The sequence below is a fragment of the Phyllobates terribilis genome, unplaced genomic scaffold (genome assembly GCF_046119375.1).
Source record: "Phyllobates terribilis strain yellow unplaced genomic scaffold, ASM4611937v1 Scaffold_4__5_contigs__length_816908805, whole genome shotgun sequence".
NCBI classification, from domain to species: Eukaryota; Metazoa; Chordata; class Amphibia; order Anura; family Dendrobatidae; genus Phyllobates; species Phyllobates terribilis.
The window spans coordinates 569994527-570538642 of record NW_027362764.1 but is presented as its reverse complement, the minus strand read 5'-3'; the positions used below and the strand labels follow the sequence as shown (position 1 = coordinate 570538642).

Genomic DNA, 544116 nt, shown 5'->3' with positions numbered 1-544116 from the left:
TACAGCAAATGGCGCATCTAGATCTGGAGCAAACAGATCACAACTATGTGGGTAACATGGCCGCACCCTGACCCTTGGAGGCACCAAGGCTTTTCTCAAGCATGCATGTGGTAGGGCTCACAGTCTGCTTGGAGCACCAAATGTTCAATGGTATTAAACACATTCATCAAAGTCTTTACTTAAAGCACTGAAAGTCGCAGATATTTTCATACCCGTCCTGGATGGCTCTACCAAAGCGGGGGAGCAGGGCTGTGGTAACGCTACCAAACCAACATAAGTTACACCAGAAATGATACTCCCATTACTGAAGTAGCATTCCTTGAGACGCACACCACTGAGAAGGTGCCACATTAAGTGGAGTGTTAACTCTTAATGAATTCAGAACATCTTATGCCACCATGCCCCTTCATTAAGACTGGCCTGAACAGCGCCTGTCTTCAAGGGAACCTGTCACCAGAAAGACACTGTTAATCTGCAGATTAATAGCATTGCTAACGTGCCCGGCACCCGCACTTAGCCGAACGCTGCGGGGAGAAAATTAACTATTCCCTCCACAGCGTTCCGGAATCACAGTCACTGCTGTAATCGCGCCCCCAGCACTGACTGACAGCCTTCCCCAATGCAGAGCCAGTATCTGTCGGGGGCACCCAGACATATAAAAGAGCAGTACTAGAAATATCAGAATATATAAAGAATTCAATAATGCAGACATGTACAAATGCTAATTATGCATAAGTTCTAAAGACAGACCTAAGTACTGTACTGATGCATAAATAAATAACTTCTTTAACTGCTTCCGGACCGCCCATAGGCTTCAAAATTCCAGTAATGTGTGGCTTCTAGTCCTAGTCTTCAACGTCTTTCTAAAACGTCACTTCATAGGAGTACAGATACACACAATTGTGTAGCTCTGGGAGTGGGAATCCAGCTGTCTGTGACTATAGAGTCCCCAGTTTGTTACCGTCTGTGCCTTCTCCATCACTATGTACACAGGGTTGATCCAGTGCTGTGTATGCAGTAATAGTGTATAGTGAGGGAGCAGGAGATGATGGGCCATAAGAGACCCATACAGCTCTGCTATGCAGCCAGCGGCTGCATTCCCCTTGTAATTGACGCTAATGGGCAATAACTGGTTCTACAAGGGAAAGAAGGTGAAAATATTTTTTTTTTAACTTTTTGAAAGCTCCTCAAAGGTCCTTTATGACCTTATGAGGGGCACAATATGTAAAATAAAAATGCCACTGACAATCCAAATCACTGTGATTAGCCCTACCCCTGTTAAAAAAAAGTAAAACAAACTCCTGATATGTCAAAATATGTGTTACAGAATGATGACATGTTTTTGAATTGTATTGTAATGGTCATGTGTGGCCATACAAAATAGGGAAAGAGACACTTATATCCCTTATTTTTCCACCAATATCGCCCGATATCAGCAAAAAAACGCAAAACGTATCATGCGGGTCATAGGTCTGGCTCAACTGATGTGTGTAGTGGATGAGGTGCACTTGCTCAAAGAGCAGAAAGAGACAAGGTAACCCAAAGAGAAAATAGTGGACATATGCAGAAGAGACAAATAGAAAAGATAATGTGTTCAAATCCAGATATAATGGACAGAGAAGGGAAATAGCAGATACTGATGGAGGGTATCAAGAAATAGCTGAATGAGCTATAATAGCGGGAGAGAAGGAGAAGAAAAAAGTGATAGAAAACTTGAAGGATAGGGAAAACTATTCCTATTCAAACAGACCCCAATATAAGAAATAAAAGTAAACAGGAATTCTAAGAGTTTAGGAAGTTTAAAGAAAAACATGTCTATAGAACATACAGCTGTGTCTATATATATATATAACATATACATATATAATATATACATATAGGGAAATAAAGTGAATAGTACCTGGGTGTTCTCTGTGCAGTCTTTAAGGGAAGTGAAATAAGATGAATAACATCTAAAGATTAGTGTTGAGCGAGCATGCTCGACACTGTTCGTTACTCGCCCGAGCATCACGCTACTCGGGATGTTCGGCGAGCATTTCCGGGTTACTCGGGTGGGAGCTCGGGTCTCCGCCCTGCACGATTGGCGCTCTTTACAGAGCAAATGAACATGCAGAGATTGCCAGCCAGTCACTGTAATGCGCAGCCATGTTGTTTGTGGACATTAGTGATTGGCTGGCCGCACAGCGTCACCTCGAGTATTTAAAAGCGGGCGCCGCCATCTTGGACACAGTCGCTCCGGATCAGTCAGTGTAGGGTCAGTGCTGCTGAGTTAAGGAGAGATATATAGTGCGAAATAGGTAGTGTACAGTGGTGGCCAAAAGTATTGGCACCCCTGCAATTCTGTCAGATAATACTCAGTTTCTTCCTGAAAATGATTGCAATCACAAATTCTTTGGTATTATTATCTTCATTTAATTTGCTTGCAAGGAAAAAACACAAAAGAGAATGAAGCAAAAATCAAATCATTGATCATTTCACACAAAACTCCAAAAATGGGCCAGACAAAAGTATTGGCACCCTCAGCCTAATACTTGGTTGAACAACCGCTTCCGGTAACCATCAATGAGTTTCTTACAATGCTCTGCTGGAATTGTAGACCATTCTTCTTTGGCAAACTGCTCCAGGTCCCTGATATTTGAAGGGTGCCTTCTCCAAACTGCCATTTTGAGATCTCTCCACAGGTGTTCTATGGGATTCAGGTCTGGACTCATTGCTGGCCACCTTAGAAGTCTCCAGTGCTTTCTCTCAAACCATTTTATAGTGCTTTTGGAAGTGTGCTTTGGGTCATTGTCCTGCTGGAAGACCCATGACCTCTGAGGGAGACCCAGCTTTCTCACACTGGGCCCTACATTATGCTGCAAAATTTGTTGGTAGTCTTCAGACTTCATAATGCCATGCACACGGTCAAGCAGTCCAGTGCCAGAGGCAGCAAAGCAACCCCAAAACATCAGGGAACCTCCGCCATGTTTGACTGTAGGGACCGTGTTCTTTTCTTTGAATGCCTCTTTTTTTTTCCTGTACACTCTATGTTGATGCTTTTTCCCAAAAAGCTCTACTTTTGTCTCATTTCACCAGAGAACATTCTTCCAAAACGTTTTAGGCTTTCTCAGGTAAGTTTTGGCAAACTCCAGGCTGGCTTTTTTATGTCTCGGGGTAAGAAGTTAGGTCTTCCTGGGTATCCTACCATACAGTCCCTTTTCATTCAGACGCCGACGGATAGTACGGGTTGACACTGTTGTACCCTCGGACTGCAGGGCAGCTTGAACTTGTTTGGATGTTAGTCTTTATCCACCATCCGCACAATCTTGCGTTGAAATCTCTCGTCAATTTTTCTTTTCCGTCCACATCTAGGGAGGTTAGCCACAGTGCCATGGGCTTTAAACTTCTTGATGACACTGCGCACGGAAGACACAGGAACATTCAGGTCTTTGGAGATGGACTTGTAGCCTTGAGATTGCTCATGCTTCCTCACAATTTGGTTTCTCAAGTCCTCAGACAGTTCTTTGGTCTTCTTTCTTTTCTCCATGCTCAATGTGGTACACACAAGGACACAGGACAGAGGTTGAGTCAACTTTAATCCATGTTAACTGGCTGCAAGTGTGATTTAGTTATTGCCAACACCTGTTAGGTGCCACAGGTAAGTTACAGGTGCTGTTAATTACACCAATTAGAGAAGCATCACATGATTTTTCAAACAGTGCCAATACTTTTGTCCACCCCCTTTTTTAGGTTTGGTGTGGAATTATATCCAATTTGGCTTTAGGACAATTCTTTTTGTGTTTTCTCATTGAAGACAAATTAAATGAAGAGAATAATACCAAAGAATTTGTGATTGCAATCATTTTCAGGAAGAAACTGAGTATTATCTGACAGAATTGCAGGGGTGCCAATACTTTTGGCCACCACTGTAGGATCTATAAAGGCTGCCAAATCAAACAAACAGTCCTTCTCAGGACTAATATCCATCCCAGATATCAGGCAGGCTGTATAGGAGACGCAGTGGTTATACCAGCAAGCGCTGCATTACAGTCCTGTATGCTCCTGTTGGTCAAATTGCTAGACTTATCACCCCGGTCTCAGGGGCCAGGAAAAATTATTTTTTTTCCATCTAAATCCTGTTGTTTTTTTTTTCCTCAGTCAGACTGGTCAAATACCCGTCTTATTAACCTTTTGGTATTTTTCCCCCCTCCCCAAACAAATTGAGTGTGACTGTTCAGACACCAATATATCTGTTTAAAAGAGTCTGGTGTAGGCCAGAAAAATAGAACTGTGGTTTTGCATTTCCACGGGTCAAATGTCTGTATTATCCTGTTTTTGGCATTTTTTGCCGTAAAAAAAACAGTAATAGTGTCTCCCTGACTGGTCAGACACCAATATATCTGTTTAAAAGAGTCTGGTGTAGACCAGAAAAATAGAACTGTGGTTTTGCAGTTCCACGGGTAAAATCTCTGTATTATCCTGTTTTTGGCATTTTTTGCCTTAAAAAAAAACAGTAATAGTGTCTCCCTGACTGGTCAGACACCAATATATCTGTTATAAAGAGTCTGGTGTAGGCCAGAAAAATAGAACTGTGGTTTTGCAGTTCCACGGGTCAAATGTCTGTATTATCCTGTTTTTGGCATTTTTTGCTGTAAAAAAAAACTGTATTAGTGTCTCCCTGACTGGTCAGACACCAATATATCTCTTTGAAAGAGTCTGGTGTACGCCACATAGCTATAACTGTGGTTTTGCAGTTCCACGGGTCAAATTTCTGTATTATCCTGTTTTTGGCATTTTTTGCCGTAAAAAAACTGTAATAATGTCTCCCTAAACTGGTCAGACACCAATATATCTGTTTAAAAGAGTCTGGTGTAGGCCAGAAAAATAGAACTGTGGTTTTGCAGTTCCACTGGTCAAATCTCTGTATTATCCTGTTTTTGGCATTTTTTGCCGTAAAAAAAAATCGGTAATAGTGTCTCCCTGACTGGTCAGACACCAATATATCTGTTTAAAAGAGTCTGGTGTAGACCAGAAAAGTAGAACTGTGGTTTTGCAGTTCCACGGGTCAAATCTCTGTATTATCCTGTTTTGTGCATTTTTTGCCTTAAAAAAAACAGTAAAAGTGTCTCCCTGACTGGTCGACAGAAATATATCTGTTTAAAAGAGTCTGGTGTAGGCCAGAAAAATAGAACTGTGGTTTTGCAGTTCCACGGGTCAAATCTCTGTATTATCCTGTTTTTGGCATTTTTTGGCGTAAAAAAACCCAGTAATAGTGTCTCCCTGACTGGTCAGACACCAATATATCTGTTTAAGAGTCTGGTGTAGAACAGAAAAATAGAACTGTGGTTTTGCAGTTCCTCGGGTCAAATCTCTGTATTATCCTGTTTTTGGCATTTTTTGCCGTAAAAAAAAACCTGTAATAGTGTCTCCCTGACTGGTCAGACACCAATATATCTGTTTAAAAGAGTCTGGTGTAGACCAGAAAAGTAGAACTGTGGTTTTGCAGTTCCACGGGTCAAATCTCTGTATTATCCTGTTTTGTGCATTTTTTGCCTTAAAAAAAAAAAACAGTAAACGTGTCTCCCTGACTGGTCGACAGAAATATATCTGTTTAAAAGAGTCTGGTGTAGGCCAGAAAAATAGAACTGTGGTTTTGCAGTTCCACGGGTCAAATCTCTGTATTATCCTGTTTTTGGCATTTTTTGCCGTAAAAAAAAACTGTAATAATTTCTCCCTAAACTGGTCAGACACCAATATATCTGTTTAAAAGGGTCTGGTGTAGGCCAGAAAAATAGAACTGTGGTTTTGCAGTTCCACGGGTCAAATCTCTGTATTATCCTGTTTTTGGTATTTTTTGCCATACAAAAAAGCAGTAATAGTGTCTCCCTGACTGGTCAGACACCAATATATCTGTTTAAAAGAGTCTGGTGTAGGCCAGAAAAATAGAACTGTGGTTTTGCAGTTAAACGGGTCAAATCTCTGAATTATCCTTTTTTTGGCAGTTTTTGCCGTAAAAAAAAACTGTAATAGTCTCTCCCTGACTGGTCAGACACTAATATATCTGTTTAAAAGAGTCTGGTGTACGCCAGAAAAATAGAACTGTGGTTTTGCAGTTCCATGGGTCAAATCTCTGTATTATCCTGTTTTTGGCATTTTTTGCCATGAAAAAAGCAGTAATAGTGTCTCCCTGGCTGGTCAGACACCAATATATCTGTTTAAAAGAGTCTGGTGTAGGCCAGAAAAATAGAACTGTGGTTTTGCAGTTCCACGGGTCAAATCTCTGTATTATCCTGTTTTTAGCATTTTTTGCCGTAAAAAGAAAACAGTAATAGTGTCTCCCTGACTGGTCAGACGCCAATATATCTGTTTAAAAGAGCCTGGTGTAGGCCAGAAAAATAGAACTGTGGTTTTGCAGTTGCACGGGTCAAATCTCTGTATTATCCTGGTTTTGGCATTTTTTGCCATAAAAAAACCTGTAATAGTGTCTCCCTGACTGGTCAGACACCAATATATCTGTTTAAAAGAGTCTGGTGTAGGCCAGAAAAATAGAACTATGGTTTTGCAGTTCCACGGGTCAAATCTCTGTATTATCCTGTTTTTTTTAGGCATGTTTTGCCATAAAAAAAACTGTAATAGTGTCTCTCTGACTGGTCAGACACCAATATATCTGTTTAAAAGAGTCTGGTGTAGGTCAGAAAAATAGAACTATGGTTTTGCAGTTCCACAGGTCAAATCTCTGTATTATCCTGTTTTTGGCATTTCTTGCCTTTAAAAAACCCTGTAATAGTGTCTCCCTGACTTGTCGGATGCCAGTATATCTGTTTAAAAGAGTCTGGTGTAGGCCAGACAAATAGAACTGTGGTTTTCCTCTTCCACGGTTCTAATCTCCTTTATGTTACCCTTTTTCCATTGATAGTGCGAGTGTAAGCTATTTTACTTAATTTACAATGGGCAAGGTGCGTGGTAAGGGACGTGGAACTGGACGTTCTGGTGAATGTGCGTGTAGAGGACGGGGCCGTGGCCAAGGTGAAAATGTGCCACAACCAACAGCCACATCTTCTCGCTCCCACTTCTTGACCGAATTACTAGGGAAGCGCACTACAACACCAGTATTGCGAACTGATCAGTGTGAACAGGTCATTAATTGGATAGCAGATAATACTTCCAGTTACCTGGGCACCACCACCTCCGGTCTGTCTTCCACACGGTCAAGTTTCAGTAGCTGTGAGTCTCGACCGCATACTCCTCCTCACCCTGATGCTCCTTCCTCCCATCATGCCGAGTGTCGTCAGCAACTGATCCCACACTTGGACACTATGAAGAGCTGTTCACTGGTCCGTTTCCATATTTGTGCCTCTCGCCTGCTCCGCTTGAAGTGGTGGAAGAGGAGATCCCATGTAGCGATGCCCAAATATTTGAACAGCCACGGCCAGACGAAGTTGACGCTTACAATTTGTCACAAGAGGTGGACGATGACGAGACACAATTGCCACAAAGTGAGGAGGAGGATCTTGGTGCACAAGTGGAAGAGGAGGAGGTGGTGGATGATCTAGTAACTGACCCAACGTGGCAGGAGGACACGCAGAGCGAGGACAGCAGCACACGGGGAGGGAGTCAGAGTTCCCCAACAGACAGGAAGAAGCAGTGTGGTGGCCGCACACAGAAGGTGGGCAACAGTTCCCCGTAACACCAACACGAGGGACGTTGCCAGTACAACCGGTAGGTCTTCCAGAGTCTGTAATTTTTTTAAAGACTCTGCTGATAACCCCAGAAAGGCCATTTGTACCACCTGCCATGCCAGCATCAGCAGGGGTGACAAAACTACCAGCCTGACCACCACCAGCATGATTAGGCACATGGCAGCAAAGCACCCAACTTTGTGGGGCGAACCCCAGAGTCCATGACCAGTGTCAGCGGGTGTCACCACTGCTTCTTCCGCTGTTGTGCGTGTAATAGAACCCCCTGTCTTCCGTGCAAGGCAATCCCCTGTCCATACTGCAAGCAAAGATGCCCCCTCCTCTCAGTCTTCACTTGTTATGGCAGTTTCTCAAGAAACAGCATCAACGTCCACGTCCCACCGCAGCGTTCAATTGTCCATATTCCAGAGCTTTGAATGAAAGCGCAAATTCACAGCCAACGCCCCACAGGCCACAGTCCTAAATTCGCACATTTCATGACTGCTTCGGTTGGAAATGCTGCCTTTTAGACTGGTGGAGACGAAATCCTTCCGCAACCTTATGGCGGTGGCCTTTCCTCGGTACTCGGTCCCCAGCCGACACTATTTTGCCCGGTGTGCTATCCCCTCACTACACAAGCACGTGTCCCAAAACATCTGCCGTGCCCTCAACAACGCAGTTACTGGGAGAGTCCACCTGACAACGGACACGTGGACATGTGCTTACGGCCAGGGACGGTACATCTCCCTGACAGCACACTGGGTAAACATAGTGGAAGCCGGGACCAAGTCTGACTTTGGGACGGAACACATCCTCCCCACACCGAGGATTGCGGGCCCTATGTCAGTCAGAGTTGCCCCCACAGTGTACAGCTCCTGCGCATTATCCTCCTCATGTTCAGCCTCCATCTCAGATATCACCACATCAGTTACAAGCTGGAAGCACTGCAGTACTGCCTCAGCCAAGCGTCAACAGGCTGTGCTGAAACTCATAAGCTTAGGTGATATACCTCACACTGCTTGTGAGTTGTGGACAGCTGTGAAAGAGCAGGCAGATCTGTGGCTTAGACCGCTGAACCTACATCCAGGCATGGTCGTGTGTGACAATGGCCATAACCTGGTGGCGGCTCTGAGGCGAGGCGAGATCACACACTTACCATGCCTGGCTCATGTGCTTAACCTCGTGGTTCAGCGGTTACTTAAATCTTACCCCGAGTTGCCAGATCTGCTCGTCAAAGTACGCCGCCTGTCAGCTCATTTTCACAAGTCGGCTACAGCTTCCGCCGCCTTTGCTGTGTTGCAGCAGAGTTTTCAGCTTCCATCACACCGACTGGTGTGTGATGTCCCCACACGTTGGAACTCTACCCTCCACATGTTGCAAAGGATTTGTGAGCAGAAGAGAGCAGTTGTGGAGTACCAGCTGCAACAAGGCCGTCGATATTCAGGTCAGACTCCACACATAAGACCTCAGGAGTGGACCTGGATGTCTGACATATGTACCATCCTGACAAACTTTGAGGACGCCACCAAGATGGTGAGTGGCGATGACGCCATCATTAGTGTCAGCATTCCACTTGTCTGTCTTTTGCAACGCTCTCTGCAGAGAATTAAAGAGGAGGCATTTTAGCCAGAGTATGATGAGATGGATTAAGAACCCGTAATGGGCTATTAGACACAGCCCAGCCTTATCTCATCCCAACGTGCATTGGGGGACAATAAGGGAGAGGAGGAGGAGGAAGAACAGGAGCTGGTACCATGTGCTGTAGACGGTAGTACTTGTACAACTGTCATACAGTCGGTTCAGCGTGGGTGGGCTGAGGACAGGGGGGGAGGAGGAGAGCATGGTCAGTCGTCATCTTGGTGAGGACTCGAAAGTCTTGCCCGTTACCAGTCTGGCATGCATGGCTGACTTTATGTTACGCTGCCTTAACCGTGACCCTCGCGTTGTCAAAATGTTGGGTGACAGTCATTACTGGTTGGTGACACTTGTAGACCCCCGCTACAAGGAGAACTTTCACTCTCTTATTCCTGAGGTGGAGAGGTCTACAAAAATGGGGCAGTACCAGAAGGCCCTTGCTGCAGAACTCTTAAAAAAATTCCCATCTGAACACGCTAGTGGCAGAGGTCACAGTTCGTTGACCAACCAAGGCGTACAGGTGAGAGATATTCAACTCCAATCCAGCAGAGGCAGGGGAACACTGTCAACATTCTGGGACAGTTTTCTGAGACTCGCCCAGCTTTCATTCCCTGAGGCGCGGGGTACTCTCACAAGGAGTGGAAAGTTTCAAAAGATGGTGAGGGAGTACCTTGCCGACAGTACCAGCGTCCTCCGTGATTCCTCTGTGCCTTTTAATTATTGGGTATCCAAGCTGGACACTTGGAATGAACTCGCTCTGTACACCTTGGAGGTCCTGGCCTGCCCTGCCGCTAGCGTGTTATCGGAGCGTGTTTTTAGGGGGAATTATAACTGATAAGCGTACTCGCCTGTCAACTGACAATGCTGACAAGCTGACCCTTATCAAAATGAACAAGGGCTGGATTGGGCCAGACTTCTCATCACCACCAAATGACAGCAGAGTAACATAAAGTCAAATCCACTGCATTATTTCGGGAGGTGTATTCCCATGCACCGCTTCACACCCACACATGGGTATACGCTTCCTCATTTTGGCTATATTTTGCTCTTATCCTCAGCCTCCACCACCACTATACCACCAGGGTGACCGTGGTCCGTGTTGCCTGCATTGCAAGTTCCTCCGTCCTATTTTTGGGCAGCTTTTGCTTGGAAGGCATAGGCAAAGACAATGGGAGACCCACTCCCCAATAATGGGAATAATGTTTTTAATATGCTGTACTGCATAGCTCTTGTAAGTGGCATTAAAACCGTCTTGTTAAACCAGTCTGACCTCCACGTCTCTTCCAAGGGGCATTAAAACCATCTTGTTAAGCTAATGTGACCTCCACCACTTTTCCAAGGGGCTTTAAAACCGTCTTGTTAAGCTACTGCGACCTCCATGTCTCTTCCAAGGGGCATTAAAACCGTCTAGTTAAGCTAATGCGACCTCCACCACTTTTCCAAGGGGCATTAAAACCATCTTGTTAAGCTACTGCGACCTCCACGTCTCTTCCAAGGGGCATTTAAAGCGTCTTGTTAAGCTACTGCAACCTCCACGTCTTTTCCAAGGGGCATTAAAACCGTCTAGTTAAGCTAATGCGACCTCCACCACTTTTCCAAGGGGCATTTAAACCGTCTTGTTAAGCTACTGCGACCTCCACGTCTCTTCCAAGGGGCATTTAAACCGTCTTGTTAAGCTACTGCGACCTCCATGTCTCTTCCAAGGGGCATTAAAACCTTCTAGTTAAGCTAATGCGACCTCCACCACTTTTCCAAGGGGCATTAAAACCGTCTTGTTAAGCTACTGCGACCTCCACGTCTCTTCCAAGGGGCATTTAAACCGTCTTGTTAAGCTACTGCAACCTCCACGTCTCTTCCAAGGGGCATTAAAACCGTCTTGTTTAGCTAATGCGACCTCCACCACTTTTCCAAGGGGCATTGAAACCGTTTTGTTAAGCTACTGCGACCTCCACCACTTTTCCAAGGGGCATTAAAGCTGTAACCTCCACCACTCTTCCAAGGGGCATTAAAACCGTCTTGTTAAGCTATTGCGACCTCCAGCACTCTTCCAAGGGGCATTAATACCGTCTTGTTAAGCTACTGCTACCTCCACATCTCTTCCAAGGGGCATTAAAACCGTCTTGTTAAGCTAATGCGACCTCCACCACTCTTCCAAGGGGCTTTAAATCCATCTTGTTAAGCTAATGTGACCTCCACCACTCTTTCAAGGGGCATTAAAACCGTCTTGTTAAGCTAATGCGACCTCCACCACTTTCCCCAGGGGCATTAAAACCGTTTTGTTAAGCTACTGTGACCTCCACCACTTTTCCAAGGGGCATTGATATTGTCTTTTTATTCCACTGCGAACTCCACCATTCTTCCAACGGGCATTGCATTTCCTCCTAATTTTAGTCAGCTTTTGCTTTTCAAGCATAGGCGAACACTAAGGGAGACCCACTCCCCAATAATGGGTAGAAAGTTTTTAGTATGCTGTAATCCATTTCTGTTTCAAGGGGCATTGCTGTTCCTCATAATTTTTGGAAAGCCTTCCATTCACTGCTCAGGCCAACAGTGCACAGGAGACCCAATTGCTATAAATGGAAAAAACGGTTTAGTTAAGGCCCTCTGACCTCCATGTCACTTCCAAGGGGCATTGGAGTGCCTCGAAATTTTTGGTAGGCATTGCACTCACTGCATGCCCTATAACTGTGTAGCCGAACCTCTCCTTTTGGTACAGAAGCATATCCTACAAGACATGTGTGGTTGACTGGCCTGATATTGATGTGAATGGTCCCTGTTCCTCCTGCTCTTTCTCCTTTTCCGCCTCCTCATCCATCATTCATTACTAGAAGCTTTGTTTTAGCGGGAGTCATAGAACTGGGATAGTAGCAGGAAAACATCCAGCAATCCTCGGAGGAGGTAGGATATGCGCCAAAACGCTGACCACCTCAGGCCTAGCCGCTACTACATACATGCGCTTGCATTCCAAGAAAACAAAGCAGATGCTAACTTCTATCATCATCATCATGCTCCTCACCTTGGCACTCTCAACTCCCCTGATGGAGAAGCCAGGGCCCACCGGAGGAGTCTGGTTCTCTGGTGGGTTCTTCCAATGCTGCCCTAAAGCAGGCCAGGCTAAGAAAAGTGTGGGGGGATGTTCCAAGGAGAAATAGGGGCGGCTGTGGACCATTTATGGACACCCAGCCGCCCCCAGGCGGCTGGGGACCATGTGTGGACACACAGCCACGGGGCGGCTGGGGACCGAGTATGGACACCCGGCCGCCCCCTGACGGCTGGGGACCGAGCACGGACACCCGGCCGCCCCCTGACGTCTGGGGACCGAGCGCGGACACCCGGCCACCGGGCGGCTGGGGACTGAGTATGGATACCAGGCCGCCGACGCAGCCATGACGTGGTGGCCGGCGTCTGCCTCCACTTGTCTAAAAGGCCCAATTTCAAGTGCAAGCAAGCTAGCAGTATGGTATTGCAGCCTTGGGGTGGGTGGGTGGCAAGTTGCACACTTACGCCTGCATTCCAAGAAAGCAAAGCAGATGCTAACTTCTATCATCATCATGCTCCTCACCTTGGCACTCTCAACTCCCCTGATGGAGAAGTCAGGGCCCACCGGAGGAGTCTGGTACTCTGGTGGGCTCGTCTAATGCTGCCCTAAAGCAGGCCGGGCTAAGATAAGTGTGGGGGGATGTTCCAAGGAGAAATAGTGCAGCTGGGGACCGTTTATGGACACTCGGCCGCCCCCAGGCGGCTGGGGACCGTGAGTGGACACCCGGCTGCGGGGCGGCTGGGGACCGAGTATGGACACCTGGCCACCCCCTGGCGGCTGGGGACCGAGCGTGGACACCCGCCCACCCCCTGGAGGCTGGGGACCGAGCGTGGACACCCGGGCGGCTGGTGACTGAGTATGGATACCTCGCTGCCAAAGCAGCCATGAGGTAGTGCCCAGCTTCGGCCTCCTCCAAACTAAAAGGCCCATTTCAAGTGCAAGTAAGCTAGCAGTATGGTATTGCAGCCTGGGGGTGGGTGGGTTTCAGGCTGCATTCTTGCGCTTCCATTGCAAGGAATGGGGGAGGTACAATTGAACACTGCCCTGGTGCAAGGACTTGAACGGGGATAGTTGCAAGTCTGCATCTTCTGATGCGGAAAGGATCACTTCTGATGGGCACACTTTTAGGCAGTGACCTGGGTGTCAGAGATGCTTCCAGGGGTCTTCCCCATGCTGTTCCCATGTCTTTTCAGCACTGTAAGCATGTGTCACACAGCACATGGCCAGATAAGATTGTAAAATGTTAAAATGACATTTCCCGGTGAATGCATTTGTCACGGTTGAAAGTGCAAAAACGCATAAAAAATGCTACTTGTGAACATATCCCAAGGTGTGGAGGAGTATTTTTGTTTTTGGTTATTTATTTTACCTTATACACAAGTCTTTACCCTGGAAAGGAAGTTCCTTAACATATTTCACAGGAATACCGTTTCAGTTTAGTTTTTGAACGTTTTATTGTGAGCCTGTTAAAGTGGCTTAATACCTCTGACCACGTTGTTGACAGCAGTGACCTGGGGGTCAGAAATGCTTCCTGGGGCGGTGCCCATGCTGCCCCCATGTCTTTTGAGCACTGCCACTATCGTTTTGGTCACTTTTTAGGCTTTCTACAGACTGCCGGGGGTGCCGCCGCAAAAATGCTCGGGTCTCCCATAGACTAACATTGGGCTCGTTGCTCGGGTCGAGCACCCGAGTATCACGGCGAGCTCGGCCCGAGCTTCGAGCACCTGAGCATTTTAGTGCTCGCTCAACACTACTAAAGATACAATAAACTGTCATGTTATTTCATTAGTGAAAACAAAATATTATTGATAGAAAATGTAATATTCTCTATTGAGACAATATGGCTCAATAATGGATTTATGGTGAGAAATAGTCTCTGATATGTTAGGTAGTCTCACCAACATACCCAAGGCAGCAGAGACATTTAATCAAACGACGAAAGATGAATCGCAGGTAAAGAAACCTCTGATTGAAAATCTTCTACCGGACTTGGGGTGGGAAAATGTATCACCTGGATTTACAAAGCAAGAGGAACAGAGATATTACATTTTATATATTGAATCCAGAAAAGGTAGGCAGAGTTTATAAAAATATACAAAGATGTTACAAAGTGGTAACAAAACAATACGATATATACAATTAAATTAAATAGAAAGGAAAATGAGAGAAAATTACTAAACCTGATGTCACGGAAATGGCTCAAAGCTTAGCTGAGGGAGGTACTACTTAGGAAAATGGGCATAACTACAGCAAGCTGTACCTTCCAGGACTGACAAATGACCCAAACCTAAATACTTCTTTTTATTAGATGAAGGTTACGCCCACATACCTCCCTTTGCTGAGCTCATGTTGGGGTTGGTTGTGGAAAATGTTAGGTCTTTCAGAATTTTAGGAGATCCCCCAACTTACAGGACATCTTGGCCCTGGAGGGCCCAGGTGGTAGATGTTGTCATGTTTCTTATCACTGTTTTATCTTTACATAAGGATGAAGCATGACCTGGATAGCATCAGCCATTGGTTCGTTATTAAGTTGAAGGGGTTCTTCAGGCCTTACAATGATGTGAGTGAATGCTTTCTGTTTGTCCCTTTGCCACGACACCGAAACTAGATCTCCCATAAATATCGGATCAATGCAAATCTCAAATATTCATGTCTGGACAACGGAGACAAAAAGTTTAAAAAAGATTCTTTTATCAGAGGAAGCCATATCCAGCATATCTCAGACTTGTTGTCTTCTTCCCAGCAAATCTCACTGCTGTAATTATATGGTCACCGTAGGAGGCTCCTACTTCAATGGAGATTCAAGTGTTAGCTCTCATTTCCCTTGTCTTAATTAGTCCCTCTCTTCCTAGGCCTAATTAATCTCATATGTTCAATGTTAAAACCTACTTCAGTGGAGGTTGAAGTGTCAGTCCTTCTTTGGAGATATCTTTATGGATTTCAATTTTTCTCTATGACACATATAGATCAGTTAGAAGAGACCCATCCTTCCCCAGTGTCAGTAAGGTATCTAAGAAATGAATGGTGCTTCGATAATGGTGAATAGTGAAAGTGAGGTTGGGTACAAAAGTGTTTATAACCTGAAAAAAAAGAGTGAAAGTGTATTCTTTTCTCGCCAAATCATAAAAATGTTGTCAATGTACCTTTCCAGAAGATTCCAGAGTGTAATTAAAACAGTGGGTGGGTGTACACATACAGTACAGACCAAAAGTTTGGACACACTTTCTCATTTAAAGATTTTTCTGTATTTTCATGACTTTGAAAATTGTACATTCACACTGAAGGCATCAAAACTATGAATTAACACATGTGGAATTATATACTTAACAAAAAAGTGTGAAACAACTGAAAATATGTCTTATATTCTAGGTTCTTCAAAGTAGCCACCTTTTGCTTTGATGACTGCTTTGCACTCTTGGCATTCTCTTGATGAGCTTCAAGAGGTAGCCACCGGAAATGGTCTTCCAACAATCTTGAAGGAGTTCCCAGAGATGATTAGCACTTGTTGGCCCTTTTGCCTTCACTCTGCGGTCCAGCACACCCCAAACCATCTCGATTGGGTTCAGGTCTGGTGACTGTGGAGGCCAGGTCATCTGGCGTAGCACCCCATCACTCTCCTTCTTGGTCAAATAGCCCTTACACAGCCTGGAGGTGTGTTTGGGGTCATTGTCCTGTTGAAAAATAAATGATGGTCCAACTAAACGCAAACCGGATGGAATAGCATGCCCCTGCAAGATGCTGTGGTAGCCATGTTGGTTCAGTACGCCTTCAGTTTTGAATAAATCCCCAACAGTGTCACCAGCAAAGCACCCCCACACCATCACACCTCCTCCTCCATGCTTCACGTTGGGAACCAGGCATGTAAAGTCCATCTGTTCACCTTTTCTGCGTCACACAAAGACACGGTGGTTGGAACCAAAGATCTCAAATTTGGACTCATCAGACCAAAGCACAGATTTCCACTGGTCTAATGTCCATTCCTTGTGTTCTTTAGCCCAAACAAGTATCTTCTGCTTGTTGCCTGTCCTTAGCAGTGGTTTCCTAGCAGCTATTTTACTATGAAGGCCTGCTGCACAAAGTCTCCTCTTAACAGTTGTTGTAGAGATGAGTCTGCTGCTAGAACTCTGTGTGGCATTGACCTGGTCTCTAATCTGAGCTGCTGTTAACCTGCGATTTCTGAGGCTGTTGACTCGGATAAACATCCTCAGAAGCAGAGGTGACTCTTGGTCTTCCTTTCCTGGGGCGGTCTTCATGTGAGCCAGTTTCTTTGTAGCGCTTGATGGTTTTTGCAACTGCACTTGGGGACACTTTCAAAGTTTGCCCAATTTTTCGGACTGGCTGACCTTCATTTCTTAAAGTAATGATGGCCACTCGTTTTTCTTTACTTAGCTGCTTTTTTCTTGCCATAATACAAATTCTAATAGTCTATTCAGTAGGACTATCAGCTGTTTGTCCACCTGACTTCTGCACAACACAACTGATGGTCCCAACCCCATTTATAAGGCAAGAAATCCCACTTATTAAACCTGACAGGGCACACCTGTGAAGTGAAAACCACTTCCGGTGACTTCCTCTCGAAGCTCATCAAGAGAATACCAAGAGTGTGCAAAGCAGTCATCAAAGCAAAAGGTGGCTGCTTTGAAGAACCTAGAATATAAGACATATTTTCAGTTGTTACACACTTTTTTGTTAAGTATATAATTCCACATGTGTTAATTCATTGTTTTGATGCCTTCAGTGTGAATGTACAATTTTCAAAGTCATGAAAATACAGAAAAATCTTTAAATGAGAAGGTGTGTCCAAACTTTTGGTCTGTACTGTACATATGTGTCTTCAAAGTGAGTCATAAAGATATTAGCATACAGCAGCATAACGTTTAAACCCACTGCGGTTCTGGTCCTTTATATAAAGAATTGATCTTCAAACAAGAAATATTTAGTCAAGATAAGTGTGAGCTTGGCAATGCCAAACTCATTTTGTATAGAGGAAAAATGTGGTTTTGTTAAGAAAATTTTCCACTGCTTCAGTGCCCAAAGGATGGTCTATGCTTGTGTATAAATTGTTGACATCCAACATGAGCAACATACAATGTGTGGGGATAGGACATGCACAGCGCAGGCTGGATAGGAAGTGAGACGTAGAAAAGAAGATATGTTTTGTAGAAGGGGAGTCAATATTTTCTCCAGTGTTATTGCCAAAGGTGAATGGGTGGAGGCAATAATTGGACGGCCTGGTGGTTGATTCAGGATGTTATCAATTTTAGGGAGTGTATTATAAACCAGAATAACCGGATGGGGATTGATCAAGAACTCACCTAGTTTATTATCATCAGCTTCCTTTGTGTTTAAATGATTCCACAAGGATGTGTACATCCTTAGATATATCAGTAGTAGGGTGCTAGGAATGGGGGTGTAAGTTCGTATATCGCTAAGTTGAGAATAAATATTTCTGTAATATAGTATGACTTGTTCAAAACTACTACCGAATCCCCTTTTGTCATTTGGTTTTATGACCAGTTTATTTTCTTTGTCTATTTTACTAAGGCAATAATTATAAAGAATGGGGTGCACCAAAATTACCATGAATATACCGAATTATGTAGCAAGCTGTAATACACTAACGGATGCTACACCCTGCTTTGATAAAGCTAACAAACGAACAGGAAGAAAAAGGTTCAATGTAAAAAGGATGTGTACACCTGATAAATGAATAAGTATATGTATACAACTTTATTGATACAAAAAGGACACACACAGTAGTAATAAAATCACTTAAAAACATTAAAAACATGTACAATACAAAACCATACCTCTGCCCAGGCTGTATGTATCCAGCTGGTATAACAAAATGATACAATAACCGTAGATAAATGGGGATGAATAAGGAATAGACCAATAAGATTCTCCCTCATTAACTCAAGTAACCATGCACTAAAAAAGATGCTGTATGCAAACAGTGCCTAGTATTAATAGTTGGTGTGATGAGGTCCAGTGGGACAAATGACATCACATAAGGATAAAAGTGACCGAAAGCCACTATTAAAGATACATGTGTGAAAAAAATAAAGGTTGCAACCCTAGGCATGCCTAAAGTGAAGCAGATAGCACAGTGTGTATCATGTAAGAGGACAGGCCCATATGGAACCATATGACTAGTCAAATCACAAACAGGAAAAAAGTTGTATACAACAACTAAAGTATGACATAACATATGACTTAACATACCCAGGATGGCAATAGGTTAACAAGGCACGATGGAATCTGACATCAGGCTAGGGTGAGCCTGAAAGGGCAGGGGTGCGGAAGCCGGCCCACGCGTATTGCCGCAAAGCAGCTTCATCAGGGCAAGTGGTGCCGAGGAGTATCAATACATGTATATATATATATAGACCAAAAGTTTGGATACACCTCATTTAAAGATTTTCCTGTATTTTCATGACTATGAGAATTGTACATTCACACTGAAGGCATCAAAACTATGAATTAACACATGTGGAATTATATACTTAACAAAAAAGTGTGAAACAACTGAAAATATGTCTTATATTCTAGGTTCTTCAATGTAGCCACCTTTTGCTTTGATGACTGCTTTGCACACTCTTGGCATTCTCTTGATGAGCTTCAAGAGGTAGTCACCGGAAGTGGTTTTCACTTCACAGGTGTACCCTGTCAGGTTTAATAAGTGGGATTTCTTGCCTTATAAATGGGGTTGGGACCGTCAGTTGTGTTGTGCAGAAGTCTGGTGGATACACAGCTGATAGTCCAACTGAATAGACTGTTAGAATTTGTATTATGGCAAGAAAAACAGCTAAGTAAAGAAAAACGAGTGGCCATCATTACTTTAAGAAATGAAGGTCAGTCAGTCCGAAAAATTGGGAAAACTTTGAATGTGTCCCCAAGTGCAGTTGCAAAAACCATCAAGTGCTACAAAGAAACTGGCTCACATGAGGACCGCCCCAGGAAAGGAAGACCAAGAGTCACCTCTGCTTTTGAGGATAAGTTTATCTGAGTCACCAGCCTCAGAAATCGCAGGTTAACAGCAGCTCAGATTAGAGACCAGGTCAATGCCACACAGAGTTCTAGCAGCAGACACATCTCTACAACAACTGTTAAGAGGAGACTTTGTGCAGCAGGCCTTCATGGTAAAATAGCTGCTAGGAAACCACTGCTAAGGACAGGCAACAAGCAGAAGAGACTTGTTTGGGCTAAAGAACACAAGGAATGGACATTAGACCAATGGAAATCTGTGCTTTGGTCTGATGAGTCCAAATTTGAGATCTTTGGCTCCAACCACCGTGTCTTTGTGCAATGCAGAAAAGGTGAACGGATAGACTCTACATGCCTGGTTCCCACCGTGAAGCATGGAGGAGGAGGTGTGAGGGTGCTTTGCTGGTGACACTGTTGGGGATTTATTCAAAATTGAAGGCATACTGAACCAGCATGGCTACCACAGCATCTTGCAGCGGCATGCTATTCCATCCGGTTTGCGTTTAGTTGGACCATCATTTATTTTTCAACAGGACAATGACCCCAAACACACCTCCAGGCTGTGTAAGGGCTATTTGACCAAGAGGGGGTGTGATGGGGTGCTACGCCAGATGACCTGGCCTCCACAGTCACCAGACCTGAACCCAATCGAGATGGTTTGGGGTGAGCTGGACCGCAGAGTGAAGGCAAAAGGGCCAACAAGTGCTAAGCATCTCTGGGAACTCTTTCAAGATTGTTGGAAGACCATTTCTGGTGACTACCTCTTGAAGCTCAGCAAGAGAATGCCAAGAGTGTGCAAAGCAGTCATCAAAGTAAAAGGTGGCTACTTTGAAGAACCTAGAATATAAGACATATTTTCAGTTGTTTCACACTTTTTTGTTAAGTATATAATTTCACATGTGTTAATTCATAGTTTTGATGCCTTCAGTGTGAATGTACAATTTTCATAGTCATGAAAATACAGAAAAATCTTTAAATGAGAAGGTGTGTCCAAACTTTTGGTCTGTACTGTATATATATAAGACAAACAATCATAAAAGTTGGTTACCGGTGTGTGATTGGCGGTATTCCTGTTGGTGAGGAGGCGGGACAAAGGAAGTCATGTGATGAGTATCATATGATGAGGTCACATGATCAGAGGTCACGTGTTTGGCGGTGCATGCACAATGGTCAAAAAGAACAAGTCAGGGCAATAAGTTTTCGCTCTCAGTGGTCTAACACTCACGCAGCCAAAATAGTCGCATTTGGTTAAGTATGGTAAGTGATCGGTACCTGCTGGGAACACAGGTATTGAGTACAGATGAATTGAATAGGCAATAATCACCCAGCCATGCTGGAGAGTACAATAGGTGAAACATGGATTCAAGTGACAAAAGGCTGCCATGAAAAAGGCAAAACAAGATAGAGCAATGATCTATATTATTGTGTGTTCCCCCTCATTCTGGGTTTGTGCTGTTTGCTGATCGTATAGTTTGTGAATATGTCAGAATCTATTGAGTTTTGGTGGGCATAGCGCTCCTTCCTGTTGTGTCTCTATGGTGCTCAGTGGGAGATGTTTTCTAAGTTACCACGGAAGCCAAGGCAGCTATGGGTGCACCTTATTGTGTTGCAACGTGGCTGCCACTTCCATACCTTGTATCCTGATCTGAGAAAATATCCATCCAAGTTTGTTTTCATTTTCTCGCCTCTCGGTTATGTCTGGCCTTAGAGTCTGTGGTATTTTTGCAGATTATTTCCTTTCCACACAGGGCTCCATACCATTGCAAATGGAGGTGAATGCCTTAACTTTTAGATTTTTTTCACCACAAAGATTTAAATTGGTAATATTTTTTTAAATATTTTTGAAACTCCTTAGGGACTTGCAATAAAATGAGGAACCTTCGTGTAGGTTGCGAGCTTATGTTTTTTTTTTTTTGCAATTAACACAGTCCTTTTAGTCCACTTCTTAATATGTCAGACATTCTGGCTTAAGGTCCCCTATCCTGGGCACCTTCCTGCAAGCTTTCTTCACTGTTTCATTGCTGTTGTTTCACCCATGTAATGTATCTAATGCCATGTTCACACAGTCATTATAAAAAAAAGAAATACAAATTAAAATTTAACCAGTTATTAAGAACAAAATGCAAAGTCATATACGCGTTTCAATAATACTATTCCTATGCTTGTTCAAATCATAATTTGTAAAAACACAACAAATATTATGGCCAAATAATGTACACACAATGAACATGTCACTATGGCACAGCAAACAAACACTTTCCCTACCTAACCTCATCACAACGCATACACTTCTTCAGTGGGCATAGGATGCGTGAGTTTACACTGGCTTGGTTGCCATGCGACCTGAGCTCATTGCTAATGCGCGCATAGTCACGGGCACACCAACTTCACATGCCGGTGTCAGATTGGCTAACATCCAACTCGAGTAGGCACCGGTGTCTGCAGACCCCCTTGCATTAGTTGCCCAGACACAATCTCTGCAAACGGACTTGTTGAAACCCTAAGCAACAGTTAAGCCACACTTTTCATCTATATGAATTTCATTGTGAAGGACAAAAGTATGTGTTATGAAAAAGCACTTGCATTTTTTGGTGACACTCTCCAGCAAAGGTCATCTGTTTTTTTTTATTAGTAACAATCCTTAAATTTTTTTAGAAAGGGCCAGAAGAAATAAACAAACTCACATGCAATAGAAGATTCAAGAATTCTTAACTAATACATTTACCATCAGAATTTTGCAGAGTTGTAAGTTTGTGTGATAATATTAGGATTATAAATTGGAAAAAACACAGATTCCTTCTACTACTTAGATATGTTTTATTCACACATCAAATAAAAATAAGCTAACACAACAAAAATGCCTTTTATATCTGGAAAGGGTAAAATGTATATGCAAAAAATAAATTAAAGTTAGGTATAGTCCCCCTGAGGACAACTACCTTCTTGGTTTTGGTTCTGCGAGGTCGGTACCTCATGACTTGATGCCTGTGTGGCGGGGGAAGAGGGGTGCATTTGGAGCATGGTCGGGCGGCTAGGGTCAGTGGCTTGGAGGAAATTAGGCCAAAACTGTGTTTGGAAAAAATCATGAAAGAAAAGTAAGGGTGTTGGCAAGTGTGGAGAGTTAGGATATGATATTGGGGGAGGCACAACATGGTCAAAAGCAGCTGGCTGCAAATGACTTGCACCCATAGGGCGAGCGTAGATTATACCTGCAACAGGAAGGTGGCTCGAGGACATTTGATTATGGCCAAAATAAACACTAGTGAACTGACACATGAAGGCCATAGGTGTATGTGCCCTGGAGGATGTGGATTCAGCTTCTGGGACTACCAGCTGTTCCTGGGTAGTCCCAAAAGTTGTTGACTGTTGTGGAGGAAGAGTCAGAACTGGAGTAGGAGGCTGAACTGGAAAAAGAGTTGGTGTTGGAGAACAAGGCTGTACTTGGCCAAGTGCTTGAGTATTGTCTCTTTGCCCCAAATGTCCTTCCAGACTTGCGCGGTTTTGTGTTCTCCAGTCCTCAACTTATGTGTATAGGCTTTGAATATACTTATGTAGACCAAGACATTTTAGGCACTCCTAAAGCAATAATAACCTACACAAGCAACTGGAGCAGAACGGCAAGAAAATATTATTGAAATTACAATTTTATTAAGTATAATATTTAAAAATATTTATATAAACATGATAGTTAAAAAGAAGAATAGCAGTCACAGGCTAGCAAAACAGGTATTGCTCACAGATGAAAAATCAATGAAGTGTTTTGGAAGCCCAGGTTGCTTTGATAGCAGCCTTCAGCTCGTCTGCATTGTTGGGTCTGGTTCCTCTCATCTTCCTCTTGACAAAACCCCATAGATTCTCTATGAGGTTGTCAGGCGAGTTTTCTGGCCAATCAAGCACAGTGATACTGTTGTTTTTAAACCAGGTATTTATAGTTTTGGCAGTGTGTACAGGTGCCAAGTCCTGCTGGAGAATGAAATTTCCATCTCCAAAAAGCTTGTCGGCAGAGGGAAGCATGAAGTGCTCTAAAATTTCCTGGTAGATGGCTGCGTTTACTTTGGTCTTGATAAAACACAGTGGACCTACACCAGCAGATGACATGGCTTCCCAAACCATCACTGATTGTGGAAACTTCACACTAGACCTCAAGCAGCTTGGATGGTATGCCTCTCCACTCTTCCTCCAGACTCTGGGACCTTGATTTCCAAATGAAATGCAAAATTTACTTTCATCTGAAAACAACACCTTGAACCACTGAACAACAGTCCAGGTCTTTTTCTCTTTGGCCCAGGTAAGATGCTTCTGGCGTTGACTATTGGTCATGACAGGCTTGACACAAGGAATTTGTAGCCCATGTCCTAGATACGTCTGTGTGTGGTGGCTCTTGAAGCAATGACTCCAGCAGCAGTCCACGCCGTGTGAATCTCCCCAAAATTTTTGAATTGGCCTTTTCTTAACAATCCTTTCAAGGCTGCGGTTATCCCGGTTGCTTGTGCACCTTTTTCTACCACACTTTTTCCTTCCGCTAAACTTTTCCCTTAATATGCTTGGATACAGCACTCTGTGAACAGCCAACTTCTTTAGCAATGACCTTTTGTGGCTTACCCTCCTTGTGGAGTGTGTCAATGAGTGCCTTCTGGACATCTGTCAAGTCAGCAGTCTTCCCCATGATTGTGGAGCCTACTGAAACAGACTAAAGGACCTTTTTAAACAAGTAGGAAGCCTTTGCAAGTCTTTTTTGTTAATCTAATTTACTGAGATAATGACTTTTGTGTTTTCTTTGGCTGTAAGCCATAATCAACAACATTAACAGAAATAAATACTTGAAATAGATCACTCTGTTTGTAATGACTATATAATATATGAGTTTCACTTTTTGTATTTAAGAACTGAAATAAATTAACTTTTTGATGATATTCTAATTTTGTGAGAAGCACCTGTAGATAGTTCATGAGCATATGTTTCGGCAGTGGAAAAAATCCTACATAAAGTGAACATGTGAATAAACATTTAGAGATCAGAGAAGATCCCAGATGGGATGGTGAAATATGTAAGTTGATATGAAAGGACAAGGAGCAATCAAAGAAATACAAAAGTATATGTAAAGTACATGACCTGTTTGCTTCCACTGAGACCCCTGATGCGCGTTTCGCTGTGCGCTTCCTCTGAGGGGTACAGATGCAGATGTCTGGCCTGATACATAAAGGGGGGATTCCCAATGCAGCGGCTGTTAGTGGCGCTCGCAACTCTCATGCCGCAGACCGGAAGTAGCAGGTGTCGGCGTCCGCCATCACATCCATCCATGCCCATCAGACGCGTAATGTTGCCATTTCCAGACGGCATGTTTCAGCTCTTTCCAAAGATGCTCAATAGGATTTAGGTCAGGGCTCATAGAAGGCTGCTTCAGAATAGTCCAATGTTTTCCTCTTAGCCAAAAAGCTGTGTGTTTTGGGTCATGACCTGCAACTGAGACCAAGCTTTCTGACACTGGGTAGCACATTTCTCTCTAGAACCCCTTGATAGTCTTGAGATTTCATTGTACCCTGCACAGATTCAAGACACCCTGTGCCAGATGCAGCAAAACAGCCCCGGAACATAACAGAGCCTCTGCCATGTTTCACAGTAGGGACAGTGTTCTTTTCTTGATATGCTTCATTTTTCCATCTGAGAACATAGAGCTGATGTGCCTTGCCAAAAACTTCCATTTTTGTCTCATCTGTCCATAGGACATTCTCCCAGAAGCTTTGTGGCTTGTCAACATGTAGTTTGGCAAATTCCAGTCTGGCTTTTTTATGATTTTTTTCAACAATGGTGTTCTCCTTGGTTGTCTCCCATGAAGTCCACTTTAGATCAAACAACGACAGCTGCTGCGATCTGACTCTGATGTTCCTTGAGCTTGAAGTTCACCTTTAATCTCTTTAGAAGTTATCCTGGGCTCTTTTGTTACCATTTGTGTTATCCGTCTCTTTGATTTGTCATCAATTTCACCCCTGAGGCCACGTCCAGGGAGGTTGGCTGCAGTCCCATGGATCTTAAATTTCTGAATAATATGTGCAACTGTAGTCACAGGAACATCAAGCTACTTGGAGATGGTCTTATAACCTTTACCTTTAACATGCTTGTCTATAATTTTCTTTCTAGTCTCCTGAGACAACTCTTTCCTTTGCTTCCTCTGGTCCATGTTGAATGTGGTACACACCACGTCACCAAACAGCACAGTGAGTATCTGTAGCCCTATATACAGGCCCACTGACTGATTACAAGATTGTAGACAGCTGTGATGCCAATTAGTGGATACAGCTTGATTTAACATGTCCCTTTTGTCACATTATTTTCAGGGGTACCATCATTTCTGTCCAGGCCTATTTCATGAGTTTAATTTTTTTAAAATTCTGTGGAAGCAGGGTTGAAAAGCAATGTCTGACTTTCATTTGTTCATTTTCATAGATTTTTAATTTATTATTACTTTTGTCAGATTCAATTTATTTCTGTGACCATTGTGGGTTTTTCTTTCATTAAACGAGGGGTACCAACAATTTTGACCCCATGTGTATATATATATATATAAAGTTATTAATAAAAATAAATTAAAATAAATACTAGTGTCATGATTATTGAAATTAATAGCACATGATAAAAGTAAATGTGAAAAACTAGCAAGAAATTATTCTAATAGGTGAAAAAAACAACACGTGCTCATAAAAAGGGGGCGATAAGAAAAGGGTCAAGATGTTAAAACATAAGTAGGTATATTATTTAAAATGTGAAAGCCTAAGCATTATGAAGGAATTAAAGTGAAAACTATATAAAACGACTAATAAAGTGCAGTGCAATAAGTATAATTTAATGCATACTTAGAAAAATAAAATATAGTGCAATATTGATAAGGGTTAACTGACGAAGGCAGCTGAGCCGAAAAGCGCGTCGGGTGTGCGCCATTGATGAGGTAATACATACCCATAGTGGATGTGAGTGATTGTTATACTCCCCTTAATATAGGAATTCCTTGCAGCTTTGTTTAGATTTGCGGTGAATATAATGGCTGAGGATTTTTTGTACCAATGCTCTATTTGTTATGCTTGTGCACTAGATAAATCTGATGGTATGCCTTTGGTTTACCTACCTTAATGTATGATCTGTAGGCATTTGCCACTTGTCATTTTTTCTATCCAGGTCATATTTATATTCTATCATATTGTATGATTTGGGTATTTTCAGCCAATACATTTTTGCACAAATTGATGTAGCAGTTCTATTATACTGTGATATTCGGGTACATTCAGCCAATACATTTTTGCATAAATTGATGTAGCAGTGTTTATTGATTGAAGCATAATATATGATATACTTTATGTATAATTTCTATTGATCTGACTATTATGTCTGACTGGAAAGTATTTGCCACTTGGCACTTTTTGAATATTATACCTGCTTCTATTTAGGCATTGGCATATTTCTCATTAAGTCCATTCTCTGATGTTTTTCAGCAGCATATATAGAGAAAGGTTTTTGTGGTTACTATTTGCACCTCCGCCTTTGGTGCCTCTCTACCGCATTGTTTTTAATTATTTCTTGTGTCTTGTGATTCATCACCCATGCTTGTTAAAATTAAATAAATATTTTTCATGATACAATTGACCAGTTTTTGAAGCGTGTTTCTCTTGTTTTCCATTGATAAGGGTTAATGTAATATCATATCTCATATGATACATAGGTATGACTAATATAGACTAGTGATGGTGAATAAAGTGGCCGTGCAATACCATGCCAAATTAGTAAGTAAATACAAATAACATGAGTCGAAGTGACATGGGATAGTAAAAAAGTGACCTGCATAGATGTTATATATCAAGTAAGGCTATCCTATCCTCTATGTATCTCAGCATACATTATGTGAAAAAAATTAAAACTGAAGAATAGAGAGACAAAAATTAATCATTTGTAATGTATAATTATTCTTCCATAGAATTATAATAAATGCATATATAGACCAGAAGAATATATAAAAAATATATATATACACAACAAAATCTAATCTCCATGTGATGGCGTCAGATATGGTATTCCCAGAAGTCTCTAGTCAGGAAAAGATTATAAGTCCACACGTCTTCTTGAAAAACTGCGCTCACACCAAGTCTCTCATTAAGGAACCCTCATCAGGAAATCTAAGATAAAAGGTGAGAGAATTAAAAACATAGACTATGTAAAATATAAACAGACAACCTAAAAAGTAACCAACTCACAAAAAAGGGGCAAAACTCATAACATCATTGAGTCCATGAGGGCGGAGGCACCCAATCCTCATAATCCATTTGGTTTCCATCTGAAATAAGTCTTCTTCCAGTCCCCACCACGTGAACTAATATGGACACGATCAATGTCAAATGCTTTCAGAAGAGAGGCATCACAATCATGACACTTTAAAGTGTTTTGCAAGTGGTTTAAGTTGAGTCACATTTTCAACTTTTTTGGCATTAGTGATGTCTCTAACATGCTCTCTGATTCTGGTTTTAAGTTGCCTTGAGGTCAAACCAATATATACCAATTTGCACAGACATATAGCGTAATATATCACGCCAACAGTGTTGCAGGTAATGTGTTGGGTTATGCAGAATCGTTTACTGCCATCACTTGATGTGAATTCTGTGGCACATAACATCTTGGGACATGCAATGCTATTCCTGCATGGATAAAAACCCCATTTGAGGCCCTTGGATCCAAACACTTTCTCAATTTTGGGTCCCTCGTGGAGACTGTGCATCAGTACATCTTTCAAACTTGGCGCTCTTTTGTATGTAATAGAGGGATATTTGTTGATGCATCCTGAGAGTGTCTGGTCCATCCTTAGAATAGGCCAGAACTTAGATAATGCTTGTTTTACATTATGCCAATTATTGTTGAAAGTTGAAATAAATCTCAGCTGGTCCTTGGTGAGTGAGAGATTTTTCTTGTGTGGATTAAGGAGGTCCTATCTCTTCGAATTCAGGGCCCTGTAGTAACCTCTTTTCACACTTCTCTTGGAATATCCATGTTCAAGAAATCTCTCCGTGAGATCCTCTGCCTGTTGAATAAAAGATTCATCAGTTGAACAAATCCTGCGTAGCCGCAGAAACTGTCCCACAGGTATTCCCTTTATAAGGTGAGATGAGGTAGCATGCTACAGTGAGTTGACCATTGTTTCTTTCCTGAATACCTCAGTTTTCAAGATCCCTCCATCTCCTTTTTGAATCCTCACATCTTAGAAGTCGATGGTGGTCTGACTGTAAAAGCTGGATAATTTGATGTTCTTAGGATTGTTGTTCAAATGGCCAATGAAGCTCTTCAATCTCACTTCCGTGCCCTGCCAGATGAAAAATATGTCACCAATAAAGCGGGTCCATAAAAGGACCTCCTCTATTGACTGAGCGGGACTGGTGAGAAAGATCTTGCAAACGAGGGCGCAAAGGCTGCCCCCTTAGCAGTTCCTTGCAACTGTACATAAAAATGATCTTTGAAGATGAAAAAATTATGGGTTAGTGCAAATTTGAGGAGAACAAGAAGAAATTCTACAAACATGGAATCCATGTTGGTCATATACTAAAAGTTTTCACAGCGTCCAGGCCATCATCGTGTCGAATGGCAGTATATAGTGATTCCACATCCATTGTCACTAACCACTTATCTTCCAGGCAAATGTTGTCAATTTTGTTCAAGAAATCATTCTTATCCTTCAAATAAGAAGGTAAATTAACCACCAGAGGTCTTAAATGGTGATCCAGATATTTGCATACTTGTTCACACAGGCTTTCATTGCCTGAAACAATCTGGCTACCAGGGGAGTTCAATGCATTTTTATGTACCTTGGGTAGTAGATACAAACAGGCCACCTTTGGTGATTTCGGTATCAGACTTTCTTTTATTTCTTTAAAGATGATCCCTTCCTGATAGGCTAAGTCCACAATGTCATGCAATTCACCCTGGAAAAAAGGGTGAACGAACGGAAAAATCTTTGGAAAGATGAACTTAGCTTCATTATTCTCCAACGTAATGTCCTGTTCTTCAAGAAGATCTTCCAGGATTTTAATGGCCTCCAATTCCTCCGTTGTCCATATACCATCATCTCTAGGTTTTTCATGAAGTTTTTTCAACACCAATTTCCATGCAAATAAATGTAAGTCTTTGATTACTGAAAAGACGTGAAAAGTCAAGCCGAGACTTTATACTTCCAACTGTTCTTGTGACAGGCATATATTGGACAGATTTAGCACCTGTAATTTAGATGACTCCAAATTTTGATTCTTGGTGAATCTCTTCCTGTCAAAGCCTCTGTAGTGATTCATGTTCTTAAGTTTGACCTTTCTCAACTGATAAGCACTTCTCCCTTCATGGGGTTCCATATCTTCATCAATAGATGAAATTGAAGGGTGTGAAGATATACTCTGGGTAGAGTGATTTTCCTTGTTAGTTTGACGCCAATGATACACAGTATGAGATTTATAATCATGCAGATCATGTTGAAACTTCATCTTATTGTCCTGTATCTCTTTTTCCCACAGTGTAAATTGCTTATCCACCTCTACTTTAAATGCGTCCAATTCAGTAGAAGGAAGAAGATCCTTCAATTTGGTTTCACTTGTTTCTATTTCAGATTCAACTGATTCCAGTGTTTTCTTGTTCAAACCAATCAGTAGCTGAATCAATGCTCTCAAACACACATTGCATGCAAGCAACAGTGAAACGTGCGTCAGGCATCTCAGTGGCAGCGCAAACAGGTCATGTATTTTACATATACTTTTGTATTTTTTTGATTGCTCCTTGTCCTTCCATATCAACTTATATACACTGCTCAAAAAAAATAAAAGAAACACTCGAATAACACATCCTAGATCTGATTGAATGAAATATTCTCATCGGAAACTTTGTTCTGTACAAAGTTGAATGTGCTGACAACAAAATCACACAAAACTCATCAATGGAAATCAAATTTATTAACCAATGGAGGCCTGGATTTGGAGTCACCCCCAAAATTAAAGTGGAAAAACACACTACAGGCTGATCCAACTTAGATGTAATGGCCTTAAAACAAGTCAAAATGAGGCTCAGTATTGTGTGTGGCCTCCACGTGCCTGTATGACCTCCCTACGATGCCTGGGCATGCTCCTTATGAGGTTGCGGATGGTCTCCCATGGGATCTCCTCCCAGACCTGGACTAAAGCATCTGCCAACTCCTGGACAGTCTGTGGTGCAAGGTGATGCTGGTGGATGGAGCGAGACATGATGTCCCAGATGTGCTCAATCGGATTCAGGTCTGGGGAACGAGCGGGCCAGGACATAGCTTCAATGCCTTCATCTTGCAGGAACGGCTGACACACTCCAGCCACATGAGGTCTGGCATTGTCCTGCATTAGGAGGAACCCAGGGCCAACTGCACCAGCATATGGTCTCACAAGGGGTCTGAGGATCTCATCTTGGTACCTAATGGCAGTCAGGCTACCTCTGGCGAGCACATGGAGGGCTGTGCGGCCCTCCAAAGTAATGCCACCCCACACCATTACTGACACACTGCCGAACCGGTCAGGCTGAAGGATGTTGTAGCCAGCAGATCGCTTTCCACATCTCCAGACTCTGTCACGTCTGTCACATGTGCTCAGTGTGCACCTGCTTTCATCTGTGAAGAGCACAGGGCGCCAGTGGCGACTTTGCCAATCCTGGTGTTCTGTGGCAAATGCCAAGCATCCTGCACGGTGTTGGGCTGTGAGCACAATCCCCATCTCTGAACGTCGGGCCCTCATACCACCCCCATGGAGTCGGTTTCTAACCGTTTGTGCAGAGACATGCACATTTGTGTCCTGCTGGAGGTCATTTTGCAGGACTCTGGCAGCGTTCTTCCTTGCACAAAGACGGAGGTAGCGGTCCTGCTGCTGGGTTGTTGCCCTCCTATGGCCCCCTCCACGTCTCCTGGTGTACTGGCCTGTCTTCTGGTAGCTCCTCCAGCCTCTGGACACTACTTTGACAGACACAGCAAACCTTCTTGCCACAGCTCGCATTGATGTGCCATCCTGGATGAGCTGCACTACCTGAGCAACTTCTGTGGGTTGTAGAGTCCGTCTCATGCTACCACGAGTGTGAAAGCACAACCAACATTCAAAAGTGACCAAAACATCAGCCAGAAAGCATTGGTACTGAGATGTGGTCTGTGGTCCCCACCTGCAGAACCACTCCTTTATTGAGTGTGTCTTGATAATTGCCAATAATTTCCATCTATTGTCTATTCCATTTGCACTACAGCATGTGAAATTGATTGTCAATCAGTGTTGCTTCCTAAGTGGACAGTTTGATTTCACAGAAGTTTGATTTACTCGGAGTTATATTCTGTTGTTTAAGTGTTCCCTTTATTTTTTTGAGCAGTGTATTTCACCATCCCACCTGGGATCTTCTCTGATCTATGAATGTTTATTCCATGTTCACTTTATGTAGGATTTCTCCACTGCCGAAATATATGCTCATGAACTATCTATATTTATGTATTAATCTGTGGGTGACAATATATGTACTGAGGGCGTTCTCCTTCTCTGGCTATACAGTTTTTTGTCCTAATATATGGATTGATTTTTCATCTGTGAGCAATACCTGTTTTGCTAGCCTGTGACTGCTATTCTCCTTTTTAACTATCATGTTTATATAAATATTTTTAATTATTATACTTGATAAAATTTGAATTTCAATAATATTTTTTTGGCGTTCTGCTCCAGTTGCTTGTATAGGTTCTTATGTGTATATGCTGTTGGAAAAACTATTTTCACGGCTGGCGTTAATGATGGTTAGGAGAGCACACCTCAGATGGCTCTGTCTGTCCATAGGAATGGAATTTATGTGTGGGCCAAGCGACCAGGCAAATCTGTCCACATCGGTCTCAAGAGATAGGCCCTGTAGAATATGCAAAATGCGGGCATCATCTCCTGAGTCAACATGGGCAGATCCTGTTGCCTGACGGATCACGTGGCCCTTTGAAAAGACCGAAAGGGCCTTGTCACGAGCAGATGTGATGGAGGATCTGGTGGTGATGATGTTGCTGCTGTTGTTGGTGGTTCTGGCAACTTCCTCGTTTTGGGAAGGGGTTCCGTGGAATCCGAATCGGCCTGCCCAGCAGATACTTGAGCTGTCTGAGTTCCGTCTGGTTCTTCCGTCTCTGTTACAGAGGACCTTAGGCCAGAGGGTCCTGGTGTGGCGGAGTCTTTTGAGTCCTCCAAGTTACCATCAGTCCTAAAATGTAAGGTACACCCACAACTAGACATCAAGTCCAAGAAATTTCAGCTTTTGACAAAATACACAACCAACTGCTTAGATTTGAACAATGTACATTATCACTTTCAGAAATGGTCTGTGTGTAATGTTTTAAAAAGTTTGTGCGAAAGAGGAAGATCCACACAAATAAGGATTATAGCCTTGTTTGGCCAAACTCTTGGAAATCTATTGCCAAAAAATATTAGCGGCTTAGTCTCATTTTGAACTTGCACAAAGCTAGTTCACACAGTTTTGCTAGAGAAGACCTAAGTATTGACTAAGTGCAAACTGAAAGGCATAACCATACTCTCAAAATGCCCTTCAGGGGTATTGAACGCTGTTTTCCATTCATCCCCCTCTCTGATTCTAACCAGATTGTAGGCTCCCCTTAAATCCAAATTGGAGAACACCTTAGCTCCCACAACCTGGCTGAACAAATCTGGAATCAGAGGAAGAGGGTATGGATCTCGGATGGTAATTTGAATCAATTCCCGAAAATCTAAACAGGGACGTAGACCGCCATCTTTTATCTTCACGAAGAAGAACCCTGCTGCCACGGGCGAATATGAGGGTCTGATAGGTTCCTTCTCCAGACTTTCCGCAATGAAATCCTTCATGGCTTGTCTCTCAGGGCCAGAAAGATTATACAGTCTGGACTTTGGATGTTTAGCCCCGGGGGTCAGGTTAATAGGACAATCATATGTACGATGAGGAGGTAAATCCTGACACCTTCTCTCAGAAAAAACATCCTCGAAACCAGAAAAAAATGCAGGTAAGATCTCTGTAGTGAGACTGTAGGAAGGGAAATGTTTAAACAGTTCTCAAGGCAGTAATCTCCCCACTCAATGATCTCTCTGGATTGCCAATCCATTAACGGATTATGTTTCACCAACCAGGGTAGACCTAGTACAATTGGAGTGGGATGACCGTCCAGGACATAGCAAGGGATTATCTCACAATGTACCGACCCCACCCTCAGTCTTACATTATGTACAATTTGAGTTAGAGCTTTCTGTGCAAATGGCGCTGAGTCGATGGCAAAGATGAAAATGGTCTTAGCTAAAGTAGAGCAAGCAAGACCATGAGTTCTCGCAAATTCAGCATCAACCATGTTGACTCCAGCTCCACTGTCCACAAACACAGAAATTTTCTCATTCTTGCTCTCTAGCACCACGTGTGCTGTCAGGACAAACCGAGAACTGCAGGTTGATGATAAACGCACCCCTTGATCATGCAACTCCAGACTACTCAGGGTTAATCGGGTTTCCGTTTGCTTAGGAATCGAGGGACAGGCCCCAACAAAATGTCCCTTTTCTCCACAAAATAAAAACACGCCCTTTTTTTGCTAATCTCAGGGGAAATGTGTGATGCAGAGGCACCCCCTAACTGCATGGGTTCCTCCACCAGTACTGGTTCACCCACAGACCGCTCCCCCGGCAAAAAGGCATTACCTCGAAAAGATGGCTCCGGAGAATGTGATCTCACCCACCTATCCCAAAGGCGTCTATCAACACGTATGGCCAAAGACATGGCAGCCTCCAAGGACTCTGAGGTTTCATACACTGCCAAAGCGACTTTCAACTTTTCAGTAAGGCCCTGACAAAATTGGCTTCTGAGAACCGGGTCATTCCATTTTGTATCAGTTGCCCATCTGCCCAATTCGGAGCTATACGTCTCTACTGACCGATTCCCCTGCTCAAGGCGACGCAGCCTGGACTCAGCCAAAGAGATTTGGTCAGAGTCATCATAGATGAGGGCTAGAGCCCCGAAAAAACCCTCCACAGACTGGAGACAAACCGAACCCAGCTTCAAAGAGAAAGCCCAGGATTGAGGATCTCCTTACAGCAGTGAGATCACAATCCCCACTTGCTGCTCCTCACCTCCAGAGGAGTAAGGACAAAGTTTAAAATACAGTTTGCAATCTTCCTTGAACACAAAAAACTTGTCCCTACCTCCTGAAAATCTGTCCGGGAGGGAAATCTTGGGTTCAAGCTGGACCGGCCTACCCACAGAGATCTCAACATTAGGGATCTGCAGCCGCTGTTGCTGCTGCTGAACCTCATAGCAGAGGTCAGTCACCTCCAGAGACAGCCTGCGCAGCTGCTCTGCAACGGAATCCATGAACCAAGGGAGAAAAAAAAACTGACACGTGGTTTTGTTTGTGTTCTTTTTCGAGTGTTTTTTTTTTCTTATAAATGTACGGCCGGTGATAATGTAACACAAGGTGTGGGAAAGACTAAGTGCAACACGAAGGGAAAAGGGGGGAGGAAGCCCAAACACTAGGGTAAGGGGAGTGGAGACTCCTAGGCAGATCTAATAACACCCTACCTACCCTACCATCCCTATAGTCCCTATATTAGTTCCACACCAATCGTCGAGCAGGACCCTAAATCCTGTATATCCCTATAGCTTGGCCCCAGACAGGGGGGGGGGGTGAGCACTGGTCAGGCTCCACTATAATCCAAAGACAACAAGGTATGCCAACTGTCCTCCAAGGGCACCAGAGAAGAAGCCAGCCAACAGCTAGTGCTCCAAGCACGCACTAAAGTAATTAGAAGTATCACCGGCGGTTGATAAAAAGGATTAGAAGGATTAAGAAGGCGTCAACAATGTCAAGCGTAGTGACCTTCTACAGCCAGATCCAGAGCGACAGTCTATAGCACTTAGCAAATACATAATTACCCACAGAGGTAAATAAACCCTGATGTAGGGATGCGTTAAAACATGTTTTTTTATATATACTCTCTATAATCTGTGATTATAGACTAAACTAAAAACACTAGAGTGTCAGCATTTATACTATCTTATTCTTGATCTAGCGATCTACCTATATAGCAACTGCTTTATTCACTACCTATCCAAATCTTCATCATGACTGCAGTTCATGACCATAACTACCCTATGGCTATTTGATTGTCATTTTAATAAGCATTGGTGGTGCCAATAAAACAGCAACAGTAATTCAGCAGAGTTTAGTTACAGATTTTAGAGAGTATATAAAAGTTATGTTTTTAATACATCCCTAAATCAGGGTTTATTTACTCCTGTGGGTAATTAGGTATTGGCTATATGTTTTCCCTATAGGGGTGTGAACACCCTTCTGTTAGATTAGTCACCTGACACCCATGACAGCCCTGTGACATCTAGTGGTTGTCTTGCGCCTGCAATTACTTTTCCACCCTCCTATAGGCATTTGCTTCTTGTTTCTTCTGTGCAGGTGCCGGCAAGCCCCTTAGACCTTACCCAGAGCTGGTGCATTGCAATGCTTTGTAACAAGGATCAGAGTGGTAAAAGTCCCATAAAAGGACAAAGTAGAAAAGTTAAAAAAATTGTAACTATATTTCTAAAAAACAAATCACAAAATGATAAAATATATATTATACTCATAAATTTGTATTTTTATGTAGCAAAAAAAAAAAGTACACATTTGGTATCGCCAGGTCTGGAACGATCCGACCTATAAAATTGTCACACTAATTAACTCCCTGAACACTGTATAAAAATAAAAAACATGACAAAAAACAAAGAAACAATGCTTTTTCATCATACCGCCAAACATAAAGTGGAAAAAAAGGCAATAAAAAAGACAAATGTAAATAAAATTGGTATATTTGAAAATGTCATCTGGTCCCACAAAAAACAAGCCACCATAGAGCTCCATTAGTTGAAATATAAAAAAGTTATAGCTCTCAGAATAAAGTGATTTAAAAATAATTATTTTTCTCTAAAATAATTTTTATTGTGTAAAAGCGCCAAAAGTTATAAATGAGGTATCTCTGTAATTATACTGACATGATGAATAAAGCTGCCGTATTATTTTTAACACATGTGAAACGGCATAAAAAAAAAACAAAAGAAAAATTCCTGAATTGCTGTTTTTTGTTCATTCTGCCTCCAAAAAATTGGAATAGAAAGCGATCAAAAAATGTATGTGCCCAAAAATGGCACCAATAAAAACTTCAACTCATCCCGCAAAAAACAAGCCCTCACATAACTCTATTAGCTTAAATATGGAAAAATTATAGCTCTCAAAATATAGCTATGCATAAACTTGTTTTTGCAATTAAAAGCGTTTTTTTAGTGTGACAGCAGCCAAACAGAAAAAAAATTATAGAAATCTGGTATCGCTGTAATTGCACCCACTCAAAGAATAAAGTCGTCTAATCAATTATACTGCACGAGAAACGGCGTAAAAAATAAATAAATTCCAATTCTTCACCTGCAGTTGATTGTTTTCATTCTGCCTCCCAAAGATCGCAGTAAGGCTCGGCTCACATTTATTCTGCGCTCTACACGGAGCTCTTACACAGGGCTTTCCGTGTAAATCTCTGAAATATGTGATTCAGATGGAACCCCTGGCGAAAGATTCCCTATAATGAGGCAGATTGAGGTACTGTGGACTCTGTCTGGCCTATGATCCTGCGGTGTCTGTCTTTTTAGGTGTGCATAAAAGCACGGTCCAACACAGTTTTGTGCACTTCTGAAAAGGACAACACTGAACAGAGGCCAGATGGAGTCCAGAGTAACTCTGCTGCCTCATTATAGTAAAATATTCCCAATAAAAGATTCAAATCAATCTACAAAAAAGCAAGTCCCCACTCAGGTCTGTCATCTGTTAACAGAAATATAGAGGGCTTCCACGTTACTGGTAGTACAAAGGCTCTGGAAAAGCAAAATGGCACTTCAGCCCCCTAAAGAAATTAAGCAAATTCTGCGCTCCCAAATCTAAATGCCTCCCTCCCTTCTGAGCCCCAATGTGCCTAAACCACATTTAGTGTCCACATGTTTGCCATTTCTGTAGCGATGAGAGCCCACCAAATTTAAGGGTGCATATCTTCAGAAGCATAAGCTGGGCACTACAGCATACGGCCGTTTGCAATTTTCATTCAGCAACATCCACTGTTGTTTGTTGCTGGAGTCAAAATCGTCACTACACCTGTAGATAAATTCCCAAAGGGGTATAATTTCCAAAATGGGTCACTTAAGGGGAGATTCTGCTCTTCTAGCACTTAGGGGCTCTGTATATGAAGTCAGCAAACTATTTTAGGAAAATATGTGCTCCAGGAGGCAAATAGCACTCCGTCCCTCCCAAGTCTCCGCTGTATGACTAAGTAGTACTGTACAGCCACATATGGGGTATTTTTGCTTTCAGCAAAAATTGTGTGACAAATTTTGGTGCCATTTTTACCCATTTAAGCGTGTGAAAATGTAAAATCTGGGACTAAAACAAAATTTTGGTGGTAAAAATGTAATCATTTTTTCTTCACTGCCCAATGGTATAATATTCCATAACACACCAGTGGTGTCAATATGATCACTGCACCATTAGATGAATTCATTGAAAGGTGTAGTTTGTATAATGGGGTCACTTATGAGTGGTTCTTCTGTTCTGGCACCTTAGTGGCTCTCCCAGTGGGTCATGGCACCCGCAAACCATCACTCTAGCACCCAGCGGCTACCTCCCTCTTGCTAATTGACACCCAGGCCTGGGTGTTTAAATACTTTCAGTTTGCTGCAGGGAGGCGCCGGTGATATTCACATGTTCCCTTGTGTTTGGCTTGGAGCTGTTGGAGTCTGCTTACTTCCTCTCTGGTGCTAGGAGGACGTTTGGTGTATCTCTGAAGTTGGCGCAAGCTAAGTTACTTTTCCCTGTGTGTTTCTCCCTTGTTGTCTTTAGTTGCTAGTGGGGACTGACTAATGCTCATCCCCCCTCTCCCTATCCAAGGCCAAGTGCTAGGGATATGGAGGGCTTAGGTTCCTGTGCAGCGATTGGTGAGGAACCAATATATGGACAATAGGGATATCGGGGTGATATCAGATTAGCCTAGAAGGTCTCCACTCCCCTTAACCGTAGGGTCTGGGCTCCCTTCCCCTCTTCCCTTCGTGATGCACTTAGTCTTTCCTACACCTTACGTGACATTATCACCGGCCGTGCACATTTAAGAAAAAAACAAAAACGACACTTGGGTTTATTTGTGTGTTTTTTTCGGGCTTGTTTTTTTTTTCTCTCCCCTTGGTATGGTTTCTGTTGCAGACCTCGCAGAGCAGTTCCGTTGTCTGTCTCTGGAAGTGAATGACCTCCGCGGTAAGGTTCAGCAACAGCATCAGCGTCTACTGGTTGCTAATGTGGGGATCTCTGCAGGTAGGCCTGTTCAGCCTGAACCCAAGGTTGCCCTCCCGGACAGGTTTTCAGTGGGTAGGGACAAGTTTTTTGTGTTCAAGGAGGCCTGCAAACTGTACTTTAAACTTTGTCCTTACTCGTCCGGAATTAAGGAGCAGCGAGTGGGAATTGTGATCTCACTGCTGCAGGGAGATTCGCAATCCTGGGCTTTTTCTTTACCGCAGGATTCGGTTTGCCTCCAGTCTGTGGAAGTTTTTTTTGGGGCCCTGGCCCTCATCTATGATGCCCCTGACCGAGTCGCCTTGATTGAGTCTAGGCTATGTCGCCTTGAGCAGGGGAATCGGTCAGTGGAGATGTACAGTTCTGAATTCTGTAGATGGGCAACGGATTCTAAATGGAATAACTCAGCTCTTAAAAGCCAATTTTTTGAGGATATTACTGAAAGGTTGAAAGATGCTTTGGTAGTATATGAAACCCCAGAGTCCTTGGAGGCTGCCATGTCGTTGGCTATACGGATTGATAGATGCCTTCGGGATAGACCACCTTCTCCAGGGCCTTCTTGTCGGGATTATGTACCTTTGCTGGGGGAGCGGTCTGGCGGTGAACCAGTACTGGGGGAGGTGGAGGAACTCATGCAGTTAGGGGGTGCCTCTGCATCATACGTTTCCCCGGAGATTCGCAAGAAAAAAGGCATATGTTTTTTCCATGGGAAAAGGGACATTTTATCAGGGCCTGTTGTTTGATCCCTAAGCAAAAGGAAACTCTATTAATCCTTGGTAGTCTGGAGTTGAATAAGCAAAGGGGGCATTTATCGCCAAACTGCAGTTCCCGGTTTGTCCTGACAGCAAATGTGGTGCTAGAGAGGAAAACTGAGAACATTTTTGTCTTTGTTGACAGTGGAACTGGAGTCAGCATGGTTGATGCGGAGTTTGTAAAAACTCATGATCTTGCTTGCTGTACTTAAGTTAAGCTTATTCCTGTCTTTGCCATCGACTCAGCGCCAGTTGTACAGAAAGCACTTACTCAGATTGTACATAATGTAAAACTGAGGGTGAGGTCGGTTCATTGTGAGATCATTCCTTGCTATGTCCTGGATGGTCTTCCCACCCCAATTGTTTTGGGTTTTCCCTGGTTGGTGAAGCATAATGTGTTGGTGGATTGGCAAGCCAGGAAAATCATTAAATGGGGAGATTACTGCCATGAGAACTGTTTAGATATTTCCCTTGCTACAGTCTCTAGGGAAATATTACCTGCTTTTCTGTCTGGTTTTCAGGACGTTTTTTCTGAGAAGGGGTGTGAGGATTTGCCTCCTCATCATGCATATTAATGTCCTATTAACCTGATCTCCAGAGCTAAACTACCAAAGTCCAGACTGTATAATCTTTCTGGCCCTGAGAGGCAAGCCATGAAGGATTTCATTGCGGAAAGTCTGGAGAAGGGACACATTAAGCCTTCATCCTCGCCCGTGGCGGCAGGGTTCTTCTTTGTGAAGAAAGAAGATGGCGGCGTCCCTGTTTAGATTTCCGGGAATTGAATCAAATTACCATCCGAGATCCATACCCTCTTCCTCTGATTCTAGATTTGTTCAGCCAGGTTGTGGGAGCTAAGGTATTCTCCAATTTGGATTTAAGGGGAGCCTACAATCTGGTTACAATCAGAGAAGGGGATGAATGGAAAACAGCATTCAATACCCCCGAAGGGCATTTCGAGAGTCTGGTTATTCTTTTCGGTTTGACCAATGCATCTGTGGTGTTCCAGCATTTCATAAATGACATTTTTCATCATTTGTTGGGGATTTTTGTGGTGATCTATCTGGACGATATTTTGGTTTACTCACCTGATTTTGAGACACATCAGGGGCAAGTTAAACAGGTGCTCCAGATATTAAGGGATAACAAACTATATGCCAAACTTAAAAAATGTGTTTTCGCCATTCAGGAGGTGGTTTTTGGGGTACTTGTTGTCATCTTCGGATTTTTGGATGGATCCGGAGAAGATCCGTGCAGTCTTTGACTGGGAATGTCCCGAGAAACTGAAGGCTGTGCAACGTTTTCTGGGCTTTACTAATTTTTACCGGAAATTCATCCAAAATTACTCAGTAATCGTGAAACCCCTTACTGATATGACTAGAAAGGGGTCTGATTTTTCCAAATGGTTGGATACCTCCCTCCAGGCTTTTTCTTCCTTAAAGAATTGTTTTTCCATGGCACCTATAATCAGTCAACCCGATGTTTCCCAACCCTTTATTGTAGAAGTTGATGTGTCGGAAGTGGAAGTTAGGGCTGTGTTGTCTCTGCGTCCATCCCTTGGTAAATGGCGTCCATCCCTTGGTAAATGGCGTCCATGCGCTTTCTTTTCAAATAAATTATCTTTGGCTGAGAGAAATTCTGACGTTTATAATAGGGAACTTTTGGTGATCAAATTGGCATTCGAAGAATGGCGACATTGGTTGGGGGGGCTGTCCATCCTATTACTGTTTTTACTGGCCATAAGAACTTGTCATATCTCCAGTCAGCTAAACGTCTCAACCCTAGGCAAGCCAGATGGTCCCTGTTTTTTACTAGGTTCAATTTTGTAATTTTTCGTCCAGGGGTCAAAAATGTCAACGCTGATGCTTTTTCCCAATGCTTCCCTGGTGGCAGTAACCATGAGAACCTTGCCCCAATATTGCAGAAGAGGGTAGTCATTTCGGCCTTGTTTCCTGAACTGGAGGGTGAGGTGTTGGAGGCTCAGGGGGACCCCTCTGCCTCCTGCCCTTCAGGAAGGATATTTGTACCATCTGATCTGCGCCGCAAAGTACTTAAGGAGCATCACAATTCTGTGCTTGCTGGTTATCCAGGTGGTAAGGCAACCGCGGACCTCCTCTCATCGTTTTTGGTGGCCGGGGTTGTATCGGGATGTGGTTGAACACGTATCTGCTTGTAATATTTGCCCGCGCTCTAAAGTATCGCATACCCGTTCGTCTGGTACTCTTCTTCCGCTACCTATCCCTAGCAGGACATGGACACATTTTTCCATGGATTTTATTACTGACCTACCGGTTTCTGCAGGCAAAATAGTGGTTTTGGTGGTTGTAGTTGGTTCACTTTGTCGCATTACCTGCTCTTCCTAATGCCAAGACACTTGCTCAGGTGTTTATAAATGAGATCGTGAAGCTTCACAGGGTTCCCTCCGATGTGGTTTCAGATCGGGGGGACCCAGTTTGCTTCCAAGTTCTGGAAAGCACTCTGTTCTCAACTGGGGGTGCAACTATCCTTTTCCTCTGCCTTCCACCCTCAGTCGAATGGACAGACCGAGCGCCTCAATCAAAATTTGGAGACCTACCTCAGGTGTTTCATTTCCGAAAATCAGGAGTATTGGGCATTCTTCTTACCGCTGGCAGAATTTGCCATTAATAATCATAGTCAAAAATCCACTGGCAGGTCACCATTCTTTGGTGCATACCATTACCATCCACAGTTTAGTACCTTTACTGAGGGAGGAGCTTTGGGCGTTCTTGAGGAGGAACGTTTTGCTTTGTCGCTCTCCTCGGTGTGGCAGGGGATTCTGAGTAATTTAAAGGTCATGGGAGACAGGTATTAACATATGGCTGGCAGAAAACAGTTGCCAGGTCCTTACCTGAATGTGAATGACTTTGTGTGGTTGTCTACCAAGAATATCAAGTTGAAAGTCCCTTCTTAGAAGCTGGGAGCTAGATTTATTGGTCCCTATAAAATAACCGTGGTCATTAACCTAGCAGCGTTTCGCCTTGAGCTTCCTCAGGCCCTTAAGGTCCACAATGTTTTCCACAGGTCCTTACTCAAAAGATATGTGAAACCTCTTGAGCCCTCCCCCCTCCCCCAATAATGGTTGATGGTAATCTGGAGTTTCAGATTTCAATGATTGTAGATTCTCGTCTCCAACGTCGTTCTCTACAATACTCGGTGCACTGGAAGGGTTATGGTCCAGAGGAGAGGATGTGGGTTTCACCATCAGTGGTGAACGCTCCCAGGTTTGTTAGTTCATTTTACACCTCTTATCCTGAGAAACCTGGTCCTGAGTGTCCAGAGGCCACTCGTAGGGATGGAGGGGGGGTGTACTGTCATGGGTGTGTCAAAATGTGACAGACAGTCACCCTACAGTTGGTTGCAGAAGATCTCTTCGTTTGGCATTACAGGCACCTTCTTGAAGCTAGGACCCAGCGGCTACCTCCCTCCGGCAAATTGACACCCAGGCCTGGATGTTTAAATACTTTGTTTGCTACAGGAAGGCGCCGGTGATATTCACATGTTCCCTTGTGTTTGCCTTGGAGCTGTTGGAGTCTGCTTACTTCCTCTCTGGTGCTAGGAGGATGTTTGGTGTATCTCTGAAGTCGGCTCAAGCTGTTTCTTTTCCCCTTGTTTTCTCTAGTTGCTAATGGGGACTTACTGTGCGGCGATTGGTGAGGAACCAATATAGGGAGGATAGGGGAGTCAGGGTGATATCAGATGAGCCTAGGAAGTCTCCACTCCCCCTTACCCTAGTATCTGGTCTCCCTTCCCCTCTTCCCTTCGTGTTGCACTTAGTCTTTCCTACACCTTGCATGACAAATATAAGGGTTCAATTTTGATAGACTTTTGGAAATACAATAACCGGTAGGACTAATTCCTACTTTCCAGGATGTCCCTCATGATAGCTCATCAGGAAAAATACCAAATAAATGGATTTTATGGTGGGACCACTGCCTGAAGGACTTTCCTTCCATAGACCAACGGTTGGCCGATAATATGTCCAGCTTGTAGTGTTTACAGGAGGTATTTAGGCTAGACCAGGTTGCGGCTCTACAAATCTGGTCCACAGAGGCTCCTGCCCTCTCAGCCCAAGAAGCGAAGATTGCTCATGGTGAATGCGCCTTAACGCCATCTGGCGGTGCTCTCCGTTCTGATTCATATTCCAAGGAAATGGTGAATGTGATCCATCTAGCTAACGTTGCTTTCAAGGTCTTCTTGCCTTTGTTCTTGTCTGCGAACTGAAGAAATAGGTTTGAATCTTGCCTCCAACCTTTTGTAGCCTTCACGTAATGTAGAACATGTTCGCCTTACATCCAGTGAATGAAATATTTTCTCCTTATTTTTTGGATGATGACAAAAGGAGGGTAGAATGATCTCCTGGTTCAAGTTTACGCTGGATGCCATCTTCGGAAGAAACGTTGGGTTAAGTTTAAGTATTATATGATCTTCTAGTATACAAAGGTAAAGATCTTTCACTGATGAGGCTTGAATTTCGCCAACTCTTTTCACTGAAGTGACCGCTACCAAGAAACTCGTCTTCATGGACTGCAACTTGATGTTAACATACTCCTGAGGCTCAAAGGGAGACTTACATAGAGCATTTACTACCAAGTTTAGATCCCACAGGTGCACTGATTTCGTAAATGTGGGTGTTATTCTGCGGATTGCTTTAGAGAACCTAGTGACCCAGGGATGATTTGCCTGCGAATAGTCAAAAAAGAAGCTGAGAGCTTGACTTTAAGTGTGCTTGGTCTTAAGCCATCCCAGTTGTAGAAACTCCAGGATGTTTTGGCAGGAGGAGTCGATAATGGATTCCCCAAAATGAAAGCAAAACTTCTTCCTGATTTTAGAATAAATCGCAGAAGTTACATTAAGATCTGGCTCTCAGGATCCAAGCTGTCAGATGCAATAGGGGTATATTTTGATGTAGGAAGGAACCTTGAGAGAGAAGGTAGTCCCTTTCTGGAAGGGGAAGTGGATGTTCTAGACCCATATGACCTAGAGGAAACCAGCTTCTTGTCGGCCAGACGGGAGCGATCAATATTACTGTAACTTGATCTTCCTGGATTTTCCTCAGGACCCTTGCAATTAATAGAAAAGGCAGAAAGGCATATAGTAGATTTCTGTCCCATCTATGGGACAATGCGTCCACCCCCTCCGGGTTGTCCTCTGGATTCAGGGAGAAGAAACTTGCCACCTGAGTGTTTTTTTTGAGTTGCGAACTGGTCTACTCGAGCGACACCACAACATGGTCAGCTGTTGAAACATGTCTAATTCCCATTCTGAGGAGCATACTATTTCCCTGCTGAGAAAGTTTGCCACCTTGTTTTGAGAGCCTTTCAGGTGAACTGCTGATCTAGAAAGAACAGTCCTTTGTGCCCACTGAAAGATCTGCAAGGCTGGAGCTTGCAGAAGATGACCTTTCGGGTCCCCATAATGATGGTCAAAGGAGACCGCTGTGACATCTGATAAGATTTTTATATGTCAACCTCAGATAATGCTCGTAGTTCTCTGTAGTTGGATGATCTTGCGCGGATCTCAGGTGACCGTGTCCCCTGAAGGTATTGACCTTCCACTTCGGCACCCCAACCTTGCTAACTTGCATCAGTAGTAACCTTTTTGGAGCTTCCTTAGAGACATCCACCATATTGGTTATGTCTTCACCCTCGTAGATGTGACCATCTTCATGTCTAGTCCCGATGGTTGTTTGTTCCAGACTGTTAGAATTTCTTTTTGCAAAATTCTTAAGTGGGCTTGACTCCATCGCACACTTCTGATGCAGGATGTCATTAATCTCAATATTTTCATTGCGTACCTGATTGACACCCACTTTTTCTCTTCGAAGGATCGAACCCTGGCTCTGACCTCTTCTAATTTTGTATGATGTTCTGAGATGGGAGTTGCGGAAAACCTCTAAAAACACCTTCCGCGTGCTTGGCTCTAAATTAGGTTTTTCCCAAATGATGAACCAACACAGATTTTTTTAAGGTGCGGGTAGTTTCTGAAAGATGACAGTTGAGTTGATGCACAGTGTCTACCACTAAGAGAAGATAGTCTAAGTATAGGACGATAATTATCCCTTCCCCCCTCAAAAAGGCCACAACCTCTGTCATTAATTTTGTAAATATTCAAAGGGCCGAGGATAGGCCGAACAAAAGGCACTGAAAGTGGAAGTGCTGGATTATCCACTGATGTTCTAGTGCAAACCTCAGGAAACGCTGACAAGCAGGATGGATGGCCACATGGTAATATGCATCTTTTTGATCTAAGGTGCACATTACCAAATCCTTCCCTATTAGCGGGATAGTTGATCTTATGGTCTCCATTCTGAACTTTCTGTACCTGACCCACTGGTTTAGGGGATTTAGGTTTATAATGGTACGATATTTTCTTGAGGGTTTCTTTATAGAAAAGAGACTGGAATAGTGGTCCTGGTAAACCTCTGAGTGAGGCAATGGATTAATCGCTCCAGATGATTTCAGATCCCTGACATCCCCTGAGAGACTTCGTAGGGAGGTTGGAGATTGAGGGACGTTTAGGCAAAACTTTTCTGGTGGGGTCTGAGTATATTCTATCTATGAGAAGCGGTACATATCTACTCGTCATCTTGGACGCTGTGCTCACTCAGGGTAAGCCATGTAGTTTCCAAGTTATTTTGGTCGGACTTCCATGCTTTGATAGGCACGCCAGCTTTAGGTTTTGTCTTTGTACTGTTGCTATGGCTATTTAACTTTAAGGACATTGCCTATATACCACTTGGTTTTGTTAGGCTCTATAACCTCTCATGAAGCCTGAGTTTGGTGTTCCCCCCAGTCCTCAAACTATGTGATTTGACACGGTCCCCTGTGTGTTTTACGCCACTGCTGCTACCCCCTATACCCCTCCTACACATGTCTCTTTTATATTTATATGTATTTCACTAATCTGTATGTGCTAATAAAGTTATATTTATCTTTTTACATAACCTATAAAACTCCGTGTTTTTGCTCTGCTTATTCAATGCTTTCTGGAGTGGTTTGTTTGTAGTGGCACACAACCGGTTCGGACTTGTGTATGTGCCTAAAAGCAATATGTTTTTGAGATTTCTTGTTCTATTCTATCCTGTAGCTTTCTCCTACCACTTGCAGAATCCACTGTGTGATGGTTGTCATCTTTCCAGAAAGAACTAAAGCCTCTCCCCAACTCTCCTGGCGTCAAGGTTTCCCTGCTGGACCTGAGCTGAACGGAGCACCTCTACCTTTACCTCCCTTGTGGTGACTCCGTCTTCCTATTTTACCTATTTCTTTAAATTCTTGTCTCTGGGAGGGACAGGACCTACGAAAGGAAGGATATCTCCTAGGCCTTTATTCTGGGAATCCATTTCTGCTGTCAGAAGCCCTCTCTAGTATCTTATCCAACACAGGTCTGAACACTTGTAACCCTGAAAACAGGATGGAGCATAGCTTGCTTTTTGAATGACTATCTCCCGACCGAGTTATTAACCAGATGGTCGCTAGCTGAGTTAGAAAGGCAATTGCCCTTCTGCCTGCAAACCTTACGGATTCTGCCGAAGCATCTGCCATAAATCCCGTCGCCGTTTTTAGCATAGGAAGGGACTCTAGTACGATCTCCCTGGAAGTATTGGATTTCAACTGAGCCATTAATTCGTAAATCCACAAACACATAGACCTAGCTACAGAGGTGGTGTGTACAGTAGTGTTCAAAATAATAGCAGTGTGTTCCAAAACATGAGTTAAGTACAAAATGTTTATACTAGTTAATATTTCCATGCATTGGGAACATTGTACAGTGTTCTAATTCAAAACATGAAGAGAAATGTATATAATTTTTAACTACTTTACAGAAAATAACAAAAAACGAACATTAGGCTGTTCTAAAAAGTAGCAGTGTCTGCATTTGTCTTTAGAAACTCACAATATGTACTTTTTTGAGGATTTAGCATTCCTGTGAATCACTAACTTAATATTTAGTTGTATACCCACAGTTTTTTAGAACGCCTTCACATCTATGTTGCATAGAGTCAACCAACTTCTGGCACCTGTCAACTGTTATTCCAGCCCAGAATGCTGTGACAACATCCCACAATTTTTTGGCATTTGTTGGCTTTGCCTCAGAAACGTCACCCCACAAGTATCCAATCGGATTAAGGTCCGGAGATTGGGCTGGCCTCTCCATAACCTCAATTTTGTTGGACTGGAACCAAGATTTTGCTTGTTTAATGGTATGTTTATTGTGTTGTTGAAACACCCATTTCAAGTGCATATCCTCTTCAGCGTAAGGCAACATGACCTCTTCAAGTATTTTAATATATGCAAACTGGTCCATGATCCCTGGTATGCGGTCAATAGGTCCGGCACCATAGTAAGAGAAACATGCCCATATCTTGATGCTTGCACCACCATTCTTCACTGTCTTCAGAGTGTACTGTGGCTTGAATGCAGAGTTTGGGGGTCGTCTGACGAACTGTCTGCGGTCCTTGGACCCAAAAAGAACAATCTTACTTTCATCAGTCCACAAAATGTTTCTCAATTTCTCTTTAGGCAAGTTGATGTGTCCTTTTGCAGTTTGTATCCGCTGTTTTTGATCATCCTGGAGCTGATCATTGGCTGAGCTGTTGCCATTCTGCCTATTCTTCGATCCATTTGAATTTATTCCACGTCTCTCTGGTTTTGCTTTCCATTTTAAAGCATTGGAGATCATTTTAGCAGAACCCTCGAAGGTGGTTTGCACGTTATTGACCAGGCCAATTTTTACAATTCTGAACACTGTCACTTTAAGAGGTAATAACTTTGGAACGCTTCCATGGATCCCACTGATTGTGAGACTGTTTTTTAGTGACATATTGTACTTTATGGTAGTGGTAAAATATATTTGATATGACTTGCGTTTGTGAAAAAAATCAGAAATTTTGTGAAAGTTTTGAAAATTTCGCACTTTTCAAAATTTTAATTTTCATGCCCTTAAATCAGAGAGATATGACACACAAAATAGTTAATAAATAGCATTTACACATGTCTACTTTACATCAGCACAATTTTGGAATCACATTTTTTTTTTGTTAGGACGTTATAAGGGTTAAAAGTTGACCAGCAATTTATCATTTTTCCAACAAAATTTACTGAACCATTTCTTTAGGGACCACATTACACTTGAAGTGACTTTCAGTGGCCTTTATGACAGAAATACCCAAAAGTGACACCATTCTAAAAACTGCACCCCTCAATGTGTTTAAAACAACATTCAAGAAGTTTATTAACCCTTCAGGTGCTTCACAGGAATTTTTCGAATGTGGAAGAAAAAAATGAACATTTAACTTTTTTCACAAAAATGTTACTTTAGACCCAATTTTTTTTTTTATTTTCACAAGGGTAACAGGAAAAAATGGACACCAAAATTTGTTGTGCAATTTCTCCTGAGCATGCCAATACCCCATATGTGGGGGAAAACCACTCTTTGGGCACACGGCAGGGTTCGGAATGGAAGGAGTGCCATTTGACTTTTTGATTTTAAATTTTGCTTGAATGGAGTGGACGCCATATCGCGTTTGGAGAGCCCCTGATGTACAGTACAGACCAAAAGTTTGGACACACCTTCTCATTTAAAGATTTTTCTGTCTTTTCATGACTATGAAAATTGTACATTCACACTGAAGGCATCAAAACTATGAATTAATACATGTGGAATTATATACTTAACAAAAAAGTGTGAAACAACTGAAAATGTCTTATATTCTAGGTTCTTCAAAGTAGCCACCTTTTGCTTTAATGACTGCTTTGCACACTCTTGGCATTCTCTTGATGAGCTTCAAGAGAGGTAGTCACCGGAAATGGTCTTCCAACAATCTTGAAGGAGTTCCCAGAGATGCTTAGCACTTGTTGGTCCTTTTGACTTCAATCTGCGGTCCAGCTCACCCAAAACCATCTCGATTGGGTCCAGGTCTGGTGACTGTGGAGGCCAGGTCATCTGGCGTAGCATCCCATCACTCTCCTTCTTGGTCAAATAGCCCTTACACAGCCTGGAGGTGTGTTTGGGGTCATTGTCCTGTTGAAAAATAAATGATGGTCCAACTAAATGCACACTGGATGGAATAGCATGCCGCTGCAAGATGCCTTCAATTTTGAATAAATCCCCAAGAGTGTCACCAGCAAAGCACCCCCACACCATCACACCTCCTCCATGCTTCATGGTGGAAACCAGGCATGTAGAGTCCATCCGTTCACCTTTTCTGCGTTGCACAAAGACACGGTGGTTGGACCCAAAGATCTCAAATTTGGACTCATCAGACCAAAGCACAGATTTCCACTGGTCTAATGTCCATTCCTTGTGTTCTTTAGCCCAAACAAGTCTCTTCTGCTTGTTGCCTGTCCTTAGCAGTGGTTTCCTAGCAGCTATTTTACTATGAAGGCCTGCTGCACAAAATCTCCTCTTAACAGTTGTTGAAGAGATGTGTCTGCTGCTAGAACTCTGTGTGGCATTGACCTGGTCTCTAATCTGAGCTGCTGTTAACCTGCGATTTCTGAGGCTGGTGACTCAGATAAACTTATTCTCAGAAGCAGAGGTGACTCTTGGTCTTCCTTTCCTGGGGCAGTCCTCACGTGAGCCAGTTTCTTTGTAGCGCTTGATGGTTTTTGCAACTGCACTTGGGGACACTTTCAAAGTTTGCCCAATTTTTCGGACTGACTGAGCTTCATTTCTTAAAGTAATGATGGCCACTCGTTTTTCTTTACTTGGCTGCTTTTTTCTTGCCATAATACGAATTCTAACAGTCTATTCAGTGGGACTATCAGCTGTGTATCCACCTAACTTCTTCACAACACAACTGATGGTCCCAACCCCATTTATAAGGCAAGAAATCCCACTTATTAAACCTAACAGGGCACACCTGTGAAGTGAAAACCATTTCCGGTGACTACCTCTTGAAGCTCATCAAGAGAATGCCAAGAGTGTGCAAAGCAGTCATCAAAGCAAAAGGTGGCTACTTTGAAGAACCTAGAATATAAGACATATTTTCAGTTGTTTCACACTTTTTTGTTAAGTATATAATTCCACATGTGTTAATTCATAGTTTTGATGCCTTCAGTGTGAATGTACAATTTTCATAGTCATGAAAATACAGAAAAATCTTTAAATGAGAAGGTGTGTCCAAACTTTTGGTCTGTACTGTACCTAAACAGTAGAAACCCCCCACAAGTGACACCATTTTGGAAACGACTCCTCAGGGAACTTATCTAGATGTGTGGTAAGCAACCTGAACTCTTCTGCTTCACAGAAGTTTAGAATGTAGAGCTGTGAAAATAAAAAAAAACTAATTTTTTCCACAAAAATGATATTTTATCTCCAATTTTTTTATTTTCACAAGGGTAAGAGGAGAAAATGGACCCCAAAATCTGTTGTGCAATTTATCCTGAGTACGCCGATACCCCATATGTAGGGAAAATACACTGTTTGGGCGTACGGCAAGGTTGAGAAGGGAAGGAGCACTGTGTGACTTTTTGAATGCAAAATTGGCTGGAATAGAGAGCGGACGCCATGTCACGTTTGGAGAGCCCCTGATGCGCCTAAACAGTGGAAACCACCCACAAGTGATCTCATTTTGGAAACTAGACCCCTCAAGGATTTTGTCAAGGGGTATAGTGAACATTTTGAATCCAGAGGTATAACAGAATTTGATAACATTAGGTCATCATATTGAATAAGTTGTTATTAAGTCTTGGACGCAAGTGCTCGCTACTTGAGTTTGCATCGGATGCTCGGGTATGCACCATGTATCGCAGGTGCACAAGAGACCCCACCCCGCATGTTTCATGGTTGTTAGACACCCAAAATAAAAACATGCGGGGATGTCTCATTCATGGCAGTCATTTTTTGATCGCTTTCTATTCTGATTTTTGAGAGGTAGAATAAACAAAAACCAACAATTCAGGAATTGTTTTTTGTCTTTTTTTTGTGCCTTTCCGCATGTGGTAAAATTGATAAGGCAGCTTTATGCTTTGGGTCAGTACGTTTACAATGATACCACATGTATATAGTTTTTTTATGTTTTGGCGCTTTTACACAATAAAAACTATTTTATAGAAAAAATAATTTTTTTGTATCGCTTTATTCTGAGAGGTATAACTGTTTAATTTTTCGGCTGATGGAGCTATATGGTGACTTATTTTTTACCGGACAAGATGATGTTTTCAGTGGTACCATTTTTATTTACATTCGTCTTTTTGATCGCGTTTTACTCCATTTTTTGTTTGGCGTTATGAAGGTAAAGCATAGTTTTTTTCATAGTATATTTTTATTTTTTTTGGATTATTATTTAGTAATTTGTTTTATATTTTTACAATATAATTTTTTTTCCACTTTCTGACACTGTTTTTTCCTTTTACACTTTGTCCCACTATGGGACTTTCATTTTTTGTAGGCTGATAACTTGTATAGCATAGGGATGCAGCAGCATCCTTATGCTATTCAGGCTGTTAGCCTCTGCAGACACAAGTTAGGTAGATCGTGCACTGAGCACAATCTACCTAACTGCTGATGCCTGGTGCCTCGGATGTTGTCATGATGACATAGGGTCACCATGGCAACGATCGGGACCAGCGTACATAGCGCGGGACCCCGGATACAAGGTAAGAGGAACGTTCTTACTGCTGCCTGCCCTGGAAATGCTGCAATCGACTTTGGTCACAGCATTTCGGGTGTTAATGTGCCGGGAGAGGTGCGGGACTGCTCCTGGCACATAGTACCAGGTGTCAGCTGTGAGAACCAGTCTCTGTGCGGGCGCGATCACATTGTGCGTAATAGTACGTACCTGGTCCATAAGGCCCAGGGACGTACTATTGCTGACAATGTCTGTAAGGGCTTAATCAAAGTACGCTCTTCTTCTGAACAATGTCTCGAATGACCTATATTTCTCCGGCTTTCAAGGAGAAATGCATGTACAACATGTGCTGGCTTCACCCTTAAATAAGGGCCACCTGATTCACACCGGTTTCTTCACAGAATAATTGACCTAACTAATTAAACTCCACACTGCTATTATTTTGAGCACACCCCCTTTCAATTAATTATTCAAATAAACAGACTGAAAAACATGCAGATCACGAATGCTGAGTCTGTTGGTTTCCTTAGAATCTACTGCACTAACTAGTAAATTGTTAGGCTTGTGGTAATATAATTTATACCAAAAACAGTGATTAATCTGGTTAGTCATATTGGACTGCTATTATTTTGAACACTACTGTATATTGGCCATGATAATAGCGGCTGAGTGCTCACAGGTACTCTTAGGAATTGAAGGGGATTGAAGTCTTTTTTGCCAAACTTTAACCTCCCCTGGATCAAAGGGGAGATGGACTTTGAAATCTCTGGGGATGACCAATCTTTTTTCTGGATCTGTCCACTCCTCCATAATCATGGCTTTGATATGTTTGTTGACTTGGAAAACTCTGTTCCTCTGAGTTCTCCAAACATCTCATCTTGTATTGAGCCACCTGGCCTGGGTCTCCTCAACTTTCATGGTGCTCCGTACCGCATGTAATAGATCATCAGTGTCCTCCGATGAGCAATAATACTTCTTCCACTCTTCTGAGGGGATCTGAGGTGTATCCTCCTCACCCTCCAGATCCTGGTCAGAGTAATAATAACACTCTTTCTCTTCTGATGATACCTCCATTTCACATCTAGCCCTTCTATGACGGGACATGCCCTGAATTGTTTGAGGGGAAACTAGGCTGGAGACCATGCTTTGTACTTCCTCTCTGATCATGGATCTCATGTCGGCCATAAATGAGGTCTCTTCTCTTTTATTATGTTCATGTTGCACTCAGCACATAACTGCTTCTTATGTGCCTCTGGTAATTTGGCGTTACATGTTACACATCTTCTCGCTTTCTTACTGTGGGAAAACCAGACTCTATAGAGGCCTCTGTGTCCTAAATGTAAACAATATAGGAAGTTGAGGTTTAAAAGATCTCAAGAAAGTTATTGGGGCCAATAACATTATAAAAAACTTACAATGGGATTGTTCGGACTGTGTCTCTGAACGTGTAGGATTAACATTCATAGTCAGACTGTGCACAGCAGAATCTCATCCACAATAGTCTTTTATAGAGTTCTACCTTGTCTCCTTGTGTACACCCCATCACCATCATCCATAGTCCCCTGCGCTTCACCCTGGAACGCACATGGCGCTGACAGATCCTTCTGTGCCTCCCTATTGAAGCGGAAATGAGTTCCACCCTGGAATCCCTCTGCAAACCGGAAGTGCGTTCACCCTGAAACGCATGCCGCGGGCTTCACCGGATGTGCGCCTGGGGGAAGCTGCAGCGTGTGGTCGAGAACCTTCCACAGAGGGAAGCGGCGAAAGTCAGGAGCCACTTCCCGCTCTACTGACCAGGCTGAGGGACCCCTACCAATTGAGGTATCAGCCACAAGCTTCTCTTCACAGGGAAGAGATGTATCCCCTCCGATCCCCTAAGCTTGCCAGGTAATCCTTGAGCTGATTCGCTTCCTCTCCTGCATCTGTCCTGCTAGGGACAGGAAAAACACTGAAGGTGAGGTGAAGGGAGGGGGGCGTTTAACCTCTCGTGTGTTTTCTGTCCCTAGAGAATGAGAAGGACTACCTCCTGGTGTGCTGTCATGAGGAACGACCTGGAAAATGCATATTTTGCAAACTGTTGCAAAACTTGCTGAAAATGTTCTGGTGTACATAAAATAATTTAAGGGGAGATAACAGTACATTTGAATGATGAAACAGGCAAAAACATTTGAAAACTCTAAACTGTAAACCACAGCCACAGTGACAAACTAAAAAAAAACTTGTAGAGGGAAAATGGATAGAGCTCACTACGCTGCAAAGTAATCGATGTCCAGGATGGAGATTTATGTCCAGGGTACCGCTTCTGCACAGCCATGAAGAGGAGGAGGGAGGATGGAATCCGGCACAACCATCCAACTTCAAAATCCAGTTTATTCATAAGCCATTAAAAAGAAGGATCCAAGGAAACTGCATAAAACCTGAGCATTTCTGACGCAACGCAGGCACCCTTAGTCATAGGATATAGGTTTGCAATACACACAGGATATATATACTGGTAAATACCAATCACGTGCAAAAGTGCAAAAGAATGATGATTGGATTTAGAAACAACAGCTGTGTGCTGCACTGATTAACCATTGATTGCCTGGTGATTCTAGAGAGAAAAAAAAGGTAGGTACTGTTTTTATTGCTGATATTATTTATATGCTCTGCTATTCGCTTTTTTTTTTTTTAGCTTCCTGGTCATGCAACCAATGTACCTAACATTGCACAAAAAGCATTCAATAAAATAAACCACTTGTTGGGAATCACAATTGATTAGATTCTAGGATGTGACTCACACCATGTGGTAGGGAAAGATTTTTCCCTGTCCATTACAAAACTGCATACATTTCAGAGACTCCCTAAACATTTATAGAATCCCCTGGCCGAAAGCCAAGTGGGTGGTGGCTGCAGAAACCGTACCAAGCTGGGAGAAAGCATATTGCCTAGCGAACAACCACATCTGGCAACACACCTGCGGCCCCTGTCCACAATTTTCCAAAGGATATCATCCTGGTTAATAATAAGTAGATATTTTAAAATAATCTATTTGATCTGACTATATGTAGTAACAGGATAGCATTCATATTGTAATCCAGTGTGGCGATTGTTACATTTGTACAGAAGATCATGTCTAGATTTGCTTTTGACATGATTTAGTGCCTGTTTGGAGCTGTGCCTGCCATAACCCATGTCTGCAAGTCTGTTGCCATTGACAACACCCTCCTGTAGGAATGTGTCATCACTGGAACAGATGCGCCAGGCCCGTGTAAACTGTCCATGTGGAATGGCATTGTTGGTGTGTCGTGGATGGCAACTACTGGATAATAAGGTGGTATTACCAGAATTCTCTTTTCTGTAAACAGATATTTCAACAATACCAAGAGGAACCCTACCAGTAAGAATAAGATCGAGAAAGCAAATTTGGTTGCTGGGTTTACTGGAAGTAAATTTCAAGTTATAATTATTGACATTGAGATAGTCAATGAAATCTGGAACCAATGACTTATCCCCGACCCATACAAATAGGAGGTCATCCATGAAATGGCCAAACCATGCAATGTTAGAAAAAAAATGGGTTCTGATCAGAAATAATAAAACACTCCTCCCACCAAGCCATGAACAAAATTGCCAGGGATGGTAAGAATTTAGACCCCATCCGAGGCACCTGCGATCTGTAAAAAATTTTTGGAATGAAACATAAAAAAAATTGTAATTAGTCTAGAATTGACATAATGACAAGTTTGAGATTAGATGAATAAGCACTGTAACAATTTAAATGGTTTTGTATGGAAATCTTGGCCAAAACATGTGGAACAGCTGAATAAAGATTAACCACATCACAAGTGACAATAGAAAAATCTTCTATCCAGCGGAAACTATGAAAAACTTATAGAACTGAGGATGTGTGATATATCCCGGAATTTTGGTTACTAAGGGCCTCAGGTGCTTATCCAGCCATTTGCTGAGATTTTCGTGTAAAGAATGGATGCCCGAAATTATAGGGCACAATGGGAGAGGAAAGACGTCTTTGTGGGTTTTTGGGCAAACTATGAAATATTGGCATAACTGGATGGTCAGGTAATAACCATTTTTGGATTTTGATGTCCAAAACCCCTAAGGAAACGTCCTTTGTAATACATTGCGACAAAGCAGATTTGAAAGAAAGAGTTGAGTCACGGGAAAGTGGTTTGTTTGTGGAAACATAATTTAAAATTGCAGAAACTGGGATATATTGCGAGGTATCAAGGACTACTACACAGCCCGTTTTTTCAGATTGTCGAATGGTAATGTTGGGTTAGATTGTATGTCTTTAATAACTCTAGACAGTTCCCTGTCCAAATTCCTGTATAATGGATCCCTGCTGGTGCGTTCGTGGAGTCTTCTGAAATCACATTCAACCAGAGTTTGAAATTGGTCCAATATAGGAGCCCTGGACTGTAGTGGGTAATATGAATGGTTTGTTGGGACTATATGAATGTCATTATCTTTAGGTAAATGGGTAACAGCATTCTTACACTCCAATTGTTGTAGCGTGAAAAGCGCATTTTGTTCTTGAAAAGACATAAGAATGATAAAACCATCAGATGTAAATTTAATTAGACTCGCTGACAACATCGTTGCCATCCAACTGATTGAAAAAAATTATTTTTACAGTCAATGCTCATGTAAATTTGCTAATATCTCTTATAGTATTGAACAAATCAAAATTATGACTAGGCACAAAACTTAAACATTTGGCTAATAACTATTTGTGGGGATGAAAGAATCGTAGGGGTGAACATAAGAATGCTTTGTAAACACTTATTCAATGATGGATATTTTTCTTTTTGTTGTTCCTTGTAGAGTAGTGTTTCCAGTTTCTTTTTTCTTCTACCTGTCTCTTCCTCCTCCTGCACCCACCCCCTCCTGCTATGGCATTTTGACAGAGATACTGTCCTAGTATCATTAGTATCTAACTCAGAGTTTGAAGTGTCTGTGCCATAATTAGTTATATCCTGGACAGAGGAGGAAAAGTACACCATTTTCTGCGATGAATTGTATCGCCTGGAGGTATTTGGTGGTGTTTAAAGATAGATTTGCAATTTTGGTTGTCTGTACCTTTATTTGAGCATGTACCTGTATACATTTTGTTGTTTTTATAGTCCAAGGTGTCTCTGTGGAACTTGGATTTTTTAATCTAGAGAATGAAATCCTCAAGTGCATTGAAGTTGTCTGTCATTTTCTTATGCATGTTCTTATATTCAGTCATATCATTATACTTGGACAGGGCAATATTGGTTTTGTCAATTCCCAGGCTGAGTTCATTCAGTCTGGTTTCCTCATATGAAGTAATTAACCCCATGAGCTCCAGGGAGAATTTAGATGAAATAGAGTTCCATTTGTCAAGAAACTCTTAGCAAAAAAATATGAGTGGGAACCTTTTTGAGGCGTGAACCTCTTGGAATCGTTTCCTTTTCTATATATTTCTGAGTGTTTTAGTTCCACCATATACGTAATTCCTGACTGGAAAATGTCTCTAGTTATTGAATTAGCTCCCTGAGCTCAGGAGACTGAAGAGGTGAGTTACTGAGGTGATCAAACGCTTGGCCAAGTTTTGCTAGACGTAAATCCATAGTGAAAACCAAATGGGTATATCAGTAAGCAGATGACACATGGCAAAAGCAATTATTTCAAAAAGCAAAGAAAACCATGAGGCTCCAATTTTATCGGACGTGCAGTATATCAATAATTGTGACGAAAACGTGTCATTGCGGAGCTCTTCGCATCACAGGTAGAGAAAAAAGGGAAAAATGGATGGAGCTCACCACGCTGCAAAGTAATCGATGTCCTGGATGTAAATATATGGAGGATGCCACTTCTGCTGGTGAGGCACAGCCATGAAAATGAAGGTGGAAGGAATCCAGCACAACCATCCAACGTTAAAATTTAGTTTATTCACAAGCCTTCAAAAACAAGGCTCCAAGGAAACCGTATTAAACCTGACACGTTTCTTGCACAACGCAGGTGCCATTAGTCATAGGATATATAGTCCTGCTCATCGTTATTGGCACCCCTTAATTTTTTTCATAGACTGTACAATATCTTCAGAAATAAATGGAAATGTATCAAAGTTATATCCTCGGGATTTTTTAATTAGTGGTCCAAAGTAATACAACAATAAAACATTGTTTTTCAACTTCCATGTTGCAATTTCAAAGAAAAAACAGAATAAACAGTATGTGCAGCAATAAAGGTACCCCTAATTAATGCTTGGTTGCACACCCTTTGGCATTGATGACGGCTTCCAAACATTTCTTGTAGCCATCTATAAGCTTCTTGCTCTTGAATGTGTGCAGGGTTCTTTTTCCCAATGGCAGATTTCAACTCACCCCAAAGATTTTCAATGTGATTGAGGTCACGGCTCATTGCTGGCCATTTTAAAACAGTCATTTGTTTTTTCAACCATTCTTGTGCGCTTTTGGATGTGTGCTTTGGGTCATTGTCTTGCTGGAGGACCCATGATCATTCAAACCAAGTTTTCTTACACTGGGTAGGACATTTTGCTCTAAAATCTCTTGATAATTCTTTGATTTCATGATTCCTGTGATACGGTCAAGGCCTCCAGTACCAGACGCAGGAAAGTAACCCCACAGCATTATGGATCCTACACCATGCTTAACTGTTGGTAATGTGTTCTTTTCCTTATGATCTTCTTTGCGCAGTCTGTAAACAAATTGTTGCTTTGCATTGCCAAAAAGCCATATTCTTGTTTCATCTGTCCACAGAACATTTTCCCAGAAGGATTGTGGTTTGTCAAGGTACTCTTTGGCGAAGATCATTCGTTCCTTTTTATGTCTTTTCTTCAGCATAGGTTCCTTCCATGGCCTTCTCCCATAAAGCTCTGATTGGTTTAGTGTGCGGCGTATGGTACTTGTTGAAAATATGACCCCAGACTGTTTCAGGTTGGCCATCAAGTCTTTGGATGCTTGATGTGGTGTTTTTTTCACCATTCGCAGCAACCTTCGAAGACATCTCTTGACAATTTTCTTCTTTCCCCCACGATGCTTGGCAAGCTTCTTAATAACATTGTGCACTGTTGAAACGGGGATACCGAAGTCTTTGGAGATGGCCTTAAACTCTTTGGAAGTCTTGTGTTTGCTAATAATAGCAGTTCTGATTTCCACAAACAGCTTGTTTGTCTTCACCATTGTGACAAAGGAACAGGGCCTACCATTTTTAAAACACTAAAGTCATCATTCATTGGCTAATTTATGTCACATGGGCTCCGACAATTAATCACAGGTGAATCTCCTTTGTGATTTACCGCAGGCAAGTCAAAATGTATTTCCATACTAAATTAATGTAAAGGGTGCCAATACTAGTGACACAGCAAGCTTTAGGTTTTCTCTCCCATTGTTTTTTGTTTTAAATTATTATCATTTGCTCTTTTGTATTTGACATTAGTGCTCTATACAAAAAAACTGTTTCACTTGATTTATTTTTTTTCTGGAGATATTCCACATTATGTACTTAAACTTCATGGGTGCCAATAACAATGAGCAGGACTGTAGGCCCACCAGGGTCTTCTCTGCCATTTTCTTGATAGTATAAAGCCATCGGGTTTCTGTTTGCCTTTTTCCTTCTATTCTTCTGACCATGATGTCCTTCTCCAGTGATTGCTCTCTTCATATGATGTGTCCAAAATAGGCAAGTCATAGGTTGGTGATCATTACTTCGAGTGACATGTCTGACTTGATTTGTTCCAAAATCTATTTGTTCTTCTTGCCATCTATTGTATTGATAACATCCTTCTCAAGCACCACATTTTGGAGGTGTTGATTCTTCTTCTATCTTGTTTATTTATCGTCCATGTTTCGCATTCAAAAGTTACCACAAGAAACCCCACAAAACTATGTATGAGTCGTGTTTTTGTCACCATGAGATGTTCCTCGATTTAAAGACCTTGCCCAGACTTCACTGTTGATTTTTCCCATAGATTTTCTATTGACTTCAGGTGTCGCCATTGCATCTTGAGTGATCATAGATCCGACTAGGTTGAAGTCCTTTACAAGTTCCAATTTGTCGCCGTCCATCTCAAATGTGTCCCGGTTGTACCTGGCAGTAATCAATATCTTTGTCTTCTTTGTGTTGCGTAGCAATCCCATGTTTGAGCTGTCCATCTTGAAACACTGTAATAACTCCTTCACCGCTTATAGGAGGTATTTATGCTGTAATGCAGTGATATTCTTTTCTCCAAATATAATGCATCTCATTTAAACCAAAAATCTTTAATTTGGTTTCATTCAAAATATTGTTACTACAGCCCTCTTGCTTGTCTAGATGATCTTAAGCTTACTGCAGATGGGCAGCAATGTACTTTTTGGAGAATAGTGGCTTTCTTGTTGCCCATTGTGGTTCAGTGCTTAGGTTCCAGCATGACCTCACAGACTTAGTGATCTTTGTTGGTTGACCACCTCTGGGCAGGGCAATAATGGTCTTGAATTTACACCACTTGTACTAATCTGTCTCGCTTTGGGTTGGTGGAGTCCAAACTCTTTATAGATAGTTTTGTGACCTTTTCTAGCCTAATGAGCATTAACAGCTCCTTCTTTTGTGCTCATTAGAAAGCTAATTTCCACAAACGTGTGTTGTGAAGATCAGACTTTGATAGATTCCTGTTCTCCTATTGTTGAAACAAAACAGGTCACCCCGTAACTCATGATTGTCATCCCATTAATTACAAATACCAGATTAATTTCACCTTCAAATTATCTACTAATCCTGAGGGGTCACAAACTTTTGACGCTCATAGACTTGTGATGTTGGATCATTTTCCTCACAAAAATGGAAGGCTAATATTTTTGACTCATTTGGTTCTCTTTATCTACTTTTAGGACTTATTTGAATACTTATGTAAAAAGCCTTAGTTACTTACCGGTAACGGGATTTTTCGGAGCCCATGACAGCACCACGAGAGAGAGGATCCGCCCATCAAGGACAGGAAACCTACAGGTTAAAAAGGGCAGCACCTCTCTCCCGCCTCAGTTTAGTTAACAGAGCATGAGAGGACCGCCAAGGTTAATTACAACACAACAAATTCATTTTAAACCAATACTTTAACTAACTTCCCTTGAGGGTGCAAAAAAGGAAATTAATTCTACAGGAGTGTGAAAACACCAGTGCAGGGAGGGAATATAAGGGTGCTGTCATGGGCTCCGAAAAATCCCGTTACTGGTAAGTAACTAAGGCTTTATTCGTACTCCCATGACAGCACCACGAGAGAATTACAGAGACGAAAGGAGACTAGGGAGGGATCACAGCGTGGAGCACCCTTCTCCCAAAGGTGAGATCAGAAGAGACACCCAAATCCAATCTATAATGCCTATAGAAGGTGGAGGGAGAAGATCAGGTGGCCGCCTTACATATGTCTTCAATGGAAACCCCTGTCTTCTCCACCCAGGAGGTTGCTACTGCTCTGGTGGAATGAGCTCTCAACCCTTCCGGTATTTCCTTATCCCCTGAAGAGTAGGCGAGGGCGATGGCCTCTCTAATCCATCTCGCAATTGTAGATTTTGAGGCTTTATAACCTTTCCTAGCCCCCTGATGGCATATGAATAGGGAACTATCTTTCCTAAAACTGTGTGAAACCTCCAGGTATTTAAGTACGCACCTCCTGACATCCAAAGTGTGTAGTTTCTCCTCTTTTTGATTTTTAGGGGGAAAACAAAAAGTTGGAAGACTAATCTCCTGAGTCCTATGGAACCGAGAGACTACCTTTACAAGAAAGGCTGGGTCAGGTTTTAATATAATTCTATCATCCAGAATTTGAGTAAATGGTGGGGATATAGAAATATAGAAAGAGCCTGTATGTCACTTACTCTCCTCGCTGAAGTCAGGGCAACAGGGCTGTTTTGAGAAGAATAATTTTATGGGAGGCTAAATCCAGGGGCTCGAAGGGAGGGTTAGTCAAAGCATTTAGGACTAGATTTAAATCCCAGGGAGAGGATTTAGATTTAATAATAGGTCTACACCTAAAAGAAGCTTTTATAAATTGTGCTACCCAATAATTAGCCGCTATATCGGAAGAAAACAAAGCTCCCAATTCCGAAACTTGTACCTTCAATGTACTAGTGGTAAGGCCCTGTTCTAAACCCCGCTGCAGAAACTCTAGTATTTTCCCAATAGGGGGCCCATCCTCTGGTTTAAATTTTGAAAAGGACAGAAACTTTCTCCAGGTCCTAGCATAAATGCGGGTAGTAACGGGTTTTCTGCTACATAGGAGAGTATTCACTACATCTGTGGAGAAACCTTTGCTGGTTAACAGCTCCCTTTCAAATTCCATGCCGTTAAATGGAGATTTGAGGCTGGAGGATGGGAAACTGGACCCTGAGTGAGAAGGCCCGGAATCTCCGGAAGAACCCAGGGGTCTGTTATGGACATTCTCCGGAGACAAGGGAACCACGGTCTTTTGGGCCAAAAGGGGCATATGAGAATTATTCTGGCTTTGTCTGCCCTGATCTTCCTTATAACTGATGGGAGCAGGATCAAGGGAGGAAATGCATACGCCAAAGGGAATTCCCAGGGAACCATGATGGCATCCACTGCCAGGGGATCTTCCCTGGGGTTTAGGGAACAAAATGTTGTCACCTTTCGATTGGATTTTGTTGCAAATAAGTCCACTGTTGGAAGACCCCACATTGCCACAATCCTGGAGAATATCTGAGGGTTCAAGGACCATTCTCCTTTTATGGAAGTGCGGCTGAGTAAATCTGCTGTGACGTTTTCTTTCCCTCTTAGATGAACAGCAGAAAGGGAGAGACAATGATCCTCTGCATTCTGAAGAAGTCTGTCCGCTATTCTCATTAAGTCTCTTGAACGGGTTCCCTCTTGGTGATTTATATAAGCTACTGAGACTTGATTGTCCGAGAGTATACGGACATCCTGGCCCTGTAAATATACAAGGAACTTGTTGAACGCATAATCAACCGCCAAAAGTTCCTTAACATTCGAGGAAAACCGCACCTCATTTTCTGACCAGGTCCCCTGAACTAAGTTACCTTCAAAATGAGCTCCCCAACCTGTAGCACTTGCATCTGTAGTCAAGACTGCAGTAGGCTTAAATTCCCAAGGGACCCCCCTGGAAAGATTAGTGTGTACTAACTACCAAGGAAGGGATTGTAAGGAGCGAGGGGCCAAGGTAAACTCCCGGTCTAGATGTCCATCGAATCGTTATACAATATGTCCCATTGAAGTGCCCTTGAGTGAAGTTGGGACCAACGCACCGCGGAAAAACTCGAGGTCAAGGTCCCTAATAATGACATGGCCTTACGGAGTGTCATAGAGGGTCTATCCATACAATGTCTTACCAAGCCCTGGATTTTTGCAATCTTTTCTTCTGATAAATAGCATAATTGTCTTTCAGAATCTAAAATGACCCCCAGAAACTGTTGAGCTTTTAATGGAGTCGATATAGATTTTTCCAGATTTAAAAAACAACCTAGTCCTTCCAGGACAGAAATAGTTACCTGAAGGTGAGCCTCGCATTGGACAAAGGAGTTCCCCACTATCAGGAAATCATCAAGGTAAGGGATTATTAAGATGTCTCTTTCTCTTATATGGGCCATAACCTCTGCCACTAGCTTGGTAAAAATTTGCGGGGCTATAGCTAAACCAAAGGGAAGTGCAGTATACTGAAAGTGTTTAACCACCCCACCTATTTCAATGGCCACCCTCAGATACTTTTGATAGTCCTTATGAATGGGAACATGGTAATAAGCATCTTTAAGATCCAGAACTACTATATAACAGTGGGGAAAAAGCAATTTTATTATCGTTTTTAAGGATTCCATTTTAAAGGTGTCAACTTTAAGGAAGCTATTTAAAGATCTTAAATTTATGATTGTCCTGAAACACCCATCTGGTTTGGGGACCAGGAAGAGCGGGGAGTAGAATCCGTGACCATCTTCTGAATCCGGAACCTCAATCAGGACATTTTTCTTTATTAGGATTTGAACTTCCGATACGAGGGCAGTCTGCCGTTCTGGGGAGGAACTAGAGGGAACAATCAAGAATCTTCTGTAAGGAAGCTTGAAATTGAAATTTAAGACCAAATTTAATTAGGCTCAAAATCCAATTACTATGTGAAATTTGTTCCCAAGCTGGGAGGAATAACGACAATCTCCCACCTGGGCCGATTGTGATTTCCCTGGTTTCTGTTCGTTTTTGGAAGAAGAACCAAAGAGTAGGCTCTACCTTTGCGACCTCTTTCTTCGAATTTTTCTTGTTCTCTGAAAAATCTCCTTCGGATAAATTTCTTTTTCTGAAACGATTTCTTAAAAGAGGGTAGAGGTACAGATGGAAATCCCTTCTTAGGATCTCCGGCTTTTTCCAACAGTTCGTCCATGGTCTGGCCGAAAAGATATTCTCCTTCGCAAGGGATTGTACAAAGTCTAGACTTCGTCTGTATATCTCCAGGCCAGCATTTAATCCATAGGGCTCGTCGAGCAGCATTTGACAGAGCTGATGATTTTGCTGCCAATCTAACCGAATCCGCAGACGCATCAGCAAGAAAGATGGCAGCACCCTGGACCTGGGGAAGGGAAGAAATAATCTCCTTCCTAGAGACACCCTCCTTTAGCTGATTGTCTAACTGTTCTAGCCAAACCATTAGGGCTCTCGATGTGCAGGTGGCTGCTACTGCTGGTTTCAGAGCTCCTGCAGCTGTCTCCCACGCACCTTTCAGGAAGGTATCGGCTCGTCTGTCCAGGGGGTCTCTTAATGCTCCCATGTCGTCAAATGAGAGAGATGACTTCTTTGATGCCTTAGTGATGGCGACATCCAACCTTGGTGCTTTTGACCAAGAGGTACATGCGGCATCATCAAATGGATACCTCCTTTTAAAAGAGGGAAGAACGTTGCCCTTCCTGTCTGGTTTTTGCCACTCTCTGTCAATGAGATCTTTGACTCGCGTATTTACGGGGAAGCATCTTTTCTTCTTCTGACCTAATCCCCCAAACATTACATCCTCTACAGATTTTTCTGGCCTCGTGTCTATAATGCCCATGGTAGACCGGACAGCTTTCACTAAGGCATCAACCTCTTGCAGAGGAAAACACTGTCTATCCGACTCGCCATCAGAGGAGGAGAGAGAGGAAGAAGAAACGTCTGAAATATCAGAATCTGAGCCCGGCTGAGGGTCCCTAGGAACATGACTGGACTCAGATTTCCCCTGCAGAGCCTTGCCTATTTCTTCTCTAATTAAAGACTTCAGGCCCAAGAAAAATCCTGGGGTTTCTTCCGTCACTACTTTGTCAATACAAGGCTGGCATAAGTTCTTAACATATGCATCAGGGAGCGGACTGCTGCATAGGGCACATTCCTTATGTTTAGACTTAAATGAACATTTCTTGCTCTGAAAGAAAGTTATAGACAGAGAAGGAGGAGGAAGAATTAGATCTTTCACGAAGATTCCACTTACCCCATGGAATATCTGGTACCGTAGAAGCAGAAGAATCCATCTTAACTGGTGGAGAATCACGCCGAACAACCGGACCTTCTTTTCTGCTTTTTGCGGTGAAATTTCTAGCCGAACGATTGGACCCAGACCGGGAACGTCGTTGCACCGCCAGTTGTGAGGGCTCCCCAGAGGGCTGCTCCTGCAGCAGTTGTTCTTGCTGAGGTGATAGTAAACATGGGAGATACACAGGAGCAGCTAAGGCAAAAACAATGGGCTGGGAAGCACCTCGGTATGTTGCCAGGAACCTTTTATACTGGCCATACCTGGTACCTGCATGTTTTTTTTTTGGGGGGGGGGGGGCTCAGGAAGCAGGTCACACCCCACCCCCTCCCCCCTGTGGGCTAACCGCCGCTGTTAGCAGCTCCAGCGCCCTGTACTCCCAGCGTCTTCATGCTCGCACGCGGCTTTCAGGTTGCGCGTGCGAGCTCCGCCCACTTCCGGTGGAGTCTCCAACGCACCGGAAACACGTCACAGGGCCGCGCCTGTCCGCGGCCCGGAACTCTTGCTTTGCATAGCGGGGGGGGGGGGGGGACGCCCACATGCGGATCCACACATGGCGGACATCTACCTCCAGTGAGGGGATGTCGCGCCTGCCGCAACGCACACGGAGGCGCCCAATGAGCCCTGCCTTGGCGTCTCCAGAAGTCCAGGACCGACCCAGGGTGGGAGACTTCATTACTCCAAACACCCTGTCGACTCCATCTGGGGCAAGAGACCGTCTTCATCCTACAGGTAACCTGAGAGGTCTCCCATCTTGGACAGGAAACCTAAACTGAGGCGGGAGAGAGGTACCCTTTTTTGTATCGTCTCATTTGGCTCTTGCAGCTGTTGCACTGCGGGCTCTCCACGGATCGTCATTGTACAGGGGTTCAACTGCTCCAGTTGGCTTTCAATTGTTTCTGCTGCCAGAGTTAAGCCACTGCTACTCCTGTATGCTCCCTTGTTTTTACCAGGTTGGTGCTCTGTGTAGATAAAGCGTTTTATGCCCCAAACTGTAGTGTCTATTATTAATATACAGCTGATTGGCTAAAGCTGATGGAAATTTTGCTAAATTGAATAGACAATTGCTACAATGATTGGCCACCTGGACATTTAGAGACAAATCTGATAGAATTTCTTTGTATTTTAGAAGATGACATTATTCTTTGGGCCTCTTAAGGCATTGTATTAAGGTCAACTAAGGAGTTCCATTTGCGACTGTTAAATAAACATCATAATCAGTTTTTTGATTGCATTTAGAAGAAAATATTCTCTTATACAACCCCTGGCAAAAATTATGGAATCACCGGGCTCGGAGGATGTTCATTCAGTTGTTTAATGTTGTTGAAAAAAAGCAGATCACAGACATGGCACAAAACTTAATGCACTTCAAATGGCATTTCAAGATGATCATACATCCTGCCATAGAGCAAAAACTGTGAAAACATTTCTTGAAAGAAGACACATAAGGTCAATGTCATGGCCTCCAAATTGTCCAGATCTCAATCCAAGTGAAAATCTTTGGTGGAAGTTGAAGAAAATGGTCCATGACAAGGCTCCAACCTGCAAAGCTGATCTGGCAACAGCAGAGAAAGTTGGAGCCAGATTGATGAAGAGTACTGTTTGTCACTCATTAAGTCCATGCCTCAGAGACTGCAAGCTGTTATTAAAGCCAGAGGTGGTGTAACAAAATACTAGTGATGTATTGGAGTGTTCTTTTGTGTGTTTGTTTTTCATGATTCCATAATTTTTTCCTCAGAATTGTGTGAATCCATCATTTTTTCCCTCTGCTTGGTCTTAAAAAAATTACCCTTACTGAGTACCACATTTTTAATCTTGATTTCTTTTAGTGTTTCTTAAAGCCCTAAAGTTGCCATTTGAAATGACTTTAGTTTTGTGCCATGTCTGTGATCTGCTTTTTTAAATGGCTATGAACTTTGTATTTTTAGACATCTAGAAACTCTGTATCAACCAGATAATTATGTACATTCACAAGTATATGATATGATTGTTATGGTAGTTATGTAAGACTCATCTCTGTCCTGTCGCTGTACTTACTTCTTTTGAGCTACAGTCTGGTGAGGGGAAAAAAAATAATTTAAGAAATGCTTGAAAACGTTACAGATATTAAGACATCAATACACGATCTTAAAATGCAATTAGGAAATGTTTGAATGGGTATAACAACATCAGAGATGATGTGCAAAAAATCAGGCAGCAATTAGGGACAGCAGAAGACAGAATTGAGGAGACAGAAGATGCAACACACACAACATCAGCAAAAAGGAAAGCTCTAATACAGGAAAACATCAATCTAATAGGTAAACTATCTGTTTTAGAGTATATGTTCAGGTGGTCTAATATTTGATTCCAAGGTTTTCCAGAGGACTATGAGAGGAAAGATTTTCAAATTTGTACATTACTGTCCTGCACGAAGGCTGATTTTTCCAGTATGTTTGCTATTGATAGAGCACATCGCTCCCCTGGTAAACTACATGTGCCAGGCAATCAACATCACCACTAATCTGAAAAATTTCCAGAAAGCCAGTGAGTGTAAAACAAACCACTAATCTGAAAATAGATATTTGAAAATTAGAGTTGAAATACTCGCCAATTATACCCTTCGAAATTGCAGGCGATTTACAAAAACAAGACTAATCTATTTCAAACACTATTTAATGTGGCTAATTGGATGGATTGACTTACAGATAATGATGTAATCTTTATAACAAAATTCAAACTAAATACTAAGACTTATCAAATGTTGACATTGAAATTTTTTTGTGTTTAATTTTTTCTACTTTACCTACAATATTGGTCCTTGGCATAGGGTAAAGGGGAGAAGTTGAGGTGGATAGATTTAGAAGCCAGATTTGTTTGGTAAAGGCAGGATGGGTTTGTGAATAAATTGTGAAAAGTTATTTTCTAAATTTTATATTTAATGATTTAAAGATTACTACTTAGTATTGTATGACCAGAATCTTGTCCTGTAATGTTAGGGTCCTTGGTAACCCATTAAAAAGAATTGTTGTCTTTGATAAATCTATATGTGTTGACTATAATTTTTATCCAAGAGACCCTTTTGACTAAAGAAAAATTGGTGGAATTAATAAAAAAATCGATTGTTACTCAATATCACTCAACATTTAGTTCCCTATCAAGAGAGGTACTTGTCATAATTCAGAGACATTGTGAGCTAATTTCGTATTCTATTAACGCAGAGGGTCATTATATCTTCCGATGTTGTCATCTAGAAAGAAAGGTTTGTTGGCCTTTGAATACATTCCTACACTTTTTTCCCCCAGTCATGTTGTCTAAACTTAATCAGTTTTTGATTGATAAAGAGGTCATATCAGCTTTTACACTATTTTTGTTTGACTACTTAAAATGTAACACTCAATGGCTACTATTTTTCCTACACCAAAATAAAATCAAAAGTTGGGCACTATTTTGCTCATAATTCATCAATTGGTGAGTGAAGAGATTAACCCCTTGCAATCACACCTGTCAGTTGTTGAGATGTGCCTACGTGACACTTCACATTTCCGATATGACTACTTAATGTTGGCATATTTTTTTATACATCCATTTTTTGGTGAGGGGTGGGGTACATTTGATGGCTTATGAGACTGACAGCAATTTTTCTTGTGTTCAAGGAACTTTCAGAGCCTATTTTTTAGGATCTTGGGAGAGAACTATATATTATAAATCCCCACAAATCACACAATCTTTTAATCCCTTAACGATCACCGATACGCATAAAAACTATGGCTGTTAAGGGGCCTTATTCCCTCATCGCTGTTTTAAAACGTCGATAGGGAATAAGAGAATTGCGCTGCCCCGCAGCCGAAATTCCCGTGGGTGACAGCTCACACACTGCTGTATTGGCACCGACCGGTTTTGGAGCCGATCAGGGCCGATTAACCCCTTAAATATCGCCGAGTATCTCAGTGGCTAAAAAGGGGGTTAAATGACCCCCTATGGCAGGATCGGTGCCGATCATTGCCATTGTATACTGAGGTCATCTGATGACCCAAAGGTACAGTGGCTTGTAAGATCCTGCTACAGTTGCATGTAAAAGTATGGACACCTCTGGTCAAAATTACTGTTATTGTGAACAGTTAAGCAAATTAAAGATGAAATGATCTCAAAGGCCTAAAGTTAAGATGACACATTTCCTTTTAGGTATTTTAAGGAAAAAGAACAAATATATATATATTTTCATCTTTTATATGTTAAAAATTATAAAAGAGAAAATGGGCTTGAGCAAAAGTTTGGGCATTTTTGGAGATTTGTGTGCTCAGATAACTTTGTCTTAGTTTTCAGACCTTTAATTAGCCTGTTAGGGTTATGGCTTGTTCACTATCATCATTAGGAAAAGCCAGGTGGTGCAAATTTCCCAGCTTTATAAAAACCAAGCCTCCTCTAACCTTGTGCCAAAAAACAGCAGCCATGGGTTCTTCTAAGCAGCTGCCTAGCACTCTGAAAATGGTGGAGGCCCACAAAGCAGAAAGCTAGAAGAAGATAGCAAAGCATTTTCAAGTTGCCCTTTCCTCAATTCAAAATGTAATTAAAAAATGGCAGTTAACAGGAACAGTGGAGGTCAAGATAAGGTCTGGAAATCAAGCAAAATTTCAGTGAGAGCAGCTCATTGGATTGCTAGAGAGGTAAATCAGAACCTCCTCTTGATTGTAAAAGACCTTCAGAAAGATTTAGCAGGTTCTGGAGTTGTGAAACATTGTTCTACTGTTCAGAGACACCTGCACAAATATGGCCTTCAGGGAAGAGTCATCAGATGAAAACTTCTCCTGCGTCCTCACCATAAAAGTGTCAGAAGTATGCAAAAGAACATGTAAACAAGCTTGATGCATTTTGGAAACAAGTTCTGTGGACTGATGAGGTTAAACTAGAACTCTTTGTCCACAATGATCAAAGATATATGTGGAGGAAAAAGGGCACAGAATTTCTGAAAAGCCAATGGCATGAGGAACATTTCATGGGAAAAGGGAAGAATGGATTGAATGCAATTTCAACAAATTCTTGATGCCAACATAACACCATCTGTAAAAAAGCTGAAGTTATAAAGAGGATGGCTTCTACACATGGATAATAATCCTAAACACATGTCAAAATCCACAATAGACTACCTCATAAAGCGCAAGCTGAAGGTTTTACAATGGCCCTCAAAGACCCCTGGTCTGAACATCATTGAAAATCTGTGGCTAGACCTCAAAATAGTAGTGTCTGCAAAACGACCCAGGAATCTCTCAGAACTGGAAGAATTTTCCAAGGAAGAATGGATGAAAATCCCTCAAACAAGAATTGACCCTTGGCTGGCTACAAAAAGCGTTTGTAAGCTGTGATACGTTCAAAAGGGGGTGCTACTAGGTACTAACCATGCAGGTGCCCAAATTTTTGCATCGGCCCATTAACCTTTTTATAATTTTTAAAATGTTAAAGAAGAAAATATTTTTTTTCCTAAAATACAAAGAAAATGTGTCATCTTTAACTTTAGACCTTTTAGAGATCATTTCCTTTTCAGCTTGCTGAACTGTTCACAATAACAGTAATTTTGATAAGGGGTGCCCAAAGTTCTACATGCCACGCTATAAGCAGGGTCTCAAAGGCTATGTCAATGACTTACTGGCAAGTCTCAGGCACTTAAAAAGAAAAATGCACAAAAAAAGCATCTGCACTCCCAAATCCAAGTACCCCTTCCTTCTGAGCCCCACTGTACCTAAACCACAGTAAGCGGCCACATGTTTGGCATTATTGTAGCAGGGAGAGTCCAATTAACTAGTTAAATGGTGCATGTTGCCAGAAGCACAAGCTGGGCACAATGTATGGGGCGCTATAATATATGAGGCCACTACACTTTATGGGCACTAAATCACATTTTTGCCACTAAAATGTTATATTTCCACATCCTAATGTTATAAAATTCTTTGATGCACCTGTGGGTTCAAAATACTCACTACACCCCCAGATGAAATACTTAAGCAGTGAAGTTTTCAATATGGTGTCACCTTAGGGGTTTCGGCTGATCTGGCAACTCAGGGGCTTGGCTAATGGAACCCATAATCTATTCAAACGGAATCTGCATTCTAAACGCCAAGTAATGATCCTTTCCATCCAATCCCTGCCATGTGCTCAAATGGTAGTGTACAACCATATATGGGGCACTGCCACATTTGGTAAAAATTACATAACAAATTATGGGGTCCATTTTCTCCTGTTACTCCTCGTGGAAATTATAAATTTGGTGCTAAAACAGTATTTTAGTGGAAAAAATTTAATTTTTTGGTTTCACATCTAAATGTTAGAAAGTTTTGTGAATCACCTGTAGATTAAAAAATGCTCACCCCTAGGTCAATTCCTTGTTGGGTCTAGTTTTCAAAATGGGGTCACTTGTGAGGGTTTCTGCTGTTTTTGTACCTTAGGGGCACTGCAAATAAGAAATGGTGTCTGCAATTCCAAATACCAAATGTCGCTTCTTCCCTTCAGAGCTCTGCAGTGCATCCAAACAGAACTTTTTTAATACATGTGGGGCTATCGCCACGCTCAGAAGAAAGTGGGTAACAAAGCTTGTGGGTCGCTTTTTCAGGTTACCTCTTGAAAAAGTGAATAATTTCTGCTAAAGCAATATTTTCATAAAAGAAATTAAAATTTTCAATATTATTATTATCAAATTATGTGTATAGTACATGTGAGTTCAAAATGCTCACTATTCCTCTGGATAAAATCCTCGAGGGGTGTAGTTTCCAAAATGTGGTCACTTGTGAGGGTTTTCTGCTGTTTGGGCGCCTTAGGGTCTGTACAAATGCGACATAAATAGCGGGCGCTATGTCAGTCAAATTTGTGTTCCAAAATTCAAATGATGTTCATTCCCTTCTGAATCTTGCGGTTTGTCCAAACAGAGGTTTCTGACCACGTGTGGGGTATCAGCGTGCACATAATAAACTATGTAACAAATTGTGGGGTCCATTTTCTTATGCTATTCCTAGTAAAAGTGAAAAAATTGGGGCTAAAGAAACATTTTAGAGTAAAAATTACAATTTATTTTTTTCATTCTACTTTGCATTAACTGTTGTGTAGCACCTGAAGGGTTAAAAAAAATTCCTGACAGCAGTTTTGAAGTATTTGAGGGGTGCAGTTTTTAAAATAGTATTACTTTTGGGAGTTATCAGTATATAGGCCCCACAAAGTCCATTTTAATTTGAATAGGTCCCTAAAGAAACAGGTTTTGTAAATTTCCTGGAAAAAATGAGAAATTGCTACTAAACTTTTAACCCTTCTAACATCCAAACAAAATAAAATGACATGTGAAAAGTGATACAGATGTAAAGTAGACACATGGAAATGTTTTTTATTATTTTGTACAGCATGACTAATTGGTTTAAAGATATAGAGATTAAAAATTGCTAATTTTTCAAAATTTTCACCAAAATTCTGAAATTTTCACAAATATAAACGCAAAACATATCAACCGAAATTTACCACTAACATAAAGTACAATGTGTCATAAGAAAACAACCTCAGAATCACTGGTATACGCTGAAAAGTTCCAGAGTTGTTAGCACATGAAGTGACATTCAAAAAGTGATTTAAAAAATTTGGCCTGGTCATTAACGTTAAAATTGGCTCAATCACTAAGGGGTTAATATTTAGAATAGAATTTGGCAAGTTTATCCTTTCAGGAGCTTTACATGAATTAAAACAAAGTGGAATGAAATTGTTTTACAAATAAGAGTAAAACACCTGTTAGAGGCAGATGATGGCTAAATAATACAGACATCATCTGTCGGCAAACATGTGGGCTTAGTTCTGAGCCCACATCAAAGAGGGAGACCCAAAATGTGATGTACCATTACATCATATGCCACTAAGGGATTAAAACACCAAGCAAAATTGTACAATACTTTTTACAGATGTGCTTACTTGTCACAAGCAACTGTACTTATTTTTTTAATTTCTTGGCCAATCATTTCCCCAAAATCTAGACATTTAACTGTGACTGTCAAACTCACAAAATGTGCTTGTCACAATTGTTTTTTTTTTGTATGTTTTACTAGTCAAATTGTCCATCCATACATACAGCGTTTAGCTGCAGGCTTTTTAGACATGTACCTACCATTTCTTATCTAATTTTTGGAAAAAAGGTTTAATTTTGTATAGAAATGTGAAAAAAACATTTAACTATGCATGTCTGTTTTTATTTGCTTTACTAGTCCAGTTTGACATCTGTCCATAACTACACTGCTGCCATTTTTTTTTCTGTAAATGTAATTACCTAGCATTTCTTGTTACATTCTTTTTGTCAAGGGTTGAATAATTGGTATTGAAAAGATAGTCAAAAGTCCATTATAGTGTTGTACAAAATGTATGCTAAAAGAAAAAGTAGCAATGGTCACTAATTTGTAACAGAAAATAAAAACGCATACCATGGATAAAAATATTGGAGCTGTTAGCAAAAGCCCCACCTCCATCACAGGAAGCAGTTGTCCAGGTAGTATTACTAATCACTGGCCCCCATCAAGAGCAGGGATGTCAAACTCAAACACACAGAGGGCCAAAATGAAAAACTTGGACAAAGTCGCGTGCCTACATGTATACAGTATAATGGGCCCCACATAGTCCTCCATACAGAATAATGGGCCCCACATAGTCCGCCAAACAGTATAATGGTCTCACATAGTCCTCCATACAGTATAATGGGCCCCATATAATCCTCCATACAGAATCATAGGCCCCACATAGTCCTCCATACATAATAGCGCCGCATAGGGGTGGTGACGTGTCACGGGCCAAAATATGAATACCTTGTGGGCCAGATTTGGCCATGTACGATCAAGAGTATTAGTTGTAAGTAAACAGAAGTCATTATGGAATTTATGTGGCATCAATTGTTTGTCACAGCAAGATGATAACTCTAATAGTAACACCATCAGTTTGTCAATATTCAGCACAAAATGGTCTCCTGATCATAATTTTTGAATAATTTTTTATTTTAAAAAAATTGAATGAAAATACATGGAGTACCTGTGATTCTTGATTAATTTATTTGCTGTGAATGCATTTTTTTAAAAAAAAGTTTGCAGAAGCTGGCGAATACAAATTTCAAATGATCTTTACAAGTAACTTTTAAGATAGCAGATGCTTACAAGAGACTAAGCTGTTTTGAGGAGAGTGGTCTAAAAGGTATGGGTAAGGACACAGAAATGCTGATCCAGGCGCCAGGATGATGATTCCAAACATTAACACAATGTGGTACATGAGCAATGGACCAATTTAGCTTCTGGGTATCAATAGATCAGGTTCAAGAACAGTCTGGCCCAGAGGGTACAAGCAGCAGCTCTCAATAGTTGGATGGATTCTGATTGAGACTAATTCCTCAGCAAATGTAACTCCCAAATGTGTATGCAGTTTGTTTTATATGATTGACAAGCAGAGCTAGAGTTTTCAAAGCTTAGGTGGAATGAGTGTACCAGCTACAGTTAGCATGGCTCCAAATGTACTCTTCTACACCATAGAAACGTGAGTCCAGTGATACAATATTTAAACCTTTGTGTGGAGTACTTTCATGTTACGGAAAAAGGTGGGGACTTGGACACTTTCCTTAGAGGATTTGAAAAAACTAGCTCACTGGACAATCGGTACTAACTCTCGACTAAAAGGCAAATATTTGCAGATCCTCCCACTTAACAAGCTTAGATGTAAAAAAATGTTTAGTATACCACTAAAGGTTCCAGAATTTTCAGCTTAGACTTAATGAGAGTTACTCTGGGATAGATCGGCCAAAAACCAACCTCAAACCTGAAGCAGCTGATTGTAAAAATTGGTATTTAACACATTTGCTTAATGGAAATGCTACTGTTTATTATGGACTAGGAGCATCCAGCCTGGATGCCCTGTTGCCAGCTGAAAAGGAGGTAGTGAACATCTTACCTGCTGCCATGGGTCCTGAAACTTTTCAACTCCAACAGGCCTGCATTTATCTCTTGCAGGTGTCTTGCTTGCAACAAATTGGGACATGTCAGCATCACCTGCCATGAGAAGAGTATCCTCTCACCAAGACACGGGTCTCCTTTTCAGCTATTTGTTTGTGGGTGGGATTGAGGGTAAACCCATTTGTAAATTAAATAATTTATTCAAGGTTGCATAAGGTACTTTAAGTTCCCAGAGAGCAGCTGCAAAGTGTATGGACCAAATTGCCAAAATATGTCCTGGAAAATGCCCATACAGTAAATAAAGCACACAGTTGGTATCCTCATGCATATATGTATGAAATAAGAAACAGTATTGTGCTATGTTTACAGTGATGTGCTTGGCCCCACTAAAATGGGCAGCTCGGTGGCTGGTACTGTTGGTTTGCAGCATCTGAGTCCTGGGTTCAAATCCCACCAAGAATATTTGCAAGGAGTTTGTATGTTCTTCTCGCGTTTGAGTGGCTTTCCACCCCCATTCCAACGACATACTGATAGGGAATTTAGATTGTGAGCCCAAAGGGGTCAGTAATTAGGATATCTGTAAAGTGATGTGGAATTAATGACGCTTTGTAAGCGAGTAAAATAAATGGAATAACAGTGCATTTGAAATTCGTGAACACAGATCCCAAAGTATAAGGCATGGATATTTTCCTTCCACATTTGCAAAATAATGAATGTGACGTCACGTTCCAAACATGTAATATCCTTACAATTTATTGAGAAGAATTAACCACAGGCGCAGTTCAAAGTGTGATGTACAGCGTTTATTGGCAAAACAAAAGAAAAAAAAAATCGGAAATGGTGAAGGTTTAGAAGCAATCATAAGGACAAAAAACATATTAACACAAAAAAGTTCTTTAATTTGATTAGCGGCAAAACTGATTTTTTAATAGATTTTTGAGAGAACTCCTATTTAATTCTGTAATATATTTTGGCCGTAAACCATGGCTGGTGCAAATTAGAAAAGCAGATTATTTTGTTTTCTTAACAAGGCCAATACATTTTTATTTCACTATAACAAACATTCAACAGGTGTTGTGACACAGCAGATGGCAGAATGGAATTATTTGCAGGGTTGGAATAATATATATATATATGGAGGGAACTCTGTACAGGTTAAGGCTTAGCTCTCTACTAGGAATCAGAAGCAGAGTCAATGAAGCAGTTTTCAGTGATAATGGGTAGAAGAATCAACATTAAAAACACACAAAGAAAACAAATATGAAGTCAAATTATTGTGTAATTAAACTATGAACACATTTTCTCAAAGAAGTACACATGATGTACACAATAAATGTCAATGCTGATTGCTGATCTGCAACTTAAAAACATTGACCATATAAAAAAAAATATCTTGAATTAAAACACTAAAAGAATGACTATCCCATATGTAATTAGATGGGAAATGCAAAGCACACGTCATCAGCAGTTAAATAGTCTCACCAGAGTTCAGAGATCTCCATTTTATCCATCATAGTAATACAACCAAATAAAACTAATATTCAAGTGGTGTACTGAAAGTTGTGTTATTGGCACGTAGAAGGTGTTGTCAGACATAATACTTTACTGTTTCTAGGGTCTTACAGTAATTTTTCTTTTTGTAAACAAGGCTTACCACCTAACAAATCATACTTTTTCGGAGAAAGGTGTGGACTGTAAATATAGTACATTAAGTTCTCATAGTCTAATATTCTGGAGAGTGTGTGTGCGTGCAGATATAACTGGAAACTGAGACAAAGAAAAGAAAAAAATGCGGCCTTTTAATATTTGCTTCATGCAATACTGATTTATAATATGCTGAATTGCATTGCTTTTAATGGGAAGATATGTCTGCCGATGACTTTGTAAATGGTTAAGCTAAATCCTTCAGGGCTGAAATTTTCCCAGACAGAAGTCAGCCAGGTTCTGTCTGTTGCTCCGCAGAGGTGCTTATATTCCTAATGGTGTACATGACTAAACTTGTTTTCAAGCTCCATTATTCCTGCAGGCAAGAGAAAGGCACAGTTATAAGAGCGCAGTAGGGGACAAGCATACTGTACTTGCACTAGATAAATCTCAGTGGGAGAACACACATCTACCATCGAAAGCACTGACAAGCTACCAGTGCCGAAACCATTTCAGTAATGACACAGCCTTCAAACTGTGGTTTCAGAAATAGACAGGTTAGGAAACCAAAAATAATACATTTTTCTTTATTATGCGTTCACAATGGTATAAAATGCACACAGCACAGCAAGATAAAGCCAAACTGCAGCCACTTCAGGTTATTCAGCACCTAGCACACAATGCAGGAAGTGGTTTTGATAGCATGTTGTACGTTTATGAGCTATACAGACTTGTAACACTAAGGCCATGTCCCCAACTGCAGGAACAATGCGCTTATTTTCTGCAGGGGTCTACACCAAAATATGCAATAGCAATCTGTTGTGATTGTGGTTTGTTTTTTTAATGCATTTCCCTTTAAGCCTCATTTAGTTTTTTGCATACGAGATAGCACTTGTACCTATGTTAGTCTATGGGGCTATTCACATGTCTGATTTTTTCCTCGGACCGAGTATCAGAAACATGTCAGATTTTGATCCGAAGGTTGGATCAAAAGCGGCAATGCAAGTCAAAGGGTCAGAGTGCGGTCCAATCCAAGTACGGTCCAATTTTCACAGACTGTCTGAATGTAGAACGTGGAGAAATTGTTTTTTTTTTTCAATTTCTCCACGGAAGAGAAAATTGGATGACACTCATACCAAACTCTGATCAGAATAATCGATCCGATTTTCTTGTATGTGAAAAAAAAAAAAATCAGACGTCTGCTTTAGTCCTTGTTTTGCCGTGCAAAATTAATGCACATTTTTAATGCATTTTTGTAGTCAAGAAATGCTGGAATTCCACACTTAAAAATGCAAATGTGTTTTCAGGCTCCTCATAGAAACATGCACCCCAAAAAATGTACAGTTCCACCATGCTTTTAAATGCACAGTGGTCATAAGACTTCATAAAATCACATCCAGTTTGCTTGAATTGTTAAAGGGATTGTCAGGGTTTTTACTACTCAGCCCATTAGTGGAAGCTGATCGGTTGCAGCACTCACGTGGCATAACAATATCACACGGTAAACCTGGGGCTGACATTGCTGGGAAGTGAATATCTGTTATTTTTATTTTACTAGGGTCAATACAGCATTTAAGGAAGTATAAGTCCAAGTAGTAGAAAATACTTTTGAGCTCAGATTTTCTGTTAAAAAAAAGGCAGAATAAAAACGCATTATTTATACTACATGAGAACATGGCCTAGGTTAGGTTTACCAAAAAAATGACTATTCCATCACTAAAAACAGGGGGAGGAAAAAACATATTTTTACTCCTTAATGGTTGCCTTTACACGTTTTTAGATTTGGCAGCTAGAAGACTATTTCTGGGATAGGACAGCTATGGTGAATCAGCCTAACATTGTATGCTTGGCTGTCAGTATCACCAGAGCAGACGTTTTCCACTATAAGTGGTGCTGCTAGGGCAGATTCCTTAAGAAGAAAATGATTGGTAAAAAATAAAAAGTACCAGATGAGGGAAGCTCCATTTTATTTTTCTTCTGCAGAAACTAATTTCTTGATCTTAAAAAAATATTTACAATATTCAGTTGTTAATCATTTAATGAAATGCAATGTAAAGCATTACTTATATGCTTATTTTTTTAGAATCATTTTTGTTATGGTTAGTGGTAACTATTTTTTTGTACAGTTACGGTCTCAAGTAGCAATATTTCTAATTTAAAATAGCGACCTGCAAAACAAACTTGTATTGTAATTTTAGGGGCTACTTTATTTTATTGCATTTTACTTTTTGTGCTAATAAGAAAGCACAGACATATATAAAATGCAGAAAAACAACAACCACTGTCCCTGAAAACAAGGGGCCCCAAGTCTCTATCTCAGCTGGAGAGCACTAGTAAGGATTCACTGTAATTGGCTACTCAGCACAGAATTTTGAGTCTGTTTAGATTGTCACCGCTAAAATGCTAATTAAATTACCTACAAATTTATATATGGATCTTAGCCCCTATAGAAATCATGCAAATGATATAAAAATTAGTGTTGCGGATAAATTGATTTTTATTTCATATATATTGATGACCAGTTCAGTGCACTCTTGGCTTGGCCAAGAGCTCAGTGCTCCTTTACGTCCTCCAATTTGCATATTAAGCTCAGCTCCTTATCTTTCTTGACAGTGCTTGCTGTCAATTTCATGTTCCTAAGTGAAGGGACTGATACAGGAGAAGCCCAGTAGTGTACTTACAAAATCAGTCTGTGCGCGATTTGATACACCTGGAAATGTAGGCAGTGAGCGGCTTCAAAGAGGTGGACAGGAAGTTTAAAAACTGTGACGTGCAGCTCCTGACTTCAATGAATAGGTCACTATTACTGATTCTGATGAATAATTTAGCAATCATATATATGTGTGGGTGTTCCAGGTGTATCAATGTAACGAGTGGCAGCCACAGACAGAAGACCTAGATCAAAGCATGCCTGCACCCACACTGTGTGCGCGCTAGGTCTGACACTGTGAGCATGTGGTTGGGTTCTTCTAGTGTCAGAGCACGTGGTTAGGTTCCTCCAGTGTCCAGCACAGGAACATGGAGTTGAGTTACGAAAGCGCTCTGCTCTTGAAAAGTGAATGTTGTAAATCAAAATTAAGGACAGAGCTCAATATGCAATCTGGCGACTATATCGGTGCACTGAACTCAAGTCCACACCAAAAGTGTATTGCAGCTCCTTCATTTACATATGAAATAAAAGTCAATTTATCTGCAACAACAAAAAAATATATATTGCTGGTATGATTTTTTATGGGTGCAAAGTCCCTTATAAAAATGTTTTAAGCAGTTTAACTTGCATTTTGGGGGTGACAGACTCCCTTTAAAATATGTTCAAGGGTGGACATTCACTCAATACTGTTACGAAGGCTCTATTTAGAACTCGCCTGTGTTATCAATTAAAAGCATACAATTTCTTTTTGAGCTGAACCAGTTTTTTGTCTCAGTACATTTCATTTTTCAAGGGGTCATTGACTTTGGTGGGATTTTCTTGCACAAGAACATGGTTCCTGTGAATACTCGCCCATGGCTTAGAGGCAGATGATGGCTGAAGCCATCAAAGTAAGCATCAAATTCAGGGACCCGATATATGACAAAACTCTAAGTCATATGTCGGGAAGGGGTTAAAGATGGTAGCAATCTAACTACTTGTATTTCATGAGTTGTGGACAAAATCAGGTAGCCAATAAATACTGGGTATTAGTTTTAGGATCCATCAGTTTCAGAAGGTCTGTAATTCCATAGACAAAGCTTTATAGAACGGAGATCATAATTTCTTTAGTAATGATTTGTATTCCAGCTGAAGGTAAGTAACCTCTTCCTCAGACGGGCTTCTAAGCATAAACTAGATGACATTTACATGAGGGGATGCTTTGGAAACATTTTATGTTATTTTAAGTATAAATCTATACATATATACAGTACAGACCAAACGTTTGGACACACCTTCTCATTTAAAGATTTTTCTGTATTTTCTTAACTATGAAAACTGTACATTCACACTGAAGGCATCAAAACTATGAATTAACACATGTGGAATTATATACTTAACAAAAAAGTGTGAAACAACTGAAAATATGTCTTATATTCTAGGTTCTTCAAAATAGCCACCTTTTACTTTGATGACTGCTTTGCACACTCTTGGCATTCTCTTGATGAGCTTCAAGAGGTAGTCACCGGAAATGGTCTTCCAACAATCTTGAAGGAGTTCCCAGAGATGCTTAGCACTTGTTGGCCCTTTTGCCTTCACTCTGCGGTCCAGCTCACCCCAAACCATCTCGATTGGGTTCAGGTCTAGTGACTGTGGAGGCCAGGTCATCTGGCGTAGCAACCCATCACTCTCCTTCTTGGTCAAATAGCCCTTACACAGCCTGGAGGTGTGTTTGGGGTCATTGTCCTGTTGAAAAATAAATGATGGTCCAACTAAACGCAAACCGGATGGAATAGCATGCCGCTGCAAGATGCTGTGGTAGCCATGCTGGTTCAGTATGCCTTCAATTTTGAATAAATCCCCTACAGAATCACCAGCAAAGCAACCCCACACCATCACACCTCCTCCTACATGCTTCACGGTGGGATCCAGGCATGTAGAGTCCATCCGTTCACCTTTTCTGCATCGCACAAAGACACGGTGGTTGGAACCAAAAATCTCAAATTTGGACTCATCAGACCAAAGCACAGATTTCCACTGGTCTAATGTCCATTCCTTGTGTTCTTTAGCCCAAACAAGTCTCTTCTGCTTGTTGCCTGTCCTTAGGAGTGGTTTCCTAGGAGCTATTTTACTATGAAGGCCTGCTGCACAAAGTCTCCTCTTAACAGTTGTTGAAGAGATGTGTCTGCTGCTAGAACTCTGTGTGGCATTGACCTGATCTCTAATCTGAGCTGTTGTTAACCTGCGATTTCTGAGGCTGGTGACTCGGATAAACTTATCCTCAGAAGCAGAGGTGACTCTTGGTCTTCCTTTCCTGGGGCAGTCCTCATGTGAGCCAGTTTCTTTGTAGCGCTTGATGGTTTTTGCAACTGCACTTGGGGACACTTTCAAAGTTTTCCCAATTTTTCACACTGACTGACCTTCATTTCTTAAAGTAATGATGGCCACTCATTTTTCTTTACTTAGCTGCTTTTTTCTTGCCATAATACAAATTTTAACAGTCTATTCAGTAGGACTATCAGCTGTGTATCCACCAGACTTCTGCACAACACAACTGATGGTCCTAACCCCATTTATAAGGCAAGAAATCCCACTTATTAAACCTGACAGGGCACACCTGTGAAGTGAAAACCATTTCTGGTGACTACCTCTTGAAGCTCATCAAGAGAATGCCAAGAGTGTGCAAAGCAGTCATCAAAGCAAAAGGTGGCTACTTTGAAGAACCTAGAATATAAGACATATTTTCAGTTGTTTCACACTTTTTTGTTAAGTATATAATTCCACATGTGTTAATTTATAGTTTTGATGCCTTCAGTGTGAATGTACAATTTTCATAGTCATGACAATACAGAAAAATCTTTAAATAAGAAGGTGTGTCCAAACTTTTGGTCTGTAGTGTACATACTTTACAGATTTTAAATAGAAACCTGAAATGTTACTTTGTTATATTCATTGTTTTGTAGGGCTACAAAAATACAGATGGGAACACAAAGCACAGATACAGGCATATATGTGTGCCCTAAGAGTTAATCTTCACCTTTTATTAATAAATGGCTTATAGGTCCAATATTAATTTTAATTATGCCAATTCATTTTTAATAAGTTTTGAAAGTGGTCTTAAACTCCATTTCTTGAACAGAGCTTCAAAACCTAGCATGGACATGATGTCCGATTTATGAAGGTGTTTTTTGCCAGAGTTGTGGCATAAAACACCTTCAAATGTTGCAATAAAAATTTAACGACTTTTGGCGTTTTCACACCAGTTTCGGCCAGCTCTGCCACGGTGGTCATCACTGGGGCAGTACGTGATGTGGCAAAGCCTACCCAGCAAATTCATTGAAGGTTGTGGTATAACTTACAACTGAAATGTTACTCCAGACCAGAGCAAAATTACTGGCAGAGGAGCACACCCATTATGAAGACTGGCTTGAAAAGCACCAGTCTTACTGAATCGGGTCCATAGGGTTAAAATAGAACATTCTGTGAAACTACAGATGCCACTAGATTGTATGCAATCGGTGAAGCTGCAACCACAAGCATCTAGCATTTTATCTTTTAAATTGTTGTATATTCAGGAGATTTGGAGTTCTTAGAAATATGTAGCTCTAGCTATTACAAACATATATTGAAAAATTCTATTAAGCAGAATTTTCAACTTATTTAGATTGAGAAAAAAATTATACAAAATTCATGTATGCACTTTAGGAATAAATGCGGCATCACTTGTCAGCATTGACAACCCACTTTTGTCTAAATTTATAACATGGCCTTATCAACACTCAATGATCATTTTTTTTAGTTATGTATGTTTTTCAATAATAAGTTGAATGCATTCCCATTTGGTAATATGTCCCTTGTTTGATCTGCTGGCATCCATTCTTGATTCTGGCTTTATTGCACTCATGTTGATCAATCACAGTTAGTATACCTTGAATGTTAATTTGTTAGAAAATGCTGTAATGTGTTATCTCGTTAGTGATACTTTTCCATATTATAAACATAGACGTGACAGGATGCTATGCCCATGGATATTTGTAACCACAGAAAATACTGAATCAAGCAATATCCTTTAAAGAGGTATTTTCACTTTCTATTGCTTGCAATTTTTGAAATGCATGACTGTCAAAGAGACGTTAGAGACCGGTTGCTGTTCTGTCACAAGATTAAGGGCAGGAGTTCCATCCTTGTTTTCATGTTTTTGTGAACTGCCTCTTTAAAGCTTTTAAACCCAGAGAGCGTTGAGTATATATCCTTCAGCCATAAACAGCATTGATGATCAGCATGCAGATAAATTTAAAATAATTGTATAAAATTAAAAAATAATAGTATGTAAAATGAGTTTGTTCATGCATAAAAGGAAACTTGCCAATAGTATGCAAAGGGGTGGGTGCCTTTTTGCACATGCCAGCCTGCTTGGTCCAGGGAAGCAATGGATGCATCTTACCTTTGGTCAGTCCTCCCCATCTTCAGGTGTGATCTCTGTCTCTTTATGTACCACTACTTTGGTCACTGACATGTCAGGGTGCTGCTCTTTGGCCTCTTTAATTGCCTGAGCCAGCGCCTAACACAAGAAGAACCAAAAGGGGACGGAAACAAAAAGGAGGTGGAACATGCATGATCAGTGGGAAGGTGGATAATCATGAGAAAATTACACCACTTACAAATGAGGAGACACAATTAAACATAAATTACTTGTAAATTCCATGTAGAAGGCATACTAGAGTTTATACTTAGCCCATTCTTTAGAAGAGATCTTTGCATTAGCAATTAAAATCCTTGCGTTGAGTTTGCAATGGAAATGGAAGAAGTAAATAAACATGTCCTGACACTGCAAGTTATTAGTAGTAATAGTTAAAGGTGAAAGGGTTAAGTATGACCTCTAGTTACCGTTTTCTGCTGATGAATCACTCACATCAAGTTACTGCTGAACCCTGGTAAGTATATATAGAAAGCTTCCTCCCAAGCTACTTTACCTGATCATGGTCAATGTCAGCATCTCCTGTAATCACTATCCGCTTTTCAATTCTGGTCTCTGAAATGCCTCCTTTCACAGTCTATGCAGAGATGAAAATAATAAAAAAAATTCATGTTTCAAAAATCTGTTCATGCAAGAATTTCTTACTCTCTTATCAGGCCTGACCATTCATACATGGTACCTGAGCCTGGTGTTTCACACTCAGACACACACTGTGCAGGTGGAGATAAGAAGAACGGTGTGTGCAATATGCTTAAGTAAAGTAATTGAAACAAGTTTTATGTCATCTCCTAAGTTTTTGTGCAATGAATACAATTCATGGAGAAAAAATGGTAGTATACGTACCCAATGGGGAACAATTATAAAACTATATTCCAACCAGTCTATACATATAAAACTATCAACTACCATAGTACGGACTAAGTCAGGGACAAATCGTCAATAACACTGAAAAGCAACCAGAAAAAGATACAAAAATAGGCCACTAAATTTATGCAAAACAGTCAGTTTATTAAGGGGTAATAACAAGCACAAGAGGGGGGTAAAGTGCAAAGTGCAGACAATAAAAACGACAAAGATAGCACCACGCGGCAGCTGGCATAAATAATATATATATATAATTATACCCAATTTGCAAACATGCTAAGTGGGTGGTACAAGTAGCAGATCAAAAATTATAATCAAAAGAGTATGTATCAATTAATGCATATTGTCTAACTAGATGCACCAGATAATAATACCTATGAAGCCCTGTACAAGTGCCTAAATGGTTAAAGATATAATATATTTCAGGAATGGCCCTAGATACTTGATTATATATATTACCGTCCACACACATGTATCAAATAGTATAGGGGTCACCATAGCCCTGTATATACATACCAAAGTATAAAGGGTAGAAAGGCAAGACAGGTACTAGGACATATGATGTAAGCTGCACACGTGGAGCTATCGCCTCGATGCCTCCTGACGAAGGGAAACCGAAACGCGCTTTGCTATCCTCTTATAGCCTTCTCCTGCTTTGTGGGACCCCACCATTTTCATTTTCAGAGTGCTATGCAGCTGCTTAGAAGAACCCATGGCTGCTGTTTTTGGCACAAGGTTAGAGGAGGCTGGGTTTTTATAAAACTGGGAACTTTGCATTACCTGGCCTTTTCTAACGATGATAGTGAACAAGCCATAACCCTAACAGGCTAATTAAAGGTCTGAAAACTAAGACAAAGTTATCCCTCTCAGGATGCCCAAACTTTAGCATTGGACCATTTTACTTTTTGTAATTTTTAAAATGTAAAAAATGACAATATATATATATATATATAATTTTTGGCGTAAAATACTAAGGAAATGTGTCCTTTTTAACTTTAGGCTTTTAGAAATCATTTTATCTTCAACCTGCTTAACTGTTCTCAATAACAGTAATTTTGACCAGGGGTGCATAAACTTTTACATGCCACTATACTTGCTATTGCTAACAAACCACCAGACCCACCTCCCTAAGTCCCAACACAATTTAGCATATGAATATTAAAGATGTATAGTTTCTCTTTTAATCCAAGACACTTCTATTTCATAAGTAGTGACTAAGAAGTACACTAAAATTGAAAAGCAAAGGGTGTAGGGTGGTAGTATCCACTAGAACTGCCAGTTAAGTACTAGTGACAGGTTTTCTGGGAAAATAGAAATTACATGGGGTTGATAATCATTGTGTGATTGTATGATCTAGAAATAAATGGTGTCAAAAGTATTAATCAGCAGCTCTTTTATTGAAGCTACTGTATATGCACATACTTGCAAGTCAAAAGTATACAGTATGCTGTAGCAGCGCGGCCACTGAAGTGCCATATTTCAGTTGCTTATGGTGTTCAACATAAAATCAGGAATGGGGCATGTTTTTTTTCCAGTGGAGGGAGAAGATGACCCTGGGCAGACCGGTGTTGTGTTGTTTGGAATGCAGTCACTGGGCAATAGTTGTAAAGGGTTTTTAAAAAGGTGTGTTGAGCTCACACAAATGGTCATAGTGTGTGCAAGCATAGGCTATGCCAAGGATTGTGGCAGTCAACATACAGAGAAATGGCATAAAGCATGTTTTGCAGAGATGCTTCGTTACTAATCCCAAAGCCTATCTTACTGAGGGTGTAAGTTAGTAAGGGTAAACTTTCTTCTTGCAGAAACTTATAGGCCATGCAATGCTCACCTGGGAATTTAAAGAAACACTCATTGACCCCTTTACAGCACAAGGCGTACTAATACGTACCTGCGCCCTGGGTTTTAAGAGCCAGGTACGTGTTAGTACGCGCTGTTGATTTCGCCCGCACACAGGCTGCGGGCGCGATAGCCGCCGGGTGTCAGCTGATTGTCACAGCTGACACCCGGTGCTATGTGCTGGGAGCAGTCCCGCACCGCTCCCGGCACATTAACCCCCGCAATGCTGGGATCAAAATTGATCGCAGCATTGCGGGGGCAAGGGGAGGTGATTGCGATAACTCACCTCTCCTGCCGGCGTCCAACGCTGTCTGCCGCAGCTTCCCGGATGTTGCCATGACGACCCGATGTCGTGATGACAACATCCGGGTCACCAGACAGCAGGAAGATACTTTGGTCATGTGCAGTGCATGACCAAAGTATCTCATGCATCTGCAGCGCTGACAGCCTGCATAGCACAGGGATGGTGCTCCATCCCTATGCTATACAGGTGATCAGAATGTAAAAAGTGAAATTCCCATAGTGGGACAAAGTATAAAAGTCCAAAAAGTGTTAAAAAATGAAAAAAAAATTTTTTTGTGAAAATATAAAAACAAATAAAATAAAAAAATGAATCCACCAAAAATAAAAATATAATGTGCCCATCAATAAATATTGTTATGAAAAAAAAACAAAACAACAAAACATTAAAAGTACACCACGTCCGGAACAACCTATAAAACTGCCCCACTAGTTAACCCCTTTAGTGAACACGGTAAAAAAAACAAAAAAAAAAAACAAAGCAAAAAAAAAATGCTTTATCCTCATGCCGCCAAACAAAAAATGGAATACATGATCAAAAAGACGAATATAAATAAAAATGGTACCTATGAAAACGTCATCTAGTCCTGCAAAAATCAAGCCGCCATACAGCTCCATCAGCCAAAAAATAAAGTTATAGCTCTCAATATAAAACGATGCAAAAAAATATTTTTTTCTATAAAATAGCTTTTATTGTGTAAAAGCACCAAAACATAGAAAAACGATATAAATGTGGTACTGCTGTAAACATACTGACCCGAAGAATAATAATAAAAATAATAAGAACCCGAAGAATAACAAGCTACCTTATCAATTTTACCACACGCGGAGCAGCATAAAAAATGTAACAATTTTTTTTGTTTGTTTTTTGTTTATTCTGCTTCCCAAAAATCGGAATAGAAAGCGATCAAAAAATGTCATGTGCCTGAAAATGGTACCAATAAAAACGTCATCTCATCCCACAAAAAACAAGCTGTCACATGACTATCGGACAAAATATGGAAAACTTATAGCTCTCAAAATATGGCGATGTAAAAACTAGATTTTACAAAAAAAAATGCGTCTTTTAGTGCGTGACAGCTGTCCATCATAAAAACCCAATAGGATTCTGGTATCGCTGTAATCGCACCGACCCGAAGAATAAAGTCATCTAATCACTTACTGTATACCGCACGAGGAACGGTGTAAAAAATAAACTCTAGGGTTAGGGTTGTGCTAGGGTTAGGGTTGGGGTTTTCAAAAGTAAAAAAAAGATGACGATATGGCGACTAGTGTTCATCTCAAGTGCTCGCTACGAGTTTGCATCGGGTGCTCGGGTATGCACTGAGTATTGCGGGAGCTGGAGTGACATGCTCAAGTCTCCGCCCCATATGCTCCGCAGCCAAAAAAAACCTTGCGGGGATTGCCTGCCGTGCACGAGTGATGCCCACATGTTTTTTTGGGGGTTTCTAATTACTGTATTGCGGGGACTCGAGCATGTCACTCAAGCACGCGCGATACATGGTGCAAACTCAAGTAGCGAGCACTTGCGCTCAAGACTAATGACAACTTATTCAATATGATGACCTAATGTTATCAAATTCTGTGTCGTACCTCTGGGTTCAAAATGTTCACTATACCCCTTGATAAAATCCTTGAGGGGTGTAGATTCCAAAATGGGGTCACTTCTGGGGGGTTTCCACTATTTAGGCACATCAGGGGCTCTCCAAACGTGACATGGCGTAGGCTCTCAATTCCAGCCAATAGTGCGTTCAAAAAGTCACACAGTGCACTTTCCCTTCTGAACTCTGCCGTGCGCCCAAACACTGTATTTTCCCCACATGTGGGGTATTGGCATACTCAGGAGAAATTGCACAACAGTTTTTGGAGTCCATGTCACTTGTGGGGGGTTTCCACTGTTTAGGCACATTAGGGGCTCTCCAAACGCAACATGGCATCCGCTAATTATTCAAGCAAATTTTACAATCAAACAAATGGCGCTCCTTCCCTTCCAAACTCTGCCGTGTGCCCAAACAGTTGTTTTTTCCCCCCACATATGGGGTATCTGCTTACTTAGGAGAAATTGCACAACAAACTGCATGGTGCAATTTTTCCTGTTACCCTTATGAAAATGCAAAATTGGGGGCTGGAAAACATTTTTGTGGAAAAAATGTGAAAATTTTATTTTTACGGCTCAATGTTATAAACTTCTGTGAAAGACATGGGGTTTCAAGGTGCTCACCACACGTCTAGATAAGTTCCCTGAGGGGTTTAGTTTCCAAAATGGTGTCACTTGTGGGGGGTTTCCACTGTTTAGGCACATCAGGGGCTCCCGCAACGCAACATGGCATCCGCTAATTATTCAAGCAAATTTTACATTCAAAAAGTCAAATGGTGCTCCTTCCCTTCCGAACCCTGCCGTGCGCCCAAACAATGGTTTTTCCCCACATATGGGGTATCGGCGTGCTCAGGGAAATTGCACAACAAATTTTGGGGTCCATTTTTTCCTGTTACCCCTGCGAAAATAAAAAAAAATTATCATTTTTTTTGTGAAAAAAGTTAGTTAATTTTTTTCTTCCACATTCCAAAAATTCCTGTGAAGCACTTGAAGGGTTAATAAAGTTGTTGAATGTGGTTTTGAGCACCTTGAGGGGTGCAGTTTTTAGTATGGTGTCACTTTTGGGTATTTTTTTCATAAAGACCCCTCAAAGTGACTTCAAATGTGATGTGGTCCCTAAAAAAAATGGTTTTGTAAATTTTGTTGGAAAAATGAGAAATCGCTGGTCAATTTTTAAACCCTTTTTGCTCCCTAATAAAAAAAAAATTTGGTTCCCAAATTGTGCTGATGTAAAGTAGACATGTGGGAAATGTTATTTATTAACTATTTTGTGTGACATATCTCTCTGAAATTTTCGCGAAATTTCCGTTGTTTTCACAAATAAACGTAAGTGATATCGAAGAAATTTTACCACAATCATGAAATACAATATGTCACGAAAAAACAATCTCAGAGTCAGTGGGATCCGTTGAAGCGTTCCAGAGTAATTACCTCAGTGGTCAGAATTGTAAAAATTGGCCTGGTCATTAACATGCAAACCACCTTGGGTTGTAAAGGGGTTTAAAATTGTATTTGCTACACCTATGTAAATGTGTATGTAGTGTAGTGTAAGTGTGTTACTATACTCAATGATCAGTCTTTTCCGGTTTCCAGCGCTGCTCCAAGTCTTCTTCTAAGCCATGATTTGCTGGTTCACACTGGCTTTTATATGTGAGCAAGAAGTCTTTTACAATGTAGAGAAACACATTTTGACATTTTATATGGTTACATAGTAACAACAAGTTCAAGATCACATCTAGAGCTCAGTGTGAGCCAGCAAGTCAGATTAGCCATAACTCAGAAAAGGACTGGAGCAGCTCGCTGGAAATGAAAAAAAAAGGGCGACCGGTGACTTTGTTTCTGCACTTAAACTACATACACATTTACAAAGGTATAGGACACAAAAGCTTCCACTCACCAAAATTATGTCTCCACTACCGCATATTAAAAACACAGAAATCCAGCAAGCCCCTTGGTCAAAGCGGCAGAGCTGTGGAGTTATGGAGTCTGTGTCCATTTTGGTGGAGTTGGAGTCGGTATAAAATAGACAGACTTCGAAAATATATAATACATTGGATACAGTAGTACAATGCAGGATGTGCTGTAAATGTTTTCATAAGAATTTGGGAAAGTTATGAAATTTCCTATAAATGGATGTTCTGTTCCTGATCTAAGGATCTCAGCTTTTAGTTGAGATGAATCTGTGCTGCACTTTACACGCTCAGTAGTGAGGCCGTGCTGTGGAGTCACAAGCCACCTGGGAGACACACCAAACATGTGGAATAAGGTGCTTTGGTCAGATGAAACCAAAATCGAACTTTTTGGCCACAATACAAAACGATATGTTTGGCGTAAAAGCAACACAGCTCATCACCCTCAAAACACCATCCCCACTGTCAAACCTGGTGGTGGCAGCATCATGGTTTGGGCCTGGTTTTCTTCAGCAGGGACAGGGAAGATGGTTAAAACTGATGGGAATATGGATAGAGCCAAATACAGGACCATTCTGGAAGAAAACCTGTTGGAGTATGCAAAAGACCTGAGACTGGGACGGAGATTTATCTTTCAACAAGACAATGATCCCAAACATAAAGCAAAATCTACAATGGAATAGTTCAAAAATAAACGTATCCAGGTGTTAGAATGGCCAAGTCAAAGTCCAGACCTGAATCCAATCGAGTATCTGTGGAAAGAGCGGAAAACTGCTGTTCACAAACGCCCTCCATCTAACCTCAATGAGCTTGAGCTGTTTTGCAAGGAAGAATGGGCAAGAATTTCAGCTTCTCGATGTGCAAAACTGATAGAGACATACCACAAGCGACTTGCAGTTGTAATCACAGCAAAAGGTGGCGCTATAAAGTATTAACTCAAGGGGGCCGAATAATATTGCACACCCCACTTTTCAGTTTTTAATTTGTTACAAAAGTTTAAAATATCCAATAAATTTCGTTCCACTTCACGATTGTGTCCCATTTGTTGTTGATTCTTCCCCAAAAAGTTATAATTTTATATCTTTATGTTTGAAGCCAGAAATGTGGCAAAAGGTAGAAAAGTTCAAGGGGGTCAAATACTTTCACAATACACTGTAATACCGTGTATTGCCCCTCTAACATCAATGACAGCTTGAAGTCTGTTGTGGTAGTTATGGATGAGGTTCTTTATTTTCTCAGATGGTAAAGCTGTCCATTCTTCTTGGCAAAAAGCCTCCAGTTCCTGTAAATTCCTGGGCTGTCTAGCATGAACTGCACGCTTGAGATCTCCCCAGAGTGGCTTAATGATATTGAGGTCAGGAGACTGAGATGGCCACTCCAGAACCTTCACTTTGTTCTTCTGTAGCCAATGACAGGTCGACTTGGCCTTGTGTTTTGGACCTTTGTCATGTTGGAACGTTCAAGTACGTTCCATGTGCAGCTTCCGGGCTGATGAGTGCAAATTTGCCTCCAGTATTTGCTGATAACGTGCTGCATTCATCTTTCCTTCAACTTTTACCAAGTTTCCTGTGCCTTTGTAGCTCACACATCCCCAAAACATCAGCGATCCACCTCTGTGCTTTGCTGTAGGAATGGTGTTCCGTTCATCATAGGCCTTGTTGACCTCTCTCCAAATGTAACGTTTATGGTTGTTGTCAAAAAGTTAAATTTTGGTCTCATCACTCCAAATTACCTTGTTCCTTAAGTTTTGAGGTTTGTTTCTGTGCTGTTTGGCGTATTGTAGGCGAGATACTTTGTGACATTTGCGACGTAATGGCTTTCTTCTGGCGACTCGACCATGCAGCCCATTTTTCTTCAAGTGCCTAATTATTGTGCATCCTGAAATAGCCACACTATTAGTTTTCAGAGAGTCCTGAATTTCAGCTGATGTTATTTGTGGGTTTTTCTTTGCATCCTGAACAATTTTCCTGGCAGTTGTGGCCGACGTTTTTGTTAGTCTACTTGACCGTGGTTTGGTTTTTACAGAGCCCCTGATTTTCCATTTGTTAATCACAGTTTGAACGCAGCTGACTGGCATTATCAATTCCTTGGATATTTTTTTGCATCTCTTTCCTGTGTTATACAGTTCAACTACCTTTTCCCGTAGATCCGTTGACAATTCTTTTGCTTTTCCCATGACTCACAATTCAGAAACGTCAGTGGCTGAATGAAAGATGCAAGAGCCTGTCTAGATCCCAGAAACTCGCTCAGCTTTTATGCACACATACTGATTACAAGCAAACAGGTCACAAGTGAGGATGTTACCTTTGGTAGCCATTCAAACCCATTTGTGTCAAATTCTGTGCATGTTATCAGGCCAAAATCACCAGGGTATGTAAACTTTTGATAAGGGTCATTTGGATGTTTTTGGTTCTCATTAAGATTTAAAAAGAGAAAACACAGTAGTTTGACAATAAATGGCTTCATCCAACCAATAACCATGAGTGGAGAAAAAGTTTTTTTGTTATCATTCATATTCTCTGAAACAAGGCCAAGAAAGGAAAAATTCTGCTGGGGTATGTAAACTTTGAGCACAACTGTAATTAAAAGCTTGTACAGTCCTAGTTCCATCACACATTCTCAGTGGGAGAAAAAACTCCCCTCAATTTCACATTTCAATCAGTGTGCCTGTGTTATAAATAGTTAAACGGAATTCACCACGTTTGATCTGGCCTCAGATAACCTGCTATAGAAGGTAACACGATGAGAATTCTAGACCCGAACTTATGGGAAGTACCCAGAATGTTGATTAAAAACCAAGAAGGAAAGAATACATGTGCACCAGTGTATGGTCTAAATCTTGTAACATTAGCAATATACTTTTTTTAAATCTTGCAATTCCTTATACTTGTGATCTTGCAATATCAAGCTCCTTGGTCAGAGCAAAGAACCCAGAAATCGTATGATATGGTCAACTTTTACATAAATGTATTCATTTTATGCGGTGGTCCTTAATATGTACACATCAAGGGAACCGAAGTAAGGCCATTTTTTCCCGTTGCAGATTTGGTCAGCGGTTTGTTGAAAAGGGGTTGCGTGAGGAAATTAAAATTTTTATATTTTATTTTTTTAGTCTTCTAAGGGAAGTTTGATGTTTGCCACCATGTGATCGCATTGCAAGGGGTAATTGTTGGTGCACGTGCGTATCGATAGTCGTGCCATTTAAATGCTACTGTCAGTGACTGCTGCTGTTACAGGCAATGTTCTCGCGCTTCTGCCAGGTATGGCGCTCCATACATGGGAATATGACCCAAGATGTACTATTATATCTAAAGTCGAGAACGATGTTAACAGGTTATAACTTTGTAGAAATTTTATGTATCCCCATAAAAAAAAAAAAAATTCCAGCAGATATAGGCTTTCTTTTGGTGATGTATATTATAGATTTTTTTTATCTCTAAATCTTACAAAAAGTTTAAAACATGTAAAGAAAACCCCCACAGTTTTAAATAAAGTCCTTAGAAATCTATGCCTATAGATTTACTCCTATACTTGCTCTAATTACATGGATACCAAATATGCTGGTGTATTTTTTTAATGATGTACCATCAGTATTTATATAATGATGAAACTAATTGATGAATTTTTTATTTAAAAGAGAAATTTTATGCTCAAAAATTGGATATGGCTTGGCATTACTCTGTAGGCCATATCATAAACGTAATTAAATTTTTCTAATCTAAACTAATTTCATTACTATGTACAGGTATATGGGTATTGCTTGACCTTTTGCCCACTAGTTTGGGTTTCTTTGCTGCTAAAAATTATATGGAATGCTAAAACATATATATTTATACATATTTTTTTACTTTGGCAACAGCTCTCATGACAAGTTTTTACTTCTCTCACAAGATTAGAGAAGAGAGGCCGGGGATCTGTGGGAGTGTACAGCCCAACACCTTACTGTTAGCCAGGTTTTGAATACTTTTATAGGCCTATCACATCTGACAGTGGTGACAAGCCTTTACAGCTTTCCTCTGTGCCCCAGCTGTCAGTTCACAGCGGGAGCACAGAGATTTCAATGCAGCTTGCATATCAGCGGTCAATAAGGTGTTAAAAGCTAACTCTTAAACTTGGAAAAAAACATTTTTTATATCTTATTTGTTACTTTGAATTACAGATAATGCATGTTTTAGGCTGGAATCTTGCATCCTTCAACTTATTCATAGTATAATGCACTCTTCACTAATGTTAATGTGGCGACCCTGCGGGTCCAGTTGCCACAGAGGTATTGCATCTCAGCCAGAGGTGTGGTACCCCACTATCAGGTAAGGAGGGAGCACTATCCGGGACCCAAACACTCACATCCAACACACACCACTCCATGAGGGAGGGTCCAGATAGTTCCTAAGGGAGAGTACAGACCCGGTCCCTGTTTGGAGTTGGAACTAAGTAGAGGAGGTGGATGGAGGAAGTAGTTTAGGGGAGCACTGAAAGAAGAGTATAAAAGAAGGGTAGAAACATCTAGAAGGAGTTCTGTCTGAGGGAATTCCTGGTTCCAGTACTTGGAGCAGGAGTTCAGGGAGTGAGGTGTAGGGCCCAGTCAGAGAGGCCCAGTAGAAGAGTGAGGAGGGCTCCAGAGAGAGAGGATCCTAGGGACACAGGAAGTGCGGAGTCCACCCGTGCGCCCAAGTTCACACTGACCGTGAAGGGATCCGGCCCCAGACTAGTGGAGGACTGCAAGACTCAGTTAGCAAACTGGAGGTTGCGGTATCTTCACGTGCCGTAGTTAAACACCACACACATTCGCTGAAAAGGTGGCTATATAGGACAAAGGGGGACAGAAAAGACATCGCCCAACAAGACCCGCGGCCACTGGCTCGGGACACTGTGTGTGAGGCACAGGGCAGGAGGGCGAGAGCCAGCGCAGAGAGACAACCCGGGAAGGTACATAAAAAGGGGTCCCATTCAAGTGCACCCAAGTTATGAGAGTTGGCAGGATCACTTCCCCCGGAGGACACAGGACGACGTGGGCGGTTATAATCTGGCAGTTGTAACCCGGAGCATCTTAATAACTGTGAGTAAACACTTGAAGACTGCACCCCGCTGTGTCCTTCACTTAATTGCTGCGTCACCTGCCTTGCACAACACCAACATCTCAAATCATTTATTTAACTGCCCTGAGGCCTAGCTCTACCCGGGGAGAGCTGAACCATCTTCGCTGCGTCACCAACAGCATCAGTGGATCTGAATGGCAGCGGCGGCCATCTATAGCCGCATACCATGGGTGGCGTCATAAACTTTATCCCCAAAACTTTATTCCCCTTTTCTTTAATTATTGACCGCCCTGGGCCACGGACCGGGTCACTGCCGCCGTGACTACCCCAATAGAACCGACCGGCCCGGCTACCGAGTACCCCACGGCCCCAGGGGGCACGTTATTAATATATTAGCACAGTTTTATTTCTCAATGGTTTTACCCTTCTGCAGCCTATGAAGGCTCTGTTCTCCCATTTGCTGACAGGTACTCATCACTGATTTTTGAGAAGTGTGTGACTTCTCCCTCCTGCCAAGTCTTTCATGGATACTCCCTACCTCTGTGCACTGAAACACTGACTATTAAAATGTTTTCTCCCTTCTGCTGACTTCTGTGTCTACCTTCATTTTTATCAATATTGTGATACATACATACTGTGTCATCTGCCTTTATTAAATACTGGGATGGTTATTTCCCTCTCCACACTTATTGGTGTACAACCTCTTTTTTTTACTCTGCCGTCACTATCTAAAGGAAGTGAAAGGGAGAACAAAGAGGGCCAGAAGGGTATGTGCACACGATCAGTGTTCACTGCGGATTGGACGCAGCGCAAGTGCTCTGCGTGCAATCCGTAGCAGCCAGATGTTACAGCATAGTGGATGGGATTTATACAAATTTCGTGTCCACTATGCGTTTGAGTCACACCCGCAGAAAATGACATGCAGCGCGCCTTTCCAGACTGCAGTATATCAATTTTTCCGGCGGGTCCGCATGTGGGCTTTCCCCATAGACCTAATCTCTTTTGGAAAGTCTGCAGGTGAAAAAAAAAAGAGGCCGGAGCTCATTTGCATAATGAGCGGAAGCCGGAGGCGGCTTCTCTGAAGCCGGCTCCGGATAGTCTGCACATACCCTAATAGTGAGGAGTACTGTGCTGTCGGATCAATATTAAAAGCAACAGGAAAATCAGGTATGTGGAGGGGTTACACATGCTTCTCCGGCGACAAAATGTTAGGAAATTTATAAAGACGACTATTTATAGCTGAATTTAGAAATAAACAATAAAAAATATCAGTGCAAAGATATACATATCAGTACAAAAATATATTCATTCATACTTCTTTTTCTTTAAAGTACTGGTTTGGCCTAAAATACAGACTATAGATCAAAATTGTATAGTGCCAGCGGTATCATTTTGCATACATATAAAGTATCACTAAACTCTTAACTGTATAACATTTCAGTCTCTGGAGAAGAGAATGAGAGGGGTGCTCCTCTGAAAAAATGAGCTCTGCTTATTCTTTGTTACCCCTTTAATGGCATTTAAAAGGGCATTTTAGTTTAGACAAATTGTCACCTATCCTCTGTGTAACCATCCGCTCTACTCAACTCTCTCCTGCCTTCAGTCTTTAGGAGGGGAAGAAATGTGGGCCATTCTTGTAATCAGTAAGGATCCCAGTGCTCAGTCCCATACCATTCTAATCCAGTGGTCAGGTGATAATTGTCTAAAATGGATTACCCCTTTAAGCTTATATTTTGGAAGAATTTCCCAGTGTTTATGTCAACAGTACTGCACAACTGGCCTAAGTAATGCAAAAGATGTACACTGTAGGAAGAAAAGTATTAGTAGAATTGCAATATTACAGAAAACACAAAAAGTTTACTCACCTGGTAATATACACACTGGAGTCATTACTATAATCAACTAATGCATGTTTGCAATGTGAAGAGCATGAATGGTGACCTATAGAAGCATGTTGTATGCAATCTGATATGAGCAGTTGTTCTGAATCATGGTTGGATGATATACACATAGCTAGGTGATTAACTTAATCAGTAAACTATTAAATTTTTCACAGTTTCAGTCCATTGAAGATAAGAGTGAATCATGATTCAACATTCTTAGATGAACTAAGGAATGTGGACAAATGATGGGAATTGCAGTCGCCAATATGTCTTTTACCGATTGTGACAGTGAGACAGGATACAGAATAGTGAATACAATTATTTAGACTATTCTGCAATATTAACAGCTAGGATCGAACCAGGATAGAACTACTACACAATTTTATGTTGGGTTCTTTTATTCTGCATTGTTCTATAAATGTTTATTAGTAGGAATGTCATGTATTGTGCATGTTACTCTTATCTAGGTTTGCTGCTCAGTAACCTCAGAAGTTATAATATTTGAAAAAGAAAGTTTTCCCACTGGACACACACAGTTCCTGATAAGTGCCTTATTCCTTACCAGGTGTAAACAAACAAATACACAGCGAGAACTTACTTTGGTAATGTGTGTAGTAGTTGTAGTGCCAAGAGTTTCTGAAGTAATTGTCTGAGCGCTCATTAATACACCAGGATCTGTATCAGGACGGGATACCATCTAAAAACAAAGTGATGCAAGGACTTGGGTTTAATAGCAACATAAAATATTTTTGGGACCTCTGTACTTTGGGGTATATTGTGGACACTAGACCTAAATTATATATGAATCCAACATGTAAAATATACATAAATATTCACAAATGCACATGTGTTATCCTGTATCACATCACATGCAGTCAGTGTTAGTTTACAGGTGCGTAGACTACAATTTAATAGACTTTCAAGCTTTTAGCAGTTTCTAGAAGTTCAGCCTGATGTCATCAAAAGAGCACAAGTATTTATTTGTGAATATTACTGAAAATATTAGCTTTATTTCATTATACAGAGCTCAATATCCCCTAGTCACACATAGATTTGGAGGAAGATGAGGACTTCCATGGTGTAAAGGCATGCGCCAAGCCTATCAATGTTTTACACATTTAAAACATCATTTCTTAGCACCTACACCAAAACTTAAAAATGACAAGAAAAGGGGGTGTGGGTAATCTTTTAACATGAAATACAACATATTTATGAATACATTTCTATAGAAAGCTGTAAAAAAAAAGTCGCTTTTTAGATCAAAGGAGTTCACCAGTGAAGATAGGTGATAATCTTATTGATTGATGCGGTCTGTCCACTGGGACCCACACTGATCAGCAAAACAGGGAATTTTTATGCCCATCAGAATGCGGAGAGGCAGAACATATGGCTGACCACCGCTCCATTCTTTCAATATGGGGCTGTGGAGCATTGGTTTCGGCTTTATCCGGCAGCCCCATAGTCCATTCTAATGAGACTAACAGTGTCAATGGAGGGATAAAAATTCCCTGTTCTGCTGATCCGTGCAGGTCACATTGGTCTGATCCATATTGATCAATCGGCTATCACATATTCTATGGATAGGTGATAACTTATCTTCACTAGAGAACCCCATTAACGTCTGACATTTTCTTCATTGGTCTAATGCTCATTTCTAAGATTGAGAAGTGCACTAATTTGCCCCAAAGTCATCATTAAGGTGAGATATTTGTTACATATGGAGTAGTGATTACAATAAACATTTGGCCATAGTTACATCATTTTTGATAAATGTGGGCCAGTATGCAGGAAGCTTCCAAACTCCCTAAAGTGGAGGGAGGGTTTTTGTTATTTCTACATCTCTACAGGGGGGGTGGAGCTCTTTATCAGAAAAGCAAAACTTTAACCACTATAAAGATATAATATGGAAAAATGGCAGTTTTGGACATATTTAGATTAAAAGAACAAAATTATTTTCAAAAGGAGTAATTCACATATGCAGTGAAATAAATGATAATCATCAAATAAATATAATAAAAGCGCAGAGGTTCTCTATCTTATTGGCGAGGAACATACCCCCAGCTACAGTATCTGCACTACATGCTACTAAGCCGCTTTCTGATGGTACAGTATCCACTTTTCATAGAAAAAAAGCAGAATGTAAAGAACAATTTTAAATAAATGTAAACTTTTTAATTTAATGCTAATAGCCATTTCCTTACAAGAATTTTAAGTCTGATTTAAGTTAATGACCATCATGTAAAAGTCAGATGATAAATGCAGCTTCAGGATGTGAATTCATTTGTTGTATTAAATGGCAATGGAAATGTACACAGAGTAATGGCTTGCATCATCACAAATTATTTGAGAGCTGTTTTGTCTTTACATTATCTTCATCTTTTTGCAGTATGTCACTTTTATACATTTTAGTGCAACATGTAGGCATAGCAGCACAATTAATAAAACCATTGGGCTGGATCCTTGCGACTTTCAACTACTTATAGTAGTCTTATGGCTGGTACAAAAGCTTCAACTGCGCCCACAACACAACAGATGTTCTGAAAAGCTATTGATATCGTGCCTCCAAGCATACTGCACACCATGCTATTCTACATAGGATAGAATGCTCTTTGGGGCCATAAGTTGTAGAGGCAGCTGCTATTTCAGCTGTAATTGTAGTTGCACCTTTGCAAATACAGACGTGGACAAAACTGTTGGTACCCTTCTGTTAAAGTAAGAAAACCCACAATGGTCACTGAAATAACTTGAAACTGACAAAAGTAATTTTCAATTTAAATCGTACTGAATATCAACTAATGAAATTCAGACATCGCTTCTGATTTGTGGTTCAAGAGAAAAATGTAAAATAAAAAAGGAAACCGATGAAAATGGCCTGGAGAAAAATGATGGTTCCCCTAGAAAAGATTGAAAATAATTTGATAATAGGGACTGTGAAGAATATTGGAAATATAACTCCATGTCAATCATTTGTATCCTATTTGGCATGGGATTGTAATCACCCATTCAGTGTGCAGTTGTAACAGAACAGCTAGCAACAGCAGGGGAGGGGGTCAAGAGTAAAAAAAAACTGAGTGACAGATTTCTCACCTTGAGCCAGCTCAGCTCAGAACAAAGGGCTTGCTTGCCATTTGGATACCATGTGGTCTGATTCATCTATGATTTCATAAGAAGAATATGGACTTATCGTATGTCCTAGCTGTACATCATATACATGTCAGATCTCCAAACCGGATATTGTCCAGTGTCCCGATCCGTTCTGGCCTCACAGGGTGGTGAGCTACTTAGAATATCTGGTGGGAAACAGGGCTGGATCTGGTGAGATCAGAGCTGCCTCACTAGGACCGTCCATTAAGAAGGTATGACCCAGCTGAAGTTTTGGAGTTATTATCTGTCAGGGGCACAGGGAAGGGACTCAGTTTCAGCCCAGAGGGCAGGTACCCATAGGAGATATAAGTTAGAGTAAGGCCAGGTGGCTCTCTCTCTGATACGGCCACTTCGAATGGGGGGCTCATGTCGAGTAACGTGCTGCAAAAGACCGAAAACCTGTTGGAAGCTTAGGTTCCCATGAGGCCCGGCGCACACATGGTCAGATGTCACCAGTATTTGACATGATTCATCTGCTTATACCTTTTGTCCTACCACTATTGTATTTGCATCTCTGACCATTATATCTGAATAACCCTTGTGTACATAGTGTATTGTCTAGCCTGCCCTTAAGGCAATTAAATATATAATTTAACCTTGGGTTGCTCTTTTATCTCGATCCACAAGTCCGTTTTTCAGGTTAATTTCGCATGCTACCGGGGCTGGTTTCTGGCCCGATATAATTCCCGTTAACGGACCGGGCTTATATCGAATAGGAACTGGTGGCGGCTATACTGGGCTGATAAGGTTCGGTTTCACTGGGGCTATTGAAAGCGGCCTCTCAGCCTGTCAGGAATGTGAGCAATTGAGTGGGCCACCTCTTCTCACTCCCTGTACCTTCCTGAGCCTGTGAGGACAGGGGGTGTCTGTGTAAAACTGTACCAATCTGACCTTACGTGTCCCCGAGTGGTGCGAGACATCACGTTGGTGCAAAGTGAGGATCCATATCACGTGATCCGTCTGACGTAATAATGACGTCAGGCGGGAGGCAAGGTGTAACTCCTTCAAAGGGACATGTTAAACTAAAGGTGTGTCCTGTAATTAGCATCACAGGTGTCTAAAAACTTGTAATCAGTCAGTTCAGTGTGTCCAATAATAGAGTGAAAAGTAATCACTGTGCTGTTTGTTATCATGGTGTGTACCACACTGTAAGTGATAACTGTATTTGGTATGTAACCCCTTCTTATGTACAGCACCATGGAATCAATGGCACTATATAAATAAATAATAATAATAATAACACTGAACATGGACCAAAGAAAGTTAAGGAAAGAGTTGTCTCAGGAGAGTGGAAAGAAAATTATAAACAAACAATGTTAAAGGTAATGATTTTCATGTTACTACAGTTGCACATATTACTCAGAAGTTTAAAGTCTACGGAAAATCCAAATAGCGATTGGCACTCCACTCCTTGTGGTGAACGTGGAAAGGAGTTACATATAGGCGAACAACTCCCGGCACTCACATATAACTCTAATCTAAGCATTGGACAATTCTAGAGTGGCCTTCTGTGAGCCCTGATCTAAATCCTTTTGAACATCTGTGGATGGAGCTGAAACATGCAGTGTGGAGAAGGCACCCTTCTAAGCTGAGACAGCTGGAGCAGTTTGCTCATGAGAAGTGGGCCAAAATACCTGTGGACAAGTGCAGAAGTCTCATTAAGAGTTACAGAAATCGTTTGCAGTGGCTGCCTCAAAAGGTTGTGCAACAAAATATTAAAGCACCACTCCAGTGTTTTTTTTTTATTGCAGCGCTGGAGTGGTGCTTTAAATCTAAATCCCATGTCTCATACTCACCTTCTGGCGTCTTCATCTGTTATCATCGCCGCTTTTGTCGGTATGTAGAAGTTTGTGACCTGCCGGCTACTCCAGTGTTTGCTAGACCGAGCCGGAGATCACAGCTCAATACAAGTCTATGGGAGCCTTGTTCTGGCTCTCACAGACTTGCATTGAGAGCTTATGACGTAGCTTCTGTCTTCCGGCCAGTAAGAAGCTGTGCTCAGTAAGTGGCTCCACAGGACCAGAGAGACACCAAAAAAAAATGTAAAGATGCCGGAGGGCGAGTATAATGCCATGGGCAGAGGACTTAGATTTAAAGCGCCACTCAAGCGCTGAATGAAAACAAAATGCTGGACTGGTGCTTTAAGTGAAAGGTAGCATCATTTTTGTCCAGGTCACTTTCATTAGTTTTTTTTTTTTATTTTCTTTTGAACCACAATTCAAAAGCATTGTCTGATTTTCATTAGTTGATATTTAGTAAATTTAAATTGAAAATTACTTTTGTCAATTTCGAGTTATTTCAGTGACCATTGTGGGTTTTTCTTACTTTAACAGAAAGGTACCAACAATTTTGTCCATGTCTGTTTTTATAGAAAATCTGCATAACTCTGTCCACTTGAACATGCCCCCAACTTATTATATACATTAAATATAGAAGAAAAATTTTGAAGAATAAAAAAGTTAGACTATAACGTTTCAATTAGCAGTTAAAAAAATTAGATTAAATATTTTTTCTGATACTGTTTCTTGTGTGCCAAAATTATACAAGAGATACTACTAATCTGGTATAGACATCTGGAGGACTAATAACATTGCCATATCAATGCTGACATCAGCTAACAACACTGCGATCTCTATTTTGCAGTCAGGTGATCAATACTAGAGATGTGTAATATAAATTATATGTATGAATATTTAGGCATTGCAATTTATGTTCAAAAATGTGTTGAGTATAAATGTATTAGGGTAGTGGTTATGCAACACAAAGCTTGATACTGTGGTTTGGATAATGCATAATAGTAAAAGGTTGAAAACTGTCATTTACCATATTTGATATCCTTATTATAAAGTACTGTACATGAGACATTTCATATTGAGGCTTTAATACATGATACAAAAAGAAATAATGAGGTATAATGTAAGGACCAAAATTAGAAAGGTATAGCAAAGACACAACCTATTTTATGTCATAGATGTTTACAACTAGGGAAACTAGCTTTAGAAAGGTTGTCCACTACTTTTTGATTGATGACCTATCCTTAGGATAGGTCATCAATGTCTGATCGGCTGGGGTCCGATAACGGGCATCCCCGCCGATCATCTGTTATTGACGGCCGCAGGCCGAAAGTACTCACTTGTGGAGCTTGCTGTCTTCTGATAGTGACCGCTGTATGGTGCTACACATTTGCTTCCTATTGATTCATTGATTCATAACCTCAAGAGAAATGTGCTGTCTTCCTGGAGCAAAAATTAAAGATGTGTCTGACAGGATATCAAGACTCTTCAGACCTACAGATCACTACCCATTCCTGCTAATACATGTGGGGACAAATGACACCGCAAGAAAGGACCTGGAAACCATCTGCAGTGACTTTGAAGACTTAGGCAAGAAAGTGAAAGAATTGGGAGCGCAGGTGGTCTTCTCATCCATCCTCCCAGTGGATGGTAATGGAACAATGAGGTGGAATAAGATTCTACAGGTGAACAACTGGCTACGTCGATGGTGCAGTCAACAAGGATTTGGATTTCTGGATCACGGAATGAATTACCTATACGATGGACTACTTGCTAGAGATGGGGTGCACCTTACGAAGACTGGAAAACATGTACTTGGAAGTCGCCTTGCTACACTCATCAGAAGAGCTTTAAACTAGAACAATGTGGGAAGGGAAGCAAAAGGCCAGAAAAAGCCATACAGCTGACAAATACTATTGAGATCTCTGCTACTGGAAGTGGAAAGGAAGAACAAAGACAAAACAATTTAAATAATAAAAATATGGGAGGAAGAGAAACCAATCACAAACTAAAATGTTTTTACACAAATGCACAAAGCATGGGCAACAAACAAGGAGAATTGGAACTACTAATGCAGGAAAAGAAATATGATGTCATTGGAATCACTGAAACTTGGTGGGACGATACACATGATTGGAATAAAAGGCTAAAAGGATACAACTTATTTGCAAGAAACAGACTTGATAAACGAGGAGGAGGTGTCGCATTGTATGTTAGAAAAGCGTATATCTGCACAGAGATTGAAGCTTCAGAGACTGGGAGTTCTGTGGAAACTGTTTGGGTAAGAATACAAGGAGAGAACAACGGAAAGGACACCATTGTAGGCATTTACTACAGGCCACCTGGGCAAGCTGAAGATATGGATGAACTCTTTATGTATCAAATGACCAAGTTCTCCAAAAAATATGACATAGTGGTCATGGGAGATTTCAACTATCCAGACATTTGTTGGGAATCTCTCTCAAGTAAAACTAACAGGTCAAGCAAATTCTTATCCTCTCTTGCTGACAACTTTATCTTCCAAAAGGTAGGGGAGAAAACAAGGGGATCTGCTACTTTGGATCTAATCCTTATAAACAGGGAGGAAATGGTTGAGGAGGTAAAGGTGGCTGGGACCCTAGGAGGCAGCGATCATGCTATTATAGAATTTTGGATAACTAGAGGAGGAAGACATGTGAAGACTCAAACTTCAAGGTTAGATTTTAGAAAGGCAGATTTTAAGAGACTCAGAAAGAGAATAGGAGGGATCCAATGGCTGGATGTCCTTAAGGACAAAAATGTCCAGGAAGGATGGGAAATTTTTAAAAATGAGATTCTCAAAGCACAATGGTTAACAATCCCGAAAAGTAGGAAGAATGGGAAGCATTTAAGGAAACCAGGATGGATGAACACAGAACTTAAACACATGCTAAAAAGAAAGAAAGAAAGAAATGTTTATTAAATGGAAAGAGGGAGGCATATCTAAAGAAGATTATAATGCAGTCTGCAGATCCTGCAGGGCACGTATCAGGTTAGCTAAAGCTGACAATGAATTAAGGCTTGCAAGAGATGTCAAAAGCAATAAAAAAGGATTTTGGGGGTATGTCAAAAGTAAAAGAAAAGTCAAAGATGCTATAAGATTTTTACAGGATGAAAATGGAGAAATGGTAAGAGAGGATGTTGAGAAGGCCGAACTTTTTAATTCCTATTTTGCATCTGCTTTCTCTCAGAAAGAAAATGTAACATCAACTGATCTTCACTGTCCTTTTAAAGGAATAGAAGAATCCAAGTTATCTGTAAACAGAAAGATTGTGAGGGAATATTTAGCTAACATAAATGAGTTCAAGTCTCCAGGTCCAGATGAATTACACCCCAGAGTACTGAAGGAGATCGTAGAAGAAATTTTAGAACCACTCTCCATAATCTTTGAAAATTCTTGGAGAACAGGAGAAGTCCCAGAAGACTGGAGAAGAGCAAATGTTGTTCCTATCTTCAAAAAGGGGAAGAAGGTGGACCCAGGGAACTATAGGCCGGTGAGTCTGACTTCTATACCAGGAAAGATCTTTGAACAAATTATTAAACAACATGTATGTAAGTACATGGATAAGAATGAAGTGATTAACCAGAGTCAGCATGGGTTTGTAACTAACAAGTCATGTCAGACTAACTTAATTTCCTTCTATGACAGAATCACTGACTGGGTGGATCAGGGAAATGCTGTAGATATAGTATATCTTGACTTCAGCAAAGCATTTGACAAAGTATCTCACACCATCCTTATTGAAAAAATGACCAAGTATGCAATGGACCCAGCAACTGTTAGGTGGATTCATAACTGGCTTAGTGATCGGACTCAAAGGGTGGTTGTAAATGGCTTCACATCCAGCTGGATGAATGTCTCAAGTGGGGTACCACAGGGCTCTGTCCTGGGACCTGTATTGTTCAACATCTTCATCAATGATTTAGATGAAGGAATTGAGGGTAAACTGATTAAATTTGCTGATGACACAAAGCTAGGAGGGATAGCTAATACTAGAGAAGAGAGAGAGAGGATTCAAAAAGACCTAAATAAACTGGAGCAGTGGGCAGCAACCAACAGAATGGTTTTTAACAGGGAAAAATGCAAAGTACTACATCTGGGCAATAAAAATGAAAAAAGCATATACAGAATGGGAGAAATAGAGCTAAGCAACAGTACATGTGAAATAGACTTAGGTATACTAATAGATCATAGACTGAACATGAGTCAACAGTGTGATGCAGCAGCAAAAAAGGCAAATACAATTCTGGGATGTATTAACAGAAGCATACAGTCTAGATCACGTGAAGTCATTATCGGTCTTTACTCCTCTTTGGTCAGACCTCATCTGGAATACTGTGTACAGTTTTGGGCACCACATTTTAAAAAAGACATAGACAAACTGGAACAAGTTCAGAGAAGAGCGACCAGAATGGTGACTGGTCTGCAAACCATGTCCTATGAGGAACGGTTGCAGGATTTGGGAATGTTTAGCTTGCAAAAAAGAAGACTGAGAGGAGACTTAATAGCTGTCTACAAATATGTCAAGGGCTGTCACATTGTAGAAGGATCATCTTTATTCTTATTTTCACAAGGAAAGACTAGAAGCAATGGGATGAAACTGAATGGGAGGAGACACAGATTAGATATTAGAAAAAACTTTTTGACAGTTAGGGTGATCAATGAGTGGAACAGGCTGCCAAGAGAGGTGGTGAGTTCGCCTTCAATGGACGTCTTCAAACAGAGGCTGGACAGACATCTGTCTGAGATGATTTAGTGAATCCTGCTTTGAGCAGGGGGTTGGACCAGATGACCCAGGAGGTCCCTTCCAACTCTACCATTCTATGATTCTATGATTTGAATAGGAGGCAGATGTGCAGCACCAAGCTTCGGCCACTACCAGAAGACAACCAGCTCCACAAGTGAGTACTTCTGGCCACCGGCACCGATAACAGCTGATCTTGGGGTGATAGGTGTCGGACCCCAGCCGATCAGACATTGATGGCCTGTCCTAAGAATAGGTCATCAATCAAAAAGTAGTGGACAACCTCTTTAAGTTCTGGAGCATTACCCTGCTCCCATTGAAATTATTGGTGGTTTCTCTGTAATGAATGCATAAATATGAAGAGTCCTTCAAAGGAAGATAATCTATCCAGCCAAACTTATCATAAAACTGTCAAGAACAACTACCATATTAAAAGAGTTGTCCAGGACTGTGATATTGATGACCTATGATTAGAGGTCAGATTACTGGGCATCTGTTATCAGCTCCGGCCCAATGTAAGCAGTGTACAGAGCCAAAACTGCACAGTGTCGTACATTGTATAGTGGCCATTTCTGGGTACTGGGTTTTGGCCCTTATTTACTTCAATAAGAGCCGAGCTGCAGGGCCAACACACAATGTATAGAGCTGTATTGTACCAGTTCTGTATATCGGTTACATCCCCCTGCTGCCGGAGCTGCAAACAACTGACCTGTTTACTGTGGTAAGTTACTTCTCAATGGCATAGCCGCTGAGCACAGTGACTGTCTGCAGTGGTGAGGAAGGCTGTCAACGTTACCACTGCAGCTAAAACACAAAGTCATAAGAAGCAGCGGAGAGCAGCATTGGAACGGTGGAAAGCGAGTTCCAGCTAGCTTTGTTATTTTACTTGCCTACCTGCATTTGGGGTCCACTTAGCTGAAACTGGACAACTCATTTAAATCATAGGATAACTGGGATTAGAGCCAAAGAAAAAAAAAGACACACAAAATTGGCACAAAAACACTGCACTGTGTGACCAAGGTGGGATAACATAGCAATTCGTTGAAAAAAAAAAATATATATATCTTTGTCACACAATGAGTGTTTGGGACAAGCGGCATGAAGTGAACGGATCCAAAAGGAAGATTTTCTATTAGGCTTGCCTTTTTTTCTACTGACCTTCTCATGCAAAGGCAAGAGCTTACACAGAATTAAAAATGATTTATCCGGATGCTGGACTTACTGAGATGTTCTGCAAGAAAAGATTAAAGGGTTTTCTAGGACTATCTTTAAAAAAGATCAGATCGGTTGGGATGCAACTTCTGCTACTCTGACTAATCACCTGATTGAAGGGATCATGTACAGCAGATACTTAATTGTTTACCAGGCATAGCTCAGCAAAGTTAGTCGTGGCTGTGCCTGGTATTACATCTCTCTGCAGCTTAAACCTCCCATACACATTAAACTAATGTAGGTTGCACCCACCAATATTGATGGGTTCAGCTGATTGTGTGATTTGTATGAGGGGCCCATACAATTTATTGTCAGGGAATTAAGGATCCTGCATGTCCAAATTTGGACTACTGATTCTTTTGTTCTTCTGCCACCACACGTCATCTCAGAGATCACAGGAGTGCTTGGCCGAACTAATGCTCCTGTGTATGGGAGAGCTGGCCGACATGGCAGTCTTCTAATGTGTATGTCGGGATAAGTCTCATTTAAGAAAATATGACTGAGTTGTGATTCCATGCACAGATGCTACAAACAGTACCAAGCTTGGCCTTGTAAACACTGAAGAGGCCGCTGTGCTTTTCAGATTGCCATGATCCTTCGATCAGTTGGTCAATTAAAGTGCTGGGAGTCAGAAGTCTACAGACCAATGTTGATGACCTCTTATTAAAATAGGTTATCAATTTTAAAAATCCTGGAAAAACCTCTTAAAATGTTTTAAATGCATTTGTGAAAGTATCGACACAGTGGCTCAGTGGTAAGGACTGTTGCTTTGAAGTGTTGGAGTCCTGGATACAAATCCCACCAAAGACAACATCTGCATAGAGTTTGTATGGTATTCGTTCCAGTTTCCTCCCACACTCCAAAGACATACTCATAAGGAATTTAGATTGTGAGCCCCAATGGGGAAAGTGGTGATGATGTAAAAGTGCTATGGAATTAATGGCGCTGTATAAGCTAGTAAAATATAGGAACCAACCCCTTTAATTTAATCATGCACAATCAGTGACAGTTTGTTAGCTAATTCTACCAAACACCATGTTTAGCTACCAAATCAGTTTTTCAAGCAAGTGCAATACATGAAAGTGCAATACATGAAAGTGCACAAAGAAACTGCATACAATAAGATAGTGAGTGATGTTTTTATGAATCCTAGTTCAAAATAAATCTAGACTGTGAAAATGAAGAAAAACAGCAGCAATCACAAGATACTATTTATCTTTGGTAAAAATACCTTTCTGTCTGCCACATTGTGGTCATGATATCATCCACTTACCCTTCACTGAACTCTGACCCTAAATTAATCAACACATTTACAAGGTGTTTTGTACTGTGCAAAGTTGAGCTCTTTGTCTTCCAAAATAGAAAGAAAATAGATTTTTATTTTTAAAAGATATACTTTTCCCCAGCACTATTTCCTGAAAGGGGCTGTCCACTTCTTGGACTGTCTGCTGGAGCCCGTGTGACATTATAGTCCTTACTTGCGTTCAGCTGACTGACAGCACATTGGGATGCATTTGTGAATTTGACAAATTTCTGGGAAAGATGGATGCATTGCTTCAGCCACACTATATCCTATGGACCAGCAAATCAACAAAATTGCGAAACAGGAAATTTTATTTGTTCACCCCGAAACTTGACCAGATCTGAGGGAAAAGCTCCATTTACTATTTAGATTCTGCTGTATACAATCAGATCCCCCTCACATCACAGTTTTCTCACAGAGAAAAGACTCTAACCAGATTTTGAGCTTACCATACTAACGTCAGAGTAAAACCGAGAAATCATTGGATTGGCTAATGACACATATTTGAGTAGCCTTATAATTTCATCTTCTGTCCGAAGGGATACGTCCTCTTTAAAGGGTTGGCCCACGAATAAAGTTCATTTTAATTAATAGATCTAAGAATAATAATAATTTCCACATTTGAATGTGTTTAAATAAAATGTTCCTGTGCTGAGATAATCTTATAAATGTGCCCCTGCTGTGTCCTGTGTAATGGCTGTGTCTGACCGTGCAGGAACATGGTCTGATCATACCACAGCTCCTGGGCAGGGGAGGAAGTAAAGAAGTATACAGGCATTACAGCAGGGGATCGCGAATGATTCTTTATTTGAGGTAAAACATTTTTGAAAAACAAGCAGTGAAATGTTTTACCTCACAGAAAGAATCAGCTGTGATCCCGTGCTGTGCTATCTGTATACTGTTTTTTGCTTCCTCCCCTGCCCAGGAGATGTGGTATGATCAGACCATGTCCCTGTACGGTCAGACACAGCCATTACACAGTACACAGCAGGGGCACATTTATAAGATTATCTCAGCACAGGAACATTTTATTTAAATATCCAATTGTGGAAATTATTATTATTCAAAGATGTATTTGTTAAAATCAACAATTAACTTTGTTTGTGGGAAAACCCCTTTAAGTAACTTATGTTTTTCTTCTGTTAAGATTACAAGGCATAGCTATTACAGGGCACAAACAATATTTATTACAGAGTAGTAACTGAAAATATTGAGCTTTTGAAATTCAATCTGAGGCTTCACTTAGTTTTTATTTTTACCTCTGAGGATTCATACGTAATGGTTTTTGTTTCTGTATGTATTACAGGTACATCCTTAGTAGCAATGTCAGGCTTCTCTGCTTCCGCAATAGTGCCAAAAGTGATGATCTCCGTTTTCACAAGGGGGGACTGGGAGCAGAGAAAAAGGGCAAGTTTTAAATAATGTTCCTTGTACAAAACAAGAATTTGTTCACTAGACCTGTCTTCACTGGACAATTATCAATAAGACGATAAATGATGAAAATTGGTTGTTAAAAAATAAAAATTGTTATTGTTTGTTAAATTTGCATTCCATATCAGTTAATAATCATAATGATGTAAATGTGCATGCCATGCCTGTGGTTTTGGGGGTCGGGGAGCATTAATTAAAAGTTCATAAAAATTGTCAAGTGTAACCAGGTCTTCACTTTCATTCATAGTACTGCTATAGTTTAATCTTTAGAACATTTGCAAACATAACAGAAAAACATGGAAATGAGTCACAATGTACCTGTTGGTATCTGACATAGAAGCCCTGAGCAATATGAATTCCCAGTCACTAATCTATTTTATATTGGAAGCTATAAATGCATCCCGCATTCAAGATTGAAAAGTCTTGAAAGTGGAACTCCTGCTGGTAAGGAGATTTTGAGGCAATACTGTGTGGAGAATTACAGCCAATCATGACATTATACTGACAAGGAGCCACAACTCCAAAACAGTACAGTCTACAAAAGGATGTCCATGATATGGCTGTGAACTCACTCACGTTTCAAGGTCGTTGCTGTCTTGTCACCTATAGATGGCACTAGAGACATTATTTTCCGTGATCAGTTATGCATTCTATTTCATCTTGCTAAATCACGTTTCATAATTATAGAACTATCAGGTATATTTTTCACATGAACTTTGTGATCTATCTTATAATGCATTCTATACTATTATTATTGAAACCAAATTTAAAACTTCAAAAAACAGAAATAAAAATCTGTTGTATTTTCTATATTAAAGGGGTGGTCCGAAGTCAAACTAAATTTTATCATAAATAACTATTTAGTGCCATAATCTAAGCTATTTTCTAATATACCTGTATTAAAAAATCACTACCATTCCCTGACTACTATCTAACTGCTATTCAATTTTTTTCCCTATTTCCTGCGATGACGCTTCATTTGAGAATCCCAGTACATGCTGAGATACTCAAACGAACGGTCATCAGGGGGCAGAAGCTGCGGTCACTGCCACAGCTTGCGCCCCCTCCCTGAAACAAAGTGTCGTTCGTGCCCCCTCCCTGAAACGAGTGACATTTGTTTCAGGGGCTGTGCACGCCCCTGCTGTGTTCCTCCCTGTGAGCTATGCAATTTGCACAGTGACGGCGTGAGCTCTGTTGTCGGCTCAGATCAGTAATAATCAGCTGGCGACAGAGCAATGTCAGAATACCTGGCGTGCAGGAGACTAGCGCCATTCTCGCTAGTGACGTCACTGGTCTCCTGCATGCCATGAATGTAACACACAGCCATGACCTGCAGGGTATGAAGCAGGCTCACCCCGTGAGCACGCTCCATCCACCCACTTCCAACTTGCACTGTACATGTACGGCGCATGTCGTGAATGGGTTAATCTTCACAATTGGTTTTGCACACATTTATTTAGTAAGAAATAAAAGTTATGTAAGATCACACAATATAAAGCCTCTGAACCGGAGTATGAAAGGAATCTAAAAAACGCTTCTCTCAAGAGTTATTAGATTTGTCAAAACATGGCTAGAGTCCTATCTCAGTGGTTATTCCAATAGTGGGTGCTCTTACTTTATCCTTTTACTTTATCTCTATGTACATCTTTAGGGTGCCTCAATTAGAAGTACGTCTGTCTTATGTCTGGTGCATCTTAATTTGAATCACCAGAGACAAAGACCCCGATTCATAAAGGCCAGCATTGTTCACCCTAGTCTTGATTAGGGGGCATATTGGAGTGAGACACGCCTGATTCACTAAGAGGAATGTGCCTCTTAATGAATCAGGTGAGTCTTAAAAGTTGTGTGCGCCTCCATGCTCCTCACCACAAATCTTACTGTAGTGAAGGACTGAAGTAAGATTTCTCGCGTAAAGTACACCATAGCATGTCATAAATTAGACAAGTGGGTGTTGCTACGTCCTGTTCTGCTAATTTGGTGAAGGTGGCCGAAAATGAAATGAAAACGCGAAATGTTGCGACTTTTCAAAGTGTTTTAAGTCAGAATATTCGCTTTCGTGATTCGCGGCCTAAGTCTTGAAGAGGAGTAGTGTTTAAGCCTTAAAACATAATTAATAAAATCTTAAAGTGAGTTTAAAACAAAGAAAACTTTTTACCAGCATTGCCAAACAAGAAGCAGGTTATAAGCAAACCTTTAAAATTTAGCAAATTGAAAAATATAATGGTAATGAAATGTGCAATGCTTTGAACAGCACAGACATGGGTTGCCAAACTGTATACATACGCAAGCATTAAATGAAAATACTTGACATCAGCCAGTTACCTCCTCGAGAGGCTTGCCATCCAACATATCATGAGATGTTTTGCCATGTTGCTCCTCTTGAGCATTGCTAGCAGCAGAAGCATCAGCAGCCCCATCTTCCTCTTTAGCAGCTTTCTCTGATAATGCAGCACCCACACTCTCTTTCAAGCCAGAAGCAATGATTGCGCTTGCCTGCTCTGCACCATCCACCTGCTCTGAAGCCAGATAGGCAGCATTCCCACTTGCATGCATAGCCCCCGTTTCCTCCAAACTGATTATTCCCCGCACAACCTTCTCTTTTGCTCTTTGCTCAGGGTCCTCCTTTTCGGTTAAGCCACTGGTTTCCCATTCTGTATTTGTTTCAATTTTCTGCAAGTAGAATAGCGCATCGTTAGCCGAGCAAAATGTATTCGTACTAAGAGTTTCACAATTTTTCCTGAAAAATCACCAATAGAAACTAAAAGTACTAAAATATTTATAGAACCATAGAAAAACAAAATCTAAATTATGCCTGTGAATACACTCATAAGAGGTGGAATATCATTTTCAAATTTTTAATGTAGCCAGAACATATATTGTAAATATGACTTTAGATGTCAACTTGTAATTGTAACTTGTTACATGTCGTAAACTTTTTTTTTTTTCATTAGCCATGTGATCTAAGACAATGACTTGCACATCTGGAACCTGATAAAGCATTTCTGTATTTTCAGGATATCTAATGGGCCACTAAATTAAGTATTTTAGCTAAAGTGAATTTACTTATGTTTTATATGTTTGGCATCCATTTCTAGGGTATAATAAAATACCACATAAGCTTCCTTGTCATATATAAGTATTTTATTTCTCTCTTGCTACTCATTTTATATCCCATTAAATGCAAAATGCTTAGCAATAGAACATCCATTACTTGGCACAAAATGGCCAGGAAGCTACATAATTTCGCCCTGCAAACTATACTCATCGTATATATTTCTAGACACATTTTATCTGTATGGTATTCAGAATATTATCTAAACGATTCTAAGTGTAGCAGTTATTGTAGCTTATTGTGTTATGGCAGTTGTGGAAATGCTACTCCCATAATACCCAATCCTTTCAGCATCAATTTTTAAAAGCAAAAGAAAATGACAATTTAAAGCTGGATAAGAAAACTAATAAAGACATCCAATGAGCAGCCACCTGAGCCCAGTTTTGTGAAGCAGTGGTAACCTCTCCTATGAACTCAGATGGCTTTCTTGTAGAGTCTAACAAACTGTAGATATCAGAACCATCCATGAGTTTGTCACCAGAGGACTGTTTGGTCTAAACAGACAAAGAAATGAAATGTCATATTGGGAGGACAGAAACATAAAGAGAAGGATAAGACAAACAGAGAGAGACAAGTGGACCAGACAAAGAGAAACAGATTGCAACAAAGAAGTAGAAAATATGTGTCATTGTGGAAAAAGATGAAATTTTATATACATTATAGATAGCTTTGAGCAGGTTTCCATAATAGGAACTCCCCATTAATACTGTGGCAATGTAAATGCAACTCCAGAATTTGGTCATTTCAGTGTACTTCTGTCATAAGCGGCTTTCCAGCTATAATTTTTTTCTCCCTATTAGATGAAATAAAATCAGATCTTTTTCACCATCCCCAGGTCAAGTGCTCCTAATCTCCGAGGTTGCTGCACAAGTCTTTGATGCGAGGATGCAGGAATGCCCTCTCAACTACTGCACATGTTATGACTGCAGCCAATCACTGGACTCAGCGGTCCCCCTGATCTAGACGAATTGCTGGGCCAATCGACTGGATGCAGCGGTCATGTGCCTGTCAAAGACTGGAGCAGAAATGGAGATGCAGTACTAGACCTGGGGAGAATGACAAAAAAAATGATTTTATTATCTAACATGGGCAAGCTTATACAATGAGAAAAACTATAGCTGGAAAATTACTTTATCTCAAAAGTCCCCTGCCTCCAAGTGATGCTTGTAAGAATCCAAGAGGCTAAAAGATGGGGAGTTCTCTGACTTCAGAGAAACTTCAGCTGCACCTGTGTGTGACATGACATAGATTTTCTTTCTCTGCAGGTACAAAAAGCAAATTTATGACTTGTTAACCCTACAGAGCCACTTTTTGTTAGCTATATATGTAAAATCAGCTATTGAGGACACTACCAAACAAATGTTAGGCTTTCTATAAACTCCCTCAATGTGACATGACAAATGACGTGGGTGGGTTTTCTACTGTAGTCACACCTAAAATTTCAATTTAAATGTTGTATAAAGTTGTAAGAGATAAAGAGAAAGGTACTGAGAGCATGAGTGAGAGAAGATGAAATCATATCACCATAAATATTAGCAGTGCAAAGATACAATACAAGGAGATCTGGGAAAAGAAGAAGCCATGAAGGTTAAGGACGTGGCAGAACCAAGGAACGCAAAAGTAACATTCACCACTATTGCCTGTAAGAAATGCTGGGAAGCAGAGGGCCCTATTCAACAACCTTAGTAAAGGAAAATTCTCTTTTTTGTTGCAGTAGACAGGACGTGCTAATGACAAAGAATATGGTACTCAATTGGTTGTTGCCAATACAATACGTAATTTACATTATTTATGTATTTAAAGTATGACTTTCATTGGCATTAATTTATTTCGAGCAGAGCTTAGCACACATTCACTAATTACAAATTAAAAGAGATTGACATTCATATAAGTCATTTTCAGGGGCTAGTTAGCACGGAATGGCATGTGTGTACAAAATACTGATTGTGTGGGCAGAACAGTGTGGGCATAACTCTGGTATCAGTGGTAAAACAAAAAACATTTATGCTTATTAGGAATCGCCACATTAAAAGTAATTTGGCATTGATCAAAATGATTCTAAAGTTGACATGGTCCCAGGTGATGGACCCCCGCCTACCTGATATTGATGGCCTATACTGTGTATAGGCCATCAATATACAACTCCCAAAATAACTATTAACTCTCCTTCAACATTAAGATGGAGACAATTTATATTAATTAATCAAGGAGAATTAGATTATACGTGGGTTTACAAAAATTTTCATTCATCATGGCACGTATACAAGTAAAGTGTCTGTGATTAAGCAACAGCTTCAGTTTAGAAATATTATTTTACCAATAGAAAATATTGATTTTAACCCCCAATCAATTGGTCAAGGCCAATAAACCCAGAGCTCTATAAACAGCACTTCATATAGTCAAGTTTTCAAATGAAACTTAATGAAGCCACCCATGTGCATTCAGAGATCCGCATACACATTAGACTAACATCAGCCGAATGCGCCGATATCAGCAGGCTCAGACACCAGTCTAAAGCGTATGGGGGCCTCCTAGCTCCACCCTGACAGACTATTTTGGAAGAAATATGGATTTAGCATGTTCGAAATTGGACTGTCAATTATTTTGTTCTTGGCAAGATAAGCTGCTGCCAGAGGAATCTGACAGCTGCTCTCCCATACAGAATAAGGGAGCGCTTGGCAGGGCAGAGACATACCAGGAATGATCAGCCAAACCATCCTGCGGTTGGCAGCAATCTTTGTGTATGGGAGGGAGAAAACTTTTCACCAACAATGACAACTAAGTTTTTATCTGTGCTACCATAACCAGTAGTTCCAGCAACCTTGCACCTCACTTAGACTGGGCATTAAGATGCCAATACCAACAGGAGAACTTACTGAATTTTAACATTATAATTCCCCTTCCAAGATGCTTCACTAATTTCCCCATATACTTATTTGCTTATTTTCTAGATAGTGAAGCTCCTAGGCAGTTTCTCACTGCATATTGAGATGCAACCAACCCCTCTCCAGAGGGCGCCATAGCAGCTGCATGGCCTGTCTGTATGTATGGTACTTACCCTACTGTTCTTGAGGTCTAGCATTATATTAACCTACTAGATGGTGGCCCGATTCTAACGCATCGAGTATTCTAGAATATGTATGTAGTTTATTCTGTCATCCTCATTGGCGTATTTTCGCTTACGACCCACTGGAAGACAGGAAGCGTAAATCGTGATAGCGTACAGTAAAGAAGTATCTGTTCATCGCGCTGTGACTGACAGAACGTGTTCAGTAAAAGTGACTGAACTACGTGGCACTGTGGCTGACAGAGCTTGTTCAGTAAACGTGACCGAACTACGTGGCACTGTAGCTGACAGAGCTTGTTCAGTAAACGTGACTGAACTACGTGGCACTGTAGCTGACAGAGCTTGTTCAGTAAACGTGACCGAACTACGTGGCACTGTAGCTGACAGAGCTTGTTCAGTAAACGTGACTGAACTACGTGGCACTGTGACTGACAGAGCTTGTTCAGTAAACGTGACTGAACTACGTGGCACTGTGACTGACAGAGCTTGTTCAGTAAACGTGACTGAACTACGTGGCACTGTGACTGACAGAACTTGTCCAGTAAACGTGACTGAACTACGTGGCACTGTGACTAACAGAACTTGTTCAGTAAACGTGACTGAACTACGTGGCACTGTGACTGACAGAACGTGTTCAGTAAACGTGACTGAACTACGTGGCACTGTGACTGACAGAACTTGTTCAGTAAACGTGACTGAACTACGTGGCACTGTGACTGACAGAGCTTGTTCAGTAAACGTGACTGAACTACGTGGCACTGTGACTGACAGAACTTGTCCAGTAAACGTGACCGAACTACGTGGCACTGTGACTGACAGAACTTGTTCAGTAAACGTGACTGAACTACGTGGCACTGTGACTGACAGAACTTTTTCAGTAAACGTGACTGAACTACGTGGCACTGTGACTGACAGAACTTGTTCAGTAAACGTGACTGAACTACGTGGCACTGTGACTGACAGAACTTGTCCAGTAAACGTGACTGAACTACGTGGCACTGTGACTGACAGAACATGTTCAGTAAACGTGACTGAACTACATGGCACTGTGACTGACAGAACGTGTTCAGTAAATGTGACTGAACTACGTGGCACTGTGACTGACAGAACTTGTCCAGTAAACGTGACTGAACTACGTCGTGCTGTGACTGGGGGTTAAATTGCGCACCAATATCGCTGATTGGTCACGGCCGGGCGCAACCAATCAGCGAAGAGGGGTTTAAAGGGGTTGTCCACTACTTTAAATTAACCCCCCAATGTATCCCCCTGGGGCCCCTAATGAATTTAGTAAATACCTCATGTTGCCAATACTGCCTGTGCGCGGCGCTAACGCTGACCGCGCACAGGCAGCACGTGACCCCCGGCTGCAGCCAGCTCTTGCTTCTGCTTGCGCCACGACTATTTGCAGCAGCAGCCAGGGATCTCCTGTTCCGCGGTGAGTGACAGGTTGCGGGCGGGGTTATCCCCCATCGCGTCACACCCGGCATCCACCGCGCGCCCATTCATTGAAAGAGCGCACGGTGGATGCCGGGCGTGATGTGATGGGGAATAACCCCGCCCACAACCCGTCACTCACTGTGGAACGCGGAACAGGAGACCCCTGGCTGCAGCCGCAAATAGTCGGATGTAAGCGGAAGCAAGAGCCGGCTGCAGCCGGGGGTCACGTGCTGCCTGTGCGGGGTCAGCGATAGCGCCGCACACAGGCAGTATTGGCAACACGAGGTATTTACGAAATTCATTAGGGGCCCCGTGGGGATACATTGGGGGGTTAATTTAAAGTAGCCACGCCAATATCGCTGATTGGTCACAGCCGGGTGCAAGCAATCAGCGAAGCGTGGTTCAAATCCCGCGCCAATTCGCGGCCGGACTGCGCCTGTTGCTGATTGGTCGCGGGCAGCTGGCGCGACCAATCAGCGACGCGGGATTTCCGTTACAGACAAACAGACAGAATTAGACGATTATATATATAAATTACTAAAAGTGTAGAGGAACACAAAAAAATGTCACTTAAAGCACGAAACAGAGCTTAAAGGGATCTTTCCTTCTCATGAAGTGACGACATATTCTAGCATGATGCCATCACTTTATGAGATGGGGCGTACCGACTTAAATAGCTGGACACACAAGTACAGGAATAGCCGGTTATGAAAGTACAGATAAAGAGAGAGATGCCACTGTTATGTATGGGATGAAATTATTAAGCATTAAACTGAAATGTAAATCCTTTGTTATGTAATATACAGAGAGTACAGCATAATTTCTCCTACTGAGCAGATAAAATGTCTTTCCATGTGACTGTTTTTATGGTATTCTTGCTTGCACAACTCTTTGCTGAATAGGGCCCATAGCTGTTAGATCTCAAAAATTGCTGAAGCACACAAGTATAAAAATGGCAAGCCGCATTATTACGAGATTTTTAGCTATGTATTCTCATCTGGTTAGAAAGCTTTACGATGCCTACTTAGGCTGCAGTGATTATAAAAAAAATGTTGATAAATGTCGCTTGCCAAAATAAAGGAAAGCTGCAAGTGAACAAAAGGGAATTGTGAAGCAGGGGATGTTTGCAATTCATGCTTGTGATCATTAGGGTAGGGCACAAAGTTATTGCCACTTGTTACCACCACTTTGGATGCTGCCGATTCTGTGACATAGTGAGCAGTAGCAATGGTAAACGGTTGGTCTCTTGTGTATCTCCATTCCGACAGCTTCTTTTCCTTCCAGGCCGGAGCCTCTGTTTTAACTATTTCATATTCAGGATATCCGATAGTCTTCTCAGTGATCATACTTTCCGTTATCTTCATTCCTGTGTCCACATCCTTAGCCTTTGTTAGACTATCCTCTATTGGACTTGCCAACTGAGAGTCTGATTCTTTAATGGGAGTCAGTGACTCTGATACTCTTCGTTTTATGGTCAGTCCCTCCTGGGTTTTCCTACTCTTGTCATCGCTTATGGGTTCTAAGATCTCAAACTCGCCTACAACTGGAATTCGACTCACGATTTCGGAAATGTCTTTCTCTCCCTGTTGAGTGACTTCAAAAGAGGAAAGCTGAGACACTTTGTCGCCTTCTTTACCTTTACTAGTCATTGTTACAATTTTACCAGATACAGCGTCATAAGTTTTTCCTAATGCATACATTTTCTGCCGGTTTTCCTCTTCTCTTGCTTTAATCTCCATTTTCAAAGCATCCAGACTCTGAGTTCCGATAGGACTGGTTTTAAATGTTCCAGCTGGTTTTTCACTGCTCATAGTTGTTACCTTGTAAGTCATAATGCTTTTTGTTTCACCATCAACTACCTTAGTAGGGACTTTGTCTATAATAACCCAATCCTCAGTGCCCTAAGTGAGATATAAAATCTAAATTAGAATTTGTCACTCTTTCATTTAATTTTTATGGAACTGCAGCAAAATACAGGGGCAAATTTATCAATGGCGTTGTGAATGATAGAGAGCGAGTCAGTATACTGAGTTACATCTCTTATTTACAGGGCCATATGACTGTCGTATATACAGTTAGACATTTTGCCAGATTTATAACTGAAATGATCATTGCACGTTATTGAATACATCCTTTACAGGACATGATTAAAAATGATGCACCATCGCATCTTTTCTGGCACATTTTGTTTGATAAATGTGCCCCCCATTATCTGCATATTTCACACTGCTCGGTGTTAAATATGAAGTAAACACAGTGCGTTCTCTAGTCTGTCCTAGATTACACTGAGGACGCTTAAACAGAAAAAAATAATCCTCTTTAAAATATTTTTTAGGTGCCGTTTATGGCAATCTTACGTAACTCATGAAGGCCCGATTTATATTTAAAGTGGAGGATTATATCTAGATTAAACGAATAAAAAATAACCTCTGGGGATGATGGGATAGTTTTCTGCAAAATGATTTGATGAGAAGTAGCCACGGGGCTGGTGGCTCTTGCTTCCCGAAGTTTCTTCACTATGTCCCCTGGCTAGCAGAAGAAAAACCATTAAGAATCAGTAGTATTTCAGTTTCATTTAAAATACAGCTCAACTCTCAACAGCGTTACAGATTTACATCAGGCAACTGATATCTCTCCACACATTGCACAGTAATTGGACTGAACGGTGATGAAAATGCAGTGCAACAATTCATTCCTCTACCGATATCAATACTGCTTAGGCTCAAAGAACACCATCTCACAGTAAGTAGGTAAAAAGTAATTTAAAAGATTTTCACTAAATATCTAAATTTCCAAGAACTTTAACTTGTCATCTCCCAGAACATAACCTTTATAACTTTAATAAATTGTGAACCTTTTACACATTTTTATTGAGTGTTGACATTTAAAAAAAACAAAAACAACCCTATACAAAAGCAATAAAAGAGCCATCCTGTGTGTGTAGCACATAGATTCTTATAACTCAGGCCAAAGAAGTGTATATGTTATGTGTGAGTTGGTCCATGTATACTATAAACAGAAAAATAAACAGTTCGCCAACTCTAATCTAGTAAGTATGCACCTGAATGGATAGCTAAAAAGACATTTGGGGGTCCATTCTGTCTTCTATAATTGGCTGCTAATACCCTGCATATACAATGAATTTTACTAACCTGAAAATAAAAACAAAAGACAACCAGTAACAATTAAGACGTACTGTAAGTGTTGAAATAAACAAATTTTCATAACGATTTACCTGGGATTCTAACATTGAATAGCTTGTCCTTTCCAAAGAAGCACGTCTTTCTACTTCTTCTTTTTCTTCTTTGGTCTGCTTTTGGAAGACAGATTAAATTATCATTGATAACACTTATTCCTTACCTTCATACATCCAGAAAAAGAACACTAATTACTCATCTCATTAGCTGCAGGGTCAGAATATGCAGAAATGCACTTGGGTATTTAACCTTGTTAAACATTGAACATTCTGATGGAAAAGATGTACATTAATGGTTTCAGAAGTCACGGAACAGTGACTGGTTACCACCTCCAGTGCATAACCTATTTTGAATTGCTGATGATTTAGCCTTCAGTCATGTAGCAAAGGTCACAGTTCCACTTGAACAAAAAATATATGTGATATGCATTTATGGCTATGTTCACATTGCATTTTTGACCCCGCATTTGACGTATATGCTGAAAAGTTTGCAATGTACAGTATAAGCCTTAAAAGAAAGCCATAATGTCATCCATTTATTAGATACAGTATGTCATGAAAAGTATATGTTTAACAAATGCCCGTGACAGACGCCACACAGTGGAGTCACACAGAACTTGTGCCACAGGGAGCTTGATGGCCCCCTAACATCCAGGCTGCATTGCACAGCTTAATTGACCCTAAGCAGTTGACAGTGGCATTTAAGTGATTTTCAGCAGCAACAAGTGGGTGCCGTTAGAGGCAGATGTTAGCAATACAATATAGCCAGCATCTGCCCCGTATGGAGCGGTGCTGCTACTGAGCCCGCTCCAAAGTCCCTAACACACTCCATGACGGTTATATCTGTCATGGGGCGTTAAGGGGTTAATGCGTTCTAAGAAATATATATGTAATTGTATGTGGATAGAATTATGTATGTAGGTGTGTAAAGACCTGAACCCAAGCATTCCACCTGCACATAGCTCTGCACACTAAAAGACTACAGACCTATAGAACTCAAATCTTCTGGAAGGATCTAATAGCCATTTGAAGTCTGAAGGTTATATACAAACTAGAAATACATATATTCAAAGTAATAATACCCAGGTTTGTATTTGGGAGAATTTGCTCCCTTTCTCTGTAATAATCTGCCAATGCATTCCCGGAACATGAGAAGAAAAAGCTAACAAAAAATGTCTTTGCTACTATAATACGAATATGTATTAATGGTTGTACAAGAATAAGCTTGCTTTGTCTCAACAGTCAAGAATGGTACTAAAGGGAAAAGATGCTGGGATATACTGGAGGAATTTGCCAAGGACTGTTAATAAATACCTCCTTTATTAAATTGCAGTATCTCTTGGGATACCCAACCCTAAAGCAGACCTATAGTTGTAGTAAAAATATTACTTCTTAGGTAGCTGCAGATGTATTTGTGTCCCAATACTTGCATTGTGGGTAGGCTCTTTGACTGTGTGCCCACTATGCGTTTTTTAAGCATTTCCGCAGCGGCAATTCCGCCGCAGAAACGCTTAAAAAACGCTTGGTAGAAGGTCTGCCATGTTCCCCAATGATAATCCGCATGTGCTATGCACATGCTGCGGAAATTTCCGCTGCGGATTATCATTGCGGAAAAATACACAGCACTACCAATTATTTAGCGTAATCGCGGCGTTTTCGCCGCCATTGACTTGCATTGAATCGCTTAATATCTGCATGACTACATGTGCACATGCGGATATTAAGCGATTCAATGTGCGGGTGGTACCCGGGTCTGGAGAATTTAAAAAAAAAAATACATTATACTCACCTTCTAATGGCCCCCATAGAGATGCGTCCTGGCTCTCCGGCAGCTCGCGATGGTCTAAAAGGACCTGCCATGACGTCATTTAGTCATGTGACGGGTCACGTGACTGCTGACGTCGGCGGTCGCGTGACCTGTCACATGACTAAATGAGGTCATGGAAGGTCCTTTTACACAACCGCGAGACACCGGGGAGACCGGACGCATCTGATAAGGAGACCGGGGGCCATCGGAAGGTAAGTATAGTGTTTTTTTTTTATTATTTTTTTCCATTTTTATCTTTTTTTTTTTAACTAACTTGGTCACACTATATAAAATCCATGCCGGTTGCATGGATTTATATAGTGTGACCAAGTTGTCAAGCACTTTCCAAGTGATGCTAAAATCGCTTGGAAAATGCTTGACAACCCGCATGCGAAATCGCATGTGAAAAACGCTTCACTTACGCTTGTCCCTGGCAGGAAAAACGCATGTAAAATCCGCATGCGTTTTTTCTGGCAGGGAGATGCAGAAACGCTCAGCAAAAATCCGGAGCATTTCTGCATCGTGGGCACTTAGCCTTTCTGCTGTGATTGTGCGCTAGGCCGATCTTGTCTCCCTAGCTGTCACACTGAAACACGGAGTAACTGCAGCTGCATCCCCCTGCTTTCACTGTCTTCTATTTACAGTTTTACAGAGACAGATTTTTTGGGTGTATGGAGAGCTTACAGACTGGTGAACAAGTGTACCTGTCACTATTAAGGCACATTATAAAATTCAAAATATTTAAACAAACCATCATTGTTTGCAAAACAATAATAAAGATAAATGTAGTGTAAGGTCCGTTTCTATATTAGGTTGGTTAAATTTTCTAAAAAGTAATCATAAGCCCACGTTTGGAATTGAAAAATCATTTCTATTGCACATCAGTTAAGACATCTGAAACCTAAAGCTAACGCACACACAAAACCACTGACCTCTTCAGGCACAAGTGGTTCAATCATAGGAGCTTCATCCTGTCTCGCTGCAAGTCGGACTGGAGAAGTAGACAGCCGTTTCTCCCACTCGCTGGCGGCTGTTTCCGTTGACGTTTCCAAGAATGTCCTTTTCAGCTCACTGATGTTTGTCTGGTGTTTCATTAATTCTTCCTGATCTCTATCAAACTCCTAAGAAAAAATAATGAAAGAAGCAACAAAAAGTATGTAAAGACAACATTAACCATTCAACACCCTAGCTGAAAAAACAAGCAACGGAAACTTTATTTACAGACAAATGATTTGTAAGCCTGTGGTACCATCATGACATAGAAAACCTAATGGAATGTGTTTTAGTTGCTTGACTTTCCAGCCTTAAAAGAAAATGTGCAGGAAAAAGTAGATAGGTTAGTATCAAGCTTACCAAGCAGCTGTCACTATTGCCACAAAGCTACAACACAATCTGGTGAAGAGTGAGAGTTTGAAGGGAATTACCAAAGTGAGGTGTGATCGTTTAGTGAATGCTAATAGAATAACATCAAAATATAAGACTACATTTTTATTAAGGTTTAATAAAATATATATAGGAAATACAACTACACATTGTCTAGGCAATAAAATAAAGAACACTGAAAATCCACTCGGTTCACTAGGAGGTGGGGGGACACTCAGTCCATGCCAAAATCCAACACACAAGTGCATGCAGTGGTATATACCAATACCAACCTCTAACATAAGATTACTATGTTTGATATAAACATTTTCACCCTTTATTCGCTTAATGAGACTATTCTGAAAAAGTGAAGAGAGGGAACATTAAGAGACACACAAAACGCTGGACAATGATGATTATGCGCTCATGTTCCACAGATACCAGACAGGCACTATACAACATAAAACAGAACAGTAAAGATCTGAAGTTCTTCAGAGGTGTTTACCTGAGTTTTTACATCTGTATCTTCTTCTTGATCCGACTGGAAGCATTGTAAAACATCAAATATTACAGTATGTTGGTAACTTAGTATTTCATTATATCTAAATATCTGATAATAACGGATAACGCCGAGGATGTGGTCAGGAGTATTCCTGAATTGTGCTCTTTCCATGCTATAAATGCCTGATGCCCCAGTTCTTGATATGATGTACATAGTTCAATATAGTGAGAAAAATTCACTATTAAAAGAACACCTGCCTTAGAAAATGATTTTTGTTCTGCGGTAGTATCTACTATGATCGTCTGCATATTTCTAGCTATTATTAGACATAAATAACATGCATCCTAGCTACTTAAAGAGGTTGTCCACTACTTTTACATTGATGACCTTAGGACAAGCCATCAATGTCTGATCGGCAGGGTTCCGACTCTCGGCACCCCCACCGATCAGCTGTTATTGGTGTTGGCGGCGGGGGCCACCGGCCGGAAATACTCATTTGTGGAGCTTGCCGTCTTCTGGTAGAGGCTGCCGCAGGGTACTGCACATCTGCTTCATATTGCTTTGAATAGGAGGCAGATGTGTAGTACCAAGCCTTGGCCACTACCAGAAGACGGAGCAGCTCGGCAAGTGAGTACTTGCGGCCGCTGACACCGATAATCGGCGGTGACATTGATGACCTGTCCTAAGAATAGGTCATCAAGGTAAAAGGAGTGGACAACCTCTTTAGCTGCCAATGTTAGTTTTTTCGGTGAAGAGGAAGAACGAAAATCATTTTGCTCCCTCCAACATTGCCATCCAATTATGGATTTCTACTCTGAGTTAATTAAAAATGTACTTGTCACTGAATGTAAAGAAGGTTACAACAACCTTAAGGGTATGTGCACACGATGCAGAAATGAAGCAGAAAATTTCTGCATCATTTCTGCATCTCCCTGGCAGAAAAAACGCATGCAGATTGTGCATGCGTTTTTCCTGCAGAATACATGCGGATCCACATGCAGATCACATGCGTTTCCGCATGCAGATTGACAAGCGCTTTCCAGGCGATGTTAGCATCACCTGGAAAGTGCTTGACAACTAGGTCACACTATATAATCCATGCAAACAGCATGGATTTATATAGTGTGACCCGAGAGAGTGTATATACTTACCTCCGATGGCCCGCGCTGTCCTGCTCAATCTGTTCTCCCTCGCCGGCAACTTTGAATTGAAAGACCTGCCGACGTCAGCGTCACGTGACCCGTCACATGACTCTGACGTCACCGCAGGTCCTACAACTCACTGCAAGTGCCGGGAACCAAGCGGGAGCGCTGTGCGGGCCGACAGAAGGTAAGAATACATTTATTTTTTATTTTATTCTTCTTTTACAGCTTTTTTAATGGTACCTGGGTGTGGATGAGACTCTCCTCTCCTCCACACCCGGGTACCATCCGCACATTAGAACGCACCAATTACGCAAGTACAGATGCAGTCTTGCGGAATTGGCGCATTCTAATGCAAGTCAATGGCGGCGAAATCGCCGCGTTTCCGCAAAATTAATTGACATGCTGCGGATTTTTGACCGCAGCGTTAACGCTGCGGAAAAATCCGCATCATGGGCACAGCACATGCGGATTTCCATTGGGGAACATTGCTTCCCTTCTACCATGCGTTTTTCATGCGTTTCCGCGGCGTTTACGCAACTGCAAAAACGCCGCGGAAACGCATGAAATACGCATCGTGTGAACACAGCCTAAATAAGCAATGTTGCCACCTCAAAATAAGCTACCTCAACAACAGATAGTAATAGTAAGTAGTGTTACTGAATAGTAAAGATGTTATAATAATACAAGTATTTTAAATTAGTAATGTATTACCTGTACTCTTCATACATTCATTCTAGCTTTCTAGGAACACTACTTGGACTTTGTTTTAAGGGAAGAGTAGGGATTGGCATCTTTTACTAATGATTTTTGAATAGTAATAGTACTGACAAGCAGGTTTCACTCAAGATAATGAAATTCAGAATAATTAAGCAGTAATTAAATAGTTTGCAAATTATAAAAGCAAGCACTTTGAGCACCAATATTGTGACACAAATGGAGCCTGCTGCTCTGTGTCTCCATACAGCCTACTTCTTAAGGCCTAGAGCCCATGATCACCTTTGAACACCTTTTTGAAGTTTACCCCATGAAATCACCCCAAGAGGATATATGGACTGTGGACAATCCCTTAAAAGGGTTTCCCACTTTAAAATGAACTTTGTTCTTGGGACAACCCTTTTACTTTCTTTGTTCTACCTGGTCACTTGGTTAGAGCTTTATTGCTAGACTGTGTAAAAGTGATTCTATAATAACGCCATAAAGAGCATATATAAATGGTTCACCATGCTCAAAAGTGTTCATTACATTGACCAAGCGGCATCACAAAGTCATAAGTACAGCACTTTTCATCTGCATGTTTGTACAATACTCCAATACCATTTGAGCGAGACTCCGCACATGGACAATTGCTATCAATATCTGTATTCTCAGTATGTATTTTACAATAATATCACTGACATGGGCAGAGCGGAACGAATCTACGTACTGATCGTGAAGTCTACACAGAGGCTTCATTCTAACAGAGCTAAACACTACATTAGGAAACAAATTCTGCAATTTACACACCTCGGTGGCAGTGGTTTCACCATCAGCTGCTGTATCCGTCTGTTCACTGTCAGTCTATTTAATTTTACAAGATATGGATTCCAAAATGGAAGCGGAAACAAAGAATAAATCCATGTTGTGAAACTGTAATAATGTTCACCTCAAAACCATTTTGCCATTTGTTAAAAAATAACGGCAGCCAAAAAAAAAAAAAATAGAGAACGAAAGAGAAAAGCATAACAACACAAACAGAACAGATTCTGAGGAATACGCAAGGCATATACAGTTTGTGAGATCATTCACAGTTTTGTGTACATTAAATTAGCTATATAAATATATTATAATCTGCACCAGCTTAGCTAGAAATATTATATATTCCTCATGTAATATTAATCTGTTCTCAGATACGTCTTTATTTTTTGGTGTAAAATACTCGGATGAGACTACTATAACAGCCGCCTGACTTTCAGCTCCTCATTTGTAATTGCAGATTTGGGTCTAGCTGCCTGATCTGTCTGCATTACGAGAAAGGCAAAATGGAAATAAGTCTATTAAAGAAGAATAGGAACACGCCAAATGACTCTGAGTGAGTCCTAAAATCACGCCATATTCCACACTGGGAAACTTAATAAATTGCATTGTTACCAGTGATTGGTCACATTAATGTGCACATGAATTAAACAGTTGTGTATTTCAATCACCTCTCTTCCATTCTTTTCTATTATCTTTCTAATAAGAAGCTAGGCAGCGCTCGTCATGCAGAAACTGCTCACGGGATTACAAAATGATTTACACAACACTTTGGCTTTGACAATGTATATAGCCAAATGTAATGCAGACATGTCAGACACAGAACATGCAGTATGTAATACACAATGGATAGAAAGGATCAGGCACAAGCGCTTTTTATGCAAAAATTAAACTGCTGGTTTTACTTAGAAAAACTGAGTTTTCAATTATTTCCATACAACAATTCACCTTTCTGTCTCACGGGTCTATTTGGCTATGTGCAATCAATTTAATATACTGTAGAGTTTACTGGCCAGAGAGCTTAATAATATTGCACTGGACGTACAGGACTGTCTCAGACTTTCATTACTAAATCTGGCTTGTTTAAAGGGATTTTCTGGGAATTTCAATAACCTTTGTATCAAACTGAAAGTAACAAAAATCTGAATATACTAAACCAGTTATGTTCAGTCTGATATCACTCTCAGTGTACCGATTTGACATTATATATTGGCAGATTGTACGGCTAGTAATGTGTGAAAGTGTTAAAAACGGTAAAGTATATTGAATTATTCATGTTACCATCCTATAAAAAAATATTATGCCTACTTTGTAAACCTCTAAAATAAAATAATGTGCTTAATTCTAAAGCTCTTCCTGGAGCCCAGCTGCATAGAGTTTGCCCATCTAGTGGGGCCCCCTCCAAACTAGGTACATTTTATTTTTGTTTTTCAGTTTGTTCCTTCTATGACTTTATTCTTCCCATTAAAATCTCCCTATTAACAGTTTAATACAAACAATATTATTATTTTTAACTTTTCTGCATTGTATAAATTTAACCATTATTATAATTATTAAACTAGCACAGGATGGTTTAAAATGTTGTGCCTAACCCTTGCAGCCCTTGGACAAAACTTCCAAATAGTAGCAAGCAGACATAAATGAGGCTCTGAAAGTTGGACCAGTATGGTAGCATTCTAGCACTGTTTAGGACTAACACTGAACACAAAGTAAGGTGTGTTCTATGCCGAGGTACACACCTCATCATCTGAACTGTCACTCAGGTCATTGTCAAGAGAGGCACTCAAGGAGACCGCCTTGGGCTCCAGGTAGCAGAGGCACATAGCCAAAGGAAAAGAGAGCGTAAGGGCGTATGGCACGGAGAAAGAGGCAGAGAGCAGAAAGAAAAAAATGAAGAGGAAGCATGGGACGAGAGAAGGAGATTGTATTGGAAGATAATGCTGTAAACGTTCAGGCAGGAAACTGGCTTCAGAAATGTTAGGGAAGGAAAGGTAGCCATCATCATCCAAAAGAGAAGGGAATGATTCTGGAAGATGCAAGGAGAAGGAAAACAGTGTCCCCCCTTTGCCAGCTTGCTGCTTATAGCTCATGGCCAACTCATCCTCATTGGGGTACAGCAATGCTTTTTGCTCGGAGTCCCACTCAGACTCACTAGACATCTGAACTGTGTCTGCACTCAGCTTACATGCCACTGATTTATGACCATTCTCCTTACATCTCCTACGCAAATTGGTTGAAGAGGTGGAGGGACTAGAAGGTGGGTGTGGAGAGGAGTGAAATGAGTCAGTTGCAAAACAAGATGGCTGAAGGCAGAGAGCAGCAAACAAGGTGTAAGATCAAAAGGACAAAAAGAAAACTGCGATTAGTTAAATGGTATTCTGCATAAAAGTTTTAAAAAAGCATAACAATTCCATTAATCTTCTAATGGTAGATATATTGTCATCTTCAGTTTATCAATTCACATTTCATAGCCAGAAATATATTATTTAGTAGGGTTAAAACATTCAGAATCCTCACATAATGCACCAAAATTGAGGGAAAAAAATTATTTGTTTTCCCCAAAGTGAGTTTGATCATTACCAAATACCTTACTTAACTGTTATCCCATGACACAAAGATCCTAAAAAGTTTCCGCTATCGGCATCCTTCATAAAATGACAGCTTCAGCATCCACCTGGAGTGGTGTGTCATGCTACGTTTTGGCAGAAGCAGGTCGGAATAATCAATGAGGTAAGGCTTTGGAGGACTAGATTAACCCTAAACTGAGTATAAACTGAATGTTTAGATTTACCCTGTATTTTTATTTAACAAACAGTTAGATCAGCCTGTTATATCATGGGCACACCACCCACCAATATCTAATAGGGGTGGAGCAAAGTTGCACCAAAAACCAAAGAGATACATGAAAAAACAGCTATCCTCACAATCATGCACATAAAATAATATATCATCATTATTTAACACGACAAATACAAGGACAAAGATAAAAATTAAAAACACTGAAAAATGTAAACGTTACACCATTACATAAGTAATGGTGTCCTGTATACACACTCCTCAAAAGATAAAAGGGGTGAGTGTCAAAGATATGGGCCTTCTCTTATGCAGGGCCCTGCAAGTTCTGGGAGAAAACAGCACTATAAAGTGCTGGTGAACGGATACTCACCACAAATATACGACAGTGTTCAAAGTGAAAGTGCGAATTATATTTAAATGTATGTTAAATGAAGATGTTCCATTATTTTATGTACCTGGGTGTGTGCATAGCTGTTTTCTGATGTGTCTCCAGATTTTGCTGTTATATCATCTGTAACTCATAATAATCAAGCATCAAGTTTAGCTGACCAAGACCAATGAACAAAATTAATCAATTAACAAAAAGAATGTCTAGTCAGGCTGTGTCCACACATTCTGCCTACACTGCTTTATTTGCAGCTGTTTTTCAAAATCGGAGGAAAACTCTACGGCTTTGCCATGATTTTATAAAATCACTGTAAGGGTATGTGCACACATTAAGTACTTGGTGCTGAAATTTCTGCATCTCATTAGTAAAATAAGTGCGTTTTGTACATATGTTTTAGGTGCAAATTTTTCTGCAAGTCAAAAAAAAGCAACGTGAATGTAGTTTTTACTCTATATGTCCTTTAAATAAAGAATTATTGAAAAAAATAATTAAAAAGAAACATGTGCATGAGACTTCAGGATTCTCATTCACTTTGGTGGCATCAGGGAAACCCTTCAGGTTTTGTGACAAATCTGCAACATGTGCACAGGCCCTAAAAGCAGAAAGTGGCTGAAGCGTTTCAATATATCCTTATTCTATGGTTGAATGGTTATAGTTATTGATCATATAAGATATTATTTAGAAAACAAAAATACGTAACATTTAGTCTGCCGCCAAGAACAAAATGATGGATTTAAATAAAAACAAGACAGTAAAACCAGTGCCAAATGTGAATTTAAAAAGTTCAAAATCCACCTTCAACACAAAAACAAAAAAAATACATACAATTTTTTTTTTTTTTGCAATACACTAAATAATGTTCATACTTTATTAAATCTGTTCACTGTGGTAGATAAAGCAGAAAGATGCATTCTGTTCACTGTTTTAAACCCTGTATAGGATGCTTTCCACTATATTTAAATTATGTTTGCTGTGGACTATGCACATTAATCATTTGTTAGGTGCAGCCAAACTGGTACCATGTAATCGATTTATTTTTCATTAGACAAATACATCTAGGTTAGGTCAAGAATATTCTGCTATATGCCAAAAGTCCATTCTACGTGTCAGTGTTCAGCAAAGTACAATGACTACTGATGCGTTAACTGCTTATAAGACAGCTCAAGGTAAAGCACACTGCTCAAAAAAATAAAGGGAACACTTAAACAACAGAATATAACTCCAAGTGAATCAAACTTCTGTGTAATCAAACTGTCCACTTAGGAAGCAACACTGATTGGCAATCAATTTCACATGCTGTTGTGCAAGGGGTTGGCCGCGTGGTGCCATTCACATAAGCTGCTTTGCATACAGGTATGCCATTCATCTTTTGATTGATTGTATATGGTCACCCTTGACATATAGCATTGGCTGTCCAGATTACTTGGTATGGATTTGGTCATAATTATTGTACACATGGTACCTTTACTTTACGTATATTAGTTGGCCATCCACCTACTATATACTCTGGACCCTCAGGTGACTCTTACCATACGTTATATGTATATCCAGTAATACTGCTTGGTATATGTACCTGTTGCCTTACTACAATGGATTTTACAGTGCAGCACATAATGTAACTATTATTGTGTGATTTATTGTTGAGTTTGGATACTGCAATGCGGCCCTCCTTCTGCATGTAGTGCCACTTTTTGCCTAAACACTAATAAAGGCTATTTATTCAAATCCTTTGCCTTATTGGACCTATCATTCGGTGGTTCTCTCTTGTTTCGTGTGTGTTACCGAATGGTCTGCCATTCCTTATTGGTCCATATATTAAGCACTTGATATAAGTAAGACCCAGCTATTTTACGGGTTGTATTATGGTCAGCGACCTGTGCTTCGGTATTCAGTGTTTTTTGCAACTCACAGAAGTTGCTCAGGTAGTGCAGCTCATCCAGGATGGCACAACAATGCAAGCTGTGGCAAGAAGGTTGGCTGTGTCTGTCAGCGTAGTGTCCAGAGGCTGGAGGCGCTACCAGGAGACAGGCCTGTACACCAGGAGATGTGGAGGGGGCTGTAGGAGGGCAACAACCCAGCAGCAGGACCGCTACCTCCGCCTTGAGCAAGGAGGAACAGGAGGAGCACTGCCAGAGCCCTGCAAAATGACCTCCAGCAGGCCACAAATGTGCATGTGTCTGCACAAACGGTTAGAAAGCGACTCCATGAGGGTGGTATGAGGGCCCGACGTCCACAGATGGGGGTGGTGCTCACAGCCCAACACCGTGCAGGACGCTTGGCATTTGCCACAGAACACCAGAATTGGCAAAGTTGCCACTGACTCCCTGTGCTCTTCACAGATGAAAGCAGGTTCACACTGAGCACATGTGACAGAGTCTGGAGACGCTGTGGAGAGCGATCTGCTGCCTGCAACATCCTTCAGCATGACTGGTTTGGCAGTGGGTCAGTAGTGGTGTGGGGTGGCATTTCTTTAGAGGGCCGCACAGCCCTCCATGTGCTCGCCAGAGGTAGCTTGACTGCCATTAGGTACGGAGATGAGATCCTCAGACCCCTTGTGAGACCATATGCTGGTGCGGTTGGCCCTGGGTTCCTCCTAATGCAGGACAATGCCAGACCTCATGTGGCTGGAGTGTGTCAGCAGTTCCTGCAAGATGAAGGCATTGAAGCTATGGACTGGCCCGCCCGTTCCCCAGACCTGAATTCGATTGGGCACATCTGGGACATCATGTCTCGCTTCATCCACCAACGTCACGTTGCACCACAGACTGTCCAGGAGTTGGCAGATGCTTTAGTCCAGGTCTGGGAGGAGATCCCACAGGAGACCATCTGCAACCTCATCAGGAGCACGCCCAGGCATTGTAGGGACGTCATACAGGCACGTGGAGGCCACACACAATACTGAGCCTCATTTTGACTTATTTTAAGGACATTACATCAAAGTTGGATCAGCCTGTAGTGTGCTTTTCCACTTTAATTTTGGGGGTGACTCCAAATCCAGGCCTCCATTGGTTAATAAATTTGATTTCCATTGATGATTTTTGTGTGATTTTGTTGTCAGCACATTCAACTTTGTACAGAACAAAGTATTCAATGAGAATATTTCATTCATTCAGATCTAGGATGTGTTATTTGAGTGTTCCCTTTATTTCTTTGAGCAGTGTATAAAGGTGCAAGGAAGAATATTGTTGACCTCACAATGATATATACTAAAAGCAGACACTTATAAATATACTGGTTTTAAATCAATGAGCTAGCTATTATGTTAGCTTACAGTAATAATATTGTTATAATTACAACGAAAACTCCTTAAATTGGTAAAAGGCATCCTTTTTCTTTATGGGCCCCTTTTTGTTTTATCACAGGTTTGTTATCATTCTTTTTCATACAGTAAATATACACTTTGTGGCTGAATCCTTGAGCGCCAGGGCATAGAAAACTAATATGTGCATTCCCTGCAAGCACAAAGGCAACATAATTGGCGGATTTACTAATTTTATAAAATAGTTAGAAAATTTATCATAGTGGCTCATGCTGAACGATATGCATAGTGATGTAAAGTTTAAAGTTTAGCTGTGGTGGGAAAATGAGAACTTCAAACTGCATTTATGCATGTATGAGATTATTTCTAATTTCAGATACGATTACTTGCCACTACCTGGGAAATGCAGTCATTGCTTGCATATCCAAATCGACACTTTAATAGGATAATTAAAAACAAAAAGAGAGGAAGTGCTTAAATGAATGAGAACCTTTCACCAAATTTTTCATGTTGAGCTGTGCACACGATGTAATTGTGTCTCCGGAGAGGAATAAAACTTTTTTTTTTATTTTTATTTCGTCTCTCTTTTGCAGCGATTTTAGCAATAAAATATTTGACACATAATGAGTTAACACACACGTGCACTTAAAGAGGTATTCCCATCTCCAAAATCCTATCCCAACATGTAGGAGGTGTTATAATATTAGCAAATACCTTCAATTAAAAATGTAGTACAGTTTTTCTGATTCGCTATGTCTCTCTCCGCGTGTGCAGGCACTGCAGGATCTAAGGCATCTATACACATTAGGGAAAGAGACATACCGAATCAGAAAAATTATACTACATTTCTAATTGGAGGTATTTGCTAATATTATTATTATTACTACACCTACTAAATATTGGGATAGGATTTTGGAGATGAGAATACCCCATTAACTAAAGTTATCATATAGTGTTCACTGGGGGTGTGTACTTCTGCCTCATGTAAAATGCTAACCAATCATAAGCAGTCTGTAACTCAGAGGTGCAGAAGGATCTTTCATGATGTCGACAAAGTCACATTGTTAGGAGGGTGGTTGCAAACAACTTTAATATAATGGAACGCAACCGACCCCGGGGTCCGCGATGCAGCCTGGTGGACTGCTGCCGAACACTTTCCGGGTGGAAAGGAAAGCAACCAACTTAAATGTTAAACCCTTCCGTGTTTCTGCACAGTGGAACGGGTATAGCAATTCGCACTATCTCCGTTAGCAGAACGAGAGATAGACGGTGAAAATCTATCTGTAGTCCTGTTAAAGCACAGGGACTACAGTGGCGGCGCTAGGATGGGTGTGTGACTACGCCGACGGGTACATGTGCCTCCAGCCAGCGTGCAACCGGACTGAAGGGTACTACTCCACGTGGCTGACAGGCGATAACCGTGGACAGGACGTCTGCAGGCTGCTCGGGGTCTTAGGCGACCCCTTTGGCAGAGCCAGACTGCTAGACGAAGCTACCTGCCTATTTCCACTAGCCTGCCTACTTTCACTACACCTGCCTATGGAAACTACGTGGAACACAGTCATCCACACACAGCAACACTTGCTCAATGATCAGAGCGCACCGCCATGTTTGTGGGTGGGCTTTTAAAGACTAAACCCTGCCCACCGACGCGCCATTGGTGACGCCACCCGTGGACTAATCAGGCGGTGCCAGGTCACCGGGTCAGGTGGGTGCCAAACTACCAATCACAATCCGGCAGGTCACGGGCATGCTCAGTGCGGCGAATCCTGGACTCAGACTCAAAAAGCCCTGTCTCCCTCCGCAACCTATGCTTAACAATGCTAGGCACAAATACCCGGGAGACAATCTGTACATCTCGTGGACCAGCTAGGCGTTGGGGCTGATGACGATGCTGAGCAGCATCAGCCCTGGCTGGACTGAAATGGGAGACCACATATGGTTCTGGACCCATTTCGAATCCAGCAGCAGACTGACGCCTAACACATATGACCTGAGTCCACAGGTCCTGCCAGATGGAGTGTGCAGCCTAAATAAGTACTGAAGATATATTACACAGCACAGAAGTGTGGAAATGTTAACTGTGTAATATATCTTCAGTACTTATTTAGGCTGCACACTCCAGCTGGGAGGACCTGTGGACTCCGGTCTTGTGACTCCGAAGACATCTTCACAGGTTCTTCTGCACTTCTACGCTGTTCGGAACCAAAAGGGAAACATCGATCAAAAAAGTCCAAAGTAGTGAGATAATCAAAGTTTAGCATGTTGTTGTCTACATTAGGTAACACATATTTTACTATGTACTTTCATTTCATTGAATGACCTTACAAGATACATAAGTATTTTAGACACCTTTCTCCACTTGGAGACATGCTGGGTTTACACGGTCATCTATATTATGATCTTTGATGTCATATGAGATACTCGTTACATTTGGCATTGCTCCTTCCCTGCGCGCCCTTTTTTCATGTCCAATTACTCACATGTGTGCATCTCTTATCCTGTACATACAGGTGCATCTCACTAAATTAGAATATCATCAAAAAGTTAATTTATTTCAGTTCTTCAATACAAAAAGTGAAATATATTATATAGAGTCATTACAAACAGTGATCTATTTCAAGTGATTATTTTTGTTAATGTTGATGATTATGGCTTACAGCCAATGAAAACACAAAAGTCATTATCTCAGTAAATTAGAATACTTTATAACAACAGCTTGAAAATGTTTTTAAAATCAGAAATGTTGGCCTACTGAAATGTATGTTCAGTAAATGCACTCAATACTTATTCGGGGCTCCTTTTGCATCAATTACTGCATCAATGCAGCGTGGCATGGAGGCGATCAGTCTGAGGCACTGCTGAGGTGTTATGGAAGCCCAGGTTGCTTTGATAGCAGCCTTCAGCTCATCTGCATTGTTGGGTCTGGTGTCTCTCATCTTCCTCTTGACAATACCCCACAGATTCTCTATGAGGTTAAGGTCAGATGAGTTTGCTGGCCAATCAAGCACAGTGATACTGTTGTTTTTAAACCAGGTCTTGGTACTTTTGGCGGTGTGGACAGGTGCCAAGTCCTGCTGGAAGATGAAATTTCCATCTCCAAAAAGCTTGTCGGCAGAGGGAAGCATAAAGTGCTCTAAAATTTCCTGGTAGGCGGCTGCACTGACTTTGGTGTTGATAAAACACAGTGGACCTACACCAGCAGATGACATGGCTCCCCAAACCATCACTGATTGTGGAAACTTCACACTAGGCCTCAAGCAGCTTGGATTGTGCCTCTCCACTCTTCCTCCAGACTCTGGGACCTTGATTTCCAAATGAACATTGGAACTCTGGGACCTTGTGGAGTGTGTCAATGACTGCCTCCTGGACATCTGTCAAGTCAGCAGTGTTCCCTGTGGAGCCTACTGAAACAGACTAAGGGACATTAGGAAGCCTTTGCAGGTGTTTTTTGTTAATTATTTTACTTTATTGAGATGACTTTTGTGTTTTCATTGGCTGTAAGCCATAATCATCAACATTAACAGAATAAACACTTAAAATATATCACTCTGTTTGTAAAGACTCTGTATAATATATGAGTTTCACTTTTTGGATTTAAGAAATGAAATAAATTAACTTTTTGATGATATTCTAATTTTGTGAGATGCACCTGTAGCTATTTAATAAACTTTGATAATCTGACTACTTTGGACTTTTTTGATCGTTGTTTCCCTTTTGGTTTTGCGCATATATTCTGTATGACAACCTGTCCATTACTGTCCAAGGATACAATTAGCATGAGTCACATATTTGTATATGCTGTGCTATACCAGTTACAGTGAGGTATATCATGCGTTTTTCCATGCATAATTTATAACTTCTACGTTGCTGCTTGCTTATGATTGGTCAGCGTTATACAGGAGGCAGAAGTACACGCCCCCAGTGAAAGCTATCTAATCTAACACCCATTTGGACTTAATATTTAACTTTAGTTAACTCATTAGGTGCCAAATATTTGATTGCTAATATCTTAGGCGAAATTAAAAAAAAAAAAAAAACAACAGTGTTCAGTTCAAAATGAAAAATTTGGTGAAAAGTCCTCTTTAAAAGGGGAATCAAATGTTTAACATGGTTTTACAGAATCGATGAAACAATAGCTTACATAAATAGCACTAATAGCACTACACCAGTCCATTGATTGATTGGTAGTGTCTGGTATTGCAGCTCAAGTCTACTCTATCCAGCATGAGCCACTGTTATAAATCCAGGGAATTTTTAGACAGTCTAATCAGTGGTTGAGTGACTGCAGCCTTCGCATTATGTTTGAGAGATGTTTCTGCTTGATCAGCCGAATGTGAATGCTACAGTCAGTCGCTTGATTCTCCTGCCGGATGTTGATACAAGTACACCGGTGAGGGACACACTAATGAGTGAATAGAAGTGGCACTAGTCTGGAAGGTGAGCACACAGGTTTTTCCATCTCTTATACCACTCTCTTTTTACAGTAGAGGACAACCTTTTTAATTCCAATTCCGCAAACAACCTGTGGACAGATAAGGCACTGCTTCTGAAAAAGAACAGCTATTTTTTATAAGCCTGTACAAATCTACAATCATAACTGCCGGACGGTGTAAATCACATTGGAAATAACAAATCTGAAACTGAAGCATTCATTCAGAAGTAATGATAAATACCTTTGTATCATGACGTATTGTAGTAACAGTAGTGACAACTTCTACTTTCTTGACTTTTTCTTCCTCCTCCTTTTTCTCTTCCTCAACCTTTTTCTCAATTTTTTTCTCTGGGGTTGCTGATGCAATCAAGTTGGTTTGGGATGCACCCTTTGCAGCGATGTATGGGCCGGTGCCCACCTCTGTGGCAGACACAGAATCCTTCATATACAAGTCATGGTTTTCATTCACTGATGCTAAAAGCAAATATGATAGTTGGGAAAAAAATAACTAAGTATGGGATGGTCTGTTTTAAGCAAGCAAACAAAAAAGGGCTGAGTATGTGCAAATTGAGATATAAATGGCAAACTTTTCACATTAATTAACATTATATATATATGAAAACTGTGTGTATTTATATATATACTGTGTGAATGTAAATGGCCAATCAGAATATTCTACTCATATATAATCAGTAGACATTATTAACCCCTTCCCGACATATGACTTACAGTTACGTCATATAGTCGATTCCCTGACTTTGATGCGAGCAGATGATGGCTGAATTCTTCAGCCATGGAAGATGGAGGTCAGCTGAAGACCCCTGTGCCTGTCATTACGGTACTCCTGTGAAAGCCAGCCTGTAGCTGGCATTCAGTTCAAGTCTCCTAAGGGGACTTACAAACACAGTTAAAAAGTGATAAAATGTTTTTAAAAATCTGAAAAAAATAACAAAAAAAAAACAAAGTTCAAATCACCCCTTTTTGCACATTTAAAAATAAAGCAATGTAAAAATACACATATTTGGAATTGCTGCATTCATAAAAGTCAGATCTATCAAAATCTAAAATATATTAATACAATCAGTAAAAGGCGTAAGGAGAAAAAAATCGAAACGTTCAAATTATATTTTTTTGGCTGCCACAAAATTGCAATAGAATGCAATAAGATGCAATTACCCCAAAATGGTATCAGTAAAAATGTCAGCTTATGGCACAAAAAATAAGCCCTCAGACAGCCCAATAGCCAGAAAATTTAAAACGTTAGGGGTCTTGGAAGATGGCAATACAAGCTATTTTTTTTTTTACAAAATTTCCCAAGTTTTTTCAGCACTTAAATAACAATAATAAAAAAACCTGTACATTTGGTATCTGCGTCATCGTACTGACCTGGAGGATCATAATGCAGGTCTGTTTTACCATATGGTAAACATGGTAAATTAAAAACCCAAAAAACATTTGTGGAATTGCAATTTGCAATTTCGACGCACTTGGAATTTATTTCCCCACTTTCCAGTGCATGACAAATGGTATCATTCAAAAGTACAGTTCATCCCGCAAATTACAAACCTTCATATGGCTATGTGGACGGAAAAACAAAAAAAAGTTAAGGATCTTGGAAGAAGGGGAGAAAAAAATGAAAACAAAAAAAACGGAAATTGGTTGCGGTGTGAAGCGGTTAATGTTAGGAGGAAAGCTGCAAATCTGTTAGTTGATGATGTGAGCAAGAATAACTTAAATGCAACTTATCTTGTACGATTAAAACAAGCAATAAAACATCATGTTTACATGCGAGAAATAATCAGATCATAGCTTTCATTTTTCAAGACAATCCAAAATGAAAGCTGTGCAATAATTGCTTACTATAGGCAACAAGAACACTTTCTTTTAGAGGGTTTTCATAAATTTCCCCTTTAGTATATTCATGTATTTTCAAAGTAATCGATTTTGAAACAGCTGTATCCGATTTGTATAATGCTTGACATCTATAATATAATCAGGGATGGGCCCTTCTGCCCGAAGCCTCCATAGACTGTGCAATGCGCCTGTGCAGTTTGGTCGCAGACAGAAAGGCACATCCACATCCCCGACAGGGATGAGGAGTGTGGCGCTGGAGATCGCTGCATGCGTAGGCGCTCAGCACATACCGCAATTTCATGCGCCATAAACACATACCGTCCTGTACGGGCCTGTCATCTCTGGAGAGGCCGGGGGAGAAGAATGGCACGGGAATCAGCAGCTGCACATAGCGCAATATCTGGCGCCATTTTAGTAAAGATAAATTTGCACAGTGTCTTCAACAAAATGGTGCTGGACAGCAGGTTATGTGCATGCGCTTACTCCGGCACCTTTTTGTTGAATATACTCTGCACATTTGTCTTCAATTAAATGGCGCTGGATACCGCACTATGTGCAGGTGCTGATTCCAGCGCCATTTTAGTAAAATAACGCAGGCAACACGCTGCAGGGGAGCGGTGGAAAGGTGAGTAGGAGTTTTTTTTTTCTTAATTTATGGATGGATAAATGGGGGAGCATATACCAGGATGGGGGACCAGGATGGGGGGGGAGCATATACAGCATAAACCAGGATAGGGGACCATATCCCAATAAAAATGCTCGCCACCAGGGCGTAGAACAGGTTCAATAGCTAGTACCATATATCCTATTAACGTTACCTCTTTTCAAACTGAATCCCACCCAGTATTTAGGCGATTTGATGCAATGCTATGCAGAGACCACACATTTACCCTGCAGTGATCACAAAATGGAATTACAAACTGGTCATTCAAATCAATGGCTGATAAAGATGGGAGAATCGAATTGCAGGACTTTGGTCAGATCAGTAATTTGTGACAGCTGGACGGGTATCTCAGTACCTACTAACATTCCCAACTCTTCTTTTGATCATCCAGTCAGGTGCGACATCATCAGCAGTCCTAGATTACTGACCTGGCCGATGGACTGGAGTCCTGCGAATCTTTGTTCGGCTGTGTTCATCGAAGACAGATCCTTTGTGGCTCTATGATATCCATATGCTCAAAAAGCCTTTTTGTTTGTGATCGAAGGAGGTTATAGACACAAAGGGCCCAATTCATCAAGACCGGCCTTGTTCATGCCGTTCTTGATTATGGGACATGTTGGAGTCAGATGTTCCTGATTCACAAAGAGGCATATGCCCCTGCTGAAGTAAGATTTGTGGCATAGTGAATGCCTCCACTCATGAATTTGACGAGTGGTAGTCGCCACGCCCCAGTCCCAGCTTTGCCCATTTCATTGGAGCTGGGAGACACCATTGTGAAGACGCCAATAGTCGAAAATGTAGACGCAACTCAAGATGCGGCTAAATGTTGCAACTTTTCAATGCTTCTATGCCATAATTCTGGCGTGAAAGCATTGATGAATCAGGCTCAAAATGTCCAGCACTTAAGGCCAGTCACATTAATAAAGACACAGCAAAAGTAGACCCTTAATACAAACATGCACATAGGGGATGATTCATTAAAGGGTTTACAACAGTTTTCTGGCATAAAACACTTTGAAAAGAAATATCAGAGGAGTTGTCCTAGAGCCAAGGACCTTGTGGAGAGCTACAGAAAGACCTGGAATCAGCAGGTACAATTGTTTCAAAGAAAACAATAAGTAATGCACTAAGCCTCACTGGCCTGTATGCACGCTCACCACACAAGACTCCATTCCTGAACAAAAAGCATGTTCAAGAGCGTGAACAGTTTGCTCAACAACATTTAGACAAGACTGAAAACTGGGAGAATATAGCCTGGTCAGATGAGACCAAAATTGAACTCTTGGGATGCCAAAGTATACACCATGTTTGGAGGCCAAAAGGCACTGCATATCACCCCAAAAACACCATACCAACAGTGAAGTTTCGAGATGGGAACATCATGGTGTGGGGCTGTTTTTCAGCATACAGCACTGGCAAACTTCATACATTTGAAGGAATGATGAATGGATAAATGTACCAAGACATTCTTGAATAAAAACTGCTGCTATCTACCAGAATGATGAAGATGAAATGAGGCTGGACATTTCACCAAGACACAGACAAAAACACACAGTCAAGAAAACTCTCAATTGGTTTAAGAGAAAGAAAATAAAGCTGCTAGAATGGCCCGGCCAATCACCTCACTTGAATCCAAAAGAAAATTTATGGAAGGAAAGAAAGCTCAGAGTTCATAGAAGGAGCCCATGGGACCTTCAGGATGTGAAGAGTATTTATGTGGAAGAATGGGCCAAAATCACACCTGAGCAATGCATGCGAATAGTTTCTTCATACAGAAGACACCTAGAAGCTGTCATCACCAAAAGAGGCTTTTGTATGACGTTTTAATTAAATTTCAGTAAGCGTGTTCAATACTTTTTCCCCATGTCATTTCTCATTATTACACATAGCTTACTTCATGGACATCTGTAGTTTGATTTCTTTGCCTGGGTGGATTGGATGGGTTACTACCACTATTTGGGGAGAATTTCATGTCAGTAGCACCTTTAGAAATACATTTACTTAGAAAATTCGTGACGGGTTCAATACTTATTTCAGTACTACTGTACCATCTCCCACTGCATAATCTACCTAGCAGCCATCACGCTAAAAAGCAGTTGACATTTCCTGTAGGACACAGGCCTTGTTTTCCTGTTTTTCTTTTTTTATTGAATTCCCCTCAGCTCTAATATAATAGTTTCACTATTAAAATTGTTTAATCTGTTGGAAAGATTCATTCTGAGCTGTATCGCACACTTTAACAAAATTTGAGTTTTCTTCCAATATGTATATCGAGAAGTTAGCGATTCATTTTTCAGTATATCTCAATTTCCTAAAAAAACATTAAAATATCATTTTGGTAAGGAACTATAAAGCAGAAAGTATAGTTTTTACTTTTTTTTAAGAAATCAGCTAATAAAAAGAAATTGCAAAAAAGTGTTGTCCAAAGCCAACAAAAAGTTTAAGTATTTGTATTTAGGATTTCGGTTTAGTTGAATTAAAAGAGCTTAATTGTGATCGGTTAATGGCATGTATTTCTGCATCAAAAGCTTTTATTCACTTGTTATGACAGGGCCACTTATTACCCATTGATGCATGTATGTGAATATGCACAAAAACAAACCCCAAGAAAAGAGTATATTGTAGCGCAAAATAATTTTATTCTTAAAAAAGACATACAAATATATAGCTATTAGATACAACCTATTTAATCCACGGGGAAGGGCTTACCCACACATACTATAGGATGTTCATTGTCCTCTATATTACAACATTATGGCGATCACTGGACTAGTTGGGTTATTCACTATATATGTTGTGACAGAGTCACGGGTTTTATTTGCGAGGGGAGGTATGTATTACTCAGGATGCTCTCCTGTGTGAACCAAGACCTACGGAATTTCTGCCAGCATGTTATATGCTGGGGGTTACCTCTTCTAAAGGTTGTGCTTTATGAGAATGATGTAGAGATGGGAGGGAAGTCATTCCCCATACCTCCCCCTCAGGATGTGGCTGAACAGGGTTTAAATGTTCAGTCAGTTTGTTTTCCTGTGTGACGTGTGTGGTCTGGAGATTGAAGTCTCCAGGCTGTGTGTGGCTGATGCCAGAGAGAAACACTAAAGGACTGGTGTTGCTGAAACTTCACAGGACTATCCGCAACCGGCAAAGGCCTTGCTGGCTAGAGGACTCTGTTATATTTCATCTTTTGTTTTCTCGTTAACTCCAAGAGGAACTGTTTACTTATAGGGGACACTGCTGGAGTTTATGCCGCACAATAAACCCGCAGGAAGTTTACCCAAACCGTGTGTCCTGTGTCTGCCTCTGGAGAGCCGAGCAAGTCGCTTTACTACAGTTGGTGTGAGAGTGCTGGCAAAGATCCAGGAACATGTGTACCTGCCACAGAGAACGGTGGATGTCCTGGGTGAAGGCCGTCAGCCAGCCAGAGATGTCCGGCTACATGGAGGAGCTTATTAAGCATTTAGTCCAGAGCCAGCAGCACCAACATCAGCAGCACCTGCAACAATTACAGCAACACCGGGAGCTACAGCAGCAGCATATCCGGCAGCAGCAGCAAGCTCAACAGGAGACTACCAAACTGTTACTACAACAGAACCAATTGCAGCAAAAGGCGCAGCAACAGCACCAGCAGAAGCAGCAACATCAGGTACAGCTTCTGGCAGATGCCATCCAGAGCAGAGCGACCGCCAGTATAGACTTGGGTTGCTCAGGACGATCCCCAGAACGCAGATGACTTCATCGTCCTGGTAGAGAGGTACCAGGTGGTTGAGAAATCCCTCGGGAAACTGGATATAGTCACTTCTCTGTACTGAAATACCCAAAAGGGGTTCACCACGGAAGGGGTCTAGAGCCACCTCTGTGGGGCGTCCCACTCTCACTGAAGGTGCCAGAAGGACTGTTGCTCAAGATATATTCTGTTGGCGGTGTCACAACCCTGGACACGTAGCCGCCAGGTGTCATATGTCCCCTGAGCCCTTGGACTGCAGCCTAGGCAAAAGGGTCTCCTATTATGCTTATCCAGCCTGCAGTGTGGACTGTCGAACCGGCAGGGGGCCGCAAGCATGTGACGTGTCCGTTAATGGGGTAAAGGTGCTTGGACTGTTGGACTCTGGGAGTCTGGTGACCTTAATCAGAGCTACCCTTCCCCACCAGTTGATCCCTTCCAAAACTGTGGGCGTTCGGTGCATCCATGGGGACGCCAAGGATTATCCCATGGCCACAGTGACAGTGGGAACAGACTGTGGTGCCCAGTCCCACGAAGTCAGGGTGGTTAAGGACCTTATACATCCCATCATACTGGGCCGTGATTCTTCTTCATTTTGAGACTTGTGGGGGAAGGGAACCGGACTAAGTAGCGTGGGCAAAAGCCAGGTCCCTGAAGAAGGATCCCCAATGAAGTCTCAAGTGGATGAGTTCCCACTGTGCGTCCTTGCCGGCGACGAGGGCGAAACGGTGACCGAGGAGGCCGACCTCCCTTAGATATTTCCGGAGAGAACTTTGCGGCTGCTCAAGTTCGAGACCTGACCTTAAAGGGGGCATTTGACCAGGTTACTGTATGTAATGGGGTTGCCCAAGTGCCGGGGGCCAACACCAGGTTCCCCCACTTTGCAGTGCAGGTGGAGTTGCTGTTAATGCTGGGGCCATACACACAGAGGGTACTAGATATGACCCATTCACTTGTTCTGGAGGGACACATAGGGGTCGAGAAAACTCAGGAGAGGATACTGAGAAGGTTTTATTGGCCAGGGGGTTACCAAGAAATTCAGAACTATTGTAGGTCCTGCCCCACCTGCCAAATAACCGCTCCCTCTTTACACTTCCGTAGTCAATTAGTTCCACTACCAGTGATAGAGATCCCCTTTGAGAGGATTGCTATGGACCTAGTAGGGCCCTTAGTCAAATCAGCCCGATGCCACCAGTATATCCTGGTGATCATGGACTATGCGATCGGGTATCTAGAAGCAGTGCCGCTTAGGAACTAGTCGAGTAAATACATAGTCAGGGAGCTTGTCCATATATTTGCTAGGACCGGTCTGCCGAAAGAAATCCTACCAGACCAAGGAACCCCGTTCATGAGCAAGGTAATGAAGGAGCTGTGCAAGGTCCTCCAGATTACCCAGCTGCGAACCTCTGTTTACCATCCGCAGACCGACGGCTTAGTAGAGCGCTTTAACAAGAACCTGAAAGCGATGCTCAAGAAAGTCGTAGAGAAGGATGGACGAGACAGGGACTACCTGATGCCCTTCCTGCTCTTCTGGGTAACGGAGGTTCCACAAGCCTCTACCGTTTTTTCTCAGTTTGAGCTCCTGTATGGAAGACATCCGCAAGGGCTCTTGGACATCGCTAAGGAAAACTGGGAAACCGAGGCTATGCCACACCGGAGCATCATTGAACATCTCGCCCAGATGCAGGAAAGAATAGCGAAAGTGATGCCGATCGTGAAAACGCATCTCCTCCAGGCGCAGGAAGCTCAGGCAAGTGTCTATAACCGATCGGCGAGGTTGAAGCAGTTCCAGCCTGGGGACCGTGTTTTGATGCTAATCCCTACCATCGAGAGCAAGTTCCTCGCCAAATGGCAAGGTCCGTACGAGGTGGTGGGAAAGTCAGAGAGGTTAATTATAAAGTCCACCAGCCTGGTCGAAGAAAGCCGCACCAAATATACCATGTGAACTTGCTCAAGCCGTGGTGGGACCGGGAACCTGTGGAAATTCCTTGCCTGGGAGCCGCACCTGAAGGCAAGGTGGAGGAGGTCACTATAGCAGAGACTCTATCGACGGCCCAGAAGCAACAGTGTCGAGAACTACTACAGCGGAATCGAGAGCTGTTCTCAGAGTTGCCGGGGCATACTCAGGTGGTAGAGCATGACGTGCTAACAGAGCCACACGTAAGAGTGAATCTGAAGCTGTACAGGATTCCGGAAGCACGCCGGGAGGTGATCTCGGCCGAGGTGAAGAGGATGTTAGACCTCAGGGTGATAGAGAAGTCAAAGAGTGGGTAGTCGAGCCCAATAGTCCTCGGGCCAAAACCCAATGGAAAATGGAGATTTTGTAATGACTACCGCCGGTTGAATGAGGTATCCAAGTGTGACGCGTACCCGGTGCCCCGCATCGATGAACTCATCGAGAGGCTTGGACCGGCGAGGTACATCACCACTCTTGACAAAGAGCTACTGGCAGATCCCCATGTCCCAGACGGCCAAGGAGAAGATGGCTTTCTCAACATCTGATGGGTGCTTTTAGCACATTTCGATGCCGTTCGGACTACAGGGGGCCCCAGACACCTTCCAAAGGGCTATGGATCGGATCCTAGCCCCACATAAGAAGTATGCCGCAGCCTACCTTGACAACATTGTAATTTTTAGCCCAGACTGGGCTAGCCATCTACCTAAACTACAGGCCGTTCTGGATGCTCTAAGGAAGGCGGGATTTACCATAAATCCGAGAAAATGTGCCGTCGGAAAAGAGGAGGCCAAGTACTTGGGCTATGTCGTTGGGAGAGGTGAAATAAAACCGCAGGTCAATAAAGTGGAGGCAATCCAGAACTGGCCGCAACCGCTCTCCAAAAAACAAGTAAGAGTGTTCCTGGGAATGGTGAGATATTACTGGCGGTTTATCCCAAATTTTGCTATGATGGCCGCGCCACTGATGGATCTCCTAAAAGTCACCAGGTCAACCATGGTGAAGTGGACGGAGGAGACAGAAACCACGTTTCAACTGTTGAAGTCAGCACTGTGTAAACAGCCAGTCCTGGTCGCACCAGACTTTAAGAATTTGTGGTCCAGACAGAAGCTTCAGAGCTTGGTCTAGGAGCCGTACTCTCTCAAGAGATAAATGGGGAAGAGCAACCCATTCTCTATCTGAGCCGGAAACTTTTGTCATGCGAGAAGAACTACGCAATAGTAGAGAAGGAGTTTCAAGCCATAAAGTGGGCCGTAGATACACTAAGATACTACTTACTAGGCCGGACGTTTAAATTGGTGTCAGACGATGCCCCATTGAGATGGTTGAGGGAAAAGAGGGAAAAGAACTTTCATGTAGAGCATAGGCCCGGGAAGTTACACAGGAACGCTGATGCCTTTTCTAGAATTCCCTGTCTGGTATCAGAAGGTGCCCAAACCCCCGGCTTTGGGCAGAGGGGGAATGTATGTGATAGTCACTGGTTTTATATGCGAGGGGAGGTATGTGTCACTCAGGATGCTCTCCTGAGTGAACCAAGACTTACGGAATTTCTGCCAGCATGTTATATGCTGTGGGTTACCTCTTTTAAAGGGTGTGGTTTTAGGGGAATGACGTAGAGATGGGAGGGAAGTCATTCCCCATACGTCCCCCTCAGGGCGTGGCTGAACAGGGTTTAAATGTTCAGTCAGTTTGTTTTCCTGTGTGAAGTGTGTGGTCTGGAGATTGAAGTCTCCAGGCTGTGTGTGGCTGATGCCAGAGGACTGGACTATCTGCAGACGGCAAAGGCCTTGCTGGCTAGAGGACTCTGTTATATTTCATCTTTTGTTTTCCCGTTATCCCCAAGAGGGACTATTTATTTTTAGGGACACTGCTGGAGTTTATGCCGCACAATAAACCCGTAGGAAGTTTATCCAAATCGTTTGTCCCGTGTCTGCCTCCGGAGAGCAGAGCAAGTCGCTTTACCACAATGTGTTCCCATGCGTTTATAGAAGAACCTTGTTTTTATGTATTTAGTATCTATATATCTCAAGGTATTTTTAAGAATAGCCTTAGTTACTTACCGGTAACGGGATTTTTCGGAGCCCATGACAGCACCACGTGAGAGAGAGGATCCGCCCATCAAGGACAGGAAACCTACAGGTTAAAAAGGGCGGCCCTCTCTTCCCGCCTCAGTTTAGTTAACAGAGCATGAGAGTACCGCCAAGGTTAGTTATAACAAAACATAATCACATTAAGTACATTACTTTTCATCAATTTCCCGCAAGGGTGCACAAAAAGAAATCAAATCTACAGGAGTGCACAACACCAGTGAAGGGAGGAAATATAAAGGTGCTGTCATGGGCACCGAAAAATCCCGTTACCGGTAAGTAACTAAGGCTTTATTCGGTCGCCCATGACAGCACCACGTGAGAGAATTACAGAGACAAAGGAAATTAGGGAGGGACCACAGCTTGAAGCACCCTTCTCCCGAAAGTGAGATCTGCAGAGCCACCCAGATGCAATCTATAGTGCCTATAGAAAGTAGAGGGAGAAGACCAAGTGGCAGCCTTACAAATTTCCTCAATGGAAAGCCCTGTCTTCTCCGCCCAGGAGGTTGATACCGCTCTGGTAGAATGCGCCCTCAATCCCTCCGGTATCTCTTTATCCCCTGAGGAGTATGCGAGGGAAATGGCCTCCTTGATCCATCTAGCGATTGTAGCCTTTGAGGCCTTACAACCCTTCCTAGCCCCCTGATAGCAAATAAATAGGGACTTATCCTTTCTAAAGCCACGTGATACTTCTAAGTACCTTAGTACGCACCTCCTAACGTCTAAAGTGTGAAGTCTCTTCTCTTTTTGATTTTTGGGCGGAAAGCAAAAAGTTGGGAGAACTATTTCCTGGGTTCTATGGAATCGAGTGGCCACTTTAGGAAGAAAGGCTGGATCAGGTTTTAATATAATCCTATCGTCCAGAAGTTGCGTAAATGGAGGGCATATTGAAAGGGCCTGTAGGTCACTGACTCTCCTGGCTGAAGTTAGGGCTACTAACAGGACCGTCTTTAGGAAAATAATTTTGGGGGAGACTAAATCTAGTGGCTCAAAAGGAGGACTGGTCAAGGCATCTAAGACAAAATTCAAATCCCAGGGAGACATCTTTACTTTGGTAATGGGTCTACACCTAAAGGAAGCTTTTAAAAAACGGGCTATCCAATAGTTATCTGCAATATTGGAAGAAAATAAAGCTCCCAACGCCGACACCTGTACTTTCAAGGTACTGGTAGTGAGACCTAATTCTAAGCCCCGCTGCAGAAATTCCAGAATTTTCCCAATAGGGGGCCCCTCCTCCACCTTAACTTCTGCAAACGACAGAAACTTCCTCCAGGTCCTGGCATAAATACGGGTGGTAACAGGTTTTCTGCTAGCCAGGAGAGTATTCACTACATTTGCGGGGAATCCTTTGTTGGTCAATAACACCCTCTCAAATTCCACGCCGTCAAATGTAGACTCGGGGTTGGAGGATGGGAAAGTGGCCCTTGAGTGAGGAGGTCCGGAATCTCCGGAAGAACCCAGGGATCTGATATGGACATCTTCCGGAGACAAGGGAACCACGGTCTTTTGGGCCAAAAGGGACATATGAGTATCACTCTGGCCCGGTCTGCCCTGATCTTTCTTATCACCGCTGGGAGCAGGATCATGGGAGGGAAGGCATATGCTAGAGGAAATCTCCAGGGAACCATGAAGGCGTCCACTGCCAGGGGTCCTTCTCTGGGATCTAAGGAACAAAAATTTCCCACTTTCCAATTGGCTCTTGTTGCGAATAAGTCCACAGTCGGAAGGCCCCACATTTCTACGATTCTGGAGAATATTTGTGTATTTAGGGACCACTCTCCCTCTTTTACAGAAGTACGGCTGAGGAAATCCGCTGTGATGTTTTCCTTGCCTTTTAGATGAGTAGCCGAAAGAGAGAGACAGTGACCTTCGGCTTTCAGCAGAAGTGCGTTCGCTACCCTCATCAAGTTTCTTGAGCGGGTTCCCCCTTGGTGGTTTTGTAAGCTACCGTGACTTGATTGTCCGAGAGTACACGGACATGCTGGTCCTGAAAATATATAAGGAACTCGTTGAACGCATGCTGCACCGCCAGAAGCTCCTTAACATTTGATGACAACTGTTGCTCACTGCTTGACCAGGTTCCCTGCACTAATTTCCCTTCAAAGTGAGCTCCCCAACCTGTAGCACTTGCATCAGTGGACAAGACTGCAGTTGGACTACATTCCCAGGGAACCCCTTTAGCAAGATTGTCTTGTCGTAACCACCAACGAAGGGACCATATGGCACGAGGACCTAGCGTAAGCTTATGGTCTAGATGCCCCTGTAAAGCTGCGTTATTGTACAACACATCCCACTGAAAGGCTCTTGAATGCAATTGTGACCAACGAACCGCAGGAAAAGTGGAGGTGAAGGTTCCCAATAGTGACATGGCCTTACGGAGTGACATAGAAGGTTTACGTATACATTGTTCTACCAACTCCCGGATTCTATCAATTTTCTCTTCTGGAAGACAACATCGCTGTTTCCTGGAATCTAATATGACCCCCAGATATTGTTGTACCTTGAGTGGAGATAGTCTAGACTTTTCTAAATTTAGAAACCACCCCAAACTCTTTAAGACCGACATGGTCTCCTGCAGGTGGGTCTCGCACTGAACCAATGAATTCCCCACTATCAGGAGATCATCCAGGTAAGGGATAATTAGAATGTCCCTTTCTCTTATATGGGCCATAACTTCCGCCATTACTTTAGTAAAAACCCGTGGGGCTATAGCTAAACCGAAGGGGAGTGCAGTGTATTGGAACTGTTTAACCACCCCGTCTATTTCAATGGCCAGCCTCAAGTATTTCTGGTAATTACTATGAATTGGGATATGGTAATACGCATCTTTGAGATCGAGCACTGCCATATAGCAGTGGGGAAAAAGTAACTTTATTACGGATTTAAAGACTCCATTTTAAAGGTGTGTATTTTAAGGAAATTATTCAGGGATTTCAGATTTATAATTGTCCTGAAACTTCCATCCGGTTTCGGAATCAAGAAGAGCGGGGAGTAGAAACCAAGACCCTTTTCAGCTTCCAGAACCTCAATCAGGACGTGCTTTCTTATTAGGGTTTGTACTTCCGAAATGAGGGCAGCCTGGCGTTCTGGGGAAGAACTTTTCGACCTCTTTCATCAGACTTATCTTGCTCCCTGAAATATCTCTTCCGGAATAATTTCCTCTTCCGGAACGACCTCTTAAAGGAGGGTAGAGGTACTGATGGAAACCCCTTCTTAGGGTCCCCCGCTTTCTCCAATAAGTCGTCCATGGTCTGACCAAAGAGGTATTCCCCTTCACACGGGATTGTACACAGTCTGGACTTAGTCTGTAAATCCCCTGGCCAGCTTTTAATCCACAAGGCTCGCCGAGCCGCATTTGACAGTGCTGCTGACTTTGCAGCCAACCTCACCGAGTCCACAGATGCATCAGCAAGAAAAGCTGCCGCCCCCTGAACCAGTGGAAGGGAAGAAATAATGTCTTTCCTAGAAGTCCCATCCTTCAACTGACTGTCTAGCTGTTCAAGCCACACCATCAGGGCTCTGGACGTACAGATAGCTGCTACTGTTGGTCGCAGTGCTCCCGCTGCTGTCTCCCATGCCCCTTTCAGGAAAGTATCAGCCCGTCTGTCTAGGGGATCTCTCAATGCACCCATATCATCGAACGGGAGGGAAGTTCTTTTCGCTGCTTTGGTAACAGCAACATCCAGCTTGGGTGCTTTTAACCAGGAGGAACACATAGCATCCTCAAACGGATATTTCCTTTTAAAGGATGGAGGAACACTACCCTTCTTGTCAGGCTTTCTCCACTCCTTATCGATGAGGTCTTTCACCTTTGAATTTACTGGAAAGACCCTTCTCTTCTTTAGCCCCAGACCACCAAACATAACATCCTCAGCTGACTTCTCTGCCCTCGTGTCCACTATCCCCATTGTAGATCGGACAGCTTTTACTAGGGCATCGACCTCCTTCAGGGGAAAGCACTGTCTATCTGGCTCACTGTCAGAGGAAGAGAAGGCGGAGGAGGAAGCGACCGATAGTTCAGAGTCTGAACCCGGCTGGGTTTCTTGAGGAATATGCCCAGACTCTGAACCTTGCAATGCTTTGCCTATTTCTTCCCTTATTAAAGTTCTTAGGCCTAGGGAAAAATCTGGGGTCTCCTCCGATATCATTTTGCTGATACAAAGCTGACATAACCTTTTGCTATATGAATCAGGGAGCGGACAGCTGCATAAGGCACATTCTCTGTGCTTGGACTTCGAGGAACATTTCTTGCTCTAAAAGAAAGTCATAGATAGAAATAAGGAGGAAACATTTGTAGAACTTTCACGAAGATTCCACTCACCCCACAGAACCTTCGGTACCATAGAAGCAGAAGAATCCAGCATGCATGGCGAGGAATCACGCCGCACCGGACCATCCTTCCTGCTCTTAGTGGTAGCTCTTCTAGCTGTACCACCAGACCCTAGCCGGGAATGACGCTGCGCCACTAGTTGTGAGGGCTCCCCAGAGGGCTGCTCCTGCAGCAGATGTTGCCTAGGTGACAGCTCCTGTGAATCTTCCATAGCTTACAATGTAAGAATGGGCTGGGAAGCACCTCTGTATGTTACCAGACCCTTTATTTACTGGCCATACCGGTACCATGTGTGGGTGGGTGTTTCCTTTTTTTTTTTTTTTCTCAGGAGGGCGTTACCTGCTCCTTGGTCTTCCTCCCCAGGTCCAGGTGGGATGCAGGTGGTCTCCTCGCCGCCAGGTCCTCAATCCCCCGGCGTTCAGCTGCTCGCGCCAAAAATTCAAACGAGCCCCGCCCCTTCCGGTGACGTCACAGGGCTTCCTGCCCGGCGCACCGGAAGTCACGTCAGAAGGTCGCGCCCATCACGTGTGCCGCCGGCGCGACCTGGATCTCCTGCAAGCTGTAGCGGGGGGGGAAGACCGCTAGCGGCCCCACACCTGGCGGACATCTACCTCCCGTGAGGCGATGTCGCGCCCGCCGCAACGCTCACGGAGGCGCCCCCATGAGCCCTGCCGTGGCATCTCCAGAGGACCGGGACGGACCGGCTCCAACCACCTGCTGTGGCCCTCTCTGGAACAGGAGTCCATCTTCTGCAGGTAAGCCTGCAAGGTCCCCCATCATGGACAGGAAACCTAAACTGAGGCGGGAAGAGAGGGCCGCCCTTTTTAACCTGTAGGTTTCCTGTCCTTGATGGGCGGATCCTCTCTCTCACGTGGTGCTGTCATGGGCGACCGAATAAAAAATTGTTTTGGGCTACAATATACTCTTTCCTTGGGCTTTTGTTCTTATGCATATGCTCTGAGTGTTGAGTTCTAGCCTATGTTATTGTGGATGTGCATCTACATTGGGAAATTCCTTGTGTATGTATGTGATGTTATATGCATCGGTGACAAATATTCATAGACTGCGGCCTCTGATCAGCTCTTCCCTAACATGCTTCTATATTCAGACGCATTGTCTCCGGTGTTATTATTAATTGTATGTTGGTGCTTTGCATAGTAATAAAACTAACAATCCTAAAACCCTAAATTATAAATATAATGGATGGATATATGGAGAAAACAAAGAAGCATTTTTGTTTCTGTTAATCAAGAGCACTTTGCCGGAGCATACCCCATCCTCTGGAGTTCTGTGCCCCAACACGTCCGATTATCCGCCAGTTCCAGAACTTTCAGACGAAACTTGAAAACCCACCTCTTCAAGAAAGCTTACAACCTGCACTGACCCCGCTGCCACAGCACCACCACCGGACCTGCCGCAACCCCATAACTTACATAGTTAGTAAAGCCGAATAAAGACTTGCGTCCATCAAGTTCGACCTGTCTCCTTCCCCATTATCCGACAGACTGTAAGTCCACAAGGGCAGGGCCATCTCCCCTCTGTACCAGTCTGCCATTGTTAGTTTGTTCACTGTAATTTATATTTATATTTTATATGTAACCCCTTTTCACATGTACAGCACCATGGAATCAATGGTGCTCTAAAAATAAATAATAATGTGTATTTTTTAACATAGACCTGAGCAAAATCTGTAATATTTATCCTCAAGACTTTACTCACATGATACGTTTGGGTGTTAATGTACTTTGCCACATTTTTTTCAATTATTATTATTATCACTAAATGATAATACCAGACGTTTGGAGAGTGAGGCTATATCTAATTGGTAGGAAATATAAGAAATAAAATATTGACTTTTAAAAGTAAACTTCATGGAAAGGATTCTTGTTGCTTAGGAACAATACTGTGTTTTTCATGCATAAATACGCCATATTGTATATGAGGTTTGTGGTGTTAATTATCACAAAATGAGCTGTATAAAGATTAATGAGGGCTGACATTTAGGTTTCAAAGAAACAAATACATAAAAGATGTAGTAAAAAATAGTGCAAGTAGAAGGGCACCACAGAGGCCAGAAACTGGACCTTGTTACTAGGCAACTGCTTCCATTGCAGCAGGAGAGAGACATGCCCAAATCACAACAACAATGGCTATAATCAAGTACACAAGGAAGATGTCACCACTGCGCAACACGCTTCTCTCTCCTTTAGTTTGCAGCAATTTTCACAACTGAGATTACAGTTGAAGGGGGAACATCAATATGTCTGATGTAATATATCTATTTATTTAATATATCAATGTAACAACAGATACTTGAGTGGCATGTCTCACATCTTAAGTCCAAAATATCCTACAACATCATCCCTGAAATCCTTACCAACCTATAATATACATTTTAGCCATGAGTTGATAAGAAATATATGAAGCAGTCACAGGAGCTGAGCCTGCTTCATAGCAGACATCGCTGCCTTACAAAATCATCTCTGCCTGTAACTACAGCAGCCGAAGCGCGCTCCAATCGCTGTCGTTTACCATGCTGCTGTCAATCTCTGTGGCATTTATATTATATCATTGTTTACACACACCGTCACCGGCTTCTTTCGACTTTTGATAAGTTACCATGGCAGCTGGGGTCTTCTGTAGGCCCCTGTAAAACTATCAAGTTAGTTTATTTATTTATTTATTCACTTATATAGCACCATTAATTCCACAGCGCTTTACAGACATTATCATCACTGTTTCCCTATCAGTATGTCTTTGGAGTGTGGGAAGAAACCGGAGATCCTGGAGGAAACCCACACAAACACGGGGAGAACATACAAACTCCTTGCAGATGTTGTCCTTGGTAGGATTTGAACTCAGGACCCCAGCGCTGCAAGGTTGCAGTACTAACCACTGAGCCACCGTTAGTTCTCCTGTAAAGCTCAGCTACAGGTTCCATAAAAGAACCACATTTTTCTTGTGTGCTGCAATACTGTGGCACAGCAGTATAAATAGTATAAGCAATCATTCTCCACCTCCCCCATTAAAAAAAAGTAAACATATCTGGTATCGTTGTGTCCCAAATATTCAGATCTATCAAAACAGAAAATTATTGAAACCATACATTACATGCTGGAAAAAAAATCAAAATGCTACAACTGCGTTTTTTTTTTAGTTGCCTCATTTTACAATAAAAAGCTTTCAAAATATCATAAGTAATAGTAAGTTTTGGATCTCAGAAAATGGTGACAGTATCCTATTGCCGGGTCATTTTTACTGTACAGTGTACAGCATAAAAATCAACACCACAAAACAGTGGCAGAATTGCGGAACTAAAGCACTCAGGATGCAGCAAACCCAAATAACAAAGATGGAGGCAACATTTGTGTGCAATTCTAATGCTAAGCAATCACTCCCTCCATGAACTAGGTAGGTTGTGAGTGATTGTCTCATCAGTATTTTGCACCTATGTTGCCGCCATCTTTGTTATATGGGTTTGCTGCATCCGGAGTGCAATAGGTCTTAGATCTGGGCAGGTAAACACTGTTGCTCTTTTTTTGGTGCGTTTTTGTCTTGAATTTTGGGGGAATTTTTATTCTTCTTATTGTGGCTTTGCTTTTAGGTTAGTGTTAGAGCTCGCAAGTGAGGACCCCTGACGCGTGTTGCGAGCTTGCGTATTTTTGCCAAAATATCGACTAATACCTCATGTTATATATATGTATCTTTTGCACTTTTTTATTCCAGTGTGCAGCCAGGCCCATCAGTGTTGGCATTGCAAACTGGGGTGTCTGTCCTCCTGGGGTGCACTTAGATAGTACTGGGCAGCCCGCTTAATCGAATAGTATGGGTGTCACTAATAGGCTGTAAGCCAGATGCTGTGCACTACTCGTGTATCAACAGCACCCTATACAAGCCATCTTTGTGTGCAATTTTACTGCTAAGCAATCACCCCCTCCATGAACCGGGTAGGTTGTGAGTGATTGTTTCATCGGTATTTTGCACCTGTGTTGCCGCCATCTTTGTTATATGGGTTTGCTGCATCCTGAGTGCATTAGTTCTTAGATCTGGGCAGGTAAACACTGTTGCCCTTTTTTTATGTGTTTTTTTCTTGAATTTTGGGGGAATTGTTATTCTTCTTATTGTGGCTTTGCTTCTAGGTTAGCAGAGAATTATATGGTAAAATGAATGGTGCCATCTAAAACTACAATTCCTCCCACAAAAAATAAGCCCGGCTATGTTGATGCAATCATAAAAAAAGTTAAGGCTCTTGGAAGAAGGGAAAGAAAAAAATGAAAGTGAAAAAAACAAAAAGATTCTTGGGGTGTTAAGAGGTTATGCACTTTAAGAAGAAAAGTCTGCAGTCACTCTTGTGATTGCAGACTGTAACTACTCCCCAGTAATCCCAGTGCAAGTGGGTGGTTTGGGCACCCCTGGTCAAAAGTACTGTTATTGTGAACAGTTAAGCAAGTTGAAGATGAAATGATCTCTAAAATGGCTAATCTGTTCACAACAACAGTAATTTTGACCAGGGGTGTCCAAACTTTTATATGCCACTGTACTTGGTTACATGCTCACTAGACTCTTCTCCACTTCTGAATGTTCACACAGTAGAAATTCTAGTTGGCATGTGATCAAATTGCATATGTACGAAACCATACCATCACGTGACCAGCCACTCGCACAAGGAAATATAGGGGAATTATGACGGTGAGCGCACTGTCATGTTTCGGCACTCTACAATCTTAAAAAGTGACTACAGACTTTTCTTGAAGTGGACAACATCTTATAGCTTTAGTAAACAAGCAACACTTTTTTTACCCATTGAATGCAGTGAATGCTTTGGTGTTACAAAACTCCACTCATATAAAGGTCAAAAATGCTTTTATATCACCACTTGTATATTTACTAGATGTAGTAGTCCAGAAGGTAGTCTACTTCCCGCGAAATACAGCCTCAGGTGCTCTCATCATACCCTTTGACGTAACTGACATCTTCTTCAATGACCCTGTCATAACTTCAGTGGTTGATGTTGTGTGCCTGCACAGGATCACTTAGGAAATGTGCATAATACATTAAGTATTTGCAACAGAAATTTCTGCAGCAAAACGCTACAGTTTACAGTACCAGCTTAATGAATGAGAATCTTGAAATCTCATGCACATGCTGCTTATTTTTTCCTTGCGGATTTGAAGCAGTTTCAAATATTCAGCATGTCAATTCTTTCAACGGTTTTCACATATTCTAATGAATAGGAATTTTTTTTTTAAAAAAAAAAGTGCGTATTTTATAAAGTGGTTTTCCTGCCAAGAAATGTGTTTTTGGTGCAGAAATTTCTGCTGCAAACACTTAATGTGTGCACATACCCTTACACTGAATTTGGGGATCAAACATTTAATGGCATTCCTGTTTTCCCATATTGGCTAAAAGTGCATATGTGAATACTTAGTTTTGTGGCATTATTCTATAGATCTTGTAAAAGACCGTTATATTTTTCTTAAAATGCAGATAATATCTTAAAATCTGTATTATTAGAGCAATCGGGGTGATGCACTGCATTTTATACAATAACCCTTGCGTTTTACATACTGGGCCATTTAACTTTTTTTAAAGACATTACTAGTGTGGCTATGATGGTTTGGAAAATTAATCCAACTACTAATCATGTTTTGATGGTCAGAATATTTATAAAAAAACAAAAAAACAAAACAACAGTCACTGTTTCTAACAACAAAAGTACATAGAGACTTGTATGAAGTGTGTGTGCCCAATGTGCGGGATGGAGGCACCTGTGAACACACATTCTGTATGGCGGATAGTGACATAATAAACACTGTCAGATTACACCTTTTTATGCGTGTAATCTGACAATTTAAATAAAACTACATAAAAAGTATAAAGCAATACCACCGATTTCGAGTGTAGGAGTCATGAGTCATGTGTGGGGGTGTCCTTTGTTCCTTTAATTGTGATACTGTCACACGGTAAGAAAAACGTTAGCAGCTGCTAAATTTCTAGTTAAACTGTATAACAGAAAATGTCTTTGCTCTGCTCCTAAATTATCATTAAAAGTCCTATTACTAATGTAAGGCAAATACACCATTCTTACCCCCATCTAGGCTCCGGGACATTGTATAACGCTTGCTAGAAGAACGTTCAAAATAGGGTGCGGGCCTATCGATCAGTGCGCTTGCTCTTCTTGTCTGAGCCTGAGTCCTTCCACTGTAGCGGAATTTCGACCCTAATGTAAGGAATTTTTTGGGAGGTTGCTCTGGTAACAGCAGCCTATAACCATAGAAATATTGTTCAGAGAGATTTGACGACACATGAGATAAACAAGGGTAATTTTTGAATAAACATGATTTTTCCCTAGGGACAATATGCTCAATCACATTACAGGTAGAGTTTAGTCTTGGACAAGACACTACTTAACAAGAAAAGTCAGTCAAGATGAATGAGCTTGTCATGATTAATTAATCCTCTAACAGTCAAATTTCAGCATTTTGCCATTTAACTGTGTACCATCTGTGGCTCAGCAAGGTATAGTTTAAAGGAGAATTATGGTCTGGTGAACATAATGTCATTTAATACAATGAATATATAATTAATTGGTTAAAATACATTCGGTGCTCTAATGTATAAAATTAAAACTAGTGCTGCATGTTTGAATTTGGAAAATTCTTAAAGGGAATCTGTCACCCCCTGACACTTTTCTGACCTCTAATATGAGCATACAGGTGATAGAAATGTAAATTTATACTTACTTGTATGCCTCATATTAGAGGTCTTGTGGCTGTGAAATTGCTTTTTATTTCTTCTGGATTATCATGTGTTCACGGGAAGAAATCCCGCCTACTGTTTTAATTAAAATATTTCCCCCCTCCCTGTGACAAGCAGTCTTTATGGGCAGATCGCGCACCTGCGCACTTCACCCTGCCGTCTATGTACCATTGTAGAGCAGGGATCTAGTGCGCAGGTGCCAGCGAGTCACTCTGACTTCCCGGCGCCTGCGCACTAGAACCCTGCTCTACAAAGGTACATAGAATGCAGGAAGAAATGCTCCTTGCAAGAACAGGTGAAATGTGCAGGCGTGGGATTTGGCCATAAAGACTGCACGTCACAGGGCACTGTGATGTGCAGGGGAGGGGGGAAATATTTCTTCCCATCCCCCAGACAGAACTCGTGATAATCCAGAAGAAATAAAAAGCAATTTCACAGCCACAAGACCTCTAATATGAGGCACACAGGTAAGTATAGATTCACATTTCTATCGCCTGTATGCCCATATTAGAGGTCAGGAAAGTGCCAGGGGGTGACAGATTCCCTTTAAGCTAACGCCACTAATTGTAAACTTGCAAATATACTACACTAGTAAAAGACAAAACAAAAAAACATAAAATAACTGGTTTACCTAAAAAAAGTATGATGCTCCACGCATACTTTCCATAAGCGTTTGGCAGCCCGGTGGTTTGGTAACTTGAAACCAATCGTACTTTCAAATTGTTCAAACTGAAAGGAAAACACATTTCACAGTCTTAAAAAGACAATGATAACATTTTGTTTAGAAAGAACCCTATTTGTCAGAAACTTTAAGGAAGCAGTCTAGCAAAAATGATTTTTTTTCCACCCCTCCACCGGATTGTGCGAGGCCTATTTACTTTTTGCAGTTCATTCTCCATCTCGATTACTAGATTTCACTCGGTATTTTTCTTCCTCTGTGCTCAGCTATCAACACCATGATGCATGTGAACTTCATAACATGAACAGCAAGAGGCAGTACCATCTCTGCCTGCTTGGGTAACACTATGATTATCGGTTCCTTTATTTTCTCCTATATTAGCTAATATATTATAAATATACAGTCATGGAGGCTAAACTATGATTTACTATATTCTAACTGTGCAGTAATCATAAGTAACGGTGAGAGGTGTTTGTGTTCCTTATGAAAAAGTTCAGTGGTATGGTCCATGCAATTTCATCACATAAAATGTTCCGGTGAATGAGATGGTGACGCTTTTCTAAAAACATAAGGACATGTAATTCCCAGGGGATCACATAAACTAAAGAAAAATATGCGTGAATTTCCAGACACACTGTGTACCAATGACAGGGTGAAGTAAAAAAATACATAACACGACTGCTATTTTAAATGCAATAATGTGAGTGCTAAAAATCATACTGCTTATCTAACAACTAAAGATCTCTAACTTTAATCTCTAGCACTAAAATTCGTTCATGGCTCTGACCTCTGCTCTAACATGGTAATTGTAAATCAAAGTTTCCTCCTAAAAAATGACAGCGTATCACATATGCCATTACTTTGTGGAGAAGGTCTGACCTGTTGGACCTCTAGTCATCCTGAGAATAAAAGGGCTACATTATTGAGCGGTGTCCCCTTTTAAGTTTTCCCTTCACATCTGAATGGACGGGAGCACCTTTGTGAAGAAAAAACTTCGAAGCCAGCTCCATTCAATTAAATGAAGCTGTGATGCAGTTCCCTGCATAACAATATGCAGGATAAAAACTGTGAAGGGGTTGAAATGTTGAATCAGCGCTAAGGGTCCCAAAGGTCAGTAATAATGGCATATCCTATTAGAATGCCCTTTTAATGTTTTGAGTAGAAATCCTACAAAAGACTCCAAGCATTCCCAAATATAATATTTAGGTAGAGAAGATAGTTCAAACATTTAGCACACAAGGGACCTATTACACCAGACTTTCTGGTACAATTGCCTGTGATAGATAATATCTTAGCATAACATATTTAAGTTTTAACAAGATCAGCAAAATACTCCCATGATCCTCCCTCAGAGAAAACAGATACAGATAAAACAGGCATGAATAGCTGGAATGCCAATGAATGTCCGTATGTCACAATCAGGGTACGGACAGGGATGAAAGATCAGGCCTCGGGTCTCCTGATTCAAACTCAACAGCCTTCTCTATGCCTATGAGGCTGTTGAGGTGGGTCGAAAGACCTGTGGCCGGTCCATGCTTCCCTATATGCGGACGTCTGAATTTGGCCTCACAATACAATTTTATATATAAACGTCAACAACTATGCAAAATGCAATTCATAATTGTTCTGATAGGATAAGAGGAAAGAAAATATCCATTTCTATTAGAACTTTGACATACCTCCCCTGGGCGGATCTTGATATAAAAATTGTTCCTCTTATATGAAATTTTCAGAACTTTTGGCCAGGCAAAGCGATTTATCCGTAGTCTATCCCGATATATCAATAAGCCACTGGCGCACACACCTAGCATGATTTCAACTCCTTCAGAATCCTGAAAATGAGAATTTATTTAGGTTTTCTCTAAGAAAAAAATATATACTCTAAAATATAATGTTTACAGTAATTTTCAAAAGATAGGGCTCAATCCAGTCAGGACACAATGGCTATGGGATGATCAGTTGTCCTACAGTGCTGCCTACAAGATAACATAAGGCAAAGGGAATGGTGATCAACAATTTCTGGCGAGGTTTTGGCATCTTTGCAAACTCTCCCGAATGTCCGGAAGCCACCCTGAAAAAGGGGGTCTTCAACAACAATTAGAAAATATCGCAGGTGCCGCCGAAAGCTCCTGGAAAGCAGTGCTTCAATGTTTCTGGTGCATGACACTGGGATGCCGAGTCATTAGATGGAGACGAACAGAAACGTGCACTGCTCATTACAAGACATGGCTCTGATGCACAGATCTTGAAAACCATGCAGAATTCATACAATAATTGTAACGGAAGAGCGTGTAATCTTTTAGTATACAATGAATGATCTTTGTTAAAACAACAGTAAACTTTAAAGCTAACTTCACAATATGTTTTATATTATTCTGCAAGACAGTTTGGAACATTTGCCCCAATGCATGGAGCTGTATTGCCTACAAGCATCTGACCTTGATCCTTAATAAAAAAAATAAATATAAGCATACATTCTTTTTCTTACATACCATACAGAATCATGTATTACTATTCATTTATTTATATTAATACCATACAGAAGCATTAACTAACAGAATTAACTACACTTTTTTAGGTATAATCAAGGTAAAGACATTAGCGTAGATTCATCAAGACCAGCATTATTCCTGCCATTCTTGATGAGAGGGCATGTTTGAGTCAGATGTGTCAGATTCATTAACAGGCACCTCTTAATGAATTTGGCCCATCTTAAAAGTGTTGTGTGCCTTAACACTTATCTCCCCCCCCCCTCACTGACTGGAGTAAGATTTGTGGCATAAGGCCCGCCACAGCTTGTCATGAGCTAGATGAGCAGGCATCGCCACCCCCCGTCTATTTTGGCAGAGTTAACTGAAGCTGATGTCCATGTACCAAATGCTTCAAAAGTTATGTGCAAACCCGCATTGTTCAAAAATATTGCAACTTTTTGAAGTGTTTTAATTCAGAATTCTGGCGTAAACACTTTGATGAATCGGGGTCAATCTATTCTTTAGCGTACATTTTGCTTCTATTCATCACGTTTGGCACACGTCCGGCTGTAACAGGCCATGGTTACATCCTAAATTTGGTGTAAAGCTTGTCCTACGTTTGCTTGTTTTTTTATTTGCGACATTTGAATAATATTATTTAATAAAAGAAAGTCGCTCAAAAAAAGGTTGATGGTGACAAATGTTTTGATTTAATGAAAGTGTTGCTCTTTTCCCTGCCTGCATTTTTCTTCCACAGTTAATTTAGAGGTTCCCTATGAACGATTAAGATAATGTAATAAAACAAGAACTACTTAATTAATCTTTAGGGATTCAGCCTTTTAGTGATTTCTATTGTAATGGTCTTTGCAACAGTAAATCTAAGAAAAAGCTGTACAATAACCCTGGCTTTTCATCCCTCCTGTGGTGCATTGGAAGCACGGCAGGACTGCTTCATCCACGACTAATAGATACAGTGATGTAATGGTACAACTAGCCCTGATCAGGATACACATCCATCTTAACTTCTGCATCTTAAAATGCAATTTTTATCGGTTTCCGAACATAGTAAGAACTGGGTGGTTATTGTTTTCGATGAACAATGCTTTCACTAAGCTCTAATAAACCATAAGATAGGTAGTGGCCATCCATGTACATACAAATAAAAGTAAGGAATATAATAGTGTGAGCTGCTCATTTGCAGACTATAAAATAGTTTCTCTGCACAGGCAGGAAATTATAAAATGCTACATTTCCAAGCTAATGCTAAGATCTACTGAAGAGTGAGTAAGCTGCAATATTGTAAAAGCTTCCTATCATGAGCTGGTTAAACTAATTTGAGAACCTGTCAGCCCTACTTAGTTTACTAAAGCAGATTTGACTGCGTCAACTATAAACTGAAGGACTGAAAATGTAAAAATCATTAGAAGAAATAATATGGTTATCACCGTAATACGATTGTCATGTTACTGGAACTTTATGTATAAAAATGATTTCCTGGCACTTTTAGCAGAAAATACTGCTAGTAACTATAGGCGTGTCTGAGGCATCTACTGGACCTTTTTTTTTTTTTATTGCGCTTGGTACAAAACCAAACAAAATAATAAATGTGGCATTTTCCATCACAGCATAAGTATGGAAACTTTCTACTTTAGAACTATTGCTTCTAGAGGTTAATAGTTATGTATAAACAGCACCTAAAGTAGCAATGTAAGCCAGGGCTGTGGAGTCGGTGTCCATTTTGGTGGAGTCGGCATAAAATGGACCAAATCTGACAATATATTATAAATTGGGTTCAGTAGTACATGCAGGATGTGCTGTAAGTGTTTTCATAAGAACTTAGAAACGTTATGAAATGTCCTGTAAATGTCTGTTCTGTTCCTGATCTAAGGATCTTGGGTTTTAGTTGAGATGAATCTGTGCTGCACTTTATGAACACGCTCAATAATGAGGCAGGGCAGCACTTTATGTACATGCTCATGTACACGCTCAGTAGTGAGGCCGTGCTGTGGAGCCGGAGTTGGAGGTCAGGGAAATTAAGGAGTCGGAGTCAGTGGTTTGGCTTACCAGCTCTATTGCAATCCAGAGCGTTAAGGGACTCTGTGCCACTGAATAGTCCAACACTGTGCCATGAGGCCGAAGGGAGTGTGGTAGCACCTAAATATTATGGGACCAACTGTGGAAAGTGTCATTTAATCTAATTTTCCAATGGGAAACTTTGCAATTAGAGGGTTATGCTGTTGACTATTCTGAATGGTGCTCACAATTAAAATTCTGTATCACTGTGCAAGGACCTTCAAGACATTTCAACGCGTTTATATGGGACGGTGGTGTATTTCCCTGTTAAGCAAGAAGCCAGGAGTTCGGGTGTGTTAGAAATAAGCTGAAGGCAACTTGGTCCACTATTCTTGTAATTGGTAGGGGCCTCAGAGTTTGGGCCCCCACAATCATAATCATAGAAGAAACACCTTTATAAGTGGTTGAGTAGTAACTAAAGTATAAAAAACATAAAATGACATGTACACTAAACAGCTTTATCATAAAAGACTCGTGATAATATATTCGTAGGGTAAAGAGGTTGGAAAGAAAGAAACATAATAAAATTTAATACCTTAGCATGATGTAAATCAACCCCATACATTGACAATTTTTTGGCATTTTCCAAGAAGTGCATTTCAGCTTCAGCAGGAGTCATTCCCCTGCAGAAATAAAACAAACATAAGATTGGGCTAATTCATTTCTCCTTCTATATTGTTACGGCTGAGATCCGCTTGCAGTATGGTCAGACTACATTATTAACAAAAAGCATCTTCTTCACACAAAAAAAACCTCACGATAACTAGATCATATCTAGAATTTGTAAATCACGTTAAAACATGTACAAACGTCTGAAGCTTTTGGACTAACATTACTCTGAAAATAGCTTGTCTGAAGATATACATAACGGTTATAGAGTATAAACATAAGCTGCTATCTAGTGACAGCACTGACACCAAGAAAATGTCAACAGCTCTAAAACCAAACTACAGGAAATAAAGCATATATGTATCCAGCTTGAAATAAATGCCATAGAAAATAAGAGACCCCCTCACATTTCATGACAGTTGTCAAAAGAAACCAACAAATAAAAGGCAATACAAGCCTGCAATTTGCTGTGTTATTTTCAAGGTGTTAGTGAGTGGGTGTATGTAGTATGTGCATATATAGAGGTGATATATAATGAGAAGAAAGAGCTGAAAATATTGGTAAGGCTAAAAAGTGAATAAGCCAATAACTCTTGTAACTATAATAGAACATACAGTACAGACCAAAAGTTTGGACACACCTTCTCATTTAAAGATTTTTCTGTATTTTCTTGACTATGAAAATTGTACATTCACACTGAAGGCATCAAAACTATGAATTAACACATGTGGAATTATATACTTAACAAAAAAGTGTGAAAGAACTGAAAATATGTCTTATATTCTAGGTTCTTCAAAGTAGCCACCTTTTGCTTTGATGACTGCTTTGCACACTCTTGGCATTCTCTTGATGAGCTTCAAGAGGTAGTCACCGGAAATGGTCTTCCAACAATCTTGAAGGAGTTCCCAGAGATGCTTAGCACTTGTTGGCCCTTTTGCCTTCACTCTGCGGTCCAGCTCACCCCAAACCATCTCGATTGGGTTCAGGTCTGGTGATTGTAGAGGCCAGGTCATCTGGCGTAGCACCCCATCACTCTCCTTCTTGGTCAAATAGCCCTTACACAGCCTGGAGGTGTGTTTGGGGTTATTGTCCTGTTGAAAAATAAATGATGGTCCAACTAAACGCAAACCGGATGGAATAGCATGCCGCTGCAAGATGCTGTGGTAGCCATGCTGGTTCTGTATGCCTTCAATTTGGAATATATCCCCAACAGTGTCACCAGCAAAGCACCCCCACACCATCACACCTCCTCCTCCCTGCTTCGTGGTGGGAACCAGGCATGTAGAGTCCATCCGTTCACCTTTTCTGTGTCGCACAAAGACACGGTGGTTGGAACCAAAGATCTCAATTTTGGACTCATCAGACCAAAGCACAGATTTCCACTGGTCTAATGTCCATTCCTTGTGTTCTTTAGCCCAAACAAGTCTCTTCTGCTTGTTGCCTGTCCTTAGCAGTGGTTTCCTAGCAGCTATTTTACCATGAAGGCCTGCTGCACAAAGTCCCCTCTTAAGGGTATGTGCACACGATGCAGAAATGCTCAGGATTTTTTCCTGAGCGTTTCTGCATCTCTCTGGCAGGAAAAAACGCATGCGGATTGTACATGCGGTTTCCTGCCAGGGACATGCGGAAATGAAGCGGTCTTCACTTTCATTTCCGCATGCGGGTTGACAAGCGCTTCCCAAGCGATTTTAGCATCACTTGGAAAGTGCTTGTCAACTTCACACTATATAAATCCATGCAACCGGCATGGATTTATATAGTGTGTGATGTCAAAAAATAAAAAATAAATCTATACGTTACCATCTGATGGCCCCCGGTGTCCTGCTTCATCGGTCCCGGCTGCCGGCAGTGAAGACTGTAGGACCTTCCGACGTCAGCGTCACGTGACCCGTCACATGACTCTGACGTCAGCGAAGGTCCTTCATTCAACCGCGAAGTGCGCGGGAAGCCGTCAGGACGCAGCGCGGGCCGTCAGAAGGTGAGAATATATATATTTTTTATTTTATTCTTTTTTTTTTAATGGTACCTGGGTCTGGATGAGAGTCCTCTCATCCACACCCGGGTACCATCCGCACATTAGACCGCATGAAAAGCGCATCAACATATACAGTGATGCGGATTCCATGCGGTGTAATGCAAGTCAATGGCGGCAAAAGAGCAGCGTTTCCGCAAAATTAATTGACATGCTGCGGATTTTTGACCGCAGCGTTTACGCTGCGGAAAAATCCGCATCATGGGCACAGCACATGCGGATTTCCATTGGGGAACATTGCTGCCCTTCTACCATGCGTTTTTCATGCGTTTCCGCGGCGTTTACGCAACTGCAAAAACGCCGCGGAAACGCATGAAAAACGCATCGTGTGAACTCAGCCTAACAGTTGTTGTAGAGATGTGTCTGCTGCTAGAACTCTGTGTGGCACTGACCTGGTCTCTAATCTGAGCTGCTGTTAACCTGCAATTTCTGAGGCTGGTGACTCGGATAAACTTATCCTCAGAAGCAGAGGTGACTCTTGGTCTTCCTTTCCTGGGGCGGTCCTCATGTGAGCCAGTTTCTTTGTAGCGCTTGATGGTTTTTGCAACTGCACTTGGGGACACATTCAAAGTTTGCCCAATTTTTCGCACTGACTGACCTTCATTTCTTAAATGATGGCCACTCGTTTTTCTTTACTTAGCTGCTTTTTTCTTGCCATAATACAAATTCTAACAGTCTATTCAGTAGGACTATCAGCTGTGTATCCACCAGACTTCTGCACAACACAACTGATGGTCCCAACCCCATTTATAAGGCAAGAAATCCCACTTATTAAACCTGACAGGGCACACCTGTGAAGTGAAAACCATTTCCGGTGACTACCTCTTGAAGCTCATCAAGAGAATGCCAAGAGTGTGCAAAGCAGTCATCAAAGCAAAAGGTGGCTACTTTGAAGAACCTAGAATATAAGACATATTTTCAGTTGTTTCACACTTTTTTGTTAAGTATATAATTTCACATGTATTAATTCATAGTTTTGATGCCTTCAGTGTGAATGTACAATTTTCATAGTCATGAAAATACAGAAAAATCTTTAAATGAGAAGGTGTGTCCAAACTTTTGGTCTGTACTGTATGTGACCGATTAAAACACAAATTATATATCCACAATGGATGCTGAAGTATCAATCCCCCACCCAGTTCTGAATCTTTACTGATTACAATGCATTAATCTGTTAATATGGATCAGAAACATGCTACATAATAGACAGCTAATTTCATATGGGTAATTAAACCAAAGACATACTACATACAATAGTAAAGCGTGTGTACATTGATGTGTTTCCAATAATCATTATTATAATGGCATAAGAGGTAGAGAAGAGAGAAATCTATGTTTGTCTATGGGCAACATATACTTAACATATCTAGTAGTGCTTTGTTGTAGTTTTATATGCAATCCACGATTATTGGTCTCATGTAGCATTCATAATAGCAAAATAAAAACCTGAAGCACTAGCCTGTTAAGAGGTTTGTGAAATGTAATAAACCTCTTCACTATAAATTTCGGTACAGTAATATTCTACTTCCCAAAGGGAATTTCTCAGACATAAGACACTATTTTTAGCAAATTATAGATTTGAAATTCTTTGTATTCTAAAAAATCAATTACTGCTACATTCCTTATTTTCCATGCAGTTTTCAGTTCCCAAATACACAGAATTGCCAGACTGTCAAGTGAGCAGCCTAATTCTTCTTTTCCTATGGCTCCCAGCTTCCCTCGACTAATTTTGTCATCTAAATTAACTTTTGTTAAGAGCCTTCTTGGGTTTGTACCCATCTGGCTGTTGAATGTACTCAAGAAGTGCATGGGTTATGCTTTATATACCATTATTCTTGAATGAGAACATCTCTAAATAAAACTTAATTAGACGTCCTTACACCAGCAAGTCTGTTTTTAAATTAGATTATGTTAACCCTTGTGTTAAGCTATGTTTAAGCTTCCATCTTGGCTCATGTTCTCCACAGAGCCATCATGGATCAATTTTTAGATGGGTAAAACTGCATCCTATTGAACCCCATTACCTTATCATGGTTTTCATCAGGATTTCTAACTTTTCTGTTTACACCAGTTTTTGGTACTTATGATTGTCCTGTTTTTATCTGGTTCTTAAGTCTTGATCTTCATATAAAGAAAGAGTAGTAATGTATTTGTATAGTGTGAATCGTGGTAGGTTTTATAAAACAGCGAAATAGGTTGCCTTGTGCCTAGATAAACAATTGCCTCCAAGCAAATTCAGCCAAAAATGCCAGAAAAATAAAATAGTGCTGCATGCAACAGTATACGTAGAATATGTTATGATGAAGAGGAATGGTTTTGATGAAGAAGAATTGGGCAATTGCTTTGGTATATATCCTATTTCAAGTCCAGTCATGGCATACATTAGCCACAAAAATTACTCCAAGTAAGAGTAAGGTTTGTGATGAGGCCCCTTTTAACGTGTGCTTATAAACCCCTTTACTCCGAAGCGTGACCAAGACAAATTTTACAGTTCTGACCAGTGTCACTTTATGTGGTAATAACTCTGGAAAGTGTCAACTAATCCCAGTGATTCTAAGACTGTTTTTTCGTGACACATTGTACTTTGTTAGTGGTAAATTTAGGTTGAAATGTTTTGTGTTTATTTGTGAAAATATCAGTGACATCAATTTTCCCTGCTCTGGTCGCTTTTGCATTGCAGGGCATTAGCTCAGTGCTTCGCTCACAGGGAGGTGGCGTGTCAGTTCCTGCTCTGAGCATGAGCTTACAGGCCACTGTACCTGGGTGACTCCATGGCCATCTTTCAGCCCAGGGTCACCATGAAGATCATTGGCACAATCACGTTATGCTGATCGGAGCAGAGATCTGCTATGCCAATCGATGTCACTGTCACTATTGACAGTGACATCAGAGCGGTTAAACGCCCTCGATCGGCGCTACCACTGATCGTGGCTGTTGCTGCAAAGTGGCAGCTTTCATATAGTGCTGACACCCGCTTTTCATGGCGCCAGCGCTCGGACTGAGCTTGTGCGATCGACAAGCCGTCCATGTACGGTGGTTTGGAGGAATGCGCCTCCTATACCTTCATATATGTATGGCGGATGTTGTGAAGGGGTTAATGAATTGGCAACTCTAACTCCAGCACTCCCCCTCATCCAAGACTGGCACAAACATCACCATTCTTAATGAATCAGGGCATTTGATCTCTATATGGAAAAAAACTGAGAGAAAGATATATTCAAGTTTATCAATGACAAGTATTTAGGCCATAATGATAAATGTTTGGTTCTTAGGAACACTTTAATGAAACTAAAAACACGTGACACAATAGGTACAGGTGCATCTCACTAAATTAGAATATTATCAAAAAGTTTATTTATTTCAAATCTTCAATACAAAAAGTGAAACTCATATTATATAGAGTCATTACAAACAGATCTATTTCAAGTGTTTATTTCTGTTAATGTTGATGATTATGGCTTACAGCCAATGAAAACACAAAAGTCATTATCTTTGTAAATTAAAATAATTAACAAAAAACACCTGCAAAGGTTTCCTAAGCATTTAAAAAGGTCCCTTAGTCTGTTTCAGTAGGCTCCACAATCGTGGGGAAGACTGCTGACTCGACAGATGTCCAGAAGGCAGTCATTGACACACTCCACATGGTCCCAGAGTTCCAATTTTCATTTGGAAATCAAAGTCACAGAGTCTGGAGGAAGAGTGGAGAGGCACACAATCCAAGCTCCTTGAGGTCTAGTGTGAAGTTTCCACAATCAGTGATGGTTTGGGGAGCCATGTCATCTGCTGGTGTAGGCCCACTGTGTTTTATCAACACCAAAGTCAGCGCAGCCATCTACCAGAAAAATTTAGAGCACTTCATGCTTCCCTCTGCCGACAAGCTTTTTGGAGATGGAAATTTCATTCTCCAGCAGGACTTGGCACCTGTCCACACTGCCAAAAGTACCAATACCTGGTTTAAAAACAACAGTATCACTGTGCTTGATTGGCCAGCAAACTCGCCTGACCTTAACCCCCTAGAGAATCTATGGGGTATTGTCAAGAGGAAGATGAGAGACACCAGACCCAACAATGCAGACGAGCTGAAGGCTGCTATCAAAGCAACCTGAGCTTCCATAACACCTCAGCAGTGCCACAGGTAGATCGCATCTATGCCAAGCTGTATTGATGCAGTAATTGATGCAAAAGGAGCCCCGACCAAGTACGGAGTGCATTTACTGAACATACATTTCAGTAGGCCAACATTTTGGATTTTAAAAATATTTTTCAAGCTGTTATAAAGTATTCTAATTTACTGAGATAATGACTTTTGCGTTTTCATTGGCTGTAAGCCATAATCATCAACATTAACAGAAATAAACACGTGAAATAGATTACTCTATTTGTAATGACTCTATGTAATATATGAGTTTCACTTTTTGTATTGAAGAACTGAAATAAATGAACTTTTTATGATATTCTAATTTAGTGAGATGCACCTGTATTACTACTCTCCACTGTGTCAGCAGCATACAGTCTGGCTCACCCATCAACCTGAGCTAGACCAAGGATCAACACTTCTTGGTTCAGTCTTTTGAAAACAAAGAATAGGATCTAATTTTTAGAATTACCTAAGTAATCAGAGTCAGAATTGATGATATGGGATACTTTTAAATCACGTTTTAAAGAAATTATGACAAAACAGTTTAGCTGGTACAAAAAAATCTTAGGATACCGAGGCTAACAAAGAGGTTTTTAACGAGAGAAAAGCAATAAGTAGAAAAAGAAGCAGATGATTAAAAAAAAATGTCATTAAGGCTATGTGCCCACGATGCAGAAATGCTCCGGATTTTTCCTGAGCGTTTCTGCATCTCCCTGGCAGAAAAAACACATGTGGATTGTACATGCGGATTGTACATGCGTTTTCCTGCCAGGGACATGCGGATGTGAAGCGTTCTTCACATGCATTTCCGCATGCGGGTTGACAAGCGCTTTCCAAGCGATTTTAGCATCACTTGGAAAGTGCTTGTCAACTTGGTCACACTATATAAATCCATGCAAACAGCATGGATTCATATAGTGTGACCGTAAAAGAATGGTTAAAAATAAAAAAATAAATCTATACTTACCTTCCGATGGCCCCCACTTTCTTGCTTCGCTCCGTTCTCCCTTGCCGGCACATCGCGGCACACTGAAGGACCTGTCGACGTCAGCATCGTGTGACCCGTCACATGACTATGACATCAGCGCAGGTCCTCCAGTCCATCGCGATCTGCCGGCATGAGAAGACAAGCGCAGCGGGGGCCATCAGAAGGTAAATATAACATATATTTTTTATTTTATTCTTTTTTTTTTTTTACAGGTTCTATGGTACCTGGGTCCAGAGGAGAGTCTTCTCTCCTCTAGACCTGGGTACCATCCGCACATTGAACGCATGGATTCTGCATCTACATACGCAGTGATGCGTAATCCATGCGTTCCAATGCAAGTCAATGGCGGCGAAAACGCAGCACTTCCGCAAAATAATCGGATTATCATTGGGGACCATGGCAGGCCTTCTAACATGCGTTTTTTAAGCGTTTCTGCAGCGTTTTTGCCGCTGTGGAAACGCTTAAAAAACGCATCGTGGGCACACAGCCTAAGTCATTAAGGATTACAAAAAAATTTTTTATCTGAGCCTCTGAAAAGTCAACACTTTTCTGACCACAGATTGATATAAGAGGCTAGTATCCTTGGTAATAAAAAAAAAAATGTAAGACTGATATACTGGCTATAAAGACACAGGAGGGGATATTATTATTAGTACAGAAAGTTAACTATCAAAACCTGCATCTAAATGAAGAGTCTTTTTACATAGGAAGATGGATTGCAGAAACAAGCACCGCTACAGCAAATTTTTAACAAGTCGCACACTTATAGTGTACAATAATCGTATGTTTTTTCAATCTGGTGAGATTCACTGGTGAGATTGAATGTTTAACTTTGTTTTACCATTTACATTGCTAATGACTAGAAAACGCCTATTTACATCAGCAGATGAACAGCCAGCAAATACGTTTTAGGTAATCATAAAAGAATTGATCAATGACCAATTAGGAGATTACCATTATGCGGTTGACTGCTGTACATGTTTACAAAGGACAATGATTGGGAACTTCAGAATTATCTATGGATAATCATCACATATGTGAAAGGCCCTTACGCTGCTCTGTACAACAAATAACTTAAATCACTGAAACTAAATAGATTATGCTTCGAGGTGTACTATTTATTTGATGCATCATGTTCGGTATCTAAAAGGTAAATGTCTAACACAAATGTTACAATTTTGGAAAAAGTATTAATAATTTGGTTAATGAAAGTTAGATAGAGGATTAGATGGGTTTTAGCAAAGGAATGCAAAAAAATTACTCTTACTGAGTACCACATTTTTAATCTTGATTTCTTTTAGTGTTTCTTAAAGCCATAACGTTGCCATTTGAAATGACTTTAGTTTTGTTCCATGTCTGTGATTTGCTTTTTTTCAACAACATTAAACAACTGAATGAACATTATCCAAGCCCAGTGATTCCATAATTTTTGCCAGCGGTTGTAGATAATTCCGGTGAGAGGACGATAATTTTGAGACACTGTGGAACAATCTACATAGAGGGGAACTGAATAGAATTGTCCTGTTGCCACAATTGTTCTGTAATATAACACTATACAATGTGATTTTTACTGTAATTTTTTTTTGACTGTAAACATTTTTTTATGTTATCTCACCTATAACTTTTGTGCAGCTCAACAACTTTATCTTCCAGTTCTTTTGTCTGGTTTGGTGCAAAGCGAAATTCACTGACATAGTCACTACCATACTCATCAGGGTCATAGTCTCCGAGTTCTGACTGCACAGTGTAAGATCCCAGCAAAGCCAATGTGACAAAGGAGCAAGGGAGACGTCCAGACACAATGTCATCCCGCAACTGTAAGCACAGATAGTACCTGTATGGGAATAAAGCACAAGTTCCATATCACATACAACCCACAAACAAAAAAAACAATGTCAGAAATAATGTGTAACCAAAATGGTGAAATTTTTTTTATATATAAAACATTACATTTGAGACATTTTCCTTTGCTTGTGAATAATAGTCTCATGTACTATGCAGCATTCTTAAGGCTGTTATCACATCCATAAGTATGTGAACCCAACAAGTTCATAATCCTGACTTTCATCAAAAGCGTGTCTATACTTTTCAGTACAATGAAGAAGTATAAAGGATTACACGTTCGGTACAGGGACATTCTATGTAAAAGCATACAGTGTGGTACACAACTTTTTACAAAATGTACAAATGGGATTCAACTGTATGGCATATTCTTGGGGAATACAATGGGAGGGGGGAACACAAAGTTTGAACGATGAGTTAAATGTAAAAAAATTATACTTGTATCAATTATGTGCTGTTACCAACAGGAATAGTGAACACTGAAAGCCAGTCTCCGATTGGGCGCTATTAGCAACAGCGCAATTATCTTGTCTGCAGTATTTTACTAAATAAGCTATAATGAAAGCTGTCTAAATTCAGACGCTGTTAACATGATTTTTTGCAGCACTCTATTTACTTTCCATGCTGACATGTACTAATTAATCGGATAGAAGTAATGGAATATGTTTACTGCATTTATGCCAAATAACAAATGAACATAAAATAATAAAAGGAATAATAAAATTTGACATTCCATTCCAAAAACAAAGAGGCAAATAATATCAATTTAAATAAACGGATGCAACATTTCAGCCAAGTTATATATTTGAACAAATGTTTTGATGCATTAAAATATATATATGTATAGTCATATGTTTACTAGACCAGTTAAGTCTAACTGAGCCATGCGGTATAAACCACACAGGTACTGTATGCTGTAAATCACATTATCAAATGCATTCAAGTCACTGTAGTCACAATTAAGTGCTGATGACCTGAGAGATAGGACAATAAAGGCCCCAATATTGGTGAGCTCGGAAACAATCTAATATATATGGAGGCCTCTTGACTTTACCGACAGAAGATGTCAGTGGAGAAAAGGATCCACTATCTCCGATTTTGGATTCGGTGAGATAAGCTGCCAGGGAAGTCTGGCAGCGGCTTTCTCATAGAGAACACAAAAGCCAAATGTGTATGCTACATCAGTAACATGGTTCACCTGATGATTATTTCTGCCTAGTGCGTTTGGCCACCTTACAAAAGCTGAAAATTTAGAGCTCAACAAATCCAGACCTGTTAATGTACTTGGCTGAAAAAATACCCACCATCCACTGCTAATATAGTCCATCAACACTATCTCCATGGCTATGATGTATAGTAATAACTCAGAATCTTTATTAAGCCCCCTGCTAACATGTCGGGTAATAATTAGTAATGAGCAAACATGCTAGTTACTCGAGATTTACGAGCATGCTCGGGTGTTTTTCGAGTATCTTCAGCGTGCTCGGGTGCTCTGTTTGAGTCACTCCGTTCTTATGATTTGCGACTGTTTGAGAGCTTTAATACATGTGAGGAATGCCTGTTTCTTAAGACATTCCTCAGAAACCAGGGGAGGAGTCCTGAGGAGATAATTTGCATATTCCCACTGCATTTTGGGGTAAGTGAAGAGTCTCCGCGAGCTCAAAGAACACTGGATTTTGGCTGTTGAAGCTGAAAAGAAGACATCGGTAAACCAGGGGAGGAGTCCTGAGGAGATAATTTGCATATTCCCACTGCATTTTGGGGTAAGTGAAGAGTCTCCGCGAGCTCAAAGAACACTGGATTTTGGCTGTTGGAGCTGAAAAGAGAACATCGGTAAACCGCGCGCCAGGAGGCGCGCGCATTTTGAAGCTTTTTTTTTAAGCTTTTTTCACTGTTTTCAGAACATTAACAATAAGAACATGGAAGAGTCCAGGAGCCATTTGGAGAGCTGCATATCCTGCTACATGTTCACAGACTTGCCAGTGGAAAAGCCAAACTTCACATGCCAGAAATGCAAGCTTGTGTCCCTGTTGGAGGAAAAGTTGCGAAATCTAGAAGAGAGGTTAACTACCTTGAAAATCATTAAGGAAGGTGAAGAGTTCTTTGACAGAGCAGAATTATCTCTTCATGATTCAGAAAGAGAAGAAATTCGAACTGCACCTGACGAAACAGAGGAATGGAAGCATGTGACCCACAGAAGCAGGAGGATCGAGAGGCAGTCAGCACCCATACTGCTCAGGAACCAGTACCAGGCTCTCACGCAGGAGAACCATGAAGAAATACAGCAAAATAAGACGGAGAGTGGTGGTCATGGCGGATTCCCTGTTAAGAGGAACAGAGGCCGCTATCTGCAGACCAGACATAACCTCAAGAGAAATGTGCTGTCTTCCAGGAGCAAAAATTAAAGATGTGTCTGACAGGATATCAAGACTCTTCAGACCTACAGATCACTACCCATTCCTGCTAATACATGTGGGGACAAATGACACCGCAAGAAAGGACCTGGAAATCATCTGCAGTGACTTTGAAGACTTAGGCAAGAAAGTGAAAGAATTGGGAGCGCAGGTGGTCTTCTCATCCATCCTCCCAGTGGATGGCCATGGAACAATGAGGTGGAATAAGATTCTACAGGTGAACAACTGGCTACGTCGATGGTGCCGTCAACAAGGATTTGGATTTCTGGATCACGGAATGAATTACCTATACGATGGACTACTTGCTAGAGATGGGGTGCACCTTACGAAGACTGGAAAACATGTATTTGGAAGTCGCCTTGCTACACTCATCAGAAGAGCTTTAAACTAGAACAATGTGGGAAGGGAAGCAAAAGGCCAGAAAAAGCCATACAGCTGACAAATACTATTGAGATCTCTGCTACTGGAAGTGGAAAGGAAGAACAAAGACAAAACAATTTAAATAATAAAAATATGGGAGGAAGAGAAACCAATCACAAACTAAAATGTTTTTATACAAATGCACAAAGCATGGGCAACAAACAAGGAGAATTGGAACTACTAATGCAGGAAAAGGAATATGATGTCATTGGAATCACTGAAACTTGGTGGGACGATACACATGATTGGAATAAAAGGCTAAAAGGATACAACTTATTTGCAAGAAACAGACTTGATAAACGAGGAGGAGGTGTCGCATTGTATGTTAGAAAAGCGTATATCTGCACAGAGATTGAAGCTTCAGAGACTGGGAGTTCTGTGGAAACTGTTTGGGTAAGAATACAAGGAGAGAACAACGGAAAGGACACCATTGTAGGCATTTACTACAGGCCACCTGGGCAAGCTGAAGATATGGATGAACTCTTTATGTATCAAATGACCAAGTTCTCCAAAAAATATGACGTAGTGGTCATGGGAGATTTCAACTATCCAGACATTTGTTGGGAATCTCTCTCAAGTAAAACTAACAGGTCAAGCAAATTCTTATCCTCTCTTGCTGACAACTTTATCTTCCAAAAGGTAGGGGAGAAAACAAGGGGATCTGCTACTTTGGATCTAATCCTTATAAACAGGGAGGAAATGGTTGAGGAGGTAAAGGTGGCTGGGACCCTAGGAGGCAGCGATCATGCTATTATAGAATTTTGGATAACTAGAGGAGGAAGACATGTGAAGACTCAAACTTCAAGGTTAGATTTTAGAAAGGCAGATTTTAAGAGACTCAGAAAGAGAATAGGAGGGATCCAATGGCTGGATGTCCTTAAGGACAAAAATGTCCAGGAAGGATGGGAAATTTTTAAAAATGAGATTCTCAAAGCACAATCCCGAAAAGTAGGAAGAATAGGAAGCATTTAAGGAAACCAGGATGGATGAACATAGAACTTAAACACATGCTAAAAAGAAAGAAAGAAAGAAATGTTTATTAAATGGTAAGAGGGAGGCATATCTAAAGAAGATTATAATGCAGTCTGCAGATCCTGCAGGGCACGTATCAGGTTAGCTAAAGCTGACAATGAATTAAGGCTTGCAAGAGATGTCAAAAGCAATAAAAAAGGATTTTGGGGGTATGTCAAAAGTAAAAGAAAAGTCAAAGATGCTATAGGATTTTTACAGGATGAAAATGGAAAAATGGTAAGAGAGGATGTTGAGAAGGCCGAACTTTTTAATTCCTATTTTGCATCTGTTTTCTCTCAGAAAGAAAATGTAACATCAACTGATCTTCACTGTCCTTTTAAAGGAATAGAGGAATCCAAGTTATCTGTAAACAGAAAGATTGTGAGGGAATATTTAGCTAACATAAATGAGTTCAAGTCTCCAGGTCCAGATGAATTACACCCCAGAGTACTGAAGGAGATCGTAGAAGAAATTTTAGAACCACTCTCCATAATCTTTGAAAATTCTTGGAGAACAGGAGAAGTCCCAGAAGACTGGAGAAGAGCAAATGTTGTTCCTATCTTCAAAAAGGGGAAGAAGGTGGACCCAGGGAACTATAGGCCGGTGAGTCTGACTTCTATACCAGGAAAGATCTTTGAACAAATTATTAAACAACATGTATGTAAGTACATGGATAAGAATGAAGTGATTAACCAGAGTCAGCATGGGTTTGTAACTAACAAGTCATGTCAGACTAACTTAATTTCCTTCTATGACAGAATCACTGACTGGGTGGATCAGGGAAATGCTGTAGATATAGTATATCTTGACTTCAGCAAAGCATTTGACAAAGTATCTCACACCATCCTTATTGAAAAAATGACCAAGTATGCAATGGACCAGGCAACTGTTAGGTGGATTCATAACTGGCTTAGTGATCGGACTCAAAGGGTGGTTGTAAACGGCTTCACATCCAGCTGGATGAATGTCTCAAGTGGGGTACCACAGGGCTCCGTCCTGGGACCTGTATTGTTCAACATGTTTATAAATGATTTAGATGAAGGAATTGAGGGTAAACTGATTAAATTTGCTGATGACACAAAGCTAGGAGGGATAGCTAATACTAGAGAAGAGAGAGAGAGGATTCAAAAAGACCTAAATAAACTGGAGCAGTGGGCAGCAACCAACAGAATGGTTTTTAACAGGGAAAAATGCAAAGTACTACATCTGGGCAATAAAAATGAAAAAAGCATATACAGAATGGGAGGAATAGAGCTAAGCAACAGTACATGTGAAAAAGACTTAGGTATACTAATAGATCATAGACTAAACATGAGTCAACAGTGTGATGCAGCAGCAAAAAAGGCAAATACAATTCTGGGATGTATTAACAGAAGCATACAGTCTAGATCACGTGAAGTCATTATCGGTCTTTACTCCTCTTTGGTCAGACCTCATCTGGAATACTGTGTACAGTTTTGGGCACCACATTTTAAAAAAGACATAGACAAACTGGAGCAAGTTCAGAGAAGAGCGACCAGAATGGTGACTGGTCTGCAAACCATGTCCTATGAGGAACGGTTGCAGGATTTGGGAATGTTTAGCTTGCAAAAAAGAAGACTGAGAGGAGACTTAATAGCTGTCTACAAATATGTCAAGGGCTGTCACATTGTAGAAGGATCATCTTTATTCTCATTTGCACAAGGAAAGACTAGAAGCAATGGGATGAAACTAAATGGGAGGAGACACAGATTAGATATTAGAAAAAACTTTTTGACAGTTAGGGTGATTAATGAGTGGAACAGGCTGCCAAGAGAGGTGGTGAGTTCCCCTTCAATGGACGTCTTCAAACAGAGGCTGGACAGACATCTGTCTGAGATGATCTAGTGAATCCTGCTTTGAGGAGGGGGCTGGACCAGATGACCCAGGAGGTCCCTTCCAACTCTACCATTCTATGATTCTATGTATTAAATCTGTCAAAACAGTGGCAAATCATAAGCACGGAGTGACTGAAACATAACACCCGAGCACGCTGAAGATAATCGGCGAGCACCTGAGCATGCTAGCCGAAAGGGTTAACAGAACATACTCGCTCATCACTAGTAATAATGCCACAATGCGGGCATAAATCAAGCTTATATTACAATTGTGAAATCATGGGTAACAATTTAAGGAACAAGGTGCTGATTTTTAAACTAGATGGACTTCCGACATCTGACATACTGCACTTTTCGAAGTTTGGTACAGAGTTAAAATTTTCATTAAGGACACCAGTGCCACCACTGATGGGCATAAGGATTTAGTGCTGTGCTAGAGCTAGTCATTAAGAGAACCATTATCATGTGTACATCCTCAGAAGCACTGAGATGTAATGACAAGAATTCTGTATAATCGTCATTATGATCCACTTTTCTAAGGTTTTATCCCCCATCTAAAAGGAGACCAAATAAAAGCCAATTTTATAGCCATTTAAATATTTCAGACGCTGGCTGGAAGTGCACAAAGCACTTTAAAGAAAATATAAATACCTGGTTATGTCTTCTGAGAGCTGGGATGGATCGGGTGGGTAGAATTTCACATTAAATGAGAAGTGCCAAGAACCATCTGAAAAAGGAGACAATAAATAATCTGACACTTATTTTTATTACAATATCATCCTGAAGCCCTCTTGTAACAAGTGATGTGCCCATTTCTGTGTCATTTGTATTAGAGGAACACAGAAATGTCTGCAGACATAAGATTTCAGCAAGTATTAAATCATTTCAGGCCCAGCATGCTGCAAAACTACTTTCATCAGGACTGCAGCAGGGAAATGCTGGAAGATGCAAGGTCATTATGGTGTACAGAAAAACAGCAAAATCCAGATCTGAGTGAAAATAAAAGTGATGGGTGAGAATGCTGCTGGGAAGGATGCAGAGAGTGCGGGACATGCGGGCACATTTCAGCTAAAAATAAAAGAGATAATATGCCACAGAGCAGCAGTGTAATTAGAATTGTGGCAGTGCATAGGACTGAGGGCTGGAGGACAATACAACTGTATGAGATTTCTATGTACATTACTCATAATAGCAAATACACAACGTTACACAGAACACTAATATCTGTCATGTTTTGCGCAGTTTGGTCATGGTTCTTTTCTGCATAAAAAAACATGATGAACACACTGTAAGTCAATGGAAGCCATCATTCATGACAAAAAAAACATCTCTCTTGCGACATTAATGTGTATTGTTGCATTACTTCCTTGAATCGTAGATTGTTATCCTGTGATATATGACCTCTGGATGTTTGGCACACACTGCGATTGCCACTGCAATTGCCACTGTTTATATGGAGCCACATTTCATGTTCCTCCATCATAACTTCTATATATGAATATATATATAAAGACTTCATGTTTTAGTATCTTGCTTAAAAAAAACAGATACACATGTAAAAAATAACAAAAATATAACTACATGTGTGATCAATGTATGTAATATATTTACAAAGCAGATGCTTGCTTTAAAGGGAACCTGTCACCAGGTTAGCCCTATATGAGGTACGGCCATTACTTTTCAGCCCTGATATACAGCATTTTAATATGCTGTATATACACCCCCGATCCGGCCTGGAAAAAAAGAAAAACACTTTGTTTTTTTATATGCCCATCCGGTCCGGTCTGATGGGCGTCGCTGGTCTCCAGCCCCTCCCTTCTTCTTTCGATGTCTTCCTCCTCCTGCCTTCGTGTGGATGACGCGTCCCTACGTCATCCACACAGGGTCCCCGGCATCGCACTCTTGCGCAGGTCTATTTCTCTGACCTGGTGAGGGCAGAGCAAAGTACTGCAGTGCACATGTGCTGGGAAAGGTCAAAGAGCCCTGACACATGCACACTGCAGTACTGTGCAGAAAAGTACACCTGCGCAGGAGCGCGATTTCGGGGACACTGTGTGGATGACGGAGGGACGCATCATCCACACGAAGTAAGAAGATGGTCCAATTTGCAAGAAGAGAGGACGGCATCAAAAGAAGAAGGGAGGTGCCGGACCAGGATCAGCGACGCCCCACAGGTGAGTATAATAATTTTTTGCTTTGGTTGCAGGCCGGATCGCGGGCATATTAGTATAATGTATTTGAGGACTGAAAGATGATGGCCGTATCTCATATGGGGCAAACCTGGTGACTGGTTCCCTTTAAAGGGATTATCCCTTTACAAAAAAAGAAGCTAGTATGTCTTCCATGGCATGCATGCTGAGGAGAATAAATGGTTATTACAGTAATATTTTGTAGAGACGGGAGAGGTAAATACATCCAAAGAAAGAATTAATCTAGAAATACATAAAGCTACACGCTTCAGCATTGAGCATTCAGGCCTGAGGAAGGAACAGGTTCAGTGTTGAAATGTGTAAGATTTATGTATTTATAGATAAATGCTATTTACCTTCATTACTATTTTTTTTTTTTTTATCAGCAGCACTTGTAGAGATTTTTCCTATTTTCTATTACTTTTTATTGTAAATTGGCTTATCTTCATGATTTCTGTGACTAGTAAGTGTCAGTTCTTTTTCTTAAGTAGTGGCAAAGTACAGTGGATTTTTATTAAAGCAAGTTGGTCAATTTTTCTTCAATTCAAAAAAATATATATATATTTATTGCACAGGAAAATTAATGGTCAAATGATCTCAATATTGCCAGAGCACATTTCACTTATCTCATATTAATGCGTGTTACACGTATTTGAGTGTCATTAATTTATCCAATTATGACAACCACTTATAAAGAGACCATTGTTCCAGAAATACAAGCTTTTATTTGACCAAGTACATTTAATCACTTGTGAATAGCCTCAAATATAAAACATTAAGTATTCAAGGATGGCTTAAAAATATTCTAGTGAAGAATACACATTTAAGGGCAATTTTCATTATCAGATTTGAATTCAGGTCAAAATCATTGAGAAATTGCTCATTTCGTAACTGAACCTGACAACTTTTGAAAATATGTAGAACGGTGTAATAGAAACAGGGTCATGCTGGCATTCAAATGTCAGGTGAAGAAATTTGCAGGACCCTAGTTCGGCTACAACAGATTCTGCTAATCTTTTTGCTCAAGTCTCTATATTATACACTTCAGTCATAGCCGAAAGTGTTGGCACCCTTGAAATTGTTCCAGAAAATGGAGCATTTCTCCCAGAAAATTATTGCAATTAAACACGTTTTGTTATGCACATGTTTATTTCCTTTGTGTGTATTGAAAGAACACAAAAAACAAAGAAAAAAAAAGGCAAATTGGACAATTTCACACAAAACCCCCAAAATGGGACGAACAAAATTGTTGGCACCCTCAACTTAATATTTGGTTACACACCAAAATAACTGCAATCAATCGCTTCTTATACCCATCAACAAGCTTCTTACACCTCTAAACTGGAATTTTGGACCACTCTTCTTTTGCAAACTGCTCTAGGTCTCACATATTTGAAGGATGCCTTCTACCAACAGCAGTTTTAAGATCTCTCCACGGGTATTCAATGGAATTTAGATCAGGACTCATTGCTGGCCACTTCAGAACTCTCCAGCGCTTTGTTTTCATCCATTTCTGGGTGATTCTTGAAGTATGTTTGGGGTCATTGTCCTGTGTGCTTTACCAAAAAGCTCTATCTTGGTTTCATCTGTCCGTAAGACGCTTTCCCAGAAGTATTTTGATTTACGTATGTACATTTTGGCAAACTGCAATTTTTCTCTGCCGTTCACATCCAAATTAGATACAGTGTCATGTGTTGAAAATTTCTTGATTCATGTTGCGCACCGTGGACAAAGGAACATCAAGATCTCTGGAGATGGACTTTTAACCTTGAGATTGTTGATATTTTTCAACAATTTTGGTTCTCAAGTCCTCAGACAGTTCTCTTCTCTTTCTATTCTCCATGCTTAGTGTGGCACACACAGACACACAATACAAAGATTGAATCACCTTTTCCCCTTTTTATCTGGTTTCAGGCGTGATTTTCATATTGTCTATACCTGTTACTTGCTACAGGTGAGTTTGAATGAAGATCACATGCTTGAAACAAAGTTGTTTACCCACAATTTTGTAAAGGTGCCAACAATTTTGTCGGGACCATTTTTGGGGTTTTGTGTGAAATGATGTCTAATTTTCCTTTTTTTCCTCAGTTTTTATATATATAAATCTTTAAATGAGGTGTGTCCAAACTTTTGATCTGTACTGTACATACACACACAAACTCACCAAAAGTATGTATATCAATCTCTCTACTCATATGGTTATATTTTTCTGATATGCAAAATAATAAATGAATATTATTTTATATTTTAGAGAAGATCAAAATGGTGTGCGCATACAGCTGCCAGTCCACAGACCTACAAAAGTGAATCCTTTTCTGATTTGTCAGCCTTGTGCAACATCATACATTTGAGTTTGCAGCAAAAATAATCAGGCTGCGCCAAGAATCAGAACAGACTGGTGGGTTCTGTTCTGGTAGGACAGCTACTGGTTATTGACGTGCCACTGGACGAGGATCCAGAGTACGAATATTTGTAATCATCTCTAATGTGGATAGATATCACACACACTCAAAGCAGTTATAAAGTGAGTACCTCTCTACTTCTTTTTTTTAACAAATATTGTGGGGAAAAAAAATGTATATATAGAGAGAGAGAGAAATATGTTATGTACATGTTTGAAATATATATATATATATATATATACACCGTATTTTCCAGAGTATAAGACGACTGGGTGTATAAGATGACCCCCAACTTTTCCAGTTAAAATATAAAGTTTGGGATTTACTCACTGTATAAGACTGCCCCTCTTCTAAAGCACATACGGTAAAAATTTAAAAAAAAAATCAGATTTGATTTCAATATGGTAATTTTAAAGTGATGAACCTTACCGGCGATTGGCTGGTTGTTGTATACAAATCCTTCTTGGATAGGGCAGCTCTCTCTGCCTGCCCAGCTCTCCCAGTCTCCAAGACTATCAGAGCGGTAGCATATCCCTCTGGCCCGCCCTTGTATCCTATTACCAGTATTTCCTTCTCTGCCTCTCTGATCTCTCTCCTGAGGACTGCAGTGATGAGGTGAGGGGGCGCCTCACCGGGAAAGTGTAAGTGAAGCAAGCTGCAGGCGTCCGGGAAGCCCGGGGTATGGAAAAAAAGAGAAAGAGGTGCTGTGCCCAGAAAAACAAGCCTCTTTCACTCGTCTGGCCCGCCCTTGTATTACCTCCTTCTCTGCCTCTCAGATCAGAGAGGCAGAGAAGAAGGTACCAGTAATAGGATCCCTATCCTGGTATGCATGGAACCCCTCATCCTTATCCTGCTATGCATGGCACCCCTCATCCCTATCCTGGTATGCATGGCACCCCTCATCCCTGTCCTGGTATGCATGGCACCTCTCATCCCTGTCCTGATATGCATGGCATCCCTCATCCCTGTCCTGGTATGCATGGCACCCCTCATCCCTATCCTGGTATGCATGGCACAGCAATCCCCATCCTGGTATGCATGGCACCCCTCATCCCTGTCCTGGTATGCATGGCACATGTCATCCTTATCCTGCTATATATGGCCCCTCATCCTTATCCTTATCCTGTTATGTATGCCCCCTCATCTTTATTTTGGTATGCATGGTCCCCCTAATCCCCATCATGCTGCACATAAAAAAATAAATAAACACTCCTACTAACCTTTCTTCTCTCCTCCAGCGCTGCGTCATGTCTGCCCGCACTGATCTCGCCATGTGAGCCGCGCATGGCTTTACTGCCATGCGCCGCTCACAAGGAGAGATCAGCTGCCGGAAGTCACTGCTCCCCACGCCGGGACTGTGTGCGCAGGGAGCAGTGACTTCACGCTCCTTAATAGCCGGTACACAGCGTAGCCGCAGCGCGGCTCCTGCTGCTGCCGGGCGATCGCGTGTGCCCTCTATTAAAGGGCATGAATATTCACCCCTCCCCACGCCCATGGGCATGGAAAGAGGTTGAATATTCATGCACTTTAACAGCGGGCACAGGCGATTCCGGCAGCAGCAGGAGCCGCGCTGCGGCTACACTGTGTGCCGATATTAAGAAGCATGAATATTCAGTGCTCCCCACGCCCTATTTTCTTTTGCAGCGGGGACAGTGTAGGCTGCAGCAGGCGGCTGCTGCCTCCTGTGCCCTGCTCCTCCGCGGCTACCGCTCCCCACACACATCATATATATATACCCCCTCCTCCCCCAACATTCGGACTATAAGGGTATATGCCCTATAAGATGACACCTGGCGTATAAGACGACTCCTGACTTTTGAGAACATTTTTAGGGGTTAAAAAGTAGTCTTATACGCCGGAAAATATGGTGTATATATATATATATATATATATATATATATATATACACAGTACAGACCAAAAGTTTGGACACACCTTCTCATTTAAAGATTTTTCTGTATTTTCTTGACTATGAAAATTGTGCATTCACACTGAAGGTATCAAAACTATGAATTAACACATGTGGAATTATATACTTAACAAAAAAGTGTGAAACAACTGAAAATATGTCTTATATTCTAGGTTCTTCAAAGTAGCCTCCTTTTGCTTTGATGACTGCTTTGCACACTCTTGGCATTCTCTTGATGAGCTTCAAGAGGTAGTCACCGGAAATGGTCTTCCAACAATCTTGAAGGAGTTCCCAGAGATGCTTAGCACTTGTTGGCCCTTTTGCCTTCACTCTGCGGTCCAGCTCACCCCAAACCATCTTGATTGGGTTCAGGTCTGGTGACTGTGGAGGCCAGGTCATCTGGCGTAGCCCCCCATCACTCTCGTTCTTGGTCAAATAGCCCTTACACAGCCTGGAGGTGTGTTTGGGGTCATTGTCCTGTTGAAAAATAAATGATGTCCAACTAAACGCAAACCGGTTGGAATAGCATGCCGCTGCAAAATGCTGTGGTAGCCATGCTGGTTCAGTATGCCTTCAATTTTGAATAAATCCCCAACAGTGTCACCAGCAAAGCACCCCCACACCATCACACCTCCTCCTCCATGCTTCACGGTGGGAACCAGGCATGTAGAGTCCATCCGTTCACCTTTTCTGCATCGCACAAAGACACGGTGGTTGGAATCAAAGATCTCAAATTTGGACTCATCAGAGCAAAGCACAGATTTCCACTGGTCTAATGTCCATTTCTTGTGTTCTTTAGCCCAAACAAGTGTCTTCTGCTTGTTGCCTGTCCTTAGCAGTGGTTTCCTAGCAGCTATTTTACCATGAAGGCCTGCTGCACAAAGTCTCCTCTTAACAGTTGTTGTAGAGATGTGTCTGCTGCTAGAACTCTGTGTGGCATTGACCTGGTCTCTAATCTGAGCTGCAGTTAACCTGAGATTTCTGAGGCTGGTGACTCGGATAAACTTATCCTCAGAAGCAGAGGTGACTCTTGGTCTTCCTTTCCTGGGGCGGTCCTCATGTGAGCCAGTTTCTTTGTAGCGCTTGATGGATTTTGCAACTGCACTTGGGGACACTTTCAAAGTTTTCCCAATTTTTCGCAGTGACTGACCTTCATTTCTTAAAGTAATGATGGCCACTCGTTTTTCTTTAATAGCTGCTTTTTTCTTGCCATAATACAAATTCTAACAGTCTATTCAGTAGGACTATCAGCTGTGTATCCACCAGACTTCTGCACAACACAACTGATGGTTCCAACCCCATTTATAAGGCAAGAAATCCCACTTATTAAACCTGACAGGGCACACCTGTGAAGTGTAAACCATTTCTGGTGACTACCTCTTGAAGCTCATCAAGAGAATGCCAAGAGTGTGCAAAGCACTCATCAAAGCAAAAGGTGGCTACTTTGAAGAACCTAGAATATAAGACATATTTTCAGTAGTTTCACACTTTTTTGTTAAGTATATAATTCCACATATGTTAATTCATAGTTTTGATGCCTTCAGTGTGAATGTACAATTTTCATATTCATGAAAATACAGAAAAATCTTTAAATGAGAAGGTGTGTCCAAACTTTTGGTCTGTACTGTATATATATATATATATATATATATATATATATATATATATATATACACATACATACATACACACCCTCACATATAGATATATATACACAGCACATGACTTTCAAACATGCATATATCATATATATGTATATATATATATATATATATATATATATTTACATGCCATTTCTTTAAAAAAAAGAGGAACGCACCTTATAATTGTGTTGAGCTATGGAAGTGACAGAGAGACTCACAGTCCATTTATTTGTGATACCTTTATTACTTACACATACATACAGGCAGGACACCCAACATACAATAACACTGATAACAGCTGATTGCTGGTCCAATCAGCTGTCTCACGCCATCACACTGCTGACATGCATGCGAGGCATATGATCCCCAAGCCAGCGCCATGGAGAAGAGGACATCCCCATACCTCTCAACTTTGATAAAATAAAAAAAGGACATATACTGTGGCACACCGCTGCCATTTTCATAAATAGTGGATAACTACCAAATTTAATACAACTCCTTTAATTGGCAGGAGATACTTTCAGACTTGCACTACCATGTGGCTGATATTTTCCAACAGTAGCCACGTGGCTGTCCAAGCTACAAATTAGCACACACTGATTAAATATTGGTGTCCATTTAGGTGTGCCTACATTATAATTCATCCCATATAGCAGAGACCGACACTAACAGCAAAAGGAACTCACATGTCACTCGTCCACTAGATATGACTCGCCCCCTGGGCCTAGCGTACACGTGTAGTGGGTTACCCGGAACCAGGTCTCTGGGGGGTTGTAGTCTCCGTGGCGGTGACCCGGTCCCGTGGCTCAGGGTGGTCAGGCCAATGGCGGTATTTTGTGGGGGTTCTAGGTTAGTTGTCCGACTACGCCACCCGTGGATTGCGGTCAGTGTGGACCGCCGCTGCAAGGTAGACCGCTGGGGCTGATGGTGTATGCAGCTGAGGTAGTGTGACTCCCCACGGGAAGAGTGCAACCCCAGGGCAGTAAGAGTGGATGATGGGAGTGATGGTGTACGGGCGTCCCAGCACTAGTAGTGCTGGTGCGGCGATGAAGCACAGAGACGTGGGGTTGCAGTTCAAGTTCTTTACTCACAGTTCTTTATATTCCAAGTCACTCCGCTGACAATGACTGCCCGAGCCGTGCTGCGTATACCAGATGCGGGGCTCGGTCAACCCCCAGGCAATTCCAAAGTGTGACACAGGACTCCCTTCTATTCCTTTCTCTGGCCGTGCCCCACCAGTGACACTACGTCTGTCCAGCTCCCTCGGGCCTTCTCTTGGGAGGGCTTCGTGCTCACCTCCCTGACTCTATGTGGTGTGCCTTTCTAGTAGGTGTAGTGAGGGGTCGCACCAAGATGTGATCACGACCTCCGATCCTTGGCTGAGGATTAGTCGCCTCCACCAACTTGGGATCCGGTACCCTGTTCTGCCAACCCATCACCCGCAATCTCCTGGGCCTTTGGGGTTCCTTCTGCCCTCGTGTCTCGGGGCCTCTCTGGGTGTTCTGTTCCTTTCTTCCTTTCCTTTCTGTATCGGTCCTCTCTGCTGGTTCTGGCCTCCACTCCAGGCCTGCCTCGTGGAGCTGGGCCCAGACTGAGCCACAGCTCCCTGTCAGACCTCTCTGGCTGAACTCCTTCTCTCTCTGAACTGAACTCACTTCTTCTACTCAACACTGTTCTAAGATGGTGCCCACCTTTTATACCTCCCTGTCTGTGTATGAGCCCAGGTAACTTGCAACCAATGGGCTCCTGCCTATGCCCAGAGACAGTCCTCTCCTGCTCCTACATCACTGGGTTTTCCTCCCCCCTCCCCACTCTAGCCAGGGACAGATTCTGTCGTGCCTGCATTACTGTCTAATGGGAGCACCGTTGAGCTGTCCCCCGGAAATGGGGTGTGTGTGATGCATGCAGCCTACCCAGCCCTGGTCCACACTCCATCCTTACCCGGGAGTGGAATATCACACCTCTGGTTTGAGGTGCAATACCCCTGTAGCGGCCGAACCCTCGGGGCGCTACAGATACACATCACCAGCCCACTAGATACACATCACCAGTCCACTAGATACACATCACTCACCCATTAGACACGCTTCACTCACACACTAGGTACGCATCACTCGCCCACTAGATATGCGTCACTCACACAGATACATGTCACTTACCCATTAGATTACACTGCACATATAGTTCCTGTCTTCTTGGCAAAGAAGACACTGGCATCCCTACTGTGATAATGAATAGCTTTTTAAATTGTTAGTCTCTGCCCAGAAGTCACACCAAGCTCCTCCCTTTTCCTGATGAGCCCCACCAACATGTCCTTTTAATATGGATAACCTATAATAAAACTTCTCTAGATGTTTAGCAGGGCTTACAAGGCTACTGCTCCCTAGCACAGAATTGTCCCCACTTCTTCCCTGTGTCCCTACCCACAATAGCAACCTAGCATCAGTGCCCACTCCTCAGTCAACACCCCCTCCTGTCCCTTCCTATACAGCTGCCTCTCATATATACCTCACCCTTCTTCTTGCTTTCTTACCAGGCTTGCCTCCTGTGTTCCTCCCCTTCTCCTGCAGGGGCAGATTCTTCTAATCCCTATCTGCTCCTGAAGCAGCCTCCTCCTCAATACAGGCTAAGTGGGCGGAGCCAGTGATCTGCTCAGTGCAGGAAATGATGTCATCTCATCAGGACACTAAAGAGGCTGACTGTGCAAGTGCCAGATTCGATAGAAGAAGCAGAAGGCGGGGGAGGGTCTGGCAGAGACTGAGGCATGGTGTCTGTTGTGATATCACTGACCAGTCTCTGCCAGACAGGAAAACTCTAGATGGGGAGTGAGCAGCTCCTACAGAATCAGGAGAGAGCTGGCACATCCCCAAGTGTGGTATCTAGGCAACGGTGCAGAATGCTGACACGAAGTATATTGCAAACTGTCAGCATTCTGCAGCCAAGGTACACACACAGAATAGGAAAAAAACCTGGAAGACCCTTTTAACCTTTTAGTGTAGCCATGGTTGTCAGTCACTACTAAAAAAGTTTATTTCATGTCTGCCTGGGTGAGGGATCCACTCGCTCTACTACCTACTAAATCTTACTGATGACAATTTCCAATGAGTTTAAATGTTGGCACACTCATATCCTATAATATTGCACGGGTATCACTTACTTCGTGTTTGTTTCTTGATTTCTTTAGCAGGATCCAACCAGTTCTAAAAGAGAAAACAGAATAATCAAAATCTAATCAATGACCATGAAATAGTGAAAATATAAGCTGTAATGTACAGAGTTCTTATAGGAGTCATGATATATCTTTATCTGTAAAGTACAACCAAGATATGTTAATAGAAGTGGCTTAACAAAGCACATGGGATTGCAAAAAATCTCTGTTAGGCACTACTAGTAAGTCTTACTTTGTGAATCTGCATGTTATTTTTTGAAAGGATTAGAAAACAGATGCATGTCTAATTTACATTTCATTGACCTCAACTGAGGGACAATGCAGATTAAAAAAAAAAAAAAAAGGTGACTACAAAAACATGGATTTCGTCTTTTGAGTACAGTATTCCCCCCTTTTATATCTTTTGTATGATCATACATTAGATAACAAGCTGTGGTCTCCTGCTCTGATGGGAAAAGTCGATTAACGTATTACATTTATAACCATTCATGTAAGTAGATAAATTTAATACTAAAGTGGGTAGTAGACTGGGAAATGTGCAGTTTGCTTCAATTTTGCATTGTGAATTCAGCGGCATGTCAATTTTCGAAGCTGAACTGAAGTCAATAAATATTGGCTGGAAGAATAATAGAATAACCAATTAGTGGTTCAATTGGGAAGTTTAGTCAAGATGGAGAAATCTATGTGGGAAGTTTTAGGGGAAACTCAAAAGGTTTCACACGTTTGCCAGTTTTGATCAAATTAGGGAGTCGATCGATCTGAGACAAGAGAACACACAACCAATTCTGTCTGTGTCCCAGACTTGTCGGCCCTCAGATGCCTGGTCATAAGTTTTTATTACAAACCACAAAGATAAGGAAAGTGGGAATGGCTTACATACATTACGTTACCTAAAAAGGAAGATAAGTTGGGAAAAACAAAGTCGTAAAATATGTATTCTGCTAAATTCCTTAGACTGGTTATATCTAGTTTTACTATACTTTCAGAAACAAAAGAAAGCTTCAGACAGAGACAGCTCTATATTAGATACAACTAAATAACACTTATAAAGCGAATATTAAAATACTAAATTATCAATTAGATATATATGTATATTTAATTGTCTAAAATAATAATCAAAGCAAAGTATAAATATTTACCATAACAGTCACAATCACTTAATGCTACTTATACACCTTAGATAGCTATTCACCATATGCACATCAGTATATACATTCCAAAGTCAGGAAGTCAGGGACAACTTGATGTTACATGACAGGAAGTCAGCGGATTCTCAGCCAGAGACCATGTATCCAGGAGAGAATATTAAATTACAAAAGGATTTAGGAAAGCAAGATACTTACAAAAAGTGCTTATCTATGGTATTTAGTTCACAGGAAAGGGACTTATAAAGTAGTGGCCAACCCCTTTAATTGTCTTGTGTTTGACATTGCCTCATCTCTTTCTGCTATTATAACCCTGGTAACCTTGGAATGCAAAGATTTTCTACCAATAATAGAGTACTTTCTTCTCTTTCCTATTCTGTCCTATGCTGTGTCCTAAGGCATAGACATGTACTGGCAGGCCTAAACTTGTCCATACATGCTGCTATGAGCCAAATTTAGATCACAGGAGGATGTGAGGGCTGAAATTGATTGGAAGAAGAATTCAGCGAATAGGTGTCAATAGATCGAAAAAAATCTCTATATAAGAACAAGCACTTAATACATGAAAAAGACATTGAACCCTTCACAAAATATAGTTTTCCATTTTGTGATGTGACATTCAATTTGACACTGGCATCACACAAAACTGACAACATCAGGGAGCAATCTAATTCTATTTTGCTTATTTTTTCTAATATTTTGTAGTAAAGAGTAACAGATGTCCTAGAAACAGGCTAACAGCACTGGAACGAAATATCTCAAAAATGTTTTGTCCTTCTGAAAATGAATTTGTAAAAAAAATAATTCCAATTTATTGGTTCATACATATGGAAATGCAATTAGTAACAAGGTGTTCTCAGAATCTAAATGAATACCTGATATCAGCTTGAATGCTGGAGTGCCTTGCAGAGATTTCAGAAACAAAGGCCAGCTTATAATTATTTGGCAATTATGTATGCACCTGCCAGCTACAACAGCTCGCCTTAGGCTTTGCTCTCTTCTAATCACTTACGGAAGATGAAAGGTACATGGCCAGCCTGCAGATTGCTAGCACGTCAACATCAAACCCATACTAGCTTATACAAACCTTTTCTGATACAACTACAAGTGCATTATGTCAGTATCTTTTAAAACACTTTAAGCTCCTTACTCAATATATTTTATTCCAAAGCAAAGATTTAAAGCACACCTGTCAGCAGGATTGTGCTCAGTAATCTAGATACACTGTCAGGTGGGCAACATTACACTGTTTAATATGATACCTTGGTTGATGAAACCCGTGCTGTGGTTCTTGTGTAATCTTTACTTTCAGTTTGGAGATAATGATATGCTCGTCTGTCGGGGCGGCCTGTGGGGGGCGCTCTATCTGGTGCTCTGCTTACTTATTCATCTGTTTGCTCTTATGACAGGTCACTGTGCCTTCATTGACCTGCCTCCTATTTTACCTAGCCCCCCACTACTAGATGGATTATGTAATATAGGAGGCAGGTCAGTGAATGATCAGTGAGCTGTCATAAGAGCATACAGATGAATATGTAAGCAGAGCACCAGATAGAGCGCCCCCCACAGACCACCCCGAAGCACGAGCATATCATTATCTCCAAACTGAAAGTAAAGATTACACAAGAACCACAGCACGGATTTCATCAACCAAGGTATCATATTAATCAGTGTAATGTCGCCCACCTGACAGTGTATGTAGTATATTCTACATTTTCATGTGGGATGACTGCCATGCACAGAGCATATAACCTCATAAGGTCCAAGTGCCACAAATTTACAAAACCGTGGAGTTAGAGGAACTCTTTCCGCACAGAATTACTGTTCAAACTAAGTCCCACTGCTCAGTGCATCACGGTGAGGCCAATCATTTATATACACATTCCCACTTGCTTGTTTTCCCTCCATCTCTGACCCACCTCTTCTTTGATTAACAGTTCTGGTTTTATGGAGTCAGAGAAGGGAGGAGATGGAAACCAAGCAGGGGGTGAAGGTGTATATAAGTGATTGGCCCCGCCATAATGCACCGAGCGCCTGCACTTTGTCAGCACAGATTGACTGTTCAAACTTGAGTCCCTTTAAAGCCTAGGACCAAGCTCTGGAAAACTCCAGCTCCTACAGTCTAGCATGGAGAGGTCAGGTCGTCTTCCTAGAGTAAAAGACAAAAGCAGTTCATTATCCGAAGGGCGCTTGGGAACCAATTTCTAGTTTTCCATTGAGTACTAGTTTTCCATGGAATCATAGGATTACAATGTTTTCAAGCTACATTGGTTATACAGGAAGAATTTAACATTGAAACAACCTATAGTAGATTTTAGACTAAGTTTTACATTAAACTTCGGATATTTATTTTATGCCATATAGTGTCCCAATGGCCAAAAAAATGTTGATAGAAGCCCCGATGTGTACAATAAAATATGCTTTAAAATGACTATTAGATTTTTAACAAATCATGTGAAATGCAAGTCAACTTGTTAATATTCTTCTTTTAAAACTTCTGTTTTGGAAGAAGACACATCACAACATAAACCAAACGTCTCATTGTTGAGAAGAACACAACAATGGGCTCTACTTCTAGAGAATTTTTTTCTTTTTTTTCAAGTGACATCAACTTTAAAAAAAAGTAGAGTCCTTCTGGTAATCACTGCCATGGTGATATGTTTTGGGTCTAATCTGCTTGCATTTCTCATTCTCATTAGGAATTGTGAAAGGATTTAAAGGACATAATAGATGGATTGAGGTTGCAAAATAAGGCTGAAAACTAAGGTGGTAGAGGTGGTAGCTAATATATGAGCTAATAATTATTCCTATAGGGTAATTCTAATAATAGTTACAGTATTTATATGCATAATAATTACACCACATCCATAAAATGAAGTATAATTACTATATGCAATGTATGATAATGAGAAATGGCCTGGGAACTTTGGTACTTTACTGTCTAGGAGACATATCTTATGAATGATTGGACTGATAAGTGCGGCTTGGACATACTGTATATGTACAGTACAGACCAAAAGTTTGGACACACCTTCTCATTTAAAGATTTTTCTTTATTTTCATGACTATGAAAATTGTACATTTACACTGAAGGCATCAAAACTATGAATTAACACATGTGGAATTATATACTTAACAAAAAAGTGTGAAACAACTGAAAATATGTCTTATATTCTAGGTTCTTCAAAGTAGCCACCTTTTGCTTTGATGACTGCTTTGCACACACTTGGCATTCTCTTGATGAGCTTCAAGAGGTAGACACCGGAAATGGTCTTCCAACAATCTTGAAGGAGTTCCCAGAGATGCTTAGCACTTGTTGGCCCTTTTGCCTTCACTCTGCGGTCCAGCTCACCCCAAACCATCTTGATTGGGTTCAGGTCTGGTGACTGTGGAGGAATCAATCTCCTTCTTGGTCAAACAGCCCTTACACAGCCTGGAGGTGTGCTTGGGGTCATTGTCCTGTTGAAAAATAAATGATGGTCCAACTAAACGCAAACTGGATGGAAGAGAATACCGCTGTAAGATGCTGTGGTAGCCATGCTGGTTCAGTATGCCTTAAATTTTGAATAAATCCCTAACAGTATCACCAGCAAAACACCCCCACACCATCACACCTCCTCCTCCATGCTTCACGGTGGGAACCAGGAATGTAGAGTCCATCCGTTCACCTTTTCTGCGTCGCACAAAGACACGGTGATTGGAACCAAAGATCTCAAATTTGGACTCATCAGACTAAAGCACAGATTTCCACTGGTCTAATGTCCATTCCTTGTGTTATTTATCCCAAACAAGTCTCTTCTGCTTGTTGCCTGTCCTTAGCAGTGGTTTCCTAGCAGCTATTTTACCATGAAGACCTGCTGCACAAAGTCTCCTCTTAACAGTTGTTGAAGAGATGTGTCTGCTGCTAGAACTCTGTGTGGCATTGACCTGGTCTCTAATCTGAGCTGCTGTTAACCTGCGATTTCTGAGGCTGGTGACTCGGACAAACTTATCCTCAGAAGCAGAGGTGACTCTTGGTCTTCCTTTCCTGGGGCCGTCCTCATGTGAGCCAGTTTCTTTGTAGCGCTCGATGGTTTTTGCAACTGCACTTGGGGACACTTTCAAAGTTTTACAAATTTTTTGCACTGACTGACCTTCATTTCTTAAAGTAATGATGGCCACTCGTTTTTCTTTACTTAGCTGCTTTTTTCTTGCCATAATACAAATTCTAACAGTCTATTCAGTAGGACTATCAGCTGTGTATTCACCAGACTTCTGCACAACACAACTGATGGTCCCAACCCCTTTTATAAGGCAAGAAATCCGACTTATTAAACCTGACAGGGCACACCTGTGAAGTGAAAACCATTTCCGGTGACTACCTCTTGAAGCTCATCAAGAGAATGCCAAGAGTGTGCAAAGCAGTCATCAAAGCAAAAAGTGGCTACTTTGAAGAACCTATAAGACATATTTTCAGTTTTTTCACGCTTTTTTGTTAAGTATATAATTCCACATGTGTTAATTCATAGTTTTGATGCCTTCAGTGTGAATGTACAACTTTCATAGTCATGAAACTACAGAAAAATCTTTAAATGAGAAGGTGTGTCCAAACTTTTGGTCTGTACTGTAAATGCATGTTTAGTTTTATTCTAATACATTAGTCATATATCTGGGCATCGTTATCACCAGGTAGTACAGAGTAATGGAATTTACTTTTATCTTACAGATTTCATCTGGAAGCTCTCTGATAAAAAAAATAAATACCTTTTGATTTTCCAAATCTCTATACACTAGGCCAAAATAGTCTTTTTCCAGTAGGTTTAAATGTTCACATACTTTATCGAAAAGAAGTTGACCTTTCGACCGTTTCTGCAAAAAAAGAAAAGAAAGAATATGGTTACATTATTACAAACACTCAAACATTTCAGTACCATGTAATTCCCAGTAATGCTAAAATAGCACATAGAAATTCTAAGTAAGCTCGAGTACACTGTTCAAAATGTCAGGCATAAAATAATACCCAATTTCACTAAGACAGAAGGTTTCTTTGATATTACTGAGTGTCAATTGATTTTGTCTTTTTTTCCCTGTATAGTTTGTGATTGGCAATATCATGGATGAATGCTATTATAATTAGTTATTGCATTAAATTACCTTCAGAGGGATTAATAAATAAGTACTATGACCCCTGTTTTGTTAGCCTCAAGCACTGAAAACTTACATAGAATTACGCCACTTGTTCAGAAGAAGCAAGAGTTTGGAAGCTGTTTATAGTAATGGACGCGTGACCTCTTGGCAAAAAAATGTCGCTTAGATATTTTACTCAAAGGGTTATTCATGCCATTCTTCACAGATTGGTATTGTTGATTATAGTTTGAAAAAAAAACAAATGCTTTTGAAACGTTCTGTTTATTAAGATTTTCTACTATTGTTGAGATATTAAAGGGAATCTATCAGCAGGTTTTTGCTATCTCATCTGAAAGCAGCATGATGTAGAGACAGTGAACCTGAATCCAATGATGTATCACTTAGATTACTGGGTACAGCCATTCTGACACAATGAGAGCTTTTAGATTTAGCAATGCAGCAGAGCTGAGGAAGCTAACCCCGCCCACACCAGACTCTGTATATGCACAGTCTATAGACAGTGAGCAGCTTATCATAGAAGGGAGTGGAGTCGGACGAATGCCCGGGGGGCAGCTAGTCCCAGCAATGTTAAATCATGAGGAGATAAAACCTTCAGTCTAAGTAAACAATAGCACACAGCCTGATATGTGACACATCGTTTAATTCAGTGTTTTAAACCTTACCTCATCCTGTCCTCAGATTACATAGCTAAAACTAGCTGACACATTCCCTTTAACACTTTTATTTACAGCTCAAAAACCTAGGAGACCGACCATACAGTGCTTACAAGCTGTTTTTATTAGATTGTAAGCACTATGTTGAAGCTGGCCACGGTTACTGGAGCGTGCGGTTAACTCCTAATCATATCCAGTTTTAGTGGATGTTCTTTTATACAATGTGCTGTATAAAAAAAAAGTGTTAAATAAGAACTGTCACTTGCTCGAAAACGGTCACTTGCTCAAAGAAAAGTACAGTTATATGAAAAAGTTTGGGCACCCCTATTAATCTTAAGCTTAATGTTTTATAAAAATTGGTGTTTTTGCAACAGCTATTTCAGTTTGATATATGTAATAACTGTTGGACACAGTAATGTTTCTGCCTTGAAATGAGGTTTATTGTACTAACAGAAAATGTGCAATCTGCATTCAAACAAAATTTGACAGGTGCATAAGTATGGGTACCTCACCAGAAAAGTGACATTAATATTTAGTAGATCCTCCTTTTGCAAAAATAACAGCCTCTAGTCGCTTCCTGTAGCTTTTAATGAGTTCCTTTATCCTGGATGAAGGTATTTTTGACCATTCCTCTTTACAAAACAATTCCAGTTCAGTTAAGTTTGATGGTCGCCGAGCATGGACAGCCCTCTTCAAATGATCCCACAGATGTTCAATGATATTCAGGTCTGGGGACTGGGATGGCCATTCCAGAACATTGTAATTGTTCCTCTGCATGAATGCCTGAGTAGATTTGGAGCGGTGTTTTGGATCATTGTCTTGCTGAAAGATCCATCCCCTGCGTAACTTCAACTTTATCACTGATTCTTGAACATTATTGTCAAGAATCTTCTGATACTGAGTGGAATCCATGAGTCGCTCAACTTTAACAAGATTACCGGTGCCGGCATTGGCCACACAGCCCCAAAGCATGATGGAACCTCCACCAAATTTTACTGTGGGTAGCAAGTGTTTTTCTTGGAATGCTGTGTTTTTTTGCCGCCATGCATAACGCCTTTTTGTATGACCAAACAACTCAATCTTGGTTTCATCAGTCCACAGGACCTTCTTCCAAAAAGAAATTGGCTTCTCCAAATGTGCTTTTGCATACCTCAGCCGACTCTTGTTTGTGGCGTGCTTGCAGAAACAGCTTCTTTCGCATCACTCTCCCATACAGCTTCTCCTTGTGCAAAGTGCGTTGTATAGTTGACCGATGCACAGTGACACCATCTGCAGCAAGTTGATGCTGCAGCTCTCTGGAGGTGGTCTGAGGATTGTCCTTGACTGATCTCACCATTCTTCTTCTCTGCCTTTCTGATGTTTTTCTTGGCCTGTCACTTCTGGCCTTAACAAGAACTGTCCCTGTGTTCTTCCATTTCCTTACTATGTTCCTCACAGTGGAAACTGACAGGTTAAATCTCTGAGGCAGCTTTTTGTATCCTTCCCCTGAACAACTATGTTGAATAATCTTTGTTTTCAGATCATTTGACAGTTGTTTTGAGGAGCCCATGATGCCACTCTTCAGAGGAAATTCAAACAGGAGAACAACTTGCAAGTGGCCACTTTAAGTAGCTTTTCTCATGATTGCATACACCTGGCTATGAAGTTCAAAGCTCAATGAGGTTACAAAACCAAAAAAAGTGCTTTAGTAAGTCAGTAATAAGTAGGTAGGAGTATTTAAAACAAGAAAATGATAAGGGTGCCCATACTTATGCACCTGTCAAATTTTGTTTGAATGCAGATTGCACATTTTCTGTTAGTACAATAAACCTCATTTCAAGGCAGAAACATTACTGTGTTCAACAGTTATTACATATATCAAACTGAAATAGCTGTTGCAAAAACACCAACTTTTATAAAACATTAAGCTTAAGATTAATAGGGGTGCCCAAACTTTTTCATATAACTGTATCTCGTAAAAATCTCTCCGCTCCCCTGATTCTGTTTTTTTCAGTTTTGTGTCAAGTCACTCAATTGCAGTCCAACTTTCTTCAGAGTCTTCTCTGGGAGCTTGCACTTTCACCCCTCCCAGATGCTGTCAATGACAGCTAAGCAGCTATTCCATCAGTCTCAGTTTCTGCTTAGTTGTAATTGGCAGCATCTGGAAAGGAGGGGTGAAAGTGCATGCCCCCAAAACTCTGAAGAAACACCCAGTTGGACTGCAAAGCAGTCTACTTTTGGGAGCATGCACTTTACTTATAATTATTCATTATGCTTACTTAAATAATGCCATCATATTCCACATTGCTTTACAGATATTGTTGCTTTAATCCCTCCCAGATGCTGCAAATCACAGCTCAGGAGCATCTGATAATGATAGACTAGTTTACAAGCTATGATTAGCAGTATCAGGGAGGGAGGAGTAAGAGTGCACACTCCCAGAAAAAAAAACTCTGAAAAAAAAAATAGTTGGACTGCAGGTAGAGATTTCACATAGTGCGCTTGTTTTTTATGGGACGAGTTGCGCTTTTGAACGACACAGTCAATTTTGTCATGTGATGTACTGGAAATCGGTAAAAAAATTCCAAGTGTGCAAAAAAAAGTGCAATACTACAATTGCTCTTTTTTTTTTTTACAGCGTTCCTTTTTACGGTAAACATGACCTAACAATATGATTCTCCAAGTCAGTACAATTATGGAGATGCCAAACATGTATAGCTTTTATTTTACTTGGGTTGCTAAAAAAAAAAAATCAGAAATTTGCAAAAAAAAATAAAAAATTACCTTGTGACACCATGTTCTGAGACTCATAACGTTTTCAATTTTTGAGATATGAAGCTCTATGAGGGCTTGTTTTTTTTACCTAGAGCCAATGTTTTTATTGAGTTTTTAAGTTACATACGATCACTTGTACTACACCGAGCATATATATAGAAAAAATTAGAGTACTATGAACGCAAGCCACGGGCTGGCTTTCACAGTGGTACTGTCATGACCAGCACAGGGGTCTTCAGCAGACCCCTCGCTGTCATGGCAACCCATTGGCACTCATGTTACGGGCGCACTGATGGATGCGTAGAATAGCTGGTGTGTTGTAAATGCCACTGTCACTGATTGACAGTGGCATTTGTCAGGTTAACAGCCATTGGCGGCTCTTCACTCCAGCGTCGGCTGATACAGGCAGATGATGGCTGATTAATACAGACATCATCTGCTGGCAAAGATGTGGGCTCAGCTTGCGAGCCGGCATAAAAAGCAGGGAGCTGGCATATGGCGCACCCTGCACGTCATATGTCGTTAAGGGGTTAAATTAACATTTTCATTTTGGAATCAAAAAATGAGTGCCCTGTGCTGATTATTATTTTCATTTCATGCAAACTATACACCCCATTTTATAGGAAAACTGAAATACTGCAATCCTTTACTTCCTCTGATTTAACAGATAAATAAATAAAATGGATAAGATAGATAGACTTTGCATATTAGGAATTAGTGCATCTGTTGAGGCTACCTGCTAGTTAAAATTGGCCTGTGGTCACTGCAGCATTTGCACTAAGGGAAGAAGAAAAGGTCCACAGCCCAAAATCTAAATTTAACCGGCTCCACAGGTATTACACAAAAGAATCTTACAGCACTTTGATTGATTTTTTCTTTACTAAAGGTATCATTTAACTTCTTTACTGATGTATATAGAACTAAGCATTTCAACCAACAAATTTGTTATAATTAAAATAAAAAAAAATCGTATTCAACTTGACTTGCATTGCACATCCTCTTAGTCATCTGACATATACTTACAAATATGACAATAAAACAGAAATAATCTTGGATCCAATATGATTTGGCACCCCTTACAAAAAATACAATTCTGTGTGCTTGATGGAAATGTTAAATGTGCAGTTACTTGAAAAAGAAAATGTAGGCAATTTTCCTTCATTTGAGTAAGCGAAGTGTTTTGCACACACCTCTCAGAGCCGAACAAACAATAACATGATTCTGGTAATTGAATATATATGACCAGTACTTACCTGTTCAGGTGATTCAGCCTGCAACTGCTGTCTACTACTCTCACCACTAGATATGGCGGGACATAATTCACGCAGAACCATGGGGAAGTTATGGAAAGAGTTTAGTGAATTTACTACTCAGTAAACAGCAATGGATCACCCTGTTGGCAGGAAATCTCACACATGAAATTCCATCTGTCCACATTTACTAAAGTTTATTAACTACCTCATGGCTCAGCTTGGGAAGTCTGCTTAACAAAAGAGTGACTGCTACGCAAGGAGTATGGTGCAGCTCTCCAGATTTCCAATTCCGTAGTTATTTTTATCACAGCAAGAAGCCATTAAACTTTATTTAGTAACACAGATCGGGAATATCTGCTGACAATTACATAAGGAACGGTGACGACTCTTGAAAGTCTTCCTGTGGGGATATCAGGGCTATTAAAAAGAACCCAAGACTCCGAGTGTTATTGAACGGTTTTGTCCTTCATACAAGGCCATCAGCACAGAATAAATGCTGTAATTATAGTAATTATCAGAACAAATCACGAGTGCTGTCACACGTTATATATGATGGCTTTTTAGCCTCCTAATACATTTGAACCCATATAATCATTTGACCCCATCTGCTGTATGACAGAGTATAAAAATTGTATTATTTGGAAACAAAAACCCTCTAAAACTAGTACATCTTAACAGACAAAGCTACATAGAATTATCAACCTTTTCACATCAAATTTAAAGTGAACCTGTCAGCAAGGCTTTCTCAAGGAAACCTGAAGTACTGCAGAATAAGACATGGCAACACATTTCCAAGAATACATAGTCCGCCGTCATCTGATGATCAGTTGCACCAAAATTTGTGGTTTAATCATATGGAAATTAGGCTTGCAAGTACAGTACAGACCAAAAGTTTGGACACACCTTCTCATTTAAAGATTTTTCTGTATTTTCTTGACTATGATAATTGTACATTCACACTGAAGGCATCAAAACTATGAATTAACACATGTGGAATTATATACTTAACAAAAAAGTGTGAAGCAACTGAAAATATGTCTTATATTCTAGGTTCTTCAAAGTAGCCACCTTTTGCTTTGATAACTGCTTTGCACAATCTTGGCATTCTCTTGATGAGCTTCAAGAGGTAGTCACCGGAAATGGTCTTCAACAATCTTGAAGGAGTTCCCAGAGAAGCTTAGCACTTGTTGGCCCTTTTGCCTTCACTCTCCGGTCCAGCTCATCCCAAACCATCTCGATTGGGTTCAGGTCTGGTGACTGTGGAGGCCAGGTCATTTGGCGTAGCACCCCATCACTCTCCTTCTTGGTCAAATAGCCCTTACACAGCCTAGAGGTGTGTTTAGGGTCACTGTCCTGTTGAAAAATAAATGATGGTCCAACTAAACGCAAACCGGATGGAATAGCATGCCGCTGCAAGATTCTGTGGTAGCCATGCTGGTTCAGTATGCCTTCAATTTTGAATAAATCCCCAACAGTGTCACCAGCAAGGCACCCCCACACCATCACACCTCCTCCTCCATGCTTCATGGTAGGAACCAGCATGTAGAGTCCATCCGTTCACCTTTTCTGCGTCTCACAAAGACACGGTGGTTGGAACCAAAAATCTCAAATTTGGACTCATCAGACCAATGCTCAGATTTCCACTGGTCTAATGTCCATTCCTTGTGTTCTTTAGCCCAAACAAGTCTCTTCTGCTTGTTGCCTGTCCTTAGCAGTGGTTTCCTAGCAGCTATTTTACCATGAAGGCCTGCTGCACAAAGTCTCCTCTTAACAGTTGTTGTAGAGATGTGTCTGCTGCTAGAACTCTGTGTGGCATTGACCTGGTCTCTAATCTGAGCTGCTGTTAACCTGCGATTTCTGAGGCTGGTGACTCGGATAAACTTATCCTCAGAAGCAGAGGTGACTCTTGGTCTTCCATTCCTGGGGCGGTCCTCATGTGAGCCAGTTTCTTTGTAGCGCTTGATGGTTTTTGCAACTGCACTTGGGGACACTTTCAAAGTTTTACAAATTTTTCGGACTGACTGGCCTTCATTTCTTAAAGTAATGATGGCCACTCGTTTTTCTTTACTTAGCAGCTTTTTTCTTGCCATAATACAAATTCCAACAGTCTATTCAGTAGGACTATCAGCTGTGTATCCACCAGACTTCTGCACAACACAACTGATGGTCCCAACCCCATTTATTAGGCAAGAAATCCCACTTAATAAACCTGACAGGGCATACCTGTGAGGTGAAAACCATTTCCGGTGTCTACCTCTTGAAGCTCATCAAGAGAATGCCAAGAGTGTGCAAAGCCGTCATCAAAGCAAAAGGTGGCTACTTTGAAGAACCTAGAATATAAGACATATTTTCAGTTGTTTCACACTTTTTGGTTAAGTATATAATTCCACATGTGTTAATTCATAGTTTTGATGCCTTCAGTGTGAATGTACAATTCTCATAGTCAAGAAAATACAGAAAAGTCTTTAAATGAGAAGGTGCGTCCAAACTTTTGCTCTGTACTGTACACTGGTGGGCGAATCAGTGAGCTAACAGTCCTTCTCTCCTCACTGCTCCCCACCCATCTATTCCCACCAGAGCTTCTTGACTGACATTTGAGAACAGAGGTGACATCTTGCAGCACAGCCTCTGTCTCCACTGTCAATCAAGAAATGAGAAGCGGCACTGGTGGGGAGAAGCCAAGAGGTGCCGAGGACTGCAAGTGCACTAATGAACTCACCAGTGTATGTGCATGAGCAAACTTAATTTACATAGGAGTAAAACATGAATTTCAGCACAAATGAGCGCCGGATGATGGCATCATTTCAAAAATGTATTTAAAGTATAGCAATCACCCGTTTTGTCTCCACTTCTTGGGGACTTACACACGTGGAACAGACTCCCAGAGCATACATCCTGTGGGTTTCTTTATTTATCCGGCTATGTTCTACAAGTCTCAGTGATCCTTTTATTGTATTACAGTAATTGATTTTACAATGGTGGTATCGGTTTTCCTACATAGTAACATATAATCACATATAGCACAAGCCTATGCAAGTTCAACACGTGAAAAAAATTGTTAAAGGTCTTGTCCAGGACTAACTTCAATGCCATTTTGATTGAATGAGGTGGTATCTTCACCTGCAGTAACTGGATGTAAGCAATGTACCGAGTGAACAGCACAGCTCCGTACATGATTTGATTGCTGCTGCCGAGTTCTGCAGTTTATCTCATTCCCATTCTGTAGTTGGCAGCAACCACAAAACAAAGTAGGGAGCTATAGCTGAGTTCACATGTCCAGTAATCATCCGTTTGAAACTGATCTAGAAGCTATCGGTTATCTTAACAAGAAAAAAAAAGTTGTGCAGACACAACTTTTTTTTCCAGGTTAAAATAAAAAAGGATAGCAATTGGATCTGAAGTCTATGAAAAATGGATTTGTTAATTAGCCGTCTGTTTTCCTTTCATTTAAAAAAATATCCTTTTTTTTCTTACTGGATTTCTTTCAAAAGGATGATTACTGAACATATAACTTTAGATGTTCCACTCTGTAAATGGTTTACATCCGACTACTGCCAGTGTAGATATCAGATGATAGATGGGGGGTGCTGGGTGTCGAACCTGCACTACTCTCATATGGATGACCGGTCCTTCCATGTAGGATATCAATATGTAAGTCCTAGTGAAAGCCTTTAATAATGAACACATGACTTCCATCTGGCTATCATAGTCCAGATAATAATTTACTCTCAGCATCAGTATATTCAACCAGTTCCCACTTGTTTGAGTGAATGAATCCTTTTATAATTCATCTCCAAGGTTACATTCCCACGATGAGTTTTTGGTGCGTTTTGACGCTGCGTGTTTTTGCAGCGTCATTAATGTCAATTTCTCTTGCAGGTACGCTGAGTTTTATGTGCATTATCCCCATAGACTTACAATTGGGGTGGAAATTCTGCAGGTAAAAAACGTTCAGGCTGTGTGCCCACGATGCGTTTTTTTAAGTGTTTCCGCAGCGGCAAAAACGCTGCAGAAACGCTTAAAAAAGGCATGGTAGAAGGCCTGCCATGGTCCCCAATGATAATCCGCATGTGCTGAGCACACGCTGCGGAAATTTCCGCTGCGGATTATCATTGTGGAAAAAAACGCAGCACTACCAATTATTTTGCGGAAGTGCTGCATTTTCGCCGCCATTGACTTGCATTAGAACGCATGGATTACGCATCACTGTATATGTAGATGCGCATTCCATGCGTTCCAATGTGCGGAGGGTACCCAGGTCTAGAGGAGAGGAGACTCTCCTCCGGACCCGGGCACCATAGAAACTGTAAAAAAAGAAGAAAATAAAAAATAAATATGATACTTACCTTCTGACGGCCCCTGGTGCGCTCTTCCTCCCTTGCCGGCAAATCGCGATGGACTGAAGGACCTGCGCTGACGTCATAGTCATGTGACGGGTCATGCGACGCTGACGTTGGCAGGTCCTTCAGTGCAGTGTACCGCGATCTGCCGGCAGTCAGCACCGAGCGAAGCAAGACACCGGGGGCCATCGGAAGGTAAGTATAGATTTATTTTTTTACATTCTCTCGGGTCACACTATATGAATCCATGCCGGTTGCATGGATTTATATAGTGTGGCCAAGTTGACAAGCACTTTTCAAGTGGTGCTAAAATCGCTTGGAAAGCGCTTGTCAACCCGCATGCGGAAATGCATGTGAAGAACGCTTCACATCCGCATGTTCCTGGCAGGAAAAATGCATGTACAATCCGCATGTACAGTGGTGGCCAAAAGTATTGGCACCCCTGCAATTCTGTCAGATAATACGCAGTTTCTTCCTGAAAATGATTGCAATCACAAATTCTTTGGTATTATTATCTTCATTTAATTTGTCTTCAATGAAAAAACACAAAAAGAATTGTCCTAAAGCCAAATTGGATACAATTCCACACCAAACCTAAAAAAGGGGGTGGACAAAAGTATTGGCACTGTTTGAAAAATCATGTGATGCTTCTCTAATTCGTGTAATTAACAGCACCTGTAACTTACCTGTGGCACCTAACAGGTGTTGGCAATAACTAAATCACACTTGCAGCCAGTTAACATGGATTAAAGTTGACTCAACCTCTGTCCTGTGTCCTTGTGTGTACCACATTGAGCATGGAGAAAAGAAAGAAGACCAAAGAACTGTCTGAGGACTTGAGAAACCAAATTGTGAGGAAGTATGAGCAATCTCAAGGCTACAAGTCCATCTCCAAAGACCTGAATGTTCCTGTGTCTTCCGTGCGCAGTGTCATCAAGAAGTTTAAAGCCCATGGCACTGTGGCTAACCTCCCTAGATGTGGACGGAAAAGAAAAATTGACGAGAGATTTCAACGCAAGATTGTGCGGATGGTGGATAAAGAACCTTGACTAACATCCAAACAAGTTCAAGCTGCCCTGCAGTCCGAGGGTACAACAGTGTCAACCCGTACTATCCGTCGGCGTCTGAATGAAAAGGGACTGTATGGTAGGATACCCAGGAAGACCCCACTTCTTACCCCGAGACATAAAAAAGCCAGCCTGGAGTTTGCCAAAACTTACCTGAGAAAGCCTAAAACGTTTTGGAAGAATGTTCTCTGGTCAGATGAGACAAAAGTAGAGCTTTTTGGGAAAAAGCATCAACATAGAGTGTACAGGAAAAAAAAAGGCATTCAAAGAAAAGAACACGGTCCCTACAGTCAAACATGACACAGGTTTCCTGATGTTTTGGGGTTGCTTTGCTGCCTCTGGCACTGGACTGCTTGACCGTGTGCATGGCATTATGAAGTCTGAAGACTACCAACAAATATTGCAGCATAATGTAGGGCCCAGTGTGAGAAAGCTGGGTCTCCCTCAGAGGTCATGGGTTTTCCAGCAGGACAATGACCCAAAACACACTTCCAAAAGCACTATAAAATGGTTCGAGAGTAAGCACTGGAGACTTCTAAGGAGGCCAGCAATGAGTCAAGACCTGAATCCCATAGAACACCTGTGGAGAGATCTCAAAATGGCAGTTTGGAGAAGGCACCCTTCAAATATCAGGGACCTGGAGCAGTTTGCCAAAGAAGAATGGTCTACAATTCCAGCAGAGCATTGTAAGAAACTCATTGATGGTTACCGGAAGCGGTTGTTCGCAGTTATTTTGGCTAAAGGTTGTGTAACCAAGTATTAGGCTGAGGGTGCCAATACTTTTGTCTGGCCCATTTTTGGAGTTTTGTGTGAAATGATCAATGATTTGATTTTTGCTTCATTCTCTTTTGTGTTTTTTCCTTGCAAGCAAATTAAATGAAGATAATAATACCAAAGAATTTGTGATTGCAATCATTTTCAGGAAGAAACTGAGTATTATCTGACAGAATGGCAGGGGTGCCAATACTTTGGGCCACCACTGTATAATCCGCATGTACAATCCGCATGCAAAATCCACATGCATTTTTTCTGCCAGGGGAGATGCAGAAACGCTCAGGAAAAATCCGGAGCATTTCTGCATCGTGGGCACATAGCCTCATATGTTTTTAGTGTGTTTCCGCGGAGGAAAAGCATCAAACACGCATGTAATCTGCACCTAAGTATGTCCATAAAGTTTTGTCAAAGCAAAAACCCAGGAAGTAACAAAAACAAAGCAGCTCTATTTAAAGCATGACACACCAAACAGCCAAAAAACGCAGAGTCAAAAACGTGATAAAACACGATAAAATGAAAAAACGCAAGTAATCTAATTTAAATAATAGGTTCAGAAATTCTGTAACATCAAAAACTCACCAAAAGCTCATTGTGGGGACGTAGCCAAAGAATTTTTTCCCCTGCAAATTTATATAATAGATTTCCTATTCAGCACTTCTGACTATTATGCTACGTTCCCACGATGAACTTTTGGTGAGATTTTTACGCTGCATAATATTGAAAAAATGCAAGTAACCCATTTTACTTAACGGGGGCAGAAATGGTGCAGAAAATCTGCAACATCAAAAACTCACAAAAAATATAGGCTTAGGTCTCAGTGATTGCAAGGATTCTTAAAAGATAAGTGTTTAATTGTGCTTCATTATCTGATATTATGTGTAATATGAATGTATCTAGGATCTCTGTAGACTTTATTACTAGTAGTATTAGGTTTGTGTCAAGGATATTTAAGTAAAGTTGCACTGTTTAAAGAGTTAGCATGACATCAGATGTCATGGCCTTGAGAAAGTCTCACTAGCCATAAGGCTAAATGCCCACGATCAGGCTATAGCAGCGATTTGGAAGTAGCGTATTTTCGCTGCGTCCGATCCCGCAGGTAAATTCATTGAACACATGCGAAGTTACCGCATCCAATACATTCTATTGTGGAAATTCCTGTTATGGAGACTAGTGTTTCAGCAACAGAAATTGACATGCTGCGGCTCGTAAACCCACACCGCGAGTGAGTTTACGCGGTGTCAAATAGAAGCACAGTGGGCATGGGATTTCTATAAATCCCATCCACTGTGCTTCTACTGTACAATGCAGCGTTTTGGACACAGCGCAGGTGAGCTGTTTCCAAAATTCTGCTATTACGGATCGTGGGCACATCATCTAAAACAGCTATTATCAACTTTTTGCTACATTCTACGGCCATGTGTATGCAATAAAGTAACAGATGCACAGTAGCGACCAAAAGTTTAGCATTTTTTTTTTAAGTGTGCTTACTTCTGTCTGGTTGTTGTGATGACATATTCCTGGTGATTTTAGTAAACTGGAAGCAAATGGTTGTCAGCAATAAGGAAGAAAATTGTGTTTGACATTGTTTCATCCCTTTATGTGTTAGTTTTCAACATTTGCTGGGCCAAATGCTTTGCATATTTTGTCATGGGTAGCCGAATTTTGCCTAAAAATTTTTTTGTGTGGTTTTAGGTTAAAACATGGCAAAGACAAAGCCAAATTTATCACCAGATGTCAGAAAGAATATTATTCTGAGACTGAAGTCAGGCAACAGCCAAAAAAAGGTAGATATGGAATTCAACTGTTCTCAGAGTCAAGTGTCACGTATATTATGTCGCAGAGTGCATCTTCTTACAGTCACCATTGTACTTACGAGAGCTTCAATCAGCAAGATATCTTGAGTAAACAGTATCTACTTCATACTGGTTAAACATGAGATACAATTCAGTGTCACACAGTCCGTGTGCTGCTAACATAACACATTCAGGAAAAGAAAAAACAGGAAGTAAAAACAACGAACAATTGAGAGCTTTTCTCCCACCATTACAGCAAGCATATAACTTTACACACTATCGCCATCTGCTGTCTGGTTAGTATAAAGTCCTCCTTTCACTTATAATAAGTCCTAATCTGTTGTATATGCCAACACCCTTTCTCAACAGTAAGGACTTATTCAATCAAACCCAACTTTTTTATTAGTCTCTGGTGTTTATCAGCATTCAATGCCTTCGTGAAGATGTCTGCTGTCATTTCTTCAGTAGGACAATACTCTAACTTCAAGACTCCTTGTTCCTGATGATCTCTCAAGAAATGATATTTCACATCAATATGCTTGGTTCTTGGATTGACTCTTTCCATCTGAGCAAGAACAAGACATCCTTGATTGTCCTCTTTCAGTTTTGTTGGTTCCAACTGTGGTTGTCCTAATTCTGTCAACAATTGTCTTAACCACAGTACTTCTTGACTCGCATGTGCTGCGGCAACATATTCTGCTTCTGTTGAAGACAGTGTCACAATTGACTGTTTCTTCCTTGTCCAACTTATTGGTCCACCCGAGAGAAAAAAAATATGTCCACTGGTATATCTTCTGTCAGTTGGATCTCCAGCCCAATCTGCATCAACATATCCTGTTAAAATGCAATTATCACTTGTGGGTAGTTTCAGCTTAACATTGCTAGTTCCTTTCAAATAACGCATTACTCTCTTCACGGCATTCCAATCAGCTTTATTTGGTTTTGATACCTTTCTACTCAGGATTCCTACTTCTGCTGCGATGTCTGGTCTTGTAACAGTCGCTAGATACAGTAGTTTTCCTATTGCTGTTCTGTATTCTTCATTATTTGGTAGAATATTTTTTTCACTGTTCATCTCTTTGAGATAATTAGTTTCCATTGGAGACTTTACTGTTTTTGCATCCTTTAATCCAAATTTTTCTGTTATGTCTTGAATCATGTGATTTTGATTCAGTAGGAAACTTCCGTCTTCTTCTCTTTCTACCTGTATTCCTAGGTACTGTTTCACATTTCCCAAAGTCTTTGATTTAAAAATTCTGCTTCAGGATTTTTAGAATGTTTTCTTTATCCCTTTCTTGTTTAAAACAAATCAAAATGTCGTCTACATATATGAGTACATAAATCCATCTATTAATCAGCCTTTTTGTGTACAAGCATGGATCAGCTTTGCTTCTTTGAAATTTTTCATTTGTAAGTACTTCCGTGATTTTGTCATTCCACGCTTTAGCTGCTTGCTTTAAACCATATATGATTTTCTGTAGTTTGCAAACTTTGTTTGGATTTCTTTCATCTTTGAATCCTGGAGGTTGTTCCATGTAAATGTCTTCTGTTAAATCTCCATTCAGAAAAGCTGTCTTTACATCCAGATGTCTCAGTTCCATCTGTTTCATTGCTGCAACTGTAAGTAAAGTTCTTATTGTAGTGTGTTTGACAACTGGAGCAAATGTCTCATCATAGTCTTCTCCATATTTTTGAGAATACCCTTTAGCTACGAGTCTTGCTCGGTATCTTTCAGCTGTGCCATCTGTTTGGTATTTTACTTTAAAAATCCATTTACATCCTATGGCTTTTCTTCCTTCTGGCAAATCTGTTAGTGTCCATGTATTTGAATCATGCATGGATTGAATTTCTTTTTCTGTTGCTTCTATCCATTTATTAGCTTCTTCTTCAGGAAGTTTAGATATGTCTTCCCAAGAGGTATCCTCATAGATTTTTCTTATGCTTGTCTTGTATGAGAGACGTTTTGGTGGTTTTCCTTTGTTCTCTCTCATTGAACGTCTTGGTTCAGTGTCTGTTTGTAGTTGTGATTCTTCACTTTCAGTATTTTGTTCTTCATTAATTTCTACTTCTTTCTCATCAGATATTTCTTCAGTTATGTCACTATTGTTTTTCTCATTTTTTTTTCAACTGAAATCATAATGTCTTCATTTAAATCTTCAATGAATGTCACACTGTTAGTCAATGTAACTCTGTCTGTTTTGGGATCTAGGATTCTATATCCTTTGCAATTTGCACTATATCCAACGAATATTCCTTCCATGGATCTGTTTTGAAGTTTGGAACGTTTTTCTGTTGGAATGAATATAAAAACTTTACATCCAAAAGCTTTTAAATGATTGACACTCGGTTTCATACCTTGCCACAGTTCATATGGAGTTTTCGTCAGCTTTCTGGAAAAAAGTCGGTTCTGTAGATATGTAGCTGTCATTGCTGCCTCACCCCAATATTTCTCTGGTAGTTTGGAATCCGTCAGCATACATCTTATCATTTCTGTTAGAGTTCTGTTTTTCCTTTCTGCTACTCCATTTTGTTCAGGTGTGTATGGAACAGTTTTCTGGTGTTCTATTCCATTTTGTCTTAAGTATTCTTCTATTCTGTGACCTGTAAATTCACCTCCATTATCACTTCTGATGACAATTGGCTTCCTTTGAAATTTGTTACTTGATCTTGCTACATAGTCTACAAGTTTATCAAAAACTTCACTTTTGTTCTTAATTATGTGACTGTGTATCTTTAGTAGTCTATAAAAGTCAACATGTATCTATTGCCTCCTGATGTAGTCACTTTCATGGGTCCACATACGTCAGTATGCACCAAATCAAGTGGTCTTTCGCTTTTCATCTCACCTTCTTTTGGAATAGATATCCTTGTGGCTTTGGATTTTATACAACATTCACATCTCACGGTAATTGAGCAATCTGATATCTTTAAATCTTTTGTCAATTCTTTTCTCTGTAGTTCCCTTATACTGTCAGGGTGTCTATGTCCTAGACGTCTATGCCACATGTGAATACAGTTTTTGTGATCATGGGTACATACCTTCATCTGTTCCTTTAGTGTGTCAAAATGATATAATTGTTCATCTGCCTTGACTTTGGTGATCACCTTGTTTCCTGCAATAATTGCACACTCATTGTCTTTGAATTTTACTGTAAGTCCTTTTGCTGTTAAACGTTTCACAGATAATAATCCGCCTTCCAATTTTGGAACATACAACACATCCTGAATCTTGTCCGAACTTGTTTGAACAATTTAGCATACCTTGTCCGATACCTTCTGCGGTTATTTTGCTTCCATCTGCAAGATAAATGGCTTCTTTCTTATCTAAATCAAGATCAGTAAAGACATTCTTGTCACTTGTCATATGACTCGTTGCTCCTGAATCAATAAACCAACCAAGTGATGATTTCTTGTCTGTTACTATAAATGCGCCATTCCAATTATTCTCACATGAATTGGAAATTGTGTTTTTTACTTTCTGTGTATGCTTTTTATGTTGTAATTTTTGTTGTTCTGCTTTCCATATGGTACAGTCTTTCTTTAAATGACCTTTTTTCTTACATCTGAAGCATTCTCTTGTCTTTTTACTATAGGGTTTTTTAAATTCTGTAGCTTTAAGAGCATTTTCACTGTCCTTTTCAGTAGAAGAATCATTTCTTTGTTTTTTTCTTCTCTGATATTCATCGATTAGTCTTGTTTTTACAAAATCTAATGTAATGTCAGTTTCTGGTCTCGTCTCAAGGGCATTTATCAAGGCTGTATACGAATCTGGTAAACTGCACAATAATATAGCTGTTACATGACTATCTTTAATGTCTTCACCAATAGATCTTAGCTGTGATATCACTTCCATCATTGAGAATATGTGCTTCTGCATGTCATCATTTGCACTCAATCTCATACTGTAAAGCTTTCTTAATAAAAATAACTTGTGATTCAAGCTAGGTCTTTCATACAGTTTTCTTAATTCTTCCCACATTCCTTTAGCTGTTTCTTCATTTCTTATATGTATTAATTGAGCATCATCCACTAATAAGCTAATGGTGGCTCTCGCTTGTCTATTCTTCTTATCCCATGTCTGATTATCTTGATCTGGTCTTTCTGTAACAATTACTTCCCATAAATCATCCTTAGATAACAACATCTCTACTTTGAATTTCCATAACTGATAATTTTTACTATTCAGTTTAGCTACTGTGAATTTCAGTTCTGTGTTACTCATCATCTTTATATAGTCTTACTTGTTTAGAGAGTTGTGCTGAAGATATTCTCCTGTTTTTTCTTCTTGCTGATAGTTCCTGTATGTCCTGCCTGTGTTGAATTCTCTGTAACTATCTATATCCAGCTCCTAGGATCATGAATTCCTTTGTCACTCTGCATCTGGATTTATTTCCTTCTGTTTACAGAGCTAATCTGTGTGCTCCGTTATCTGGGGTTATAAACCAGGATCCTCTTGTAGTGCGGGCCTGTAGTGTCTGGGCTTTAGTGTCTGGGTTCCGGCCTGGGCCCATAACCTGTTGCAGAGTGCATCTTCTTACAGTCACCACTGTACTTAAGAGAGCTTCAATCAGCAAGATATCTTGAGTAAACAGTATCTACTTCATACTGGTTAAACATGAGATACAATTCAGTGTCACACAGTCCGTGTGCTGCTGACATAACACATTCAGGAAAAGAAAAAACAGGAAGTAAAAACAACCAACAATTGAGAGCTTTTCTCCCACCATTACAGCAAGCATATAACTTTACACACTATCGCCATCTGCTGTCTGGTTAGTATAAAGTCCTCCTTTCACTTATAATAAGTCCTAATCTGTTGTATATGCCAACACCCTTTCTCAACAGTAAGGACTTATTCAATCAAACCCAACTTTTTTATCAGTCTCTGGTGTTTATCAGCATTCAATGCCTTCGTGAAGATGTCTGCTGTCATTTCTTCAGTAGGACAATACTCTAACTTCAAGACTCCTTGTTCCTGATGATCTCTCAAGAAATGATATTTCACATCAATATGCTTGGTTCTTGGATTGACTCTTTCCATCTGAGCAAGAACAAGACATCCTTGATTGTCCTCTTTCAGTTTTGTTGGTTCCAACTGTGGTTGTCCTAATTCTGTCAACAATTGTCTTAACCACAGTACTTCTTGACTCGCATGTGCTGCGGCAACATATTCTGCTTCTGTTGAAGACAGTGTCACAATTGACTGTTTCTTCCTTGTCCAACTTATTGGTCCACCCGAGAGAAAAAAAATATGTCCACTGGTATATCTTCTATCAGTTGGATCTCCAGCCCAATCTGCATCAACATATCCTGTTAAAATGCAATTATCACTTGTGGGTAATTTCAGCTCAACATTGCTAGTTCCTTTCAAATAACGCATTACTCTCTTCACGGCATTCCAATCAGCTTTATTTGGTTTTGATACCTTTCTACTCAGGATTCCTACTGCTGCTGCGATGTCTGGTCTTGTAACAGTCGATAGATACAGTAGTTTTCCTATTGCTGTTCGGTATTCTTCATTATTTGAACATAGCTAATGGAAAGAGACAGATTGGTCTAAGGTGTTGTGGTCGGATGAATCCAAGGTCAATCTGTTTGGTAGTGATGGCAAGCACTATATATATCACCCAATTGGAAAACGTAATGATGTAAGGTACCAAACACCTTCAGTGAAACATGGTGGTGGCAATGTCATGGTTTGGGGCTGCTCTTCTGCATCTGCCATTGTCCCTCTGCATAGAATTAATGGAAATATGAATGCCACCATGTACAAGGATATACAGGAGAATGTAATGCTGCCACATGGTAAAACCAAAGTAGGCAGGGGATGGAAATTCCAGCAAGACAATGATCCTAAACACACATCCAATTCAGTCAAAAATTGGGTAGCAAAGAAAAATGTTCGCCAGTTGCAATGGCCAAGCCAATCACCTGATTTAAACCAAATAGTGCACCTTTGGGATGAGTTAAGGCGATGAGTTGGAGCCTGTACCCATAGCAATAAAAATGAATTGTTTGCAGATTTACAAATGGAATAGAGCAAGATCCCTCAAGATGTCTTGAATACCCTAGTGGCCTCAATACCCTGTCGGTGTGGTGCAGTAATTAAAGCAAGAGGTTATGCTACAAAATACTAAGTTATGGCATTGTAAACAATGAATTACTCTCTATAAATAGTATATGCAAAACTTTTGGCAGTCCGTTTTCTTTAAATAAATGACCATACCTATATTCAAAAGCATTTTGGTTGAAATTGAGGTCTTGCATGATGATAACTTCATGCACTTTCAGTTCATCACCAGGAAAATGGCGTCACAACAACCAGACAGAAGTAATCACACTTTTTTAAAGAAAAATGCAAAACTTTCGGTCGCTACTGTATTGTTATCATGTCACATTCTATTCTCCTTGTAGTTCCCAAAAAGATTCAGTACAACTTATGCACAAGAGGTAGTAATGGCAGACACTATAACAGCTTTTAAAAAAAGGCTGGATGATTTCCTCAGTACACATAACATTGTGGGTTATAGATAATTTAGTGACAAAAAATGTATATTTGGTGGACAAAGAACTAAGTCTTTTTTCAACCTATGTAACTATGTTTTAATCTTTTAAACTTTTGCTCTTTCTGGGATCTTCAGTCCAGTAGGCGGTCCTATCAGTGACTGACAGCTATCTCTGTGTGCACACGTATATAAAGAAAGCTGTCAGTCACTGACAGGACCGCCCATTGGATCGAAAATCCCAGAAAGAGTAGAGCATTAAATGATTAAGCACAGGTTATGCAGAATCTTCTCTCACAAAACAATACATCCATCTACTTAGATCCTCCTGCTCTATGACACTGTACCTGCACATTGGACTGCATTTTCATGGTGACAGGTTCCTTTTAAAGACGACCTGCTACCAAGTCAACTTTGGCCAGGTTTTTCTCTTCTTTTATTTTCACTGTTCGAATATTCAGTTGTTTGTTTTCTACCATCCGGTTCTAGAGATAAGGTTTTTTTAATTTAGAGCTGATTTTTATGGTCTTTTCCAATGGGGCACAGGATAATAATACACAGTAATATAAAGTCATGCCCCATAAAAAAAAATCCTGTGAGCAACGCCCACATGAGAATCCTGTGAGCAACGCCCATAAAAAATTAGCACTAAATAAAAAGACCCATATCTCTGCATTAAAACAGCGGATTTAAAGAAAAAAAGACAAACAGACTACTCAGCGGAGCAGCAGGAATACAATAAGAACAAAAGCTGGCCACTTCACTTGGTGACAGGTTCTATGTACTTTAAAAAAAAATCTAGTTGTACATGTATAGCCCTAGAGGTTGTTAAAGGTTAAAAGTGCAACTAGCCAGTTACTTGCTAGACTATTAGAGCAAAAATAGTATGTATGTCACATAGGGTATGTAAACTATTTATAAAATAACTTGCAACCAAAGAAACTACAACTAAATAGCCAGCAGAATTTAAAGAGAATCTGACATACAATTAATCTGCACGTAAATAGCATTAAAATCATGCTATGCTGCCTTATCCTCCTAAGGGTGGCTGCAGGGAAAAAATGAACTTATTTCCTCCCTGTAGCCGCTTGTTTCCATTCATCAGTGCCATGCCAGAAGCAGTTGCATTCACTGCACACTATACTGTAATCGATCCCCAACATTTTGATTGACAGCCTGCTCTGCACACTCATGCTGATGATCTAAGTGCTAGGAACGGATTACAGTGAAGGGTGACTGTAAAAGCTCTTGCACTGAAGTCTGGAAACTAGTGGCTATAGGGAGAATTTAAGCTAATTGTCTCCCTGTCACCGGCCTTCCTGTAAGGCAGCTTAAACATGATTTAACTCTAGCTACCTGTAGATTAACCCTAAATTTGAAGTAGTGTTTCTGGACATTACAAGTTCCATTTAAAGATTTTTTTTCTTCACTACAAAGAATACTGTAAGGTACGGTAAGTACCTTTACATACAACTTACATGGCATTAGTTTGGGGTATAAAATCCTGATGACAAGTTCCTTTTAAGGATCAACACACAAGTGGTCTATGGGCTGGCAGCACACCCAAAGAATTATACAAGCCTAAATTTGCTTTACATTCACACATGTTCTTCCTTACCTCTTTTTAGATAAAAAAAGAGGATTGGAGTGTGGCTCAATAGAAAGAGGAAACAATCAACAAATAGTTCCTGAATGAGTGTGTGCTATATGTTTCCCCTCTCTTGGGCTACATTCGTATGATCCTTTTTGTTTATATGGACATATGGAATAACAGCTTTTCATTGTATGATGTAGGAGTCCTCATTATCATTTCTACTGTATACTCTACTTCGCCAAGCGTGGAAATTAATGCAAAGCTGTAAATGGGCTATAGCATTTATTAAAACACCAGCTTCAGTATTATGAGACAGTGAGGACACGCCTAGGTTAGGTTATTCGAGACATATATATGTCTCTCTCTCTCTCTCTCTATATATATCTATATATCTATATATCTATCTATCTATATGCGCCACACAGTACACAATACATATTATACAACATTAAAAGGTTACTAACATTTCTAAAAATATATTTGGACTGTTTTATAGTTACTTTGCACATTTCAGGCAGTATTATAAGTAAGTGCTAATAACATTGGATGTCAGAATCTTAAAATTAAGAGTGTCTAGGAAATCTTTTAAGACAGTTTCCACTTTAGTAAAAGGAATCCGTCACCTGATTCATGGTGCCCGAACCACGGACCAATTGCAGATTCTGAAATGCTGAGATGTTTCAGAGAAAATAAATTTTGAGAAGCGGACTGGGACTAAGTGTGTTGGCTGACTAATCCAGGTCCAGGCGCCAGGGAGTCACAGTGACTTCCCAATGCCTGAACAAGATCACTGTTGGAAAAAATATAGCCGGGAGAAAAAAAATGTGCGCCTTGCGTTATAGGTGATTTGCACATGCGTAGGATCTGGAATTCGAGACTGCATGACACAGGCACTGTGATGTGCAGGGGAGGGGGGGAACATTGTAATTAGCAAAGTAGGAGGGGATTTCTTCCCGTCCCCCGGCCCGCAAGAATGAGAAAACGGACTGAATAAAAAGACATTTCAAAGCAACCAGACCTCTAATATGAGGCATACAGGTAAGTATAGATTTACATTTCTATCACTTGTATGCTCATATTAGAGGTCTGATAAATCCCAGGGGGTGACAGATTCCCTTGAAAGTACATAGAATCATAGAATGGTAGAGTTGGAAGGGACCTCCTGGGTCATCTGGTCCAACCCCCTGCTCAAAGCAGGATTCACTAAATCATCTCAGACAGATGTCTGTCCAGCCTCTGTTTGAAGACGTCCATTGAAGGGGAACTCACCACCTCTCGTGGCAGCCTGTTCCACTCATTAATCACCCTAACTGTCAAAAAGTTTTTTATAATATCTAATCTGTGTCTCCTCCCATTTAGTTTCATCCCATTGCTTCTAGTCTTTCCTTGTGCAAATGAGAATAAAGATGATCCTTCTACAATGTGACAGCCCTTGACATATTTGTAGACAGCTATTAAGTCTCCTCTCAGTCTTCTTTTTTGCAAGCTAAACATTCCCAAATCCTGCAACCGTTCCTCATAGGACATGGTTTGCAGACCAGTCACCATTCTGGTCGCTCTTCTCTGAACTTGCTCCGGTTTGTCTATGTCTTTTTTAAAATGTGGTGCCCAAAACTGTACACAGTATTCCAGATGAGGTCTGACCAAAGAGGAGTAAAGACCGATAATGATTTCACGTGATCTAGACTGTATGCTTCTGTTAATACATCCCAGAATTGTATTTGCCTTTTTTGCTGCTGCATCACACTGTTGACTCATGTTCAGTCTATGATCTATTAGTACACCTAAGTCTTTTTCACATGTACTGTTGCTTAGCTCTATTCCTCCCATTCTGTATATGCTTTTTTCATTTTTATTGCCCAGATATAGTACTTTGCATTTTTCCCTGTTAAAAACCATTCTGTTGGTTGCTGCCCACTGCTCCAGTTTATTTAGGTCTTTTTGAATCCTCTCTCTCTCTTCTCTAGTATTAGCTATCCCTCCTAGCTTTGTGTCATCAGCAAATTTAATCAGTTTACCCTAAATCATTGATAAAGATGTTGAACAATACAGGTCCCAGGACGGAGCCCTGTGGTACCCCACTTGAGACATTCATCCAACTGGATGTGAAGCCATTTACAACCACCCTTTGAGTCCGATCACTAAGCCAGTTATGAATCCACCTAACAGTTGCCTGGTCCATTGCATACTTGGTCATTTTTTCAATAAGGATGGTGTGAGATACTTTGTCAAATGCTTTGCTGAAGTCAAGATATACTATATCTACAGCATTTCCCTGATCCACCCAGTCAGTGATTCTGTCATAGAAGGAAATTAAGTTAGTCTGACATGACTTGTTAGCTACAAACCCATGCTGACTCTGGTTAATCACTTCATTCTTATCCATGTACTTACATACATGTTGTTTAATAATTTGCTCAAAGATCTTTCCTGGTATAGAAGTCAGACTCACAGGCCTATAGTTCCCTGGGTCCACCTTCTTCCCCTTTTTGAAGATAGGAACAACATTTGCTCTTCTCCAGTCTTCTGGGACTTCTCCTGTTCTCCAAGAATTTTCAAAGATTATGGAGAGTGGTTCTAAAATTTCTTCTACGATCTCCTTCAGTACTCTGGGGTACAAATTACACAAGAACCACAGGGCGGATTTCATCAACCAAGGTATCATTGTAATCAGTGTAATATCGCCCACCTGACAGTGTATGTGGTTCACTGAGAACAATCCTGCTGACAGGTGCGCTTTAAGGCCTCATTCAGACACCAGTGATTTATCTGGTATGCAAAAAAATGGTCCGTGTTTAGACAGTATTTTTCATCAGTGTCGGGTCAGTGTTTCCGTTTCTACCACCAGTGATTTTCACACATGGAAAAAAAAGTAAATAAATTGCAAAGCTTCTATTTATTGCAGGGTTAATAAATGACAGCACATGGACTGCAAACTGATGTCAACTGCGTGCTGTCTGTGATTTTCAGGTACCCACAGAGTTGGACAAGTTTGATCTGTGACGAGAATCAAAAACGAACATGTCTCTGTGAATTTCTTTATGGACACATGGGGATGACTCCCGAATATGTTTTTTTGCCAGAATAAATGTAGTTGGTCCTGATGCGTAGAAAATAAAACCGCAATTCTCATATCGCCTCCTGGATTCTTTCATCACTATCTGTGGAAACCATTATTGGTGTCTTTGGCAGTGCAAAAAACGTCCATTTTCTGTTTTATCCTCATCCTAGAATTCTCTCTTGGATCTGTACCAGCCGTTGTTTTCAGCTTATACATTGTTGTGGTCCTACAACCCCCGCCAGATGAGCTCATCCCTGCACCTCAAGTTTTCCCATTTTCTACCGGATAAGACCCTAGATTATGCTATTGTTTTCCAGCTTTCATATTAGAATTGCCAGAATAAAGACGTAAAACACCTTCAAATATCTAAAAATCTTAGTACTACGCAAAGCTGAGCAAAAAAATTTGCGACTTTTGTCACTTTCACATCAGTTTTGGCCAGCTCATCCAGAGGGGGTGGAGCTGACAGGATGTGGTAAAGCCTGCAAGTTAAATTCATCAAAAGTTGTGGCATAACTTATACCTGGAATGTTATTTCAGTCCGTGAATGGAGTAACGTTTCTGGTGAGGCGTATGTCAGTGAAAAGATCCACCTAATTCATTAACTGGTGTTCGTCTATTAAATGGGCTGTCTGGTCTAAAATGATAAGCCTGCAGTCACTCTGTATGACTGCAGACTTAAGAATCCCCCCCCAACGCAAGCACTGTGCGTCTTGAGGATTTGCCGGTTTCTGAGCCGTGACCAGCAGGTACATATGTCTTATGCATACTCCCTGCCAGAGCCCGACTAGTGGGTATGGCCTCGCTCCATACACTTGTATAGACTGAGGTCACGCCAACTGGACAGCCGCATCACTAGTGGGACTATCATGTGGGACTAGTAGGGGCCCCGAGTGGTAGATCCGGGGCACAAGTAGTGGAAGAAATAGGATGCAGAAACACTGAGCAGACTTGGTAATAAGGCTGTGACAAAGTAAGGCGAAACAGTGTGCTTCACCGGCCCTGGAGTAGACTACAGTGCAAGGAAACTATGTGTGTGAAAATGCTTTATACTATGAAGGAAAAGTCCATAAGACTTTGTACCCGCTACCAATTGTACTTAAACCTTACCAAGCTAACCCTTATCAAGCTACCGTTCAGTAAAGGCTGTGTTTTACAATGGGAGTCTCCTTTATTGAACTCTGAAACCTATGGTCCTGGCCGGCCAACAACATTGGCCACAGGCTGCCTGCAAGGCCCTCACAGCACCAACACCCAGCTAGGGCCCAGCTAGGGTCGCGCTATACAACGTCCTCCCCCCAGAGCCTGGAAGATCTCATTTATACTAAGGGATAAAAGATGATTTCTCAACAACAAGGCATCTGATATGAGACATATAGGTAGGCCTTTTTTCAGCAGTCTACAACCAGTATGACCATATTAAAAGTGGTGGCAGGTTCCCTTTAAGACTGGAGTACAGTGTTTAAAAAATCATGTCCACGATGCGCAAAAAATCACGAACAAGTGAACGGTATTTATATTGGGTATGTGAAAAACGAACATCGGAATGAAACCTAATGCTGAAAAACCTGTCAGTCACTGGAAGTGAGCCGTAAGAAGCCACCGGGGACCCACCTATCTAACTAGTTTCTCATGCAACTCAGTCCCCAGACACTTCCAAAGTATTTTTTCTCTGATACACAGAAGCATTTCAAAGCGAAACATTTATGGCTGAAATTATAGAGCTAGTGCCCGATACATGCTGCCCAAGCCACGACCTGCATGTATCAGCTGTCAGATTACTTATAAGTGAATATCTTCCTTCAATACAACTAAAGGCTTTTAGCAAGAAACAGGTTTATTAATCTAATAATTAAAAAAAATGTAAACTTTCGTATAAAGCCAGTTCATAAAGCAAATGAGGTATCCAAAACAGTAAAGAAATAGCTACATCCCATCTCAAAATGCTTCAACTAAACATTTGTAAATTAGAGCCAGAAGTCATTTAGTATTAAATTATGTTACGTGCATGAAACGCAGAGGAGTTCTTTCACCGAAAATCCTGCATGACAGCTCTCTAACAACAAAGTGGATACGCTCTTTTAACTTGATTCCCCAGATAATGCAGTACAAATGCTAAACTAGGTCAACGCATCACGGGACTTCCAGCAGAAATTTCACTTTGAGATACACATCTTTCAAACTGCTAGCCAGCGTGTAACATTTCATACACTAACATAGCACACAAACTCACTGCTTAACCTGGGGTCACAAAGAAAAAAGCAGCAGGGCAGTCCAGACAAATCCACTTCATCTGCACTGTGAGACCGAACTACTTTGGAAGTCTCGAACAGCATGTTCTTCCATGTAACTAACTGCAACCTTGTAACATGTAGAATAGAAACTTTTCATAATAGTTGTTAAATAAATCACATGGCGAGAGGAAATATAAAAAATGTAAAGGGATTATTTTAAAATAATGATGCCATTATGTAACATAGAATAGAATTTGCCATATGCTGTCCAAACTCACCTGTATGTAATCCTTTCCAAATTCACACTAAAAACATATATAGGTGTAATCTATGCATGTACAGTGGGAAAAATAAGTGTTTGATACACTGCCGATTTTGCACGTTTTCCCATCTACAAAGAATGGAGAGGTCTATAATTTTTATCGTAGGTACAATTCAACTGAAAAGGACAGAATTTAAAAGAAAAAATCCAGTAAATCACATTGTATGATTTTTACATAATTACCATTTTATTGCATGAAATAAGCATTTTATACAATAGAAAAACAGAACTTAATATTTGGTACAAAAACCTTTGTTAGCAATTACAGAGGTTTCCTGTAGTTCTTGACCAAGTTTGCACACACTGCATCAGGGATTTTGGCCCACTCCTCCATACAGATCTCCAGATCTTTCAGGTTTTGGGGCTGTCGCTGAGCAACATTGAGTTTCAGCTCCCTCCAAAGATTTTCTATTGGGTTCAGGTCTGGAGACTGGCTAGGCCACTCCAGGACCTTGAAATGCTTCTTACAGAGCCACTCCTTAGTAGCCCTGGCAGTGTGTTTCTGGTTATTGTCATGCTTGAAGTTCCAGCCACGACCCATCTTCAATGCTCTTACTGAGGTAAGGAGGTTGTTGGCCAAAATCTTGCAATACATGACCCCATCCTCCCTCTCTTCAATACGGTGCAGTCGTCCTGTCCCCTTTGCAGAAAACCACCCCCAAACTATGATGTTTCCCCCACCATGCTTCACGGTTGGGATGGGGTTCTTGGGGTTGTACTCATCCTTCTTCTTCCTCTAAACACGGAGAGTGGAGTTGATACAAAAAAGTTTTATTTTGGTCTCATCTGACCACATGACCTTCTCCCATGCCTCCTCTGGATCATCCATATGGTCATTGGGGAACTTCAAACGGGCCTGGACATGTGCTGGCATGAGCAGGGGGACCTTGCGCGCCCTGCAGGATTTTAATCCATGATGGCATAGTGTGTTACTAACAGTAATGTTTGAGACTGTGGTCCCAGCTCTCTTCAGGTCATTGACCAGGTCCTCCTGTGTAGTTCTGGGCTGATTCCTGACCTTTCTCAAAGTCATCCTTACCCTACGATACGAGATCCTGCATGGAGCCCCAGTCTGAGGAAGACTGACAGTCATCTTGTGTTTCTTTCATTTTTTAATAATTGTGCCAACACTTGCTGTCTTTTCACCAAGCTGCTTCCCTATTGTCCTGTAGCCCATCCCAGCCTTGTTCTGGTCTACAATTTTGTCCCTGGTGTACTTAGACAGCTCTTTGGTCTTGGTCATGGTGGAGAGGTTGGGGTGGGATATATTGAGTGTGTGAACAGGTGTCTTTTATACAGGTAACGAGTTCCAACTGGTGCAATTAATACAGGTAATGAGTGCAGAGGAGGAGAGCTTCTTAAAGAAAAACTAATAGGTCTGTGAGAGCCAGAATTCTTGCTGGTTGGTAGATGATCAAATACTTATTGTATGATTTTTAAATAATTAAATTGCATTTTATTGCATGAAATGTGATTTTCTGTTTTTTTATTTTTAGATTCTCTCTCACAGTTGAAGTGTACCTACGATAAAAATTACAGACCTCTCCATTCTTTGTAGGTGGGAAAACTAGCAAAATCGGCAGTGTATTAAATACTTATTTTCTCCACTGTATCAGTCTGCGACATTATGTATGAAGGAGTTTATCAGTGACATTATTACAAGCACTGCAGCCATGCTGGGCAAAGGAAATTAATTCTGGGAATTGGAGAGTACAAAGTAAATCAGATACTTTCCTGATGCCTTATATGACCATAATGTAATGTAACTTGATAACCCACATTAGTTTATCCACAATCAGCAGAATGGCCACATTTTAAAGCCAGGTTATGTTCACATGTGGCATTTTTGCAGCATTTTTCTACAGGAAATAAGCTGCGTTTTACAGTAGCATCAAAAGCTGAGATTTCAGAAATCTCATGCACACACAGCTTGTTTTTCCTGACTGAATTTAAGCATTGCAGTGTTTTTTAAAATCAGCAGAATGTAAATCATTTCAGAATTTTCGCAGCGTTTTTTCACCCATAGAAAAGCAATAAGAAAATGCAATAACGTTTTTTGGTGCATAAAACTAACTTTAGCCTACCACTCTATTTAGAAATGTCTATCTGTGAAGGAAAAAAAGGAACACAAAAGATGAATGCATGATGTCAATTTCTCATCAGTCACCATGATCTGCAGATATGAGAACTATGTTTTCTAGACTCACATAAAGAAAGAACCCTAAACAAATGCTGAGAAATAGTAACAAAAATGTCTTGAAGTATGTACACTGCTAAAAAAAATAAAGGGAACACTTAAACAACACAATATAACTCCAAGTCAATAACACTTCTGTGAAATCAAACTGTCCAGTTATGAAGCAACACTGATTGTGAATTAATTTCTCCCGCTGTTGTGAAAATGGAACAGACAGCTGGTAGAAATGACAGGCAATTAGCAAGATACCCCCTATAAAGGAGTGGTTCTGCAGGTGGTGACCACAGACCATTTCTCTGTTCTCGTCCTTTTGGCTGTTGTTTTGGTCACTTTTTCATTTTGCCATTGCTCTCACCCCTAGAGGTACAGTAGCATGAGGCAGTGTCTACAGTAGAACCCACAGAAGTTGCTCAGGTAGTGCAGTTCATCCAGGATGGCACATCAGTGCGAGCTGTAGCAAGAAGGGTAGCTGTGTCTGTCAGCACAGTGTCCAGAGCATGGGGCAGATACCAGGAGATGTGGAGGGAGCCATAGGAGGGCAACAGCCCAGCAGCAGGACCGTTACCTCCTCCTTTGTGCAAGGAGGAACAGGAGGAGCACTGCCAGAGTCCTGCAAAATGACCTCCAGCAGGCCACAAATGTGCATGCGTCTGCACATATGGTTAGAAACCGACTCCATGACGGTGGTATGAGGGCCCGACATCCACAGATGGGGGTTGTGCTCACAGCCCAACACCGTGCAGGACGCTTGGCATTTGCCACAGAACACCAGGATTGGCAAAGTCGCCACTGGCGCCCTGTGCTCTTCACAGATGAAAGCAGGTTCACACTGAGCACCTGTGACAGAGTCTGGAGACGCAGTGGAGAGTGATCTGCTGCCTGCAACATCCTTCAGCATGACCGGTTTGGCAGTGGGTCAGTAATGGTGTGGAGTGGCATTTCTTTGTGCTTGCCAGAGGTAACCTGACTGCCATTAGGTACCAAGATGAGATCCTCAGACCCCTTGTGAGACCATATGCTGGTGCGGTTGGCCCTGGGTTCCTCCTAATGCAGGACAATGCCAGACCTCATGTGGCTGGAGTGTGTCAGCAGTCCCTGCAAGATGAAGGCATTGAAGCTATGGACTGGCCCACCCGTTCCCCAGAACTGAATCCGATTGAGCACATCTGGGACATCATGTCTTGCTCCATCCACCAACGTCACGTTGCACCACAGACTGTCCAGGAGTTGGCGGATGCTTTAGTCCAGGTCTGGGAGGAGATCCCACAGGAGACCATCCGCAACCTCATCAGGAGCATGCCCAGGCATTGTAGGGAGGTCATACAGGCACGTGGAGGCCACACACAATACTGAGCCTCATTTTGACTTATTTTAAGGACATTACATCAAAGTTGGATCAGCCTATAGTGTGTTTTTCCACTTTAATTTTGGGGGTGACTCCAAATCCAGGCCTCCATTGGTTAATAAATTTGATTTCCATTGATGATTTTTGTGTGATTTTGTTGTCAGCACATTCAACTTTGTACACAACAAAGTATTCAATGAGAATTTTTCATTCATTCAGATCTAGGATGTGTTATTTGAGTGTTCCCTTTATTTTTTTGAGCAGTGTATATGAACTGCATTAACAAATTGTTACTTCCCCTGCATATATTAGCTCATCATAATCCCTTATTTTGCTAAATGTTAGGATACTGATATAAGCACCGTATGATTAAGGGATAAAGGGGTTGTATGATTACAAAAATTTGACTTGGTAATAAGGTTGCCGATCTATAAAATGTCCACATATTATTTGATATAAGACAACCCCTTAAACAGATCAAGTGTTTTGCATACATGCATATTGAAGGGACTGTCCACTGTCTATTTAAAAATGTTGCCTAGACTGCTTCTGTTTTAACATGACAAAAAAAAAATACCTACCTAGCGTTTTGATTATCTGGCCTGGCAATTCAGCATTGTTGAGGAGTGACACATTACTAATGTGGCTGGTGAATTGGAACCTGTGAATCGATTCACACCAACTCTATTTGCTAATGGTGTCAGAGAGGTTCTGCCTGGTGGTGTCAGAGAGGTTCTGCCCGGTGGTGTCAGAGAGGTTCTGCCCGGTGGTGTCAGAGAGGTTCTGCCCGGTGGTGTCAGAGAGGGTCTGCCCGGTGGTGTCAGAGAGGGTCTGCCCGGTGGTGTCAGAGAGGGTCTGCCCGGTGGTGTCAGAGAGGGTCTGCCCGGTGGTGTCAGAGAGGGTCTGCCCGGTGGTGTCAGAGAGGGTCTGCCCGGTGGTGTCAGAGAGGGTCTGCCCGGTGGTGTCAGAGAGGTCTACTAATGAGGAAGGGTTAAATAGAATTTTTTTATTTACATAATTAGTCAGGATATGTGTAAGCAGGGCTGTGGAGTCGGTAAGCCAAACCTCCAACTCCTCAATTTCCATGACACCAACTCCAACTCCACGACTCCAACTCACTCATACATGGCTCATGTTTAAGTGATAAATTTACTGTAGCACAGATTCATCTCAGCTAAAAGTCTAGACCCTTAGATCAGGAATAGCACAGACATTTATAGGACATTTCATAACTTTCCCAAATTCTTATGAAAAAATATTCCCCACAAACTGCATTGAACTACTGTACCCAATTTATTATATATTTTAGGAGTCGGAGTTGGTCCATTTTATACCGACTCCACAGCCCTGTGTGCAAGGCTGGGGTCAGACGAGGGACGAGTGTATGAAACATCTTCCAGGTTCCGTCAAGAAAACGAATGTGTCTATATTTTACGTCTATGTGACACCTGTGTGGCATACATTTTTATACATCAATGTTTTAAAATGTACATGACCAAATGCAGTTTCCTAGGTTAATAATTGTAATGAATCCGTAAAAATCAAATGCAGATGATCAATTTGAGATCCGATTATTTTTTTTTTTTGCACACCCATAGATTTGCATAGGTGATTTTGATCCAATGCTCGGAAGAGAATTTTGCATGTTGCAATTTTTTTCACGTGGACACTCAGTAAATGTGAAAAAGTGTCATCTGAACAGCCCTATTGACCGATTTTTACTCAGACAGCACATGTCCGTCTAATACACCAGTCTGAACAAGCCCTACAGGTGACATTGTCTTAAGAAACATGTTCAAAGACATTGTCAAAACATTTGCTTATCCTTCTGATAAAGGATGCCATGACTTTTTACAAACCGCACTTTGAAGGGTAACCAGCAACTCTGACAGCAAGTGGGAGACTGTGGGAGAAAACCTCAATCAATCATACACAGCCAAATCAGGTCACAGAGGGAAACCATTTTATTTTCTCTGAGCTCGAGTTCAGAAACAAACAGCGATTTGATTTGTATCCAAAAGCAGCACTAGGTCAACAATCTTCTTAAAAGGGTTTAACTAACCGGTTTATAGATTTATTTTTAGATTAGTGCTGGCTTTTTAGGATTGAGATACAAAACTAAAAAAAAGAAAAATTGAAAAACCAGCATTAATGCAGTTCCCAATATGCAGAATGGTTGTTATATAACATCTCTAGCATTTGGTGCCTCTAATATTATTCCGCAAACACAATAGAGCAATTATGAGTGCTAAATATAGAAGTGTTATCTGGACATACAACTAGAGAGTGCGGATGTGAATGCAGGATTATCTGCCACAGTGTCGCTCAGCTCGGAGCGATCTGAGCATAGTCAGTGCACGCACGTAGATGATGAGAAGAAGAAGGACAAAAAGGGATGTCAAGCCTAATTATTATTACACTAAAACATTAGCGGAGTTCATTAATGCAAAATCCTAAATACTGTGACTTTGTAAAACTTACAATATAGTAATATTTTGTCAGCTGATGATGACAGATATTACATTTGTGTAGAGTACATGCAGCTGAGAGAATGAAGCAGAAGCCTCAGGAATGAGGTCATGTACAAGTGACTCATCATGGCTGGAATCTCTAATAAGCATAAGCTTAAATCTGTACACCGAATGGGAAAAACCATCACAGTACAATATAGAAACCCAGGAGAGACAGCAAACCAGAAAGAGACACATTTTAGTGATTAAGCTACCCTGAACAGCTCCAGTTGCTTTCCATTAGCCCGTTTTAGGCAACCAGATGTGACAGTGATGCCCCATTCATACATCTGTGAATCATGTACATGTTGTTCTATTTGTGACTTTCACAGCTGAAACACGTTCTCATAAAAGTCTACGGCGTTGTTCACATGTCCTTGCTCTTTCATAGACTGTGTGTTCGCAAAAAAATTACAAACGTCTGTTTTTAATTCGAGTCTTACCTATTCAAGTCTATGGGTCTGTGAAAATGAAGGACTATACAGTGCTGTCCCTGATTAACACTGCAATTGATAGGAGTAGCTTTGCAGTTTGTTTCTTTTTTCATACGTGAAAAATCACTGCTAAAACACTGATGGTGGCAAAAGCTGAAACACTGACCAAACACTGATGAACAGCAGTTAATTTTTTTTTTACATATGATAAAAATCACGGCCGTGTGAATGAGTCATCCTTCATTGGTTGAGATTTGGGCAAACAAAGTTATAAAACGGAACAGTTAAACTGCAGTATCCAGTAAGATTATCAAAACAGGAGTTATATATTTCATTTAAAAATAAAAAATCACCTCTGTCGCTGATTTCTCCACCGCTAGCAGTGTTTCCATGGTGGTTTCTATGCATTCTGGCTTCGTATGGTGACTTTCCATCCTATGTGACCGTTATGGGATGAAAAGTAACCCCAGGGGTTGAGATCAACCAAGACCAGCATGGAGAAATTATCAACAAGAGGCAATTTTTTTTTCTCAGAAAGAAATACTGCTTAAGGCTATGTTCACACATTGCATTTTTTCTGCGTTTTTTTTCTGCAGCAAAACCTGATCTCTTGACAGGAAAGAAGCTGCATCAAAAACGCAGGTTTTGGTGAGTTTTTACTATTTACTTTCACACTATGGTCTGCCATTCAGTTGCACGTGCATTGTTCAATTTAACACCTCCCTTGGCCACAGGTATAGTTCAATCTTACATGTAGCTCAGCCAATGTTTACACTTTACATATCACCATTTTAATTAAACTCTCCTAATAAAAACTACCATCTCAGTGACCAAGAAAAGATGGTAAAATTACAAAAATAAATGTGTTTCATATACTGTTGTACTTGCTTATTTTCAATAAAACCGCAGCAAAACCTGATAGCTATGTTCACATTAGGCGTTTTCTCAGCGTTTTTTTTCACTACCCATTACTTCCAATGGGTGAAAAACATTGAAAAAAATCTTAAAGTAGTGACATGCCCTATTGAGCAAAAAAACTTTGCAGAGCACAAAATACTGATCAAACAAAAACCAAGGTGTGTGCATGAGATTTCATAGAATCTCATAGACTGGAATCTCAGACTTTGCTGGTACTGTAAAACGCAGCTGAAAATTTGCATAAAAAAAGATGAAAAAACGCAATGTTTTCTTGTGCAGAGGTATCTTATAAACATGCTGAGCAGAGCAGCTCCAGTTCATGGTCAGCACATACCACAGTTCCTGGTCAGGGTAGGAAGCATAAATCACTTATAATAAGTGAGTATACAAAAGAAACAGCAGGGAATAACAGCTGTTGCTTTTTCAGATATCACATTTCCCTGCCTGTTTTATCACAGGAGTAAGTGTTTCTGCTATGTGGTCAGCTAATTCAATGACATAGGAGCCCCAGTGGCCATCTCCCCTGGCCAGGAGCTCTAGTATGTGTCAACTATGAAATGGAGCATTTCTGAATGGTTATACACAGCCACTACGCAGTACATAGCAGGGGCTCATTTATAAGATTTTCATCACAGTAATATATTTTAACACATCCAATTATGGCTTCCATACACTTGCATGGAGCAAGACCGCACCCTCTTGTCGACCACGCCCAGTGCACGGCCGCGTCACTAGATGGGGTGCGGTTTTGCTCAATACAAGTGTATGGAGCAAGGTTACGCACACTAGACAGGCCCTGGCCGGGAGTGTATACAACTCATACTTCAAAATTTCATAGTCAAGCATAGAACTTTTTTTCCATGAGAGTCAGAAGAATGAAAAATGATAGAATGTTCTATTGATTGTTATATAACAGAGGGTGCCTCCCCTATAAAACATTTCAATTAAAAGAAAATTTCGCCCTGTAACTTCTGGGGGCAGCTTTAGGGTATGTTCACACATGGTGTTTTTGCAGTGTTTTTTTCTGCAGCCAAAACTTTCACTTTTGGCAGTAAAATGTTGCGTATCAAAGCACAGTAAAAAGCTGCTTGCTTTTTTTGGGCGTTTTTCAAGACTATTACATGTGTAATTTTTCAACACTGTTAATAAAGTTAGTTTTATTCACCAACCAGACTGTAAAAAAGCACTGCAAAAACAACACGGTAAGCTTCAGTTTTTTATTACTTTCAATGGGCAAAAAAAACGCTGCAAGAATTAACCTACTGCAGATTTTTAAAAACACTGCAATGCTTAAATGCAGTCAGGAAGTAAAAAGCTGCATGTGCATGAAATTTCTGAATTCGCATTGATTTTACTGGTATTGTAAAATGCAGCTTCTTTTCCACCCAAAAAACACACCAAAAATACTGCATAAACGCCATGTGTGCACATACACTTACCTTGTTCATATAGCTTTTTTATGTGCATAAAGTCTAAACTAACTATCTTGAATTTTACATTGTTTCTGAATTTTGTAAATGCTGATTTCCATGGTCATTTCCAGATTTTTTTTCATATTTACTGCAATTCAGTTTTTTAACTCTATCAAGACACAGCAATTTTTGTTTTTGCTGCTTAATTTTTCCAAAACTATACATTTTTTCTTTTCCATTAACATAGCCATATGTGGTCTTGCTTTACATGGGACTTGTGGTAGTTTTGAATTATTCCATTCATTTTATCATAAAATGTAGTGAAAATTGGGATAAATGCTGATAAAAAGCAATTCTGCCGTTGATTTCTTGTTTTTAGAGCATTCATTGTGTGGTAAAAATGATCTAGTAATATGATTATTCAGCTCAGTATGAACACGATAATACCACACTAAAGTTTTTTTTTTTTTAGATTTTACTTGTTGAAAAAAAAATCAGAATTTTGAAAAGAAAAAAAATTGTCATTAGTTTCTAAGTCCTGTAACTTTTTATTTTTTTCCTATAGATCAACTTGTGTGGGGCTTATTTCTTGTGAGGTGACCAGTAGTTTTTATTGATATTATTTTGGGGTATGTACATTTTAATTGCTTTGTATTACATTTTATTGTGGAAGTGTGGCCACCAAAAACCAGAACACCTGCCGTTTCAATTTTTTATTTCCTCTTTCACGGTTTAACTTTTGGTTTAAACAATTTTATATCTTGGCAGATCAGACATTTACATGATACCAAATATGTCCCTTAGCAAGTCAGCCATTTAAATGCTATCAGGGATTTACAGTGGCATTTAATGGTTAACCCTTTCGCGCCAGAGCCTGTTTTCGCCTTGACCAGGCCAATTTTTTCAATTCTGACCACTGTCACTTTATGAGGTAATAGCTCTGGAACGCTCCAACGGATCCCACTGATTCTGAGATTGTTTTTTTTGTGACATTTTGTACTTCGTGATAGTGGTAAAATTTCTTCGATATGACTTGTGTTTATTTGTGAAAAAATCGGAAATTTGGCGAAAATTTTGAAAATTTCGCAATTTTCAAACTTTGAATTTTTCATGCCCTTAAATCAGAGAGATATGTCACACAAAATAGTAAATAAATAACATTTTCCACATGTCTACTTTACATCAGCACAATTTTAGAACCCAAATTTTTTTTGTTAAGGAGTCATAAGGGTTAAAAGTTGACCAGCGATTTCTCATTTTTGCAACAAAATTTACAAAACCATTTTTTAGGGACCACATCTTATTTGAAGTGACTTTGAGGGGCCTTTATGACAGAAAATACCCAAAAGTGACACCATTCTAAAAACTTCACCCCTCAAGGTGCTCAAAACCACATTCAAGAAGTTTATAAACCCTTTAGGTGCTTCACGGGAATTTTTGGAATGTGCAAGAAAACAATGAACATTTAACTTTTTTTCACAAAAATGTTACATTAGACCCAATTTTTTTTATTTTCACAAGGGTAACAGGAAAAAATGGACTACACAATTTGAAGTGCAATTTCTCCCGAGCACGCTGATACCCCATATGTGAGGGAAAACCACTGTTTGGGCGCACGGCAGGGTTCGGAGGGGAAGGAGCGCCATTTGACTTTTTGAATGTAAAATTTGCTTGAATAATTAGCGGACGCCATGTCACATTTGGGGACCCCTGATGTGCCTAAGCAGTGGAAACCCCCCACAAGTGACACCATTTTGGAAACTAGAACCCTTAGGGAACTTATCTAGATGTGTGGTGAGCACCTTGAACCTACAGATGCTTCACAGCAGTTTATAATATTGAGTCGTAAAAATAAAATTTTCACATTTTTCCCACAAAAATGTTTTTCATTCCCCAATTTTGCATTATCATAAGGGTAACAGGATAAATTGCACCATGAAATTTGTTGTGCAATTTCTCCTGAGTACGCCCAATACCCCATATGTGGGTGAAAACTACTGCTTTGGCACACGGCAGGGCTTGGAAGAGAAAGGAGCGCTATGTTGGCTGGGATAGGTTGCAGACACCATGTCACATTTGAAGAGTCGCTGACATGCCGAAACAGCAGAAACCCCTACAAGTGACCCCATTTTGTAAACTACACCTCTCAAGGAATTCATCTAGGGAAGTAGTGAGTATTTTTAAATTTTTTAATTTATACCATTGGGCAGTGAAGATAACAATTATACTTTTACCACAAAAAAATGTTTTAGCCTCAGATTTTACATTTTCACACAGGGCCAGAGGTAACACACACAATTTCTTCTAAACGTGGCAATACCCCATATGTGGCTGTACAGTACCGCTTAGCCATATGGCGAGACTCGGGTGGGACGGAGCGCTATTTGACTCTTGGAGAACAAATTATTGTAGATTGATGGATCGCAGCATCTAGAAGATAGCAAAGGGTTAACATAATTGGGACCTGATTTAATCAGGTCCCGAAGATGTCCCCTGTCAAAGCTACTTCTTTGCACTGCATCCGCAGCACCTGCAGGACCCTGGGGGTCCTGAGCACTGCGGGACCACCAACCATTTATAAACGTCGGCGCTGCACAGACCCCAGGCAGCACCGACGTTTATATACAGAGGGAGGTCGGGAAGCGGTTAAACAAGAAGGCTTGCAGCATAATCTCAAGAACATGAAGCAAATATCCGCACACAGAAAAGAGCATCAGGCCAGATACAAAATCAGTATGTGCTCCTATGTACAAGGAACAGGAGGAGCAGTGTCAGAGACATACAAAATGGCCTACAGCGGGAAATTGATAACACAAGTAAACAGAAAATGCCGTTTTTAAATGAAGGTCTTTATTATTAAGGGAAAAAGAAATCCAAACCTACAAGGCCCTGTGTGAAAAAGTGATTGCCCCCTAAACCTAACAACTGGTTCGGCCACCCTAAGCAGCAACAACTGCAATCAAGAGTTTGCGATAACTGGCAATGAGTCTTTTACAACGCTCTGGAGGAAGTTTGGCCCACTCATCTATCCAAAATTGTTGTAATTCAGCCATATTGGAGAGTTTCCGGGCATGAACCGCCTTTTTAAGTTCATGTCACAGCATCTCAATCGGATTAAGGTCTGGACTTTGACTAGCCAACCCCAAAGTCTTAATTTTGTTTTTTTTAAGCCATTCAGGGGTGGACTTGCTGGTGCGCTTCAGCATGAGGTCATGAACAGATGACTGGACATTCTCCTTCAGGATTTGGTAGACAGCAGAATTCATGGTTCCATTTACCACAGTAAGTCTTTCAGGTCCTGAAGCAGAAAAACAGCCCCAAACCATCATACTACTACCACCATATTTTACTGTTGGTATGATGTTCCTTTTCTGAAATTATGTGTTACTTCTACACCAGATGTAATGGGACATACAACTTCCAAAAAAGTTAAACTTGTGTCTCGTGAGTCCACGGAGTATTCTCCCAAAAGTCTTAGCGATCAAGATGTTTTCTGGCAAAACTGAGATGACCCTTTATGTTCTTTTTGCTCAGCAGTGGTTTTCGTTTTGGATCTCTGCCATGTAGGCCATTTTTGCCCAGTCTCATTCTTATGGTGGAGTCATGAACACTGTAACTGAGGCAAGTGAGGCCTGCAGTAATTTGGATGTTGTAGTGGGGTGTTTTGTGACCTCTTGGATGAGTCGTCGCTGCGCTTTTGGGGTAATTTTGGTTGGGCGGCCACTCCTGGGAAAGTTCACGACTGTTTCATGTTTTCACCATTTGTGGATAATGGCTCTCACTGTGGTTCGCTGGAGTCCCAAAGCTTTTGAAATGGCTTTATAACCTTTTCCAGACTGATACATCTCAATTACTTTGTTTCTTATTTGTTCCTGAATTACTTTGGATCGCAGCATGATGTCTAGCCTTTGAGGATCTTTTGGACTACTTCACTTTGTCAGGAAGATCCTATTTAAGTGATTTCTTGATTTAGAACATATGTGGCAGTAATCAGGCCTGTGTGTGACTTGTAAAATTGAACTCATCTTCCCAAAGATGTGATAAACCACAGTTAATTTATGTTTTAAAGGGGGGGGGGGGGCAATCACTTTTTCACACAGGGCCCTGTAGGTTTGGATTTATTTTTCCCTTAATAATAAAAACCTTAATTTAAAAACTGCATTTTGTGTTTACTTGTGTTATCTTTGTCTAATATTTAAATTTGTTTTGTAATCTGAAACATTTACGTGTGACAAACATGCAAAAGAATAAGAAATCAGGAAAGGGGCAAACACTTTTTCACACCACTGTACTTCTGACTTTTCTTCACAAGTTGGTAGCGTGAATATGGAGCACAAACTTTCCATTTTTTATTTACTTATTAATTAAATGTCGTCAAGAGGCACGTGGAGGCCATAAGCAGAATAGAACTTGCCATGATCAAATAATATAATTATAGTCACAGTGAGAGTGTTGTGCAAACTCTGCTCCTGCGTTCCTCTCACTCTGGCTGCTAAGAGGCAGGGAATACAAACTGTTTTCTGCGAGAAGGCAACACAATGGTAAATAACCCTATTACAATATTTTTGCAAGTTATATACCCAACATTAAAATACAATTAAAGCAATTTATAAAAAAAGTTTTTTTTAGCAGTACGCATATAAGTATAGCCAGGACAACCAAATGAAAAACATGAATTGGTAATACTGATGACTGCTTTCACTCTCGTGGTACCATGATCTAACAAGTTTGCTAGCCCTGGTGACCCAGATGTCATGACATCGGGTCACCATGGCAACGATTGGGCCCCCGCGGGACAGCGATTGGATTGCAGAGGGGCCTCCCTCCCTCTGCTTTCTAAATGCTGCAATCGCTAGCAATCGCAGCATTTAGGGGGTTAAACTGCCGGGAGCAGTGCGGGCAGTGAGTGCCGAGTGTCAGCTATCAGAATCCGCAGCGATCAAGCACTTACAGATCCTGTGTGCGTAAAATCACCAGGACGTATCCATACATCCAAGGTCGGTAAGTACCTACTGACCTGGACGTATGGCTACGTCCAAGGTCGTGAAGGGGTTAACTGGCGTGCACCTCTTAATTAATTTGACGCATCTTCTTCAGATATTCTCTAAATTAAAATTGGCATAAGAAACGCCAGTCTTAATGAATCGGTGTCAAAGAGTGAAGTTGTGTAAATAAGATTAATGTTGCTTTCAGCGTTCAAAAGAAATGGTGGAAAATGTCATGACTTGTGAATATGTGAATTTCCTACTATAAAGCCATGCTCCCACAATGAGCTTTGGTGAGCTTTTGATGCTGCAGATTTTCTGCACCATTTCTGCGCCTATCAAGTAAATTAGGTAACTTGCGTTTTTTCGTGTTTTTGATGCTGCGGTTTTTGTATCTTGTCGGTATGTCATGATTTACGCAAGCTGCCTTGTTTTTGATACTTCTTGGTACTTAGCTTTGACAAAACGTTATTAATAAAGTCATGCGTTTTTAATGGATTTTCGCCACAAAAACGCATCCAATGCTAGTCTATGAAAAAATATGCACATAAAACTCGGCATGCCCGCAAGAGAAATTGACATGTTGTGGATTTGCAACCCGCAGCGCAGGTCAATTTACACTGAATTACAAAAATAAAAAAATCACAGTGGACATGACATTTCTATAAATCCCATCCACTTTGCTGGAACTGTAATATGCTGCGTTTTTGACACAGCGAAAATATGAAAATATGCTGGGTTAAAAACTCAATGTGGGCAATGAAGTCAATGATGGCTATGCTGTGACTCCGCTCCATACTTCAGGGAAAACACAGCTAGGGAATCCGCAGACCCATGTACATCTCTAGTGAATAGCTTTTTTTTTTTTTTTTAATATTTAAAATAAAAAATGTTTTTTAAATAAATCTACATGTCACGTAAAGGCCTAAAGAAGACATCAGTTCCTCCTCCGGCATGTCACACTAATTTTCATTGCTTCCTCATTTAAAAGCAGAGCTTGTTAAAAAAAGGTGATAATTTCCATTTAATCAATTCAGCTGCAATCTAATACCTAGTAATTGAGAATTGAGTCATCTAACTGCTGTGAACAACCCACAGCACAAAAATGGAATCCAGTCATTTGTGCAGAGAAAATACAAGATTCAGAATAAAAGTTTTCACACAACAGAAGTTTGGTTAGCATTTTGCGTTGTGCGAAAGTTCAGATGAGCACCAAAATTATTGGCCAAGTTGTAACTGGTGCCATGCACAGCATCTGCAGGAGCGGCCCGCTATTGAAACAGGCACTGATCTGTCTGTAAAATGGACAAGATAAGTGCAGACTGTGATATTTATTGCCATGTGAGAAAATCACTTAAAGGCTATGAGCCCACGATCCGGAGCCGCTGCGGGTTTGGCGCTGCGAACTTATGCAGTGTCAAACCCACATCGCCAGATATTACAGCATAGTGGATGGGATTTGTAGAAAGCCCATGTCCACTATGCGTCCCAGTGCACCTGCGGAAACTGACATGCGGCGAGTCTTTCCAGACCGCAGCATGTCAATTTCTCCAGTGGGTCAGCATGCGGGCTTTCCTCATAGACCTAACCTCTATAAGGAAAGTCCTTATTGGGGGGGGGGGGGGAATGGCGCCGCTCATTTGCATAGATGAGTGGAAGCCGCTGGCGGCTCTTCCGCAGTGTCTGGGCCGCAGGATTGGATGCATTGTGGACACATACCCATACACCAGCACAGGGTTCCCCAACTCCAGTCCTCAAGGCCCACCAACAGGCCATGTTTTCAGGATTTCCTTAGTATTGCACAGGTGATAATTACATCACCTGCACCAGAAATAATTCCATCACCTGTGCAATACTAAGGAAATCCTGAAAACATGACCTGTTGGTGGGTCTTGAGGACTGGAGTTGGGGAACACTGCACTAGCACACAGGCCAATACTCCTCTACCAACATTGTGGACGCACACAGCCCACTGACAGAGAATACTTTTGTCCGAGTGTTGCCAAAGCGAAGAGTGGACAAAGAGAAAACATATAATGGAAAGATTTGCATTTCTTTCATGTTTTGATTGTTTTTGGCTGCGCTCCTGGGCCGTGGCTTATAAATACTAATGCAAAATGCAGACCAAAACGCCACCATGTTTAAGTGACCTATAGCCAATTTCTGAGCAGTAAATGGATTACATTACTGGATTAATCTACAGAAACTAATGTAGTCAGAAGGTAAATGATAAATGTATGTTTTTTTTGGCCAGGCACGCATAATACGACATGCAAAGCTCTTGTCTTTATGGGTGAAATAAGTGTGTTTCCAGCTTTCTGAAATAAATGTCATCTTCCAACATCCATATAAAGCAGGGGTCTCAAACACGCGGGAAGCATGCGGCCCCTGATGCTCCGTTGCGCGGCCCTTGGGCCCGTGAGACAATTGTGTCCAGCGAGTCAGGGGCCGCCGCCGTCACAGCTTCTTATCAATTTAATGTGCGTTCTCGGACACACAATCAAATGAGATGTATTGCGGTGCAGAGACCATCTTCCTGCATCGAAATACCAATAGCAGTCAATGGCCAATCAGACCCGGCGTGACCACACATGACGTCATTGCAAAGCGCCCTGGCTGGGAGCGAAGTCAGGTGAGAAGAATTTTTGTTATGTGTATGTAAAGAGCGGCTGAATGGGGGACACTGTCACAAGAAGGGACAAGGATGTGGGGATATTACTACAAGATGGGACCAGGATGGGGACATTTTTATAGATGGGGCCATTACTATATGATGGCAACCAGGATGGGGACATTACTACAGGATTAGGAACATTATTACAGGATTGGGGACATTATTATAGGACAGGGGACATTGGGGGTCAAAAAAAGGAAAACATTTAAGAGAATATGTAAAATAAAAAAATGAAAAAATAATGGAATAATATCTGGCCACTAAAAATGCTGTTTTATGTAAAAATTGAAGTAAAAGACCTGTATCATATGATAAGTACCATTAAAAAGAGTAAAAAACACGCATAAAAAAAGATGATCAAAAAGTCATATAGAAAAATAATGATATCACTGAAAACATAATAGTCTCCCGCAAGAAAACGCGGCCCTTCATATTCAAATTTTTTTCTGTGTGCGTCCCATTTACCCGGTTGAGTTTGAGACCCCTGATATATAAGTAATATACAAGATATATAAGTAATAGAACACTGGCAGTGATGGATATGTCCCACAATGACACAGGCCTATGCTGCAAACTACACCAAAAAATGAGAGCAGACTGTGCGCGCCAATAAAGTATAACACTGGCGCACTTGGTTACAAGGGAAGATTTGTTGCAGAAATGTCTGCAACTGTAAATCAGTTCCTTTCAAGCCCAAATGTGTGAAATGTACCTATGAGACACTTTTTCTGTCCCCTCTGACAGCTTTTAAAATTAAAAAATTAACATAAGGATGTGGCAAGGAAGGACACTTTTTTAAAATTAATAAAGTTTTGCTATTTTTTTCGTGGTTATATTGGTCTAATTGTGTGCAAGCCATGAGGTAATGTAAAGAAAAGTGTTTTATATACCTACCAAGTTACATCATGTATATCATACCATGAATAATTTAAATAATATGTTCAATAATTTCTTGTTTAAGACATCTGTAATGCCAATACTCCTTCACTGAGTTACTTTACACCTCATTCAGACGTCGGTATTGTTTCATAGACACAAAAAAATTGGTGGTAGGTGTTTCGGAACCAAGTGTCTTCAGTGATTTATACGTATAAACTATAAAGCTTCTCCTTCTTATTGCAAGGTTAATCACAGACAGAATATGGACTGCACACTGATGATATTTGTGTGCAGTAAGTGATTTTCACGGACCCATAGACTTGTATTGCCACTCTTCATCCATGACGCCAGTAAAAAACAGACGTCGACGTGATTTTTGCAAAAACACAAGGCCTCAGTAAAAAAAAAACATGGACATATGAATAACTGTGTAGACTATAATGGGTATGTATTTTATCCGTAAAAATCACAGACAACATGTACGTGAAAAACAGACATTTGAATGAGGCCTTAGTATTACGTTTTTCACTAGTTCTTTAAATTGCGTGATAAGAGTGGAGTAACATTAAATTCATATTATATTATATTATATATCATAATATATATTAAATATTATACCCAGAACCACAGTGTTGTATGGCGGCATTCCCTGTGTGTAAATGAGTATGAACAAGCTGCCAAAGTTCAGGGAAACTTTATTTCATTTTATATGTAACTCATATAAATGTGGTTACAGCTAAAACTTGACAATTATTATTATTTTCTTTAATTTCTCGGACATATGAGCATAAATAAAGGAGCTTACCTCTACCTCGCATGTGTATTCAGAGCCGTCAAGAAGTGTGACTTTAGCCTGCATGTTTTTAGGTCTTTTTGCAGATTTAAGAGGAGATTTAGAAAGCTTGCTAGAAACAGATTTCTGAGAGACTTTGTCGTCTTCAAGTTGCTGATACTCAAGTTGTTTTGCAGCAGCGGCCTCTTTATCCCAGTCTTTGTCTGATTTCTGCAAAGAGAAAATTGGCAGATCAGGTTTCGCTCAGAAGGCGTGAAGGTGTGATTCAGGATCCTAGTGCAGGTGTAAATGACACCATCTATTGCTAACAGTTTAGCTAAAAACGTCACACACTTCTAATTCACCAGACCTAAAACTGCAAGACAGTAAAAAACAGAATATGCTTTGTTTTATAGTCCTAAAAAGAGACAGTGGATAAAATATTTTGTAAAAAAATAAATAGGTATAAAAAGAAAGAATTGCCTTTCAAAAGGCAATGTTTTATCATTACAATGTGTGTTAACATGTTCTTTAGCAGGTGTTCTTAGAAATTGCCAAGTAATGCCTGTCAGAGCAGACCCTAGTACACTTTCACTGTTTTAAGGGAGAACGCAGGTTACATTTAATACTATACTTGTACAGAAAAAGAAAAGCACAAGAAACACCATTGGGGACCAGGCTCTTCTAGCCTAACAGTGGCGAAATAATAAAAAAAATAAAAAAAAAAAAGATTTGGTGTGACCAAGGACTAAATGTCCATGGAAAATACAAAACTTTATTCAAAACAATATTTTCTTCAATTGTAAGTACTGTGTTCATTTACAATTCAGAAGCAGTGGCAGACAACTGGCAGCACATTCCCATATGTCATTACCGAATATCCTTCCCATTACCTTTTTGAAACGCAATGGGAAAAATTAATTTTCAAACTGTTTTCCATTCCTGATATAAACACTCAAGGACGTTCAAGAATCGGCCCGTTCCCATACTGCTACTGAAAATATCTCTTCACTGACAATGAATATCTTGAAGATGAGCCTGTTGTCAGCCTTCTGTGCTTGAAGCCTCCTTTTATTTCGCTGCTCTAGTTTTCCCTCATGGTATCCAAATTTAAATGAGTAGTTCTGTTCCTGTCAAAACTCCTGAAAAGAGGTTTTTCTCTGCTGCAGGGACTTGTAAAACATGGGAGACAAGCGTGTTACATTTTGTCTCAACACCAGGCTTGTCTATTTTTTCCTCTCCGAAAGGTTTAATTATCCGGAGCACAAACCATTCATGGACTTGGCTTGAGGTTCTGCTACATTTTTCTCTAGCAGGTGTTACTAATTTCATTTAATAGACCTTGAGCAGTGGAATAAGGGCATCTTTATCATTACAAATTGTGTCCTACAGCAGTCACCAGTAAGCTTAACAAGATAGAACATCACTCTTTAGTGATATGGATGGCATTGTTTTATGCCTGTTAAAAAGAGGACTTTTGCATAGTGTATATTATATGTATTTTACTTATTTCTATTAACTACTGACACAAAATGGGACCATTTAGACAGCCCGATCACATCTGCTATATGACTGCCGATCAGTTATATGGAGCCAATCGGTTGTCATTTAATGGCCGGTTTAGAATGTCCGACTGCACATCCACATGTACAAAACAATCATTAATATCATACTAGGAACGATTACTCCCGATTATCAGCCTGCCTATATGGGCCCTAACACAAAACCACACAGAAGCATATTGTAACATCAGCCAAAACTAAACCAGGATTCACTTCATCATTATGTGTAGTAACTGAGTGTAATCTATAATTACTCAGCAGTATTTGCTACAGGCTTTTGTTGCCTTTACTTTCTGGGACACAATGTACATGTCTGGCTACTATCATCTTCAGCCATTAGAATTCTCACAGCTAGGCTGCGTGCCCACGATGCATTTTTCATGCGTTTCCGCTGCGGAATTTCCGCAGCGGAAACGCATCAAAAACGCTTGGTAATCCGCACCCCATGTTCCCCAAAGGCATTCCGCAATGTCAATGCACATGCTGCGGATTTTTCTGCAGCGTTTCTGAAGCGCTCATAAATCCGCAGCATGTTCATTAATTTTGCGGAAGCGCAGCCATTGACTTGCATTGAGATGCATAGAATCCGTGTCTGTACATTTGTACACGCGGATAATATGCGATTCAATGTGCGGATGGTACCCAGGTCTGGAGGAGAGAAGACTCTCATCCAGACCTGGGTACCATTCTACCTGTGAAAAAAAGAATAAAATAACAAATAAAGTTTATATTCACCTTTCCGACGGCTCTCTCTGCATGCCGGCAGCGCTGAAGGACCTTCGGTGACGTCAGTCATGTGACCGCAGGCCCTTCACCGCTGTGTCTCGCGATATGCCGGCAGCCAGGAACCAGACAGTAACGAGCGCTGCAGCACACGCCGGGGCATCGAGGGTGAGTATAGCTTTATTTTAAGCATTGTTTTACGGTCACGCTATATAAATTCATGCTGTTTGCATGGATTTATATAGTGTGACCTAGTTGTCAAGCACTTTCCAAGTGATGCTAATCGCCTGGAAAGCGCTTGTCAATCTGCATGCGGAAACGCATGCAGATTATGCATGCGTTTTTCCTTCAGAATACATGCAGATTCACATGCGTTTCCGCATGCAGATTGACAAGCGCTTTCCAGGCGATTAGCATCAGGGAGATGCAGAAATGCTGCAGAAATTTTCTGCTTCATTTCTGCATCGTGGGCACATAGCCCTGGGCTATGTGCCCACGATGCAGAAATGCTGCATATTTTTTCCACTTCTCCCTGGCAGGAAAAACGCATGCGGATTGTACATGCGGATTGTACATGCGTTTTCCTGCCAGGGACATGCGGATGTGAAGCTTTCTTCACATTTATTTCCGCATGCGGGTTGTCAAGCATTTTCCAAGCGATTTTAGCATCACTTGGAAAGTGCTTGACAACTTGGTCACACTATATAAATCCATGCAACCTGCATGGATTTATATAGTGTGACCAAGTAATAGTTAAAAAAAAAAAAAAAAGAATACAAATGGTAAAAAATAAAAATTATACTTACCTTCCGATGGCCCCCGGATATTTTTTCCGCTCCGTCTGGTCTGTTGTATGGGTCGTGGTGGTGTGAAAGGACCTGCGATGACGTCAGCGGTCGCGTGACCTTTCACATGACTAAATGACGTGATGTCAGGTCCTCACACCATCGCGACCCATACAACAGACCAGACGCATCGCTGAGGAGACCGGGGGCCATCGGAAGGTAGTATAATGTTTATTTTTTATTTTAAATTCCTTTTTTTTAACAGGTTCTATGGTACCTGGGTCTGGAGGAGAGTCTCCTCTTCTACAGACCCGGGTACCATCCGCACATAGAATCGCTTAAAATCCGTGTGTGCAAATGTGCTGACACAGATATTAAGCGTTTCAATACAAGTCAATGGCGCCAATTACGCTGCGTGTCCGCAAAATTAATGGACATGCTGCGTATTTTTCCGCAATGATAATCCGCAGCGGAAATTTCCACAGCATGTGCACAGCACATGCGGATTATCATTGGAGACCATGGGACACGGAAATTCTGCGGCAAAAACTCTTGAAAAACGCATAGTGGGCACGCAGCCTTAGACCATGTTCACACATTCAGTATTTGGTCAATATTTTACATCAGTATTTGTAAGTCAAAATCAGAAGTGGATGAATAATACAGAAGTGGTGATGTGTTTCTATTATATTTTTCCTCTGATTGTTCCACTTCTGATTTTGAATTACAAATACTGATGTAAAATACTGACCAATACTGAACGTGGCCTACTAATTTCTCTCTTGTTTAGTGCTTAAAGCAGGGCTGTGGAGTCGGAGTCGTGGAGTCGGTATAAAATGGACCGACTGCGACTCCTAAAATATATAATAAATTGGATTCATTAGTACAATGCAGGATGTGCTGTAAATCTTTTCATAAGAATTTGGAAAAGTTATGAAATTGCAAAGTGCTGCAGAATATGTTGGCGCTATAAAAATAAAAATTATATTATTAAATGTCCTATATATGTCGGTTGTATTCCTGATCTAAGGATCTAGGCTTTTAGTTGAAATAAATCTGTGCTGCACTTTATGCTCTTTCTTCCAAATTCTATATTTAGTCAGGGCTTTCTGTTTGTAACTATAGAACCAACATCATTTTCTCCATAAATTTACGCATATTTACAGGGAAGGAACAGTTTTTTAATATGTTTTACTACCTTGAGTTTTGCAAGATACACTCATTTTCTTCATATGTTTTCAGGTCTCCTGACTTCAATTTAAAACCACTGCCAAGTGGGCCTTCACTTTGAATAGCACATGTAAGAATGTTATCTTGTATCAGTGGCCTCATTACAATATAATAACCTTTGTGAACTCACAGGGCTCCATCTCCTACTGCCCTTATCTCTTGCACTCCCTCTGCTCCGCTCACCTCTCTGCATTGAACTATTGTGTTTGTTCAGTAAAGTGAGGGAAATATTCCTGCAGAAAATTATATTTTATACATTTATCAGCAATATATTTTTTTTTAGCCGAGAACCTGGACATCAACTGTTTCTTTTCTTAGAGACTTTATTCTATCATTTAGAGCAGTGGGCAACCTTTTTTCTACTAAGGGGAATTTGGATATTTACACCATTATTTGCAGGCCTTACAAAATTATCAAGTTAAAAATTACCCTGCCATATTTGGTCAAACATTTAAATAACTCGCCCTAACATGGTGGCTGGATCTGCTACTCTTTGGTGAGATGTGTGATGTTAGATGATATTAATCATGTTGCTTCTCGCAATTGCTGTTATATAACATATGATGCACTGAGCCCGGTGTATATACACATCACATAGGAGACGCTGAGCCTGATGTACAGTGGTGGCCAAAAGTATTGGCACCCCTGCAATTCTGTCAGATAATACTCAGTTTCTTCCTGAAAATGATTGCAATCACAAATTCTTTGGTATTATTCTCTTCATTTAATTTGTCTTCAATGAAAAAACACAAAAAGAATTGTCCTAAAGCCAAATTGGATACAATTCCACACCAAACCTAAAAAAGGGGGTGGACAAAAGTATTGGTACTGTTTGAAAAATCAGGTGATGCTTCTCTAATTCGTGTAATTAACATCACCTGTAACTTACCTGTGGCACCTAACAGGTGATGGCAATAACTAAATCACACTTGCAGCCAGTTAACATGTATTAAAGTTGACTCAACCTCTGTCCTGTGTCCTTGTGTGTACCACATTGAGCATGGAGAAAAGAAAGAAGACCAAAGAACTGTCTGATGACTTGAGAAACCAAATTGTGAGGAAGCATGAGCAATCTCAAGGCTACAAGTCCATCTCCAAAGACCTGAATGTTCCTGTGTCTTCCGTGCGCAGTGTCATCAAGAAGTTTAAAGCCCATGGCACTGTGGCTAACCTCCCTAGATGTGGACGGAAAAGAAAAATTGACGAGAGATTTCAACGCAAGATTGTGCGGATGGTGGATAAAGAACCTTGACTAACATCCAAACAAGTTCAAGCTGCCCTGCAGTCCGAGGGTACAACAGTGTCAACCCGTACTATCCGTCGGCGTCTGAATGAAAAGGGACTGTATGGTAGGATACCCAGGAAGACCCCACTTCTTACCCCGAGACATAAAAAAGCCAGCCTGGAGTTTGCCAAAACTTACCTGAGAAAGCCTAAAACGTTTTGGAAGAATGTTCTCTGGTCAGATGAGACAAAAGTAGAGTTTTTTGGGAAAAAGCATCAACATAGAGTGTACAGGAAAAAAAAAAAGAGGCATTCAAAGAAAAGAACTCGGTCCCTACAGTCAAACATGGCGGAGGTTCCCTGATGTTTTGGGGTTGCTTTGCTGCCTCTGGCACTGGACTGCTTGACCGTGTGCATGGCATTATGAAGTCTGAAGACTACCAACAAATTTTGCAGCATAATGTAGGATGCAGTGTGAGAAAGGGGTCAGAGGTCATAGGTCTTCCAGCAGGACAATGACCCAAAACACACTTCCAAAAGCACTATAAAATGGTTTGAGAGAAAGCACTGGAGACTTCTAAGGTGGCCAGCAATGAGTCCAGACCTGAATCCCATAGAACACCTGTGGAGAGATCTCAAAATGGCAGTTTGGAGAAGGCACCCTTCAAATATCAGGGACCTGGAGCAGTTTGCCAAAGAAGAAAGGTCTACAATTCCAGCAGAGCATTGTAAGAAACTCATTGATGGTTACCGGAAGCGGTTGTTCGCAGTTATTTTGGCTAAAGGTTGTGCAACCAAGTATTAGGCTGAGGGTGCCAATACTTTTGTCTGGCCCATTTTTGGAGTTTTGTGTGAAATGATCAATGATTTGATTTTTGCTTCATTCTCTTTTGTGTTTTTTCCTAGCAAGCAAATTAAATGAAGATAATAATACCAAAGAATTTGTGATTGCAATCATTTTCAGAAAGAAACTGAGTATTATCTGACAGAATTGCAGGGGTGCCAATACTTTTGGCCACCACTGTATATACATCACATAGGAGACGTTGAGCCTGATATATATTCACCCTTGGAGACGGGAGGAAATTTGAAGACGATAGCCCACCTGATGCTCACAGGAGCTGGTTAAGATCAGACTGTCTGCAATGGTACAGGCGGGATGGGAGTACAGAGTGCATCAAATTCCCCCCACTAAGATCTTCTTGATGCTGGTAACATGCAGCGGCGGATATAAGTACTCACTTATATGCTAGTGAGCGCTTTTGAAAAATTTAAGGGCCGGTAGAGAAAGACTGGCCGGTGGCCCACGGGCCACGCCAAATGATATTGTGAGCTGTAAACAGCCCGTGGGCCGGACATTCCGCACCCCTACTTTAGAACTTGACTGTCAAAGAGGTGGACTTCATTCCCAAAAAGGGACTGGCATAGATGAGAGGCAAAAAGTTGGTAAAAGTCAACGGGACACTAGTGACAAAATGTACAATTGGTGGAGAAAGGTTGAACTAAATGGACCTAGGTCTTTTTTCAACCTACGTACCCATGTTTAACTTCAAGGGGTTGTTCCATGAACAAAGCACATTTTAATCAATAGCTTTTTTTTTTAACACATCCAATAAGTTCCAAAATAGGATGTGTTAAAAACAATGTCCTGTGTTGAGATAATCTTATAAATGTGCCCTGCTATTTACTGTGCAATGGCTGAGTCTGCACATACCACAGCTCCAGGCCAGGGGAGGAAAGAGAAGTGATTATACAGACCACATAAAAGTGAGGTAAAACATTACCCTGCCTGTTTTATCATGAGTGAGAGTGTTTCGGCAGTCCCCTGATCTCAATATAAATCAAGGTAGTAATGTAGGATCCCCGGCTGCTGCTGAGCTTAGATGTTGGCAGAAAACACTCAATTCTGTGATAAGACAGGCAGGTCAGGGAAATGTTTTACCTCACAGAAAGAATCAGCTGCGATCCCCTGCTGTCCTGTCAGTATACTTTTTTCCTCCCTCCACTCCACAGGAGCTGTGGTATGATCAGACCATGTTCCTGTACAGTCAGACACAGCCATTATACAGGACATAGCAAGGGTACATTTAAAAGTTTAACTAAGCACAAGAACTTTTTTTAACATATCCAGTTGAGGAATTTATTATTCAAGGATCTATTGATTAAAATATACTTTGTTCATGAAACAACCCCTTTGTTTCTATTTATTGAAAGGTGGGCATTACCTTAGTGAATGTCCTCCTAGGAATATTATTTTTATACAAATAGGTTCAAACTTCTATAAGGATAAATTGTTTTAATATATATCTTTATAAAGGACCGGGCTCAGTTTTTTTTTCAGATATCAAATTCCCTACATAGCGCTAAACAATAAAATTCAGACTACCTGTAGACACCACTAGAGGGAGCATTCTTCTCTCTAATATCTACAATCACAGTAAATTCTACAAAGCTGGTGTAGGAAATATTAAGGACTACAGACAAAAGAAGTATTCTGTGCTTCTATTGAGAGCAAAATCAATTAGTGATTAGCAAAAAATGATACATAGCACAAACTCCTGCAAGCTAATCATTTTTCAATACCTGGGAGATTCACAAAGTGTTTACTCCATACAGATTCATACATTGAACTCCATATTATGACACTATGCACTAAGTGCCACCTAGTGGCTATTGCATGCAAACCTGCAATAATTGCTTCCCTCAGAAACAGTTCTAGGAATATTTCACTCACATTCATTTTTGTTAATCAGGTTTTTTTTTTTACATTTCAAAAAAATTTGGAGACCACTTTCTTCGAACAGCTGGTTTTATAAGCATTTATTTTATGCACTAAAACAATTTAATTATTTAAAAAGCAAGCAATGTGATTTTCTGTTTTTTATCTTTAGATTCTCTCTCACAGTTGAAGTGTACCTACAGTGGTGGCCAAAAGTATTGGCACCCCTGCAATTCTGTCAGATAATACTCAGTTTCTTCCTGAAAATGATTGCAATCACAAATTCTTTGGTCTTATTATCTTCATTTAATTTGCTTGCAAGGAAAAAACACAAAAGAGAATGAAGCAAAAATCAAATCATTGATCATTTCACACAAAACTCCAAAAATGGGCCAGACAAAAGTATTGGCACCCTCAGCCTAATACTTGGTTGCACAACCTTTAGGCAAAATAACTGCGAACAACCGCTTCCGGTAACCATCAATGAGTTTCTTACAATGCTCTGCTGGAATTGTAGACCATTCTTCTTTGGCAAACTGTTCCAGGTCCCTGATATTTGAAGGATGCCTTCTCCAAACTGCCATTTTGAGATCTCTCCACAGGTGTTCTATGGGATTCAGGCCTGGACTCATTGCTGGCCACCTTAGAAGTCTCCAGTGCTTTCTCTCAAATCATTTTATAGTGCTTTTGGAAGTGTGTTTTGGGTCATTGTCCTGCTGGAAGACCCATGACCTCTGAGGGAGACCCAGCTTTCTCACACTGGGCCCTACATTATGCTGCAAAATTTGTTGGTAGTCTTCAGACTTCATAATGCCATGCACACGGTCAAGCAGTCCAGTGCCAGAGGCAGCAAAGCAACCCCAAAACATCAGGAAACCTCCGCCATGTTTGACTGTAGGGACCGAGTTCTTTTCTTTGAATGCCTCTTTTTTTTTCCCTGTACACTCTATGTTGATGCTTTTTCCCAAAAAGCTCTACTTTTGTCTCATCTGACCAGAGAACATACTTCCAAAACGTTTTAGGCTTTCTCAGGTAAGTTTTGGCAAACTCCAGGCTGGCTTTTTTATGTCTCGGGGTAAGAAGTGGGGTCTTCCTGGGTATCCTACCATACAGTCCCTTTTCATTCAGACGCCGACGGATAGTACGGGTTGACACTGTTGTACCCTCGGACTGCAGGGCAGCTTGAACTTGTTTGGATGTTAGTCAAGGTTCTTTACCCACCATCCGTACAATCTTGCGTTGAAATCTCTCGTCAATTTTTCTTTTCCGTCCACATCTAGGGAGGTTAGCCACAGTGCCATGGGCTTTAAACTTCTTGATGACACTGCGCACGGAAGACACAGGAACATTCAGGTCTTTGGAGATGGACTTGTAGCCTTGAGATTGCTCATGCTTCCTCACAATTTGGTTTCTCAAGTCCTCAGACAGTTCTTTGGTCTTCTTTCTTTTCTCCATGCTCAATGTGGTACACACAAGGACACAGGACAGAGGTTGTGTCAACTTTAATCCATGTTAACTGGCTGCAAGTGTGATTTAGTTATTGCCAACGCCTGTTAGGTGCCACAGGTAAGTTACAGGTGCTGTTAATTACACGAATTAGAGAAGCATCACATGATTTTTCAAACAGTGCCAATACTTTTGTCCACCCCCTTTTTAGGTTTGGTGTGGAATTATATCCAATTTGGCTTTAGGGCAATTCTTTTTGTGTTTTTTCATTGAAGACAAATTAAATGAAGAGAATAATACCAAAGAATTTGTGATTGCAATCAATTTCAGGAAGAAACTGAGTATTATCTGACAGAATTGCAGGGGTGCCAATACTTCTGGCCACCACTGTACGATAAAAATTACAGACCTCTCCATTTTTTGTAGGTGGAAAAACTATCAAAATCGGCAGTGTATCAAATACTTACTTTCCCCACTGCATAATTTATATATTTTTTCAAAATGTAAAATAATATGCACAAATGTCCCTCGTGACAGCTGTTTGAGGGCTTGTTAGTTGCATGACATTTTTATTGCTACCATTTAGTATGTATGTACTGTTTTTTTAATTGCATTTTTGAGGAAGGAGCAGAGACTGAATTTAATAATAAAAATGGTAATCAAAAATACAGATTGCCTAATAATTGTGGACACTTATTTTTTTAGAAGGTATAGCACAGTAGTGACACACAAAGACGTAAATGGAGACATTACTAAACAGGGTAGAAGAGATTATCCAGGTTGAGAAGAATACTGGATCAATAAAGTAAAATCCCCGCACTTTTGTGACCAATTGCAACAATTTATTTTTTGTAGTGCTTTCTGTTACAAAAGTTTTTTTTTTGTTTTCTCTTGGTATTTCCGGGGTTGTTCTCTATAAATGCATTTTGTTAATACTAGTCCACAATTGATAAAAGCTCGGGATGGGCTGAAACGTCTTTTGTGGTTGTTCATTAAAAGAAGCATTGAAAACATATGTGAGCGCCGGGATTTTACTCTATTGATGCAAATTCTGATTTTCCAGGTGCTGCACCTTTCCCAGAACGGAGTGCCGACCATTTTTTACTGGTTTTGAGAAGAATACTGGAACCCCCCAAGAACAAAAAAAAAAACAACATATCTTTCTATCATACCTTCTGCAGTATATCAAACTGGACCAGTAGTTGGTATTTCAAGTAGTTCTGGTATTTCAATGTTTCTTTTTTCCTTATGGCACGTACCGTACTTTTTTACTTTTCACCCTTTTTAATGCTTATAGGAAACTTGAAGCCGTGGTCATCAGATTTCTTGTTCTACTACAGTATTGCAGTGAATAGTAAAATTGATGCTCCTGAGCCCGCTCCATACATGCTCAACCAATATGACCCACATATGTATGAGGAATGTCGGGTAGGGATTAATATGAAACCCTGGAGAATGAGATGATCTTTGCAGGTTCTAATTTTAAGACTCACTGCAAACAGATGTTGATTTTGCTAGAGAAAGTAACCATGCTCAGTTCATTTCACTTCTGTGGCTACTGCAGAGGAACTGTAGTGTTACATGCAGAAATTCAACTGAATGAGACTATAGTACATGGAATGCCCAAATTTGTGGGAGTTTGTCAGTAACGCTCTGCTCTACAGAGAATGTTCAAGAGCAGGGTGTTAAGGGGACGGTTGCAAACAACTTTATTAACAATGGAAAGCAACACAACCCGGGGTCCGCGATGCAGCCTGGAGGACTGCGGCCGAACACCTTCCGGTAAGAAGGTAAAACAACCAACTGAAATAACAATCCCTTCCGTGTTACTGCACACCGGAACGGGAATAGGGATTTGCACTATCTCCGTTAACTGCACGAGAGATGTGCGACAAATAATGTATCCGTAGCCCTGTTTACTGCACAGGGACTACACAGCAGGCGCTAGGATGCGTGTGATTCACGCCGGCGTATACGTGCTCCCAGCCGGCGTGCTACCAGACTGAGGCGTATATCTCCACGTGGCTAACAGGCGTTGCCGGGAATACGGAGTCTGCAATCTGCTCAGGGTGTATAGCGACCCCCTTGTCGGAGCCAGACAGTCAGACGAAGCTACCCGCCTCCCTCCATCTAAGGCTGCCTATCCCCTGCTAAACCTGCCTGTCAGAAGCTATAACAGCAATAGCACACGTGGAGCCCAAACGACCAAGCGTTCACACAATAACACCATCACAGCTCAATGATCAGAGCGCGCCGCCATGTTTGTGGGCGGGCTATTTAAAGATTAAGCCCTGCCCACCGTCGCATTATTGGTGACGTCACCCGCGACCAATCAGGCGGTGCCAGGTCACCGGATCAGCTGACTCCCAAACCACCAATCACGGTCCGCCATGTCACGGGCATGCTCAGTGCAGTGAATCCTGGACTTAGGCTGTAGCAGCCCTGTTTCCCTCCGCAACCTATCCTTCATGTTGCTAGGAACAAAGACCCGAGAGACAACTTGTACATCTCGTGCACCAGCTAGGCGTTGGGACCGAAGACGATGCTGAGCAGCATCTGGACCGGAATGGGAGACCACAGAATACACTGATGATTCTGAACCAATTTCGGATCCAGAACACGCACGACGCCTAACACAGGGTAGACCTCGTCCACAATGATAAATATGTGCCCTAAAATGTCATTTAGGCAGCAGTTATGCTAATTGGATGATCCCTTTAAAAAAATGCAAGTTCAGATGCGTTTAAGGCTGTGTGCCCACGATGCGTTTTTTAAGCGTTTCCGCAGCGGCACAAACTCTGCAGAAACGCTTAAAAAACGCATGGTAGAAGGCCTGTCGTGTTCCCCAATGATAATCCGCATGTGATGTGCACATGCTGCGGAAATTTCCGCTGCGGATTATCATTGCGGAAAAAAACGCAGCACTACCAATTATTTTGCATTGACTTGCATTGGAAAGCATGGAATCTGAATCACTGCATCTGTAGATGCGGAATCCATGCGTTCCAATGTACGGATGGTACCAGGGTGTGGAGGACAGGAGACTCTCCTCCAGACCCGGGTACCATATAACCTGTGAAAAAAAGAATAAAATAAAAAATAAATATTATATTTACCTTCTGATGGCCCCAGCTGCGCTCGTCCTCCCTTGCCGGCAGCTCGCGGTGGACTGAAGGACCTGCGCTGAAGTCATAGTCATGTGACGGCAGGTCCTTCAGTGTACCGCGATCTGCCGGCAGCCAGGACGGAGCGAAGCAAGACTGCGGGGGCCATCGGAAGGTAAGTATAGATTTATTTTTTTATTTTTAACCATTCTTTGGGGTCACACTATATAAATCCATGCCGTTTGCATGGATTTATATAGTGTGATAAAGTTAACAAGTGATGCTAAAATCGCTTGGAAAGCGCTTGTCAACCCGCATGCGGAAATGCATGTGCAGAACGCTTCACATCCGCTTGTCCCTGGCAGGAGAAACGCATGTACAATCCGCATGTACAATCCGCATGTACAATCCGCATGCGTTTTTTTCTGCCAGGGAGATGCAGAAACGCTCAGGAAAAATCCGGAGAATTTCTGCATCGTGGGCACATAGTCTAAAGGCATTTCTCGTGTCACTACATTACAAAACCAAAAAAATAATCAGTAACATGCTTTCTCCAGACCATTATATTTCCTCCTACTGGTCCAATGTTATATATGGAAGAAGGTATGATAGAAAGATATGTTTTTTTTTTTTCTTGGGGAGTTCCAGTACTCTTCTCAACCTAGATAAACTCTTCTACCCTGTTTAGTAATGTCTCCATTTAGGTATTTGTGCATCACCAGTTCACCACTGTGATATACCTTCTAAAAAATAAGTGTCCACTATTATTAGGCAATCTGTATTTTTGATTACCATTTTTATTATTAAAGAACTAGAATGCTGTCAAACCAAAAAGGTAAATAAACCTGAATATTTAGGAAAACTAAAAGTGAGATTATGTATTTTGTGGAATATCTATGTGTGAAGAATTATTGGCCAACTAAATGAAAAATGCAAATTTTCCCATCTCAATTGTGTATTTTCATCTGTTACAGTTAGAATAATAACCAAACAACTCAAAAAGTACAAAAATACACTTCTGACGTGATAAAAAATACAACTGACCAATACAGCTGCCCTTCTAACCAATACGTCATAAGCCTGCCATCAATATAGTCTGTCAGTTTCTTAATCTGTTGACGATCAACTTTTTGGAAAGCCCCCTAGACGCAGTTCAGAGAGGTGTACGGTTTTCCTTCACTGTATATCTCCAATTTGACAAGGGACCACAAATTCTCAATAGAGTTTAGGTCAGGTGAGGAAGGGGCCCATGTCATTATTTTTCATTTAAGGCCTTTACTGCCTAGCCAAGTACTTTGAAGTACTTTGCTGCATTCAATGGAGAATTGTTCAGCATAAAAATCATGGTTTTCTTGAAAGATGTAGACTTTTTCCTGTAGCCCTACTTAAAGAAATTGTCACCCAAATACTAGCAGTAGGTTTTGGAGTTGATTTTGAGTCCTTCTTTAACTGGTAAGAGGTCCAACTACCTCATTTTTAATAATACTAGCCCATAGCAGTAACTTACCTCCACCTTGCTGGTGTCTGAGTTTAAGTGGAGGTCTGAGCACTGAGCACCTTGTACTTCTGTGTCTTGTTCAGTGGTGGTTGGGTTTCAGCTTTCCTTACCTTGGCCATGTCTCTGAGCACTGAACACCTTGTACTTCTGTGTCTTGTTCAGTGGTGGTCGGGTTTCAGCTTTCCTTACCTTGGCCATGTCTCTGAGCACTGAACACCTTGTACTTCTGTGTCTTGTTCAGTGGTGGTCAGGTTTCAGCCTTCTTTACCTTGGTCATGTCTCTGAGCACTGAACACCTTGTACTTCTGTGTCTTGTTCAGTGGTGGTCAGGTTTCAGCCTTCTTTACCTTGGTCATGTCTCTGAGCACTGAACACCTTGTACTTCTGTGTCTTGTTCAGTGGTGGTCGGGTTTCAGCCTTCTTTACCTTGGTCATGTCTCTGAGCACTGAACACCTTGTACTTCTGTGTCTTGTTCAGTGGTGGTCAGGTTTCAGCCTTCCTTACCTTGGCTATGTCTCTGAGCACTGAGCACCTTGTACTTCTGTGTCTTGTTCAGTGGTGGTCAGGTTTCAGCTTTCCTTACCTTGGCCATGTCTCTGAGCACTGAACACCTTGTACTTCTGTGTCTTGTTCAGTGGTGGTCAGGTTTCAGCTTTCCTTACCTTGGCCATGTCTCTGAGCACTGAACACCTTGTACTTCTGTGTCTTGTTCAGTGGTGGTCGGGTTTCAGCCTTCTTTACCTTGGTCATGTCTCTGAGCACTGAACACCTTGTACTTCTGTGTCTTGTTCAGTGGTGGTCAGGTTTCAGCCTTCCTTACCTTGGCTATGTCTCTGAGCACTGAGCACCTTGTACTTCTGTGTCTTGTTCAGTGGTGGTCAGGTTTCAGCTTTCCTTACCTTGGCCATGTCTCTGAGCACTGAACACCTTGTACTTCTGTGTCTTGTTCAGTGGTGGTCAGGTTTCAGCTTTCCTTACCTTGGCCATGTCTCTGAGCACTGAACACCTTGTACTTCTGGGCTCTCCAGGGAGGTCGCAATTCTGGAATATGACAGCACTGGACGATAATAGGTTTCTGGTCGCTTGACGTTTGATTCTTTTCAAAACGTTATATTATCTCAACACTTTTTTTATGGTTCTGTGATCACATTCCAATATCTTAGCAATGTCAGGTGTGCTGAATCCCTCTGGGAGACTTAACAATTTTTGACTTTTTGGCCCATTTTTGCTGAGGAAAACAAGCTGCCTTAATAATTCTGCACACCTTGATAAAAAGGTGTTGATATCCTTAGGCCACATCCTGCCTCATTACACAAGTACACATCACCTGATCTGCTTCATCCAACAAGCATTCAAGTTTATACAGCTTGGAGTTGGAAAATCTGCATAATGCTATAGTCAAAATACTCACTTATCTAGTAATTGTGCACAGTGTATGTTGTGGAAAACTATAACAGTATTGAAAAGTGATTATAGTCTTGGCTGATTTACAAGTTCTACTGAAAAGAACAGTATAGGGGGTGTGAGATCTGACTACTACTTGTTATCCTACATGGGTATGCCTGTACTCTATAGATCATAAGATGATGTAAGGGAATATAATTTTAATACTGTAATGATCTACGGATAATATTTTTAATCTGTGTGATTAAATGTTTTGAGTTCAATTGCTCATGAAAAGTTTGGATACTCTGCTTGATTTTGTTACTTGACCTATTGAGATTTCTTTTTGACCTCATATTTAGAAAACCTCATTTAGTGTCAAAAATCACATACAAATACCTGAATTGCCAATTTTCCCATCTAATTTTACTTTCCATATAAGATATTAATCTCTTAAACCCATCTTAAACCCATGCAAGATGATTACATGGCAGCATGCAGTAAGCTAGAGTGATGGTCATGCTGATAAGCAATCATTGGAACCCAACTGATGGAGAAGGGCTGTTAGGCTATTAAGATACTTGTCGCTTTTTATGAAAATTGTTATCACATATTATATATTTAAAGGAAAAAGATCTTCCTTCAAATTTTACTCCAATTTATAGTTGACATTTGGCCATAGAACATGGCCCCGGTGTGGGCTTGTGACTAGCATCCATCATGGATGGACTGATTTAAAAAAGCTGTCACAACAACTATTAATTCTAGAGACAGAAATTACATAATAAGAGCGCTAAATGTACCGTGAGAAAAGGCACAGACGGGTCATATTTTTGAAAATGGCTGGTATGAAAAAGAGAAATTAAAGATACTTGCCTTTATTTATTGCCTAACAAAAAGTCAACAAAATTTCAGTTAATTGTTTTAAGGCATTCTAGAGAAAGCAAGCCAAGGACTAGTTAAGGTAGTTGAGGTATTTTTCATCCAATTTTACATATTTGCTTTAGTTGTTTACACAAGCACACTGGGCCCAATTCATTTAGGCGTTTTTGCCAGAATTCTGATGTAAAACTTTGTTGTTGCAAAATGTTTGTTGTCGCACAAGGTTTGTTGTTGCAAAATGTTTGCACTTTTGGCATTTTTATGCCAGTTCCAACTAGATCCGCAAAAAGAGGGCAGAATTAGGGCAGAACGGTGCACGGCAAAGACTGCCTGGCAAATTCATAATACATTTTACACGACTTTAGCAGCATAAAACACTACAGAAAAGTATGCCAGCCCCTGTCTGGAGAGACATTTTTGGAAGAGGCGCACAGTGGTTTTAAGATGCGCCTAATTCATTAAGAGGCGTGTATCTGTTAATGAATTTGACTCATCTTACTCCAGTGCACCTTTGGTTAAGACTGAGGTCCACAATCCCATTGTTAAAGAAGTTGTCCACTACTTTATATGAACCCCCCCAATGTATCCCCGCGGGGCCCAGAATTGTTTTTGTAAATACCTTGCGGTGCCTTTTCTGCCTCTGAGCGGTGCTATCGCTGGCTGCTCAGAGGCATCATGTGACCAGTCACTGATGTCACGTCAAGTGAGGCGTGACATCAGTGACGCGCTCCCCGCGGTGGATGCAGGGTGTGATGTGCTGGGTAACCCCATCCACAGTCCAGCATCCACCGCGGGGAGTGCGTCACTGATGTCACGCCTCATCCACCGCGCGCTTTCCCAGTGAATGAGGAGAGGGAGAGCGCGCGGTGGATGCCGGGTGTGACGTGCTGGGTAACCGCGCCCACAGCCCAGCGTCCACCGTGGAACGCAGAAGTTAGTACCCCCTGCTGCAGCCGGAACTTGACGTGACATCAGCGGATGTCAGAGCTGGCTGCAGCCGAGGGTCATGTGATGCCTGTGAGTGGCCAGCGATAGCACCACAAGGTATTTAGCGAAACACTTATGGGCCCTGGGGGAATACATTGGGGGATCATATAAAGTAGAGGACAACCCCTTTAATGAATCGAGCCCACTCTCTCTGCATGGAAGAAGCGCTGTACCTCTTTAAACCCTTCCCACTGAAGACAGTTTTTGCATCTCCTTCTTCAAGTGTCATCATTTTTACATTGACATATGGCTATTTGAGACCTTGTTTTTTGCAGAAATTCTGGCATTATTTTGGGTTTTTGTTGTTCATTGGTAAAAAAAAGACCTGGCAATTAAAGATGAGCGAACTCGAACTGTAAAATTCAGGGTTTGTTGCTAAACTCTGAAGAAGGACTTCTCCCAGAAGTCCATTAGAGAGAGTGTAACTTTGTGGGGGTACTCTGCTTTCTTTGGCAGCCCCCTAACCCTTATTATGACCATCTCACGGCCCTTTAACATAACCAAAGTTCGGGCCGCCATTGACTTCTATGAGGTTCGGGTTCCAGTTCAGGTAGAGTTCTGTTACCTGAACCAAACTTTGGACTAAAGTTCGGTTGAATCAGACTAACACGAACATCCACAGGTCCGCTCATCCCTACTGGCAACATGTTTCTTCAGTTCAGTAGGATTACGATATCAACCTTGTATATTTTTTTTCTAGCAACGGTGACCCAAAACATTTAGGCTCTTCTTATGACCATTGCACATGGATATGTGTGTTTTTAATCATGACTGAAAAAATTATTACCGTATAAAAGGATACATTGTAACTCCAAACCCACAAGCTGTTAAACTAGTGAGCTGTATTGTATCCCCCTTTTACTCTTTGTTTTTTTTTGGGAGGGGGAAGTTTTATTTAAGTCATAAAAAAAATTCTGAAAATTGTACAAAATAAAATGTATGAAGGCTTCTTTTTATTCTTGCGTGATGAGCTGTAATTTTTATTGGTACTATCTTAAGTTACATACAATGTTTTGATTTTTTGAGTTTGAGTTTCTTATTACATATTTTTGGCTAAGTGTGGTAACCGAAAAATGACAATTCAGACATTGATTTTTTATTTGAACTCTATGGCATTTACCGTATGAGATAAATAATTTTATATTTTCTTAGATCACACTATTGTGGAAATGGCGATACAGATTGTTTTGTTTTTTAAAAAAGGAGGAAAAGGTGTAAGATTACAATTTTTTTTTTTTTTATGTAACAAAAAAATCATGGTTCGGTCTTCATGAGTACAAAGAAAGCAGCGATTGGAGGTCTTCAGCTTGTCCCTAGCTGTCAAGGCAACCTGTCAGCACCACAAGATCTTGTCGCAGGGGCTAGATGGTGTCCACTGGGAGTCCAGACACTGGTCAGCTTTGTGCGCAATAAATGAAGCCGTCAGAGATCGATAGGTCAGTAAAAGGTTTAAAATGCAGGGATTAAGCAGGTGACATGGATGTCAGCCCTCCTTCCCTCCAGCCACAATCAAATATTCATGGCCTATCTCAATAATAAGCCATCAATGTTTAAGACCCAGAGAACCAAAATTTTGACTTATTCATCAGGAAAAATAGGAAATTGTAAAAGCAAAATGTGCTTATCTTGAATTTCTATCCTATTTCACATTTGTATAATATGAGTATGTTAGGATTTTTAAGTTGGTATACAAGACCTCAAAAGTCTCTTCGGTCATTCCGAGCACACGAAGGAGAATTGGAAATCATTAACAAATATAGATTTTGTACTCCAAGTAAGCAAAACTAGTTGAATGGTGTTGGTAATTGTTGCAGAATGATAAGATGGAAATATAAATGACACTTGCCTTTTCACTTTTCAAGGGCGTACTATGTGCAGCTGCTTCTGGGAAATGTTCTAGTGCGTTCTGATGATCTTCTCCGGGCTGCTGCCCTGGTTGTGTTCCACCAATTGCTTTCTGGTCTTTCTCTTGGTCTTGTTTAGTTTCAGAATCAGAACCCGTTTCTAAAGTCATGATGTTTTATTTTCTGGAAAAAAGAAGAAATTCAACTAAATACACTGCAATAAATAAGAATATCATCTGCTAAAATGAAAGAAAAAAAAACTACACGCAAAGCCATAAAACAGTGGGGCACATTCAGCTCACAAGGAAAAAAAAAGCAGCGCCAAGTAGAAAAAGCTTTGAGAACACTATTTCATAAATATTTCAGAAAAAGATTTCTTACTCAGTAAAAATGATTGAATTATTTAATACAAAAATGCTACATAACTTTTAGGCCATTATATATTTTCTAATAAAAAGGATAAAATAAATCAATTTGGATATAAAAAATGTCCCTCCGTCTGTATGAACTATATGATCATAACTCAACAAGGTTTACTTTCAGCAAGTTCTTATCTTTAAAAAGAAGCAATGATGCATATGATAGGTCTTGATGGACACGGTATTGATTTTAGAGCTAATAGCCTAGAACATAGCAGCAAAAAAAGAAAAGTGAAGTAATCAGATTTTTAAAAAGTAAATGTTTTGGAAACCCAAGAAGTCTCAGTAGTTTTGGGTCAATAATATATGTTAATATGTTGTAAAGCTGACCCTACACTTGAGATTTTAACCTGAATATAAACAATCATTCTTGAGATCATTTGTATAAATGATCCCAAAGCAACATGCCAAATTAAGCTAGATTAGGAAATAGAATAAAAAAAAAAAAAGAGCAACAGTGCTTGGAAAAACTGGAGAATAGAGAACATTCGGAGTGCACACACAAGGAGAATCTTCGAGGTGCTAGTGAAAAGTGAGCGGATCCCCAATATACATCCAAGGAATTATTCACTGCACACTCAGTGGGTTAAGCAAAAGTGATGAAGTTTATTTTCTTGCGTAGCTATAGGTGGTGCATTCAAATAGAAGAAATTGCTTCTTGATTGCCATAAGGGACTGACGATTCAATTCAATGAATCTTTTTCAAAATGTAGGAATAATATAATATGAAATACAATTAGAATAAATACAGTACAAAGCACCTATTTGTTTCACTTTTAGTTGGTACTATATTTCTTCTATTTCATAGTATTCCTATAGCAACATGTTGAAAAAGATTCAATCCCTTGTCCAATCAAAAAGCAATTTCTTCTATTTGAATGCACTATCCTATACCTATGTAAATAAATAACCATCACTTTTTCTTGACTTACAGAGTGTGCAGTGAATAATTCCTTGGATGCAAACTGGTGAAATCAGACATAAACAGCTGATCATGCCATACACATCTAGTTTTAACCCTCGTTAAAGGGTTGATTGCGACTTGCAGGATTTCTGCTTCCAACAGGTGGGCGCTATGGAGTTCAAGTCCTCTTTCTCTCTGAAGAGGCAATTTGCATATTAAATTTCCCAGAGGAGCACGGAGAATAAGCCTCCTTACCTTGGCATGCCAGAGCCGGTATGTCACTCTCCACAAGGAGAAACGTTACCCCTTAGACCTCAGCTTTTTTTATACAAATGTAAAATTTAGGAATATAAGAAATGAAAAAAAAAAAATCACAAACCAAAAATATATTATGGCAGAAAAGACTAACTGCAACGACTGTAAATGTGAAGTATACGCAAATAGACTTTTAATCAGGCAATATGTTGATACAAAAAAATCTCTTTGAAGATTTTAACTTTTCTCTTCAGAACTTGTGCTGCTCAATGTCGCCAGAAGCCTTTTCTAGAAATGTGTTTTGAACATTCATTCATTAGTACTGGAGGAAACCTCTGCTGCTCCCATTAGGACTTCAGAAAAAAGAAGCACCCCTTTCACAGATGTGCATTTACATTCCTATCAATGGGCACAGGGCTTACCTTTTTATAGCATTATATATTGACCAAACCTTATATAGAGAACAATAAAAACAACTGTTTTCAGACAGAGATATCAGTGTCAAAAGTTTGAGATGCTTTGTGAATGGCACTCAACTGTACATGAATAGAAATAAAATTAAATAATGATCCATTTGGACTGCTAAAATAGTATATACGTTGAATAGGGTATGGACAAAACTTTTTACATATTCAACCCCTAAAATTTATTTTCAAATAATCTTATTAAAAGTTAAATTTTAGGGGCTGAATATGTAAAAAATGATACATTTGGCTAAACTTTGCCAACTGTCCAACAAAATTGGTGGATCTGGCATAAGAATGCCAAAAGTAGGTACATTTTTGTGCAACTACATATTACTCAAAATGTGCAACTTTTATCACCGGAAAACGTTCAGAAAATGCTTGATGACTAGGCCCCATAATACACATTCGGTATGAGCTAAGATCCCTACCATGTGCCTGGTATACAACAGTTTACAAATGTATTCAATTTTTTGGAACTTAAAATAATTTTCTTCAACTACTGTCTAAGAAATGTTAGAGACATTTGAATGGAACTATTGGCCTCCTCACACTTTTTGTAGCGATTGTTTACGCTTCTATACAAGCAGATGAAAAGATAATCATTTCATTTAGTGATTTAGATAAATGTAACATACTCACCTTACCTTGCTCCATCTGCCTCCACTGTCAAGCACTGCGCTCAGCAAGCAGCGCTGACAGTGTAAGAAGTAGCAATGATGCAATTCCTGGGTGGTGCGCCCACCACCCAGCAGATTCTCAGCGTTTCTCTCCTGGAGAGGTAATCTTTTCTTCTGCAGCAAATTGTCTTACAATATCTCTTCCAACTGGGATCAGTTATTAATATATTTAGAGTAGGTCCTGATGAGCAACAGATGGACCAATTGCAAGACAGTGTTCAGAAATCAACTGGGGCTCATAGCGCCCTATTTAAAAATATTTGTCCAGTGACTATGCCCTATTGCATTATGATGATGCTCTTGGCATGCTTATTACTGAGTGATCTTCTGTATGATGAAATGGCTTTTGGATCCACTACTCTGTTGATTAATCCTGTAAACTGTGCATATCAAGAGCACATGTCACCAGGTGATTAAATATGTAGATGAAAACTCTCCGAGACCACCACCCAAACAATAGTCTTGTAGGAGTTGGTCCTCACACAGAAGAGGCCAGCATACACAGAAGACAGGAAAACTGAAAAATCCAACAAAGCCAAATCTCATCCAAATTGGTGGTATTCTTCTCAAAGATGTGGTTTGGTTTGAAGAGAATTAACTGTTCAAGATCATCTCACTGTTGTAAAATACGTAGAATATACACAACTCCTATAAAACAGAAATGTATTCCGTCATACTTTTTCCTGAACATATTAAGGTAGGCTTCACTCTTCTGGTTTGATATGCAAATTGTGAGCTTTTCTTGGGAAATGCTGTCAGGTGTAAATAGGAAAATATAGGCTGTCTCGCACATCACTTTCTCTGTGTTATATTTTAACACATTCCTTTTTCCACTATGTGGCTTTTTTTCGTGACAGATTGCCCTCAACAGAAGCAGACTTTTCCGCTCATCGCTTTACACAAACTTGTATGAATTAAGAGGTTTACAAGGAGTGGAAATTATTTCTACAAGCCTTATCAAGGAACTGGATTTTTAATTTCAACATACACAAAAGCCTAAAAACCATTTTAAAAACTCAAAATCACAAAGTAAAGAAAAAAATAAAAAAAAAGTCTAATATTTGTTGTTGTTATTATTATTAACAAAAATAATAATAACATAGGAGTAATATATATTTCAGGAATCTGCTAATGCCTATGACTCATACAACACTGCACAATATCACATTTATTATTAACTTTTTATTTAAAAAAATTGTAGACACATCACGCAAGACTTTATCTAGCACATGTGACCATGCCTGCTTCCAGTTAGTAAAGTGCTGGGAGAGGAGGCAGAGAGCAGCGTCGGAGTGAAGAGCGCTGCAGAAGCAACAGAGGAGGGAGGGAGCCGACGGTTATTCATTGTGAATCGGGCAGAGGAGGGAGGGAGCCGACGGTTATCCATTGTGAATCGGGCAGAGGAGGGAGGGAGCCGACGGTTATCCATTGTGAATCGGGCAGAGGAGGGAGGGAGCCGACGGTTATCCATTGTGAATTGGGCAGAGGAGAGAGGGAACCGACAGTTATCTATTGTGAATAGGGCAGAGGAGGGAGGGAGCCGACGGTTATCTATTGTGAATCGGGCAGAGGAGGGAGGGAGCCGACGGTTATCTATTGTGAATCGGGCAGAGGAGGGAGGGAGCCGACTGTTATCCATTGTGAATCGGGCAGAGGAGGGAGGGATTCGACGGTTATCCATTGTGAATCAGGCAGAGGAGGGAGGGAGCCGACTGTTATCCATTGTGAATCGGGCAGAGGAGGGAGGGAGCCGAAGGTTATCCATTGTGAATCGGGCAGAGGGAGGGAGCAGACGGTTATCCATTGTGAATCGGGCAGAGGAGGGAGCCGACGGTTATCCATTGTGAATCGGGCAGAGGAGGGAGGGAGCCGACGGTTATCTATTGTGAATCGGGCAGAGGAGGGAGGGAGCCGACTGTTATCCATTGTGAATCGGGCAGAGGAGGGAGGGATTCGACGGTTATCCATTGTGAATCAGGCAGAGGAGGGAGGGAGCCGAAGGTTATCCATTGTGAATCGGGCAGAGGAGGGAGGGAGCCGACGGTTATCTATTGTGAATCGGGCAGAGGAGGGAGGGAGCCGACGGTTATCTATTGTGAATCGAGCAGAGGAGGGAGGGAGCCGACGGTTATCCATTGTGAATCGGGCAGAGGAGGGAGGGATTCGACGGTTATCCATTGTGAATCGGGCAGAGGAGGGAGGGAGCCGAAGGTTATCCATTGTGAATCGGGCAGAGGAGGGAGGGAGCCGACGGTTATCCATTGTGAATCGGGCAGTGGAGGGAGCCGACGGTTATCCATTGTGAATCGGGCAGAGGAGGGAGGGAGCCGACGGTTATCCATTGTGAATCGGGCAGAGGAGAGAGGGAACCGACAGTTATCTATTGTGAATCGGGCAGAGGAGGGAGGGAGCCGACGGTTATCTATTGTGAATCGGGCAGAGGAGGGAGGGAGCCGACGGTTATCTATTGTGAATCGGGCAGAGGAGGGAGGGAGCCGACTGTTATCCATTGTGAATCGGGCAGAGGAGGGAGGGATTCGACGGTTATCCATTGTGAATCGGGCAGAGGAGGGAGGGATTCGACGGTTATCCATTGTGAATCGGGCAGAGGAGGGAGGGAGCCGACGGTTATCCATTGTGAATCGGGCAGAGGAGGGAGGGAGATGACGGTTATCCATTGTGAATCGTGCAGAGGAGGGAAGGAGCCCACGGTTATCCATTGTGAATCGGGCAGAGTAGGGAGCCGACGGTTATCTATTGTGAATTGGGCAGAGGAGGGAGGGAACCGACGGTTTTCCATTGTGAATCGGGCACTTACACTAGATTACAAGTGTGCCAGATTTATCCCGGTGATAAATTTACTGTATAATAAATTTGGCGCAACTTAAGACACATATCTAACTTCACACTGACTCTAGGATGGCTTACTTTATGTTATTTTTTCAAACTGATGTAAAAATGACAAAAGTCGCAAAAACTTTGCACCACTCCCTGTTGCACAAAATTTTTGCAACTTCTCAAAGCTTTTAATCCATATTTGAGGAGTAAAAGCTTTTATGTTTTGGCCCCACTTTGTGCCCAAAATTTGTCATTTACCACCTACCATAAAGGTGCACTCAAAATAATAAATAAGTAGAAATATATAATACACTGTACAACTCCCCTTGAAATTTAGAAGTAGAATTTATGTTTGACATTATGGGACATTCTTTAACGCCTTGAACTCAGAATAACAACATTGTCAGTTTTCACTAGCGCAATAGTGTGACTATCAGATTGAGCTCCGCTCATTCAATACACTAATAAGCACCCGAAAATGTGACAAAAGCATGCTCCTGCAACACTCCCCCGAGAGATGCAACCAGCAGACTACGAATATCAACATAGGAAACACAATGGAAATCTGCATAGATCAATAGGAACTTATCCATGTATTGTATTTGTGCAATCTGCTCTGTGACATATTAACAATTTGTGCCATAATTTAGAGCCATCTGTGCCATACATACCAGTTTACAAGATTGTGGCCAGTAAGCAGCTTACTGCCTAGCCAGAATTTCCACATATTTGCAATTTTGCTTATTTTAGAAGGATGTGCAAAATTAAGGCTGTGTGCCCACGATGACTTTTTTAAGCGTTTCCGCAGTGGCAATTCCACCGCGGAAACGCTTAAAAATCAATTGGTAGAAGGTCTGCAATGTTTCCCAATGATAATCCACATGTGCTGTGCACATGCTGCGGAAATTTCCGCTGCGGATTATCATTGCGGAAAAATCCGTAGCACTACCATTAATTTTGCATAATCGCGGCGTTTTCACCGCCATTGACTTGCATTGAATCGCATAATATCCGCATGACTACATGTGCACATGCGGATATTAAGCGATTCAATGTGCAGATGGTACCCGGGTCTGGAGAAGAGGGGACTCTCCTCCAGACCCGGGTACCACAGTACCTGAAAAAAAAAGAATTTAAAATAAAAAATATACATTATACTCACCTTCTGATGGCCCCCAGTCTCCTCAGCGATGCGTCCTGGCTGCCCGGCGGCTCGCGATGGTCTAAAAGGACCTTCCATGACGTCATTTAGTCATGTGACAGGTCACGCGACCGCTGACGTCTGCGGTCGCGTGACCTGTCACATGACTAAATGACGTAATGGAAGGTCCTTTTAGACCACCGCGAGCCGCCCAACACACCTGATAAGGAGACCAGGGGCCATCAGAAGGTGAGTATAATGTTTATTTTTTACCATTCTTTTTAACTATTAACTTGCTTACACTATATAAATCCATGCCAGTTGCATGGATTTATATAGTCTGACCAAGTTATCAAGCACTTTTCCAAGTGATGCTAAAATCGCTTGGAAATGCGCTTGACAACCCGCATGCGAAATCGCATGTGAAAAACGCGGGACATACGATTGTCCCGGGCAGAAAAACGCATGTAAAATCTGCATGTACAATCCGCATGCGTTTTTTCTGCCAGGGAGATGCAGAAACGCTCAGGAAAAAATCCGGAGCATTTCTGCATCGTGGGCACATAGCCTTATTTAGAGAAGTCCTTAATAAATTCTGAGCTTTTAAGGCTGTCAGTGGTGGAAAAAGTTAAATGTGCTCGCAAAATTCTTTGATAAATTATAGAAAATCTGTAGGTCAGCAGGACCTAATCAAAGGCTAAGCAAAGCCCACTTTTCTAATCACGTCTGAGTGAAAAATAAAATTATAAAAAGTAAATGTTTTTCTCAAAAACAGCATACACAAAAATGTAACTTTTTTACCAATAACTCCTATACAACCCTTGATAAATTCTCCCAGTGTTGTACTTTTGGCCAGTGTGACATGGATGTATGTAGTCATTGTATACCATACATGTACTGGTCAAACAATTGGTAATCTTTAAAGGGGCCGTCCACTACCTGGAGAACCCCTTATTAATAGCTGAAATCTGAAGTACAAACAAAAACACTGCCTCTCAGACCGGTGCCATTCCTCAGGAGTTCTGCGCTGACAAAATAGTCAAGGCTACAATCCATCAACAATCTTATAAAAGTCTTACAACTGGCGGTGCATACAGCATCGAGATTCAAGGAACAGCGCCGGTCCAGGAGATAAATATACAACTGTTTTTATTTTATATTGCAGAGAGGAGCTATTAATAATGGGTTGTCCAATATTAGATAAGCCTTTTAAACGACAGTGAAAGTGTTAATTCCTTTGATATATTTGCTAGAGATAATATAACCAAAATCAGTCCTAGTAACGGCCTGTCAGATGTACATTACATATGATTTTCAATTACATAGACAACATCATAGACAAATAAGTTGGAGATGTCAGAATGCACAATGTTGTAGGAGAATGGGTGCTGTTTAAATGTAGTTAGAAGAAAGGCAATGAGGAATGCCTCTCATCTTGTGCTGTTGTGCAGCTAGCGGGCACAACTGAAGTGAAGGCAGCAGAATGAATGAGGGGCTTCAAGCCATCATGGTCTAACAGAAGGAAACGTCCAACTCCAACCTCCAGTCTAGATGAAATGGCCACAGTGTGAACATCCTCTTACACTTTGCCCGTATACTAGCTGATAGTCCAGCTCAGTTTTTTTGTTTTGCTGTTATCTCTTGTATTTTGTTCAACCAGGGGCCATGGCTCCCCTTTCTGAGCTAAGTATTCCATCTGTATAGCTTCACATGGATGGGTCTCAGTCTGGCCTTGTCCTGCTCGACCCTTATTCTCATTAACGTTGTTTGACACATGGTAAGGTTTAATACTAGAGACAGGTTAGGACCGTACCGATCGGTACACCTTGATGTTGGTGGAATGGCTTTTATGTCTTTTTTTATCAAAATAGCGTTAATTAAGTACCCTATGTTATTTACATGTACTATTACTTTTTACTGATTTACTTGCTGTTGGATATATGCTAATTTTTTTGTCTATGAAATGGCCAGTGTGAACGTGCTCTTACACCTTGCACATGCAGTACAGACCAAAAGTTTGGACACCTTCTCATTAAAGATTTTTCTGTATTTTCATGACTTTGAAAATTGTACATTCACACTGAAGGCATCAAAACTATGAATTAACACATGTGGAATTATATACTTAACAAAAAAGTGTGAAACAACTGAAAATATGTCTTATATACTAGGTTCTTCAAAGTAGCCACCTTTTGCTTTGATGACTGCTTTGCACACTCTTGGCATTCTCTTGAGGTTATAAACTATGTAACTATGTAACTAAGAGGTAGTCACCGGAAATGGTTTTCACTTCACAGGTGTGCCCTGTCAGGTTTAATACGTGGGATTTCTTGCCTTATAAATGGGGTTGGGACTATCAGATGTGTTGTGCAGAAGTCTGGTGGATACACAGCTGATAGTCCTACTGAATAGACTGTTGGAATTTGTATTATGGCCTGAAAAAAGCAGCCAAGTAAAGAAAAACGAGTGGCCATCATTACTTTAAGAAATGAAGGTCAGTCAGTCCGAAAAATTGGGAAAACTTTGAAAGCGTCCCCAAGTGCAGTTGCAAAAACAATCAAGCGCTACAAAGAAACTGGCTCACATTAGCACCGCCCCAGGAAAGGAAGACCAAGAGTCACCTCTGCTTCTGAGGATAAGTTTATCCGAGTCACCAGCCTCAGAAATCGCAGGTGAACAGCAGCTCAGATTTGAGACCAGGTCAATGCCACACAGAGTTTTAGCAGCAGACACATCTCTATAACAACTGTTAAGAGAAGACTTTGTGCAGCAGGCCTTCATGGTAAAATAACTGCTAGGAAACCACTGCTAAGGACAGGCAACAAGCAGAAGAGACTTGTTTGGGCTAAAGAACACAAGGAATGGACATTAGACCAGTGGAAATCTGTGCTTTGGTCTGATGAGTCCAAATTTGAGATCTTTGGTTCCAACCACCGTGTCCTTGTCCGACGCAGAAAAGGTGAACTGATGGACTCTACATGCCTGGTTCCCACTGTGAAGCATGGAGGAGGAGGTGTGATGGTGTGGGGGTATTTTGCTGGTGACACTGTTGGGGATTTATTCAAAATTGAAGGCATACTGAACCAGCATGGCTACCACAGCATCTTGCAGTGGCATGCTATTCCATCCGGTTTGCGTTTAGTTGGACCATCATTTATTTTTCAACAGGACAATGACCTCAAACACACCTCCAGGCTGTGTAAGGGCTATTTGACCAAGAAGGAGAGTAATGGGGTGCTACGCCAGATGACCTGGCCTCCACAGTCACCAGACCTGAACCCAAATGAGATGGTTTGGGGTGAGCTGGACCACAGAGTGAAGGCAAAAGGGCCAACAAGTGCTAAGCATCTCTGGGAACTCCTTCAAGATTGTTGGAAGACCATTTCCGGTGACTACCTTTTGAAGCTCATCCAGAGAATGCCAAGAGTGTGCAAAGCAGTCATCAAAGCAAAAGGTGGCTACTTTGAAGAACCTAGAATATAAGACATATTTTCAGTTGTTTCACACTTTTTGGTTAAGTATATAATTCCACATGTGTTAATTCATAGTTTTGATGCCTTCAGTGTGAATGTACAATTTTCATAGTCATGAAAATACAGAAAAATCTTTAAATGAGAAGGTGTGTCCAAACTTTTGGTCTGTACTGTATACCAGCTCATAGCGGTTTTGAAGATGAGATATAGAGACTTTATTGAGGGATATACAATGCATGTTGGTACCTGATGAAGGCTTGTATATTACAGCCGAAACGCGTTGTTTGTTGATCCCTCAATAAATAACCATATCTCACCTTCGAATCCTTCAATTTCTCTCCTCAGGGCATTGAACAGACATCATGGGATCTGTATAATACCATTGTAATTACTAAAACTACTTTTTGTACTATGCAAAGTTTTTATTTTACTATATATAGTTTCACAACCACAAATCAATTTCTTCATTAGAAAACTGCTGAACCAATGCTTATGTCATGTGCAATATATTCTGACAAGATCTAGAAGAGATATACTATAAAGCACATACAGCTTATAATAAAAAGTGTTAACCATCTGATCTGATTTTTGTTTGGAAAAGGGGTTTACTATTTGAAACAGGTAGATTTTTCCAGCAAAACTGTCACATCAACATTCTGTGGTATTAATCCACTCTGCTGTGTGCTTTGCAACAGAAATGGAGCCTGCAATTGGTATCCGAATGAAATACTGCAGAGATAAGCACTCTTCTCGGCTCTCGCCTGGGAAAACCCATTAGTCAGTACTCTGGGATGTGACATCTACAAAACAAATTAAATCTCAAAAGCCTGCTTCAACCACATTGTGCAGTACAAAAGGTGGAAGAGTAAACAGCTTCCCTTCCGCATCACTTGTCTGATGTAACTATTTAGAATAGAATTTCGGTCATCAGTGTCAGTAATCATCAGACATTCTAGAACACTGTAAAACATGCAGGCCATCATTTACTCCTCTCACTCAATGAGACCTTTTATGGAGGGAGTTACCGATTGCAGTGTGCTTAGTTTTACATAATGCCATCTTGTCACTCTCCATAAAGCAAGGCAGAGGCCTCTCATCCAGTCAAATGGGTGACTTGCTTTGAACTGCGGAGGGGCAAATAACCAGAAACACATGTCTGCAAATAGTGTCTGGTTTGGCTTTTTACTGTAAGTCATGTGGCAAGACTTTTTAAAGAAAATTTTCTGAAAGGGGACAATCCTTTTAACGTTACATTTGGGAAGCAAATTACCAATAAAAAAAATTATGGACGAAGGTATAAAATTGCCTTAAATTGAAACAATGTTTTAAGATCTTATAGAATATCTGCATTTTGTGCATATGCTCCAGTAGTCGTTTTATATTTTTCAGCTCTTAGCAATGTAATGATCCTTTAAAATAAATTGTTACATTTGGAACAGGTAATGAGACACTTATCTCTGCACATGAATATGCATGTTCTACGCTAAAATTGTTCACACTGCACTAAAATGTCCTGAACACTAAGAAAGTGTTTTCAAATTGAATGGCTTTATATCCATTGTATGGAAATGAATAGATTTGGGAGGTAGCTTTCAGCATTAGGTTACACAAACTTAAAATCCACTAAAAGCTGAAGTTAAGGTGATGCATCAAACTGGCACTTTGCTAACGCTGCTAATATGTATTTCTACACAAAAGCCTGCTCCCTCCCAAGGAGGGTGCTACAATATAAGGTAACTACATTTTTATTTCTGCAGCAGGCTACCATTTCATAGCTCTAGCAAATGAACATAAGAGAAATAATTGCCAAAATAATCTCACAGCACGCAATAAAAGAAGCAAAAGAATCAATGCCACAACTTCCCATTAATGTACAATTATGCCTGAGAGAACAAAGCATTCTGGCTGGAAATAAAACCATGGTAGAAATGGAATACAAAAAAAGGGTTGGGCATAGCAAATCGATACATGCAGAAGCCAGATTCCATTTGCAATTCCAAATACCTAGTTTACTCTGAAATTGATAAAGATTGGCGTTTTATACCCAGTCTCAAACTGTAAAGTGATAGAGTAAAAAGCACCAAATTTATTAAGAGACGAATGGTTGTATGAGTGCTTTTTTTTTTTTTTCGGGGGAACAAGACCTGTATTTTTATTAGCATCTACACATAATGTACTGTATTAGAGGGATGAAAAAACAATGACCGTCCGAGGCATTAATGGGTTAAAGGACTTCACTTTTTCTTCTGTAATCCTGTGTAGTCTGCTACATTGCATATAAGCGTTTGTTGCTGGTAGATGATTCCAGTTGACCGATTTAACTCTACTCGAGAAGTTCGCAAGTTGTGTCTATAGTGTGGTTTATTTTCCTGTGGCTTTCTAAATCTTTGAAAAACTGCTGGACAAAAAAAACACCTCAACCACAACGTGCAAACCCACCCTAAGTGCTTGCTGACATGGATCAGATGTGATGCACATTTCCTGTATAGATTTTCCATACGGAAAATCTGCAGCATTTTATAGTACCAGTGTTGTGGATGAGATTCCATAAAACTGACCAAAGCTGCAGATTTAGCTTCCACAACATTTCAATTTATGTTTGTACAACATTTTCATAGCGGATTTTACCCTTTTGTATGGAAAATAATTTAAAAAAAAAAATACATAAAATCTGCGGTAAATCCAAGTGCATCTGAACAATTTAGCGTGGAAACTGCATTTGGTTGAACAGGATAACAAAAAAACATGTGAGTCTCTTTTTTGAGTTGTGTCTAATCTTGTATGAGGCGGAGGTGTAATATCACATACAATCTTTGAAGCAGCACATCTGTCATGCATGATTTACCGGCAAATTCGTGCAAGTGGCAAGACTTACCCTGATGGGAATCAAAATAATATATCATCAGAACCTCTTAAGATTCAAGTGATGATTGCATTTGGTTTCCGGCTACTAGAAACTATGTGGCTCAAACAGCTGATTTCACTATTAAAATTGAATCTTTACTTTGGGTACGTATGTACTTCTACCATGTATATGTTTAATAAAGTACCACTAAGGGAGGCAAAAATTTAAGCAAAAGTCTACAAAGAACACACGTACATTTCAAATATTCAGTCATTACATGTCTAAAAGGGAACACATTGTGCCGAGAACTGTCATAGATCATAATATTTATGCAGATTAGCAGCAGATCATATCTAAGACCAAATCTATCTCTACCCTGTAAGATGAGCAACAGAGGACAACTAAAATACATGCTTAAATTTAGAAGCAGGAATTATAATAAAGAATTATTTTTGCTAAAGCTTGTAATTTGATGCATGATGGAAATAAACCAAGGTATTTCTAGTATGGTAAGTATCCTTATTATCCTGAACATCTCTGATTGCAATAAGGCTCTGATCACATCTGAGCTATTTTTCTCATCAAAAATGTCAGAATCTATAACTGAGGCTTCTCCAACATAGATGTATGGCCTCATTCAGATGTCCATTTTTCACTTATGTGTTCTATCCTTGCGATAAAATGGAAAAGCTCACCAGCGAGGAGACCCGAAGCATGGAGGCTTGTAGCACCACAAAGTAAAGTACCATGAAAAAAAGGGCAGGAAATCCATGGTCAGGATGTGCTCAAAAAAATTCTACATTATTGTATAAAATTAAAAGTCACAGCTTCCATAACCAAAACTGACAAGCAAACGCGAGTCATTGCAAAAGAAAATGTGAATCTATCAGCATCTAAAGTCATATCCTGCAGGATATGTGGTCTCCACAAAACAGGAATCAAGTCTCAAACGGACAAAAAATGAATTAAATATATAATCAAATAAATAATTTACTATTAATTTTATATAAACAGCCTGTCTATTGTTCATACCTAATGGTGATCTTGCTTATAACATATACTATAGATTCGCCATGATTCACAGTTAAGAGTCTTTCTACTGTGATCACCTGTCACGGATGTGTCAGAGGTGACAGACACAAAAAAATTAGCTTAATAAAGCAAAAATATATTAAATGTTTATGTGTCAATTACAAATCTAAACCTAAAAATAGACACATCAACCAATGAATAATAAATTATTAAATTTTATTAAATAGTTGAATTAAAAATCCCAATGACAGAACGGGAAAGGGAATAAAATAAGATCCGAAAGAGACATACGCAAGGGGAAAATAATGACTGACTCCATCCATATGGATTATAATAACATTAAAAGGATGGCAGTGGATATAGATGACAAATGTAGGTGGGATGAAATCTATATAAATAAATAAATAAGTAAAGTGCACAATACAAATATACTGATAATATATATGACCATAAATTATTAATGATATGAATAAATGAATATACAAAATATATTTCAATATAATAAATACAAAACAATAAATGGTATAATATATTAAATAAGTGAAGTATACAAAAAGTTATATAAAGTGCATACTAGTATATTAATCCATTCAAAGAATAGCCAACTACATATGAATACCACTAGTGATCACTCAGTGGGTGAAAAACAGTCAAGAGGGTGCATATGAAATCATGTAAGCACATGTACTAACCCGAGCTATGTCTCACATCCAACGCGCGTTTCGCTGTTACTTTCTCAAGGATATCCTTGAGACTCCTAAAATATATAATAAATTGGGTACAGTAATTCAATGCAGTTTGTGGGGAATATTTTTTCATAAGAATTTTGGAAAGTTATGAAATGTCCTATAAATGTCTGTCCTATTCCTGATCTAAGGGTCTAGACTTTTAGCGGAGATGAATCTGTGCTATAGTAAATTGATCACTTAAACATGAGCCATGTATGAGGGAGTCGAAGTCATGGAAATTGAGGAGTCGGAGGTTTGACTTACCGACTCCACAGCCCTGCATTTAAGTTTGCTAACAACATCAAAAAGATGTTTTCTGATGTGTAGTTTAAGTCCTGTTGTACAACCTACGCATTACATTTTACAAGATGTGCAAGTATTGTTTTTGTAGCTCAGTGTTAGCATCTGTTCATCATATATGGCACTATGAGGAGGCTATATAACCCCTGTAAGACATAGGGAGGGGTGCTCTTGCGACTACACACTACATCAGATGGAGGATCTACGTGTGGAGGAAGCAGATAACATGTAGGCCCTGACACACGCTCTGGACACAGAAAGACGCAACCTACCTTCCAGGATCCAAGGAAAAGATGGGTGAATCTCAACTAATATGCTAATTGTGGACAAATGGACAATCACTTTAACTATTTTGCCTATTTTATGTAACTACTGCAATTATTCTTTTTAATGGACAATCCAAGAATATATCAATACATTTTTTTATAAGAATATCGTAATCTGTTCTCTGGTAGAATCATATCTGGTAAACAATAATTTACTGGGGTGTTTTGTTTTTGTTTTTTTCTCCTGATATAACTTGGGGATATTTTAATGATTTTATCGATTTCTGAAAATTGCCGACTGTAGAAGTGAAAGAAACGTCATTAAAATGAAAAAAATAAATAAATTAGGAACATTTTTCCCAGTGTGATTTTTCTTCACCTCTATCCATTTTATGTACAATGTTATTTAAACATCCATTTGGGTTCATTTCTTTCCCGTAATCTTGTACTAACTTCTCTAGCCTCATGTAAAAATCCTACCCATCATTCAAAGACTGATAAGACACAAAACCAGTAACTTCCTCTATGGGAGGTGAAAGGATTATTCACAGGAAAAAAAGACGTAGTTACTTACCGGTAAAGGGATTTCTCAGAGCCCATGACGGAACCACGGAGAGAGGGGATCCGCCCTTCAAGGACAGGAAACCTACAGAAAAAAGGGCGATACCTCTCTCCTGCATTAGTTGTTTACAGAGCATGAGAGGATCACCAGGTTAGTAACACAAAATTTTACATTTTAAGAACTTGTCAGAAACACCACGTGGCTACAAACAGGCAACTAATAAGTGTGCGCACCCACATGTGAAGTGAGGGAATGTACGGGTGCCGTCATGGGTTCTGAGAAATCCCGTTACTGGTAAGTAACTACATCTTTCTCCTTCCCCCATGACGGCACCTCAGAGAGAATTACAGAGAAGTGACTCATTCGGGGGGGACCACAGCTTCCAGAACCCTTTTCACGAAAGTAATGTCTGAAGAAGAGGTTAAGTCTAGCCGGTAGTGATTGAAGAAGGTAGAGGGGGAAGACCAGGTTGCCGCTCTACATATCTGCTCTAATGTAGCACAGGCCTTCTCCGTCCAGGAGGCTGCCACCGCTCTTGTTGAGTGGGCCTTCAGTTTCTCCGGGGCAGCTTCCCCGCGTGAGGAGTACGATAGTGTGATGGCCTCCCTTATCCATCTGGCCAGCGTGCCCTTAGAAGCTTTCTTCCCCTTACGAGGGCCCTGAAATTAAAAAAAAAGAGAACTATCCTCCTTACACTCTTGTGTCGCCTCTAGGTAACAGATTAGGCACCTTCTGATGTCTAGTGTATGCAAGACTCTCTCTTTCGTGTTCCTAGGGTTGGGGCAGAAAGAAGGGAGGGTGATTTCTTGGGACCTGTGGAATCTTGATGGCACTTGGGCAGGTAGGCAGGGTCAGTTCTCAGAGTAACCCTATCCTCCAAGATTTGTGTGAAGGGGGGCCTGCAGATAGGGCCTGAATATCACTAACCCTACGTGCGGATGTGAGAGCTACTAAGAGCGCTGTTTTGAGGGATAGAATTTTTTGAGACGCTTCTGACAGAGGTTCAAAAGGGGCCTTCGTTAAAGCTGAAAAGACCAAGTTTAAATCCCAAGGTGCAGTATTTCGGGAGGGGATGGGTTGGGATCTGGATGATGCTTTAATGAACCTAGATACCCATCTATCCCTAGCCAGATCAAAATTGTACAGGGCTCCCAGGGCCGCAACTTGGACTTTTAAGGTACTTGTGGCCAGACCCTGTTCCAAACCCCTCTATAAAAATTCCAGGATAGCTGTTAATGGAACCTTCCCTCATAGCCTGGAACCTGAGACTGAAAGGAATTTCCTCCAGGTTTTCCCGTAAAGTTTGGTGGTCACGGGTTTCCTACTTTGAAGTAGTGTGGTGATAAGATTTGGGGAAAAACCTTTGTCCTTCAGAAGAGCCCTCTCAAATTCCAGGCTGTCAAGTGTAAGTTTGATGCCTGAGGATGGAGAACCGGACCCTGAGAAAGAAGGTCCGGAAGAACCCATGGGTTGGAGATTGACAACATTCTCAGCCAAGAAAACCACGCCCTCTTTGGCCAGAAGGGGGCTATCAAGATTACTCTCGCTTTCTCTTCTCTGATTTTCCTCAGAACAGCTGTGATCAGGGCGGTCGGAGAAAAAAAGCATAAGCTAGAGGGTGACTCCATGGGATCATGAAGGCATCTAAAGCTATGGGGTTTCCTTTTGGGTCTAGAGAGCAGAAAGAGTGTGTTTTCTTGTTCTGACTGTTGGCGAACAGATCTATGAAAGGACGTCCCCACATTTGTACAATCTGACGAAAAACTGACTGATCTAACTCCCATTTGCCCTGCTTTAGCAGTGTCCGACTCAGGAAGTCTGCAGTGCGGTGTTTATCCCTTTTATGTGTAGGGCTGATAGGGATTGTAAGTTTTCCTCGGCTAAATGAAAGATGACCTCTGTCGCCTGCATCAGAGAATGGGACCGTGTACCCCCCTGGTGGTTCAGGTACACCACCTACTCGGTTTTCTGAGAACACCCTAACGTGGTGGCATTGTAGTGTGTGCATGAATTCCCGGAGTGCCCACTCTACTGCTAGAAGCTCCTTCATGTTTGTGGAAACTAGCTTTAGACGTTCTGTCCAGACCCCCTGAGCTACAAGGTTGTTGAGGTGAGCCCCCCAGCCCCCGGGGCTTGCGTGTGTGGTCAGGATTTGAGGTGTAGGGATTGTCCAAGGAATACCATAGGTTTGATTGTCTATCTTCCCCCACCACTCCAGGGAAAGTGTGGTAGCGTTAGCTGCCCTTCTAAATGCCCTTTTAGGAATTTTTCTGCCTTTAGGATTTCCCACTGCAGGGTCCTGGTGTGTATTTGGGCTCACTGGACGGCTGGGAAACATGCCGTCAGGGAGCCTAGAAGGGACATGGCTTTCCGTAGGGACATAGACGGGTGGGTCTTTGCCCGCGATATTTTGTCTATGATTTTGTGAATTTTCCCTGTGGGGAGATGACACTCTTGTCTTTTTGAATCCAGCAAGATGCCTAGGTATTCCTGTATCTGGCATGGTTCTGTTTTGAATTTTTCCAGATTCAAAAGCCATCCTAAGTGTGTCAAGGAATCCATGACCTTTCACAGATGGGTTTTGCAGTTTAGGAAGGAACTGCCTATTACCAGAAAGTCATCCAGGTATGGAACGACTAGGGTGTTCTGTTCCCTTAGATGTGCCATCACCTCCACAATAACTTAGGTGAAAACCCTTGGGGCTATGGCGATGCTGAATGGGAGGGCCGTATATTGATAGTGTTTGACCACTCCACATATGGGAAATGCTACTCTGAGGAACTTCTGGTAATCTTTGTGTATTGGGACATGATAATAAGCGTCTTTTAAACCCAGGACGGCCATGAAACAATCAGGAAACAGCATTTTTACTGATGATTTTATTGTCTCCATTTTGAAGGCTTCCACCTTCAAAAGTCTGTTCAGCTTTTTTAGGTTTATAATCGTCCTGTAAGTCCCATCTGTTTTTTTCCTTAGGAATAACAGAGAATAGAAGCCCTCGCCTTCCTCCCCCCTCGGGACCTCCTGAAGGACCGCCTTCCCTACCAGTCCTCAGATTTCCTGCTCTAAGGCCAGCTGCTCCTCGTTCGAGGACCTTTTGGGGGTTAAGACAAAGTTTGGCTGAGGAAATGTGAGGAACTGGAATTTCAGGCCTGATTGCATTAGGCTCAGAATTCATGAGCTGTCGGATATTAATTCCCAGGCCGGGAGAAAGTCTGACAGCCTTCCCCCCACCCGAGGCAAATCCTCATTTGGAGGGCTTTCTGCTATCGGTGGGGGATTTGTTCAATAGGAACCCTTTGGTCTTCCTTCTCCTGTCCTCCTGCTTATCCTGCTCTTTAGGGGACTTTCTGCGGATAAACCTTTTGCTCCGAAAAGGCTTCCTGTAAGCAGTGTTAGACAGGATAGGGAACCGCTTCTTATTGTCCCCCGCTTTCTCTAAGATGTCATCAAGGGTCGGCCCAAATAGAAATTGGCCCTCACAGGGGATGGAACACAATCTTGATTTTGTTTGTAGATCCCCGGGCCAACATTTGAACCAGAGGGCTCGTCTGAACGCGTTAGCGAGCCCTGTCGCCCTAGCTCCTAATCTGACAGAGTCTGCCGAGGCATCAGCTAGGAAGGCCGCTGCTCATTTCATTACCGGGATGGTTTCTAGTATTGTGTCTCTGGATGTTTTCTGATGCAGTTGTGTTTCAAGCTGGTCTAACCAGACCATTAATGAACTGGCCGTACATGTGGCAGCTACTGCAGGTTTTATCCCCCCCCCCCCCCCAGCAGCTTCCCAGGAACCCTTTAGGAAGGTGTCTGCTTTTTTATCCATGGGGTCTTTTAAGACGCTCATGTCCTCAAATGGAAGGGAGAACTTCTTTGAGGCTTTGGCAATGGCGACGTCCAGTTTTGGCGCTTTCTCCCAAACGGAACATGCAGGGTCATCAAAAGGGTACTTCCGCTTTGGGGAAAGGAGGCCCTTCCTCTCTGGTCTTTTCCACTTTTTTTTTATTAAAGAGTGAACTTGCTCATTTAGTGGAAAAGATCTCCTCTTTTTTTGTTCTAGACTGCTGAACATTAAGTCCTGGATAGACTTCTTGGGCCGGGGATCTGCTAACCCCATGGTGGACCTGACGGCCTTAATGAGGCTATCTGTTTCCTCGATATGGAAACAGCTCTGTCCTCCCCTATCTGTAGACGAGGAAGAGGATGATGAAGAGACGGACGTGTCCGAATCTCCGCCATTTTCAGAGCTGCTAGACCCAGACTCGGGGGATATGTTTTTACACCGCGTGCAGAATTATTAGGCAAATGCTTATTTTGATCACTTTGATACTTTTTATACACATTGTCCTACTCAAAGCTGTGTAGGCTTGAGAGCCAACTACCAATTAAGTAAATCTGGTGATGTGCATCTCTGTAATGAGGAGGGGTGTTGACTAATGACATCAGCACCCTATATAAGGTGTGCTTAATTATTAGGCAACTTCCTTTCCTTTGGAAAAATGGGTCAGAAGAGAGATTTGACGGGCTCTGAAAAGTCCAAAACTGTGAGATGTCTTGCAGAGGGATGCAGCAGTCTTGAAATTTCCAAACTTTTGAAGCGTGATCACCGAAAAATTAAGCGTTTCATCGCAAATAGCCAACAGGGTCGCAAGAAGCGTGTTGGCCAAAAACGGCGCAAAATAACTGCCCATGAATTGAGGAAAATCAAGTGTGAAGCTGCCAAGATGCCATTCGCCACCAGTTTTGGCATATTTCAGAGCTGCAACGTTACTGGAGTATCAAAAAGCACAAGGTGTGCGATACTCAGGGACATGGCCAAGGTAAGGAAGGTTGAAAAACGACCACCTTTGAACAAGAAACATAAGATAAAACGTCAAGAATGGGACAAGAAATATCTTAGACTGATTTTCAAAGGTTTTATGGACTGATGAAATGAGAGTGACTATTGATGGGCCAGATGGATGGGCCAGAGGCAGGATCTGTAAAGGGCAGAGAGCTCAACTTTGACTCAGACGCCAGCAAGGTGGAGGTGGGGTACTGGTATGGGCTGGTATCATCAAAGATGAACTTGTGGGACCTTTTCGGGTTGAGGATGGAGTGAAGCTCAACTCCCAGACCTACTGCAAGTTTCTGGAAGACAACTTCTTCAAGCAGTGGTACAGGAAGAAGTCGATATCGTTCAAGAAAAACATGATTTTCATGCAGGACAATGCTCCATCACATGCATCCAACTACTCCACAGCGTGGCTGGCCAGTAAAGGTCTAAAAGAAGAAAAAATAATGACATGGCCCCCTTGTTCACCTGATCTGAACCCCATAAAGAACCTGTGGTCCATCATAAAATGTGAGATCTACAGGGAGGGAAAACAGTACACCTCTCGGAACAGTGTCTGGGAGGCTGTGGTGGCTGCTGCACGCAATGTTGATCGAAAACAGATCAAGCAACGGACAGAATCTATGGATGGAAGGCTGTTGAGTGTCATCATAAAGAAAGGTGTCTATACTGATCACTATTTTTTGGGGTTTTTGTTTTTGCATGTCAGAAATGTTTATTTCTAAATATTGTGCACTGATATTGGTTTACCTGGTGAAAATAAACAAGTGACATGGGATTATATTTGGTTTTTATTAAGTTGCCTAATAATTCTGCACAGTAATAGTTACCTGCAAAAACAGATATCCTCCTAAGATAGCCAAATCGAAAAAAAGCCCACTCCAACTTCCAAAAATATTAAGATTGGATATTTATGAGTCTTTTGGGTTGATTGAGAACATAGTTGTTGATCAATAATAAAAATAATCCTCTAAAATACAACTTGCCTAATAATTCTGCACACAGTGTAGTTTTCTTAAGCTTTTTACCCCACAGAAAAGAATTAAATGGTATCTTCAACCTGCGACTTTATCAGGTCTCTAAGCTCAGAGGCAAATTTCGGGGTTTCCTCGCATATGGTTTGCTCAAAGCAGGAGCCGCAGAGTCTCTTATCCCAAGTAGTGGGTAAGACTTCTGTGCATAGTGCACAGGTCCTATTCTTTGTTTTTCCCGTACTCTTTCTTCCCTAGTAAGAGAAAAAAAAAGAGAGGGGGGGGCCCTAGTTACAAGTGGACTTTCACGAAGATCACTTACTTACCAACCAGACGGAAGAGAGGGTACCGATCCAGGAGGCGGAGCCATCTTTGTAGACGGAGTCCTCCTGGAAGTCCTGGAAGATGCTGAGGTGGAGTCTTTGCTGCACTGCGACGATCTGCCGGAGCGCCAGCTTCCACTGTTAAGATCCTGGTGTCCCGTCTCTTCCGGTTTCTTCTTTTTCAGACAGCATGCCAGAGCTTCAGAGAAGCATTTTCCTGGGGCCCCCAGATGTCTTTTAAGGCACTGGGAGTCCCTCCCATAGTGACTGCGGTGATGCGGCGCCCCCTCCTTCCCCGCACCTGCGCAGACTGGAGTCCCAGTCATGCATTGAAGCGATGAATCATCAAGAGGCGCCCGGCGCGCTCGCGCATGTGCGGCAGACCAGGAAGTCCATTAGAACGCCGCAGGGCAGTGCCGTGATTCCACCTGCCGCAACCAGGGGGTCCAGCGCAGCACCTCGGCGGGCCCTGACAGGCTCCGTCCTATTCGTCTGGACCCCCCCGCACACCCTAAAGGCCACTGACCCCAGCGGTGGCGCATCAGGGCACCGCACCAGCCGAGGCAGGGAACCCCAGCTGCCTGGATCGGACTGGCTGGGCCTGGCATCCCACAACGTTCATCTTCAGGAAACCAACTGATGCGGGAGAGAGGTAGCGCCCTTTTATCTGTAGGTTTCCTGTCCTTGAGGGGCGGATCCCCTCTCTCCGTGGTGCCATCATGGGGGAAGGAGAAAAAAACATTTTTCCTCCCATCTCCGAAAAAAGTGCCATGCTTTTGTAAAAATAAAATGTTTATTAAGGCTGTGTGCCCACGATGCGGATTTAATGCTTTTCCGCGCCAGCATTTCCGCCGTGAAAACGCATTAAAAACGCTTGTTAAGTTGTCTGCCATGTTTACTAATGATAAATCCGCATGTGCTCTGCACATGATGTGGAAATTTCCGTTGCGGATTATCATAGCGGAAAAATCCGCAGCACAACCATTTATTGTGCAGAATCGCGGCGAAATCGCTGCCATTGACTTGCATTGAACCGCATAACATCCGTATGTATACATGTATGCATGCAGATGTTATGCGGTTCAATGCGCGGATGGTACCCGGGTCCGGAGAAGAGGAGACTCTCCTCCAGACCCGGGTACTATTAGTAAAAAAAAAGAATTAAAACGTAAAAAATAAAATTATACTTACTTCTCCGGTGGCATCCTCTGTCCTCGGCATTCTGAAGTGTTCTGAAAGGACCTGCGGTGACGTCATTTAGTCGTGTGATGGTCACGCGTCCGCTGACGTCAGCGGTCGCGTGACCTTTCAGCTGACTAAATGAAGTCACCGCATTTCCTTTCAGAACACCGTGGGACGTCGAGGACAGAGGATGCCACCGGAGATGTAAGTATAATGTGTTTTTTTTATGTTTTAATTCTTTTTTTTTTTTTTTTTTTTTTACTATTGATGCTGCACTTAAAGCAGAATAAGTTGGTCACACAATATAAATCCATGCCAGTTGCATGGATTTATATTGTGTGACCAACTTGTCAAGCACTTTTCCAAGTGATGCTCAAAATCGCTTGGAAAAGATCTTGAAAAAACGCATGCAAAAACGCTTGCCCCTGGCAGAAAAAACCCATGTAAAATCCGCATGCGTTTTTTCTGCAGGGAGAGGCACATATCATGGGCACATAGCCTTAAAGGTGAAGTAATTATGTTTCAACAAGTATTCAGTTGGCATAAGAATAAATTCTTTGATATGTGTTAAGCAAGTGCTGAATATGGCCAGATGGAAGGAGATGGCCGGCAATGCCAGATCACATGGAACGAAGGGATAATGCGCAGTCACATCGCATGACAATCATATACATGTAATTGACCAATAATTCTTATCCAGTGAAATTACATATTTCATATCTCTTATGAATTTTGGCAGATTGATAACGAGAGGCTGTAAATAGGATATTTGATAACGAGAGGCTGTAAATAGGATATGAATTATGTCACCGAGAAATTCACATTTTACTATGCAAGGACTGTAAAACAAGTTGGTTTGTCATTTTTGGTGATGGAAGCTGGGAGTTAACTTTATACAATAAAGAAGTGTTTTAATGACAAGATGCTGACGGTTCGTCCTTTTTTTTGGCACTGTTCTATCCGTGGTTTTCACAAATGCAACACTCGCCCATTGTAGTCTATGGTGCTGTTCACATGTCCATGGGGTTTTTGTTTTTACTCAGTGGTCTGCAAAAGATCAAGTAAACATGTCCGCTTTTGATCCGAGTCATGGTATGGGTCCGTGAAAATCACAGACGACACACAAATGCCATAAGTGTGCGGTCTGTGTTCTGTCCGTGACTAACATTGTAAAGGATAGGAGAAGCTTTGTATATCATTTCTTTATTCATCAGTGAAAATCACTAATGAAACAATGATGGTAAAAACAGACGCAATGGATAAACCCTGATAACTGAATGAAAACCTCTGATGACACTCAAACATTTTTTGCATACGTGAAAAATCACTGATGTCTGAATGAGGCCTAAAGCTATATTTACAAGCTATGCCTGCGATGTGGCTGAAACGATTTTCCAATGGACTGCAGCTGAAAGCAGTTTGGTTTCTAACGTCCATTTGGTAAATGCTGTTTATCTACAAAACCACACAACCATTAACAATAAACTGCTTTTAGCTGCAATAATTGTGACTATTGTGCCTATTTACGTGCTGCCCCACAGTCTCTCTACAGTCTTAACATATCAGTCAAATGGTTCACTGATGGCAAGGCAACAATATTAGAAGAAATCCCAATGTGCACACTGAAATATGCATATACTTTGCAAAAAGTCTTAAAGAGGTTGTCTGGTTAAAATACCAAAAGGATAGGTCATCAATATCAGATTGGTGGGGGTCCAACACCTGGCACTTCCCCCAATCATCAGTTACGAGCTCCACTGCCAGCTGAATGTAAACACAGTGGGCCTGATTCATCAGGTCTTGATGGGGAGGTGTGCTGGACTCAGATGCATAGGCCTCTCCATGAATCAGGAGCGTCGGACAAGCGGCGTACACCTCAGTGTCCGCCTCTCCACAAATCCTACTCCAGTTCCTGTTGGGGTAAGATTTGTGGAGTAGCGAACGCCACCGCTTGCCATAAATCCGACAAGCGGTAGTTGCCACACTCCTACCTATTTTGTCAGAGCTGGGCAAAAATGCATAAGTTACGTAATTTTAGCACAGTCTTGAGATGCACCAAAGGTAGGCAACTTTCCAAAGCTTTTTACACCAGAATACTGGTGTAAAAGGTTTGATGAATTAGGCCCAGTGAATGGAGCTGCATTGCACAACTCCATTCAATGTGTGGTGGCAGTTGCTGGGTACTGTAAAACCATAGTATCTATTCAGTAGCTATTCTACCGTACCTGGCATTCGACACTACACATTGAACAAAGCTGTGTACTGCAAAAATGTCTGCTGTAGCTTGTAGCAGCTGTTGTGTGAGAGTGCCAGGGGTTGATCCCTCACCACTTCGATACTGATGACCAACTAGACAATTCCTTAATTCTAGAAGTAACTTCATCAGATTTGGCAAAGGCCTCTTTTCAGATGTCTATTTTTTTTCGCTAGAACACATACCTAAGTAAAGTCTATGTTGCTATTGACATTTTTTTGTGGACAGTGTGCAAATTTTTTTTTCAGACTTGAAAATCACTGATGTCTGAAATGAGGTCAAATGTGAAGTTTGAAAAAACCCAAAGATTAGCTAATGCACAAAAAAACCTGCTGACATCTTAGAAATTAAATACATTTTCACAATACTGCTAAAAACCAAAATCCTGCAATTACTAATGAATCAATTATCATCAGTATTTTGACTAAATTGGGCTTTGGGTAACTTTGAGGGCACTGTTCTATATGGAATCTGAAAAGATGCAACTTTAAAGTGTAACTAAAGATTCTTCTGCAATGCTGTAGCCCCTTTAAAGAAATGTTGATGTGGGAGTCCAGACCACGAGATCCACATCAAGTAAAAGGACAAGCACCAATCAACAGTTCTTTTCATGGGTTACACAAAGATATTTAAAAAGTTTCATTTCTGTAAGAATACCGCCAGAAAACAAATCAGAAATCACTTCTTAAAGGAGTTGTCCAGGAATCTGTAAAATCAGTATGAAATTGGTAGGGTACAGACACTCCAAATCAGTTGCTATCTCCTCTGGCGATTGGGGTAGCCTCGTACACCGCTTAGTGACCAGCCGCCGGGTACTGCACCTTATCTGTTATTAAAAGTATACTTGATAAGCTGCAGTATCCCGCAGTGTACTCGCCCATTCAAGGAAGGAACCTTACATCAAAATATGGTAATCACACCACTAGCAGCGGTAGCAGGGGCTCATGAATCCCTTCATAGACGTCACCTATGTTAAAATTGCTGTTTGTATAAATTGACCTTTTAAAAATGCCACGTGTGAGCTCCTGGCGGTGGTTTAATAGCCATATATTTGATGGCAGGTTCCCTTTAATAGGTGCACTGTGGCATGTATACATTTGTGATCTATAAAGCCAGAGACAAGAATATTGTAATTCATATTTTCTAACATTCTTTTTTTTATTACAAATAAAACAGAATCAGAAAGAAAAAATGTTATGTCCTTCCCTTGAATTCCCATGCAATTCTCTGTGCAGTTTTCCCAGCATGTTCTTTCTTGTGTAGGAAACAGGTTGGCTCAATCTATTTTAATCACAAGGCTTCTTTTACATTTACAGTGATTAGCATGTATAGCCTACAACCAAACCTGATGGGAAGGAAACGGCACTGCTCATGAACCATGCAAGTCAGATACAAAACACCGATGCTTCAGGACATGCTATAAAGAGTTTAGCTTTCTATCAATTTTTATTTTTACCTTGCATACAAAATGGCTAATCAATGGGATGTTCTGGGGGAAAAGAGGTTATCATCTATCAACAGGAAACGTGAGAACTTATTGATTGGTGGGGGGTCCATTATCCTGGCTAGAACAGAGCGGCAGCGTTCATGCTCTACCTGCGCTCTGTTCATTGCTGACGAGCGCTGCACTCGGCTAATTCCCGCAGCCCATATACAGTAGAATGGATGGAGCGGCAGATGGGCATTTGACATGCTGCTCCATTCCAATATGGAATAAAAGTGCCCTGTCAAGGATAAAAATTCCCGATTCTGCTGATCGGTGCAGGTCCCAACGATCATACCCCCACGATCAATAAGTTACAGCTTATCTTGTCAATAGGTGTTAACAAGTTTTCACTTGACAACTCCTTTAAAGGGGCTCTGTCAGCACAGAGTGACTGTTCAAACCAAGTACAGGCGCTCGGTGCTTCATGGCGGAGCCAAACATTTATATACACCTTCCCACCTGCTTGTTTTCCATCTGATTGACAGCTCTGGCTTCATAGGGCTAGAGAAGGGCAGAGATAGATGGAAAACAAGCAGGTGGGAAGGTGTATATAAATGATTGGTTCCACCATGAAGCATCCAGCGGCAGGACTTTGTTAGCACAGAATAACAAACTAAGTCTCTATAAGACTTAAACATAAAACTGGGATCTAAGGGGTAAGGTTTCTCCTTGTGGAGAGTGACATGTCAGGTCTGGAACGCCAGTATGAGGAGACTTAAACACCTTGCATGCTCCTCTGGGAAATTAAACATGCAAATTGTCTCTTCAGAGAGGAAGAGGACTTGAAATCCAGTGCCACCTATTGGAAGTAGCAATCCTAAAAGTTAGTAACCCTTTAAGTTAGTAACCCTTTAAGTTAGTAAGACTAGAAGGCAGATCAATAATCAATACACATTGGACTGGAATAAAATGGTAGTTCTGCCAGCAAGACACTACCTGATATAAGGCTTCAAAGGGTCATTTGGGACTAAATTATTGATTACCTATCCATAGGATGGATAGATCAGTGGTGGTCCTACATCTGGCACACCCTGCTGATATCTGTTCTGGAAGCAGCCAGATAGAAACCATATACGGAGTGTAACACCGCAGCGCCCTACATTGCTTAGTGGTCACTGACAGGTACTGCAATTAATCTCCAATTCACTTGAATGCACCTGTATATTTAATTTCTGTTAGGGGGCACTTCAAGGTGTACTCCAAGAAATGTAATAAAAATAATTAAAATAAAGTACACTTAAGCATTTCAAATGTTACTAAATACCTCAATTTAACAAAAATGTAACAAAATGGGGTTTTAGCTAGTGCGCATTCACGGTACCTGACAGGAAGACGCTGCCCCCAACCGATATCTGTTCAAGCAGACGTCTTTACGCAGCCCGTCCTACAACTCACGTCTGGGATGGCTGGGAAACTGCTGGGAGCTGACATATTTAAAATCCTGATCCTGATAGTGCACTATCTAAAGATTACCTTTTTGCTAAATTTTTGCTAAATAAAGATATTTACAAAAAATTTAAATATACTTTATTTTAATTATTTATTTTTCTTACATTTGTCGGAGTACCCCTTTAAGTTTTGCAATTGCTGTGTTTTTGAATGAACTGAAACAACATAAACTGTCCTTTCATCATACCCATGCATAGTTTTTCTTCAAAACTGAGTGACACTGAGAAGGGGGAATCTCTGCAGCAGCAAAGCATAAAGCTAAGGCCATATTCACACAATACTTGATGGCTTACTTTTAACATCTATGGTTGGCATCCATTACCCATAGACTGCTATGTTAAAAACATAAATGTATCTGTTTAACAATTTACAGTATATTACATAACACGTACTCCAGATTGTGTTTTCCTCTATAAAACGTCCCCCTTTATTTGGCATCGTCCTCAGGGATGATGATATCTTTACAATTCTGGTTTTAAAAATTAAAAAATAAAGGTGGAAGATTTAATAAAGAAAACGCAGTCTGGAGTGCTGGGTTATATGCATTATATATTGCCATCAGTACCAACGTATTGCGCTGCACCCAGAAGGAACAAGCCTGCGGGCGCAGTGAGCTGTCTTTTGATTGATTTTGAAACTGTTTAACAGTTAACTTTTTTATTGGATCCAGTGGAGTGGAAAAGTGTAATCTACTACACTATTCAATATCTTTTTCTGGTATAATAAAATATACCTGCAGAAGAAAGTCAAAAATATATATTTTTTGGCCTTCATCTGGCAATTGAGTCTCATTCACACGCTTGGGCCGGGACCACACAGCGACATATTTCCTCTCTTAGGCCATGGCCCCACTATCAGTATTCGGTCAGTATTTTTTCTCAGGAGTAGGAGCCAAAACTAGGTGAGGAACAATCAGAGAAAGGGTATAACAGAAAGGTTTTGGCTCCCACTCCTTAGAAAAAATACTGCCTGAATACTGACCAAATACTGATAGTGGGGCCGTGACCTTAAAGGGAATCTGTCAGCAATATCAACCCTCTAAGTTGTCTACGTGGGCATGTAGGTCAAAAGAAGCTAAATAAAATGATACCTTAATATCTGTGATCCGATGTTTTATTCCAGGGAAATCCATGTTTTTCTTATGTGTAAATGAGCTGTTGAGGACTTTGGGCCGGACACTGATCTGCATGAGAATCTGCCTAAAGAGATTACCGTACATTTCGGACTACAAGACCCACTTTTTTTCTGCAAAAATTTGAAGGAAAGTGCGGGGTGCGTCTTATAGTCAGGATGTATGCTACCTTACAGTCCGGCTGAGGATCATGGGGTGTTGGGAGGGGAGCGGCAGAGGAGCGGGTCACAGGAGGCAGGAGCCGTCTGCTGCAGCTAACACTGTGCCCGCTGTTAAAGAGAATGGATATTCACTGCTCCCCACGCCCATGGGAGTGGAGAGCAGTGAATATTCATTCTCTTTAATAGCAGGCACACATGATCGACGAGCACCTGCAGAAGCGGCAGCTGCGGCTAACAGTGTGTCCACTATTAAGGAAAATGAATATTCACTGCTTTCCACTCCCATAGTTCCGGGCTTAGGGAGCAGTGAATATTCCAGCAGCTGACGTCAGCATGTGAGGGCGCATGGCAGTGAGGTCATACGCTCCTTACACGCTGACGTCAGCTGCTAGCATCAGAACAGAACGCCGCTGGAGCAGAGGGTAGGTGAGTAGAATCCTTTATTTTTTTTATGTGTGCGGCGTGAGAGGGACATATATATACCTGGATGGGGGGCCATGTATACCAGGATGGGGATAGGGGCCATGTATACACAGTATGGGGATAGTGTTATGTTCTGCTACCAAAGCTAAGGAAAGAGAGGAGATCTGTCCCTACTATAAGACTCAGCTGAATCCCTACGATGTAACAGGGAACCTGATCCTGCGATCAGACCTGCTAAAGTCCTAATCTAGTCTGTACGGAGACCTATAGATTTGGGGAGGGAATCCCTACAAGTACTAAGGACTGGGAGGAATAAGGGACACCTCCTAACAGAAATAGCAGCAGACAGACGAACAAACAAAATAGATAGAACCTAGAGGTCCGTAGACCAAGCAAACTAACAGAGTTAGATACAGAGCACAGGCTAGCTAGAAAGTAGATATACAATGAAGTCCAGCAAAGCCAGAAGGGCGGAGCAGGATTAAATAGGCCAACAAGGTCATGTGACCAGCAAAGGAAAAAAAGCCTAACAGCAAGGTTCTAACAGTACCCCCCCTTCTAAGAGGATCCTCCGGATCCCCTAGGACCAGGCTTATCCGGAAATCTCCTGTGAAACGCTCTGATAAGTCTGGACGCGGAAACATCATCTGACCTCACCCAAGAGTTATCCTCGGGTCCGAAACCTTTCCAGGCCACAAGATACTGCAAACTACCTCTATACCGTCTAGAGTCAAGGATGCGAGAAATTTCATATTCCCCGTCCTCCACCACCGGAGGAACAGAGGCAGAGGCGTCACCATCCGACACAACAGCTTTTTTTAACAGAGAGACATGAAAGACCGGATTAATTCTCCAGGAGGTAGGAACCTCCAACCTAACAGCAGATTGGTTGACAACCTGAAGCACCTTAAAGGGCCCTACAAACTTGGGACCCAATTTCTTAGAAGGAATCCTCAACCGCAGATTCCTAGAGGACAACCAAACCATGTCACCAACAGCGAACAAAACCTCCTGTCGTTTCCTATCAAAGTAGTCTTTAGATTTTCTGTTGGCCTCCTGAAGATTACCACGCACATCCGTCCAAACTCTTTCCAAATCACCGGAAAAATTCTCCTCCTCAGGCACGGCAGATCCCAACTTGGAGAACGACCCAAACGACGGATGTCTCCCAGAACAACAAAAAAAAGGCGAACAACCAGCAGAAGAAGATGTATGATTGTTCAGAGCAAATTCGGCAAGTGGCAGAAACTCAGACCACCCCTCTTGATTGTCTGCCACAAAACAACGCAAGAACTGCTCAACATCCTGGTTTTTCCTTTCTGTCTGGCCATTAGATTCAGGATGATATCCGGACGAAAACGACAAATGAATTCCCAACCTGTCACAAAAGGCACGCCAAAAACGAGCCACGAACTGAGGACCCCTATCAGAAACAATGTCAGTAGGAACGCCATGAAGTCTGACAATTTCCTTGACAAAGGCCTTAGCGAGAGTTTTAGCGCAGGGCAGTTTGACGAAGGGAACCAAGTGACACATCTTGCTAAAACGGTCCACGACCACCCAGATGACAGTAAAACCCTCAGAGGGGGGAAGGTCAGTTATAAAGTCCATAGCCAAATGTGTCCAAGGAGCACTGGGGACCTCCAAAGGACAAAGCAACCCCGCAGCAGGAGTATGTGAGGACTTAGATCTAGCACATATAGTACATTGGCGCACCCACTTAATGACTTCCTTCTGCCATCCAGGCCACCAAAAACTGCGACCCACCAGTCTCTTGGTCTCAGAGATTCCGGGATGACCTGCCAACCGAGATTCGTGACACTCAACAAACAAATCTCTCCTAAAGGTCCCAGGCACAAACAACCTCCCATGAGGAGTGTTAGATGGGGCATTCTCCTGAGCTTTAAGAATCTCATCTTCCAAAACGGAGTCTAAAGCAGCTATCACAACACCTTCTTGTAAAATGTTTTCCTCTTTCTCAGCACCGACTATGGGAGAAAAACTGCGAGACAAGGCATCCGCCTTAACATTCTTAGTACCAGGGATGTAAGTAACGGAGAAATTAAACCGCGAGAAAAACAGTGCCCACCTAGCCTGACGGGCATTCAGGCGCTTGGCAGCGTCAAGATATATCAGATTTTTATGATCCGTAAGAACCTGAACGGGAAATTCCGCACCTTCCAAGAAGTGGCGCCAGTGTTCAAATGCGAGTTTAATAGCCAATAATTCCCGATTACCAATATCGTAATTCAATTCAGTCTCCGAAAATTTTTTTGAAAAAAATGCACAGGGATGTAATCCATCCCCGTTATCCTGAGACAATACTGCGCCAACCCCCACAGAGGAAGCATCAACCTCAACCAAAAACGGCCTAGTAACATCAGGCTGCATAAGGATGGGAGCAGAGGTGAACCTCTCCTTGAGATACACAAAAGCTTCAATGGCCTCAGAAGACCACTGAACCGCATCAGCACCTTTCCTGGTGAGATCAGTCAGAGGTTTGACAATACTAGAAAAATTTTTTATGAATTTTCTATAGTAATTGGCGAAACCCAAAAACCTCTGTATTGATTTCAAACCAATAGGCCTAGGCCATTCCTGCACAGCCTGAACCTTAACCGGATCCATCTCAAAACCTTTGCTGGAGATAATGTAGCCCAAAAAACTAATTCTCTGTACAGCGAACTCACATTTCTCCAGCTTAGCAAAAAGCGAATTGTCCATTAATAACTGTAATACCTCACGCACGCTCCGCCAATGAGACTCCAGATCTGGCGAATAAATCAAAATGTCATCCAAATACACAACCACATTTTTACCGATCAAAGGTCTAAGGATGTCATTAATCAGATTCTGAAAAAATGCAGGAGCATTAGTAAGACCAAAAGGCATAACCAGATTCTCAAAATGACCCACAGGAGTGTTAAAAGCAGTCTTCCATTCATCACCCTCCTTCATGCGCAACAGATTGTATGCCCCCTTAAGGTCAATTTTAGAGAACCACTTGGCCCCCAATAACTGGTTAAACAGATCAGGAATCAATGGCAGTGGGTAAGGATTGCGTACCGTAATTTTGTTAATCTCACGAAAATCCAGACAAGGACGTAAACCGCCGTCCTTTTTTTTTACAAAAAAAAATCCAACCGCCACAGGAGACTTAGAGGGCCAAATGTGACCGGCGGCCAAACTTGTCTGTATGTATTCCTCCAAAGCCTTCCTCTCAGGAATAGTAAGGTTAAATAAACGACTTTTAGGAAGAGTCGCTCCAGGGACAAATTCAATAGAACAATCATAGTCTCTATGGGGAGGCAAAACCTGCGATTCTTTCTCAGAAAAAACTCTCCAAAAATCCTGAATAGGAACAGGCAATTCTCCCCTATCCAAAGCTGCAATACGCCCGTTACAACACTTGTCATAACATTTATGGCTCCAGGATTTAATTTCACTGGTAGACCAATCCAGTACAGGATTGTGAAATTTTAACCAGGGCAAACCCAATATTACTGGAGAAGGCAAGTTATTCAACACTACCAAATCCAATTTCTCATGGTGAACACCATTAATAGTGAGAGGAAATTCACTGACCTTGAGAGTAATATTCTTCAAAGGGGAGCCATCCACAGAAACCACAGCAATGGGGGATGATAAAGGTTCAGGTTTTAAATTGAGTTTTTCCACGAATCCCCCATCAATAACATTCAGTGTAGACCCGCAATCAACAAACACCCGAAATTCCATTAATTTTTCCTGAGCAATCGTGGAAGCAGCTAAAAATATACCCTTGGAATTTAAACAGGCAATACGGGCGTGACTGACCATTTTTTTTTCTTTCTTCATACGAAGCTCACAGCCTTTAATCAAATGACCAGATTTTCCACAATAGAAACACAAGCCTTCTGAAAAACGACGGTGTTTTTCTTGAGAGCGAGGTGCCACCGATCCAATCTCCATCGGTTCACCACTGTTAGTACACACATTATCATAACCAGAAACTGACATAGCAGAGGATTTGCTCTCATTAACCCTAGCACGCAGTCTTCTGTCCACCCGTATAGCTAATTGCATAGCCTGTTGCAAATCCTCAGGTGTAGGATAAGCAATTAGCAGGTCTTTAACCTTTTCACTGAGCCCAGCAAGAAATAGACTTTTCAGAGCAGAATCGTTCCACCCTGTTTGAGTGGACCAACGACGAAAATGTGTACAATATTTTTCCATATTACCTGATCCTTGTTTTAAACGTCTCAACTCAGTCTCAGCTGATGCCACACGGTCAGGATCATCATATAATAGTCCTAAAGCAGAAAAAAAACTATCCACTGATCTGAAGCATGTATCACTAGGTTGCAAAGAAAAGGCCCACTCCTGAGGCTCTTTGCGCAAAAGTGACATTATGAACCCTACGCGCTGGGATTCATCCCCAGAGGACTTGGGTCTCAAACGAAAATACAATAAGCAAGCATTTTTAAATGAAAAAAATTCTCGATGTTCACCAAAAAATAAATCCGGCAAACATACCTTAGGCTCCAAGAAATATGCTCCAGGACAGTTACTCACGTGCTGACGGAGCTCGGCCACTTCCAGAGAGAGTCCCTGCAGGTGTTTAGCCAAATCCTGAACCGACACCATGATGGAACAAAAAAAAAATCTTTCCTTAGAGAATTTACAGGCTGGACTTACTGTTATGTTCTGCTACCAAAGCTAAGGAAAGAGAGGAGATCTGTCCCTACTATAAGACTCAGCTGAATCCCTACGATGTAACAGGGAACCTGATCCTGCGATCAGACCTGCTAAAGTCCTAATCTAGTCTGTACGGAGACCTATAGATTTGGGGAGGGAATCCCTACAAGTACTAAGGACTGGGAGGAATAAGGGACACCTCCTAACAGAAATAGCAGCAGACAGACGAACAAACAAAATAGATAGAACCTAGAGGTCCGTAGACCAAGCAAACTAACAGAGTTAGATACAGAGCACAGGCTAGCTAGAAAGTAGATATACAATGAAGTCCAGCAAAGCCAGAAGGGCGGAGCAGGATTAAATAGGCCAACAAGGTCATGTGACCAGCAAAGGAAAAAAAGCCTAACAGCAAGGTTCTAACAGATAGGGGGCCATATATACCTGGATGGGGGGCCATATATACCAGGATGGAGATGGGGGACCATGTATACCAGGATGGGGGGCCGTGTATACCATATATAACAGGATGGGGGGCCATGTATACCAGGATGGGGGGCGGGGGGCCATGTATACCAGGATGGGGATGGGGGCCCATGTATACCAGGATGGAGGGGCCATATATCAGAATGGGGGCATATATATATATATATATATATATATATATATATATATATATATATATATATATATATATATATATATATATATATATATATATATACCAGGATGGGGGGGATATTAGTACAGAATTGGGGAACATTACCCCTATTAACAGTGTCAGCAGCAGACCCTACCCCCCATAACAGTGCATCATGACCACATTTTTTTGCTTCAATTTTTTTTCTATTTTCTTCCTTTAAAACCCAGGTGCGTCTTATAGTCTGAAAAATACAGTATTTTAAATAAATGTGGAGTTTCCAGTGTGAGACAAGTAACTAACACAGGACAGTAGAACTTAACTTTGTCTTCTTACAAACACATTTTTTGCAGCTCTCACAGCTATGCTGTATTGTAACAATATTGCATCCCTGTCTGCCTGTGAGATGGAAGCTGAGAGGAACCAGCAGGTGTGTCAGTGATAATCACACACAGCTCTATAAAACAAGCTTTGGAGGCAGATTCTCATGCAGATCCGTGTCAGGCCCATAGTCCTGAACAACTCATTCACATATAAGAAAAACGTGGCTTTCTCGGGAATAAAAAAATCGGGTTGCAGATATCAAGGTATGATTTTATTCAGCTTCCGATGACCTGCATGCTCACATAGACGGCTTAGGAGGGTAGATCCTACGGACAGATTCTCTTTAAAGAGGTTCTCCACTTACTGCACAACCACAGCTTAATCAATTTAAGACCTCAATTAAATAAAATCAATATTTATTCAACTCTGACAGTGGCGCTATTCCAGCGATGTCAGTGCTGCTGATCCCTGGAAGTGACTTATGTCACATGCAGGCTGCAGCCAATGAGCAGCTGCTCTTTGGCTGCAGCTAATCAATATTCAAGGAGCACATCCGTTCTAACAAAATAGTAAAGGCTGGCCTCTCATTGGCTGCAGCCAGTACGCGACACAGCAATCTCGGGAAACATCGGCACTGACAATTGCTGGGGGAGTAGAGTGTTTATTATTTTAATTTTAATTAGAGTCTTGCATTGATTAAGCTTAGGTCATTTTCTGATGACACATTCCATTTAACTACAGCAAAAGTGTGAAGTGCCCATTGAAATGGGAGACTCGTGATCAGTCGTGAATCTAGCTGTGGGACCCCAGGGTTTACCCATTTGTCAGTTATCCTATGGATGAGTGATAAGTTGTGACTGTGGTAAAACTCCCTTAATTACTACATTTCCATTGCTACTAGATTTTTTGCTTTAAAAAAAAAAATCTAGTAAGAAATACATTATGTGAATGGAACAAAAAGGTAATTATTTAACATAGGTGTAAAACAAAATTATGGAACATTTTTTGCTGCTGAAATAATAAGAAAAACGTGTAGGTAAGTAAGACTATATAATAATTCTCATTTAAGACCATCAACAATAAGCTAATTAAAAATACGGAATAAAACTCTCTCCATCAACGAAGATGTTCAGCAACCACTATGAATGTTCTATGTCATGGGTAGACAACACGGAGAGGCGAGGGACAGAAGCCAATAGATGACGGATCTTCAAAGCCCTCCAATTACGCCCTCATCTAGCAGTGCTTGAAAGACCTGAATGGCTTATTATACATTAATTTGCAATGTACCAACATAACCTAATTCTACGGTTACACAAAATGAACATCTGTGTTGTTTTCTGCTCATCTTGTGAAGCCGATGGTTTTTTTTTTTATTGTTAACCAGTGGTCTACAAATATTTACACAACAATTTGCTTTCCATGTTTAGGAAATAATTATGTGTGGATGGAACTTAAGAGTCATCAATTTACAATAACTTGTCCAAACTGTACAGGCTTCCCTTCCAAAGAACATGTACATTGCAAACATAGAAAAGAATATTCTGAAATACACAGAGAAGCCGGTTCCTTGTTATGAATATTGGAAAGTAATCAAGTAACTTTGGCAAAGTTTTATGGAGAGCTGCTGCTGTACAATCTGCAGTTAAATGCTCATTTACAGCACATTCCAGCTCATTTCCTCTGTGAACAGAAGGCTAATGAACAACATTACAAGAGAACAACGTTATGAGCGGGTCAAATTACACTCTTATTTCAGCAACACAAAAATATAACATTCATCTGAACCCACTGGAATCTATCAGATATTGAGCAAAATATAGGTACGACGAAAGCAAACTTGTAAGTGTATAGAAACTGACATAATAAAATGCTTTATATATATTATACTGTATATATATATATATATATGGTATATATATATATATATATATATGTATATATATATTATATATATATATATGTGTAGTGAGCTGGCCGGCTCTGGCTGTTCTGTGATTATTGATATAGAGCCTGTTACAGAAGTGATTACACAGGATGATGTTGCCACCTTGTGGCCAGAGGTTGCACCTGCGCAGGGTGTGATGACAGAGAAAAAGACTGAGCCTCCTGTGTCCGGCCCTAGAGAGTCACGTGACCAAAGTGGGAAGCAGAAAAAAGCGCAAAAAGTTTGCTGTGGTCTGTGAAAAGAGCCAGGACGGTGTGCAGGCTCATGTGCGTGGCGCAGGAGAGACTCTCAACGGGATTTCTTTTACCTGACACCATATCCTCGGGGCCTTCCCCAGCTTCTTCACTGCTGAGGGATACAGCTATTACACTCCCTGCTACTGGAGTGTGGACTACATAAGGGATCCACCAAAGCTGCTATCCGGATCAGAGAGACTGTAAGCGGGTCCTCTGGCGAGAGGCCGAAGTATTCCCTCCTTTCAGCGTAATTTGTTGTTCCTGTTTTTTCTCCGGCTGGGACCCCTTCCTGCAAAGACAGACAGGCCTGCGACGGGGGACACATCCTTCTGGAGTAAAGGACTGGTAACGTGTGAGTAGGGACAGTGAGGGTCAGCTTATCACTACACGTTATTACTGTGCATATTTACGGTTGTCATTTATTGTTTTTTTTTTCTTTGCTGTGTTAAAAATGTATACGAGTAAAGATACTGTTATCAAGATGGAGTCTGTGTGTGGGGATCTTGCTTGGCCAGATCATAGATACCAATGCGCGGCCTTGCCCGCGGTCACTTCATCTGGCGTAGTCGGCAGGATCTGTGACCAACAAGATTCCCACCCAGGCCATGTGTACAGTCAGAAACCCCCGCCGGTGTCTATTGTGAATCAGGTCAGGAAATTTGGCGGACGAAACTACCCTGTACCAGAGTGGGCGGAACAAGTACGGATACTGGGGGAAATGTATAATATTGACCCTAAGACCTTGGCAGAAATGGCGGTACTGATGCTAGAGGGGGAGGCATGGACGTCAGTCAGACTGGAGACGGTCAGGGGCCAGCGTACAGTAGATGATTTGGTGCGGGTGCTGGAGAACACCTATGGGCCGACCACATACCAGGGAACACTGCGACACATGTTCTTTAGACGGATGCAGCTTGAATGGGAGGATATTCCCCAATATGCGAACGCCCTTCAGGTACTCCTTGAACAAACCTGTGGAAAAGGGGAGCAACTAGCTGGTATGGCTTCTCGTGACCTGGTACTGAGAGACCAATTTGTAATAGGACTGAGAGACCAGTATCTTAACCGCACGTTACAGGACTTGATCCGGATGATGTCGGCTCTTACTTTTGCTGAAGTCAAACAGGAAGCCATAGAACGTTCAAGGGGACCCGTCATGGATGTGGGGATTCAAGGTGCTGCGTGCAGATCCATATCTGACATTAAAAATCCGAACAGTGACACGGAAGACCTGAAACAGATGGTAGCAGACTTACAGAGACAGATATTACAGTTAACATTAGACCGACAGGGAGACCAGCGAAGACAGCCTAGTCGTCCCGTGGGACAGTGTTGGTCATGCGGTGATCCTCGCCATAGGGCAAATCGTTGTCCTCAACACTTCCCTCTGCAACAACCTCCGTCGCACCAACGAACAAACCCTCAGTCACCCCAGCGAAGGGAATTTCGATCAGACCAGCGAATTGAACCCCAGCCATATCCACAAGCAGAGCTACCACGCCGGGCCTCACCACAATGGCCGCCGTTAAACTAGACACCCCTGCAGCTGAGGCTCGCGCAGCAGGGGAGGCCAAGGAGAGGGGTGTGGAAAAATAGAGCCGATGGCGGAGTGCTCTTGCCTCGAATAGCCCGACACTTGAAGTTGTCCTGGAAGGAATTGCCGTACAGGGACTGATGGACACCGGGTCACAAGTGACCACAATCTCTGAACAGTTTTACGAAAATTACCTCAAACCAAGAACTGCTCGTGACCCAGACACCACCATTAAGATTATTGCGGCTAATAATCTACCCATTCCAGTGACCGGAGTTGCTTGGATGGACACAAAGGCCTGCGGACAGGACTTAGGGAAACGAGGGATCGTCATCGTCAAGGAAGGTTTCGGCTCCGAGACCCCAGTGATAGTTGGAATGAACATCTTGAAAGACCTGGATCTTATGCTGTTGACAAGAAAAGGACCCAAATACTGGCAGAAAGTCACCAAACATAAGCAGACTCGTCTGGCGTTCCAGCGCGTAATCCGGACCGTTGGACTTCAACAGATGGCAGAGGAACAACTACCCCTAGCCGCCATTACAGTGCCACGCCGTACCCGGATTACTTTGCCCGCTGAAAAAGAGACAGTCATTTCCTTACCCCTTAACACCCACCGACAACTTGAGGGGGTTGAAGTGTTGATCGAGCCGAGGACCCCAAGTGGGGGTAAGCTAAACCCACTAGTTGCTCGCACTCTAGCTGTCGTGAGGAACGGGAGAGTCCCTGTCAGGCTAAACAACACCGCAGACGTAGGCCTAGCCCTTGAAGCCGGCACTCAACTTGCCCGGGTATATGCTCTACCCACGGAAGTGAATCCCATTGGACCCCTAGAATTCACCCCGTCTACAGAAGGCGACTGGACGGTAACCGTCTCAGCCATAAATGCTCAAGTAGACGATGAAGACATTGGGCGAAAACTACGGGAAAAAGTGCAGCTAGACACGTCTCAGTACACCAAACAAGAAGTGTTTCAAGTGGAGGAACTTCTGCGGGAACACCAAGACTCCTTTGCAAAGCATGACACAGACTTTGGGTGTACCACCAGTATCCAGCACGAGATACCCACGGGCGATACCCCCCCTATCCGCGAGAGGTACCGGCAGATACCACCTCAGCAATACCAGGAGGTGAAAAGCCTGTTAGAATCCATGCTACGCGCCGGAGTGGTACGTGAAAGCCAGAGCCCGTGGGCTGCACCCGTGGTGATAGTCAAAAAGAAAGATGGTTCCCTAAGGTTTTGCGTGGACTACCGTAGGCTGAACGCTTGCACTATCCGGGACTCATATCCACTTCCTCGGATCGAAGAGTCACTGACCGCCCTGAAGAAGGCCAAATATTTTTCGTCCCTAGACCTGGCCAGTGGATATTGGCAGGTTCCAATGAGTGAGAAGGACAGGGAAAAGACCACCTTCATCCTTCCCATGGGCCTGTATGAGTTCGACTGGATGCCGTTCGGCTTGAATAACGCACCGGGGACCTTTCAGAGACTAATGGAACGCTGTCTGGGGGACTTCAACTTTGAGTTTACGCTGATATACCTTGACGACATCGTGGTATACTCCGCCACCTTTGAGGATCATCTTCACAAGCTTGGCCAAGTGTTCCAGCGCTTGAGGCGACACGGCTTGAAGTTGAAGCCCAGCAAGTGCCGTCTGTTCCAGCAGGAAATCGACTACTTGGGTCACCGGATCTCGGCCGAAGGCGTCCAGCCCTCTCCGGAGAAGATAGCAGCCGTTCAAGAGTGGCCGCAGCCAACTACCGTCAAAGAAGTCTGGGCTTTTCTGGGGCTAGCAGGCTACTACCGTCGGTTTGTCAAGGACTTTGCTCGGCTTGCTGAACCACTGCATGAGGTTCTCCGAGGGACCGCGAACAGCCCCAGAGGACGACGCATCAGTTGGGGGCCTGACCGAGAAAAATCCTTTCAGGCACTTAAGGCTGCTCTAACATCACCCCCTGCTCTGGCATATGCAGACTACACATTACCGTTTCAGTTGCACACCGACGCCAGCCTTCAAGGTCTAGGGGCGGTCCTCTCTCAAGTTCAAGATAATAAAGAACGGTGATAGCCTATGCCAGTAGGTCTCTCCGTGACACCGAAAAGAATCCCGTCAACTACAGTTCCTTCCGCTTGGAACTCTTGGCTCTGACTTGGGCTATGACGGAGAAATTTGCCGGCTATCTGACAGGAGCGGAGGTGCTGGTCATGACGGACAACAATCCTCTTGACCACCTAGAGAATGCCAAACTAGGGGCAATGGAACAGCGCTGGATGGCCAGGCTCTCTAGATTCCAGTACAAAATTAAATACAGAGCGGGGAACGAGAATCAGAATGCTGACAGCCTGTCTAGAGTGACATCATCCCCGTCAGTGGGGGACCGGGATGAAGAGTTGGAGGAAGATGAGATGCCTGACTTTGCCCGGCTCGCAAAGCAAATAGAAGATAACCGCCAGTATGCTGTAGGAGGGATTGAAGCCGTAGTGGGATCTCCCCTGTCCCAGCAAGAATGGGCCAAGCTTCAAGATCGAGATCCGAGCACGTCTTACTGAAACTGTATGTGAATAAACAAGAGAAACCACCCTCCGAAGTGCGAGCCCGACTATCGACCGAAGCCTTGGCTCTGCTTGCCCAGTGGGATCGGCTGATTGTGAAATATGGAGTCCTGTGTCGCAGGGCCCTTTTATCCCATATGCTGGAGGAGTGTTTGCAGATTGTCGTCCCGGTGCAGTTGGCCCATGAGATGGTGGGCGAAGCTCACAGGAGGAACGGCCACTTCGGCATAGACAAGACCCTCCGGTGGACCCAGCAGTTCATTTTTTGTCCGGGGCTCCGTAAGTTGGTTGAAAATGTCTGTCAAGCATGCCGTACCTGTGAATTCCACAAGTCTGCAGAGCAGCGTGCCCCCGTCCAGACTATTAAGACGTCGAGGCCCCTCGAGCTGTTGATGGTGGACTATCTGTTGATCGGAACGGCAAATAGTGGCTACCAGTACTGTCTGGTGATGGTGGACCACTTCACGAAATTCGCTGTCGCTGTTGCTACGAAGGATCAGACTGCTGAATCAGCTGCACAGGCTATCTGTCAGCAATTCATTCGGGTCTACGGGTGTCCGGAGCGGCTACACTCTGATCAGGGGGCTTGTTTCGAAGGGCGAGTCATTGAAGAACTCCAACGGATGTATGGAATCAAGAAGTCCAGGACCACCCCTTACCATCCACAAGGGAATGGCGCGTGTGAACGCTTTAACCGGACCCTCTTACAACTGATCCGGACTTTGGCTGAAGACAAAAAGCCCGACTGGCCTCGATTCCTCCCGGAACTGCTGTGGGCCTATAATAATCAGGTCCATTCCGTCACCGGATACACCCCATACACCCTTCTCTTTGGCCGTCCAGGCAAAGACATCCATGAGTTGCAACTGTCTAGCTCCGAAGAAGATACCTGTGGTACCTATCCTTCCTGGCTACAAACACACCGCCAGAGAATGGAGACTGTCTACCGGCTAGTAGGCCGACAAATTCAGGATCAAGTGCACGCTGACCCACTTCCGGTACAAGAAGACCCACTGAATGTAGGTCAACTGGTCCTAGTCCGAATAAAGAAGCCGCAAGGGAAACTCCGGCCCAAGTGGGAGACCGAAGTCTATCGAGTAATTGGACAGCCGTACCCCGGTGGCCCCGTCTATCGAGTGCAGGGCGAAGACAGCGGCAGCATCCGAACTTTGCACCGTAATATGTTGCGCCCCTGCCGTTCCCAGCCTGACTCCCCTACTGTGATACCTAGAGAGATGGATATCACTAATACTGTCGGAGACACTGACCCCAGGGATGTAGAGACTGAATGCATGCCTACCCCTGTCCGTCCGACTGACGCACTTGAACCAATTACCTCCTCTACTGACATGTTGACTGGGAAAGAGAGTGGGGTGACTGATAGGAGAGAGGGGATCCAACCCGTTAGGCGGACAACGAGGACCACTGCAGGGGTACCTCCAGGACAGTCCTACAGAGACCAATATGTGTGGCCCTCTTCCAGCCGCCCCCTGTCACATCCACAGCCATCGCCGCCCTGGAGCCGGTCGTTGACAGGGACTGCCAACCTTTGAGTGGGGGGGCGTGTAGTGAGCTGGCTGGCTCTGGCTGTTCTGTGATTATTGATATAGAGCCTGTTACAGAAGTGATTACACAGGATGATGTTGCCACCTTGTGGCCAGAGGTTGCACCTGCGCAGGGTGTGATGACAGAGAAAAAGACTGAGCCTCCTGTGTCCGGCCCTAGAGAGTCACGTGACCAAAGTGGGAAGCAGAAAAAAGCGCGAAAAGAGTTTGCTGTGGTCTGTGAAAAGAGCCAGGACAGTGTGCAGGCCCTCGTGCGTGGCGCAGGAGAGACTCTCAACGTGATTTCTTCTATCTGACACCATATCCTCGGAGCCTTCCCCAGCTTCTGCACTGCTGAAGGATTCAGCTGTTACACTCCCTGCTACTGGAGTGTGGATTACATAAGGGGACCCACCAGAGCTTCTATCCGGATCAGAGAGACTGTAAGCGGGACCTGTGGCGAGAGGCCGAAGTATACCTTCCTTTCAGCGTAATTTGTTGTTCCTGTTTTTTCTCCGGCTGGGACCCCTTCCTGCAAAGACAGACAGGCCTGCGACGGGGGACACATCCTTCTGGAGTAAAGGACTGGTAACGTGTGAGTAGGGACAGTGAGGGTCAGCTTATCACTACACGTTATTACTGTGCATATTTACGGTTGTCATTTATTGTTTTTTTTTCTTTGCTGTGTTAAAAATGTATACGAGTAAAGATACTGTTATCAAGATGGAGTCTGTGTGTGGGGATCTTGCTTGGCCAGATCATAGATACCAATGCGCGGCCTTGCCCGCGGTCACTTCATATACACACACACACACACATATACACACACACACGCACCTTATTGTGTCCTGTGTAGCTTTGTAACTGAAATACTGCCACCATGTGGTTGGGTGACCACATGACATGCTAAGGCACTTATACATATGGGCCAATAGAGGAGGACTTGACTACTAATTGTTTATAGCAGGGAGGGAGAGAATTGGTGCTGCGGCACCCACTCTGCGTAGCGGAGAGTGGCTCCTGCTAAATGCACAATCAGCGCCCACATTGAAGCGCTGAACAGGAATGTATAGCGTAATGTGGATAATACCAGGCAGGGGAAAAAGAGAAGGCAGTCTCATCCACACTCACTCCATTATGCCCTGTACTCCAAAGTGCAGCGGAGAGCAGCTCCCGCTACACTAACCCCGTGCTTTGGCTCAGCTGCTCCTTCTTCACCAACCTGTGACCGGCCGCGCCTGCTATATTCACCACCCACATAAAAGCGCTGTTCCTAATTCTACTAATTCATTTTCATGAGCATGGATATTTATATACCGTGTATAGATTGTGACCATTGTCCTGAGACAAAAACTCTAATGCCTTTTCTATTAGTCACTATCCTTGGACTAGCTATCTACTAGTACTTCATAAGACAAGTAATGAAACGCCTGAATGGGAGCATAAATACAACAAAACATGTTGGTACATAATGTATTTTCTACATAATAGCAATATATAAAAGTCCATACTTGTGTAATATTAATCTTATTTCAGCTCTAAACTGCTGTAGACTTAAAGTCAGATACACCATTCTAAAAATCATTTATTATAGCCAGACCAATTTTACATAGATTTACTTCATACCTTTAAAAAAAATCAGGCATCGGTTGCAAATCTAGGCACATTAGTTGCCAGTGAATTATCCTGCAGTATTTAGGTATCTGATATACAGTGCAGACCAAAAGTTTGGACACACCTTCTCATTTAAAGATTTTTCTGTATTTTCTTGACTAGAAAACTTGTACATTCACACTGAAGGCATCAAAACTATGAATTCACACATGTGGAATTATATCCTTAACAAAAAAGTGTGAAACAACTGAAAATATGTCTTATATTCTAGGTTCTTCAAAGTAGCCACCTTTTGCTTTGATGACGGCTTTGCACACTCTTGGCATTCTCTTGATGAGCTTCAAGAGGTAGTCACCGGAAATGGTCTTCCAACAATCTTGAAGGAGTTCCCAGAGATGCTTAGCATTGTTGGCCCTTTTGCCTTCACTCTGCGGTCCAGCTCACCCCAAACCATCTCGATTGGGTTCAGGTCTGGTGACTGTGGAGGCCAGGTCATCTGGTGTAGCACCCCATCACTCTCATTCTTGGTCAAATAGCCCTTACACAGCCTGGAAGTGTGTTTGGGGTCATTGTCCTGTTGAAAAAGAAATGATGGTCCAACTAAACGCAAACCGGATGGAATAGCATGCCGCTACAAGATGCTGTGGAAGCCATGCTGGTTCAGTATGCCTTCAATTTTAAATAAATTCCCAACAGCGTCACCAGCAAAGCACCCCCACACCATCACACCTCCTCCTCCATGTTTCACGGTGGGAACCAGGCATGTAGAGTCCATCCGTTCACCTTTTCTGCATCGCACAAAGACACAGTGGTTGGAACCAAAGATCTCAAATTTGGACTCATCAGACCAAAGCACAGATTTCCACTTTGTCTAATGTCCATTCCTTGTGTTCTTTAGCCCAAACAAGTCTCTTCTGCTTGTTGCCTGTCCTTAGCAGTGGTTTCCTAGCAGCTATTTTACCATGAAGGCCTGCTGCACAAAGTCTCCTCTTAACAGTTGTTGTAGAGATGTGTCTGCTGCTAGAACTCTGTGTGGCATTGACCTGGTCTCTAATCAGAGCTGCTGTTAACCTGCGATTTCTGAGGCTGGTGACTCGGATAAACTTATCCTCAGAAGCAGTGGTGACTCTTGGTCTTCCTTTCCTGGGGCGGTCCTCATGTGAGCCAGTTTCTTTGTAGAACTTGATGGTTTTTGCAACTGCACTTGGGGACACTTTCAAAGTTTGCCCAATTTTTCGCACTGACTGACCTTCATTTCTTAAAGTAATGATGGCCACTCGTTTTTCTTTACTTAGCTGCTTTTTTCTTGCCATAATACAAATTATAACAGTAGGACTATCAGCTGTGCATCCACCAGACTTCTGCACAACACAACTGATGGTCCCAACCCCATTTATAAGGCAAGAAGTCACACTTATTAAACCTGACAGGGCACACCTGTGAAGTGAAAACCATTTCCGGTGACTACCTGTTGAAGCTCATCAAGAGAATGCCAAGAGTGTGCAAAGCAGTCATCAAAGCAAAAGGTGGCTACTTTGAAGAACCTAGAATATAAGACATATTTTCAGTTGTTTCACACTTTTTTGTTAAGTATATAATTCCACATGTGTTAATCCATAGTTTTGATGCCTTCAGTGTGAATGTACAATTTTCAAAGTCATGAAAATACAGAAAAATCTTTAAATGAGAAGGTGTGTCCAAACTTTTGGTCTGTACTGTATATTAAAGAAGTTGTCCATTACTTTAGCATTGATGATCTATCCTAGTCTTAGGATCCCTAGGATAGATCATCAATGTCTGATCCGACACCTGGTACCCCGCCAATCAGCTGTTATCGGTGCCGGTAGCAGCCGCTGGACGGAAATACTCTCTTGCGGAGCTGCTCCGTCTTCTGACAGTGGCCGAGGCAGGGTACTGCACATCTGCTTCCTATTCCAATCAATAGGAGTATGTGTAGTACCCTGCGGCAGCCACCAGGGCTGTGGAGTCGGTAAGCCAAACATCCGACTCCTCAATTTCCCTGACTCTGACTCCACAGCACGGCCTCATTACTGAGCATGTACATAAAGTGCAGCACAGATTCATCTCAACTAAAAGCCGAGATCCTTAGATCAGGAACAGAAAAGAAATTTATAGGACATTTCATTACTTTCCCAAATTCTTATGAAAACATTTACAAAACATACTGCATTTTACTACTGTACACAATATATTATATATTTTAGGAGTCAGAGTCAGTCCATTTTATACTGGCTCCAACTTCGACTCCACCTAAATGGACACGGACTCTGACCCCGACTCCACAGACTTGGCAGCCACTATCAGAAGATGAAGCAGGTCCGCAAGTGAGCATTTCTGGCTGGACACTGGCACCGACAATAGCTGATCGGCGGGGGTGCCAGCCGATCAGATATTGATGACCTACTATCCCAAGGATAGGTCATCAGTGCTAAACTAGTGGCCAACCTCTTTCAAGGGTTGTCTAGTTCTTAACCCAGAGTAGATGTACCCTGAGAATGTATCTTAATGTTTGTATGGTTTACTAGTACTGGCCTGGATTTAAATGGTCACTCATTTAGAAAAGGGTACTAAATTAATAATATGCAAATCACTTTATATAAACACTCACTATAGTGCGGCCACTCAGTGTCTCTCTTTCGTTCATCCCACTGTACACTGCCTATTTTTAAGCATGATAGGTCCCCAGCAACAGCGACACCAAAATGGATTGCAGTGGGGCAAGGTCTTTGCCCGTCTGCGTCTGCTAACTTTTCTGCCAATACGTATGCAGGCAAAAGATTAAGGCAGGCTTTCAATATAGAGCAGGCAAGTATTTGACACTGAGAGGCGCACTGCATGCTGGGAAGAGAGGGAAGGGAAGTATCTACTACTATAGTACTTGCAGAATGCTAAAGAGGGCAAGTTACAGAGCATGAGGATGACTGTGGTATGTGTGCCAAAAGTGGCTTTAAAGAGAACCTGGCAGCAGGAATTTTTTAATGTAAAGGAAAAACATGGCTGTAATACTGATTACATTGATACCTTTGGTGAAGAAATCCGCTCTGTGGTTTTTCTGTAATCAGCATTTGAAGTTTTCTGCTAATTAGATTTCGGTGCTCAGGGACTGTACACGGAGGCTTCTCCTCCCAGTCTGTGATTCCCCGGCCCCTCCGCTGCCTCCTGTCTGTGAGACATGTCACTGCTCAGATTTCAAAATCAGGATTAGGGTCATTCACAGACTGGAGACAGCGGAGGGTCAGGAAATCACAGACAGGGAGGAGAAGAGCAGTGTAGAGTCCGAACTCTGGGCACCAAAATCTCATTAGCAGAAAATGTCAAATGGAGATTAAAGAAGAACCACAAAGCGGATTTCTTCACCAAAGGTATCAATGTAATCTGTTTTACAGTGCCATTACAGTCAAAATCATGCTGACAGGTTCTCTTTAATTTAAAGATGTTGTCCACAACTATTAACATTGCCCCCATGAATTTAAGTTGTGGCAACAAGTCTTTCCCAATGAAAGCAGAGGAAAAGGAAAGCGAACGGTGGATGCCGGGCTGTGAAGTGCGGTGAAACCCCGCCCACAGCCCATCAATCAGGGGGAGCGCGTCACTGGGTCACCCCCAGCTGCAGTCGGAACTTGACGTGACATCGGCGGATGTCAGAGCCGGCTGCAGCCGGGGGTCACGTGATGCCTGTGAGCAGCCAGTGATAGCGCCACTCACAAGCAATAAAGAACACGCAAGGTAATTACAAAAAGACTTGTCGCCACAATTTAAATACACTAGGGCAATGTTAATAGCTGTGGACAACCCCTTTTATGTTGGGTATGAGGAGAACTGGACAACTTTTAAAAAAATGATATGTAAAAGGACAGATACATTTAATGACAAATCGCAGCTCTATTGTACTGCTGGAAGACAAAATGGGGCAGGATGGTACAACACAGTACACACAGATGAGATTTTGCATGTGTGTACTCCATCATTGCTGCTGTACCTCATCTATTCCTGGTCACTATAGTAGTCTATTGAAATTTCTATCATGATAAATTCTCATTCATTGCAATGGCCAGAAAGCAAACGCCATGCTTTGTACAGAAAATACATCAAGTTTAAGGCTATATTCACATTGCGTTTTAGGCTTTTTCCAGTGGCTCTGTTTGGACTTACTTATCAAGCCAAGGAAAAAGAGATTTGGGCATTTGTGCTGACGGGGCCATTGACTTTTATGAAGCAGACGGAGTCAGTGTACGCTCTACCAGACATCATTTTCGGCAGTATCTGTCCATTTGAAGTGAGCACCAAAAAAGTGGATGACTACACTGTGGTGCCCATTTCAAACAGGCAGATACTGCCGGAAATGACGTCCTACGTGCAAACATCTGAATCCTGATTTCCAGAGCTTTAGACATGAGCTATGACAGAGCCACTGGCAGTAACCTAAAACGCAATGTGAACATTGCCTACAGCACAACAATCAATAAACCTACAGCTACCGAACATCAGAGTAGTAACAAGATGTACTATCTGAAGTGGGGCAATCCCAGTCCTATAGTTTATGTGCATATTCCAAGTAGTTAAGCTCTCATTTTCTAACATTGTTGAAGAGGCAATCCTTAATCAGTGATCAGGGGTCAAAGCACAGGGAAGAAAGATGAAAATTAGGGCACAAAAAAAATGCCATTAACATGATCACATGGGAAGAAAATGTTACCGTTACTACATAAACCGCTGCTTAGTATCAGAATAGAAGCACACATGGTAAAACTTATATGCCTGTCTGATATACAAGAAAATATTGCTAAGGCTACGTGCCCATGATGCAGAAATGCTCAGGATTTTTTCCTGAGCGTTTCTGCATCTCCCTGGCAGAAAAAAACGCATGCAGATTGTACATGCGGATTGTACATGCGTTTTCCTGCCAGGGACATGCGGAAATGAAGCGGTTACCTACTGACATTTCCGCATGTGGATTGACAAGCGCTTTCCAAGCGATTAGCATCACTTGGAAAGTGCTTGTGACAACTAGGTCACACTATATAAATCCATGCAAACAGCATGGATTTATATAGTGTGACCCGAGAGAGTGGTAAAAAAAAAAAAATAAATGTATACTTACCCTCCGATGGCCCCCGGTGTCCCGCTCACTCCGTTCTCCCTTGCCGGCAACAGTGAATTGAAAGACCTGCCGACGTCAGCATCACGTGACCCGTCACATGACTCTGACATCAGCGCAGGTCCTTCAACTCACTGCAAAGTGCCGGGAACCAAGCAGGAGCGGTGCGCGGGCCGACAGAAGGTAAGTATACTTTTATTTTTTATTTTATTCTTGTTTTTACAGCTTTTTTATGGTACGTGGGTGTGGAGGAGAGTCATTTTCTCCACACTCCGTGTGCGTTTCCGCAAAATGAATGGACATGCTGCGGATTTTTGAGCGCAGCATAAACGCTGCGGAAAAATCCGCATCATGGGCACAGCACATGCGGATTATCATGGGGCAACATTGCTGCCCTTCTACCATGTGTTTTTAATGCGTTTCCGTAGCTGCAAAAACGCTGCGGAAACGCATTAAAAACGTATCGTGTGCACACAGCCTTAGAGATTTCAACAGAACAGGATCCAAGACAATGTGTGGTTGTTAAGCAGAATAATAAGTGCAGAGAATCTCCAACATTCCCATTTATCTTCACATTTAGTAAGAAGCTGCAATGTACGGTATATTCTTAATTACACTTATCTCATTTACCAATTTAGTATTATGCTGATAGCTATCAAACTATCATCCAAGCCATTGTTAGCCCGCAAAGCCAATCAGACTAATGGAACTGTATTTTCTATGGAAAATTATTCCAAGTTCATAAATGCTACAGTAAATTCTGCAAAAAAATGTTTGCATAGTTAAAATATACCTTACTGCATTAAATACGTTTGCTTTTAGACTAATATTATAGGGTTCTTCTATTATAATCTGTACCGTTTCCCTCTAAGAAAGCAAGTAATAACTAAGGTCAAGACTATGTTCACACATTGCGTTTTTCCAGCTTTTTTTTTCTGCAGCAAAACCTGATCTATTGCAAGGAGGTTTGTTAATGATTTTTCTGGCTTTTTTGCTGCTTTTTTGGTGCGTTTTTTTTCTTTTTGTCTCTTTATGCATGTACATAAAGTTCAGTGAAAAAAAAAATCTCATTCTATTTCATCAGGTTTCGGCACAAAAAAACACTGAAAAAACTGACATGCGTTTTTGGTGCATTTTTTCACCACCCATTTTTTCCAATGGGTGAAAAACCCTGAAAGAAGTGACATGCTCTATTCTGCAAAAAAAACATGCAAACCACAAAATCCATAAAAAAAAACAAGATGTGTGCATGAGATTTCTAGAATCTCATAGACTTTGCTGGTGCTGTAAAACGCAGCAGAAAATTTGCATTAAAAAACGCAGAAAAATCACACTGTGTGAACATAGCCTAAATGTGCACCTCAGTGTGGTAGAAAGTCACTTTGAAAGAAAATTGTCACATCTGCAGAAAATATATCTAAACAGCTCAAAATATTTGTTTCTTACTAAAAAATATCACTATTACAATTGTACAATGTAAATCACTGTTGTGTGACTGGTGGGCTGGGAACTCGATCTGATGCCTTCTGTCAGCCTAACTTATATGTGAATTGTCTGTAATCTATATACCCTTCAGACTGCAGAATAAACGTGGCGAGACCTGAGATGAGACATTTAATGATCCAGCGCTGACATTTTCAGCTGTATCATCACTCCTTTCCCTGCACTAGATATTCTGCCATGTTTGACTTACTGTACCCTCCTAGCAAAAATCTTAGCAAAAGCTTTTTCCATATTTTCCACAGACTATAGAGATGACTGGACAATGCAGCAATCTTTCCGCAGCCCTACATACTACATTGACCAATACTGGTGTAAATGGTGATAATTATGGAAATAACATAACTGTATTATTAGGCTGTCGGTCTTCTGAACATGACTGTCTTCGTAAATAATCTCATACTTTGAACTGATGAGGGGCAATGCCCCCAAACACCGTGTCTGCAAATTGAGATTCTGATTTGGGGTTTATCCCAAGTCATATGGTAAGGCTTGTTAAATGGTCGATAGTGACTTATAGGATTGCTGCTTCCAACAGGTGGCGCTATAGAGTTCTAGTCCTCTGCCTCTCTGTTGATGCAATTTGCATTAGTAAATAATTGCATTCTCCATGAAATGACAATTCAGCACCATCTTATCTTGCCTGTTATTTCTTCTGGAAACGTATGAGTAAATTAACAACTGGATGTTACCACTTAGGGACATGTCCCTGCATAGTCTGACACTGTTCAATTAGTTGCAATGTCCCCGCTGACAAGTAAAATGCTAAAGCCCAGTTGTCAAGTTTGTCATAAATTTCTAGAAGGAATAACCAATGTACGGCACCATGCAGTTATTAGAATCGATGCCCCAGAATGGTTATTTCATGAGGAATGTAAATGTTTACTAAAACAGACATGTCCATCCTAGAGACAGCTCTATAATGTCTGCTCTACAGAACCCTATAGTTTAACTTTATAAAAGCTTTCACAGGCAATTTCCTCCATGTGCCAATGGCTTGCAGCCATCATTGAGATTCATCCTTACACTACTCAAGCCCTCCTATCCTATATAAATTACATTTCCAGCTGCTGCTCTGATAATGTAGGTCTCTTAGTTTTAACCCTATAAAGTAAATGTAAAAACATCACAGGCTAAGAGACATACAGGACGTCTGCTCCTTATCACTTTAAGAGGAAATATCCCAGCTATGGAATGCTCTGTGGCATCTCATGCACATGCCAGCAGTAGTACGAGGAGCAGAGCCGTATCTGACCCTCTGGGCCCAGAAGAGATATACAATCCCACTGGCTCGCTGCTCTCCTCTACAATGAGCTTGCTTGCAGCTATTTTTACCCCAATGTTTACTATAGATAGCTGGCCCAGATACTCATGAAGTGTTTCAAATGCCTCTATATAACAGCACAAATAAAGACAAACACTTTATAGGACGAGGATTCTGTCATTACATGTCTTAAAACCAATGCAGTGTTTGTACACTAATCGATACATTTCAGGAATGTCTTCTCAGCAATGTGGAAAGTTTTTAGATACAGTTCAATTATTTAAATTAGAAACTAATCAGATTCTGTCAATCTTGAAACATGAAAACTAATTATTGTCCGTTTAAGCAATTAAAGGTTTTATTCAATGTAAGGTTAAGCTATATTAGGGCTTTTGTTTTAATTTTTTTTTGTAGCATGAAGTGATTTTTGTATAAGGCAATGTGCCCAAGATGCAGAAATGCTCAGGATTGTTTCATGAGCGTTTCTGCATCTCCCTGGCAGAAAAAACGCATGTGGATTGTACATGCGGATTGTACATGCGGATTGTACATGCGGATTGTACATGCGGATTGTACATGCGTTTTCCTGCCAGGGACATGTGGATGTGAAGCGTTCTTCCCATGCATTTCCGCATGCGGGTTGACAAGCGCTTTCCAAGCGATTTTAGCATCACTTGGAAAGTGCTTGACAACTTGGTCACACTATATAAATCCATGCAAACAGCATGGATTTATATACTGTGACTGAAAGAAAGGTAAAAAATAAAAAAAGAAATCTATACTTACCCTCCGATGGCCCGCGCTGTCTTGTTTCCCTCTGTCCCGGCTTCCTGGCAGCGCTACACTGAAGGACCTGCCGACATCAGCGTCGCGTGACTTGTCACATGACTATGACATCAGCACAGGTCCTTCAGTCCATCGCGAACTGCCGTAATGCGAGCAGGAGCGCATCGGGGGCCGCCAGAAGGTAAGTATATATTTATTTTTTATTTTATTCTTTTTTTTACAGTTTTCTATGGTACCCGGGTCCAGAGAAGAGTCTCCTCTCCTCCACACCCGGATACCATCCGCACATTATAACGCATGGAATGCGCATCTACATATACAGTGATGCGGAATCCATGCGATCTAATGCAAGTGAATGGCGGCGAAAACGCAGCACTTCCGCAAAATAATTGGTAGTGCTGCGTTTTTTTCCGCAATGATAATCCGCAGAGGAAATTTCCGCAGCATGTGCACAGCACATGCGGATTATCATTGGGGAACATGGCAGGCCTTCTACCATGCGTTTTTTCAGCGTTTCTGCCGCTGCGGAAACGCTTAAAAAACGCATCGTGGGCACACAGCCTAATAGTTTTTTTACCTACATTAGGCTATGTTCACACGTTGCATTTTTGCTGCATTTTTTTCTGCAGGCAAAATCTGCTCTCTTGGTAGTAAAGAAGTTGCTTACAAAAAGAAGGTTTTGCTGCTTGCTTACACCACAGAACAATGAACACAGGTCAGCAATGCAAAACATATGTTCATGAAAAACAATCCACATTTTAAATGTAACAGCGGGGGGGGGGGGGGGGTGAATTGGTCGGGAATAGATTACCTAAGACATTGGTAGAGCATTTAGCTTGTGGGACACTGTTTACTTTCACACTTTGGTCGGCCCTAGAGTTGGTCAAGTATTATTCAATCTCACACCTTGGTCAACCAATGTTTATTTGGCATGCATCACTAATTTAAATAAACTGTACTAATCCTAACTGCCATCTCAGGTGACAATACCAAGAGCTTATGGTTTAAACTTGGGAAAATCACAAAAATAAAAGGGCTTCACATATTGCTGTACTTGCTTTTTTCATTAAAATCGCAACAAAATCTGATACCTGCGTTTTTTTTGCGCCATTTTTGCACTTACCCATTGCTTTCTATGGGTGAAAAAACGCTGCAAAAACGCTGAAAGAAGTGACATGCAGCAGTTTTAAAAAACGCAGCAGTTTACCAGTCAGAAAAAAAAACAATGTGTGTGCATGAGATTTCTGAAATCTCCATAGCTTTTGCTGGTACTGTAAAAGCAGCTTTTAGCTTACATAAATTTGCATAAATAACTGCAGCACAAAAACGCAACATGTGAACATAGCCTTTCCCCATACACATTGGATTACTTTCGGTCAAAAGCTCTCTCCCTCGATTCCTCCATACACATGAGCACTGAGATCAACAGAGTTTTCCTGCATCCTGTGTTATCTCCCACAGAACAAAGGGATCGGATGTTGGAAAACAAACTTGCCTGATCCTTTTCTACCCCGACAACATCTGTTGGAAGAGCGTCCCCCAAAAACATTAGATTGTCAGCTAATCCCAGAAATAGAAAAAGCATGTTTACAGATAATGAAATACCGGCGGTCGCTTAAAAAACATCAAAAACAGACAAAATACCATGGATGAAACTAAACACTATGCTAAGGGTATTTTCCCATAGGGAAGCACATTTCACTCTTTGCATTTTAAGGAGTGAAAACCACAGTAACATCTGCAGCACAGATCAATTTATGCTGCGGATATTCTCTGTAGTGTGTATCACTCTTTGAAAAGTTATATGGATAATGCTGGAACTGTGGACACAGCGTATTTTCCCTTTCTGAAAATCAGCTGAGTTTGCCCATCACGAGAGCATACCCTAAAATGTATAAATACACTGTCTACTTCAAACACCAAAACATTTTAACAACCTTATTTAGATTCAGGCACCAAATTGAGAAACTAAATTGTAATACTATGTATCAGAGAAATAAATCACATCCATATACATTCAGGGTAAATTTTGTTGATGGAGTTTTATTAAATTTCATTTTCTTGCCTGGAGAGATTACAAATGCACCAAGCTTACTTCGATACTTTCTTAGAGTAAATATCAGAAAATAATTATGCTAAATTTACTGTTATTTAAAATGGTGCAAAACATGCAGCTATATCAATTAAAAGGGATGTCCAGTATTTTTAAAAATATGCCAATGTGTTTTAATGTCAAATAAAAGCTTCTTTCTAATTACCTCCTGGTGCTGTTTCTGCCTGTAAGGGGCGCTATTGGTGGCCGCTCACAGGCAGCATGTGACCCCCCAGCTGACGTCACATTGAGTGAGGCGTCATTCAGCGCTGGGGTCCCCGCGGTGGCTGCTGGGTTGTGGACGGGGTTATTCCCCACGTCACACCCAGTATCCACCGCGCGCTTTCCCAATGAATGGGGAGAGGGAGAGCAAGAGGAAGTCACCGGAAATGGTTTTCACTTCACAGGTGTGCCCTGTCAGGTTTAATAAGTGAGATTTCTTGCCTTATAAAAGGGGTTGGGACCATCAGTTGTGTTGTGCAGAAGTAAGGTAGATACACAACTGATAGTCCTACAGAATAGACTGTTAGAATTTGTATTATGTCAAGAAGAAAGCAGCTAAGTAAAGAAAAACGAGTGGCCATCAATACTTTAAGAAATGAAGGTCAGTCAGTCCGAAAAATTGGGAAAACTTTGAAAGTGTCCTCAAGTGCAGTTGCAAAATCATCAAGCGCTACAAAGAAACTGGCTCACATGAGGACCTCCCCAGGAAAGGAAGACCAAGAGTCACCTCTGCTTCTGAGGATAAGTTTTCCGAGTCACCAGCAGCTCAGATTAGAGACCAGGTCAATGCCACACAAAGTTCTAGCAGCAGACACATCTCTACAACAACTGTTAAGAGGAGACTTTGTGCAGCAGGCCTTCATGGTAAAATAGCTGCTAGGAAACCACTGCTAAGGACAGGCAACAAGCAGAAGAGACTTGTTTGGGCTAAAGAACAAAAGGAATGGACATTAGACCAGTGGAAATCTGTGCTTTGGTCTGATGAGTCCAAATTTGAGATCTTAGGTTCCAACCACCGTGTCTTTGTGTGACGCAGAAAAGGTGAATGGATGGACTCTACATGCCTGGTTCCCACCGTGAAGCATGGAGGAGGAGGTGTGATGGTGTGGGGGTGCTTTGCTGGTGGCATCTTGCAGCGGCATGCTATTCCATCCGGTTTGCGTTTAGTTGAACCATCATTTATTTTTCAACAGGACAATGACCCCAAACACACCTCCATGCTGTGTAAGGGCTATTTGACCAAGAAGGAGAGGGATGGGGTGCTACGCCAGATGACCTGGCCTCCACAGTCACCAGACCTGAACCCAATCAAGATGGTTTGGGGTGAGCTGGACCGCAGAGTGAAGGCAAAAGGGCCAACAAGTGCTAAGCATCTCTGGGAACTCCTTCAAGGTTCCCAGGCTTCTATAGCAACCAGCTTAAGCAACTCTAAACACAGAAGGTCTACTAATAGCAAAGGGAGAAAATTAAAAAAATGATTTTGTTTTCCATTTAAGAGTTTCCCATAATGATGTTCGCCTATTATCTCTCTTATAAGAGAGAAGCACAAGACCCTGGTACAGTGGCAGTGTCAGTATTGCCTGGCCGATGAACGGAAGTCCCTGTGAACGACCTACTACATGCCAGCATCCCCTGACTCTTGATTATCCAGCATGCCGTAACATAGTGTGTGCAAATATTCTCATCAGAGAATAAGAGGGCTTGAACTCTATCGCCACCTACTGGGTGTAGCTATCCTAAAAGTCAATATTGACCCTTTAACATGATTTGCCACACTACTTTAAATAAAAATCCAAACCAGACACTCCATTTGTAGACAAGTGTTTCAGGATGTTTGTTCCTCATCAGTGCAAAGCAGAAGATATGATTTGGATAAGTGAGAGGCCCCGTCACACATAACGAGATCGCTAGTGAGATCGTTCATACGTCATGGTTTTTGTGACGCAATAGCGATCTTGCTAGCGATCTCGTTATGTCTGACAGGTAGCAACGATCAGGCCCCTGCTGTGAGATTAATGATCGTTACAAAGCTTCCTGGACCATTCCTGGGTCGTTGCGCTCCCGCTGGGCAGTGTGCATCGCTGTATTTGACACCTTATCAACGACCTCGTTAGCGATTCAGAACTGAGACACGTAGGCGTGCATAAATTGGACTTTTCCGCACCCCTCATCCCCGATTGGTGGTCGCTACAGCGTTCTCATTTTCCGCCGAAGGCAACAGAATAGCGATTCCATCCTTTGTTTCTGACCTCGTGCTGGATTGCAGATCCTAGCAGAATTCTCCGGGCTGTTGATATCCGTTCATTCGACCGAGTCCTGATTTTGCGTAATTTTATGCACGCCTTTGTGACACAGTACAGTCCCTATCAAGGTGTGGATCGTTGAAATAGCTGCTGTGTGAAAAGCGTCCCAACGACCACCGAGATCGTTAGTTAGATCGCTGGGGCGGCCGAAATCGTTGGGAAGTTCTGCATGTTTGACAGCTCCCCAGCAATCACGAAACGACTCTCCAGCGATCCCAAAACCGTGACGTAATAACGATCTCGCTAGCAATCTCGTTATGTGTGACGGGGCCTTTAGGGTTCATTTACACAGACTAACCGGTGGCAGGATACGACCCCCAATGAGTAAACTTTTGCTGATCTATAGTTGTTTGACTGCCTGTTTACACAGGCAGACCAAACTGAAGAATGAACATTGAGTAATCTATACTAGATCGCTCAGCGTACATTTGCTTCCCTGGTTCTCGGCAGTGCGAGTTTTGTTTACACAGGACGGCTGATCGCTGAGAATTATGATTTTTTATGTTCCATAAAAGATAATTTCACCCGATGAACGAGCGCTTTCTCGTTCATCGGCAGCCTGTTTACATGGCAAAATAATCGTGGAACAAGCACTTTTAACAACACTAGTTCACGATTATCTTGCAGTGCAAATGCCCCTTAAGGCGGAATGTTTCTTCTTGTGGAGAGGGCAGAGGTGGCATTATTTATAGGCAATGCAATAATCTCTCTGCTCCTACTATATACTAATGGTAAGTGACCCAAGTTACACCACCCACCCCCCACTTTCATTTGTGACCTTGTTTACTGAACCTTTGAGTATCCTGCATCTGGTTCAGCCTTAATCAGCTGACCAAGATGAGCACAGACCACTCCCATCTGGTTCACAGCTGAATGCATTCAGTTACAAATATATTGAGAGCCAGGAGTCTGTGTCAGACTTTAGTATGTGTCCACCACCTTAAGTGTCCATTACTTAAGTGTGAGAAATTTGAATTAATCCAGAATTGAACCTGAAGGGAACTGGATACTTTGTCACAGTAAACAATGTTTGTGTTTGTTTTCACTCTCACCCCCTTAATCCTTCACTTCTTACAACCACCCCTAATCCCTACACCTAGTAAGGAACTCTTCATCTCTCCCTCCATTCTCCCCATCCTTCTCACCTCTTCCTCAGACCTATTCCTCAACATACAATCCTTTGTTTCCAAACACAGACAGCCACCTTATGCCCTCTCCTGCTCCCACGCTTTCTCTGCTCCTCCTTACTGCCGGCAACATCTCTCCACATCCCGGCCCTCCTTACCACATCCCTACTGTCACTTCCACCTCCTACCCACGATCTATCCCAAACTCTCGTAATCCTTCTAACCTTATACCCATCCGCCCAGCCCCTGCTTCCCCAGTCCCCCTAACAGGAGCTCTATGGAACGCTCGCTCCGTCTGCAACAAACTTTCCTACATTCACGATCTCTTCATCACTAACAATCTTTCCTTCCTCTGCATCACTGAAACCTGGCTCACCCCCTCTGACACGACCTCTCCTGCTGCACTTTCGTACGGTGGATTCCACCTCTCCCATAACCCCCGCCCCACCGGCAAGCACGGTGGAGGAATAGGTTTCCTCCTCTCAGATAACTGCTCCTTCACCCATATCCCACTGCCGCCCTCAATTACTCTCCCCTCTTTTGAAGTGCACTGTGTGCGCATCTACTCCCCCTCCAACCTCCAACTGGCTGTCATCTACCGCCCCCCAGGATCAACCACCACTTTCTTTGACCACTTCACCACTTGGCTACTTCATTTCCTCTCCATTGACATCCTCACTATCCTCATGGGCGACTTTAACATCCCCATTGACACTTCCCTCTCAGCTGCCTCTAAGCTTCTATCCCTCACTTCCTCCTTTAGTCTTACTCAGTGGTCTTCGACACCCACCCACAAAGACGGCCACTCACTGGGCCTCATCTTCACCCGCCTCTGTTCCCTATCTAACCTCTCTAACTCACCTCTCCCTCTTTCTGACCACAACCTACTCACATTCTCTTCTCTCTCCTCTCTAGGGCAACAATCCCCACTCCACAAACTTGCATACCCTCGCAGAAATCTCAAACACCTTGACCTACACTCACTCTCTGAATCCCTCCTCCCTCTTACAGACATTAGTTCCTTACATGATGCAGATGTTGCTGCCACTTTATACAACACCACAACCGCTGAAGCTCTCGATTCGGTCGACCCCCTCACACATACCAAAGCTCGCACAATCAACAGACAACCCTGGCACACCAGCCTAACTAAAGAACTGCGACGGGCCTCCAGGGTTGCTGAGCATAGATGGAAAAGGTCCCACTCCAATGAGCTCTTCATCGCATTCAAACAGACCCTCACTACCTTCAAGTCCACACTCACTGCAGCAAAACAAACATACTTCGCATCTCTCATATCCTCCCTGTCTAACAACCCCAAACAAATATTCAACACCTTCAATTCTCTCCTCCATCCCCCAGTGCCTCCTTCCTCTCCTCTTATTTCAGCCGAAGACTTTGCCTCATTCTTCAAACAGAAGATTGACACCATCAGACAAAGCTTTTGGCTAAAGTCCCCACAGCCCCTCCTCACACCTACTCAACCCTCTTCCTCCAAAACCACCTTCTCTACCATTTCTGAAGATCAACTTTCCTCTTTACTCTCCAAATCACACCTCACCACCTGTAAACGTGACCCAATCCCGTCCCACCTCATCCCAAACCTTACCACTATCTTCATCCCAGCCCTAGCCCACCTCTTCAACCTGTCACTAACAACTGGTGTCTTCCCCTCATGTTTCAAACATGCCTCAATCACACCCATCCTCAAAAAGCCCTCCCTTGACCCATCCTCTCTGACTAGCTATCGCCCCATATCACTTCTCTATGCCTCGAAACTACTGGAACAACATGTCCATTCTGAGCTGTCCTCCCACCTCTCCTCCTGCTCCCTCTTCGACCGCCTACAATCTGGTTTCCGACCGCACCATTCTACTGAAACTGCACTGACTAAAGTTACCAACGACCTACTAACCGCCAAATCTAAGCGACACTATTCTGTCCTCCTCCTCCTAGACCTGTCATCTGCCTTCGACACAGTGGACCATGCCCTCTTACTACAGACTCTCTCATCTCTCGGCATCACAGACTTGGCCCTATCCTGGATCTCCTCATATCTAACAGACAGGACATTCAGTGTCTCTCACTCACAGACCACCTCCTCATCTCACCCCCTATCTGCCGGTGTCCCCCAAGGTTCAGTTCTAGGACCGCTGCTCTTCTCCATCTACACCTTAGGCTTGGGACAGCTCATAGAGTCCCATGGCTTTCACTACCCCTGATCGCTAGGGTTCGGACCACTGGGACCTAGCAATCCCGAGATTGGGGTGCTAGAATCCTAAAGGGCTCTGCAGACCCATCTTGAATGGATCGTGGGTGCATGTACTCGACATCAGCCCCATTTATTATCTATGGGCCTTAAGGAAATAGCGGAGCGCTATATTTGGCTTTCTCCAGTCGTCACATTGAAATCTGCAGCAGAAATTGACATGCTGTATGGAGATTATAAATCTGGGGTGCCAGTTAGTTTCTGCTGCAGTTTTCTATCTAACATGTAGATAAGATTTTATGAAACCTCATCCCCACTTCTGCTAATGTAATATACAGTGACTATTACACCTGAAAAAAATCATTGCTTATACACCACCTTTGGAACCTATAATAATAATAAATAATAATCTTTATTTTTATATAGCACCAACATATTCCGCAGCGCTTCACATACATAAGTATCGCTTAATTATGGCTCAGTGGTTAGCACTGCAGCCCTGGAGTCCTGGGTTCAAATTCCACCAAAGACAACATCAGCAAGGAGTCTGTATGTTCTCCCCATGTTTGCAGGGGTTTCCTCCCACACTTTAAAGACATAGTTATCGTGAATGTAGATTTTGAGCCCCAATGGGGACAGTGTCCATAATGTCCGTAAATTGTCTGAATTGTAAAGCGCTGCGGAATATGTTGGCGCTATATAAATAAAAAGATTAAAACAGATTATTATTGTGCTGGGGTACAACACACAGACATTTCTCACTACAGCCAATGCTTCTAGGAGAGAATATCAGCTTAATATAGGACATTACAGGACAGAACATAGTATGAAGCGCTTAAATTTTAATTGGAAGCATTCAGCAGTACAGTAGGAACCATTGCACTTAACACTCCTCAACAATTTTCAACAATAAGGAAAGGTTGTAGAATTATAGAAATCACGGGATCGATAAAAGTGTTAATGATATACAAATGGTTAAAATATGGAAACAAATGTTTCTAACCATCTTTATTCAGTATTGAATATGAGCACCACGTGCAGAAATACACGCACTTATACGCCTTGGCTGCTATCAATGATGGTATTAATAGTTGCCTGAGGAATGTTCTGCCATGCTGAATGCACTTGGGCAAACAAATCATCAAGTTCCGCTGCTGGCTGCTCCTTTTGCAAATGCCGACCAATAACGTCCTAAATGTCCTCGAAGGGAGGAAAGTCCAGAAACCTTGCAAGCCATGTAGCATATTTAGGCTATAAAGACTGCTCATAGTAATGGCAAGCTACATCTGGCCTGGTGCTGTTGTGTTGGCAATTGGCTTCTGGGGCATTTGGGAGAATTAGCCGTACCACATTTTGTACATTTTTTCCATAATTTACATGCCTAGTGATCCTGTGATTTACATACTTCCACAACTTTTCCTTCTTGGTCTTGCAAAGTCAATGTCGAGGTGTGTATATGTTCATATTGAGGCTCCACACAATTCAGAAGCTGTACAGAGTTGTAATACACAAATATGCATTAGCAGCAGGGCAGTTTATCTTTATGGATACAACATAAATCCTCTTTGGTAAAGGGTTAACAATTTTTTACTTAAGTGAAAATAATATGCAACATATTGTAGTTTTGGATCTCAATCTGAGAAAAAGATCATCGCATTTTAGCGAGCTGCTAATAAGACAAAAAAGGAGCAAATAATAAAACTGTTAGGATATGTATTTCTATATATCTAGAAAATATAATAATTTTTCCATGTATTAGAGCACAGCTCTAGAACATGTGGTAAAACATGTAAAAAACTGCTCCGGCCAGGTGTAGGAAATACAGCAGCTACAGTTACAGAGCAGTAATACAACAAGGACAACATGACAACAATGCAATAAAGCTGACTGCACAGAACTTCACTACATCCAAGGACGTGTGTGAACTTCAATGGCGACAAGGAATCCCTGATAGTAGCGTATCACATAGGTAGACATTGTAACATTTTAAAGGGAGTCTGTGAGATGACTTACAGTTACTAAGCCAACAACAGGGTCAAGTAGTCGACTTAAAGGGGTTGTCCACTACTAGGACAATCTCTTCTTAGGCTGCGTTCACACATTAATATACACAATTCATGGAAAAAAGGTAGTGTGTACACCCTTAACGGGTGTATATTCTAAATTAACATCCCATTTATTATCATACTAGACACTACCATTAATGGACTAAGTAAACCCCATCGTCAAATAGGCACGAAAAACACATAGAAAGCAAAGGACGATAAAAGGGGGCCACTAAATTTGAGAATTTATAACAAAGTTTATTGTCAATAATTAGGCACACAATAGGGGTAAGTGCAAGTACAATAGGAAAGACTAAAAAATCTTTAAAAACAACCCACACCACATGGCAGTCACCATAATAAGCCCCATATTATATATATTTCAGTCATCAATTTAAGACATAAGAAAACAAAGAGGATGTCACCATGGGGAACATAGCAAGTGACAACTCTATAAGAAGTTCACAAAGTAATCTGTCATAGTACCCTTATAGTATATATAGGGAAAAGAGTCGCTCACAAGCATTTACATATACATTATCCCCAGAGCATTCACCATATACAGACCAGGGAAAATCAAGCCTGACGAAGGGAGTTCGAAACGCGTGTCGGGGCATCCCGCTCCACATGTGCGCTCTCCTACTAGGCCCCTTATTTCCGGGTTGCCCCCTGACTACTCGGTGACCTGGTTAGATTTTCCCTGGTATGTATATGGTGAATGCTCTGGGGATAATGTATATGTAAATGCTTGTGAGCGACTCTTCTTGACCCCGAGAAAAGCCGATCAGTATAAGAACCCTGGATCAAGTGTACTATTATAGGTGTAACATTTTGCCTAATTTAACTGTAACCCACAATGTTATGTGTATCAAGGAAATCATCCAGCCCTTTTTTGAAAGCGGTTATACTGTCTGCCATCACTATCTCTTGTGATAGGGCATTCCATAGTCCGACTGCTCTGACTGTAAAGAACCCTTTCCTGTTTAGGTGCCGGAATGGCCTTTCTTCCACTGGTAATGAGTGCCCCTTTGTCCTTAGTAAGGTCTTTGGAAGGAACAAGTCATGTGCTAATCCTTTGTACTGACCACACATGTAAATACATGTAAATGAGATCCCCTCTGAGGCTTCGTTTTTCTCAACTAAACAAACTCAACTTTTTCAACCTCTCATCATATGGGAGGTCTTCCATCCCTTGTAATAATCTAGTTGCCCGCCTTTGAACTGACTAACTTCTGAATATCCTTTTTAAAATGTGGAGCCCAAAACTGGATCCCATATTCCAGATGTGGCCTCACCAGTGATTTATAAAGTGGTAACAATATGTTGGGATAGGGGGATTTTATGTATCTTTTTATACATCCTAAAATCTTGTTTGCTTTTGCGGCTGCTGCTTGACATTGAGTGCTGCTGCTCAGCTTACTTGTAACCAGAATACCCAAGTCCTTCTCCTGTTCTGTAGTCCCGAGTATACTCCCATTTAATGTCATCCTAGGTGCAGTACTCTACATTTATCTACATTAAACCTCATTTGTCAAGTGTTTGCCCATTCAGTCATCTTATCCAGAATGTTCTGCAATATCGTAATGATAAAGTAGTGGAGCCATCAATTAAAACCAAGGGAGAGCTATGACAGAGTTTACGAAGGAGAGCTGCATAATTTTCCGTGCTTTCAAGAATTTGAAGAATAGACATAAAATATATGCAGAATTAGTTGAGTTCCAACCACTACGACCCACAAGAGGCTGGAAGACTGCAGTGCCGTTGCAAGAGCTACGCTACTTTTGCTCAGTTTTTTTGAGAAAAAACAGTTTGGCTAAATAAAGCCTCTAACAACAACCTGGCAATAAAAACCTTTATATTAAAAAAAGAAAACAACTCAAAATATTAGGGCAGCCTCCTCAGCCAATCAGAATCACGAAGTGCAGAAAAAATAAAAAAGGTTTATCTCTTGACGGATATCCTTTATTATGGTGTGTCGTTTTAGCAGCCATTTCACGGAAAATTACTAATAAAACAACGGTTAGCCACAAAAGGATTTCTGAACTATCTCGACAAAATAATGAAAACCAATTGAGAAGCTAAGTACATAATGATTCTCCAGCCTGTAATATCCCTAGAGAATAACCTGCAAATGAAAAACACAGCTACTGCAAATATAAATAAGGGACTAAATCCACACAATGTCCAGATTGGTATTTTATTGTTCATACCTTTGTCCAATCTATTTAAAAGTAGGATACCGAAAAAATAAGTCTCTATTGCATTACACAAGGATGTCATTAGCTATGGTGTGTGATACAAATGGTGCTTTTGTGTATTGTAATGATAGGACGCAAGTCTTGATGAACTTTATAAACCTCTACTAAGAAGTAACCTTGGCCAGAAATTTAAAAATGCATAAGTCTATGTTCAAATGGCATTTTACATAAAAGTCCAAGATATACTGTATTCAGACCCTCACTGCATTGGGGAATCTGTGTGTACACAAGGATTTCTCCAATTCCTCCATTACAACATCAAAAGCAAAGAAAAGAAAACACAGAGCGGTGGAAGTTTTAGTTCAATATTATTATTTATACTCATCTTCTAAATGAAAACATGATATAAAGTGCAGAAAAGAGAAACATAATATTCACCCAGACAATAATTAGTAAGTCTTATTGAAGATCCTCATCCATTCCATAACTCTAACATCGGTGGGTGGTGGAGGTAGCAGAGAAAGTCTCAACGTGTAAAACAACACGCCATCTTGGTATATTTCAAGGGCAAGCCCCTTCTTCAGGAGTCATGCTTTCTTTTTTTTTCCTTTGTTTTCCACACAGCATTTTAGCCTATGGTAAGTGGATCTGTTTGGGCTTATGTCTGAAGCCCTGAAAACAGATAAAGGAGTTTGAGAGTATGCTCTAACAGGGTCATTAACTGTAATGATGCAGACGGAATCACTGTGTACTCTGCCTGACATAATTTTCGGATGTATACGCCAGTTTGAGGTGGATGCAGTTGGCCACGTCTTGAAGCCTTCCTCAAATAGGCGTTTTAAGGTCGAAAATGATGTCAGGCAGAGCACACAGTGACTCCATCTACATCATTACAGTCAATGGTCCAGTCAACGTATAAGCCTGTATCCTGTTTTCATGGACTTCAATCGTAAGCTCCAATGGAGCCACTGAATGTAGGCTAATATACTAAATGAACATATTCTTAAAGAAGTTTTCTACTACTAGGACAACTTCTCATACACCACACTTGGCCCCACTAACATAAAAAAGCTTAACTCACCTTCCGTGCTGGTGCCGTTCCAGCGGTGTCTACGCTCGCGGTCCCGGGGCTCTCGTGCACAGGGCTGTGGAGTCGGATTCGGTGCTCATTTTGGTGGAGTCGGTATAAAATGGACCGACTCCGACTTCTAAAATATATATAAATTGGGTGCAGTAGATCAATGCAGTTTGTGGGGAATATTTTTTCATAGGAATTTTGGAAAGTTATGAAATGTCCTATAAATGGCTGTTCTATTCCTGATCTAAAGCTACATTCACACACAGCGTTTTTGCTGCATTTTTTGAGGATACGTTTTTCAGCTGCAAAAGCAGATCAGCTTTTTAAAAAACCGCATCACCTGAAAGGTTTTTGAGCTCATAGATGTTTTCAATAGCAAAAGCAGATTAGAAAAACGCCGAACAAACTGACATGCTCATTCTTTGTGAGGATCCGTTTTTGAGCCCAAAAACGGATCCTCACAAAACAATGTGTCTGAATGTCATATCTTGAAACCCATTGACTTTGCTGGGATGCCCAGAGACACTGCATTTTACTGCAAAAAACGGATCCGCAAAAACGCTGTGTGTGAATCATGGCCGTAGCCAGCGAGGGGCAGGGGGGGCAACTGCCCCCCATCCCTAGAAGCAGGGGCACGCACCTATCAAAACTCACTTGTATGCTGCAGTGCTCCCGTCCTGCACTGGCTCCAGACTGCAGGGGGGCAATCTCCCCTCCTCTGTCCTGTCTTCTGCCATCTTCACTAGAGAGAGGAGGGGGAGGGGTGCGTGCCCTGCACAGGATCCGATTCCTGGGCCCCGAGCTGGAGAAAGTGAAAGTACTACTGCTCATCTCTGTCACAGGAAGGTAACTAATGCTAATATTGTAGGTGATTATTATGTGTTCTCTGTACAATGTGTGTGAACTATATGTGCAATGTACTATTTGATGTCTGTAGCTGTCATCTGTCTATCACACTCTATCCCTCCATCCATCCCTCTATCTATCCATCCCTCTATCTATCTATCTATCCATTCATCTATCCCTCCAGCTATGCATCATTATATTCTATCTAAATATCTTGATTATTGTATCATAAAAATGATTAAATGTCTGATGTTCACATTGTACTACAATAAATTTTTCACTTAAATATAAGCAATATATGTGGGAGTCTGAGTCGGAGTCGTGGAGTCAGTGTAAGGGAAATTGAGGAGTCGGAGTCGCAGGTTTGGCTTACCGACTCCACAGCCCTGCTCGTGCGGTGTGGTGACATGTGAGCCAGGCGCCCAATCAGCGCTGGCGTCACTGGCCCCTTCTTCTGTCATATTGAACATGAAGAGGACGTCCGGGCTGCAGCTGATCTCTGACTTCCTCTTCATGTTCTATATGTCCGAAGGTGGGGTCAGTGACGCCAGCGCTGAATGGGCACCGGGCTCACATGTCACAACAACCGCACAGGAGCCCCGGGATCGCAAGTGCCGACACCGGTGGAAGGGCGCCAGAATGGGAGGTGAATATAAGCTTGTTTATTTTATAGGGGGCAAACATTTAGTATAAGAAGAGGTTGTCCTAGTAGTCGACAACCCCTTTAAAGCTAAAAATAACCAATTTATTTTTTTTGTAGCACTTTTCTGTGCTATTTATATTCTTTGAAAGACTTCACACACTAAATCTCATTCTATATGAAGCTGTAACCACTCACTGCAAGAAGCCAATATATGTGTACTATTTGCCTGGTTATGTAAAATGTTTTATGTAATAATTCCAGTAAATTTGCATTTGAATTAAAACTGTGTTTTATGATACATTTGTGGGTGCTAAATATACCAATTTTAGTGAGAACAACCACCAAATATACCAATTTTAGTGAGAACAACCAATATTTTTTTATCAATTCCCCTATTTCAGTAATGCAACCTACACATTCAACATACAGCTGAGGCTTACAATTTAAATTCTTAGGTTAAAGGCAAAAACACAATGAAAACCAGATTCTAGATATGATTCATTGAAACACCTTAAGAGAAATTGTATGGCTTCCCTGTCTCCATAGCATCATCCTAACACTTAGTAATGTGGACCCCAGACACAGGTGACACTTCCGGATCCATCTCTATCTTGTGAAAATCTCAAGGTGTCAGTCAGGCTCACAGCGAGTGCTTTCAAGCCCGAGGCAGGGAAAGGTAGCGGCCACTCCTCAGCACAATGTGCTAAACATTTACATCATTTTTAATAACGCAGGATTTAAGGAGAAGAAGTTGAGACCAAGAGAGACTTTTTGGAAGAAACTATTGAATAATAAAACTCAACAGAAACTGAGACAATTGTGACATGGAAAAAGGGTGATAACTGCACTACATTAGGCAATTCCTTTCCATGCAATTGCTTAGTATCACAACAGTGACCCTACTGTACCCATCGCAGTGAGCAACAAACGCACAAATCACAATCATGTGGCCTCATTACATTAAACTTGTATGTAGAAGACATATCATTCATACAGATTCTGACAGATGACCTCTTCAACCCTGACAAACTACATGTCTGCTGTTTCCACCTCTAGAGAAGACACAGCATAGTAGCTGCCTTTACTATATGCTGGTGACAGCCAAATTGAAAAAGCCACAAACGATCAGATTTCATGTCACGATTTTAATGGTGCAGTTGCTTTCCAAGTCTATTATTCGTTGTTGGAAAGCTCAACTTTTCTCCTAAATGGCCCAGAGAACGCCTCGGAGCAACTCTTTGTCTCACTAAAGTTGTTAAACCAAGTACTGTAACGGATCCGTAGCAGAGATCATTTGTAATGAATTGTTTTTTTTCCAGCAAATTCTGTACAAAAGGACAACGAAACTTACATCGGAGTGGAATACTAAGTCCATAATTGCATCTGAGAGAAGGAGAGAGAAATGTAGTCCATTGTGTTCACTGAGCACGGGTGTCACTTGTAATATAGCACATACTTACTAATACTAAATGACACCTTAAATCCTGCATTTATGAGCTGATTGGATACAGTACATGATATTTCCTTTACTATCGGCTGACTTGTATGTGTTCATTAAAACGTAACACATAGATGCATTGTTTCATGGTCTGAAGGGTCACACCATGAAGGCTGGAGCTGAATGCTAAGCATACGGTATATAGGAATGTTCATGGAGTATACTGAAAAGAGGTACATCAGCGGATTACAAATGACTACAAGGTTCCAGCAAACAGAAAGGAATCAATGTTTCCACATACTTTGTACCCAAGTTGTAACTTCTAACATCATTTACATTGGTGGTGAAAAATACAGTTATGACAATTGCAAAGTTTAGGAAGAGTTTTACCTGTTAGCCTCAGCAAGAATGTGGTAGCATGATTAATGTATAATGTGTGCTAGTAGGGTCAATGACTGTTTGCATTGCAGTGCTTATGAGAAGGGGACACAATACACCGCCTGTATCCACCATCCTGACATTTGCTTTTTAAGATGCAATCACACACACTGGGAAGGAGGATTTATCTGCTATTTGTATCATTTTTCTGGTGTGGATACATTGATAAATAAGTGTTTGGGATTTATGCCATATTAATGTAGTTCAGATTGTGTCAGGACGTCAAGAGGGGCTTCAAAGTTGCACCAAGCATTTATGAATGATGCTTTTAGCCTTTGTCTGATTCATTCACACAGTGAACCCTATGGGGGAGATATTAGTTTGCACTGTGGGTCAGTACTAAAGAGCACATATCACCTCTCCTTACAGGTCTGTTTTAGTAACTACTTGTTACATAGTTATATAGGGTGAAAAAAGACTCAGATCCATCAAGTTCAACCTTTCTCCACCAATTATACATTGTCACTAAAATATCTATATCCCACAATGCCATTTCTGCTGAGGAAGTCATCCAGCCCTTTTTGAAAAGCTGTTATAGTGTCTGCCATTACTACCTCTTGTGGTCGTCATTCCACAGTCTGACTGCTCTGACTGTAAAGAATCCTTTCCTTTTTGGCTGCCGGAATCACCTTTCATCCCCCTATTTCTTTGTAAGGTCTTTAGAAGGAATAAGTTGTGTGCCAGTCCTTTATATTGACTACACATATATATTTATACATGTAAATGAGATCTCTGAGATTACTTATTGCTAAGCTAAACAAGCCCAACTTTTCCAACCTCTCATCATGTGAGAGGCCTTCCATCCTTTATAATAATCGAGTTACCTTCATTTGAACTGACTAACTTTCGAATATCCTTTTTAGAATGCGGAGCCCAAAACTGGGTCCCATATTTTAGATATGGCCTCACCATTGACATGTACAATAAATTAACAATTCTGGGGCATCTGTGCTTAGAACAAGGCCCAGTTCTACTCCAGCGTTATTATTCCTAGAAATGTATCAATGAATTGACAATTGGGTGTTACTATTCCCCTTGTCTATAGGATCTGTGCTTACCCCACAAAATATGGCATAAAGAGGTGATCCCAATTGCTCAGCTGCTCCTGTAACTCCCATAGAAATAAATCCAATCCCGACCTGCCTGAATGCAGTGGTCATGTTATCAGGCAGGATGGGAAGTGGAGACCCCTATTCTGTAGACAGATGCGAGTCCCACAAGTATAAATATGCTATAAGTGTCAATAATTGGGATAACTTTTCAAAAAAATATTTACAACATTGAAATTTAACAGTTATCCAAAGAATAGGGTCATAGTTTGGTGACTGGTGGGGTCCAGGCGTGCTTGCCTATCTTTGGCAGTTCCATAGACAATGAATGGATTGGTGGTTACATGCATGGCCACAGCTCCAATCTCTGATCTGTGGAAGCTTAAGTTGTGAAACCATCCCAACAATCATCATGTTATCATCACCTACCCTAATAGGTGATGACTTTCAATATTGGGAACAACGTTGTTACCAACGTTGTTTTGCTTTGTCACATGTTTTAAACGTTAATTTACAATGAAACATAACTTTCTATTGATAAATATATTTTCAGGGTTCACCTTTTTCTTGAATGCAGAGGGTTTCTGATTTATAATATATAGTATATTATATAGTAAGAATACTATTTACTGTAACCAATACAACAATCCGTGGAGATAATGCACCCCATGTCATAATAAAACTAATTTATCAATCAATTATGATAATGTGATAGAACATTAATAATTAGAATCTTCACTTAAAGATATGAGTGATTGGGTTGCTTAGTGAAAGCGCCAACCTCTGCTGGCCGTCATTCCTGCAGATATAAGGGTTTTCTCTCAGCTTTTACAGATAGCTAAAATGTCAAATCACCCTATTCACACCATAGTAATGGCGTACAAAATTCATTTAGTAACTTTTCCCAAGAACATTTCAAGGACTTCTACTTACTGGCAATTGTGGAAAATATTTCAATAAACAAACATCGAAGAAGTGAAAAGTATACAAGACACCGAGGTAACATTAGATATATACAATGCTGATAAAGAAAAAGGAAAGAAAAGGTTTCTATATACGTCAGAATAGCATATGACTTTGGAGACACTGACTGCAATTTCAGCATTTTATTCACTCATGCAGAAAAGATGCCATCTTCTGTATAAAGCACTTCCTTGCTCAGCCCACTATGGGACCAGTCATATTCACTCAATTAGTGATGTGAAATCATACAGAAGACGCAGACAGCCGCTGGGTGCCCCACCCTTAACTCCCAGTGCCATAATGATGTCACACTACATGGTCAAGCATCGCCTGCACTCTCGCCAATACAACAGCAGTGCACCCTGCCTGCGGACATTTCACTAACACCAGCACAGTTCCCGTTATATAATTAGCATATGAGAAAATCAGACACAATAATGGACAAAATATTGGGATACTGTACATAGGGTGCGGCTATTAAGACAATCCGAAACTGCAGCTAGAATAACAATTCACGGCTCAGATGTGCAAAAGTTTGGGATAAGTGACATGGAAAGCTGTTTAATACATAGGAAAACTAAAACTCTAAATAAAAGCATTAATTATGGCCACAAATTACTCGATTATTTGCTATTTTGGCAGATGTCATGTGCACAGACACACTAATAAGATCTCTGTCTCACATCTGCATATATGAGATAGATAGATATATATTATACATATACACACAAACACATATAATATATATATATATATATATATACATATATATATATATATATATATATATATATATATATATATATACACACACACACACATGTGTATCTAGTGCATGCGTCACTGCATTATTATAACTGCATTGCTCTTGGTCTGATAATTATTTTCCTACCTTAAATACACGAAACCCTTTAAGACCTAACAGCGGTTCACATTGAAGCATGTCGTACTGAATGAGTTAAAAGTGGGCTACAGATCTCAGGAGACCATAGGAGCTGGGGAGGGGCTGCAAAGGTCAACATGCATGAGGGTACCTTCAAGGATCTGCACAGGCCAATTATGTCAAATCATGCCACAGGGCAACACCAGGGAGCAGTGCCCAGTTTAGTAAGTACCAGAGCATCAGAGCAGACCACGAGAAGAGGCAGAATAAATAATATGTAAGAAATGGGATTCCCAAATCTCAGCATTTAGGACGCAGCCCCTAACAATAGAATGTCCGTAATGGGAAAGTATCCAGGCCTGAGCTCCCACTGCGGCTGCTGAGTAAGACCTGTGTGCATGGGCACATATATAGTATATATTATATATATACACAATCCCATAGCCCATGCACACGGTCCCTCCGGACCAGCAGTCCTATCCTGGGGAAAGTTGAACTCTTGACTTGGGCTGCAGTTCTCCCTGCACCGCACGAGCCAGATCCCACTCCCTATTGATCCCAGCCTTTTCCATTGCTCATAGTCCAGCTGTGCATAATGAAAGCCATATGTCCTGTACTCACAGCAGCCAGGTCCTGCTAGGAGGGAGCAGGGCAGACACTAGCGCTGGGGACCCGGCGGCTCCTGCACTAGCTGCCTGCCACTGCAGAGGTGCACATCTCTAATTTACTAGTCACCACACCCACCGCATTGCAGAAGGCACGGGCTGCTGCTGGGGAAGGATGAGCAGCAGCAGGATGGAGCTCAGTGCCCTGCGCCCTCCCCCAGCATGCAGGGCAGGTAAGTGCCCCCCACAGATGGCGCAGCGCCCGGAGCCTCATGATGTGATTTTTCTCCTGCAGACAGAAAGGCAACCTGATAACAGCAGAGCTGGAAAGTGAGAGCAGCATATGTCAGGCGCTGAGGGCGGCACTGCCCAGCCAGACCCTGTGCCCCTCTCCCTCACCTCACGTTACCCTACAGGCTGCAGTAATGGAGTCTCAGGAAAAGCCTCCATGCGCGATCCTGGGCTGCAGCAGCGCGGGCATAGCGGGCACCGGACGGGAAGCCGGCATACTGGTGCAGCAGGCACAGCACATACCTTGGTTTCAGCACCACGGCTGCCCGGGTAGCTCGCTGGAATCGGGTGAGCACAGTGTGCAGCCACGCGTCAGCTGCCCGGCCCAGTACACTGCACAGCAGCAGCTGCAGCAGCGGCGGAGCCCCCTCAGCGCACTGCGCCCCCTCTACTGCACGCTTCCGCCAATAGGAGCCGGCACCGTGCAGCCAGCCCCGCCCACAGGACGGGAAGCCCACCAATCACCGCAATGACAAGAAGCCAGGAGACGAGGTGTCTGCACAGATGACTAGCATTCAGCTATGGGGCAGCACCGGGACTGCTGGGGATAATGCAGCCGGCAGGGTCAGCGACCACCAGACTGCTGCACCGATCACAGCATCCTCTGCAGTGAGGAGGGCGAGCTGCATGGACACAGGGCCAGTAATTGTTTCACCAAGGCAAGTAGCGGTAACACCAGGGCCAGTAAGGGTACCACCAGGGCCAGTGATAGTATCACCAGGGCCAGTATTAGTACCACCACCAGGGCTAGTGGCGGTTCCACCAGTTCCAGTAAGGGTGCCACCAGGGCCAGTAACGGTACCACCAGGGCCAGTAATAGTACCACCAGGGCCAGTAACAGTACCACCAGGGCCAGAAACAGTACCACCAGGGCCAGTAATAGTACCACCAGGGCCAGTAATAGTACCACCAGGGCCAGTAAGAGTTGCACCAGGGCCAGTAAGAGTTCCATCAGGGCCAGTGACAGTTCCACCAGTAACGGTACCACCAGGGCCAGTAACAGTACCACCAGGGCCAGTAAGGGTACCACCACGGCCAGTAATTGTTTCACCAGGGCCAGTTATAGTACCACCATGGCCAGTGATAGTACCACCAGGGCCAGTAACAGTTCCACCAGTTCCTGTAAGAGTACCACCAGGGCCAGTAACAGTTCCACCAGTTCCAGTAAGGGTACCACCCGGGCCAGTAATAGTTCCACCAGGGCCAGTAACAGTACCACCAGGGCCAGTAATGGTTCCACCAGTTCCAGTAAGGGTACCACCAGGGCCAGTAATAGTTCTACCAGTTCCAGTAAGGGTACCACCAGGGCCAGTGGCGGTTCCACCAGTTCCAGTAAGGGTACCGCCAGGGCCATTAATAGTTCCACCAGGGCCAGTAACGGTACTAAAAGGGCCAGTGACAATACCACCAGGGCCAGTGACAATACCACCAGGGCCAGTGATAGTTTCACCAGGGCCAGTAATAGTTCCACCTGGGCCAGTAATAGTTCCACAATGGCCAGTAACGGTACCACCAGGGCCAGTGATAGTACCACCAGGGCCAGTGACAGTACCACCAGGGCCAGTAACGGTACCACCAGGGCCCGTAATAGTTCCACCAGGGCCAGTAATGGTACCAACAGGGCCATTAACGGTTCCATCAGTTCCAGTAAGGGTACCACCAGGGCCAGTAATAGTTCCAGTAAGGGTACCAACAGGGCCAGTAAAGGTACCACCAGATCTAGTAACGGTGCCACCAGATCCAGTGATGGTACCACCAGGGCCAGTAACGGTACCACCAGGGCCAGTGATAGTACCACCAGGGCCAGTGATAGTACCACCAGGGCTAGTAACAGTTCCACCAGGGCCAGTAACAGTTCCACCAGGGCCAGTAATAGTTCCACCAGGGCCAGTAAGGGTACCACCAGATCTAGTAACGGTGCCACCAGATCCAGTGATGGTACAACCAGGGCCAGTAACGGTACCACCAGGGCCAGTGATAGTACCACCAGGGCCAGTAATAGTTCCACCAGGGCCAGTAACAGTTCCACCAGGGCCAGTAACAGTTCCACCAGGGCCAGTAAGGGTACCACCACGGCCAGTAATTGTTTCACCAGGGCCAGTTATAGTACCACCATGGCCAGTGATAGTACCACCAGGGCCAGTAACAGTTCCACCAGTTCCTGTAAGAGTACCACCAGGGCCAGTAACAGTTCCACCAGTTCCAGTAAGGGTACCACCCGGGCCAGTAATAGTTCCACCAGGGCCAGTAACAGTACCACCAGGGCCAGTAACGGTTCCACCAGTTCCAGTAAGGGTACCACCAGGGCCAGTAATAGTTCTACCAGTTCCAGTAAGGGTACCACCAGGGCCAGTGACTGTTCCACCAGTTCCAGTAAGGGTACCGCCAGGGCCATTAATAGTTCCACCAGGGCCAGTAACGGTACCAAAAGGGCCAGTGACAATACCACCAGGGCCAGTGACAATACCACCAGGGCCAGTGATAGTTTCACCAGGGCCAGTAATAGTTCCACCTGGGCCAGTAATAGTTCCACAATGGCCAGTAACGGTACCACCAGGGCCAGTGACAGTACCACCAGGGCCAGTGACAGTACCACCAGGGCCAGTAATGGTACCAACAGGGCCAGTAAGGGTACCACCAGGGCCAGTAATAGTTCCAGTAAGGGTACCAACAGGGCCAGTAAAGGTACCACCAGATCTAGTAACGGTGCCACCAGATCCAGTGACGGTACCACCAGGGCCAGTAACGGTACCACCAGGGCCAGTGATAGTACCACCAGGGCCAGTAACAGTTCCACCAGGGCCAGTAACAGTTCCACCAGGGCCAGTAAGGGTACCACCAGATCTAGTAACGGTGCCACCAGATCCAGTGATGGTACAACCAGGGCCAGTAACGGTACCACCAGGGCCAGTGATAGTACCACCAGGGCCAGTAACAGTTCCACCAGGGCCAGTAACAGTTCCACCAGGGCCAGTAAGGGTACCACCAGGGCCAGTAAGGGTGCCACCAGATCCAGTGATGGTACCACCAGGGCCAGTGATGGTACCACCAGGGCCAGTGATAGTACCACCAGGGCCAGTGATAGTACCACCAGGGCCAGTAATGGTACCACTAGGGCCAGTAATGGTACCACCAGGGCCAGTAATGGTACCACCAGGGCCAGTAATGGTACCACCAGGGCCAGTAATTGTTTCACCAGGGCCAGTAATTGTTTCACCAGGACCAGTAACAGTTCCACCGGGGCCAGTAACGGTGCCACCAGGTCCAGTAACGGTGCCACCGGGTCCAGTAACTGTGCCCCCAGATCCAGTAATGGTTCCACCAGGTCCAGTAACGGTACCACCAGGGCATGGAAGCCTCCCCAGTTGATTTCTCTTCATACAACTTTTAGTGGCCATGCCATTCTTTACTACCCATGGTCTGTTCTTCCACAGCTCACTAAGGTTATATTCAAACCTTCACAATTTCCATTTATCACAAGGAAATTCCACCGCTAAATACAGTAGCAGCAATTTACACAAATTTCATTCACACACTGCAGAAAAACAACCTTTACACTTAGCATTGGTGTCCTGGGTTCATATCTCCCCAAGGACAACATCTGCAAGGAGTTTGTATGTTCTCCCCGTGTTTCCTCTGGGTTCTCCGGTTTCCTCCCACACTCCAAAGACATACTGATAGGGAACTTAAATTGTGAGCCCCAATGGGGACAGTGATGATAAAGTGTGAAAAGTGCTGGGAATTAATGGCGCTATATAAGTAAAATAAAAAATACATTTGTTATGGATTGTCCCTATTGAATTGAACATGAAAGGCAACAAAATCCAATAATTTGGGGTTTTGCTGTAGATTACATGTGGATCGACAGCCAAATCTGCAGCACAAGCGTAAAGCATTACTCCAGCGGGGTTTTTTTATTGCAGTACTGCCACTAATCTAAGTTTCTTGACCTTAGTATTATGATTGATAGCTGCCATCTTCAGCTCTTCCTGGTGCCGCTCCGGTCCTGATCCGCCATCTTGTGACCGTAACTTCTGACTGACCGGAAGTCAGAGGCAACAGTCACAAGCTCTCAGTGTATGTCTATGAGACCCTCGTTCTCGCTCTTATTGACTTACATTGAGTTGTGATTTCTGGATCAGCAAACACCGGAGCGATCTGGCAGGTCACAAACTATTGGAGACTGACAAGAGCAGCACTGAGAAGAGCTGAAAACAACGGCTGGTAAGTATAGTACCAGGTGCAGGAAACTTACATTAGTAGCACCACTCCAGAGCTGAATATGGCAGCTGGTAAGAATAGTACTAGGTACAGGGAACTTAGATTGGTGGCACCACTCCAGAGCTGAATATGGCAGCTGGTAAGTATAGTACCAGGTGCAGGGAACTTACATTAGTAGCACCAATCCAGAGCTGAATATGGCAGCTGGTAAGAATAGTACTAGGTACTGGGAACTTACATTGGTGGCACCACTCCAGAGCTGAATATGGCAGCTGGTAAGTATAGTACCAGGTGCAAGGAACCTATATTAGTGGCACCACTCCAGAGCTGAATATGGCAGCTGGTAAGTATAGTACCAGGTGCAGGGAACTTACATTAGTAGCACCAATCCAGAGCTGAATGTGGCAGCTGGTAAGAATAGTACTAGGTACTGGGAACTTACATTGGTGGCACCACTCCAGAGCTGAATATGGCAGCTGGTAAGTATAGTACCAGGTGCAAGGAACCTATATTAGTGGCACCACTCCAGAGCTGAATATGGCAGCTGGTAAGAATAGTACTAGGTGCAGGGAACTTACATTGGTGGCACCACTCCAGAGCTGAATATGGCAGCTGGTAAGTATAGGACCAGATGCAGGGAACCTACATTAGTGGCACTACTCCAGAGCTGAATATGTCAGCTGGTAAGTATAGCACCAGGTGCAGGGAACTTACATTAGTGGCACTACTCCAGAGCTGAATACGGCGGCTGGTCAGTATAGTACCAGGTGCAGGGAACCTACATTAGTGGCACCACTCCAGAGCTGAATATGGCAGCTGGTAAGTATAGTACCAGGTGCAGGGAACTTACATTAGTAGCACCAATCCAGAGCTGAATGTGGCAGCTGGTAAGAATAGTACTAGGTACTGGGAACTTACATTGGTGGCACCACTCCAGAGCTGAATATGGCAGCTGGTAAGTATAGTACCAGGTGCAAGGAACCTATATTAGTGGCACCACTCCAGAGCTGAATATGGCAGCTGGTAAGAATAGTACTAGGTGCAGGGAACTTACATTGGTGGCACCACTCCAGAGCTGAATATGGCAGCTGGTAAGTATAGTACCAGATGCAGGGAACCTACATTAGTGGCACTACTCCAGAGCTGAATATGTCAGCTGGTAAGTATAGCACCAGGTGCAGGGAACTTACATTAGTGGCACTACTCCAGAGCTGAATACGGCGGCTGGTAAGTATAGTACCAGGTGCAGGGAACCTACATTAGTGGCACCACTCCAGAGCTGAATACGGCGGCTGTTAAGTATAGTACCAGGTGCAGGGAACTTACATTAGTGGCGCCACTCTAGAGCTGAATATGGCAGCTGTTAAGTATAGTACCAGGTGCAGGAAACTTACATTAGTGGCTCCACTCCAGAGCTGAATATGGCAGCTGTTAATTATAGTACCAGGTGCAGGAAACTTACATTGGTGGCACCACTCCAGAGCTGAACATGGCAGCTGGTAAGAATAGTACCATGTGCAGGGAACTTACATTAGTGGCTCCACTCCAGCAGTAAAATAAAAAAACAAAAACGCTACAGTGGTGCACTAACAAAACAAAAGTTGAGAATAACTTCTTTCGCTCCCTTGGTAACACTAGCCTGTCCCCCTGGAACTATGTATCTCAGCCTCCAATATGGACGTGTGATGTAGACACAGGACTGCTTGCAGCGATCGTACGTGTCGGCATGCCATCCTGGAGGCCAGGACACGGAATCCTGGGGATCAGCCTGGCATTATCATGGAAGAGACGCTTTGTCTGGAATCTGTTGAACTTGGTGACACTAATGTAGTGTAATCTGCTATTCTGTTCATTAAATAAAACTGAAACTTGTGTTATTAAAGCAGTTTCCCAGGACGTTTGATCATAGCCCCGTTAGGATAGGCCATCTATATCAGATCAGTGGAGGTGCACCTCCCGGCAAACCAGAAGGACTGTTCCAACAAAGTCGGAAGCCTCACTACTGATGTAAATAGAAAGTGCACAGCAAAGCGTCCAATGTGTGTACAGCAGGCGCAGTGCTATACCAGTGCCCGCTCCCAGTGCCCACAGTTATAACTACGGCATGTGCTGCATTCAGGGACATAGAAATAAAAAAGGCCTTTCTAAGATTAGAAAAATCAAGGCTGTGTAAGGAAGGAAACTACATTGTAGACACATATACTGTACATATACAGCCACCAATATGGCGGCTGTTGTGCTACAGTAACAGGATAGCGAGCCCCGGAGCTCTATGCAGTTTGCATAGCGCACCCCTTCTGGTTCACTGTAATTGAGTGACGCACTAATCTAATAGCGGACGTCGGCTACACTACTGGTCATGTTGGCAGATGCTACATCTGTATCAATGCGCACAGTGAAATCTCCAAACACTACATCTTTTAGGAGAAGACCGCACCCTTATCCATACTGGATTTTATGCGATAAATACACAGTGATCATATTCTTTGGGACGACCACCACTCTCAAGGACCACATTTCAATGCAATATTGGGTGGTAGGAAGTTTCACTATATAATGTTAAATCATTTACCTTAATGAATCACTCCTGGTTCTTAGCAAATGACAGCACAGAAATTATATACATGGGACCATTGGGTACTGAGCATGTGCACAATACTCACCCACCCCCTTCCACTATGGAGCAGTGTTCATTCACAAGCACAGGAGTCACAATGAATGCAAATGTGTTGTTCAAAGCAAACATGTCAAGGGTACTAATGATCAGTGCTGTGGAGGCCAGTGATCACACACTCCACAAATGTGATCTACTGACAGTTACCATTATTGCCTGGATTCCCCCTTTAATCGATTGTTCAGTACTCAGTACTATAGTTATTGACTTACCTATAGTTATTGACTTACCCATGTACAATATATGGAGAAAAGTATTGGGAAGCATCTCTAATCACTGCGTTCAGGTTTCCATTCAGTCCCATTGCCACAGTTGTATAAATTCCAGCCCTAGTCACGCAGTCTGCTTGTACCAACATTCATGAAAGAATGGGTCCTTCTAAAGAGCTCACTGGATTTGAGTGTCATACTTCAATAGGATGTTACTGTTGTAACAAGTCAGTTCGTGAAGTTTCTTCCCTAATAAATAATCTACGATCCACTGTGAGTGATAATATTGAAGAGTTTAGGAGGCACAGAAACTCAGCTACGAAGTGGAAGATCATGGGGTCACCAAGTACTAAGGGGCAGAGTGCATAAACGTCGTCAATGCTCTGCAGATGGAGTCAACAGCGTTCCAAATCTCCTCTGACATTAACGTCAGCACAGAGACTGTGTGCTCGAGAGCTTCATGGCACGGGTTTCCTCAGCTGAGCAGGTGATACAAACCTTACATCACCAAGCACAATTCATCAGATGGAGTGGTGTAAAGCGCACTGCCACTCAGTTCTGGAGCTGTGGAAAGTGTGCTGTGGAGTGACAAATCACACTTCTATATTTGTCTGATGGATGAGTGGGTGGTTTGGAAACTGCCAGAATGTTGTTATCTGACTGTATTGTGTTAACTATAAAGTTTGGTGGAGGAAGGATAATGCTATGGGGTTATTTTTTAGGGGCTAGGCCCATAAGTTCCCGTGAAGGGAAATCTTAATGCTTGAGCATACCAAGACCCTCTTATCCAACACCAGTGTCTGACTTCACATATGATGTTCTGGATGAATGGATAAAAATTCCCAAAGACCTATTACAAACATTTGAAGAATACCATCCTAGAATAGTGATGCAGAGTGCCTGAGGAAATGGTAGGTTCTAGTCTGAAACAAGTTGCAATAAATTGGATACTTTTTTATATTTGTACATCAGCACCCGGGATCTACCACACTCCTCTCTCCTTTACTTCTTATGTCCTCTCTCCATTTGGTGTGAGCACAGCGGCCGGAGCAGCAGCCACGATTGGATTATACATCACTCCATACGTCGTTGTGCCTGATGAGGAAAGCGACCAACCCTCCAACTCACCCTCACTTGCTACCCATGGTGTTACACAGGGAGCTCCTACTGTTTTTTTTTCTCTCACCAGACTTCCTGATAGTGGACGCTATTATAGCTCAAATAGGGGATAATATCTCTGCATTAATGCCTGCTGATTTCGAATCAGATGTCGTAAAAGCTCTTAAAAGTGGAATGTTTCCCAACACTTTTGTCAACCTACATTAGTGTATGTGTCTATGCTGCTATATGTACAATCTTAATCAGTATGTAACATAACTCTTGTTTGTGCCAATTCATAAAGGTAATTAATTTTCCCTAGAGAAGTCACACATCTAACATATGAAAAGTAAGTTGGGAGTGTAACGAGAACCCTAAGCACAGTGTCCAGGGATCTGCACACTGTGTGAGACAGCGTGGAAGGAGGACAGAGGAGCGGGACACTCTGGTTGGGGGCCGCGGAGGTGAGCTGGTCAGCGTCTCTGCCCGGGGAGGAAGGCACCCTCTTATATGAGCAGTACTTGGCACTATATACCGTATATTCCGGCGTATAAGACGACCTGGTGTATAAGACGACCCCCCTACTTTCCTGTTAAAATATAGAGTTTAGGATATATTCACCGTATAAGACTACCCCTTTTCCAACGCATACCAAACACCGGTAAAAATTAAAAAAAAACAGATTTGAATTTAACATGGTCCTTTTTTAATTTAAATTCTTATGACATGCAGGTATATAGCAGGAAAACTGTCACTCATAAACATAAGGCATACAACAACAACATTACTATCATCCATTTTCATCAGCGGCATACACCGGTACCCGACAATTTATAACAGACAGAATAGAGCTTCACACATAGATTAGATAGATAGAAACATGTCAGTCACATATATATGAAGTACAGTGACAGTGTTGCTTACTGTACTTGTCATTTAGTGTAAAGGATTTATTAAAAAATATAATAGTGTTTTCGTGCACCGTCTCTTTAAAAAAGCCGGCCGGCAATTCAGCATCTGTACCCGACAATTTAGAATAGAAGGAATAGAGAATCACACATAGATTAGATAGATAGAAACATGTCAGTCACATATATATGAAGTACAGTGACAGTGTTGATTACTGTACTTGTCATTTAGTGTTAAAATAAAGGATTTATTTTAAAAAAAATTGGCGTGGGGTTCCCCGTAATTTTAGTCTCTAGCGGAGGTTAAGCAGACAGCTGGGGCAGATGTTTGAAGCCTGGGAAGGGGGTAATACCCACGGAGCGTCCCAGACTACTAATATCAGCCCCCAGCTGAATACCTAGCCTTTACTAGCTATTAAAATGGGGGACCCCCCCAAAAAAATGACGTGGGGTCCCCCCTATTTTAATAGCTAGCAAAGGCTAGGCAGACAGCTGGGGGCTGATATTAATAGCCCAGGAAGGGTGCCATGAATATTGGCCCCCTCCCAGGCTAGAAACACCAGCCGTCAGCCGCCCCAGAAATGGCGCATCCATAGGATGCGCCAATTCTGGCACTTAGCCTCGCTCTTCCACGCTGCCCTGGTGCGGTGGCAGGGGGTAATAGGGCTGGGGTTCATGTCAGCGCCAGCTGCCATGAAGCCCAGGTTAGTAATGATGGGCGTCTATAAGACACCCCCATTACTAACCTACAAAGTGTTAAAAAGAAAAAACACACACTACACCAAGAAAAAAATAATTTATTTGAAATAAAACACACCATTTTATTTAATTCTTAGTTGACTAAAAAAAAAATAGTTACCTGTCCACGTTCCTGCGCTGATCTCCCATGCATAGCTGTCACATCTGGAGATGGTGACAGCTGTGCATGGCTGCTGTAAGCTCACATTGCCGGGAACACGTCCGCTCCCGGCAGCGGGAGCCACTGACTGAGGTCACCGGAGTGCATTCAGTCAGCGCAGCTCCGGAGACCTCCTTTACGGCACTGCTGTACCGTGGGAATTTCTCACGATACAGCAGGGCCGTAAAGGAGCTAACCGGAGCAGCGCTGCCTGAACTCCGGCGAACCCGCTTATGCAATGACGGGGCTGCTTTACGGCCCCGTCATTCTAGCTCCGGCAGCGGTTCAGAGCGGTCACATTCTATGTGGCTGCTCTGAACTGGAGATCTTCGTGGGACACTCGTGGACTACTACGGAGGGGTAAGGATAAGGTTGTGGTTTATTATTTTATATTTTATTACAGGAGATCGATGGCTTCGGGGAATTAGGTGTCTAGGTGAGTATAGATGTAGTTTTTTATTTTTTACTTTATTTTAGGTGGCGATCGGCGGGGACAGGTAATGTATGAACTAATTTATTGTAGGTAACCACTGGCCACCAATGACATGTATTTAACATTTATTGGGGACACAGTAGGGCAATTTATATAGCAGGATCAGGCTGATGGGAACTACTGCTCCCATCGAGCTGATCCTGCTGGCAGGAGTGGACGGGGGACAGACATAGGCCGATGGGAGTAGTAGTGTCACATCGGCCTATGTCTGCCTGCACGCACACACCCGCACACATCGCACAGACACCGCGCACACCCGCAGACATCGCACAGACACCGCACACATCGCACACACCCCCAGACATCGCACAGACACCGCGCACACCCGCACACACTCGCAGACATCGCACAGACACATCGCACAGACACATCGCACACACTCGCAGACATCTCACAGACACCGCACACACCCGCAGACATCGCACAGACACCCCACACACACTCGCAGACACACGCACAGACACCCGCACACACCAATCATGACGGGTCTGGGAGGTGAGGCTGACCTGTGAGACCGTGGGAAATTTCATGTGAGTTCATGCAATGCAGTCAAGCATGAACTCACATGAACCCTCTGAGGGCACCGCGGCGACTTCAAATGAACAGCTGATCGGCATCACCTGATACCTCAGCTGTTCATTTGAAATAACCGGCGGGAAAGCGCAGCACAGAACGGGAAAGCCGGCGGTGAAGTCTTTTCACTGCCGGCTTCCCCGCCCGGGTCCTTCGCTCCCCGCTCCTTTGTGCTGCACTCCCCGCCCGGTCCTAACTTACGATCGGGATGGGAGGTGGCGAGGGGAGCGGAGGATCGGGGTGGGAGGCTGCGGGGAAGCAGTATGGGGCTGTGTGATTGTTTAAAAGCCGGCGGCTTTTTACCGCCCGCCGGCTTTTAAACAATCAGGAGAATTCTCCCACGCTGGGATGGCATTCTGATGACAGGCTGGATCTCAGCTGAGCTCTGCCATCCAGCTTGTCATCCTTCAGAGACACTGCAGAGCGCAGGCATTATGGGAACTTCCGATTCCGGTATTCGATATTGTAAAAGTATCGGAATTAAGTATCGGAATTCAGATACCGCGAATATCGGCCGATACCCGATATTACAGTATCGGAATGCTCAACACTACTTGTCACAGAAGCGATGCGAACTTCCCAGCTCCGGACACAGCGCAGCGCTTCTGTGACAAGTGAAAGCTGTCGGCACAGAAGCCCTGCGCTGTGTCCGGAGCTGGGAAGACACTGCGATGTGTCAGAAAAGTTCGCTAGGTTCTGTCTGTTTCCGCTGCTGGGAATACGCTGCGCTGTGTCCCAGGCCTGAGAAGTCACAGCGCAGCGATGTGTCAGTTTCAGCACAGAAGCGCTGACTGTCTGGACCTACCGCCGCTGTATTTTAACTCCCTCCACCTTATATTAACTCCCACATGGCAGGGATACGGCCACGGCAGCTTATTAACACCCCCAGAGTATCCCCGCATGTCAATTTCTGAAAGTTCAAAAACATTACCGGCGTATAAGACGACCCCAGACTAGACAGAAGATTTTTCAGTCTTCAAAAGTCGTCTTATACGCCGGAATATACGGTACTTGAATCACTATGTACAGACACGGCAGCATCTTATTCATTTAACAATCTACCCAGTTCATTGTTATATAAATTTGTGATTGAGGATAATGTCACATTTGCATGTAGCTGAAAAGTGGGGCCCTGGGGTTGGCTACTGGTGGGCCCTTGGCACCCCAGTCCAAACCTACTTACCCGGATACATTATTACCCTTCTTTACTGTTGGATTTTGATGTATGTAACAAAGTGAATACATTGGCAGCCATGATTCCACCTAATTCCATGTTAACTCTGAAAATTAAGTTAGGCTGGTAAAATGTGTAAAACCTGTCAATCACGTAATGCTAAATAAATGTCCATTTTTCTTTGCATGATATTATCTTTCTATAGAGGATATCATTTCCTCTATAAAGGTTTTTCTTTTTCTGGTAATTGCAAGTGACCTTACTTAGATTACTTTAGCAGTCCCAGTGAAATGTCAGCTGGAACTTTACGCAATGGAGATAAATTAGGTATTTAGCAGTCGGATAGTTTCAGAGATGGAATGCCAATACCTTTATTATGCGTAATGGATATTTATTTAGGCATTATACAAAGATGAGGGCATGAAGCCCACCCAGGAGTAGCCCCGTAAGCGGTCTAGAACTAAAGGTTAGAGACCGCTACCTTTAAGGGGTTGTCCACTACTCAGACAACTTCTTCTTAAATACCATATTACTCAGAGGAAAATAAAAATAACAGATACCTCCCACGCTGGCACCACTAAAAGCAATGATGACGTCGGGTCTTCCAGGACTTTTATGACATAATGCAACGTGTACACGGCAGCCAATCAGCGACTTCTAATGGCTTGCAGTTCTCACACTTCATTTGGATGTCTAAGGTTCGCCTGAAGGAAGTGTGACTGATACCAGCGCTCTCATCTCTGGAACAGCACAAATGGAGGTGAGTATCTGTTATTTTTATTTTACTTAAGGGAATATATTATTTAAGAAGGGGGTTGTCCGAGTACTGCACAATGCCTCTAAGGTCTCATTCACACAGTCCTAGTTCATGTTTTTATTATTCATATATTTAGAAGATTCTGGAGAGAATACTTCAAGATGGAGTTTTTTTCCCCAGTCTTGAGCCAGTGCGCACTGGAGCAAAATGTTGGATGCCTTTTAATTAGCGATGAGCAAGCGTGTTCTGTTAACCCTTTCGGGGAGCATGCTCGTGTGCTCGCCAGGTGTTTGCAGCATGCTCAAATGTTATGTTAGAGTCACTCCATGTGCATGATTTGCGACTGTTTGACAGCTTTAATACATGTGAGGAATGCCTAACAAACAGGCATTTCTCACCTATATTAAAGCTGTCAAACAGTCGCAAATCATGAGCACGAAGTGACTAAAACATAACACCCGAGCACGTCAAAGATATTCGGAAACCACCCAAGCATGCTCTTAATTCTCGAGTAACGAGTATGCTCGCTCATCACTACGCCTAATGAGTTGGCGCATCTCTCAGCTGCTTAACAAAAGATGAGGGTGAGATACTTTCTCTTGTCACCTCTGTATGATTCATTTTATATGATGGTCTTGAACTTCTGCGATATATCAAAGTATATAGACCAAATAAAACTTAATGTAGCAACATAGCAAAATCATAATACATACTATAACAATTAGACAAGACTCGGAATATACTATCCATATGATCTGTCGTATACAAATCTCAATAAAGGAGTTGTAAAGTGTTATATAAATAAAGCTTATTTACTGTTAATGAAAAGTTACGGAACATTCTAATAATGTTAATATTTTTATTCTTCATCATTTTCAAGATCTCCTGAATTTTAACACAACGAAGTGTATCAGTGCACCTCAATGTGTGTTAGAATAAGGATTATACTATCATTGAAGCCTTACGTATAATGTGTGGCATCAATTGTGCAATTATTGAACATGATTATACTGCAATTTTAAAAGAATCAATTGAGGTGACAACAATGTTTATTTCAAATAAAATGTAAGTAGAAATTACTACAGCCGCATGAACATGATCTTATTGCTGCTCTGTACAAATTGTAAGTTATATGGTACCAAAAATAAGCACCCATAAAAATCTACTGGCCTATACTATGTACCTGTGTCATGTTAAGGACTCGGGTAGCCAACTTCTAGAGTACCTTTGTAATACGATGTACGGTAATTCTGTGCCTACAGCTTTGAAGTAAGGAAGCGTTGGGCCTATATGTTCTGCCATAAGACTTTTTGCACATTGATCTACTACAACTTACACATTACACATACAGGAGCTTTTATGACATCTCACTCTAAATCCATAAGCATTAATATGAAGTTGGCCCTCCCTTTCACCCATAACAGCCTCCTATATTATGGGAAGGCTTTCTAAAAGATTTTGAAGTGTCTGTGGGAATTGTTGCCCATTCATCCAGAAAAGCATTTGTGAGGTCAAACGCTGGAATGAACAATAATGAAGATTGATGAGGCTATCTCATTCAACACTGTAGGAGTTTGATGGAGTTTAGGTCATAGTTCTATGGAGACCAGTCAAGTTTTTCCACGCAGATGTCAGCCAACCATGCCTTTATGGACCTTGCATTATGCACTGGGGCACAGTCTGGCTAGAATAGAAAAGGGTTTTCCCCAAACAGTTCCCACAAAGTTAGAAGCCTTCATCTGATGAAGCATTAAGATTTCCGTTCACTGTAGATAAGGAGCCTAGGCAGACCTCTAAAAAACAACACCAAAGCATTATCCCCCATCCATCATACATTACAGTTGACACTATGTAATCAGGCAGGAAACATTCTCCTGCCATTTGTCCATCAGATGCCAGATAGAGAAGAGTGATTTACCACTCCATCTGACAATTGGCATTGTGCTTGTTGATGTCAGGATTGTATATATGTACTTGGACATAGAAATTGTCAGGAGCTGCAACTCCGCTGCTTCCAATCGTCAGGACAATTACGCAATTGACTGACGAGTGATAGACGAGGAATTATATACATCTGAGGTAATGGGGCCAAAAGAAAAACCTGAATTCAACTGAGGCCTTATTCAAAAATCAGTGTGCCTGTGTGCCCACCATGCGGATTTAATGTGTTTCCGCGGCGCCATTTCCACTGCAAAAACGCATTAGAAACGCATGTTAAGTTGTCTACCATGTTTCCCAATGATAATCCGCATTTCCGCTGCGGATAATCTTTGCGGAAAAATCCACAGCACAACCATTTCTTGTGCGTAATCGTGGCGAAATTGCCGCCATTGACTTGCATTGAACCGCATAACATCCGCATGCATACATGTGTACATGCGGATTTTATGCGGTTCAATGTGCGTATGGTACCCGGGTCTGGAGAAGAGGAGACTCTCCTCCAGAGCCGGGTACCATTAGTAAAAAAATAATTAAAACGTAAAAAATAAAAAAAAACATTATACTTACCTCTCCGGCGGCCCCCGGTCTCCTTCTCCGGTGGCTTCCTCTGTGTTCCGCGATGTTCTGAAAGGACCTGAGGTGACCTCATTTAGTCATGTGATGGTCACGTGACCGCTGACTTCAGCGTTCGCGTGACCTGTCAGCTGACTAAATGACGTCAGCGCAGGTCCTTTCAGAACATCGCGGAACGCTGAGGACGTCACCGGAGAAGGAGACCGGGGGCCGCCGGAGAGGAAAGTATAATGTTTTTTTTATTTTTTACGTTTTAAATTCTTTTTTTTACTATTGATGCTGCATTTAAAGCAGCATAAGTTGGTCACACAATATCCATACTGGTTGCATGGATTTATATTGTGTGACCAACTTGTCAAGCACTTTTCTAAGTGATGCTCAAAATCGCTTGGAAAAGCGCTTGAAGAAATGCATGCAAAAACGCTTAAAAAACGCTTCTCCCTGGCAGAAAAAACGCATGTAAAATCCGCATGCGTTTTTTCTGCTAAGGAGATGCAGAAATGCTCAGGAAAATTTCTGCTTCATTTCTGCATCTTGGGCACATAGCCTGAGTCATGTAAGTGTTCTTATCAGTGGTTTTCACGGCTAGATTACAAACCCATTGCAGCCTATGAAGCTGTTCACATGTCTGTGATTTTTGCAGACTGAACAGTCCTCAAGAAAACACGGAGACATGTCTGTTTTTGACCATGGGTCAAAATTATCCATACAAATCGCTGCGTCCGCGAAAATCATGGAACGCACAAAAATGACATCACTGTGCAATCCATGTGCCGTCTGTGATTGTAATGTATAGGAGAAGATTTGCTGTTTGTTTGGGTTTACTTTGTTATTTTTTTCCCCATCAGTGAAAAATTACTCATAAAACACTGATGGTAAAAGGGTGTAAAAGCTGACCCGCTGACCAAACACTGATGAAATTTGGATCCAAAACACTGATGAACAAAGGTCCATGATTTTATATATAAGAAAAATCCCTGCCGTCTGAATGAGGCCTAATAAGAAGTGGGTCCCAATACTTTTGACCATATAGTGCATTAACATAAGGCGTTATTTTATTAAAGTGCAGCTAATGTGGAGCATGTAATGGTGTCTCTAATGGTGGCTGTGGATTCATGGAGACTTCCTCATATAAAAATGCCAGGAACTAAAAGCCGACAAGTCGTTATTATTTTTCTCGGCCCTACACTGGACATCCAGGTTGACGAGCACTAAAGGCAGCTTTTCCATCTCCCACAGGGGATGTTACGAAGACTTCCAATAACCCTTAATGACATATAAACCTGCATAGTTGAAACCTCATAAATGGCTGAGCAGGACTACAAAGCCAGGAGGAAATAGTCTTTAATGATGCAAATGAAACGGTTTTGTGTAATGAGATTAGGGAATAAAGTGTTTTTTTCCTTACAAAATATTGAGAAAATCTCTACAGTTTAATGGAAATGAGTAGTCTTCGAACCAGCACTGACAACTTTTGATAAAACATGTAGCAAATAAAATTATACAGCACGTGAACAGTAATTTACCTAAAATGTCACCAAGTATATAAATTTTCCATTCCGTTAGAATTGTTTTTTTTTTAAGAATAGTATACCAAAATACTGCAAAATTACCATACAAAACCTTGATAGGGCAGCATCAGATTATTCCTAACATGCCATCGTGTGCAACATAAAAAAGCAGTATTCAAAAGATGCATCGAATCCGAACTTATAACTGCTCTGTCATTTGTCTTTTACGCCTTATCCTCTATTTGTTTTGCGCTATTATTTAATCTTTCTTTTTAAGTCTTTTTTATATTTCCTGGACAAATTTGTTTATCCAGATGTTTTAAAACAGATTCATGAATTGCGAGAATGGCAACTTTTCCTAAATGTTGCATTTTTCGGTGCATCTCACTCCAATCCCTGTCTGGAGTAAGGTTTCTGGAGGAGTTCTTATTTTTCGTGTAGCTGAAGACTAGCTTGCGACATTTTAAACGTTTTATAACTTTCTACGCTAAAAAGTCGACAAAAACGGTTAAAGAAAACATTTCTTTTTCAGCCAAATTCAAGAACCACATGTGCTCTTTTGAAAAATGTGACACAAAATATATCAACAAATACCTTAAGATAAAAAGGAAAAGTGACTTAAAAAATTGCAAGTAATAAATCGGGCCCTATGTATTATATGGACATAATAAGGTATTTATCAACTGCACAAATCTCTCCTTCCATCACAATCCTTTCTAAAAGCCCCTTGAACTCAGGTTCATGGACATGTGACTTGTGAGATTACCTTTTATCCAGCTGGAAGTAGCCATTACAATTTGGATACACTGTTGCCATAAAGGGATATACAAGTGCTTCTCACTAAATCAGAATATCATCAAAAAGTGAATTTATTTCAGTTCTTCAATACAAAAAGTGAAACTCATATATTATATAGAGTCATTAAAAACAGAGTGATCTATTTCAAGTGTTTATTTCTGTTAATGTTGATGATTATGGCTTACAGCCAATGAAAACACAACAGTCATTATCTCAGTAAATTAGAATACTTTATAACAACAGCTTGAAAAATGTTTTTAAATCTGAAATGTTGGCCTACTGAAATGTATGTTCAGTAAATGCACTCAATACTTGGTCGGCTCCTTTTGCATCAATTACTGCATCAATGCAGCGTGGCATGAAGGCGATCAGCCTGTGGCACTGCTGAGGTGTTATGGAAGCCCAGGTTGCTTTGATAGCAGCCTTCAGCTCGTCTGCATTGTTGGGTCTGGTGTCTCTCATCTTCCTCTTGACAATACCCCATAGATTCTCTATGGGGTTAAGGTCATGCGAGTTTGCTGGCCAATCAAGCACAGTGATACTGTTGTTTGTAAACCAGGTATTGGTACTTTTGGCAGTGTGGACAGGTGCCAAGTCTTGTTGGAGTATGAAATTTCCATCTCCAAAAAGCTTGTCGGCAAAGAGAAGCATGAAGTACTCTAAAATTTCATGGTAGACGGCTGCGCTGACTTTGGTCTTGATAAGATACAGTGGACCTACACCAGCAGATGACATGGCTCCCCAAAACATCACTGATTGTGGAAACTTCACACTAGACCTCAAGCAGCTTGGATTGTGGCCCCGCCACTCTTCCTCCAGACTCTGGGACTTTGATTTCCAAATGAAATGCAAAATTTACTTTCATCTGAAAACAACACCTTGGACCACTGAGCATCAGTCCAGGTCTTTCCCTCCTTGGCCCAGGTAAGACGCTTTTGGCATGGTCTATTGGTCCTGAGTGGCTTGACACAAGGAATGCGACACTTGTAGCCCATGTCCTGGATACGTCTGTGTGTGGTGGCTCTTGAAGCAATGACTCCAGCATCAGTCCACTCCTTGTGAATCTCCCTCAAATTTTTGAATGGCCTTTTCTTAACAATCCTTTCAATGCTGCAGTTATCCCGGTTGCTTGTGCACCTTTTTCTACCACACTTTTTCCTTCCACTCAAAGTTCCATTAATATGCTTGGATACAGCACTCTGTGAACAGCCAGCATCTTTAGCAATGACCTTTTGTGGCTTACCCTCCTTGTGGAGTGTGTCAATGACTGCCTTCTGGACATCTGTAAAGTAAGCAATCTTCCCCATGATTGTGGAGCCTACAGAAACAGACTAAGGGACCTTTTTATACGCATCGGAAGCTTTTGCAGGTGTTTTTTGTTAATTCTAATTTACTGAGATAATGACTTATGTTTTCATTGGCTGTAAGCCATAATCATCAACATTAACAGAAATAAACACTTGAAATAGATCACTCTGTTTGTAATGACTCTATATAATATATGAGTTTCACTTTTTGTATTGAAGAACTGAGATGAATTAACTTTTTTATGATATTCTAATTTAGTGAGAAGCACCTGTACATGGTCATCAACAAAGCTCAGGTAAACTGCAAGACCTATGGAACCCAATGTGTGCCACAAGAACTTCCCCACCATCATCACAACTTTAAAGGGGTTGTCCAGTCTAAAATGAAAAGTCTGCAGTCAATCTGTGTGACTGCAGACATGAGAATCCCCCCGACACACGCACTGTGCGCTGCGTGGATTCGTTGATTTCTGAGCCGGGACCGGCGAGTACTTATGTGTTATACATACTCCCGGGCAGATCCCGTCTAGTGGGCGCAACCTCGCTCCATACACTTGTATTGAGCGAGGCCATACCCACTAGACGGCCAGGTCACTGGATGGGGTGTGGCCTCCCTCAATACAAGTGTATGGAGCGAGGCTGCGCCCACTGGCCAGCAGTATGTATAAAGCATATATACCCTCTGGTCCCGGCTCAGAAACCTCGCAGTATACAGTGCGTGCCCTACGGGCTTCATAAGTCTGCAGTCACATAGAATAATTGCAGACTTATTCATTTAGACCGGACAACCCCTTTAATTGCAGAAAATGGGTAAGGTGTAAAATCACTCAACTGGTGTCTGTTCTGAGAACTGTTTATGTTGGTAAAGTCTGACTCATTTTTCCAACAACTGCTTTTATGGTGAACTTTGGTGCACTGTAGACTCAATGGTGGACATCTATTTAGCAAAATGTTCAAGAATTAATGATTAAAATGAGCCAAAAAACTGTCATGCATGTCATACGACTAACTTATTATGGGTTTTAGACACTTTTTATGCCTTTTACTGGAGAGTAGCTATATGGAATTGTTAAGTGCAAAACCTATATTAAGGGTATGTGCACACGATGCAGAAATGAAGCAGAAAATTTCTGCATCATTTCTGCATCTCCCTGGCAGAAAAAACGCATGCAGATTGTGCATGCGTTTTTCCTGCAGAATACATGCGGATCCACATGCAGATTCACATGCGTTTCCGCATGCAGATTGACAAGCGCTTTCCAGGCGATTTTAGCATCACCTGGAAAGTGCTTGATAACTAGGTCACACTATATAAATCCATGCAAACAGCATGGATTTATACAGTGTGACCCGAGAGAGTGTATATACTTACCTCCGATGGCCCGCGCTGTCCTGCTCACTCCGTTCTCCCGGCTGCCGGCAACTTTGAATTGAAAGACCTGCCGACGTCAGCGTCACGTGACCCGTCACATGACTCTGACGTCACCGCAGGTCCTACAACTCACTGCAAGTGCCGGGAACCAAGCGGGAGCGCTGCGCGGGCCGACAGATGGTAAGTATATATATATTTTTTATTTTATTCTTGTTTTAGGCTGTGTTCACACGATGCGTATTTCATGCGTTTCCGCGGCGTTTTTGCAGTTGCGTAAACGCCGCGGAAACGCATGAAAAACGCATGGTAGAAGGGCAGCAATGTTCCCCAATGGAAATCCGCATGTGCTGTGCCCATGATGCGGATTTTTCCGCAGCGTTAACGCTGCGGTCAAAAATCCGCAGCATGTCAATTAATTTTGCGGAAACGCGGCGATTTCGCCGCCATTGACTTGCATTAGAACGCGCCAATTCCGCAAGACAGCATTTGTACTTGCGTAATTGGTGCGTTCTAATGTGCGGATGGTACCCGGGTGTGGAGGAGAGGAGAGTCTCATCCACACCCAGGTACCATTAAAAAAGCTGTAAAAAGAAGAATAAAATAAAAAATAAATGTATTCTTACCTTCTGTCGGCCCGCGCTGCGCTCCCGCTTGGTTTCCGGCACTTGCAGTGAGTTGTAGGACCTGCGGTGACGTCAGAGTCATGTGACGGGTCACGTGACGCTGACGTCGGCAGGTCTTTCAATTCAAAGTTGCCGGCAGCCGGGAGAACGGAGTGAGCAGGACAGCGCGGGCCATCGGAGGTAAGTATATACACTCTCTCGGTTCACACTGTATAAATCCATGCTGTTTGCATGGATTTATATAGTGTGACCTAGTTGTCAAGCACTTTCCAGGTGATGCTAACATCGCCTGGAAAGCGCTTGTCAATCTGCATGCGGAAACGCATGTGAATCTGCATGTGGATCCGCATGTATTCTGCAGGAAAAACGCATGCACAATCTGCATGCGTTTTTTCTGCCAGGGAGATGCAGAAATGATGCAGAAATTTTCTGCTTCATTTCTGCATCGTGTGCACATACCCTTACAGCTTTTTTAATGGTACCTGGGTGTGGAGGAGACTCTCCTCTCCTCCACACCCGGGTACCATCCGCACATTAGAACGCACCAATTACGCAAGTACAAATGCTGTCTTGCGGAATTGGCGCGTTCTAATGCAAGTCAATGGCGGCGAAATCGCCGCGTTTCCGCAATTGACATGCTGCGGATTTTTGACCGCAGCGTTAACGCTGCGGAAAAATCCGCATCATGGGCACAGCACATGCGGATTTCCATTGGGGAACATTGCTGCCCTTCTACCATGCGTTTTTCATGCGTTTCCGCGGCGTTTACGCAACTGCAAAAACGCCGCGGAAACGCATGAAATACGCATCGTGTGAACACAGCCTCATAGTAAGCAACATTATGGGTGTAAAGTAGACCAACAAAGATGTCGTATATGGAAACTGGCTGGCATACTGTATCTAGAAAGATGCCCCAATTTCATCACACCACTGACAAATGATCCACAGTTGTGTCTCATTTAGTTTTGTCCTGCCTGACTTTAGTACAGTAATAATAAATCTCCACCAATGTTCTAAGTTGACAGAATTAGAAGCCGGTGTGGTCATTTTGCTGCATGCCATCACCTTCAGTCTGATGCCCTGCGCCTATAGGGAGGCTCTTTTGCATCACTGTTGTAGCTCATGGTTAATAGAGCATGGCAGAGCTGTGTGCACAGAGCCTGCATGCCAGCAGATGAGTACACCCTCTGTGCCATGGTGCAGCACATCCGAGCAATGTTATGATGGGAGAATATTTACATAAATGGCACATGATGGAACATAATGTGATTTTTTTTTCCTCACAGCTTCAACATAAATATATGAGGAACAGATCTTTATTTCCCTATGACAAAAGCTATGTTTGGCACTGAATATAAAGCTTTAACATAAATATAATAGAATATGTCTAACAGGGCAACACAGCCAATAATATATTACGTTCCTTAAAGTACTATAATCAGATAATGTGGTCCTTAAAGGGAATCTGTCACCAGTTTTTTTTTTGTATATGAACAAATACCACCACCTTCATCAGCGCCTGTGCTGCATTCCACAACATTGTATATTATCCCCTGAATTGCTCCCGCGCTGTAATGGTCGGGTCCCATGGGCGTCATTTCTGTGGCGATATTTGTGCCTTTTCTAAGCCTGAAATCACTGTCCTCCGGCATTCTTCGATATGGATGACACATCCTGACGCATCGAACAAAATCTTGCGCATGCGAAGGAACATCGACAGCTCGCGCAGGTACACTTTGCTCTGCCACACTGTGGGCAGAGCATAAAACATAACTGCGCTTGCGGACCGTGCCGGCGCATGCACAGTGATGTTGCCATGCTAGGTAGGGAAGGACACAGCGTACGACGACGGGAAAAGGGGGAAGCCCAGCAATTAGGGAAAGGGAGAGTGGAGACCCCTAGGCAGATCTAACACCACCCAGACTCCCCTAACATCTCTAAATAGGTTCTGCACCTATCGCCAAGCAGGATACCTTAGCCCTGTCTGTCCCTAGAGCTAGGTCCTAGGAAGGGAGGGGAAGGGGTGAGCACTAGTCAGCCCAACGGCAACTAAAGACAAACCAGGGAAACAGTGAAGGGGATACACTTAGCTTTGAGAAGACACCAGAGAGATCATGGCTACAATCCACAAAGGAACTCCAAGAAGAATCTAGCTGACTGCTAGAACACCAGAACTGAATAGGAATGTACTCTTTCACCAGTGATTCTCTGGAGAAACTGAGAGTATTTAAGAATCCAGCAAGGGTGTTTTAATTAGCAGCAGAAGGTGAAGATCACCGCTGGGTCCTAGAGAGGGAGGGATGATAAAAGGATAAAAAAGGTGTCTGCAAGACCAAGCGCAGCGACCTTCTACAGCCGGATCCAGAATGACTGTCAAACCTGATACACCCGTGACAGATGTTTTATGCTCTGCCCGCAGTAGGACAAGGCATGCGTGAGCCGACAATGTCCCAGCGCAGGAGCGAGATTTCGTTAGACAATGTGGATGACACAAGGCGCATCATCCACATCAATCAAAGCTGGAGGAGGACAATTACCAGCAGAGAAGAAGGACAGAGGGTTCAGCATTGGTGCTCTTCGGACCAGACAGCTCGGATTTGCATACAGTGTGGGAGCAATTCAAAATGTTTTTAAAGGGGTGTTTACAGTGGGAGCCAGGGGATAATATACAACTTTGTGGAATGCAGCACAGGCGCTGATGAAGGTGGTGGTATTTGTTCATATACGAAAAAAATAATGACAGCTTCAGTTTAAAGGGAATCAGTCATATACTTCATGTAGCCCGCACCACGTGCGGCATGAATCAGAGATAGTTTGCACCTCTCACTTCCTCCGGATGTATGTGATTCGTCTGAAGGAGAGGAGATTGGAGCCAGCGCTGACTGGCCGCAAGGATCTTGTGACATAATGACACGCGAACCCTACGAGAGCGCAAGCCGATAAGGCTGGAATGGCAATGGCACTGAATATAGATATTATTTTACTGGGGAGAGACAGAGGGCCTGAGAATGGTTTGTCCGAGTAATGGACAACCCCTTTAAAGTCGGTTTATCTGTAAGCAGTGTTGTTCTTATTTGCTGCAAATGTATCAAAATTGTTTCACTGTGCTTAATAAATGTAACACATTTCTAAATAGGTCTAGAGAAGTTTCTTCTATTTTTACACCACCCACCTACCGGAGTGATTACACATAACTGAGCTTATCAAGATATAATAACGTTTGAAGCGAGGTGTGCTGCATAAATAAAAATCACTACGGATGCAGTACTTTTCTTTTGACACTATGAAGGCAGCAACCTGCAAAATTCTTTGTGGTGCCAGCTTGCACCAAAGCAGTAGCTTCTTAGAGCTTTGGCAATAACAAAGAAACTAGCTGCCTCCTCATCAAAGCCAGAGTCTGAGATGTAGTACTGGAGGGCAGCCTGTGGGTCCTGCTGTACATGTCAGACATGAGGCACTCACATACTCATTCTCTTTTATTCCCCCCGACACATCTTCTTGAGTACTGCTCTCATTTTAACAACTGTATGTAATGAAACACCTCTTAAAATTTGAGAATAATGATGAGAAATATGACAAATCAGCTTGAAGCTGTAGCTACCTCGTTCGTCTCTTGAAAAATAAATTTAAAACGGAGATCCCATTATAGTTTTATTAATTCTCAAATAAATTGTCCCCACACATTTATGCTTCACCGAACAAGGTAAAGCAGAAATCCTTGTTACACCTGCTGCCATTTTGCTGCCCCTAGCATAGCCTGCCCACCCACCAAGTGCCGTAATGCCTCTGATGCAAGTGCCTTGTTGCCCATGGTGCTTCCTCCCCACCAAACAAGCAAGTGCTGCCTCCTAAATAGCCTCCCCACTAAACAAGCAAGATCCTTGTTACCCCCTGTGATACCTCCCCACCCACCAAGTGCACTGATGCATCCGGTAATGCCCACTTAGCCACTAAATGCCGCACTACCCCTGATGCAACCAACAAAAGATGAAATAAGAGTTGTGGCAGGGAGAGCAAGAGCAGATGGAGAAGAAAATGGGAGTTAAATGACTCCAATAAAAAAAATATCATTGGAAAGTTACGGTTTACACGGTTACAATTTATTATCCCTGTGACTACATCACATCAGTATGAGATTGACTATATAGTCCATGGTAACGAAGTGTGGTAGTAATCTACTGTGTGAAAAAAAAAACAACTCTCATCATACCTTACTATTCTATAGGCTAGTTAAAGGGTTGATATTGACTTTTATGAGTGCTTTCTGTAACGGGTCTGGGAGGCGGAACCTCTGGGCTACTATACAAGGGAGCGGTCCTTGTAAGGGAGCGGGTGGCGACCAGGCAGGCAGTCACAGCAGGTGACCGGGACAGTCTCTGGGTGTACGGGCAGGAGGTCACGGCAAGTGATCAGGGCAGTCTCTGGAAGAACGGGCTGGAGGTCACGGCAAGTGACCGGGGCAGTCTCTGGAAGAACGGGCTGGAGGTCACGGCAAGTGACCGGGGCAGTCTCTAGGTAAAGGGTAGGTACGACCTGTGATGACTGAACCTCCAGGTAGGCTAGCAAGGCAGATGGAGGATGTGTGCTCCCAGGTGAGCAAGCGAGAGTCTCTGGAATAGCAGGGGGTCACAGCACGTGACGGCGGAGCCTCCAGGTAGGCAAGCAGGCAGGTAGCGGAGAAGCGCTCCCAGGTGAGCGGGCAAGAGTCTCTGGAATAGCTGGTGGTCCCAGCACGTGACAGCGGAACCCCCGGGCAGGCAAGCAGGCAGGTAGCGGAGAAGCGCTCCCAGGTGAGCGGGCAAGAGTCTGGAATAGCTGGTGGTCACAGCACGTGACAGCGGAGCCTCCGGGCAGGCAAGCAGGCAGGTAGCGGAGAAGCGCTCCCAGGTGAGCGGGCAAGCTGGTCCATAGACAGACTGACCGGAGTTGTAAGGCAGACCGTCGGACCTCAGGCAAGCAGGCAGGTAGCTGATGTGCGCTCCCAGGTGAGCGGGCAAGTTGGTCCTTAGACAGACTGACCGGAGTTGTAAGGCAGACCGTCGGACCTCAGGCAGGCAGGCAGGTAACAGGAAATCAGGCAGGATTAGGACAGCAAGCTGGCAGGAATCTGGCAGGTAACTGGCAGGTAACTGGCAACGGGACCTGAGGGCTGAAGCAGAGTAGAACGGTGCAACAACATTGCTCGGGCACCTCCATTTTGGAGGAGGTGCCTTATATATGGTAAAGTCCTCCGGCCATTGGCCGGGGACTCCTTAGGACGGCGCGCGCGGCCCCTTTAAGAGGGAGGGAGGGCGCGCGCGCGCGCCCTAAGCACAGTGGCCGGGAAGGAGCGCGCGCTGCCAGCAGAGCGGGAGAGGGACGCCGGGCACGGAGCAGAGCGGTGAGGGGAACAGCGTCCCTGCCTAGCAGAGGGCAGGGACGCCGGCACTACACTTTCTTCCAATAAGTGCCACTAGACTACAAGTCCTCTTCCTCTCAAAAGGAAATTTGCATATTTAAAATTTCCCAGAGGAGCACTGCATGTCCTACTAGTCTTTCACTGGTATTTCAGACATGTTACTCTCCACAAGGAGAGACATTACCCCTTAAGCCCCTGTAAGAGGCCTCTCACCCAGCCAAATCAGATCTCATGCATTGCACTGAGGAGGGGCTACACCCTGAAACAAGTGTCTGCATATTGAGTTTCTGTTTTGGCTTTCATCCATTGTCATATGGCAAGGCTCGTTATAGGGTCTATATTGACTTTTAGGATTTTAGTTCAAGTCCTCTTCATTTCTGAAGAGGCAATTTACGTACTGTTATCATATTGATTCACTGAGCTTGGTACTGGTTCCACATTTATGCCCTGAGCTACTGGTAGACTATTTTACCAGTAAATATGCAATCAGCTGTATTCCAGCACGGTTTGTGCTAAATTTGAATCTGTACAGTTAAAGCACCACTTCAGCGTTTGTTTTTTTTCAGTGCTGGAGTGGCGCTTTAAACCTAAGGTTCCTGCCCCTTTTCTTACATTTATCCTCCGGCTTCTTCATCTTTTTTTGGCACCGATCCGATTTCGTGGCACCATCTTGTAAGCGCAGCTTCTGACTGACCAGAACTCGGAAACTACATCACAATCTCTCAATGCAAGTCTATGAGAGCCAGAACAAGGATCTCATAGACTTGTATTGAGTTGTGACCTCCGGATCACTTCATGAAAACACAAACTGTGGGAGACCGACAGGAATGACGGTGATACCAGATGAAGACGACGGAAGATAAGTATTAGACAGGGGGCAGGTGAGTTAGATTTGAAGCACCACTCCAGCGGTAAAAAAATAAAAACACTGGAGTGGTGCTTTAAGAGTAAACCTTTCTATTTTGAGATTTGGGCTGAATGGGCTGTGCATGTCTAAGGGTACAAATAGCTCTGTAAGTAATGTGAGTTTATTGTAGAGAGTGTGGGTAACAAGTTATCTGTAATTATATTTATGGTGCCGAAAATGAGTTTTAATATCCTAGTGGGCCAAAGGGTTTAAAATTGTAGTCTATATTACTGTTTAGTAAAAATGTTCATTTAGATTCTATATATATTGCTTATTTTAAGTATGTTGCAATTGTTCATTATAAGAGTAGACATCATTTTCTGTGACGAGCAGCACTATGGGCATCTCACACCGGCATAGGGAAACTGTTAAAAAGCAGGATCAGACTATACATTTGGTTTGCTTGTAAGGAGACACATAGGTCTTCATAGGAGCGGTTTACACAAAGCTGTAGGCTATTTTAACTAAAATATTCTATTTTAGAGGCACTGGAGCAATATAACATGGTAACAAAGGCACACACTTTCATCAGCTGCACATGCAGTGCCGGCTGCACACTTCCATTCAGCTTGTTAAATAATAGCTATTAATGGTGTTTATTTTTTTTTGCTTTCAACTTCCATTCTTCTTCTTTGATATTATACAGGAGAATCAACAATGAATTCATGGTGACAAACAGCTATACCTAAACGCTTATAGATTTCATTTTCGACTACTGCAGCCGCCTAGTGATTTCCTTGATTGCGTCTCTCTTACAACATTGTGATTTTTATAAAACTGAATATGTTTCTTTCCTATGGACTTTTTTCCCCTAATTTGTATTATTTCTATGTGGTTTCACATCACTTTTCCCTTTGGAGCAATAAATAAGTCTGCATCCTTTTTCTTTTAACTCTATATTTCCATCTCATCAATTTTCCTCAAAGGATCATCTGTTCCATTCACCAGTAAACTTGAGAAACTTAAAGAGAACCTGTCAGGTCCACCATGCCCTCCAACCCAGCAGCATTCACATATAGGTGCATCGCATGCATTGATGCAGTAATTGATGCAAAAGGAGCCCCGACCAAGTATTGAGTGCATTTACTGAACACACATTTCAATAGGCCAACATTTCAGATTTTAAAAACATTTTTCAAGCTGTTGTTATGAAATATACTAATTTAATGAGATAATGACATTTGTGTTTTCATTGGCTGTAACCCATAATCATCAACATTAACAGAAATAAACACTTGAAATAGATCACTCTGTCTGTAATGACTCTATATAATATATGAGTTTCATTTTTTGTATTGAATAACTGAAATAAATTAAATTTTTGATGATATTCTAATTTAGTGAGATGCACCTGTATGTATGAGTAAACTCGCTGCCTAACCAGCCCTGTATAACATTATTGAGTCAAAACAAGGTATGAAAAATGCATTTATAATGTCCCTGTTTCCTAGGCTAATGAGGGCTTTGACTAGTCGATGGGGGGTTAGTTGCCCAGACTGGTCAGCCTTCTTTCCATGTTATTACGCCCCCGTTAGTGTGATAACATAATTTGCACAAGCGGCGTCATGAAAATCTCGCGCGCCGCTCATTCCGGCAGCGTCACTGCGTCTATGAAGCCAGGGAAGGCTGACTAGCATGGGACAACTAACACCCCATCGACTAGTCAAAGCCCTCATTAGCATAGGAAACAGGGATAATATAAATGCTTTTCTTGTAAATGTATTCACTCAATAACGTTATACAGGGCTGGTTAGGCAGTGTGTTTTCTCATACATAGGTGAATGCTGCTGGGTTGGAGGGCATGGGGGACCTGACAGGTTTCCTGTAATCCCTTTACAGAATATTGCCATTTCACATTTTTTAGGCATGTGTAGGGTTTGGTTAGGGAGTATTTTATAAATGTGGTGGAGATAAAAAATTTGTGCATGGTACACACTCTATCTGCCATTTTACTGGTATACCTTTAGGCTGCGTGCCCACTATGCATTTTTCAAGCGTTTTTGCTGCAGAATTTCTGCAGTGAAAACGCTTAAAAAAAGTTTGGTAATACGTGCCGCATGGTCCTCAATGATAATCCGCTTGTGCTGTGCACATGCTGCGGAAATTTCCGCTGCGGATTATCATTGCGGAAAAATCTGCAGCATGTCCATTATTTTTGCGGAAATGCGGTGTAATTGCACCATTGACTTGCATTGAATCGCTTAATATCCACATGAGTACATGTGCACATGCGGATATTAAGCAATTCAATGTTCGGATGGTACCCGGGTCTGGAGAAGAGGAGACTCGGGTACCATAGTACCTGTTAAAAGAAAGAATTTAAAATAAAAAATATACCGTACATTATACTCACCTTCTGATGGCCCCTGGTCTCCTGTACGGTGCATCATGGCTCCCCGGCGGCTAGCGATGGTATAAAAGGACCTTCCATGATGTAATTTAGTCATGTGACAGGTCACGCAACCGCTGACGTCGGTAAAAAAAAAACAAAAAAAAAACACATTATACTGACCTTCTGATGGCCCGCGGTCTTCTCTCCTGTGAGTCTCGGCTCCCCAGGGGGTCGCGATGGTTTAAAAGGACCTTCCATGATGTTATTTAGTCATGTGACAGGACACGCAACCGCTGACGTCGGCGGTCGCGTGACCCGTCACATGACTAAATGACATCATGGAAGGTCCTTTTACACCACCGCGAGACGCTGGGGAGCCAGGACACACCGGAGAGAAGATCGCGGGCCATCAGAAGGTGAGTATAATGTGTTTTGTGGGTTTTTTTTACCATTTTTATTCTTTTTTTTAACTATTAACTTGGTCACACTATATAAATCCATGCCAGTTGCCAAGTTGTCAAGCACTTTTCCAAGTGATAACCTGCATGCGAAAATGCATGCAAAAACGCTTGACAAACGCTTCTACCAGGCAGGAAAAATGCATGTAAAATCCGCATGCGTTTTTCCTGCCAGGGAAATGCAGAAAAAATCCGGAGCATTTCTGCTTCATGGGCACTAGGCCTTAGGTTATGTGCCCACGATGCAGAAATGCTGTATATTTTTTCCACTTCTCCCTGGCAGGAAAAACGCATGCGGTTTTTACATACGTTTTTCCCGCCAGGTAGAAGCGTTTGTCAAGCGTTTTTGCATGCATTTCTGCATGCGGGTTATCAAGCGCTTTCCAAGCGATTTTAGCGTCACTTGGAAAAGTGCTTGACAACTTGATAACTGGCATGGATTTATATAGTGTGACCAAGTTAATAGTTAAAAAAAGAATAAAAATGGTAAAAAAAAAACAAAAAAACATTATACTCACCTTCTGATGGCCCGCGGTCTTCTCTCCGATGCGTCCTGGCTCCCCAGCGTCTCACGGTGGTGTAAAAGGACCTTCCATTACGTCATTTAGTCATGTGACAGGTCACGCGTCACATGACTAAAGGTCACGCGTGACATCCGCATCACTGCATCTGTACATGCGGATATCACACGGTTCAATGTGCAGATGGTACCCAGGTCTGGAGGAGAGGAGACTCTCATCCAGACCTGGGTACCATAGAACCTGTTAAAAAAAGAATTAAAAAAAAAAAAAAAAAAGATTATACTTACCTTCTGATGTCCTCCCGGTGTTTTCTCCCCTCCGTCTGGTCTGCTGTATGGGTCGTGGTGTTGTGAAGGACCTGCCATGACGTCATTGAGTCATGTGACCTGTCACATGACTCAATGACGTCACCGCCGGTCCTTTACACCACCTCGAGCCACCCAAGACACCGGACGCAGCGGAGAAAACACCGGGAGGACATCGGAAGGTGAGTATGCCGGTTGCATGGATTTATATAGTGTGAACAAGTTGTCAAGCACTTTTCCAAGTGACGCTAAAATCGCTTGGAAAACGCTTGATAACCCGCATTGCAGAAATGCATGCAAAAACGCTTGACAAACGCTATTACCTGGCGGGAAAAACGCATGTAAAAACTGCATGCGTTTTTCCTGTCAGGGATAAGCGGAAAAAATATGCAGCATTTCTGCATTGTGGGCACATAGCCTTAGGATGAGACTGTATGTAACTATTGTGACATAACAAGCCTCCGATATAAGAGGAGCTTACTACATAGACATAGTAAGAGATTAAAAGCAATAGGTATAGCGAAGGAACCAAGATGAGCATTAATAAGTAACATTTTGGAAATGTCGGACAGTGAGACAGGTTGGTTCTTTATATCGCACACGGTGGACAGCATGAGGCTGAATACATAGATTGAGAAATTTCACAGGCTAGACCTAAGAGATATGGGGCACCAGGTATTCTCACGGATTACTTTGATGATAATCCGCCCATGCAAATCAAACAGCACATTATCCTTCATGAGATCAGCAGCACAGGACAGCTCAGGGCACTTTATGAGGTGGGATAAAGAGAGGTCCATGCTTCCTTCCTGGTAGCCTTGAAAAAGGTTAAGCAGCCAGCACAAGGTGAAAGAAAGACAAGGGGTCCTGCATTGTGCAACACTCCCTATAGTAAACAGTGTTACACCTAATTATGAGCTAAAAGGGGATGCCTGGCAGCGCCCCCTTCAGAGTCACAAGGTGCACGATTTATGCTGACTATAAGGGTATGTGCCCACATTCAGGATTTGCTGCGGTTTGTAAGTTGCGTGTCTATGCAGCGCCAAACCCGCAGCATACAGATGTTACTTCATAGTGGATGGATTTCTAGAAATCTCATATCCACTATGCGTTTCTGTACACCTGCGGACCACCCGTGGAAACTGACATGTGGTGCGTCTTTTAGATCCGCAGCATGTCAATTTCTCTTGCGAGTCCACATGTGGACTTTCCCCATAGACCCAACCTCTATGAGGAAAGTCGGCAGGTGAAAAAAAAATTGCGTAATTAAGGGAGGAAGCAGTACAGCTGTTCTGCAGCGGCTCCTCATCATGGGCACATACCCTAACTGCTGCTGCATGTCTCATAGTAGAACCTCTGGGTGGCATCCATCAATATGTCAAGATCACAGCTCATATAGGGATGCCTCATGGTCTCTCATTCTGTACAAGACTCACATTAATTGTCACCAGGCAGCAGCATTTCTCAGTTATGGAACATTAGGGTGTCACTGGGCACAACAGGAGCACCCTGCGCCCATGCCTTTCTTCACATCCATACACAGCCGATGGAAGGCATAATGTCACGGGTTTGTCAGATGTGACAGACAGTTACCCTGCAGTTGGTTGCAGAAGATCTCTGTTTGGCATTACAGACACCTTCTTAGATCTGTCTCACTCTAGGACCCAGCTGCTACCTCCCTCCTGCTAATTGACACCCAGACCTGGGTGTTTAAATATTTTCTATTTGCTACAGGGAGGCGCCGGTGATATTCACACGTTCTCTTGTGAAGGCTTGGAGCTACTGCAGTCTGCTTACGTCCTCTCAGGTGCTTGGAGGAGGTGTGGTGTAATCTCTCTGAAGTTGGCTCAAGCTAAGTTACTTTCCCCCATGTTTGTCTCCCTTGTTGTCTTCAGTTGTTAGTGGGGACTGACTAGTGCTTCCCTATCCAGGGCCAAGCTCTAGGGAAATACAGGGTTTAGATTTCTGTGCGGCGATAGGTGAGGAGCTCATATAAGGCCGATAGGGGAGACAAGATGATATCAGATCAGCCTAGGAGGTCTCCACTCCACCTTTCCCTAGTGTCTGGGCTCCCTTCCCCTCATCCCTTTCTGTTGCACTTAGTCTTTCTCACACCTTAACACCTTGTGTGACACATAACTTCACTTTCCTGATTTATAAATAACAGCCTTGCTACTCATCATTGTGCTCCTATTTGTACATCATCATAATATTAGACTATAGATTTTTCTAATGTTTTACCAGAAGTTCTAGCAAGTTTCATTGAGGCCTCTTTCCCATGTCCGTGTTTCTAGTACGTGTGGTATCCGTTTTTTCATGGCTACCACACGTACCCATTACTTATGGTGCTATGCACATGTCCGTTTTTTTTTTCCAGTGGCACAGATGACAAGGGCCAATATAAGCCTTTGGGTCCTTGAAAAACACGTTCAGCACAAGGATGGCATCAGTGTGTAGTCCATGTGCTGTCCGTGTTTAATATTGCAAAGTATAGGAGAAGCTTTGTAGTTTAATTCTTTCTTTATCCATACCGGAAAAACACTGATGAGACTGATGATAAAAACAGACACACTGATGACACTGATGGAAAACACTGATGACACCAGTAGCAGTTTTTCACGCAAGTGTTTACACCAGGGCTGTGGAGTCGGTAAGTCAAATCTCCGACTCCAACTCCTCAATTTCCATGACTCCGACTCCCTCATACATGGCTCATGTTTAAGTGATAAATTTACTGTAGCACAGATTCATCTCACCTAAAAGTCCAGACCCTTAGATCAGGAATAGGACATTTATAGGACATTTCATAACTTTACCAAATTCTTCTGAAAAAATATTCCCCACAAACTGCATTGAACTACTGGACCCAATTTATTATATATTTTAGGAGTCGGAGTTGGTCCATTTTATACAGACTCCGACTCCACCAAAATGGACACCGGCTGTGACTCCACGACTCCGACTCCACAGCCCTGGTTTACACACATATGTGTGAATGAGGCCTAAAGCTGAGCTTCCAATGCTGTAGAACATGCTATACCATACACTCATTTTATTAAAACACCTCACGGAAGGTAATCATCTATGTAGTGTTTTTTTTTGTAATATTACATTATAGGAATGTATTCTTTATGAAAGCTTATATAGGAATTCATTTTTTCTATTTCCTGCCTGACATTACACAGACAAGGAAATTGATTGAATTTCTGAATGCATCTAAGGACCACTATTCTAATCAGTAAAACGGCATGCAACTATGAGAATATCCATAGAGTACTAATACAATTAGTATTTGACGCGCCCCCTGGGCCATATTCTTTAGGGGGAATATCCGGAGCCGGATCAGATGGGAGTTGTAGTCTTCCGAGTGGCTGTGACCCGGTCCGTGCCCAGGGTGTCAAACTCAGTTGTATGTGGCAGTCCTACAGATGTTAATAAGTTCTTTATTGTCGACTACGCCACCCGTTGTGTTGCGGTCACTATGGCCGCCGCTGCAGCAGGGTCCGCTGAGGCTGATGGTGTAGGTGCAGCTTTTGGTGGTATAACCCCCAACGGGTGGGGTATAGCCTCAGGGGGTCAGGTGCAGAGGATGGGGGTTGTGGTGGTGCAGCATAGATGTTAAAGGAAGACAGAGTCGGGTTGTGCAGTTTAGGGTATTTACTCACTGCTGATGTTCCGGTCACTCCAGCTTCAAGTGACCTCCCGAGCCGTGCTGCGTCCACCAGGTCCTGGATCCAGCCAACCCCCAAGCGAGTCCGGAGCGTGACCCTGAGCTCTCCTTCTGTCCTTTCTCTGGCCGTCCCCACTAGTGATCCACCCAGGTCCAGCTCCCTCGGGCCTTCTGTTGGGTGACCCTTGGCCTTGGGTTCCCTGACCCTCCACGTGGTATGCCTTCGTGGTGGATGTGGTGGGTGGCCGTGGCAGACGCTGCCCACGGCCTCCGGTCTCTGGCTGGGGTGTGTTTTTGCCCCCACCAGCTTGGGTTCCGGTACCCTGATGCCGACTCTTCACCCGTGGATTGGATTTGGGGTCTTAGAGTCCTCTCTTCTGCTTCCCCCTCTGGGTCTCTCCTTCTTTCTCCTCTCTCTCTCTTTGGATCTGCTCTGCTCCTCTTCCTGTGACTCCTCTGCAAAGGCTGACTGACTGACCCTGATCTCTGATGGTGCCCACCTTATATACACCCTCTATGTGTGAGCTCAGGTGACCAGCACCCAATGAGCTCCTATCTTTACCCAGGCTGCTCCCCCTATCTGCCCCTACACTACTTGGGATGTACCACCCCCCTCCCACTCCAGCCAGGAACAGACTCGGTCGTACCTGCACATTTCTAAGTGGGAGTACCGTCGGCCTGTTCCTCGGAAATGGGATGTGTGTAGTGCATGCAGCCTACCGAGCTCAGTTCCACACTCCATCCTTACCCGGGAGTGGAATATCACACCTCTGGGTTGAGGTGCAATACCCCTGTAGCAGCCGAATCCTCAGGGTGCTACATATTTGTAGTACCATAAAATGTCTGGAATATATGCATATTACTTCCCGCCAACAATGTACCCTTTAAACTTGATATTACAACTACAGGTCTAAACACCGCTCCTTACATACAGAGGATGTGATTATGATTTGTGACAGATGCCATATGTCGTGATTGCCATTGTCTTAGCAGCCTATGTGGTCTTGTTTCATCTGAACATTCTTCTTCAGCATTATTTTAATGCCTCCAGGACCTACATCTTTACACCGCTGGCTGCAGCACTTATCTCATCAAAGAACGCATCACTTATGTAACAATTACAGCTGCAAGATGCGATTCTGCAAAGAGATTTTTCTTAATTGGACAAACAATCTTATTGTCCTTTGTTATAGCTGGAAATATTGTCAATAAAGAAGAGCTTAGAGTCAGAATAACCATCTCCCGCTATGAAAATGAATGCTTGAACCTTGCTAAACATGCAGTTTACAAAAGGAGCTTTGTCTTGGCACAGATATCTTTCTAACAGGGGACTATTATCCTTTAATTATCTATTATTTTGTTGTCACTTATTTTCTAAATAACTTCCCTATTGTTATAAGACGGGTTATTTGTGCTTCATCAAAGAGGCATACAGTATATCAGGACAGAATTTGTATTCCCAAAGCTCCGAAACACACATACAGATCAGACCAAAAGTTTGGACACACCTTCTCATTTAAAGATTTTTCTGTATTTTCATGACTATGAAAATTGTACATTCACACTGAAGGCATCAAAACTATGAATTAACACATGTGGAATTATATACTTAACAAAAAAGTGTGAAACTATGCAAAATATGTCTTATATTCTAGGTTCTTCAAAGTAGCCACGCTTTTCTTTGATGACTGCTTTGCACACTCTTGGCATTCTCTTGATGAGCTTCAAGAGGTAGTCACTGGAGATGGTTTTCACTTCACAGGTGTGCCCTGTCAGGTTTAATAAGTGGGATTTCTTGCCTTATAAATGGGGTTGGAACCATCAGTTGTGTTGTGCAGAAGTCAGGTGGATACACAGCTGATAGTCCTACTGAATAGACTGTTAGAATTTGTATTATGGCAAGAAAAAAGCAGCTAAGTAAAGAAAAACGAGTGGCCATCATTACTTTTAGAAATGAAGGTCAGTCAGTCCGAAAAATTGGGCAAACTTTGAAAGTGTCCCCAAGTGCAGTTGCAAAAGCCATCAAGTGCTACAAAGAAACTGGCTCACATGAGGACCGCCCCAGGAAAGGAAGACCAAGAGTCACCTCTGCTTCTGAGGATAAGTTTATCCGAGTCACCAGCCTCAGAAATCGCAGGTTAACAGCAGCTCAGATTAGAGACCAGGTCAATGCCACACAGAGTTCTAGCAGCAGACACATCTCTTCAACAACTGTTAAGAGGAGACTTTGTACAGCAGGACTTCATGGTAAAATAACTGCTAGGAAACCACTGCTAAGGACAGGCAACAAGCAGAAGAGACTTGTTTGGGCTAAAGAACACAAGGAATGGACATTAGACAAGTGGAAATCTGTGCTTTGGTCTGATGAGCCCAAATTTGAGATCTTTGGTTCCAACCACCGTGTCTTTGTGCGACGCAGAAAAGGTGAACGGATGGACTCTACATGCCTGGTTCCCACCGTGAAGCATGGAGGAGGAGGTGTGATGGTGTGGGGGTGCTTTGCTGGTGACACTGTTGGGGATTTATTCAAAATTGAAGGCATACTGAACCAGCATGGCTACCACAGCATCTTGCAGCGGCATGCTATTCCATCCGGTTTGCGTTTAGTTGGACCATCATTTATTTTTCAACAGGACAATGACCCCAAACACACCTCCAGGCTGTGTAAGGGCTATTTGACCAAGAAGAAGAGTGATGGGGTGCTACACCAGATGACCTGGCCTCCACAGTCACCAGACCTGAACCCAATCGAGATGGTTTGGGATGAGCTGGACCGCAGAGTGAAGGCAAAAGGGCCAACAAGTGCTAGGCATCTCTGGGAACTCCTTCAAGATTGTTGCCTTCAGTGTGAATGTACAATTTTCATAGTCATGAAAATACAGAAAAATCTTTAAATGAGAAGGTGTGTCCAAACTTTTGGTCTGTACTGTATGTTAAATAAGTTTAGCCAAAAATGCTTTCTGATACGAAACACCAAGCAAATAAAGTTGTATTTTTTTAACATGAAAGTCTATAAATGGGCTGCACCTGTAGAATATACAAAACTTTTGCATATATCAGGTTTAAATTAGGCATGCACGTTTAAATAAAATTTTCAGAATATTTATGACAAACATAATTCAGAAGCATGATGTGAATAAAGCCATTGAAGTATTGAAAACATATACAGGATTTTGTAAGCCAACATGAAAATCAAATATTTTCAGCACTCTTATCTGACACATGCTACTGAAAGACTGTCAAGTTAAAATAAAAATAAGACTCACTAAATAGTTTAAGTTATGGAGTAAATTGTGCCAAAAAAAATGCAAATAAAGACCTTGACAAATTAGAAAAATTCTAGGAAAGTGGGCAATGGCTCCAATAAGAAGTTGTGCCCTTCAAAAGGACTAATTTAGCAATGTAACTGCAATTCTCAGTCTGTCCATGGGTCTAGTGATCCAGGCTTCAGCATCATTGACATCTATAATATAATCTTAGATGCATCTCTCTGCCTGAAGCCTTTATAGACTGTGCAAGCGAGACGCACCTGCGCAGTCTGGCTTCAGACAGAGAAGAACGAACCGAACCGTTACAGGTAAGAGGAGGGTATGGCGCCGGATATCGCGGTATGCGTAGAAACTGAACGCATACCGAGATCTCCGAAGCCATACTTACACACTTACCTGACCGGGAGGAGCGCTGCCGCGGTGCCTCTGTTCTGGCCGGAGACCGGGGCAGGAGTGAGGCGTCAGAACCGGATCATGCGCACTGCGTGCTGTCCAGCGCCATTTTACTGAAGACATTTGCAGTGAGTCTTCAGCAAAATGGCGCTGGACAGCGAGGCATGGGCACGTGCGTACTCCGGCACCACACTCCTCCTCCAGCAGAATGGGACGCAACGCAAGAGCACAGGGAAGAAATGTGCGTATGAGTGTTTTATTTTTTGTCTGTGTGCAGAGTGATAGGGATGAGGGGTACCATGCATACAAGGATAGGGATGAGGGATGAGATACCATGCATACCAGGATAGGGATGAGGGGTACCATGCATACCAGGATTGGGGATGAGGGGTGCCATGCATACCATGATAAGGATGAGGGGTGCCATGCATACCGGGATAGGATGGGGGCAGCATGTAACAGGATGGGGGAACAGGATTGGGTAGCACAAATACCAGGATGGGGGCAGCACATAACAGGATGGGAGATCATATACCAATAAAAATGCTCGCCACCCGGGCGTGGAACAGGTTTAATAGCTAGTACAGTATATAATGATGTAAATTCAGATAGAGACCTGTGATCATAACAGGCATAGATGTGATTTTCTGATAAAGTGTATATTAACCCCTTTAAAGGCCAAGACATATTAATACGTATCTGCACCCTGGGCTTTAAGAGCCTGACACTTAATAGGTCTTTGCGATCGCGCCCGCACACAGGCTGTGCGGGCGCGATTGCCGCCGGGTGTCAGCTGATTGTCACAGCTGACACCCGGTGCTATGTGCTGGGAGCTGTCCCGCACCGCTCCCGGCACATTAACCCCCGCAATGCTGCGATCGAAGTCGATCGCAGTATTGCGGAGGCAAGGGGAGGTGATCGTGATACTCACCTCCTCTCCCGGCCTCTAGCGCTGTCTGCCGCGGCTTCTCGGATGTTGCCATGACGACCCGATGTCGTCATGACAGCATCCGGGTCACCAGACAGCAGGAAGATATTTTGGTCATGCGCAGTGCATGACCAAAATATCTTCTGCATCTGCAGCACTGACAGTCTGTATAGCACAGGGATGGTGCTGCATTCCTGTGCTATACAGGCGATCAGAATAAAAAACGTGAAAGTCCCATAGTGGGACAAAGAATAAAAGTAAAAAAACCTGTCAAGAAAGTGAAAAAAAAAATAGTAAAAATATAAAAAAAAAAAAATCCACCAAAAATAAAAATATAATGTACCCATCAATAAATATTATTATGAAAAAAACAAAAATAAACAATAAAAGTACACATATTTGGTATTGCCGCGTCCAGAACGACTTGACCTATAAAACTGTGCCACTAGTTAACCCCTTTAGTGAACACGGTAAAAAAACTAAGCAAAAAAACAATGCTTTATCATCATACTGCCAAACAAAAAATGGAATAACACGCGATCAAAAAGACGAATATAAATAAAAATGGTACCACTGAAAACAACATCTTGTCCTGCAAAAAAAGAAGCTGCCATACAGCTCCATCAGCCGAAAAATAAAAAAGTTATAGCTCTCAGAATAAAGCGATGCAAAAAAAAATTTTTTTCTATAAAATAGCTTTTATTGTGTAAAAGCACCAAAACATAGAAAAACAATATAAATGTGGTACCGCTGTAAATGTACTGACCAGAAGAATAAAGCTACCTTATAAGTTTTACCACACGCGGAACAGCATAAAAAAATTAAATGAATTGTTGATTTTTGTTTATTCCGGCTCCCAAAAAATGGAATAGAAAGCCATCAAAAAATGTCATGTACCTGAAAATGGCACCAATAAAAACGTCAACTCATCCCGCAAAAAACAAGCTGTCACATGACTCTGTCGGCCAAAATATGGAAAAATTATAGCTCTCAAAATACGGCGATGCAAGATTTTACAAAAAAATGCGTCTTTTAGTGTGTGACAGCTGTCAGTCATAAAAACCCAATATGATTCTGGTATCGCTGTAATTGCAGTGACCCAAAGAATAAAGTAGTCTAATCACTTATACCTCACGAGGAACGGTGTAAAAAATAAACTCTGGGGTTAGGGTTGTGCTAGGGTTAGGGTTAGGTTTGGGGTTAGGGTTGGGCTAGGGTTGGGGCTAGGGTTGGGGTTGGGGCTAGGGTTGGGCTAGGGTTAGGGTTGGGCTAGGATTTTTTTCAAAAGTAGAAAAAAGAACACGATATGGCGACTAGTGTTGAGCACAAGTGCTCGCTACTACTCGAGTTTGCATCGGGTGCTCGGGTATGCACTGAGTATCGTGGGTGCTCAAGTGACATGCTCGAGTCTCCGCCCCATATGCTTCGCGGCCAAAAAAACATTGCGGGGATTGCCTGCCATGCACGAGCGATCCCCACGTTTTTCTTTGGGTGTCTAATAACCGTGAAACATGCGGGCGGGGACTCGAGCATGTCACTCGAGCACCCACGATACATGGTGCATACCTGAGTACCCGATGCAAACTCAAGTAGCGAGCACTTGCAGTCAAGGCTAATGACAACTTATTCAATATGATGACCTACTGTTATCAAATTCTGTGTCGTACCTTTGGGGTTCAAAATGTTCACTATACTCCTTGATAAAATCCTTGAGGGGTGCAGTTTCCAAAATGGGGTCACTGGTGGGAGGTTTCCACTATTTAGGCACATCAGGGGCTCTGCAAACGAGACATGGTGTCCGCTCTCGATTCCAGCCAATTTTGCGTTTATAAGTCACACAGTGCTCCTTCCCTTTTGAACTCTGCCGTGCGCCCAAACACTGTATTTTCCCAACATACTCACCACACATCTAGATAAGTTCCCTGAGGGGTCTAGTTTCCAAAATGGTGTCACTTGTGGAGGGTTTCCACTGTTTAGACACCTCAGGGGCACATCCGCAAATTATTCAAGCAAATTTTACATTCAAAAAGTCAAATGGTGCTCCTTCCCTTCTGAACTCTGCCGTATGCCCAAGCAGTGGTTTTCCCCCACATATGGGGTATCTGCTTACTCAGGAGAAATTGCACAACAAACTGCATGGTGAAATTTCTCCTGTTACCTTTATGAAAACGCAAAATTGAGGGCTGAAAAACATTTTTGTGGGGAAAATGTGAAAATTTTATTTTTACGGCTCAATGTTATAAACTTCTGTGAAGCACCTGGGGGTTCAAGGTGCTCACCACACATCTAGATAAGTTTCATGAGGGGTCTAGTTTCCCAAATGGTGTCACTTGTGGGGGGTTTCCACTGTTTAGGCACATCAGGGGCACTCCAAATGCAACATGGCGTCCGCTAATTATTCAAGCAAATTTTACATTCAAAAAGTCAAATGGCGCTCCTTCCCTTCCGAACCCTGCCCAAACAGTGTTTTTTCCCCACATATGGGGTATCTGCGTGCTCAGGGGAAATTGCACAACAAATTTTGGTGTCCATTTTTTTCTGTTACCTCTGCAAAAATAAAAAAAATGGGTCTAAAGTAACATTTTTGTGAAAAAAGTTAAATGTTCATTTTTTTCTTTCACATTCCAAAAATTCCTGTGAAACACCTGAAGAGTTAATAAAGTTCTTGAATGTGGTTTTGAGCACCTTGAGGGGTGCAGTTTTTAGAATGGTGTCACTTTTGGGTATTTTCTGTCATAAAGACCCCTCAAAGTGACTTCAAATGTGATGTGGTCCTTAAAAAAATGGTTTTGTAAATTTTGTTGGAAAAATGAGAAATCGCTGGTCAACTTTTAACCCTTATAGCTCCCTAATAAAAAAAAAATTTGGTTCCAAAATTGTGCTGATGTAAAGTAGACATGTGGGCAATGTTATTTATTAACTATTTTGTGTGACATATCTCTCTGATTTAAGGGCATAAAAATTCAAATTTTGAAAATTGCAACATTTTCGCCAAATTTCTGTTTTTTTCACAAATAAACGCAAGTGATATCGAAGAAATTTTACCACAGTCATGAAGTACAATATGTCACGAAAAACAATCTCAGAATCAGGGGGATCCGTTGAAGCGTTCCAGAGTAATTAGCTCATAAAGTGACAGTGGTCAGAATTGAAAAAATTGGCCGGGTCATTAACGTGCAAACCACCCTCGGGGGTAAAGGGGTTAAATTAGAGAAAAGCACAATAAAAGTTAAAGGAAACAAGGAGTAAAGAATCACATGTGATATAAATGAGAATGTGTGTTAACCCCTTAGTGATCAGGCCATAACGTTCTGCAGAACATTCGGCAGCAATGTTGGAGTTCATGTATTCGTTATTCGCAGTGTGCTGACGCATAGTGTATCTATATGTCTGTATATTGGCCACATAGCGTATTTGTGCACCCATACATTAATTTAATACTAAAGGTGTGCAGGCCATAAAATTACATGTCTTGATACCAAGGATTGTCAGATCGTTTTACCGTAAATACAGGATATATACTAGAGATGTGTAGGCACCATGGCATAAGACTGGATCACAAACCATAACCTGGATTACCAAATCTAAAAAATACATAACTTGAACAAACACTGCCATCTTCCTAAAATGTCTTGATCGGGAATAATAGAGTTTGTGATGCTGAAAGGAACAATTGCTAAATCAATTTCAGAAGATGTATCCAAACAGCTCTCTATTTTCCCACCAGGAAGCATCTGCCGCTCTGTGGGAAATCACTGACTTCTGATTGATTAGTATTAAACAATTGCGCAGGCTGCTCACAAAAATACAAACAAGAAGCCCGCTATATGTTATTTCCCTCCTCTGAGAGCAAACGTAAAGTATATAAATGACACCGCTTACGTGTGCTATTACCCGGAGGTCTGACTCTACATCACTTCTAGAAGATGCATTCTACAACAAAATAATATTTCATCATGACTGTAGCACAATGGGTCACTACAATGCTTTCTTTCTTACACGCGCTGCTAATACAAGAATTTTTTAAAGAGGCAACCGCATCAGTTGTTTTGTCAAGTTTACCGACTTGCATCTCCAGTAAAATTCTGTGTTGTGTCTGTTTCTCTAAGATGCACACAATAGTATTTCTACTGTACAGGTGCATATTTTATTTCCTTATATAGCACCATTAATTTCTTCAGCGATTTACAGACATCATTATCAGTGATCACTGTCCCCATTGGGGCTCACAATCTAATTTCCCTATCAGTATGTCTTTGTAGTGTGGGAGGAAACCCATACAAACTCCTTGCAGACGTTGTCCTTGGTGGGATATGCACCCAGGACCCCAGTGCTGCAAAGCAACAGTGCTATCCACTGAGCCACCGTGCTGTCGTTATACAGTATCATCTACTCTACATGACGTAAGTTCACAAATTGCTTGCTAATATAAGCCATTTTCAGTGCATCTTGACATCACATGATATAGGGCAACACATTTAATTGTATAGTCAAGGCTTAATTTGTACTGGTTACACTATATCAGCCCCGTCTCAAACTCATTCAGTCTCTAAAAGGAGTTAGAGACCTTGCAAAAAATAGTGATACCGACATACTGCAGTCTGCCTCAGTAGAGTGTATAAGATACATTTGTCCAATATTTAACTGTGTTTCCATATAGGTAAACTAGTTATGCACCAAGTATAGCAAAATTTAAAGTTTTTTGGGGCTTAAATTTCTCAGTCAGTCACTCAAAGTGACTGAATACTGACAAATTATGGCAAGGTGCACACTGTGAGGATTCCCTTCTATTTCCAGCAAGAGTGGTAAGTTTGGCGACGGCAAGTATGAAAGTCGTTTGCCGACCAGATTCTCATCTGCTTTTCTCAATAGAGGTACATTCTGAAGTGGATCCTCATTTGCTTCCCTCAAGATTTTCCAGCGTGAATGGGTAGCCACATGATACTTGCGATCACATGCCACCTAGATTTATCATCTACTGCTCTCATTAGAACATTGAGAGACACGGATAAGAATCCGCTCAGGATTCCCCCTATTGAGAGAATTTAGTCGACACGTGATGGCAAATATGTTACATGAACGCCCAGTTGCACTGGAAATAGAGGTGAATATTGACAGTGTGCACATTGCACACAGTTAAAATTCAGTTGAGTCCAGAAACCCCATTTAAGGGGTGTGTAAAACAAAACTGTTCATATCTGTTTTAGTAAATATTTCATCTTCATAAAACAATGAGCTTTATGCCTTTGTTCTCTTGTTCCTCCTGGACTTTTATAAATAAATTAACAACTGAGTGTTTCAATTTCCCTTGTCAAAGTGTTGTGTCCTTACGAAGTCAAATTCTGTCGGCACTGATTGAACTGTGTAAGACCCTCAGTTCATTTCTACATTTCTATGAGGGATAACAGAGGAACGGCATAATTCAGAATTTAGGAAAAAAATGCTCCAGAATTGGTATTCCATGTATAATTCAATGATTTGGTGAAAAAGACATCATAAGCGGTGATACTCTGTATATACTAAGAAAATACCTAGGGAAACCCGTGGTTTATAGCCTCCTGTAAGTCACCCTTATAGAATTGGAGGGAATCTATTACATTGCTTGCAAGGATCTTGTAATAGTTCATTTTTTAACAAATAAGATTGATTATGAATACTGTGTTTTTCACAATGATTTATATCCAAATAGTCAACTATTTTATCTGATTGAACTTTCTTGAGATTATAGTTTACAACAAGTTCAGTATTAAGGTATGGCTTTCTACTCAGGGTAATATTCAGTATAGGTGGGGGTTAGCCTTTAAACATTATTTCCATTATATGTTATTTTGATTGGCAACTTAAAGGGAATCTGTCAGCAGGTTTTTGCTACCTCATCTGAGAACAGACTGATGTAGTCAGAGACCCTGAACCCAATGATGTGTCACTCATATTACTGTGTGCAGCAGTTGTGACACAATCAGAGTTCATAGATGTAGAATGCAGCAGAGCTGAGAAAGCTAACCCCGCCCACACCAGGCACTATATACAATGTCTATAGACAGTGAGCTGCTTATCACAGAAGGGGGCGTGTTGGACTAGCATAATCACTAGGTGATAAAACCTTCGGTGTAAGTGAACAACGGCACACAATCTGACGTGACACTTTGATGAAATCTGTGTGTTAACTCTTACCTCATGCAGTCCACAGAGTATATAGATAACCTGCTCATGGATTCCCTTTAAAGGAGTTATCCGAGTTTAAACTACAAGTCTGCAGTCACTCTGAGACTGCAGATTTATGAATCCTCACATCGCACACACTGCATGCTGTGAGGATACTTTGGTGTCGGCACCAGGAGCGGGCGGTCATGCGACAGCAAGCATCCGATATGCATACTCCCGGCCTCATTCAGACTAAATGCACGCAATCTAGTAGAAATGTGTCCGGGAGTATGCATATCGCATAATTGCGGTCACATGACTGCCCATTTCTGGAATCGGAGAATCCTCACAGTCCACAGTGCACACGACGTGAGGATTCACAAGCCTGCAGTCACATACAGCGACTGCAGACTTGTAGCTTAAGCCTGGACAACCCCTTTAATACTGTGATCGACCAGATTGCTAGAACAAGCAGAGTTCTTGAGATCTAATTAGGAGCTGCTATGAACAGGTAACACACTCCTATACTGACAAGTGAATGTCAGCTACTTATTTAACATTTCAATAAGCTTCAGCACCCCTTTCAGTGACAAATCCTATAGGATAGAAGCTAAACTGTGTTGCCATATACAACTGCCCACTGTGCCTGATGGTGTATAAATCGAGAGTCATTACCATGTAATACATAATTCTACATCAACGCCATGTAGAACCAGCAGACGCAGCCAACAAAACCTCAAATGTTCACAGCCATCACAAATACATCATTTAGTGCTCACTTTATGATTAATATCACAGCGCAGATGCCACTATAAATTAGCTTTAATTAGTGTGAAAAAGTGGTATTTATATAGTTTGACAGTAAAAAGCATTAAGGATCCAAGCAAATTGCACCAGTATATACAGTATGTAAAGACCATGAGAAAGCGGCAATACACTTTGTGCATGATTCCTGCCATTAGAATAGATTCTGTGTGGTTTCACTTCAACATTCATTTTGGAAAGGGCATGAAACGCCTGCAGCCACTTATGATGATGATATTCAGATCTGGCAGCAGGGGGCAGTCAGTGTAAGTGTATTATGTCTAATTAGATAACATTTATATTATTTCTCATTCATTCACTGAGGTATTGGAAAAATCAGATGGAAGCTTCCAAGTAAATAGGATAGATATCATGAAAAGCTCCACTTACTCTCTTTGTATTGGGCTACTGAATCCTTGCTGGTAAAATTAATTATATAGAACTTCTGCTTAGACTTAACTATACAGTCACTTTATCTGCAATGTTGTCAACACTGGATGTCTGCGATAATCAATAGTTTGTATCTATATATCTGCCGTATATAAATGCTTGCACATACGTATATTACCATAGTAATGTTTGACTATTGTCACGTGGTTCTGGGTTCAGTCAACAGTTTCGGTTTCAGGTCTATACGCAGCTTCTATATGGTCTCTTAAAGCATCAATTGTCTTCATCAGGGCTCATCGTTGTCATACTGATACTTGGGACTCTATAAGGGAAGAGTCAGATGGCCTTATAACTTGGACAGGAATGTAACGCATGGCTCGGACTGGCTGGTGGTTCTCCTGACCCAAGCGTGATAGCTGAATAGAAATACATGCTGCCGAGCTCAAGTCGGGAGAACTAACGGCTGGTCCAAGCCATGCGTTCCGATGGCCATTCAAATTATATGGCCATCTGACTCTTCCCTAAGGCTGAGTGGCTTCCGCTCTAATGCACTCAGCCTGGTCGCGTAATACATGGCTTGCCCGTCATTTAATTGTCCACAATGTCCAGCATGTACTACTACATTTTTTTCCAAAGTGGCCACTGCAGGCTATAAAATTGAATGCATGCGTATCTTCTATTTAAAATGACCTGTCATCAGATCCATGCTTCCCGAACCATGGGATCATGAATTAGAGACTGGCTGTGGGCTTGCAGATGTGTGTGTTTGACTCTGAAATGATGTGGTGTTTCAGAGTAAACATACTTTGAAAAGCAGGTCAGGGACAATGTGTCTCGGAAGACAAGTCCATGGCAGGTCCCTGGTTGGCTTCCACCCTTACTGATACCTTTGACTGACAGGTGAGATCTGTCAGTCAACTGGAATGGGGAAGGGAGCACGCTGTCCAGGAACCCACCTCGGACTAGTCAGTGGAGATACATAGTCCAAGGATAGCTTTTCAAAGTATGTTTACTCTGAAATTCTGCAGTATTTCAGAGTAAGACATAGACGGCTGCAATAATACAGCCAGTGTCTCATTAATGCCACCCCATGGTACAGGCAGGATGAATCCGCTGGCAGGTTTAAAAAAAAAAATAGTTTTCATAAGACAATCACTATTAAGTATTTGAGGCAAGTTCTAACCCAGAGCCGCAGAATTAATATGATATGTTGTCTAGTGCTATTTCAATGGAGTAGCTAGAAAAAGGGATCCTAAAGCTGTATTTAGACAGCCCAATCACGACCACTAAATGACCACTGCTAGTTGATTGGTGGTCATTTACTAGTCTCTTTAGACAGGCCTACCATACTTCCCATGCGCACAGAACAATTGTTAATATGATTGTTCTGTGCACATAGAACATCATTGGTCACTGCAGCACATTTTCTGTTTATACAGGATGATCTGCTGCTGGGAATGATATGATAATTTTTAAGCAAGCTTAAAAATTATTTCACTTTTGCTCTTTCATTGGTTGATTGCCAGCCTGTTTAGACAGACCAATAATCCGGAACGCTCCTGATTATCGTTCAGTGTAAATAAGGTTCAACCTTAATACAGTCTCATTTCATTCGACATCCACCACATCATTAACAGATAAGGGAGAGAAAAACCAACCGGAAGATCACATCTCCTTTCACACCTAGAAATTATAGGAAAGCAAAGGGTTGACATGCACTGGATTGCCATTCCCAGGTTTGGTGTGAAGGTGGGAAGGGTCCATTGTTTATGAAATTGCCTCTATAATAAAACCTGAAATCTCTTTTTCATGCTATAAAGACTCCAGGTCCTCTGGTACTACAGTCATTTTCAATGACCTGGCATGACATAAAAATGATCAAAGCAATAGCTGAAGCTGTAACCAGAAAATGTCTGAAGCTTTAGATAATATTTGTCATCAGGAAAAAAAAATCCTGTATAACAGCAACACAAAATGTCATCTGTACTAATCAGGGCTAAACCAACAGAAAATGTAGGAAGGAAGAAAACACTACATTAAACAGTGCTGCAGCTTTTGACAAGATAACTGATGTAGTAGATAAACCAAAAGTAGCTTATGTTCTGAGAGCAGCCGCTGGGTCATGCTACTTGCAGAATAAACAATCAGTCTGCCATACAAGCTATTACAGTAAATCTGAAGCATTTGCCAGTTGTATGCGTTTTCTCAGCTGAGCCAAGTCTGCATCCTGCCATCTCATAAATACATTTTTAGCTGAATCACTTCTAAGGTTGATAGTCTGTCCTGAAAACTAGCAACCGGAATATACTGATTCTCTTTCCAAAGATCCAGCTGGTAGGTGTTCTTTAAGGCAAATGCTCCCAGGGAAAAAGTAGAACTCTCCCCCAGAAGCAAAAAACAGTCTCTTAAATGCCACCCATAGGTGACAACTAGAGATGAGCGAACCTAAACTGTAGAGTTCGGGGTTCGTACCGCACACTGTGTCCAGTGCTGAACTTCAAACATGGACTTCTCCTGGAAGGCCGTTTTAGTGTTCTGAATTCCGGGTGAAGTCTGGGAGGAGAGAGAGAGACCAAACTTTGGGTCCCCATTGACTTTTATGAAGTTCGGGTTCTGGTTAAAGTTCGGGTGAAGTTCTGGTACCCGAACCAAAGTTCGGTCAACCCAACAAACCCAAACTTCCACAGGTCCGCTCATCCCTGGTGACAACCCTTTGCCTTCCAATAGAGTTTACATCTATTTTGCTGTGTAGACACTACCTAAGCCTGGTGTAGAACAAAGCAAGATTGCAAATCCAGAGGCTAAAGAGGCTCACGGAGGCAAAAAAAAAATACCCTCTCACCCTACGGGTATCCAGTGCTGCCTCTCACTGCTCCTCTCTTTATTGTACATGGGCTGCAGTGGTGACAACACATAGACAGAGCTGCAGCCAATCTCTGAGCTCAGTGGCCCTGCTAGTGTAGACGGCACATGTTTCTAAAATGACAGATTGGCTTTTAAAAAGACAAATCTCAAAAATATGAAAAGATCAAGTTTACAATACATCAACAATAGTGTTGAGCATTCCGATACTGAAATATCGGGTATCGGCCGATATTCGCGGTATCGGAATTCCGATACTTAATTCCGATACTATTGCAATATCGTATACCGGAATCGGAAGTTCCCATAATGCAATGAGACATTTTCATTTTATTCAGCCAATGAGGATCCTAAGAAGTGTGGGCACATCCTGTTAGGCATGTAGGCATCTTAACTAATGGCATGGCTGTGATTGGCTGCTGAAATGATGTCATGATGCACTATAAAAGCCACCGCCGCCATTTTGAGCTCACTCTGCTGTGAATTCAGTTAGGGATAGGACGCTGTTGTTCTGAGGGACAGTTTTAGCTACCTATTTGCTCTATACTGCTTTACCCAAGCTACTTTCTAAATCACTGTGCCTTGCAGTGCTAGTGCACAGTTCCCTGTGCTGTTCACCGCTATCTGCAAGGTCTGTGTGTGTGAGTGCAGCTCACCCTGTAGTGTGTGCTTCAGCCAAGTCTGGTTGTAGTGCACTCAGTGTGTGTCACTGCCTCATACATTGTCCTTTTTTGCCAATTCATAATTTTTCCTGATATCTCCTATTAGTGTGGTGGTTCCATCTGTATTCAGCTAAATTGGTTCCAAACACACTATATAGGAGTAGATAGAGAAATTTTTTTCCGTCTTGCAGCACTAGTGCACAGTGCTCTGCATCTGTACTGTTCACCGCTGTCTGCAAGGTCTGGTGTGTGAGTGCAGCTCACCCTGTAGTGTGTGCTTCAACCCCGTCTGGTTGTAGTGCACTCAGTGTGTGTCACTGCCTCATACATTGTCCTTTATTGCCAATTCATAATTTTTCCTGATATCTCCTATTAGTGTGGTGGTTCCATCTGTATTCAGCTAAATTGGTTCCAAACACACTATATAGGAGTAGATAGAGAATTTTTTTTCCGTCTTGCAGCACTAGTGCACAGTGCTCTGCATCTGTACTGTTCACCGCTGTCTGCAAGGTCTGGTGTGTGAGTGCAGCTCACCCTGTAGTGTGTGCTTCAACCCCGTCTGGTTGTAGTGCACTCAGTGTGTGTCACTGCCTCATACATTGTCCTTTATTGCCAATTCATAATTTTTCCTGATATCTCCTATTAGTGTGGTGGTTCCATCCATATTCAGCTAAATTGATTCCAAACACACTATATAGGAGTAGATAGAGGAGCCTTTCTGCAGCATTGGGCCCTGCAGCCCCAGCCAGATTAGTATTAGCCTATTTTTTGCAGCCTCATCTATTGCATTGTAGGTTACCTTCCTACATTGTAATAGCTACAAAAAGTTTGTGATACTATCGTTATTACATCTTTAGGCACATCCAGTGTCTTTTTGTGACAAAAAAAACCTAAATAAAGTTCACCAAACACTCCACTTTACAGTTGTGTAGGCCACATTAGCTCATATTAAAGTCTAGTCCACACTTTATAAAATTAGTGTTTCTTATACCTGTTAGCAGCTGTTCAGGAATAAGCACACTAAGCCCTTAGTACTTTTCTGCCTATCTTTATCAGTCTACCAAGATGAAGAAGGCAGGGAGTAAGGCATGTGGTCGTGGTCGTGGGCGTGGGCGTGGAGTTTCTGCAGGGAGAGGACGTGAGGATTCTGTGCCTGCAGGGAGAGGACGTGGGGATTCTGTGCCTGCTGCGGGCACCAGTGACTCAGCATCCCCCAGTTTTACCAGGGAACAGTCCTTTATGCGCAGCTTTGTAGGAGCTAGCCGTACCCCACTGCTGCGCGAGGACCAAATTGAAGCCGTTGTCGGATGGATGGCAGCTAACGCATCGACTTCAATTAGTTCCAGATCCTCTCAGGTCCTGAGCACTGAAGAGCACCCATCTGTCTCTTCACCACCTGCCAAATTGCCCAGGCAGTCAGAGAGCCCTGGACAGGAGCCATCTCTACTTCTGTTCTCTGAATCTCTTGGCTTGGAAAGAGGGGGCCAGCCAAGCAGAATTCCAGAATTTGAAGAAGAGGTAGTATGCAGTGATGCGCAACCGTTTTGTCTCTCTGAATCTGAAGAGGCGGGTGGGCCAGTGCCTATGGTCAGCAGCACACCTCAGTACGCATCTGATGATGAGACTCAGGTGCCACTTTCTGGTGCGTACTGTGCTGTCGAGACTACCCAGGAGAAGCAGTTGTTTGAAGAGGGTGGTGAAGATGATGAGGTCCTTGACCCATCATGGCGTGAGGGACAGGAAGGTGGTGGGAGCAGCTCTGAGGAAGAGATTCCCCGAACGGCCCAAAAAGGAGGGAGAGGGAGGGGGCAGACTTGGTTGCCTGTAGCCTCCACTTCGGCACCCATTAGGAGCATGGCTCTTCCAAAATCCAAAGCGGGCGCTCCCAAGACTTGCAGTGCCTGGTCCTTTTTTGACACAGTTGCAGATGACATTTGCTTTGTCAAATGCAAGCTGTGTAATCAGAAGGTGAAAAGAGGGAAAAGTGTCAGCAACCTCAATACCACAAATATGTGGAAACATGTGCGGACCAAGCACGTGGTGGAGTTACACAAACACACTGAAGACCTAGGCCAACCTACAGCGCCACCTACCACCTCTTCAGCTCGTGTTGTAGCCTCTTCCTCCAGCTCACACACAGCTGGTTCGGCTTCCTCACAGGATCGCCATGGAAGAATCTCTGGCACTGTTGTACAGAGACACAGTGTAATTCCACCCACAGCACCACTTTCCCAGTCATCCTCACACTCCCAGGCCAGTCTACAGCCATCGTTAGCACAGGCATGGGAGAAAAGGCGCCCATACTCGGCAAACCACCCCCGAGCACAGGCTCTGAATGCTGGCATTGCTAAACTACTGGCCCTTGAAATGCTATCATTCAGGCTGGTGGAGACTGACACATTCCGTAACTTTATGGCATTGGCAGTCCCACAATACAACGTGCCCAGCCGCTTTTATTTCAGCAGGCAAGCCGTCCCTGCCCTGCAACATCATGTGGAGGGAAAAATTAAACATGCGCTACAAAACGCCGTCAGTAGCAAGGTCCACCTGACCACTGATGCGTGGACCAGTAAGCATGGACAGGGACGATACCTTTCCCTCACTGCCCATTGGGTAAATGTTGTGGAGCCGGGTACAGATCTTGAGAGTGGCGCTGTACGTGTTCTGCCAACTCCAAGGATTGCAGGAATCCAGTCTGTACACATTGACTCCTCCTCATACTCCAGTTCCTCTGAATCAGCGCTGCAGGAGCCGTCACGGTCTACCTCCACATCGACCCGTGAACGGTTACCTGTTATGATGACCGATATGAGCACAGCCGTGGCCAAACGTCAACAGGCCGTATTAAAATTAATTTCTTTGGGGAATCGAAGCCACACAGCGCAGGAGCTCTGGAATGCCATCAAGCAGCAGAGTGACGTGTGGTTTGTGCCAGCGAATCTCCAGCCAGGCATGGTAGTGTGTGACAATGGCCGAAATCTGGTGGCAGCTCTGGGCCTAGGCAACCTCACTCACATCCCATGTCTGGCACATGTGCTCAACTTGGTCGTGCAGAGTTTTTTGAGGGACTATCCGGATCTTGATGCACTGCTTCACAAGGTCCGCATAGAGTGCGCTCACTTGCGGCGTTCCAGCAATGCAAGATCACGCATTGCAGCTCTGCAGCGCCGATTATGTCTTCCGGAACATCGCATCATATGTGACCTACCCACCAGGTGGAATTCAACGTTACATATGTTGGAGAGGTTGTGTGAGCAGCAGGCAGCAGTAATGGAGTACCAGCTGCAGCAGGCGCAAACAAGTCGCAGTGCGCGCCGTTCACACTTCACCACCACTGAGTGGGCCTCTATGAAGGACATTTGCCACGTTTTGCGTGCCTTCGATTATTCCACGCGGATGGCGAGTGCAGATGATGCACTAGTCAGCATGACTATCCCCCTTATCTGCCTGCTTGAAAAAACACTGCAAGCACTAAGGGACGAGGTTTTGGAAGAGGTGGAGGATGAGGAGTCACAAATGCCATCTGCTTCTCTACAGTCTGCGCAACGTGGTTCCTCACAAAGGCCTAGGCAGGGGACACTTTGTGAGGAGGATGAGGAGGAGTCAATGGATGAGGAAGACATCTGTCCAGAGGAGGGAGGTACACAATGCTCTAGTAGTCAGTATCTAGAGCGAGGGTGGGGTGATGCAGAGCAGGCAGAGATCACGCCTCAAGCAGGGGACAGCGTTTCTTGGCCAGTTGGCAGTCTGCAGCACATGGTTGATTTCATGCTGCAGTGCCTCAGAAACGACCGCCGCATCGCCCACATTCTCAACACGGCTGATTATTGGGTGTCCACCCTCCTAGATCCTCGCTACCGGGACAACTTACAAAGCCTCATAACACCATTGAACCGGGAGCGTAAAATGCGGGAGTACCAAGACGCACTGGTGCATTCCATCATGTTCTCCATTCCAACCGAGAGCAGTGCTGCTAGTGCTTTACAAAGCAGCTCAGTGCATCGAGGCAGTGGAGGAAGCTCTGCACAAAGAGGGAGCAGAAGCAGCGCCTCAGCACAAGGCAAGACCAGTATGGCCGAAATGTGGCAAAGTTTTGTGTCCCCGCCGCCACAAATGTCTACACCATCACAGACAGCTCCAGTCAGCAGGAGGCAACGTTTCCGTCAGATGGTGACAGACTACATGTCTTGCCCTCTTAGTGTACTCCCAGACGGCTCTTCTCCCTTCAAGTTTTGGGTCTGTAAGCTGGATACATGGCCAGAGCTTAGTCAGTATGCACTGGAGGTGCTAGCTTGCCCTGCTGCTAGTGTATTATCGGAACGCGTCTTTAGTGCCGCAGGTGGTGTACTAACAGACCGTCGCATGCGACTATCCTCCGATAACGTTGACCGGCTTACTTTTCTCAAAATGAACAAGGCCTGGATCTCTCATGAATTTGCCAGTCCTCTTCCAGAATAAATAATTGGTTGGCAACAGTATCCAGGTCTCCTGTTCTGTTCATGTTTCTACCACCTGAACTGTAATCCCTGAGCTCCAACACCGCCAGTTGGCGCTCGGAAGTGCCGTCTGCACAGTCAACACTTGCTGCCGTGTTATTGGGGTTCAGTAACGTCAGCTGTTCTCCTGCTGTGCGGACGGCAATTTCTCCTGCTTTGTCCACATCCACTGTACTACACATTTTAAAGTTGCTCGAATTACACCTCTGGCTCCTCTGTTTTCATTCTTATCCCTGGGCTCCAGCACCGCCAGTTGGCGCTCGGAAGTGCCGTCTGCACAGTCAACACTTGCTGCGGTGTTATTGGGGTTCGGTAACGTCAGCTGTTCCCCTGCTGTGTTCACGGCAATTTCTCCTGCTCTGTCCATATTCACTGTGCTACTTATTTAAAACTTGCTCCAATTACACCTCTGGCTCCTCCGTTTTTAGTATTTACCCTGGGCTCCAATACCGCTAGTTGCTGCTCAGAAGTGCCGTCTGCACAGTCAACGCTTGCTCCAGTGTTATTGGGATTCAGTAACGTCAGCTGATCCCCAGCTGTGTGTCCGGCAAATTCTCCTGCTTTGTCCACATCCACTGTAGTACGGATTTAAAACCTCCTCCAAATACACCTCTGGCTCTTCTGTTTTTAGTATTTACCCTGGGCTCCAGCACCGCCAGCTGGTTCTCGGCAGTTCCATTGGCTCTTGTACCTTCTGCTACCCATCCGGGTTCCAGTACCGTCAGCTGGTTCTCGGCAGTGTCTTTGGCACGGGTACTCCCTCCTGCCCAGCCTGGTTCCAGCACGCCAGCTGTTTCCGGGTAGTGTCAACGTCACTTTGCCTCCAATGCGTTGTCCTGTCGTGTTGCGGTCGGGTTAGCCGACTCTATGGTGCCTGCAGTTTAGGTGACTCCTATGTGGGCTGCGGGATCTGGCAATGAAGGCTGGTTCCATAGTGCCAATAGGACAAGCACCCTCTGTAGGACTGTGGGTTTTGGTAACTGCGGCCGGCTCGCGGCCTTGAACTTTTTTTTTACATGGGTACCTTCTGCTACCCATCCGGGTTCCAGTACCGTCAGCTGGTTCTCGGCAGTGCCTTTGGATTAGGTGCCTCCTTCTCGGTATCCAAGTTCCACCAACGTCTGCTGGTCCTTGGTAGTGCTTTCTGGCACAGGTACCTCCTGCTTAGTAACCGAGTTCCAGTAACATCAGCTGGTCCTCGGTAGTTCCATTGGCTCTTGTACCTTCTGCTACCCATCCGGGTTCCAGTACCGTCAGCTGGTCCTCGGTAGTTCCATTTGCTCTTGTATCTTCTGCTACCCATCCGGGTTCCAGTACCGTCAGCTGGTCCTCGGTAGTTCCATTTGCTCTTGTATCTTCTGCTACCCATCCGGGTTCCAGTACCGTCAGCTGGTTCTCGGCAGTGCCTTTGGATTAGGTGCCTCCTTCTCGGTATCCAAGTTCCACCAACGTCTGCTGGTCCTTGGTAGTGCTTTCTGGCACAGGTACCTCCTGCTTAGTAACCGAGTTCCAGTAACATCAGCTGGTCCTCGGTAGTTCCATTGGCTCTTGTACCTTCTGCTACCCATCCGGGTTCCAGTACCGTCAGCTGGTCCTCGGTAGTTCCATTTGCTCTTGTATCTTCTGCTACCCATCCGGGTTCCAGTACCGTCAGCTGGTTCTCGGCAGTGCCTTTGGATTAGGTGCCTCCTTCTCGGTATCCAAGTTCCACCAACGTCTGCTGGTCCTTGGTAGTGCTTTCTGGCACAGGTACCTCCTGCTTAGTAACCGAGTTCCAGTAACATCAGCTGGTCCTCGGTAGTTCCATTGGCTCTTGTACCTTCTGCTACCCATCCGGGTTCCAGTACCGTCAGCTGGTCCTCGGTAGTTCCATTTGCTCTTGTATCTTCTGCTACCCATCCGGGTTCCAGTACCGTCAGCTGGTTCTCGGCAGTGTCTTTGGCACGGGTACTCCCTCCTGCCCAGCCTGGTTCCAGCACGCCAGCTGTTTCCGGGTAGTGTCAACGTCACTTTGCCTCCAATGCGTTGTCCTGTCGTGTTGCGGTCGGGTTAGCCGACTCTATGGTGCCTGCAGTTTAGGTGACTCCTATGTGGGCTGCGGGATCTGGCAATGAAGGCTGGTTCCATAGTGCCAATAGGACAAGCACCCTCTGTAGGACTGTGGGTTTTGGTAACTGCGGCCGGCTCGCGGTCTTGAACTTTTTTTTTACATGGGTACCTTCTGCTACCCATCCGGGTTCCAGTACCGTCAGCTGGTTCTCGGCAGTGCCTTTGGATTAGGTGCCTCCTTCTCGGTATCCAAGTTCCACCAACGTCTGCTGGTCCTTGGTAGTGCTTTCTGGCACAGGTACCTCCTGCTTAGTAACCGAGTTCCAGTAACATCAGCTGGTCCTCGGTAGTTCCATTGGCTCTTGTACCTTCTGCTACCCATCCGGGTTCCAGTACCGTCAGCTGGTCCTCGGTAGTTCCATTTGCTCTTGTATCTTCTGCTACCCATCCGGGTTCCAGTACCGTCAGCTGGTTCTCGGCAGTGTCTTTGGCACGGGTACTCCCTCCTGCCCAGCCTGGTTCCAGCACGCCAGCTGTTTCCGGGTAGTGTCAACGTCACTTTGCCTCCAATGCGTTGTCCTGTCGTGTTGCGGTCGGGTTAGCCGACTCTATGGTGCCTGCAGTTTAGGTGACTCCTATGTGGGCTGCGGGATCTGGCAATGAAGGCTGGTTCCATAGTGCCAATAGGACAAGCACCCTCTGTAGGACTGTGGGTTTTGGTAACTGCGGCCGGCTCGCGGCCTTGAACTTTTTTTTTACATGGGTACCTTCTGCTACCCATCCGGGTTCCAGTACCGTCAGCTGGTTCTCGGCAGTGCCTTTGGATTAGGTGCCTCCTTCTCGGTATCCAAGTTCCACCAACGTCTGCTGGTCCTTGGTAGTGCTTTCTGGCACAGGTACCTCCTGCTTAGTAACCGAGTTCCAGTAACATCAGCTGGTCCTCGGTAGTTCCATTGGCTCTTGTACCTTCTGCTACCCATCCGGGTTCCAGTACCGTCAGCTGGTCCTCGGTAGTTCCATTTGCTCTTGTATCTTCTGCTACCCATCCGGGTTCCAGTACCGTCAGCTGGTTCTCGGCAGTGTCTTTGGCACGGGTACTCCCTCCTGCCCAGCCTGGTTCCAGCACGCCAGCTGTTTCCGGGTAGTGTCAACGTCACTTTGCCTCCAATGCGTTGTCCTGTCGTGTTGCGGTCGGGTTAGCCGACTCTATGGTGCCTGCAGTTTAGGTGACTCCTATGTGGGCTGCGGGATCTGGCAATGAAGGCTGGTTCCATAGTGCCAATAGGACAAGCACCCTCTGTAGGACTGTGGGTTTTGGTAACTGCGGCCGGCTCGCGGCCTTGAACTTTTTTTTTACATGGGTACCTTCTGCTACCCATCCGGGTTCCAGTACCGTCAGCTGGTTCTCGGCAGTGCCTTTGGATTAGGTGCCTCCTTCTCGGTATCCAAGTTCCACCAACGTCTGCTGGTCCTTGGTAGTGCTTTCTGGCACAGGTACCTCCTGCTTAGTAACCGAGTTCCAGTAACATCAGCTGGTCCTCGGTAGTTCCATTGGCTCTTGTACCTTCTGCTACCCATCCGGGTTCCAGTAACATCAGCTGGTCCTCGGTAGTTCCATTGGCTCTTGTACCTTCTGCTACCCATCCGGGTTCCAGTACCGTCAGCTGGTTCTCGGCAGTGCCTTTGGATTAGGTGCCTCCTTCTCGGTATCCAAGTTCCACCAACGTCTGCTGGTCCTTGGTAGTGCTTTCTGGCACAGGTACCTCCTGCTTAGTAACCGAGTTCCAGTAACATCAGCTGGTCCTCGGTAGTTCCATTGGCTCTTGTACCTTCTGCTATCCATCCGGGTTCCAGTACCGTCAGCTGGTCCTCGGTAGTTCCTCAGCTTTCTTGTACCTTCTGCTACATTTCCAAGTTCAAGCTTTTTGAAATGGTTCTTGGTAATCACTCTGGATCTCCCTGACGAGGACCCTGAAGACGAGGACCCTGAAGACCAACCCTAAGAAGACGAGGACCCCGAAGACAATGACCCTGAAGACGAGGACCCTGAAGACCACCCCGAAGAAGACGAGGACCCTGAAGACCACCCCGAAGAAGACGAGGACCCTGAAGACCACCCCGAAGAAGACGAGGACCCCGAAGACGAGGACCCAGAAGACCAACCCGAAGAAGACGAGGACCCCGAAGACGAGGACCCCCGAAGACGACGACCCTGAAGACCACCCCGAAGAAGACCAAGAAGATGACCCTGAAGAAGTTGACCAAGAAGACAAAGAAGAGAAGACAAGCACCAAGATACAGAAAAACAAGAGACAGAAAACCAAGAAGCAGAAATACAAGAAGCTGCAGAACAAAAAGCGGAAGAACATTAAGCATAAGACTAAAAATCAGAGCAAAAGATAATATCTAAATTATAAGCAGAAGATGACTAAGCAGTGTATGGGGGTGAGTCCGTTCCTCCTCGTGGTGCCCCTGGAAAAGACCTGCTGCTGCAGGCCAAACTGAACGCGGACAAATCCTGTTGTAAATCTTTTGTGACGGGCAGAACGAAAGGTGTAATGTCCAACCTTTTATAGATAACAACTACAGGAATGCCTGTCACAAATAAGAATATGATGAAGAAGAAGAATATGAAGAAGATGAAGAAGTAGAATATGAAGAATGTAAAAAAAAGAATAATACGAAGAAGGTGAAGAAGAAGAAGGTGAAGAAGAAGTGGATGAAAAAGATGCTGAGGATGATGAAGGAGAAAGTGTGGGAGAAGTAAAAAAGAAGGTGAAGAGCATGGAAGTAGTGAAACATAAATATCTGACAAAATATAAAAATACTTAACATAGTTAATATTTCCGTAACTCAGAACATAATAAAAAAATATTAATTCCTGCTATTCCATTTGACTGGGCTAAACCTCTATGCCTTTATTGTCTCCCCCACCTCCCCCAATACATTCTACATTATTCTTAGTTGTTTTCCTTCATGTAGAAATAACCTACAAGGAAAGAAAGGGTTTATTTTAATTCCGATATTTATGTCCCATTGACTTGCATTGGTTTCCGGTATCGGAATCGGCGATATCCGATACTTTTTCGGTATCGGTCCGATCCAATCCGATCCGATATTTCCCGATATCGGAAGGTATCGCTCAACACTAATCAACAATTAAGAGTTATCCTGCTTTAATTGTTGCTGTATTGCAAACCAGCGCTCAATCTACAAACGCAGAGCAGATGAACTCACTGATTGGCTGTAGTGCTATCAACTTGACATCAGGGCGCCACAAATACTGGACACCAGGAACAGCGCCAGAGACTCAGTACTGGAACCGGGGACCGTGAGTAAAGTGATATTTGCTTGTTTTTTTCATAACAAATTGCACCCATGGGCCAAGATTTCCTTTCTATCAACCCCATTGCCAAGGGTGTATATATACCAGCCCCTCGCCATGTAGTCGGCCCTTACTAACATTTGTGAAAGAATGGATCATTCTAAAGAGCTCCCGGAATTCGAGAACGGTCCTGTAATAGGACGCCACCATTGTAACAAGTCAGCTCATGGAATTTCTTCCCTGATAAATATTCCACGAGATATTATGAGTGGTGTTACTGAAAAGTGGGAGCATTTAGAATCCACAGCAACTCGAACATAAAGTTGCTGAGGAGCATAGTGTCTAAAAGTCACCAACACTCTGATGACTCCAAATCTCCCCTGGCATTAACATCAAAACAAAAAATGTGTACCTCAAACTTCATGGTATGGTTTTCCATGGCCGAGCAGCTGCATACAAGCCTCATATCACCAAGCACAATGCCAAGCGTCAGATGCAGTGGTGTAAAGCACACTGTCACTGGAGCAGTATGTACATGTTTTGTAAAGTGATGAATCCTGCTTCTCTATCTGGCAGTCTGTTGTGCTACTCTGGGTTTGATGAACGCCAAATGCAAAGTTTGGTGGAGGAGGAATAATGCTATGGGGATGTTCCGCAGGGGTTGGCCTTGGTCCCTTAGTTACAATAAAGGGAAATCTTAATGCATCAGCATGCCAAGACATTTTGGACAATTTTAAAGTTTCCATCTTTATAGGAAAAGTTAGAGGAAGGCCCTTTTCTTTTCCGACATGATTATGCTCCAGTACACAAAACAAGGTCCATAATGGCATAGTTGGGTGAACTAGAATGGAGACAACAAGTCGCGTCTTTTCGTCCAACATCAGTGCCTGACTTCACAAATACTTTTCTGGATGAAATTAAAATTCCCACAGGCCCTCCACAAAATCATGCAAATTAAGTCTTCCCATAGGAATGGAATCTGTTATAACTTCATATCGACTGACTCCATATTAATGCATATGGATTTAGAATGGGGCGTTATAAAAGCTCCTGTAAGGCTATGTTCACACTAGGCGTTTTTCCAGTGTTTTTTTATGCTAATTTTCAGCTGTGATTTACAGTACCAGCAAAAGTCTATGAGATTCCAGAAATCTCATGCACACACATTGTTTTTTGTGTCAACAGTATTTTGTGCTTTGCATGTTTTTTTGCACAATAGAGCATGTCACTTCTTTCAGCATTTTTTCTGCGTTTTATCTGCGTTTTTCACCCATTAAAAGTAATGGCTGGTGAAAAAAACGCTCAAAAAAAGCAGTGTGAACATAGCTATCAGGTTTTGATGTGTTTTTACTGAAAAAAAGCAAGTACAGCAGTATGTGAAACTCATTTATTTTTGTGATTTTACCATCTTGTCTTTGCCAACTGATATGGCAGTTTTGATTAGGACAGTTTAATTAACTAAGTGATCTGTACAAAGTAAACATTGGCTCACCCAGGTGTGAGATTGAACAATACCTGTGCCCATTGAGGTATGAAATTGAAATTGTGGCAGACCACAGTGTGAAAATAAATAGTGTCATACAAACTCAATGCACTGCCAGTGTCTTAGAAAAACTATTCCTGAACAATTCACATCCCCCACTGTTACATTTGTAATTCTGGTTAATATGGTTTCACAATCTTCTTGGATTGGTGACCTGTGTTCATGCTTCTTTGGTGGAAGCAAAGCTGAACTTTTGAAACCTGAAAAACGCAGCAAAAACACACCAAAAAAAACGCAACAAAACCTGCATTTTTGAAGCAGCTTCTTTCCTGCCAAAAGATCAGGTTTTGCTGCAGAAAAAAAAACGCCTAGTGTGAACATAGCCTAAGTGTAATATTCTGGGGTCCCAATACTTTTGTCAATGTGATGTATCTAATAGGCAGGAATACCCTGTGTCAGCATCAGAGCTCTGCATCGGAAAATAGATAAAATGAATAAAATCGGTCTATGGAGCGCTAATAATGATCACCAAGGGGACAATGTTTAGGGCTGAAAAAACTTTTAATTAGCCCTCTCCACAACGCGTTTCGATAGCCAAACTATCTTCATCAGGTGGTACAGGGGTTGGAACAGGAAAAAAACATTTATAGGGGAGGTATGACAACGATTGGTTACCAAACTAATTGGTTAATCATAGACTCTAAACACCCTTCGTGTGCCAGTGTATAAGTGCTTCTCGTGTCAATACATAGACAACTAGCACATGAATTCACAGAGTAGGGGAATATAGACATAAAAACAATAAAATACAGTAATACATATTTACTACTGCATCGGAAAATGTACCAGGTGTGGTTACTGTTCTTAGGGATTTTGTTATAAGAAACATTTGTTCCATATATATTAAGCATTTTCGTACTTTTTGAAACAAGAAATAAAGTCAAACTCATATAGTTGATAATGAATGGTAAAAAATAAGTGTATGTTCACATGGAACCTATGTTACAGAAATTTCTAACACTCATACTATTTTTCATTAAGGACAAGAAAGTCAGAAAATCGCATATGATCATTTGTTCGTACTATCCTTATTGTGAAAAATTTGGGCAATGCTGTCATAGATAGTGTATATGTTATTATGTGATGGACCTTATTGTGTGCCAGGCAGTGGCGTACCGCCAATGGCGGCAAACCACGCCACTGCTATGGGGCCCGTGGCAGGAGGGGGCCTGTGAGGGCCCCAAGCAGCGTGGGTACGAGGAGGATAGGTGAGTAGGAGGTTGCGGCGGCAGAGGAGCGGGTTGCGGCAGTGGAGGAGCAGGGCACACGCTGTAGCCGGCTGTTGCAGCTACGTGTGCCCGCTGCTAAAGGGACATGAATATTCCCTCTTCTCCACTCCCATGGGCCACACATACCAGGAATGGGGGATTGAGGAGGCCACACATACCAGGAATGGGGGATTGAGGAGGCCACACATACCAGGATTTGGGGATTGAGGAGGCCACACATACCAGGATTTGGGGATTGAGGAGGCCACACATACCAGGATTTGGGGACTGAGGAGGCCACACATTCCAGGATTTGGGGATTAAGGAGGCCACACATACCAGGAATGGGGGATTGAGGAGGCCACACATACCAGGAATGGGGGATTGAGGAGGCCATACATACCAGGAATGGGGGATTGAGGAGGCCACACATACCAGGAATGGGGGATTGAGGAGGCCACACATACCAGGAATGGGGGATTGAGGGGGCCACACATACCAGGGATTGTGGGATTGAGGGGGACACAAATACCAGGGATTGTGGGATTGAGGGGGACACACATACCAGGGATTGTGGGATTGAGGGGGCCACACATACCAGGATTGGGGGATTGAGGAGGCCACACATACCAGGATTGGGGGATTGAGGAGGCCACACATACCAGGATTGGGGGATTGAGGAAGCTACACATACCAGAATTGGGGGATTGAGGAGGCCACACATACCAGGATTTGGGGATTGAGGAGGCCACACATACCAGGGATTGGGGGATTGAGGAGGCCACACATACCAGGGATTGTGGGATTGAGGGGGTCACACATACCAGGGATTGTGGGATTGAGGGGGCCACACATACCAGGGATTGTGGGATTGAGGGGGCCACACATACCAGGGATTGTGGGATTGAGGGGGCCACACATACCAGGGATTGGGGGATTGAGGAGGCTACACATACCAGGGATTGTGGGGGCCACACATACGAGAATGGGGAAATTTACCAGTAGCTGCTGCATTTCCCACCCTAGGCTTATACTCAAGTCAATAGGTTTTCCCATTTTTATGTGGCAAAATTAGGGGCCTCGACTTATATTCGGGTCGGCTTATTTAAAATATACAGTATTTTAAAATCAGTGAGCAAGTGGTGCCCATAATACTGCAGGACTGTGGCGTGCATTATACTATATGGGGGCTGCATTTTACCCTATGGGGTGTGTAATATACTGTATGGAGGACTATGGGGAGTGCTTTATATTCTATGGATGTCACGGGTGTGTCGCCACGAAGATCGTCACGATTACGCAGCCTGACTTCTCGCAGCTGACTTTTTGGTGCTTTGTGTTTTTCGGCAGTGAGGGAGTTAATTCTCTCTCTCTCTGTGCTAGACAAGGTCCAGCCTCGCCCAGCTGCAATCAATGCTGCTGTAGTGGGACTCCTTCAAATGCCTGCTGGTCTGTTAGGGAAGTGTCGGTGAAAGCATTTCATGCAGACTAACAGAGCGGATCGTGGTATTTGGAGTTTCAGAGATAAGTGTATTCGGAGAGTTTTTTCCCTTCCTCGCTTTATCATTTATCTCCTTTCCCGTTGGTGTTCCCTCTGTTGTAGTTGTGTAGTTTTTGTATGCAAGGTGGTTTTGGTTTTTCCCTTGTACTGTCTCGTTCGTCTAAGTACTGTGTGTGGGCATATTATTACTTGTCCCCTTTTGTTGTGATCGGGGTCCTTCTCAGGACTAGATTACTTAGGTGCAGGGATCCTCAGGAGGTAGGGGTTACGCTGGCGGCCTGGACCTCTGTACCTTTAACAGTACCTCCAGGTTGAGGGATTAGTCAGGGCCCCAGCTTAGGGTCAGCTTAGGCCCCCTACCTCCAGTATACAGAGACAGCGTGACATTTTCACCGACCACTTAGTTTTTCTCCAGCTACCATGGATCCAGTAGCCGGTCTAGCTCGGCAGTTGCAGAGTTTGTCCATGGAGCTGGCGGACGTTAGGTCCAAGGTTTTGTATCCTCAGGAGCAAGCCGGACCAGAACCTAAAGTAGCTCTCCCTGACAGGTTCACTGGGGGGCGGGACAAGTTTTTTGTTTTCCGGGAGGCATGCAAGTTGTACTTTCGGCTGCGGCCTCGGTCATCGGGGAGTGAAGAACAAAGGGTGGGAATTGTCATCTCGCTCCTACAAGGGGACCCACAATCTTGGGCGTTCTCTCTTCCCCCGGGCTCCCCGGCTCTCCAGTCAGTGGATAGGTTTTTCGCTGCTCTGGGACTCGTATATGATGACCCAGATCGGATCTCCCTTGCTGAGTCTAAGTTACGTAGGATTCAGCAGGGAGATCGTCCGGCGGAGGAATTCTGTTCGGAGTTCCGTAGGTGGGCCACGGACACCCAGTGGAATGACCCGGCTCTTAGGAGCCAGTTTTGTCAAGGTTTATCCGACAAATTACAGGATGTGTTGGCACAGTATGACTCTCCCGCGTCACTGGAAGCCGCTATGGCCCTTGCTATTCGCGTTGACAGACGGCTTCGGGAGAGGTGCGGGATAACTCTACCCCCTGTGATGACTCCACCTCCTACAAGGTCCCCTCATATGGTGGTTCCCCTGGTCAGTCCAGAGGAGCCTATGCAATTAGGAGGGACATCATTTCGAGGGAGGGGACCGGTGGTGCGCCATAAGACAGGAAGGTGTTTCTTCTGCGGGAGAAAGGGACATTTTATTGGGGGGTGTCCATCCCGTCCCTTGCAGAGTGAAGAGTCGTCGGAAAACTGTTGATCCCAGGTTGTGTGGTGGACGGCAATCTGGGAGTAGGTATTTCGTCCCTAGGTTCGTCTCAGTTTCTCGTACCGGCGGAGTGGTGGTGGGTACGAGAACTGAGAGGATATCTGTTCTTCTGGATAGTGGGGCCGGGGCTAATCTGGTTGATGCTCGGTTTGCCCGGGTTCAAGGTATGCGATTGAGTGAGTTGGCTAAACCCATCCCCATATTCTCGATCGATGCCAGGCCTCTCGGTCAGGGAAGTTTTTTGCAAGCTGTGCATGACGTAAAACTTCAAGTGGGGGCGATACATAAAGAACTGTTGTCTTGCTACGTGTTGGAGGGTCTTCCCACTCCTATAGTGTTGGGCCTTCCTTGGTTAACTAAGCATAACCCGGTTATTAATTGGCAAACCAGAGAGATAAGCCAATGGAGTAAATTCTGTAATAAAAACTGCATGAACACGGTCATCGGTGCGGTTACTCCTTGGGTCTTACCTCCATTTCTGGCGGACTTTGAGGATGTATTCTCGGAGAAAGGGTGTCAGGAACTACCTCCTCATCGCGAGTATGACTGTTCTGTAAAACTGCTCCCTGAGGCCAAGTTACCTAAAGCTAGGTTGTATAACCTTTCTGGTCCTGAGAGGCAGGCCATGAAGGATTATATTTCAGAAAGTCTGGCTAAGGGGCATATTAGACCTTCATCTTAACCGGTGGCTGCGGGGTTCTTCTTTGTTAAGAAGAAAGATGGAGGCCTACGCCCTTGCCTGGATTTCCGTGAACTTAATCGGATTACGGTCCGAGATCCGTATCCGCTCCCACTTATTCCCGATCTCTTTAATCAGATCGTGGGCGCCAAATGGTTCTCTAAGTTGGATCTCAGGGGGGCGTACAATCTGATTAGGATGAAGGAGGGGGATGAGTGGAAGACGGCGTTTAACACTCCGGAGGTGCATTATGAGAACCTTGTCATACCATTCGGTCTGACTAATGCCCCGGCGGTGTTCCAACACTTTGTTAATGACATTTTTCGCCGTCTGGTGGGACAGTTTGTTGTCATATATCTGGATGATATCTTAATTTACTCGCCGGATCTGGTGTCTCATCAGGAGCACGTTAGGCAGGTGTTACAGATCTTGCGGGATAATAAACTGTATGCCAAATGGGAAAAGTGTGTGTTCGCCGTACAGGAACTCCAGTTTTTAGGCTTCCTGGTTTCAGCGTCCGGTTTTCGTATGGACCCTGGGAAAGTGCGGGCAGTTCTTGAGTGGGATCGGCCAGAGAATCTTAAGGCACTACAACGTTTCCTGGGGTTTGCTAATTATTACCGGAAGTTCATTCGTAATTTCTCGTCCATGGTTAAGCCTCTCACAGACATGACTAAAAAGGGGACGGATTTTTCTAGGTGGTCTGACAAGGCTTGTCAAGCATTCTCCTCCTTGAAAAAATGTTTTGCCTCGGCACCCATACTCATTCAACCTGATGCGTCACAGCCATTCATTGTAGAGGTAGACGCTTCCGAGGTAGGGGTGGGAGCAGTATTGTCACAAGGTTCGTCCCCTGGTAAGTGGCATCCGTGCGCCTTTTTCTCTAAAAAATTGTCGTCCGCTGAGAGGAATTACGATGTCGGCAATAGGGAACTCTTGGCCATTAAGTTAGCTTTTGAGGAGTGGCGCCATTTTTTGGAGGGGGCAGTCCATCCGGTCACCGTCATCACCGATCACAAGAACCTGCTATATCTGGAGTCCGCGAAACGTCTGAATCCCAGACAAGCTAGGTGGTCATTGTTTTTTACCAGGTTTAATTTTGTCGTTACATATCGTCCTGGGTCAAAAAATGTAAAGGCGGATGCCTTATCTCGTAGTTTCCCTGGGGCCGGGAATACGGACGACCCGATTCCTATCCTTCAGGAGGGGGTGGTGGTTTCGGCAGTAAGCTCTGAGCTGGAGGAGGAGGTATTGGAGGCTCAGGGGGACGCCCCTGTTGGACCTCCGGGGAGACTGTTTGTTCCAGATCAGTTGCGACAAAAGGTGATCGAGGCACACCATAACTCAGTTTTTGCAGGACACCCGGGGAGTAAAGCAACTGTGGATCTCCTCTCGCGTCGGTTTTGGTGGCCTAACTTACATAAGGAGGTGGTAACTTTTGTCGCGTCCTGTGGGGTTTGTGCGCGCTCTAAGACCTCACATACCCGTCCGTCTGGGGCCCTCTTACCTTTGAAGATCCCGGAGCGTCCTTGGACTCATCTGTCTATGGACTTTATTACGGACCTCCCTCCGTCTTCGGGTAAAACGGTCATACTCGTTGTAGTGGACAGGTTCAGCAAGATGGCACATTTTATCGCTCTTCCTGCTCTCCCTAATGCTAAAACTCTTGCGCAGGTGTTCATTGGGGAGATTGTGAGGCTTCACGGGGTACCCTCCGAGGTGGTGTCTGATCGGGGGTCTCAGTTTGTGTCCAAGTTCTGGAAGGCGTTTTGTGCACGGCGGGGGATGCATTTGTCGTTCTCATCGGCTTTTCATCCTCAGACCAATGGTCAGACGGAACGAATGAACCAGAGCTTGGAGACATATCTCCGGTGTTTTGTGTCAGAGAACCAGGAGGACTGGGCTGCTTTCTTACCTCTGGCAGAGTTTGCTCTTAATAATAGGCGGAGCGAGTCCACTGGTAAGTCCCCGTTTTTTGGGGCATATGGTTTTCACCCCCAGTTTTGTACTTTCAGTAGGGGGGGCTCTTCGGGGGTTCCTGAGGAGGAACGATTTTCCTCATCACTCGCTTCAGTATGGAGAGGGGTGCTGAAGAATCTGAATACTATGGGGAACCGATACAAACGTATGGCTGATAGGAGGAGAGTGTCTGGTCCGGACCTAAGTGTGAACGATCGGGTATGGTTGTCTACCAGGAATATAAAACTTAAGGTTCCCTCCTGGAAACTGGGTCCCAGGTTCATCGGGCCGTACAGAATCAGTTCTATAATTAATCCGGTGGCATTCCGTCTTGACCTCCCCCCTACGTTTAAAATTCACAACGTGTTCCACAGATCGTTGCTTAAGAGGTATGTGGCGCCGGTGGTACCGTCACCTTTACCTCCCCCTCCAGTGGTGGTCAATGGTAACTTGGAGTTCCAGGTATCGAGGGTCATCGATTCACGCTTTAATCGCCGGTCCCTTCAGTACCTGGTTCATTGGAAAGGGTATGGTCCTGAGGAGAGGATGTGGGTTCCTGCGTCGGATATTAACGCAGACCGATTAGTTCGGGCCTTCCACACGACTCACCCGGATAAACCTGGCCCTGAGGGTCCGGAGGCCCCTCGTAGAAGGGGGGGTACTGTCACGGGTGTGTCGCCACGAAGATCGTCACGATTACACAGCCTGACTTCTCGCAGCTGACTTTTTGGTGCTTTGTGTTTTTAGGCAGTGAGGGAGTTAATTCTCTCTCTCTCTGTGCTAGACAAGGTCCAGCCTCGCCCAGCTGCAATCAATGCTGCTGTAGTGGGACTCCTTCAAATGCCTGCTGGTCTGTTAGGGAAGTGTCGGTGAAAGCATTTCATGCAGACTAACAGAGCGGATCGTGGTATTTGGAGTTTCAGAGATAAGTGTATTCGGAGAGTTTTTTCCCTTCCTCGCTTTATCATTTATCTCCTTTCCCGTTGGTGTTCCCTCTGTTGTAGTTGTGTAGTTTTTGTATGCAAGGTGGTTTTGGTTTTTCCCTTGTACTGTCTCGTTCGTCTAAGTACTGTGTGTGGGCATATTATTACTTGTCCCCTTTTGTTGTGATCGGGGTCCTTCTCAGGACTAGATTACTTAGGTGCAGGGATCCTCAGGAGGTAGGGGTTACGCTGGCGGCCTGGACCTCTGTACCTTTAACAGTACCTCCAGGTTGAGGGATTAGTCAGGGCCCCAGCTTAGGGTCAGCTTAGGCCCCCTACCTCCAGTATACAGAGACAGCGTGACAATGGAGGACCATGGGAAGTTCATTATACTATATGGAGGATTATGTTGGGCGCATTATACTATATGGAGGTTTATGGGGGGAGCATTATACTATATGGAGGATTATGGGGGCGCATTATACTATATGGAAGATTATTGGTGGTGCATTATACTATATGGAAGGCTATGTGGGGCCATTATAATATTTTGAGGGCTATGTGGGGGGCCATTATACTGTATGAAAGCAATTATACAGTGTGAAGGTTTGTGTGGGGTCATTATACTGTTTGGAGGGCTGTGTGGGGGCCATTATACTGTTTGGAGGGCTGTGTGGGGGCCATGAGAGTGTATGGAGGGCTCTGTGGGGTTCACAGTTGGGGGATTATACTGTGTTAGGGTCACCATACTTTGCCGTGGGAGTTGAAGTGGGGTACAATAGGGTCATTATACTGTGCATGTGGGGCAATGCACCATAGGGGTATCATACTGTTTGGGGGGCACTTTTGTTGGCATCATACTTTATGGGGGCAATGAAGGAGGAATCTACGACTTCAGAAGGAGGTAAATTACTATGTAAAGGCTGGAAAGTTATGAGATCTGCTCTTCTGTGACACAGACAAATATTTATTTTTTGTAGGGGGGGGGGGGGGCAATTAGAGCTTCTGCTATGGGGCCCCATGACTTCTATGTACGCCCCTGGTGCCAGGATAATGCATTTCCATGAATACAGATATGTGCATATAATTAATGATCACATCACAAGAGGAAAGAATAAAGTACAGAATAAAGCAATAATTGCAGATGAAGAACATGTTAGAGTAGTTTTAAGAAGTGTCCCAGTTACTAGGACTCCATCTAGCAACAAAATCTATGCTGGCCAAGATGGGACATATTGAGCTGGAAAGTGAAGTTTGTGGACAGGCTGGTTTGGCGACTAGGGAGGTTGTCAATATGGAAACATTTGAGGAAATGTATTGTATGTTTTGCACCAGAATTTTTGCATTATTTTTTGCTATTTTTGGGCTTTTAGACACATTTGTAAAAGTCTTGCACCATTTTTAAATCATTTTGAGAATCAATTTTATTTTGAACTTGTCAATTACATGCCATTTTTTTTTTAAAAATGTCACACAAAAAGTTGTAAAATCACTATATTAGAAGGGTGCCATAAAAATTGGAAAATTTGTAAGTAGCCTGTCCACAAAAAATCATGGCTACATGTCCGTCACTGATCAAAATCACCCATCTAGGTCTAGGAGTCCATGATAATCCGTGACATGTCCTTTTTTTTTGACACTGGAACGTTTTTTTTTTTGCATACAAGAAAAATCACCCATTAAACACTTAAGGGGAAAATGGAAACTCTGACCAAACACTGATGAAAACCAGTTCATTTTTTTCATGTGTGTAAAACAACGAAACAGATCAGACTCACTGTTCATATACTATTAATGGATATCTTTTGCAGAGATAACTTATGAAGCGCTTTTGCTTTTTTTTGGGTTTTTTTCTTAATAGGCACATATACAGTATCTGAAAGGAGCTTGCAGAAACAACCACATACACGTGTATGAAATGGATTTTCAGTTGCAGATATTTCTCCAATGAATCTGAGATGTGTTTATACTATCAATTACAAATCATCAAAAAAAAAGCTTTAAAAGTATTACCATCACTAAGGTTAGATGTGGTGGAATAAATGCCAGGTTTGACATTCTATCTGGCTTTTATAATATGCAAGATAGGTAGTGTACACGTAATGTCAGCAGAATGTTGTATTTGTATTCAATACCTTTGTTCACTTTCCAGGTAAAAAAGAGCACATCAAAAATATATTATGAGCTGAAGGTTTGAATCTGGAGCAGTATACTATATAACCGACAGTGAAAGTGGAGTTTTCTACCCGCAGCACGTAAACTACCCTGTGAATTGGCTCTGAGCTTGCTGGGAAAGCCTGTGCGAGGCATTTGATTTCACTTTTGCAGTTATTGTTGCTGTAGGATTATTTTTTTGTATCAATAGGATGTGAGATATTAATATCTTTTGAATCAGATCTAGAATTGATTTTGGAACTTGTGATCAGTATGGTACTTGTTGGGGGATTTATATGTATAACATGGAAATAAAATACATGGACTTTTGGAATTACTGTTTGTTTCAAAAGAGGGACATTTCCATTTGAAAATAAAAAGAATAACTTAGTATTACTAAAGATGAGCAGATCGATCCTCGGCTGATTGACTTTTCGAATTTCCTGAAATTCGCAGATTCCCGGAAATTCGAACAAGTTGCGATTTGATTCCTTGATTTCCCACACTGCAGTAACTATATAGTGGGTTCATGACGTCAGGATTGATCACGCGGGCCTCCCCATAATGTCTTGCAGCTATCATAGCACAGTGTCTAGCACAGGCAATTAGGGGGGACCATCAATGCTACTGTAAAATATAAGGGCTAACCAACAGTGCCATTTTAGGATTTTACAGCATAGGTATAGGAGGTCAGAGCGCACAGCTCATTATGCATAGGAGTAGAAAAAAATTCTACAGCTCATTGTGGTGGGCTACTTTAGTTCTATTGTACATTGAAAATGGAAGTGATTGTGTTATTATTCACAGACTGAGACTAAGATTCAAGCGATATACAGAGGTACTGGACCTGCATAGTCACTCAGTGTGACTGTGAATTGATCGGAGACATACTGATTACAGCACCTTAATAACAGCATTTTTTATTCTTCACTGAGTGATAGCAAGAACACAACTCCTGAAACCAAGGCTTGTGTAGCAGGGAAGATGTGCTTCCTGGCTTGTGAGATGGACAAGCCATGGTTATTTTTTTTAAGACGAAAAGAAAAAACCTCCATAATCCAGAAATGTAAATACAACTGTCTACCTCACAAAGTGGGCGTGTTGTAAAAATAAATATTTTTTTTGTACACTTCCTAAGATCTATATATGTCACCCAAATATAGCTGTTGGTTACACCAGCTATCTGTTTTCCCCTAGCCAGAAAGTTTTTGGTCTATTGGACAATATTAAGGCTGTGTTTGTATTAAGCAGCTCACAAATGGTCAAAAACACAGTCCTAGGAGACCTCCAAGTGTTAAAAACATATTTTCCAGGCAATTAGAAGCTATACAATATTGAGATTTGCGGCAAATTTATTTAATGTAAACCAAATTTTGGGTGGAAGTTTAGCAAAGCTGGCAAGTTCAAATTTCAATATATCTGCTCTTCTGTAATTATTACAATAAAGTAGAAAAACTAAACAATATACGGACTATCCAAAATATATCACACATAGATATGCCACATTTACAAAGAGGTTTACAGCAGTTGCCATAAACTGTGCCACTAAAATGTTGTACATGATGTATTACATTTGGAATATCTTTCTCACTGCTCACTGTGGTTCAATCCTCAAGGAAACTGAAAATTGTACAAGTATTATTTTTATATTTTTTTTTACAAAACCTGACTGTCCAACAGATAAAAATCTATAAAATTTCCCAGAGAATTTGGCACCAGGTTTTCACTACGTAATATGAGAGCAGCATGATGTAGGGGCTGAGACCCTGATTCCAGCAATGTGTCACTTACTGGTCTGCATGATGTTTTCTCTGCTGCAGATGTAGCAGAGATCAGAATAGTTAGCAAAGTTGTGAAGTCAGAGTCGGTGTCCATTTTGGTGGAGTCGGAATCGGAGTCGGTATAAAATGGACCGACTTCAACTCCTAAAATATATAATAAATTGGGTACAGTAGTTCAATGCAGTTTGTCAGAAATATTTTTTTCATAAGAATTTGGGAAAGAAATGAAATGTCCTACAAATGTCTGTCCTATTCTGATCTAAGGGTCTAGACTTTTAGCTGAGGTGAATCTGTGCTACAGTAAATTTATCACTTAAACATGAGCCGTGTATGAGGGAGTTGGAGTCGGCGTTATAGAAACTGAGGAGTCGGAGTCAGAGGTTTGGCTTACCGACTCCACAGCCCTGATAGTTAGGACTGTATAATGCCACCCATACCTCTGATTGGCAGCTTTTTGTGTACACTGTACATTGACAGAAAGGTGTTAATCATTGGTGGGGGCGGGGTAATACAAAGGAGTTGACTAGGAGGCATGAGACACCTAGTCCTGTAGTGATAATTTCCTGTTAATTTTATTGAAACCACAACACACAGCCCAGTAAGTAATACATCACTGGAATCAGGCTTATAGTCTCTACATTATACTGCTCTCCAATTAGATAACAAAAGAACCTGCAGACAATTTTCTATTAATAAACAAGGGCATTTTAATAAATTTTGTGAAAATCAATTCAATTCAATTGGGCTCCTGTACTGTTGTTGTGACAGGTGAGCCAGGCCCCCAATCAGCGCTGACATCACTGTACCTGCCTTAATACGAATTGAACATGAAGAGGAAGTCAGATCAGCTGCAGCCCGGACTTCCTCTTCATGTTCAACTCGACAGAAGGCGGGATAGTGACACCAGCGCTGACTGGGGGCCGGGGTCACATGTCATAACAACCGCACGAGAGCTCCAAGACCGCGAGTGCCGACATCAGCATGGGGAGTGAGTATAAGCTTTTTTATTTTATCAGGGCCAAACATTTACATCAAGAAGGGGTTGTCCTAATAGTGGACAACCCCTTTAAGGGCCATTATATTTTAATGCTTTATTTTAAGTACAGTATTGGATGTTTTGCAACTAAGCTAGTGGATATCTATGCATGTTGTAAATTCTGGATGTTCGTCATTGTTGTTTTGGAAAGGGTTTAGTTACTTAAAATAAATCACTAGGGCTGCATACACTCATTCAAAGAAGTCTAAATTGCCACAAATATTAAAATAAATGACATATACCTAATTTATACAGCGATAATTAATGCACAGAAGATAGTATTCTGACAACCCTCTAATATAATCAGCTACGTTTTCCATTATAGACTTTCTCATGCTCTACAATTTTAATTTAAGTGGCTGAGAAATATTTAAAAGTCCTGCCCATCCCTTGTATTTCACCACCGTATCAACTTGCATAAGGTGCTAAACATGTAGACACTGCCAATGTTACCCTTCCAGAAATGTACATTATATCTCTGGACGTCTTTAGCACAGGAGACTTACAACAGACAATTCTTAGAAAATGTGTCGAAACATCAAGTTAGAGCATTTCATGTGTAAAATACCATTATCATTAAGCCCTAAAACATACTTGCAGTTTCCTTTCATGAAAGACATACAAACACAACAGATGAAAAGCTCTACTATGTTTCCATGTAATTCCAACATGACATTTGATTTCCTGTCCCATTTTGCTACACTCACGAGCTAGGGCTAGCAGATGGTGTTAGCAGGTGTTTCACCAGATGCTAAGTCCATTTATCCCAAAGTGCACCTTTAAGTGGACCTCCCTATGCCATTTACTGACTCGCTAATTGATTAAAGTACACCAAATTGATATTGTTTTTCGTAACCCCTTCATACATATCTTATGCACAAATATTAGAATTAGCAATAATACAGCTAGCTAAAATCGTATATTATTTGTTTATGCATGTTTTATATAATGGAACAGGAATGAATGAAATAATTAAGATATTTAGTGATTTTTACATAACAAGGCTCATACTGCATTGTTGACAATCTTCTATTACGGGTGTATTTTTCCTGTGGTTTTCCAAAACTGGCAAAACTGCATTGTTTTTGCCAATGTTCTCTGAAATTTTACTCAAATCCTGAGCGGTATGCCAGTGACTTTGGTGAGCCATGTGCAAACAATGCATCACGGTTTTTTACATGTGAACCTACCTGTGTAAATTCACTTTAGGTCAGTCAGCCAAATAAACTAATTTCTGCAGAACCGGCCCAACTATCCAATATGTATTGGGGGTGTGCAGACTTTCCATCATCAGATAGAGAAAGAAAGATCAATCCTCTTGAATTCAATCGTGTCCAATCCTTTATCATGATAATCAATTGTCATTGGGTTAATCCCCAGTTCCCCAACCTGAAGCCTATTTAAAGTGTATGGGCTCTATTATATAGAGTAAACTAGTTAAAGGAATTTTTCAGGTTTGGAAAACCTGTCCCTTGGCTCGTTTGTTTAAAAAAAAAAAAGAAGAAAAGATTTACTCACCCTCCACGGGTCCAGTGGTAAGCCTTTACCATCGCTCCCGATGCCTGTTGTTGTTCTGACGTCACGTTGAACGTGATGAGCGAGCATGCTTGTTACTCGAGATTTACGTGCATGCTCGGGTGTTTTCCGAGTATCTTGGGCGTCCTCGGGTGTTATGTTTCAGTTACTCAGTGCTCATGATTTGCGACCGTTTGACAGCTTAAATACATGTGAGGAATGCCTGTTTCTTAGGTATTCCTCACATGTATTAAAGCTGTCAAACAGCCGCAAATCATGAGCACGGAGTAACTGAAACATAACACCCGAGGACGCCCAAGATACTCGGATAACACCCGAGCACGCTGAAGGTACTCGGCAAGCACCCGAGCATGCTCGCCGAAAGGGTTAAAAGAACATGCTGGCTCATCACTAGTTGGAGCCAATAAATGAGCTCAGCGGCTCAGCCCAGCTAGCGGTACGAGCCACTCAAAGCCGTTGAGCTCAGTTACTGGTTGTCAACGTAATGTCAGCACAGCAGACAATAACAGAGATCAGGATCAGTGGTGGAGACTCACCATTGAACTCGAGGAGATCGCAAAAAAACAACGTTTTTTTGTTTGTTTGTTTTTAAAACCAAATACCGCCATTCATAAAGCAATTTTTTGAGCTATGGCTCAAATAATTAACTATGGCAGCATGTTTTGGAGCAAAAAACGGGTTTAACGTGTATGAAAATGCATAAAAATGAATGGCATTTATTTTTCTGCTCCAATGTAACACTTATCATTTCAAATATTCACAGTAGAACATTTTATACGATGTTACATAAGGTTTAATACATCATTTCATTCCGACTTTGGGCGGTAGAACAAAAAGCCAACCTTGTAAAGTCACTGGTGTTCCAGACTCTAGCAGTAGTTTCTCTCTGCCATCTGTCATTCTCGCTAATTAAATCCTAAATTCCACAATATTTGAACATATTTACATTCGACTTCCTCGATTGTTTTTAGACTTTGTGTTATTTATTTCCATAGACTCAACCCATTCGAAGACTGGAGCTGAGAAGACGATCAAACAATTACTAATCACAGAGCGGACATAAAGCTGAACATAATTGGAAGAGAACAGAATCAACACATTTATTGTTTAAAACAATTATTGTGAGAACATTTCCAAACTTCGATAACTAATGACATTAAATACGGCATCTCAGTAATCATTTCCACACTCCACTCATACGATTAAAAGTATGGCGAGACAAAATTAATCCTTTACAGCAGAAAATTGTATTAGCCATTACATTAATAATGTAGATAGTCTCAAGATATTAGAGAAATACTATACGCCACCTGTCAAAATCTGCACGCTGCACAGAGCAGAGCGGCCAGAGGAGAAAAAGATGTTGAATAATTATCTCGAGGTTTAGACAGGACATTACATCTGTGATTTGGCTATACAAGCTAATCCTCAAAACCCAATTAATAATTGATGAAATATTTAAAAAGAAATAGAAAACTTAACTATTACGGTACATTTCTCTGTTCGTTCAGGTAAAGCACATTTTTTATTTGAATTCTTTTTAAAAACAGCTCTGTGTTAAGATATTGCAGTTACATACTTCATTCGTAGCACCCCCTGGTGTTCATTGATTTTATTTCACAATGTATGTATTACAGGGATTTAAGGGTTAACGTTTCTCCTTGCGGAGAGTGACATGTCAAGCCTCACATGTTGAGGTGAGAAGACTTTTAAGCTGCTATGCTCCTCTGGGAAATATGCAAATTGTCTCTTCAGAGAGGAAGAGGACTTGAACTCTAGTGCCACCTATGGGAAGTAGCAATCCTAAAAGTCAATATAGACTCTCTAACAAGCCTTGACACATGATTTAGGATTAAAGACAAAACCAAAATCTCAATTTGCAGACACTGTGTTTCGGGGTACTGCCCCTCATCAGTGCAAAGATCTGGTTTAGCTGGGTGACAATATCTAGACATAGAAGCATTTTTAAACTAAATCCAATTGAAAACATCCCTTCTTTTGTTTTGCTTAAACTAAATATAGTTTTGGCCGGGTTTATGCTGCCCTGTACCAGGACAGCATAAAATAATAACAGAGACCTTAATTCCATCACTGGGTCATCAACAGAGCGTCTTGATGTAGTTCTCATAAAATCCCTATTTATCAACTAAAGAAGGAGCCAAGTGCTGGAGTCCTCTCTCTTCTTATTTGCCACTCTCAAGTCCTCGATATTCCTGAGCTGCCGGCTAGACTTTCCCTGCCGTGGATCAGCTTTCTCCATATGCGCAGTATGGAAAGCTGTCAATCAGTGACTTATGACTACCGGGACTCAGCGCTGCAGCTGATAAAATGTGTTTTATAACATCTACAGCAAGACGCCCAGTAAGGGTGTATTTATACTGGTCGATTATTGTGAATGAGTGTTCCTACGAATGCTTATTTCCTGGTAATTGGCCGGTGTAAACAGGCTGCCAATCAGTAGAAATTAAAAGACTTCTAAGCTTGCTGAAAAATTATTGTTTTCGACAGCCCATGGTCCTGTGTAAACCAAACATGTGCTGCCGAGAATAATGCCAATCTATTCACACAAAGTGACCTCTTAACATTCATTCTGTTTATTGAGTGCGCAATCGGACTGTTTAAACAAGCTATTGAAAGACCGCTGATTGGCAAACATATAGCTGATTGATGGTTGTATAATGGCCACAGGTCACATAGTCTAAACTCACCATAATTGATGACCGTCAATTTTCTGAAAAATCGTGCTACAAAAATATTTTTGCAACTAGTCTGTGACTTACTGTCTCGTGACCATTTTACTGCTCTGATTTTGCTGTTGATAAAACAGCCAAGTTTCAGATGTCGCACACAAGTCGCCTGTCAAATGCAACTTGCTCTGAAATCTATTGCAAGTGAGTTGTGTGCAACGTGTCCAGCGACAGAAAATCCACCACAATTGGCACAATTATGTCGCAGGTCACAACATTACACCATAGGAAATCATTACATCCAATGTTGCAATGTGTCGCTGCGATTTCAGTATCGCCCTGTAGTCCTAGCCTAATGGTATCAGACTCTCCGTCATTACTTGATGCTGCTCTCAGGTCAAGCTGCATATACCTGATAGACAAACTACCTGTAATATGTATTTGTAGGATAACCTCTTAGTCATTTTTATGAATATATAATTACAACCAATCAGTGGCTTTATTTTACACATGACATTCTACCAGTGGACACATTAGTGATACAATCCAATGACAGTGTGTCCTCATGGATCAGTTTTCACCAATCCAATGCCAAAAGAAAGTATGTGTAAATGTCAGCAATTCATCAAAATCTAGCTTTTGTGAAGCCATATATACTGTATCTTACACGCTTCTTCAATTTCAGCTTCCTTGGAACCAAGGGGTAACGTTTTCCCTTGCAGAGAGTGACATGTCAAGCCTAACATGCCAAGGTGAGGAGACTTTTAAGCAACAATGCTCCTCTGGGAAATATGCAAATTGTCTCTTCAGAGAGGAAGAGGACTAGAACCCTATGCCGCCTATAGGAAGTAGCAATCCTAAAAGTCAATATTGACTCTCTAACGAGTCTTGTTACATGACTTAGGATAATAGCCAAAACCAAAATCTAAAGAAATCAGTAAGAGAAAGCCAAACCTTTGCAATTTTTTACACATACGGACTAGTAGAGGATGAATTTTGCTTTAATTGTGACATCTACACACTTTATTTTGGAATTCTGTTTATCAAGTGTATGGACAAGAGCAAGGTGTAGACACAGACATGATTTATACACAATTGTGGATCAGGTTTTATCCCTATACAATTTTTTTTACAAGCATATACAAGCTTGTTTTTAGCTAACTAAGTGTACATAGGGCCATAGCTAAACGTACATAAATAGATCTTTACATGCTAAGTTGTGGAGAAGGGAACATGTCACAGAAGCTCTTAGACAATACCTACTCTGTTGTCTATCACAGCAATCTGTTTAATACTGTTGCCCAAGGATCTCAGGCACATTGGGGCCCCATGCAATCCCTGGGTACCATTACTATGTAATGACATATTTGATATTTTAAATAACAGCCCATAAAATTAAAAATTTTTGAAATTGGGATGAGTTATTACCGTAAGTTGTCAATATAACTGTGGTCAAGAACTAATTACGTAAAAAAGCCATATTAATCCAGGATCATTATCAAGACTGAGACAGAGTGGACGCTCTGTGCCGGCTAATTTAATCATCTTCTGAAACCTTATTAACGTAATTCATACTAATGAAACTTAACTATTTACTCGAATAACACATTAATATTTTATACAGCACAAAGCAGAGTCCCTGACCATTGCAGGTCAGCACGTTACACTTTGACATAAAAGTACACCATCTCATGTATGATTCAGATTTATAACTATTTACCATAATTTACATTAAACGGATTTAAAGAACAACCGAGGTATCCAGATAGATACATTTTAAAAAAAATGAAACATGGGCTAAATTAAGTATCATAAAAAAAAAAAAAAATCAAACTAATGTGGTTAACCCCTTCATGACCGGTCTATTTTTCTTTTTCTTTTTTTCTCCCTTTCTTCCAAGAGCCATAACTTTTTTTATTTTTCATCCACATAACTGTATAAGAGCTTGTTTTTTGTGGGATGAATTGTACTTTTGAATGACACTATTCATTTTAGTATGTGCTGGAAAGAGGGAAAAAATATTCCAAGTGCGTTGAAATTGCAAAAAAGTGCAATTGCACAATTAATTTTGTTTTTTTTTATATTTACCATGTTCATTATACAGTACAATTAACCTGGAAATATGATTCTCCGGGTCAGTATGAGTATGTAGATACTAAACATGTATATATATATATATATATATATATATATATATATATATATATATATATATATATATATATATTTAATTATTTAAGGGGTGAAAAAAAATTGGGAAATTTGTAAAAAAAAAAAAAAAGTGCTTATGTCGCCATTTTGCATAATGTTTTCAATTTTCAGGAAATGGGGCTGTGTGAGAGCTTATTTTTTTCCCCTGAGCTGACGTTTTTACTGATACCATGCTGGGATAGATACATGTTTTGACCACCCCTTATTGAAATTCATTGAACTGTTGTGGCTGGCAAAAAAAACCCGTAAATCTGGGGTTTCAATACCTTTTCTCATTACACCGTTTACCGATTGGATTAATTTATTTTATATTTTGATAGATCAGACTTTAATGAACATAGCTATACCAGATATGTGCATTTTTTTATTAATTGTTTTATTTTTAATGGGAAAAGGGGTGATTTGAACTTTTATATTTTTAAACTTTTTTCCCATTCATTAAAAACTTTTTTTTCACTTTTTATTGTATTTAATAGTCCCCTTAGGGGACCTGAACCTGCGATCATCTGAACGCTTGTACTATACATAGCAGTGCATCAGCAGTACTATGTATAGTGAAAATCACGGTCTACTATAAAAGCCGTCTAAATGCTGGATTTCACAGAAGAATCATCATGACAAGCATGGAGGTCTTCAGCAGACCCCCAGCTGTCATGGCAAACTTTCGGCACCCCGCAATCACATCACAGGCATGCCGAGGTGAACATGGAATGGCAAGCCCCACCTGTAAGCGTGCATTAAATGCTGCTGTCAGAAATAGCGACACTTAACATGTTAACAGCTGCGGGCAGAGTGCTGCTCCACCAGCGGCTATTAGATTCAGATGATGGCTGAATAAACCATCATCTGCAGGGAAAGTCAGGGACATATGTCAGGTAACTGTACGTCTTATGTAGGGAAGGGGTTAAAAAGGGTTTCCCATCTTAAAATACTATGGTTTATTGGTAGGATATGCAATTAAATTTTGATTGTGAAAGTCTAGCCTTACACAACAGACAGCTGTCTTCCGAATGATGGTTCGTTCAGCCGGCAGCTATCTCTCCTGACTCCTCCATACACGGGAGTCCACGTTCTGCTCGTGTTCTTTATGAGAGAGCTGCTGCCAGACTTCTCTGGTGATGACAAATTTAGCCAAGAACAAAATAACTGGCAATCCGAAATCAGACATCCCCGCTACTTATCTCCCATGATCTGTTGGAGGAGAGTCACTATTTGGTTGGAGGAGAGTCAAGTTTGGCCAGTGTAATGTGCAGGAGGGTGTTTAGGCTCATCTGATGACTATGGCTATGTAACGAACAACAGGTGTATCTCACTAAATTAGAATATCATCAAAAAGTGAATTTATTTCAGTTCTTCAATACAAAAGGTGAAACTCACATATTATATAGAGTCATTACAAACAGAGTGATCTATTTCAACTGATTATTTCTGTTAATGTTGATGATTATGGCTTTCAGCCAATGAAAACACAAAGGTCATTATCTCAGTAAATTAGAATACTTTATAACAACAGCTTGAAAATGTTTTTAAAATCAGAAATGTTGGCCTACTGAAATGTATGTTCAGTAAATGCACTCAGTACTTGGTCGGGGCTCCTTTTGCATCAATTGCTGCATCAATGTGGCATGGCATGGAGGCGATCAGTCTGTGGCACTGCTGAGGTGTTATGGAAGCCAAGGTTGCTTTGATTGCAGCCTTCAGCTCGTCTGCATTGTTGGGTCTGGTGTCTCTCATCTTCCTCTTGACAATACCCCATAGATTCTCTAAGGGGTTAAGGTCAGACGAGTTTGCTGGGCCATCAAGCACAGTGATACTGTTGTTTTTAAACCAGGTATTGGTACTTTTGGCAGTGTGGAGAGGTGCCAAGTCCTGCTGGAGAATGAAATTTCCATCTCCAAAAAGCTTGTCGGCAGTGGAAAGCATCAAGTGCTCTAAAATTTTCTGGTAGACGGCTGCACTGACTTTGGTCTTGATAAAACACAGTGGACCTACACCAGCAGATGACATGGCTCCCCAAACCATCACTGATTGTGGAAACTTCACACTAGACCTCAAGCAGCTTGGATTGTGCCTCTCTACTCTTCCTCCAGACTCTGGGACCTTGATTTCCAAATGAAAATTGGAACTCTGGGACCTTATGGAGTGTGTCAATGACTGCCTTCTGTGCATCTGTCAAGTCAGCAGTCTTCCCCATGTTTGTGGAGCCTACTGAAACAGACTAAAAGACCTTTTTAAACGCTTAGGAAGCCTCTGCAGGTGTTTTTTGTTAATTATTTTAATTTACTGAGATAATGACTTTTGTGTTTTCATTGGCTGTAAGCCATAATCATCAACATTAACAGAAATAAACACTTGTAATGACTCTATATAATATATGAGTTTCACTTTTTGTACTGAAAAACTGAAATAAATTAACGTTTTGATGATATTCTAATTTAGTGAGATGCACCTGCATATATCTAATAACACGTTTAAACCTAGTCAGCAAAAAAAAATGACCTGCCACCATACAAGTGTAGTAGTGGGGAAGGATGTAGCCTTCCTTTGGCACTAAAAGAGTTAAAAGAGAATGTTCCCATAGTTAGATCTCTCTGAGCTGCTGTTAGGTCCAGTCAAGGGGTTAGCTGTGATAACCCAGTCAGTAGAGTAGAGGGGGAACTTAGTGCCATCATCAAGCATAGAGTGTGTATAAAGCTTGTTTCTGAGATAACTCCTTGTGGGCTATAGTATTGGTAAGCAGCCAAAAGATGCCACTGTCCCGGGTGCAGATGCCAGGTTGAGTCTGCCAGCAGTATTGCAGACAGTGAAGGGGTTAATGGTGTGCGATGACAGCCCACAGACAGTGGGCACATTAAGACAATCTCTGCTTAGTTTCCAGAAGCAGGAAGTGATGAGTCAGCGAGAGTTTGGGCAGAGAACCGTATGGGCAGCCTAAGTATAGTGGCTGCTAGGACAGATGGGAGCCCCGTACCCCAGACAGTAGGATCACCAAAGTGAAGATTCCCTAAGCAAGAGTCCCTTTAGCCGGCCAGAGAAACTCAACAAAGGTATTGAGGACCCGGGGGCACATTTTGTTTGCAGGCTGCAGAAGAAGCTAGGACTCAAGGCTAGGACGTGGGGAGATATAGGATCTAGATATACTGTCGCTGGTGAGGAAGATTCTCTAGGGCTAGAACCAGGGCTGAAGTTGTTGCCAGTACCTGTGAGAGAGATGACAACCTGTCGGGCCTTATCCATTATATCTGCCTGTAAATATTGTACATATTCCTCTTCCCCAAGTAAAGTCCCAGTTATGATTAAGAACCTTGTGTCCTCTGAATTTATTGCTGCCCTGGTTCCAGAAGAGAAATGCCTGGAGACAGACGTGACCGGATGGTCTGAAGTAAGGGGAAAGCACCACATATGCCACAGAACATCAGAGAGAGGACACACATTGTCTGTAGGGTGCCATGGCGAGCATATAAGGATTAAAGGCAACATCTGCACAAACTTTGACAATAATCAATAATGACAGCCTCCAAACATTTTCGGAGGCATACGTCAGCCTCTTGTGCCTGCCATCTTGTGGTTTCTTCTACTGCAATTCTCTTCAGTACTTAAAGGTTTGCAGCGTTCCTTTTCCCAATAGCAGAATTCAGCTATTTCTAAAGATGTTCAATTTGATTGATAGCAGGACTCATTGCTGGCTAATGTAAAGCAGTCCATTTTTCCCTTTGTAGCCATTCTTGTGTACTTGTGGATATGTGATTTTGGTCATTATCCTGCTGAAGGACCATTTTGTTCAATTCAAACTTCTTCTTACACTTGACAGCACATTTTGCACTAAAATTATCTGTAAGATGTTCCATTCCAGAGGCAACAACGTAGCCCCGCAACATTATGCATTCTCTACCACGTCTGACGATAGGTGGAATGCACTTTTCTTTATAGACTTCATTTTTCCATCTATAAACATAACAATGGCATGCATTGTCAAAGAGCTCTAGCTTGGTCTCATCTATCCATAGAACATTTTCTAGAAGGATTGTGTTTTTTATGACTTCTTTAAACAGTGAGGTCCTCCTTGGCCTTCACCCACTGAATCCTGTGTGCAGTATATGATATTAGACTTATTCCATCACTCTTGAGGTCTCCAATTCAGTCTGAAGTTCTTTGCATATTTTCCAAGGTTTCTTTGCCCCATTTTAAACTAACTTTCATAGGGTTCTCATAAGTTTTCCTCTTTCTAGCACATTCAGAAAGGTTCATAACTGTTTCATAAGTAACAAACGTCTTGATTACATTTTGAACTGTTGAAGCCTGGAAGCCAAGGTCTTCGGAGTTTGGTATCTGCTATTTCTTGGTGATAATTGCATTTCCTTTCTGCTCATGCAAAATCTCCCATCTTTACTATAGTGAACAAAGAATAAGAAATAAAATTGGCTTTTATATGCAAGTTGTCCAGCATTATGAAGAGCATTTCTAACCTCCAATATCACCAAATGCGGCATCTCATCTCTTTAACTGAAAATGCGCTGAGAAACCAATTAGACACATACCCAGAAAAGGTGTGTTTTGGATGCCACAGAGATTAATGGGGAATCCGAATGTGTAGTCAGCATAAATGCCAAAAGATCCAAATAGTGCACATGACTTGTAAATAATTTAGACAAATGGGACACTAGGAGTAATCAATTTTAATAGTAAAACAAATGTGCAGGCTATATTAATAGTTAGTAAAACTCTTCCTAGTGCTGGGCAACCCATTTAGTCATCAAAGCCATCATTCATAGGCTAATTAAGGTCATGTAAGAAATGACAAGGTGGGCATAGGTGAGTCTAATTTTTAATTATTCACAGGTTAATCTGATCTTGTCCTTTGTTTCTAACTTAATAGCACATTCCATTAATTGTGTTCTGGCATTGTTTTCAACTCCCATCCTTTTTCCTGCCAAGTTTTTATGTTGTGTCTTTTCTGAATCAAATATATGAGTTTATATATCCAGGCAGTTTTACGAAACACTTTATTTCAGAAGATGTTTTACATGGTGTGAATGATATTCAGTGCCAAAAATATTGACCACAACTGCACATTATTAACCCAAAAGGATATTATCTGGCCGAAGACCACTGGATGAATACATAGGCCGCGATTCATCCTTTGGGTTTTTTTTAAGTCTCTTTCATCTTTTGTCTCAAAGCATTAGTTGATGTGTTTGGTACCAAATTCTTCAAAACAGTGCATGCAATTCATGAATTTGGTGCAAAGTCAAAAACGGTCTTTCATTCTGCCTTGAACTCTTATTGCAACTTTTGCCAAAAATTGCACATTTTGCAAAATGGTGCAAAAAACTGTTCGAAAGTACTGACGCACTCAAAAATACACTGGGAGAGGGAATGGAGTGAACTTATGCAAAATTTTGCAACATATAAAATAGACTTCAATAATAATTAATTGTCTGCAAAAAAAAAAGACACAAAACTAGACAAAAAACATGCGCAAAGGCAATGATGAATTGTTTCCATATTGCATCTCCTAGATCTGTGGTTAGTACAAGAGCTCAGTGGTTAGCATGGTTTTCTTGCAGCACTAGGGTTTCAATCTGACAAATGAAACTTCATCTACCTTTCATACTGTAAAAAGTTACTGATAGGTTACTTGAAACTGATAATGGCACTAGAATCTATCGGTAATATGAAAATTAGATTATCATAGGAAAATTTGATTTTGCTAAAATCTTTCGTATTCTGGTTGTGTTGCAAATTATACTGTGGGCCACATTGCAGACAGGAACTGCTGTGAGTGATGGCAATCTATGCACAGCGCTGGAAACTCACAAAAGGCACAAGGCTCAAAAGATTAATCATAAAACTTCACATTTATGTATTTCAACATGTATGACGTGACATTCTGCCTCTAAGGAACCTTTTTAAAGCCAGTGACAAGGACAAAGCATTGTCACTGGATGAAAAAAAGGCATTTGTGAACGAAACGTCAACTTTTATCTCGTTTATCTTGTTTGGAGGATTAATAAATTTGATCCTTCATACTTTGTGTCTACTGTCTATGTCCTGATGGTGTTGCTCACATGGTTTCCAGACCAATCTCTGGCTTTCAAAAAACAAAAGCAAAGCCAAAAATATGGGCCAGCAAACTTGTTAGTATAAGTGTAATATGTAGCTACTTTTATTAACATGTACACACTCACACACGGGAAACGCCACACATACACCCAACTAGTTCCTGTACAAAATAGAAAGAACCTAGCTGCAAAACTAAAAACACCACCTCGGACCTGACCTAACTCCCTAAAAGGCCGTCGAGGGGTTTCTTGTACCTCCTGAGGAATCAGAAGGGAGGCAACACACTGCCGACAAGGGGAAAGGAAAGTGTGGCGTAAGAGAACCAAAAATAAAAGGAATAAGTGTAACCTCCCAGAAACCTTACAGAGGTAAAAGAAAAAGGTGCTGGGAAGGAAAGCAAACAGATTCACTGCAAGAATACAACTGAGTTTACCAAGCAAGGTAAACCCCTAAGCTGAAGAGCTGGAACACCTGAACACACATCCACCTAGAGGTATAGCCAGCAAGGAAGTGCCGTGAAGAGTGAACATATAAAACCGCACCCAGAATTTGATAGGGCAAACCAAAATAGAAAAATGAGAAACACCTGGAGACGAGCAAATCAAGAAAGGAAAACAAAAACAATAGAAAACATGAGCTTTTGGACAGTAAAATAAAGGGCATTAGCTCAGCAGACAGAGGAACCGACAACACAGCAACAGGTCACCCGATCGAATCCACAAACCGAGCTATGGCCATTAACAGACAAATATAACCTAGAATAAAAACAGTGCATAACAACCCTACAGTAAGGAAATAATAAGACATGTAAAAAACATGGGATACTCTTAACATTTTTTTAATCATAAAAAATGTAAAAGCCATCCCACCACGACAAGGTGTACCCAGTCAATATAGTCCCTAGTCTAGTAATTCCCCTTGCTACATGTTTTCAATCCATGGCTTTTGTTGAGGAGGACAGACTTCCATTTCAGCATTCATTTCTCTGTTTCATGCTATGTTGCCATCTTCCTCTGAGCCATGATAGGTTTTGAGAACTGTGGCTTGAAATCAATGGATCACCTTCATGAGGGAATGTCACACTAGTCCTATTCTCAGAATTATGGTGTGGTTTGGCATAATGTATGATAGCCAGACCCTTCTAGTCTTCATTCCAGCTATCCTAACAGCTCAGCGTTAAATTGATTTGGTTGTGGACATCATTGGTCGGCAATTGCAAAGAGAGCTGCCAGAAGTGGATCTTGATCATTTCCATGCCAAGTCCATTCAACGTATCAGAACATTCCTTGGGCAACCCATATTAGCCTCATTGATAGTGTGAGAAAGCTTGTTTGAGTTTTTTATGCGAGTGGTGCTCATACTAAAAACTGAATATATCGAGATGTTTTGAATCTTTTGTTTCCATTTTCTCATCGTTTGCATACCATTAACATGTCTATTGATCCTGTGATTTCAGTAATTCCATGACTTTTTCTTCTAGGTGTTGTAGTGTCAATGTTGGGGAGTATATAACAAAGGGTATCAAGTTGTTATTCCTTACTTATCTTTGTCATGATTCCTTAGTAAAAACAAATACTTACCTGGCCTTTTCTCCCACAATCCAGAGCCCACAATCTGGCAGTGCTCCCGGTCTTTGTTACTTGGACTATTACTGACATCACCATTTAGCCCTGGGATCCATGGTGCCATTAGCCTGCAATGTGCCCACTGTGCCCACAGATTGACTGCACGTGAGGGCGGCCTGAAAACAATCGGGAGCACCACCAAAGACTCAATGCTGGGTCGCCGGGATGAATTATAGAGGAGTGCTGTTTTGTTTGATATTTTAAAACACGTGAATCTGATTGGTTGAGTAGGATAACCCCTTTAAATACATGTATGCACACTGCTATCACTTACTCTGTGTCTATTCTATGATTATTATGCAGGCATTAACAATAAACATTTATTCAATATTTGTAATATTATCCGTAAACTGCAATTTTATCTACACTGTTAAAAAACCCTTGGTCCCAGGGTAGTACCATACCATCTAATGTACTTAGGTTACTAGGTTTAAATTTCATTCCTTAGTAATTGTCCATAAAATTTGTCACAATTTGAAGGTTATTTCAAGTGTAGCAGTTTATTCCGGATGCCAGTTCATTTGGCTCAGTGTATGTGCCAGTCAATGTACCATGGTCATGATCATACCACCAGTTTATAAATCATCCTATTGCTGCTGATGGGAAACCATGTCAAAATGCACTGGCTTTCTTATTAGGCTATCTTGGTTTGTTCTTATACATAGCAACTAATCTTAGCAAACATAGCTGTAGGGTTAGGCTAGAAGAGATCGTGTTCCCCTATCTCTATTTCTCACATATATAGAAGCAACAGCATGGAGGACATTATGTAGTACTCAGCAGTGTAGTAGTGAATCCAGCAGTGGGTTAGAAAAAAAAATACCATAGCCTTCAATCTGCATCTGCTTTCTCCTCACACATAACCTATAGACTTCGATGGGGAGCATATAACCTGGGTTGAAAGAGCATTTGTTCTCACAACATAGATTTTTTGAACTGTATTTTTTTTGCTGTAATTCTGTTGCAATAAATGTTGATATTATTACATTGCTAAAAGCAAATAGTCATATAGTGGTATAGTGACCGCAGTGTGTCCTTATGCTATTACCTTTCTAATGACCCTATAAGATTACTTCCACTATGGTGAACATATTGGTGAGCTTGTTTTTTGCCGGCCATGGGACTGTTGTATCTCAGTAGTCCTAGTTATCTTGGCGGGCAAAACTAATATAGGTGCCACAAACCAACCATTAATCATTTTCACCTACTGACATAGGCGAACAAAAAAAATTATCTGTAGTATGCCTCTCATACAGGAGATATTTGCAGTGAAATTGCTGCACAAATGCTACAGATAAGGTGCATATGTCAACCTTGCCCTGCAAAGGCTGAAATGCGTAAAGTGGCAGTCAATTAACACTATGGTTTTTTTTTTTTGCAGCGTTTGGTTGAGATGTCATAAAATTTTAGCACCAATACTGCTATTGTAATACGTACATTTTCTGCCCGGAAAATCTGCTTTTTATCCCACCCCTGTGAAAATTCCTTTAAAAAGGTACAGTTTTGTCAAATAATTTCATTGAGATGTGCGAGTACTAATGCTGACCTTGAAGTAACCTAACTATGTATGCCAGGAATTACTGCATTACTAGCAATCATAGCAAATTGTGTTGGCAGACACACATAATGTGTACCACTTACTTGCAAATACATTAAAATGAATAATGGATTATGAGCCAGCCTTAGACTTAAGTATGCACATAGCTGAAATTGACAAGCAAAGAATGCAGAATTTCATTTTTACACATTACCAGTAGCCCCAGGCACCTGATTTACCATGTTACTTTATTATACACAACTATACATCACCAATTCATAATTAGTACCAGCACTAGTTACTAACAGGTATTATTTATGCTGTATAAAAAAAAAAAACTGACAGTTTTAATGATGCACCGATCGCCTCATCCTGCACTAAATAACATTTTTCCACACTGGAAATCACTTTAACTTATGACTCCCTGTCGACTCGAATATCCTTTTGTTGCCAACCACCAAGGTCAGAAAATGTGAGTTATATCCTGATGTTATTCAGACGCATTAGATAACTACAGAAAACAGCTCAAATATTTATTAGCTGAGAAATTGTTAGGAGAGACTTCTTTCTCTGAGGGACATTATATCAGTCACTTATAGTGAAAAAGATCTGAGGATATGAATTTAAATGGCTTTTAGGCCACTTTTTGCAAGTGTCCTTTGGCTGGCCTTTGGAAAGCCTACGAAGATTCTTCACTTACACAGAAATGCAGGTTAATCTTGGGTTTTTACACTTCAACATATGTAACACAGGTACACCATTACAGCACTTACAGATAACATCCCAAAACAATACTAAATGATAGCAACTTTTTTTTTTAGGGAGAATGTCTACAGATCATGATTTGATATCTTTAAAGAGTCTTAGGGTACCGTCACACTTAGCAACGCTACAGCGATCCCGACAACGATATGACCTGGCAGGGATCGTTGCTGCGTCGCTGTGTGGTCGCTGGTGAGATGTCAAACAGTCAGATCTTCCCAACGACGCAGTAACGATACGGCGACCCGTAGTGACCTGTATAACGATGCACGCCTATGTGTCTCAGTTCTGAGTCGCCAACGAGGTCGATGGTAAGGTGTCAAACACACCGATGCATGCTACCCAGAGGGACCTCAACGATCAAAAAATGGTCCAGGCCATTTTGACACGACCAGCGATCTCACAGCAGGGGCCAGGTCACTGCTACGAGGCAAACGTAGCGAGATCGCTACTGAGGTCGCTGTTGCGTCACAAAACTTGTGACTCAGCAGCGATCTCGCTAGCGATCTCGCTTAGTGTGACGGGGGCTTCATTGTTGAATTAGTTAATAATGCCAATTAGCTGTCTTTGCAGAACAAAAGACACTATCTCACAAAGTACCACCTAGTAGAGGAGGCCACCTTATACCCTACCAATTGATTTCTAGCTTAGGCTGACCAGACACATTAGATAGATGTCGGCTGAATGATGTTTTGGCCGATTGTTCAGCCGACATGCATCTCATCCAACACTCCCACACTCAGGAGCGCTCTCTCTGTTGAGTGCTCCTGTGTTCTCTATAAGAAAGCAGTCGACTGACATGTCAACTGGTGGCTTATGTCATGGAGAACAATGCAATTGGCAGTCTAAATTGGGACATGGGTGATCAACATATCTCCCTACCATCAGCTTGCACTCCCATAAGTCTTAGACCTTCAGCCGATCTGGTCTAAATCGGCGGGATCAGCCGACATTAGTGTAATCTGTCTCTTGGCCACCTCTTCTAGGTGGTACTTTATGAGAGACTCAGAGCTAGTCTCTATAAAGAGCACTTCTCTCACATTAGTTATTAATTTCCTTGTGGTCTATAAGGTAATTTGTACGTAATGATCCTTCAGACTCAGGTTTTTGGTCTGCAATCACTTGGACTGAAAACAGACATCTTTTTCATCTTCATGGTGTCTCTTAAAGCACCACTCCATCATTTTTTTTCCAGCGCTGGAGTGGCGTTTTAAGTGTAAGCCCCTGGTGATATACTCACTCTCCAGTGTCTTCTCCGGTTTTCAGCACCACTCCAGTCCCGCAGCGCCATCTTGTGAGCGCGACTTCTGACAGCAAGAAGTCAGAAGCTCCGCCCACAAGCTCTCAATACAAAGTCTATGAGAGCCAGAACAAGGCCAGAACTAGGCTCTCATAGACAAGTATTGAAAAGTGACATCCGAAGTACTCCAGCAAACACTAGAGCGCGCTGGCAGGTCACTTTTCACAGGAGACGGAGCAGCGGGGAAACCGATGAAGACGGCGGAAGGCGAGTTTATGACAGGGGGCAGGGGACTTACATTTCAAGCACCATTCTAGCGGTGCAATAAAAAGTGGTGCTTCAAGTCGGGATAAATTTGTCTGGACAGTTTTATTTTGTATCAGTCTGAATAATAAACTATATGGTAAAATAAAAACTATCAGTTCTATCAATCCAGAAAATGAATTGATAATACACTTCCCAATTCGTGACAATAAATAAATCCATTTTAGAGCCCTTAGTCATTTTCAGCGCCTTCTATGAAACAAGTTTAATCATTTTTCCAATTATATTCTGAACTACTTACTGCTGCAAGCAGGTTGTCAGATCCTACTAATTAAGATGAGATCCCCCAATCATATTTCTATGGGCACAACCATAACAATTGCAATCACATGAATAAGCATTGGACAAATTGGAGATGAACTCCCCATATCCTAATGTTTCCTGAAAGAAGCTGTCCCATAAACAACCTATGTATAAATGTATGATCTCTTGGGTTCTCTACACTGATCACAAGAATGGGCAATCCCAAGGTTTCCCTTGTGAATGGAGCCATACAGTGCATGTACGAGTGCAGCTTCATTCACTGTCTATTGGATTGGTGGTTGCACTTGCTCACTATTGCTACTGACTAGAAGCTGTCAAATCTCCACTAATCACAGGAAAATGTATCCTGAATTTCCCATTAGTCAGGTTTTGCTACTGGAAACTAGTAAGGGAATGCAACATAAAGGTGCCATTTGGGACAGTTCATGTGCTTGTGACAAGCAGGCGTTTTCAGGTAAAGAAAAGGAAATGCTTTATTTGTATGCCTAGCAAAAGAAATAAAATATGGCTTGCTTCATCAGAAGAATATCCCCATCCAAAGTCTGACAGAGTCTGTTCTTTAGCGTATGGAGACTGGCTAGGCTAAGGAGCAGGTAGCCTCGCTTACTTTCATTTATCTAGGTTCTTCATTACCCGCTTACTTTGCAACAAAGTAACTGAACATTGCGATATGAACTAATTTATCATATTTGCTTTTTCTTTTAAAAATCATTTTATTCATTTAAACATTCAATTCCACTCCAAATCCTGGTAATCAGAGCGGATTTCATTTTCTGCCAAGCTGCGCATTAATTTCTCAAGCCAAGCAACACATCTGTTTTCTTAGTGTATAGTGACTGCCATCACATGAATAATGGACTGATTGAACTTTGTGCATCACATAGATAAAATGATAATGAGCAAGATACATAGGTGTAATTACAGATATGAATGTACTCTTACTTATGTCTAGTCCTTCAACTCAGCAATTAAATGAATGAGGTGGTTTAGCGACAGTTGCTTCACTCTGCAGTGGTGCACCATGGTGGTGGGCTGATGGAGCATGAGACTTCATAAACTTTATAGTGAAAACCCCACCATCCCACTGTTTTTTTTAGAGTATTTTTGTTACTTTTCTGAGACCATGATTTGTGGATTTACGACTTCAAATGTGAGAGGGCAGTAGAGGTTGTATAGCAGAACATAGATGCATCTTCACCCCAAACAAAAGGTGTAAAAGGTAGGTCCTGACACCTGCATGGTGGTGGTGGTGACATAACAGACAATGACATGGTCAGTTCTTCTAGTAAAAATGGACAAGTGGAAAGAGGAGGCTATTGGAGTCAGGCACCCCTTTGCTGTAGTATATAGTAATGTTTAATATGGAGTCATATCTGCTATATATTTTATTTTTTCCACTGATTTATGAACAGTGTTCTTATTGCATGAAGTGAAAGAAGATGAGGGTAAATCCCTAGAAATTGGCAGGTGTGCCCCCCAATCCAATTCTCTACTACATATATATCAAAAACTAACTGGCCCCCTTAAGACAAGACATTGGTCTCCAACCTGCGGCTCTGTGTAGATCAAGATGTTGCTAAACTACAACTCATTGCATAATTTAAAAAGGACCTTGTCACTGGGGCAAGAGTGGCCAGGCGTTTTTATTTTTTGCTCTTATTTTATTCTTTGCTTTGATTGTTTTTTGGTTTTTTGTTTTGTTTTCTTTTTAATCCTCTATACGGTTCCTGTGATATGGGTCTTTTTTATTAATCCACCCAATACTCTAATTTTTATGCTTTTTTTTTTTACCAAAGGGGTGTTGGTCACAGGGTTTTCCTGGGTCGTGACTTTAGGCTACTCTACATTATTGCCCTGTGAACAATGCCATTCTGATGAAGATCATAAAAATGTGGGTATTTGGAGCATTAAATCCAAATACCAATATGGAGAATGAGAAAGAAAACAATACTCAGGAAGAGTGGGAATAAATAAGAGCAAAAACAGTCTAGTTTTAATGTAGTGACAGGTCCTCCTTAAGGCCTGGCTCCCACTAGCGTTTAATAAATCACTCCGATTCTCATACCGGAAAGTGTGACGAGTGTCATGTATGTCACTCGGTATGTCATGCGAGTGTGCGATTTTTTTCTTGCATAGCATCTGTATGCAATCCATATGCAAGGCGTTTTTAACATCATCTTTTACATACTGTAATTCTCTACGTAACGTAAAGCTAGCTTACAAACTAATAAACCAATGTTATATACAGATATAGATTGATGATAGAAAGATATTAGATTTATAATAGATAGATAGATAACATAGATATCCTGCAGATATATAATTTCACAAGCCTTCTACATATTATAAACTAGCACCCTTTAGTGCCAACATGTGAAGTTTATTGTTGACCTATTTAGCCTTGTTTAATCTAATAAATAAAGAAATGAAAGAAAAAACTACATGAGGTCCCCCCTATTTTATGAAACCAGCAAAGATAAATCAGGCAGCTGAGAGATGATGTTATCAGGCTGGGAAGGTACATGTTTATTGGGCCCTACCCAGCCTAAAAAAAGCAGAACTCAGCCGCCCCAGAAGTAGAGCATCACATGGATGGTCCGTGTGCTGTCTGCTTTTTATCTAGCACCCACTGACTTGCATTGTCAAGTCTCGGACATTTTATGCGGCCATACACAGCATACTGCGATTTTTTTTTCCTCATCCAGCTAAGGAAAAACTTGCAGATGAACACTTCCGCATTGAATAACATTGATGCGAGTGCCTAACAGTTGCAAGCTGATGACCCCCATAGGACGAGACCACCAAGATAAGGTATTACAATTAGAACATAATGTAACAGAAATTCAAACACACAGACATAAAATAAAAACAAACAAAAACACAAAATATCATGAAAATATTGCCTGTAAACTATATAAGGGAAGGAAAAGGAAAGACGCATTGTCATAGCATCAGCTGGAAAATCTATCATTACCGTTTCATTTGGAATCATGGATTTATAGAGGTGGCAGAAGTATTTTTGGAAAACTCTTAAACTGAAGGACATGTAACCTCCAGAATAAACTCTTGCTAAAAATAACTGGCGTGATCAAGAGGCACCAGAGAAAAGATGATAAAGAAAACTTTTGACATCGCACTACCAAATAAGGATGGGGGTAAAAAAATACATTACTTATCTCTTAAAGCAAAGTCTGCCACTTCTGCGGCATTTAAACTTAACCCTTGCCCCGACTCAGAAATCCTTTAGCCAGCAAAGCTTTTATCACATAAAGAGGATATTAGGCAATAAACTTGCTTACAGGCGGTTTGAAAATCCTGGCTAAACAAATTTCATCTGTTAGCTAACAGATTGCTGATTATTGCTATAACCTTTGAACAGTGCAAGACATTCACCTTTCATGGAGTAGCAAAAAATAGATTTAGTAATGGATAATTCAAGCATTGTGTCAGATTTACACACAAACAACGAGAAGTCAGCGTCATCCAGCAAATATATCACATTAAAATGACATAAAAGCTTCTTGCAGTTTTATAAATCAATCCAAATACGTCTCAGTGATCTGCATAATGAATATTTCCCAGCAGGTCTATTGTATAAAAGAGGCTGTTGGTTTAGCACTAACTTTATTGTTAGAAGGATCCACCAACGTTAAACTTATCAGAGAGTGTCACTTTATTGGGACACCCAGGGATCTGCTGTAATCTGCGAGAAGCTTGGCAGCCACCACTACCGTCAGTGGAATGGTGGATTATACAGTTCTCATTCAAAACAACGGGTTGACCATGTAATGACACTGCCATCTTGGGATAATTAACCTGAATAGTGAGTATCGCTTCTGTTAACTCGAAATTTTCTAATTAGTGATTTCAAAAAGTGGCCTTGTCAATCAAACAACCCTTTTAAGTCTTACATATAAATCAAAGGAAGGAGAAAGTACTAAGAAATTCAATTTCTTCTTTCATTTTTTTCAAGAGTTAAGAAAGCAATGGCTGCCTGGGAGCAATTACATTCGGAATAGTGGAAACATACTAATGAAATTAGGATCATTAAACCAGGCATGGATGGTGCAAAGGTAGAAGTCACACCTAGGACGTGATGCCTGAGGAGACCAAAAGGCTCCTCTGTTGCCTAATAAGACATCAGGATTAGAGTGAGCAAAAAGATTTTCATGACCCTGTTCCAGGAGCACATTTGGTAGTCTATGGCTGCCGAACCAGATGCCTGAAAACCTCTGCCTAACTGCTGGCATTTTCAGCACTTATTCTGATTAGTAGACCCGTCCAATGTTGTATATGCATCAAGCCACAACAATGACATGGCGCCAAGTCTATAAATCAGAAGAGGCACTGGGGCAGCCGACATGTAAGAAGAAGTTCACGGGGCTCTAGTTCGGTAGCCATGGGCCCAATGTCATGCTGGACCAAGGTCCTGCAATTATTTCTGCTCAACTCTAATTAGTATTATAAATTATGCAAGTTGATAGGACGTAATGTATTAGATTTTTCTATTGAGGTCCAGTAGCTTTAAATTATAACTCTTATTTTCCTTCTAAAAAGCCCAACAGAAAAACTGAAGCAATTCTGGTAATGTGAACACCTCCTAAGGCTATGTGCCCACGATGCGGAAATGCTCCGGATTTTTCCTGAGCGTTTCTGCATCTCCCCTGGCAGAAAAAACGCATGCGGATTGTACATGCGGATTGTACATGCGTTTTCCTGCCAGGGACATGCGGATGTGAAGTGTTCTTCACATGCATTTCCGCATGCGGGTTGTCAAGCACTTTCCAAGCAATTTTAGCATCACTTGGAAAGTGCTTGTCAACTTGGTCACACTATATAAATCCATGCAAACGGCATAGATTTATATAGTGTGACCGTAAAGAATGGTAAAAAATAAAAAAATAAATACAGGGTTGTCCAAAAGTAGGTGGACAGAAAGTGTAATAAGGTTATGAAGGGGGAGATTTATCAAACATGGTATAAAGTGAAACTGGCTCAGTTGCCCTTAGCAACCAATCATATTTCACTTTTTATTCCTCACAGACTCTTTGGAAAATGAAAGGTGGAAGCTGATTGGTTGCTAAGGGCAACTGAGCCAGTTTCACAGATCTAGTTTTCACAGATAAATCTCCCCCAAATCTGTTTTCATTTCATATAATTCAGATAATACATAATGGCAAATAATTTAAATACAAATCAAAGAAAGTGGATTTTAATAGAGTATTGGAAATCTCAAAATGCTGAAACCGTTAGAGCAAATTGGGTTGAAACATTTGGTACTCGAGCCCCAAAGAGACAAACCATTTACCGCATTCGTGACAAATTCAATGCCACTGGCTCAATCCTTAATGCTCCAAAAACTGGACGACCCAAAACAGTCTGTACAGAAGATAATAAACAACTTGTTGCTGAAACATTTGTTCAGAGTCCAAAAAAGTCCACCAGAAGACCCTCTTTGGAACTGGGAATTTCATGAGCTTCTATCATGCGAATCCTGAAATCTATTGGGTAGAAAGCTTATCGTCCACGTCTAACTCATGGTTTATTGGAGGATGATCCAAACAGGCGGCTGCAATTTACGAAATTGAAGAAAATCCAGTAATTTTAGAAAACATTATGTGGAGTGATGAAGCTTCTTTCAAATTATCCGGCCATATTAACAGACATAATTGTGTTTTCTGGTATAATGAGAGCATGCATTTAACATTAGAGCAACAACTAAATGAGCCTGGTGTCAATGTTTGGGGGGGTATTTCAAGTTTTGGTGTTTTAGGACCAATATTTTTTGATGGAACAGTCACAGGAGATAAGTATCTCGAAATTCTAATGAATCAAGTTGTTCCCAGTTACAGCAACAGCCTAATTCAAATTATTTCCAACAAGATGGGGCCCCTCCACATTATTCAAGAGTAGTCCGCGAGTATCTTGATGAAACATTTCCTAATAAATGGATTGGCCGAAGAGGCCCACTTGATAGGCCAGCACGTTCACCAGACTTGACCCCAATGGATTTTTTCTTTTGGGGAGTACTCAAGGACAAAGTTTATAGTCGAAAACCAAAAACTTACAGTGATTTGAAAAATTACATAAGAGATGCATTTCAAGAAATTAATACCCATAGAGACTTGTGCAAAAAAGTTTGTCGAAGCGTAAGAGGCAGACTTCAAAGCTGTGCAAATTGTAATGGAAAATAGTTTGAGCACCTGCGTTGATAAAATTTAAGGGCTTTTGTATTATTGTTCAGAATAAAATTTAACTGTCAATGTTATGCTTGTGTTAGTAAATATAATTTTATATATAAATCAAAATAAATGTTATTATTTTCTGGCCACCTACTTTTGGACCACCCTGTATATACTTACCTTCCCCGGAGTCTCTATTCGATGCGTCTCGGCTTGCCGGCAGCTCGCGGTACACTGAAGGGACCTGCCAACGTCAGCGGTCGCGTGACCAATCACATGACTAAATGACGTCATGGCAGGTCCGTGAGTCCACCGCGATTTGCCGGCAAGCCAAGACAAAGACACCAGGGGCCATCAGAAGGTAAGTATAATGTTTATTTTTTATTTTATTCTTTTTTTAACAGGTACTATGGTACCCGGGTCCGGAGGAGAGTCTCCTCTTCTCCAGACCCGGGTACCATCCGCACATTGAAACGCATGGATTCCGCATGTACAGATCCAGTGATGCGGATTACTTGCGTCGATGGCGGCGAAAATGCAGCGCATCCGCAAAATAATTGGTAGTGCTGCGTATTTTTCCGCAATGATAATCCGCAGCGGAAAATTCCGCAGCATGTGCACAGCACATGCGGATTATCATTGGGGAACATGGCATACCTTCTACCAAGCGTTTTTTAAGCCGGAATTGCCGCTGCGGAAATGCTTAAAAAACGCATCATGGGCACACAGCCTAATACATTTAGTGCATCTTTTGGCTGCCACTCTGCGACAACCTGAAATATACACCAGCTATGGAGAGAGATTTTTGCTAGAATTTACGGCAACTTCTGCTGTAAAATTTGTTAAGCTGTGGCTGCCCAGGCCCCGTCTTGTGATATACAGTACAGACCAAAAGTTTGGACACACCTTCTCATTTAAAGATTTTTCTGTATTTTCATGACTTTGAAAATTGTACATTCACACTGAAGGCATCAAAACTATGAATTAACACATGTGGAATTATATACTTAACAAAAAAGTGTGAAACAACTGAAAATATGTCTTATATTCTAGGTTCTTCAAACTAGCCACCTTTTGCTTTGATGACTGCTTTGTACACTCTTGGCATTCTCTTGATGAGCTTCAAGAGGTGGTCACTGGAAATGGTTTTCACTTCACAGGTGTGCCCTGTCAGGTTTAATAAGTGGGATTTCTTGCCTTATAAATAGGGTTGGTACCATCAGTTGTGTTGTGCAGAAGTCAGGTGGATACACAGCTGATAGTCCTACTGAATAGACTGCTAGAATTTATATTATGGCAAGAAAAAAACAGCTAAGTATAGAAAAACGAGTGGCCGTCATTACTTTAAGAAATGACGGTCAGTCAGTCCGAAAAATTGGGAAAACTTTGAAAGTGTCCCCAAGTGCAGTTGCAAAAACCATCAAGCGCTACAAAGAAACTGGCTCACATGAGGACCGCCCCAGGAAAGGAAGACCAAGAGTCACCTCTGCTTCTGAGGATAAGTTTATCCGAGTCACCAGCCTCAGAAATCGCAGGTTAACAGCAGCTCAGATTAGAGACCAGGTCAATGCCACACAGAGTTCTAGCAGCAGACACGTCTCTACAACAACTGTTAAGAGGAGACTTTGTGCAGCAGGCCTTCATGGTAAAATAGCTGCTAGGAAACCACTGCTAAGGACAGGCAACAAGCAGAAGAGACTTGTTTGGGCTAAAGAACACAAGGAATGGACATTAGACCAGTGGAAATCTGTGCTTTGGTCTGATGAGTCCAAATTTGAGATCTTTGGTTCCAACCACCGTGTCTTTGTGCGACACAGAAAAGGTGAACGGATGGACTCTACATGCCTGGTTCCCACCGTGAAGCATGGAGGAGGAGGTTTGATGGTGTGGGGGTGCTTTGCTGGTGACATTGTTGGGGATTTATTCAAAATTGAAGGCATACTGAACCAGCATGGCTACCACAGCATCTTGCAGCGGCATGCTATTCCATCCGGTTTGCGTTTAGTTGGACCATCATTTATTTTTCAACAGGACAATGACCCTAAACACACCTCCAGGCTGTGTAAGGGCTATTTGACCAAGAAGGAGAGTGATGGGGTGCTACGCCAGATGACCTGGCCTCCACAGTCACCAGACCTGAACCCAATCGAGATGGTTTGGGGTGAGCTGGACTGCAGAGTGAAGGCAAAAGGGCCAACAAGTGCTAAGCATCTCTGGGAACTCCTTCAAGATTGTTGGAAGACCAATTCCGGTGACTACCTCTTGAAGCTCATCAAGTGAATGCCAAGAGTGTGCAAAGCAGTTATCAAAGCAAAAGGTGGCTACTTTGAAGAACCTAGAATATAAGACATATTTTCAGTTGTTTCACACTTTTTTGCTAAGTATATAATTCCACATGTGTTAATTCATAGTTTTGATGCTTTCAGTGTGAATGTACAATTTTCATAGTCATGAAAATACAGAAAAATCTTTAAATGAGAAGGTGTGTCCAAACTTTTGGTCTGTACTGTATATGTATTTTTTGTAAAACACAGCAAAACTGATATAATAGTACAAAAAGCCACAGAATTTTTGCACAGCTGTTGTGGAAAATTCTGAAGGATTTATAGACTAGAAAAACTGGCAAAAATACTTGGATGAATTACCCTTTAATTACTATTTGGTTTTTTTTCTTAAAAAAATAGAAAGTTAAAGGCAAAAATTAACTAAATAGCCTTAACACACAGAGAAAACTCAACAGTAGAGATGAGAGAACCCAAACACTAGGTGTCTGCTGCTGAACTCCGAACAAGGACTTCTTCCGGAAGTCCATTTTAGTGTTTAGGGAGAGAGTGCCCTTACTACGACCATTTTACAACATCAAAGTTCGGGTCCCCATTGACTTCTATGGGGTTTGGGTTCAAGTTCAGGTAGAGTTCTGGTACCCGACCGAACTTTGGACTAAAGTTCGGTTGAACCGACAAACCCGAACATCCACAGGTCTGCTCATCCCTACTCAGGAGCTTTGAAGGCTTTAAAAAAACGTCTAAAACATACAGTAAAGTTTGCACAAGACACTTTAAAACTGAATTTTGGCTCATTTTGTTTTACAAATCTCCCCTAATGCTCCATGTCAGTAAAAAAAAAAGACTGCTTTATTCTGAAATCTGATGAATCCATCAAAGTCCATAAAAATCTGTTACATAACAGATCTGTCATATGCATTGTGCTCCTTGTAATGCCAGCCATGTGAACAGAGCCTTACTGGTAAGAAAGGCAAATTGTATTAAAAAGATTACAAAAATTACAAATGGCATAAAATCCCTATTGATGTCTCATGCAACACAATGTAGAATAGATGTCAGCTATTAATGCCAGATAAATAATAGTCATTTCATTCTCCCTTCTATCGTCTGCCTGGTTCATTGATTTCCCTACAAGCATGACTTCACTTTTCCTATCCTGCATATTCTGTCAGTGGAATTTTAGGTTTTTATTTTTATTTTTTTTGCTTGGATTATATTAGAACAGATGGCTGCTGCCCTTTTAGCTCTTTCACAAATCATGTCACATCCATATGTCTCACTGAGCCGCAAATCTTCTGCTTTGCCAGAGTCTTAAGACAGTGATGGGAAGCGCTCAGGTAAATGTTTGCTTCATGGCAATCAGAACACATTGTACAATGGCAAGTTATCACTGTCCTGTCAAAATGTCACGCCTAAAAATCAGTGCAGATAAATAGGTTACAAAATTATCTGACACGTGACAACGGGAAAGGGCGACCTGCGGCTTCCTCCACAGTTGCAAATATGTAGCGGAGACAGCATGCTGAGAGTAGTAGTTCAGCGATGCCTACATAGCCCCCCAGGCTCCTCTATGTTGTAGGAGAAAATGCTACCAAAGCGTTAAATGAGAAAAGTCCATTCGATCCTATTTTATTACAGCTCTCCAGCCCAGCGCTTTACTGAGCCAAATAAACCAACATATCACTGTGATTTATACTATTTGTTTAGCTGGTCGTAATGTGGAAAAAATATCACCGCCTAAACATATGGATAATGAACATGATGTAAGAGCATTTCCTAATATTGGCACAGACAAGTGAGGGGGCTCTATATATGTAAAGTGTGAGTTACAATCTGAAACAAAAAAAAAAATAAGCCTCGCGTGCTTTTATTAGCTGAAAATATATATAAAAACAACGGTGACTTATCTACTTGCTTACAGCCAACATGTGCTAAGCTATTTTACAGCTCAGCTTGCCCTAAGCCTCCTCCAATATAATGGAACAATAACTCCCCATAAATCCAGTGGACACCATAGAAGTCCACATAGAAAGCAACCTGCAGTATAGATAGGAGATAAATAATGCAACAAACAAATGCCCAATGACTATAATATTCCATTAAATGATAATTAGCAAGTAACTCTAATAATTAGCAAGTACCTCTGATAAAAAAAAATAGTTTTGTTATATATTATGAACACAACGGACAAAAACATAACATAGATCATTCACATCAATGTTAAGGAACGTACTATTAAGGGCGCATTCAGACAGCCATAATACTCACATCGTAGACCTCGGACTGGCTGTCGGCTCCTCTGACCTGAGTGTGACAGCTGCATTGAAATAACGGTTGTCCCGCTCAGGTCAGAAGAGCCGATGGCCAGTCCGAGGATTGCGATGTGAGCAATATGGCCGTCTGACTGCACCCTTAGGAGTGCAAAAGTGAGTTAATGAATTAAAAAAGTTAATCCTGGATGCTGTGAATGCTATATTTCACCAGTATGATAGATGACGTATGATATATGAAGGCTGTTTAGAGCTTTAAGCCATTCCTGTGTCACTGTTCACATTCCGCCACCTACAATGTTTGGATTGTAACAGTCTGTGAAAATGGTGTCATTCAAAGTGGCGACCGTGGCATAATAAATTTGACACAGCTTGATAGCCATTACAAAGGAAATCATAGACCTACTAAAATGTCATGAGCAACAAAATCATTTTCCTTTTTCGTCTGGAATACTTTTGGTAACCAAAAAATAAAAAATTATGATCTAAGATTTGCAAATACACAATAACAAAATGGGAGGAAGTTACAATGGCTATTCCCAGCCTTTCATGGCTACGACAGGAACGACTCTGTCCAGGCTCCGACTACTGGAGGAAGCGCTATGGATAGAAAGGGAGTGGCTCAGCCGCTGTCCGCTGTTTAGAAGCTCCACCTCCAGTGGTAAAGTCTTAAAGGAGTTATTCCGTCTCAGCCATGGAAGGCTGAAATGCGAATGACCCTCCAACTTCCATATCTTTGATATACCATGTGCACCATTCCACGTTACTAGCTGTAAAACCGTATATTTGTCGTATAAAAGCTCACAAATAATTCAGAAATAAACTTGACATAAGCCATTAAGATTATAACAGTCATCAATAAGGAACACATTGTAAATTGTGCACAGTAATTAAACATTACACAAATAATTGTCTCTGGGCAATAAACATAAAAAAACTGGCGACTAATCAAGATCGTAAAAGGAAACAGAGTATACTTAGAGGATCTTTCATCTCTGACTAATACCGTCATAATCCTTACTATGTGTCCAGAGTTCAGGCCAATTCAGACCTTTCGCAAACTGGTATTAACTGAACCACAATTATTTCCTTGCAGATAACCTCACAAGGAACAAATGAAAAGTGAACCTGAAATGCAAGACCTCATTCTTCTGCCACAATTGAGGTCTTTACCTGAATACAAATACTTACTCCTTGTTAGAATGTGAGATGAGATTTCAGAAATCTCATTTACTTTGCTTGTACCATAAAACGCTGAGTTTTTTTTACCATGACAAAAACACGTGTGAACAAGCCCTAAAGGGTTTTACCACTACTGGAGAACACCTGTTAAATCAACTCAGGACCTCAACCTAAAAAAAAACCCAATGTATTCTCACCTCCCAGAGTGGCGCGATTATTCCTGGAAGGTGACGTGACATTGTTCTGTCACATGCTACTGTTTGGCTGACACAACGTCACATCGCCTGTTCAGAAAAGCTTGGGTGTACATTGTTTATATTTTAACTGGGGTCCTGAATTGATTAAGTTGGGGTTGTCCAGTAGTGGAAAACTTTTTAAAAAAATGTGTTCAGCAATCAATGTCCTTGAAACTGGGTTTTCTAAACCAGACAAGCTCTTTAAATTAAATGGTTTCCCTCATGATTGGTCACTCTTAATGAGGACCTGTCACATATGTTTTAGTAAATACCGTACATGTATTATCCATAAGGTAACAATTTTGGCCATTTGCTAGAACACTATATTTTGCCATGCTCTGATAATTCCTCCTAGAAAAATTGACAACTGGGTGTCACCATTTCCCTTAAAAAAAAGGGCATGCCCTGATAACAGTCAGCACTGATTGTAGAAGGTCAGGATGTGTTGCGACCAAACCAGTCACTCCTGGTTGTCCATTAATCCATGAAATCGTAATAGGACTAATGTAGAAATGGCATGACACAGAGGTTTAGTAAAATTGTTATTTTATCAGAAATGCAATTATTTACTAAAACAGTCACTTAAGAGATAATTGGCAGGTCCTCTTTAAGGATGAGGTCAGACAACTGTATTACAAGCGCGAGGATCGCGTCTCAATCCTCGGACTGGCCGTCGGCTCTCCTGACCTGAAAGTGATAGCTGCATAGAAATACCTAGTGTCACACTCCGGTCAGGAGCGCTGACGACCAGTCCAAGGCTTGCGATGTGATCCTCGCGCGAGTAATACGGCCATCTGACTGCACCCTTAGGCTGGTCATACACATTAAAAACCCGAAACTCAATGATCATATGACCAAGAGCTATCTCTTCTGAGAAAATGTGTTCTCTGTGGGGAGAGGGGTGTAATGCTAGTAAATATTAATTACTGTTAAATGTTAATAATCAGTCATTGGATTTGAAAACATTTTTCATAAACCCAAATTTTGCCGACCTGTGTAATTAGCCAAAATGAGCAAATTTAGCAGACATTGATCTAATGTGTATAGCTTGCATAAAAGGTAGCACCTTGTCTGTGTGCCTACCATAAAACAACATTACTAACATAAGAGCATAAGAGTCCGGATGCCTTAAGATAACACTAAAGACACAATAAGGTGAAGTAGTTCATTCAGATCAGCTTCACAAATAGTCACCTTTCATGTTGCACAAACGAATGAATGAAAATCAGATAACATAATGGCATAGGCACCAGTAAAATCTTAAGAAAAACTTTCAAAGTCCAAATTAAATAAACCATATCTTACTCACTTAAAAAAAGTTTATGCACTCACCAAAAACATTATGTCCCCAGGTAAATCCAAGGCAAATATATGAAGACCATAATTCCAAATGGTGGTACATGGAAAAAGAGAGAAATATAGTTAGAATTCATCTACAGCACAGATCACACAGGTATTCATCCATTTATATACTTTAAAACAATATGTGGGGCTACAATTTATGACTCATCTTTTTACAAATTGAACATGCTTCATCTTTTGCCTATAAAGCACATACAAAAACAATAATGTGACAAAAACAGACAGAAAAAAGAAATCTAAGCAAAAATTATGAAAAAAAGTCATCATCCCTACCCAAAGCATACTGATGGCTCGCAAGATTCCTCAGGAAACCCCTTAATACTATTTGGGCTTTACGCCTAAGTGAGTTATGTTCTGATTGATTATCACATGGTCATTTTCTTTGTATTCAGAAAGAAAGAATTTTGTTTTATTCAAGATTCAAATAAAATGTCTCTTCCATTGCTACCCCATTTGTTGGATGTGTGATTTGTTAAAATGCCCTTCTCCTTAGTTGGTTTGAAGCATAACAGCTGCTCTCAACAATACTCAGATTCCAAGTGCCCACCTTTTTTATTGTTGGCTTATACATGCTATAAAATCTTTATAAATGGAGGTACATGAAAAATCCATACACATATAGGTGCCGAATTACAGCTCCATATAATTCAGGTCGTTTGGAGCTATGATACTTTAACATGCATGAGTTGTAGGACTCAACATTCTACCATAAGAACACAAAATCTTTATTTGCAACACCTGAATGAGTTCATCAATACTGTAATATTGTGAGACACAAAAAACGTCCAGAAAAAATGAGAGTACCCACAAATCACACTCTTGTGGACCATTCGGACTTGAATAACAGAAAAGATTTGAGATATCTGGTACTCAGCCGAGTCAACTTTTATAGTAAGTAACACAAACTGACTAATAAAAGCTGGTTACCTTATCATATTCCAGTGTTTCCCAATATTAAGTGAGCATGTGAGCATCAAAACTGGATCACTAAGTATGGAGACAAGTTCCCTCATCTTACGTTAATAGAAGCCTTCCTTTAAAACTCAACCTGTGTGGTCTTACAATACTAAAATACATGTTGTTGTTCAGTGGACTGGCTAAAACCCAAATGCAAACAGGGATACGTGCACACCCCAAACAATTATGTAGCTACTATTTATCCAGCACACTTTCAGCATAACCATAATAAATTGGTGAATGAGGGACTGTTTCTTGTTTTTATTTCTTTACAGCTCTCTTTTCATATCTTTCAGGTTTTATGTTGGACTACGTCAGAATCCCTAGACTGGATGGGCTTTTAATAAATCGATGAAAGAGGGCTAAGGTCGGGGGTGTTTTTTAAAATAAAATTTTTGTGTGTGTGTTTTTTTCTTTTAACTTACTGGGTTAGTAATGGGGCAGTCTGATAGACACCTCTCAATTACTAACCCCTGGGCTTGATGCCAGCTGACATTACACAGCTGACATCAACCCAACTACCATTCAGGGCTGTGGAGTCGGTAAGCCAAACCTCCGACTCCTCAATTTCCATGACACCAACTCCAACTCTGACTCCCTCATATATGGCTCATGTTTAAGTGATAAATTTACTGTAGCACAGATTCATCTCAGCTAAAAGTCTAGACCCTTAGATCAGGAATAGGACAGACATTTATAGGACATTTCATAACTTTCCCAAATTCTTATGAAAAAATATTCCCAACAAACTGCATTGAACTACTGTACCCAATTTATTATATATTTTAGGAGTTGAGAGTCGATTCATTGTACACCGACTCCGATTTTGACTCCACCAAAATGGACACCGATTCCGACTCCACGACTCCGACTCCACAGCCCTGCTACCTTTACCCAGATTTCCACCAAACCAAGGCAATCGGGAAGAGCCCGGCCAAGTGCCAGAATTGGGGCATCTCATGTGATGGGCCAATTTTGGGGCGGCTGTGGACTTGTATTTTAGGCTGGGAAAGACCCAATAACCAGGGACCTTCCCAGCCTGATAATATAATTATTTGTTAATTATTTATTTAATAGGTTAAATAAGGATAAACACTAGTGATGAGCGAACGTGCTCGGGTAAGGGGTTAACCGAGCATGCTCGGGTGCTTACCAAGTATCTTCACCGTGCTTGAAAACTATGGTTAAGTCGCCGCAGCTGAATGTCTTGCTGCTGTTAGATTGCCTGCTTGTTAGGCAATCCCTGCATGTGTCGCAACTGTCTAACAGCCGCAAAAAATGCAGCCGCGGCGACTCAACCATGGTTTTCGAGCACACCGAGGGTACTGCGCAAGCACCTGAGCAACCCTTAACCGAGCACATTCGCTCATCACTAATAAACAGTATATAGTGCCACATGAAAGGCACTAAATAGTGCTACTTTATTATATGTAGGGGCTTGTGACATTAAATATTTTCAGGACATCTATCTATTCTATATTGTAGTGCCGGCGTCCCTGCCCTCTGCTAGGCAGGGACGCTGTTCCCCTCACCGCTCTGCTCCGTGCCCGGCGTCCCTCTCCCGCTCTGCTGGCAGCGCGCGCTCCTTCCCGGCCACTGTGCTTAGGGCGCGCGCGCGCGCCCTCCCTCCCTCTTAAAGGGGCCGCGCGCGCCGTCCTAAGGTGTCCCCGGCCAATGGCCGGAGGACTTTACCGTATATAAGGCACCTCCTCCAAAATGGAGGTGCCCGAGCAATGTTGTTTGCACCTGTGTCTCACCTGTGCTTCAGCCCTCAGGTCCCGTTGCCAGTTACCTGCCAGTTACCTGCCAGATTCCTGCCTGATTACTTGCTACCTGCCTGCTAGTCTGAGGTCCGACGGTCTGCCTTACTAATCCTGTCAGTCTGTCTAAGGACCAGCCTGCCCGCTCACCTGGGAGCGCACATCAGCTACCTGCCTGCCTGAGGTCCGACGGTCTGCCTTCCAACTCCTGTCAGTCTGTCTATGGACCAGCTTGCCCGCTCACCTGGGAGCGCACATCTATCTGCCTGCTAGCCTACCTGGAGGCTCCGCCGTCACGTGCTGTGACCACCTGCCTGTCCAGTGACTCCTGCCCGCTCACCTGGGAGCGCTCATCTGCTACCTGTCTGTTTGCCTACCCGGAGGCTCTGCCGTCACGTGCTGTGACCACCCGCCTGTCCAGAGACTTCTGCCCGCTCACCTGGGAGCGCTCATCTGTCGCCTGTCCGCTGGTCTTCCTGGAGGCTCCGCCGTCACATGCTGTGACCACCCGTTCATCCAGAGACTCTCGCCTGCTCACCTGGGAGCTCTCGTCTATCTTCAGCCGCCACAGGTCGTACCAACCCTATACCTAGAGACTGCCCTGGTCACTTGCCGTGACCTCCAGCCCGTTCACTCAGAGACTGTCCCGTTCACTCAGAGACTGTCCCGTTCACTCAGAGACTGTCCCGTTCACCTGCTGGGACTTCCAGCCCGTCTTCCCTGGTCGCCACCCGCTCCCTTACAAGGACCGCCTCCTTGTATAGTAGCTCAGAGGTTCCGCCTCCCAGACCCATTACATATATATTTATCTACAGTATCTATCTATCTATTCTATTCTGACGGTTTGGGCTGTGAATTTACAGTACTTGGCTGATGAAATGTCGGCTTTCCTTTGTCATGTGTGCATAAAATTCGAACGGCACCCATTGTTTTGCATCGTGAGTGCAATCCGATTCTCGCATCCAATCGCAGCATGCTGCGATTTCTTCCTCTGTCCGATTCAAGCTGAGAAAAAACTCGCAGATGAGCACTGACTCATTTAATAACATTGGTCAGAGAGCGATGCGATGTTTTCTCGCATTGCTCCGTCCAATTTATACGCCAGGGTGAGCGAGCCCTTAGAGTCCTGATTGGTGGAGGTAAGAGTTCTGTAAGTAGCATTTGTACCTATCAGACATTTATATTATATACTTTCGAAGTAATATCCTTTTAATTTTTTAGTGCGGCTCCTGGATTGATTCATTATGAAAATGTGGCCCTTGGACCAAAAAAAAATTGTGCACCCCTGCTTTAAAGGCTTATTGTGGTTTCAGCAAATATCACATCATTAGGACTAGTTTTTAAGTACTGGATGTAAATAATAAAGGCTCCTATTGAAGACATCATGCAGAAACATAGAAAAATGCAAAAAAAAATGACTGCAAAAAGTATACATGAAGGCTGAATATTGTATAATGCATCTTGTGGTTATGTAGTTACACATGGGATGTTGCTGAGATTTAATTCCTGAGGACAATATTGCAACATTTGACACAACTCATGAAACTTCAGTTTCGATTTCGGCTACTACATGGGGAAGTCTCAGCCACAGCCATGTGATTTTAGTAGAACTATAGGGTTTATTAGGCTTTTCTCACAACTTCCTAAAATAAAGGAGTGTACTATGCTATAAGACTAGGGCTACGCACAGAGTTTTGGTAGCAATATTTTCTCATTTTGTTATTTCATGTTTGAAATCCACAAGTGTGCATTTAGTTGCCAACAACATGCTGAGAACTTGCAGTTTTTTATAATGCAAGTTAAAGGGGTTCTCTGAAAATAGAAAAATTAAACTTAAGGAAATGTCATTATAAATTAATTCCTCAATCTTTTAAAATAGTAAATCACAATCATTTTGTCTACGGATCTAATCACTACAGAAATAAAAATGGCCATCATCTTGTTACATTGACAGAAATCTGCCCTAAAATGTAAAGACATATGTGCCTGCCAGATTAAGCAATATGTAGCTACTACCCCTGCATTCATGTGTAGGAAGATGTCCTCCCAGTGGATATTCTATCTCATAGTAGAGATACCAGGGATGCTGAGGTAAGAAGAGGCTGCTCACACTGCTGTCCACCCTGTCTATCTGATCTAATACTGGAGATACCAAGGGCACTGAGTTAAGAAGAGGCTGCTCACAGTACTGTTCACTTCGTCTATCTGATCTAAAACTGGAGATACCAGGAGTACTGAGGTAAGAAGAGGCTGCTCACATTGCTGTCCACCCTATCTGGTGATCTAATACTAAAAATACCAGGGGTACTGAGGTAAGAAGAGGCTGCTCACACTGCTGTCCACCCTGTCAACCTGATCTAATTCTGGAGATACCAGGGTGATGAAATAAGAAGATGCTGCTCACATTGCTGTCATGTCTTTATGATCTAATAATGAAGATACCAGGGGTGCTGAGGTAAGAATAGGCTTCTCACATTACTGTCCAATCTAATATTGGAGATACCAGGGGTGAGGAGGTAAGTACAGGCTGCTCGCACTGCTGTCAATCTGATCTCATCTGATTTTATATAGGAGATACCAGGGTTCTGAAGTAATAAGAGGCTGCTCACACTGCTGTCAATCTGATCTACTACTAGAGATACAAGAGTTTTGAAGTAATAAGATATTGCTCACACTGCTGTCTGTCCTGTCTTTCTGATCTCATGATGGAGACACCAGGAGTACTGAGGTAAGAAAAGGCTGCTCACACTGCTATCCACCCTGTCTATCTGATCTACCAGAAATACAAAGGAGTGCTTATGTAAGAAGAGGCTGTTCACACTACAGTCCTGATATATGATATAGGTTATCTTCAGCTCATAGCAGCAGAGCTCCCTACTGCACGTTTACAGTCTCCTGTACTATTAACACTCAAGGACAGGTGTCTGTCAGTGTAACAAGGTGGCAGCCATTTTAATTCTATTGAAATCAATAGGAGGATGTGCAGTACCCAGCCACGGCCACTATTAGAAGACGGAGCAGCTCTGCAATTGAGCAGTTCCAGCCGGTGGCCGCCGCCGGCACTGAGGACGGCTGGTCGGCGGTGGTACCGGGTGTCAGACTCTGACTGTTCAGACATTGATGACCTATCCTGATGATAGGTTGTCAATGATAAAGTAGTGGACAACCTCTTTAAGAATGATCATATTATCTGCTTTTAGTTCTTCTCAAAGGTAACCTTAAAGGGAAAGCTAATGTATGGATGGTTATTTATCTTGCTACATCAGCACATCTCATTTCAAAGCAGATTTATGCCATAAACCATAAACAGACATCTGCACAGATAGATTACACACCATATAAAGCGGCCTTGTAAAAAAAAAATCACAAAAAAAGAAATGATTTTACATGTCACAATTTAAAGTGATTTTTCTCTCAATTTTACCTATTATCAGCCACCAGTGTAATTCATTTTAAAATTAATAGAAAAGCTGTGAGCCGAATTATGGTTCAGCGTATCGTTTTGCCGACAGCTATTTCTCCTGACTCTAACACATACATAGGAGCTCTGTATTCTCTATGAGAGAGCCACGGCCTGACTCTTCTTGAGGTAGCTATCTCCAGAAACCTAAAGAGAACGGCCGTCCTGAACTGAACATGGCGTATCATTCTCTCCTGCATCAGGGGAATCGAGAGGGCCCCATATATATTAGATTGTCAGCCGAACTCGCCTCCGTTAGTCTAAGGCTAGGGTCACGTGAGCGTATTTTATGATCCCTATATGGACCACAATGCCCGATCAAGTGGCTGTCCTCTCTATCCCTAACTCTTACTGACTCATAGGCACCTATTAGTCTATAAGGTTAAGTCGGGAGACCCAAGAATTGAGGTTTGTATACAGATAGTAATATATGCTTGTGTGAACCCGGCCTAAAGTTGGCCATACACATTAGATGGCTATCAGATGATTGATACTGTCAGCCATCTCAGCTGACTCTTCCATACACTGGGCAATCGTTCGGTCAAGAGCTCCTGTGTCCTTTAAGAGAAACACGCTGACCAATGGTTTGCTAAACATTAGTCTAATATGGATGAGAGCCTTCACTCTTAACTTGAGTAAACGTCATCATGGATTTATCAATGTATTTCAGATTAAAAAAATTTAATCTGGGGATTATAAAATGGAATAGGAAATCAGTTTCCACCAGATCATAAGGATTAGACCATGGCTTTATGTAGATATCATTTCATATACCCAGATAAGGCAAAATAAGCATTCTTCTCTTCCGAATGAAGATATGCAAACAAGGGTTAACTCGGTTGCTGGTTGTTCTATGTCTTATTAAGACGTCTTGAAGCGAATTGCTCATTTTTGCTGATCTAGATATAAACTTTGATCTGTGATCTTTCCATTAGTCATCAATGCTCACCACAACTCAACTCATGAACATCTTTAGCTCAGCTCAGCTTGGATTGTAAAGCTGCAGTGTATGCTGTGAGCCTGAGCTGGTTAATCTTTGCTAGAAGCCCCATCCCCCATACTTGGACATCTTTACGCTAGCCCTGGTGACATGAACCTGGACTACAGGAGCAGAGTAACTGCACAATACATAGCCACGCATTATGCTGCTGATCAGCAAGTTGTGGGGCACAGATAACAGAGACATGTAGGAACCCACAGCAGTACCCGCCAGGAGAAAAGCAGAACTCATCATTCCCACCCCATCTGCATACCAGACCTTTTTTCAGTTCTGCTAATACATTTTTAGGGTTATTTATATTTATTTATTTTAATACTAAGATACTTATAGACGCAATAGAAAAAGTTTTGTATCACAGAGATTGGGTGAAAAAAGGGGCACTGTGCAAAGCAGAGCTCTTCTCGCAGACTGGCGGATTCAAGGTGGATACTTACCTCTTAATAGCACGAGTTATTGGCCCGGAATTTTTTTTATTCACTTTCCTTTTTTTGCCTTGTGGTATTAATTGCCGTTTTTGGAGCCAAATTCATCAAAATGGCAAAAGCGATTCAAGAATTTGAAACAAAGCAAAAACTGGGCTTTTCCCATGTCTTAATCCGCTTTTGCGACTTTTGACACTAAAAGTTGCCATCTGGTGACAAAAGTCACAATTTCAAGGCTAAAAAATAAGAAAAAAAATATTGTAGTGGGAGCTGTCTTGATGAAGACAAGGATGAGAAGGGGAAGAAAAAATAATGAACATTTATTAAAAGAAAAAAAAGTCACAAATTGGAGCAAAAATTGCACTAAAAGTCTGGCGTGCTCGAAAATACAGGAGTGAATTTATGCCAAATTTTGCGCCTTTTTTAAAAGTCGCAACTGATAAGTCAAAAATATCTAGAATTGATAAACTCTGCCCACAAAACGGGAAACAAAAACAAAACAGGCAAGCACTTATAAAATAGACTTCAAAAAAAGGCGCAGATAGAATAATGGATAGGGTACAAATAAAAAAGAAGGTGCAAAACGAGACAATAAACCGGCGCTAAGGCAATGATGAATCGGGGCCATTGAGTTTCAGGCGCCAGAAAGCATTTTCTGGTTGCCACCCTCTAGCACTGCACATCCTATCACTGCTTGCCCAGGACCAATATTAGGCCATGGCCCCACTATCAGTATTTGGTCAGTATTTTTTTCAGGAGTGGGAGCCAAAACCAGGTGAGGAACAATCAGAGAAAAGGTATAATAGAAACAAGTCACCAATTCTGCATTTATCACCCACTCCTGGTTTTGGCTCCCACTCCTTAGAAAAATTACTGACCGAATACTGATAGTGGGGTAGTGGGGAAGCAGCCTTACACTACTGCAGGAGATACAACTCAAACAAGGTGATGGAGCTGTGATATAGAGTGCACACAGAACTGTTCTCAGTGACCATGTTATTAACCACATAGGTGCCAAAATACCATTGTGAGAACCTAACAAGATGAACAGGGGCCCAGCAGATAAGGGGCCGCCATGGTCTTCTTAAAGCAGCTTCCTACTGTCTATGAGATAGTATGTAAATTCCTAAATGAATGAATTTCATGGCTACTAATTGCTGGTGGATTGTTAGAGAAACATAACGGAGTCCTTTATGATAAGATATTGGATAACAAGGGGCCCCTATACTGTTCCTGCATAGGGCCCCTTAGTTATCTCACTCTGTCCCTGTACATTGAAGGATCAATCCCGTTTTCCTGATTTATAAACCTTGATCACTGAGTTTGCTCCGATTTGACCATTGGAGTCTACAGGTGAATGAATCTACTAATAGGAGAATCTGGTGGACATTTTTCCATCCCTATTAATACTGTATATAGCAGAAAAAAAATTAACAAGTGAGACAAAAAAAAAGCTGCAATCCCATAAATATAATAACCCTTATTTACCTTTCATTGCCTGCATGTGATAACACAAGCGCTCAGTGCAGAAACAACTGCTATTCATTGACATTTCAAAAATGAATAAATATCACAACATGTGCAATAATATCTGCAAAGTTATGAAGAAATATGCCTGTGATCGACATTTATCCCTCTGGAGAAAAAAATGTCATCTGCTCCTGATTCTTCACCAGAGCAGCTCTGGCTAACATGACAGGCATGCAAAATAACATTTACATGTGTGCGTGGATTTGTATGGTGTAGCCTTACACCGGGATGCAGAGGACGGGGGTGCGTGGCAATGCAGATGTCGCACCCCGGGCTTAGATCATGCCTTAAAACTTAAATATGTCACCAAAGATTTATAGACGATGTTCCGAAAGAAGCTCAGAGGCACGAGAAGAAATCTCATCGGAATTACCAATGACTCGGGATCAGAAAGTGATGGGATAAAAACAAGGTAGATGGGAAGGTAAAGGTAGGAAAGGCTTTCTTTTGGTAGGGGGGATATAAGGTAAAGATACTAGATGGGTGATCACTGCTACATCATCTAATATAGAGATGGAAGCTATAATACATTTAAAGGGAGCCTCCATTATTCAGGATAACGCCTGTAGGATATGTCCCAGGTGGGCACAGTAATAGGGGGGCACAGGTGAATGAGTACACATGCACTGAGGATAGACAAGTCTGGATGCCCCTTCTATGCCAATCCCACACATGAGATGATGCATGCATGCCCAGGTACATGCTGGCTACCGCTGCCTTCGGATAGTGGCCACTGCCATAGATGAAGGTCTTCCTCCCATGCAGTGATCTGTATGTATGGTCAGGAATGGTGACCATAGTAAGAGCCATGTATGGCAGCCTCCTGGCACTGGCTAGGACCTGGCATGTCAGGAATGGCACTGGGCTCCGAGTCCCATCAGATGTCCTACAGTGATGAGGATGCATGACTGCAGGATCTCTCCCAGCCGCTGACAGCCCTGTCCATCTGCAGGGATGCCGAGCACCACGAGTGGGACAGCAATGCACTGTGTCTACACTGGGGTACAGGACTGGGACTAACCTGAGGGACGCGCCGTCCAGACCTCCTCACACAAGTGACTGAAAGTCACAGCAGGCAGCGGATCAGCACACACCGGCCGGGTCTACTAGACAAGTGTGCAGGGGGGACGTGACAGCAGATCATCCACAGGTCCAGTCTCCTCACTGTCACACCTGCTAAGCTGCGCAGCCCAATGTGCAACTGCAACCCCCTTGTGTCGCGTCATGGTCCCTCCCAGTTGAACCGCTCATTGGCTGCCGCCCGGCTCTGTGGAGAAATTGGGGTTAATGAGTTGTGTGCGGCACCAGGCGATCAGTACAGTGCAGAGGCAGCCGAGGCAGGAGCACAGTTACCGAGACCGGGGGGGAGCGCCCCCTGGTGTGCGATATTACAACCACACCGACAGCACAGGACACAGCTGCGATACACTGACAGCACAGGACACAGCAGCGATACACTGACAGTGACGCACCCCCTGGGCCATGTTCAGGGGCTTACCCGGAGCCGGATCTGACAGGGGTAGTAGTCCTCATGGCGGAGACCATGTCCGTGCCCAGGGTGTCAAACTAAGTGGTTGGCAGTCTTGGTAGATGTTGTTTCAGTGTCGACTACGCCACCCGTTGATTTGCGGTCACAAGGCCGCCGCTGCAGAACAGTCCGCTGAGGCCGGTAGTATGTGTGCAGCATAGATGGTATAACCCCCAACGGGAGGGGTATGGCCTCAGGGCAGCTGGTGCGGATGATGGAGGTAGTGATAGTGCAGAAAGGAGAGTCAGAGACGTGAGATGCAGTTTCAGGGTTTTTACTCACAGGTGTTCCTTCAGTCACTCTGGCCTTGAGTGACCACCCGAGCCGTGCTGCATTCACCAGGTGTGGGACTCGGCTAACCCCCAGGCAGTTCTGGAGCGTGGTCCTGAGCTCCCTTCTCTTTCTCTCTCTGCTGGCCGTCCCCACCAGGGATCCACCTTTGTCCGGTTCCCTTGGGCCTTCTATGGTAAAACCTTCTCTGGCTTTCCTGACCCTACTCTTGGTGTACCTTCCTGGTGGATGTGGTGAGGGTCGTGGCAAAGTTTGACCACGACCTCCGGTTCCTGGTTAAGGGTTACTTTTGCCTCCGCCAGCTTGGGATCCGGTGCCCTCTTCTGCCAACCCTTCACCCTTCTGGCTTAATTCTGGGATCTCAGGGTTCCCTCTTGGTCTTATGTCTCCGGGCCTTTCTTCCTCCTTCTCTCTGCTTCAGGCCTGGCCCTGGAGCTGGGCCCAGCCGGAGCCACAGCTCCCTGTCAGCCCTCTCTGGCTGAACTCTCCCTCAGCTTCTCGTGGACTCTCTGACCCTGTTCCTAAGATGGTGCCCACCATATATACTCCCTCTATGTGTGAGCCCAGGTGACTAGCACCCAATGGGCTCCTACTTCTATGCCCAGAGCCCCTCCCCTATCTGCCCCTACACTACTGGGATGTTCCTCCCCCCCTCCCACTCCAGCCAGGGACAGACGCTGTCGTACCTGCACATCTATCTGGTGGGAGTACCGTTGATCTGTCCCCCGGAAATGGGATGAGTGTAGTGCATGCAGCTACCTGAGCTCAGTCCCACACTCCATCCTTACCCGGGAGTGGAATACCACACCTCTGGGTCGAGGTGCAATACCCCTGTAGCAGCCGAGCCCTCAGGGTGCTACAACAGCACAGGTCACAGCTGCGATACACTGACAGCACAGGACACAGCTGCGATACACCGACAGCACAGGACACAGCGGCGATACACTGACAGCACAGGTCACAGCTGCGATACACTGACAGCACACGTCACAGCTGCGATATACTGACAGCACAGGACACAGCTGCGATACACTGACAGCACAGGACACAGCTGCCATACACCGACAGCACAGGGCACAGCTGCGATACACTGACAGACAGGACACAGCTGCGATATACTGACAGCACAGGACACAGCTGCGATACACTGACAGCACAGGTCACAGCTGCGATACACTGACAGCACAGGACACAGCTGCGATACACTGACAGCACAGGTCACAGCTGCGATACACTGACAGGACAGGACACAGCTGCGATACACTGATAGACAGGACACAGCTGCGATACACTGACAGCACAGGACACAGCTGCGATACACTGACAGCACAGGACACAGCTGCGATACACTGACAGCACAGGACACAGCTGCGATACACTGACAGCACAGGTCACAGCTGCGATACACTGACAGGACAGGACACAGCTGCGATACACTGACAGCACAGGACACAGCTGCGATACACTGACAGCACAGGACACAGCTGTGATACACTGACAGTGTGCTGCCCTGTTGCGCTTGGTACCACAGATCCTAGAGGGGTGCATAAACAGATTCCTCCACAAGAGGCCCCCACAGCACACACACACCTCCACCTTCCACCTCAGACCACCAGAGGGAGCCGTTAGGGATATAAATAGGGAAGGTGGAGCAAGGCAGTTCAGTCTGGTCTAGAAGTTCCTCTGAAGAGTTCAGCAAGTACAGATCTGAATACAGAGTTTAGCTCAGTCAGTATAGTCAGACTCAGTTGTAGCTCAGGTTAGTGAGCTAGGAGCGTACCGACGCTCAGAGAGCGGCAGAAGAAGCGGCCCGCTAGCTGCCAGTGAGTATAGCCTAGTGAGGGCCCAGAGTAGGCCGAAGGCTAGAGGAGTGAGTAGCATTGGGGGCAGAGGAGCTGTACAAGCTCAACCCAGAAAAACATATACCGGACACCGGGTCCGCGTCTACTGGGTCGTATACCCCCCCTGTGGAGACAACCGGAGACCCCTGGAAGACTTCAAGTCCCAGGATCACCCAAGAGCTGATACGTACCAGAGCCAGGAGTCACGGAGGCCCCGCAAGCTGGGAGCTCGTACTCCAAGAGAAGGCCCTACCACAAAGTCAGCCGGTGCAGGACAGAGACAAAGTTAGGCCTAGCTCCAGGCAGGTCAGAAACTTACTACACAAAGGCAAGAAACAGGAGGCCCTATAACCGCTCACTGGGGAGGATCCTGATATGCCCCCTTCACCCTACAGTGCTCCGGAAAGTGCCTGAATTTCCATCAGTAAAAGGTACTGAAGTGACTATCGTGTCTGTCCCTGTTCTTGCTCTGACCCGGCTGGGTCCCATCTGTCCTGCATCCTTTCTTCCCCGCTGCCCTGAGGCCTAACTCCACCTGTGGGGAGCTATACCATGCAAGCTGCCTTAACACCGGCCTCAGTGGGCTGCCGCAGCACTGGTGATCCTCACCAGACACCACAGGTGGAGTCACGAACTTTTACGTAATAATCCACCCTTTTAAAAGAGAGGCCCAGGGTACGGCCCCGGGAGCCGACTACCGTGACATCCCCCAAGGTCAGGCCACAACAAGGCCCGGGCGCCGAGTCGTCCCCATCCCCTAGGCGCGACAACAGCACAGGACACAGCTGCAATACATTAACAGCACAGGACACAGCTGTGATACACTGACAGCACAGGACACAGCTGCGATACACTGACAGGACACAGCTGCGATACACTGACAGCACGGGACACAGCTGCAATACACTAACAGCACAGGACACAGCTGTGATACACTGACAGCACAGGACACAGCTGCGATACACTGACAGGACACAGCTGCAATACACTGACAGCACAGGACACAGCTGTGATACACTGACAGCACAGGACACAGCTGCAATACACTTACAGCAAAGGGCTCAGCTGCGATACACTGACAGACAGGACACAGCTGCGATACACTGACAGGACAGGGCACAGCTGCGATACACTGACAGCACAGGACACAGCTGCGATACACTGACAGCACAGGACACAGCTGCGATACACTGACAGCACAGGACACAGCTGCAATACACTTACAGCACAGGACACAGCTGCGATACACTGACAGACAGGACACAGCTGCGATACACTGACAGGACAGGGCACAGCTGCGATACACTGACAGACAGGACACAGCTGCGATACACTGACAGACAGGACACAGCTGCGATACACTGACAGGACAGGGCACAGCTGCGATACACTGACAGCACAGGACACAGCTGCGATACACTGACAGACGGCACAGCTGCGATACACTGACAGCACAGGGCACAGCTGCGATACACTGACAGCAAAGGGCTCAGCTGCGATACACTGACAGCACAGGACACAGCTGCGATACACTGACAGCACAGGACACAGATGCGATACATTGACCGCACAGGACACAACTGCGATACACTGACAGCACAGGACTCAGCTGCGATACACTGACAGCACAGGGCACAGCTGCGATACACTGACAGCACGGCACAACTGCGATACACTGACAGACAGGACACAGCTGCGATACACTGACAGCACAGGACACAGCTGCGATACACTGACAGCACAGGGCACAGCTGCGATACACTGACAGCAAAGGGCTCAGCTGCGATACACTGACAGCACAGGACACAGCTGCGATACACTGACAGCACAGGACACAGATGCGATACATTGACCGCACAGGACACAACTGCGATACACTGACAGCACAGGACACAACTGCGATACACTGACAGCACAGGGCACAGCTGCGATACACTGACAGCACAGGACACAGCTGGATACACTGACAGACAGGACACAGCTGCGATACACTGACAGGATACAGCTGTGATACACTGACAGCACAGGACACCGCTGTGATACACTGACAGCACAGGACATAGCTGCGATACACTCACAGCACAGGACACAGCTGCGATACACTGACTGGACACAGCTGCGATACACTGACAGGACACAGCTGCGATACACTGACAGGACACAGCTGCAATACACTGACAGCACAGGGCACAGCTGCGATACACTGACCGCACAGGGCACAGCTGCGATACACTGACAGCACAGGGCACAGCTGCAATACACTTACAGCACAGGGCTCAGCTGCAATACACTGACAGCACAGGACGCAGCTGCGATACACTGACAGACAGGACACAGCTGCGATACACTGACAGGACAGGGCACAGCTGCGATACACTGACAGCACAGGACACAGCTGCAATACACTGACAGCACAGGGCACAGCTGCGATACACTGAAAGCACAGGGCACAGCTGCGATACACTGAAAGCACAGGGCACAGCTGCGATACACTGACAGCACAGGGCACAGCTGCGATACACTGACAGCACAGGGCACAACTGCGATACACTGACAGCACAGGACACAACTGCGATACACTGACAGCACAGGACACAGCTGCAACACACTGACAGGATACAGCTGCGATACACTGACAGCACAGGACACAGCTGCGATACACTGACAGACATGACACAGCTGCGATACACAGACAGGATACAGCTGCGCTTCACTGACAGGATACAGCTGCGATACACTGACAGGACACAGCTGCGATACACTGACAGCACAGGACACAGTTGCAATACACTGACAGCACAGGACACAGCTGCGATACACTGACAGGACACAGCTGCGATACACTTACAGCACAGGACACAGCTGCAATACACTGACAGCACAGGACACAGCTGCGATACACTGACAGCACAGGACACAGCTGCGATACACTGACAGCACAGGACACAGTTGCGATACACTGACAGCACAGGACACAGCTGCGATACACTGACAGCACAGGGCTCAGCTGCGATACACTGACAGGACAGGGCACAGCTGCGATACACTGACAGCACAGGACACAGCTGCGATACACTGACAGCACAGGGCACAGCTGCGATACACTGACAGCACAGGGCACAGCTGCGATACACTGACAGCACAGGGCACAGCTGCGATACACTGACAGCACAGGGCACAGCTGCGATACACTGACAGCACAGGACACAGCTGCGATACACTGACAGCACAGGGCACAGCTGCGATACACTGACAGCACAGGACACAGCTGCGATACACTGACAGCACAGGGCACAGCTGCGATACACTGAAAGCACAGGGCACAGCTGCGATACACTGACAGCACAGGGCACAGCTGCGATACACTGACAGCACAGGGCACAACTGCGATACACTGACAGCACAGGACACAACTGCGATACACTGACAGCACAGGACACAGCTGCGATACACTGACAGCACAGGACACAGCTGCGATACACTGACAGCACAGGACACAGCTGCGATACACTGACAGGATACAGCTGCGATACACTGACAGCACAGGACACAGCTGCGATACACTGACAGACATGACACAGCTGCGATACACAGACAGGATACAGCTGCGCTTCACTGACAGGATACAGCTGCGATACACTGACAGGACACAGCTGCGATACACTGACAGCACAGGACACAGCTGCGATACACTGACAGGACACAGCTGCGATACACTTACAGCACAGGACACAGCTGCAATACACTGACAGCACAGGACACAGCTGCGATACACTGACAGCACAGGACACAGCTGCGATACACTGACAGCACAGGACACAGTTGCGATACACTGACAGCACAGGACACAGCTGCGATACACTGACAGCACAGGGCTCAGCTGCGATACACTGACAGGACAGGACACAGCTGCGATACATTGACAGCACAGGACACAGCTGCGATACACTGACAGCACAGGGCACAGCTGCGATACACTGACAGCACAGGACACAGCTGCGATACACTGACAGACAGGACACAGCTGCGATACACTGACAGCACAGGACACAGCTGCGATACACTGACAGCACAGGGCACAGCTGCGATACACTGACAGCAAAGGGCTCAGTTGCGATACACTGACAGCACAGGACACAGATGCGATACATTGACCGCACAGGACACATCTGCGATACACTCACAGCACAGGATACAGCTGCGATACACTGACAGACAGGACTCAGCTGCGATACACAGACAGGATACAGCTGCGATACACTGACAGCACAGGACACAGCTGCAATACACTCACAGCACAGGACACAGCTGCGATACACTGACAGACAGGACTCAGCTGCGCTACACTGACAGGATACAGCTGCGATACACTGACTGGACACAGCTGTGATACACTGACAGGATACAGCTGCGATACACTGACAGGACACAGCTGCGATACACTGACAGGATACAGCTGCGATACACTGACAGGATACAGCTGCGATACACTGACAGGATACAGCTGCGATACACTGACTGGACACAGCTGCGATACACTGACAGGATACAGCTGCGATACACTGACAGCTCAGGACACAGCTGCGATACACTGACAAGACACAGCTGCGATACACTGACTGGACACAGCTGCGATACACTGACAGGACACAGCTGCGATACACTGACTGGACACAGCTGCAATTCACTGACAGCACAGGGCACAGCTGCGATACATTGACCGCACAGGACACAGATGCGATACACTGACAGCACAGGACACAGATGCGATACACTGACAGCACAGGACACAGCTGCGATACACTGACAGACAGGACATAGCTGCGATACACTGACAGGATACAGCTGCGATACACTGACTGGACACAGCTGTGATACACTGACAGGATACAGCTGCGATACACTGACAGGACACAGCTGCGATACACTGACAGGATACAGCTGCGATACACTGACAGGATACAGCTGCGATACACTGACAGGATACAGCTGCGATACACTGACAGGATACAGCTGCGATACACTGACTGGACACAGCTGCGATACACTGACAGGATACAGCTGCGATACACTGACAGCTCAGGACACAGCTGCGATACACTGACAAGACACAGCTGCGATACACTGACTGGACACAGCTGCGATACACTGACAGGACACAGCTGCGATACACTGACTGGACACAGCTGCAATTCACTGACAGCACAGGGCACAGCTGCGATACACTGACCGCACAGGGCACAGCTGCGATACACTGACCGCACAGGGCACAGCTGCGATACACTGACCGCACAGGGCACAGCTGCGATACTCTGACAGCACAGGGCACAGCTGCAATACACTTACAGCACAGGGTTCAGCTGCGATACACTGACAGCACAGGACACAGCTGCGATACACTGACAGGACACAGCTGCGATACACTGACAGTACAGGACACAGCTGCGATACACTGACAGACAGGACACAGCTGCAATACACTAACAGCACAGGACACAGCTGCGATACACTGACAGACAGGACACAGCTGCAATATACTGACAGCACAGGGCACAGCTGCGATACACTGACAGCACAGGGCACAGCTGCGATACACTGAAAGCACAGGGCACAGCTGCGATACACTGACGGGACAGGGCACAGCTGCGATACACTGACAGCACAGGACACAGCTGTGATACACTGACAGCACAGGGCACAGCTGCGATACACTGACAGGATACAGCTGCGATACACTGACAGGACAGGACACAGCTGCAATACACTGACAGCACAGGGCACAGCTGCGATACACTGACAGCACAGGGCACAGCTGCGATACACTGACAACACAGGACACAGCTGCGATACACTGACAGGATACAGCTGCGATACACTGACAGGATACAGCTGCGATACACTGACAGCACAGGGCACAGCTGCGATACACTGACAACACAGGACACAGCTGCGATACACCGACAGGATACAGCTGCGATCCACTGACAGCACAGGGCACAGCTGCGATACACTGAAAGCACAGGGCACAGCTGCGATACACTGACAGCACAGGGCACAGCTGCGATACACTGACAGCACAGGACACAGCTGCGATTCACTGACAGACAGGACACAGCTGCGATACACTGCCAGCACAGGACACAGCTGCGATACACTGACAGACAGGACACAGCTGCGATACACTGACACAACAGGACACAGCTGCGATACACTGACAGCACAGGACACAGCTGCGATACACTGACAGCACAGGACACAGCTGCGATACACTGACAGCACAGGGCACAGCTGCGATACACTGACAGCACAGGACACAGCTGCGATACACTGACAGTACAGGACACAGATGCGATACATTGACCGCACAGGACACAGCTGCGATACACTGACAGACAGGACACAGCTGCGATTCACTGACAGACAGGACACAGCTGCGATACACTGACAAACAGGACACAGCTGCGATACACTGACAGCACAGGACACAACTGCGATACATTGACCGCACAGGACACAGATGCGATACACTGACAGCACAGGACACAGCTGCGATACACTCACAGCACAGGACACAGATGCGATACACTGACAGCACAGGACACAGCTGCGATACACTGACAGACAGGACACAGCTGCGATTCACTGACAGACAGGACACAGCTGCGATACACTGACAGCACAGGACACAGCTGCGATACATTGACCGCACAGGACACAGATGCGATACACTGACAGCACAGGACACAGATGCGATACACTGACAGCACAGGATACAGCTGCGATTCACTGACAGACAGGACACAGCTGCGATACACTGACAGACAGGACATAGCTGCGATACACTGACAGGATACAGCTGCGATACACTGACAGCGCAGGACACAGCTGCGATACACTGACAGACAGGACACAGCTGCGATACACTGACAGGACAGGGCACAGCTGCAATACACTGACAGCACAGGGCACAGCTGCGATACACTGACCGCACAGGACACAGCTGTGATACACTGACAGCACAGGACACAACTGCGATACACTGACAGCACAGGACACAGCTGCGATACACTGACAGCACAGGGCACAGCTGTGATACACTGACAGCACAGGACACAGCTGCGATACACTGACAGGACAGGACACAGCTGCGATACACTCACAGCACAGGACACAGCTGCGATACACTGACAGCACAGGACACAGCTGCGATACACAGACAGCACAGGGCACAGCTGCGATACACTGACAGCACAGGACACAGCTGCGATACACTGACAGCACAGGGCACAGCTGTGATACACTGACAGCACAGGACACAGCTGCGATACACTGACAGGACAGGACACAGCTGCGATACACTCACAGCACAGGACACAGCTGCGATACACTGACAGCACAGGACACAGCTGCGATACACAGACAGCACAGGGCACAGCTGCGATACACTGAAAGCACAGGGCACAGCTGCGATACACTGACAACACAGGACACAGCTGCGATACACTGACAGCACAGGGCACAGCTGCGATACACTGACAGCACAGGGCACAGCTGCGATACACTGACAGCACAGGACACAGCTGCGATACACTGACAACACAGGACACAGCTGCGATACACTGACAGGACACAGCTGCGATACACTGACAGACATGACACAGCTGCGATACACAGACAGGATACAGCTGCTCTTCACTGACAGGATACAGCTGCGCTACACTGACAGCACAGGATACAGCTGCGATACACTGACAGGACACAGCTGCGATACAGTGACAGCACAGGACACAGCTGCGATACACTGACAGGACACAGCTGCGATACACTGACAGGACACAGCTGCGATACACTGACAGCACAGGGCACAGTTGCGATACACTGACAGCACAGGGCACAGCTGCGATACACTGACAGACAGGACACAGCTGCGATTCACTGACAGACAGGACACAGCTGCGATACACTGACAGCACAGGGCACAGCTGCGATCCACTGACAGCACAGGGCACAGCTGCGATACACTGAAAGCACAGGGCACAGCTGCGATACACTGACAGCACAGGACACAGCTGCGATACACTGACAGCACAGGACACAGCTGCGATACACTGACAGGACAGGGCACAGCTGCGATACACTGACAGCACAGGACACAGCTGCAATACACTGACAGCACAGGGCACAGCTGCGATACACTGACAGCACAGGGCACAGCTGCGATACACTGAAAGCACAGGGCACAGCTGCGATACACTGACAGCACAGGGCACAGCTAGGATACACTGACAGCACAGGGCACAGCTGCGATACACTGACAGACAGGACACAGCTGCGATACACTGACAGGATACAGCTGCGATACACTGACAGCACAGGACACAGCTGCGATACACTGACAGACATGACACAGGTGTGATTCACTGACAGCACAGGACACAGCTGCGATACACTGACAGGACACAGCTGCGATACACTGACAAAACACAGCTGCGATACACTGACAGCACAGGACACAGCTGCGATACACTGACAGCACAGGATACAGCTGCGATACACAGACAGGATACAGCTGCGATACACTGACAGCACAGGACACAGCTGCAATACACTAACAGCACAGGACACAGCTGCGATACACTGACAGCACAGGACACAGCTGCAATACACTAACAGCACAGGACACAGCTGCGATACACTGACAGCACAGGACACAGCTGCGATACACTGACAGCACAGGGCACAGCTGCGATACACTGACAGCACAGGGCACAGCTGCGATACACTGAAAGCACAGGGCACAGCTGCGATACACTGACTGCACAGGGCACAGCTACGATACACTGACAGCACAGGGCACAGCTGCGATACACTGACATACAGGACACAGCTGCGATACACTGACAGGATACAGCTGCGATACACTGACAGCACAGGACACAGCTGCGATACACTGACAGACATGACACAGGTGCGATTCACTGACAGCACAGGACACAGCTGCGATACACTGACAGGACACAGCTGCGATACACTGACAGCACAGGACACAGCTGCGATACACTGACAGGACACAGCTGCGATACACTGACAGCACAGGACACAGCTGCAATACACTGACAGACATGACACAGCTGCGATACACTGACAGGACACAGCTGCGATACACTAACAGCACAGGATACAGCTGCAATACACTAACAGCACAGGACACAGCTGCGATACACTGACAGACATGACACAGCTGCGATACACTAACAGCACAGGATACAGCTGCAATACACTGACAGCACAGGATACAGCTGCGATACACAGACAGGATACAGCTGCGATACACTGACAGCACAGGACACAGCTGCAATACACTAACAGCACAGGACACAGCTGCGATACACTGACAGCACAGGACACAGCTGTGATACACTGACAGCACAGGACACAGCTGCGATACACTGACAGCACAGGGCACAGCTGCAATACACTAACAGCACAGGACACAGCTGCAATACACTGACAGACAGGACACAGCTGTGATACACTAACAGCACAGGACACAGCTGCAATACACTAACAGCACAGGACACAGCTGCAATACACTGACAGGACAGGACACAGCTGCAATACACTGACAGACAGGACACAGCTGTGATACACTAACAGCACAGGACACGTTTAATTCAGTGAGAACTCAAAATAACCAGTCATGTCTGCGGTAAAAGATTACAACTGGAAGTAACATTTATACACATCTAGATGCCAAACTCATGTAGAACAATAATAAAATAAAAAGAATACATACAATACTATTATCAAATACTAATAAATAATAATAAAACTAATGGCAGCTGGTTGGCATATGAATTTTGCTAAATACCTTCAATTTCTAAGTATTTTCTTTGTAGCGGTAATGCAGTGTAAATGTCACATACTCAATGTTTGCCGACATCTTAGTGCTTACACTGTGCTGCTGCACTCTTTGGACTATTTACTAAACCTTTCCGCCTCTACCCAAATTACTTATTCCCATAAGAGGATGGCGAATCAGTTGTTGTGATTGTCAAGTCTGTGTAGAGATGGGTTTGAGGACTCTAAGGATTGGGCAAGTGTCAGAGCAGATTGTGTTCAGGGCATTTTGTCTCGTGCACAGATTCCACAGTTAAGCACATAGTCCCTGTAATCTCTGTCCATATCCCACAAACAAAAATATCCGGAAGTCAACATGTGTTATTTATTCAAGGATGACCTGCATGTACACAATTATGGGACTCCATTAGTGCTTGCAAGCAGAAACTGATGCGGAACAAGCAGTTTTTGTGTGTGAGTGCTATTAGGAGCTAAATCGACTGATCGATAATTTATAAAATTCTCATTTCACATGTAAAATCTGTATTCAATGAAGACAGACTCTCCCATTACTGAAATAGGAGATGGCACTTGGTTTTTAAAAAATTCTATGTAGCGGGGAAGGGGAAGGAGGAGGCAGGAACAAGAGGCAGAGCTCCTCCCTTCTCCTCGTCCCTCCCTGTTACATAGAATCTTTTAAAAACCAACTGCCATCTCCTATCTCAGTAATGTAACAATCTGTCTTCACTGACTCAGATTTTATCCGGGAATTGAGAATTTGAAAATGAATGATCAGTCTGGCAAAAAAAGAAGCAAATCTCTTTGATAAGCTATAGTACAAAGTTTTCATATATACTATTGATTATGGGGGTGATGTGGAAACCTGTATGGAAAGTTTTAGGAGGAACGCAAAAGGTTTCACACATTTGCCAGTTTTGATAAAATCGGATAGTCGAATGATCGGAGACAAGGGTATACAACCAGTTCTGTTTGTGTAGCAGGCTTGTCTGATTCCCAGATGCCGAGTCACAAGTCTTTATTGCAACCACAAAGATAAGGAAAGTGGGAATGGCTTAATACATTACATCACCTAAGAAGGAAGATATATGTAAGTTGGGAATAACAAAGTCGTAAATTATATATTTTGTTGAATTCCTTTGAAACTGGCTATATCTAGTTAAAGGAGTTGAGTGATTCAGTGCTGCATTCCACGGTGGATGTTGGGCTGTGGGTGGGGTTACCCTGCCCATCACACCCTGCATCCACCAAGCGTTTTCCCTCTCCTCATTCAATGGGAAAGTGTGCGATGGATGCTGGGTGTGACGTGCGGGGAAACCCTGCCAACAACCCAGCATACACTATGGGGACTGCTCCACTGAGTCACGTGACATCAGCGGGGGGGGGGGTGTCACGTGATGCATTCATGTTTCCCTCTGCCGACAAGCTTTTTGGAGATTGAAATTTCCTTCTCCAACCGGACTTGGCACCTGTCCACACTGCCAAAACTATCAATACCTGGCTTAAGAACAACAGTATCACTGGGCTTCATTGGCCAGCCAACTCGCCTGACCTTAACCCCACAGAGAATCTATGGGGTATTGTCAAGAGAAACATGAGACACCAGACCCAACAATGCAGACGAGCTGAAGACTGCTATCAAAGCAACCTGGGCTTACATAACACCTCAGCAGTGCCACAGGCTTATTGCATCAATGTGGCATGGCATGGAGGCAATAATTGATGCAAAAGGAGCCCCGACCAAGTATTGAGTGCATTTACTGAACGTACATTTCAGTAGGTCAACATTTCAGATTATAAAAACATTTTTCAAGCTGTTGTTATAAAGTATTCTAATTTACTGAGATAATGACTTTTGTGTTTTCATTGGCTGTAAGCCATAATCATCAACATTAACAGAAATAAACACTTGAAATAGATCACTCTGTTTGTAATGACTCTATATAATATATGCGTTTCACTTTTTGTATTGAAGAACTGAAATAAATTAACTTTTTGATGATATTCTAATTTAGTGAGATGCACCTGTACATATTTACTCCTTTGGGAAGTGTAAACTTAAGATTTTTAGGTAAACGAAAAGTCAACAACAGCAGTTAAATGGGTTGTCTGTTTTAAGACCATAGCTTTCAAATGTCTTACCAAAAAGATTAGAATCTTCTGCTTCGGACCCTCCCCATTAGTTAAAGGGGGTGTCCACTTCAAATAAATTAACTTTCATTGTATTCCTAATAAAATTATGTGCAACTTACTATGTTATTTTTAAAGGAGCACAGATCATCCAATATCAACACTGTCCAGGGATTCCCAAAGTTTCACTTTAATATTATTATTTATTATTATAGTGCCATTAATTCCATGGCGCTTTACATATTTAAAAGGGGTATATGTAGAACCCTGAGGATTCGGCTGCTACAGGGGTATTGCACCTCAGCCAGAGGTGTGATATTCCACTCCCGGGTAAGGATGGAGTGTGGAACTGAGCTCAGTTAGCTGCATGCACTACACACATCCCATTTCCGGGGAACAGACCGATGGTACTCCCACTAGAGAAATGTGCAGGTACGACAGTGTCTGTTCCTGGCTGGAGTGGGAGGGGGGTGGAACATCCCAGTAGTGTAGGGGCAGATAGGGGGAGCAGTCTGGGTAGTGCTAGGAGCTCATTGGGTGCTGGTCACCTGAGCTCACACATAGAGGGAGTATATAAGGTGGGCACCATCTTAGGACAGGGTCTTTTGCAGAGTGAGGTCAGTCTGTCAGTCTTTTGCAGAGTCAGAGGAAGAGAGCAGAGGAGAAGAGCAGCTCCAAGGCCAAGAGAGAGAGAGAGGAGAAAGAAAGACCCAGAGGGGGAGAAAGAAGGAACTCCAAGAGCCCAAATTAGATCAGAGGGTGAAGAGTTGGCAACAGGGTACCGGATCCCAAGCTGGCAGAGGCTACAGCACACCTTAGCCAGGAACCGGAGGTCGTGGGCAGGACCGATCTGCCACGATCACCCACTAAATCCACCCGGAAGGCAGACCAGGAATAGGGTCAGGGAACCCAGAGACAAGGGTTTACCACCAAGAGGCCCGAGGGAGCCGGACATAGGTGGATCCCTGGTGGGGAAGGCCAGAGAAGAGGACAGGACAGAAAGGGAGCTCAGGACCACGCTCCAGAATCACCTGGGGGTTGGCTGAGTCCAGGACCTGGTGGACGCAGCACGGCTCGGGTGGTCACTTAAGGCCGGAGTGACCAGAACAACTGCAGTAAGTAAACAAACCCTGAACTGCACAGCCCGACTCTGAGTCTCATTTCCATCCCCGCTGCACCACCACAACCCCCATCCTCTGCAACTGACCCCCTGAGGCTATACCCCTCCCGTTGGGGGTTATACTACCTGAGCTGCACTCACATCACCAGCCTCAGCGGACCCTGCTGCAGCGGCGGCCGTATTGACCGCAATTCAACGGGTGGCGTAGTCGACACAAAAGAACATCTAGTAACATCATAAGGACTGCCACACACTGAGTTTGACACCCTGGGCACGGACCGGGTCACAGCCACTCGGAGACTACAACCCCCATCTGATCCGGCTCCGGGTATCCCTAACAACATGGCCCAGGGGGCGCGTCAACTTTGGCGTAGTCGGCAGGATAACGTGCCCGCAACAACCGGGTACTGCGTGCCTGAAGAAAAGTTCATCGTTACCTTAAAAAGAAGTCTCCTGCCGGTTCCGGAGGGTCCCCGCCATCGGGCCCCATCACAGGTCGTTTCCCGCCGGTTGTCCGCCATTTGCAGCTTTTTCCCGCCATCCATGGAGTTTCCCGCCACTGGGAGACGATTCCCGCCATTTCCAAAGATTTCCCGCCTTGGGGGAGCGGACGCCATTATGGGCGTGCCAGAGGGTGGCAAGAGGCCACCTCCCATCGTGGGCCAGGTCGAAGAATGGCGCCAAAAGCGGAAACCGCGCCCACCAACAGAGACTGTGATGCTGGAAGTGTCCATCAGCGTGAGAGAACTGCCCCTGGAACTGAAGTTGCCCCGGGACCACCCTCGATGTGGGCGGAGACAGAACAAGAGAACAAAGATGGGTGTCGCCTGGAGCAGTCTGGAGAGAGCGCACCCGGAGACAAGACGTCTGGAAGAGAGTCCAGAGAGAGCATACCCGGAGATGGAGGGAGAGCCAGGCAGCACCGACCCAGTGGTCAGGAGCCTGATGCGGGCCGCCACTCCAGGCAGCACCGACCCAGTGGTCAGGAGCCTGTTGCAGGTCGCCACTCCAGAAGGCCTGCTGGAGATCCTAGCACAGCTCCCCAGAGACCGGGAGTGTGCACAGACCGCGCTGGAGGGCCTCGCACGGAGGATGGCCCGGGTGCAGCGGGAGACGTTGGCGGAGTGGAGCCGAGAGATGGCCCAGCAGACCGAGACTCGTCAGCGGAGCACGCCACCCGAGACGAGGAGACAGACCGCCTCTGAGGATGGCGCAGGAGGACTGAAGGCCGGAGACGGCGCCGAGAAGGGAGCCGAACGAATGGAGGCAGGTAAAGGGGACGTCACTACCCCGAGCCGGGAAACCGCGTGCCTGCCCCAGCTCCCCGTCGCAGAGCCCGAAGTACCCCCTGCCGTGCCCGTCGCTGCAACGTCACCGCCGCAGACTAGGCCTCAAACGGAAGCCGCGACCCCTGTGACGTCACACGCCTCGACCCCGAGCGTGGCCAAGCAGGAAGTACCATCGGCCTGGTCGCAAGGTCTAGTACCCCCGGGCGCCGCAATACCAACAGCGCCCCCTACCTCCGCGGAGCCCCCGGCCTGGTCGCAGGGCCAAGTAACACAGGGCGCCGCCGTTCTTACGGTGCCCTTTACTTTCAAGGTGCCCCAGGCCTGGTCGCAAGGCCTGGTTAACTCGGGCGCCGCTACCACCACGGCGCCCATAACACCTAAAGTACCGCACCTGGGTGAGGACCTGTTCGCCCAGCATACGTGCCCGGATGGGCAGCCCTTCATCTGGCCCCAGGAGTACATTCAGCTGGAACTCCAGAGAGCAAGGCCCATGTGCGAACCCCTGATCCCGGCTCCAAAGCCCATGAAGAGGATCTCGCCCCCGCTAGAAGAGACCCAGTTTGAGTGGGATCCCACCGGAGAAGACCTCATGGGGTTCACTCAGGAGACTCGGGCAGCCGCAGCGGAGCGTGTAGAGTGCTGCCGCCAGCAGCTCGAGGTCTTTGAGAGGGAGCGGAGAGAGAGGCGGGTCCGGGAACAACAAGCCCAAATAAGGAGCGCGGAGCAGAAGAGCCGGACCAGGAGGAATCCCCGTGCAGCTCATGGTCCCCCTTCCACCGGGACTGTGATTAAATTCAACATGCAGCACGGATGGGGCTTTATTAGAGACCATCAGACCCCCGGCGACGTCTTTGTAACCCGCAGAGACGTAGAAAGCCATCTGCCGGAGGGACACAGAGGTCGTGACCTGTATGTAGGGGACGAGGTCACCTTCACCCGGCACAAGTGTGCCAAAGGACCCTACGCCCTCCATGTGCATCGCCTGACGGAGGAGGAGCTGCGGTGTGAGGAGGAGCAAGAGGACCCGGACGGGTCTGAAACTGAAACCAACCAACAAGAAAGAGCAGGAGGACGCCGTCGTTGAAGTACGGTAGAGAGAGACTGTACATAGTTACCCGTCAGGGTATAAGAACTGTTCTAGTTAAAATATAGTCCCCGTTGGGACCAGCCAATTGAACTGTTAACCCCGTGTGTCCCTATTCCCACTGACCGAGGACTGAGAGCGGCCATATCCCCTTGTATATAGTTGCGCTTCCTAAAGCGCCCCCTACTGGTTTTATAGGAAACCGTGTTTCTTCAAGAGACTGTCGCACTTTACCCGGTCACAAGTTGCACCGTGACCGGAGGAACCAGAAACAAGAATGTTTATATGAAAAGTTTATTGCTGCTGATGATGTTTTATATGTTTTATATGTTTATGTTTATGAAAAAAAATTGTATGTTTTGGATGTTTTTGTTTATATCTTACAGCCCGAGGACGTGCTGTGATTTACCAGGGGGGAATGTAGCACCCTGAGGATTCGGCTGCTACAGGGGTATTGCACCTCAGCCAGAGGTGTGATATTCCACTCCCGGGTAAGGATGGAGTGTGGAACTGAGCTCAGTTAGCTGCATGCACTACACACATCCCATTTCCGGGGAACAGACCGATGGTACTCCCACTAGAGAAATGTGCAGGTACGACAGTGTCTGTTCCTGGCTGGAGTGGGAGGGGGGTGGAACATCCCAGTAGTGTAGGGGCAGATAGGGGGAGCAGTCTGGGTAGTGCTAGGAGCTCATTGGGTGCTGGTCACCTGAGCTCACACATAGAGGGAGTATATAAGGTGGGCACCATCTTAGGACAGGGTCTTTTGCAGAGTGAGGTCAGTCTGTCAGTCTTTTGCAGAGTCAGAGGAAGAGAGCAGAGGAGAAGAGCAGCTCCAAGGCCAAGAGAGAGAGAGAGGAGAAAGAAAGACCCAGAGGGGGAGAAAGAAGGAACTCCAAGAGCCCAAATTAGATCAGAGGGTGAAGAGTTGGCAACAGGGTACCGGATCCCAAGCTGGCAGAGGCTACAGCACACCTTAGCCAGGAACCGGAGGTCGTGGGCAGGACCGATCTGCCACGATCACCCACTAAATCCACCCGGAAGGCAGACCAGGAATAGGGTCAGGGAACCCAGAGACAAGGGTTTACCACCAAGAGGCCCGAGGGAGCCGGACATAGGTGGATCCCTGGTGGGGAAGGTCAGAGAAGAGGACAGGACAGAAAGGGAGCTCAGGACCACGCTCCAGAATCACCTGGGGGTTGGCAGAGTCCAGGACCTGGTGGACGCAGCACGGCTCGGGTGGTCACTTAAGGCCGGAGTGACCAGAACAACTGCAGTAAGTAAACAAACCCTGAACTGCACAGCCCGACTCTGAGTCTCATTTCCATCCCCGCTGCACCACCACAACCCCCATCCTCTGCAACTGACCCCCTGAGGCTATACCCCTCCCGTTGGGGGTTATACTACCTGAGCTGCACTCACATCACCAGCCTCAGCGGACCCTGCTGCAGCGGCGGCCGTATTGACCGCAATTCAACGGGTGGCGTAGTCGACACAAAAGAACATCTAGTAACATCATAAGGACTGCCACACACTGAGTTTGACACCCTGGGCACGGACCGGGTCACAGCCACTCGGAGACTACAACCCCCATCTGATCCGGCTCCGGGTATCCCTAACAACATGGCCCAGGGGGCGCGTCATATACATAGCAAACAACAAGTACAATAATTTGAACAAAAATAAGTCAGCGACTGGTACAGGAGTAAAGAGGACCCTGCCCGCGAGGACTCACAATCTACAGGGGATGAGTGAGGATACAGTAGGTGAGGGTAGAGCTCGTCGTGCAGTGGTATGGTGGAGTGAGGGTTACTGCAGGCTGATGGCTTGTCGGAAGAGGTGAATCTTCAGGTTCCCTTTGAATGTTTCCACGGTAGGCAAGAGTCTGATATGTTGGGGTAGAGAGTTCCAGAGTAGGGGGGATGCGCGGGAGAAATCTTGTATGAGTTTGTGTGAAGAGGAGATAAGAGGGGAATAGAGAAGGAGCTCTTGTGAGGATCTGAGGTTACATGCAGGTAAGTACCGGGAGACTGGGTCACAGATGTATGGAGAAAAAAGGTAGTAGATGGCTTTATATGCCATGGTTAGGGTTTTGAACTGGAGTCTCTGGGCAATGGGGAGCCAGTGAAGGGATTGACAGAGAGGAGAGACCAGGGAATAGCAGGGGGACAGGTGGATTAGTCGGGTAGCAGAGTTTAGTATAGATTGCAGGGTTTCGAGAGTGTTAGAAGGGAGGCCACAGAGCAGGAGGTTGCTGTAGTCGAGGCCGGAGGTGATGAGGGCGTGCACTAGGGTTTTTTCAGATTCATGGTTAAGGAATGTGCGGATCCGGGAAATATTTTTGAGTTGAGTAGGCAGGAAGTGGAAAGGGCTTGGATATGAGGTTTGAAAGAGAGATCAGAGTAAAGGGTTACCCCAAGGCAGCGAGTTTGTGGGACTGGGGAGAGTGGACAGCCATTGACTTTGATGGATAGGTTAGATGGGGGGGTTGAGCGAGTTGATGGAAAGATGATGAATTGCGTTTTATCCATTTAGGAATTTAGCAGAGAAGAAAGATGAAATAGCGGACATACATTGTGGGATTCTGGTTAGTAAGGAGGTGATATCAGGTCCAGAGGGGTAGATCTGTGTGTCATCAGCATAGAGGTGATACTGAAAGCCGTGAGACTCTATGAGATGTTCCAAGCTGAAGGTGTAGATGGAGAAGAGCGAGGGTCCTAGAACTGAACCTTGGGGGACACCGACAGATAGGGGGCAAGATGAGGAGGTGGTGTGTGAGTTGGAGATACTGAATGTCCTGTCTGTTAGGTATGAGGAGATCCAAGATAGGGCCAAGTCTGTGATGCTGAGAGATTAGAGAGTCTGTAGTAAGAGGGAGTGGTCTACTGTGCCAAAGGAAAATGACAGGTCCAGGAGGTGGAGGACGAAGGAGTGTTGCTTGGATTTGGCGGTTAGTAGGTCATTGATGACTTTAGTCAGGGCAGTTTCAGTAGAATGGTGCAGTCAGAAGCCAGATTGGAGGTGGCCAAAGAGGGAGCAGGAGGACAGCTCAAGATGGACGTTTTGCTCCAGTAGTTTTGAGGCATAGGGGAGAAGTGATATGGGGCGATAGCTAGACAGAGAGGATGGGTCAAAGGATGGCTTTTTAAGGATGGGTGTGATCAAGGCATGTTTGATGCACGAGGGGAAGACTCCAGTTGTTAGTGACAGGTTGAAAAGATGGTCTAGGGTTGGGATGAAGACTGCGGTAAGGTTTGGGATGAGGTGAGACGTGATTGGGTCAAGTTCACAGGTGGTGAGATATGACTTGGAGAGTAAAGAAGAAAGTTGATCTTCCATGATGGCAGATAAGTTGGTTTTGGAAGAGGTGAGTTGAGTAGTTGTGAGGAGGGACTGTGGGGACTTATGGCAAAAGCTTTGTCTAATGGTGTCAACCTTCTGCTTGAAGAATGAGGCAAAGTCTTCAGCTGAGATGAGTGGAGAGGGAGGGAGTGCTGGGGGACAGAGAAGAGATTTGAAATTACTGAATAGCTGTTTTGGGTTATGAGACAGGGAGGATATGAGAGATGAGAAGTATGTTTGTTTTGCTGCAGTGAGTGTGAACCTGAAAGTAGTAAGGTTGAACCTGAAAGTAGTGAGGGCTTGACTTGTCACAACTCAACACAGGAGAGAGTTTTCTGTGTCTGCATGTCATCAGTGCTGTCTGTGAAGTGGACTCATTTCAATCACAAAGTTTGCCTCGGTCTGTCCCTTTTCCATCACAGAGAAGACGACTGGTTTAGTTATGAGCCACCTTGAAATGGACCAAACCAGCCAGCCTCCTTCACACCACTGATGACATGCCAACATAGGAAACTCTCCTGCATCGAGCACATAGCTGGTACTTAGAACTACATTGACTTTGGAAGGTCTGTGCACCTGTGGAAATAAAAGTCTATTAATAAAGCTCCTTTCACATTAGGACAATGCTCTACCTTCAGTATTTTGTTCAGGAGGGTTACTCATGAAGAAATGAGGCAAGTAGAGTCTAAAATGTCAAGCTTTGGACACCGTTTGACCTCTGGTGTGATCAGTCTATTTTGTGGGATTTCATTTATCTCATATTCATCTCTTTTACATTGAAATCAATGTCATATTATTATAGTATCATTAATATAAAAATGCAATTACTATAATAATTGTTATTAGTAAAAATCTTAGTTTGACATTGTTATATGCGCTATTCTCATCTTTGCAACACTTCTGTATTTATTATTTCGTTATGGGCCATCGCTGTGTCCTTAATCATTGTGCTATGACTTCATGGGCATACAGTTGCATTATACATTACGCAAATCACTGGGGTTATTAGATATGTTGTGTAAAATGTGTTGGGCAATATTGTGCTGTTGTGGCATTACTGTGTGCAGTTTGTTTTGTGGCATCTGGTGACAGGTACGCTTTAAGGGTCTTTTATAAGAGTTGTGTATAACCCAAAAGGTTGATTATTCCCTATTTTTTTCTTAGGATATCTCTCCTCATACAGTATATGCTGACCTAAAAATCATCATTGGTCAGCAGTACTTTCATCATGTAAATGGCATGTTCTGCAGACGACAATGTAAATGGCTACTTACAATTGATCTCACAAAAGATAGTTCTTATGAAACTCTCATGATTTATGCATCATGTAAAATGAAAGACCCCCGAAGGTGAGCTTTAAAACACTCCATAACGCTTTAGTCACGCAGACAAAAAGGAGAGTAGTTCTAATGCAGTTAAAGCCCTTTGTATCTTTCAGTCTCTAAAGCAAGGACTCTTTAAGAAGATTTCTCTCTGGGTATGCTAAATCTGTTAGAGCGGTTTAATATTGTGAGGTCTGAACAAAGTAATACTAGAGAATAAGAAAAATGTGCAAAGTGATATAACAACATGGAAATTATACACGCAATGGTCTCAAAATAGAGATAATACTTAATACTTAAAGAAATGTCACGGGACAGAAACAATGCACATTTTGATGACATAATGTGGTGATAATAAAGTCACAGTAGAATAATAATACACTATTCACGGTACAATGACACATTGATGTTACACTAAAGAGTTAAGAAATACACATTATTATACAAGTGAAGCCATAAGGGAGAAGCAAAGCAAATACACATATACAGTACAGACCAAAAGTTTGGACACACCTTCTCATTTAAAAATTTTTCTGTATTGTCATGACTATGAAAATTGTACATTCACACTGAAGGCATCAAAACTATGAATTAACACATGTGGAATTATATACTTAACAAAAAAGTGTGAAACAACTGAAAATATGTCTTATATTCTAGGTTCTTCAAAGTAGCCACCTTTTGCTTTGATGACTGCTTTGCACACTCTTGGCATTCTCTTGATGAGCTTCAAGAGGTAGTCACCGGAAATGGTTTTCACTTCACAGGTGTGCCCAGTCAGGTTTAATAAGTGGGATTTTTTGCCTTATAAATGGGGTTGGGACCATCAGTTGTGTTGTGCAGAAGTCAGGTGGATACACAGCTGATAGTCCTACTGAATAGACTGTTAGAATTTGCATTATGGCAAGAAAAAAGCAGCTAAGTAAAGAAAAACTAGTGGCCATCATACTTTAAGAAATGAAGGTCAGTCAGTCCGAAAAATTGGGAAAACTTTGAATGTGTCCCCAAGTGCAGTTGCAAAAACCATCAAGCGCTACAAAGAAACTGGCTCACATGAGGACCGCCCCAGGAAAGGAAGACCAAGAGTCACTTCTGCTTCTGATGATAAGTTTATCCGCGTCACCAGCCTCAGAAATTGCAGGCTAACAGGAGCTCAGATTAGAGACCAGGTCAATGCCACACAGAGTTCTAGCAGCAGACACATCTCTACAACAACTGTTAAGAAGAGACTTTGTTCAGCAGGCCTTCATAGTAAAATAGCCGCTAGGAAACCACTGCTAAGGACAGGCAACAAGCAGAAGAGACTTGTTTGGGCTAAAGAACACAAGGAATGGACAATAGACCAGTGGAAATCTGTGCTTTGGTCTGATGAGTCCAAATTTGAGATCCTTGGTTCCAACCACCGTGTCTTTGTGCGATGCAGAAAAGGTGAACGGATGGACTCTACATGCCTGGTTCCCACCGTGAAGCATGGAGGGGGAGGTGTGATGGTGTGGGGGTGCTCTGCTGGTGACACTGTAGGGGATTTATTCAAAATTGAAGGCATACTGAACCAGCATGGCTACCACAGCTCTTGCAGCGGCATGCTATTCCATCCAGTTTGCGTTTAGTTGGACCATCATTTATTTTTCAACAGGACAATGACCCCAAACATACCTCCAGGCTGTGTAAGGGCTATTTGACCAAGAGGGAGAGTTATGGGGTGCTACGCCTGATGACCTGGCCTCCACAGTCACCAGACCTGAACCCAATCGAGATGGTTTGGGGTGAACTGGACCGCAGAGTGAAGGCAAAAGGGCCAACAAGTGCTAAGCATCTCTGGGAACTCCTTCAAGATTGTTGGAAGACCATTTCCGGTGACTACCTTTTGAAGCTTATCAAGAGAATGCCAAGAGTGTGCAAAGCAGTCATCAAAGCAAAAGGTGGCTACTTTGAAGAACCTAGAATATAAGACATATTTTCAGTTGTTTCACACTTTTTTGTAAAATATATAATTCCACATGTGTTAATTCATAGTTTTGATGCCTTCAGTGTGAATGTACAATTTTCAAAGTCATGAAAATACAGAAAAATCTTTAAATGAGAAGGTATGTCCAAACTTTTGGTCTGTACTGTAGGAAAATGACAGAGACAAGTGTGACGCTGAGTCACTACTCACGGGCAAGCCGTGAGACAAGGGAGTCAAGGAGTCCGAGGTCAAATACCAGGAGAGCACATCAAAGGCAAAAGGGTGAGGCAAAAGAATGGTCAGAAGCCAAAATCCGAGGTCAGGCAACAAAGATCAGAGTACGTCAAAGGCAAAGGGGCAATACAAAGAATGGTCAAAAGGCAAAGTCTGAGGTCAGGCAACAAAGATCAGAATAGCAGATGGCACACACACCACCAAGCAGAGCTACAACTGGCAATGCGCTGACCATTGTCAGCCAGCTAAATAACCAGGTAATCACCCTGAATGGGTGACACCTGGAGGAATCCCACAGGCCTGGCCAGATTGGGCAGTTGGGCTGTCCCTTACAATACTGACAGCCCAGCACACTCCTTCCGCTGTACCGTCAGCGGAAAAATAAAAAAGTTATAGCTCTCAGAATAAAGCGATACAAAAAAATAATTTTTTCTATAAAATATTTTTTTTTGTGTAAAAGTGCCAAAACATAACAAAACTAAATAAATGCGGTACTTCTGTAAACGTACTGACCCAAAGAACCACACGCGGAATGGCATAATAAAAAACAATTCCTGAATTGTTGTTTTTTGTTTATTCTGCCTCCCAAAAATCGGAATAGAAAGTGATCAAAAAATGTCACCTGCCCGAAAATGGTACCCATAAAAATGTCAACTTGTCCCGCAAAAAACAAGCCATCACATGATTCTGTCGGCCAAAATATGGAAAAATTATAGCTCTCAAAATATGACGATGCAACACTTTTAGTGTGTGACTGCTGTCAATCATAAAAACCCGATATGAATATGGTATCACTGTAATCGCACCGACCCGAAGAATAAAGTCGTCTAATCACTTATTGTTATTATCTGCAACATGTACTAAGGAAAGATAGGGGAAAGCTGTCCCTACAGTAAGACTAAGCTGAATCCCTACGATGTAGCGGGCTGCCTGTTCCTAGTGAACAGACCCGCCTTAGTCCTCGGCTAGTCTGAACGAAGACCTATAGAATTAAGGGAGGGGTCCCTAAAATAACTAAGGACTGGAACAAAAATGGGACACCTCCTAAACAGAAGTTGTTGCAGAACACAAAAAGACAAACTGACAAAAAGTACTAGAGGTCCCAGAGGACCAAGCGAACTTGACAGAGAAAGGCACAGAAGCACCAGGCTAGAGAGACAGTAAAACACTGAAGTCCAGCACAGCCAGAAGGGCGGAGCTGGAATATAAAGGCAGATGGTCACGTGACCGCAAACCACAAGATAGAAAAAACAAACAGGAGGGTTCTAACACTTATAACGCATGAGGAATGGAGTAAAAAATAAACTCTAGGGTTAGGGTTGTGTTAGGTTTGTGCTAGGGTTGGGATTTTTTCAAAAGTAAAAAAAAAAAATGATGATGATATGACGACCAGTGTTGAGCGCAAGTGCTTACTACTTGAGTTTGCATCGGGTGTTCGGGTATGCACTGAGTATCGCGGGTGCTCGAGTGACATGCTCAAGTCTTTGCACCGTATGCTTCGTGGCCAAAAAAAATGTTGCTGGGATTGCCTGCCATGCACGAGCGATCCCCGCATGTTTTTTTTTGGGTGTCTAACAACCGTGAAACATGCAGGGCGGGGACTCAAGCATGTCACTTGAGCTCCCGCGATAATGGGTGCATACCCGAGTACCCGATGCAAACTCAAGTAGCGAGCACTTGCGCTCAAGACTAATGACAACTTATTCAATATGATGACTTAATGTTATCAATTTCTGTCGTACCTCTTGGTTCAAAATTTACACTATACCCCTTGATAAAATCCTTGAGGGGTCTAATTTCCAAAATGGAGTCAATTGTGGGGGGTTTCCAGTATTTAGACACATCAGGGGCTCATGAAATGCGACATGGCGTCTGCTTTTGATTCCAGACAGTTTTGCATTCAAAAATTCCCACAGTGCTCCTTCCCTTCTGAACCCTCCCGTGCGCCCAGTGTATTTTCCCCACATATTGGGTATCGTCGTACTCAGGAGAAATTGCACAACAGTTTTTAGGTTCCATTTTCTCCTTTTACCCCTGTGAAAATAAAAAATTTGGGGCTAAAAGATAATTTTGTGGAAAAAGTTTGATTTTCAAGGCTCATGTTATAACAAATGGTATGGTGCAATTTCTCCTGTTACCCTTATGAAAATGCTAAACTGGGGGCTGAAAAACATTTATGTGAAAAAAGTTAAATGTTCATTTTTTTCCCCATTCCAAAAATTCCTGTGAAGCACCTGAAGGGTTAATAAACTTCTTGAATGTGATTTTGAGCACCTTGAGGGGTGCCGTTTTTTAGAATGATGTCACTTTTGGGTATTTTCTGTCATAAAGGCCCCTCAAAGTCACTTCAAATGTGATATGGTCCTTAAAAAATGGTTTTGTAAATTTTGTTGTAAAAATGAGAAATCGCTGGTCAACTTTTAACCCTTATAGCTCCCTAATGAAAAAAAAAATTGGTTCCAAAATTGTGCTGATGTAAAGTAGACATGTGGGAAATGTTATTTCTTAACTATTTTGTGTGACATCTCTCTGATTTAAGGGCATAGAAATTAAAATTTTGAAAATTGCAAAATTTTCACATTTTTCTCCAAAGTTCCGATTTTTTTCACAAATAAACGCAAGTCATATCGAAGAAATTTTACCACTATCATGAAGTACAATATGTCACGAAAAAACTTTCTCAGAATCAGTGGGATCCGTTGAAGCGTTCCAGAGTAATTACCTCATAAAGTGACAGTGGTCAGAATTGTAAAAATTGGCCCGGTCATTAACGTGCAAATGAGCCTCATCATGTCTAAGATCTGTTTAACTATTTCAGGACTACCCATAGACTTTAAACATCTGGGTAGTCTTACTCCTGAACTGATGTTCTAAAATGTCAATGCTGTCTAATCAGCTTCCACAAGATCATGAAGCTGTGGGGGAGGGAAGCTGCTGTCACACTGAGCCAGACTTCCCAAAGTGAAGATAAACATGGTTTATTACCATGTTTACCTTCTCTGTCCCTGTATACAAAGCACTGAACTAGAGCTGTGTATACAGATTAGGAAGCAGCCACTCTGCTTTAATTTTTTTACCCAGTTAATATGTGATCATTTGGTGCGGGGAGGGAGCAGGAACTACTGGGTCATAGGAAAACCGGACAGCTCTGCTGTGTAGCCAGGAGTCTGAAATTCCGCTGTAGTTGGGGCTAATATACATGCTCCTGCTCCAGTAACAAGAGAAATCAGCAAAAAGAAAAAAAATTTATTAATGTGTATTTTAAGATCTTATGGGGGGCCCAGTGTATAAAATAAATGAAAAAAAAATATAGCAAATATAGAAAAAAAGCATAAGTTAAAGTAAACTGCCAGTCTAAATCACTTTTTCTAGTTTCTATCTTTGCTCCCATCAAAAAAGTATGTGTAAACTATAAAAATGATTCTTTGGAAAGGAGAAAAACAATTTTAGAATGTTCTTAATGGTCCTTTGTGGTCATAAATAAAAAAGTGAAAAATGGACACATATTTCCTATTTTTCTTTACAGTTTTACCCAATAACTAAAACAAAAAAAGGAATGTAAAAATAGCATTAAAATGAATCCCCATGTGTCACGAACAGAAGAGTCAAAAATTATATGAATATCTGAACGATACAAAGTTATAGAGTCATTAAAAGTGCATGTACGATAAAATCTGAAAATGTGCGTGGTCAGGATCTAGGTTAAATATAAACTGGTTAATAATGTATACAATTTATATTGTGAAATCTGGTGACTTATCCACCATAAGATTCTATATATACAGTTTATATATAGTCATAACCAAAAGTTTTGAGACTGACTCAAATTTCGATGTTTTGCTGCTCCAGTGTTTTTACTTCTTTTAGTCGGATGTTTCTATGGTTATTGAAGTATAATTGCACGCATTTCATATTTTTTTTAAACTTTTATCAACAAATAAATCTAATTTATGCAAAGACTCATTTATTTGTGATGGATGGATGAAAAGAGTGATATTGTGTAGTAGCTGTATTGTGGTATTATTCATCCCCTGTACTGTGCATTTGACCATCACTGTATTATGACATTACTCAACCTCAGCATAGTGGCGTGAATCAGTCTTCAGTTGGTCAACATTTATAACAATAATCTTTCTATTTATATAGCGCCAACATATTCCGCAGCGCTTTACAATTCAGACAATTTTACAGACATTATCGGTACTGCCCCCTTTGGGGATCACAATGTACATTCCCTATCAGTATGTCTTTGGAGTGAGGGATGAAACCAGAGAACCCAGAGGAAACACGGGGAGAACATACAAACTCCTTGCTGATGTTGTCCTTGGTGGGATTTGAACCCAGGACCCCAGCGCTGAAAGGCTATTTCGTCACTATATGGTGGTAATATTTGGTCATGATGTGGAGGTGTTGTTTGATCCTTCTATAGAGGTATTGTTTGGTCACTGTATGTATTGTGATGAGTAGTAGTGTAACTGCTTAGATACGTAACCTATATTGTTAAATTAAATTTGTAAAAGTTAAATAGTAGATTGTAAATAGGTTATGTTATAGATGGCATACCAATAACTGTTGAACCTTTTAATAACAATAAAAAAAGAAATCTGTCAGACAGTGTTTTCTAACTTTATGAAGACCACATCTCTTGTATCCAATGTCTCAGTTAGTTGAAGTGTTCTAAAGCCGTTCCGTTGTTACGCGAATGCAGACAAGGGAGGTCATTGCCTCCAGCCCTCTCTATACTTATTCTACAGATGGGCTTTTTCTGTACTGTAAATGACAGGCATTGCACTACAGGGGGGAAAACGCGGTAAAAGCCATGACTTCCTTATAAGAAGCTTCGGGCATGCCTTTCCTACAATCACCTAAGAGGGTGTAACCAGTTGTATAAGTTGTCTATGCCTGTAGTTATTTCTTGTTTCGATATTTAATGAGAAGCAACTGAACAGATTAAATACTAGCGATCTAACAATTCTGAATTGCCGATTGGCACATGAAATATCTGCCAAGGGCCGTTTAAAGTTCAGAGAGCATCTTTTTGATATGAGATCCTTGCTTGCCACCTAAATGACAATTCTCTAATAAGAGCACAGGAAACGGGTTTATGCAATTTATTAGTAAATTTTCTTTTTAAGAAAACTGAATTTATCCAACACAACATTATATTTAGAGGCATTTTGTAGCCTGACTCACTGAAAAAAAAAAACCGTATGCTCCATGCTGAATGCTTCTCACTTTACCTGTGCAAGGAACTGTTTCATGTGCAAGATTACATTTTCAGGGTGCTGGCAGTAAATGTTAAATTGATTTTCCTCTAGGCAGTTACAGTATCCTTCCTTGACCAAAGATAAGAGCTTTCATCTGAAATGAGCATGCTGTATGACTGCATATAGACAGCCTATCCTGTACATGGTGTGGATAAGGAAAACAGCATATCTGTTAAATATATAGTAATTGATAAGTGCAGTCCATTCACCCCAGAACGGAAACAATTACTAAATTTCCATGATACTAAAGCTGTGTGATCACGAAAAACATTTATTACTTATCCACAGGATAATAATTGCTGGTGCTCCATTGCTGAGACCATCATGATCACTAGAATGGGGTTCCTGGGTGGTCACACATGCACACTATTGCTCTATTCAGTAACTATGGGACTGACCGAGATAGCAGAGTACAGAGGTTGCTTATCTCAGTAAGTCCCAGAATCAATGAATGAAGAAGTAGTGCGTATGTGTAACCACCCACCACTACATTCAAACACCTCTGAATCTGGGGCTCGAGATTTCCTTCTAATAATTCCTGGGTCCCAGATGTTGGATCTCCAGTGATCAATACATTTAAAATATTGTTGCCTCGTTAACCTACCTAGGTGATTATTTATAACCCACAATCTCAGATCTTTACAGCGGTGAGCAGAGTGATCCTTAAAAGGGCTGCTCAGACACCAAGGGGGCTGCCGAATTCTACTGTTGCTTCGGTCCAGTGGGGAGTGATCCTATGCCCTAAATTGCCTATGTGAAGGTTCGGGACTACAGCTTCCAGTGATTCTACACCTACTGTTTCGCCGCTCCCCCATTGCCACAGGATTTTGAAGCGTGGTGATTGAAGTCATGACTTGCACTTGAATTGGATTAAAGTGAGGAAGAGTTGTGCAGGTCATCAGCCTCTCTCGCTCATCTGTGCCTATTGAGTCCCAGTGGCAAGAGCTAGTCGAGACTACCGGAGATAGGTCATGATGCAATGGATACCCAGCAATGTCCTATATGTGCCTCCCTGCACCCTCTCAGGGCTCCATAACACTTTATTGAGAATCGCTTTTCTGTCCGTTGAATCTTAAATGGTTTCTTCTGCAAAATCTGCCGAATCCAGTATTCACAATGCATGGATAGGCAAACCCTTAAAGGGAATCTGTCACCCCCTGGGCTATATCAGACTTCTATTATAGGCATACAGGTGATAGAAAAGTAAATCTATACTTACCTGTATGGAGCGCGCTTTGTTTCCCTCTGGCCCCATTTGGCTGCATACTGTGCCGCAGCCTTGTATTGCTCAAGCACCGGGGAGTCAAAGAGACTTCCGCTCTGCTGGCAGTATGCAGTCAAATGGGGCCGGAGGTAAACAAAGCGCGCTCCATGGGAGCGGCGCTTTGCGCATGCGCAGGAGAGGAGGCAGAGCAGGGCACGTCACAGGGCAGTCACAGTGCCCTGTGACGTGCAGGGGAGGGGGGGAATATGGTAATTTAGCACAGAGGTGGGGATTTAGGGAAATAGTAAGCAGATAGGAGGGGTTTGCTTGGCGTCCCCCAAACGCCAAGCCTCTGGAAAACAGACTGTATGAAACCAGATTTCTCTGCAATCAGACATCTGCTATGGGCCATGCAGGTAAGTATAGATTTACTTTCCTGTCACCTGTATGGCCATAGTAGAGGTCTGATATCGCCCAGGGGGGGTGACAGATTCCCTTTAAAGTCGCCGTGGGCCTCAAAACTACCAGCTACTACCTGGTTTGGCTCACCTGCCAAGGCGGTGTTCCAGGGTGTATCCACTGCCGCATATTAGCAGTTACTTGGAGGTACAGATGAGAGTGGAGTACCACATGAGGACCAAAGATGGACAAGCTGACCTGAAAGGACATGTTAAGCGCTCCAACAGAGGTGCTACCCAGGGCCGGCGTCAGCACCCGGAACACCCGGGCAAGTGCCGGGGCCCTGAGCAGGCGGGGGGGGGCCACTCACCCTCGGGCACCCCACCGCGCTATGGGACCCGTGAGCGGAGGAGAGCGGTGCCAGCGCCCGTTCCCCCCTGCTTACTCAGGGCCCCGACACCCGGCGCAATACTTACCTCTCCCTGTGCCTCCGCAGCAGGTCCTGTCTCTTCCGCGGCTGCTGCACAGTGACATCTCAGGTCAGAGGGCATGGTGACGTCTTTCCACCGCGCTCTCTCCTGAGCCGTCACAGCGCAGAGTGGGAAGACGCCGGCATGCGTGAGGAGTCCGGAGCAGCGGCAGCAGGTGAGGAGAAGTGAGGTGAGTATTTGATTTTTTATTATTGTATGGAGGCGTGGGGCATTATATGGTGGGGAGGGGGGGGTGACATCCTGAATGGGGCATTATATGATGGGGTGGGGGTGTGTGACATCCTGCATGGGGCATTATATGGTGGGGTGGGGGTGTGACATCCTGCATGGGGCATTATAAGGGAGGGGGTGTGTGACGTCCTGCATGGGGCATTATATGGTGGGGTGGGGGTGTGTGACATCCTGCATGGGGCATTATAAGGGAGGGGGGGGTGTGACATCCTACATGGGGCATTATAAGGGAGGAGGGGTGTAACATCCTGCATGGAGAATTATAAGGGAGGGGTGTGTGTGACATCCTGCATGGTGCATTATAAGCGAGGATGTGTGTGACATCCTGCATGGGGCATTATAAGGGAGGGGGTGTGTGTGTGACATCCTGCATGGGGCATTATAAGGGAGGGGTGTGTGTGACATCCTGCATGGGGCATTATAAGGGAGGGGGTGTGTGACATCCTGCATGGGCAATTATAAGGGAGGGTGTGTGTGTGACATCCTGCATGGGGCATTATAAGGGAGGGTGTGTGTGTGACATCCTGCATGGGGCATTATAAGGGGGGGTGACATCCTGCATGGGGCATTATAAGGGAGGTGTGTGTGTGACATTCTGCATGGGGCATTATAAGGGGGGGTGACATCCCGCATGGGGCATTATAAGGAACGGGGGGTGTGACATCCTGCATAAGGCATTATAATGGAGGGGGGGTGACATCCTGCATGGGGCATTATAAGGGAGGGAGGTGTGTGTGACATCCTGCATGGAGCATTATAAGGGAGGGGGTGTGTGTGACATCCTGCATGGGGCATTATAAGAGAGGGGGGTGTGACATCCTGCATGGGGCATTATAAGGGAGGGGGATGTGACATCCTGAATGAGGCATTATAAGGGAGGGGGGTGCGTGACATCCTGCATGGGGCATTATAAGGGAGGGGGGGTGACATCCTGCATGGGCAATTATAAGGGAGGGTGTGTGTGTGACATCCTGCATGAGGCATTATAAGGGGGGGTGTGACATCCTGCATGGGGCATTATAAGGGAGGGGTGTGTGTGACATTCTGCATGGGGCATTATAAGGGGGGGTGACATCCCGCATGGGGCATTATAAGTGATGGGGGTGTGTGACATCCTGCATGGGGCATTATAAGGGAGGGGGGGTGTGTGTGTGACATCCTGCATGGGGCATTATAAGGGAGGGTGCGTGTGTGACATCCTGCATGGGGCATTATAAGGGAGGGAGGTGTGACATCCTGCATGGGGCATTATAAGGGAGGGGGGTGTGACATCCTGTATGGGGCATTATAAGGGAGGGGGGTGCGTGACATCCTGCATGGGGCATTATAAGGGAGGGGGTGTGTGACATCCTGCATGGGGCATTATAAGGGGGTGTGTGACATCCTGCATGGGGCATTATAAGGAGGAGGGGTCACATAATGCATGGGGTATTATAAAGGGGGGTGTGTGACATCCTGCATGGGGCGTTTTAAGGGGGGGTGACATCCTGCATGGGGCATTATAAGGGGGGGTGACATCCTGCATGGGGCATTATAAGGGTGGGAGGTGTGTGACATCCTGCATGGGGCATTATAAGGGAGGGGGTGTGTGTGACATCCTGCATGGGGCATTATAAGGGAGGGGGTGTGACATCCTGCATGGGGCATTATAAGGGGAGGTGTGACATCCTGCATGGGGCATTATAAGGGAGGGGGGTGACATAATGCATGGCGCATTATAAGGGGTGTGTGTGACATCCTGCATGGGGCATTATAAGGGAGGAGGGGGTGACATCCTGCATGGGGCATTATAAGGGAGGAGGGGAGTGTGACATCCTGCATAGGGCATTATAAGGGGTGTGTGACATCCTGCATGGGGCATTATAAGGGAGGGGGGGTGTGACATCCTGCATGGGGCATAATAATGGAGGGGGTGTGTGTGACATCCTGCATGGGGCATTATAAGGGAGGGGGGTGTGACATCCTGCATGGGGCATTATAAGGGAGGGGGGTGACATCCTGCATGAGGCATTATAAGGGAGGGGGAGTGTGTGACATCCTGCATGGTGCATTATAAGGGAGGGGGTGTGTGACATACTGCATGGGGCATTATAAGGGAGGGGGTGTGTGACATCCTGCTTTGGGCATTATAAGCGAGGGGGTGTGTGACATCCTGCATGGGGCATAATAAGGGAGGGGGTGTGTGTGACATCCTGCATGGGGCATTATAAGGGAGGGGGGTGACATAATGCATTATAAGGGGGGGTGACATGTTGCATGGGGCATTATAAGGGAGGGGGGGTGACATCCTGCATGGGGCATTATAAGGGAGGGTGTGTGTGTGACATCCTGCATGGGTCATTATAAGGGGGGGAGGTGACATCCTGCATGGGGCATTATAAGGGAGGGGGGCTGTGACATCCTGCATGAGGCATTATAAGGGAGGGGGGGGTGACATCCTGCATGAGGCATTATAAGGGAGGGTGTGTGTGTGACATCCTGCATGAGGCATTATAAGGGAGGGGTGTGTGTGACATTCTGCATGGGGCATTATAAGGGAGGGGGGTGTGACATCCTGCATGGGGCATTATAAGGGAGGGGGTGTGTGTGACATCCTGCATGGTGCATTATAAGGGAGGGGGTGTGTGACATCCTGCATGGGGCATTATAAGGGAGGGGGTGTGTGACATCCTGCTTTGGGCATTATAAGCGAGGGTGTGTGTGACATCCTGCATGGGGCATAATAAGGGAGGGGGTGTGTGTGACATCCTGCATGGGGCATTATAAGGGAGGGGGGTGACATAATGCATTATAAGGGGGGGTGACATGTTGCATGGGGCATTATAAGGGAGGGGGGGTGACATCCTGCATGGGGCATTATAAGGGAGGGTGTGTGTGTGACATCCTGCATGGGTCATTATAAGGGGGGGAGGTGACATCCTGCATGGGGCATTATAAGGGAGGGGGGCTGTGACATCCTGCATGAGGCATTATAAGGGAGGGGGGTGTGACATCCTGCATGAGGCATTATAAGGGAGGGTGTGTGTGTGACATCCTGCATGGGGCATTATAAGGGAGGGGTGTGTGTGACATTCTGCATGGGGCATTATAAGGGAGGGTTGTGTGACATCCTGCATGGGGCATTATAAGGGGAGGTGACATCCTACATGGGGCATTATATGGGGGGAACAGCCTGCATGGGGCATTATGTGGGGGGAACAGCCTGTGTGGGGCATTATGTGGGGGGAACAGCCTGCGTGGGGTATTATATGGGGGGAACAGCCTGCATGGAGCATTATGTGGGGGCACAGCCAATGTTGATGATTATGGCTTCCAGCCAATGATGACAACTGATCAATGGGGGTTCTGGTTGTTGGACCTCACTGATCTGTTCTTGATCACCTAACTAAGGATAGGTCATTAATAACAAAGTAGTCGGCAACCCCTTTTTAAAGTACCTTTAAAATTGTGGACCTCCTACCTATATATTCTCAGAAACTCTTGCAACGTCTATGGTTTTAGGCATAAATGGTGCGGCAGCTAAAGCATACAGCTTCTTATACCAAGAGAATGGAAGTGCTCAGTTTTTTTATGAGAAAGAATTAGGAAATCTGATATAATACAATTCTAAAAAGGTTAACACCCTTCACCAACTTTTTGTTGTGACTACTGAAATATCTATGTTCAATATCATTCATGAAATTCTGTGTTCCCACCAAACTGCTATGAACCAATATGTTTTTAAATGAGGTGTCCAGTACTTTATACCCTGCCCCCATCTGTCCCAGCAGCTACAGACAAGCATATTTGTAGTGCATTACTTGCTCCTTTCCACTGTGTGCGCATGGCTGTGCTCAGGCAGTGTTAGTGCGCATGTTCTCACATTACGGGTGACTTTAGGAAGTGAACACTGTCACTCAATAGCAAGGGAAGCCCTCAGCATGCAAAATAAGGAGGCGTAAGGGTGCAGTAAAGCTCGCTCATTTGCATACAACTTAATTATTTTCTCAGGCACTATTCCACTAACAGGTTTAGTGTTAGTATGATTTTTAAAGAGACTTAGTCCCCTATATCACAGTATAGCTTGCTTAAAATGCATTTTGGGATGACAGACTCCTTTTAATATAATTACATGCAGGAATACAAATGGAATGGAATCTACCAGACATATAGGCAACTGGGAGGTCAAGAGCTAAAGCAAAATTGTGCAATGCTGCCCTCTGCTGGGTAAGTCTTAATATTCAAATTCTATTCATCCTAATTTGGTATATGTCAATTCAGCACACACCAGTACTGCAGCACTTTTTGTTTTTAGATATTGCACAGTTGCAGTTCCCTTTGGAGGTTGGACTGTGCATATTCTATAATTGTGTAAATTGGGAATATCCCTTTGAAGTATACTGTTGTTCTTGATAGTATCACAACAGAAGGAATGCACAAAGAATATCTGAGTATGCATGCCCCGGGTTGCATGATGATGAATGATGAGTCTTTTCTTAGTTATGTAAGTTGTGTATTTGTTAACAAGCTATGGTTACCTTACTGTTTTGCCAAATGACGGTATGATACTGTATATATTGTAGTTTGTGTACATATAATGTTATCTGATTTTACCGAAATTTAATCATCCACCCATCACTTTTTCCATTCTGGGTGCAAGTCCCTCCATCAAACAGTCTACATATACATTAATAAAAAATGTTGTAAAAAGACCGGACTCTAAAGTATGTGCTATTTCGGATCATTTATATTTCATTTTTTTACCATACAGTAATATAGTAGCAAAGTTTTGGACAAAAAGTGATGCCCTTTGTCTGTATTAAATTGTGCGGCTGAAATCATTGCCTCCACAGCGTTAGTAAAAGTCTCTCGGAAGCAGAATAGAATAACAGTCTCTGTATGCAGAGAAGTACAGAATCCATTTTCTCATTATGACTTTCTGTTGTTTTTAAATGCAACATTGCTTCAGTGTGTCAGTGCATGAAGTGTAGCATGAAGTATCAGAATCCGGAGTTGTTTTTTAACATGCTGCATTGCTTAGCAATTTTTAAATGGCTTTAATAATTTTATGGAAGATTATGCAAGAGGTCCAAGAATATCTTGTTAAGTAGCACACAGGCAGAAAAATTAATAGAGGAGGAAATTGCTTGTCATTTGTTTGCTGTGTGTGACAGAGATAGGGTGGGATATGTAGAGATAGAAGATGTGAAGCTGGAGAGCCTGTTATTGCCTACTTACTAACCAAGTCAATAAGCTTCTAAGTATATTCTCTATTTGCATACATTGTTGCTTTTGCTCATGATATCTGGCATGCTAAAGATATTGGATCCATGTGTTATTGCACCACTGTTTGCTCTGGTTAAGCATTAAACCAAGCAATGACCACCACTATTGTATTTGGCACCATACAAGCTAAAGAGGATGTCAGCTTTCCTCACGTTTTTTTTTAGCACTTGTATTCCCCATAAAATATCTTATTAAACATCTTTTCGCTTACTCTTAAAAAAATAAAGAAAAACTCGGTCTCAGTCCTTCTCAGCCCTTATGCACATGTCCCTCACTTGACAATTGGTAAGGTTTTATTACTAGAGGTTAGGACCGTCCTGGATAGGGTCACCTTGACGTGGTGGAATGGCTTTTCTTATTTTATGTTCTTTTCATGCACTATTGCCATTCATTTATTTATTGTAGGGTGTTTGCTTATTTTGTTTTTATCTTGTGTTTTGTGACATGACATGGAAGTGTCTTGACCCTAATGAATCATACAGTGAAAATTGACCTCCTGTTTCTACATAGAGTATAGAAGGATTCAGCTAGTCAGGTTTTAATCACGTGATGTCATAAATCTAATGGAAAACAGAGGATTTAAGTGGGTAGAAGTGCAAAAAGAGCAATTGTAAGTACACAGTACCATATAATATGATGACTGCAATATATTAAGAGGATAACAATTTTGATGGGAGGAGTGCTTCTTTAATTGCATTCAGAGATATACTTTACAGCAGTAATATGGACTATAGGAACCTTTTAGTCTCGAGAAGGTGCTTTAACTTTATGTGAAGTTTTTGTCTGCATGTGACAGGAATAGACAGAATCAAACTCACTGACTTGTATAGGAGAGTTTTCTGTACATACTCTGTGACCAGAGGTCACTGGTCAAGAGTAGGTGAGCAGTATCCATAACCTATTGTCAATGGGTGGATAGTCTGTTACCTTCCATTACCATTATAACAGAGGTGTCACCTTTCATTGTAATACTGCCTGTAATGATAAGAAGATGACTACTAAGAAATGATCTCTACAGAACTGGAAGTATCCAGAAGTTTGGTATCGGCATAATCGTACTGACCTGGAGAATCATACTGCAATGTCAGTTTTACCATACAGTTAACATCGTTAATAAAAACCTAAAAAAAAACTATTGCGGAATTGCACTTTTTTTGCAATTTCAACATATTTGGATTTTTTTTTCCTTGCTTTCTAGTACGTGACATGATAAAATGAATGGTGTCATTCAAAAGTACGATTTGTAACACAAAAAACAAGCCCTCATACAAAAAATAAGAAAGTTATGGTCTTGGAAGAAGGGGAGATAAAAACGACCCCCCCCCCCCCCCTCGGAAAATAGCACGGTCATGAATGGGTAAGGAAGTTATCCAGGATTAGAATAATAATTGCACTTAGGGCCCTTGTGGAAGGTGTAAGAGCTAATTCCTATTTAAGTTCATTAAAATGAGGTGGGTGCAATACAGCACAAACTATGGTCAAGACTGAAGAGTGACGCTATTTATTAGATTCTTGTCACATCCAGCCAGGTCTTGTGCCATCTCTCTCTTCTGTCAGGCACCACTTCTATGTCATTGAGTAAAGCTGACAGTACAGGGGGGTGGCAATTGGAATAATGGCGGCGCTGCATCACCACTGGGTCCTGTGTTTACGACCATCTTGTCATTCTAATAACACAGCATACTGCTCTGCTCCTGGGCTCTGCTACTGGGTGGCTAGAACATCAATATAGTTTATTCTCCACCCTCCTCCTGCTGATTATTATTTAAATCATATGTATTAGCAGAATCAATCAGCAGACAACTTCCTGAGCCCAACACTATATTAAATTCTTCACCTGACTCTCAGCCCCTTATAGGTTTGATTACATACTCACACAACCTCTTCTTTCTATTCCTTGGATTGCTACTTGTTGATGACTTACATAAACCTTCTTTTGTCTGCAAATTTGAACTCTGATTCTGCCGTACTAATTTTTCTGATTTCGTCATTGTCCTTAACATTATGGTTTTGACAGTTTCCTGACTATTCTACTGCCAACTTGCTCCACCGGCCAGCAGCTACTCTGAGGATGCAAACCAGGGGCATTCACAACGGAGGCCGGATCCCTGTACAGGGGTGAAAAGATGAAGTCTAAAAAATGTCCTGGGTTCTGCTAAGCGAAGTGTCTGTGTAAGCCCTTATTAGAGTTGCAAGAACTCCGTGAACAGTCCCCTGTAACAACTTTTTATAATCCTGGAAAGCCAGACTTGGTTGTCTTCATATAGTAAAATATTGGATTCACAGTTCCATTTCCAGTCATATACTGTAGCATCTCATTGCTACCTTTGAAATATGCTCTGGGATTTTACAACAGGAGCAAAAAAAAAGGAGCGTAATCATATTTTAGAAAAAAAAAAAAAAGATTTTGTAAAAATCATCTTTAATCATACTTTGGTATAAGTCCATTATCTGAAATAACCAGACTGTCGGCATCAAGAAGAGCACAGATGAACTGAATAACCACATAAAATCTTTGTTTTTATGTCTCTTCTTAAAGCTGGTTGGTTTTCTCGCTTCACCAGAACTACATTTTTCAGAACACAAGAATTATAACTTCTCTATAACTGGATAAGACTGTGTCAGGAGAAAGTAAAATATTATTTTTCATTGGAACTTGAGATAGGAACACTTGCTTTAGGTAAATCTATATACATGTCCTTGCGTTTTTCACGTTTCATATTTTGTAGTCTTGGAAATATATTTATTTTCAGGAAACAACTAACAATATATAACATGTCTACTAATAGAGTCCTGTAGAAAATCACCAGGGAACAGTACACCATAGGCAGCGGTTATGTTTCAAAATATTTTATTGGTGAGAGAAATCCCAGACAAAAGTACATATCCTTTGTCAGGCATTATATAAATGTAGAAACAGACGGAGCGTCAGCAGTCCATGGTCCAGGGTGGTTTCGCCTTTTGTAGTCCAGTGGATTACATCTGGTGTCTACATTTAGCATAGCTATAGACTTCTATTCACCCAGTGAGGTTAAAAGTGAGTCCTTTTAGCATCTTTCAGGGTTGTATGTGTAGCGCCCCGAGGGTTCGGCCGCTACAGGGGTATTGCACCTCTGCCAGAGGTGTGGTATTCCACTCCCGGGTAAGGATGGAGTATGGACCAGGGCTCAGTTAGCTCGCATACAGCACACACACCCCATTTCCGAGGGACAGCTCAACGGTGCTCCCACTAGACAGAAGTGCAGGCACGACCGACTATGTCCCTGGCTGGAGTGGGGAGGGGGGTGGAATACCCAGTGCTGTAGGGGCAGATAGGGGTTGGTTCCTGAGCGTAGATAGGAGCCCATTGGTTGCTGGTCACCTGGGCTCATGGTCAGAGGGAGGTATAAAAGGTGGGCACCATCTTAGATCAGGAGTTCAGTTCAGTCTGTTCAGTCAGTGAGAGGAGAAGACCGGGAGTGGAGGCTCTGTAGGAGCTCCACTCAGGAGCGGGCCTAGAGAGAGGCCGAGGAAGAGAGAGTGGAAGAGAGAGAGAGAGGAGGTGAAAGGGAGCTGTGATTACGTCTCATCCCAGCTCCATGAGAAAGGAACAGAAAGGAACAGGAAGGAACAGAAAAGGAGAAGAAGAGACAGAGAAACAGAAGGGCTCAGGAACAAGAAGGTGGAAGGGACCCTAAGAACCCACGAGAATACAGGGTGAAGGGTCAGGCAGATTAAGGGTGCCGGATCCCAAGTTGGTGGAGGAGAAACTACCCTCAGCCAAAGACCGGACGTCGTGATCATTTATTGGTGCGACACCTCATCAAACCTGCTAGGAAGGCACCATATAGGACAGCGGAGAACGGGGCCCACGTTTACCCGCACAAGTCCGCGGCAGCTGGACAAAAGTGGGTCACTGGTGAGGCAGGCCAGAGAAAGGAAAGAAGGGGGTCCTGTGCCGTATTCCTGAGCTGCCTGGGAGTTGACCGAGCCCCTCACCTGGTGGACGCAGCACGGCTCGGGCGGTCACTACCTGTACAGAAGTGACCCGGAGTACCTGAACTGTGAGTAAAAGACATTGGACTGCAGTACGTTGTCTGTGTGCTCTTTCGCTCCTCCAGCACTAACGACACTGGGACTCTCACCACCATCACTCCCACCATCCACTACACTGCCCTGGGGCTGCACTCTTCCCGTGGGGAGTCACACCATCCCAGCTGCATACATCATCGGCCCCAGCGGTCTGCCCTGCAGTGGCGGTTCCTAATAACCGCAATACACGGGTGGCGTAGTCGCACATTATCTAAAACATCTAAAAGACTGCCACTGGTCTGACCACCCTGAGCCACGGGACCGGGTCGCCACTACTACCCCCATCGTCTCCCTATTGCCCGGTTCCGAGTGCCCCACGGCCCAGGGGGCGAGTCATGCGTCAATACATTCTTTTCCAACTGCAGGTTGCGCTTTATTCTATAGAGGTCTCAGACAAAAATACATATTTTGTGTACTATACTATATAAATGGAGCTGTATGAAGCTTATATTTTGCATGACAAGATATGTTTTTCAAGTGTACCATTTTCTGGTAGATACGACTTTTTGATTACATTCTATTACAATTTTTGGTAGGTGAAAAGTAAAAAGAACCCATCAGTTCTAGATTTGTTTTTAAACATTGTTCACTACTCAGTTTAATAGGGCTTATTTTTTGTGGTACAAACTGTAGTTTTCACTATTTTGGGGTAAATACAACTTTTCGATAATTTTTTATTTCATTTTTATGAAGCTGGATGAATAAAATCCAGCTATTCTGGTATTGTTTTTTTTTTCTTACAGTGTGTGTCATATGGGATAACTAATGGATTGGTTTTATAGTACGGGTGAATATGATTACAGTGATATCTAATGTATATCATTTTTTGCATTTTACTTCTTTTGCACAACATACCATATCTTGCGGATTATAAAACCCAATCGGAACATAGGAAAATAGGAATTTAAAAAAACGTAAACTAAAATAGTGGGGCGTCTTATAGTCCGTTTTAACGGTAGATTACCAGGGGGCTGCAGTGTGGAAGCGGGGTCACAGGTGGAAAGATCGTTGTTTCAGTAGGCCGGCGGCGGCAGGAGTGCAGCGATGCTGCATGCCCTGGGCTCTCATAAGGTGTTTGCACCGATGAGCAGAGTCCCCTTTTTCAATGATTTCCCTATGATGGGATTCATGAAAATGGCCGAGAGGTGGCGCAAGTGCAGATTGAGATCTCGGGAGACAAGATCATCTCCTGAGATCTCATCTTCTGAGATTTCATCTCCCGTGATCTCAGTCTACACATGCACCGCCTCTGGGGACCATTTTTCCAAAGCCCACTGAAGGGGAATCATTGGGAGAGGGGACTCCATTCACCGACTTCGACATCTTAAGAGAACCCAGGGCCCACAGTATTGCCCCTCTCTTGCCGCCGTTACTGGCCTCCAGAAGCATTGACCTTGCCTCCTGTGACCCCGCTCCACCCCCGCTGCCCCCCCCTTTGCATTATAAGATGCAACCCCATTTTCCTCCCAAAATTGGAGGAAAAAATGTGCATCTTATAATCGGAAAAATACAGTAATCACTCTTTAACAAAAAAACAGCAATTATGGAGTTGTTTTTTAATACATTTTTTGTCAATATTCACCACATAGGATAAATAATGATAAAGTTTTATAGAACATGTCATTACAGATTTTGTGATACAAAATATGTGTCATTTTGAAGGTACTCTTATGTTTTCCCTGATTGCCCATTTTTTTATTGGGAAAACTGGGATTTTGGGGAGGGTGTTTTTCCTTTTTTTAAACACTTAAAGGGAATCTGTCGCCAGGTTTTTGCTACCTTATCTCAGAGCAGCATAATGTAGGAATAGAGACCCTGATTCCAAAGCTGTATCATTTAGTTTAGTGGGTGCAGCCATTGTGATACAATGAGAGTTTTTAGATGTAGCATGAAACAGAGCTCATAAAGCTGCCCTCGCCCACACCACAGCTTTCTATGTACATTGTTTGTTGATATTGAGCTGATTATCAGAGGAGGGGCGTGGTCGGACCAGGGATCTCATGCACTGAGGTCCAGGCAGTGATAATTTCCTGGTGATAAAACCATTACTGTGTGGAAAAAATAGTCCATAGCCCATAGCCAAATAAATGATACATCGCTGAAATCGGTGTCTCAGCTCCTACCTCATGCTGGGCGCTCATAGCACAGGACCATTTCTGCTGCATGCAGGGGACCTGCTCGTCCCCTGTATGTAGCAGAGGCGATCGGATAGTTGCTGCTTCTAGTCTCCTATGGAGACTATAGAAGCAAGCAAAAAGTAAAAAAAAAAAGTTTTTAAAAAAATAAAAAAAAATAAAAAAATATAAAAGTTTAAATCACCCCCCTTTCGCCCCATTCAAAATAAAATATAATTAAAAAAAAGCCCACATACACATATTTGGTATCGCCGCATTCAGAATCGCCCGATCTATCAATATAAAAAAAGAATTAATCCGATCGGTAAACGGCGTAACGAGTAAAAAATTCTAAACGCCAGAATTACGTTTTTTGGTCGCCGCAAAATTGCAATAAAATGCAATAACGGGCGATCAAAACATCGGATCTACCCCAAATGTTATCAATAAAAACGTTTGCCCGGTGCGCAAAAAATAAGCCATCAACCAGCCCCAGATCACGAAAAATGGAGACGCTACGGGTCTTAGAAAATGGCGCTATTTTTTTATTTTTTTTTTTTACCAAATTTTGGAATTTTTTTTCACCACTTAAATATAAAAGAACCTATACATGTTTGGTGTCTATGAACTCGTAATGACCTGTAGAATAAGAAGGGCAGGTCAGTTTTAGCATTCAGTGAACGTGGTAAAAAAAATAAATAAAAAACAACTGTGGCATTGCACTTTTTTTGCAATTTTACCGCACTTGGAATTTTTTTCCCGTTTTCCCGTACAGGATATGGTAAAACTAGTAATGGCGTTGAAAAGTACAACTCGTCCCGCAAAAAATAAGCCCTCACATGGCCATATTGTCCAAAAAATAAAAACACTATGACTCTAGGAGCAAGGGGAGCAAAAAACGAAAATGCAAAAATGGAAAATGCTCCGGGGCTTAAGGGGTTAAAACATTTTTTTTTACATTTTTTACAATATTTATTAATCCACCAAGGGGACTTGAAAATATGATCCTATGATTGCGTTAGTAATATACAGCACTATTTTGTTAACTTTTCCTGTCAGGTAGCCTATGGGGCCCCACTTCCGATGGGATCTGGTAACCTATAGTAAATAGCAGACTCAGAATACTTTTGTCAGGCCTTTGGTTGCCATAGCAACATATACCATTGTGGGGTTGGCGATGGGCTGACAGAGGGAGTGCGCTCTCTTGTCAAACTCCTCATGTGCTGCTGTCACTACTGACAACAGGATGTGAGAGGTCAAACTTCCGGGATTGTGGAGAACGCCGCTCCTAGTAGTTACAGGAGGACCTCGGCTGTGTGTATCAGTCGGGCTCCTGTTGCTGATTGCATCAGTAAAGAAGTCGCCTGTGTGATCAGTATGACGCACATATCCGTCATGGCAGGGGCAGATATACCATTGGTGCAACCTGTGCAGCCACACAGGGGCCCAAGAGATAAGGGGCCCAACATCCAGCTCCAAAGCAGGTGAAATTATACACTAGGATGAGCTATTAGTCTTCACAGGGCCTATATATTATTCTTGCTCAGCAGAAGTCTTCTGTCTGTGTCTGCTCCTGCGTCATGGAGCAGAAAGTGACATATACCCATGATGGATATCTATGTCATATAGCGTTAAGGGGTTAAAGAGAAACATTGTAAATGATGGATGCGCCCCAGGTCTCTTCTATAGACAACTGTGGATTTAATACTGTCCCTTCCTGGTAAGCCAACTGTACTAATAATTTTATTGTATACTTTGCTGCTGTCCATATCAGTTATCGGAAAAAGTGACTGCTAAAATGCATATACTGTATGTGTCTTGTGGGATCTGTGACTAAAGCTATCCTCTAATGATTATTAATAGTAGAATTATTGTAATAATATACTAAGACGTTAATAATAATATAAGAGGACAAAGAAAAAATCCATCTCTCATCTTTTCCCCAGTAACATGACAGTACTGTTATAAATATTAGGAAAACCAACTAAGGGTAATACTAAATTTATCATAGTCATGTGTTAGATGTTAGTTAGAAAAAAAAATTCGGCCTCCTCTAGCCAATAACCAGCCATCTCTTACCCTATTATTTTCTCTTTGCCCAAGACATCACCAAAAGCTGGAGCTGCCATGAGCAGGAGGAAATCCTATTACCAGTCAGTGTACAATATTTGGCACATACCTATGATTAGAATACAGGGCATATATTATGGCGCCTATACTTATCACCAGCTTATAGGGGGATCTGCTGGCTCCTCTATTGTCCAGGTCTTCATGGCCACCTTCATTTCTGAGGATTTTCTTGTAGCGTTGGCTAAAATAGAATATTTAAATGTGAAAACCTTTTATTTCAAGTGTTTTGGGAAGACAGGGCATCACCATGGGAGAATAGTTTGCCCCAATGTCTAGGAAAAGCAAGAGGACAGAGTTAGTTGCTGGGCAGTGAGGACGGTAGAATAATACTGCGGGTGCTCATTGAATGACTGACACATGCGCTGGTATGAGAGCTGAGCACCCGGGACAATGCATGACTGACACATGTGCCGGTGTAAGAGCTGGACACCTGGGACATTGAATGACTGACACATGCGTTGGTGTCAGAGCTGGACGCCCGGGACATTGCCTGACTGACACATACGCCGTTGTGAGAGCTGGACGCTCGGGACACTGCATTACTGACACATGCACCGGTGTGAGAGCTGGATGCCTGAGACATTGCATTACTGACATATGCGCCGGTGTGAGAGTTGGACGCCCGGGACATTGCATGACTGACACATGCGCCGGTGTCAGAGCTGGATGCCCAGGACACTGCATGACTGACACATGCGCCGGTGTGAGAGCTGGATGCCCGCGACATTGCATGACTGACATATGCGCCGGTGTGAGAGCTGGATGCCTGGGACACTGCATGACTGACACATGCGCCGGTGTCAGAGCTGGATGCCCAGGACACTGCATGACTGACACATGTGCCGGTGGAGAGCTGGACGCTCAGGACACTGCATGACTGACACATGTGCCGGTGTGAGAGCTGGACGCCTGGGACACTGAATGACTGACACATGCGCCGGTGTCAGAGCTGGATGCCCAGGACACTGCATGACTGACACATGTGCCGGTGGAGAGCTGGACGCTCAGGACACTGCATGACTGACACATGTGCCGGTGTGAGAGCTGGACGCCTGGGACACTGAATGACTGACACATGCGTCGGTGTCAGAGCTGGATACCCAGGGCATTGCATGACTGACACATGTGTCGGTGTCAGAGCTGGATACCCAGGACATTGCATGACTGACACATGCGCCGGTGTGAGCGCTGGATGATTTCTATCTGTATTGTATATTTCGTTTGTATGTGTCCTTGAGTATTATGTGACCACATGTAAATGAAGTACGTAATTTATTAATGATGTATAAACTTTTTTATAGAATTAATTGGGGTTATAATGTCACTGATTCTTTTTATACTTTGCTTTTAATGATCTTTTCTTGCTTGAAACAGACTCAAGGGAGTGGGACTATTGGTGAACTGGATGATTAGAAGACTGATCAACATCTACTGGAGCTAATCTGAGGGGTGCGAGTTTTCTTGCACACTTTTGTGGACTCCTGACCTGCTGTCTGACACTGCATGCAGGTGGGAACATGAATTTCATACATACGGATGATCCGACCTGTTGCGGATTTCTGTGTTATTAAAGCAGTGCCATAAATTTAAGGAAATGCAATGACTAATAATGGAAGAATTATTATAGGAATATGCTAAACTGTTAGTAACAATGTTTAAAAAAAAGGAATCTGGCCTCCTCCATTCTTTAATAGCCAGCCATCTCTCACCTTTTTCCCCAGTCCTAAGACAGCACTGCCATAAGTATGAGAAAACCCAACTACCAGTAATAGTAAATTTATCACAGACATGTGAAAGATGTTATTTAAAAAGACAAATCGGCCTCGTCCAACCCTTAATAGCCGGCCATCACACACCTTGTTATTTCCTCCTTGCGTAAGGCAGCATCAATATTGGGGCGGCCATGAGCAGGAAGATATCCTATGGCGCCTATACTTGCCACCAGCTCATAGGTGAATCTTCTGGCATTGACATCTTCAGGGTCTTCTTAATGAAATATGCTTGTTCAGACTGCTGCTCTTTCCACTTACATCTGGATAGGGCTGTCACCAGAAATTTCAGAGCCACATACCGGCAAAATTTTCGGACCCCTTGAGACTCTGCTTAGGCTCTTTTGTTTTGCCCAAAAGATTTTTTAAGCCTGCCACCACGATAAGGTAGACTCTTTTGGCAGGGCCCTACTCTAATCTAACCTATTAAGAATTTCTTAAAATATCTAATACACTTTTTAGGCATATGTCTATTTATTTTTCTTTAAGGGAATGTGTCACATACATTGTTTTAAATAATAGAAACCAAATTGTGATAATTTTTTATAATCCGTATTTCTGATTGCAGATTATTGTATTCTGCTTTCTGTACATTTATGGAAGCTGCTCTCTTGCCTGTTTGGAGGTATGGACATTGGACATATGCATGTATATTTATCACAAGACATTATAGGGGACTCTTTATTTCCTTTGGAGACTTTTCTATATATGTTTTCATGTTTAGTAACATGCTGATGTCATTGTGCAGGAAGGGGGAAGAGGTGAACTGTGACCTACTGTGAATGGAGGATTCTGTTATCTCTCATTGTAGAGCCGGGGTCCCACTAGTGTATGGCATCCAATGCGATACGCTAATGACTCGGCTCCTGCTCTGCTGCGAGCGGGAGCCGAGTGTCAGTGGTCTGTGATCCGATCCTCTCGCACAAAGAAGATCGCAGCACAGTTGTGAAGGGGATGAAGAAAGTAATTTCTCCTCTGTTGCTGGCATCAGCGGGAATCACACTGCACTCATGTGATATCCGAGTGCAGTGCAATATTTCACACGCACCCATAGGCTTATTTGGGTGCGTGCGATCCGAATCCCGCATGCAATTGCAGCATACTGCAATTTTTTTTCAGTCCGATCGCAATCCGATCGGAGATGGAAAAAAACTGTCACTGAGCGCACCATCATAGGATTAAATTGGTACGAATGCAATCCGATTTTTTATCGGATTGCATTCATCCGATTTAATCGCAAGTGAGAGCAAGCCCTATGCTTTCTATGATATTGAGGTGACTGCTGAAAAGGGATCTCTTCTGGATGTGTCAGTCTATTCCTGTTTATTAATTATTTTATGATATAAGAGGTGACATAAGCTTTAAAGTAAATTCTTCCAAAACTTTAAACTATGATTCAAAATATTGGTCATTTTCTGGTTATTGTTGACCAATGTGCTTGAGATTATAATAAGGCACTTACTAATATAGATTTTCTTTAATTTCGGCACTAAATATGAAATATTGGAAAAATAAATATAGGCTATGTTGAATTTCAGTACTAAGTGCCTTTTAATCATTTCACAAACCCATTGGTTAACAATAACCAGAGAGTGGTCAATTCCCTTAACATAAAAGCTTCGTAACACATTCCCACTAAATGTTTCGCTAAATAAATCTATCATTTATAAAGTCATTTAGTTAAATCCTTTGGTCATTTATGTGAAGTGCAAAATTATAGTGCCAGTAACAGAACAAACAGAAGATAAACAAACCAAACAAAAAAACCCAAAGACAACAGGTATAACCAATAAATACAATGAAAATAAGGTCATTTTGCTAGGTTAGAAAAACATAATATAAAAACAACAAACAGTATTGCACATGATTTAAGGAACTGAATCATTATAATAAAGACGTATTCCCATAAATCTAAGAACAACAAACAGCAGCGCACACTGTCCTAAGAACTGAGCTCTAATATTAAATGGGTATTCCCATCTTGGTACTGATAGTACATCGCTGGGTCAGTCAAGTTCAGGTCCCACAACTAAAACATTATTAACTGATCTGTTACATCTCTCTAATGCTATGACTTTGGGTCAATAAACCCCCAGTCAGGCTAGGACACTCATCCATAATACAGGGGAAAATATGTGGGAATAATACACTAATGTAAAACTGGCTACATTGTAGAAGATGTGAACTTCAAATTTACATGTAGGAACAGGCAGTCTTCTTACCTTCTGGTTAGCAAAATCCTAAATCAGGTCTTTAAAATTCAGGCATCTGGCGAGCTCATGTTCAATTGATAGAAGGGCTAGGCTGTTCAACCATTGCTCCATCATTGTAGAACGCAAATAGTTCTTGGCCAATGAGAGTTTGCTAACTGCTCTCTCTCCTTCTGCTAATGAAAGTGGTAGTGTGATAAAAATTCTGAGTGCAATACACACCTCTCCAAATATTTCTAGAAGCTCAAATTTGTAGATGGCGTTTAGCAAAACCAGTGGACCCATGTTTTCTGTAATGTAGCTTCATTAATTTTCAAAGATGTTGCAGCTCAGAGAGTAACAATGATGTGAGAACTTCAAGGTATGTAGAGATCAATTTTTCAGTGGATGCCACCAGATTTTATTCACCAGTTGTCCTCATCATAACAATTGGTGCAAACAACTTGCAGACATCTTCCATTGATCTGAAGCACTGGTGAAGATCAGAAATTATAGTGTCAATTGCCACAAGAAAGACATTAGCTTTGACGCGCTCTTTAGGATTTGCAGCTTCATGATGCTTTGATTTTCTTTGGTTGAGCATTCAATAGGTCCTTTGGAATACCCATGCAATCTGCTACAAAACTAGCTTCAGAAAGCAGAGTGGGCCACTTTTCCTGGAGTAATTTAATCTCTTCTGAGAAAGCTTTAATGTTGGCAGCTTCAACTTCCAAGAGACAGATCTCGATTGTAGTATTTTGTTTCTCTCCTCAAAACTGGTAAGAACTTTTATTCAAAAAGGCACTAAAACCACTCCCCTGAAAGATGAAAAATAGCCAAAGAGACCTTCAGCTTCTGAATGTGCATCATTTATAAGTTTTCCATAAGAAAGAACTTTATCAAGAGCCTTCAAAATGCTTGCCAGCTTTTAAGCATTGGGACGTACAGCCTCTATTCTTGAGCTCCAACGGGTGTCACTTAGACCATGCAAAGTGTAACGGGTCTGGGAGGCGGAACCTCTGAGCAACTATACAAGGGGGCGATCCTTGTAAGGAAGCGGGTGGCTCCCAGGGAAGATGGGCAGGTAGTCACGGCAAGTGACAGGGACAGTCTCTGGGTAGAAGGGCAGGTAGTCACGGCAAGTGACAGGGTCAGTCTCTGGGTAGAAGGGCAGGTAGTCACGGCAAGTGACAGGGACAGTCTCTGGGTAGAAGGACGGGTACTCACGGCAAGTGACAGAGACAGTCACTGGGTAGAAGGACAGCAGGCAGGTGACTGGTGAGCGCTCCCAGATGAGCGGTCGAGAGTCTCTGGACAGGCAGGTGGTCACGGCAAGTGACGGCGGAGCCTCCAGGTAGGCTAGCAGGCAGGTAGCAGATGAGCGCTCCCAGGTGAGCAGACAAGAGTCTCTGGACAGGCAGGTGGTCACGGCAAGTGACGGCGGAGCCTCCAGGTAGGCTAGCAGGCAGGTAGCAGATGAGCGCTCCCAGGTGAGCAGACAAGAGTCTCTGGACAGGCAGGTGGTCACGGCAAGTGACGGCGGAGCCTCCAGGTAGGCTAGCAGGCAGGTAGCAGATGAGCGCTCCCAGGTGAGCGGGCAGGCTGGTCCATAGACAGACTGACAGGTGTCGGAAGGCAGACCGTCGGACCGCAGGCTTGCAAGCAGGTAAACGGATATCTGGCAGGTATCAAGCAGGAATCTGGCAGGTGACTGGCAGGTAACAAGCAGGAATCTGGCAGGTGACTGGCAGGTAACAGGCAGGAATCTGGCAGGTGACTGGCAGGTAACTGGTAACGGGACCTGAGGGCTGAAGCAGAGTGAAGGCTTTGCAACAACATTGCTCGGGCATCTCCATTTTGGAGGAGGTGCCTTATATATGGTGAAGTCCTCCGGCCATTGGCCGGGGACTCCTTAGGACGGCGCGCGCGGCCCCTTTAAGAGAGGGGGAGCGCACGCGCGCGCGCCCTAAGCACCGTGGCCGGGAAGCAGCGCGCGCTGCCAGCAGAGCGGGAGGAAGACGCCGGGCACAGAGCGGAGAGGTGAGGGGAACAGCGTCCCTGCCTAGCAGGAGGCAGGGACGCCGACGCTACAGTACCCCCCCCTTTAGGCCCCCCCTTTTTTAGGCCAGAGAGAAATTTATCAAGGATGAGAGGGGCATGGATGTTCTCCCGGGGCTCCCACGTTCTCTCCTCAGGACCAAACCCCTTCCAATCTACCAGAAAAAAGGTTTTTACTCTTACCCTTTTGGTGGCCAGAATGTTCTCTACCTCAAACTCGTTCTCAGCGGAAACCGGAGCAGGAGGCGTACCTGTAGACTTGGAAAAAGAGTTAAGTACCACGGGTTTGAGGAGAGATACATGGAAGGAGTTAGGGATCCGTAAATTGGCCGGGAGTTTTAATTTATAGGCCACCGGGTTGATCTGTTTGATAACTTCCAGTGGGCCGATGAACCGAGGCCCTAACTTGTAGGAGGGAATCTTGAGCCGGACATATTTGGACGAGAGCCAGACTTTATCTCCAGGACGGAATTGTGGAGGATCCAGGCGTTTCTTGTCAGCGTGTTTTTTCATCCGTTCGGACGACTGAAGGAGTGCGGATCGGGTACTCTCCCAAATGGAGGAGAATTCGCGAACGAGAGATTCCGCAGCCGGATTGTCCACCGAGGTGGAGACGGGAAATGGGATCCGAGGATGCTGACCGAAGACTACAAAAAACGGGGATTTGGAGGAAGATTCGCTCTCGTGATTATTGTAAGAGAACTCGGCCCATGGTAGGAGATCCATCCAGTCCGAATGGTGGGCATTAACGAAGTGCCGGAGGTAACTGGTCAGGTTCTGATTGATCCGCTCCACTTGACCATTGGACTGTGGATGGTAAGCGGAGGAGAAGTCCAGAGTGACGTCAAGCAACTTACATGTGGCTCTCCAGAAGCGTGAGGTGAACTGAACCCCACGATCTGACACGATGTGGAGGGGCAGGCCATGGAGACGGAAGATGTGGCGGATAAAGTCTTTAGCCAGTTCGGGTGCAGACGGGAGACCCGGCAGGGGAATGAAGTGTGCCATCTTGGAGAAGCGATCAGCGACGACCCAAATGACCGTACAACTGGCAGAGACAGGAAGATCCGTTATAAAGTCCATAGCAATATGCTGCCATGGGGCAGCAGGTACTGGAAGAGGAAGAAGGCGACCGGCTGGCAGGTGTCTCGGAACTTTGTTGCGGGCGCAGGACACACAGGCAGAAACAAAGTCTATTACATCCTTGTGCAGGGTAGGCCACCAGTAATGCCGGGTAATGAGCTGGAGTGTCTTTTTCTGACCGGCGTGGCCAGCTAGCTTAGACGAGTGACCCCAGTGTAGGACCTTCTTCCGATCAGGTACAGTTACGAACGTCTTACCGGGAGGGAGACGATTTAGATTCACGGGAGCCACTTGCATTACTCTGGCGGGATCAATGATGTGCTTAGGTTCCTCCTCTAGATCAGATACCAGGAAGGATCGGGACAAGGCGTCAGCTTTGATGTTTTTGTCTGCCGGGCGAAAATGAAGAACAAAATCAAAGCGGGCAAAAAACAAGGACCACCGGGCTTGGCGCGGGTTAAGTCTCTGGGCGCTCTGAAGGTAAGCCAAGTTCTTGTGGTCCGTGTAAATTATTACCGGGTGAAGAGCCCCCTTGAGCAGGTAACGCCACTCCTCCAGTGCCAGCTTAATGGCTAACAATTCTCGGTCTCCAATAGAATAGTTGCGCTCAGAAGAGGAGAAGAGTTTGGAGAAAAAACCGCAGGTTACCATTCTTCCGGAAGATGACTTTTGGGTAAGTACCGCCCCGGCTCCGGAGGAGGAAGCGTCAACTTCTAGGAAGAATTGTTTGTTGCCGTCTGGACGATGCAGCACCGGGGCGGAGGAGAAGGCCTGTTTTAAGGAAAGAAAGGCCTTCTCAGCTTCGGGCGGCCATCTTCTGGGATTAGTACCCTTACGGGTGAGCGCAGAGATAGGGGCAGTCCGGGAAGAGAAGTGCGGTATGAAGAGGCGGTAATAGTTGGCGAAGCCCAGGAACCGCTGAATAGCCTTCAACCCCTCTGGTCGGGGCCACTTCTGGATGGCAGACAGTTTCTCAGGATCCATTTGTAGGCCGGTCTGAGAGATTATGTAGCCCAGAAATGGAAGAGAGGTCTGCTCAAAGATGCACTTCTCATATTTAGCGTAGAGGTGGTTCTGCCTGAGCCTGAGCAGGACCTGACGAACATCCCTCCGGTGAGTAGGAAGGTCTGGAGAGAAGACCAAGATGTCGTCCAGGTACACCACCTCGCAGGAGTAGAGAATGTCACGGAAGATGTCATTGACCAACTCTTGAAAGACGGCAGGAGCGTTACAGAGACCGAAGGGCATTACAAGGTACTCATAGTGGCCTTCCCGGGTGTTGAATGCCGTCTTCCACTCATCCCCCTGACGGATACGGACCAGGTTATACGCCCCACGGAGATCCAGTTTGGTGAAGATTCTAGCCCCCCTCAGGCGGTCAAATAATTCAGGAATGAGCGGGAGGGGGTATTTATTCTTCACTGTAATCTGGTTAAGGCCTCTATAATCTATACATGGACGGAGTGAGCCGTCCTTCTTTTTGACGAAGAAGAAGCCTGCTCCCGCCGGGGAGGTAGATTTCCGGATAAATCCCCGGGCCAGATTCTCCTCAATATATTCTGACATGGACCGGGTCTCCGCTGCGGACAAAGGGTAGATACGCCCACGGGGAGGAGTAGAGCCGGGTATCAGGTCGATTGGACAATCGTATGGTCTATGAGGGGGTAATGTCTCTGCTTCTTTTTTATTGAAGACATCCGCATAAGACCAATAGGGAACCGGTAGACCGGGTAGACTGACTGGGGTAGGAGAAGGACGAGCAGGATGAACGGGAACTAGACAAGTCCTATGGCAGTCCTGTCCCCAGCGAAGGACTTCTCCGGTCTGCCAGTCAAGCACGGGTGCATGTTTCTGGAGCCAAGGTAGGCCTAACAAGAGTGCGTGAGAGAGTCCAGGCAGAACATGAAAGGAGATGCTCTCAGAATGCAGCATTCCCACCTGCAGAGTTATGGATTCGGTGATGAGTTGGATGGGATGTGGTAAGAGGCCCCCATCCGCGACAGATAAAGGTACGGCCAGAGGTTTGGTGGGAATGCGGTATTTCTCTACCAGAGACTGAGAAATGAGATTTCCAGCAGCTCCTGAGTCAAGTTGAGCCAGTTAGAAATAGCGGTTCTCTCCGCAGGTGATAGAGACTGACAGCATCAGAGATGGAGAGGGTTTACTTTTGTCTAGGGCGACCTCTCTGAGCGATCCTAGACACAGGCGTTTCCCGACCTCTCTGGGCAGGAACGGATCCGGTGCTCCTTACTGCCACAGTAGAAGCAGCTCCCCTCGGCACGGCGTAAGTCTTGACGGGTTTTGACCATCTTGGTCTGGTCGACCTGCATAGGCTCAGGTGAGTGTGCCTGGGGAGTAACAGAGGGAGTGACGGGTTTCTGGAAGGTGGGGGCTAGACGTGGAAACCTCCTCTCACGGGTGACCTCTTTGGCGCGCTCCTGGAATCGGATGTCAATCCGGGTGGCAAGTGTTATTAAGTCGTCGAGAGTGGTAGGAATGTCCCGACCGGCGAGTTCATCTTTAATACGGCCGGACAGACCCTCCCAGAAGACAGACACCAGAGTGTCGTTATCCCAGGCCAGCTCCGAAGCAAGGGTACGGAACCGTATGGCATATTGGCCCACGGTGAGATCTCCTTGACGGAGGTGTAGCAGAGACGATGCGGATGAGGTCTTCCGTCTGGGTTCGTCGAAGACTTTCCGGAAAGCCGTGAGAAAGGCTGGCAGGTCGGACACCAGGGGATCTCCTCTCTCCCACAGAGGATTTAGCCAAGCCAGAGCCTCCCCCGTGAGGTGGGACATGATAAAGGCTACTTTGGACCGGTCGGAGATAAACTGGTGGGACAAGAGTTCAAAGTGCAGGGTGCACTGGTTTATGAAGCCCCGAGCTTGAGCGGAGTCACCTCCGAAACGAGGAGGTGCAGAAAACCGGGGTCCGGACAGGATACCATGGTATTGGTGGGCAGCGGCGCTGCCGGGTTGCGAGTCATGACACTAGCGGTGGTTGCTGGTGGAGCAGACAGAGTGTCCAGGCGAGAGTTGACACTCCGCAGGTGACTCAGGATGGACTCCTGTTGGGACCTCTGACGGGACAGTTCATGACATAGGTCCGAGAGCGAGGGAGCTTGGGTGCCACCGGATTCCATGACCCGAGCAAACTGTAACGGGTCTGGGAGGCGGAACCTCTGAGCAACTATACAAGGGGGCGGTCCTTGTAAGGAAGCGGGTGGCTCCCAGGGAAGACGGGCAGGTAGTCACGGCAAGTGACAGGGACAGTCTCTGGGTAGAAGGGCAGGTAGTCACGGCAAGTGACAGGGTCAGTCTCTGGGTAGAAGGGCAGGTAGTCACGGCAAGTGACAGGGACAGTCTCTGGGTAGAAGGACGGGTACTCACGGCAAGTGACAGAGACAGTCACTGGGTAGAAGGACAGCAGGCAGGTGACTGGTGAGCGCTCCCAGATGAGCGGTCGAGAGTCTCTGGACAGGCAGGTGGTCACGGCAAGTGACGGCGGAGCCTCCAGGTAGGCTAGCAGGCAGGTAGCAGATGAGCGCTCCCAGGTGAGCAGACAAGAGTCTCTGGACAGGCAGGTGGTCACGGCAAGTGACGGCGGAGCCTCCAGGTAGGCTAGCAGGCAGGTAGCAGATGAGCGCTCCCAGGTGAGCAGACAAGAGTCTCTGGACAGGCAGGTGGTCACGGCAAGTGACGGCGGAGCCTCCAGGTAGGCTAGCAGGCAGGTAGCAGATGAGCGCTCCCAGGTGAGCAGACAAGAGTCTCTGGACAGGCAGGTGGTCACGGCAAGTGACGGCGGAGCCTCCAGGTAGGCTAGCAGGCAGGTAGCAGATGAGCGCTCCCAGGTGAGCAGACAAGAGTCTCTGGACAGGCAGGTGGTCACGGCAAGTGACGGCGGAGCCTCCAGGTAGGCTAGCAGGCAGGTAGCAGATGAGCGCTCCCAGGTGAGCGGGCAGGCTGGTCCATAGACAGACTGACAGGTGTCGGAAGGCAGACCGTCGGACCGCAGGCTTGCAAGCAGGTAAACGGATATCTGGCAGGTATCAAGCAGGAATCTGGCAGGTGACTGGCAGGTAACAAGCAGGAATCTGGCAGGTGACTGGCAGGTAACAGGCAGGAATCTGGCAGGTGACTGGCAGGTAACTGGTAACGGGACCTGAGGGCTGAAGCAGAGTGAAGGCTTTGCAACAACATTGCTCGGGCATCTCCATTTTGGAGGAGGTGCCTTATATATGGTGAAGTCCTCCGGCCATTGGCCGGGGACTCCTTAGGACGGCGCGCGCGGCCCCTTTAAGAGAGGGGGAGCGCACGCGCCCTAAGCACCGTGGCCGGGAAGCAGCGCGCGCTGCCAGCAGAGCGGGAGGAAGACGCCGGGCACAGAGCGGAGAGGTGAGGGGAACAGCGTCCCTGCCTAGCAGGAGGCAGGGACGCCGACGCTACAGTACCCCCCCCTTTAGGCCCCCCCTTTTTTAGGCCAGAGAGAAATTTATCAAGGATGAGAGGGGCATGGATGTTCTCCCGGGGCTCCCACGTTCTCTCCTCAGGACCAAACCCCTTCCAATCTACCAGAAAAAAGGTTTTTACTCTTACCCTTTTGGTGGCCAGAATGTTCTCTACCTCAAACTCGTTCTCAGCGGAAACCGGAGCAGGAGGCGTACCTGTAGACTTGGAAAAAGAGTTAAGTACCACGGGTTTGAGGAGAGATACATGGAAGGAGTTAGGGATCCGTAAATTGGCCGGGAGTTTTAATTTATAGGCCACCGGGTTGATCTGTTTGATAACTTCCAGTGGGCCGATGAACCGAGGCCCTAACTTGTAGGAGGGAATCTTGAGCCGGACATATTTGGACGAGAGCCAGACTTTATCTCCAGGACGGAATTGTGGAGGATCCAGGCGTTTCTTGTCAGCGTGTTTTTTCATCCGTTCGGACGACTGAAGGAGTGCGGATCGGGTACTCTCCCAAATGGAGGAGAATTCGCGAACGAGAGATTCCGCAGCCGGATTGTCCACCGAGGTGGAGACGGGAAATGGGATCCGAGGATGCTGACCGAAGACTACAAAAAACGGGGATTTGGAGGAAGATTCGCTCTCGTGATTATTGTAAGAGAACTCGGCCCATGGTAGGAGATCCATCCAGTCCGAATGGTGGGCATTAACGAAGTGCCGGAGGTAACTGGTCAGGTTCTGATTGATCCGCTCCACTTGACCATTGGACTGTGGATGGTAAGCGGAGGAGAAGTCCAGAGTGACGTCAAGCAACTTACATGTGGCTCTCCAGAAGCGTGAGGTGAACTGAACCCCACGATCTGACACGATGTGGAGGGGCAGGCCATGGAGACGGAAGATGTGGCGGATAAAGTCTTTAGCCAGTTCGGGTGCAGACGGGAGACCCGGCAGGGGAATGAAGTGTGCCATCTTGGAGAAGCGATCAGCGACGACCCAAATGACCGTACAACTGGCAGAGACAGGAAGATCCGTTATAAAGTCCATAGCAATATGCTGCCATGGGGCAGCAGGTACTGGAAGAGGAAGAAGGCGACCGGCTGGCAGGTGTCTCGGAACTTTGTTGCGGGCGCAGGACACACAGGCAGAAACAAAGTCTATTACATCCTTGTGCAGGGTAGGCCACCAGTAATGCCGGGTAATGAGCTGGAGTGTCTTTTTCTGACCGGCGTGGCCAGCTAGCTTAGACGAGTGACCCCAGTGTAGGACCTTCTTCCGATCAGGTACAGTTACGAACGTCTTACCGGGAGGGAGACGATTTAGATTCACGGGAGCCACTTGCATTACTCTGGCGGGATCAATGATGTGCTTAGGTTCCTCCTCTAGATCAGATACCAGGAAGGATCGGGACAAGGCGTCAGCTTTGATGTTTTTGTCTGCCGGGCGAAAATGAAGAACAAAATCAAAGCGGGCAAAAAACAAGGACCACCGGGCTTGGCGCGGGTTAAGTCTCTGGGCGCTCTGAAGGTAAGCCAAGTTCTTGTGGTCCGTGTAAATTATTACCGGGTGAAGAGCCCCCTTGAGCAGGTAACGCCACTCCTCCAGTGCCAGCTTAATGGCTAACAATTCTCGGTCTCCAATAGAATAGTTGCGCTCAGAAGAGGAGAAGAGTTTGGAGAAAAAACCGCAGGTTACCATTCTTCCGGAAGATGACTTTTGGGTAAGTACCGCCCCGGCTCCGGAGGAGGAAGCGTCAACTTCTAGGAAGAATTGTTTGTTGCCGTCTGGACGATGCAGCACCGGGGCGGAGGAGAAGGCCTGTTTTAAGGAAAGAAAGGCCTTCTCAGCTTCGGGCGGCCATCTTCTGGGATTAGTACCCTTACGGGTGAGCGCAGAGATAGGGGCAGTCCGGGAAGAGAAGTGCGGTATGAAGAGGCGGTAATAGTTGGCGAAGCCCAGGAACCGCTGAATAGCCTTCAACCCCTCTGGTCGGGGCCACTTCTGGATGGCAGACAGTTTCTCAGGATCCATTTGTAGGCCGGTCTGAGAGATTATGTAGCCCAGAAATGGAAGAGAGGTCTGCTCAAAGATGCACTTCTCATATTTAGCGTAGAGGTGGTTCTGCCTGAGCCTGAGCAGGACCTGACGAACATCCCTCCGGTGAGTAGGAAGGTCTGGAGAGAAGACCAAGATGTCGTCCAGGTACACCACCACGCAGGAGTAGAGAATGTCACGGAAGATGTCATTGACCAACTCTTGAAAGACGGCAGGAGCGTTACAGAGACCGAAGGGCATTACAAGGTACTCATAGTGGCCTTCCCGGGTGTTGAATGCCGTCTTCCACTCATCCCCCTGACGGATACGGACCAGGTTATACGCCCCACGGAGATCCAGTTTGGTGAAGATTCTAGCCCCCCTCAGGCGGTCAAATAATTCAGGAATGAGCGGGAGGGGGTATTTATTCTTCACTGTAATCTGGTTAAGGCCTCTATAATCTATACATGGACGGAGTGAGCCGTCCTTCTTTTTGACGAAGAAGAAGCCTGCTCCCGCCGGGGAGGTAGATTTCCGGATAAATCCCCGGGCCAGATTATCCTCAATATATTCTGACATGGACCGGGTCTCCGCTGCGGACAAAGGGTAGATACGCCCACGGGGAGGAGTAGAGCCGGGTATCAGGTCGATTGGACAATCGTATGGTCTATGAGGGGGTAATGTCTCTGCTTCTTTTTTATTGAAGACATCCGCATAAGACCAATAGGGAACCGGTAGACCGGGTAGACTGACTGGGGTAGGAGAAGGACGAGCAGGATGAACGGGAACTAGACAAGTCCTATGGCAGTCCTGTCCCCAGCGAAGGACTTCTCCGGTCTGCCAGTCAAGCACGGGTGCATGTTTCTGGAGCCAAGGTAGGCCTAACAAGAGTGCGTGAGAGAGTCCAGGCAGAACATGAAAGGAGATGCTCTCAGAATGCAGCATTCCCACCTGCAGAGTTATGGATTCGGTGATGAGTTGGATGGGATGTGGTAAGAGGCCCCCATCCGCGACAGATAAAGGTACGGCCAGAGGTTTGGTGGGAATGCGGTATTTCTCTACCAGAGACTGAGAAATGAGATTTCCAGCAGCTCCTGAGTCAAGTTGAGCCAGTTAGAAATAGCGGTTCTCTCCGCAGGTGATAGAGACTGACAGCATCAGAGATGGAGAGGGTTTACTTTTGTCTAGGGCGACCTCTCTGAGCGATCCTAGACACAGGCGTTTCCCGACCTCTCTGGGCAGGAACGGATCCGGTGCTCCTTACTGCCACAGTAGAAGCAGCTCCCCTCGGCACGGCGTAAGTCTTGACGGGTTTTGACCATCTTGGTCTGGTCGACCTGCATAGGCTCAGGTGAGTGTGCCTGGGGAGTAACAGAGGGAGTGACGGGTTTCTGGAAGGTGGGGGCTAGACGTGGAAACCTCCTCTCACGGGTGACCTCTTTGGCGCGCTCCTGGAATCGGATGTCAATCCGGGTGGCAAGTGTTATTAAGTCGTCGAGAGTGGTAGGAATGTCCCGACCGGCGAGTTCATCTTTAATACGGCCGGACAGACCCTCCCAGAAGACAGACACCAGAGTGTCGTTATCCCAGGCCAGCTCCGAAGCAAGGGTACGGAACCGTATGGCATATTGGCCCACGGTGAGATCTCCTTGACGGAGGTGTAGCAGAGACGATGCGGATGAGGTCTTCCGTCTGGGTTCGTCGAAGACTTTCCGGAAAGCCGTGAGAAAGGCTGGCAGGTCGGACACCAGGGGATCTCCTCTCTCCCACAGAGGATTTAGCCAAGCCAGAGCCTCCCCCGTGAGGTGGGACATGATAAAGGCTACTTTGGACCGGTCGGAGATAAACTGGTGGGACAAGAGTTCAAAGTGCAGGGTGCACTGGTTTATGAAGCCCCGAGCTTGAGCGGAGTCACCTCCGAAACGAGGAGGTGCAGAAAACCGGGGTCCGGACAGGATACCATGGTATTGGTGGGCAGCGGCGCTGCCGGGTTGCGAGTCATGACACTAGCGGTGGTTGCTGGTGGAGCAGACAGAGTGTCCAGGCGAGAGTTGACACTCCGCAGGTGACTCAGGATGGACTCCTGTTGGGACCTCTGACGGGACAGTTCATGACATAGGTCCGAGAGCGAGGGAGCTTGGGTGCCACCGGATTCCATGACCCGAGCAAACTGTAACGGGTCTGGGAGGCGGAACCTCTGAGCAACTATACAAGGGGGCGGTCCTTGTAAGGAAGCGGGTGGCTCCCAGGGAAGACGGGCAGGTAGTCACGGCAAGTGACAGGGACAGTCTCTGGGTAGAAGGGCAGGTAGTCACGGCAAGTGACAGGGTCAGTCTCTGGGTAGAAGGGCAGGTAGTCACGGCAAGTGACAGGGACAGTCTCTGGGTAGAAGGACGGGTACTCACGGCAAGTGACAGGGACAGTCTCTGGGTAGAAGGACAGCAGGCAGGTGACTGGTGAGCGCTCCCAGATGAGCGGGCGAGAGTCTCTGGACAGGCAGGTGGTCACGGCAAGTGACGGCGGAGCCTCCAGGTAGGCTAGCAGGCAGGTAGCAGATGAGCGCTCCCAGGTGAGCAGACAAGAGTCTCTGGACAGGCAGGTGGTCACGGCAAGTGACGGCGGAGCCTCCAGGTAGGCTAGCAGGCAGGTAGCAGATGAGCGCTCCCAGGTGACCAGACAAGAGTCTCTGGACAGGCAGGTGGTCACGGCAAGTGACGGCGGAGCCTCCAGGTAGGCTAGCAGGCAGGTAGCAGATGAGCGCTCCCAGGTGAGCGGGCAGGCTGGTCCATAGACAGACTGACAGGTGTCGGAAGGCAGACCGTCGGACCGCAGGCTTGCAAGCAGGTAAATGGATATCTGGCAGGTATCAAGCAGGAATCTGGCAGGTGACTGGCAGGTAACAGGCAGGAATCTGGCAGGTGACTGGCAGGTAACAGGCAGGAATCTGGCAGGTGACTGGCAGGTAACTGGTAACGGGACCTGAGGGCTGAAGCAGAGTGAAGGCTTTGCAACAACATTGCTCGGGCACCTCCATTTTGGAGGAGGTGCCTTATATATGGTGAAGTCCTCCGGCCATTGGCCGGGGACTCCTTAGGACGGCGCGCGCGGCCCCTTTAAGAGAGGGGGAGCGCGCGCGCCCTAAGCACCGTGGCCGGGAAGCAGCGCGCGCTGCCAGCAGAGCGGGAGGAAGACGCCGGGCACAGAGCGGAGAGGTGAGGGGAACAGCGTCCCTGCCTAGCAGGAGACAGGGACGCCGACGCTACACAAAGACCTTCCAACTACATCAAGCAAGGTGCTCCACCCCTCAGGGCTGTTGCTAAACAGAATTTGAAGCCAGTTTATGTTTTGTGACAATGCTACTCACTTGGGTGCGGGATGAGGTATCACAGGAACTGTTTCTATTTACAAGTCCGGCTGTTTTATTCCACTCCACATAAACCACACCACAAGAAAATGTAAATGCAGCCCTTTCCAGGCACAAAGGTAGAAAACAGAGGATATAGAATAAGTACATTTAGCTGCGGGTTTGCCTGTTCAGTTTGAGACACTTCTGTCACGGGTGTGTCAGAGGTGACCGACAGTGGTCCTGCAGTGGTTGGCAGGAGATCTCCACATTTGGCAATGCAGACAGCTGCCTAGATAGGAGGCTGTCTTTAAGACTCAGCGACTACCTCCCTCTGGTCTGGGTGTATATATACCTGATCTCTTCAGGTGGGCGTCACCGGTTATACTCATTTCTACTTGGAACATGGCTGAAGCAGCATTACGTCCTCTCTGGAGTCTTTAGGCCGTGTGCCCTGTTGGAGTTTCTTCTAAAGCTAAGTTCTTATTCCCCTGTGTTGTCTTCCCCTTTTGTCTTTAGAGTGCTAGCGGAGGTTGACTAGTGCTCATCTCCTTCCACCCCTAGCTATAGCCTTACACCAGGGATAGTAGAGCGAGGCACGTGATCGGCGACAGCTGCAGAGGCGGTATAGGGAGGTTAGGGGGAGACAGGGTGACTCTAGTCCAGATTAGGAGGTCACCTCTTCCCCCTTTCCCTAGTGTCTGGGCTCTTTTTCCCTTTCCCATCTGTGTTGCACTCACACCTGGCGTGACAACTTCTCAGTTCATGCAGGTATCCCCACTGGAGGTGTAGCAACATCCACATATGGACCATATTTGAGACAAACAGGCCCCATTTTACAATGTGAACCTTACCCAGGGGTGGGGTACGTTGGCAGCCAGACCCGCCCATCTCTCTGGCTGCCCATAAACCTGGCCCAGATACCCTAACAAATCTCTTAGTACTATGTGTACTAGAGCATTACTCCAGGTTTACATCACAGAGGACAACCACGCCCGTGGTACATACCTCCCTTCAACTATGTGTCCGGCTGCCACCTTACAGCTTCCAAAAACAGTCTTCATTTAAGGGCAGCTTGCAGCAGCATGAATACTTGTGAGGTTTAAAAAAAGGGCAGCACAAGGACAAAAGAGTGCTTTTGGAGATTTCTCTACAATTTTGGCACCTTACACCTTTAATCCTACCAGACATGTTTGCTCCATTATCATATCCCTGGCCTCTGCAGTCTTTAAGGTCAATATCATGCTCATTCACTCTTGATATAATCATGTTCGCAATTTGTTCTCCTATTGTCTGGAAAAAAATGAAAAATTCCAAAAACCTTTCTTGCACATGCCAAATTCCTGTTTGGAGATCTCTGAAGACATACCTTAAAACTATAACTCTTCAATGCGCAAGACATCTAGAGTAGCATCACAAATAACCGAAAATAAATAGCTTCTTTCCTTTCTGAAGGTATGGCATCCAGGACATGTTTTCCACAAATATCTATAAATGTATTTTGTGTTGCACAAGATAGATAATGAGCTGGATTTTTTTCCCTTTTCTTGAGTAACCTTGACCATTTCTAGATACTCTTTTAGTACACTGTCATATCGTATCAAGATTTCCAAGGTTCCTAGAAAATTGCCATTATGTAGGTCTCCAATTCTCTGCGATTTTCCCCTGAAAGCCATGTTGCGTGAAGCTAAATTCAGTGTCACATCCAAAAGTCTTTCTAGAAGAGCCTCAAGCTTCTCCGCTTCCTTCGCTAAACTTCTTTGCATCTCAAAGTCAACACCATGGCCACCTAGGGCCTTTTGGAGGGTTCTATAAATCCAATAGTGCTTCCTGTGCTGTGCACTATGTTCATGCTCTGTGAACTTGAGGTACAGACAATGCCATTTGGAAACCAAAGGATTCCGACAAAGGATGCTCCCAGTCTTGATTCTCTGATCATCAAAAAATGCCATGCACGTTACACAATACATTGCCTTCCTAATTGGGCTCCATTTTAGCTAATCCAATAAAAAAATTTCACGCCCATTAGATGACTTGGCATATAGTAGAAAGTCACTAAAGGAATGGTCATCAACATCCTTAGGCAGAGATTGTACCATATACTTCAATTCTTCTTCATTAGAAAGCCCTGAAAGAAAAATCTTCTTCCATTCCTTATTCATGAGGACATCTGTCCACATTGCTGGGTCTTTCCAATTGATTTCTTCATCTTCTAATGCTTTATGAGTGCATTCCTTTGGAGAAAGAGACTATGCACTCTAGCAGCAAGATGGTTCTTCATACACATGTTCTAAAATGGAACATGAAGGCATTGGCTTTTCTTCCATCTCTTTAAAAACAGTGGGAGGGAGCATTTTGTGAGAAGGACTCTTTGGTGACATGGTATTAGACCATGTTTCCGCAGATTCTTCTGTTACTGCACAAGTTGGCATAGTTGAATCCTCTTCTTCCATTACCGTAGAAATGCTTGAAGAGACAGCCACTTCACTGGATGAAGCAGTATGCTCTAGGATTTGATGAGAAACTTGCTTCTGAGGGGGTTCACAAGTGTCAACATCACCTCCCTTGGAGGTTTGTGGCTTTTGAAAGAACTGAAATAGAACATTTTTCTTTTTAAGCCTTTCTTCTTCTTCATCACGATCCCTTTTATCATTTTGTTTTTGAGAGCCAGATTTATGATGGTACAAATTTCTGGGTCTAGGTACACAATTTTTGCTTGCAACTTATGCTATAGAAGCCAGCGCTGGATCGTAGCGCTAGAGTAAAACTGGCCTTACCTGAGCTGAGTTGCAAGAAGTCCAGCCATGTGGGTTTTCTTGCGACTGCCGCAGCGATCCTATTCATTACTATGGGATCCCGGCAACTCGGCAATGCTGGCTGCGACCTGTGTTGTGCCACCAGTGTTGCTGTGTATCTCCTGCCGAACAGGATTCAGAGAGCTTTTTAGACAAACGTTTTACAGCAGCCACATGGGCCATACAAACAATGGACTGGAGGGGACCAAACTGAATTGCATGGGAGAGTGATCTATACAAAGGTCTGCAGACAAAGTAATTAATCCGGGCCCCAGTGTGCCACGCAGTTTGCCAGGCCATTTATACAGTGGTTCAGCTGTGCTGCCTCAGCGCAGACTGTAGAGCGTATCTCACCCAGTCAGAGCCCCCCCTCTTTGCTTCTGCTCACTAGGCCCCATACACCAGTAATGGCAGTAATGCCCTGATGGCGGCCCTGCATTTGGATCTTACGGTCTCCAAGGGCAAATGTTTCCCTATAAAACAATCGAGCCTCCTCCACTCCTTAATAGCTGGCCTTCTCTCACCTTTTTCCCCAGTACTATGACAGCACTGTCATAAGTATGAGGAAATCCAACTACTGGCAATGGTAAATTTAACATAGGCATTTGCAAGATGTTATTAAAAAAAAAAAATCTGGCCTCTCCACCCCTTAATAGCCGGCCATTACGCATCTTGGTATTTTCTCAATGACCAAGACATCACCAAAAATTGGAGCTGCCATGAGCAGAAGGAAATCCTATTACTGGTCAGTGTAAAATATTTGGCACATGCCTATGATTGTAATAAAGCGCAGATATTTTGACGCTGATACTTACCGCTAGCTCATAGGTGGATCTGCTGGCCTCGTCATTCTCTGTCTTCATTTTGGGGTCCCTCGAAGTCTCCATGGTCACCTTCATTCTTGCAGTGTTTGCTCAAGTGATGTTCAGTCTTCTGTTTTTCAGTATTATGGAGGCTCAGGTGGACAGCTCGCTCTGATGACTATGGAGTTGGTGTCTGGTTAAGTGTTTCCAAGTTGACAAATGAAAATCCCTCGAACAAAGCCTGGTCCACTAAGTGCTCTGATCTCTGCTGCTTCTAATTTGTCCAGATGGAATGGTTTAGATGATGGTGAGGCTCAGAGGGCTATAAATAAAAAAAGGAATTATAAAATTAGAAATATGACTTTTTATCCCAGTCTCCATTTAAAACCAGTTATGCAGATTAAAAAGTAGTGAAAGAATAGACATAAAGTTTATGATGCTAAGAAACCAACAAAGTAACACCAACAGTCCCACTGGAGAATGTTGAAATCTACACTAGATGGTCAGTTGTGTACAATCCAAAAATCAGAATCCAAATATCCAAATCAACAAGGCCAGACCAGTATCTATGGAGCAGCAACTCTGGATGGTGTTACCTATCCAGTGTTATTGTCACCAGTAATTATCTGCTCTTAAAAAATAAGTAGATTCTGCAAAATATATTGTGTGAGTTATTGGAACAATATCTGCTTGTATACTTACTACAGGGACGTGTGGTGGAGACAGTTTCAGGGCTTCCATGGAGACCCAGTCGATACGCTGAAAAAAACTGTGCTTTCTGATGTTACCGTTGACTCCTAAGCGGCTGGCAAGATCTTTCTGAAGGAGCTAATAAAGATAAAGTCAAAATCCATGAATGTAAGCAGGAGAGAAAATGATGACTAGTATGCAGAGATGACCGAATTGTCTTGATGTGAATTGTATTTGTGTCAAATTTTTGAGAATCTGTATTTTAAGGCATTGTTATTACTTACTGCAAAGTCAAAAGTTTCCATACACTAAGATTACTATGCCTTTAAACAATTCTGAACTGCCCATATGATGATAATTTTTAATTAACTCAGATGTTGTCAAAAAAACTATTACAAATTATGGTAATCCTAATTGACCTAAAACGGGAAAGGTTTATTCTGATTTCATATTTATGTACAAAGATACATTGACCTCTATAACCATGCCATTACTATATATCTTCCGGCAGCTGTTTTCTGTCTCAAGCTAATGACAGCTATCCCTCTTTGAAAAAGAGCCTCCTTAGTAGCTACAGTGTATATTATACAGTACTGTGTTTCAGATACTGTAGAACATCATTGTTCACACCTTGTACAGTGGGGAAAATAAGTATTTGATACACTGCTGATTTTGCAAGTTTTCCCACCTACAAAGAATAGAGAGGTCTGTAATTTTTTATCATAGGTACACTTCAACTGAGAGAGACAGAATCTAAAAATAAAAACCAGAAAATCACATTGTATGATTTTTAAATAATTAAATTGCATTTTATTGCTTGAAATACGTATTTGATCACTTACCAACCAGCAATAATTCTGGTGCTCACAGACCTGCAAGCTTTTTTTAAGAAGCCCTCCAACTCTGCACTGATTACCTGTATTAATTGTACCTGTTTGAACTTGTTACCTGTATTAAAGGCACCTGTCCACACACTCAATCACTCACACTCCAACTTCTGCACCATGGCCAAGACCAAAGAGCTGTCTAAGGACACCAGGGACAAAATTGAACACCTGCACAAGGCTGGGATAGGTTACAGGACAATAGGAAAGCAGCTTGGTGAGAAGCCAACAACTGTTGGCACAATTATTAGAAAATAGAACAAACACAAGATGACTGACAAACTCCCTCGGTCTGGGGCTCCATGCAAGATCTTGCCTCGTGTGGTAAGGATGATTCTGAGAAAGGTCAGGAATCAGCCCAGAACTACTCGGGAAGACCTGGTCAATTGACCTGAAGATAGCTGGGATCACAGTCTCACACATTACCATTAGTAAAAGACTACGCTGTCATGGTTTAAAATCCAGTAGTGAACGCAAGGTAACCCTACTTACGCCAGCACATGTTCAGGCCTGTTTGACGTTCACCAATAACCACTGATGATCCAGGAGGTATAAGAGAAGGACATGTGGTCAGATAAGACCAAAATAGAACTTTTTTATATCAACTCCACTCACCGTGTTTGGAGGAAGAAAAAGGATGAGCACAACCCCAAGAACACCGTCCCAACCGTGAAGCATGGTGGGGGAAACATCATATTTTGGGGTGCTTTTCTGCAAAGGGGACAGGACGACTGCACCATATTGAAGGGAGGATGGATGGGGTCATGAATCGCTAGATTTTGGCAAACTACCTCTTTCCCTCAGTAAGAGCATTGAAGATGGGTCATGGCTGGGTCTTCCAGTATGACAATGACCCGAAACATACAGTCAGGGCAACTAAGGAGTGGCTCCATAAGAAGCATTTCAAGGTCCTGAAGTGGGCTAGCCAGTATCCAGACCTGAACCCAATAGAAAATCTTTGGAGGGAGCTGAAACTCAATGTTGCTGTCATGCCAGGTGTGGGAAAGACTTAGTGCAACACAAAAGGAAAAGGGAGCCTGGACAAGAGGGAAGGGGAGACCTCCTAGTCTGGTCTAGTATCACCCTGTCACAACTACAGTCTCTATATTGGCTCTTCACCAATCGCCGCACGCATGCCTAGCCCTGACTTTCCCTAGCGTATGGCTAAGGCTAGGGACGGGAGGAGATGAGCACTAGTCGATCTCCACTAAACTCTATAGACAACAAGGGTAGACAAACAGGGGGGATTGCTTAGCTTTAGATGACTCCAGACAAATGCGCCTCAAGCTCCAGAGAGGACGAAGTACTGCTCTTGCTAAAGCCTCACAAGTAGTAATGAATATCACCTGCACCTCCCTCTCAGACACACCAGGTATTTATACACCCAGGCCAGGGAGCTAATTAGTCAGAGGGAGGTAGCCGTTGGGTCCTAGAGACAGTCAGCCTCTAAGAAGATGTCTGTAATGCCAAATGTAGAGATCTCCTGCAACCAACTGCAGGGCGACTGTCTGTCACCTCTGACACACCCGTGACAGTACCCCCTCTCTACTAGTGGCCTCCGAACACTCAGGACCGGGTTTCTCAGGAAAAGAGGTGTGAAATGAGCGAACCAATCTGGGAGCGTTCATCTCTGACACTGAAACCCACATCCTCTCCTCTGGACCAATTCCTTTCCAGTGCACCAAGTATTGTAGATAACGACGCTGGAGACGAAAATCTACAATCCTCGAAATATGGAAGTCCAGATTACCATCAACCATTATTGGGGGCGGTGGTAGAGGTGAGGGCTCAAGAGGTTCCACATGTTTTTTAAGTGAGGGCCTATGGAACACGTTGTGGACTCTAAGGGCCTGAGGAAGTTCAAGACGAAACACTGCTGGGCTAATGACGGTGGTATTTTATAAGGACCAATAAACCTAGTTCCCAGCTTCCAAGAAGGAACTTTCAATCTTATATTATCTTATATTCTTATAATCTTATATTTCTGATAGACAACCACTCAAAATCATTCACATTCCGGACCGGACCTGGCAAGCGTTTTCTGTCAGCCATACGTTTATACCTGTCTCCCATGATCTTTAAATTACTCAGCACGCCCTGCCATACCGAGGAGAGTGATGAAGCAAACCGTTCCTTCTCAGGAACTCCTAAAGCTCCTCCGCCACTAAAAGTACCAAACTCTGGGTGATAACCGTATGCACCAAAGAACGGTGACCTGCCAGTGGATTCTTGACGATGATTATTAATGGCAAATTCTGCCGGCGGTCGGTAGGATGCCCAATCCTCCTGATTTTCGGAAACGAAACACCTGAGCTAGGTCTCCAAATTCTGATTGACATGCTCGGTCTGTCCATTTGACTGAGGGTGGAAGACAGAGGAAAAAAACAGCTGCACCCCCAGTCGAGAACACAATGCCTTCCAGAACTTGGAAACAAACTGGGTCCCCCGATCTGACACCTCATTGGAGGGAACCCCGTGAAGCTTCATGATCTCATTTATGAACACCTAAGCAAGTGTCTTGGCATTTGGAAGTTCAGGCAATGCATTTTACTGAATCTATCTACTACCACCAAAACCACCGTTTTGCCTGCAGAAACCAGTAGGTCAGTAATGAAATCCATGGACAAGTGTGTCCATGGCCTACTAAAGATAGGTACCAAACGGACGGGTATGCAAAACCTTAGAACACGCGCCAATATTACAAGCAGCTACGTGTTCAATTACATCCCGATGCAAACCCGGCCATCAAAAATGACGAGAGAAGAGGTCTGCGGTTGTCTTACCACCTGGATGCCCAGCAAGCACAGAGTTATGATGTTCCTTAATTACTTTGTGGTGCAGATTAGATGGTACAAATAACTTTCCTGAAGGGCAAGAGGCAGAGGTGTTGGCCTGGTGCTGGATTTGAAATTTGTCCAGGACCTTTGGTGATCTCCCATTTTGGTCCAACCAGGGCTGATGCTGCTCAGCATCATTTTCAGCCCCAATGCCTAGCTGGTCCGCGAGCACTGTTTATCTCCCAGGTAGTTGTGCCTAACAATGTTAAGCCTGGGTTGCAGAGAGAGACAGTGCTTGCAGAGTCTAAGTCCAGAGTTTGCCGTTCTGAGCATGTCCGTGACCTGGCGGATCATGATTGGTGGTTTGGCACCCACCTGACCCGGTGACCTGGCACCGCCTGATTGGTCACGGGTGTCGTCACCAATGGTGCGACAGTGGGGCAGGGCTCAATCTTTAAAAGGCCCGCCCACAAACATGGCAGCGCGCTCAGATCATTTGAGCTGGTTGTTTGTGGTGTGCATGCTTAAACTCTTGGGCTCTTCTAAGAGCCATAGCTTTATGCAGGCAGGTAGCTTGAGCCATATAGAGCGGGTCTGCTCAGTCCGGTAGCATGCCGGCTGAGTGCACGAATACCCGGCAGGTATCACACCCACATACTAGTGCAGTCTCCTATAGCGTAGCACCTGTACCGAAGACAGGGCAACTGCTTCTTCTCCGGTCACACGTCTCCCTGCAGTTCTTGGAGAATGTGTGAACCGCTTTAGCGCCATTCCCCATAGCGTAGCGCCTGTATCAAAGACAGGGCTACTGCTTCTCCCACGGTCGCACGTCTCCCTGCGGTTCTTGGAGATTGTGCGAACCGTCTTACCCTTCCGTGTGCATTAACACGAAGGGCTAAGATAGTTTATAGGTGCGTCGTCGGTCGCTCTTCCTCCGTGCAGTTAACGGAGATAGAGCGTATCGCCTTACCCGGTCCGGTGTGCTGTTAACACGGACGGGTTATCAGTTTAGTTGTCGCTTTCCTTTCCACCCGGAAATTGTTCGGCAGCAGTCCATTAGGCTGCATTGTGGACTCCGGGGTCGGTTGCGTTCTATTAAAATAAAGTTGTCTGCAACCGCCCTCCTAACAGTATCTGAGCGCCAGGGTCTTGCCGAACATGGCCGACAACCAGCAACTGCAGCGGTATATTCAGCAACTGGAGGCCAGACTTAGAACTCTGGAACAAACTGCTCCGGTCGCTGATATCACTGCAGTAGCTTCCCAGGCGGCTACTCTAGCAGCCAACATTGCAGCCAACATTATAAACTCGGCTGCGGTGAATACTGCAACCACTGCAAGTGCCCCATTACCCCGGTTTGCTCTCCCGGAGAAATTTTCTGGGGACAGTAAACTCTGTAGGGGGTTTATTAACGTATGCTCCATTCATTTGGAGATGATGGAGGCATGGTTCCCCTCCGAAAGAGCCAAAGTGGGATATATCATCTCATTGCTTTCCCACAGGGCTCTGGAGTGGGCTACTCCTCTCTGGGAGCGGAACGACCCGGTGGTAGTAAACGCGGGTCTTTTCCTTAAGACCCTAAAAAGTGTTTTCCTGGGTCCTCAGGTCACGCATGATACGTCTCTTAAGCTTCTTGCGTTGGTCCAGGGTTCGGCCACCGCCAGTCACTATGCCGTCCAGTTCAGAACCCTAGCAGCTTAACTGGATTGGTCAGAGCGGTCGCTTATTCCGGAGTTCTGGAGGGGTCTGGCTGGGTATATTAAGGATGCCTTATCTACCAGAGAGATTCCAACCTCTCTGGAGGAGTTAATATCTCTCGCTGACCGTATTGACTTGCGTCATGCGGAACATAAGTTAGAGCTGGAGGTTGCCAGACCTCAACATCTGTTGGCACCAGGTGTCTTTAAACCCAAGACTCTCGACCTGGAGCCTGAGGCTATGGATATATCCCAGACTGAGTCTAGTTCCTCTCGTTCCCGACCCGCACATCTCTTGGAGCACCCCGTAAATAAGGGTTCCAGGCAGTCGGTAAAACGAGTAGGTCTTACCACCGTTGGAGGAGGTGTAATAAAGTCCGGGACTTCTTCCTCCAAATTATCTTTTAATGTGACATTGTCCCTTGGTAAATCTACAACTGCTGCCAAGGCGTGGGTGGACTCTGGTGCTGAGGGCAATTTTTTATCATCTACATTTGCCCAGAGGTACGCCATCCCTATTGAGTTACTCTCCAGACCAATGAACATTAGTGTTGTCAATGGTTCACTCCTGGACGCGCAAATCACCCACCAGTCGATTCCCCTCACCATGTCATTCCCTCAGGGCCACCGGGAGGTCATCTCATTTCTTCTTATTCCCGGTGGTTTAGACGAGGTGTTATTGGGTCTCCTCTGGCTACGTTGTCATACTCCACACATTGACTGGAATACGGGGAGAATTTCTTCCTGGAGTGAGAATTGTGCGTCACAGTGTATGGTCAAAGTCACCCGGAGGGTAGTCTCTGATCTCCCTACCGTTGTAGCATCCGGTACAGATTCTTTGTCTGTCCCCAGGACCCGGGTCTTGTCGGATTATGTCGTAAAGAACTCTCAGGAAGAGAGGGTGGCGGCAGTGTCCTCTCACCCGGTTCCGTCGGGGAGGATGTTTGTTTCACCTAATCTACAGAATATGGTGCTCTCCTGGGCTCATGCCCCTAAGATCGGAGCTCACCTGGGGATCAAACGTACCACTAAGTCCCTTCAACGGTCCTATTGGTGGCCCCGGTGGCGCCAGGACGTCAAGGACTTTGTAAACGCGTGTCCCGTCTGTGCGAGAGATAAATCTTTCTGCCAGAGACCGGCGGGTTCTGTCCCTCTGTCACCCATGAGGGATCCCACACATGGAGAACCAGTTGTCATTTCTTGCCATCCTGCTTCCCGCCCCAAAAAAGGGTACCCTGTACACCGGAGGGGTCACAGCTCCGTGGGTCCTTTCTGTGACCCGGTGGGCCACATTCTTGCCCCCCGGCTCATGGAGGAGGATGGGCATCAGGTGGAGGGGGATGTTAGAGGGGGGGATAATGTTAGGCATTGGTCTGGTGCTGGATTTGAAATAGGTCCAGGACCTTCTGTGGTCTCCCATTTCAGTCCAGCCAGGGCTGATGCTGCTCAGCATCATCTTCAGCCCCAATGCCTAGCTGGTCCGTGAGCACTGTTTATCTCCCAGGTAGTTGTGCCTAACAATGTTAAGCCTGGGTTGCAGAGAGAGACAGTGCTTGCGGAGTCTAAGTCCAGAGTTTGCCGTTCTGAGCATGTCAGTGACCTGGCGGATCATGATTGGTGGTTTGGCACCCACCTGACCCGGTGACCTTGCACCGCCTGATTGGTCACGGGTGTCGTCACCAATGGTGCGACAGTGGGGCAGGGCTTAATCTTTAAAAGGCCCGCCCACAAACATGGCGGCGCGCTCAGATCATTTGAGCTGGTTGTTTGTGGTGTGAACGCTTAAACTCTTGGGCTCCTCTAAGAGCCATAGCTTTATGCAGGCAGGTAGCTTGAGCCACATAGAGCGGGTCTGCTCAGTCCGGTAGCACGCCGGCTGAGTCCACGAATACCCGGCGGGTATCACACCCACATACTAGCGCCGTCTCCTATAGCGTAGCGCCTGTACCGAAGACAGGGCTACTGCTTCTTCTCCGGTCACACGTCTCCCTGCGGTTCTTGGAGATTGTGTGAACCGCTTTAGCGCCATTCCCCAAAGCGTAGCGCCTGTATCAAAGACAGGGCTACTGCTTCTCCCACGGTCTCACGTCTCCCTCCGGTTCTTGGAGATTGTGCGAACCGTCTTACCCTTCTGTGTGCATTAACACGAGGGGCTAAGATAGTTTATAGATGCGTCGTCGGTCGCTCTTCCTCCGTGCAGTTAACGGAGATAAAGCGTATCGCCTTACCCGGTCCGGTGTGCTGTTAACACGGGCGGGTTATCAGTTTAGTTGTCACTTTCCTTTCCACCCGGAAAGTGTTCGGAAGCAGTCCATTAGGCTGCATTGCGGACCCCGGGGTCGGTTGCGTTCTACTAAAGTAAAGTTGTCTGCAACCGCCCTCCTAACAGGCGTCCCCCTGTGCCTCCAACACCTCACCCTCCAGTTCAGGATAAAGTGCTGAAATGACTACCCCTTTCTGTAATATCGGGGCAGGGTTCTCATGGTCACCACCACCATGGAAGCTCAGCCTTGACATTTTTGACCCCTGGATGAAAAGTGACAACAAAATTGAACCTAGTAAAAAACAGGGACCATCTGGGTTGCTTAGGGTTGAGACGTTTAGCTGACTGGAGATATGACAGGTTCTTATGGTCAGTAATAACAGTAATAGGATGGACAGCGCCCTCCAACCAATGTCGCCATTCCTCGAACGCCAATTTGATAGCCAAAAGTTCCCTATTACCCACGTCATAATTTCTCTCAGCCGAAGACAATTTTTTTTAGAAAAGAAGGCGCATGGACGCCATTTACCAGGGAATGAATCCTGAGACAACACAGCCCCAACCCCGACATCCGACGCATCAACCTCCACAATAAAGGGTTTAGAAACATCGGGATGACTGAGTATAAGTGCAGTTGCAAAATGATTCTTTATGGAAGAAAAAGCCTGGAGGGAAGCATCCGACCATTTGGAAAAATCAGACCCCTTCTTAGTCTTGTCAGTTAGGGGTTTCACAATAACAGAGTAATTTTGGATGAATTTCCGGTAAAAGTTAGTAAAGCCCAGAAAACGTTGTAGAGCCTTCAGGTTCTCAGGACGTTCTCAGTCAAGGACTGCACAGATCTTCTCCGGATCCATCCGAATACCTGAAGATGACAACAAGTACCCCCAAAACTGCACCTCCTGAACAGCAAAAACACATTTTTCTTGTTTGGCATAAAGTTTGTTATCCCATAATATCGGGAGCACCTGCTTAACATGCCCCCGATGAGTCTCAATATCAGGTGAGTAAACCAAAATATCATCCAGATAGACCACCGCAAACCCGCCCACCAAAAGATGGAAAATATCATTTATGAAATGCTGGAATACTGCAGATGCATTGGTCAAACCAAAAGGCATAACCAGACTCACAAAATGTCCTTCTAGGGTATTGAACGCTGTTTTCCATTCGTCCCCTTCTGTGATTCTAACCAGGTTGTAGGCTCCCCTTAAATCCAACTTGGAGAATACCTTAGCTCCCACAACCTGGCTGAACAAATCAGGAATCAGAAGAAGAGGGTATGGATCACGGATGGTAATTTGATTTAATTCCTGGAAATCTAAACAGGGACATAGACCGCCATCTTTTTTCTTCACAAAGAAGAACCCTGCCACCACGGGCGAAGATGAAGGTCTGATATGTCCCTTCTCCAGACTTTCCGCAATGAAATCCTTCATGGCTTGTCTCTTAGGGCCAGAAAGATTATACAGTCTGGACTTCGGTACTTTAGCTCCAGGGGTCAGGTTAATAGGACAGTCATAAGCACTATTAGGAGGCAAATCCTGACACCCCCTCTCAGAAAAAACGTCCTCAAAACCAGACAGAAAAGCAGTAGTGATGAGCGAGCACTAAAATGCTCGAGTGCTCGATGCTCGGGTCGAGCACATTGGAATACTAGGGTGCTCGACCTGAGCAGCGAGCCCAATGTAAGTCTATGGGAAACTTGAGCATTTTTCAGGCAGCTCCCCCCGGCGGTCTACAGAGGGCCTAAAAATTGCCCAAATCGATGGGAACAGTGCTCAAATAACATGGGGACAGCATGGGGAAGATCCCTGGAAGCATTTATGATTCCCAGGTCACTTCTGTCAACAATGTTGTCAGAGGTATTACGACACTTTTATGGACGCACAATAAAACATACCAAAACGAAACCAAAATGGATTTTCCTGGGAAATATGTTAAGGAACATCCTTTCCAGGGTAATGACTTGTATATAAAGCAAAATAAATAACCAAAAACAAAAATGCTCCTCCATACCTTGGGCTATGTTCACATGTAGCGTTTTTGATACGTTTTTTCACTTTTGCATTGCTTTCAACAGTGACAAATGCATTCACCAGGAAATATCATTTTAACATTTTAAAACCTTATCTGGCCATGTGGTGTATGAGATATCATCAGACACATTGTGTTTCATTTATGAAGGAGGGACTCTGAAAGTCACGAAGCCTATTTTTATATTGCCAGCAGTCGGCCCTCACTATTCTTAGAGAGCTATCAGCCGGCTATGTTTTATTGTTCCCATTACTACAGAGTGGGTCTCCTATACTGTTATTGCGTATGCAGTGAGTGGCAGGGCTGCCCAAAATTTGGACGCACCCCAATACCACTTTGAAAATTTGGATGCACCCCAATACCCCTTTGAAGAGTCTTAGAGGAAGGCCTCCTGAAAACAATGTTCCCATTATTAGGATGTAGGTCTCCCATTGTGTTTGCCTATGCAGTGAATGCAAGGGTTGCCAAAAATTTGGAGGCACTCCAATGTCCCTTGGAAGAGATGTGGAGGTCAGAGGGCCTCCTTAAAACAATGTTCCCATTATTAGGAAGTGGGTCTCCCACTGTGTTTGCCTATGCAGTCAGGGGTGGATTAAGAGTAGCAAGGGCCCCGGGCAGTTTAGAAGGCGCGGGCCCCCCCCACACACACTTGATGTATCACATGTCACATGATCCCCTGTGATAGATCATGTGATAGTTCACGTGAAATTAATTTGGTACAATGTTAATATATTAATTATAATAATTTTTTTTAGGCTGTGTGCCCCCTATGCGTTTTTTAAGCATTTCCGCAGTGGCAATTCTGCTGCAGAAACGCTTAAAAAACACTTGTGCTGCAGAAACGCTTAAAAAACACTTGGTAGAAGATCTGCCATGTTCCCCAATGATAATACGCATGTGCTGTGCACATGCTGCGGAAATTTCCGCTGTGGATTATCATTGCGGAAAAATCCGCAGCACTATCAATTATTTTGCGGAAGTGCGGCGTTTTCGCCGCCATTGACCTGCATTGGAACGCATGGAATCCGCATCACTACATGTGCACATGCGGATATCATGCGGATGGTACCCGGGTCTGGAGAAGAGGAGACTCTCCTTCAGACCCAGGTACCATAGAACCTGTAAAAAATAGAATAAAATAAAAAATAAATATTATACTTACCTTCTGATGGTCCCAGGTGTCTTTATCCGATGCGCCCTGGCTTGCCGGCAGCTCGCGGTAGACTAAAGGACCTGTGGTGACGTCATTTAGTCATGTGACGGGTCACGCGACTGCTGACGTCGGCAAGCCATCAGAAGGTAAGTATCTATTTATTTTTTACCATTCTTTTATGGTCACACTATATAAATCCATGCCGGTTGCATGGATTTATATAGTGTGACCAAGTTATCAAGCACTTTCCAAGTGATGCTAAAATTGCTTGGAAAGCGGTTGGCAACCCGCATGCAGAAATGCATGTGAAGAACGCTTCACATCCTCTTGTCCCTGGCAGGAAAAACGCATGTAAAATCCGCATGCGTTTTTTCTGCCAGGGAGATGCAGAAACGCTCAGGAAAAATCCGGAGCATTTCTGCATCGTGGGCACATAGCCTTACATTAATTGTATGACTTAATATTGAGCACACGTAGCCACCTATACAAAGCAGGAGGCCGCACGTAGCCATCTATACACAGCAGGAGGCCGCACGTAGCCATCTATACACAGCGGGGGGGCGCACGTAGCCATCTATATACAGCAGGAGACCGCACGTAGCCATCTATACACAGCAGGAGGCCGCATGGCGCCATCTATACACAGTAGGAGGCCGCACGTAGTCTTCTATACACAGCGGAAGGCCGCACGTAGCCATCTATGCAAAGCGGGAGGCCACACGGTGCCATCTATACACAGCGGGAGGCCGCACGGTGCCATCTATACACAGCGGGAGGCCGCACGGTGCCATCTATACACAGCGGGAGGCCACACGGTGCCATCTATACACAGCGAGAGGCCGCACGGTGCCATCTATACACAGCGGGAGGCCGCACGGTGCCATCTATACACAGCGGGAGGCAGCACGCAGTCACGCACACACACAAACATATACAGGCATATATATACATGCATAAACACATTTGAAACACAAAAATACATATAAACAGACATCACACAATGATATCTGCCTGCACACACACACACACACTCACTCAATCACACACACACTCACACACACACTCACACACAGACACACACTAACTATCCCCCGGCTCGGCTCCAGTCGTCCAGCTCCTCTCCAGTGCAGCACTTCAGGGCGCACACTGCGTGACGTCATGCTAGCAGACACGGCCGAGCACAGGGCTATGTCTCCTTGTTGTGACGCGGCCGTGGAAGAAGAAGCAGCGGCCGTGCGCCGCTGCAGGGGGAGCGGTTCGGGGGCTCCCCCGCCACTGTTTGCTGGTATGTGCCGCGGCGCTGCACATATTATAATGAGGGCAATCTGGCCGTGGACCCTCCGGAACCCCGGGCCAACCGGGGCCCTGGGCGGTAGCCCAGATTGCCCTCATTATAATCCGCCTATGTATGCAGTGGATGCAAGGGTTGCCAAAAATTTGGAGGCACTCCACTGCCCCTTGGAAGAGACGTGGAGGTCAGAGGGCCTCCTGAAAACAATGTTCCCATTATTAGGAAGTGGGTCTCCCATTGTGTTTGCCTATGCAGTGAATGCAAGGGTTGCCAAAAATTTGTAGGCACTCCAATGCCCCTTGGAAGAGACGTGGAGATCAGAGGGCCTCCTGAAAACAATGTTCCCATTATTAGGAAGTGGGTCTCCCATAGTGCTTGCCTATGCAGTGAATGCAAGGGTTGCCAAAAATTTGGAGGCACTCCAATGCCCCTTGGAAGAGACGCAGAGGGCCTCATGAAAAAATGTTCCCATTATTAGGAAGTGGGTCTCCCACAGTGTTGACCTATGCAGAGAATGCAAGGGCTGCCAAAAATTTGGAGGTACTCCAATGTCCCTTGGAAGAGACGTGGAGGAGGGCCTCATAAAAAAATGTTACCATTAGAAAGTAGCGGGCCTCCTATACTTGTAATGCCCATGCACTAAGTGTATGGGCTGACAAACATTTACCCCTGGGGTGTATACATGAACATACCGTGTAAAAAAAATTTTTTACGGGCATCATAAACACCCTTTAAAAAAATAATGTGGGTGTTGCATCACAGACCATGGTCACCCTGGTGATATGGTGGTGGAGGATGAGGAGAAGGAGGAGGACAAGAGCAAATAGCCAAAATCGGGAAGCGTATTCCCATGTCTGGGTGTGAAAAGGTGCATGGGAATACACCTCACAAGAAAAGACACTGGATTTGAGTTTAGGTTACGCTGCTATCATTCAGTGGTGTTGAGAAGTCTGGCCCAATCCAGCCCTTGTTCATTTTTATAAGAGTCAGCCTGTCAGCATTTTCAGTTGACAGGCGGATGCGCTTATCAGTTATAATTCCACCAGCGTCACTAAAAACCCACTCTGATAAAACGCTGTCGGCAGGGCAGACCAGGACATCCAAGGCATAGAGAGCCAGTTCATTCCACGTATCCAGCTTTGATACCCAATAATTATAAGGCACAGAGGAATCACGGAGGACGTTGGTATGGTCGACAAGGTACTCCCTCAGCATCTTCCCAAACTTTGCACTCCTTGTGAGAGTACCCCGCGCCTCAGGGCTTGTGGGATGGGAGGGGCTGAGAAAATTCTCCCAGAACTTTGACAGTGTTCCCCTGCCTCTGCTGGATTGAAGTTGTGTCTCTCTCGCCTGTACTCCTTGGTTGTCCAACGAAGTGTGACCTCTGCCGCCAGCGTTTTCAGATGGGAATTTTTTTAATAGTTCCGCAACAAGGGCCTTCTGATACAGCCCCATTTTTGCAGACCTGTCCGCCTCAGGAATAAGAGATATAAAGTTCTCCTTGTAGCATGGGTCTAGAAGTGTCACCATCCAGTAATGACTGTCACCCAAAATTTTGAGAACGCGAGGGTCATGAGAAAGACAGCGTAACATAAAAACTCAGCCATGCGTACCAGACCACTAACATGCAAGACTTCCGTGTCCTCACCAAGAGGATGACTGACCATGCTCTCCTCCTCCTCCTCTCTGTCCTCTGGCCATCCACGCTGAACAGACGGTATGACAGCTGTGCAGGTAGTACCGTCTATAGCGCATGAAACTAGCTCCTGTTCTTCCTCCTCTTCCTCATTGTCCCCCAATCCACGTTGGGATGAGATGAGGCTGTGCTGTGTGTAATCACCCTGTATGGTTTCTTGCTCCATCTCATCATGCTCTGCCTGCAATGCATCCTCTTTGATTGTGAGCAGAGAGCGTTTCAGAAGACAGAGAAGCGGGATGGTGACGCTAATTATGGCGTCATCACCGCTCACCATCTTGGTGGAGTCCTCAAAGTTTTGGAGGATGGTACATATGTGTGACATCCATGTCCACGCCTGAGGTCTTATGTGTGGAGTCTGAACTGAATACCAATGGCCTTTTGATGCTGGTAGTCAACAACTGCCCTCTTCTGCTCACAAATCCTTCCCAACATCTGCAGTGTAGAGTTCCAATGTGTGGGGACATCACACACCAGTCTGTGAGCCGGAAGCTGCAAACGCTGCTGAAACACGGCAAGGGCGGTGTAAGCTGTAGGTGACTCTCTAAAATGGGCACACAGATGGCGTACTTTAACAAGCAGATCCGGCAGATCCGGGTAGGATTTGAGAAACCGCTGAACCACGAGGTTAAGCACATGGGCCAGGCATGGTACGTGTGTGAGCTCGCCTCGCCTCAGAGCCACCACCAGGTTCCGACCATTGTCACACACGACCATGCCTGGCTGTATGTTCAGCGGTGTGAGCCACAGATCTGCCTGCTCTTTCAGAGCAGTCCACAACTCTTCAGCATTGTTTGGTTTGTCACCTAAGCATATTAGCTTCAGCACAGCCTGTTGCCGCTTGGCCAAGGCAGTGCTGCAGTGCTTCCAGCTTGTGACTGATGTGGTAATTTCGGAGATGGAGGCTGAAGAGGAGGAGGCTGAGGAGGATGAGGTGCATGAGCTGTAGACCGTGGGGGCAACCCTGATTGACCTAGGGCCTGCAATCCTTGGCGTCGGGAGGACGTGTTCCATCCCAAGGTCCGACTGGGACCCGGCTTCCACTATGTTAACCCAGTGTGCCGTCAGCGAGATGTACCGTCCCTGCCCACAAGCTTTTGTCCACGTGTCCGTGGTTAGGTGGACTTTCCCGGTAACTGCATTGTTGAGGGCACGGCTAATGTTTTGGGACACGTGCTTGTGTAATGCGGGGACGGCACATCAGGACAAATAGTGGCAGCTGGGTACTTTCCCGGTAACTGCGTTGTTGAGGGCACGGCTAATGTTTTGGGACACGTGCTTGTGTAATGCGGGGACGGCACATAGGGAGAAATAGTGGCAGCTGGGGACCAAGTACCGAGGGACGGCCGCCGCAATCAGGTTGAGGAATGCTTCCGTCTCCGCGAGCCTAAAAGGCAACATTTCGAGCGCAAGCAGTCGTGAAATGTGAGAATTTAGTAGTGTGGCCTGTGGGGCGTTGGCTGCGTATTTGCGCTTGCATTCCAAGGACTGGTGTATGGACAACTGAATGCTGCGCTGGGACGTGGACGTGCTTCCTGATGCTGCTACTTGAGAGTGTGCAATGACACTAATCATACTGGTGGTGGTCAGGCTGGTCATTTTGCCACGCCTGCTGATGCTGGCCTGGCAGGTGGTGCAAATGGCCTTTTTGGGGTTATCAGCAGAGTCTTTAAAAACAACCAGACTCGGGAAGACCTAACAGTTGTACTGGCAACTTCCTTCGTGTTGGTGTTACGGGGAACGGTTGCCTGCCTTCTGTCTGCGGCCACCACACTGCTTCTTCCTGCCTGTTAGGGTGCTATGCCTCCCTCCCCCTGTGTGCTACTGTCCTCGCTCTGCATGTCCTCCTGCCAGGTTGGGTCAGTTACTATATCATCCACCACCTCGTCTTCCACTTCCGCACCCTGGTCCTCCTCCTGACTTTCTGGCAATTGTGTCTCATCATCATCCACCTCTTGTGACACTTTCCCACCGTCGCCTTCATGTGACTGTGGCTGCTCAAATATTTGGGCATCGCTACATGCGATCTCCTCTTGCCCCGCTTCAAGTGGAGCGGGCGAGAGGCCCAAATCTATAAATGGAAAAGTGAACAGCTCTTCAGAGTGTCCAAGTGTGGGATCAGTTGTCTCTGGGCACTCGGCATGGTGGGAGGAAGGAGGATCAGAGTGATGAATATGCAGTCCAGACGCACGGCTACTGAGACTTGACCGTGTGGAAGTCAGGGTGGTGGTGGTGGCTAAGTGACTTGAAGCATTATCCGCTATCCAACCAATAACCTTTTGACACGGCTCTGGGTTCAATAGTGCTGTGCTGCGGTCCACTAGGAATTGGGACAGGAAGGTCGGGCGAGAAGATGTGGGTGTTTGTTGTGGCACATTTTCAGCTTGCCCACGGCCTTGTCCTCGGCCTCTGCATGCACCATCACCATCACGTCCAGTTCCCTGTCCCTTGCCACATACCTTGACCATTTTAAATGGAGGATAGTATCTTCCACGCTCACTACAAATGACTGAGTTTGGAGCGGACTTATATGTGGTAGGTAACTAGTTTGAACAGCAAACTGGTGTGAATTGCTTCACTGACACACTGAAAGAAATTTTTAATGGAGGCCAGAAATGGCAGTATTTTCTGACAACGCATATGTGATCCATATGACGGAGAAAACACAGTTTTAAATAGCTGGATTTCTAGCACTGTAATATGGAAAGGACCTGGCTGTATTCTGCAGTGCCAACAAGCAAATGACGCAGAAAAAAGGTGTTCTCTGGATTGCTTTTTAAGCAAATAATGAGGATTAAGATCCAAAAAAAAGGATTCCTGGCCCCTGACGCCTGGGCCTTTGTATAGAAATATCTAATAGCAGCAGAAGGCAGAATTAGAATGGAGCCTCTTGTGCTATATGCGCTGCAGTCTGCTATATACACTGCCTGCCTATATACCCTGCCTGCCTGATATCTCTGCAGATGGATTAGTTAAGGGCTGTTTGTTAAGCTGGAAATGTGTAATGTACGGTTTTTCTCCCTGCACTACCAAATACACAAGCAAATCTGTCCCTGACGCAGCAGCACCTCTCCCTACTATGCCTGATTCCGGAGTTACTGTGACTGTGGTCAGTCTATCCACAGTTTATTGTGAAAGCTGTAGTCAATCAGTCCACAGTCCACTGTAAATGTTGTGGTCAGTAGTGTTGAGCCACCCCCGTAGTGTTCGAGTTCGGTTCGGTTCGTCGAACACCCGTATGTTCGCCGAACTGTTCGTCGAACACCGTTAAAACCAATGGCAGGCAAACAAAAACACATAGAAACACATAGAAAACACCTTCAAAGGTGTCCAAAAGCTGACAAACTGCTCAGAAGACACAACTAACACATGGAAAAGAGACAAGTACATATAGTCATGAGAAAAGAAAAGAGGTGGAGGAGTAAAAGGAGGGGGAGACACAGATATAGGCATGTCATGCCCTTCTAAAACCAAAAAAGTGCGAAGCCGACACGACCAGTCCGTTCCTGCCCGTGCGACCTCCGTGTCGCCGGGTTTGTGCCAAAGCCGTAGTGGACCCTGACGGCCAGCCCCCCTCTCCCAAAACTGGTGCCTGTCCGCTGGTGGGTCGAGCGAGCCCCCCTGCGGTGGAGGCAGGTCTAATCTTTTTAATTTAAATTGTCTCTCTAATTTGAATGAGTACACTTTAAATCCTTTTACAAGGATCTATTGAAGGGCAAGTCTCATGCCAGCAGCCGCGGTAATTCCAGCTCCAGTAGCGTCCACTAAAGCTGCTGCAGTTAAAAAGCTTTTATAAGGATCGAGCTTGGCGGTCCACCGCAAGGCGTCCTACCGCCAGTCCCAGCCCCTGTGCCTTGGGGTGCCTCCCCGATGCTCTTCACTGAGTGTCCCGGGGGCCCGAACAATTTCCTTTGAAAAAATTAAGTGTCCAAACTACAGGTGGTGTAGCTTGCTTAACAGCTGGGATAATCCGCTGACTAGCAGACACTGCTACTAGGCACAAAGTATTTCCTGGGCTAGATGCAGTTAAAAATTTGTAATTAGATACTCTCGTTGGTTGCTGAGAAAGCATTCCATAGAGTCTCCTGGCACGCCATATATTATTCTCTTAAAAAACTTGGGGTAGGGGTCTAGGGGACCCTTTTATAGCCAAAATCACGGCCCTGTATCGCAATACGTCAACTAGGCTGAAGATAAATGGAACATTTTCATCACCTTTCATAATCACCAAAGGGACAAGGCAGGGATGTCCTCTGTCCCCTCTCTTATACATCCTAGTGACGGAGCGCCTGCTCTCATCAAATTGCCATAACCCCAATATTAGGTGGATTGAGGTGGGAGGCACCGAGTACAAGTGCTCTGCATTTGCTGATGATGTCCTAGTATATATCACTCAATCACATATATCCATCCCTGCTGTTATGGCTGAAATAGATCACTTTGTTACATGGTCAAATTTTAAAATCAATGCAGCGAAGTCTGAGGCCCTCGATGTCTCCCTCCCCAAATCCATACAGGATTCCATCCAGTCCAACTTTCCCTTTGCCTGGCCCTCACAGGGTATCAAATACTTAGGAATTCCTATTCATAGAGACCTCTCCCGTCTATGTTATCTTAATTTTGGGCCCTTTATTGAACAACTCCATACAGACCACGGTTGGCAAGTTAGAACTTTAAGATTCACTACGTGAACCACTGGTGTTTTGTGGAAAAGCACATGTACACTGTGTTCCAAATTATTATGCAAAAAGTGTTTAGGAGTGATAAGGGAAGAATTTTTTTTTTGTCAGTTAAACTCATTGATGGTGATGTGTGTCAGGGCTCTTTATATCACTGTAAGCAATTGCAGACACCTGTGCTAAGTAGTTTGGCAGGTATGTCCAATGAAAGGCAAGACTACTTAAGAAGGCTGTCCCACATTATTAAGCAGCCTACATTTTCTGCCAAAATGGGAAAGAAAAAGGATGTGTCGGCTGCTGAGAAGCAACAAATTGTGGAGTATTTAGGTCAAGGCATGACTACAATCAACATTGCCAAGACACTTCATCCTGATCATCGCACAATCAAGAAGTATGTAGCTGATTCACAGTACACACGTGTGCATGCTGATAAGGGATAATTGAGGACTCTTTCCTACAGGAAATTATGTCAGGTTAAAAGAGCAGCGGCAAAAAAGCCTTGTCATAGCAGCAGACAAGTTTTTGAAGCTGCTGGTGCCTCCAACGTCCCCCGAACAACAAGATGCAGGGTCCTTCAGAGGTTTGCAGCTGTGCGTAAGCCATCCTGTCGACCTCCTCTATCCACTGTACACAAGCAGAAACGGCTCCAGTGGGCCAAACAATACATGAAGACTGACTTCAAAACTGTTTTGTTCACCGATGAGTGCCGTGCAACGCTCGATGGTCCAGATGGATGGAGTGGAGGATGGCTGGTTGATGGACACCCCACGCAAACATGGCTACGGCACCAACAAGGAGGAGGTGGAGTAATGTTTTGGGCTGGAATCATGGGGAGAGAGATTGTCGGCCCCTTTAGGATGCCTGAAGGGGTAAAGATGAACTCCATAATGTATGTGGAGTTTCTCAAACAGCACTTCCTGCCATGGTTCAAGAAGAAGAACCGTGTATTCCGCAGAAAGATCATTTTCATGCATGATAATGCACCGTCTCATGCTGAACATAACACATCTGCATCTCTGGCTGATATGGGTATAAAAGGGGACAAACTTATGGTGTGACCCCCATGCTCCCCTGACCTCAACCCCATTGAGAACCTCTGGAGCATCATCAAAAGGAGTGTCTATGATGGCAGGAGGCAGTTCACATCTAAGCAATAGCTCTGGGAGGGTATTCTGTCCTCATGCAAAACAATTGAAGCAGAAACCATCCAAAACCTGACAAATTCAATGGACGAGAGAGTTCAGAAGCTCCTTTCGAACAAGCGGTCCTATGTGCAAATGTAACATCACCTAGAATAAAGTTTTGAGTTGAAAACTGTTTGATTTCAGTTTCTAACAACCTGCTAATGCTTATAATTTCAAAAATGACCATTTTTTTGTTCTTTATTAAAATGAAAAGGTTGATCGAAGAGTGTGGGGGATCTAAGAGTGTGGCAACCAAGTAGTTAGGATTATTTCGAATTCTGACAATCTGAGGGTCATGTTGCAGGTAGTGCAGCAAGAAGGCACTCATGTGTCTTGCGCATCTAGGAGCCCCAAAATTATTTTCCGGGCTAGATGCAGCTAAAAATTATTATTAATTTGAAAGCTGGTGGAGCTTAGTATAGATGGCCTAATAGAATCAATACTGCAAACTGCTACAAGGCCCAAATTATTTTCCAGCCAAGATACAGATAAACATGATTAGTAATTTTAAATCTGGTGGAGTTTAGTATAGATGGCCTAATAGAATCAGTACTGCACACTGCTACAAGGCCCAAATTATTTTCCAGCCAAGATACAGATAAACATGAGTAGTAATTTTAAATCTGGTGGAGTTTAGTATAGATGGCCTAATAGAATCAGTACTGCACACTGCTACAAGGCCCAAATTATTTTCCAGCCAAGATACAGATAAACATGATTAGTAATTTTAAATCTGGTGGAGTTTAGTATAGATGGCCTAATAGAATCAGTACTGCACACTGCTACAAGGCCCAAATTATTTTCCAGCCAAGATACAGATAAACATGATTAGTAATTTGAAAGCTTAAAACGGTTGGTGAGGTGATTTTAACAAATCATCAAGCTTTTACTCACCCCAGGATGACACAGGGGTAGAAAAGTCATTTCGGATCCATGATTTGTTCATCTTTATGAACGTGAGTCTGTCTACATTATCAGTGGAGAGCCGCGTGCGCTTATCTGTCAGCACACCACCAGCAGCGCTGAACACACATTCAGACAGAACGCTGGCTGCGGCGCATGACAAGATCTCCAAGGCGTAAGTGGCGAGCTCCGGCCATTTATCCAGATTGGAAGCCCAAAAAGAGCAAGGGTCCAGTGACACAGTCATGGCTTCAATGTTTACTTGGAGATACTCGTGTACCATCGTCTCTAGGCGTTGACTATGTGTCAGACTTCTTGTCTCCTGTGGCATTGCAAAGGATGGGCTAAAAAAATGGTGAAATGATTCCGCAAAATTGATGTTACCAGCAGATAATGTGTTTCTGTTACGTTTTGAGTGCTGAACACTTGACGGTCCCACGGTTGGCAAGTTGGAACTGTGAGATTCACTACGTGCACCACTGGTGTTTTGTGGAAAAGCACATGTAAGATTCTGCAACAGTCTCTGCTGATACTCCTGCATGGTGCATCTCTTTCTATGGCAGGAATAATTTCTGCAAATTTACTTTTGTACCGGGGATCTAACAGTGTGGCAACCCAGTAGTCAGGATTATTTCTAATTCTCACAATTTGAGGGTCATGTTGCAGGTAGTGCAGCAAGAAGGCACTCATGTGTCTTGCACATCCAGGAGCACCAAGTCCCTGTTGTGTTGGTGGCGAGGTAACAATCATGCTTCCTTCCTCTGCCCTCTCCCCCCAACCTCGCACAACAGAAATGTGATCAAGGTCTCCCTCATCTGATGAGTCTTCCATCAGTTCGTCCTCCACTTCTTCCTGGGCTCCTGCACCTTCCTCACTAGTTTGGCTGCTACCATGCGCCCTGGTAAAACCATCTCCCCCACCCTCACATGCCTGCCGCCTTGGTGCTGCCAACCGTCTGGACCTTGCAGATGTTAGCCCTTCCGCATACAACTCCTCCTCCTCTACTTCCTCCACCTCCTCTTGTGCCACCACCTGACTCCGAATTCTGTTTAACATGTGCTCCAGCATGTAAATCACCGGAATAGTCATGCTGATAATGGCATCGTCAGCACTAAACATCTTCGTCGCCATTTCAAAACTGTGCAGAAGGGTGCATAGGTCCCTGATCTGAGACCACTCCTCCAGTGTGATTTGCCCCACCTCTGGATCTCGTTGGCCCAGGCTATATGTCAGAACGTATTGCACCAGGGCTTATCGGTGCTGCCACAGTCGCTGCAACATGTGCAGAGTTGAATTCCACCGGGTAGGCACATCGCATTTTAGCCGGTGAAGTGGCAGGCCCAACGACTTCTGTAGAGATGTAAGTCGCTGAGCTGCGGGATGCGAACGGTGGAAGTGAGCACACAGCGACCGTGCCCTCTGTAGAAGGCCATCTAGTCCGGGATAGTGAGCTAAAAATTGCTGGACAACCAGGTTCAACACGTGAGCTATACATGGCACGTGTGTGACATTGCCCCGGCGAAGGGCCGCACCCAGGTTTGCAGCATTGTCGCACACGGCCTTCCCTGGTTTCAGGTCCAGTGGAGACAACCATTCATGAAATTGGTTCTCCAGAGCTGACCACAACTCCTCAGCTGTGTGACTCACATTTCCCAGACATTTCAAAGTAAAAACTGCCTGATGACATTGAGCCCTGCTGCCAGCATAGTAAGGAGGTGTGCAGGATCCCTTAGAAAGCTTGTGGCATGACCAGACAGACTTTGGGTGCAGGTGGAGGACCGAGAGGAGGTTGAGGAGGCAGAAGCAGTGGAGGAACTTCGAGATAAAGAGGATTGACGCACAACTCGTGGGGACGGCAAGAATTGGACAGCAGTCCCTTGTCCTGCTGTCACCATAGTTACCCAGTGCCCAGTCAGCGACATGTAACGCCCCTGTCCATGCCTACTCGTCCAAGTGTCTGTGGTGAAATGCACCCTGTCACACACAGAGTTTCTCAAAGAAGCGGTGATGTTGTGTGCGACATGCTGGTGGAGCGCAGGCACACCTTTCTTTGAGAAGTAGTGCCGAGTGGGCATCTGGTACTGGGGCACTGCGACAGACATAAAGTCTCGAAAATCCTCTGTGTCCACCAGGCGGAAAGGCAGCATTTCTGTAGCCAAGAGCTTGCAGATGGTGAAATTCAACCTCTTAGCTTTCTCATGGCTAAGAGGAAATGGTCTTTTACTTGTCCACATCGGAGGGACCAAGGGCTGGCTGTTGTGCTTAGATGGGGTTGAGAAGGGTGTCCCCGGCAAACTGCCGGTCTGTGAGGAAGATGCAGGCGGACATGTTAGGTTGCCTTGATCCAAAGGTGGTGCTATCGATGTCGGACAGCGCTGAACACAAGCTGGTGTTTCCACCTGCAAAGAAAATGATGACCTGCCAATCACGCTGGCTGTTGCTGGTAAAGAGGTGGCAGGTCTGTGTCCCAAAACAGGTGTGACTGCTGTCCCCCCAGTTACAAAGGATGAAGAGGCTGCGGATGCACAAGATGTGGCAGACGGTGGTTGGCCCGGCCGGCTAGGCCGCATTGTAGCACAGTGAGCTTCCCACTGTAACTTATGCTTCATATCCATGTGCCGGTTCATGCATGAAGTACTCAAACTATGGATTTTTTGGCCTCTACTTAGCTTTTGCTGACAAATGTTACAGATAACACGAGTTGGGTCATCTTTATTGATCTGAAAAAATGCCCAGGCTATGCAAGGCTTAGCACCCATGCGACCTGAAGAGCAACCACGACTTGTGGTCAGAGGCAGAGTTGTGTTTGAGGATGTAGTTGTTGACGTGCTTCCAGTACTACGTCTTAGTCCAGGAAGACTCAACCTGACCTCGTCACTAGCATCCTCCTCCACCTCCTCTGCTGCCCTCATCGACTGGCTGACTGTGGGTTGACAGTAAGTGGGATCTCCAACCTCGTCATCATCACCCTGTAGTCCTCAGAGCCAACCTCTTCCTGCCCTGACAAAAAACTAAAGTTGTCGCTCCAATCAGGTATTTGAGTCTCATCATCGTCTTCCTCATTGTCTCCACCAACAGGAGTTACAGTTTGGGAATGAGGGTCTACATTATGGTCAGAACCTTCTGCGTCTGGTCCTGGATCCAGGCATCAGTGCAGATCATTTCCTCGTCTGGATTCACAGAAGCTCTGGAGCCGACCTCTGATTCCCAGGCTATAGTATAAGTAAACAGCTCTGCAGACTCAACCATCTGTTCTACCCCATACTCAGACGGGCAGCTGGAGACTTGGGAGCTGTGAGGAAGCAAGTGCGATTGGGGTGACACCTCTGAGGACTGGAGTATTTGTGATGTTGAAGTTGAGGTGGAGGAGAGCCCACTTACAGGAGCACTTGATATCCATTGAAGCACCTGCTGTTTTTGTGCCTCATCTGGAATTTGCAGCGATTGGCGTGGCCGTAAGAAAGGGATCTTATCACATTGTCCGCTA

General features: G+C 43.0%; 1 protein-coding gene and 1 long non-coding RNA gene across 35 annotated transcripts; one reads left to right on the top strand and one right to left on the bottom strand.

The window, feature by feature from the left end:
- Positions 1–76233: 76233 nt before the first annotated feature.
- Positions 76234–452924, bottom strand: EPB41L3 (erythrocyte membrane protein band 4.1 like 3). 32 transcript variants are annotated; one of them, XM_073679070.1, is made up of 27 exons: positions 452713–452924; positions 262636–262816; positions 243279–243476; positions 198388–198492; positions 192488–192530; positions 181839–181914; positions 175260–175478; positions 166413–166500; positions 163013–163165; positions 161286–161383; positions 159984–160159; positions 139527–139759; positions 130147–130710; positions 128399–128452; positions 125754–125789; positions 125542–125607; positions 124819–125007; positions 122119–122196; positions 121311–121412; positions 120065–120784; positions 114751–114873; positions 113590–113937; positions 111096–111224; positions 98220–98318; positions 84692–84772; positions 84163–84279; positions 76234–77465 (listed from the first exon to the last, which is right to left on the bottom strand). In XM_073679070.1, the coding sequence occupies exons 2-26, from the start codon at positions 262801–262803 to the stop codon at positions 84169–84171; spliced, it is 4257 nt and encodes a 1418-aa protein (XP_073535171.1). In that variant the 5' UTR covers positions 262804–262816; positions 452713–452924; the 3' UTR covers positions 76234–77465; positions 84163–84168. The 32 variants fall into 32 exon arrangements, with proteins under 32 accessions (XP_073535171.1, XP_073535173.1, XP_073535176.1 ...); XM_073679072.1 differs by lacking the exon at positions 452713–452924 and adding an exon at positions 357831–357902; XM_073679075.1 differs by lacking the exon at positions 452713–452924 and adding an exon at positions 336944–337112 and having other exon boundaries at positions 139527–139705.
- A 36150-nt stretch (positions 452925–489074) lies between these two features.
- LOC141264422 (uncharacterized) lies at positions 489075–520549 on the top strand. Of its 3 annotated transcripts, none has more exons than XR_012319930.1 (4): positions 489075–489285; positions 489388–489476; positions 500225–500359; positions 520083–520549. It is a non-coding gene; the product is annotated as an uncharacterized lncRNA (long non-coding RNA). The 3 variants fall into 3 exon arrangements; XR_012319931.1 differs by adding an exon at positions 501188–501244 and having other exon boundaries at positions 489075–489476; XR_012319929.1 differs by having other exon boundaries at positions 489075–489476.
- Positions 520550–544116: the final 23567 nt, after the last annotated feature.

Bases quoted from the DNA above. Each gene is read 5' to 3' on its own strand.
- EPB41L3 (XM_073679070.1), bottom strand. From the start codon at position 262,803: ATGACTTTAGAAACGGGTTCTGATTCTGAAACTAAACAAGACCAAGAG. The intron at 128,453-130,146 runs GTGTGTACCTCG...AAAATTAAATAG, and splicing joins GTGACAGTTCAGATGATGAG to ACTGACAGTGAACAGACGGA. The intron at 84,280-84,691 runs GTAAAGTAGCTT...TTCTTGTGTTAG, and splicing joins CTGACATTGACCATGATCAG to GCGCTGGCTCAGGCAATTAA.